The sequence below is a fragment of the Rana temporaria genome, chromosome 6, assembly GCF_905171775.1.
Source record: "Rana temporaria chromosome 6, aRanTem1.1, whole genome shotgun sequence".
Classification (NCBI taxonomy): Eukaryota; Metazoa; Chordata; class Amphibia; order Anura; family Ranidae; genus Rana; species Rana temporaria.
In genome coordinates, this window is record NC_053494.1 from 104,796,749 (window position 1) to 105,373,464 (window position 576,716).

The following is a 576,716-nucleotide window of genomic DNA, read 5'->3' on the forward strand; positions in this document are numbered from 1 at the left end:
AGACCATATGGATAAGGTCCCCTGCTGCCCTACATCTACGGCATTCATCGCTCTGATTCCAGCCTAGTTTGAATTTTTTTTTAGGGGTATAGTAAACGCGGTGCAATAGGAATAGGTGGGACAGTCTCTGTGCCAGGGCAATTGACACCAGAGTCCCTCTTTGTAGAATTTTACTCCATTGCTCCGAAGTCACTATCCCTAGATCTCTTTCCCATTTTTCTCGGCTCCTGGAAATACCAATTTGATTTATGGCTCTAGCCCCCAGTTTATCATAAATCTCTGAGATTAAACCTTTCGAACTATCGGTTTGAATTGTTTTGAAAAGAGCGGGGATTTGAATCCTAGCAATCTCCTGTGTCCTGAACTGAATTTGGAGGGCATGTCTGATCTGTAAGTATTTATAGAACGTCTGGTTGGATATATTACATTTGTGTCTCAAATCTGAGAACGCTTTCATGAAATTGCCCTCATAAAGATGAAGTAGCCGTGTAATTCCCTGCCTCTCCCATTCTTTAGACTACTCTATATCCCTTACTTCTATTAAGTTCTTGTTATTCCAGAGGGGGGGCAAACTCAGTTACCCCCAGTGTATCCCAGCAGGGCCTTCGTTGTCTGCCATACTTTGCATATTAGCTTTATGGTCGGGCATTTGTAGATAAATGAATTTGCCTCAAGGGCTTCTACCAATGTTTTATGTGGGGCCCCTGATAGCATTAGTCTACTACTAGCATTATCTAATTTTTGAGTGCCACAGCCCGCTAGATGTTGTAGCTGGGGCGCCAAAAAATACATTCGCTCTTTTACTGGGAGTTGCATAGTCTGTAAACTGATTCTGGCCTGACCTCCTTTCCACATTAACTCTCTGAATAAGGTTTTAATTATTTTGAACCATACTTGGCTTACCCAAATCGTGGAGTTGTGGAGTGTGTATAAAATCTGGGGTAGCCAGATCATCTTTATCAAATTACATCGCCCAGCTACAGAGAGAGGGAGGCGGTTCCAAGTGTCCTTTTTTTGTTTCAATATTAATAGTAATGGAGCTATGATGGGGTGAGTATTACCGCACTTACCACGAGAGTGGGGGAAGGGGGAGAGAGAGGGGGTACAGCTGCTGCACTGGATGGTGTATCAAACCAGAAACAAATGAAGAATAAAGGGGTAGTGCTGCGCTATGAATGGGGAATGCGGTAACGTGCAAAGGAAATGTGGCAAATCCTTATATATGGAAAAAAAAATTGAGACCTGCCAGTGAGGCTACAAGAAAATGGCCGCCGTCCGACTTCCTGTGTAACTCACACAATGTGAGAGACACAGGATCCGATCACAGCTTTATCATTTTCGTTTTTTCTTTCTGGCATTTGATAGAGAGGGTGCGCTGAGTGCACCCTGTAGTTCAATGTCCCAGTATTCCCACAATTGGAGCCCCATTGCCTGATTCAGCTATTAGGCTACAACAAAATGGCCGCTGACCTACTTCCAGTTTACGGAGGTAGCTCAGTGCCCCACTTCCAGCTCTACTAACAAGCCACCCTATACAACAGCACCCTCATTTTACCTCTAATTACTCCTGAAGAAGTCATGAGAAGTGACGAATGCGCGTATGAGTGATACAAAGAGTCCACCTAGAGGTACCGGAGGTGACGTCGGCGAACACCCTGTTTTTATATGCCTGTTTTTTATCACAACAATTTGAGTACCCAGTGTTTTATTTTGTTTCAATAAACTCCTTTTTTAAACGATACTACATTATTGGCACTTTTTATCTCCCTGGATGCGAGTCACTGTCCCTGTTTGGATGTGACTATCGAGAGGGATCTACCCTTCCCATTACAGCCCATTTGGATGATAACGTATGTGACCAGAAAAGTGTACCTGGGTCTTTATGCTGTTACCTTACAGCAGTAAGCAGTAAGGTAAGGGGACATCCTCACTTTTTCTGAAGAAAACACCTGAAATCAACCTTTCTTCACATCACTTTGGCATCTACACCAGCACTTTTACTTTGGACTTTGCCTGTTGTTACGTTTACAGTTATCTGCTGCATGGACATTTAATTTAGTCTATTACAATCACTGTTGTGTGTTGTACTTGGCACGTTGTACACCCTATTGTGTATCAGTACATTTTTTACTACTTTATATGACACTTGCACTGTCACTTTGTTATATTTCACATTTTGGCAGCTAGCCTTGGCTGCATTGTAGCACATTTATTTTGATGTTATTTACTTGTTAGAATTTACCACTACCATTCTTTATTATTGTTACTTATGATCACCAGTCAGAGTAATTTTTTTCCATATATAAGGATTTGCCACACTTCCTTTGCATGTTACCCCATTCCCCATTCATAGAGCAGCACTACCCCTTTATTCTTCATTAGTAATGTTATTACTAGTGTACTCCTTGACATCGCGAGTAATCCAAACCCCCAAGTATTTGAATTTTGCGACAATTTTCAGCTGGGACATTTCAGCTATCATCTGGTTGGCCAATGGATCTATTGGAAGCAATTCCGACTTATCCCAGTTGATGGCCAACCCCCAGAACTTCCCAAACTCTCTGACCATTTGGACCACTGGAGCCAACAAGCTATCCACATCCCCTATGAAGAACAGGACATCGTCCGCAAATAATGATATCCTGTCTTCCTCCAAACCCCTTCTGAACCCCTGTATATCTTCCTTGAGCCAAGCTTTAATTGCTAGAGGTTCCATGGCGAGCGCGAACAGGAGGGGGGAGAAAGGACAACCCTGCCTCGTTCCCCTCTCCAACTTGAATAAGTCTGTAACTTCACCATTTATTTAAATTTTTGCTCGTGGCTCGCTATACAAAAGTTTGACCCACCTAATAAAGGATGGGCCAAACCCAAAGCTCTCTAAAACCTTCCACAGGTATGGCCACTCAAGGCTGTCAAATGCCTTAGCGGCATCGAGGGCCAGTAGTGCTCTAGAGCCCTCATCAGTTGGAATCTGTGTATTTAAAAAGACCCTTCTTATGTTAATGCTTGTTGACTGATTTGGAATAAAACCTGACTGGTCAGTATGGATAAGGCTCTCAATACACCCGTTTAAGCGAGTTGCCAGCACGTTAGCAAGAATTTTTACATCCGTGCAAAGCAATGAGATTGGGCGATAGTAAGAAGAGGGATCTAGTTGGTCTTTTCCCTCTTTGTGGATTAAAATGACAGTTGCTTTCTCCATAGAAGGAGGGAGATGCCCTTCAGAGAATGCCCATTTCAATGTCTTCAGCAGTTCTGGTAACAATATTTCGCCAAATCTTTTGTATATCTCTACTGGGAGCCCGTCAGGACCAGGTGATTTATGGCTACACATCCCCGCCACTGCAAGCTGAATTTCCTCTAATGTGACAGGGGATTCCAAGATTTTTTTTGTCCTCCTCAGACAAAGTTGGAATTATAATTCCCTGGAAAAAGGCTTCCATGATTTCATTTCCTCTCCTGGATTTATACAGGGATTTATAGAAATCATAGAATGTATGCCTTATCTCCATTCCATCAGTGGAAATTTCACCTGTTGGAACCCTAATTGACGCAATGTTGGAAGAGGGGGTGTTAACCCTAACCAGTAGGGACAGCACTCGTCCCGCTTTCTCACTTTCACCAAATTGGCTTTGTCTCTGAAAGATTTGGTGATTCTCTGCCTTGCTCATGATAGCCATTCTGTAGACCTGCTGTTTATCCAACCATTCTCTTTGCTTACTAAAGGACGGGTCCTCAATGTATCGTTGTTCAGCTAACATCACTTCGCTTCTGAGGTCTTCCTCCCTCGCCCTGGATTCCCTTTGTAATCTCGCCACCCTCTGGATCAGCAAACCCCTTAGATAGGCCTTTAGGGAGTCCCAGACCACTCCAGCCGCCGCAGAGCCTGTATTAATTTGGACATACTCCTGCAAATTATTCAGCAATTCCCGTGGTTCGCCAAGCAACTCAAGCCAGTATGGACTAATTTTCCACTCTCTTGGAAGGGCTCTGCCCCCCTTTCTGATTACTAACTCTAACGGTGAGTGGTCTGAAACCCCTCTTGGGCTATACTCTCCTTCACCATGCCCAATGCCTGGTCATTACCCAGGTTCATATCAATTCTGGATAACGTAGCATGGGAGCTAGAGAAACAGGAGTATTGCTGAGTCCGGGGGTGGTGGGTATGCCAGATATCCCTTAGCCCTGTCTCTTCCAAAAACTGGGCCAATCGGCCCCCTTGTTCTGTATTTGGTCCAGGTAACAAGGGAAATCTATCCAAAGCTCTGTCGAGGACTTCATTATAGTCACCCACTGCTATCAGTGGAATACCCATTTTGTCCAACTTAAAGCGGAGTTCCGGCCACAAATTTAACTTTTTAAATATAAATACCCCTGTAATACACAAGCTTAATGTATTCTAGTAAAGTTAGTCTGTAAACTAAGGTCCGTTTTGTTAGGTTGTTACAGCATTTAGACACTTTATAAAATATAAATTGACTGGGGCCATCTTAAGTGTGGGCATCATGAAGCCAGACTGTATGACTTCCTGGATTTCAGCCTTGCAGATCTCGCACATGCTCAGTGCTGCACAAGCAGTGTAATAGGTTTCAGATCAGGTTTCAGCACCTGTACTGTCCAAGTCACATGATTCTTCGAGACTGGGGAGTGCACAGACTCCTGGAAAGTTACACCCACTACATTCCCAGGAGTCTGTGTGGTGTAGGTTAGGAAGCTTAAGCACCTAGGTGCAGGAAGAGGGAAGATTAACTATTCTGCCTAGCAACAACACTTTGAAGGCATCTAAAAAAAAATGTCATTTTTTTAAAAACTACTGATGTAATGTTATATTTATGGGTGGAACTCCACTTTAAATTTCACTAATTTCTGTAGGACAGCAAAATTAAAGGGGGGGTATAGGTATTGGCTAGTACGTAGGGCCTGTTCTCAATATAACAGGATAAAAATATCTAACATCCCTGTTCGTCGATCCAGCTCTCTTCACAAGTGAACTGCACCCCTCTCCCCACCATTATGCTCACCCCCCTCGAATATGAGGAGTGTACAGAATGGTAGCGGAATGGAAATTTCCGGGAGCCCATCTGGGCCATTGTATCTTTAGTTAGGTGTGTCTCCTGTAAACAGAGTATCCCCAGCCCCCTCCCCTCCATTGATTACAGAACCAGCGCTCTCTTAATGGGATCTCCCAACCCTCGTACGTTCCATGATCGAATCCTCCATGTCATAACAAGAAACAAAAATAAGCAAGAGCCTAGAATAACCTCTCTCCCTCCCTTCTAAATGCTTCCTCAAACCAAACTCAACCTCTCTATCCTCCCTTCCCGCTCCTTGTGGTAATTGGAATAGCTGCCCACCCAAACCTTCCCCCAAACCCTCCCACCACCCCCCTCCCTAGTCCACCCTCCCAACCCCCCCCCACTCCCCCCATTGGGGCTCCCCCCTGAGGCTCCACCTTTGACCTCTCCATGCTCCCCAAACCATACCCACCATCCCATTCTTACACTCGACAATCCCACTCACTAAAAAGAGGGGTGAAACTATCGCCCCCCGCCCCCTTAAAAAAAAAATATATATATATAAAAAAACAAGAGAAAAAAAAAAATATTTCAATGACATTGTTCTATAAATCCTTGCAAAAGTCTTCCAACCATTGTGCGGCTTCCGCTGGTGCATTGAAAAAAATAGTCCTGCCCAATGCTGTGACTACTTTATGCTGGTGTAAAGTGCGCTTAATTGGTGTGAATTCAGCTTTACGCTTTTGAAGGTCTGGAGAAAAGTCAGGGTATAATGAAACTCTAACACCATTGCACATAATATCCCCCATCTCCCTAGCTTATTGGAGCAGGGACACCTTATCGCAATAGTTAATGAGTTTCAAGAGTAGTGGTCTAGGGCACCCGCCACCGGGGGTTAAAGGGGACCCTGTGAGCTCTCTCAATTGAGAAAAAAGGTGAAAAGGTAGCAGGTCCAAAAATTTCCCTGAGCCATCCCTCCATAAATGTTATAGTATTGGGGCCCTCACTCCGTTCTGGGAGACCGATCAATCGCACATTGTTCCTGCGAAGTCTATTTTCAATCTCATCTAATTTAGCCGCTTGAATACTCGTTTTCTCCTGTAACCCCCTGAGTTCCTTCTCAAGCGAGTTCAGTTTATCCTCAACAGTGCTTATTCTTTCTTCCAGAGTGGTAACCCTTTCAGCGGTCTTACTCATTTCTTGGTGCAATGAAATTAATTCATCCTTCAAGCTCTTTAGTTGATTATCAAAGCCAACCATAAATTCTTTGCAAGCATTAACAGCACAAAAGACATCTTTCAGTGTAGGCTCTTCCGTTAGTTCAGGACTAACTGGATTGGCAAGTTCAAGTGGCGCTGGTGTGGCAGGCACAGGTACAGTTCCAGACATTGCCCCCCCAGTCCCTTTAGTACTCACGGTTTTGGTGCTACTTAGGTTAGTTGGGTTGGTTGGTTTAGGTACTCCAACCTCTGGCTCTTTCTAGCAGCTGACGATCCTTATGAGCTCTTAGTCTGTGTCGCTGACGGCGACAGGCCCCTCTTGGTGGGTGAGTGGGGTATACTCTGAACAGTATGAGCGAACCGCTCCAACTTAGCTGCTGCCACCATATTTCCTCTCTCTTTTTCCTTAGGGGAGCACGTAGTAGGGGCTCCTTCTGGTTGTACCTGCTCATCAGTCCCACGCTTTTTGGTCATAGTGAACATAGCGATGTTGATGGAATAAAGTTTCCCTTCACTCCCCCTCAGGCAGAAGGGAGTATGGGTCTCCTAAAGGGGGTATGAATCTCCTAGAAGCACCCCCGCTCACCAGTTTTTATATGTAGGGACCCTATAAGCGATCTCTTATTCTCCTTCTTTGACGGCTGATCTATATACAGCATGTAAAGCCACAGGGGAGTAAAAGCATTTATCTTGAGCTTTTTAAATAGTGTTGAGTCTCTTCCTTTCTTTTTTTTCCTGCTCTCCTCCTCTCTCCCCTCTTTTTTTTTTCTCAAAAAGGATGTTTATTGACACATATGATAGCATACAAAAGTACATGTAGATATACAAGACTAGAACAGTCATTCCATAAAACATTGAAACATCACAAAACAAACCGAGAAATCCCTCCCGCATTCCATAAAGCTAGCAGCATTAAACACATATCCAGCCAGGTCTTAACATAACTCTCCCTACCAAACCAGGACAGCGTTTCCGCTGCACACCTCTGTGCCTAAACCAGTAGTCTTTCCAACACCAGTTCAAGAGGGGCTAACCCTGGGGTATTCAACCAAGGGGCCCACAGGAGATCAAACTTCCCCCGTCGGCCTCTGTGCTGGTATATATATTTCTCCATGCGCAAAGTAGCACCCATCTGCGTTATCCATTCACTGAGCTTGGGAGGTTCAGTCGCCTTCCAATGATGGAGGATGAGTTTACGGGCCTGAAAGAGGGCCCTGCCAATGGCCTGTTTAGGATTGTCCTCAAGCAGTACATCGTCCAAGACGCCCAGGACACAGACTTTTGGGTCCTTGGGGATCGTGGCCGAAAACACCGTGGTCAGAGTGTTAAGAACCCCCCTCCAATACAGGTGTAACTTGGGGCACCTCCACATCAAATGAATGAGGTCCCCACGGTCCTGTGCACACCTGGGGCAAATATCATCCTCCCCTAGACCCATTTTAAACATTCTTGCAGGCGTGTAATGTACCCTCAATAGGATAAACAATTGTGACAGGCTGTTAAATGCAGGGGGGCAGGGAAGAGGTGACAGAGATAGAACAGAGAGGACATATGCCTCTAACACGTGTCATGCGATGTGTCAAAACTTCTTCCTTCTCCAGGCGTATCTTGGTTCCAAAATATTCAGACATAGGTTTATTTCATTATACGATGTTTTATTCTTCCAACGATATGACAGCAAACAGATTAATGCTTACGTTGTTATGTTGTTAAACATCATGGCAGGTAGGCATCTCAGAAAGTTACAGAAGGTAGAAATAGATGGTACATCTCTGCTGGCTAGAGTCCCTCCTAGCAAGTTGGGTTCCAACCCCCATCTCTCTGCAGAGTCCGATGACCCCGAGACCCCCGTCGGGTCTGGTGACCCTGGAACTCCTACCCACTATGCTCACCACGTGTACATTTATACAGGTTTAACAGCTAACTAAGCACAATCTAGCTTTCCAAAGAAGGTTGCGATGAGCTTTTACGCCCATTTATGTATTTTTAAGTAACATCTCCAACCTCTTTCTTGACGTAGGAATTTCAAGAATAGATGTGGCCTACTACAGGTGGCATTTCACTGATATCAGCAAAGCGTCAAACTACCATGGTTAAACCAAATGCTTCAGAGACATTTATAACATAATATCAATACATTTAAAATCTAACACAGGCGTTGTGCAGTATTGAGTGAGAACCCCTGTACTGCCTGCAAAGCTCCCTCACACTGGTCCTCCTCAAATGTCCCCACGTCCCTCACCCAGGAAGACAGTACTCTTGCAGGAAACCCCGGCAGGAATGAGGAGAGCAACATGGAGTAAGAACTAGAGATAAAGCCCTTAAAACAGGTCACTTCAGTCATGTAATGAAAAATCGGGGCAGGGGAGAGAGTCCACGGGTTGTTACCCGCCTGAGCCCTAACAGCGTGACTCAGCTGTAAATAATAGAAGTCCATGGACTGAGGCAGTTCAAACCTCTCTTGTAGTACTGCAAAGGGGAGCAGTCTGCCATCCGAGAAAATGTAGACAAAATGCGTCACCCCAAACCTCCTCCATCGATCCGCACAGGTCAACTGAGCCAGTTCCCCATAATACTGATTTTTCCATATTGGAAAGAAGAATTCCCCCAGGGTAGGGCTTTAACGGTTACAATGGATTAAAGGAGCATATGATTTCAATAAAATGTATTTATTGTATAATTTAATACAGAAAATGTGAAAAAACTATTTGTTTAAGAACAAAGTACATAGATGCGTGATGGACTTATCCACAAGGAATATTCAGGCCCTACGGAATAAAGTCCCTTCTTCAGGGGCCAAGATCCGTGTGGGGTTGTACCATCACCACGTATATGAACCAAAAAAGGACATCAAAGCGGTGGCACCAGGTTCCCGAGATGAAAAACTAGTATAAGAGGTAGTAACTGATCGCAGCCGCCGTCTCCCTCGGCAGACGGCGGCTACGATCAGTTTCTACCTCTTATTACTAGTGCTTTAAGGAACACATTGTCCTGATACAGAGTTCTCTGCTGACCCCTCTGGTTGCATTTGGCATTTCTTCTGCTCCATTGCAGACAGGGGCTCTGTACATATATTTTGATGCACCAGATTGTTCGCCTCGGGTTTGCCTGAAAGAGTTTGAGACCCCATCTGTGCCCTTTGGTGCCCCTGTTTTTTCATCTCAGGAACCTGGTGCCACCGATTTGATGTCCTCCGGTCCTTTTTTGGTTCATATACGTGGTGATGGCCCCATACGGATCTTGTCCCCTGAAGAAGGGACTTTATTCCGAAACGCGTAGGGCCTGAATATTCCTTGTGGATAAGTCCATCACACATCTATGTACTTTGTTCTTAAACAAATTGTTTTTTCACATTTTCTGTATTAAATTATACAATAAATACATTTTATTGAAATCAAACGCTCCTTTAATCCATTGTTACCGTTAAAGCCCCACCCTGGGGGAATTCTTCTTTCCTATATAACCTAGGGGTGTTGGTAACCTACCAGGGTCTCCCTTTCAGATGCTCTCCTTCTGTGATTTTTCCATATTGGGCTATGCCCTGTGAAACCCTCAACATCCTGGAGCTGGCGCGCTATGTTCAAATCTTTTGAATCAGAGCATAGGTGGGAAAGCGCTTGTTGGACTTGGCAAATTGTAATGCTTCAAGGCCCATAACTACTGTGTCTGCGCCTGAAGTGTATCGTAACAGGGTGTTTATCGGATCCCCTCTAATTCCTCCTGCCTCCCCCCTCACGGACACCACCCGGGCAATATGCTATAATTGAGTGGCTAGATAGTAAAGCCAGGGATTAGGGAGGGCAAGCCCCCCCACCTCCTTGGGCTTTTGTAACTGTTCCAATTTGATTCTAGGGGACTTGTTAAGCCAAATAAAAGCCCGGAATAGGGAATATATTATTCTAAAGAACTTCAATGGGATCACCATAGGGGTATTATGAAGAATATACAGGAGCTGTGGCATAAATATCATTTTGATAAGGTTTACTCTGCCCACTAGGGACATTTTCAGCTTTGTCCATACTTTCGCTTTGTCCCTAATCCGGTTCAACAAGGGAGAAAGGTTCATAATGATATAATCACAGGGTTGTGGTGTGACCCAAATGCCCAAGTACTTAAATTTCGCTGATATGGGAATATTCTGCAGCATGGGGCCCTCTGGAGCTGCAGAGTCCAGTCTCATAATTGCTGACTTGGTCCAATTGATTATCAGGCAGGAGTACGAACCAAACTTTTGAATCACCGCCATGGCCTCTCCCAGGGAACCCGACGTGTCCCCCAGCAGCAACATAGTATTGTCTGCATAGAGCATAATCTTTTTGTGTATTTGTCCATATTTAAAGCCGGTTATTAAGGGGTTGGAACGCACCATCGCGGCCATAGGTTCTATGGCGATGGCGAACAGCAGAGGCGGCAGGAGGCACCCCTGCCGGGTTCCTCTATGTAATGGGAAGGGGGAAGACACCCTACCTGCCTCTCTAATGACCGCCGATGGGGAGTTGTACAAGAGTTGAACCCAGTACTGAAATACTGGGCCAAATCCAAACTTGGTCAATGTCGCCCATAAGTACCGCCATTCAATGCCATCAAATGCTTTATGCGCATCAAGCGACAGCAATGCCCTATCTCCAAAATTGTCAGCCGAGGACTGCATGTTGAGAAAAAGTCTCCTGAGGTTGATGGCAGTGGACCTTTCCGGTATAAAACCGTATTGATCCGGGTGGATAATGGACGCTATCACTTTGTTAAGTCTCACAGCTGGTACCTTGGCGAGAATTTTTATGTCAGTCTGCAGGAGCGAGATCGGCCTATATGAGCCCGGATCTAGCGGGCCCTTCCCGGGTTTAAGTAATAAAACTATACTCGCCTGCCTCATAGAGTCAGGGAGTTGCTGCGAGACCCTAGCCGAGTTCAGCATGCGGAGCAATCTCGGCAGGATTACATCACCATACTGTTTGTATACTTCAATTGGGATGCTGTCGTCCCCGGGTGCCTTGGAATTGGGAAAGGAGCTGGTAGCAATAACCATCTCCTCAATAGTAATGGGAGCCTCTAGAGTTTCTGCCTGGGACTCCGTCAAACACTGTAGCTCTATCCCCTGCAGAAAATCCTGAACCTCCTCCACTGTATGGGTCTGCTTTGAGCCGTAGAGTTCTGAATAGAAGTCCACTAGCTCACCCATCACTAGATCCGGGCATTCAGCACCCTCCCTAGTTTATTTCGTATAGCCCTAATAGACGGAGACGACTCCTGCAAGTGGACAATTTTGTCCAGAAGCTTGCCTGTCTGCTCCCCCTCCTCATAGAAGGCTAATTTATTGAAGATCCTTTTCTTGTCCGTGGTAGAAGCATCAATTATGTTTGACAGCATTAACTTCCGATATGAATACACCCCTCAGGAAGGCTTTGAACGCGTCCCAAGCGGTACCCAGGTCAGGGCTGTCCACATGTCTTTGCCAATAGGCTGCTATTTCACGTTCAATTGTAGTGTGGGATGGGAAAAGATTCAACCAGAAGGCATTTAATTTCCATGGCGCTCTTGGTAGGTGTGACTCTGGGCTGACCCTCAAGTGAAGCAAAAGGGGGGAGTGGTTTGAGATACTTCTAGGAAGGTACTGCACTTTCTCAATGTATTGGGATGCTGATAGTGAGCATAAACATAAATCAATTCTAGACAGGGACATGTGTGTTTTAGAAAAGCATGAGAATTGTCTCTCTAAGGGGTTCCTATTTCTCCAGGGATCCATCCACCCCACCTCCTCTATAAATTTAGCCAAAGCAGGCCTCGCCCTCACAGGGACACCCGATGGGGGAGGGTGTCTATCCAGAACAGGGTCAACTATCCCATTAAGGTCCCCCACCAGGATTAGCGGTACACCCGGATGACTGAGCTGGAATGTCAGGAGAGTGCGCAATATCATTGGATTGAATGGAGGTGGGACGTACACTGCTGCTGGAATTAGAGTCAATTGGTACAGTCTGCATAACAGAAACACAAACCTGCCCTCCTGGTCGACCCTGGAGTCAAGCAATTGAAAATCCAAAGATCCGTGTATCAGGACACTCACCCCCCGAGAGTAGGAAGTGTAAGTGGAGTGATACGCCAGCCCGCCCAGGCAAATCCCACCCACGATACAGTCTCCTGGGTCAGGTGGGACTCCTGGAGAATACACACCGCCGGCAGTTGCTTACTAAGTGAAGTGGATACCATGGTGCGCTTCAGTGGGTCACTCAAGCCCCGGACATTCCACGAAACCAATGCAGTGCACGCCATTATGGAACATTAGGAAAGTAAAAGCTACACTGCAATTGAGCGGATAAGAATGCCCACCTGCCAAACTCGGCCTGCGGTGAGCCCCCGTATCCGCCACACCAGCAAAAATATACATCACATGTTGTCATACATAACCCCAATTCCCCAGCACATATCCACCTCCCCATCACATCAAACCTGTAAGCTAATACATATATCACATGTGGCTTGATAAAAATGATAAAGACAATCGGCATGGCCGGGGGTAAAAGAGAGCAAAAGAAAAAAAGTTCTGTAAAATGGGATACCAAACTGGCGAGTGGGTCGTGCAGCCCTCAGCACAAAAATCAGGGCCAGTCGAAAGGGTCTCAGTCCTACAGTAAGGAATAGACGTTGTAGTTGCCTGGTTACCATTGGGCAGAGAGTCTTTGGAATGCAAGAGATAAAAAAACAGAAAAAAACATAACTCAAACATGAGAAACTTCTGGGTGTAAACAGGAACCCGCATAGGCCTCTGATGCAACAGGCATCGAGTCGCATGAAAAGTACACTCAAAACCTATGTAAATAGAAATATTGTTCTCCTGGTCGTATGACCTTGTATATGGATAACCATAGCTCCTGAGAGCAACAAAAAAAAAAAAAGGGAAAACCTTCTTTAGTAGACAGTGTGTTTGGAGCTCAGTCCGCATCCGCCGCCGGTCCATCAGCCTGTCGCACAAGGTGTTCGTTGGCATCCAGCCATCCAGAGGCCTCCGCCGCCGACTCAAAGAACTGTGCTCTGCCTCCAACGATAATTCTGAGCTTAGCAGGATATAACATGGCGTAATTGGCGCGCAGGCGGTAAAGCCTCTTCACCTCTCCAAATTTAGCTCTGCGCCTCTGTACTTCCGCTGAGAAGTCGGGGTAAAAGGACACTCTGGCCCCATTAAATTGAACATTGCGCTTTTCTCTGGCAAGTCGCAGGATTATCTCTTTGTCCTTGTAGTTCAGGAGTTTAGCCAGCATAGTATGGGGAGGGTTGCCCGGTGGCAAGGGTCTATGTGGAACCCTGTGCGCTCTCTCAATCGAGTAAAATGGCGTAAAATCATCTTTGCCGAATACCTCCTGCAGCCAGTTTTCCACAAACGCAGTGGGGTCCCTGCCCTCCGTTTTTTCCGGTAAACCCACTATGCGAATGTTACTTCTCCTCAAGCGGTTCTCGATGTCTTCATTTCTTAGTTCATTGGCAGACGCTATCCTGGCTGCGACTTGTAGTTCCCTAACCAAAGGGGCCATTCTGTCTTCCACATTGCTGACACGGCCCTCCACTGCTGTGGTGCGTTCCCTAATTTCCTGGATATCATGGCGGATCAATCCCACCCTCCTCCTTCAGGCCCCCAAAGTGGACCTGTAGCGTCTGTACTGAGGCAGTGCACTTATTGACTGCCTTAAGGATCTCAGCCAGCGTAGGTTGTTCAATGTCCTCCCCGTCTTCCTCCTCTGCTAACTCTGGGGGGAGCTGGGCTGATGCCTGGTGTGAGGTCTGCGTGGAGGATTCCCCTGTCTGCCGTGCCTGAAAAAAGTGTCTCTCTCCCCTCTTTTTTTAAATCAAAGAGTTTTTATTGAGCAAAATAATAACGTACAGGGCGCTCAAATCGCGCACGTTTATAATACACAGCGGGTGATTATTAACAGAGTGTGGGCATATATATCAGACCAACATGCGATAAAGGGTACAAAATACATCCATATCTGTTTATCTTGTGACGTGTACAAAGTGCAGTAGGGTCAGTTGTCCATCCATCCACGGCCCTCCCGCCCCCCCATGTCCCTTCATGGGCTCAGTGATATTTTGGGCACCTCTAACCCTCCCGGGAGCAGGTTGCAGACGAATTTAGCCATTTTCCCCAGATTTTGTCGTATTTGGCCGCACAGCCCCTATGTGAGTATACTAGTTTTTTGTAAGGTAGGACACTATTGACCTCAGCCAGCCAGTGGGACAGCTCTGGGGGTTCTGGACGCATCCAGACCCACGCTATGACTTTGCGAGCTATGAAAAGCGTCTCATGGAGGAATACTTTGAGGAATTTACTTATTTCAGTGTCAGGTAGAATGCCTAAGAGGCACAGCTTGGGCTGTAGAGTAATGGGGGATCCCATTTTGTCGTGAAGGAATTTTACCACCTGCTCCCAGAAGGTCTGGATCTTAGCACACTGCCATAGTAAATGAAAAAAAGTGCCTGTTTCGCGATTGCACATTGGGCACAAAGCGGAGGAGTCCCTTCTGTACTTGGAAATTCTAAGAGGTGTGAGGTAAGCCCTGTTTATGATGTAGGTTTGCGTGAGGCGATCTGACAGTTTTGGGGATACCAGTTTACATGCATCTAGGGCGTCACTCCACTCATCATCCTCTAACGGGCCCACTTCCCCCTCCCACCTGGACTTCAGGGCATAAGCTGACACTGTCGCCCCCGGAAGCGTGATCATGGTGTGAAACTGGGTGATCAGTTTTTTAGGGTCTGGGTACCTGACTGCTGCCATGAGGGGGTTGTCAGCAAGGGCCAAATCATCCTGGGGGAATTGCGCCCGAAAGGCGTGCCGTATCTGGGCATAGCGGAGGAACATATGGTCTGGCAGATCATACTCAGATTGTAGCGTAGTAAAGGGTTTCAGTTTTCCGCTCCTGGTGATGTGGGACAGGTAGAAGATTCCCCTGGCACTCCACACCTCAGTGTCTTGTATGTGCTCGAACTCCGGTAGGGCTGAATTGCGCCACATGGAGGTGTAGCCATGCAAGGGTGCTATGTTCAGTCTACCCGACACTATGTTCCACACCCTCCTGTAGTGATACAGCAGGGAGTGGCGTCCCTCCCTTATCCTTGCCCCCCCCGCTATAGCCACCAGGGGGTCGCCTATCGGTTGGATCCATGCAGGACAGAGGAGGCGCAGGAACCTGATCCTGTCCACCTTGTCTACATGGAACAGTTTTGACAGTTGTGCAGCCAAATAGTACGCATTGAAATCGGGTAGTGCCAGTCCTGCCAGGTCGGTCGGGTTTTTCAGTCTATGCCAGGGAAGTTTGTGTCTCGCGGAGCCCCACACAAACGGCTTCAAGATAGTTTCTATGAGCCTAAAACACCTGAGCACAAGATACACCGGTGAGTGCCACACCATGTAAAGAATCTTGGGTAATAGGACCATCTTAATTAGATTTATGCGGCCCGTGACTCCCAGTGGGAGTCTGGTCCAGGCCTGTGTTCTAGATTTTAGCATGTCATACAATGGTGTGACGTTCAGTGAGGTGTAGTCTGCTGGATCTCTGGTGGTCCGAATCCCCAGATACTTAATGTCAGCCACTCTCTGTAGAGGGAGTAGAGCCCCTTCCCTGGTCACCGGGTAGCTATCCAATGGGAGTATTTGGGATTTGTCCCAGTTGATCCTGAGTCCCGAGAAAGCGCCGAAGCGCTCAATCAGGGACAGAGCCAGTGGGAGGGAGTTCGTGGAGTCGTCCAGGTATAGAAGTGTGTCGTCTGCATAGGTACTTATTCTCTCCTCCAATTCCCCTCTCCGCAGTCCCGTTATACCTGGGTGCGATCGTATGGCGATTGCCAACGGTTCCGCCGCCAGGGCATACAGCAGCGGCGACAGGGGGCAGCCCTGTCTTGTGCCACGCCGCAGTGGGAAACAGTCCGAGAGCCACCCGTTGGCCAGTACTCTGGCCCCTGGGGCCTGGTAAAGGAGCTTCACCCACTGAATAAATTTAGGTCCTAGTCCGAACTTGGCAAGGCACGTCCATAAGTATCGCCATTCCACTGAGTCAAACGCCTTGGCAGTGTCCAGGGCGACGACTATTCGGGCCCCTGGGTTGTCATGTTTGGCCTGGAGGTTGATGAACAGCCTCCTGAGGTTAAATGAGGTATTCCGGCCGGGCATGAAGCCCGCTTGGTCAGCGTGTACTAGGGAAAGGATCACCCCGTTGAGTCGGGCTGAGAGCACTTTGGCCAAGATTTAAATGTCCACTTGTAGAAGGGAGATGGGGCGGTATGACTCTGGTTGATGGGGGTCCTTGCCTGGCTTAGGGATCAAGACTATGGTGGCTTCCCTCATTGAAGGCGGGAGTTCTGAGCTAACAAAGATAGACTTGTAGAGGGCGAGGAGCCTAGGGACCAGTGTTTCTGCATAAGTGGTGTAGAACTCGGTTGGCAAGCCATCCGACCCCGGGGCTTTAGATTTTGGAAGGCCAGCGAGTGCAGTGGATATCTCCTCTGCCGTCAGTGGCTCCTCGAGCGCTTGGGCCTGCTGTGTAGTGAGTCGTGGGATCTGTAGGTCGGCAAGAAAGTTCTCGGACAGGGAGTCAGAGTCTGGGGCCACCGTGTCGTATAGGGAAGAGAAGAAGTCGTGAAACATATTAGCCACCTGTTCCGGGTCGGCTATCAGGTCTCCGTCTGGTGAGCGCAGGGAGATCACCACCGGAGGTCTTTCTTCGCAGTGTACCAGGTAGGCGAGTAACTTCCCTGCTCTCTCCCCATGCTCATAATTCCTCTGTTTGAGAAAGAAAAGCTTTCGCTTCGATTTCTCATAGTGTAGTTGGTCGGCCGCCCTAGTGCAGAGCTGAAGTTCCGCAGCTAGGTCTGTACTCGGGTTGGCAGAGTATTCCCTCTCTTTCGCCGTGACGAGTTCCATGGCCCTATCAAGTGCCTCTGCAGAAGTGGCCTTAAGGGAATTAATACGGGCCGAGAGTGTCATGCGGGCATGTAATTTGAAGGCCTCCCAGACTGCCCGGGGGGACGCAGATCCAGTGTTATCAGCAAAGTAGTGCTCCCACTCCGTGGCCAGATCCGCGTCCTCCGGTAGCAGGGTCAGCCAGAACGGGTTTAACCGCCATGTGGGCGGTGGGTGGGTCCGGGGCAGCGATAATTTTGTCCAGCATGGGCAGTGGTCGGAGAGGGACCGGGGAGAAAAGCCTGTCTCTCTAACCCTGGGAGAAGCGTTTTAGACACTAGGACCAGGTCTATGCGGGACATTGAGTGGTGCGAGGCCGAGAAACATGTGTATGCCCGCTCTGCGGGGTGCCCATGTCTCCACACATCTACTAAGTTAAAATCCGTGAGAAGCCTCGCGAACCTCGTGGGACGCGGCCTAGCGGGTTCAGCCTGATCTTTGACCAACCTATCCAGGGAGGGATCTAGTACTGTGTTAAAGTCACCCAGCCAGATTGCCGGTGTATCAGGGTGCAGGGCCATAAAGTCGAATCCGGTGACCACTACGGTGGACTGAAACGGGGGTGGGACATAAAATGCCATAAGGAGGACCGGATCCCCATGTAGTTTAGCTTTCAAAAAGACATACCTGCCCTGTGGGTCTATCACTGAATCCTGGAGTTCAAAGTGTGCCGTCTTGGCAATTAGTATAGAGACTCCTCTGGAGTGGGAGGTGTATACTGAGTGATAGCTCCAGCCCACCCACGGCCGCTTGAGCGTCCGCAGGGCCAGGCCTGCGGACCACAACATCCGCCCTTAGTTTTTTGAGTAGCGCAAATACTGCAGAGCGCTTAATCGGGTCCCTTAGTCCACGGACATTCCAGGTTAACAGCTTCAACGTGGCCATGGGACATACCAGGGGAGGTAGAGAACTCCAGGATTCAGACTATTTTTAAGTACATACCACATTTGTCTCTCTCCCCTCTTTAATCAAAAAAATTCCTTTAACATTTGCCAGGAAGGTCTGATTCTTTCCTTCTTCCCCTTGAATTTACTGGCCGATGCAGCAGTCCTACAGAGTCAAGGTGCAGGGTCAACTGGAGCAACCACACGCTCCAACTTTAGCCACCGTCCACCTGCCGCACTCCTCCACCTGTTCCCGCAGCTGACCAGGCAAGTCTCGCGGCCCAGCGAGATCTCACGAGATTTCGAGCAGCTCCGTACCGTGGAATCCTGGTCTCCCGCAGCGGAGCCCGTCCGCCCTCCCCCTAAGAGAGGTAAGAACACAGGGGGGAGTGGAGACACAGCGTTAATCGCATTGATAGCACAATGGGGCCAAGTAGACAGCAGGGATAGCAGCCACGATAGTAGGGCTGGAGTGAGGGTGCAAGTTCAGAAAAGTTCAGGGGAGACTTGTCAAAGTCCGTTCGGGCATGGTTTCGCTATGTAGGGGGAGTAAGGAGTGTAGAAGCTCACTCAGACATTCTCACTCTCTCACTCTCTCCTCCATCTGGTCACGCCCCCGCTTGCCAGTTTTCTACCCCTGAAATAAAGATTGCAGCGAGACAAGTAATATGTTCTTCTGCCCATGTCAAAATCTGGTTCACCTCCTTCTGAGCGCCCTGACTGCAGGTGCCTCCTTGGTGATTGATGTAAGCTACTGCAGTAGCATTGTCGCATTGAATCCGAACTGGGTGGCCCTGTTACTGTCAGGGAAGGTTCCCCCTGCTGGTGTTACTGCTATGTTATCCTTGGGCTGCAGTACTGGCATCCACCAGCGGGGCGTTCTTGGCAGTATGGAGCATACAGCCCTTCCTGCGTTCAGGTGTGACCTGAATGCAATCAGCACGCCTCTATAAATACCCGGCGTGTGTAATCACTCCTCGCCCTGGTATCGTCATACCTCCTGGACCTGAGCCTGTTATCTGACCCTGCTATCTGGACTCTGTTTCTGTTCCTTATCCTGAGCTTATCCTGGACCCGTTCTTCCCTTTGCCTGTTTACATTGGTTCCTGTTCCCTCTTGGATTCCTGCCCCGCAGCCTGTCCATCCATCTGCTCCCTGATCCGCTGTGTTCCCATCCTCACCCATCTACTGACCTCCCATGTGTATGACCTCGGCTTGGCTCGTTTATGAATACGGTATTCCCCTTTATTTGTACATACTGTTTGTTGTTTTATTGTGCACTGGTGGTTCACACATTTGTAAATAAACCCCTTTTATTTCACTACTCACCTTGTTTGGTCCCTTTGTGCGGTCACACAGTCTGATCTACCAGCATTCCTGACAGTATACCAGGGCCATCCCTTGATCAGACGTGATTGCTTTGAGGAACCATACTGGTGTAGTGTGTGGCTCTAAAGATGGATTTCAATGAAATCATTTACTATTCTCTGCTGGCAGAGGAGGATGAGGAGTATTGTCGCCAGGTTTTTGAGGGATGGACAAGTGACCAGCTGATGGAAGCCATCCGATCAGCCCATTCCATGGTGGATCAGGGTTATATGTCTTATGATGATGTTCAGGCATTAATTTGGTTGTGTGTAAAGCCAGCTCTGTCATTTATTCCTGATGGCAGTGACGATTTCTCTCCCACCTTCAGTCGTGACCAAGTTGAATCCTTGATATGGTTATTAGAGGATGATCCAGTTTCTTTTGATGAACATTATTCCTCTTGTTCCCAGCAGAAGTTGTCTGAATGCATTTGTTCAGTGCAGGCTCTGATTAGACAAGGTGTGTGTGAACCTGCTTTTGTTCAGCCTGTGCTGCAGGCATGGTCAGATCTCATGATTCCAGCCAAGCCACTGCATTCCAGCCCTGCCATTAACCACTCACCTTCCTAAGGATCCATCTGTCCATCACCTATGGCAACCCCAGCCCAGATAATTCCGCATCCTACCAAATATTACTACCCAGTTTCTACTAATTGTACCTATCCTGCCTTTAATCCACCTGTTTCCAGCCCTGCCATTAACCACTCACCTTCCCAAAGATCCATCTGTCCATCACCAATGGCAACCCCAGTTGAAGCTCAGTATATACTGCTTCCCACCAGATACCAATATCCAGTCTCTGCTCCCTGTACCTATCCTGCATACAACCCACCTGTCTCTTCTCAGCCGCCTACTAACCCACAAAAACTTCCTCCAGCTACTGTTCCCTCTACTCTGCCATATCCCAATCCTCCTTTCCAGTCCGCTGCACCCCTTACCTACAGAGCTTCTGTGGCTAAGCCCAAGAAAAAACGAAAGTTTTTCCCAAGCAAGATGATCCTGCCAGTAACCCAACCTGTCTCCACACCAACCAACCTGCTCCAGTCTGCTTGCATGCCAGCTGAACCTGATTCTGCCAAACCTCTACCTGCTATGCGGCCAGTTTGCCAGCCTGAAGTTCCTGTGCCAGTTTGCCATCCTGAAGTTCCTGTGCCAGTTTGCCATCCTGAAGTTCCTGTGCCAGTTTGCCATCCTGAAGTTGCTGTGCCAGTTTGCCAGCCTGAAGTTGCTGTGCCAGTTTGCCAGCCTGAAGTTGCTGTGCCAGTTTGCCAGCCTGAAGTTGCTGTGCCATCTGCCCTGCCTGTGCCAGTGCCATCTGCCCTGCCTGTTTCAATGCCATCTGCCCTGCCTGTTTCAGTGCCATCTGCCCTGCCTGTTTCAGTGCCATCCGCCCTGCCTGTTTTAGTGCCATCCGCTGCCCAGTCTGAGGTGTCCCTGCCCGCTGCCCAGCTCGACGACCCGGAGCCTGCTGCCCAGCTCGACGACCCGGAGCCTGCTGCCCAGCTCGACGACCCGGAGCCTGCTGCCCAGCTCGACGACCCGGAGCCTGCTGCCCAGCTCGACGACCCGGAGTTTGCTGCCCAGCTCGACGACCCGGAGTCTGCTGCCCAGCTTGATTTGCCCCTATCTGCATCCCAGCTTGATGTACTTTTTGCCCAACTTAAGATTTCTGTACCCGCTGCCCAGCTTGAGCTGCACTTTGCCCTGTTAAAAGTCATGGACTTTCATCTGGCCCAACCTGATGTGACTTTATCTGCTGCCCAGCTTGACACCACGGACTTCCCCCAGCAACATCTAATTGGAGCGTCCGGAGGCCGCTCCTTTGGGGGGGGGTACTGTCAGGGAAGGTTCCCCCTGCTGGTGTTACTGCTATGTTATCCTTGGGCTGCAGTACTGGCGTCCACCAGCGGGGCGTTCTTGGCAGTATGGAGCATACAGCCCTTCCTGCGTTCAGGTGTGACCTGAATGCAATCAGCATGCCTCTATAAATACCCGGCGTGTGTAATCACTCCTCGCCCTGGTATCGTCATACCTCCTGGACCTGAGCCTGTTATCTGACCCTGCTATCTGGACTCTGTTTCTGTTCCTTATCCTGAGCTTATCCTGGACCCGTTCTTCCCTTTGCCTGTTTACATTGGTTCCTGTTCCCTCTTGGATTCCTGCCCCGCAGCCTGTCCATCCATCCGCTCCCTGATCCGCTGTGTTCCCATCCTCACCCATCTACTGACCTCCCATGTGTATGACCTCGGCTTGGCTCGTTTATGAATACGGTATTCCCCTTTATTTGTACATACTGTTTGTTGTTTTATTGTGCACTGGTGGTTCACACATTTGTAAATAAACCCCTTTTATTTCACTACTCACCTTGTTTGGTTCCTCTGTGCGGTCACACAGTCTGATCTACCAGCATTCCTGACAGTTACCTGTGTGTCCAGGTTCTGAGGGCTAAATATACTGCCCGTATCTCCAGTCTGTTGATGGGCAGGCTCCTTTTCGGTCTTGGCCCAGGTTCCCTGGGCTGAAGCTTCTTCCAATACTGCTCCACAGCCTATTAGGCTGGCATCCGTAGACACCACCTTCCAGGTGACTGGGGGAAAGGATCTTCCTTTCCGCAAGTTTTTGGTCTTTAACCACCAACTGAAGCTTTGGTGCACCTGTGGAGCCAGGCGCATGGGTAAATCCAGAGCTTGGATCTTTCTTGTTCCAGGCGGTTAGAATACTGTCCTGAAGTATTCTTGAGTGAAACTGGGCATAAGGGACAGCCTCGAAGGAGGCTACCATCTTCCCTAATAGCCTCATGCAAAGGCGAATAGATGGTCTCTTGTTTGCCTTGACCTTGTGGATCAGGTCCTTTTTTTTTCTATTGAAAAGCCTATGGCGTGCAAAACACACCCAAAAACTCCACCCGGTGCAAAAAAAATGTGCACACACAAAGAGGTGCGACAAAAACGTGCAGACGGGTACTTGCATCAATTGGTCCTTCATTAAGAAGGACCCAGGGGGGATGGGGCCTGCCTGATCTGCAGAAACATTTTTAATGCGGCTCAACTAGCCCAACTTTCTAGGTTCCACTCAAAGCGACCACAAGCGATATGGATGATTATGGAATCTTACGCTTGTCGTCCACATCAAATATCCCATATTATGTGGCTTCCGCCTAGACCCACTATTCTATGTTCATCTTTATCCTTCTCTCTGGATATTTGGGACAGGGTCTCTAGAATTCAGAATTTCAAATCACCTCATTCCCCATGGGCACCCCTGATGAGGAATAGTGCTTTCACCCCGGGCCTCGATCCACTTGCTTTCCAATGGTGGACGAACAAGGGTCTGCTGCGCATAGCAGACCTTTGCGATAGAGGGAATATACTGTCCGAGCAATCTATGCAGGAAAAGTACCAAATGCCATTAGTGGAATGTTACCGATATGTCCAATTACGTAATTTTGTACAAACTCTGGCTCGCCAGAGTGACTTAGCGGTTTTTCCTCCCATGGAACACTTTTGCCCTCGCTATGATAGCCTTAGAGGATATATTTCTGAGATATATGCGATGTTGATGTGTTCATCAATTAAATTGAACTATATGCTCCAATGGGAGGAGGACCTGCAGGAAACCTTTGATCTAGAGAAATGGTATACAATGTCGGAGACTGCATCTAAATCACTTATAAATACATCTATAATAGAAGCTAATTATAAAGTGTTGCTTAGATGGTATATGGTGCCGGCTAGGCTCGCCACCTTTGTACATGGGGCTACCCCTAAGTGTTTCAGGGGTTGTGGCCAGATTGGAACTACCTTCCATATTTGGTGGTCATGCCCAAAAGTAAGGAGATTCTGGATTAGGGTTTATAATTTTATTTACTCATTGACTCAGTTGAATATGGTTAAATCTGCGAAACAGGCACTTTTGGGTGACAGGGTGGCGGGGCCTCTAGAGCCCAAAGGCGGCTGCTTACTTTTATTTTTATATCAGCAAAGATTACGATAGCTAGGAATTGGCGTTCCGCCTCCTTGCCATTCGATCAGCTTAAAAGGAAATTGTCATGGTTGATGTTGAATGAGAGACTGACGGCACTGGTTCAGGACAAAATGAAGATGTTTCATAAGGTTTGGGACCCATGGCTTGCATATCTAACTAATGATCTAAGATCGCTGGCGATGTAGATATGGTCCTATCTGAATGATCTCAGGGTGCTGGTCGGTTGCTCTCTTATCTTTCTCTTTTATTTATTTGTTTTTATCTTTCTTCTTTGTTTCGCTTTTTTCCTTTTCACCTCTACCTTTCTTACAGGAGGTCTCAAACATGGGTCCTCCCGTCTAGGTTATAGCATTGGCAATGAGATGGGTTTAGGATTTTATGATCGGGGACCCTTGGCCGGTAGGTCATGGGATTCCTAGGGTAAGCATTGATTATTTATGTTGTTTATACTGGGTTACACTTTGTGCTGTACCTTGGAGTTTTCCTTAATTTTCTTATTCCAATATTTCTGTTAAATACTGCATTGCACTATATATTTGATATGTGGACCTTGATGGTGTTTGCTAACACTCACTAAATCTGTTGGGATGCTTTTGTTTTGTCATAATGTATCTTTTCAATAAACATAATTGGAACATAAAGAAGGACCCAACCCTGATCCCCCGGGGCGTTAGGCTCCTGACAGGGACTGAGGTACTCACATGGTCTGTGCAGCCGAAGCCAACACGGACCCCATTCCTTGGAAAGTCTGCCGAAACAGAACCCTCCCATTACTAGGTGGGGCTCCCCCGAAGGGAGACCCCATGAGAGCAGGTGAACTAAGCCAGAAGGCCATGTCCACCCACTCCCAAGACGTTCAGGGCTGGTCCGAGGACCGGCACCCTACTTATCACACTGTAACAAACGTGACACCAAACAAAAGTAAACATAAAAGTTTATTTTACAAGGGGTAAAATAAAAAAAAGGGGGGAGAAGAAAGAGGAGAGTGAAAAAGTGACCATCGTGCAGTACGATGGCCGGCCTTCCGGCCAGGAATCAAAAATTCCTCTGGTTCTAGCCAAAAGGCCCGGCCCTAGAGGCAGGTGTTAAAAAGGGTGACGTGACCAAGGTGCCAAAAAGCAAAAGTGCCGGTAAAAATACGAGTGCAATTACGGCACCCCCCGGACTGCCACTCTTCAACGGACCCTGACCCCCGGCCCAGACCAATGCAGCCCCTCCCCAGTCAGGAAGGTATCAGAACAAGTAGGAACCAATGGAGGTGAAGAGTCTTCATAGCTCCCACCTAATTATATTTGGCAGTACCGGCCAATTCCCCTCAATAACCACGAAAAGGGGCAGGCTTTCCCAACCGAAAAAACTGAAAGGGGCGTAAACTACACCAATCCAGGCCAGAGGCCAGGGCCCCCGGCCCCTCAGCTTTGACCTCATGTTTCTCCGTCCAAATCAGAAGGCTTCCACCTCCACGCCAGCAGGTTCGGTGTACTCAGGACGGTTAGCATAGCGCCCCCCTACTGGCAACTGATAAGAACAGATACTACACTTGATCTTAGCCAAAAGGCAGAGAATCAGATCAGGTCCTTTAGTGACTTGATCTTGGGCTCTGGAAGGAATACCCAGCTTTGGGCTGTCTATGATCATGCCCAGGTACTCTACCCTCCTTTAGGCTTGTAGAGAGGATTTTTGTAAGTTTACAATCTATCCTAAATGCTCCAGGTATCTTATGGTGGTGAGCACAGCATGATCTAATTTTGCCACTGACTGATCTATAACAAGTAGATCGTCTAGATAGGCTGTTATCGATATGCCTTGTGCTTTGAGATTTGCCAACAGAGGGGCTAGTACCTTTGTAAATACCCAAGGTATGGTAGCCACACAAAAGGGCAGAGCCACAAACTGGAAGTGGCTATGTTCTACCGCAAACCTTAAAACATTTTCATGAGCGGGATGGATAGGCACATGTAAGTATGCGTCTTTGATGTCTATTGACGCCATGAATTCTCCGCCTTGTAGGGTGGCGACCACTGATCGAATAGTTTCCATTCGGAAATGGCGAATGTTCAGAAACTGATTTAGAGATCTTAGATCCAGAATGGGTCTGACGTCTCCGTTTGGCTTTGGGATTACAAAGAGGTTTGAATAAAACCCTGAACCTTCTGTGATCAGAAGGAAGCTGTTTTTAAAGGATCCTTGGAAAGCCTTGAGCTTCGGAACTGAGAAGATGGGATCTCTCGAAATTCCAGCTTGTACCCTAGGAATACTGTGGATACTACCCATCTGTCCTGGATTTCTGTCTGCCATGCCGCTGAAAACTGACGAAGCTGTCCCCCCACTCGGCCAAGCGGGGGTGCCTCTTCATGCAGAGGCTTTGGGGTTTTGCTGGTTAGCCCTTGAACCCCACTGCTTCTTGTTCTTCTGGGCCTGGTCTTCTTTAGCCTTTGTGGCTGGTTGAAAATGCCGTCGCCACTGGCTGGAGGTAGATTTACCAGGAACCGGGGAGAGAGAACGTTTAAAACAAGGTCTCTTGTTTTTCTTCTTCTCTGGTAATAGAGTGGTCTTCCCATTTGATATATTTTGGATATATTTCTCCAATTCTTCCCCAAAGAGGCTTTCGCCATGGAAGGGGAAACTAGCCAAAAGCTTTTTGCATGGTGCCTCTGCAGACCAATGCTTTAGCCAAGGAATTCTGCGCGTATGCACCAGCTGGAGTGTGAGATGTGATGCTTGCAGAATCGAATCTCTCATATTCTCCCACAATTTGACTTGTTCTGGAGGCAGCTCCTTCAGGCCTTGTTTTACCTGATCCTTGAGGACCTGACACATGCCTACTGCTGCTACAGCAGGTTGGGCGACTGACCCAGCCAGAAGGAAGGAAGGAAAATTTCAGTAAAGATTCCAGTTTCTTTTCCGAAGGGTCTCTGAACACCTGTACATTATCCACTGGACAAGTCAGGTTTGTATTTACACAAGAAATGGCTGCATCTACCGAAGGCAGGCTCCACTTCTTGGAAAACTTTTCCTCCATAGGATAAAGAATGTCAAACTTCTTTGGAGGTGCAAAACGTTTGTCTGGATGTAACCAGTCTGCGTAGATTAGCTTTTATTTTTATTTTTTTATCAATAACAATTTTATTGGTCAATGGTTCAAGTTTCACAAAATTTACAGCCGTTCGGTACTGTAGACAAGCATAGACAAAACAGGAAAAAGTACATTAACCATAGAGTGGGGAGTGTTCAATATCTGTGCGAAATATATTACACTGCCAGCTTGCTTGTAGAAGACACTGGTGCCACCGTGGTGGAGTGCAAGCTGGCCTTCGTCCTCCCGAGTCTTTTGCATTTTGTGGCTAACTTGAACAACAGTTCTAATTTCTAAGTATTGTAGAAGCCGGAGACACTAGGGGTCTCCAGGGGGAAGAAAGGAGGGAGAGAAAGGAAAGGAAAGAGTAGAGCAGAGAGAGAGTGTCATCAAGTTGGTCCACGTACCTTCTCAGGGTGGGTCCTCCGGTGGTGCCACAGCTCCCAGACCGCGTTGTGCGCCTCCAGTCGATCCCGCATTTTGCTGGTCATTTCCTCCATGATCTCCACATCCTTGATCCTGGCGTATAGGGCCTCAGGGGGAGGGGGGAATCGGCATTTCCAATGCAACGCCACCAGGCATCGAGCTGCCGTGAGGATGTGCTGGGCCAATTTATTATATAGGGACGGGAGCCATATCGATGGGAGGCCTAGGATAAAATATTTTGGGGATCTGCCTCTCTAGGAGTCGCCTCAGCAACTGTCGGACTGAGTCCCAAAAGGGGAAAATCAGCGGGCAGCTCCAGTAAATATGAAGGAGGGTGCCCTTCGCCCCCAGGCAGCGCCAGCAGCGGTCCGAGCTAAAGAGATATATGGCGTGTAGAGGACGTCTGGGGTCATGTACCAGAAACATAGGATTTTGTAGATGCTTTCTTTATATAACGTGCAAATCGAACTCTTTGCCGCCTGTTCCCAGATCTCATGCCATTGTTCCATGGGGATCTCCTCGCCCAGGGGCTTTTCCCATTTGATCATATACGCATGTTTGCCTTTCACCTCCATGGGCCAGGCGTTCAGTATAGCGTATATCCCTGAAATCAATCCCCTCTGGGCCGAGCCCACTAGAATCAAGCGTTCAAATGGGGTTGGGGGAGAAAACTGTAATTTCGGTGCCATCGTTAAGGCATAATGGCGTATTTGGAGATACCCGTAGAATTCCTGGCTTGGGAGATCGTATTGGGTCTGTAGTTTGGCAAAAGGGCATAATTTACGGGTCAGGGGATCCACCAGATTGCCAAAGTGGAAAAGGTTCCGTGATGTTCCCGGATGTGACATGTGGCGAGTAAAGCTGTCTGGCACCTTAGGGTTGCAGGCAAAGGAGGTCAGGAGCGAGCTGTCAGAGGTCAGCTTGTGATGGGGCATCAGCTTACGCCACACCTGTCGGAGCATCGTCATTGGGCCGAGCATACGTTCAGGGTCTACCTCCGCGTTTGCACTCCACAGTAGATTGTTAGGGTGGACCGGGGCCAGCCATAATTTCTTAATTTCCATCCACTTGCTATAAAAACGCAATGTGAACCAGGACGCTACGGTCCGTAGCTGGGCTGCCTGGTAGTATCTAACGAGGTCCGGAAAAGCCAGACCCCCATCCGATCGCGCCGCCAATAGGACCGAACGCGGTATCCTATGGCGCTTGTAGTTCCAGGTGAACTGCAACAGGTCCGTCTGGAGTTTTCGTAGGTGGGCGTACAGGACTGGGATGGGTAACGTTAGGAACAGGTATAGGACCTTCGGAGGACAGTTATTTTCACCGATGCAACTCTCCCCAGGAGGGATATATGATGTTTTTTCCATTGTAAGAGAAGGGTTCTGATAGAGCGGAAGGGGGGGGGGGAATTTTCCTGATAGAGTGTGCCAAAGCTGGGAGTAATATGTATTCCCAAGTACTTCAGAGCAGTAGTCTTCCACGTGTATGGGAAGTACGTTTGCAAATGGATCGCCTCGCTCACCGGCATATTAAGCGGGAGCGCTTCTGCTTTGGATACATTAATTTTGTATCCCGAGAGGGCGCCGTATCGATCGAGCTCCGCATGGAGGTTTGGTAAGGATGTTCTAGGCTGGATCAGGGTTAGAATTACATCGTCCACGAACAGCGATATTTTAAACTCCCGGTCCCTGACCATGATGCCCTTAATGTTGGTGTTCCCTCGAATAGTGGCGGCCAGGGGTTCTACGCATAGAGCAAATAGTAGGGGAGAGAGCGGGCAGTCCTGCCTGGTGGCATTTGTCACCGGGAACGGGGAGGAAAGGGCAAAGGGAGTCTTAACTTGGGAGGATGGGTTCGCGTATAGGTGCCGAATTGCTTGCAGGAAGGGTCCCTGGAATCCCACGTGCTGTAGCATAACAAACAGGAAGGGCCACCCTAGGCGATCAAAGGCCTTTTCTGCATCCAGGCTAAGTAGGAGGGACTGCAGGCCATCCCTGTTTGCCACCTCCACTAGGTCAACTATTTTTCTGGTGTTGTTCCCCGCTTGGTCTTTATGGATAAGGGAAGGGAGAACTGCGTTCAGGCGAACAGAGAGTAATTTAGTGAAGATTTTAAGGTCTGGATTTAGAAGGCCTGTAGTTGGCACAGAGTGAGGGGTCTTTTTCTGGCTTGGGTATCACTGTGATAAAGGACCGCTGCATATCAACTGGGACGGGGGTGTCACGGAGGAATGCATTAAATAGTTTGCACATATAGGGCAGCAGGATAGGGTGAAATGTCTTATAATATTCGTAAGGGAAGCCGTCTGGTCCTGGGGCCTTGCTAGGGGACAGGGATTTAATGGTGGACTCTAGTTCCTCTTCTGTGATCGGGGCATTAAGAGAGGATAGATCCTCAGGCCTCAGCCACTCCACTGCGTTGGGCTACTTCAGGGGAAAAAGGGCTGCTTGGGATGTCGGGGTTATGTCGTATAAAACTCCGCGAACGAGTGGACTATGTCTCTTGGGTGTGTAAGGGACCCGAGTGAGATTTAATTTGATGAGGTGTCGAGGCTTGGGTGCTGTCCCGCAGCTTCCGAGCCAGGAAGGAGTGGGCCTTGTTCCCCTTATTGTAGAACAGCTGCCATAATCTGACTAAGGCCTTTTCATCCGGGCCCACAGCCAGGTCACTCAGGGTCGCCCGTAGAGAGGTGATCTTCTTGAGAAGCGCCAGGGTGGGAGCGCTCTGCAATTGGCCCTCCAACACCCTGAGCTCCCCCTCAGTCCGTATTCTCAAGGCCTGTGCATCTTTCCTCATGGCGGCCGATAGGGCCAAACATTTGCCTCGTACCACCGCCTTGTGGGCTTCCCATAAGATGGGGGGGGTCATGTCTGGTGTGTCATTTTCTGCAAAGTAATACTTCATGGTGGACTCTAATTCGGATTTTGAGGGGGGGTGTTGTAGAAGGAATGTCGCCAAGTACATGGCTTGCGGGTGGGGGCGTCTAATGCTATAGTCAGTAGGACCGGTGCATGGTCTGACCAGCATATTGGGAGGATCTGGGCTGCCTGAGTCTGTGTAAGGGCTGTGTTGTTGACAAAGAAATAGTCTATCTGGGAGTGCATGCAGTGAGGAGCTGAGTAGAAGGTGTATTGTCTGTCACCGGGGTGGAGGACCCTCCAGGCGTCAAAAAGAGCGTAGCGCCTTGAAAGTTGGCGAAACTGCCTTGAGTCTCTAAGAACTCGGGCTGAGATAGTTTTGGGGTTCAGCACATGATGGTCCGATGCCGCAGACTGGGTCAGTTTAAAGTCCCCCCCACCACTAACAACCCATGATCTGTGCGATGGAGGCGAGAGTAGACCTTAGACAGGAACCCATGTTGGCGAGTGTTTGGGGCGTATATTGTGCAGAAGGTGACATGGTCATGCCAGAGGCCCTGCAAAATCAGGAAGTGACCCTGCGGGTCACTAGAATGACGTGAGCTAACAAAGGGGGAGTCCTTCTTGATCAGTATGGCAACTCCTGCTCGTTTGTGGGGTCCAGAGGATAGGAAAATATGTGTGTAGTACTTGAAGGAAAAGGCAAAGGAGCCCCCCCTTATCGAAATGTGTCTCTTGGACCAAAATGACATCCGCCTTCGATTGCCTGAACTCCCACAGCGCCGGGTGCCTTTTTCTGTTGGAGTTTAGCCTGTGAACATTTAAAGTCAGGATCCTAGCCATGAGGGTGGAGGGGGGGGGTGAGAGGGGTACTCACCATTTGTTGGCGGAGGCGTTCATGAGATCGGTGTCTGGGGTGGGCACCCCACAGGAGGAATTCCAGGTACGTTCTGCGGCGCCACTCCAGGGCCTGTTAATGACAATAAAGGAAGGAAAGAGAGGAAAGCTAGAAAAGAAGGAGAGAAAAAAAAGATTAGAGTCAAAAAGCAGTGGTAAACTTTAACAAACATTAATTGCAATTCTCCTAGACCTATGAGGGCACATGGGCCCAGGACCAGACAGCTTCCCACGTGCTCCCCCAGCCCGCTGCCCAAGGGGCGAGTCGGGGGGACACGGGAGAACCCAAAGTGGCCCTTCAAAGTGAAGGGGCCCGGCATCCCTCCTGTTCAAAAGTAAAAAAATGGGAAATTGTAAGAACTGGAGAACTAAAAAAAAAAAAGTGTGAGGAAAAAAAGGGGGAGAGACGCGGGGGGCTCTCTCTAAGAGTCTCGTCCGAGACTCGCCCAAAATGCTATCAAGAACTAAAGCTAGGGCAATTAGAGGGGGGGACCAATAGTTGGGTAGTGGCCAGGGAGAAGTCTCATGGGGGTGAACCAAAGTTCTCAGGAGTTCCGGTGTTGTCGGTTGCGGCCTCTCGGGAATCTTTCTGGGCCTCGGGTTCTTTTGGTCTGGGGGACCTTCTGCCAGACTGCGGGGGGCAGGGGCAGGGGTGGGGTAGCGATGAGATCCCAGTCCGGGAGCTGAGGGATTTCCAGGACATCACAGAAAGGCGCCAAGTCCTCTGGGTATCTGAGCACTGCTGATTTGCCTTGGTTTTTAGCCGTCAGGCTAAATGGGAAACCCCAGCGGTAGGGGATGTTCTCTTCTTGTAGAATGCGTAACAGTGGTTGCAGCAGTATGCGTTTTTGTAGTGTTATCCATGATAGATCTGGGTAGAGTTGAATTTGGGCATCATTATGGGTGACTTTGCGGGCAAGGCGAGCCTGTCTCATGATTTCCTCCTTCAGGGGGAACGAGCTGAGCCTGCAGATAATGTCTCGTGGCTTGGAGGCGGCTGCTTTCTGGCGCAGGGCCCGGTGGGCTCTGTCTTTATCGATGGGGCGAGTAGGGGGTTCTCCGATCAAGTTGTTGAATACGGATTGTAGGACAGCATGCACATCCTCAGGGCCCTCAGACTCCGGAATTCCCCGCATTTGAATGTTATTTTGGTGTCCCCTGTTGTCCAGGTCCTCTACATGTCACTGCATTTCTCTAAGGAGGTAACGGTGGTCTGCGCCTTGGAGTTGGGTCCTATGGACCTCCAGCTTAGTTTCCTGGAGTTCTTCCTCCACCATTTCCACTCTATCCGATAGGTGTTTAAGGCCCGACTAAAGGGCCTGGATCTCTGATCTGCATGTGGACTTCACGTCTGCCATAAGTTGTTTAAAGTCATCTTTGGTGGGCATAGCTTGGATGTAGGAGTACCATTGAGGGGGCAAAGGAGAGGAGGGGGCTATGTCCCGAGGTGCTGATGGGGGGAATACAGATTAGGATGCTGCAGGACTTGCTGAGGGGCTCCCCAGGATGGGGGGCAGGCGACTGTCCGGTTTCGGGGACAGAGAGGGGGCCGGGGGGCCAGTTATCTGGGCGTAGGAGGCTGAGGCAGTCCCCGGGGGTCCCTAGGGGCCAGGTTCTCTGGTGCGGGGAGGGCACTGCTGTTGTGGAGAAGGGGGAGCCGCCCTAGCGTGCTCTGTTTTAGGCCTGGGCCTCTCTAGGCCTGATGCAGCGAATGGGTGATGTAGGGGGTGGGCCGGGCCATCTTGCAATTTCCCACCGGCGTCTCCTTTGAGGAGATAAAATAAGTTCTAAGGTCCGGTGAGGATCCCGGAGGGGGTTGGGATGATCCCCTGGCTGCCGCGGACCGGGTCATCCTAGATCTGCCCATGTATTTGGGGCAGAAAGGTCCCGTAATTGCCGGTATGCTGTGGGCTGAGAGGGAGCTATGGACTCAGGCTTCCATCTAGGTCCACTTCCGGTCACGCCCCCCTAGATTCGCTTTTTTAATAAAGGATGAACAGGAAAAGAGCATGCACCCTAAAGGGATTTTAATGAGCCCAGGGAGGAGACAGGTGATTCAGGTAACTCCGAAGAGGGCAACCTGAATTCAGTACGCACTGTTTAAGCATAACATTGCACCTGTGACCTTGGCATTTGGGAAGCAGAAAAGGGTTCCTCTGAAATCCCTGATCCATCCGACTCCTCATCCCTGTCCTCTATAGGTGTTACCTCATCCTTCTCTTCAGATCTTTCTGAAAGAGAATCTAAAACCGCCGAAGAAGATCTGCTTCGCTTTTTGTCCTTTTGCGAGGACTTTGCGATTAACGTAGCGATCTTTCCTTCTAATTTTTCCATGGCTGCGATAAAGGTATCCTCAGTGATATATGCAGGCCCAGGTGCCACTGGAGAAATTGTTACTCCCAATAGTGGCAATGGCTCCTCCTGTATTGGTATATCAAGGTTTACAGGGAAGGAAGGTACCGAGCAGGTACGGCTAGAGCCTCCTGTCTCAGGCGGCGGTGCTTTCTTGTCTTTTTTAGTCCCTGAAATCCTTCTAAGGGAAGACATATTATCAAGCAACAAGCCAAGGTACCAACAATCATATACTACTGTGCTTAGTTTAGCAATCTACATAAAGTATGCAACTTAAACACACAGTTTAATGCTATAGAGTGGGTGTCTCTCTTGGTAGTGCCCTACCAACCACATAGAGCTTACGTGCCCCTGCTGCGTCCCAAGAAAAGAGCTGCTAGCCTGAACGATTCTCTTATGGCTCTGTTTGATCACCATCTCTTTGATTTCACGTGCCTGCGCACGTTTGGATCCCCCTCCTTCTCCTCCGCCCCCCCCCGGGCACTTACCCAGCGTATGGAGGAGAGGAGCTGTGGCCGTCTTAATGCAGAGCTCTGCAGCGAAAGAATATGCCCGTCCTACGGATCTGACATTCTACAGAGTGAGGTGAGAAATTCAGCTCTCTACTCCCTCTAGTTGCCAAAAAAGCGAAGACACTCTACTCTGAATTTGAAAAAAGGTCATTAAAGGATCAGTAAAGGATCAGTAAAGGAATTTTTTTTTGGCTGAAATGACTGTTTACAGGGTATAGAGACATAGGGCCAGATTCTCGTAGATCGGCGTAACATATCCTATTTACGTTATGCCTCTGCAACTTTTACAGGCAAGTGCCGTATTCTGAAAAGAAAGTTGCGGCGGCGTAGCGTAAATAGGCTGGCGTAAGCCCGCCTAATTCAAATTGTGATGAGGTGGGCGTGTGTTATGTAAAATAACCATGACCCGACGTGATTGACGTTTTTCACGAACGGCGCATGCACCGTCCATGGACATATCCCAGTGTGCATTGCTCCAAATACGCCTCAGGGACGTATTGGTTTTGACGTGAACGTAAATTACGTCCAGCCCCATTCACGGACGAGTTATGCAAACAATGTAAAATATTCAAAATTCGACGCAGGAACGACGTCCATACTTAACATTGGTACGCCGCATGTACGCCACCATATAGCAGGAGTAACTTTAAGCCGGGAAAAGCCCAACGTAAACGGAGTATCTGTACTGCGTCGGCCGGGCGTACGTTCGTGAATTTGCGTATCTAGCTGATATACATATTTCAACGCGTAAATCAGCGTACACGCCCCTAGTAGCCAGCGTAAATATGCAGTTACGATCCGACGGCGTAAGAGACTTACGCCGGTCGGATCTAATAGAAATCTATGCGTAACTGATTCTAAGAATCAGGCGCATAGATACGACGGCACAACTCGGGAGACACGCCGTCGTATCTCCTTTGTGAATCTGGGCCATAATAGTGAACTGATTCCTTTTAAAAATTATTAAAAATACATAAAAATCAATCATATATAGTGCGCATGCGCGGGATCTCGGAGGAAGACGTGCTCTGAGTGAGCTCCCGGCACCCCGGCCAAATAAAGCAAACATACGACCCGACGACGGAGATTGCGACTCAGCCAGCTGAAGCCCCAACTCGGTAATGAACCGGAGGGCACGCGGACAGCCAAAGCGGGGATAGCACAAGCAGCCTAAGGCAGAGAAAGAATCGGGGCCTTCCCCGGGAAAATCCAATATGGCGTCCGGCCATCCCGAGACACGCGGTAGCATGGCAGCTAGATCAGGCAGCAGCAGCGCCACTCAAGGGGGTAAGAAACACTTCCCTGACCCGTTCTCCACACAATCCTCGGAAGAGGCAATCCAGCGGGAGGAGGCAGCGTCGCCGCCAAATTCACAGTCCCCTGTCCTCTATGCTGGCAGACTGGCATCAGCACACCCAGCCTCCTCTATGGACAGGAATATGGCTGAAATCACTGAGGCCTTATTTAGCCAGCCTAGCCAGGAGCCCCAAGTCCCCCTTCTTACCCAGCTTCCTCACTACTCTCCTGATGCTATATTGCTGGGGAGATTTTCCACCATGCTCCAGCAAGAGTTATCTAAGGCCTGCACCATTATAACTACTGATCTTAAGAGAGACATTCATGGCCTTGGGGAACGGTTTGACCTAATAGAGACTAAGGTTGACAGCACCATTAAAAAAGTCAATCGGAATGCTAATATGATTACAGATTTTCAGTATAGATTGGAGGAGGCCTACACGAAAATTGAGGACCTTGAAAACCGTTCAAGGAGATACAATATATGCGTGCGTGGACTGCCTGAAACGCATACTGATTTGGAAAATGTCATGAAGGACATTATGCGAGAATTGTTACCAGATATAACTACACACCAAATGGAAATTGACCGTATTCACCGAGCGCTTGCGGCCCCCAGATCGGATGGCCTCCCGCGCTATGTTATTGTTAAGCCACATTATTACCGCATAAAGGAAAGATTGATGCTAGCTGCCAGCAATAGGCAGGATCTGGCGCTTTACGGATCACCTATACAGTTGTTTACTGACCTGGCGCCCTCAACTGTTTAAAAGAGCAGAAATTTGCGCCCCTTGCTGCTACAGCTTATGGACAAGCAGATTAAGTACCGCTGGTCCTTTCCGTTCAGACTTTCTTTTACGTTTAAGGGGAGGTCTCATTCGTTCACTACTTTCCAGTCGGGAGAAGATCTTCTACTCAACCTTGGAATCATCGTCCGAGATACTCCGACTCCGTCCCCCCCAGCATCCAGATGGCCGTCATCGCCCTTTATCACCGATCTGGCAAGATGCCAACCGCTCTCAAGTTCGGGGATTTCGCCGGAACACCTGATCGGACTTGACTGATTCCCCCGTGCAATGTAGTACTGGAGTACTGGCTTAAACATTTTCTACTTGTGCCATGAACCTTTATTTTTGTTTGTTTTTTCTTAGGCTCCAGTTTGTCTGACTATTTGAGTATATTAGATGGTTTGGTCGGGGTGGTCACCCATGCCACCCAACTGCGAGACTACGCACCCTCCTCGGAGGATGGTACCCTTGTGTACTATTAACCGGATCCTAACTCCAGTTGGGGTTGTCCCCAGTGCCTTGTTTTATTTTTTTTCCGACCTTATGGTTGGATTGTTGGGCCACAGGCCTACTAAGGTTTCTTCTACTTTTTTTCTTTTTCCTTATTAATGTATTTCTTTCTTACCTTTCCCCCCACCCTTCCCATCTGCCTCGGTCACCTAGTCTGGTCCATGGAGCCTGGAGGAGTTTGATGCCTGTTTCGATGGAAGCGACCATCACAAAGTCTGTTCAAGGTAAGAGTGCTCTGCCCTACCACAATGGCTACATCTCATTCCACTGATTACTCCATAGTAAGCCATAATGTCCATGGTGAAAAAATATGCAGCGCTAAAAATTATTTTACAAAAGTGCAAATTATGCGTCAATGTGATGAGAACACAGTGACCTGTGAATAAGTGTCCATTTGAAACAACAAACACAAAAGAAAACACAGAGACAAAAAGTCCATCAATAGGGGGTGTATGACCACATCTTCATCATTGGAAAAACTTTCTGCACGATAAAATCAGGAGTAGATGGAATACTCTTACCAGATGACGTGGATCTGCTTGTCAGCGACAACAGATCGTAAACGCATGGAAGGACTCCACTCGACTCTGCTCGGCTGGACGATGGCACAATAGTAGACTCACCACGGGGTATCCTGATGGATGGCTGTGAGCCTGGACTGGAACCTCACCGTAGGTGTACTTGCTCCAACTCCAATTCGTGAACAGGAACAGAGGGTCAGCTTGTTTGAACGCCAACTGGTGATGTGAACAGTGGTGTCCACTGATGCGAGGTGCACACAGACATGGAGTTTGAAAAAACTTTGTATCCAAGCAAGTCATGCAGGGAAAAGAAAGAAAACAATGCTCCGGATGGTGCAGGTAAAAGAGGATAGGTTTTATTGTAATAAAACCAAAAACATAAAAGTGATCACTTCAGTATAAAAAAGAGTAAAAGCAATATGGGGTGCAGGTATAGCAAGCCCGACGCGTTTCGTCCAAGTGGACTTCAACTGGGGCATCTACCTTCACCCCCATATTGCCACATATATATAATAAAAGTGCTTGGTCAAACTGAGTGGGCGGACCAATCAGGCAAGCTCAGTGATTAGCCAATCGGATCGGGCAGTACTCCTGACCCAAATGGTTACCAATCATCAATCAATTTTTAAAGACAGGAAATGGATCAACAAAACCTTATCACAAAACGTAGCAATAAAAGAAAAGAAACAGATATTCCACCATTCCTAGTATATAACCTATATTATACTCATATTAATAGATTGCTTTAAACATAAACCGGAAGGAAGGGGGGTGGAGAGTGGGAAGGGGTGTTGACCACCTGCATCAAGACTGTCCTCAGTACTCGCCACCTTTTTGATAAATACACCTATAGTGGACCTCCATTAGAAGCCAGACTGGCCTCCAGCGATGCCGGAAGCATCCAAAAGTGTACCGTCCGGGGACACAAGCCAGAGCGCCGCCCAATCCTCCATGCAGCGCAAGCCTGGCGTCCCCAGACGTCCAGGGACCACCCTGGAACGCAACGCCCCCGTGCAAGTCACGCCGCGCATGACGTCATCGCGCGACGCGAAAGCACATGACGCTCAATGGCCAATGGGAGCGCGGCTTGTCCGGCGTACGGATCTGACTCCAAGACGCCGCACGTCCGCGCTCATCGAGGCCAGGTCATGTCTCGATGCACTGGCAACACTGCCAGGCAATCCGCAGACAGGACGGAGGGACAGAATCAAAAAAGGAAGTTTGATCCATATGTATGGCCAGTGGAATAGCCACCCCAGTGTGCTCCTGACATGAAGCACACAAGGGGAGTCAAAAGGGGAATGTCGCCCTCAAGGGGGGAAAAAGGGGCAACACAACACCAAGACACATTAAACATAAATGAAAGGTATCTTTAAATACAAAAAAATGTACATAAATCTATGGGCTAAAAATGTATAGCCCAAAAAACACTAAAAGCAGAACATGGTTCCTAGATCTATTTAGGGCCCAGTTGGGTTGGAAATAGTATATCTGTAGTTTACATAACGGGGGAAAAAATAAAATCAAAAATATCCCAAACAATAATTACATTAGGCCTTGTTGATAAATGAATTTATATCCCATTCTACGTTCATACCAAATGGTTGGTATGTGCGTAGTTCGTGTATCCAGTATGTTTCCAACTGTGATACACCCCGTATACGGGATTCGCCTCTCCAATGGGGTACAAAACGATCAATCACCAAAAACGGACATGCCGCGCTCCCATTGGCCATTGAGCGTCATGTGCTTTCGCGTCGCGCGATGACGTCATGCGTGGCGTGACTTGCACGGGGGCGTTGCGTTCCAGGGTGGTCCCTGGACGTCTGGGGACGCCAGGCTTGCGCTGCATGGAGGATTGGACGGCGCTCTGGCTTGTGTCCCCGGACGGTACACTTTTGGATGCTTCCGGCATCGCTGGAGGCCAGTCTGGCTTCTAATGGAGGTCCACTATAGGTGTATTTAACAAAAAGGTGGCGAGTACTGAGGACAGTCTTGATGCAGGTGGTCAACACCCCTTCCCACTCTCCACCCCCCTTCCTTCCGGTTTATGTTTAAAGCAATCTATTAATATGAGTATAATATAGGTTATATACTAGGAATGGTGGAATATCTGTTTCTTTTCTTTTATTGCTACGTTTTGTGATAAGGTTTTGTTGATCCATTTCCTGTCTTTAAAAATTGATTGATGATTGGTAACCATTTGGGTCAGGAGTACTGCCCGATCCGATTGGCTAATCACTGAGCTTGCCTGATTGGTCCGCCCACTCAGTTTGACCAAGCACTTTTATTATATATATGTGGCAATATGGGGGTGAAGGTAGATGCCCCAGTTGAAGTCCACTTGGACGAAACGCTTCGGGCTTGCTATACCTGCACCCCATATTGCTTTTACTCTTTTTTATACTGAAGTGATCACTTTTATGTTTTTGGTTTTATTACAATAAAACCTATCCTCTTTTACCTGCACCATCCGGAGCATTGTTTTCTTTCTTTTCCCTGCATGACTTGCTTGGATACAAAGTTTTTTCAAACTCCATGTCTGTGTGCACCTCGCATCAGTGGACACCACTGTTCACATCACCAGTTGGCGTTCAAACAAGCTGACCCTCTGTTCCTGTTCACGAATTGGAGTTGGAGCAAGTACACCTACGGTGAGGTTCCAGTCCAGGCTCACAGCCATCCATCAGGATACCCCGTGGTGAGTCTACTATTGTGCCATCGTCCAGCCGAGCAGAGTCGAGTGGAGTCCTTCCATGCGTTTACGATCTGTTGTCGCTGACAAGCAGATCCACGTCATCTGGTAAGAGTATTCCATCTACTCCTGATTTTATCGTGCAGAAAGTTTTTCCAATGATGAAGATGTGGTCATACACCCCCTATTGATGGACTTTTTGTCTCTGTGTTTTCTTTTGTGTTTGTTGTTTCAAATGGACACTTATTCACAGGTCACTGTGTTCTCATCACATTGACGCATAATTTGCACTTTTGTAAAATAATTTTTAGCGCTGCATATTTTTTCACTGTTTCTATTTCAATTTTTGTCATATTGCTTGTGTAGCTGCTTACTTTATATTTCTAGATTAGCGCAGTATTTTTCCCTTTTTCACATAATGTCCATGGGTTTAATTCCCCAGTTAAAAGGACAAAGGCTTTCCAGTTTTATTATAAACAGAAAGCTGATGTACTTCTATTGCAGGAGACCCACTTTTCAAAGACTTCTGCACCCCGAAATCTTAGTGCTAAATACCCACAATTTTATTTAGCAGGGGGCGTAGAGAAGGAAGGTGGAGTGGCTGTCTGCTTTTCTAAGCGGACCCCATTCACACCTATCACAATTATTAAAGATAAGGGGGGTAGATATATCATGACGGTTGGTCGCCTTCACGATCAGGAGGTTTCTTTTATATCATACTATGCCCCGAATACAGGACAGACTGAATTCTTTAGTAAGATGTTTCGGACACTGCTACCCAAGGTACAAGGACAAGTAATATTGGGGGGAGACAGCAATATCCCTCTTGACAGCATCATGGATAAATCTCATCCAACTGGACCGACTTTTAGAAGACCGCCGACTTGCAGCGGCAAAGTGGCACGCCTATTTCATATACATGGGTTAATAGACACATGGCGGGAGGTCAACCCGTCGGTTAGAGACTACACCTATTACTATCAAGTCCATCGTACCTACTCCAGGATAGACCACCTCTTAGTACGCACTTCTCTACTCCCCTACGTACAGGCTGTTAAGATTCTTATTATCCAAGTAGCAAAGATATTTCTATGCCTGCATAAGCTCAGTGAGCAATATTCATTGTGATTAGCAATTAAAAACATGTATAAGAAGATCTTATGGCCCTTCAAAAGGCAAAGATCTGCCTTCTTTTTTTTTTTTTTTCTCTCTATCAATCAGTGCTGTTAAGATTCTTAACACCCCCTGGTCGGATCATTGCCGATTAAAATAACCACTACTGGCCTCTGGTCTAAGGCTAAACCCTCACCTTGGAGACTCAATGTTAGTCTGTTAAAAAACCCTGTAATATGTGCAGAAATAGAACAGGAAATACAAAATTACTTTAAGAGTAATAAACCCTCGGTTAGATGACCGGCGATACTATGGGCGGCGCATAAGGCTACGGTTCGGGGTAAGTTGATACAAACTGCAGCCAGGGCGAAGCGGGTTTGTGAGCAAGAAATTAAGCTTCTAGAGACTAAATTAGAAGAACTAATGGGCAAGCAAGCCAGTGACCCTAAGATAGATCTGAGACATGCAATAGATGACGTTAGACTTGCACTTAATCTTCGTTTAACCACAAGCGCTGAGAAACATATCAGCTGGTCTAAACACAAATTTTAAACTCTGGGGGGATAAACCGACAACGCTGCTAGCTAGGAAATTAGTTCCTCGACCATACTCGCCAGCGTTACCCAAACTGCGTCTGTCCACAGGGTCTTCTACTCAGAATCCTGATAAGATAGTGAGGGAATTTTATAAATATTATGCCAAGCTATATAGTAAACCGACTGGCCCTGACACCTCTAAAATTGAAGACTTTTTTAGTGATATTCAATTGCCCAAATTATCCCAGGCCCACGCTGATCTGATGGATGAGACGATTACGGAATCTGAAGTAAGCTTAGCAATAAAATCACAGCACCCCGATAAAGCCCCGGGACCTGATGGCTTCCCAGGGTTTTATTACAGGAAATATCAGGACGTGCTTACCCCTTACCTTTGCTCATATTATAATGCTTTGAGGCGAGACGATAAACTTCCTGACCATGAAAATGTAGCATATATTAATGTGATCCCTAAACCGGGAAAATATCATGGCAGCTGTGCCAATTATCATCCGATTTCATTAATTAATGTGGACCTAAAAATATTAACCAAAATCTTAGCTCAAAGACTAAATACCTTTCTCTCGCGCTACATCCATCCTGATCAGGCAGGCTTTGTGCCCAACAGACAGATGTCAGATCAGACACGTAGGTTGATTAACTTAATTTCAGCGGTTCAATCTAACTGGGACGACGGTGGGGTGAGGAAAAAGATGTTACTCTCATTGGACATCCAGAAGGCGTTTGACTCTGTCTCTTGGGACTTCCTATTTGACGTCTTGACTCGTTATGGTTTTGGTCAGCGCTTTTTGGGCCTATTGAGAACATTATACGATGCCCCGAGGGCTATTCTAATGCTTCGGGGATACTCCTCTCAATCCTTTGTGATTAGAAGGGGAACTCGGCAGGGCTGCCCACTGTCCCCGCTACTATTTGCTCTTGCAATTGAGCCGCTAGCGATTAAGATTCGCACAAGTCCAGACGTCAAGGGAATCACTTGCGGGGGTTATGAGCACAAATGATTACTTTTTGCTGATGACTTGTTGTTGATGATGACTGCACCGATTACCTCCCTGCCCAACCTCTTTAATATTTTACAGCCGTTCTCAGAGATTTCGGGATTAAAAATCAACCATAGCAAATCCAGGGCACTGAATCTATCACTGCCCGAGCATACGTTCAGTCGTTCAGTTTTGGTTGGGAATCAGTGGCCCTTTCTTATTTAGTAGTCCACCTAACCTCATCTTATGAAACATTATACAAAGCCAACTACCCGTCTCTTTTTAGACGGCTGACTGACGACATGGCTAAGTGGCAGATACGTCCTCCATCGTGGTTTGGCAGACTTCACTCTGTGAAAATGAACTTACTACCTAGGTTATTATATCTGTATCGTACACTACCAGTATCTTTGGACCAATCTGATCTTAAAACCTTTCAAAAAACGCTGCTCGGATATATGTGGGGGAACAAAAGACCCAGGGTGAATAAAAATACTTTATATACACCTAAATGTAGAGGTGGACTAGGTCTACCTGACTTGCAGAAATATTTTTATGCTGCACAATTGGCACAGCTGGCCAGATTTCACTCACACCAGGCCCCAGCTATCTGGATGAATATGGAAGCCTATTCCTGTCGCCCCAGACCTGTCTCACACCTACTTTGGCTCACACCAAAAAAGAGGCCTCTAATATTGTGTCCCTCTCTGTCTTTCTCAATGGACTTATGGGACAGAGTTTCCCGCACTCAACATTTAAAATCGCCCCATTCTCCCTTGGCTCCACTGTTGAAGAATAGAACGTTCGCCCCGGGCATTGTTCCCCTTGCATTTGAGTGGTGGACCAATAAGGGTCTGTTGCGTATAGCTGACTTTTACGATTCTAAAGGAATGTTAACAGTACAGGTAATGAAAGATAAATTTGGTATGCCCCTTAGGGAGAGCTATAGATATACCCAGATTTCACACTGTATACAGACCTTGGCCCGTAGGAGTGACATACAATCTCTCACGCCTATGGAACAGTTATGTAGACAGTTTGATAAAATGAGAGGTCATATCTTCAGTATACGCGCTGCTGATGGGAGAGTCGAGAAAACTGGCCTATATGACCCAGTGGGAAACGGACTTGCAGATGGAACTAGAACTTGCCAAATGGCATACAATGGCTACAATAGCATCTCGATTCCTTCTAAATACCTCTATAATAGAGGCAAATTACAAGGTCCTTTTCAGATGGTATATGGTGCCCACTAGGCTGGCGACCTTCATATCGGGTGCATCCCCCCTGTGTTTTCGGGGATGTGGCCAGAAGGGTTCTGCCTATCATATCTGGTGGACATGCCCTAAGGTCAAACGGTTCTGGATTAGGATCTATAATTTCCTTTATTCACTTACGCAGGTCAATCTGCGGAAAACGGCAAAGCAAGCTTTACTGGGGGGCAGTGTTGCGGAAGCCTCAAAATCCACCAAACGACTCATTACCTTCACATTTATCTCTGCAAGGATAACAATAGCCAGAAACTGGAGGACTGCAGCCCTCCCATTTGACCAGTTCAAACGAAAACTTACCTGGTTGATGCTAAATGAAAGATTGTCAGCGTTGTCACAAGACAAGATGGAATTATTTAATAAAGTGTGGGACCCAAGGATCTCGTACCTTACTAATGACCCCGACAGGATCACACCTTAGCGTATCTCTAGTCAGCGATACGGGTGCAAGGCCAGGACCCCCTCCCCTTTCCCCCCCTTTTTTCTTTATTTCTTCTTCTTTCTCTGGTATTCTAATACTTTCTCCTTGACTTCTCTTTGATTCTCATCTGTCCTTTTACTTCTTCTTATTTTAATGTCTAAATAGTATACTTTAAATGGTTGGTCTTTGGCTTAAAGGATCACTAAAGGAAAAAAAATGTTTTGCTGAAATGACTGTTTACAGGGTATAGAGACATAAAAGTTAACTGATTCCTTTTAAAAATGATTAAAAATAGATTAAATTCAATCATATAATGTGCCTGTAGTTTAACTTTCGTTTTTAAACTGGTTTCATGTTTATGTGAAGTAAAGAGACCCACAGAACAAAAACAAACAAATCCAGGGCAGTGTTTTGTTTTTAAAATGAATCTGATTGGTTCTGTTAAGTTTTAGACACAATATTTTCCTTTAGTGATCCTTTAAGCCGACTGGGTTGAGGGCTCCTCGGCGTGGGGGTCGTGCTTCCTTCCCTTGCTCAGTTGGGTGGGGGGGCCCCCTTGGGTCGGGAGAGCCCCCTGCGGGGGCAGTGCTTATCCAGAATAATGTTTGGCCCCAGAGATAATGGATATGATTGTGCTAGGCTTGTTCATTGCTGGGCCCTGCCCTGAGTTTATGCTCTGTATTGTTTGTTGTTTTTTTTTTTCCACTTGGGCCGCTATATACTGTCTCTGCAGAGTTAATGTCATATGGTACGACAAATTCTTGTGAATTTAACACATCATTTTTGTACTCTTTTGAAAATTCTTTAATAAATACAATTGAAACTAAAATCAATCATATAATGTGCCTGCAGTTTCACTTTCATTTTTAATCTAGTTTCATGTTTCTGTGAAGTACAGGGCACACACAACAAAAACAAACAAACACAGGGCAGTGTTTGTTTTTAAAATGAATCTGATTGGTTGAGAGGGTTTTTAGACACACAGTAATCACACCTTCTTGATCAGGGACCACAGAGAGAAGCTCCCATGAGTTTTTTCATAAGGAAACAGACAAGCAGGAAGTGTGGAGATCAGAGAAGGATTACAGCAACTTCAAAGCAAAAAACGAACAATGAGGACATGAAACCAGGATTGCAGTAAGGTAAAGGAAACTATTTAGCTAAAAAAAAAAATTCCTTTAGTGACCCTTTAAGCTTGTTCTTAGAATCCTTTTTCTCTTACCTTTATTGCCGCAGGTTTTTCTGCTGAAAAAATTCAGACAGCAGCAACCTTCACCCATCTCGGCGGGTTTTGTGTACCAACCTTCAGGGATATGGGTTCCTATTTAAAGGATACCTCTCCCCTGGGCCTTGTAAAAGACTAACCAGGACTTTTAGCTGCTGTAGTGAAAGTGCTGGACCCTAGAGCACAGCCCTCCGAAGAGAGACATTACAGGTGATGCCTCTCCATGAGGCCCGGATCCCATCCAGTTTCAGCGTAATTATTAGCGTCTTGGATGGATCCCAAAGCATAGCTTCTTCTACCACCCAGAGGGTCTTCTTTAGCAGATCTATTCTTAGCACATTCTTACGCGTCCAACATCTTTTAGACACTGGCGAAAAAACGGAGGTGCTTCCCTGATGGGAGGGGTTATATGGAGGGGAACTGTCTTCAATTGGTTGTGCCAGTGTCCAATCACCGCTGGTGACCCTTAACCCATTATGTAAAGACAAAGGCTCTGTGTCCCGTAGTGTACGAGAAAGAAAATATATTTTTTTTGCACAAAGTTGTCACTAAATGATATATTGCTCAAACATGCCATGGGTATATGTGAAATTAAACCCCAAAATACATTCTGTTGCTTCTCCTGAGTACGGGGATACCACGTGTGAGACTTTTTGGGAGCCTAGCCGCATACGGGAGAGCCCAAAAACCAAGCACCACCTTTAGGCTTTCTAAGGGTGTACATTTTTGATTTCACTCCTCACTGCCTATCACAGTTTTGGAGGCCATGGAATGCCCAGGTGGCACAAACCCCCCAAATGACCCCATTCTGGAAAGTAGAAACCCCAAGCTATTTGCTGAGAGGTATGGTGAGTATTTGCAGATCTTGCTTTTTGTCACAAAGTTTTGAAAATTTAAAAAAATAAAAATTATTTTCTTTCTTAATTTTCAAAAACAAATGAGAGCTGCAAAATACTCACCATGCCTCTCAGCAAGTAGCTTGGGGTGTCTACTTTCCAAAATGGGGTCATTTTGGGGGGGGGGGGTTGTTTGTGCTATCTTGGCATTTTATGGCCTTCGAAACTGTGATAGGTAGTGAGGAGTAAAATCAAAAATGTACGCCCTTAGAAATCCTGAAGGTGGTGATTGGTTTTCGGGGGCCCCGTATATGGCTAAGCTCACAAAAAGTCCCACACGTGGTATCCCCATACTCAGGAGAAGCAGCAGAATGTATTTAGGGGTGCAATTCCACATGGCATATGTGAGCAATATATCATTTAGTGACAACTGTTTGTAAAAAAAATATTTGGTCATTATTCAGTCACTTGGGACAGAAAAATGTATATTCAATTGGCTAACCATGCCTCTCAGCAATTTCCGTGGGGTGTCTACTTTCTAAAATGGGGTCATTTGGGGGGTTTTGTACTGCCTGCCATTTTAGCACCTCAAGAAAATGTACCCTAGTTTGTAGGCGCTATAACTTTTGCGCAAACCAATAAAAATACGCTTATTGACATTTTTTTTAGTAAAGTGGCCGAATACATTTTGGCCTAAATGTATGACTAAAATTGAGTTTATTGGATTTTTCCTATAACAAAAAGTAGAAAATATGTTTTTTTACGTTTATATATATTAAAAAAAAAAATCGCAGAGGCAATCAAATATCATCAAAAGAGAGCTCTATTTGTGGGGAAAAAAAGGACGTAAATTTTGTTTGGGTACAACATTGCATGACAGCGCAATTACCAGTTAAAGCAGCACAGTGCCAAATTGTAAAAAGTCCTCTGGTCTTTAGGCTGCCAAATGGTCCGGGGCTGAAGTGGTTAATGGCAATAAAAGTTTGGATTGAAAAAAAAAAAGAAAAAGCTAATTTAGGACTGTTGCAGAGAAAAAAAGTCAGTTAAAGGAGTTCTCTGACCTAAAAGTTTTAACCCCCGCTGTGCCGGGCTGTAAAAAAATAGAAAATAAACTGTCACTTACCTGCCTACGATCCCCCGTTGTTCCGATATCGCCGTCCCGTTCTCCGGTCCCGGGCCCCTTCCGCTTCCTGTGTGTCGGTGACTCATAGTGCGCTCAGCCTATCAGCGGCCGCAGCAATGTCCCGTCGCGGCCACTGATAGGCTGAGCGCACTATGAGTCACCGACACACAGGAAGCGGAAGAGACCGGGACCGGAGAACGGGACGGCGATATCGGAACAACGGGGGATCGTAGGCAGGTAAGTGACAGTTTATTTTCTATTTTTTTACAGCCCGGGCACAGCGGGGGTTAAAACTTTTAGGTCAGAGAACTCCTTTAAATGGGGAAACCTGCACTCCTCAGCTGACTAGAGATAATGCCTAGGATTTCAGAAAAAGAAGCTACTTGATTGAAGAAAAAACAAATCTACTCAAGAAATCTTGATACAGCAGAGATGAAGAGAGCTGTCCTATGTCCTTAGGACACTGAGCTAAACTCAGGCTACATAGCAGGTGAGGGTTATAGCCGCTACGAGTAGCCGATCCATTTTCATTTCAAAATGTAATGTCAAGCACTCCCTGTAAGTGGCAGCATAACCCATGCACATTAAATATACTGTGTGTTTTTTGTTTAACCTTTTTGTAGCCACTTTATGACAGTGATGACTGCATGTTTTTCAAGGTGGGTTTCCTAGTCATGAGGCCAGTGGACAATGCTTGTATAATGTTGAAGCAGCCACTGGTAGTCTCCAAGGAAGCTCAAGGAACAGGATGACATTGCAGGGGTTTAACTGGTAGACAGGAATACAGGACGCGCACGAACAAGGGCTTTTATGGCAAGTCTTTTTTTTTTAGAAGCTGCAAACTAAAAAAATAAATAAAAATAAAAAAGAGATTTTGAAATTATATTAATTGCATAGGCTTTAGCCCACGTTATTTTAGTGACTGAGTGTATATATATATATATATATATATATATATATATATATATATATATATATATATATATATATATATGCTTTAATAAGTAACCTGTATACATGTCAAATAAAAAAATAACTATACACCGTTATTAGCTACAATATATTTTATGAAAAGAGAACACACATAAATGTTCAACAATAAGAAACGTAGGTAAAAGATGTAACATAGGTAAAAGACTATTTCTTTTCATTTGAAGATTGTCTGAAAAGGTCAGTAAGAGTTCTTTGAAAGTTTGAAATAGCTGGAATGCAATATTGCATTACATGGCAGCATATCAGCATGAAATGTATTTTTTTTTTTTAATAACTGTAGTTAGGTACAGTAAAAGTGCTATTGTGTAAAATTTCTTATGTGCACATATGATCCCAGTTAATTTAAAATAAAGATAAACTGTCGCAACCATATTTGGTCCAGAAACACACAACCATGATCTGAACCAATGACTCCAAAATACAGAGGTCGATTTTAGCTCTCTCTCTACATCTAGTTGTTAATTTCTAGTACAAACTTAGAGTCAATTTGTTCCTTTTTAAGTGCTTATTGTGTTCAACAGGCATACTTTTTGTGGAAACACAAATCCTCGAACATTATTCTTCAGTTACATTTCAGTGTCACCAATGAGTGTATTTACATGTATTTTCATTAGATATATATGCGATACTGATGAAATCTAACTAGGACATGTATCATATCTAATGAATATCACATTGCAATTTAATATATTTAAATTGATTGAGAATATTTATATATATATATATATATATATATATATATATATATATATATATATATATATATATAAATAATCTCAAGCACATTAATTCTGCTTAAGATATGTCGTAGTGTTATTTACTTGTAGAAGATTGCAGTCAACCCCCTGTATTCAAACATAAGTGTACTAATGATTGTCAACAAAAGTCTTAAGTTTGCGTATTTTTCCTGTATATTTAACAGATAATAGGGACTCCATCAGTATTGTAGATCATTCCTGTGGTTGGTTCGTATGTTCCAGCAAGGTAGTAAAGATCTTCACTGTCTTGGTACTTTTTTGTCTTGATCATCTGCTCATACTGTGCAAGTTCTACAACCAAACATTTGTGAGAAACAGTCTGCACATCATTTTCATCGACATGAGATGACCGGTACAGTGCTCTCTGCAAAAGATATTGTCATATTTTTTCATCAGATAGATTTTTCATGGAAAAAAAAGTATTAATATTCTTATTTTATTAATAGGTCATAAACAGTACAAGTAATCAAAAGGATTAATACATCCTCACATGTAGTGCGCATGTGGATGTATAATATTTTACATATGCCACGTCCTGGACGAAATTTATAAAGAAAAAATTACTCATGGGCTAGTCATGAACTTTATCGGCATGATAGGTTGGTAAAGATAGGAGTCGCCACCAAAAGGTAACTTTATATAAAAAAATATTTATTACAAAAAAGTATATAATTTAAAAGTTTTTTCTCCAAGAAATACACATAATATCTGATTAACACAGCGTTCACAGTGGTTGAAGTAGCTTATTCATAGAAAATTGTATATGGTTATAGTACAATAGCAACCAATGTATATAATATTAAATTGGATAGAAAAGGTAACGTCCTGATACGGACTAACACTTTGAACCATAAATGAATGAATAAAATAGCTTCTGGAAAAAGTCTTCAACAACTGGAGATCTTAACACTTGCGCTGGGTTGATCGGAGTCCCGACATGTTTCGCGCTGTAAATAAGCACTTCCTCAAAGGACCTAATAAGATCAATGTGCTGTATTGATGGAGACACAAACATGAGTATATAGCATATTGTTTTTAAATAAGAAAGAAATATACAACAAATTATATGGATATACAAAAATCTGGAGTGCTCATATAGCGTGAAGTTCGGTGAAGAAAAGGACGGAAAGGTGTCACCCCCAAAGGCCAATTAATTGTGGAAAAACCACATAAAACAGGAGAGATACCCAGACAAAGTCCCAAAATTCCAATACGAAGGAGACAAGAAGCATAGTAAGAAAGGGGTATGCTAGTTAGTAATATTAGGTAAAGTTCAAGCAATGCTGCTTACCTTTATGAAGGAGCAATTAAATACAGGGAAAAAATTAACTCATGAATAGCTTGGCATGGTGCTCTTTAAATAAAGAGCTGAGCAACAAGAGCTAGCAAGGAGTTAAAGTTATAACCCCAACATCATAGTGTAGCATAGAAAGGCGGTAGGGCTGTAACAAGGAGAAAACATATAGATAGGATCAGAATATTGCTGGAAAATAATAGAATAACCATAATGTGGATAGTAGTAAAAGGAAGCCTGATGCTTACCAAATGTTTAAAGAAAATTTGCAAATGGGGATTAAAGTCTGAAGGTAGTAGAGCTGCATCTAGCCAATACCAATCCTAGTGTTTGAACAGCACTGGTAAAATCCCCAGAAAACTCCAGGGGAACCAGGGCAGGAGACCACCCAAATAAGCCAGTCGCTGGAATGTAAATAATAAAGAGGGATTTGTAAGCCCGGAATAATAACCGCACAAAAAAATATAGTAAGTAGGTATAAAGGTAGTAATCTTAGCGATGGAGTATGCTAACAGCAGGTGCCGGTATTTAGTGTGCCTCCCAGGAGGCTTGGAATAGGAAGTGTGGCCTGGGGTCTATAAATAGCTCCAAGTCCCGCCACCGACCGACAATCACCTCGGCGCTGCCGAGTGATGTCATCCGTGCTGGCCGCAAAGTAACAACAGATGCGCGCGCACCAGGGGAATAAGAGGTGCGCGCGCAGTTCTGGAGTTAGTGAACCATTCGATGGCGAATGATCGCCATCTAGTGGACACATTGAGATACAGCAAAGGTGGAAAGGCTGTATCTCAAGCGGCCACATCGTCTGGAATAAAAGGGAGGGACAGATGAATAGGCATCGAATCCTGGAGGGGTAAGGTGTATAACAGGGGGAAACAGTTTCATCCATTAGTCACCGAAGTCACAGAAACAGAGCACAACCATAAAGGATACAATATCAACAGCAACATTTATGGAGTATGGAAGTGGATAGATCTTCCAAACAAAATATGTTATTTATTTATACAGCAAGGATAACCTCATATAGAGACAGAGCCACAGCAGATAAGCTCAGAAAAGAGACAGCTGAAAAATCCCAAAAAGGAATCTATATTGCATGAAAAACCATTGTATAGATAACAAAATTAGATATGATGGAGTCACATCCAATTATGCAAGTGAAAAACGGTGACAAATAGGAAAATAAAGGTATATTGATTAAATATTAATAGAATAAGGATGAATGAAAATAACCAATTACATTTATATTTTTTACAGAAAAGATTTATAGGATTGTGCTTCGTTAATGCCTGGGGGCTGCAGAGCATTTAAACGTTCAATCCAATAAGCCTCTTTTTGGAGTACCTGTTTGTCCCAGTTGCCTCCACGGCAGTCTTTAGGGACAATGGCCAGCACTATGAAAGAGGCGACTGAGGTATTAAATTTATGGTATAAGTCAAGGTGACGACTGACTGATGTTACCATCTTACCCTGGGAGGAATAGTAAATATGATCCCTAATTCTGTTTTTAAAATTTCTAATGGTTTTACCCACATAGAATGCATGACAGGTGCATGTCATGAGGTATATGATTCCTTGAGTATTGCAATCAGCATAAAAATTCGGGGTAAAGGTTTCCCCATTTGGTAACAGGAAAGTACTACCCTCTCTAACCCAGGGGCAAAAGTTGCAGCTACCACATCTCGTTATACCGTTCGGGGGTCGTTGTTGATTTGAGTTTGTTCTATAATGACTAGAGGTCAGTCTGTCTCTCAATGAACGTGACCTTTTAAAGGTAATATCTGGTCTTTGCCCGATGTAGTTATTAAGGATGGAATCATTGGTAAGAAGTGACCAATGTTTAGTTAGGATGTTGCGTACCTCAATGTGGTGACTCGAATACCGTGTGACGAATCTCACTGGTTGAGACCCTATAGTGGGTTTTTGTTTAAATAGTAGGTTGGTACGAGATTGTCGTGCAGCCTTATTAAATGCTTTACGTAGTAAAGATTTGATATAGCCTCTCACCAACAAACGTTGCTTGAGTAGGTTAGCCTGTAACAAGAAATCTTTTGTCATGGTGCAGTTCCTGCGTAAACGGAGGTACTGTGCGTAAGGTATGCTTTTAAGGAGGTTGGTTGGATGTGCACTGGTGGCATGTAACAAAGTGTTACCTGCAGTCTCCTTTCTAAAGAGAGAGGAGGTAATTCTGCCATTGCTGTCCTTTAGAATGGTGAGATCAAGGAAGGTGACTTGGTCTGAAGAAACAGTGAACGTAAATTTTAAATTACGTTCATTGACATTAAGGATATCAATGAATTGGTGTAATTGTGAACTGGTACCCGACCAAATGATGAAAATATCGTCGATGTACCTTAGCCAGTTGATAACATGGCCAGTGTACATCGACAGGTCCTCATCCGAAAAAATATCACGTTCCCACCCCCCCAGGTACAGATTGGCGTAGCCAGGGGCACAACAGGTGCCCATGGCTACGCCCTGCACCTGGAGGAAGTGGGACTCTTTAAAAACAAAATGGTTTCGCGTCAGAATAAATCGTAAGAGATCGGTTACAAAGTCAATGTAATTCCAATGATGATGATCCTGCTCACGGAGGAAGGTACGTGCTGTCGAGATGCCCAACTCGTGAGGGATACTGGAGTATAGTGCCTCCACGTCCAATGTCACGAGGAGGGCATCCCGAGGCACGACCATATCCTCAATTTGTTTGAGAAGATCGAGAGTATCCCGGGTATAGGAGGGCAGGGCAAGTACATGGGGCATAAGGATGGAGTCTATAAACCGACTGGCATTCTCAGTTAGGGAGCCTATACCTGACACTATAGCTCTACCAGTCGCCTCTTTCATAGTGCTGGCCATTGTCCCTAAAGACTGCCGTGGAGGCAACTGGGACAAACAGGTACTCCAAAAAGAGGCTTATTGGATTGAACGTTTAAATGCTCTGCAGCCCCCAGGCATTAACGAAGCACAATCCTATAAATCTTTTCTGTAAAAAATATAAATGTAATTGGTTATTTTCATTCATCCTTGTTCTATTAATATTTAATCAATATACCTTTATTTTCCTATTTGTCACCGTTTTTCACTTGCATAATTGGATGTGACTCCATCATATCTAATTTTGTTATCTATACAATGGTTTTTCATGCAATATAGATTCCTTTTTGGGATTTTTCAGCTGTCTCTTTTCTGAGCTTATCTGCTGTGGCTCTGTCTCTATATGAGGTTATCCTTGCTGTATAAATAAATAACATATTTTGTTTGGAAGATCTATCCACTTCCATACTCCATAAATGTTGCTGTTGATATTGTATCCTTTATGGTTGTGCTCTGTTTCTGTGACTTCGGTGACTAATGGATGAAACTGTTTCCCCCTGTTATACACCTTACCCCTCCAGGATTCGATGCCTATTCATCTGTCCCTCCCTTTTATTCCAGACGATGTGGCCGCTTGAGATACAGCCTTTCCACCTTTGCTGTATCTCAATGTGTCCACTAGATGGCGATCATTCGCCATCGAATGGTTCACTAACTCCAGAACTGCGCGCGCACCTCTTATTCCCCTGGTGCGCGCGCATCTGTTGTTACTTTGCGGCCAGCACGGATGACATCACTCGGCAGCGCCGAGGTGATTGTCGGTCGGTGGCGGGACTTGGAGCTATTTATAGACCCCAGGCCACACTTCCTATTCCAAGCCTCCTGGGAGGCACACTAAATACCGGCACCTGCTGTTAGCATACTCCATCGCTAAGATTACTACCTTTATACCTACTTACTATATTTTTTTGTGCGGTTATTATTCCGTATATATATATATATATTATATACCCCTTTCTTACTATGCTTCTTGTCTCCTTCGTATTGGAATTTTGGGACTTTGTCTGGGTATCTCTCCTGTTTTATGTGGTTTTTCCACAATTAATTGGCCTTTGGGGGTGACACCTTTCCGTCCTTTTCTTCACCGAACTTCACGCTATATGAGCACTCCAGATTTTTGTATATCCATATAATTTGTTGTATATTTCTTTCTTATTTAAAAACAATATGCTATATACTCATGTTTGTGTCTCCATCAATACAGCACATTGATCTTATTAGGTCCTTTGAGGAAGCGCTTATTTACAGCGCGAAACATGTCGGGACTCCGATCAACCCAGCGCAAGTGTTAAGATCTCCAGTTGTTGAAGACTTTTTCCAGAAGCTATTTTATTCATTCATTTATGGTTCAAAGTGTTAGTCCGTATCAGGACGTTACCTTTTCTATCCAATTTAATATTATATACATTGGTTGCTATTGTACTATAACCATATACAATTTTCTATGAATAAGCTACTTCAACCACTGTGAACGCTGTGTTAATCAGATATTATGTGTATTTCTTGGAGAAAAAACTTTTAAATTATATACTTTTTTGTAATAAATATTTTTTTATATAAAGTTACCTTTTGGTGGCGACTCCTATCTTTACCAACCTATCATGCCGATAAAGTCCATGACTAGCCCATGAGTCATTTTTTCTTTATAAACAGTATAAGTAAAACCACTTTACAGAATAAGGACATACTGGTGAGGTGTACATCCTAAAGGCTGGTAAAAATGAGCCAAACATTGGCTGTTTCAACAAAAACTGTCCAACATTCAGCCAGTGTCTACAGCAGCCTGTCCGGCTTCTGTCATACGGGCATGCTGGAAAACCAACAGCTGATCAGCATCCATATAGTGCTTGCAGCCAGTGGTTGTGAGCGTTGACCAGTGTGTTCTGATGGAGGGGAACAGAAATTTTAGAACACAGCGGCACAGTGAGGAAAACGCTGTACTAACTGTACTAACATGACATAGTTAAAGGGGTTGTAAAGGTTAGTTTTTAATTTTCTAAATAGGTTTCTTTAAGCTAGTGCATTGTTGGTTCACTTACCTTTTCCTTCGATTTCCATTCTAAATGTTTTTTTTTCTTAGTCTGAATTTCTCACTACCTGTTCCTCAGTAGGCTTGCCCCCATCATCCGAGCCATTCTGGCTGGGAGTTAGTCAGCGTGCTCGTCCCCTCCCTTGGGACTACATCCCTGTGGGGAGACGCTGTGAACTTTCCACACCAGAAATAACAGTCCTCTCCAAAGGTCTCACATTCTGCCCAACCACCAAATTGGATAATTTACAGGTATGGTCAGATATGGAGGAATTCAGGAGACTAAGGCTCAAAGAATATTTTCACTGGAATGAAAGGAATCCTAGGACAATAGCAAACAGAAAAGGAACAGCAACTTCACACCTCCACAAGGAGGCAACCCCAAACTGGATACCTATATTGACCGCTTCAGGCTGTAGAAAACATGTTAAAACCGTTAGTCATGAACACTACTAGTTTTTTTTCTGCAAGACACCACTGGTTTTCTGAATAAGTTTAATAATATACAACCATTACCACCAAAAACACTTCTAGTCACTATGGATGTAGAATCTCTGTACAGTAACATCCCTCACAAGGATGGGTTGGCAGCATGTCACAGATTCTTATCATCCTCACCAAACCACAAATACACTGCTGAGGATGTTACACAGCTCATCTAATTCTTACACATAAGTACTTTACTTTCAACCATTACATCTATCCCCAATGTATGGGTACTGCTATGGGAAGTAAAATGGCACCCCAATATGCAAATTTATTTATGGCTGACCTGGAGGACAATTTCCTGAACAGCATACAACAAAAGCCATACAGATATTACCGCTTTATTGATGATATCTTCATGATATGTACTGAAGGTGAAGAAAATCTAAAATAATTCTTCTCATTGATCAACACTTTTCACCCATCTATCAAACTAAAAATTGATTATTCGGACACACGTAAATTTCCTAGACACTACAGTATACATTAGGGATGATGAGCTGCACACTCAGTGCAGCCAACCGTCAGTATTTTTACTGACAGCCAGTAAAAAACAGGCAATTTTCTCCTGCCAGTAAAAGTAAAAGGTTGCCAGTAAAAAATATGGCTGTGATGCTCGGCTTGGTCCGGAGCTGGCTGAGACCATCGAAATGCTTGCTACAGTGTGATCGGGTGGCCTGAGCATCTTGTGTGATGTAATGGTGCAATGGAGCCAAGCAGAGTGGCCAGAGCCTCATGTGCGGGTCTGCGGTATGGGAGCAAGGCAGGCTGGGAACGGGACCGTCAGTGCTGTTTAGACTGGAGTAACTGCTTGGCTTAGAGAGAGACTGTCACTGTAACTCAGGAGAGGACATGTCATGTTAGTGAGGTCTCATCATCATCTGTGCTGCTGTACACTGCTGTCAGTGTCACTGTGAGAATCAATTTTATGTGTGTGCGTGCCCATTCTAATTTCTTGTCCCCCTGTCCCTGAGTCCTGTCCCTGAGCTACTTACTATATCGAACATTTAGCCTTATTATCTACCTTAAAACATATTGCTAATTGCACATTGTATGTTTGTAGTCTAAGTACTCTAATTTGCACTAAAAACTGTAATTTCATAACTTTTGGAAATGCCAGTAAAAACTTGGCTGTGCCAGTTAATTATTGGATGTTGTGTCAGTAAATTTCAATCTGGTAGGTTGGCAACACTGTTCACACTTCGATATATAGAAAACAGACTGACCGATGCAGCTATCTCCATAATTCCAGTTTTAACCCCCAACACTAAACGAGCCATCATACACAGCCAGGTTATCAGATACCACTGAATATGTTCAGACCCAGAAGACAGAGCTAAACATCTCAGAACACTGGCAGGCTCCTTCCATAAGAAAGATTACAAAGACAACACCATCAACAACAGTATAAACACAGCCTTGAAAACCTGAAAAAAAAAACCTCCTCCAATACACAGAGAAAAAAAACAAATAACCGAGTACCTCTAGTCACCACATACAACCCAACACTAGAAAGAATCAAAAAGAAAATCAAAGATTTACAACCCATTATAACAGAGGATGAAATTCTGAAAAAAATATTCCAACAACCCCCATTAATGGCTTTCAGACAACCACCCAACCTCAGTCAAACTAATCAGCAGGAAACTTGACTGATTATGAAGTCACAAATAATGGGAGCAAACCCTGCAATAAAAAATGCTGCAAACTGTGCAACCAGATCTATCCAAAAGTGTCACACTCACACAAATGGTACCTTCAATATCACGGGATCATACAGCTGTACCATCAAGGAACATAAGGAAGACAGTTTCTGCACACCTGTGGGACATCATTTCTCACAACTGGACCACACTATAGAAGACTTCAATGTTTTAGTTCTTAAAGGGAATTTCAGAACTGTCCAGGAAAGAAAAACGTTTAAACTAAGAATGATACTTCTTTTTGACACAAAAAACAATGGCCTAAATTTAGAGATTGGTTTCCTTACCCATTATACTACAGTTTTATTACACCCTCTGTGACTATCACCCCCCCCCCCCACACACAGTCTATAGCTTTCCCTCTGTCTTATCTCACTTGCTGATAGCTTTATTACCATACACATTGATTAGTTTGCTTTTCTTTCCCCTCAGAGTTTTTGTTTTGTTTTGTTTTAACATTTCACCTTCTGCTAAAACTTTTGTGAATCAGTACTGCTTGAACCTTGAAGAAAAGGACACACCCCGAAAGCTCGTCCATGAAAAATGATATGTTAGTGCAAATAAAAAAAGTATCACGGACAGTACTCAATTTTCTCAGACAAAGAAAAAAAAAACATTTAGAAGGGAAATCAAAAGAAAAGGTAAGTGAACCCACACTGCACTAGCTTAAAGAAATCTATTTTGAAAAACTAACCTTTACAACCCCTTTAAGTACAGCGAGTTCCTCGCAAGCTACTCAGTTTACAGTATGTACCAGGCATTATGTTTCCCAAACTCAACAAAACAATGATTTACTGGCTCACATTGTTTGTTAATCATATGCATTGCCCATGTTCTGTCAAAATAGGCAATTCATCAAGATATCCAATTATGTCACTTCCGGTTACTGTAAACCATCAGTAATTGGAGATTTCGCTGACTTGCCATTTCGACACAATACCGGCAAGTGTGTACACTCCGATATACAAAGACTTTGCTGTTTCGGACACAACAGTGGGTAACAAGGAAAAAGTTGTCGCAGCCACGGTGGTGGCCATTTTGATGGTTAGTACTGGAGCGGACTAACAATATCCGCTCATAATACCCTGTAAAGGAGTGTATACGATTGCCGGTGTTGTGTCAAAACAGCAAGTCATCAAAATCCCCAATTACTGATGGTTTACTATAACCGGAAGTGACGTAATCAGAGTTCTTGATGAATTGGCTATTTTGACGGAACACCCCGATCTCTTTATTTACACATGCAAAACATCCATGGCAACACCTATATATTATAACCCTAAACATTTCCTCAGTTTAGTCCGATATGTATTCTTCTACATATTTTTGGTAAAAAATCCTGACTGGGCATCATATGACGTACAGCAGAATAACAAGCCAGCGCGCAACCTCAGGGGCACGCAGTGTGGCGATCAGTGGTGTGTCAGTCTGACACACTGCAACCCCGTCAGAGGCTCTTTACCATGTAATCAGCTGTGTTCAATCACAGCTGACTACAGTGTAAACAGGAAAAGCCATGTATCAGCTTTTCCACCATCATGTCTGACAGACATGAGTAGAGGAGAGCTTATCAGTTGCTCTCCTGACGGGGGGTCTGCGCTGATTATCAGTGCAGCCCCCCCCCCAGGACCACCAGGGATACCCACTAGTGATGCCCACAAATGACCACCAGGGTATGCCAATCAGTGCCCATAAATTATGCCAATCAGTGCCCCTCAGTAATGCCTGCCAGTGCCTCCTGATCAGTGATGCCTTTCAGAGCCATCAGTGTTCACCAGTGCCGGCTATCAGTGCCATTCATAAGTACCCATCAGTACATTCTTTCAGTGCCCATTAGTGTCGCCTTTCAGTGCCATCTCATCGGTGCCTATCAGTACAGCCTCATATCAGTGCCCATCAGTGAAGGAGAAAACTTATTTATTTACAAAATGTTATAACAAAGGAAAACTTTTTTTCTCAAAAAAATTTTTTTTTTGTTTAGCAAAAAAAAAACCCCAGTGGTCATCAAATACCACAAAAAGAAAGCTCTATTTGTGTGAACAAAATGATAAACAAACAGTGTTACATGACTGCGCAATTGTCCTTTGAAAAAGGGACAGCGCTGAAAGCTGAAAATTGGCTTGGGCAGGAAGGGGGAAGTGTCCTATATTGAAGTGGTTAAAATATATATATATATGGCACAATATAATAGTGCCATATAGGGCAGTTGACAAGTGGTTAAAGTGGAACTACACTTGCAATTTCACTTATTTTTAATATTCAAATCAAACTCTCCCATCCATCCATCCGTCTGTCTGTCACTAGCATTGCCAAAGCAGTTTTTGTTCTTCTGAGCCCCCCTTAAGATAGTTAAAATAAAGCTGTAATTTCTCTTGCCTCATTCAACAGGATGACAACACTGTTCATTCTGCACTTAAAATTGCACAGTAGCGTTCTCAGCCTGTGGAAATTGTATTTTTAAATAGACTTTAAATAAACAGATTAACCACTTGCCTACAGGGCACTTTCGCCCCCTTCCTGCCCAGACCAATTTTCAGCGCTGTCACACTTTGAATGACAATTGCGCGGTCATGCACAGTACCCAAATGAATAGAGCTTTCTTTTGATGGTATTTGATCACCTCTGCGGTTTTAATTTTTTGCACTATAAACAAAAGAAGAGGGACAAGTTTTTTTTTAAAAAAAAAACACAATATTTTCTACTTTTTGCTATAATAAATATCCTGCTCAGTTACTGGGCAATCGCAGCCGACGGGCACGCGAATCTGGTCCACAGTGACGCGGCGGGCGCGCACCCCCTAGTGGCTTTTAAAGGCGTGACGTCATATGACGTCTGCCCAGAACAACAGGGTCTTCCTACCGCCGTGTCTTGATGGGCGGGTGGTTGACAAGTGGTTAAAGTGAAACTACATTTGCAATTTCACTTATTTTTAATATTCAAAGAAAACTCTCCCATCCATCCATGCCTCCAGGCTTTATTTTGTTAAAAAATCACTTTGAAAAACACCTCCTAGCATTTCTGGCCATGGCCATATTGAGTAAGTGCAGATTATTTATGCAGCATTTACTTCCTGGAATACAAAAGCCCTTAGCTTAGGCATGTACGCAGGAGAGAGTGTGCTTAGCTGAGAAAGCCCCTCTTCCTTACTCAAGATTTCTGGAATGTATGACATATTTTGCCTAGGCATGAAAACCAGGAAGTAACTGAAGAAAAAAAAAAAAAAAAAAAAATATATATATATATATATATATATATATATATATATATATATATATACATATATATATATATAAATCTAGAACATCTCAGGAGTTGGCAACCTTGGAAAACTGGAGATCTAATTTTACTTTACAATGAAGCACCTAAAGCTCTACTGTTATAAAATCCATGGTAAATTTTAGGTTTTAAACTAAAACGGAATATGAGCAAAACAAATGTAACCACTTCTATACAGGGCACTCCCCCCTTCCTGTCAGGGACAATTTTCAGCGCTGTCACATTTTGAATGACAACTGCGCAGTCATACAATTATGTACCTAAACTAAATTTTTATTATTTTCTTCCCACAAATAGAGCTTTCTTTTGGTGGTATTTGATCACCACTGGGTTTGTTATTTTTTACTTAAAGGAACACTAAAGTTTCGTTTTTTATTAGTTCAATTGATTGCTGTAAGCTAGAGCATTTAAATATCACTTACCTCGTTTTTCCTTTTGACCTCCAAAATACAGTAATCCAGGTTTGAAAATGGCATTTCCTGTCTCTCCTCTTCTTGCTTTCCACCAGCATCTGAGCCGTTTTGCATGGTGGAAAGCAGAATGTGCTCACCCCCTCCCTATGACTACAGCCCTGCGTGAAGATGCTCTCTTATCCCTCACAGGCATGGAGGCTAAGCCTAATGGGATAAGAAAGAAAGTTTACCGCTCAGATGTCCCAGAGAACTGCAAGGTGGAGTCCAAACACCTGGGTGCAGGCACTGCAATAATATGCAAAAATGTGTAGAGAAAAACCGGGACGGCCGCACTCCAAAAATAAACAACTGTAGTTCCCATTAGGCCGTATTGTAGCAAGAATGAATGCGCACCGCAAACCAGGAAGTCAGTGAGAATAATGAATCAGGAGTGACGGAGGTAAATAAAACAGCTTGATTTCAACAGGTATCAAACTAGTTATAATGTAAAACATTACTTTTATCAGCTACTGTCAGACTTTAATTTAAGAGGAAAATATTTTTGTCTTTACAACCCCTTTAACAAAAAAGACCGGGGGGGGGGGGGGGGGGGAACGGTTTTCCTTGTTTCTGTTATAAAATGTTTTCTCCTTCACGGACAGGGAATGATGAGGCTGCACTAAAGGGCACTGATGAAAAGGCACTAATATTTAAAATTTATCGGCAACGATAGGCAGCATTGATATGCAGTACTGATGGGCTTGATAGGCTACACAGATATGCAGCCAGTGGCGGAACTACCGCCATAGCGACCCACGCGGGCGCTATGGGGCCCGCAGCCGAGTGAGGATCAGGGGGGCCCGGTGAAGGGAAGAGAGAGGAGAGGAAGAGGCGAGCTGAGGGCCCCATGGCCACTAGGGGGCCTCATCAGGGTTGCCAGCCTTGGTAAAAGCAGAGACAGTTTGTTGGAATCAGTGTTCTTTTACATCTATCACTGAAATGGCCACTACCGACATCATTTTGATGTACAAATCTCGAGATTTGCCCCGCCTCTCCACTGCCTTCTCAGCCAATGGGAGCACAGTGTACACGCCCCCTTCTCCAGCTTTTTTGACATATGAGCAGGAGATGCCGACTGCTGGAGAGATGAGAGGGAGGAGGGGACAGCCTGCAGTGTGGGGTGGATTGCTGCCTCATAAAAGGTAAGCTGGAAGAATTGTATTATCAGTGCTTACCTATCCTGGTGAGGAGGGGAGGGGAGGGGGGAGGCTGTGTAGCAGCAGGGCTCCTCTTGCCTGTTAGATCGTTTTTCTGTGTGTGAGAAGTGCCATGCTTCTGGGAGAAGGATGTGCTGAACTTCTCCAATCTCTGCTACATCTCCCTACTCATCACCTGCCCACCAATACACAGGCACAGCCTCCTCCTCTCCTGTATTACCACATGCTATGTCTGTGAGCTGTTGGGGCACTACAAGTACCAGCATGGCAGAAGGGGCAGCAGCAGTGTGTTCTATCAGGATGATTTTTGGAAAAAAAGTGCTGGTGTGTGTATATATCGCTAAATATATATCTATATATATATACACACACACCAGCACTTTTTTTCCAAAAATCATCCTGATAGAACACACTGCTCCTGCCCCTTCTGCTATGCTGGTACTTGTAGTGCCCCAGCAGCTCACATGTGGTAATACAGGAGAAGAGGCTGTGCCTGTGTATTGGTGGGCAGGTGATGAGTAGGGAGATGTAGCAGAGATTGGAGAAGTTCAGCACATCCTTCTCCCAGAAGCATGGCACTTCTCACTATATATATATATATATATATATATATATACACTGTGTATGTATACAGTGCATGTGTGTGTATACCAGGGGGCGGTCCATCCATTAAGGGCACCACCCCCTCTATGTAGAATGTATAGATTCATGCATTGCATGAATCTATCCATGGCCACCCCCAATTCAGGTGTCCATCCCCTTTTAGGACGCTGGGTGCCTAAATTGCAGGGGGGGGGGTTTTGAAGCACCTGATTAGAGCCATAGGCTCTAATAGGCTTCACATTAGGGTGGGCTTGGAGCGCAGAGCACTCAGAGCCCATCCAGGTGGGTTTAGAAAAGCAAATTAATGTTAGCTTTTCTAACAATGAACCGGCTCTCCGCCAATCAGGAAGTGCGGGTCTGATACCCATCATGTGATTGGCTAAAAGGACAGGCGTCACCCACTGCCTGACCTGCCACCAAGATGGGGCAAGTGTCGGTCAGACAACAGGGGGGGGGGGGGTGCTGAGGGTCACAGTGGCTGCATTTAATGGCACGGTGGCTGCATCTGTGCCCCATCAAATGCAGCCAACAGTGGCTGCATTTGATGGGGCACAGTTGGCTGCATTTGATGGGGCACAGTTGGCTGCATTTGATGGGGCACAGTTGGCTGCATTTGATGGGGCACAGTGGGCTGCATTTGATGGGGCACAGTTGGCTGCATTTGATGGGGCACAGATGGCTGCATTTGATGGGGCACAGTGGCTGCATTTGATGGGGCACAGTGGCTGCATTAGATGGGGCAAAGTTGGCTGCATTAGATGGGGCACAGTGGGCTGCATTAGATGGGGCACAGTGGGCTGCATTAGATGGGGCACAGTGGGCTGCATTAGATGGGGCACAGTGGGCTGCATTAGATGGGGCACAGTGGGCTGCATTTAATGGCACAGTGGCTGCATTTGATGGAACACAGTTGGCTGCATTTGATGGGACACAGTTGGCTGCATTTGATGGGACACAGTTGGCTGCATTTGATGGGGCACCGATGGCTGCATTTGATGGGGCACCGATGGCTGCATTTGATGGGGCACCGATGGCTGCATTTGATGGGGCACCGATGGCTGCATTTGATGGGGCACAGTGGCTGCATTTGATGGGGCACAGTTGGCTGCATTAGATGGGGCACAGCGGGCTGCATTAGATGGGGCACAGTGGGCTGCATTAGATGGGGCACAGTTGGCTGCATTTGATGGAACACAGTTGGCTGCATTTGATGGAACACAGTTGGCTGCATTTGATGGGACACAGTAGGCTGCATTTGATGGGACACAGTTGGCTGCATTTGATGGGACACAGTTGGCTGCATTTGATGGGACACAGTTGGCTGCATTTGATGGGACACAGTTGGCTGCATTTGATGGGGCACAGTTGGCTGCATTTGATGGGGCACAGTTGGCTGCATTTGATGGGGCACAGTTGGCTGCATTTGATGGGGCACAGTTGGCTGCATTTGATGGGGCACAGTTGGCTGCATTTGATGGGGCACTGTGGCTGCATTTGATGGGGCACTGTGGCTGCATTTGATGGGGCACAGTGGCTGCATTTAATGGGGCACAGTGAGGCTGCAATTGTTTGCCCATGAGAGGCTTCTGGTGAATTTAGTGGGTCACCAACTCTAAGCCACTCCGATGGGGGCTGCGCTGATAATCAATGTGCTGATTATAAGCGAACAACCCCCATCTGACAGGAGAGCGGCAGACCGTCTCTCCCCCTCAGCGCGAACTGAGGAAAAGCAGACTGCTCGCACTTCCTGGTTCCTGTGATTGGTCATAGCTGAGCACGTGGTAAAGAGCCTCCTTACCACGATTGCAGATGAGGTGCATCAGAGCGACACACCACACCACTGATTGCTATGCTGGCTTGTTATCCTGAATGACGTCATATTAGTCAGGATAACTGAACCACCGCCTCACTGTCATTCTGCTATAGAGAGGTGGTTAAAGACATTTTCCCATTTACTGACAGAAATGGTTAACCCCTTAAACATGCACCTCCTGTGTTTTCCCATGCAGCTATTAATTAGCGGTAGTCTGATTGCGATTTTAAAACTTATACATGGCAAGTTACATAAACAGCTTCTTTCTCAAAGGTACAGGATCACTCATGGTAGATTTCTGAGTTTATTAGCCACCTTGTACAGCCCTAAAGTGTTATTAAACCCTCAACAGTAAAATGAGTCTGTATATGCAGTAAAGCATGCTTGTTATACTCACTGTGGAACCTAAGGCCTTGTACTCACGGCAGGACATGTCCGATGAAAACGGTCTGCAGACCGTTTCCATCGGACATGTCTGGCCGGGGACTGCCCGGGGACTTCTGTTCGATGGCTATACACACCATCGAACAGAGGTCCGCGCGTAAACAATACGCGGGGCGTGTCCGCGGTGTCGCCGCGACAATGACGCGGCGACGTGGGCGGCCCGCCTTTAAAATGCTTCCACGCGGGGGCGTGGCCTGGACGGGCATGTGAACAGTCGCAGTTCACGGAGCTCCCGCTAACGATCCTACAGCGATCCTGTTCCCGGCTATCACCGACGTAGACGACCGGTTTATCTGATCCAGTACGCGCCACAGGCTGCAGCGGTAAGCGAACCAACGGTCGGTGGGGATCCGAATGACCCGTAAACCGGAGAAAGGGGCCACGGCCTCGGCGGCCATGGACATCCAAGATGGCGCCGGGGTCTCTCAGCAGCAGAAGGCAGCGCGCGGACCGGAGAAAACTTCGGAGGCTGGCGGTAAGGTGGCTAAGGCGGCTAAACAACAGGGGAAAGAACCCCCCAAAGATATGCTATATTACACCCAGAGGCTGCACGGCTCCGCCAGCTCCCCGGCTCCCTCGCAGTTAACATGGGCGCAGAGGGTGCAGGGCCAAAATGGCGATTCTGCCATGGATGACACGCTGCCGCTGGAGAGCTCCTCAGACACTATACAGGACATATTTGGGGAATTGCAGGAGGATGCCCCACAGCCCACACTTGGTGAAATCCTACGGGCGGTGCAGAAGTGCACGACCTCGGTCACTGCCTCAGTAGATGGCCTGAAGGTGCAGTTTGGAGAGCTCACGGAGACGGTGTCCCTTATGCGCCGTGATCTCCAGAAGATTAGGGAAAGGACCACGGCAGTCGAGGGCCGCATCAGTGAGATAGAGGATGCGCTGCCACCCCTTACCAGAGACACCAGGACTGCACTACAGCAATCCGCACAGGCCAACGCGAAAACAGATGATATTGAGAACCGCTTGAGACGGAACAATGTCCGTGTGGTGGGTCTCCCGGAGAAGGTGGAAGGAAGGGACCCCACTGCATTTATTGAGACCTGGCTCCAGGAGGTGTTTGGCAGAGAAGCATTCTCCACGCTGTTTGCTGTAGAACGGGCGCACCGCACGCCTCCCAGACCCCTTCCCCCCGGCAGCCCCCCCAGATCCATGCTTGCCAGACTTCTGAACTACCGGGACAGGGAAACCATCCTGAGGCTGGCTAGGGAAAGGGGAACGGTGCATTACAATGGAGCCAGAGTATCGTTTTACCCAGACTTCTCAGCAGAGGTGAAGCGAAAGAGAGCCAAGTTTATGGAAGTTAAAAAACGCCTACAAAGGATCCAAGTTAACTATGCTATGCTGTTTCCGGCCAAGCTGCGAGTCACGGTGAGGGGCCAGGCTACATTCTTTGAATCGGCGGCAGAGGCCGCACAGTGGCTGGATCACAATGAGCAAGACCTGAGGAGGCGCAGAGAGGAGGACCGAGGCGACTGAGGTATTGCCTGTACTTGTACTTGAATATCGTGCTTGGCGCAGACCAGTTGAAGAGTTACCTGCAAGCCGGGACTGTTTCTGTTTTTTTCTTCTTGCTATGTTAGCACTACTATGGAGCTTCGGAAGCTGAATTGCACCCCCTCTGGAATCTATGCTACAGGGGGGGGCCCGCACGCGAGTGCGACTCGATGCAACCACCGACCCCCGGCTGGGGGAGTCCACCTTTGTTTTTGGGTGCCCTGTTGGCACATGGCGATTGCTGTGCCCGCGTAGCGGGAGAGGGTGGAGGAGATCGACCTCGGCCCCGGACGGGGCTGAGGGGTGGACACGTATGTTAAGTTACTTTTTACTAACAGTTTTTGATATTTTGCTCACGAGACTACACTTCCTGATGCACAGCTACTTACTGGAACTGGACTGGCCCCGGCTGGGGCCCAACTCATTGGACCTGACCCTGAGGCCTCCGGCCTCAGTCGGTAACTATTGTTTACCCCAACCATGGCCACCACCCCGATAGTATCTTGGAATGTGAGAGGTGTACATGACCCCCTGAAACGAACCATGATACGGGCTGGCTTGAAAAAATTTCTCCCTGCTATTGTGGGTTTGCAGGAAACCCACCTCACTAAAGACACAGTGGGGTGCCTAGGATTTCCCTGGGTGGGCAAGGCCTATCATTCTACCCACACCTCCTATTCAAGGGGGGTGAGTGTGCTGATACATAGTGCCTTGGCCTACCAGGAAATTGATACGCTAGTTGACACGCTGGGGAGATATGTGTTTTTATACTGCAAACTGTATACGGTGTCTATGGTTCTAGCATTTGTATATATCCCTCCCCTTTTTCGAGGGAGGTGCTGCAGCTACTGCTGACATATTTGGGGAATAAGCCGGATGTCCCTGTAATGGTTATGGGGGACTTCAATGCCTGTATGGATCCGAGAGAGGATAGACATCCGCCAGTTAGGGTACCCCTGGGGTGCAGGGGAACGGCCTTAAGCAGATTGCTGGGGGAGGTGGGGGGAAATGTGGGAGGAGGCTCTACAGGCGGTGAATACCTGCTCACTAAACGTATCACAAAAGGTATCCCAGCTATACATTTTACTTCGGGTGCACTACACTCCGGAGAGACTCTTCAAGATGGGCCGGGCTCCGGACCCACTTTGTGGGCGGTGCAGGGCGGTACAGGGGGATCTGGTCCACCTGCTATGGCGCTGTCCCAAGCTGCATAGATACTGGGCGGGGGTTCTGGCGACCCTAAACTCTGTGTTCCAGACCAATGTACCACTGGACCCTCTGTGCTGCCTGCTGGGCACTCTGGAGGGAGTGATAGAGGAAGAAGCCACTAGGGCAGCGTTCGCCAGGGCACTGTTCCAGGCGAGGAAACTCATTCTCATACACTGGAAATCAAGGGGGCCCCCTTCGGTTCAGACCTGGATACAACATGTGGGTAGGACAATGCTTATGGAGAAGTACATTTACCAGCACAGGGGGAATGCAGGGAAATTCTTAAAACTCTGGGAGCCATGGCTCGCAACACCCGGTTTAAGCCCCTTGGAGCTAGTTCAAGAAAGGTTACTTGGGGGGATGGTGAGGTAGGGAAAAAGAAAAGAAAAAAGTACCAGCAAGGCTAGTGGCCTAGTAGTTTTGGAGACTGAGAGAGGGGAGGAGAAATGGATGGGGGAGGAGATGGGCGTTCAGGGCTGGGGGTCAGGTTTCATGTGGGTATACAGTATCGGAATAATAAGGTGGGAAGAAGTGCATCTGTTCAAATGGCTTGAACTGTAAATCTGTTGTTATGCATCTTTATTTACAAAGTGTAAAATGTCATCCTTTACATGTCAATGTGTTGTGTGAGCAATAAAAACCTTTTTGATTAAAAAAAAAAAAAATGCTTCCACGCATGCGTCGAAGTCATTCGACGCATGCGAGGGATGGTGGGCGGCAGGACATGTACAGTAGGTCTGTACAGACGACCGTACATGTCCGGGTGGACAGGTTTCCGCTGGAAACCTGTCCGATCCGCCCGAAAATGGTCCGCTCGGGCCAACACACAGCCAAACATGTCTGCTGAAACTGGTCTGCGGACCAGTTTCAGCAGACAAGTTTGGTCGTGAGTACGGGGCCTAAGAGGTTAATCATACACATTGTGTAAAAAGGCTGTTTGATCCTGTCTGCTCTTATCCTCCCCTTCTTCCACTGTCCCCAATCCATCTGATAGTATTGACCCTTGAACCTAATATATTTTTCAGTATTTTAAGAGAATCAGTTGATATCTTGGTTTGGGAGGGTGCATGTGATCGGCACAGGGCCAATCAGCACTGTCCAGACAGAGGGCCAGGGGTCATGCAGCCTCACAGGGCAGTCAGGGGAGAATGAAATCCCCTACAAGCTTTAACCAGTGCTTGGCCAGACACTGATAGAAGTCACAAGACTGCTATATACTACTGATGAGAAATTGTATATATCAGTTTATATTTACTAAGATAATTGCATTTCCATTTTCTGTGTACAGTCAGGGACCAGATATAGTGAGTGCAGGGTCCTGGGTTTAGTAACACTCTAAAAGAGGTTAGTCAATTATGTGGCTGCCTGGTTGACAGAACAATACAGAATTTATTTCAGTTTCAGAGCAGACTTTCCTTGATGCAAAATATCTGAATTTATAAAATGCATGGTAACATAAAAAACAATTACTATAATTGAGTCTTAGGGTTAAATACTGCTAGAACCCACCTCCATAAAATCCTTCCTTTGTATAGATAGCTGCAGGCTGGATGTGCTTCCTTTGGCAGGTTGCTGCTCCCAATTCTGAAAAGAAAAAAATTAACTTAAAATTTCAAATGCATTTCATTCAAAAAAATTATCGTATAATATTTAGGGGGAAAAAAGCACATTTAATTTGCTGTCATTTATTTCAGAAAAAGTTGCCATTTTGACACTCTGTATGAAATTTACCAATATTATTAGATGGATAACTACGCTCTCTGCTTATGTATGTAGTTAATACCTAGAACTTCTGTTGGGCTTTTATTGCGGTCTGAAGCCTCTTTGGGGAGATATCTCCTCACTTACTGTCCTGGTGGCAATATTCTCATTAGAGAGGAAGGAACGTAACACAGATATCAATGAAAACTTGACTAGTGTTCTAGTTTTCCCCTACTTTCCCCTAAAAGATGTTTTGGTTGTCATCTGTGACTTCTAATTTTGGTGGCATATTAGCAGTTTTGGCTAAAGAGAACACATTAGGACAATATTATAACAAAGTATGTATGTATAGGGGTCAAATGTCTACAAAAACAAAAATACATTTGTATTTTGGACTAAATATCAGAGAACATAAATGTAATTTAGAATGTATTTATAAGAATTGTTCAAGGGTTTATACTGAAATTAAGCTATTATACTTAACCATTGGTCTGCTTTACTATGTGTAGAGTAACGCGCAAGATTCTTTAGGTTGATTACAGTATCAGCCTGCATTTATCCTGCACTATTCATAGTGTTTGGGCAACATACTGATTTTTTTTTTCTTAAGGAGCTTGTTACCCTTAGGTGTCTGATTTTCTAAGGCGACTGCTGTTTACATGACATTGATGGTTGAAAAAGTGCAACCTCAACCCAATATTGTTAAACATTTTTTACATAGGAATAGGTGGGCTTTTCTTTCACATTAATAGTATTGGTCAGAAACTTACAAGGTGGCCCTATTTTACTGGTCTTCGACACTGGGCTGTACGTTTTTTTAGGATCTGGGATTCCATAGGGATGAACCACAGCCCTGAACCTGTATAGCACCCTGAGACTGACTACATACATGAAACTAAGGCAGGCCACAGATGATAGATCAATAAGTCAGTGTTGATGGGGGAATCTCTCCCGCTAAGCTATTGTGTTCCCCTGGTGGGGGAAGCGGGGAGCCGTCCCTGCCAGGAGAATACAATGATTACCGCTAGCAGCTATAGCAGCTGGCAATAATCTCATGCTGCAAATCCGACATGCCGCTTGTACCAAACTCAATTGCTGGATCGACTTTGGTGCAATCAGCCTACCCATAGATGGTTTTAATCTTGGCTGGTCCCTCCTGAACCAACAGAGATTCGAACCATCTATGGCCGGCTTTAATGCCAAGGTACAGTAAGTGCCTATGCAGGAACGTGGGCTGAAGCAATATTATAGGCCATCCCCACAGCATGGGGTCTTGATATGGCTTCCAAGTTTTACAGAATTTGCACTGATTTGGATGCACTGCTTCTATCTGTGGCATTAGAAGGCATTGAGGAGTTGAATGAAAAATGTAAAGATAAAATAATAAAGAAAAATAAAGAAGCAGTTAAGCCAAGAGTGATTTCACCATAAAGCAGAAGAGGTCCATCTCTTTAGAACACTAGCAAAAAACTGAGGACTCATGGAGTGGAGTGGGGTTACAAGGCCTTGAAAAAGTATTCATACTCCTTGAAATTTTCCAAATTTTGTCATGTTACCCCTAACTAAAATCTAGTGAAACAAATTAGGGTTCAGAGCAGCGGACCGCATTATTTGCTGCTAAAGAAGCAGCATCAGGGATTAGGACCCGCAAGACATGGAGTACCATTTCAGCTGGATGTAGTACAGCAGGATGGTACCATGTCTCGGAGTTTGTGACAGCCAAATGAAAAGGACAGAGCAATACCAATTGGATTTTGGTCCAAACAACTGACAGGGGCACAAAAGAGATGCACGCCCCTAGAGAAGTACCTCTTTGGGGCCTACTACACAGCACTTCAACATGTAAAGACCATTACAGGAAAGGACGCAGTCACCATTCATACTGCACTGCCAAGAGCAGGATGGGTGAGAGATAATGGACTGATAACTAGGGCAGCTATAGCCCAGAACTAGACACTGATGAAATAGAAGTGGTACCTTCAAGAAAGAGGTTGTATTGCAGCTTAGGACATCAGACATTTCAAAACAGTTGGCAGGGCTTGTTACTTTTACCAGCACCCAACCAGAAGAAGAAATTCCTGTGCCGCAATCATCTCCCATTCAAGAGGCTCCACCCTTTGAGTCTTTGTCAGAAGACATAAAGGAGTCAGCATGGTTCACTGATGGCTCAGCCATAGTTGCCTTATCTGAGCGTAAATGGACAACAGCAGCCTACAACACAAGTACAGACACAGTCCTGCCGGATACTGGAATTGGAGGGTCCAGTCAGTATGCAGAGTTGAAAGCTGTAGTGATGACTCTTCAGGAGGATCCTTCTTCCCATGTCACCATCTACACTGACAGCTGGGCGGTCTTTGAAGAACTGACAACTTGGATGCCCACGTGGAAGTCCAATGATTGGATAATTCATGGGAAGGCAAGGTGGGGAGGCAAGAAGTCTGGGTCTACATCTGGAAGGAAGCTCACTCCCACACTATAAAAGGGGGGCATGTTGACGCACATGTGCCCCTAGTCCTAGACTTTAAGACTATAACAGAGTTGCAGATGAAATCGCCAAACTGAATGCAGTGGTGCCAATTGATCTTCTCTTGGCGAACTTGGCCCACAAGCAATCTGGACATTTGGGGCAGAAAGCAACATATGAATGGACACAAGTGGAAAAGGTCTATTGCGCTACTGCGAGTGTTGGAACGTGTAAATAGTGAACACGTGTATATGCTGAAGCTGCTTAATCTAAAGGTGCACTAGAACCGTGAATACAATTGAAAAAAATGGTGATCAGCGCTACAGTTTAAACAAAAAACAACAAAAAAATATATATATATATATATAATATCAGTGCAAGCCTAGTATTCAATGAGCCGTGCAGTCGTCTGATAGACTACAACAGCAAATCACCCCACAAGGTGATAAAGACAAATGGACTGCAAAATCAAATTATATAGTGACAATACCATCTATGAGGAAAAAAGGCAGTGGAAAACAAGGAAAAAAATGGATAAAGGGAGAAATGGATAAAAACGAACAAATAATCAATGTTATAACAGATACAATATGGCAACTGCACAAGTCACTGAAAGTAAAATAGCTGAACTAGATGGGAAAGGATGGGAAATGGGTCTTCTATGTCAGGTGTATGAATCCAGCAGCAGTCTCACAATGCCCTTACCTTCATCCAGTGGTTTGTTCACATAGAGGGCAAATGCTGTCTTCTCCTGCCGCTTCAGCGTCACCAGTCCCCCGTTTCAAATGCACTCCACCGATATCCTGGTAGGATGGATGGTCCTCGGATGTAATGTCCTCCAATCCGTGGGTGTGTGCAGGTAGGGCTCAGTGGGAAGAAAGGGTGCCAAATAATGGTGAAGTACGTCCAGGTGAATTGAAACTTATTTATTTCATACAGGTGCGGTACAGTTTGAACTAGCCGCCCAGTATCGAACGCGGCGTATAGCTAGCCGGATACAGTCTGCTGGCCTCCGGTTGGTTGCCTGTATCACGCGGTTCTTTGTCCTACGGCGTTGCGTCACCGTCTCGTGACTTCATCAGGGATCTGGATTGGCTGTTTAATCCGACCTTTTAATACAGGGGACCGGAAGTAAACACAGCGCCATTTTCTTGAAGTCCTATTCGATGGACTTCAAACTTGCGCTGGACAGAGCCTAATACCACTGATCTGACATTATGAATGGTAAATGTGTAAGATCAGATACTGGCGTAGCAGTAACACAAATTGCTATAATAGTTCAGTGGCATGGCGTGAACAATACCACAATGGTAAAACCATTATTAAAAACGTGAAATGAGACCAAAAGTAAAATTCAGTCAAAAACTTTAATATACTATTCATACGACGGACCAATTGTGGGAGGTCGGTCAGCTAAAAACAGGGGATAGTATTCCCACATGGAAGAAAAATATTAAAAAGCAATATATGAAATTAAAACAATTAGTTCGTCGGGATTTATTTAAAAGGTATTAAAAATAATAAAAAATACCGTAAATCAATGGCCATGCATACCGATCAGATTAGTGCACCACCTGGCGGCGTAAGGGCTCCATATGATCCTAAAATGCAAAAGACCCTGGTGAAAAGCAAACTAGCCCAAAATAAATGGTGATGTCGCATCCAACCAGAAGCCTGCAGATTCCCATAAACATAATTGAATATACACAGCAATGTAGTAACTAGGAATGTTGGTGATAAATCAGTAACCCGTTTAAATAAGTTACAGAAAATCTTCCCATATGTTCAATATTTATTGAACTACCTATCAGAATGGTCTTAAAGGGAGAGCTCTCCCAATATCCATGGATTTTAAAATATGTAAAAAATAAAAATATTAATAAAAACATGAATCTATATGGATATGTTGGGAGTCCTCATATGATAGAGTCAAAAATTATTCAGAAAACAATTTAGGTCAAAGTCCACATTTAGGCCTGTAGGGGTTAATGTGTTTAATGTGTGAATCCATCGAGATTCAATTTGACTTATGACCCACACCATATGACTACCTCTCCAGGATGCCTTATATTTCTCAATCCCCCAGAATTGTAGTGTACTAGGGTCTTTATTGTGAAATTGCGCGAAGTGTCGCAATACATTATGATTTGGATTCTCTTTTCTTATATTCCGTACATGTTCTTCTATCCTATCCTTCAAGGCTCTTTTTGTCCTCCCTACGTACTGTAACTTACAGTCACATTGAAGGACATAGATAACCCCTTTAGTGTGACACCCTATAAAGTCCTTAATTTGATGGATATGGCCTGTATTGGTGCCTAGATACTGAGTTCTCTTCCCCTGGAAGAGCCTGGCATGCCTGCATGCATAGCAGTTCCTACAGGGAAAGAAACCTTTGCCATCAAAGAAGAAAAAGCTAGGTTTAGGGGGGGGTGCAATAACTGACTTCACCAGCTTGTCTCTGAGAGTGGGAGCTCTTTTGTATATAATTCTTGGCTTATTGGGCAGTATCCGTCTCAGATCTTTGTCACTCAGGAGGATATGCCAGTGTCGTTGGATTAATTTGTTGAGGTCCCTATGTTGAGTATTGTAATCTAATATCAAGCAAGGTGCTGTTTCTTGTATTGCAGTTGTTTTGATCTTATTTTCTAACATGGGTTTTCTCTCCAAATTTTGAACATGAATAATTTGTTCATTTATCCACGATAACTAAATTCGCACCTAGCGTTGCCAACGCTTTTATGGCCCAGTGGGAAGAGTCAGCAGTCTATGACAACATGCCAGCAGAACTCACTCTATACAAAAGATACATAGACGGTGTGATCATTGTATGGAATGGCAGCAAACAGAGTCTAGAAAACTACCTAAACAGGCTAAACAACAATGATAAAAATATCAAACTAGTCTGGAAGATTGACGATAAAACAGTGGACTTTTTGGATCTCAACATTCAGTTGGAAGAAAATAGAATAATCACCAAAACCCACTTCAAGACAGTAGATACAAACAGCTATTTATCTGTAGACAGCTGTCACTTTAAGCCATGGCTATATAATATCCCTAAAGGCCAGCTGATTAGGATAAAAAGAAACTGCACGAAGGAGGAGGACTTCAAAGAACAAGCAAACTTTATCGGAAGGAGGTTTGAGGAAAAAGGGTATGACAAATTGTGGATAAATGAACAAATTATTCATGTTCAAAATTTGGAGAGAAAACCCATGTTAGAAAATAAGATCAAAACTACTGCAATACAAGAAACAGCACCTTGCTTGATATTAGATTACAATACTCAACATAGGGACCTCAACAAATTAATCCAACGACACTGGCATATCCTCCTGAGTGACAAAGATCTGAGACGGATACTGCCCAATAAGCCAAGAATTATATACAAAAGAGCTCCCACTCTCAGAGACAAGCTGGTGAAGTCAGTTATTGCACCCCCCCTAAACCTAGCTTTTCCTTCTTTGATGGCAAAGGTTTCTTTCCCTGTAGGAACTGCTATGCATGCAGGCATGCCAGGCTCTTTCAGGGGAAGAGAACTCAGTATCTAGGCACCCACCAATACAGGCCATATCCATCAAATTAAGGACTTTATAGGGTGTCACACTAAAGGGGTTGTCTATGTCCTTCAATGTGACTGTAAGTTACAGTACGTAGGGAGGACAAAAAGAGCCTTGAAGGATAGGATAGAAGGACATGTACGGAATATAAGAAAAAAGAATCCAAATCATAATGTATCGCGACACTTCGCGCAATTTCACAATAAAGACCCTAGTACACTACAATTCTGGGGGATTGAGAAATATAAGGCATCCTGGAGAGGTAGTCATATGGTGAGGGTCATAAGTCAAATTGAATCTCGATGGATTCACACATTAAACACATTAACCCCTACAGGCCTAAATGTGGACTTTGACCTAAATTGTTTTCTGAATAATTTTTGACTCTATCATTTGAGGACTCCCAACATATCCATATAGATTCATGTTTTTATTAATATTTTTATTTTTTACATATTTTAAAATCCATGGATATTGGGACAGCTCTCCCTTTAAGACCATTCTGATAGGTAGTTCAATAAATATTGAACATATGGGAAGATTTTCTGTAACTTATTTAAACGGGTTACTGATTTATCACCAACATTCCTAGTTACTACATTGCTGTGTATATTCAATTATGTTTATGGGAATCTGCAGGCTTCTGGTTGGATGCGACATCACCATTTATTTTGGGCTAGTTTGCTTTTCACCAGGGTCTTTTGCATTTTAGGATCATATGGAGCCCTTACGCCGCCAGGTGGTGCACTAATCTGATCGGTATGCATGGCCATTGATTTACGGTATTTTAAATTATTTTTAATACCTTTTAAATAAATCCCGACGAACTAATTGTTTTCATTTCATATATTGCTTTTTAATATTTTTCTTCCATGTGGGAATACTATCCCCTGTTTTTAGCTGACCGACCTCCCACAATTGGTCCGTCGTATGGAATAGTATATTAAAGTTTTTGACTGAATTTTACTTTTGGTCTCATTTCACGTTTTTAATAATGGTTTTACCATTGTGGTATTGTTCACGCCATGCCACTGAACTATTATGGCAATTTGTGTTACTGCTACGCCAGTATCTGATCTTACACATTTACCATTCATAATGTCAGATCAGTGGTATTAGGCTCTGTCCAGCGCAAGTTTGAAGTCCATCGAATAGGACTTCAAGAAAATGGCGCTGTGTTTACTTCCGGTCCCCTGTATTAAAAGGTCGGATTAAACAGCCAATCCAGATCCCTGATGAAGTCACGAGACGGTGACGCAACGCCGTAGGACAAAGAACCGCGTGATACAGGCAACCAACCGGAGGCCAGCAGACTATATCCAGCTAGCTATACGCCGCGTTCGATACTGGGCGGCTAGTTCAAACTGTACCGCACCTGTATGAAATAAATAAGTTTCAATTCACCTGGACGTACTTCACCATTATTTGGCACCCTTTCTTCCCACTGAGCCCTACCTGCACACACCCACGGATTGGAGGACATTACATCCGAGGACCATCCATCCTACCAGGATATCGGTGGAGTGCATTTGAAACGGGGGACTGGTGACGCTGAAGCGGCAGGAGAAGACAGCATTTGCCCTCTATGTGAACAAACCACTGGATGAAGGTAAGGGCATTGTGAGACTGCTGCTGGATTCATACACCTGACATAGAAGACCCATTTCCCATCCTTTCCCATCTAGTTCAGCTATTTTACTTTCAGTGACTTGTGCAGTTGCACATTCCATATTGTATCTGTTATAACATTGATTATTTGTTCGTTTTTATCCATTTCTCCCTTTATCCATTTTTTTTCTTGTTTTCCACTGCCTTTTTTCCTCATAGATGGTATTGTCACTATATAATTTGATTTTGCAGTCCATTTGTCTTTATCACCTTGTGGGGTGATTTGCTGTTGTAGTCTATCAGACGACTGCACGGCTCATTGATTACTAGGCTTGCACTGATATTATATATATATATATATATATATATATATATATATATATATATATATATATATTTTTGTTGTTTTTTGTTTAAACTGTAGCGCTGATCACCATTTTTTTCAATATGAATGGACACAACAGAGAGGATTGTCCATGGACATGATAAAGACTGTAATAGGGAACTGTACAGTTTGTGGAGAAGTGCGACAATGGCCATTGCAAAAGTACCACTTATCCCCAATGTTCCTCCTGTCCCCCAATTATCCCCAATGTACCTCCTGTCCCCCAATTATCCCCAATGTTCCTCCTGTCCCTCTAATGTACCTCCTGGCCCCCTAATGTTCCTTCTGTCCCCCGACTTATCCCCAATGTCCTTCCTGTCCCTCAACATTCCTCCTGCCCCCCCCACTTATCCTAAATGTCCCTCCTGTCCTGTCAATATTCCTCCTGGCCCCCCAATTATCCTCAATGTCCCTCCTGTCCTTTCAATGTTGCTCCTGGCTCCCCAATGTTCCTCCTGTCCTCCCAATGTTCCTCCTGTCCCCCCAATATTCCGCCTGTCCTCCCACTTATCTTCAATGCTCCTCCCGTCCTCCCAAATGTTCCTCCTGTCCCCCACTTATACCCATTATTCCACTTATCCTTATGTCCACCCTCACCCCCCACTTATTCCAAATGTCCTCCCACTTATTCCCAATGCCCCTCCTTCACTCTCACTTATCCTAAATGTTCCTCCCCCCCCCCACTTATCCCCACTGTCCCACCACTTATCCCCAACGGAAGGGAGGTTAGGGGGTGCAATTACTTGCCTTGCCCCGGGTGCTGACAACCCACGCTACGCCACTGTCTACGCCTCCTCCTCCTCTGCCCTGTCTCCGCCTCCACCACCGCCCCATCTCCGCCTCCCCAGTACCTCCAGCCAGCGATGCCGGCTTTTTTCCAAGCCACTGACTGTGCATAGTGGAAGAGATTGCTGACAGCTTTTTGGGCATTTTTTTCCCCCATCCAGCGGGCTGCGTCCTGTGGCTTGTCTTAATAAAGTGTGTGCTGCTATTTTACAGTTATGGTGAAAAAAAAGCAAAGTACTGATACTAAACACAGGAGATCCGCCCACAGAGGGATGGTACCAATATAGCCCAATAAAAAGAAAAAGGTACTATAGCCCAATACAAAGGGAGGGAGCCGCCTTTACAGGGAGGTACCAGCGCTGGGCCAGATAGGAAGGTAGGAGTACAGATGTGCGGAATTTTTAGATGCAATCCTGACCCCTGCACTGTATACGTAGCGCAATCCTGACCCATGCACTGTATACGTAGCGCAATCCTGACCCATGCACTATATACGTAGCGCACCCGGCCCTTTGAGGGTAACCATACTGCTGATGCGGCACCCGATGAATTTGAGTTTGCCACCCCTGAGATGGAGTGAACCTCCAAATCCTCGTTGAGGCCTCCTGGCACCATACTTCACAGAGTGTATATCCAAAAAGTTTCTCTTGCGCAAGAGCGCTGAAACTCTTCAGATTTCAGAAGGCTCTTGGAGATGGTTTCCAATACCTAAACTCGAAGGCCTTTAGATTGTTGATGGTGAAATTCTAGAAAATGTCTGACAACACTACGTTTGTCAGTGCCATCTTCTACTGACCGTCTGTGTTTGCCAAATCTCTTTCTTACGGTTCTAATAGTTCTGCCTACATAAAGTAGGTTACAGGGGCAGGAAAGACAAAAGATGGCAAAATTTGGTGGAGCAGTTTTAAAAATCAAAGATGTAGGTCGTAAATTATTTTTTGTTTAAAGGTAAGGCAGTTGTATTTGCGGCACTGGTACATGTCCTTGAAGGACAAGAAGGTAAGGGTGGGTCGTATAGGTGGTTTTGCATTTTTTTTAGTTCACTTGGGGTAATTCTGCTGCTGCGAGCTCGTCTGTAGGAAATTTTGGGCTTGTCTGGAATGGATTGTAAATGGGGATCTTCTTGGAGTATACTCCAATGTTTGAAGATGTGTTCCATTCTCCTATGTTGGGTTTGGTATTGTGTTGTATACCTGAGCGGCCGAGGTGTGCTCTCAGATCTGGATTTGGTTACAATGGAATTAGAGTTACGTCCATGGAGGTACAGATCGAATGCCTCATCTACCAGCTTAGGGGGATATTCCTTTTCCTCAAATTTTTGTTTGAAAAGGGTACCCTGAAGGATGTAGTCCTCCTTGCGTGTGCAGTTATGTTGAAGTCTACAAAATTGGCTCTTCGGTATGTTGGCTGTCCATCTTGGATGATGGCAGCTCTGAAAATGGAGATTGGAGTTGCCCGATGTGGATTTGGTGTAGTTCATGGCATATATTGTAGTTTGGGTGTGGCATAGCTCAAGGTCCAGATAGGCTAATCTGTCTGGGTCACAGACATGTGTGAAGGAGAGGCCACGCTAGTTGGTTGGAGTTGCATTATGAGACAAAGGATTCTACCAACGATCTTGATCCATCCCAAATTATGTCATTGATGTATCGTACGTAGTAGACAATATTTTTGGCATAGGGGTTATCCTTCCAGAGTGGTCTTCCCAAAAACGTATTGCCAGGTTGGCATAGCTAGGGGCAAAATTTGCTCCCATGGCCGTGCCTTGGGTATGTATGTAGAACTTGTTATCAAACTGGAAATAATTATGAGTGAGGCAAAAAAGGGTGACAGCTCTGATAAATAGGGCTTGTTTTTTGATGTTGATGTGTGGGTCTTGGTAGAGAAAGTGTTCCACTGCTCGGAGTCCAACTTCACAAGGAATGGAGGTATACAGAGATGCCACATTGAAAGAAACCCACAAGTAGGTACTTTCCAAGGGATAGATCTTTAGGGTATCAAGAAGATGGATACTGTCTCGGATATATGCTGGTAGTTTTTGGGCTAGAGGTTGAAGAAAGGTGGATTGACTAAGCGCTTATGAATTTTGGGCAGATGGCCAATATAAGAATATAGCGTGCTTCTCAAACTGAAAGCTAGAGAGACATCCATTAGTCGGTTGTTATAGTGACATATAAAAGGACTTATGCCTTAAACATGAGGGACTTCAACATGGATTAACACCTCAGCAGGAGGAAGAATCTGTAACCAGCCAAGAAGAAAGATACCCGATTTCCAACTTAAGCAACTGCTTAAGAAGCCTGAGTCCTAATTGTCAATGGAGATCACGTACACACTGTAACCGAAGTTAAGTAACTTTTAAGCGTATTTCTACTGTTAGAGACCATAATTTCTGCTTATTTGCTAGGCATCTTTTTTGATATATCCGTTAGTCTTGATTTGTATTCCTAATATTGTAATAGTTTTGTATGTACAGCATTTTTGTTTAGTAAAAGCACATTTACACACTGCAGAGGGAGGTTTGAGTTTCCTTGCTTACACCACAAAGTAACTTTGCTAGATAGATGCACGCAAACACCTGTTCTGTACAATAAATATATATTGTTTAAAAAATAAATAAAAAATACACCATATTTGTAAGCCTGGTCAAAATATTTTTAACATTTCTACATCCTCACGTATTTCCAGGGCATTGGCTTCAACAAAATGGCCACTGAGTTTAAAGTGATTGTAAAGTTTCGTTTTTTTCCCCCCTTAAAAATAACAATGTTATACTTACCTGCTCTGGGCAGTGGTTTTGCATAGAGCAGCCCTGATCCTCCTCTTCTTGGGTCCCTCTACAGCTCTCCTAGCCCCTGCCTCTTGACAAGTGCCACCACAGCAAGCAGCTTGCTATGGGGGCACCCGAGCCAAACCGCAGCTCTGTGTGTCCATTCAGACACAGAGCCCCAGCTAGGCCCCATCCCCTCTTTCTACTCAGGATAGTATTGGGGGGGGGGGGCTGCTGCACACAGAAGTTTTTTTTTATCTTAATGCATTAAGATAAAAAAAAATTCTGCCTTTACAATCACTTTAAAGTGATCATTTATTTTAGTCCTCAAAGGAGGCGGCTATTTTTTTATAGCACATCTCCTTAAGGCCCCTTTCACACTGGGCACAGGAGGTGCGCTGGCGGTATAGCGGCGCTATTTTTATCAACGCTATACCCTCATTTTTACCGTAATATTTGCCCGCTAGCAGTGCGGTTTTTAACCCCCGCTAGCGACCGAAAAAGGGCTAATACCGCCAGCAATGCGCCTCTGCACGCGGTTTCCCATTGCTTTCAATGGGAAGGAGCAGTGGAGGAGCGGTAAACACCCCCGCTCCTTCACCGCTCCAAAGATGCAGCTAGCAGGACTTTTGGAGTGGTCCTGCTAGCACACCGCTTCAGTGTGAAAGCCTTCGGGCTTTAACACTGAAGAATGCAGGGCAAAATGTGTCAGTGTGAAAGGGGCCTAATATAAGGCAAGGGAGTAGGAATGTAAACATCTGGAGTATTTTGGCAAGACAGTGTAATTTTAACTTCTGAGACATCTTTTCTATATGGGCCAGTTTATGTAAAGGGTGAACTTTAAGGAAATTCCATTTCTGCATAATCACTAATCTGTGTATACTGCCAAGTGGTTCTGATTTCCTGTAACCCTCTACCAACTGTAGCCTAATGTCTATAGTTTCCCAATGGTTGGACATCTGCTATGACATTCCCATATACTGGATAATGGTCAAACTGTCACAGCAATCTTCTGCTTTATCCAAAGGCCGAACTTGCCGATCAAAGTAACACTGCCATCAATAGCATGGATTTTTTTCACAATATTGTATAAATAATGTAAAGCATTAAAAATGAATAACACTGCATGCAATGAGAAGAGATTTAGTACATACTAAACACATGAATGCTTTTGCAGATAGATTGTTTTCAGATATCTACTAAATGTACCTTACTATCATTTACCTTTTTTCCAGGACAAGTCTCCTCTGGATGATAGAACCATTTCACCCTCACAACCATGTTATTTCCCCAGGACTCCCACATGCTTTGAATGCATCCTATGTAGGGGAGATTTGGACGTCCGGCAGATAAGAACACAGCACAATCCCCAATCCGTATAATTTCCTTTCCACGGACTATTGCTTTATAGAATAACTTCCGAGCCTTTCCCTTCATTCCTCTCCTCTGTGAAACATCAATCCATACATTCTGGTTAAATGTATTTAATAAAAACATCAAAAATATATTGTAATATGTAACTCTGATGTTTCTGAAATTTCTGAAGTTTGAGATGATCTGGAAATCCTGTACTGATGATCTCAAACATGGAAACTCCAACATTCACCTGTACTACTCAAATTCACATGCTGACAATTTTAAATTATGTGAGAAATAATAGATCTGTACCTTAGCCACTTAAGGACAGGAAGGATTTACCCCCTTAATGACCAGGCGTTTTTTTGTGATACGGCACTGCGTTGCCTTAACTAACAATCGCACGTGTGACGTTGTACCCAAACAAAATGTAAGTCCCTCCCCTCCCCCCCCCACAAATAGAGATTTCTTTTGGTGATATTTGATCACCTCTGCGTTTTTTATTTTTTGCGCTATAAACAAAAAATTGTGACAATTTTGAAAAAAGAAACAACAATTTTTTTACTTTCTGCTATAATACATATCCAAAAATTTTTTAAATATATAAAAAAACGAATTTGTTCAGTTTAGACCAATATGTATTCAATTAGCCGGATTCAGAGAGACTTACGCCGGCGTATCTAATGATACGCCGCGTAAGTCCATGGATGTGCCGTCGTATCTATGCGCCGTATTCTTGTACTAAAATACGCCTGAATTTCGGCTTCCTACGACCGACATAAGTCTCCTACGCCGTCGTATCTTCGGTGCATATTTACGCTGGCCGCTAGGGGCGCTTCCATTGATTTACACATCGAATATGTAAATGAGCTAGATACGCCGATTCACGAACGTAGTTGCGCCCGGCGCATGAGTATACGCTGTGTACGTAAGGCGTAAAGATAAACCACCAAATAGGAGGCGCAGCCAATGCAAAGGTATGGACGACGGAACAGCCGTTGGATTTTACGTTGTTTACGTAAGTGGTACGTGAATGGGGCTGGGCGTAGGTTACGTTCACGTCGTTGCCATTGAGCCGTCGTATCTTATGGCGTAAATTCGACGTGATTCTGAGCATGCGCCGTTCGATCGGCGCTTCATTTACATGGGGTCACGATTCATTTAAATACAACACGCCCACTACCTGCCTACTTTGAATTAGGCGGGCTTACGCTGGCCCATTTACGCTACGCCGACGTAACTTAGGGAGCGAGTGCTTTGTGAATACTGTACTTGCCTCTCTATTTTACGTCGGCGTAGCGCATATGAGCTGCAAAGATGCGCCGCTCTACCTGAATCCGGCTATATATATAAAAAAAAAAGTGATCGTGCCTATAAACTATGGGACAGAGTTAGGCCCCGTACACACGTCCGAGGAACTCGACGGGCAAAACACATCGTTTTGCTCGTCGAGTTCCTTGTGAAGCCGCCGAGGATCTCGGCGAGCCAAGTTTCCTCATTGACTAACGAGGAAATAGAGAACATGTTCTCTATTTGGCCCGACGAGATCCTCGTCGGCTTCCTCGGCCAAAAGTGTACAGACGACCGGGTTTCTTGGCAGAATACGGCTCCGATCGAGTTTCTGGCTGAATTCTGCCGAGAAACTCGGTCGTGTGTACGGGGCCTCAGGGACTTTTATTTTTTTATTGTTTTTACTGGTAATTGCTGCGATCTGTGAGTTTTAACAAGACAGACAATGCGGCGGACAAATCTTGACCCCAAATTACACTTTTTGGGACCAATGACATTATTACATTGATCAGTTCTATAAAAATGCACTGATCAATGTATAAATTACACTGGCAGGGAAGAGGTTAACACTGTAGGGGGGATGGGCTGCCTGGAACATGACAGAGAGAGATAGCTCTTCCCTATCACTGGGAACAGCAGCTCTCTGAGATGTCCTCTGTCAGAACGGGAATGGCAATGGCAGATCCCAATTCTGCCTCTGTATACAGCGAGGGTGGGCGGCTGGTGAACACAGAGTCCGCCAGTGTGCACCCGCAACCTTACATGCACGGCCCGACATACAGGAACGCCGGCTTGCGCAGGAGAGCCGACCTACCGCAGTATAGGTATGGCGGTTGGTCGGCAAGTGGTTAATGGTATATTTATTCATTTATTTTATCCCTTACAATTATATAAAACCTTGAATACTATACTGTTTAAGAGATATTCTGATTTATGAACTGCATTTTCATTTATGTCTATTTACTCTACGAATAGTCTTATATTAATTTGGATTTTGATCCTGTACAATTTTGTACATAAATTATTACATATATAGCTTTCTGTTTTCACCAACCCAATCAAGCGTAACCAATTACCGACCGACTCACATCTTTTTATAGGGGCAGAATGGCACCCCTGCGTGAAACCTTGTACAGGTTTCCCTTTAACAGCCGCCAGAGGGCACAAGCGATCACGTGCACTAGAGCCAGCACAGTGATTTGTGTGTGTAAAACACACAAATCCCTGTCCTGTCAGGACAAAGGCGACATGTCGTTTGTTCCTACTAAGAACAAAGAGATGTCTCCTCCTCCAGTCAGTCCTATCCCCCTACAGTTAGAACACACAGAGAACACACATTTAAATTTTGATCGCCCCCTAGTGTTAACCCCTTCCCTGCCAGTCACATTTACACAGTAATCAGTGCAGTTTTATAGCACTGTCGCTGTATAAATGTCAATGGTCCCAAAAATGTGTCAAAAGTGTCCGATCTGTCCGCCGCAATATTGCAGTACCGCTAAAAATCGTAGATGACCGCCATTACTAGTAAAAAAATAAAAATGCCATAAATATTTCCAATAGTTTGTAGATGCTATAACTTGTGTGTAAACCAATCAATATACGCTTATTGAGATTATTTTACCAAATATATGTAGAGGAATATATTTCAGCCTAAACTGATGAAGATTTCTTTTTTTAAATTGGGGATATTTATTAAAAATATATATATATATTTTTTTTTTCAAAATGATCACTTTTTTTGTTTTATAGCGCAAATACCTGCAAAATAAAGCTCTATTAGTGGGTAAAAATAATGCAAATTTCGTTTAGGTATAGCGTCGCATGACCGCGCAATTGTCAGTTAAAGCGACGCAGTGCCAAATTGTAAAAAGTGCTCTAGTCAGGAAGGGGATAAAATCTTCTGGGGCTGAAGTGGTTAATTTGGGCTTGGCCATCATGGAGATAAAAGTGAAATGTGACCAGGTATGAAATGTAGATTTGGGAGTACATTTTCACTTAAGGCTGTAGTTTGCCAAGAGCCCAGGTGCCAGTTTTGTGCAGGTTACCCACGCTTTCCTCATAGACTTCCATTAGACCAGCCATTTGTGGCGCGTTTTCTGAAAGTACACACAAGTCCTGCATGCTGCATCTTTGGTGCACTTTCAGAAAACTTGCAATCTAATGAAGTCTACCCGCAAAGCATGGGTAACCTGCGCGGAAAATGCAGTTACAGCACGCTACAGGGAAACTGTAGCAGATCAGTGTGAAAGCAACCTTATTCAAACAACTTGGCTTAACAGGCATTTGCATGACTTGACGGTCAGAGGTTTTAGACAACTACTGTCTGTCTATATAGTGCTGTATAATCCCCTGGTTACCAATGTTTATAAGGACTTAGATATACTATATATTATAGTAAAGAGGGTTATTATTGTGCCTAAATGAATAGACTACCATGGCAGAATACCAGGGTTTGCAAAGAAAGGTCAATAATAGGCTGGTAAGATGTTAGGCCCCATCAAAATGAGGCCTAGCCTATGATTTCTAGTTCAGTCCCTACTTAAATATCCTAAAATTAATCTGGTCGCCACCTTAAGGGAATTAAAAGAAAAAACAGTGTCTATAAAAGAAAGCTAATCAGTATTTACCTGTCCTGCTGCACATGCTAATGAGCACAATGGTTTTAAAGAGGTACTGCTGCTGAAAAATTATCTGCATGCAACACTTCTGGGATTGTTGGATGCCTGGCCTTTCTCTGCGCTTTCTGGTTCCATCTACTGGCCCCATGTAATTACTACAGACTTTAGTGAAGTAGAGGCCGGCAAAGTAAATCACAGCACTCAGTGGGGAACCATGCATTATATAACACTTTAATTAAACAGACCACAGCAGATAGAACTATACATTTCTCCATGAGGGACACAGCTTGATGGCATTAAGAGTTGTTGGCTTACACTGCCCCTACAGATGCCCCTACAAATTCTCAGGAAATTGGATGTCTTCTTTTCACTTGTTTTTGGAAGATTTTCTACTATCAACAGTTACTGATAGATTCGTTCCAGATATTTAGAAAACTGGATATCTTTTTGATCAGTGAACAAGCACTGGTAGATTCATGCCAGATAAATTACAGTTGGAAGCTTTCGTTGTATACACAGAGCACACGGTTTTTCAAATGTTTCCATATTGGTGTTCACTCTGCAACAGTTCTACATTCCAATCGGTGAAGGCCCGGTCTATATTCAAAATATCAGGACTTTACCCCAAAGCAGAACTTTACCCAATAGGGGTAGTTCCGCTCGCCCTCCTCCTCCTTTATATTTGGCACATATCTTTTGGGGGAGAACAGGTACCTAGTTTTGACAGGTACCCGCTCCCCCATTTACAGTCAAATGGTCATGGCGAGCTGAGCGGAATTTCATTCCCCCCCACGACCTTCTGAAACACATAACAGGTCCCAGAAAGCTGCAAGACCAATCAAATGGCACGTCGCAGCGCAGCTATTGCATGCGTAGTGAGCAGCCAACTGTGAAGCCACAAGCCGTCACAGACGGCTGCCCACAGTTAGTATGCTGGTGCCGGCGATGAAAAAACTGGTCGTGTGGGGCCAGCATGGAATCTTTCAACGATGCCGTCTTCCTGTATGTTGCACTTAGTGACGTTTCTGCAGCAGAAAGCAAGAAAGGTGGGTGGCACGGATGAACACATATTAAGAGCAAACTAAGCCGTGGATCTGGATACCGCTGCATAGTGGCAAATACTATGAATGCACAATATCCCAGAGGGGTGAGCATTTCTGGTGAGTGCATTACCTCTAGGGGCACTGTAAGGAGCACCAGTCACAAAGGATATATGATTGAAGAGCACCCGTTACTTTGGAACATTTATATATATTTATTTGGACTGCATATATTTACTTTCCAAGGACTGTATATATTAATTTCAAGCACTGAGGGGTCACATATGATTGAAGAGCACCTGTCACTTTGGATTTTTACATAACGATTGTGTACATTAACTGATTCTTAGCACTAGTGATTTTTTTTTGATTGCACTATTTGCACATGAGTTATGTTTGGCACAAGTCACTCTACAATTAACGCACTCAAGTTTGTTTAAATATATAAAGTACGGGTTAGAGAGTGTCACACCTACTTCGTTTTAAGCCTTTCAAACTATGAAAACAGTTTTTTTTGTTTGTTTAGCAATAAAAAAAAAAAAAAACCCCAGTGGTGATTAAATACCACCAAAAGAAAGCTCTATTTGTGCGAAAAAAAGGATAAAAATGTCATATGGGTACAGTGTAGCATGGCTGTGAAAATGTCATTCAAAAAGAGACAGCACTGAAAGCTGAAAATTGTCTTGCGCAGGAAGGGGGTATATGTGCCCAGTAAGCAAGTGGTTAAATAGAAAAAGAAAATATATTTTTTAATCAGTTGTCAGGGTTTACTTCTCGACTTGTTTGTTATTCCAGAAGGTCCGAAAATAAATTCTGTGGTTTGCAGTTTCATGAATTCTAAGTGAAAGTTGTACAAGCCTATGAGTTGCAAGAAAAAAATCGGGACTGTGACATTATTGCGGACATATCCAACACTTTTGACACATTTTTGGGATCATTGGCATTCATACAGCGATTAGTGCTATAAAAATGCACTGATTACTGTGTAAATGTCACTGGCAGGGAAGGGGTTAATACTAGGGGGCGATCAAGGGGTTAACCGTGTTCTCTAAGAGTATGTTACTACCACAATCCAGAAAAGGTAAGGAGCCACGCCGTAGGCCAGGGCCCTCCTTTTCCACACTTTACTTTTTCGTCCGTCCGGGTCCGCAAGTAAGCGTTCCCAGGCCGACAAGGTGCCCGCTGAGGGACAGAAGCGTCCCTGGTTTTGCAAGCCAAACAAGCCTGTGAGCAAATCTACAGCTGCATGAAGGTTTGCCCCCACCCGACTCTCGGGTACGGGGGTCACCTTCGGGAGTTTGCAGCTCGGTGGACCTCCCTCCTTTCCGACCAATGGGTTTGCGAAGTGGTGTCATCAGCATACAAGATCGAGTTTCTTTCTTGTCCAAACAGGTTTTTTCCCTCCCTCCTTGATCATCTTCCAGCGCGTCGGGATGCCCTGTTTGGGGCAGTGCAAGACCTGCTGAGGCACGGGGTGATAGTACCTGTGCCATCACCAGAAAGGTTTCAGGGATTCTACTCCAATCTGTTTGTAGTCCCAAATAAGGATGGGTCCGTCCGATTCTAGATCTCAAGGCCCTCAATGCTTTGTAAAAGTACAAAGGTTCAGGGTGGAATCAGTTCGCTCTGTGGTCACTGCACTCCATCCGGGGAATTTTCTGGCGTCCTTGGATATCAAGAATGCATGCGTGCATGTCCCCATATGCGTCAGGCATCAGAGGTTTCTGCTGTCTGCGGTCGGGGACAACCACTACCAATTTGTAGCTCTCCCTTTTGGCCTGGCATCGGCACCAAGGGTTTTCACCAAGGTGCTCGCCCTGATTCTGACTTTGCTGAGACAGCGAGGAATCGCAATCGTGTGCTACCTGGACGACCTCCTTCGGAGAGCATCTTCTGCCTCAGAATTAGAGGAGGATGTGGTGATAGCCAGTCAGACTCTTTGGGAATTCAATTGGGTACTGAACCTCCAGAAGTCGGTGTCGTCTTAACGCTTGGAATACCTAGGTTTGATTCTGACCTCCGCAGAGGCGAGAGTTTTTCTCCCTTCGGACAAGCTGCAGTCTCTTCAGGCTTCGGTGAAGCTGTTGGCGTCCCGCAGGCTTTTGCATGCGAGTCCTGGGTCTCATGGTGGCCACTTTCGAGGCGGTACCGTATGCTCAATTCCACACTCGAGTCTTGCAAAAGGAGATTCTGTCCAAATGGGACAAGTCTACGTTGTCTCTGGATTGTCGGATTCGGGTGAGCCACCTAGTCAGGGAATCCCTGGTCTGGTGGCTGAGGTCTCCGGTCCTTCAGTCCGGGAGGTCGTTCCTTCCCCTTCATTGGACAGTAATCATGACGGACGCCAGCCTGACCCGGTTGGGGGGGGAGTTTGAGGCGTACAGTCGGCACAGGGTTGCTGGACGCAGGAAGAATCCTGCCTGCCGATCAATGTGCTGGAACTTCGGGCGATCAGGCGGTGCCTCTACACATGGTCATGGAGGCTGCAGGGACGCTCAGTTAGGATCCAGTCAACCATCAAGGAGGAACGAGGAGCACCACGGGAGGGCGTCATATGACGTCCTCGACTTTGTGCAGTGATATCTGAATGATGCCTGCAGCTACATGCATCATTCAGATATCGCCGTCTTCAGCCGCCGATTCTGTACACGATAAGAACGATCAAAGCGGCGGTTGATCGTTCTTATAGGCAGCGGGAGGCAACGTCCCCCCCTCCCGCTGCCATCCGGTGCTTCTCCAGGCTCCCCCGTGCCATCGGGGGCCCAGAGGGTGAATTGGTCGGCGCTGCCTGGAAAGCATAGAGATGACTGGTGACCAGATGGTCACCAGTCATCCGTCGGAGGCCCGGGCGCAACGTTATGACGTCACGCTCGGTACCCGGAAGTAAACAATGCCGCAATCACGGCTGTCGGCATGTGATGGGTAATTTTCCACCGATTTCATGCTTGTAAGCCTGGAGGAGAGATGTGGGGTCTTATTGACCCCACATCTCTCCATAAAGAGGACCTGTCACACTGATTCCTATTACAAGGGATGTTTGCATTCCTTGTAATAGGAATAAAAGTGATCAAAAAAAAGTGTAAAAAAAAAAAAAAAATTAAGTAAAATAAAATTAAAACAAATTTCTTTTCAAAACGCCTGTCCCCGTTATCTCGCGCGCAGAAGCGAACACTCATGCAAGTCCCGCCCATATATGTAAACGCCGTTCAAACCCCACATGTGAGGTATCGTCACGTGCGTTAGAGCGTGTGCAACAATTTTAGCACTAGACCTCCTCTGTAACTCGAAAATAGTAACCTGTAAAAAATGTTAAAGCGTCACCTATGGAGATTTTTAAGTACCGAAGTTTGGCGCCATTCCATGAGTGTGCGCAATTTTAAAGCGTGACATGTTAGGTATCTATGTACTCGGCGTAACATCATCTTTCACATTATACCAAAAAATTGGGCTAACTTTACTGTTTTGTTATTTTTTAATTCATGAAACAGTTTTTTTCATAAAAAAAGGCGTTTGAAAAATGATTGCGCAAATACCGTGCAAGAAAAAAAGTTGCAATGACCGCCATTTTATTCCCTAGGGTGTCTGCTAAAAAAAACATATAATGTTTGGGGGTTCCGATTAATTTTCTAGCAAATAAATTGAGATTTTTACATGAAGGAGAGAAGTGCCAAAATAGGCCCGTTGGACAAGTGGTTAAGGTTTGTGGCCAGGTCCAAAGATCCCTGGGTGGATGCGGCAGACGCTTTGCTAGCTCCATGGGGGCAGTATCAGCTGATTTATGCCTCCCCCCGCTAAAACTTCTCTCTTGTCTGCTTTGCAGAGTGGAGACAGAGGAGATTCCGGTGATTCCAATTGCCCCAGATTTGCCTCGGCGTCCCTGGTACGCCAACATGGTTCGGATGGTGGTGAATTTTCCTTGGCGACTGCCAATGCGAGAGGACCTTCTGTCGCAAGGTCCTATACTTCATCCTGCTTTACAATCGCTGGCTTTAACGGCATGGCTGTTGAAAGTCAGGTGCTAAGGGACCGAGGTCTGTCGGATTCGGTAATCTCCACTATGATGAGGGCGTGGAAGTCGACTTCTCTGAAGATTTATCATCGCACATGGAAGGCCTATATCTCCATGTGTGAAGAGATGGGGTAGTGTACGCATACATATTCGGTTTTCAGGAACCTGCTATTTTTGCAACGGGGAGTGGATCAGAAACTTGCCTTAAGCACCATTAAGGGGCAGATATCAGCCTTGGCTGTCTTTTTTTAGCGTCCCTTGGTGGCTCATTCACTGGGGAGTATGTTTGTGCAGGGGGTTCGACATGTGGCCCCTCCAGTTCGACCACCACTACCTCCGTGGGATTTGAATTTGGTGCTCTCGGTACTTCAGAAACCGCAGTTTGAAAACGTTAGAGAGATCCCCCTACTTTCTCTCTCAGAAAGTAGCCTTTCTGGTGGCTATTACATCTGCCAGGAGGGTTTCTGAGTTGGCGGCCTTGTCTTTAAAGTCTCCCTACCTGATCCTCCACAAGGATAAGGCGGTGCTACGCTCGCAACCTTCGTTTACTTCCTAAGGTTGTTTTTTCGGTTTTTCATCTAAATGAGATTACTTTGTATTCCTTGGATGTGGTCCTGGCTCTGCGGGTGCATCTGTCAGCTACAGCTCAGTTTCGGAGGTCGGATTCACTGTTTGCGTCAGTAACTGGTCCAAAGAAGGGCCTGGTGGTCTCGTCGGCCACCATTTCTCATGGATTAGACAGATCGTGATCCAGGCTTTTGCCTTAAAGGGGCGGGCAGCTCCCTTTCCTGTCACGGCACATTCGACCAGGGGAATTGGTGCCTCCTGGGCTTTCCGACATCAAGCGCCCGTTTCTCAGGTGTGTAAGGTGACGACCTGGTCGTCTGTTCACACTTTCACTAAATTTTACAAGGTTGATGTGGGTGATTCTGCGGATGCTTCCTTCGGCCACAAGGTTTTGCAGGCGGCTGTTTAAGGTTGCAACTCCTCCTTTGAGAAGCTCTGGTTGTTTGGGTGGAGTTTTTTGCTTGTTGTCCCACCCCTCATTTTTTTACACTGCTTGGGGACATCCCTAAGGTCAAGATTAAAGTGCTGTGTTCGTCAATGAACGAAAGAGAAAATAAGATTTTTGTACTCATCGTAAAATCCCTTTCTCTGAAGTTCATTGACTGACATAGCACCCACCCCTCCTTTTTTTGTTTGTACTGCTTTTTGACGAACTGAGCTGCTGGTTGCAGTGTGAGGGGCTATAGCCAGTAGCACCGCCCCCTGGGCGGTTCTGTGCAGTTTTTGCATGTTCTGCCTAGTCCTCTCCTGTAGGTGGCGATATAACCCTAAGGTCAAGATTAAAGTGCTGTGTCCATCAATGAACTTCAGAGAAAATAATTTTACGGTGAGTACAAAAATCCTATTTTTTTGACCTGCTACAATTGGTGAGGTAGCAGGGGTTATAGCCTTAAAGGGACAGGCCTTCTGTTTTTTTTGTGCATAGTGCCCATTTTTCCTGTAGGCAATAGTATAACCCTTTTTTGCTTAATGTCGCTTGAAGCTGTGTCCCCCAAAAGACTTCGAGAAAAAGATTTGAGGGGGGGGGGGGAAGAGTACAAAAATGATTTTGTTTAAAGCAAACACATTTTTTATGTTTATATGTAGATAGATAAATATATTAAATAATTAAAACATTTAGTTATGTAAGTAAATCAAAGCATGTTCTAACCCAGCTGTATAAAAATGGTGAATGTACCATTAATAGCAACAAGTAAAACTTCCAATTACCTGAGTGGGCTTTCCAAACCACTTCCAAAGCTGTCTAGCAGGCAGAAATGCAGCAATTTTTGGCCTGTTCTCTACTGACGGTAGTCTCTGTCTTTTGGCCAGCTCCTTGGTTGTAGGAAGATGTATTCCTTCTCTTTTCTTTGGTTTACATTTACTACTTCTCAGTTGCTCTGGCTTTTGTTGCTTTATGTGCACAGCAGTCTTAGAAGTGTTTTCAGATTTTACATATTTGCAGCGCTGCTTTTGAGGAGTATCTTTAAGAACAGAAGCAGTCACAGCATCATCTTCTGAGCTGCTTGAGGATGCTTCATCTGTTAAAGATGATGATGAACTGGAACTTGAAGATGAAGACGATGACGAAGAAGATGAAGAAGAGGAGGAGGAGGATGATGATGAAGAAGAAGAGGAGGAGGAAGAACTGCTGCTGGTAGATGATGAAGATTTAGATGTTGAAGATCTAGAACTATGTTGATTTTTGTTTTGTCTTTTGCTTGAGCCATCTTCTTCCTCAGATTCTGAGCTACTGTTGCTGCTTTCCAACTGTTTTTCAGTCTTCTTGGTTCCACTTTTGCTGCAGGATATGTTTAAGTTGCTGCTTGTATGGTCAAAAGTTTCAGAGATATAAGTTTGTTTTGCTGTGCAAGGCGTTGTTTCAGAAGGCTTTTGCTTAGGTTTGCTAGAACTCACACTAGAATAACATTCACCTATCACTTTCTTACGATCTCTTTTTGATGCATTATTAGAATTCTCATGCCTCATCATTGCTTCTTTTGTTTTCTTCGTCTTTGGTGACATAACTCCTTCACGGTCCAGCTTCACAAGTAGTTGAGCTTCCTTTTTATGATAGCTGTTGCCAAAAGAAGCAAACTCTCTTTGTTCCTCTAGTTTCTGTCTCCTTTTTGCTTTTAATTTCCCTATTAAAACATCTTGATTTAATCCACTTCCTGTTATTTCATGATACAGTCCCCCACTAACCAAGCTCTTAGACACTGAACCAGAACAAAAGGTTTTGTTAATTTTTTTATGCTTTCTAACAATTGGGTCAGTGGGACTCTCTGATGATACTTGAGGACATTCTGAATCTATATCTGAATTCATCAGCTCTAGCTGTTTTTCTTCTATCTTCTTGGCTGTCCTTGAGGATTCTTTAAATATATTTTCTTGAACTGTTGTGTCTAAGAAAATAAATATAACAATAGAAAAATAAATAATTGCATTAATCCACACATAATCCTGGAAACTGTTGAGCCAGATCATTTTAACTACAAAATTTAAACTTAAATAAAATTATAGACCAAAAAATCCCTCTCAAAATGTAAACACTATCCACATCCTTTCCAACATTTAAAGTATATGAATACCCAGAACTGAAGTATTTAGTTCCGCACATTTGTGTCATATCGCTCAGCAATTATAGGTTTTACTTTTGTTTTGGACTATATGACAATTACAACTACTAATGCAACTTAACAGAGCACCCTAACCTTTTTGTGACCAGAGTTTTTCAAAGCTTGGATGCCTAGTATGCGTCAGCTTACTTGACAAGAACTTACATTTTTCAGTTTGACATCGTGTCTGAGAACTAAGAACACACAGTTGTGCAAGGTTAATTAAAAGAGATGTATGTTTTTTGTTTTTTTAAAGAATCATACTCATCTAGGTGTATGCAACATCAGTCCAATGCTGCATCTATCCCCTGGCACCTCTAACACTGAGAACAAAGGCATCAAACACCGCCGATCGCTCAGTTCTCGCAGCTCCCTGCTCTGCCCCCACGCTCACTGGAGCACTGGGTTGTGGATGGGGCAGGAGTGGCCACCTCAGGTTTTGAGCGGCTCACTGAAAGACTGAGCTGGCGGTCCAGGCATGTGGGCGTATCCCGACTTTATTGTCATGATCTTGGTCAAAACTAGACTGGCTCTGTAACTTCAGCCAGCTAAAAACGGGTCACAGGAGTGAATAACGAACTGTACTCCTGTGATCCACAGGAGAAGTACCGCCAAACAAGCTTTGGCTGTACTCCCTTGTGGAAACATATTTTTTTAATGAGGACTTTGCCCAGACTATTATCAACAAACTAATTACATTTTCGGTAAGACAATGTACTTACAGTATCTAACAAAAGCGAGTATACCCCTCATATTTTTGTAAATATTTTACTATATCTTTTTACATGACAACACTGAAGAAATAACACTTTGTTATACAAGCTGTACACTCTCACTACTTTACATTGTAGCAGTGTAAATTTGCTGTCCCCTCAAAGTAACTCAACACAGCCATTAATGTCAAAGCCGCTGGCAACAAAGGTGAGTACACCCCTAAGTAAAAATGTCCAAATTGGGCCCAATTAGAAATGTAGTTCCAAAACATCTGGGGTGCCAAGGTTCGCCTTGGCATAGGCTATAAGAAGATTGGCAAGACCCTAAAACTGAGCTGCAGCACGGTGGCCAAGACCATACAGCACTACAGCTACCATACAATGATTTAACAGGACAGGTTTCACTCAGAAAAGGCCTCGCCATGGTCGACCAAAGAAGTTGAGTGCACATACTCAGCGTCATACCCAGAGGTGGCCTTTGGGAAATAGACATATGCGAGTGCTGCCAGCATTGCTGCAGCAGTTGAAGGGGTGGGGGGGGGGGTGTCAGCCCATCAGTGCTCAGACCATACACTGCATTAAATTGGTCTGCATGGCTGTCGTCCCAGTAGCAAGCCTCTCCTAAAGATGATGCACAAGAAAGCTCACAAACAGTTTGCAGAAGACAAGCAGACCAAGGACATGGATTACTGAAACCATGTCATGTGGTCTGATGAGACCACAGGACATGGTTCCAGTAATCAATCGGGTGAGGAATATAAAGACAAGTGCGATACCCTTAATGAAGTCACATGATCTGTGACGCAATGCGTCGTGAAGAGCCGGGTGATGTCACTTCCGGTCACGACCGAGACCGGAAGTTTTGTTAAGCTGAACATCACTATTTTAAACTGTAAATGTGCTGCTTTGTCTAATAAATATTACATTGGATTACTACACCATGAAGACCTTTTTTGTTGAATGTGAACTGCGTATGGTGGAAAGGGAGGACCCGTAGAGAGATCATCAGCACCAGTGGAAACCCTATTGTCTATCTGACTGGATGTCCCCTGAAGAAAGGATTTCATTGCCTTGGAGTCACATTTATACAAAGGCTTTACTAGAACTGTAAGTCGAAGGTGAGAGGCTGGGGCAAACCACTGGCACACTACGGATGTGGAAGCATTTGGACAAACTGGATTCCAGTGGCGGCTGATGCTCAAATTTTTTTGGGGGGCGCAAACAAACTGAAAAAAAAACATCAATTGCAGTCACTGTGTCCATCAAATGCAGCCACTGTGCCCATAAATTGTTGCCACTGTGCCATCAAACGCAGCTACTGTAACCATCAAACGCAGCTACTGTAACGATCAGTTGGCGCCAGTGCGCCCCACTAATTGCCACCAGTGCGCCCCCCCCCGGAACTTACCTGTCTCAGCGCAGTCCTCCACGCACCCTCCGAGTCCTTGATGTCTTCTCCTGTCCTCTTCCTGTCTTCTGCTATGATTTTATGCCTGATAGGCGTCCAATCACAGCGCCCGACGCTTCAGCCAATCAGGTGACGGGTAACCAGACCCAGTGCACCTGATTGGCTGAGAGGCAGGTCAGTGTTAGGGAAGTGATGTATTAGATTCCCAAAAACAACACTGTGTAAAAAGCGAATGCACAGCATTGTGCCCGCTGTTTACCAATTTGGAAGCCTATTAAAGCCCAGGGCTCTAATCAGGATGCCTATTAGAGCCGACAGCTCTAATCAGGAACTTCCAAAAAATGGCGCCCGGCAAGGGGCCAGACACCTCAATAGGGGGCAGAAGCGGCGACAATAGATTCATGTAATGCATGAATCTATTGGTGATAGAGCGGTGCAGGAGAGAGGGGGCGGCACTCCTGCACCCTCTAAGGACGCACAGCCACTGCTGGATTCCCTTTTGCACAAGCACTTTAATTATGAACTTTGAGATTAGGCACATTTATTCACTGCATTGTCACTTTGATATTGTTGCACTTTATGTTGTGTGAAGAAAAGTTATTTATGAATTTTTGTGTACAGTTACACATCAAGTATTATCACAAAGACAAGTGTGTCTTGCCTACAGTCAAGCATGGTGGTAGGAGTGGCATGGTCTGGGGCTGCATGAGTGCTGCCGGGAACTGGGGAGCTACAGTTCATTGAGGGAACCATGAATGCCAACATGTACTGTGACATACTGAAGCAGAGCATGATTCCCTCCCTTTGGAGACTGGGCTGCAGGGCTGTATTCCAACATGATAACAACCCCAAAAACACCTCCTAGACGACCACTGCCTTGCTAAAGTAACAATGGCTAAGTAGCAAAAGGCCCACATAAAAGACAAAAGGGGACAACTAACCCTACAAACAGTAGAAGCACCTCATGGCCAGAACAAAAGACAACCATCTGGCATTCGTTAATATGAACTTAATACAGGTGGTAGCTCCATACAAGGAAGAAGACAAAAGTTAGGTGCTCGATGCGGCTCAAGAACCCAACCTCAACAGGAAAATGGGCTTGAGCAGGAAAGGCAAGACTCTGAATCCCTGAAGACAGAAGCCCTTATAAAGGGGCAAATAACCACTCAGATGAGTGGAAACAGATGTTGGAACCCCACAGAGGAGCTCCCTGCAAAGAACAAGGAGGATAATAGGGGTAGGCACAGAGAGAGCCACAGATAAGGTGGCTGAGCCCCGATCCCCTGGGGGAGCAAAAAGGGGGAATTAAGCTGACCAGCAGGACTTGGTAGGAATTGAATTCCCCGAAAGTCAATATGAAAGAAAACACAAAAAAAAAGAGTAGAATGTCTTGCAGGCTACCCGGTTCCCAAGTGGTAGAAATAGGAAGGAGGGAGGTCAGATTTTAGGGAACCCAAGGAAGGGGATTAAAAACCCCTTTAGAGGGGGATGGTTTAGGATAATAAGATGTCCTGAAAGAGTCCCAGCAGGCAAGATACTGTGTACAGAAGAAAATACATCAGAGAAACAAATAACTTAGATAAAAAAAAAGGATCAACACTTGCAGTGGCAGCTGGTGTTTTTTTTTCTTTTAGGGGGAGGCCGGCAAACAACCAGAGTTGGCCAGCAGCGCACCCCCCGCACGCTAATCACTTGCTACAAACCCCCCCCCCCCATTGGACTGCGTGGACTGGCACCCTACAGGTAAATCAGGGGGTCGGCGCCTGTGCGTCCCTAATGGATGGGCTGCCGCTGTACACTAGGTCAATAAGATATACTGGAAACCCAATGATTTGCTCTAGGCTACTAGGTTCTAACCAGATAGGATGTTGTCAATGGGAAACAAAACACAACCTTATAAAAGGCTCCCTCGCCAGCTAGCATGGGAAGTTTTACTAGCAAGAGTTCAAAGCAAAAAAAATGTATCTGCATGGACAAAATTGGAGGGGAGGGTTGCAGCAGAACTCGAAACAGAGTCTGGGGGCTGACGGTCATTCCATGGCAGTGCTGAGTAGCAGGGTTTTTGTATAGTGGAACAAAAGTGTTGGCCGCACATGGAACACAATGTTTTTAAAGTTTGCTGCATACAGCACTTTGAAGCACAAGGAATCTTTGTGTGCCTTTCTAGAAGGAAGAAGGAAGGAAAAATAAGTTAAAACGACAAACGTTTCAGGTTATTGTCAGTGGACTATCCAATTTGCCTTCAGTAGTGGCAGTGAGGCGTTAACAAGAGGAAGGCTTTAAAGCAACAGTTCTGGACTTAGAATAAGAAAGTTTGCCACAAACAGAAGAAAAATTAGATGGTAGAATAGGGGATGAATAGATTTAATGCATTTGGCAGGGGATGTCTATTCCATTAGGGACTGTGAACATGGATGAGGACTGAACCCCTTTGCCTTTATTGCTGCCTCAATGATGCATAGCATTCTCCATCGTGTCTATACAGAATAGTAGGGCTGAGTGCAAGAACTGTATTCTTGCAGAAAGATGAGGATTAACTATAGCAGGAGAAAGTTCACTATTTATGTCTCTAGCCCAGTTCACCATAGTCTGAGCAACGGAAAAGATGGCAATGGCTGGCTGTGGGGCATAGCCTGCTAATGCAAATAAGGAATTCAAAGGGGTCTCCAAATGTCAATAAAATTAATCTTTAAAGGACAGTATACCCTTGAGAAAAACTGTAGATTAAGAATTTAGTGCAAGAATGGCCAGGTCCACAGTGAGGGCAGAACCATTTTGTTGAAATCTACATTCATGAGATACAAGGCTTCAAAAGGTATCAGGCTGCATTCACACCTGAGCATTTTCAGCTCGTAAAACGCCTAAACAAACACCCAAGAAGCAAAATTCCATTTATTTCAATGGCACCTGTTCACATCTGAGCATTTGGTCACCTAAAGCAAAACACGAAAACGCCTTAAGCTCAAAAAAGAACATGAGCTTCTTTGGGGCAGATTATAGGTGTTTTTCTGCTTTTTACATTAGTGACCTATACAAAATCTTGGTAAAAAAATGCAGCCTCAGAGTTTCACCAATCACTGTATAGGGCCCACATGCTTTCTACAAAAAGCCCTTTTTTTTTGCATTTGTCCACGTGCGGGGGTGAGCAGGGCTAAGCGTATCTAACCAGAGACCAGTATGCGTTGCTTACTTGCTTTGATTAGAGAGTCCAGAGTAAACAGCATGCGACAAGGAATTATGGAAGTAACTTCTTTAAACTGCGGCAGTAAAAAATCTTGAGACGCCTCAGCTGTCTGCATCTCCCCTATTTTCTGCCAACCTGGTTTTAGCATGTGAATATAGTCAGGCAGAGGAGCAGAAGAGTGCTTGTGGCGTACTAGTCCCTGCTAATTTCAGTAGTGGCGGTAGCCTCTGAAATAGATCAGACCTTGTGGCAGTTAGTTCTGCCTGAGACAGGCTGCATGTTTGACTATAAGGGAGCCTGAATCGGGGGTTGAAATGATGTTGGTGTATCGACTGATGAACAGGGCCTTCAGTGCACCTGCCACTGTCTCTCGCATAGATTCCTGCTCCTGAGTGGCAGCAATCCTACCATGCCAAATGAGGGTCTTTTCCTGCCGGGTACTCAGGCAAAAAATGTCTAATATGAGGGAATCATGATCACCCATGCACTAACAGAGTTCCAGTGGCTGTGGTTTTGATGTAACAAATGGGCGAACCCAACAAGGATTTTTGCCCAATCACCTGAAGGTGTCAGCATATAACTCATGGTCTATGAATCGATTTCTGTGTACTGTACAAGATAAAACAATATACATATTTTTTACAAGCCGCAAAAGGAGCTTTAAAACAACCCCTACATACTTCTATAGCTGTTTTAATGTGAAGGTATTCATTCACAAAAATCACCACAAAGATTCTATAGTCCATTTTCAGTTGGTTTCTAAAAGCGTAGGAAAAAACTTGTTGATTGTCTACATTAGAGGGCTGGCAGGGTGCTCTCAAAAAAGGCTAAGATTCCTCTGCGGGTATTAAATGTGAAAAGGAGTTTCTGCACAACACTCATAGATACAAAGATGAACAAGTATTTGTTTAACCACTTCAATACCGGGCTTTTATACCCACCTCAATACCGGGCCTATTCTGGCACTTCTCTCCTACATGTACTAATCATCATTCTTTTGCTAGAAAATTACGCAGAACCCCCAAACATTATATATGTTTTTTAGAAGACACCCTAGGGAATAAAACGACGGTCATTGCAACATTTTATCTTGCACGGTATTTGCGCAATAATTTTTCAAACGCCTTTTTTTTGGAAAACAAATGGTTTCATGAATTAAAAAATAACAAAACAGTAAAGTTAGCCCAATTTTTTTGTAAAATATGAAAGATTATGTTACACCGAGTAAATAGATATCTATAATGTCACGCTTTAAAGTTGTGCACACTCATGGAATGGCGCCAAACTTCGGTACTTAAAAATCTCCATAGGCGACGTTTTGACATTTTTTACAGGTTACCAGTTTAGATTTACAGATGAGGTCTAGTGCGAGAATTGTGGCACACGCTCTAACGCACGTGGCGATACCTCAAATATGTGGTTTGAACCGCGTTTACATATGTGGGCGGGACTTGCGTGTGCATTCGCTTCTGCGCGCGAGCTACCGGGGACAGGGGCGTTTTATTTATTTTTTTATTATTATTTTTTTTATTTGACTTATTTTTTTATCACTATTATTTCTATTACAAGGAATGTAAACATCCCTTGTAATAGGAAATGTGTGTGACAGGTCCTCTTTATGGAGAGATTCGGGGTCAATAAGACCCGCATCTCTCCTCCAGGCTGGAAAGCATGAGATTGTGAAAAAAAATTCACCGATCTCACGCTTAGTATTGCTTACTAGCCGCAATAGCGGCTTTGTTTACTTCCGGGTACCCAGGCGTGACGTCATCAGATCGCGCCCAGGCCTCCGACGGTCATAGAGATGACTGGTGACCATCTGGTCACCAGTCATCTCTATGCTTCCTAGCCTGCGCTCGACGATTATTTCTCCGGGCCCCTGATGGCACGGGAGAGCCCGGAGAAGCACCGGATGGTGGCGGGAGGGGGACGATGTCTCCTCCCACCGCCTATAAGAATGATTAAGCGGCGGAACTGCCGCTATGATCGTTCTTATGGTGCACAGAATCGCCGGCACTAAAGAATGATATCTGAATGATGCCTCGAGCTGTGGGCATCATTCAGATATCACTGCACAAAGCCGAGGACTTCATATGACGTCCACCCAGGATGGGAGATCCCATCTGTGGACGTCAAATGACTATGGGCCAGTAGTGAAGTGGTTAAAAAGTGCTTTCACTGCTTGGTCAAAACATGTTAATATTTTAGTGTGTATAGTTGGGGCACAAGTTCACTTTAAAGCAGAAGGTATTACAGGTTTTAGCACCCAAACACCAGTTTAAAAGAAATCGTAAATGAAAAAAAAAAAAACAGACAGGTTTATACTTACTTGCTCTGTGCAATGGAATTGCACAAGGGGCTCTGAACCTCCTCTTTATGGATTCCCCCGCCTAAACTTCAGGCTCCACCCCTCTGGTGAGTGTCTACATAGGAAGCAGCTTCCTATGGGGGCACTTGTGTTGGGCTTGATCCTGAGCCACACTGCCTGAGTGTATAGACAAAGACAGTAGGGTTCAGCCCTGCCCCATCTCTCTTGCTATTGGCTTTGATTGGCAGGAGCCAATAAAATTGATACAGCAGTGATACCAGTAAGTGATGGGAGAGAGCCGCTGCAGAGGGACACAGTAGTGGATCGAATGAGGGTTCAGGCAAGTTTAAGGGGGTGGGGGGTTATGGGGCATACTGCTACCTAAAAATGTTTTACCTTAAAGCGGAGGTTCACCCAAAAATGAACTTTCTGCCATTAGATCCAGCATACTGCTGACATCTGCAGTATGCTGTTTTTTTTTTTGTACTTATCTTTTATCAGCCGTTGTTATCCGGCTCCGAGCAGGGATTCCTTCCGGGTATAGGCGTTCCTAAGCCAAGCGGAGTAGATTGACGGGCTGCTAAAGCGCGTCACGCCTTCCGAAAATACCCGAAGTGACACTCGGGTGTTTACCGCGCCTGCGCAGTCAGCTCTACACAGCAGGCGCAGTATAGCGCCGTAAACACCCGAGTGTCACTTCGGGTATTTTCGGAAGGCGTGACGCGCTTTAGCAGCCCGTCAATCAAATCCGCTTGGCTTAGGAACGCCTATTCTCCGCTGAAATCCACGCTCGGAGCGGGATAACAACGGCTGATAAAACGATAAGTACAAAAAAAACCCTGCATACTGCAGATGTCAGCAGTATGCTGGATCTAATGGCAGAAAGTTGATTTTTGGGTGAACCTCCGCTTTAATGCAAAGAATGGATTAAGGTAAAACATGTTTGGGATTTATAACCACTTTAAAGACATTCATATACTTTATTTTACATTATACGAATTTTAATATGCACATTAATACCTAATAGATAAACATTAATGGGGATCAGGATTATTCCATGTTCATAATGTCAACATCATATGAATTGCACTTCCAAAGCATGTGTGTTTATCATGAGCATGAGAACATGCTTTGTAGCCAAGCATGGGTGAATTTTTTATCTTCTGCTCAACTGCAAAAATGCTGGGTTTACGCTCTAACTACCCCTCCAAAACGATCACTATTACTTCTCAAACTTGTCCCCCCCCCTTTTTTTTTTGTGCTCGACATGTGAGAGAGGAAGATATTGGAGTTCCCACTTTACAAAGCAAGCAAAAAGGCTTATGGCCGCGTACACACGATCGCTTAAACTGATGAGAAATCGGTCCAAACCGATCGTGTGTGGGCTCCATCGGTTATTTATCCATCGGTTAAAAAAAAGCCAACTTGTTTTAAATTTAACCGATGGATTCCTAACCGATAGAAAAAAAACGATCGTTTGTAGGCACGTCCATCGGTTAAAAATCCACGCATTCTCAGAATCAAGTCGACGCATGCTTGGAAGTATTGAACTTCGTTATTTTCAGCACGTCGTTGTGTTTTACGTCACCGCGTTCTGACACAATCGTTTTTTTAACCGATGGTGTGTAGGCACGACTGACCATCAGTCAGCTTCATCAGTTAACTGATGAAAACGGTCTATTGGACCGTTTTCATCGGATGGACCGATCGTATGTACAGGGCTTAAAAGTAAAATGTATTTTACTGTAAATAATCTTTTTTTTTCCGTATGTGTCTGTGTATTTTATAAATCAAAGTTTCTATAATTTTCATCTCAAGTACCCAGTTGAACCTGCCAGTCACTTTTCTTCTTTGTTCTAAACTGACCATACAAAGCACCGAAGCTGATGTGTGGTAGCGTGGTCAGTTTTCATTCTTTGGCTGGCTATTCAGAGCTGTAGGACACTGTGCAGAGACACAGCATGCCTGTTTTGGGAAGTTTCTTGACCTTCCATACCCTGACCTGCCTCAGACACACACGCACTCCCTACCAATCACAGCCTACCTTTAAACACGACCCCTGCTCAAGCACAGCCTGCATCTTGCCTCAAACTGAACAGACTATAGAATACAGGAACACTGTGCGTCTGCAGAGTCCTGTAACCCCCCCACCCTTATCAGGAAGAAGAAGTGTGTAAAATATTATACGTTCACAACTACTTTAAACATGCAGAAATCTTTTCACTGAAAATTATGTCTATTGAGGAAATGTGTAATGATGTGAAGGCCTTAAAAGACAGCCTCAAATGTGCAAATACAAACAAAATCTACTCATTGAAATAATCTAGTCATAAAAAAAAGACTGGCAGTGCTTGCTTTCACCATAGAAAGTCTGGCTTTTTTTTTTTAGATTAATATGGTAGTAGGGAACTGGCAACCACAGGGCCTTCTTTCTTGACAAATACAACACACAATTGTGCTCAGTGGCGGAACTACCGCCATAGCAACCCACGCGGGCGCAGGGCAAGGAAATGACCGAGTTTTTTATTTTTTTTCTCACCGCCGCGCCGCACCGCCGCCGAGTGTCTAGTGTGGCTCCGGAGCCGCATGCGGCTCTTTTGTACGGCTTTGCTGAGTGTGGACTGCAGAGGATTTAAAAAAGAGCGCGCCGCGCTGTGATAAATGTCCCGCCCTCCTCCTCCTAGAGAAGACTAGCTCGTGTGATAGAGCCAGTGTGCTGTCTGTCACACAAGCTGGTCTAGAGGAGGAGGAGGGCGGGACATGTATCAGCGCGCCAGAACCCAGTGGGGGAGCATCGTGAGAGATGACCGACGTGAGTCACAGCACAGGCTAAGTGAGGGGGACCTGATGTTTTTTTGATGATAATGGTGGGGGGGGGGGGGGGGACTGGCTTGGCTTGCAATGGTGATGCCACCTACTGTCTCCTGTCATCATCATGCTTCTCGTCATCCCCCTGTTCCTGGCATCCCAGTGGGATGCCAGGAACAGGGGGATGACGAGGAGCACGATGATCCTACCTCTGAGGCCTGTAATACATTTTATCACCCCTGTCCTCTCCATCCTCCCAGTCACCTCCCTACCACCCACCCCTGTCATCTCCATCCTCCCAGTCACCTCCCTGCCACCCACCCCTGTCATCTCCATCCTCCCCGTCACCTCCCTACCACCCACCCCTGTCATTTCCATCCTCTCCGTCACCTCCCTACCACCCACCCCTGTCATTTCCATCCTCTCCGTCACCTCCCTACCACCCACCCCTGTCATTTCCATCCTCTCCGTCACCTCCCTACCACCCACCCCTGTCATCTCCATCCTCCCCGTCACCTCCCTACCACCCACCCCTGTCATCTCCATCCTCTCCGTCACCTCCCTACCACCCACCCCTGTCCTCTCCATCCTCCCAGTCACCTCCCTACCACCCACCCCTGTCATCTCCATCCTCCCTACCACCCACCCCTGTCATCTCCATCCTCCCTACCACCCACCCCTGTCATCTCCATCCTCCCTACCACCCACCCCTGTCATCTCCATCCTCCCTACCACCCACCCCTGTCATCTCCATCCTCCCTACCACCCACCCCTGTCATCTCCATCCTCCCTACCACCCACCCCTGTCATCTCCATCCTCCCCGTCTCCTCCCCGTCACCTCCCTACCACCCACCCCTGTCATCTCCATCCTCCCCGTCACCTCCCTACCACCCACCCCTGTCATCTCCATCCTCCCCGTCTCCTCCCTACCACCCACCCCTGTCATCTCCATCCTCCCCGTCACCTCCCTACCACCCACCCCTGTCATCTCCATCCTCCCCGTCACCTCCCTACCACCCACCCCTGTCATCTCCATCCTCCCCGTCACCTCCCTACCACCCACCCCTGTCATCTCCATCCTCCCCGTCACCTCCCTACCACCCACCCCTGTCCTCTCCATCCTCCCAGTCACCTCCCTACCACCCACCCCTGTCATCTCCATCCTCCCCGTCACCTCCCTACCACCCACCCCTGTCATCTCCATCCTCCCTACCACCCCTGTCATCTCCATCCTCCCCGTCACCTCCCTACCACCCACCCCTGTCATCTCCATCCTCCCCGTCACCTCCCTACCACCCACCCCTGTCATCTCCATCCTCCCCGTCACCTCCCTACCACCCACCCCTGTCATCTCCATCCTCCCCGTCACCTCCCTACCACCCACCCCTGTCATCTCCATCCTCCCCGTCACCTCCCTACCACCCACCCCTGTCATCTCCATCCTCCCCGTCACCTCCCTACCACCCACCCCTGTCATCTCCATCCTCCCGTCACCTCCCTACCACCCACCCCTGTCCTCTCCATCCTCCCAGTCACCTCCCTACCACCCACCCCTGTCATCTCCATCCTCCCCGTCACCTCCCTACCACCCACCCCTGTCATCTCCATCCTCCCTACCACCCACCCCTGTCATCTCCATCCTCCCCGTCACCTCCCTACCACCCACCCCTGTCATCTCCATCCTCCCCGTCACCTCCCTACCACCCACCCCTGTCATCTCCATCCTCCCCGTCACCTCCCTACCACCCACCCCTGTCATCTCCATCCTCCCCGTCACCTCCCTACCACCCACCCCTGTCATCTCCATCCTCCCCGTCACCTCCCTACCACCCACCCCTGTCCTCTCCATCCTCCCCGTCACGTCCCTACCACCCACCCCTGTCATCTCCATCCTCCCCGTCACCTCCCTACCACCCACCCCTGTCCTCTCCATCCTCCCAGTCACCTCCCTACCACCCACCCCTGTCATCTCCATCCTCCCCGTCACCTCCCTACCACCCACCCCTGTCATCTCCATCCTCCCTACCACCCACCCCTGTCATCTCCATCCTCCCCACCACCCACCCCTGTCATCTCCATCCTCCCCGTCACCTCCCTACCACCCACCCCTGTCCTCTCCATCCTCCCCGTCACCTCCCTACCACCCACCCCTGTCATCTCCATCCTCCCCGTCACCTCCCTACCACCCACCCCTGTCATCTCCATCCTCCCTACCACCCACCCCTGTCATCTCCATCCTCCCCGTCACCTCCCTACCACCCACCCGTCATCTCCATCCTCCCCGTCACCTCCCTACCACCCACCCCTGTCATCTCCATCCTCCCCGTCACCTCCCTACCACCCACCCCTGTCATCTCCATCCTCCCCGTCACCTCCCTACCACCCACCCCTGTCATCTCCATCCTCCCCGTCACCTCCCTACCACCCACCCCTGTCCTCTCCATCCTCCCCGTCACGTCCCTACCACCCACCCCTGTCATCTCCATCCTCCCCGTCACCTCCCTACCACCCACCCCTGTCCTCTCCATCCTCCCAGTCACCTCCCTACCACCCACCCCTGTCATCTCCATCCTCCCCGTCACCTCCCTACCACCCACCCCTGTCATCTCCATCCTCCCTACCACCCACCCCTGTCATCTCCATCCTCCCCATCACCCACCCCTGTCATCTCCATCCTCCCCGTCACCTCCCTACCACCCACCCCTGTCATCTCCATCCTCCCCGTCACCTCCCTACCACCCACCCCTGTCATCTCCATCCTCCCAGTCACCTCCCTACCACCCACCCCTGTCATCTCCATCCTCCCCGTCACCTCCCTACCACCCACCCCTGTCCTCTCCATCCTCCCCGTCACGTCCCTACCACCCACCCCTGTCATCTCCATCCTCCCTGTCTTCTTCCTGCCACCCACCCTTGTCAGCTTCCTACCACCCACCCTTGTCAGCTCCCTACCACCCACCCCTGTCATCTTCCTACCACCCACCCTTGTCAGCTTCCTACCACCCACACTTGTCAGCTCCCTACCACCCACCCCTGTCATCTTCCTATCTTCCTACCACCCCCTGTAATCTTCATACCACCCCCTTAAATTTACTGGTGCACATTACATATGATGGATGCAGGGACATTTTCTTTGGGGGGGGGGGGGCGCACGTAGCTGGTCTTGCCTAGGGCGCCAAATTGCCTAGCACCGGCCCTGCCTGCACTGAGGGGCAAATTTCCGCCAGCCCGCTCCACTCCCCGCTGCACTGAGACAAATTGTTGCCAGCCCGTTCTGCCCGCTCCGCGCTCCACTGTGAGGCAAATTGACGCCCGCCAGCCAGCCCGCTCCACCTGTTCTGCCAGCACGCTCCATTCACCTGGGCGTTGCGGGCAGAACAGGAGAACAGTCAGCGGGTGAGCGGGCTTGCTTGCCAATCAGCGGGCGGGGGAGCAGAGAGATGACATCATCTGCATCATTGTAGTTCTGTCCCCACTGTGCGGGCAGCAGAGAGATTACATTATCTCTCTGCTGCCTGCCTTTACTCTGGGACACAGCAAGTGGCAATCCGCAATGCGTGGCAGGTGATGTGGCAAGTGACAATCTGCTACATGTGGCAGGTGGCATCGTGGCAAGTGACAATCTGCATTGTGTGGCAAGTGACAATCCTCAATGTGTGACATCGTGGCAAGTAACAATCTGCAATGTGTGGCAGGTGACACCCCGCATCTGGTGACGCGGCAAGTGACAATCAGCATCTGAAGGCAGGTGACGTTGGCAAGTGACACGCTCGGGGCTCCTACTGATTCTGCAATATGGTGAGTTGAACTATTTAATATAACAATGTAATAATAGAAATTATGCACTTCAAGCATTTTTATTATTATTATTTTTTTTTACTAGTAATGGCAGTGATCTGTTTTTTTTTTTTTTGTGAGACTGCGACATTGCGGTGGACAGGTCAGAAACTTTTGACACATTTTTGGGACCATTCACATTTATACAGCGATCTGTGAAGAATGAAGGAAAGCTCTTTACAGGCTAGCAAATCAGAGGCATTGAGACCAAGGTAGGGGAGTATTTGGCGCACTGAAAGGAAAACACAGTCCAAAGTGTTGTTAAGTCTGGAGAGCCCTGATAAAGGAGCATGCATGCTCTGAACGCATGCCATGCCCGCCAGCTCCTGCATCCAATGCTAAAGTCACCTCTGCCTCCCCAGGGTTCCCGGACCAACCACAAAGTGCTGGATGCCATCAACACTACCGAGGGCTTCACTTCGCAGTCGTGTTTGACTTATAATTGATGATCACTTTTATTTTCCATCTTTGCAAGTTGCCACTTTGTTGTCCATAAAGTGCTTACACTCAGAATGTGCTGCTCTCTCTCCCTCTTTTGCCTACAAGAAAAAAGGCAACTTTCCAGTTTGCAGCCGGGCCACGAAGGCTGCACTTTCAGAGGTTCGGCAGTGGTGGGCGAAAAGGGAGATGACATTATCTATCACCGCCTGCCCTGCATCACAGCTGTTCCGCCCTTGCAGCCGGAAGTGAACATAACACTGTCTGTGGTGCTGTGGGTGAGCAGAGAGACAACGTCATCTCTCACCGCCCACCCCACATCATTGCCGTTCCACCCTGACAGATGGCCGCGAACACTACACTGAGGTGCGGCGAGCGAGCAGAGAGATGACATCTCTCACTGCCCGCCCCGCATCACCGCTGTTCCCCCTCTCACTTGGCAAGTGACAACGCGCATGCAGTGGCAAGTGACAACGCGCATCTGGTGGCAAGTGACAACGCGCATCTGGTGGCGGGCAATGTGGCAAGTGACAATGAGCATCAGGTGGCAGGCGACGTGGCAAGTGACAATGTGCATCAGGTGGCAAGTGACAATGCGCATCAGGTGGCAAGTGACAAAACACACTTCTCCTTTAATTCATTTGGGGGGTATTTGTACTGTCCTGGCATTTTAGGGCCTCAAGAAATGAGATAGGTCATCAGTACATCAAGATTGATAGATTTTCAAATACATATATCATAATTTGTGGACGCTAACTTTCTAACAGACTAAATAATATACATGGATTTGGGTTGTTTAAGAAATGTTGCAGTATACATTTTGGAAGAAAGATAATTTGCTAAATTTTATCACAGAAAGGAAGAAAAACGCCTTTAAACATTTTCTGTCTTTTTTTTTTTTTTTGCCAACTAAATTAAAAGAAACAAGTGGTGATTAACTACCACCAAAAGGAAAGCCCAATCTGTCAAAAACAATTATAAAAACCCCATTTAGGTACAGTATTGCATGACTAATTGTCATTCAAAGTGTGACAGCATTGAAATCTGAAGATTGGCCTGGCCAGGAAGGGGGTGAAAGTGTCCAGTAATGAAGTGGTTAAATATGGATGCCTCTGTGTTCATATTTTAGTACAAATTATACATTGTAGCAAGTCTTTTTAAACAGATTAATAACATTTTCATAATATAAAATTATCTATGTTTATCCAAAAAAAACACTGGAAATTGGCATATTTCCTTTAAAGAAAAAAACACACCTGATATTGATTTTATACTTGGTTTTCGTCCCCTGGGTTTGCGCTCTACAGACATCGTTTCACAACCCATAGAAAAGTCTTCTTTTACATCAGTTTTTTCCTTGCTATTTTTACGCACTTTTCTTTTAGTACTCTGTACCAATAAAGCAGGCGAAGGCTCTGCACCTAGGTAACAAAGTAAACAATAATGTTAGCTATTTAAAATCAAAATAACTCCTAAAAATTCAAGCTAATTGCATGGCCACAAGCTACTTGTTTTCTTATTATTTTTTTCTTATCGTCTGCAGTGAACTATTGTTTCTGTTAGTGCTCAAGTGCCACATGGCTACTTTTTTTTATGATGTAGAGATTTTTATGTTGCAGACAATTATCTGGCAAGTTTTAGCTCTGCCACATTAAATTTACCTAATTTGAACTGCAGGCCTCTGAAAAAAAAGAAACAAAAAAAACAAACACATGTCAAGGGTTATATTTCCGATGAACACTCAGCACATACAGCCATCTGCTTTCATGGCGCATAGACCAAGCTGTCTGAGCTTTGAAGATTGGAGAGGTGCTATAAGCATCTTTTACACACCTCTATGTTCGCATCAGCCCTCCTGCTGATCCGCTAATTTGGTGGTCCGTAGAACTTTGGAAGAAACTTCACTGGCGGCCCACCATCTACATAAACAGATTTGTCAGTGAGGAAGGAGCATCAATGTGGCTTTGGGTGAGCATGTTCCAGGGACTCCGTTCCCGTTCTTTTCATCCTCCATTACATGTCCCCTCACTTTCAAATATCAGGCTGTAACTTCAACAGGTAAGTCTCCCTTGCCACTGTTCCCCTGTCAGCCTTTGCACATGCTAGTTGATCTGACCTTCATCTTCTATTAAGCGCCTGCAGGCATCTGTTTAATCAACAAGCAGTCCACACAATACGGATGGATTGGTTCCCCTCATTGTTTACAAGGAATATTTTTGATGTGTCCAAACCATTGGTCTAGCTAGATCCACACTGTCAACAATTCCTTGGCCATCATTAGCTTGTAACCAAGTGCCTCATCCCTGCATAAGGCTGACTGTTGATGTGATAGTGGGTAATGCATGTGAGCCCCGGTCTTTTACTTTGTTGTTAACACTATTGACAACGTTGTCTTTAATGGTTTTTACTGTGGTGGGGTGAATGTTGCCTTTTTGTGGAAATCTTATTAATCAATATTTTCTATTTTTGTGACTATTATTCGCTGCTGTGTGGTTACCTTTGGAGTTACTCTCTCTTGGTATAATTTTTTATATCCAAGTCCTCCCCTCCTTTTCACTCTCTAGATGTGCAAAGCTGGTAGAGACATCTCCAAAAAGACTTGCAGCTGTAATTGCAGTGAAAGGTGGTTCTACAAAGTATTGCCTCGGGGGGGGGGGGGGGGGGGGGGGTTGGGCTGAATACAAATGCACGCCACACAATTAAAAAAAAAAACATTTATTATTTTCCTTCCACATCACAATTATGTGTCACTTTGTGTTGGTCCATCACATAAAATCCCAATAAAAGATTTAGGTTTTTAATTGTAATGACAAAATGTATATAAATACTTTTTCAAGGCATCGTAGTTCTAGGCAACCCCACTTTTATTGTGCCACTGCCTGAAACAACAGAACACCAGATGTACATGGATCAATACACCTCTCGATGGACTCAAATAAATTCTCAAACCATGGACAGCTTGCTACCCCTCCAGAATCATATAGTTGAATGTCTATGCAGTGGCGTTGCTAGGGGGGTGCGGGCCGCACCGGGTGACACCCACTAGAGGGGTGACACCATCCCGATTAAAAAAAAAAAATAAATTTTTTTTTTTTTAGCTGACATGACCAGAGGTGCAGGTGGCTGTGTAATGTAAAAGGGGTGCAGTGATGCATGGTGTTGTGTAATGTAAAAGGGTCCAGAGGTGCAGGGGGCTATGAGATGTAAAGGGGGCCAGTGATGCAGGGTGCTGTGTAATGTAAAGGGGTGCAGAGGGCTGTGTAGTGTAAAAGGGTCCAGAGGTGCAGGGGGCTATGTGATGTAAAGGGGTGCAGAGGTGCAGGCGGCTGTGTAATGTAAAAGGGGTGCAGTGATGCAGGGTGCTGTGTAATGTAAAGGGGTCCAGTGATGCAGGGTGTTGTGTAATGTAAAGGGGTGCAGTGATGCAGGGTGCTGTGTAATGTAAAGGGGTCCAGAGGTGCAGGTGGCTATGTAATGTAAAAGGGTCCAGAGGTGCAGAGTGCTGTGTAATGTAAAGGGGTGCAGAGGGCTGTGTAGTGTAAAAGGGTCCAGAGGTGCAGGGGGCTATGTGATGTAAAGGGGTGCAGAGGTGCAGGCGGCTGTGTAATGTAAAGGGGTCCAGTGATGCAGGGTGCTGTGTAATGTAAAAGGGGTGCAGTGATGCAGGGTGCTGTGTAATGTAAAGGGGTCCAGAGGTGCAGGTGGCTGTGTAATGTAAAAGGGTCCAGAGGTGCAGGGTGCTGTGTAATGTAAAGGGGTGCAGAGGGCTGTGTAGTGTAAAAGGGTCCAGAGGTGCAGGGGGCTATGTGATGTAAAGGGGTGCAGAGGTGCAGGCGGCTGTGTAATGTAAAAGGGGTGCAGTGATGCAGGGTGCTGTGTAATGTAAAATGGTCCAGAGGTGCAGGGTGCTGTGTAATGTAAAGGGGTGCAGAGGGCTGTGTAGTGTAAAAGGGTCCAGGGGTGCAGGGGGCTATGTGATGTAAAGGGGTGCAGAGGTGCAGGCGGCTGTGTAATGTAAAGGGGTCCAGTGGTGCAGGGGGCTGTGTAATGTAAAAGGGTCCAGAGGTGAAGGGGGCTGTGAGATGTAAAGGGGTCCAGTGATACAGGGTGCTGTGTAATTTTAAAGGGGTCCAGAGGTGCAGGGTACTGTGCAATGTAAAGTGGTCCAGAGGTGCAGTTGTGGAGAGGGGTACACAGTAGTAACAAAAAAAAATTGAAGGATGCAGAGGTATGCAGGGGGCACAGTGGGGTGTTTTTACATTTTAATGTGTGGGGGGGGGGGGGGGGGGCCAGATATTGGATCCGCCCCGGGTGCCAAATGCTCTAGGTACGCCCCTGTGTCTATGCAAGTCCAGGCCTCCATATGACATTGTCTTAGCTGAAGGCATGGTGATAGCTTGCTTTAATTTATTTTTAGCAACCAATGCGCATTTTTACTAGTAAGCCTATTTAAAATGTAAAAGGGTACATGGGACAAGAGTTCAACTTTTCCTTCAATAATGTTTTTTTTTTTTTATAATTTCAAGGTATAATTGTTTTTCTAGCTACTCCACACACAGGTAATTTACAAAGTTTGAAAGCAAATGAACACCACAATAAAGAATAGAGGCTCTTAGTTGAACTCAGAATAGGAACAAGAATTGCAGTTCATGTACCGATTTGCAACAAAAGAAAATCCGTGTCTGCTCAGTCAGTACCTGGAACGGAATTTATTTTTGCTGCATAGTGACAGGGGCACTTAAATATGCCTCATTATGGACCACTAGATGGCATAAGTACATGGCCAAGAGCAGCCTAACTGGCCAGAGATGGAAGGCATTTGAAACTATACAAACTCAAGGACGGAATGCCAGCTGTCTGAACACGCTTCTAGGAAAACATATTAAAAACGTCCTAATGAAAATCACTAAAAAGGCACCAACCTTAATTTAAAGCGATTCTAAACCTTGTTTATTTCTCTTTAAAAATTAAACATGTCATACGTCACCCTGCTATGTGCAATGGTTTTACAAAGAGCAGCCTCCTCTTCTCGGATTCCTCACCAGCGTTGCAAGCTCCTCCTCTTCGGCGAGTGCAGGCTCAGTCCAAAGCCGTGCTGCCTGCATCCATAAACACAGACAGCGGGGCTCCCACTTTCTCATCACAGTATTTGACCGACAGCAGCAGGAGCCAATAGCTCCAGCTGCTGCCCCTCTGTCCTGTGTGAGAGAGAGTGGAGAGAGCTGCTGCTCACAGGAACAGCACTGGATCGAGATTGAGCTCAGCAAATATTTTGGGGAGGGAACAACATTTGAAAGGTTTTTTACCCTAATGAAGAGAATGCATTAATGTACAAAAACCTTAAAAGAGAACTTTGGGATATAAACAAAACAAACATACACACTCACCTAGGTGGATGCAGGATTGGTCTGATGCTGCATCTGTCCCCCACCCCTTGCCTCCAAGACCTAAGTATTGAGCCATCATAGTCCGCTGATCACTCAGTTCTCAGTGACTGTCAGTCACCGGCTCTCTGCCCCTCTAGATTTTACTGGAGCGCTGGGCTGTGCAAAGGGTGAAAGTGGTTGGCTCAGGCTCTCAGCAGCTCCCTGAGAACACAAGCCAGTTGCCGGTTCAGGCATTTGGGTGGATCCCGACATTAAAGTCAGGATGTCTCCAGAGCCCTGACTGGCTGAGTGATGTCAGCCGACAGTGGATTGTAGCCCACTGTCAGCTAAATAGGGGTCACGGGAGTGCAGAACGAAGTGCACACCTGTGATCCCCAGGAGGAGTAGGGCTTTGGCCCTACCTCTCCTTTAAGCCTATAGAAACACTTTAAGCATACAAATAGCAAAGCATAATATATACTTACACTGTATTTTATAATCGGGAGGCAATAGTCTGATATGAGATAATGGTATCCTCCCTGTATCGCCATCATCAAACTCAACTGTTACCAAGTCAGCATCTTTTTCCTGATCAGAGTTTCCTAAAGATAAATAAAATATGAATTTAAGCAACATTTAGTATTTTGTCAGTATAAAAAAATGCATGTTAATTCATAGTCTAAAGTTAAATTTAGCTTTTCAAGATCCTGGGCCTTGTAGCTACAAACAGCCCAACAAAAGGAGTATGGTTTGCTGGAAACCGTTAAACCAGTAGGGACCAGTTGTACTGTCTAAAGTACATCTGTAGAGACTGCACATGCTAAATAGAGAGTCGGGCATATTCTTTACTGTGACATGTTGCTTGCTGGTTTTAGAAGTGGCACAAAAGATGGGATGGAACCACATTCCAAACATGCCTTTGGGTTGCATAATCCGCTATGGTACAACTATATCTCATCCCAGTCCCTGTATAGTTCTGGTGAGCCAATGATGACAAATAAAAGCGTCAATATAAAATAAAAGCAGCGCCAGAAATCTTTTTAGAGGATTCCATTTCGCGTCCCAGCACTTCCTGTTGTTGCGTGCTGGAACGCAAAATGCATAGAAGCTAGGTCTGACATGCACTCCACGTCACTTCCGCTGGGGGTTGCCTAATGGATAGTATACACCGCTGGTCAGATAGTGCTGTCTGAATGGACTTCCACCACACTAGGTGTTCCCGATATACTGATGCATTCCCATGCTGGAAAAATTGTAAGTGACAATTTTTAACAACAAGCATTACTACACTATATCTGCCTTCCCTGGCTCTTTTTGGCAGAGCTTGATTTGCAGATGTGGGAGATTGGAGTGGAGGATATACACTAAGGATTTGATCTGGTTGGTCCTGGGTTCATTCGACCAAGTTCACCACACATGTGAACGATCGATTGGAAGGAGATCGTTGAATGGTTTCCAGGAATTGAGGCGTTACTACATGTCTTATGGTCACTTGCTGCCCAGAGCCATCTGGTGAAGGCATTTTGTTGTCACTTTGGGTGAAAAGTCACAAATATTATTTGGAACACAGATTTTATTTTTCACATGGTGTCGAAACGGAATAATCTAAAAAGATTTCTGGAACCATTTTGAACTTTTCATGATATATTTGTTTGAGCGATCAAAAAAACATATACATTTTTTCTGTAACATTTGTGCACATGTTTGAAGTTATTAAACTAATACACAGTCACAAACACATATTTATTATTTGCAAAAATCACTTTTTGCACTTATAGTGATTCTTTTGGAAGCGCCCTTTATTACATAATTTTCCCATTCGTTTTTACTAATTTAATCGTTGGCGCCAGTATCCATTTATATATTATTCATAAAATAAAAGCAAACGGAAATAAAAAAGTGGCACAGTGAACCTACCACGCACAACGGTGCCTGGGTACAGACAACGATATTGTTGGCTCCAGTAAGCTGCGATTCTTGTTCCTTCCATTAGAAAACGGACAGAAGGAGGCTTTACATCTATAATCTAGCAAACAAAACAAAAGATTATTTGAATTTATATGCAATTTTATTAATAAAAAAGCAAGCTAAAGCTTTCAAAAAGACTAAAAAAGCTTACCAACTACCAATGCAATGATGGAATGTAAATGAAAAACAGTAAGGGCTCGTTCAGTGATGATCCGCCCCGTGAACCTCCGATTGCTCAGCGGGGATCGCTTCGTTGTTCCCTGCTGATCCGCCTGTCTTTTCTCCACTCTCCTCTATGGGGGATCGGATGAACACAGACTGTCTATTCGTGTTCACCCGATCCGATGACGGATGGAAAAATAGAGTTTTCCTCCGTTTGCAGAATCGGAGGATTGCGGCACCGGGCGAGATCGGGTGTCAGCGGATGTTCATCCGACCAATGTATGTCCCTTTTTCATCCATACACGGATGGATGAAAAAGCAGACATACAGTCCGCCCGTGTGAAAGAGCCCTTAAACATAACGGACACAGTAAACATCTGACTAGAAATGTTGCTTGCAGTGCAATGTTTCTAGATAGTACATATTAAAGAATGAATTTACTAAAAAAGATATATTACAGTTTTGAATAGGGCTGTGTTTTAATACTCTAACATATAATGGTCACAAAGAACTTCCAGCAGATGCAGATAATGATTGCAGCAAAAACAAAAAAAGCTATATAAATTCTTGCTCCTGCCAGTCAAGTTGTTTCTTAAGGGCAATAGCTAAAAGCTTATGGCTGTGAAGGCTTTAATTAAAAGATGCACTGAAACCAATGAGGAGTGCACAGAAAAAACCTCCTGTGCAGTATCCTTGATCAATTGTCATTCTAATGGTATTGATATAAAACCCATAGGTTGGTGCTGTGAGTAAAATTGCACCGAGATATTTTTAAACTATATATCTGCATCATATATGGATTTCAGGTTTAACATGCATAACTCAGTAACATATACAGTACAATTTTGGATTGCGAGCATAAATCGTTCCAGAAACATGCTTGCAATCCAAAGCACTTGTATATCAAAGCAAATTTCCACATAAGAAATAATGGAAACTCAAATGATTCGTTCCACAACCATTTATTCATACGTCCTTCAGTTTATAGTCCATATAAAAATATTATAGCAATGTGACCAGGTTGTGTAACCATAAAATGTCCAAAAATGTCCATCCACAAATGGAAGCCATCACAGGGGGATTAGAAGCAAAATCTAGCAGGAACTACAGAGCATAAAAGAGAAGAAAGGCACCTCTAAGTGTAGCAATATGCTGCTAAATGTTGTACCTTCATTAAATGTAACCATATTGCTACACTTAAAGGTGCCGCTCTCTTTTATACTCAGTTGTAACATGACGCTACTTGTATATCAAGACATTGCTTGTAAAAAAAGTCAAAATTTATTAAAATTGTTTGCTTGCCTTGCAAAACGCTCTCAAACCAAGTTACTCTCAAACCAAGGTTTTACTGTACTTGAAGTGTATGTAAACCCCAACAATGCACTTTATCCACAAGGTCTGCTAAATTTATACCATTAAAAGCTTTTTTTATATCAAAGTTAAATATAGATTTGATTCTGCCAGAAATATTGACCTCATAACTGCCTGTGTCAAATGCCATCAATTATATTGGTCTTGGCTATCTCTGAGAATTACACAACCACATCCATCTACGATAAGGACAGTTGCAGAGGCACGAATATCTGTAGTCCTATAGTTTTTCCATTATCCCATGGGCGAGAATATTTTAATGGCAGAATCATCAGGTAAAATTAAGAAAACTAATACAACTACCTCATCTGGTAAGCAAAAAAAATGTATATATATATATACACACACACATACACAGTATCTCACAAAATGAGTACACCCCTCACATTTTTGTAAATATTTTATTATATCTTTTCCTGTGAAATTACACTTTTCTACAATGTAAAAGTAGCGAGTGTACAGCTTGTATAACAGTGTAAATTGCTGTCCCCTCAAAATAACTCAACGCACAGCCATTAATGTCTAAACCGCTGACAAAAGTAAGTACACCCCCTAAGGGAAAATGTCCAAATTGGGCCCAATTAGTCATTTTCCCTCCCCGGTGTCATGTGACTCGTATTTTTTCATCATACTTACCTGTAAAATTATTTTCTTTAAGTACATCATGGGACACAGAGTCAGGCTTATATTCATTACCTGCTGGATTATACTCCATCAGGTGAATGAACACTGGTAGACCAAGGTCTTTAGACAGGACGTGATCCCCTATATAACCCCTCCCATACAGTAAGTTACTTCAGTTTTGTAGCAAGCACTGAATCCTCAAAAAGAGGGGAGGGACCTCTGTGTCCCATGATGTACTTAAAGAAAATAATTTTACAGGTAAGTATGACGAAAAAATCCTATTTTCATTTTCATACATCATGGGACACAGATTCAGGCTAATATTCATTACCTGCTGGGACTTACCTGAGCAATAGTCTTGAGGGGAGGGAGGCACCCTGCCAAACAGAAGCCATCAGTTTTTATATGGCAGCCTGCAGAACGAATCCTCGGCTGCTCAAACATCCACTTGATAAAATTTGGGGAACGTATGCACTGAAGACCAGGTAGCAGCCTTACAAATCTGAGCCAAGGATACCTGATGGTGAAAAGCCCAGGAGGTTCCTACACCCCTGGTAGAATGAGCTCTCACCCTAAAGGGAGGAGCTTTATGTTTCATACCGTAGGCCTGAATGACCAATTGACGGACCCAATTGGTAATGGAAACTGCCTGCCCTTTTTTGGGTCCTTTTTTTTTTTTAACCAAAAGTCCAATCCTTGGATCTCCGCAGATTTAGACAAATAAACCTTGACTGTCCAGACAATGTCCAAGGAGTGCAGCAGTCTCTCTTCTGTCGAATGAGGCTGAGAGAAAAAAGAAGGCAAAATAATGTCCTGATTTAAATGAAAGGCAAAAAGAATGGAGGATTAAATTTGGTTCCCAGCATGACAAGGCCGCCAACTCCTAGCCAAGTTGATAGCCATCAGGAAGGTTAGCTCGTGTGACAGCAAGTCTAATGGAATTTCCTTTATAGGTTCAAATAGTTGTTTCTGTAATACAGACAACACCAAGTTCAAGTCCCAAGGTCACATAGGTGACTTAATGGGGGGAAGCAAGCGAGTTGCCCCCTGCATAAAGTTTCGGATCAGTGAATGGGAGGCTAAAGGCCTTTGGAAGAACACTGATAGGGCTAAAACTTGATCTCTGATTGTACTGAAAGACAATTTGCTTTCTACAGCTGACTGTAGAAAAAAGAGAATTCTCCCAATCACGTATTTCTGAGGATGCCATTTTTTGGCTTCACACCAAGCAATACAAGTCTTCCAGACCTTATGATAGATCTTCCTAGTGACAGCTTTTCTAGCATTTACTAGGGTATATACTGCTGGTCCAGAGATGCCACGGTCCTTTAACACCCTGGCTTTAATAGCCATGCCGTCAAATTTAAAGAAAAAGAAGAAGATGCGCCAATCTAAGTGCAGTAAAATTCGAAAATTTTATGGGAATGTGCATCACATACAGCCAAATGGCTACTCACAAAACAGGAGAGGTACAAGGCATGGTAAAGCAGGTCCGGTGTCACTAAAGGTGCTCCGCGGTCTCTGGTCCCGAACTGAAATCCTCGGCAGGCAGGAGAGCTGGGTATGATGGAGATCCAGTGTCACTGAGAGCCACGGGGAAGCAGGAAACAGGAAGCGTGGCTCTCAGTGACACTGGATCTCCATCATACCCAGCTCTCCTGCCTGCCGAGGATTTCAGTTCGGGACCAGAGACCACGGAGCACCTTTAGTGACACCGGACCTGCTTTACCATTACCATGCCCTGTACCTCTCCTGTTTTGTGAGTAGCCATTTGGCTGTATGTGATACACATTCCCATAAAATTTTCGAATTTTACTGCACTTAGATTGGCGTATCTTCTTCTTTTCTTTACATATATTTCAGAGCTTGCTTCTGCTTCAGGGTTGCTGCTGCTAGTGCTTATATATATTTGGACTATTGATTGGATTTTTTATCGGACATTGGACTAAACTCTAGGATTATTTATTTATTTTTGGACCATATACTATCATTTTATTGATAATTTTTGTATACACCCTGATAAATTGTGCGCCATCTTATCACATTTTTTCCAATGCCGTCAAATTTAGAGACTGTAAATTGGTGTGGAATATAGGACCCCGAGACAGTAGATTGGGGGGCTGTGGAAGCATCCATGGCCTGTCCATTGTTGGTCTCAAAATTGCTGGGAACCAGGGCCTTCTGGGCCAGGCTGGTGCCACCAGAATGACTGGAACACCCACTTTCCGAATCCTGCGCAACAAATATAGAAGGAGAGGGATTGGAGGGAAAGCATAAACCAGAAGTATTGGCTCCTTGGAACTATCAGAGCATCTGCTCCGATTGCCAGAGGATCCCTTGTTCGGAACACAAACTGCTGTAGCTTGTTTTTCTACCTGGATGCCAGTAGGTCGATCCCTCTGGTCATCCCCAACGTTGGCAAATTTCCTGGAACACCCTTGGGTGTAGGGACCATTCCCCCGGGCAGATCTGTTGGCAGCTGAGATAATCTGCCTTCCAGTTTTCCATGCCTGGGATATGGACTGTCGATATAATTGGCACATGCCCCTCTGCCCAAGCTAGTATGTGGTTCACCTCCTTTTAACCGGTACCAGACTCCTGGTACCGCCTTGGTGGTTTATATAGGCCACTGCAGTGGCTTTGTCAGACTGAACCCCGATAGGGTAGTCCTGAAGCTCCATCGTCCAGGATCGTAGGGCCAGACGTACTGCCTGTAATTCCAGGAGGTTGATGGGCAGAATCTGTTCTATTGTTGACCATTTTCCTTGAGCTGTGAACCCCTCTAGGGTCGCTCCCCAGCCTGAGAGACTGGCATCTGTAGTCAGTACTCTTTAAGTTACCGGGAGGAACGATTTTCCCTTTTGCATGTTCTGATCCTGTAACCACCAGCGTAGGCTTAAAGGATCACTAAAGGAAAAAAATGTTTTTGCTGAAATGACTGTTTACAGGGTATAGAGACATAATAGTTAACACCCCCATTGAGAACGTCCCCTTTGTGACGAAACGCATTTGGGAGGCTACGCCAGTGACGTCACCACGCTCGGGAGGAGGGCTCCTGTATGCCGGCCGGCATTTACATTTTAAAACACCTGCTGTTTTTATTTCATCTTGCTGTAAGTACAATACTTTTTATTCAATTTTGTTACCCAACGGTATTACGCTATATGCGTCCTTTCTTTTATACAATTTCCTGCATTGGAGCGATTGATTTCAAAACAGTCGTGACGCTGCTGGCTTTTTACCTGTGATCCCTGGGGAACCCAAAGGCCGTGGCTGGGCTATAGCCAACTGCTCTGGTTACTTGCCATCTGGTAAGAGGCTCATTCTCGGTGGAGGGACTTCACGATATGTATACATGTCACCGGGTGATTGAAAGATCCACCTTTTCAGCACTAGCAACATCTTAAGGAACCATTGTCTTTGAATGTTTTGAAAATTACATCAGTAGCTTCTGCATATGAGCATAAGGACTCTTTTGGACTTTCTGTTAATCTCTGCTTTTTTTAAGTAGGGGTTTATTACTAATTTTAGTTCGGCGCAGCTTTTTGTTTTTTATAATAGTTAACTGATTCCTTTTAAAAACGATTAAAAATAGATAAAAATCAATCATATAATGTGCCTCTTAGATGCAAAAACAAAACTGAAACTAGTTTAGTCTTTGCATGTTATTTTATGCCTCTGTGCTGGACAGTGCCATAGAGAGTCATGGCTAGGAAAACGAAACTAAACTCTCCCATGACTTTTTTCATAAGGAGCCAGACAACCAGGAAAAGTGTCCAGAACAGAGTAGTATTACAGCAACATCAGAGCAAAAACGAGCAATGAGGACATGAAACCAGGACTGCAGTAAGGTAAAGGAAGCTATTTAGCGGAATTTTTTTTTTTTCCTTTAGTGACCCTTTAAGCGTGCCTGAGGAGATAAGAACATTGGATAATCCAGGGCTTTTCTATCTCCTGTTCCAAGCCAACAAGATATCTTGTTGTAGTGACCTGGAATGGAACTGGGCATAGGACATTGTCTCGAATGAGGCTACCATCCTCCCTAATAGACTCGTACAGAGTTGTCTGGTGTCCCTTATCCCACACCCCTGAGTCTTCAGGGTACAGATCCTTGCAGATGGCAAGAACACTCTTGCCTGGACTGTATCTAGGATCAGGCCTAAATACTTTTCGGTATTTATGATCCAGCCTAAGCTTGTGTGTGTTATTCTCTGTTCTAGAGCATGTAGTGAGGGATCTCTGAGCAGGAGGTCATCCATATACCCGAGCACCAGGATCCCTTGGGCACTTAAAATACCCAGTACTAAACTCAAGGCCCTGAAGTACCTGGGGATTTACCTCACCCCAAAATGTACCACCCTTTACCAGGAAAATCCCCCCCCCCTTCCGCTTCATTAGAGCCCTCCTACTGCAGTGGAAAAAACATCAAATTTCCCTACTGGGGCGGGTAGCCTCTATAAAGATGACAGTCTTCCCAAAACTACTGTACCTGTTCCAAACTCTCCCTATCCCTGTACCCTATGGACACTTGAGAAAACTTTAGACTGACTTGCTCAAATATAACTGGAATTACAAAAGGCTCAGTATTACAGGCGGCGCGATCGGACGGGGGTCTGGCCTAACCTAACCTTATTAAATACTATCAGGCGGCCCAGCTGCGGCAATAACATCTTGGTTTACCCGCTCCTATAATAAATGGACAGAAATTGAAAAGCTGTGGCTCGCCCCAGTACACCCAAACAATCTACTTTGGAGTGCAAACGCGGAGGTAGACCCTGAACGTCTGTTGGGCCCTATGACCCAACTTCGGCAGTTATAGCACAAGCTGGCACGCCAACATAAGCTGTCCTCTGACAGCTCGCTCCGGACCTCATTTGCCTGCAATCCAAAGGTGCCAGATAGCCTTACCCACGAATGTGATGACTTCTTACTTTCTAACATTCGCATCCCCCCAAGCCTATATACGTTCAGGAAGAAACTGAAGACCTATTCTGCCAAGCATTTCAATCCTAGGCCAATTTTTTCTACTTTCATCTACTTGCTGATTTCTAGCCTTTCTTCTCCCTCCTTTTTTATTTATGCTTCCCTCGCCAGAACATCCAGGCTTTTTTGTCACAAAGTGCTTTGGCACCACCGACTGGTGGTATATGTGCGCTTCCCAAACAAATAGTAATAAATAAATAAATAAAATGTCCTCGCCATGGACTACACAAAATCGTTTTCACTTTGGGGATCTGGTGGACCCCGGACTCGCAAACTGCTGCCTTTTGCCGACTTACAGGCCAAATTTGATCTGCCACGTCAGGAGTTCTATGGGTATCTCCAAATACACCATTACGCCTTGACTTTTGCACCACACCTGCAATTTTCCCCTCCGACCCCCTTTGAAAAACTAGTATTGGCGGGTTCTACCCAGAAGGGCTTGATATCTGACATATACAAAATACTAAAGGCATGGCTCATGGAAATGGTGGGAAAGCACACCTATATGATTAAATGGGAAAAGGCTCTTGGCGAGGAGATCCCTATGGAACAATGGCGGGTGATCTGGGCTCAGGCGGCAAAAAGCTTGATCTGTATGCTTTACAAGGAAAATAGCTATAAAATCCTCTACTTCTTGTAGATGACCCCAGATGTACTCCACGCCATTTATCCTACTAGCTCCAATCGTTGCTGGTGCTGCCTTGGGGCTAGGGGGACCCTCCTCCATATCTACTGGAGCTGCCCACTGATCGCTCCTTTCTGGAACTCGGTCCAGTAGTTGCTGGTCCGCCTTCTTGATAGGACGATTCCTGTCACTCCAAAACTCTTCCTCCTGGGCACTAAATTGGAAACGCTGCTCCCAGAGTGCCCTACATGCCAGAATCAAAGATGTGGAAATGATGGAGAAAATGACCGCTAGAATACAGAACAGACTGAGGGCCCATGATACAATCTGGGAGCTGTGGCACTGCCGGGAGGACCCTCCCTGATCAGGTAGTGGAGGCAATCTGATGACTTCTTACTTTCTTTTCCCCCTTTCTCTTTTCTTTTTTTTTCACTGTGAGTCCCCTAGTGACTTCTACTTTAGATTGTGCAAAGTTAATATATTTAGTTGATAATAATGGCAATGCACTTACAATGTTCTATTAGCATAAGATAGGTAATCACTGTCACTGTATGCAGGGACACTGCCTGATCTAAATGATAGTATGACAGCTTGTGTTGTGTGCCGTTTCAGTAACCATGTAATGCACTGCATACGTGTCTGTCAAAAAATGAATAAATAAAATAAAATTGTTATTTTGAAAAAACAAAGACCCAGTACTGGTGCTAAGACCTTTGTGAACACCCGGGGGGGGGCTGTAGCAAGCCCAAAGGGTAGAGTCATGAACTGAAAGTGACGTTCCTCTACTGCAAACCGCAGGAACCTCTGATAAGATTGAAAGATAGGAACTTGTAGATACGCGTCCTTTATGTCGATGGAGGCTAGAAAGTCTCCCATTTGGAGTGAGGCTACTACTGAGTGAACAGATTCCATCTGAAAGGACTTAAACCAATATCTACTGATCAGGGATCTTAGGTCCAAGATGGGCCTTATAAAAAGGTTTGAGTAAAACCCTGTGCCCCTTCGGGTACAGGAACCTCTACAATAACTCCTTGATGGACTAAATGATATAGTGCCTGAAGTAATAAGTCTCCTTTTGGAGGATCCAAAGGAATGTTGGATCTTAAAAACCTCTGAGGGGGAAACCCCCTGCAACTCCAGCTTGTAACCGCGGGATATAGTTGAGGTGAACCATTGGTCCTGAACTATTGTTCTCCAATGTCCGCAAAGTGGTGCAGCCTTCTGGGCGTGGCCGCATTCACGCATGACGCAAATCTTTGTGTGCCAAATAAGGCTACTGCGCCAGTGCGTTGAAGCCATGTGCGCCGTGGGTGCCAGCAAACACTAGTAAGTGTAGCGGCCCCCTTACGAATGCACGTGCGCCATGGCTGCCAGACAACTGTTGAGTATAGCGGCACTCTTGGGAATACACATGAGCGCTAGTTGTCAAACAAATAAACTGATACGTTTCAGCGGTGCTTTTGCAAATGCACATGTGCCATGATGACTTTTTTAAATGCATGTGCGCCCTGGTAAAACCAAGGCAAATGGCGCAGCGTTGTGCGCCATTATCAGGAAAAAACAGCCAGACACAAGTAACAAGGTACACTTTGCAAACACCCACTAGCCCAAAAGAAAAACCTGTATGGTCACCACACACAGGTGTCAAGCCTCTAGCTAGCTTGACTGTTTGTTACAACCACTGGGACACCCCACTATATATATATATATAAAAATATAAAGGTTTCACCTACCCATACAGGCACAACAGGCACAAGGCAGCTTAGAAACTAAGAGCCCAATCTTCACCCATCATGGCGGGTTCCTGCCACTTGAGGACCTTCAAGGACTGGGTACCCTTTTCATATTTAGGGTCCACTCCCTTGGACCTGTACAGCACCCTGCAGGAATGCCTTAGCGCTGTAGTGTCCAGGATTTCAGTTCGCAGTGTCCAGGGTCACATTACAGGCAAAACCTTGCAGGATCTTGAGTCTTCTTTGTGAGGCACAGGTACCATTTATCTAAGCCATGGGTCTTCAAACTACGGCCCCCCAGTTGTTCAGGAACTACAATTCCCATCATGCCCAGTCATGTCTGTGAATGTCAGTCTGTTACAATGCCTCATGGGATGTGTAGTTCTACAACAGCTGGAGGGCCGTAGTTTGAGGGTCCCTGATCTAAGCTGTAAAGCCTGTGTCAAAGGGGTCCGAACAGTCAATCCCTTGATTAATTTTGGAACCGTTTGTGGGAATAGAGACCTGGAGCTCAGCGAGCTCAAACAAACGTGCCATCCACCTTGTAGACACTGGTAAAAAAAACTTCCTGTATGGGAGGGGTTATATAGGGGATCACTTCCTTGGTCTACCAGTGTCCATTCACCTGATGATGGAGTATAACCCAGCAGGTAATGAATATTAGCCTGACTCTGTGTCTCATGATGTATGAAAAAGAAATAAAGGCCATTTTAGCTCTGAGATGCATAAAAGTCCATATTCTTCACTCAAATGTTAACATTTCCTATGGGAAACGTTTATGATAAAAGCATCAATGCTGGCATTGATAGTGGTTTGTCTTTTATACTGATCCACATGTATGCAAGTATGAAATGTCCTAATTTGCATACTTGTTATAAATTGGCATGAAAAATCAGCAATGACAGCATATTAATGGTTTGATATTGCCCTCTGAATATTCTTAAATTTCTGCCCATCAGAGTTTAGTCTCAATAACTCACAGCTTCTTGCAACAGCTGCTCCTGGCAGTAAATATGTGGACGGTTTCCTCTCTCACCCTCTACCACCACACGATATCTGGGAAACAGTCAGAAAAGAAAAATATTTAGGATACCAACACTGTAACAAGAATTTTGCTTAGTATGGTCTGTTTACTTACATATCTGGGGAGTGAACAGTTTGTACATGGCCTGCATAAAGTAGCTTGTCATCCATTGGAATCAGAACTCGCAACCCATCTTTTAGTTCATCCTTGTCTATGATGCAAGAGCGTGGGGCTGCAAAAATCAAAATTTAAGATGGATGTATTTACACTGGTTAGAAGAAACTTGTACTAAGATGCATATGGAGGCAACCAGTGGCTTCTAAAAATGCTAGTTATGGTAATGCATGCTTCTTTAACGGAACAAACATGCATATATAACTCCACTGCATACTGGCTCTGGGGCAGTTACCACCCTCAGCCGATTCCACAGAAGGGGCTTTAAATACCTTATTCGGCATGCACAATAATCCTACCAGCTGTGACTCCTAGTAACGAACTTCCTTGGACACCATCAGCCAAGGCCAGAGATAGAGAGGAGTTTATTTACAATTTTTTAGGATCAATTTATCACTAGAACATTTTTTAATTTTTATTGCATACATGTAAAAATCTGCAGAACATTATATATTTTTTCAAACAGAGGACCTTTAGAATAAAAAGATAGTTGTTGCAAATTTTTATGTTGCATGATATTTGAGCAACTGTTTATTAAATGCCTATTTTTAGGAAAAAATATAACACAAATACATTTTTAGTGCAAACACAGACAATAGAATACTTTTTTATTTTTTTGGTAAAGTTTAAAAGAAGGTGTTGCATTGAGTAAACAAATATAAAAGTACTACAATTGTAAACACTTGCGATATCGCAAAAAAACGACAGTAAAAATTTCCATAGGTGATGCTTTATAAGCCTTTACAACTCATCAGTTTAACGTTAAAGTGGTTGTAAAGCCACTATGTGTTATTATTGCAATCCACTGTGTCACATTAAATTATGTGCCCAGTGTATGTGTTTTTTTTTCTAAATATGCCGCTGTATACATTATTTCATAGCGCTGCTCACGTGACTGCTTGCCACTCTCCTCTCCCAAGCTGAAAACTACAGCAAGAGGGGCTGAGAATCCCCACCGACGTCAGCCGGGAGGAGAGCGGCGGGCAGTCACGTGAGCGTATGAAATAAGGTATACATCGGTATATTTTTGACACTAGCTGGTGGGCAGGGGGGAGAGAGGGAGCAAGGAGAGACAGTGAAATGAAAGAGGGACGTAAACGGAGCATGGTATAATGGCTCAGCAGCCATGATTAACGTGGTCAGTTTACAGAGGGGAGAGCAGAACCAGGCAGGATCAACCAGGTATTTTAGATGATACAAGGGGGCAAATTACACAGCACAAGCACAGTTCTGTTATTCATGCTTTACCTAGATCGTTGTTTTTTTTAGGGCTACAAGCACTTTACCTGTCAGCCCTGGTTCTAGAATTATTGCTGTGACTTTGTTTGCGGCGATACCTCACATGTGTGGTATAGACGCAGATTACATACAAGTGTGCACCCTGTGCATTTGTATGCATTGTGGTGGGAGTGTCATGGTCTGGGGCTGCATGAGTGCTGCTGACACTGGAGAGATACAGTTCATTGAGGAAACCATGAATGCCAACATGTACTGTCACATACTGAAGCAGAGCATGATCCCCCTCCCTTTGGAAACTGGGCTGCAGGACAGTATTCCAATATGATAACGACCCTAAACACATCTCCAAGATGACCACTGCTTTGTTTAAGAAACTGAGGGTAAAGGTGATGGACTGGCCAAGCATGTCTCCAGACCTAAACCCTATTGAGCATCTGTGGGGCATCCTCAAACGGAATGTGAAGGAACGCAAGGTCTCTAACATCCATCAGCTCAGTGATGATGTCATGGAGGAGTGGAAGAGGACTCCAGGGGCAACCTTTGAAGCTCTGGTGAACTCCATGCCCAAAAAGGTTAAGGCAGTGGTGGAAAATCATGGCGGCCACACAAAATATTTACACTTTAGGCCCAATTTGGAAATTTTCACTTAGGGGTGTGCTCACTTTTGTTGCCAGCAGTTTGGACAATAATGACTGTTATTTAGAGGGGACAGCAAATTTACACTGTTATACAAGCTGTACATTCACTGCTTTACAAAAAGTGTTATTTTTTCAGTGTTGTCACATGAAAAGATATAATAAAAAATTTACAAGAATGTGAGATACTGTGTGTAATAGATACAGTGCCTTGCGAAAGTATTCGGCCCCCTTGAACTTTGCGACCTTTTGCCACATTTCAGGCTTCAAACATAAAGATATAAAACAATTTTTTTTGAAGAATCAACAAGTGGGACACAATCATGAAGTGGAACAAAATGTATTGGATATTTCAAACTTTTAAAAAAAATAAAAAACTGAAAAATTGGGCGTGCAAGATTATTCATCCCCTTTACTTTCAGTGCAGCAAACTCTCTCCAGAAGTTCAGTGAGGATCTCCGAATGATCCAATGTTGACCTAAATGACTAATTATTTGTAATGTGTAATCAAGTCTCCGTATAAATGCACCTGCACTGTGACAGTCTCAGAGGTCCGTTTAAAGCGCAGAGAGCATCATGAAGAACAAGGAACACACCAGGCAGGTACGATATACTGTTGTGGAGAAGTTTAAAGCCGGATTTGGATACAAAAAGATTTCCCAAGCTTTAAACATCCCAAGGAGCACTGTGCAAGCGATAATATTGAAATGGGAGTATCAGACCACTGCAAATCTACGAAGACCTGTCCGTCCCTCTAAACTTTCAGCTCATACAAGGAGAAGACTGATCAAAGATGCAGCCAAGAGGCTCATGATCACTCTGGACGAACTGCAGAGATCTACAGCTGAGGTGGGAGACTCTGTCCATAGGACAACAATCAGTCGTATACTGCACAAATCTGGCCTTTATGGAAGAGTGGCAAGAAGAAAGCCATTTCTTAAAGATATCCATAAAAGGTGTCATTTAAAGTTTGCCACAAGCCACCTGGGAGACACACCAAACATGTGGAAGAAGGTGCTCTGTCTGGTCAGATGAAACCAAAATCAAACTTTTTGGCAACAATGCAAAACGTTATGTTTGGCGTAAAAGCAACACAGCTCATCACCCTGAACACACCATCCCCACTGTCAAACATGGTGGTGGCAGCATCATGGTTTGGGCCTGATTTTCTTCAGCAGGAACAGGGAAGATGGTTAAAATTGATGGGAAGATGGATGGAGCCAAATACAGGACCATTCTGGAAGAAAACCTGATAGAGTCTGCAAAAGACCTGAGACTGGGACGGAGATTTGTCTTCCAACAAGACAATGATCCAAAACATAAAGCAAAATCTTCAATGGAATGGTTCACAAATAAACATATCCAGGTGTTAGAATGGCCAAGTCAAAGTCCAGACCTGAATCCAATCGAGAATCTGTGGAAAGAACTGAAAACTGCTGTTCACAAACGCTCTCCATTCAACCTCACTGAGCTCGAGCTGTTTTGCAAGGAGGAATGGGCAAAAATTTCAGTCTCTCGATGTGCAAAACTGATAGAGACATACCCCAAGCGACTTACAGCTGTAATCGCAGCAAAAGGTGGCGCTACAAAGTATTAACTTAAGGGGGCTGAATAATTTTGCACGCCCAATTTTTCAGTTTTTTATTTTTTAAAAAGTTTGAAATATCCAATAAATTTCGTTCCACTTCATGATTGGATCATTGTCTTGTTGGAAGACAAATCTCCGTCCCAGTCTCAGGTCTTTTCCAGACTGCATCAGGTTTTCTTCCAGAATGGTCCTGTATTTGGCTCCATCCATCTTCCCAACAATTTTAACCATCTTCCTTGTCCCTGCTGAAGAAAAGCAGGCCCAAACCATGATGCTGCCACCACCATGTTTGACAGTGGGGATGGTGTGTTCAGGGTAATGAGCTGTGTTGCTTTTACGCCAAACATAACGTTTTGCATTGTTGCCAAAAAGTTTGATTTTGGTTTCATCTGACCAGAGCACCTTCTTCCACATGTTTGGTGTGTCTCCCAGGTGGCTTGTGGCAAACTTTAAACGACACTTTTTATGGATATCTTTAAGAAATGGCTTTCTTCTTGCCACTCTTCCATAAAGGCCAGATTTGTGCAGTATACGACTGATTGTTGTCCTATGGACAGAGTCTCCCACCTCAGCTGTAGATCTCTGCAGTTCATCCAGAGTGATCATGGGCCTCTTGGCTGCATCTCTGATCAGTCTTCTCCTTGTATGAGCTGAAAGTTTAGAGGGACGGTCAGGTCTTCGTAGATTTGCAGTGGTCTGATACTCCTTCCATTTCAATATTATCGCTTGCACAGTGCTCCTTGGGATGTTTAAAGCTTGGGAAATCTTTTTGTATCCAAATCCGGCTTTAAACTTCTACACAACAGTATCTCGGACCTGCCTGGTGTGTTCCTTGTTCATGATGCTCTCTGCGCTTTAAACGGACCTCTGAGACTATCACAGTGCAGGTGCATTTATACAGAGACTTGATTACACACGGGTGGATTCTATTTATCATCATTAGTCATTTAGGTAAACATTGGATCATTCAGAGATCCTCACTGAACTTCTGGAGAGAGTTTGCTGCACTGAAAGTAAAGGGGCTGAATAATTTTGCACGCCCAATTTTTCAGTTTTTTATTTGTTAAAAAAGTTTGAAATATCCAATAAATTTCGTTCCACTTCATGATTGTGTCCCACTTGTTGTTGATTCTTCAAAAAAAATTACAGTTTTATATCTTTATGTTTGAAGCCTGAAATGTGGCAAAAGGTCGCAAAGTTCAAGGGGGCCGAATACTTTCGCAAGGCACTGTATATATCTCTATTTCTATCTAATCTATACATAGATATATCTATCTATATATACCTATATATCTACAGTATACACACACACATTTATAAATATTTGTAAACAAACATCTTAAAATGTATTAAAACATGGACGGGGTCAGTAGAGCAGTGGACAGTGTCAGTAGGGCAGAGGACGGTGTCAGTACTTTATTATTTTTATTTTATGGAGACATGCTTGGCCAATTCATCACCCTCAGCTTCTTTAGCAAGGCAGTGATCATGGAGGCCCCTGCCTGATCCAGAAAAAAAAGTTATAGAACCAAAAGGTCCCAGCTGGGAACTAGGTATGTACTCCTGAAAACACTAGGCAGAATAACTGGATTGCCTATAGCAGAGAGGGGGTTTATACCAGGTGGAACTGCCCATAGGCAGTACCGAGTTATTTTACTGCCTAGTATCCTACTCCTGTAGGTGACGCTAAAAACCCTATGGTCAAGATTTAGAAGAGCTGTGTCAGTCAATGAATGTAAATTAAGTCATTGTCACTTTCAGTTTCATAACAAAGGGGGTGAATACAGTATTGCACCTGCCAATTATCAGTTTTTACATTTCTGAATAATAGTCTTATGTATATATTTTTCTAATTTTACTTCACCAACTTAGACTATTGTGTTCTGATCCATCACATATAATTCAGATTAAAAAAACATTGAACTAAAGGCTGTAATGTAACAAAATAGGTAAAAAGTCAAGGAGGGTGAACACTTTTGCAAGGCACTGTATTTTTATTGCTGGGCCCATGGAATTATTGTGCATACACCCAAAGGTATTTAAAGAGTCCCTTCTTTGCCCCAGGGCTACCAGACCTGGTATAGGAGGGTTGGTCTTACTTCCATATTAGCAGCCCTATAATGCATACCTTAAAGGATGTCACGTAAGGGAAAATAGGATTTCTTGTACTCGTCATACAAAATTATTTCTCTGCACTAATTGAAGTATACAGCAAAGATCTGTAGATGTTGACCAGTGTGTCTTACTGCCATCAGCTGGAGTAGGTCACTATGTATGAAACAAAGAAACATGCTAGCGGCAGCCCTGCATGTGGCTAACCCACTGTTTGATAACAGCCTTATTTAGTACCAAGCAGATAAAAAGTGGTAAAGGTATAAATCAGTGGTTCTCAACCTTTTAGTGCCGTGACCCCTTGATAAAATTTCCCAAGTTGTGGGGACCCCTAACAGTAAAATAATTTTCGTAGCATGGGTTGTCAGCACCCAAGGCAAGACAAGTAATTTGCACCTCTAACCCACGGAAATTTAGCGCTCCCTGAGTCCCCTCCAATTATACAGTATTAAAACCCCTTATGGTACATTTTAGGATGTACCACTCTATCTCTTTGTTCTCCTCGTTTTCCCTTTTATCTCTCTATCCTAATTTCTTGTTTTTTTCCCCCATCCCTCTCTCTAGCGGTCTTTCTTGTTTTTTCTCTTATTCTATCTCTCCCTTTTTCTTTCTTCCTCCCCCTCTTTTCCTCTCCCTTCCATGTATTCTCTATTTTAATTCCTTCTCTTACTCCTTGGTGGAGGGGGAACGGGATGAGTGGCAGTGCTGGGGGGGAGTTCTGATCAGCCAACTTAGGTGCACTTGATCATGGTCATCTGCTGATCTGAGAACTGTAGTGGGGACGTTTAATGGCAACTCTAATCACAGGTAGTGTCACCCAGTGTGTCTCTGACTTTGTGGTGTCTCGTAGCAGTGACACCTATGCTGAAATCAGGAGATAGGGTCTCCTCCAGCCCTTCCCACTTCACAATCTTCACCAGTCAGCGGACCTCTAGCCTCTGCCCCCCAGCCATGCCGTGAAATTAATGGGTGCGAAGAGGCTGAGTGGGCGGCGTGTGCTCCAGGAACAGCCCTGCTGAGCAGCTGCAAGAAGGCTGGGAGAGTGGTGAGGGCTTTAGGAACAGCCCAGGATCTGGTGACCCCTGGCAAATCATCATTTGACCCCGAGGGGTTTCCGACCCCCAGGTTGAGAACCACTGGTATAAATGAAAGACCAAATAGTCACTTTACAAACTTGAGAAAATTAATCCTGAAATAACTGACAAAAATAGGGGGCTGCAGACCCTGAAGAGAATAATATTGAATTATAATCTATCAAACCCTCCTGGAGATCATTGCAAAAGAGGGCCATCTGTGATTATGAAAAGAGAATCAGTCCTAAGAAATGTCACCGTAGCATCAGGAAACATCCTGATCACCCATACCACATCCAAACAATCTACTGCCAGGGTCGGCAACCTGTCAATCACGATCTACCCATCAACTGTGGGCAGATTGGAGAGCTGGAGGCAACACAGTACTGGGCAGGGGGCGGAGTAAAGCTGCCGCAGTTAACCTTTAAAGCCAACAAGCAAGTGATTGGCTGCAAGGACGCAAGTGGTTAGTTGCGCCAAAAACGTGTATTGTCAGCACAGTACCTATGAAAGTGTGCATAAAAGCATTACGGTATACTTTATGTACAGTGAATGTTATATTATATATCATTATCAATATCACATAGGTTAGATACAGCTGATCTCTTTAACCTTTAGCTGCCAATGACGTACTACATGTCATGATATTGAAAAGGTTTAAAGAAGCCCATGGCGATTAAATATAAGAGTTATTGGGAAACATGGAATGAGTATATATATGCTCCTAACTTTAATTTCTTTATCTATCCTTCAATTCTCCCATTGACTTTGCCTGTGATACTAAACTCAAATTATTTTCTGAACTCTTGAGTCAGGTCACCCTTACGTATTCATAAATATGGCTATCCAAATGCTAAGGCTGACCATAAATGGATAATATTTCCACGTAAGCATGGTGGATGGAGGAATCCTCCCCAATGCGCTATTGTATTCTGACAGCTGGGACTACACTGGTCAGCGCTGCAGTCGATTGGCTTCAGTCACTAATTGAATGAAAATTTTCTAACAGTCCAATTAGATAGAATTCTGTCGAGCAGGAATGGACATCGGTTATTTAAAATTCGTCTGGTTTCAGTCCATCTATGTCCAGCTTAAAAGCATTGGTGTAGTTAGTGATAATCAATACCACCACCGCTCCATGCTTGTCTGCATGTCAATTATTAAATCTTTTGTTTGTCGCTCCTAGACAGATTTATTTTCCCTAATTTAGGATCCGATTCTACTCTTCAGGATAATGTTATTAAATCCTTTACTATTAATTTCTGAAAAATATCCAATATCCCAATTATGAACTGGATAAAAATCGGATTTTGAGGTTACTTTTCTAATCACTGCAAGTCTTCACTCCTTGTGTATAGATTTATTCTTCTAAACTTCACTTTACATTTTAAAAGTCTTAAAATAAATAAAAATGATGTGTGGGTGCAAAATGTAAAACCTTTTATAGTAAACCTAATTCATGATAGAGAAGGAGGAGTGAAAGAGGATAGAAGTATATATACACACACATGAATGGTAACCACTCCCACTAACCTCTTAAATTACATACTTTAAAGGGATACATATACTGTACTGTTAATAAACCCCCTCCCCTTTTCTTTCTTAGCGCTTTATATTTCTTTATATACATTTTTTGGTCTTGCCATTAGAATAGAAACTAAGAATAGCAATGATATAACAGAGGACGATGTTCTAAGCATTTATTATCATTCAATGGTCTTAGAATAATAATAATAGGTGATTTTCTGTCCTGTTTACGATCAAGGGCTTCTTTTAGGATGCGGGTGAGAACAGGGGTATATTTGTGGGGCTATCGCATATAAAAATGTAGATTTGTACACTAAAGCTCCAGCAGGAGCAAAACATATTAGGGGAGGATGTGAGTGGGGTGTGTGTCACTGCTCTCAGAATCAAGTGTTTGTACACAAAGGGTCAGCGGTGTTCGGTTTCACTACTTTCATATGAAAGCATTGCGGGGATGTGGTGGGACTATGGAACCACAATGTTCTGGTGGTTTTAAATGATCTTAAGTCCATAATGCACACAATATTTCCTAATAGATAGATGCAACAGAATACAGGGTTTTGTTTTTCTTACCAGGAGTAATTGGCCGTTCAGGATGCGAAGGCATAGGACAATTCTCATTTTCCGAAAAACTACTGTCCTGACTTGGCTCAAAATCCTCCTCTGCTGCCATGCTCTCCATTAGTTTACTTACAGCTCCACATTTCCCATGATTCTAAAAATAAATGAAAGAAAAAAAAACATCCAAAATCAGTAATAAAGTATCTAAACCCAAGGAAAAACAAGTAATATAGTGCAGCTTACCAGTCCTTGGATGTGGTGGCTGCAATTATTTTTCCTTTTTTCCCCCCAGACTTTTTCCCTATTATATTCCTTAGGCCAACTCACCAATAACAAACCTTTTTATACGGTTACAATGCTTGATTACTGTATTTTATGGAAGAGCAGTGTTGTCACCCTACGACAGAATGATGTTCTGCTAAAACAGCCGCTAATGCGCCGGTCGTTTTTGCAATGCTTCAGGAATGGGAGGCAGTTTTCAGGCGCTACAGCGCCTGAAAACAACCTCAGTGTGAAAGAGGTCTTACTTGCAGGAGGTATTCTATCATTTAGAAGAGAACTGGGAAGGGCTTATTAGACTGCTTGTGGTGACACTGCATAATGCACAGGAACTTGCAAGCTAACTTAATTTATGGCACAATCAATATGTATTCAACAATCAACAAGGCATGTAATCAATAAGGCATTTAAGCATACCAAAACACATTCAATTGTATATTTAACAGACAAACAATGCAAATAAAAAGTTCAAAGTTGGGGTTTACAAACACTTTAACTTCAGATAAAGCAGTGTTTGCAAATCTGTCCTCCAATCCCACCAAAATCCCCACTGATGAGATTTGAAGGCAAAAAAAAAAAACTGAGCCGAGTTACTTGGATAAACCTGCAGCAGCTATCCAAACCTTTGTATCTTGGTCAAATGCTAGGCCATCCGACACTTCCGGGTGTCAGGGTTTACGGAAAAACATTTCTATTGCCCCAGCTACAATGGCCAATATGCAAGAAGGGGGAAAGGGAGGACAAGTTTTGCATTATAAGGGCTATAAGTGAAATGTTTATATATAAACATATTTGAATGCAAGTGGCCATTTGTATTATTTAAATTATTACTGCTTTTAAACAATATCTTTAGCACAATAAAAGTAGTTTGAACTTACCTGTAAATTCTATATCTTGGATTACAGTACCCAACCAACATAGTCATACACAGCATGGGTTATATGCATGTACCTTCAGGTGATTGGACACCCCTGGGGTGCCTCCCCTATAACCCCACTCTGCGAATCCTACGTTTTGTAACAAGCAATGCAGAGTAACCCAAGGAAAGTAAGGGAGGGCCTGTGTCCTGTGCTTTACTCCAATATATGGAGATATATTGTTCTCAGGTGGAACGCTGAAACCACCTTTGGAAAAAAGGATGGTCTTGAGCATGATCGTTATGATTTATGAGGAAAGGCTCTTTATAGGCAAGGGCTGCCAGTTCAGAAACACATCTGACAGATATGCTAGCTACCATATAAATGCAAGTTTTCTGGCAAAAACCTCCAGGATTCAAAGAGTGGCTTTTGCAAGAAGATAAAACAAATTAAGGTTCCAGAGAAGCACATGGAGTGCTGCAAGGGGAGCCTGGTATGAGAAACCCCTTAAACAAGGGAGTTAAAAGCCAAAGACCTTACAAAGAAGATGAATTGGTTTGACATTTGCCCACCAGCAACATACCCGCACATCGCTAGACTTCAAGTGGTTATCCTGGGATGATGCCTGCAGCTGCACAGGTATAGTTTTTTTTGTAAAGCCGAAGGTTGGCTCTTTTGTAAAAGCAATCCTAGTGGCTAACTAGATACTGGATTGCTTTTACAAGCAGTGGGATCTCCTGTCCCACTGGGAGTCCTGGTCAACCAGCTGGCGCTTCCGCCAGCTGATCATAGAGCCCAGAGACCTGATAGGTTTTGTTAGGCTCTATGATATAGTAACTCAGAAGCGATGATGTCACATCACTTCCAGGCTACCCGGATGTAAATGCCATTTAAAAAAATCAAAAGCATTTGATCTCACCCATCTCGGTATGATCAAATGCTTTTAAGTTCAGAAGAGGGTTTTCGGGTCTTATATCTGTCACATGCCAATTGCTGTCACAGGGGATGTTTACATTCCTTGTGACAGCAATAAAAGTCCCCCCTTGCGCAAAGGTGAACTCATGGGCCAGTCCCGCAAGCACGCAAACAGCGGTCTTCACACTCGCGAGGTATCACCTATGAATGGTAAAATGTATGTAAAATGGAAAAATGTAGGTTTGTTGCCATTGTACAGGTGTGTGCAATTTTAAAGCGTGTTTGGGATCTATTTATAGTGTAACATCATCTTTTATATTTTACCGTAAATGGGGTTATACATTGTTTTTTTGCATTAAAATTGAAAATAATAAATGTTTTTTTCTCCCCACAAAAGTTGTGTTTAAAAAAACGCTGCGCAAATACAGTGCAACATAAACAATTGCAAAACCACCATTTTATTCTAAAGGGCCTCTGCTTAAAAAATAAATAAAAAATGATATATATCTATAGATATATATCTGTATATAAAATGTTTGGGGGTTCTAGGTAATTTTCTAGCAAAAAACACACAGATTTTTACCTGTAAAACAAAAGTGTCAGAAAAGGGCCTGGAGGTCAAGTAGTTAAAAGGGTGCTCACAGCTAAGAGCCCATTCACACCTAGGCGTTTTGTCGCCTGTAGCGCGACGCTCACAAACGCCAGAGGGACCAAAATACATGAAAGTCTATGGGGATGGAAACGCCAGAGGGACCAAAATACATGAAAGTCTATGGGGATGGTTCACATCTGAACGCTGATGCGCCTGACGCCCATCGCCTGTAGCCAAAAAAAGTTCCGGACCCTTTTTTGTTGCGCGTATCGGGCGGTTTGGGCGTATTTGAGCGTTTCCATTTCCCATAGAAAGTAATGGAAACGCTCGATTCAAGCGACTTGCGCGACAACGGGCGTTTGCTACGGGCGTTTCGTCGCTTTAATCAATAGAACTTGTCGCCCATGCAGAAGATTAAAAAAATCTACCAACATAGCAACAAGTGATGAAAAGATGATAGTTTTTCCTATTGGCTAAAATAAAAAACGTCAAAGTACAAAAACGTCGGACAACGCTGTATGCAAACGCGCAAATAAGCATGAATACGCGCGACCGACGCTTAGGTGTGAATGCAGCCTTAGTTCTGATAAAGACCTGTTTGCAGGAAGCTCAGAACACAAGGCATGAAGTAATCTGTGGGACTGAATTAGCTGCATTCACACCAGACCAAATAAGATTTCCAGGTTTGATACTCTAAGCAAGGTAGTAATCAGAAGCTCAGTAATCCTTATATCCTTTAAAGGGTCACTAAAGGAATTTTTTTTTTTAGCTGAAATGACTGTTTACAGGGCATAGAGACATAATAGTTAACTGATTCCTTTTAAAAATGATTAAAAATAGATAAAAAACAATCATATAATGTGCCTGCAGTGTAGTTTCGTTTTTGCTGTTGTTTCCTGGTTCTCTGATGTACAGAGAGCCACTAGAGGGCAGTCAGCCAATAGAGAGCAGTGATGCTTTGTCTAAAACTCCTCAGCACCAATCCAGTTTCGTTTTACACACAATAATCACACCTCCTTGATTAGTGACCACCGTGAGAAATCTCCCAGCACTGTGGTTATCAGGAAACAGGCAACCAGGAAGTGTCCAGAACAGAGAGGATTTACAGCAACATGAAAGCAAAAACGAACAATGAGGACATGAAACCAGGACTGCAGTAAGGTAAAGGAAGCTATTTAGCTAAAAAAAAAAATTCCTTTAGTGACCCTTTAAGACCTGGATTTCAATAGCCATGCTGTTAAAGCCATAGACTGAGAAGGATGGAATAGAGAACTCTGAGATAGCAGATCTGGACAGTTGTGAATGGGCCAGGGGTTGTCTGCTGGAAGTCTGAGTATGTGTATATCTGTGTGCTGGGTTCTTCTGGGCCAGTTTAGTACAATAAGAATCACAGATTTTCTCTCTTGCTCTACTTTGTGGACCAAGTGAGGCAGGATTCACACTGGAGGGAAGGCAAAAATTAGCCTGAGGTAGGACCAGAAGATTATCATGGTACCTAAGGCCAGGGCTGAAGGATCCCTGGCTCTAGCAACAAACATAGGTAGCTTGTTGTTGAATTTGGAGGCTAGCATGTCCACATCTGGAATCTCCTATCTTTGGCATAACTGATTAAACACACCTGAATGAAGATACCATTCTCCTTGGTCCAAGTGGTAAGGGCGTCTGATATGATCCACCTGCCAATTGTCTATTCCTGGAATGTGGACTACAGAAAAGCCGGACAGTGAGCTTCTGCCCACGAGAAAATCAGATTTGCTTCTTTCAAGGCAGCCAGACTCCTTGTGCCCCCTTGATGGTTGATAGAGTGCATTGAAAAAGTATTTCTACCCCTTGAAATGTTCCACATTGTGTCATGTTACAACTAAAAATGTAAATGTATAATTGTTAAGTAGAAGAAAAATGGCTTTCCATTTTTTTATTTTTTATTTGGAAAACCATTTATCATTTTCCTGGTATACTGTTTAAACGCTTAAATAAGATGTGAACATTTCTAAAGTTTGGTCAATATCTATACAGGAGGGGGCTGCTTCTGTTTACCTAGAAAGAGGTCTACTGTGCCTGAGCCCAGGTTCACACTGACATGGGTTAGAAATCATGCAAGTTCAGCTGAACTCGCACAATTTCAAACCGGCAATGCTGTCCGAGTTCGGGGGGGATTTGCAGACATCTGTGCAGGTTCATGCAGAGATGTCTATTCAAATCGCCCCCCAAGTCGCCAAAAGTAGTACAGGACCTACTTTTGGAAAATGGTGGTGTGCTGAAAAGTCGGCGCAGCACCAATTCAGACAGTGACATTGCTGGCAATAGCCACCGATTTGAACCTGGGCTAATAATAGGATCTGAGATTGTACACTGCTTTGCAAACTAAGGAAGCAGTTAATGATGGAGATGTATAAAGGAAAAACATAAGAAAGAAAATGAGGTACATAAAATAAGAAAATAAAGCAGCCTCTCAAGTATCCTGATGTGTTGAATGTCTTGACTCTACAGTCCAGAGCAGCCAACTGTAATATTTTTACAAAATCTGTGACACAGGTTTATTACTAAACTTACAAACACCAAAGAAGTGGTTAGGCACATCACATACTGGCACTGTGCTAGATTTCAGATGCAACAGTATAGTTATTTTATAATTCTAGGTTCACATCTATGCGGTTTATGTGTTTTTTCAGGCACATTTTGCAGTGCGTTTTTGCATACAGTTTTCATGCATTTTTTTCCCCCCTCTTTAAAAACACTTCATATATCTGGTAGCTAAGGAGACAGAAAGGAAGATGGCTGCCACGTTCTTAACAACCGATGAGTCATCAACTGTCAGTGGGATGCCCTGACAGCGTTATGTAAAAAAAAAAAGTGTTGGCAAAAAAAAACAAAAAACAAACAAACAATGGTGTGGGCCCACCTCCCAAATCCATACCAGACCCTTATTTGAGCATGCAGCCCAGTAGGTCAGGCCCCATGCCCTCAACACGATGGGGTTGGGTTTTTTTTTTCTTCTGTGTGACACTTTTTTGTTGAATGCTCAGATGATTCATCAGCTAATTTGGCTATTAGCTGATGAATCATCGGTTGTTAAGGACGCGGTGGCCGACTTCCCAGCCCGCTCCTAAACAACCAGCTATATACCGTGTTTTTAAAGGGAAACAAAAAAAAAAAAAAGCATCAAAAACACAACACTTGCATTTGTGGTGCTACTTTGTTAAAGTCTATTACACGCAAAACGCAATCTGCTGCAGGAAAAAGTACCAAACTCTTTCCAAAAACGCACCGGTTGAAACACACATGAATGTGAACGTGAACCATGTTAAATGGACTGTAGTACGTTTCTGCAAAATGCAAAACGCACCAAAAAACGCATATGTATGAACGTAGGGTATAATACAGTATTATCAAGTTGAACCTGTCTTATGCTGCCGTGCGACTTTATCTATAGACCTCTGCCAATTCATTCTCATGCTCCATTATGTGCTTGTCTTCTGCGTTACTTTGCTTGATTGTTTCTGTTGCTTATATCTGTTATCAATAAGACTGCCACCACTTTTTGAGAAAAGTTATCAGCTTTTAGTGATCATTGTGTTAACAACATTGGTAACAAGTTCCATTTTTATCAGAAAGGTAGACACCCTTCTTATTGATGTATTATTACAGCAAACTCTAAACATTTTAAGAGTTTATTTATTTTTTTGGAGAGGACTTATTCTATATACAGTATTTATTCTTATTCTATATTTGAGTTAAAAGTTTATCTAGTTCCATCAAAATAAAAAACATTTAGGAAGAGATGCTTATATTGAACTATGGTCATCAGTGTATTCTTTTCACACTCTTACCTCTTCCTTTAAGCTTTTAGACTTCCCCTTTAATCTGTTCTTTCGGCTGCAGCTCACGGGAAGTAAACTGTCAGGCACAGAGCTACCCAAGTCCGAGGAAGACAGACTGGATGAGAGCGATTCCTTCACTCTTTTCTTCTAAAGAAACACAAAGTTGGAAGTTAGCATTTCTTATACAAAAGTAAACATAACATATTTTTGTTGGGTTAGATTATTACAGTGTGATTTAGATCTAAGAAAAGGGTCACACAGGACTCATTTAGGCTGAAATTTTAAGCCAAAAGCAAATTTATTTTATCGTTTCGACATAAGAAGCAATCTCTATTCTGATCCAGATCTCACTGAATTGCCTGTCTCAACTCTGTCACGATTTTCCCTTTTAGCCAAACAAGAGGCTGTGTCTCATATGACATGACACTTATCAAAGAATCACATGGCAGTTACCATTAGGAGACACAATCATAACAAAAAGTGAAAAAGTGGAATTTAGTAAGAATGGAAAGATTTAGCACTTTTGCCTAGCAGCAAAGGGTTCTCGCTGGTTCGAATCACAACCACGACATTACCTGCCTGCGTCGGTTTCCTCTGGTTTCCTCCCACACTTCAAAGAAATGCTGGTAGGTTAATTGCAACCTGTCTAAATTGGCCCAGTGTTGCCAACCGCCCGTATTTTTTTTCTCAAATAACGTTTTATTGAATAAATGAAGAGAAAAATAGCTAGCATACAGTATACAAGAGCATATGTCACAGCATACAGGTAAACAGTGGTGTAAGGCACGCAACTGCCTGCATGGTATGTAGTTAAGTGATACATGACACAGGCCTTTTGCATGAGTCTAGGTCATAGCTAACACAACGCTAAAGGTGAGAAAACCATATCACATCGATGTGCTTACATGTACTGCAAAATAACGAGCATGGAAGGGGCCACAGGGGTACCCCCAGAAGAGAAGAAGAGGAAAAGAAGGGGTAGAAAAGAAATAGAGGGAAGGAGGTAAGAGAGGGGAAGGGTCATCGAGTTAACTCATTCACCTGGTCACGGTGTGTCCTCCCGGAGTCGCCAAGGTGCCCAGACCGCGTCATGGGCCTCCAACTTGTCCTGTATCCTGGCCGTCATCCTCTCCATCAGCTCTACATCTTTAACCCTAGCGTACAGGGCCCCCGGGTCAGGGGGAGAGCACTTCTTCCAATTTAGAGCTATAAGGCATCGGGCAGCCGTGAGGATGTGGCGTGATAGCTTTCTGCAGGGCAGCGGGGTTCTCAGGGGGGACAGGCCCAGGAGGAAGAATTTGGGGGACATGGGGATCTGTGTGTCCAGGAGGCGGCCCAACAGTTGTTGCACCTCAGTCCAGAACGGGACAATCAGTGGGCAGTCCCAGTAAATATGGAAAAGGGATCCTCTGTCTCTCTGGCACCTCCAGCACCGGTCGGAGCTGGCGGGGTATATGGAATGAAGCACATCGGGGGTCATATACCAGAACAAGAGAACCTTATATGTATTTTCTTTGTATAATGTGCACAATGAACTCTTTGCTGCCTGAGACCAGACAGCTCGCCATTGCTCAATGGGTAGTACCTCGCCGAGGGCCTTTTCCCATCGGGTCATATAAGAATGTTTACCTAGGGATTCTAGGGGATAAGCATTCAATATCTTGTAAATACCTGAGATTAAGCCTTTTTGGGCCGATCCGGCCAGGACCATCCTTTCAAAGGGGGTTGGAGGCGAGAATTGCAAGGTGGGTGCTATGGACAGGGCGTAGTGACGGATTTGCAGGTAGCTGTAGAAAGCCTGCCGAGGGATGTCAAATTTAGACTGCAGACCGGCAAAGGGCAATAGCTTACGCGACAGGGGGTCCACCAGGTTTCCAAAGTGGAATAGGCTGCGGGACGTCCATGGGTAAGACATTTGGCGGGTGAGGCTATCTGGCACCTTGGGGTTATACATGAACGAGGTCAGGAGCAAGCGTTCCGAGGTCAGACCACAGGGTCGTGACAGCCGGCGCCACAATCTTCGAAGCTGAGACATGGAGCCCAGCATACGGTCAGGGGGGGCCTCCACATTCGCACTCCACAGCAAGTTATTAAGGTGGGTCGGGGCCAACCACAGTTTCTCGATCTCCGTCCACTTGTTGTAGGACCGCTGGGTAAACCAAGAAGGTATTGCCCGGAGTTGAGTGGCCTGATAATACTTGACAAGGTTGGGGAACGCAAGTCCCCCGTCCGAACGCGCTGCCGTCAGCACCGATTGAGGGACTCTGTGTCTCTTGTAGTTCCAAGTGAATTTGAGTAGATCGGATTGAAGTGTCCTCAGGTGTTTATAAGGGACAGGGATGGGTAATGTTTGGAAAAGGTAAAGGAGCTTCGGGAGTATCGTCATTTTAATAGATGCGATCCGGCCAAGCAGGGAAATATGGTGCTTTTTCCATTGCAGCAGCAAAGATCTTATTGAACGAAACAGGGGAGGGAAGTTTTCTTGGTACAAGGTAGCGAAGCTGGGGGTGATGTGTATCCCCAGGTATTTAAGGGAGGTTGTCTTCCACCGATAGGAAAAGTTGGCCTGCAAGTGGGCTACTTCTGCTCCAGGGACATTAAGTGGGAGGGCCTCTGACTTGGAGGTGTTGATTTTATAGCCCGACAAGGCCCCGTACCGGGACAGTTCTGCGTGAAGGTTCGGGAGGGATATCCTAGGCTGCGTCAGGGAGAGAATAACATCATCCGCAAACAGGGAAATTTTGAATTCCCTGCCCCGGACTGGTATTCCCCGGATGGATGGGTTTCCCCTTATTGTAGCCGCCAGGGGCTCAACACATAGGGCAAACAGCAGGGGTGAGAGTGGGCACCCCTGCCGGGTGCCGTTGGAGATGGGGAAGGAAGGTGAGAGGGCAAAGGGCGTCTTGACCTGGGAGGAGGGGTCGGAGTAAAGATGTCGAATCGCGCTCAGGAATGGGCCCCGTATCCCGACGTGGCGCAATGTGGCGAACAGGAAGGGCCACCCGAGCCGGTCAAAGGCCTTCTCGGCGTCCAAGCTTAGCAGCAGGGCCGCTGTGTCCTCCCTATTCGCCACATCCACCAAGTCAATTATCTTTCTGGTGTTGTCGCCCGCTTGCCTAAACGGCACAAAGCCTACCTGATCCTTATGGATGAGGGACGGTAAAACTGCATTTAGACGGATCGAGAGTAGTTTCGTGAATATTTTCAGGTCCGAATTGAGTAGGGCGATGGGCCTGTAGTTGGCACAGAGAACTGGGTCCTTGTCTGGTTTGGGGATCAGGGTGATATAAGAGCGCTGCATATCTACCGGGATGGAGGTATCCCGGAGAAAGGTGTTAAAAAGTTTACACATGTGGGGGAGCAGGAGAGGCAGAAAGGCCTTATAGTATTCGTAGGGCAGGCCATCTGGGCCTGGGGACTTGTTGGAGGGCAGGGATTTGATGGTCTGCTCTACTTCTTCCTCTGTGATCCGCATATTTAGCGATGCCAGGTCAGAGGGCTGGAGTCGGGAGACGCCACTTTGCTCTAGGTACTGCTCAATGTCACGGGAGATGTCCGGGGCGAGTGGGTCCCTGGGAATGTCGGGGTTATTATACAGGTGTTTATAAAAATCAGCAAATGTGTGGGCTATATCCCTAGGGTGGGATTGTAGGCAGCCCGAGCTGTCCTTAATTTGGTGGGGCGTCGTCGAGAGGTGGGCATCACGTAGTTTCCTTGCTAGGAGGGTGTGGGCTTTATTCGCCCGTATTTTTACGGGCAGCTCGTAAAAACAAGGCACTTTTCTTCTGCCCGTAAATGGCAGTAGCAGGTGAAAAGTGGCAGTAAAAATGGCCGTCATCGGCTCGGGTCAGAACTGCCAGCTGGCCCTGCCAGCGATGAAGATGTCATCCTCATGGCGCACTTCCCCAGGAGCCGGGCGGACGGAGGAGCCTTCAGTGGATAATGCAGTGGGCTGGCGTGTAACTATGGAACGGCAGATGGACAGCATGGACCTGGACCACCCCCCCCCCCCCGGGCCTGGACAGGGACACACCAGGCCCTGGCCAGCAGTACAAGCACACCTGTGACCCTGGGGAGTGCACAAGGTCAGTCCGACAGTCCATGTCCATATCTGTGGACATGGGAAGAGAAGAACAGTTCTCTCATACTTGGTGCGTTTGGTCCAAGTTTCGACATTCATTCGAGTTTCTAAATTGGGTTAAGGGAAATTCTACCACTGTTTAGCTATGTAAGAGTGAGTATAATTGTTATTGCTTACATAATTCCCAGACCTCTTTTTTTCTCTTTCTTGGAATGTTGGATTGCTTATACTATAATCAAAACATCCGATCTGTTTTATACGCTAATATGGAGCACTTTTTTTTTTTAATCATCCCTTGTGCCATATCCATATCTTCTAACCATCTCCTGAGCAATGTCCATATCCTCTAATCATTTCCTGTGCCATGTTCGTATCCTCTAACCTTCTTCGGTGCCATGTTCGTATCCTCTAACCTTCTTCTGTGCCATGTCTGTATCCTCTATCCATCTCCTGTCGTTTATCATGTCTGCAGTCTCTGAGTGGGAGTCTGGAGAGGAGTCAAGAGTGGCAGTGCCACCAGATTGGGGATCACGAGAGGAGCCAGACTTGTGTAGACTGTGGAGAAGAGACTACAGGATAAAACCAGAGCCACCAACCTGGAGCCATCTGACTGAGCCAGGCAGGGTGCACCTGAAAGGAGGTCAGTGACAACGCCGTCAAGTCAGTCGGGGGGGGGGGGGGGCACTGATGTAAGGGGGAAGTGAATGCAATATTATTATGGGCGCACCAATATAAATGTTCCCTGTTGTATCAGTAACACCCCCCCCCCTACACTTCACCTTTGTGTATTCACTCTGCGGAAGGTGGTCACCAGAGTCCCCTCCCCCTCCATCAGACTTTCTGATGTTCCCCTTTACATCAGAGTCTGCAGGAATTCCCCTTACAGTGCAAGGGAGAGCTCTGCAGACCCGGATGTGGGAACTCTGATGTAAAGGGGAACGCAGAGCCCCCCCCTCTTACATCAGAGTTTACCTTTAGATCATGATCTGTGGCATCGTCCTTACATCAAACTATGTGCTGGCTGTGTTATATTAACCTGACCTTCATGTAAATGGAGAAATATGTTTTTTTGACTTTTGTTTAACGTAAACACATTGCTAATATCACTAACTATATGTTTATAGTTTAAATATTTACACAGTTTAGCACCGAAAATGGCAATTTTAAGTACTTTTTTTGCAGTGTGAGTCAGTAAAAAAATTGTTTGTCAGTAAATTTCTTGATTTTGTCCCAGCAAAAAAAAAAAATTGACAATTCTTTCACCGCTCCAGGTGAGTCTCGTGGATCATCAAGGGTAGTTTGAACCACCAGGGTGCCGGCAATGCTGATTATAGCACAAAAACGAAAAGAACTCTGGACAGCCGCACTCCAAAATGACTTAAAATAAAGTTGGTCTTTTAATGTAAAAAGTACATACAGGCACTGCAAACAACGGATACAGAATGGCCGACGCGTTTCACGCTGCAATTCAGCGCTTAGTCATGACTAAGCGCTGAATTGCAGCGTGAAACGCGTCGGCCATTCTGTATCCGTTGTTTGCAGTGCCTGTATGTACTTTTTACATTAAAAGACCAACTTTATTTTAAGTCATTTTGGAGTGCGGCTGTCCAGAGTTCTTTTCGTTTTTGTAAAAAAAAAAAATTGGTGCCGTTCGTAAATTTTGGCATCCTGCCAGTAAATTTCACTTCGGGGGGTTGGCTGCAGAGATGTTAAAATCGGGTTCAAGTCTGGGCCACTCAAGGACATTCACAGAGATGTCCTGTAGTCACTCCTTTGTTATCTTGGCTGTGTGCTTTGGGTCTTTGCCCTGTTGAAAGAAGACCTTCACCCCAGTCTGAGGTCCAGAGCGCTCTAGAGCAGGTTTTCATCAAGGGTGTCTCTGTACATTGCTGCATTCATATTTCCATTGATCCAGACTAGTCTCCCAGTTCCTGCCACAGCATGATGCTGGCACCACCATGCTTTACTGTAGGGATGGTATTAGCTAGGTGATGAGTGGTTCCTGGCTTCCTCCAGAGATGACGCTTGCCATTCAGGCCAAAGAGTTCAATCTTTGTTTCAATTATACCAGAGAATATAGTTTCTCGGGGTCCAAGAGTCCTAGTGCCTTTTGACAAACTCCAGGTTGGCTGTCATATGCCTTTTACGGAGGAGTTGCTTATGTCTGGTCACTCTACCATATAGGTCTGATTGGTGGAGTGCTGCAGAGATGGCTGTTCTTCTGGAAGGTCCTCCCCTGTCCGCAGAGAAATGCTGGAGATTTGTTCTTGGTCACCTTCCTGACTACGGCCATTCTCCCCCGATCGTTCAGTTTGGCAGGGTGGCACGCTCTAGGAAGAGTCCCGGTGGTTCCAAACTTCTTTCATTTATCAATAATGGAGGCCACTGTGCTCATTGGGACCCTCAATACTGCAGAGATTTTTCTGTACCCTTCCCCAGATCTGTGCCTCATATACAATCCTGTCTTGGAGGTCTACAGACAGTTCCTTTGACTTCATGGCTTGGTTTGTGCTGACATGCACAGTTAACTGTGGGACCTTATATAGACAGGTGTGTACCTTTCCAAATCATGTCCAATCAACCGAATTCATGCAGGAGGGAGTGAGAGCTAGAGTGAGAGTGTGAGTAGAGATGTGAGCGTATATGGACTTCCACTCTCCCCCTCCCCTCTGTGAAAACCATGCCGATGCCCTATCGTTAAAAACGGATCCCTATCCTTGAAAGCCGCAGCTTTAAGGCCATTTCTCACCTTAGTTTCTGATGCCCGGCTGGAGCCTGGAGTAGCCGGAGTGTGTTTGCAGCTGTGTTCCCTGGCTGCGTGTTCTTGCCTGGACGGAGCCGGTTCACTACACTACACGGAGGAGTGTCAGGTAGGCAGAGCTGCCCGACACCACCTGACTTCCGAGATCTCGCGAGACTACGGGCCCCTGTAGAACGAGCGAGTCTCCTCATTGTACAGACCAGAAGCCGGGGGAGCTGAACCGGAGGAGAACGGAGGAGAACGGCTGTCGACGCCAGAGCCGCCACCGGAGCCTACAGAGGACTGTCACACCACATGCGGGGGTACTGGTAAGACAACAGTTGCTGTTGCGGCATGCAGGGATAAGAACTTGAGGCTTCCTTGTGGCTCCCAGGGTCTACTGGTGTTTCATGTACTAGAACTTTTGCTGATTTTGGGTGCATCCCTCCCATTAACTCTCTGTTTTCTGCAAGAAGGGGGATGTGGATTTTTTCCCCTTCAAAAAGCCTGAATAGCCTAATAGCCAAAGCTAAGGAGGATTGCAAGTTTGGAGACCGTCCCCCCCCCCTCCTTTGTGGGTGGTACAGGGCGGAAAAAAAAAAACGCACATAACAAAATTGCATATTTTCACAGTGTGTTGCTTAAATTAACTTTAAAGAGGGGGATTGACAGATCGGCTTTTAATCCTTGTGGCAATAACAGACTGTGTTTATTAAGGACTACAACTGCTGGCCAATAGGGGCTCTTAGAAGTCTTGTCACCCCCCCCCCCTTTTTTTTTGTTAGGGGGTCACTCCATTTTATATTTTCTCCTCTTTCCTCTTCCCCAATATGTTCACTATGACTAGTAAACGCGGGGCTGAGGATCAGCAACATATAGAGGGTGCCCCGACCACACGGTCCGCTAAGGGAAAGGATAAGGGTAGCCAGGCTGCAGCAGCTAAGCTGGAGCGCTTTTTTCATCCTTCTCAGGCTATTCCTCAATCACCTACTAAAAGAGGCCCATCACCATCACCCCCAGCAACACAGTCCAAGAGCTCTGCAGCACCATCAGGGGCTAGGAAAAGTCTGGGGGCAGCAGTCTCTAAACCGTCCAACCCCATAAATTCAAATGCAATCAAAGGCCCGAACACTATGAATACTATTAAAGGGTCTGGGGGGGGGGTTCATGCGACTGTGTCTGCACTAGCTGGACAAGGAGTATTGGACACTACTACCCCACCCGCCCCGGGGCTAGCAGAAGAGCCAACATTGAAAGACGTGCTGCGGGCAGTCAATGACTGTAAAGAGTTTATGGTGGGCTTTGATAACCAGCTAAAAACTCTGAGAGAAGAGCTTGTCTCAATACATCAAGACATGCGTAAAACTGTTGAAAGGGTTACTACCCTTGAAGAACGAGTGAGTACAGTTGAAGATACTTTATATCCATTTGAAAATGAACTCAGAGGCCTACAGGAGAAAACGAAACAACAAGCAGCAAAAATGGATGAAATTGAGAATAGGCTCCGAAGGAATAATGTCCGGGTGATCGGTCTACCAGAACGGAGCGAGGGGCCCAATACTGTAGCCTTCATGGACGGCTGGCTTAAGGAGATTTTTGGCCCTGCTACTTTCTCGTCTTTTTTCTCTATTGAGAGGGCGCACCGTGTGCCCTTTAAACCCCCGCAGGAAGGAGAGCGGCCTAGACCATTACTTTTCAAGTTTTTTTACTATGGTGATAAAGTCACTCTCCTCCAAAGAGCTAGGGGAATGGGAGATATCATGTATAAGGGAGCTAGAATTTCATTTTACCCCGATTTTTCTCCTGACCTACAAAAGCGCAGGGCCGAATTTATACCAATAAAGCGCACCTTACAACAGCACAAGGTGGTATATGCCTTACAGTACCCAGCCCGCCTACGGGTTACAGCCCTGGGCAGGACCTTTTTCTTTAATTCCCCGGCAGAGGGGATAAAGTGGCTGGAAGCAAACTCCAAGGATCTATAGTCACTTACATAGCTGTTTATCCTCCTCTCTCCCCCCCCCCTTTTTTTTTTTTTTGGGGGGGAGAGCCGTCCTTCCTTCCCTTCGGGAGGGGAGACTCTATATTGACTTTAATAATTTTTTCACTTGTTAGGTGCACAGAAAGTCCATATAGATACCCTTTTTTTTTTTAATTCTTTTTTTTTTTATAGATAAAAATTTTTATTTTTATTTTTTTTTCCTATTTTAGATCATTTTCACAACAAAATTTAGCATCAGATAAATTTCACTACACGATGAATTGCACTTATTACTTAATATGGGGTCTTCTTTTTGCCCCTCTTCTTCTTCCCCCCCCCTTCTTTTTTTTTTTTTTGAGGGGGGTAGTTTACATTGATTTTAATTACTTTTTACTTATTAGACGCACGTGTATTTGGACTTACCTGTCCTTCACTTTTTGTCTTAGGTTGTTTTCACAAGGAAAATCAGCACAAGAAAACTTGCATTATAAGATGAACTGCACTTAGTATTTATTAACGAAGGGGGGTTTTTCCCTCCCTTTTTTTTTTTTTTTTTTTTTTGGCTTGGGGGGGGGGGGCACTATGTATCAATTGTCACTTTTATACTCTATTTAAGTTCTATTTAGGTTTGTTTTTTTTGCATTCTTAAAAGTTATACTTGATTTGAGGTGTTACACTTAGCCATAATCTGATTTTGATTTAATTGATGGGGGGGGAGGGTGGAGATCTTTGCACCTCAATAGAGGGCAAGAGACGTATGAGTGTAAGAATGAGAGTATGGTTGTGGGAAGATGGGAGAGGAGAGGCCACAGGTGTAGCCCCACGGGGGAGCCCAGGTGGGCAGGGGGGGGAGGGGAGAGGGAGGGGGGTTTGGGGGAGAGGGAGGGGGGCTGGGGGGGAGGAAGCTGGGAGGGTGTTTTGAGAAAGGGAGTTATCTTAATTAATACAGGAAAAAGGAGGAGTTGTAGCCTGCATGGCTGTCTGGAGGGGGGGGGAGGGCGGGAGAGAGAGAGGGGAGGGGGAGACCAGAAGGGGTGGCTCTCTATCTACTATCTCTACTTTTGCTACTTTTGCTACTCTCTATAATTGCTCGCTTCTCTACAGTCTATGGCATTGAGGGTTAGATCATGGAACGTACGTGGACTGGGGGACCCCATTAAGAAAGCCTTGGTACTAGCGTCAATGGACGGGAGGGGGCCGGGGATACTTTGCCTACAGGAGACACATCTTACTAAAGATACAATGGCCCAGTTGGGCTCACGGAAATTTCCATTTCGCTATCATTCAGTTCACTCCTCTTATTCGAGGGGGGTGAGCATAATGGTGGGAAAGGATGTGCCATTTACCTGTGAGAAAAGCTGGATCGACGATCAAGGTCGGTACATATTTTTGGCCTGCTCTATCGGGAACAGGCCATTTGTACTAGCCAACATTTATATCCCCCCCCCCTTTAAATTTGACATCCTTCAGAGGCTGGTCGAATTTATGCTTGATAAAAACGATATCCCCCTGATTGCGGTAGGCGACTACAACGAAGTTCTAGATAGAGCCTATGATAGATTCCCTCTGACACACGAACCAAAGCTAGAACAAGTGAGCCGATTGACCCAATTCCTAGACGAGACAGGACTATTGGACATCTGGCGCACTCGCCATCCTGATATCCGACAGTACTCTTGTTTTTCTAGATCCTATTCTACCCTGTCGAGAATCGATTTGGCCTTGGGCAATGAGTTGGTAATGGATTTGGTTGAGAAGGTAGAGTACGGGCCAAGGGGGGTCTCGGACCACTCACCTTTGGACTTAGTTATTAGGACAAACGTGAGAATTTCTCCAAGAGAATGGAAAATTAACCCATGCTGGCTTGAGTTGCTGGGCGAACCACAGGTACTTCTTAATAGCCTGAAGGAATACGTGCAAATAAACTCAGGCTCGGCAAAGTCTGGAGTGGTCTGGGACTCGCTGAAGGCCTACTTAAGGGGCTTGTTGATTCAGAGTGTGGCCAGAGTGCGCAGAGAGTCCAGGGCATGGGAGGAGGATCTAAGGAGTGAAGCGATGGTGGCCGAACAACGATATATCGATGCCCCGTCTCTAAACACCCAAAAAGAGTGGCTGGACAAGCAAGAGGTTTATAGAATGGTGACTATGAGGAAAGCACAGAATCATCAAATATTCCAGAGACAAACCCAATTTGGGGAAGGGGAGAAAGTTGGACGAGTGTTGTCCATGCTGATACAGGCCAACTCTTCCTCTTCTAATATTGTAGCAATCAGGGCCCCTGCAGGAGATATTCGTACTGAGAGTAGGGAGATAGGACATGTATTCTATGATTTTTATAAATCTCTTTACAAATCCAAGGGAGGAAGTGAAGGTATGGAGTCCTTTTTTTGTGGAACTCCGGTTCCAACTCTGTCAGACGACGATAGGGAGAAATTGGAGTCCCCTGTTACATTGGAGGAACTCCGGCTGGTGATGGAGGGGATGTCTAACCATAAATCGCCTGGCCCTGACGGTCTCCCAATAGAGATCTATAAGCGGTATGGTGCAATTTTGCTACCAGAACTGCTTCAGACATTGGAAAGCGCGTTTCTGGAGGGACAGCTACCGTCCTCTATGATGGAGGCAACGGTTGTGGTAATCCATAAGGAGGGAAAAGATAAATTAGACCCTTCCTCTTATCGCCCAATTTCATTGCTCTGTACAGATGCAAAAATCCTTGCCAAGGTACTGGCAAACCGTTTAAAAGGGTGCATTGAGAGCCTTATCCATTCTGACCAATCAGGGTTCATCCCGAACAGGTCAACTAGCATAAACATCAGAAGAGCTTTCCTAAATATCCAGATTCCCACTGACATCGATAGGCCTAGAGCTTTGTTGGCTTTGGATGCTGCCAAAGCGTTTGACAGCATCGAATGGCCATACCTATGGAAGGTATTGGAAAGTTTTGGATTTGGTCCAATATTTACCAAGTGGGTTAAACTCTTATATAACGAACCAAGAGCAAAAATAAAAATAAACGGTGAAGCCTCAGATATATTCAAACTTGAAAGAGGAACGAGACAGGGTTGTCCCCTCTCCCCACTCTTGTTTGCATTGGCAATGGAACCTCTTGCTATTAAAGCTAGACTAAACAAAGATATACTGGGGTTTAGAAGGGGCGCGGAGGAAGACAGGATATCGCTCTATGCGGACGATGTCTTGTTTTTCTTAGGAGATGTGGATAGTTCGCTGGCTCCAGTGGTCCGTATGGTAAAGGAATTTGGAAGGTTCTCGGGACTAATTGTCAACTGGGATAAATCGGCTTTACTTCCAATAGATCCAATAGGGGAACAGACAACTGCCGAGATACCCCAGCTGAGAATTACATCAAAACTGAAGTATCTAGGGGTTTGGATCACTAGCGAGGCTAAGGAGTACACCAGTAACAATATAGCTCCACTATTGTTAAAACTGAAATTAAAAAAAGACATTTGGAACCGGCTCCCCCTCTCTGTAGCTGGGAGATGCAACCTGATAAAAATGATCTGGCTCCCCCAGATACTATATGTGCTACACAACTCTCCAATCTGGTTAAACCAAATATGGTTTAAACGATTTGAAACATTATTTAGGGAGTTAATGTGGAAGGGAGGCCAGTCCAGAATCAGATTGCAGACGATGCAGCTCCCGGTGAAGGAAGGGGGGATGGCGGTTCCACATCCAAGATCATATTTCCTGGCGGCTCAGTTACAGCAATTAGCGGGCTGTGGCAACCTAAATTTTGGTAATAACTGCTTTAGGTTAATGCTATTAAGGGCCCCACATAAAATTCTAATAGAAGCCCTGGAGGCAAACTCATTTGTCTACCAATGCCCGACTATAAGGCTAATTAACAAAGTGTGGCGGACTACGAAAGCTTTGTTGGGCTATATTGGGATAACTGAGTTTGCTCCCCTTTCGCACAATAAGAACTTAATGGAACTTAAAGATTTAGAAATTCCCAGAATTTGGGAGAGTCAAGGAATAACTCGGCTTCTACATATGTATGAGGGCAACCTTATTAAAACGTTTTCGAAACTGAGAGAAGAATATGATGTACCAAACAAAACTTTTTTTAGTTATTTACAGATCAGACATGCCCTCCAGACCCAGTTTAAGGCTTACCCAATGATTAGGACACATATTCCTGTGCTTCTTAAGACAATTCAAACGAATATCACGAAAGGCCAAATCTCGGTACTATATGACCAACTCGGCACTAAATCTATAAGCCAAAGTGGGGCGTCTAAGAGCCGAGAAAGATGGGAAAAAGATATTGGGTTGCTAACCTCGGAGCAATGGAACGATATTTTATATAGAGGGACATTGGTGTCAATCGCTCCAGCACAGAGATTGTCCCATTTATTTCTATTGCACCGGGTTTACCATACCCCTAAAAAAATGTTTTTTCTAGGTTGGAAGCAGAGTGATGAATGCCCCAGGTGCAAGACATCTGGGGATCTTATTCATATGTTCTGGAGATGCCCGAAGCTTTTTAGATACTGGACAGAAGTGATAAACAGGATTAACAAAATTTTTAAAACTTCCTTAGAGCCGGAGGCTATAACCTGTTTGTTAGGAGGTATGGAAGACCATAGAATTCCTCCAGGAGCTATGGAAAGTGTACTTAGGTGTTTATTCCAAGCTCGGAAGCTGATAGCTCAGAGATGGCAAGCGCATGCCCCGCCATCTGTTGAAAACTGGGTTGAAACAATCAACGCTCTGATATGGTGTGAAAGGGTGGCCTTTATTAAGCAGGGAAACTATGGTAGATTTAGAAGAGTGTGGGGGCCGTGGCTAAGAGAAATGGGATTCCCCTTGGATAGATAATCGGTACAGGGGGTTGGAAAATCCTTTTTCCCCATTGGGTGCCAAAACTTCTTTATAGCTGTGGACTGTTGTTGAGGAAAAGCAGGGTCTCCCCACTCTCCAATACTTTTGGCTTGCTTACTGGCAATACCCCTCGGGCTCTCTTTCTCCTGACCTCCTCTTAATCTACTCTCCTGTGTTTGGATCACTCGACAGCCCGGACGAGGATACCTCCTATTAGGTTTTCCTCTTCTTTTCCTTTCTTTTTCATTTTTTTTTTTTTTTTTTTTTTTTCTTCTCCTTTAAAATCCTATAATGTTAATGGGGGGGTGGAAGGGGGGGGAGGGCAGGAACATATGAATCTAGCTGATTTATAAATTATACGATTGCTTTATTCATGTATATGGTGTATTGATAATGTGTATCATCTACCTGTAATTTAATACACTTTTTTTGTACAAAAAGTAAACGGAAAACAATAAAGAGAAATTAAACTTAAAAAAAAAAGAAACATCTTAAAGATAAGTGGAAAGAGGATGCACCTAAGCTCAATTTTGAATGTCACAGCAAAGGTTGTGAATACTTGTATACAGGGCCGCCATCATGGGGGGTACAGCCAGGGCCGTTTAAAGGAATTTGGGGGCCCCAAGCAAAATGGACATGGAGGCCCCCCAACCCCCTCTCCCCCCGCGTGCTCGCAAAGCCTACAGGAACCACAGCATAGCGATACAGTTTAAGTTCACCCACACTTTATATAAATAGAAAAGGTTTACAGTGCAAAATTGTTACTAATACATCTGTTGTTCTTTGATAATAAACTTATAGTAGACAGATGGTTGTCTTCCTGTCCCCCTCTATGGCACAATGGTGAGATGCAGTTAACACTATATTGGAGAGAGAGAGAAACTTACCTACCAGCATATGGGCTCTTCAAAAAAAATCCAAAAAGTGTGGTTTCCTTGTCATCCTCCTTGTTGACATTTCCAGCTGTCTCTTTTCTGGACTAGAAGCAGGAGTCAGGACCCATATAGTCCTCTACAACACATACATCTGTGCGCCCAGGTTTGTTATACATATTGAACAGTTTTTTTTTTGCTCTCCTCATTAGATATCGTTAGATATACTGTGTCCAATGTACAAGATGTTTATCCCTTATCCATTATATGCCCAGCCATATGGGTGCTTTAAGACCTCATTGTTTACTGTCACAATGCTTCCATGTTGGTGTGTACCACAGTGTAAGTAACGTTGCTATTTTGGTTGTTCCACTCTGGAACAACCAAAATAGCAGGGTTATGTACACACCAACATGGAAGCATTGTGGCAGTAAACAATGAGGTCTTAAAGCAAGAGAGCGTAAAGGTGTCAGGGGAGGCTGAGAGCGTACAGGTGTGCGAGGGGGCTGAAAACGTACAGGTGTGAGGGGGGGGGGCTGAGAGCCTACAGGTGTGAGAAGGGGGATGAGAGCGTACAGGTGTGAGAGGGGGGGCTGAAAGCGTACAGGTGTAAGGGGGGCTGAGAGCGTACAGGTGTGAGAGGGGGACTGAGAGCGTACAGGTGTGAGGAGGGGGATGAGAGCATACAGGTGTGAGGAGGGGGATGAGAGCGTACAGGTGTGAGGAGGGGGATGAGAGCGTACAGGTGTGATGGGGGGGGCTGAAGGCATACAGGTGTAAGGGGGGCTCAGAGCGTACAGGTGTGAGAGGGGGGCTGAGAGCGTACAGGTGCGAGGGGGGGCTGAGAGCATACAGGTGCGAGGGGGGGCTGAGAGCATACAGGTGTGAGGGGGGGCTGAGAGCATACAGGTGTGAGGGGGGCTGAGAGCATACAGGTGTGAGGGGGACTGAGAGCGTACAGGTGTGAGGGTGGCTGAGAGCGTACTGGTGTGAGGGAGGGCTGAGAGCGTACAGGTGTGAGGGGGGCTGAGAGCGTACAGGTGTGAGGGGGGCTGAGAGCGTATAGGTGTGAGGGGGGCTGAGAGCGTACAGGTGTAAAGGGGGGCTGAGAGGGTACAGGTGTTAGGGGGCTTTGAGCGTACAGGTGTGAGGGGGCTTTGAGCATACAAGTGTGAGGGTGGCTTTGAGCGTACAAGTGTGAGGGGGGCTGAGAGCATACAAGTGTGAGGGGGGCTGAGAGCATACAAGTGTGAGGGGGGCTGAGAGCATACAAGTGTGAGGGGGGCTGAGAGCATACAAGTGTGAGGGGGGCTGAGAGCATACAAGTGTGAGGGGGGCTGAGAGCATACAGGTGTGAAGGGGGGCTGAGAGCGTACAGGTGTGGGGGGGGGGGCTGAGAGCGTACAGGTGTGGGGGTGGGGGCTGAGAGCGTACAGGTGTCAGGGGGGGCTGAGAGCGTACAGGTGTGAGGGGGGGCTGAGATCATACAGGTGTAAGGGGGGGCTGAGAGCATACAGGTGTAAGGGGGGGCTGAGAGCGTACAGGTGTGAGGGGGGTCTGAGAGCGTACAGGTGTGAGGGGGGCTGAGAGTGTACAGGTGTGAGGGGGGCTAAGAGTGTACAGGTGTGAGGGGGTCAGAGCGTACAGGTGTGAGGGGGGGCTGAGAGCGTACAGGTGTAAAGGGGGGCTGAGAGGGCACAGGTGTTAGGGGGCTGAGAGCGTACAGGTGTTAGGGGAGCTTTGAGTGTACAAGTGTGAGGGGGGCTGTAAGCGTACAGCGGCTCGATTGGGGTGTCTCTTTTGGGCAAAATATACTTTCCTACTGTTAAACCTTGAAAGCACTGATGACATATAATACAAGGTGTGTGCACTGAAGGACTTGATGGGATGGCTAGAGGGCGGATTTGGTGGGACGGTCAGTGGGCAGGCCCTGGGGAATGTTAGTAGGCAGGCCCGGGGTGGGAGGCCTAAAGCTGTCTAAGGGGCCCCACAATTTCCGATGGCTGCCCTGCTTATATACATGTGATTTTTTTCATTTTTAATACATTTGCAAAGATTTCAAACCAACTTCTTCCACGTTGTCATTATGGGGTATTGTTTGTAGAATTTTGAGGAAAATAATGAATTTAATCCATTTTGGACTAAGGCTTTAACATAAAATGTGGAAAAAGTAAAGCGCTGTGAATACTTTCTGGATGCACTGTATATCCTTGCTAAAATTATAAAAAGGAAAAACTTTTTTTCTAAAGGACTCATAGGGCTTCTGATCATTATATTGTTTTGTATATACTCTGTAGGACTTCATCTGTTTCTGGAATCCAATATACACTACACTCTCGTGAAACAAACCATAGTTGTCTTGAACTTGCTTGAAGAGCTTGGATTCCACACCCGCATTATTTTCCCACTATAATTATATGCCATTTATTGATGACAGAATGTTACCTTCCAAGAAGGTAACGAGTGCCAATTTTTGTCTTTAATGGTATTTTTGAATGGTCAAATTCTTGCCCAATCATCACATGGGGGCACTGAATCAGAGTAGTTTCAGATCTTTACTGGGCTGTCCCATGTTGCCAAATGTAATAAAGAGCCACAAACCTTATCAAGAACGTATATACTGTATTCTCATTGTTGGTGTTAGTTTTCAGTAAACAGACATGCTGCTCTCTATGATGTAGCCTGTCTCTAGTAAACGAACAGGTTGCATTCTTCATGTTCTGGGTTGTTCTCTAGTGAATTGACAAACTGTATACACAATCCTTGTTGGTTTATTTTGAATAGATATGTTACCTTTTCAGTCATGCCAAATTGCTGGCATCTAGTGAATTCATAGGCTACACTCCCTTTGATGCTGCTAGCTTTCAGGTAAGTGACAGGCTGCCTCAATGCCAATGACATGCGACTCTAGTTACTGAGAGAATAGATCAGCTGTATTAACTGGCCATAGTAGAATTTTGTTAAAAAAAAAAAAAAAAACAAGCTTTGAAGAACACCCATTCTCAATTTACCCGAGGGTCCAAGCACACTGGGCTTTAAAAAAAAAAAAAAGATGAACACTGCTCCTACAAGAGTTTGGCCTGTAGAAGGACCTCAATGTTATACGTTTAGATGCATATTTTAAGCTCAGTGTTTAGAGGCAGAAAAAAAACCTTCTGGTTTGTGTCTGCCCTGGTTCACACTGGGTACGATTTGAGATGCGATTTGACATGTCAAATCGCATCTCAAATCGGCAGCAATTGCACTGTCCTAATCAGGCAAAAATAACAGCCGCGAAATCGCGGTAAAATCGCGCATTTTACCGCGATTTTGAATTTGCAGCAGTGTGAACCTAGGCTTAGAGATGGTTTTTTTGGCAGAAAAAAATGCTCAACGCTCTTAAACACCTGTACAAAAAACCCAGTGTGCATGGACCCCAATTATTATTGGGGCCAAATCTATGTTCTTTTTTTGAACACAGTGATAAGAAAATTCAAAGGAGCATAATAAAAAATATTTTTCGTACAAACAATTTTCTAACAGTAAATGGGGTAGATCCACATACAACGGCGCATTATAGCGCCGGGCGTAGCGTATCTAAGATACACTACGCCGCTGTTACTTACTTTTTTTGGTTTGAATCCTCAACGAATTTGCGCCGTAAGTTACGGAGGCGTAGTGTATCTGTTGCGGCGTAAGGGCGCGGAATTCAAATGGAAGTGATGGGGGCGTGTTTTATGTTAATACGTCGTGACACGACGTAAACCACATTTTTTTTTAACTGCGCATGCGCCGTCCCTGGGGGTATCCCAGTGCGCATGCTCGAAATTTAACCGGAACAAGCCAATGCTTACGACGGTGACGTCATTCTACGCAAATTCCTATTCGCAAACGACTTACGCAAACGACGTAAAAAATTCAAAATTGTACGCGGGAACGACGGCCATACTTAACATTGAGTACGCCTCATAACAACAGCTTTAACTATACCCCGGAAAAACCCGAACGCAAACGACGGAAAAAAATGCGCCGGGCCGACATACGTTCGTGGATCGCCGTAACTAGCTAATTTTCATACTCAATGCGGATTTCGACGGGAACGCCACCTAGCGGCCGCCGAAAAATTGCATCTTAGATCCGACGGCATACTAAGACGTACGCCTGTTGGATCGAACCCAGATGCCGTTGTATCTTGTTTTGTGGATACAAAACAAAGATACGACGCGGGAAATTTTAAATTACGCCGGCGTATCAGTAGATACGCCGGCGTAATCCTTTCGTGGATCTGCCCCTATGGGTTTTTCATTCAGGAAAGCCCATCCTAAAATAAAATGCTAAAAGCAAACAAAATGTTTAACTACTTTTAAAACAGCATTAAGTCAATGTACTGGGAACATTTATACAAATGTTTGAAAATGGCCCTCCCTGGAGCAAATATTACTTGATTCCAGAGTGGATGACTTAGGCTTCTGATGGAAACCACAACTTGCTCACATTCCGAGAACCCTTCCCTAGGCATGAGCCTTTACATGTCCCCTAACAGCATTGAAGAGTGAATGTTCGCAACAAGCACTCGCTGATCAATTCCCACCACTCGATCATACCCCTACATACTTTACCATGTGGGAAAGAGACCTGCAAATACAACTGGTGGCAAAACTAAGGGATAAGATTTATATTGCATATAAACTCCATCGGTACTAGGTACCAGGAAAATGGCTTTAAACTCCACTCTCCAACTCTGTTACAACACAAGCCCTACATCATATGCTCCCAGCCTTTTGCGACACTCCACATCTTTTGGTCATACAATCTTCTAAAATCATTCTGGACCAAAGTTTGGCGGAGAACACAAAAATTCAGACTGCTTAGTAAGTTTGAACCTGGCCTCTTTTTTTTTTTTTTTTTTACAGCAGCACGTCAGGGCTCTCATTACGCTCTGTAACTGGCTCGATTACAACAGGCGCACTGTGGATTGGGGTAGAATGAAAAGATGGTCTGTGCGTCTACCTCTAATCACCCCTGGAATTGAACACTCCTCCCCCTCATGTCACTTTCTAGATGGCTTCCTACTACTTTAAATTCCTCTCCTTTCTGTCCACTTTAGTCTATTAAGCTATGCACCAGTACACTTAGACCTCTAGAGCATGGGTCTTCAAACTACGGCCCTCCAGTTGTTCAGGAACTACAATTCCCATCATGCCTAGTCATGTCTGTGAATGTCAGTGTGTTACAATGCCTCATGGGATGTGTAGTTCTACAACAGCTGGAGGGCCGCAGTTTGAGGATCCCTGCTCTAGAGAATGAGGTGTGAGTGGAGTTGTATTGCCCTTCCCACCCAAGAATATTTAAGACAAATCTGAGTTTCTGCATTCAAATGGGTCTCCTGGAAACATAAGATGGTTGGATGGATTGTTTTCAAACCGCTAGATATCATCATACGCTTTGACCTCTGATGATCCATGAAATTACAGGAATCTCAGCCATTGGGGAAAATTGGAGGACAAAAAAAAGCAACACATTGAGGTTAATTTACTAAAGGCAAATCCACTTTGCACTGCAAGCGCACTTGGAATTGAAGTTGCTTTAGATCTGAGGGGAAGATCTGCAATCAGTGGAAGCTCTGCTGATTTTATCATCCAATCATGTACAAGCAAAAATGCTGTTATTTATTTTCCTTGCATGTCCCTCCCAGATTTACAGCGACTGCACTTCCAAGTGCACTTGGAGTGCAAAGTGGAATTGCCTTTCGTAAATCAACCCCTATTGTCTATGGTATGATGATACAAATCATCTTGGAACACAAGGGCACAGGAACGTCTGATATAGCTGGTTGAACCGGATAGGGCAAACTTGTAGGGAAATCCTTCCATCGACTCTTCCCCCAGAAAAGGGCTGTTCGCACAAGCTGAAAATAACACTGCATAACGGTGCAAACTCTTGCAGAGTGGTAGGCCCAGGCTCGTCTACCCCCCAGACGAACCCTGCAGTGTAGAAAAGGCAAGTAAAAAAAAAAACAAGGCCGTCAACAGGACAGGCCACCATATCTCAAAGTTAGACCAAAAAAAAAAAAATTATATTTCCCTTTCTTTTTGCATAGACAAGGCACATTTGTTGTTAGACCATAAAATAGCTAAAGGTTCGAAATACCATATCACGTCTCCCAGCAGAACAAAAAACTTTAAACAGCAAATTGAAGAAGAAATTTCCATAAAGAGCCTATTAAGAGCTCTAAGCGAACGAGGACCAGGTGCCTCAAATTGTAAGTGCAGGCCAAGTTTCAATCACCCTCTTCATCCTTGTGCAGTTTGTGTGTTTTTTTTCTTCCTCAGAGAGGAGGTGAACAACCCCACGCCCCTTTCCTTGTGACAGAGTAGCGATATGATGCTTTGCGCACAGCATGTCATAGTTGTTAAACCCATAACACAAGTTCAGGAGCATGCTACAAACAGGGTACAGGGTTTAGGAGTGGGCTATGCACAGGGTTCAGGAGTGCATCGTACAGGGTTAAGGTGTGCGTTGCATAAAGAGTGCAGAATTTAGATGTAACACACAGTGCGCAATGTTCAGGCCGGCATTACTCACAGAGTGCAGGGTTCACAAGTGTATTACACACAGGGTGCATGGTTCAGGAGTGTGCAACAGTGCATTACACACAGAATGCAAGGTTCAGGTGTGTGCTATATACAGAGTGGAGGGTTTAGGGGTTTGCTATGTACAGACTACAGGGTTCAGGAGCGCACAGTGTACAGAATGCAGGGTTCAGCGGTGTAACGGTCACCACCGTTTACGATTTTCCCATTCCATCGCCCCACGACAGCTTATCCGACAATCCAGCCAACAGACACGACCCATTCCATTTCCCAGAATAGCCGAGACACAAGCTCTGATTCTGGTTCCAAAATGAATGAATACTTTTAATGGTAACTCAGCTTGTTATATACAGTTGAAACTAAGAGTGGACAATGACTCAACTCCACCCACCACTTTACACATTCTTTTAGATAATGACATTCAGGTGAGTTAATTATCCCCCAGACGTCCTGACTCCGACAATAAGCTATTCACCTGCATAATACACATTCCTATGTCAGACGTTCTGTCTCGGACAATAAGCTATTCACACCCGATACACAATACACAGACGTCTGACCTTTAGAGGGTGCTCAGTCACATTCCACATCTATCATCAATAGACTTTTCACACAAAACAGTGTCATTAGCATCACACAATGGAATGTCTTTCAGAAGCCAGACTCAATTAACTCCTCAACAGTCTATTGACCTGTTCATAAGGAACAATTTGTACTATTCTAAGATCTCCTGCTAAAAATGAATTATCATTAATGTCCCATCTCATGTAATCCGAGATATCATTTCTCAGTCATCCTATGCCCAAAAGAGACAAAGGATGACCCAAGAGTCATAAGTGAACCGGGAACAGGTGTACCTCACATCCTTCAGAAGTCTCTGGGTGTCACGGGCCATTCCGTTACAAGCGGTATACCAAAAATGCATTTCTGCACGCCCAATCAATGCTCACCTCTGCACCCTTCTTCCACAGCTTTTCTCTGCAACCCCCTCAACCATCTTTTGCAGCTCTGACCTCTACACTCTTACATTTCCACACACAATTCCACCTCCTCACCACCACCACTGCCCTTATCTGCTCACTTCTCAGCAGCCACCTTGCCTTTTGCCACACAGTGCACGCATTTGCAGCTTTGCTTCTCCCCAGAGGCCAGCAGCAGCGAGGTCATCCAGCGGTTGCCGGCATCCGTGGGCACCAGGGTGCAGCTCAGCATGGGAATGTTCTGTGGGAGCTGCAGGGAGAGGTGTTTTGTCACATGTAAAAATAACTTTTCCGCAGGATGTCAAAACCTTGCAAGAAGATCTGAACAAATGAATGGGGTGGACAACTACATGGCAAATTAGGTTTAATGTAGAAAAATAATGCATTTGAATAGCAAAAATATGAATGCAATCTACTCACTAGGGGGTGAACTTCTGGGGGAATCTAGGATGGAAAAGGAACTGGGGGTCCTAGTCAGGGCCATCTTAATAGCATCATGGGCCCCTGGGCAAAGTAATGCTATGGGGCCCCTACAAGGTTGCCCCAATTTACGCACCTACTCTCAAGATTGGAAGTACAATATTTCTACTTTACAGTGTGTCACTTGCCACCGTCCACTGTCACCAGATTCAGCGTGTCACTTGCCACCAAATTCAGTGTGTCACTCGCCACCGTCACCTGTCAACAAATTCAGCGTGTCAATTGCCACCCATCCCCTGCCACCAAATTCAGCGTGTCACTTGCCACCGCTACCTTCACCAGATTCAGTGTGTCACTCGCCACCGTCACCTGTCACCAGATTCAGCATTTCAATTGCCACCCATCCCCTGCCACCAGATTCGGCGTGTCACTTGCCACTGTCACCAGATTCAGCATGTCACTTGCCACTGTCACCAGATTCAGCGTGTTACTTGCCATAGTCACCTGTCACCAGATTCAGCGTGTCACTTGCCACTGTCACCTGCCACAAAATTCAGCGTGTCACTTGCCACTGTCACCAGATTCAGCGTGTTACTTGCCATAGTCACCTGTCACAAGATTCAGCGTGTCACTTGCCACTGCCACCAGATTCAGTGTGTCACTTGCCATAGTCACCTGTCACCTGTTACCAGCGTGTCACTTTCCACCCACCCCTTGCCACCAGATTCAGCATGTCTGGAAGGGGGAGAGAAGGAAGGGGGAGAAGGATGGGGGGAGGAAGAAGAAAGAGGGAGGTAGAAGGGAGGGGGGAGAGAAGGAAAGCGGGAAAAAAGAGGAGCGAGGAGGAGGGAGGAGAGAGAGGAGGAGGGGGGAGAAGGAGGGGGGAAAGAAAGAAGGGGGGAGTGAAGGAAGGTTGAGGGAGAAGGAAGAGGGGAGAGAAGAATGGGGGAGAAGAAAGGGGGAGAGAGAAGGGAGGCGAGGGAGAAGGAAGAGGGGAGGGGGGAAGAAAGGGGGGAGAGAAGGGGGAGGTGGGGGAGAGAAGGAAGGCAAGGGAGAAGGAAGGGGGAGAAGGAAGGGGGAGAAGGAGGGGGAGAAGGAGAAGGAGGGGGAGAAGGAAGGGGAGAGAAGGAAGGGGAGAGAAGGAAGGGGAGGGAGAAGGAAGAGGGGAGAGAAGGAAGGGGGGGTAGAAAGGGGGGAGAAGGAAGGGGAGGGGGAAAGAAAGGGGGGAGAGAATGAGGGGGAGAAGGAAGGTGAGGGGGAGAGAAGGGAGAGAAGGAAGGCGAGGGAGAAGGAAGAGGGGAGAGAAAGTAGGCGAGGGAGAAGGAAGGGGGGAGAAGGAGGGGGAAGGAAGGGGAGGGGGGAGAGGAAGGGGAGGGGGAGAAGGAAGGGGAGGGGAGAAGGAAGGGGGAGGTGGGGGAGAGAAGGAAGGCTAGGGAGAAGGAAGAGGGGGGAGAAGGAAGAGGGGAGAGAAGGGAGGGGAGGAAAACTGAGAGAAGGAAGAGGAGGGAGAGGGGGGAAGGAAAAGGGGGAGGAAGGGGGGAAGAAGGGGAGAAAAGGAAGGTGTGGGAGAAGGAAGAGGGGAGAGAAATAAGGGGGGGAGAAGGGGGGGTGGGGGAATAAAGAAGGCGAGGGAGAAGGAAGGGGAGGGGGGAGATGGGGGAGAGAAGGGGGGAGGTGGGGGAGAGAGGGAAGGCGAGGGAGAAAGAAGGGGAGGGGGAGAAGGGAGGGGGGGAAAGGAAGGGGGGAGGTGGGTGAGAGAAGGAAGGCTAGGGAGAAGGAAGGGGGGAGAAAGAAGGGGGGAGAGAAGCGGGAGGTGGGGGAGAGAGGGAAGGTGAGGGAGAAGCAAGGGAAGGGGGGAAAGGGGAGAAGGAAGGGGGGAGAGAAGGGGGAGGTGGGGGAGAGAAGGGGGGGAGGTGGGGGAGAGAAGGAAGGCGAGGGAGAAGGAAGGGGGGAGAAGGGAGGGGGGAGAGAAGGAGGGGGGAGAAGGAGGGGGGGTCTGGTCACAGTGCTCACTTACTTGAATGGTCCCTGGGGGCTCTCAGTCAGTGACTTCTCTTAGTCTTGTAGTCTTTGACTCTTTAATCTTCCCGCCCCCTCATCCCCTTCACAGACATGCGGGGAGAGAGGGGCGGGAGAAGGGGACGGAGCAGCGTGGGGATCCCTTCTAGGACAGTCACACCTCCCGAACGCTTGTCACTGCACATTGAGCAGTGAGGATGGAGCAGCTCAACAGGCAGCCTGGAAAGGAGGGGGAGGAAAGGAGGAGCTACGGGTTTCCTGGCCATTCCTGGGTGTGCTACGGATGTTCCGCGAGCGACGGAACATGTTTCTGAACTTTCTGGTGCTGTGGAGAGCCTTAGTTAGCTGGTATCTTCCAGCTAACTAAGGCTCTCCACAGCACCAGAAACACCTTCCTCCGCTCGCGGAACATCCGCAGCACACTACTCATTCAGTGCACCAACTGACACTCCCCCCGGGCCCCGGCTAGTGCCATTTGTCCAGTTCTTTTTTTTTTTTTTTGTTCCGCCTCAGAGAGCTATCAGGAGACTTAATCAATTTGCGTTCATTCGCAGTCTCCTTAGTTCACATCATGGTGGGAAACTTTTTTTTTTTTTTTGGTTATTTTGTTATTGCAAAAGTGCATTTAAATATATGTCAATAAATATACAAAAGAGAAAAAAAATACTTAAATATGTGAATGAATACATTAATTTCCCCTAGCCGAACAGACCCTCGTCCCACCCTCATCCCTTACCCCCACCCTCCGCCCTCCCCTATCTCCGAAATTCTGTCTCGTATTGTATCTCTCTTTGCCCGTTATACTTCTTACACTATATCATCCTATCTATATACCTCGGTGAAAGTTTAAAATTAACCCAATCCTGCCATTTTAATTTAAATCCTCCTTCTCCTTCCTCTCCCATGAACCTGAGCTGTTCAGCATAATATATATCATTGATTCTACAAAACCAGCTCCTCTCTGTTGGACTCATAGGGTCCTTCCATTGTTTGGGGATCAGACTCTTTGCTGCATCTAGTACGTGGGGAAGTAAAGTTCTCATGTACTGTTTGGTTGACATTTCTGTCCCGTGGAATAGACAGACCCATGGATCAGGAGGTATTTTAATTCCGGTTATCTCCTCAATTACTAATAATACGTTATTCCAGTATGTTTTAATTTTTGGACAGGTCCACCATATATGTGACATAGTACCCACTTCAAGACAGCCCCTCCAACAATATTTGGAGGTATCATCTCGAAAACGGTGTGCTATGACCGGGGTTATATACCACCGTGCTAAACATTTGAAGTTCATTTCGATTAATGCACAGTTAGTTGAACTAGTATGCGTCTTTTTTAATATTTTCCTGACCTCTAACTCGGTTTTACCCGTTTCCAATTCCTCTTCCCATTTATTAATATAAGGAGGGAAACCGGGATCTTTCAATCCCATCAAAATTTTGTAAATTGAGGAGATCCCACCTCTTCCTTTTGGTGCCAAACACAAACGCTCCAAAGGGAGCAGATTTCTATCTGACCTCGGGGGGGAGGGGAAGGAATCTACAAAATGCGTCAGCTGCATATATCGCCACCAGTTCAGCTCAAACAATTCTTTTTTTTTACTTAATTCCTGGTAGGTAAGAATTTTGCCGTCTTTTAATATATCTTTTAATTGTGCATCTGGTTTTTTAATCCAGTTACCAAACAGGCCTATTTTCCCTGGTGCAAAAAAATTTGTGTCGAATAGAGGGATTAATGGGGAGTTAAAGCCCCATCTGTGCTTTTTGTGTGTCCTATCCCATATGGACATGGATGCCAATGTGATCGTGTGCATGTGCGTATTTTGTTGTCTAAAATGTGGCGGTATCCAAATCTCTTTTCCTAACAGTGACTTGTTTGAGCAACTTTCTAATCTAACCCACCTTTTCTCATTGTTATCTCTAACCCAATCAACCACCCGTGCCATGTGAATAGCCGTGTAATATGTGTAAATATCAGGTACCCCCAAACCACCACGTTCCTTATCTCTAATTAATATTTCCATACTTATGCGCGGTTTTTTGCTCCGCCATATAAACCTATTTAATAACTGTTTTAATATTTTAAAGTAAGCACCCGGTAATACGATTGGTAACATTTGAATTTTATATAATATCTTAGGGAGAATAAACATTTTAAAACAATTTATTCTCCCTAGTAGAGATCTTTGTCTAGATGCAATTCTCTTTAAATCAATTTTAATATCATTTAATAACGGGATAAAATTCTGTAGGTAAATTAGCTCCGGGGATGCTGTGATATTAACTCCCAAATATTATATCTCGATATCTTTCCAGATAAATGGAAACTCTTGCTTATATCTCCGTACGTCCTGTGCGTTCACGCTAATATTAAGGATTTCTGATTTTAGAGGATTGATTTTGAAATTTGACACATCTCCATACAATTTAAGAGTTTTTAATAGATTCGGGAGGGTTATAGTTGGATTCGTTATATATAATAAGATATCGTCGGCGAATGCTGCGAGTTTATGTTCCCCATCATTTGTTGTTTGAATCCCCCTGATGTCCGGGTTATTTCTAATCCCGTCCAGCAATGGTTCCAAAGATAAAATAAATAAAAGAGGGGACAGGGGGCACCCCTGTCTGGTCCCATTGAACATCTCAAAAGTCCCTGATAGTATCCCATTCACCTTGACTCTTGCTGTTGGGTGTTTATACAGAGCATTTATCCACCCCATCATTTTTGGACCGATCCCAATGAACTCCAATGTGTTCAGTAGAAATCCCCAGTCTACCCTGTCGAACGCCTTTTCGGCGTCTATAGACAGGAGTAGACCTGGGGATTTACTATCTTTTAATATCTGTGTTAACAGGAGTGTTCTGATGCTGTTGTCCCTACCTTCCCTCCCAGGGACAAAGCCTACTTGATCAGTATGTACTAAATCTTTCATGATTATTTTCATTCTCCCGGCTAAGATTTTGGCAAACAATTTTACGTCCGCATTTAATAGCGAGATGGGTCTAAAACTAGAACATAAGGAGGGATCTTTACCTATCTTGGGAATTATTGTAATAGCGGCCTCTAATGCCTCTCGGCGAATATCCCAATTTGAACCAATACCGTTTATATAAGAGCACATCCTGGGGATCAGAATGTCACTGAACTTTAGGTAATATGCAGTTGTTAACCCATCGGGGCCTGGGCTTTTCCCCTTTGGTGACTCCTTTAAATTGTTACGAATTTCCATTTCCGTTATAGGTTCTTCTAAAAAGCTAATTTTATCCTCGGGTATTTTATTTAATGTGTTGTTTAGGAATTTTTTTGCATTATCACTTCTCCTTTTAATTTTTTCGGGGGGGTCCCCTTGCGATATCGAATATAACTTCCCATAGTATTCTTGAAATACTCTTGCGATCTCAGATGTTGTATGTACCTTACCCCCTTTACCCGTTTGAATGCTTTCTATAAAATTACCCTTAGGTTTGTTTTTGAGCCCTTTTGCTAGGAATTTACCCGACAAGTCTCCCCATTGATACTTCTCTTTCTTACGTCTATGAAATGCCGCTCTATTTTCATATTCAATAAGATCTCTTAATTCCTCTCTTTTTAGGATAACATTACGCTCTGCTTCATGCCCTCCTGTTTGTTTATGGGTCTGTTCAAGATCAAAGATACTTTTATATAACTCATCGTATTTCTTCTTACTTTCTTTTTTTTTCGCTGATCCTATTGCGATCAGTATGCCCCTAATATAGGCCTTGTGAGCCTCCCAAACTAATGATTCCGGCATATGTTCTGAGCAGTTTGCCTTGAAATACCATTCTAATTCCCGTTTTATCCTTTCTACGACCTCTTCATCCTGTATTAAATCCTCGTTAAGTCTCCATGTGGTGTTACTTTTCGGAGCTCCCTCGATTTTTACATTAATTGAAACTGGCGCATGATCCGACAGGGTAGTTATTCCAATTCCCGAACCTGTCACTACATCCAGTGAGCTATGATCCACTAAAAAGAAGTCGATCCTGGAGTACGTCCCGTGTACAGCGGAGTGGAATGAGTAATCCCGTGTTTTCGGATGTTGTATTCTCCAAACATCTATCAGTTGAAGTTGATGTAATTTTTTTTTAAGTAATTTTCTTTGTGCATCTCCAGTCCGCTGTACACGAGACGTACAGTCGACTTCTGGATCCAGACAGAGATTCATGTCGCCAGCAACAACTACCCGGCCTATCCTGAAATCCATAAACATCTCGGTGACCCCCCTAAGAAATCTCATGGAGTTCGTGTTTGGACAGTAAATATTTGCAATAGAATAATCCACTTCATTTATTTTTCCTCTAAGTAAAAGATACCGCCCCTCGGGATCTGCTTTTCTCTCTCCCAGGACAAATCTTACTTCCTTGGCAAAACCTATGGCAACTCCCTTTGCCCGTTTAGTCGGTGAGTCTCCGTAGTACCATAGTGGGTATTCCGGTGAACTTATTTTAAGATTTGACTCCTGCAAGATATGTGTCTCTTGTATGGGTACTATATCTGCTTTAAGATGTTTTATTTCTCTTAGAATATTGCCCCTTTTTAAAGGGGAGTTTAGTCCCCGTACATTATATGAGAGTATTTTTAAGGTTCCTGTTCTATCTACCAGATAGTCAATCTCCCCCCAACCACTCCCGCTACTTTATTGTTATTATTGTGGGTCTCTGTAAATTGCGACATATCAATCTTAATCTTGTATAGACAGGTTTTCCAATAAGCATCAGGGCAAAACCTCAACAGGTAACGTATTTCTGAAACAGATAATCGGAGATATTTGTCCAGTTCTGATGTCCAGCTCTGCTGGGGCCCCAGGTGAAGTGTGCCCAGGGGTGCCCGCTCAGTAAGACAGCCCTGGTCCTAGTAGATGATAGGCTCAGCAATAGCATGCAATGCCAAGCTGCTGCTAACAAAGCAAACCGAATGTTGGCATGCATTAAAAAGGGGATTAACTCAAGGGATAAAGCGATAATTGTCCCACTCTACAAGACTCTGGTCCAGCCGCACCTCGAGTATGCCATCTAGTTCTGGGCACCAGTCCTCAGGAACGATGTACTGGAAATGGAGTGAGTACAAAGAAGGGCAACAAAGCTAATAAAGGGTCTGGAGGATATTAGTTATTAAGAAAGGTTGCGAGTGCTGAACTTATTTTCTCTGGAGAAGAGACGCTTGAGATGGGATATGATTTCAATTTACAAATACCATACTGGTGACCCCACAATAGGGATAAAGCTTTTTCGCAGAAGGGAGTTTAATAAGACACGTGGCCACTCACTAAAATTAGAAGAAAAAGAGGTTTAACCGTAAACTGCATAGATAATTCTTTACTGTAAGAGCGGCGAGGATGTGGAATTCCCTTCCACAGGCGGTGGTTCCAGCGGGGGGGGGGGGGGGTTGAGGGGGTTGGGTGAATCGATTGTTTAAAAAAACTATTAGATAAACACCTGAACAACCGCAACATACAGGGATATACAATGTTCTACTGACCTATAATCACACACACAGGTTGGACTTGATGGGCTTGTCTTTTTTCAACCTCACCTATGTAACACGGAAACCTGGCTTCTGTGTTTAAAGCGACAGTAAATAGTGGTAAACACAGGGCCACTGCTGGAGATTCCGATATTCTGTTACGCCATGTTACGGCTTAAAAAAACAAAACACCACTGTCCTTGTGACTTCTTTGTCTGCTGTGCTGCTTAAAGTGGAAGTCCAGTCAAAAATGAAAAATTTTCTATTAATTCTAGGTAAAATATCTCTAAGGGAGCTACATATGAGTAAGTTAGCTATAAATTACTGCAAATATTCACGCAACTTTGGACACAAAGTCGCAAGACAAGTCACAACCCATTGACTTCAATGGCAAACGCACCCTTCCATGCGACTTTGAAAAGGTGCCTGCACTACTTTGATGCGACTTTGATCCAGAGGGTAAAGTTGGATCAAAGCTGCACTCAAAGTCGCACTCTAAATCGCACAGCTCGCACTAGTGGAAACGTAGTCTAAGGCTGGAGAGTGACTTTGGAGTGTGACTTTGATCCAACTTTACACTCTCTAGATCAAAGTCACATCAAAGCTTTGCAGGTACCTTTTCAAAGTCACCGATTTTCAAAGGCGCATAGATGGGAACGGGTGCAATTGAAATCAATAGGCTGTGACTTATAATACGGCTTTATGACTCCAAAGTCGCATGACAATTCATACTAGTGGAGCCTTAGACTATGTTTCAGCTATTGCAACCACTAAGTTGCACAATTTAGAATGCGACTGAGTGCAGCTTTGATCCAAAATTTGCATAAAAGCATTGCAGGTATCTTTTCAAAGTCGCATAGATGGGAACGGGAACCATTAAAATCAATGGGCTGTGACTTGTCATGCGACTTTAGACACAGTTGCATGACAAGTCACATTACCACCACAAAATTGCACGATTTAGAGTGCGACTTTGATGTGACCGAGTGCAGCTTTGATCCAACTTTACTCTCTCCGGATGAAAGCTGCATCAAAGCATTGCAGGTACCTTTTCAAAGTTGCCGATTATCAAAGTCACATAGATGGGAACAGGTGGCCCCCCGTGTCCAGTTCCTTTCTCCTGTGCAAAGCTATACTCTATGTGTGCACTGCACCTTCCACCCCCCCTGTGTAGATGTTTTTTTTATTTTTCTCATAAATTAGGATGTGCAATGACAGAACACTGGGCGGGAACCTATGATCAGCTCCTCCCATCCTGTATAGGCCCACTGGCTACACAGGAACAATGTCCCTCCCAGGAAGTGATGTCATTAGCTTTCAGGAACCACACCCACTGGCTGATTTTAGCCCCTACAATGGTCACTGCCAGCCCATTAGAGGCTGGCATAGCACACTGTGTACTTAGTTTTAAAAAACGAGCAGTCTAAATACCGAATTTAAGCTGTCTTCAGGCCAGTCAGGTGATTCGCGGCCACTTTACAGCTATTAGACAAAGCTTCTGCGCTGACTTCAGAGGAAGGCTGACTTCAGAGGAAGAACATGGTCCCTCCTGCAGAAGACATCCATCGGAGCTGTAAAGTGGCCGCGAGTCATGTGATGGGTCTAAAGACTGAAATTCGGTATTTAGACTGCTCGTTTTTTTTAAACTTAAAGCGGGGGTTCACCCTATTAATAAAAAAAAAAAAAAACATTTTTCTTCTAGCATAAAATGAGGCATAGTAGCGCGAGCTACAGTATGCCTGTCTTTATTTTTTTAGTCCCGTACTCACAGTGTAATCGTAGAGACAAGATTCCGACCCCCCTCGGGGAGTAGGTGTTCCTATGGAGAGGGAGCATGATTGACGGCCGGCTATGGCACGTCACGCTTCTCCGGAAATACCCGAAATAGGACTTGGCGCTTCACGGCGCCTGCGCATAGTCTGTGCGCAGGCGCCGTATAGCGCCGTGAAGAGCCGAGACCTGTTCTGGCTGTCTTCGGGGAGCGTGACGTGCCAGAGCCAGCCGTCAATCACCTTCCCTCTCCATAGGAACGCCCATTCCCCCCGGGGAGTCGGAATCTTGTCTCTACGATTACACTGTGAGTACGGGACTAAAAAAATAAAGACAGGCATACTGTAGCTCGCGCTACTATGCCTCATTTTATGCTAAAAAGATGTTAAGGGTGAACCACCGCTTTAAGTCTTAGATACATGGGTTAACAAACCCTTTAAGGTCAGGAGACACTGATGTCCACTCCAGAACCTTCACCATTTTCAGCTTTAACGACTGGAGGGCCAACTTGACCTTGTGCTTGGTGCCATTGTCATGTTGAAAAGTCCAAGTGCATCCCATGTTTAGCTTTGGTGGAGAAGAATACACATCAGTATTTTCCGATAAGATGCTGCATTAACCTTGCCATCAATTTTGAAAAGATTCCCGTGCCTAGAGCTCACATAACCCCCAAAACATCAGTGAGCCACCACTATGCTTTACAGTGGCGGTAGTATTCTTGTCGCTATAGGTCTTGTTCACCCTTCTCCAAACATAGCGCTTAAGATGGTGACAATAAAACTATTTTGATCTAGTCACGCCAGATTAATGTGCCAAAAACTGTGCAGTGTGTCAAGGTGTTGTTGGGCATATTGTACTTGGGTTTTTCTTCGTGGCATTGGCGCAGGAAAGGCTTCTTTCTGCAAACTCACCCATGCAGCTCATTTTTGTTCAAGTATTGTCGTATTATGCTCCTTGAAACAACCACACCAACTTTTTCCATTCCTGCATTTCTCCTGAGGTTACCTGTGGGTTTTTCTTTGTATCCCAAACAATTCTTCTGGTAGTTCTGGCTGCAATGTTTCTTGGTCTACCTGACCTTGGCTTGGTATCAAGAGATCCCTGAATTTTCCACTTCTTAATAAGTGATTAAACAGTATTGACTGGCATATTCAAGGCTTTGGATAACTTTATATATGCTTTTCCATCTTTATAAAGTTCTATTACTTTGTAATGCAGGTCTTTTGACAGTACTTTTCTGCACCCCATGGCTCAGTATCTAGCCTGCTCAGTGCATCCATGAGAAAGCTAACAAACTTGTTCACTAATTTATACAGACACAAATTGCAATTTAAAAAGCCACATATATTGGAAATTAACCTTTAAATGCCTGCGTTTGTCACCTTGTGTGTCTGTACCAAGGCCAAATATTCCAGGGTATATAAACTTTTGATCAAGGACATTTGGGTGATTTCTGTTATCATTAAGATTTTAAAAGGAGCCAACCAACTATGGGATAATAAATGGCTTCATATGATCACTAAGCTTAAATAAAAGACATTTTTTTGTCATGATTAGTCATTTTTAATAATAATGCCACACTTTTATGCCAGGGTGTGCAAACACAAGCACAACAATAGCTCTGCTATCCTGTCTGGACCCTATGCTATATAAACTCCAAAACGCTGCTTTGTTTTTTCAATGCGACTATAACACTCATGTAATTGCAGTCCTCTAATGTGCCTCTTAAATGTTCCATCTGATCAGCCCTCTCAGTTCTACCGATAACTCAATCCAGTCAAAGCATCAACAAAAACAGTGATGCAAAGTGTGACTGTCCCGCACACATCCCCCTCTCTCACACGGTCTCCTTACTTCGTACCCGTTTTTTTCCCCATTTCCAGAAAGCGCCACATGCAGAGCTTAATACTAAGATATCAGTGTAAGAGGGAGCCACTAGAGGTTGTATCATTGCTTTAAAACTGGAGAGTGCCCTGCAGCTAATGGATCCAGTTCCTAAACATGGCTCTGGATCTGTAAAACACTCTATGGCCAACAAACCAGTACACTAACTACCCTGGGAGCGCCACAATCAAAGTCCACAATCAATTCAAGGGTCACGTTTTAGGCAGCCCCAACGTCCAGAATGGTCCATGCAGAGTCTTCATTACAGTGCTGATTATTAGTCAATCCAGATAGTTGATGTGAAGAAACTAGCTCAAGCAGCTAAAAGCAACTTTAAACCCAAAACCAAAAATTTTATATATTACAGCTCAACAATCATTAGATGTGGTCAGGGCCGTGATCAGGGGGGGTACAGGCAGTACACCTGTAAGGGGCCCGGAGGCCCACAGGGCCCCAGATGGCAACCCCCCCTTTTTTTATTTATTTTTTATAAAAAAAAAAATATTTTATCATCATATTTTTATTTTTTATTAAAGGGACAATTTTTTTTTAGAGGTCCGGAGGTCCCCAGGGCCCCGGATGGCAACCTTCCCCCCTTTTTTTTTTTTTTTTATTAAAGGGCCAATTTTTTTTTTTTTTTTAGGGGTCCGGAGGTCCCCAGATGACAACCCCCCTTTTTTTTAATATCTTTTTTTAATTTATTTTATTCTATATATCTATATATATATATATATATATTATTAATAATATATATATATTATTATTATTATTAATAATAATAAAGGGTCCAGAGGTCCCCAGGGCCCCGGATGGCAACCCCCCCTTTTTTTTATATCTTATTTATTTTTAGTTCATATATATATATATATATATATATATATATATATATATTTATTTATTTATTTTTTTATTAAAGGGCTCAAAGGTCCCCAGGGCCCCATGTGGCAAACCCGCTCCCCTTTTTTTTTTTTTTATATTTTTTTTATTTTGTTTATATATATATATATTTTTTAAAAGGGCCCAGAGGTCCCCAGGGCCCTGGATGGAAACTCCCCTTTTTTTTTATAAATGTTTATTTTATTATATATTTGTTTTTATTTATTTTTTATTAAAGGTCCCAGAGGTTTATTTTTTTTATTTTTATTAACTACTAGCCGACCAGCCACTGTCATTATACGGCGGCAGGTCGGCTCTCCTGGGCGAGAGCCCGTAGCTATACGTCCGCTCTCCGAGCGGCCACTAGGGGCACGTGCGCGCCCGACTCCCGTGCGTGTGCCCGGCGGGCTCGATCGCCGCCAGGCACCCGCGATTGCTCGTTACAGAGCGGGGACCGGGAGCTGTGTGTGTAAACACACAGCTCTCGGTCCTGTCAGCAGGGGAAATGCTGATCTTCTGTTCATACAATGTATGAACAGAGGATCAGTGTTTCCCCTAGTGAGGCCACCCCCCCCACAGTAAGAACACACCCAGGGGCATACTTAACCCCTTCCCCGCCCCCTAGCGTTAACCCCTTCACTGCCAGTGGCATTTTTATAGTAATCCAATGCATTTTTATAGCACTGATCGCTATAAAAATGCCAATGGTCCCAAAAATGTGTCAAAAGTGTCCGAAGTGTCCGCCATAATGTCGCAGTACCGAAAAAAAATCGCTGATCGCCGCCATTACTAGTAAAAAAAATATATTAATAAAAATGCCATAAAAATACCCCCTATTTTGTAAACGCTATAACTTTTGCGCAAACCAATCAATAAACGCTTATTGCAATTTTTTTTTACGAAAAATATGTAGAAGAATACGTATCGGCCTAAACTGAGGGAAAAAAATGTTTTTTTTATATATTTTTGGGGGATATTTATTACAGCAAAAAGTAAAATATTATTTTTTTTCAAAATTGTCGCTCTATTTTTGTTTATAGCGAAAAAAATAAAAACCGCAGAGGTGATCAAATACCACCGAAAGAAAGCTCTATTTGTGGGAAAAAAAGGACGCCAATTTTGTTTGGGAGCCACGTCGCACGACTGCGCAATTGTCAGTTAAAGCGGCGCAGTCCCGAATCGCAAAAAGTGCTCTGGTCTTTGGGCAGCAATATGGTCCGGGGGTTAAGTGGTTAAAGGGCCCAGAGGTCCCGGATGGCAACCCCCCTTTTTAAAAAAAAATATATATATATTTATTATTTCTTTTTTTTTTTTTTTTATTAAAGAGCCCAGGGGTCCCCAAGGCCCCGGATGGCTACCCCCTTTTTTTTAATATATATTTTTCTTTATTTCTTCTTTTTTTGTAAAGGGCCCCCCCGCTTCTCAATTCACGGAAGCCCCACCCGCTTCTCAATTTCAGGCGGCAGCACCCCCCCCTGTTCTCTGCTCCAGAGGGCCCATGCCTGAAGCTGTGTAAGGGGCCCCATAATTCCTGATGGCGGCCCTGGATGTGGTGGCTGCATTAGTTGTTGTTTTTAGGCTTTTCCTCCCCTGTTTTCACCTGGTGATCTGGGTAGTAACACATCTCCTGCATTAGAGTGCCCCCACGCTAGATGAAGGAGCACAAGGGCACCTTTGGACATCAACACTGTTAATCTGGGAGTAGAAGAGTGTTATATGGACTAGTAAGTTTAGATACAATGACAAATTAAAGCCAAACTTAAGCTCACATTTTTTATAAGCAGTTTCAACAGCAGTGTTTTTCCTTTTGAGATAAAGGTCTTAAACAAAAGCTGATAATTGTAAGCACCCCTGTCAGTGGTAAATGGTTTGTCTCAACCCTGTAACCGATACATCTGCAGATTAGCTTGTCTAAGAATTAGTAAGATGCGCTAGAATAATTGTTTGCTTTTGGGTTTAAGACTGCTTTAGTAAAAGTGTTGGAGAAAAGCATCCATAAATTACAGAAATATATGACTGAAAGAGAAAAAAAATTAAAACCTATTTTTTTTTTTAAATGTAGAATTTTCTTCAGCTGAGGAGAAAGTGTCCAACCTCTTAAGACACTAGCAAAAACTGAGGCATGACCACTGATTTTAGTGAGCTGTGTACACCTCCTGAAGGCAGCTGTCTACACATCCCTCAATGGACAATTAAATTACTTTTATACTGTATATTGCACTGAAAACAGGTCTACCATGCCTACCTTTTCTATTTGTTCTTTCCCCTTCTTGGAGCTTGTCACTTTGCTATAGCGGATAGCTTTAGGCACAGAGTTAGTCATTGTATTCACATCAGAAAGCATAGATGGACAACTGACAGACCCATGTAAAAATATCCGTTCACTTCGGCGGCGGCTCCAAAGGTCATCATCGCTAGCCTCAGCCCGGAGTTCCTGGCTGTGATCTTTTGTGAATTTAAATTTTTTATATTTGCGTGCCTTGTTCATCATCTTTCCTTTCTCAGAAAGGTTAAGACTAGATTTATCTTCTGATGAAACTATTGATATTGTAGAATTTGCTAAATTTGAGTTGGCAAATTTTAAAGTAGCTGAGGGCTTTGTTTCAATTTTCATCTCACACTCTGAATCTGTATCTTCAAATTCTGTGCCTGTAAAGGAAAATTAAGAAATATTAACCTAGGTTCACAAGTAAAAGTCAATACTGAAGATCATACAACTGTCTTTAGTAAGAGCATGCTGCAAAGAGTGTAAAAAAAAAAAAAAAAACAGACACAATCCGTGCTACCATTTAATTTTAGCAAAGCTACCTGCCTTCCATCCTTTATATGTGGCATGCTCCCGACAGCTGGCTAAAGATTAATAACTTTTTTTTTGGTGAGCTCACAGTACATCTCCAATGCTAGGGGCTAGAAGGGGTGATGTACTGTGAGTGCAGCCAATGAAAAATACTATCATCGACCCCTCTGCAAGTCAGCTTCATTCTGTCTCCAATTTGACATATATTTATTCCTCCTCACTTCCCTTATCTTGAACATTAACCCCTTTACCTCCTCCGACTGTATGTGACCTGTACATTGACCCCTTCACCTCTTGGTGTATGATCTAAAAAAAGTGGTCGTAAACCTCAGACATGAAATATGAACAAAGCATATCCATCTATAGTGTGTATTTGTCTCATTTAGGAGCAATAAGTGTCACTTTTGTCAGCTACTATGTTCCTCTATGTGCATAAATCACTTCTGACAAGTTTTTGTTCACACCAAGAGACAAATTTTGACAGGGGATGGACCTCCAGCTGATTGACAGTCTCAGCTCTGTTACTATGTGCTGTGTGGAGGGGGTGTGTCCCTACCCTCCAGTCAGCTGAGAGCTCTCCTCACTGGGCTCTGCAGAGTGTAACTTCAGCTCTCCACCCCCTTTTTCTAAACAGACAAGCTTACCCATTCAGCACAAGCTCAGCACTTTGAACGGATGTAGAGAAGACTGCAGATGAACAGGTACAACTTCTGTATAAGGTTTTGTTTCATCTGTGTGCATCACCCGAGACCAGTCAGTCAAAGGGTATATGCAAGGGTTTACAACCGCTTTAATGTATTAGTGGACCAAGCTCCATGTTTTGGCCCCTATCAACTGCTGCATTTTTATTCTTTTCCAAAAAATAAATAAAGAATTATCAGATTGTTTGGGTTGTCTACTTTCCTGTCCTGGCATTTTTATTTGCTATGTTTTAGTGCAGTTAATTTTTACTATGGTTATTAAATATGACCAAAAGAAAGCTCTGCAAAAAAAAAAAAAAAAGGTTGCACAGTCCATATTTATCAAAGGGTTCCTTCATAGGCTTGTACAGCAATGTCAGCAGTGTCTCACGCGATCGAGAAAAGGGGAGAAGAGAACTTGCACAAAAAGGTAAAGCATACCTGATGTCAACATTTTTTTTAAAGTTTTGGATAGAGGGGGAAGTGTTGAATTCCCTGTAATGTTTTACTTGTTCGAAATATATATATTTTTTATTGAATTTAAATTTTTCAAAAAGTAAGAGCATTAGGTGTAACATTATAAAAAGTACACATATCGTGACCAAAGTTAAAGTACAAAGTTTAAAGGCAGACATACAAGAAGCACAGGATTCACTATTAGTGAGGTATACAAAGCATGTGTACAAGCCATCAGATTTGGTGGTGGAATCAAGTGTATAAATGTTCAAATTTAGAAAGGCATTCACCCCAAATGCATAAGAGTTTGAGTGTAGAGAGGGTTAAAAAAAGTAGAAGAGGTTAAAAAAAAAAAAGGAAGGTTAGGGGAAGAGGTACAGGTTTGAGGAGTGGGGAGGGGTAATGAGAAGGTCAAACCAGGGTACTTGTGTATAAGTAGCACTTTGCACGGGTTATGTCATCACAGACCCAATAGTCTGCAGTAAAACATTCTCAGGAGACAAGTCATAATCCAGGGGTCCCAGATTTGCAGAAAATGCGGGACTCTCGGGTTTTACTGTTAAACAAGGTCTCAGGAGGGTTTTACGCAGGAGCTGGACGAAAGTGTGTGAAGTCAATGTATTTTCTGTCAACATTGGACCACCAGGTAAGACAACCAAATATGGAAGGAGGATCCAATTTCAGGGCAAACCTGAAAATAAAAAGTCAGGTTTGTGTGATGTAAAAAAAAAAAAAAAAAATGAGACAAAGATCAATAATTTTTTTCCACCTTTAATGTGACCTATAAACTGTACAACTTAGTTGAACAAACTTAAATCTTTTAGTTGGAGGGAAGTAAAAATAATATCAGATAGTCAGATTGCGAGGGCATCTCCTGTCCACAGGCCTCTTAAGATCACCCCACACATCGGATTCAATGGGATTCAGGCCTGGGCCAGTCCAAAACTTTAAAGCTTCTTCTGGTGAAACTATTCCTTCCGCTCCTCTCACCGCTCCAAAGATGCCCTGGGAAGGTGTACAACTTTGTCTGCATGCTTGTCAAACTATGATTTGACAAAACCAGCTATGTGAATCGGAGCATTACTGTTTTGGTAAATGGCACAGTCTTTGGGAAATAATGTCTGCACCATGGCAGTGACTCCACCTTTCAAGGTGATGATGGGGCCTGCAGAATACCAATAGGGCTTCCCAAACCATGATTTTGCCGCCACCATGCTTTACCGTTGGCACAAGACAGTCTTGGTCGTAAGCTTGGGATGGTGTTAGCCACATGTAAACATGTCCGGTGGTTGGGAACAGAGTAAAGCTCTATTCATCTAACTATATTACAGTCTTTTATTGATTGATAGTCCACGACTTATGGGTGTTGAACCACTCTGAGCATTAATATCGGTGACTAGTGGCTTGGCAATGTTTTGTTAATGAGTTCCCTCTGCACAGTTTTGGGGGAAACAAACTTTGAAAGACTGTGATTGAGCTCTGCTGTCACTTTTGCAGCAGTTGTTTTCTTATTCAGGGTCACAATCCCGTGCAATGTCCTTTTGTCGTTTAGGCCAGTTGACCATGTTGACCGAGCTTACACTTATCAGACAACGTTTTCCCGGAAACTCAGAAGATTGGGGTAGAAGGGGAAGGGCTATGTGGTAAGAATTTATAGGTGGTGCAGGTGCCTCAAGGCACCAACAAAAATCATAATTACAGTAGACATTAGTATTGGAGGGCACAGGGTAAAAAAGAAAAACAGCTATAGAGTGAGGTAGGCATATAATGCATTCATAAAGTATTCAGAGCCCCTTCATATTTTCAATTTTGTTATGTTGCAGCCTGACACTACAGTTGTTTAAATTATTTTATCATCTCAAGCTACACTCAGTACCCCATAATGAAAGTGAAAACAGGATTTGAGAAATGTTTGCAAATGTATGAAAAAATGAAATATCACATTGCAATAAATATTCAGACCCTTTGCAACAACACTTGAAATTTAGATCTGGTGCCTCTCATTTCTCTTGGTCATTGCTCAGATGTTTCTACACCTTGATCGGTGTCCACCTGTGGCAATTTAAATTAGACATGATTTGGAAAGGCACATATCTGGGGAAGGCTACAAAACATGTTCTGCTTCACTGAAGGTCCCCAAGAGCACAGTGGCCGCCATAATTCTCAAATAGAAATTTGGCAAACAGGGGTGCTTCCATGAGCTGGTCGCACAGCCAAATAAGCAATCGGAGAAGAGCCTTAGTAAGAGATGACCAAGAAGCCAATGGTCACTCTGACTGAGATCCAGAGATCCTGTTTGGAGAGGAGACAAAGTTCAAGGACAACCTTTGATGCTGCCCTTCTCTGATCTGAGCTTTATGGCAGTGGCTAGACGGAAGTCTCTCCTCTGTGCAAAACACATGAAAGCCTGCTTGGAGTTTGGAAGACTGGTCAGGGTTGAGGGAAAGCTGAAGGGAGCAAAGTACAGAGATATCCTCAACGAAAACCTGTTCCACAGCGCTCGGAACCTCAGAGTGAGCTGAAGGTTCACCTTACAACAGGACAACGATCCTAAGCACAACACAGGAGTGGCTTAGGGCCAATTCAGTAAATGTCCTAGATTGGCCCAGCCAGAGCCACACATCCAATTGAACATCTCTGGAGAGACCTGAAAATGGGTGTCAACTGACAGTCCCCATCCAACCTGACTGTGCTTGAGAGGATTTGCAAAGAAGAAGAGACTTGCGGCTGTAATTGCTGCTAAAGGTGCCTGAACAAAGTACTGAGTAAAGGGTCTGAATACTTAAGCACATGTGATATTTCAGTTTTTTCAATAACTTTACAGACATTTCTAGAATTCTGTTTTTACTTTGTAATTATGGGTACTGTACATAAAAATGTTTTTTTTTAATAACTGTATCAGGCTGCAACATAACAAAATAGAAAAAAAGGAAAGGGGTCTGAAAATTTATGAATGCTCTGTATGGGAAGGGGTCACACAGAAGTCCTGGGAATAATGGGGCTATTAGGTCAGTTTAAGCCAGTATGTACAAGTAGGTATAAGGTTCTGGTGTCCTTTTTGTGGGGGCACTGAACAGGAGGGAGGGGCTAGGATCACAGAAGAGGGACCCCAGAAGAGGAGAACCCAGGCTGTTTATTATTTTTATAGGGAAAAAAAAACGAGCCTTTACAATCACTTTAGTGAGTGAGAAACATATATAGCGCAGCACATGCGAACTGAATCGCCTCTGGGCGCTTCAGGCTTTAAGGCTTGGGAAGCCAAGCAAATTCATAGTGCTGATTACCAAGGTAAGAAGCAAAGCACAAATATGGGGAGAATCTGCACTGTCAAAGGGGATGAACAATAAAACCCCTCTGTGGTTCAGATTAAGGTTTTCGGATAAGCACCCTGTGTATTCGCTCAAATTCAAGACATTTAATAAAAATAGCTGGGGCTAATTCATGGATGAGCACAGTTATCATGGATTGTAGATTAATTTGCACTTCTGTGTCATTACCAAAGAGTCGGCATCTATTTTCGAGGTCTTCCAGCTTGAAGTGCAGGGTAGCATTTTCATCTCGAAAGGCCTCTAGTTAATTATGTGGTTCTCCAGGAAAGTGGTGGTGTCTTCCATTCTAGTCTCCAATCCTCTGTTCTTTGGCCAAGCGCTCTTATTTCTTTAGGGAGGCATTCCATAATTTGTTTAGAAGTGCGTTAGATCGTCTTATGAAGCTGTGACGAGATCCTTCCTCGCCCAGGTCCTGCTCTCCCGACACTCCTCTGCTACCAGTGAGTCAGCTTGCAGATTGCAGCGTCTGATGGTCCAGTCATCCAAGGTTCCGGGGTCCGAACTACAGCTATGTGCCATTCAGACCCATTAAGAACAAACACCAGGCAGGCTGTATGTAAGTTCAAGCAGGACTCTTTATTTCAAGTACACAGCACACTTTTATACAGAATTTTGGAACATCCCACTCCCAACAACCGCTTTCCTATTGGTCAATTGTAAAGTATATCCAGTCTTCACTCAAGTCCTCCTTGACCATGCAAATGAGGACTTGAAATTGTCAACAGGGATTGGTCCAATAGCTTGGATAGAAAGACTTGTGTATTGAGACAGAAGCCCCAGGGGGTAATCAATGTACACAATAACCCGGTCTACTTAATTACTACCTCTGAGAGGTTACATTGCTTTAGACAATAGAATGCTAATTCAATACAGCTGACAGGAGGCTTCTGACCTTTAGAACAATAAACACATACATCTTCACACATACATTCTAGATTCAATTAACCTTCAATCCATAGTTTTTTTAGCCAGACGGAGTGTCTCCGACACCCGCTCTTAGCCTGCAGAGCACAATAAAAGGTATTTCTCTAGCTGGTTCCACTTAGCATTTCAATAGCCGGTGTCCTTGCATTGAATGTCCCTCTCCTGTGTAACAGATGTCAAGTAGAAACACTTTAATATCTTAAGATCCATGACATTACTTCCCCTGGGAAACAGTCCAACAGCCGCAGTGGGACCCAAACGGGTCAACTCGAGGATGTTGGAAAAGTAGTCTTAAGGTTCCAGGACTGTCTGCCGGGATAAACCATCCGCATTCCCATTTTGAGGCCCTGGCCGATATTGTATGGTGAAATTGTACGGTTGCAAAGCCAGGCTCCATCGTAGTAATCGCCCGTTCTCTCCCGCCACCCGGTTAAGCCATATCAAAGGATTGTGGTCCGTCATGACGGTAAAAGAGCGTCCATACACGTAGGGCTGCAATTTCTTTAACGCCCAGACTAAGGCCAAACACTCCTTTTCCACAGCAGCATATCCAACTTCACGGGGTAACAACTTGCGGCTGAGATACGCCACAGGGTGCTCTTTCCCGTCATCACCAACTTGGCTTAGTACAGCTCCCAGTCCGAACATGGAGGCATCTGTATGAACGACAAAGCGTTTGTTAGCATCGGGTGCCGCCAGTATGGGAGCTTGCGTTAGGGCGGTTTTTAACTGATGAAATGCTGTCTCGCACTCCGGGGACCACAGGACCTGTTTAGGGAGAGTCTTTTTGGTCAGGTCCGTTAGGGGTTTGGCTATGTCACTATAGTGGGGTACAAACTTCCTGTAGTACCCTGCTGTCCCTAAAAATGCAAGTACCTGGGTCTTGGTTCTGGGAACCGGCCAATTTAGGACGGCCTCTATTTTTGCAGGTTCTGGCCTCTGCTTCCCACATCCCACTCTATGTCCCAGATATTGCACCTCAGACATCCCAATATTACATTTGTCTGGCTTGAGGGTCAGGTTTGCGTCTCGGATCCTATCCAGCACTATTCCCAGGTGTCTAAGATGTTCCTCCCAGGTCTGGCTATAGATTGCGATGTCGTCAAGATAGGCACATGCAAAATCTTGCAGACCATCGAGGAGTTCATCTATCATCCGCTGGAAGGTAGCCGGAGCATTCTTCATCCCAAATGGCATCACCAGAAACTGGTAAAGGCCAAACGGGGTGATGAAGGCCGACTTCGGAATTGCTTCCGCATCCAAGGGAATCTGCCAGTAGCCCTTACACAAGTCAATAGTCGTCAGATACTGTCCCTGAGCTATTTTGTCCAGCAATTCGTCCACTCGGGGCATAGGGTAGGCATCTGTCACAGTACAGTCATTCAGTCGCCTATAGTCCACACAAAATCGGGTCGTGCCATCCCGTTTTGGGACTAATACTACAGGGGACGCCCAGGGGCTTGCTGAGGGTTCGATCACCCCTAACTCAAGCATTTCCCTAATCTCCGCTCTCATCCCTTCTTGCACTGCTCCGGGAATCCTATAGGCTGGCTGTCTCAGGGGCTTCTGCCCCGGAGTCTCTACCTTGTGCACAGCTATGTGAGTGTACCCAGGGAGTGCCGAGAACATCTCCTGTCGGTCCTGGAGTAATTCTCTGGCCTGTTCTCGTTTTTGGGATCCTAATCCGTCTCCTAGCCGTATATCCTCCACCCCCCCGGAACAGTTACTGATTTCGGGAAGCTCCAGCATCGGTAGATATTCAGAGTCCCCGGTGGCCGGAGCGCATATGGCGGCTACTGCCTCAGCCCTTTCATTAAAGGCCTTCATCATATTAATGTGGAACGTCCTCTTGATTTTTGTGTCGGCACAGCTGGCAACCACGTAGGTGGTATCGCACAGCTGTTTTACCACCTGATAGGGACCCTGCCAGGAGGCCTGTAATTTATTTTGCTTCAGGGGTTTTAGTACCAGGACTTTCTGTCCGATATAAAAGGTGCGATTCCGCGCAGCCCGATCATACCAAACCTTCTGCTGACTCTGGGCCGATTGCATATTCTCATGGACTAGATCAGTAAGGTCCCGCAGTCGCTCCCTGAGTTCCAAGACATAACTAAGGATGGGGAGGCCTTCCGGATCCTCTACCCCCTCCCACTGGGCCCTCACTAAGTCTAAGGGCCCCCTAACCCTTCGCCCGTATAACAGCTCAAATGGGGAAAACCCAGTGGACTCTTGGGGTACCTCTCTATATGCAAACAGTAGATGGGGAAGGTATTTCTCCCAATCCTTCCTACTCTCCACGAAGGACCGAAGCAGCTGCTTCAGGGTCCCGTTAAATCTCTCACACAGCCCATTAGTCTGAGGGTGGTAGGGGGCACTTTGGAGGGGTTTAATCCCACAGAGACGCCAAAGCTGTTGCGTCAGCTCAGCTGTGAACTGAGTACCCTGATCGGACAATATCTCCTGGGGAAACCCTACCCTAGTGAATACCCGCAGTAAGGCATCTGCTACTGTATCTGCCTGGATATTGGATAAGGGAATGGCCTCCGGGTAGCGGGTGGCGTAATCCACCACCGTAAGAATATACTTCTTCCCGGTGGCACTGGGGCGGGCCAGTGGGCCTATAATATCTACTGCTATGCGGCTAAAGGGTTCTCTAATAATCGGAAGGGGTTGCAGCGAGGCTTTTGGGTGATCCCCTGTCTTCCCTACTTTCTGACAAGTCTCACAGGTCCGGCAGTATTCTCGCACCTCAGCATGTAATCGGGGCCAGAAGAAAGCATGAGACAACCGACTCCGGGTCTTGGCTATCCCTAAATGTCCGGCCAAGGGGATGTCGTGAGCCAGTCGCAATAGCTCCCGTCTGTATTTCTGGGGTACAACTAGCTGTTTGTGGGGGCCCTGTCGCTTCCCAGTGCCCATTCCCTCAGTGTAACGGTAAAGAAACCCCCCCTCCCACTCTATTCTGTCTTCCCCCAACCCACCTGGATCCTTGCCCACCCTGTCCCGATAACCAGCTAAAGTTGGGTCACTCTGAGTCTCTTGCCTAACGTCAGAGGTCGAATCCCAGGACATGGTGTTGTCAGGTTGGGGTAACGTAGGAGGATTTGATCTTACCTGGGTCCCCATAGAAGTGGAGTTGCCTTGAAGTTGGCTCTGACGTCTGGTGGTGACGGCCATGGCGGCCTCTGGGGCATATGAGGAAGTTAAATGGCCCAAATCGTTCCCCAAAAGTACTTCTGCAGGTAACTCGCGTAGTAATCCCACTCGCACATGTCGCTCCCCTGAGCCCCAATCCAAGAGGACTTGGGCGGTGGATAAACGTAGCACCTTGCCCCCTGCTACCCTGACTGCAACAGTCTGGCCGGTCCGGGCTGACTGGGGAATCATGTGAGGCTGAATGAGGGTAATCGTAGCCCCGGAATCGCGGAGTCCCTGGGCTGGCTGCCCATTGACCCATACTGCCTGGCGATGGTGCTGTCGGTTATCTCCGGCAGCAGCTTGGACAGGATCCGCTTCGAAAAGTTCGCCGCACTCTTCCTGAACATCTCGATGGTTGGGCTCATTCTGGAAGCAATGAGCCGCTGGTCTGGATGGATGATTAGTCTCTCGATACCTCGTGGATTGGGTAGGACAAAATCGTTGTAGATGACCGATTCGGTTGCAGGTATAGCACTTAGGTCCGGTAGGAGGGTTGGGTCGGGCTGGGGGTCTAGAGGCGGACCACTGAGGTACTGAAGTTGGCTTAGAGGCTGGTAAACTGGGCCGAGATAGTGGATAGCGCTCATTTTCGCCTGACCTTCGAGAGTCCAGATATTCATCGGCCAAAGTAGCCGCTTGCTGTACCGTCTGGGGTTGCTTGTCTCGCACCCAATCCTGTACTACCGGAGGGGTGTGATTAAAAAACTGTTCTAATAGTACTAGCTGGGTGATGTCCTCTATGGTATTAGCGTGGCTTCCCTGGAACCAGCTCTTAAGGTTCCGCTGCAGACGATGTGCCCACTCCACGTATGTTGTGTCGGTTTGTTTCCGGGATTCTCGAAACTTAATCCGGCTGGCTTCGGGTGTAATGGCAAATCGGGCTAGCAAAGCTTCTTTTACCCGGTCATAGTCTTTAGCGTCCTCGTCCTCCAGGGCCCGATATGCATCCGCCGCCCTGCCAGTTAAATTACTCGCCAGTAAGACGACCCAATCTTGGGACAGTACTTCATGTATCTGGCATAGTCTCTCAAAGTCCTGCAGGAATGCTTCAATTTCCTCCTCTCCTTCCTTAAATAGTTTGAACGCCCGAAAGGGCAACTTACGAAAAGTCGCTGCATCTTTAGGCGTTTTCTCCGATTGCCGTATTTCTGCCATTCTCTGCTCATGTTGCCGCTCTCGTTCTCTCTCTTGTCGCTCATCCTGCAGCTTGATGTCTCCAATGGCATTCTGTATGGCGGTCTCTGATGGGTTAGCACCATATAATGCCAACCGCTCTCGAACTCGTTGCTGAAACAAGTCTTCAACTGACCGGGGTCCTGCATCACCATCCCTCTGGTCCATCTCGGCTAGCTCACTGATCAGGGTGGCCTTGTTCTTTGTCCCACCGGTCCCTCCACGGCTCTCAAGCAAGTCTTTTAGCGTGGCTCTCCTGCATGCTGCATAGCTGGTCATTTATGGTGGTGGTTTGGAGTTGTCCCAGTAACTGGAGAGCAAATCCCACCGCTGCCAACCAATGTGACGAGATCCTTCCTCGCCCAGGTCCTGCTCTCCCGACACTCCTCTGCTACCAGTGAGTCAGCTTGCAGATTGCAGCGTCTGATGGTCCAGTCATCCAAGGTTCCGGGGTCCGAACTACAGCTATGTGCCATTCAGACCCATTAAGAACAAACACCAGGCAGGCTGTATGTAAGTTCAAGCAGGACTCTTTATTTCAAGTACACAGCACACTTTTATACAGAATTTTGGAACATCCCACTCCCAACAACCGCTTTCCTATTGGTCAATTGTAAAGTATATCCAGTCTTCACTCAAGTCCTCCTTGACCATGCAAATGAGGACTTGAAATTGTCAACAGGGATTGGTCCAATAGCTTGGATAGAAAGACTTGTGTATTGAGACAGAAGCCCCAGGGGGTAATCAATGTACACAATAACCCGGTCTACTTAATTACTACCTCTGAGAGGTTACATTGCTTTAGACAATAGAATGCTAATTCAATACAGCTGACAGGAGGCTTCTGACCTTTAGAACAATAAACACATACATCTTCACACATACATTCTAGATTCAATTAACCTTCAATCCATAGTTTTTTTAGCCAGACGGAGTGTCTCCGACACCCGCTCTTAGCCTGCAGAGCACAATAAAAGGTATTTCTCTAGCTGGTTCCACTTAGCATTTCAATAGCCGGTGTCCTTGCATTGAATGTCCCTCTCCTGTGTAACAGATGTCAAGTAGAAACACTTTAATATCTTAAGATCCATGACAGAAGCATCTTGTCAATCTGCTGCAGGAGATCTTTGTAGTCTGGCATCTCTCTATGTTGTGATAAGGAGCTAGAGTGGCTTTCTCCCTCGTCTTTCCCTCTAAGAAGCAGCATGGACAGTCTGGCGAGGGAAAGGTCCAATGCAGGCTGCGCCAACTTGAATGCAGGGCAAGATAGAGCTTCCTTGATAGAAGCGGCTCTGGAGATTTCTTTTCATTTGAGGGAGCCATGGTGAGTCTCCCAAGTTTGCAGAAGAAAGGCAACTGAGCATGAACCAAATAAGGCATACGGGTTTGAGGATATCAGCCAAACTTAGGCACAGGAGATGCGGAGCTCACCTAATACACTTACGCCATCAGCGCTTCACACATGTGCGAATGTCTCACAAAATTAAAAATAACATAGGTAAATCTGAGCACTGCAAAAAATATATGAAGCTTGGCTGGGCAATACACAGTGAGGCTACAATGTGTAGTTGCAGCTGTTCCTCAAAAGTAGCGAGTTCCTCAAAAGTAGCGAGTTCACAATTGAGATATAAAAGATGATGGTTTCGTGACCTGACCAAACAAACAATTTTCCTCGCACTTGAGTCCTTTATCACCTCTGCATAACAACCCAGAATGAGAAACAACACACTTTTTCTCCCAGCCACAAATACCCCACTGCTGGCCAAACACTGTTTCAAAGATGGTAGGTTTAAGGATCTTGCAGCCCTTCGGTCAGACAATGATATGTCCGACTTGCCAATGTGGACATACTTTCAATTACGCAGCTACCTTAACCAGGCGCCCAACAAGACTGAGGCCCCGTACACACGTCCGAGGAACTCGACGTGCCAAACACATCGAGTTCCTCGTCGAGTTCAGTGTGGAAGCCGCCGAGGAGCTCGGCGGGCCGACTTTCCTCATTGAACAACGAGGAAATAGAGAACATGTTCTCTTTTCGGCCCGACGAGTTCCTCGTCGGCTTCCTCGCTGAAAAGTGTACACACGACCGAGTTTCTCGGTAGAATCCAGCTCTGACCGAGTTTCTGGCTGAATTCTGCCGAGAAACTCGGTCGTGTGTACGGGGCCTGACTTTATCAGACCTTTGACTGAACTGGAGACAATTTGCTTACAAGGAGAACTGATTAACAAGGCAACCTCTTTAGCTCATGGTTGGATTCAGGCGGGCGGTAACAGGGAAGATTGCGGACTCAGAGAGAGGTGGTCGGGGGAGCTTGGAGTTTCACTCACAGATAAACAATGGCGGAAGGCCTGTATTTTCGCTCATAAATGTTCTCAGCACCAGAACTCAGGAAACGGCTTACAAGCTGCTAACTCATTGGTATGCCACTCCCGTGAATCTTCATGCTTGGTTCCCTCAAACCTCAGATACTTGCTGGCGTTGTAAAGGAGATAAAGGCACATTGCTGCATATCTGGTGGCAGTGCCCAAAATTGCAGCCTTTTTGGTCAAAGGTAAAGGAAATTATTTTTCAGATTACAGGAACAAAGCTGAAGCTTGATGCGAAGGGTTGCATCCTGCATGTCACAGATTTCACCATTAGTAAGTATAAGCGTTCCCTCTCAAGACACCGGCTGAATGCAGCAAAATCACTTATACCACTTTTCTGGAAGTCCTCCAGAGTGCCAACTATTCCAGATTGGTTACGCAAAGTTTCAGAGATCTGTGAGATGGAGGACACTGTCGCCCAGTCGAGTGACGGTGTTGACCGTTTTCATGACACATGGTCACTCTGGTTCATTTTCAAATACTCCCAGGCTTACTCTGACCGCATGAATGCAAACTGATGGCTTCCTGGTGCTCTGATTCACCTATTTTGTTTGGATCTTGTCTCCTATGCGGGATTCCTGGTTACTACTACTGATATAATGCATTCATTATTCTTATATAATTTTTTTTTGTCTTTTCTTCCTCCCCTTTTTCTATTCTATTGCCTATACTCAACTAGAACTACACCCTTTCCTTTCTTCTACCTTTACTAGACGCTGAGGCTTATTACCTAGTTGGATTTTCACTGTAATGGACGTGGAGTACTCGACAATTTGTTTTCTATATGAAGGACGGTAGCTTCCTTTTAGCTCACTCCTATTGTTCAGACACGTCAAATGAGGTTATTGTCATTTTCATTTTCTTTTTTATATTGTTTGATTGTATATTTTGAGCATTATCCAATTACTCATTGTATACTTTATCCGTGGAGCTGTGACTCCATTTCTGTATTTTCTATGTTCTCAATAAACTTTTTTTTTTTAATATAAAAGATGATGATTCATTACTGCAAGGTAAAATTTGGCTATATCAGATTCACAAAAACATTTGCCTGTATCAACGTTGCAAAGAACAATGCTGCCATGGATTGCCAATGGAATTGTTTTGACAATATAGCAATATATCAAGTACTTTGACATCAATTATATATCCCCTTTTTGTTATTACATTTCTATAGCGCCTTTTTTCCCTGGGGATTCAAAGTGCTTAATCTACCACTGGGGTAGATGACAAGGCAGCCATCTTGAGTTTACTAAATACAATATCATTCTAGGGCCAATTTTAAACAGTAGCCAATTGACATACCAGCATTTTAGGAGTGTGGAAGGAATCCAGAGTACCTGAAGGAAACCCACACAAGCAAGCACACAAGCAAGAACATGTAATCCCAATGCAGATAGTGTCATGAAGAGGGTTTAAAACCAGGGACCCCAGTTCTGCAAGGCAGAATTTAATCACAAAGCCACTGTCCTGTCCTTCAACATAAGTACTGTACATTTTTCAAAGCTAGTTTATATCATCACTGCTGAATACAACCACAAATTATATTTTAAGTGGAATTGTAAATGCCTTAAAAACAAAACAAAAAGGTTTATAAAATACCTGCTCTGTGCAATAAAATTGTGATCCTAAGCCTCCTCTTTTCAAGTTCCCTACATGGGTTAGTTAGCATAGCTGTTAGGAGGGGGGGACGGGACAGTTTTAACGCTAGTTAGGTGTAAGCTGAAAATCCACTTTAAGGCTTCATTTTAAAGCCACAGGCAATATTGGAAATCTCATACAATTTAGAACACCAATGGGAATTTTACACTTGTTTCCAACCTCAGTCCTCAAGTACTCCAACAGGTAATTTCTTCATGATTATCTTCACCCTTCATGGTTGCTTTAAATCAATGTCAATAGCTTGGTATTTTATCTGAGGCCCCATACACACCATAGAATCTATCCGCAGATAAATCCCATCAAATGGGTTTCTGCGGATAGATCCTATGGTGTGTACACGCCAACGGATATTTATCCGCAGAGAAATCTCCCCTGGGATGGATTTCCAGCAGATGGATATTTGCTGACATGCACAACAAATCCATCTGCTGGAATCCATTCCAACGGATGGATCCGCTCGTCTGTACAGACTTACCGGATCCATCCATCTAAAGGGATTCCCCGCACGCGTCGTAATGATTTGACGCATGCGTGGAATTCCTTATATGACAGCGTCGCGCCCGTCGCCGCGTCATAATAGCGGCGACGGCGCGACACGTCATCGGCAGAGGATTTCAGCGCGGATTTCAATGCGATGGTGTGTACACGCCATCGCATAGAAATCCTCTGAAATCCTCGAGAGGATTTATCCGCGGATACGGTCCGCTGGACCGTATCTGCGGATAAATCCTCTCGTGTGTATGGGGCCTGAAGGAAATTCCCAAAACACAGTCTGTTGGGAATACTTGAGGACTGAGGTAAGGATCCACTGTACTAGTGTTTATTACAGCTGCAACTTTTTATTCAACTCACCAATAAAACTTTGTTTCTCCTCATCATGGTTTTGTGTCTCTTCCAACTCAATATTTGCTAGCGGTGGCAGTGGGCTGGGCTCAACACTGGCAGCAAATCGTGCAAGAAGACCCAGTCCATTATCTTCCATGAGTGGACTATATAAATTCTCTCCATCATAATCATACTCCTCCTCCTCTTCTGAACTGAAATCTAACAATTAAAAAACAAAACAAAAAAAAAGGAAAAATAACTATTACAAATTGGCATCTTACAAACATTGTATTCTAATAGTGTCTTTGGACTTTAAATTCATTAATGAATAAACATACTGGCCAACACATGTAGCACAGCATGGGTTTCCAATTCTTAATATAATTATGACAATTTTAACTTCAAATGCCAACACCACCCAAAACTGATATTTCAGATTTGCATGGTTAAAAAGGCAAGTAAAATGCTTTGACCATCAACAAGCCAAAATGGTGTCATGTCTGCCAAACCCAATGGATTCTCTATTAATATAGCATATATAAATAATTGGTTTACTCAGCAGTAGTGGCATGTTGAGAATTCCCTTTTGGGAGGAGAAAACTACTGCAGGAAAAATCTTGCCTCTGTGATACCTAAAGTGCATTTCAACCCACTGGTGGCCACCCAAAAAGCCAAATTGAAATATCCGTTTCAGGTGTAGTTGGCCAACATCAATCTCCGACGTGAAAAAAACTGCCAAAGTAATCAAAGCAAAATCATATTTACTTTAGCCCTATTGTATTTCAACATAATGGAATGTAAAACTGCAACAGATTGATATCGCAGAAAAATAAAATAATTGTTTGAAGGAAAAATCTACAGGCCATGTTTATAGTACCTTTAGTACCATAAAACGTGCAGCGTTTTTAAAGAAGCAAATGTCGTTCCACTGAACATGCACAAAATCAAAATTAACAGAATGTAACACTTTTAGGCTCCATGCACACTAGCGTTTTTTAAAGCTTTTAGAAGCAATTTTGATCATTTTTTTTTCTGCTCTTAGAAGCCAATAGCCTATGTGTCGCACCATTTTATGCTAGAAGCAATTTTCAAGCTTCAGCTTAAAGAAGCAGAGAAAAAATTGTTTTAGTAGAGAATTTAGGAGCATTTTTTCCAGCAGAAAAAAAAAACGCTAAATGCTCCTAAACGTGCCTAACCGCTTTATTTACTGTAAAAATGCTGATAAAACACTAACATTTTAAAACACTTCTAAAAGCTACTAAAAACGCTACTACAAGCTGGCACAAAATCGCCATCAGCATTTTTTAAGCTTATAAAAAACGCTAGTGTGCACAGAGCCTAATAGCTGAGGGCACAAATGAACAGTGCCTCTAAAAACTGGTTATGTGGAGCCCTGAAAAACAAACTGCTGCCATCTACGCTTTAGGAATGCAATGGAGTAATATTCTATTTTCATTTAGTTTTGAACTAAAAGGAAAGTAAAAGAAACTAAAACAAAGTGAAAATGAAAGTAATTGTAAATGCTTTAATGAAAACAAAAGTTTATAATTACCTGCTCTGTGCAATAAAATTGCAAAGAGCGATCCTAAGCCTCCTCGTCTCAAGTTCCCTGCCGCCGCTCATGGCTTCCCCCCCACCGATTGCCCCCACAGAAAGCAGCTTTCTATGGGGAAACTCATGCAGGCTAACTCCTGAGCCTCACTGCCTGCATCTGATGACTCAGACAGTGGGACATGGCCCCACACCCTCGTCACTGGCCTTAAAGTGGAGGTTCCGCGGTTTTTTTGATCAGTGCATTTGTTGTTTTTATGGTTAGCAACCTTGTACTCACGTGTCTTGGGTTTAGAGTCATCCCCAGTCTGAATTGGCCGTAAATTACAACTTATAAAAATTGCTCGTCGAATTTGCCATTTTGCTTGTGGGCATTGTGAAGCCCACAAGCAAATACTTCCGGGAAGAGGTGACTAATGGCAGAATTTACATGTTTGTAAATGGCGGAATTAGATCCGCCCTTGTCACGTGACCTGCTTGAGGAGTCACGTGACGAGTGAAATCCCACAAGATTTTGGTCGGCGTTAGGAATCATCTCCTGGAAAGCATGACACTGTGCTCCCAGGAGACATTGCGAACAACACTGGGGCGCTGGGGACGAGAAGAGACACGCCCACTCCCGCTGGAGGGAAACTAGGAAGTGTCGTCTTAAACTACAGATTCACAACATTTCAATGCAAAAAAACAATTTGGATAGCCAAATGTTTATGTATATAATGCGCTGTTCTGGATAAGCTGGAGTGTATATTTAGGGTGAACCTCCGCTTTAACAGCAGCAGGAGCCAATGGCTCCCAATGCCTCAGCAAAGCCCAAGAGACCAGGAAGGGAGGGGAGAAAATAGCTGAAAATGTGTACAGCACTGGATTGAATGAGGGTTTAGGTAAGTGAAGGCGGTTAAAGGGGTAGGTTGAGGGGAGACACTCATGCCTAAACATTTTTTACCTTAATGCAAGGAAAAAATTAAGGTAAAAAAAATGTTTAGGCTTCATTAACCACTTTAAACACTGAAAAACATGGATAAATAAAGGGAAGCTAAACAACCAACCCAGGACTTATACAACAACTGGAATTGTAATCTGCATATAACTTACGCCCATGGTGCCATTCAGTAGACCATCATAGGTATACTGTTAAAGATGTTGTAAATACACTAAAGAATTCTTGTCTATTTAACCCTTTTATTACCAGATGCAATATTCCTGTCCAAATTTAGCAGCATCAACATGTGTTGGTTAACATAAAAGATAAGTTCACCATTGGTAACATGGTACACGTTATACCCGTATAGGGTGTAACATGTAATGTGTTAGCAAAAAGCACCTGTCTGCCGCCCCTCCGATCCACCCACTGTGACAGTTTGGGGTGGGGGAATCTTCTCCCCACCTGCTGTCACAATTTAAAAAGAGTAGGGCTATGCAGACTAAAAAAATAAAAAAAAGTGAACTTGGCCTTTAAACCTCTGACATAAAATATTAACAAATCCTTCTATGGTGTGTACTTGTCTCAATCCAGAGCACTAAGTGTCATTTCTGTCTGCTGCCTTTTTCCTCTGTCATCAGCATGAGCCAATTTTGACAACTTTTCCTGCCACCAAGAGATAAAAAGGTGACAGGGGAGGGAGCTCCAGTACAGTCTGTGATTGGCAGCCTCAGCTCTGTTCCTGTGAAGTGGGTGTGTCTCTTTACTCCAATCCGCTCTCCTCTGCAGAGTAAAGCCTCGAACACACGATCCAACTGTTGGCCAACAGAGTGTCTGATTTTTGTCCAAAGGGCGTGTGCCTGGATCTTGTCTTGCATACTAACTGTACACAATTGTTGGCCAACAAACATGAACGTAGTGACGTACTAAGAGGAATTTCAGCTCTTGAGCACCACCCTTTGGGCCCCTTCTGCTAATTTTGTGTTTGGCGAGCATCGATTCCGAGCACGAGTGTTTGTACTTTCTACTTTTCAGTGATGGACTTGTATACGGACGATACGAAAATCAGACAACAGACCGTTGTCCACCGATAAGTTACTAGCCTGCCATCCAACATTTGTTGGCTGAAAGTTGGACAATTGTCAGAAGGAGCGTACCAACGATCAGATTTTAGATTAACAGTCTGTCAACAGACAATACCCTGCCAACAATCTGATCATGTGTATGAGGCTTAACTTCAGCTCCCCACTACCTGCTTTTTTAAGGCTCAGACAAGCTGTAGAAATTCTAGACTTTGAATGGCTGTAGAGAATAGAAGACTTAAGATAAACAGGTATAAGGTATGTAGGAGGATTTGTTTCCTCTCTGTGTAATAACTGAGCCTAGTCACTTCACTGGATATATGCAAGGGTTTACCACCACTTTAACAATAACTGACTAATTTGCATATCTAAATAATTTCTATAAATATCTGTATTGGTAACTAAAGTTTTAAAAACACTGCTTTAATAAAAATTATTATTTGCATAGTGTAACTGTATCTGACAGTTTAAAGTGGTATTAAACCCAAACACAAACGTAAAAATGGCAGATTAAAGGCTCCTTGATTGTGGTAGATGCATTAGTGTTTTTTTCCCACACTTATTTTCACCTGGTGATCCAGCCAATAACACTAAAGCCTAAAATACACTAGTAGTATTATTTTTGTTCAACCCAGCATGTCTGAAAAAAAACCTGACAGCTAAAAAGGATTCGCTATACTAACCATGCAATGTTAGTACAGCTATCTCCCCTGCTGTGCTACTGTGTTCTGACAGGGGGATGCCCTTTTTTTCAGTCATGCCCTATTGACATAAGCCAGCCAAACGCTTGGCTTCTGTCTGACCGGCTGCAGTACTCATGGGCCAAAAGTCAGCCAGTTTCTATTGAACTGACCGATGCCACCAGCCTTGTGTGAAAAAGAAAGGGTGATGAGCGCAATCCCCAACACGCTAAACGTATATAGACATATACACACCACTGTGTGAAACAATGTGTGTACCAATACAGTGCAACTAGCAGTGTGGAAGTCAACAATAACTATAATAGAGCCAGTTAAATGATGATGGTAGTGACAACTACCAAATTGTGCTAATAACAGATGATGTGTCAACACAGAAAACAAAACAAAATCCAAACAGTGAATAAAGTCCAATCAATGCTGCCAAATGCGTGCTCAAAATAATTTCCAAACATATAGTGCTTCAAATGCAGGTCTTCTTTAACCAGTGGACTCACAGAGCGCTTACCTCCACCATGAAGGATTTGGGCATAGAGTTACTACAGACGAGCTTCCTGAACAGATGATGTCTTAGGGACTGTATCCCCCCAATGGTCCTGATGACGGTGTTGGTCTTCGGGAAAATGGATCCTCTGATGAAGTCACGTGACGCAATGCGTAAGGAGCACGTGACCGGAAGTGACGTGGAGCCTGCCCGTCCGTCTGTCCGGAGTTTCATTGTATATCCGCGTTTGTTTTGTTTTTTGCTGGTAAGCATCCATTTGTATTAATAAATATGCCTGTTTTAAACGTACTTCACTATGGGAGCATATTTTTTGTCTTTGCCCCTGGTTTGAGCCTCCATTTTGCCGAAGACCAACACTGTCATCAGGACCATTGGGGGGATACAGTCCCTAAGACATCATCTGTTCAGGAAGCTTGTCTGTAATAACTCTATGCCCAAATCCTTCATGGCGGAGGTAAGCGCTCTGTGAGCCCACTGGCTAAAGAAGACCTGCATTTGAAGCACCATATGTTTGGAAATTATTTTGAGCACGCATTTGGCAGCATTGATTGGTTTTTATTCACTGTTTGGATTTTGTTTTGTTTTCTGTGTTGACACATCATCTGTTATTAGCACAATTTGGTAGTTGTCACTACGATCATCATTTAACAGGCTCTGTTATATTATACACTCCTAGTTGCACTGTATTGGTATACATATTGTTTCACACAGTGGTGTGTATATGTCTATATACATATAATTTCTCACGTTTAGCGTGTAGGGGATTGCGCTCATCATCCTTTTTTTTTTTTCACTCCAATTTTAAAGTGTTTTGTACATTTTTAGATTTGAGCAGCATTCCTACTAGATTACACAATTATTTTGGTATAGATCCTTGATTATTCATTTTGGCTAGCGCAGAAGATTTTTTTCATTTTAATTCAGCCTTGTGTACTAGGCCTTACTGCCTTTGGGTGGCTCCACTCAATGAGGAGCAACTGAGGTCACCCTTAGAGAGCAGTATTGTCAGCCTTTGAAAAGGGTAATGTTAGATCCACTACCATATTTAGATGGACTTTACTAAACAAATTAATAAACCTAAACTTCAGTCAACACTTTTTAAATGGCTACAACAGTTAATTTTCCTTTTAGGATAAAGGTTTTACATAAATCAACAAAAGCTGTCAATTGTAAGCACTCCTCTCAGTTACAGGAAGTGAACAAAATAACAGACTTAATGGCTTAATCAACAGGTGAAAATAGAGGAAACCCATCTAAGAACTGGTAAACTGCAATATACTAAAATTTTGCTTTTGGGATTGTAAGGCTCTTGCAAATGGGCAAGCAAAAATATTCTATTTTTTTTAAAACACTTGCACGTTATACTTGCATGTTCGATATCACTGCCACGAGTGCTGCAGTGCACAGCCACTCATATTAACAACGGGCTATACGCTGCACCTGGGCAGAGGAAATATGGCTGCAGTTACGTTGAATGTGTTCAGCCATCCCGTGTGCAAGAGCCTTAAAGGATCACTAAAGGATTTTTTTTTTTTTAGCTGAATAGCGTCCTTTACCTTACTGCAGTACTGGTTTCATGTCCTTATTGTTCGTTTTTGCTTTGAAGTGGCTGTAATTCTGCTCTGATCTCCACACTTCCTGGTTGTCTTTTTCCTTACAACCATCGTACTGGGAGCTTTTCACTGTAGGTCTAAGCTGTCATTACTGTGTGTCTAAAACTTAACCGAACCAATCGGATTAATTTTAAAAACAAAACACTGCCCTGGATTTGTTTGTTTTTTATTCTGTGTGTCTCTCTAGTTCACAGGAACATGAAAACAGTTTAAAAGTGAAACTAACCTACAGGCACATTATGTGATTGATTTTTTTTATCTATTTGTAATCATTTTTAAAAGGAATCGGTTAACTTTTATGTCTCTATACCCTGTAAACAGTAATTTCACCCAAAACATTTTTTTTCCTTTAGTGACCCTTTAATACTGTTACCTATTAACAAATACATGACACAGCAGATAAATACTGTAGCCAGAAGAAATGGCAGTGATCATTAGCAGGCTGAAAGCTTTCATTTTTGTCAAGTTAGAGCTGGCACAGTAATTGTATGACTGGGAACCTTTTGTTCCTAATCAGGGACCCTAGCTGTCACTGACAGATTAAGGGCAACAGCAATGTGAAACATCAGCTGCTGGTTTGGGAGAGTGTATTTTAAAACACATCCTCAGCATGGAGCACAGTGCCGGAAAATGTTAATATACAAATTGTGTGTGTGTATTGGTTAAAATATTTTTCACAATGCTAATCAAACATTTTTACCTTTCTTTACAACAGAAAAGTATTCACCAATAAACAAAACCACCTCAAACCTTCACAAGTTATGTAGTCATTATCACTTATCACTATGATTTTCAAACATGTTATGTTTTAAAACCTTGATACTCCTGCAACTTAACCACTTAAGACCCGGACCATTACACAGGTAAAGGACCTGGTCAGTTTTTGCGATTCGGCACTGCGTCGCTTTAACTGACAATTGCGTGGTCGTGCAATGTTGCTCCCAAACAAAATTGGCGTCCTTTTTTTCCCACAAATAGAACAACCTATTGTTTGTAAAGATCAGAAGATCAAGCTGCAAATTACAGAAATAACTGAATGTCTCATTGCGGCAACTCTTCCCTTATCAGACAGCACAGTCAGACAAAGATAGCTGGGTATTCTGCTAGTACCGTGTTGGTCTTTTTTTAGATAACCCAATAGTGCTCTGGGAGATAGTACTAAAATTACCTATGTGCACGCATATACCTTAAAACTGGCCATACAGGACCCGAATACCCATCCACACACTTGATGTGGATGCGAGAATCCTCCCCCCAGTATCATTGTATTCTGACAGCAGGGAGACTTATCTACAGTTACAATACACAGATCAGCATTGCAGACAAAAGCCTGCAGTGATAATCAAAAAATACCAACAGGGCAGTTGATCAACTTCTGTTCCACCACAGTGGCCACACAGATCGAAAATCGGTCGGTCCCTGCTGAACAGGGACAAATTTGTATCCATGAATGGCCAGCTTTCGCTGTGATGTAATAAGTTGTGACCTAAAATACAAATATATATACTCACAGGACGAATATATATGTGTGTATGAATATATGTGTTTATATAATTGTGTATATATATATATATATATATATATATATATACATATATATATATATATATATACACACACACACACACATATACCCAGATAGGAGGTCCAGATTGAATACATACAGATTCATTTAGGTTAATGTTGAAGAAAGCAAGAAGAAAAAATAAAATAAAAAAGACCTGTAGGTGTGTAGGACAATACAAAAAGACTAACAAACACAAATACTGCATATATTGCGAAGATTTAACTTTGGACATGGACAAATATTTTACATTCCATTAAGCTGCAAGCTAGTCAATATCATCATATTCTACTTTGCAGTAATTTTAAAAGAATTTCCACTTTCAACAGTCAAACCTGTGTTCAGCTTCTGAAGCTACAAGGATGGCCAGTGTGTGTGCATGTTGTCAGGTTTGCCTTTGTTGAATGTGGAAAGTCCAGACTTTTTGATTTTGGAAGCCCAATTAGTATTAACTCACAACAACTTTTCTAGAGAGTAGTATACTTAAATGTCCACATGTGAGGTAGTAATTAACAAATAGTTTTTCAGGATTATTAATGGTATCCAAACAGATGAGAGCTTGCAGAGGGGAAAAAAGACAAACAAAGTTAGATCATGCTTTCTCAAGAATAACATTAGCACAGTAAACAGAATTTTTACAAGCAGTGAAATGCTATGTGTTAAACAGTGAAATTATTAAAATGTTATTAAGTTACCAAAGATTGACACACAAGATGAATTGTGAAGCATTCTAGCAAGGGGAGAGAAAATATGCAGACAATGAGCATGATACAGACCCATTGAAGTTTGTAAGTACAAATTCTGTCACAATGTCAGGCATAGCTTACAAAGCAGGCTAGATGAAGGCAGACCATAGACAGCTTAAAGGGTCCCTTCAGTCTCGCATTCGTACCCTTCATCGTATTAATAATAAAAAAAAAAATGTACCTATAAATAGGAAGCCCTAAGATGTACTTTATCTAATATTGCAAGATTTAAAAGACCAAGCATGCAATTTTAGATAATGGAAATGCTGGGCTGCCAGTTAACTGCCATTTACATTTGCAAAAGTACATGTGGGAGCAATGCCATTCATTAATAAACAAAGTATAATTTTAACTTGATTCTACAGTCTGTACTCGTATCTATTTTTTAACTCAAGAGAGCAGCACCAACGCTTAAGCATTTAAAAATGGTGCTATTATATGGAGTAAATAGAATACTCAAAAATACACAAAACAATAATTCAAAGAGAATATGACACGCTTTGAATTTGTGCAAACTGCACATGGCGTCACTCCTTTTTATGCTGCTGTGTTTTATACTGCTATTCTATATTAGCTATTTAATCTTAAAGTCCAAGGGCTAAATGACTCTGTTAAAGAAACATAAGATCAGATGTCAGACTGGAAATTTTACTAATAAAAAGATTGATGTTCAGAAGTTACCTACTTTACAGACAGGGTTCTGATGGCTTGCAATCTGACCCGCGCTGTACGGTGTCTGCCCTATTCCAGCCATTCACTTTGCTTCTTTAGAGCAGCGTAAGAGCAAATGCAAGAAACCGATACAGACATTCAAAGCATCATGGGTAAGGGTCGGGGGTGAAGGAATGCTCAAGCAGCTGCAAGGAAAAAGCAAGCATTCTAGAAAAGTTTGGTTAATTACTGCACATTTTTTTTTTAGTATTACAGCACGTCTTTGCAAAGCCCTTTACTCAACATCCCTCAGAAAAATAAAGAGTGTGAAGTATACATTTTACTTTTAATTATTAGTTATTCATTTCAATTTATGGAAAATTAACTAATTTACAGTATAACATCTTTTATTTTATGAGAACTTGCAATTTTATCAACCCAAGGCTCAAATACAATTACAAAGAGCCTTAGAGTAATACTTACAATTAAAATGTGTGTGTGTATATGTGTGTGTGTATATATATATATATATATATATATATATATATATATATATATATATAAAAATAAATAAAAAGACAAATCAGACACACATATACAATCAAAATGAATGTGTATTTTATATATATATATATATATATATATATATTATATCTAAAACTACACACACACACTAGATAGATTATATAGAGAAAGACAGATAAATCTAAACAGATATACACACACAGCACATTTATCTTAAATGAGGGATAGTTGAACAATGAACACTGCAAGACTTCATCAGCAATATGATAATCCTTGGAGTGATGCAAAAGGCACAAGATAAGGAGAAGCAGAATGAATAGAAGCCAGACCTATATTAACAATTTAGAATGCATCACAGGAGACACAAAGTACACAATTTTTGTTAAAAATGTAATTTTTTTTTTTTAATTTAATAAAACTTTTACGATACAACAAATCACACCCATGTGTTATTTTAGTACAAAACATTTTCAGATGCATGTTTCATGCCACGTATTATATATATATTTATATATATATGTCTATTAAAAAAAACAAACAAAAAAAAAAGCAATAGGGAAGACTGATGGAAGACTGAACAGCTCGCACAAAGAGCCAAAATAGGAAAAGGTTAAAAAAAATTAAAGTAAAGCAGTTAAAGCAGCATGACAGACAGACAGCCATCCAAAGACAACTGTGATAGCAGAAGTTTCTTGGTTTCATTAGGAGCTAAAATGTTTGCTTTGTGAAACTAATAACCTTGGTCAAATGAGTCCTCCGTTGAATCACTGAATGAGAACCCAGCCTCGCGATCCATTAACAGCAAATGAAACTGCTTATTTCTGCTGACTGACTTCTGTTTGCCAGTTCTATAGAATGAAGAAATCCTTTCCGGGGATGGTGAACGTTCAAAACTCTTCATTTTGCGGGACAGCATACTGCACATACTGTATGGTTGTGGCCTGGACTGGGAGGACCACTCATTCCTTAAAATATTTTCATCTTCATCTGTATCCGTTTCTGTAATCATAAATGCCGATTTAAAAAAAATATACACATCTTCTTAGGTTTTATGATGCAAATAAAGCAAATTTGTTACAATATAATGTAACAAACCGTTAATATATATAAAACAAAAAAATTAAAATTAGTGACAAAAATGCTGTACAAATCAATAAAGATGCATAAATCAATAATCCATCCAACAAAGTGAAAAACTGTAAAATGTGCAAAAAGAATCCCTTCAGATTGTTAACTTGACAAATAATCTGACAAATTCATTGAGAAAGTGCAGATTTGACTAGGGCCGGAGACTTGCAATTGGAATGCTTTTTTTTTTTTTTTTTATTTTTTTAAGTAGGGGCAGCATTTTTTTTGAACCATACAATTCACCTTCTTTTAAACCAGCAACCGAATACACCTTCTGGATGTAATCATCCCGATCAAACAAGCATTGCCGCATAAAAGGTAGATGTTACACATGTTTATTATTGAAGGGCAAATCCACTGACCAGTACTTCAGCCATAATATTTTGTGCATGTGTTGGAATAAGATCCAAGATGCAAAAGTTGCTGTATAGAGTCTTAATGCTTCCACTGGGAATCCAAGTGTGTGGTTTTTGTTCGATTCGGTATCTCTATTAGATCCCCTTTTTCTCTCATCATGCAATGAGCCCAGACCTCAAGGCTAGGATAACACGCCTCAATAAAGCCTCCAGACGTTTGTCCGAGGCATCCTTAAATACTGGGACCTCATGCACTGGGAAAGTGAGGGTCTTGTTGAGATAAGAGATTGTAGAATCTATGGCTCTACCAAAGGTATACTTCATTTTTTGTTGAACACACTCCCCAAGGTGTGTTGCAGAGTAAGCCTTTTTGGCAGAACAAATGCCATAATATAAACCTTATAAACTTTGGAATAGAGGACTTGGGAAGCAGTAATTCCAAGTTTGTCTAGACAACTTCCATAAGAAAACTCACAAAGGCCTTTTGGGTCTGAGAAATACTGATCCTGGTTTTCTTGAGAATGGACTACTCGGATCAGTATTTTTCTGCATCCCCTTCTACCTCTTCCTCCTGTACCTCATCCTCCACTTGATTATCTTCCATTAAGAGGTGCAAGAAGAGGGGGCGCTTCTGTTTGTTGCCAAGACGGTCAAAGCTGGCAAGTATTCTGGAAAGCTGCTGCTTCTGTACTCCCTTTTCACAAAAGAAACTAGAAAAGGGTGCCCAGGAAGTCACACAAATACCAGATAGATAAAGGGAATCAGAACTGCATGGAACATACTGTCCCCAGGGGGTACATTTTATGGGGGCTGCGTCAAGTTTCCATTCTACCTGAAAAAGGTATTTGGGACTCCTCACTCCCTACATCCCTTCTCTGCCATAAATGAGATAACAAACATCACTGCACTGGTTACCCCAGGAGATGTCCCCTTAAATCTCCCAGTGGTCCCCCTTTTCCCACCCACAAGAATAATGGTGTGGCGTGGTCTCAATGCTTGCTGTGACTCACAAGGGGAGGCTGTGCTGGAACTTGTAGTCCCTCAAAAAATGCTATGCTTTGACCTATAGTCCCACAGTGTGCTGCAGTGACCTGTAATCCCACAAGTATACTCTGACTTGAGGAACCACACTAGGGAGTGTATAGAGCATTCCCCTGTTCTTTGTTATTGCACATGTGCAGTAAAGATGGTTGCCACCAGGACACTGTCATGGTCTTACCTCTCTCCTGTCTCCTTCGTTTGACATGTGCTGGCGGCCATCTTGGTTTCTGGGTCTCTTGTAGCCTCCCACCCTGCGGCTCCTCCTTCCCACTGGGAGGAGCTGGATGCCTGGCTCATATATATAGGAGGTATGTGGCTCTGTTCCTTGCTTGGTCCTCCTGTGTTCACATGCTTCTAAGACTGCTGCTGGTTCCTGATCCTGGCTTCGTCTGACTTCCCTGCTGGTTCCTGATCCTGGCTTCGTCTGACTACCCTTCTGGTTCCTGACCTCTGACTTCAAGACTCTGCTTCGGGTTCACCATCCGTTTGGACTTTTGCTTTAATGCTTGATATTCAATAAAGCCTTCTTATTTTCACTTATCTCTTGTTGTACGTCTGGTTCATGGTTCCGTAACATTAGGACCAAGCCATGAATTTTGACGGTACAGGGCCATCCTCGCTACCCACGCTGGTTGCCAGACTTGATCAGTTGGAGTCCCTGTTGGGTCAGTTCGCCGTGGCGTTGCAAACCCTGCTTGAACGCACGGTTCATTCCGCTCCCGTTGCCGATGGGTCGGTTGTCGCTCCTGGGCCCGCTCCTACTGCCGCTCCGGTTGTTGCGCCAGAGTCTACCCCGACACCTGTTGTTGCGCCTGCGGTGTTTCGGGGTATGACCGGTTCTGCCCCCCTTCCACAGCGATTTGGGGGAGAGCCAACTCAGTGCCGAGGTTTCCTTAACCAAGTGGGCATTTATTTCGAGTTGCTGCCACATGCCTTTCCCACTGAGAGATCAAAGGTGGGGTTCTTGATCTCGCTGCTCTCGGACAAGGCCTTGGCCTGGGCCAGCCCTTTATGGGAGAACAACAATCCGGTGGTTGCCGAGTTTTCCGGTTTTGTTGCGTCTCTTCGGAAGGTATTCGATGTGCCGGCTCGCGCCGCCTCTGCTGCGAAGCTCCTTATGTCTGTCAGACAGGGTTCACGATCCGTAGCCGAATACGCCATTGAGTTTCGTACCCTGGCAGCAGAGGTAGGTTGGAATAATGAGGCTCTGGTCGCTGCTTTCTCTCATGGTCTCTCGGATGCCTTGAAGGATGAGGTTGCAGCTAAGGACCTACCAGTGGAGCTCGAGGCTCTTATTTCTTTCCTGATTTTGATTGACACCAGACTCAGGGAGAGACCTTCCTTTAAGGAGTGCCTGCGGAGGCCTCCTAACAGTTTGGCGCCTACGTTTGCTGTTCCACCCGTGCCTCCCTCTCCTCCCACGCCTCCTGGTGTTGACTTGTCTGGGGGTGAACCCATGCAGTTTGCTCGCCTGACCGAGGGAGAGAGGGTACTCCGGAGACGCGAGGGCCGATGCATGTACTGTGGTCTCGGTGGGCATTTTCGGTTGGCATGTCCGAACCGTCCGGGAAACGCTCGCACCTGAGATCCTGTCGGGGGCAGATCTTGGGTGGAGTCTCCTCGTCCCCGGTTTCCCGTGTTGATAAACCACTGATCACTGTTGTCCTCTTCTGGGTCGGGGGCTCGGTGACGACCCAGGCGTTGGTGGACTCTGGTGCTGGTGGTTTTTTCATTGATAGTGAGTTCGCTGCCGCCAATTCCATTCCTCTACAGGCTCGAGGTTCCCCGCTGGCTCTAGAGGCGATAGACGGCAGACCCCTCCAGCCGTCACACGTGACTCATGAGACCCTTCCAGTGGGGATAGCCATTGGTGCCGTTCACAGAGAGTCGGTCTGCTTCCAAGTTATTTCGTCTCCACACTACTCGGTGGTCTTGGGGTACCCCTGGCTCCAGAAGCATAATCCGACTTTCGACTGGAGATCGGCCGAGATCCTCTCATGGTCACCACAGTGTGGGGCTAAGTGCATCCATGGGCCTGTCAAGTTGCTGTGTACTTCCTCGGACTCTCTGTTGCCTCCTGAATACGAGGAGTACCGATACGCGCAGTTGCCCTACCTCCGCACCGCCCATATGATTGTGCCATAGAGTTACAACCTGGTGCCGTTCCTCCTCGCGGCAGGGTCTATCCACTGTCGGTTGCGGAGAATGAGGCCATGGAGGAGTACGTGATGGAGGCGCTGTCCCGTGGTCACATTCGCAAATCCTCGTCCCCGGGCAGGGGCTGGATTTTTCTTTGTGAAAAAGAAGGGCGGTGAGTTGAGGCCGTGCATCGATTACAGGGGCCTTAATTGCATCACGATCAAAAACGCTTACCCGATACCCTTGATTTCCGAGCTGTTCGACCGCCTTAAGGGGGCCATGGTCTTTACCAAACTCGACCTGAGGGTGGCATATAACCTGGTAAGGATCAAGGCGGGCGATGAGTGGAAGACCGCGTTTAACACCAGGACCGGTCATTATGAATCCTTGGTTATGCCCTTTGGGTTGTGCAATGCGCCCGCAGTCTTTCAGGAATTCATCAATGATGTTTTCCGTGACCTGTTGCAGCAGTGTGTGGTGGTCTATTTGGATGACATCTTGGTATACTCCGAGTCCATGGAGGCCCACATTCTGGATGTCAAGCGAGTGTTGCAATGGTTACGAGAGAACAAGCTGTTCGGTAAGCTTGAGAAATGCGAATTTCACCGATCCCAGGTAACCTTCTTAGGTTACATAATTTCCGCTGAGGGGTTCTCCATGGACCCTGAGAAGGTTTCGGCGGGGGCGTGGCCGAGAGCGGCATGTGAGAGGACGTGCATCACGGAGCTCCCGCACTAATCCTCTATTGATCCTCTTCCCAGCCAGCTGATCCTTGCGGAATTCGACCTACCTGTTGCAGGTTCCCCTCTGGACATCCCGGGTGACATCGACGGCGATCGTGGAAGCCATGCTGACCCGCAAGCAGCTAGAGACCGGGGCGCCCGAAATCCAACATGGCGCCGCGGCTCCTCTATCGCAGCGCGCACGAGGCACAGAGAAAGTAAAGGACGCGGGTAAGCCTCCTAAAACCCCTCGTGGGACTGGGAAAGACCCCCCAAAGGATATTCTTTATTATGCCCAGAAATTAACAAGTGCAGCAGCACATGGGAGCGGGGAAGATATGTCAGCCACCCCTGCAGTCTTTCATGTGCAGACAGAGGATGAGGTAGACACTCAGGTCCCCTCAGCGCGGGACTTGTTGATGATGGAGGAGGATGAGGAGGATGAGGGTGATGCTCAGCCCTCTCTAGCTGATATACTGCGTGCGGTAAATAAATGCACAGCGTCAGTACACTCATTGCAGGAAAATTTTGGCACTTTGAAGGAGGAATTGGGGTTCATTAGACATGACCTGCAGAAGACGCGGGAACGCACTACTGCTGCTGAAGGACGCATCAGCGATTTGGAAGACAAGCTGACACCACTCATAAGGGATGTGAAAATCACTGACAGGATTGCCAGGGCGAATGACCTCAAGTCTGACGACATTGAGAATCGTCTACGACGAAACAATGTTCGTATAGTGGGGCTCCCCGAGAAAACCGAGGGCAGGGATCCCACTGAGTTTGTGGAACAATGGTTACTCCAGGTGTTCGGAAAGGAGGTCTTCACCCGATTGTATTCGGTGGAACGGGCACACAGAGTACCAACTAGGCCCCTACCGCCAGGACACCCGCCACGCACCATGATTGCTAGGCTGCTCAACTATAAGGATAAAGAAATTGTGCTCAGACAAGCGAGGGAGCGCCGCAATATCCTATTTAATGGAGCTCGGGTATCGTTTTACCCTGACTATTCTGCGGAAGTGCAAAAGCGAAGAGCAAGATTTATTGATGTTAAGAAGAGGTTACAGCGGCTGCGGGCCTCATATGCCATGCTGTTCCCAGCGAAGCTCCGGATCATAGTGGGTGGTCAGTCCCATTTCTTTGAATCGGCGGCTGATGCATCATCCTGGCTGGACGCCAATGAACATGCTGTTCGTCAAGAGGGCAGGAGAGCAGCGGCAGAGGGAGACTGATATATGGGTTTCGCAGATTCCGGTTCGGTACAGGTCTATTCATTCCAGATTGGCTGGGAAGCCACTACCTACAGGTTTTTCTTCTTTCTCTAACTGCGTTGTGAGCAAGTGAATTTTTTTTAACAAGTACTTCAGTGATTTTGTATATTTTTGTCCTTGAGGAAGTATTCTCTCAGGAGGCATCTGAAGTGTAGGATCAAGGAGTTTGACTTGACCTACAGGGTTTCTTGGGTGGGTGTTCGATTTTCTTTGATTTCTGTTTCCCCCCCCCTTTTTTTTTTTTCTTAGTTTGGTACCTTTGCAACCCCTGCCCGGTGTCCCATGCTATGGAGGGCTCTCCTGGTGGTCACTGGGGAGTATCGTTTGTTGGTTGCATGCACGATTTTATTTTTCATGCTTTAATTCTTTCTTATCACAGCTACAGCTCTGAACAGTGCCGAAGTGCTCACAGGAAACTCTTGAAGCGGATCTCAGGTACTATGTTTTTGTTACACTTGGCGCACTGGACCTATGCACACCCTATGGCGTCTAGGGTACACGATTTGTTACTTTTTTTGGATTATAGGTCGATTTAAGAATGAGTACTGTTACATTGCTTTCTTGGAACATTAGGGGTGTTCAGAGCCCCCTGAAACGTACCATGGTTACTACTATTTTGAAAAAGTACTCCCCTGCTATCTATGTTCTGCAGGAGACTCACCTTGTGCCGGACACGATTTCTTGCCTGGGTTTTTCTTGGGTGGGTTGGGCCTACCACTCGACCCATACCTCCTATTCGAGGGGGGTGAGTGTGCTGGTCCATAAAGCCCTGGAGTTTCTTCTGCTGGACAAACTGATAGATGACGAGGGACGATATGTGGTCTTACTGTGTAAAATTGGTCAATTGAAATGTATATTAGCTGCTATATATGTTCCCCCTCCTTTTAACTCTGAGGTACTGCGGATTTTGTTAATGTACCAGTTGGACCACCCGGATGTACCGTTTGTTGTCATGGGTGACTTCAACTGTTATATGGATCCTGTCATGGACAAGCATCCACCTCCGTTGGCTTCCCACAACAGAGCTCGAACGGCACTGCGGAAATTCACGGAGGAGGTGGGGTGGGTTGACCCGTGGCGCAGCCGGAACCCACAGCAAAAGTTGTTCTCCTGTTTCTCTAAGACTCACCTTTCCCTGTCACGTATTGACCTATGCATCTGCTCGCCCCAGACGGTCAATCTGTTGGAGGATCTTCGATACCTGGTGAGGGGGGTGTCGGATCATTCCCCTCTCTTGGCATCCCTGGTTGTTAGGCCCGCTACGGATCTTCCTAGAGCTCCTTGGAAGCTCAACGCCTTCTGGCTCAATTTGTTCCCTTCCCATGTGCAAGTAGCGGAGGAGATTGCTGGGTTTTGGCGGCGTCATGAGGGTCACCCGGATTTGGGATTGACCTGGGAGACGTTTAAAGCGTTTCTCAGGGGAATCTTGATAAAGGAGGTCAATGGTATCAAGGCCAAGACGAATGGGGTACGGGAGCAATCTGAAGTGTTGGTGAGCAGGCTGGAGGCAGAATTTATTGCAGATCCTTCAGATGCAGCTAGAGAGGCGTGGATAGCTGCACAGGAGGCAGTGGATAGGATTACTAGGGAGTCAGCTGATAGAAAACGTTTTTTCAATAGACAGGCTTTCTTTGAGGAGGGGGAACAAACAGGCCGTTTGCTTGCAAAGATAGTGAAGGCGTCCCAAACGTCCCCATCTATAGGCGCACTACAAAAGGAGGGGGGTGGGCTTGTAAATACTCCCGTACAAATTATGGAGGAGCTAGTTAGGTTTTATTCTGATTTATACAGGTCCCGAGTGACTTATTCAGACTTGGAGTTACAGGAGTACCTGCGGGGAATTGAGCTGCCTAGTTTGTCGGCTAGCCAGAGGGCACTTCTGGATTCTCCGATCAGGTTGGAGGAACTGCAAGAGGCTCTCAGTCTTTTTCCTAACTCCAAGTCTCCGGGGGATGATGGGCTGCCCATGGAAATTTTCAAACAATATGGGGGGATAGTCTTGCCACACTTGCTCAGAGTTCTTAATTTTGCCAGAGATCGACAGTATCTACCAGACTCCATGACCAGAGCTTGCATTGTTCTCCTTCTAAAACCGGGTAAAGACCCGCTTGACCCGGGTTCGTATAGGCCGATATCGCTCTTGCAGAGCGATATTAAAATTTTAGCGAAAGTCCTGGCCTTGAGGCTCAACAAGGTTATCTCCTGCATCATCCACTCGGATCAGTCCGGCTTTATGCCCCAAAAATGCACAGCCATCAATCTCCGCAGGCTTTATTTGAACATTCAGACAAAGTCGGAGCATATGGGAAATAGGGCCCTATTGTCATTAGATGCCCACAAGGCTTTTGACAGTATAGAATGGGGTTACTTGTGGGCTGTCATGGCCAAATTTGGCTTCGGTGAACAGTTTATGTCGTGGGTACAATTACTATACTGTTCGCCCAGGGCGGTGATTAGGGAGGCGGGCCATGTCTCTAAACCGTTTACCCTGCATAGGGGTACCCGACAGGGATGCCCGCTGTCCCCACTTCTCTTCGCCGTGGCCATTGAACCCATGGCAGCCTTGATAAGAGCGAATCAGAGAGTGAGGGGTCTACAATATGGGGAGATCCAGGAGAAGATTATGTTGTACGCCGACGACACCATGCTCCTTTTGGGTGACACTGATGGCTCCCTGGAGGAGGCTATGGAAGTGGTCGGCAGGTTTGGGTCCTATTCTGGCCTGGTCATCAACTGGACCAAGTCCTCGCTTTTATTGCTGGACGGGGTCCAGGGGGGCGAGGAGAGGTTGATTCACAGGGTACCGGTATCTGCAGGATTTAAGTACCTCGGTATCCAGATTACCCCTGAACCACGGGATTTTATTGCGCTTAATTTGACACCGTTGCTGAACAGAATTAGAGATAAAGTTAAGATCTGGTCTCGCCTTAAGATGTCCCTAGTAGGCAGGGTCAATCTTATTAAAATGATCTTTATGCCCCAGCTCTTATATATCCTGCACAACACTCCAGTGGTCATTCCTCTGAAGATGTTCAGGATTATTAATTCCCTTTTTAGGACCTTTATCTGGCAGGCCAAGTCCCCTAGGGTGAAGCTGGAACAGTTTCAGAAGCCAAAGGTGGCGGGTGGCCTCGCCCTCCCTAATCCTTGGGTATATTATTTGGCGGCTCAGGCGCAACACATCGCCAGGGCTATGCCAAAGGGTCAGGTTCTAGAGGGTGGCGAGGGGCGGTCGGATCCCATTAGGGCCCTGATGTGTTATGCCACTGGCTTCGATAGCGTACCTACTGGTATGGAGGCCCTGGCATACGCATTATCTAACAAAAAGTTTCCCACGTATGCGCTGTTGCAAAAAATTTGGAACAAACTTAGACAGATGCAGGAGGTAGAGGGGTTCACGGGTTTCAGCCCGATCTGGGACAATAGGCACTACGAGGAGTTACTCTCATTGGACTGTGGGGCGCGGTGGAGAAGACATGGTGTTACGCTTCTGAAGCATATTTTTGTTGAGGGTGAGCTAATCCCCTTCCCTGAACTGAGGGAGAGGTATCGCCTTCCACAGTCTATGTTTTTCCAGTACATGCAGTTAAGACATGCGGTGATGGCGCAGGCAGGGGGGGCCCCATGGGTTCTTTCGAAAGCGCCGGTATTCAAATTTATGGCTGAGGTGTCTCAGTTTAAGGGCTTTATCTCTGACGCTTACTCAATGATCCTCAATATCTACCTAGATGACTTTCCTCTTGGGGTGTCCGCGAAGTGGGAGAGGGACGTGGGGACCTTCGAGGACGAACAATGGGAGGAGGCACTTCAGGCAGTGCAGCTGTGCTCCCTGAACGTGGCCCAGCGGCTATCCCAACTGTATATTGTGCTCAGAGTGCATTATACACCTGTCAGACTATTTAAAATGGGGGTAAGGTCAGACTCCAATTGTACTAGATGCGCAAGGGACCATGGCGACCTAATTCATTTACTATGGCGGTGCCCCAAGCTTCACTTATTCTGGTCAGGGGTCGTGGCTCTCCTTAACAGTGTTTATAGGACTAACATTCCTGTTGACCCAAAACCCTGTCTTCTTGGAATTATAGATGATACATTAATGGACGATAATAGCAGGCAAGCCTTGTTGAGAGCTCTGTTTCAGGCCCGTAGGTTAATCCTTCGGCATTGGAAGTCGGTTGATCCTCCAACGTTGAAGGAATGGATTGCTCAAATGGGTGACACCATAAGATTGGAGAAGTATGTTTATCAACACAGGGGGTGCTCTGGAAAATTTGAGCAAGTGTGGGCTCCATGGTTAGATTCCCCTGGCTTATCTCCAGTAGATCTGGTCATGGATAGGCTGCTTAGATAGATGGGGGGGTAGTCAGCCATAGGGGGCAGTCAGAAAGTGGGGAGGTTGATTCTCTGGAAATTTGCTGTGTATAGCATTTGGAGGATGTGGGTATTCCAGTGGGGCTAGTGCCTTTTAAACAGTTGCCTCGGACTGAGGTTGTATGTTGTATGGGAGTCTGCTGTACTATATGTGTAAACTGTCATCTGCACTGGCAGAATGTTTCGGTGATGTGTCTATGAGCTGTGTACTTGCTGTGATTTTCTTTTCTGTTTAAGAAAAATGTTTTTGTTTCTTTTAATAAACATCTTTGATTTAAAAAAAGAGAAGGTTTCGGCTGTCTTACAGTGGCCTCAGCCCAGTGGTCTTCGTTCCTTGCAGCGCTTTTTGGGCTTCGCCAATTATTATCGGAAGTTCATCAGGGACTTCTCCGTGCTGGCCAAGCCTCTCACGGATCTGACCAGGAAGGGCAGTAATTCCCAGGTCTGGCCGCTCGAGGCCATCCGGGCTTTTGAGGCCCTAAAATCCGCCTTTGTGTCGGCTCCGATTCTGTCTCATCCCAACCCTGGGTTGCCCTTTGTCCTCGAGGTGGACGCTTCTGAGACGGGAGTAGGCGCCCTTCTGTCTCAGCGTAGAACACCAGAGGGTCCCGCTGCTTCCTTGTGGGTTTTACTCCCAGAAACTGTCACCTGCGGAGTGCAACTATCAGATTGGTGACAGGGAGTTATTGGCCATAGTGCAGGCTCTCAAAGAGTGGAGGCACTTGCTCGAGGGCTCGGTGGTTCCGGTTCTCATCCTGACGGACCACAAGAATCTGACCTACCTTTCTGAGGCCAAGAGATTGACACCACGTCAGGCCAGATGGGCTCTGTTCTTGTCACGTTTTAATAATGTGGTCTCCTACCTTCCCGGTTCCAAGAACATCAGGGCGGATGCCTTATCACGGCAGTACTCCGAGCTGTCCAGGGAGGAATCTATTCCGACTTCGGTCATACCTCCGAATCAGATCCTGGCCGCCATTCGCACCAGCCTGACCTCTCCCCTTGGTGAGCAGATTTTGGCGGCTCAATCTGGTGCTCCCTCTGGGAGACCCAACGGCAGATGTTTTGTGCCTGAGGAGTTGCGCACTCGGTTGTTGCGAACCTACCATAACTCCAAGACCGCGGGGCATCCTGGTAAGAATCAGCTGTCCTGGGCTGTTTCACGTCTGTTCTGGTGGCCTTCCCTACGTTCCGACATCGCCGCATATGTAGCGGCATGCTCCGTTTGTGCCCAAAGTAAGTCCCCTCGGCACCTTCCGTTGGGCCTGCTGCAACCCATAGCCACCGGGGAGCGCCCATGGTCACACCTGGGGATGGATTTCATTGTGGACCTCCCTGCATCCCGAGGCCATACGGTCATTCTGATGATTGTGGATCGGTTTTCCAAAATGTGCCACTGTGTTCCTCTCAAGAAGTTACCCTCTGCACAAGAGTTGGCCACGATTTTTGCCTGGGAGGTCTTCCGATTGCACGGTTTGCCCAAGGAGATAGTGTCAGATCGGGGGAGTCAGTTTGTGTCCAGGTTCTGGCGCGCCTTTTGCTCCCAGTTGGGGATTCATCTCTCCTTCTCCTCGGCCTACCACCCTCAGTCCAATGGGGCCGCAGAACGATCCAATCAGGCATTGGAGCAATTCCTTTGTTGCTATGTCTCCGATCACCAGGACAATTGGGTTGACCTCCTGCCTTGGGCTGAGTTTGCCAGGAACACGGCGGTGAACTCTTCCTCTGGGACGTCTCCCTTCTTGGCCAATTATGGGTTCCAACCTGCCGTGTTACCGGAGGCATTCTCTCCCCAGGATATTCCGGCTGTGGAGGATCACCTTTCCGTCCTACGCGCCTCTTGGGTACAGATCCAGAAGTCCCTTGAGGTCTCTGCGCAGCGCCAGAAACTCCAGGCTGATCGCAGACGAGCGCCTGCTCCTTCCTACCAGGTCGGAGACCGTGTATGGTTGTCCACTCGCAACCTCAACCTTCGAGTGCCCACTCCCAAGCTGGCTCCTCGCTTTGTTGGTCCCTTCCGAGTGCTTCGCAGGGTAAACCCGGTAGCCTATGCCCTTGCGCTTCCTCCTGGCATGCGGATCTCCAACGTGTTTCATGTCTCCCTGTTGAAGCCACTGGTGTGCAATCGCTTCACTTCCTCGGTTCCTCGGCCTCGTCCGGTCCAAGTGGGCAATCATGAGGAGTATGAGGTGAGCAATATCCTGGACTCACGCCTGGTCCGCGGTCGGGTGCAGTTTTTGGTCCACTGGCGTGGTTATGGTCCAGAGGAGCGTTCCTGGGTTCCCTCCGCTGATGTCCATGCTCCTGCTTTGCTCCGAGCCTTCCACGCACGCTTCCCTCAGAAACCGTTTTTTGCACCGCGGAGGAGGGGCCCTTGAGGGGGAGGTACTGTCATGGTCTTACCTCTCTCCTGTCTCCTTCGTTTCACATGTGCTGGCGGCCATCTTGGTTTCTGGGTCTCTTGTAGCCTCCCACCCTGCGGCTCCTCCTTCCCACTGGGAGGAGCTGGATGCCTGGCTCATATATATAGGAGGTCTGTGGCTCTGTTCCTTGCTTGGTCCTCCTGTGTTCACATGCTTCTAAGACTGCTGCTGCTGCTGGTTCCTGATCCTGGCTTCGTCTGACTTCCCTGCTGGTTCCTGATCCTGGCTTCGTCTGACTACCCTTCTGGTTCCTGACCTCTGGCTTCAAGACTCTGCTTCGGGTTCACCATCCGTTTGGACTTTTGCTTTAATGCTTGATATTCAATAAAGCCTTCTTATTTTCACTTATCTCTTGTTGTACGTCTGGTTCATGGTTCCGTAACAGACACTCTGGCCAACTCGTGATGTTGCAGCCCTACTGTGTATGTGTTTGGCCCAGCATGTATATAAGTGAATGCAGGGGGCAGAGAAATACTCAGATTCCTGCATTTGCTGCTTAGAGCCTCCCAGACCATCCCTAAGCTCCACTAAAGCCATGCAACACTTGGGGCAGCCCAGGAAGCTACAGTACTAGTACTAAGAGCCGGTTCACACTGGGGCAGCACGACTTCGGGGGCGACTCGGCAAGGCGTCCTGAAGACAACTTCAGAGGCGACTTGCAAAATGACTTCTGTATAGAAGTCAATGCAAGTCGCCCCCAAAGTCGTACAAGAACCTTTTTCTAAGTCAGAGCTACTTGCGTCGCTCCTATTAGAACAGTTCTATTGAATAGAATGGGACGCGACTTGTCCCAGTGTGAACCGGCTCTAAATTAGTCAGTAAAAAATAAGAAATAAATGTAAATAAAAAAAACACTCCAGAAACAGACTAATCATGTCCTGCCCCAGGGACTACCAGAGGGGACACACACCAGCCCATGCTGCAGGACCCCCTAGAGTCCAATCTTCATTTATCACAGCGGGTTCTGTGTCTAAAGGCCTTCAAAGACTCGACTCCCAGCAGGGGATTACTGCCCTGAACCTGTATAGGATCCTAAAAGCCTGCAAGGCATGAGATCATTGCACAGAGGGCTTAGTCAAGGTAGAGGGAATTATGACCAGTTTCAAATACCAGTCAATATTGGCACAAAACCTTCAGGCTTAAAGCTGAACATGAAGAGGAACTTCATCTTTCAGCATAACAACCCAAAACATTCATCCAAATCAACAAAGGAATGGCTTCACCAGAAAAATAATGTTTTGGAATGGCCCAGCCGCCCAGACCTGAATCTGATTGAAAAACTGTAGGGTGATCTGATAAGGACTGTGCACAGGAGATGCCCCTGCAATCTGTTTTTGCAAAGAAGAGGGGGGGGGATATTGCCAAGTCAAGATGTGCCATGCTGATAGACTCATATCCCAAAGAGACTGAGTGGTGTAATAAAGTTAAAAGATGCTTCTACAAAGTATTAGTTTAAGAGTGTGCACACTTATGCAGCCATATTTTTTTTTTACATCCCTCCACCTAAAACATTTCAGTTTGTTGTACCGAGTTGTACAGATTATAGGTCACATTAAAAGGTGGAAGAAGTTCTGAAATAATGTATCTTTGACTCATTGTTTTACATCACAGAAACCTGACATTTTAACAGGGGTGTGTAGACTTTTTATAGCCACTGTACCTGCTCTGTGCAATGGTTTTGCACAGAGCAGCCCCACCCTCCTATACTCGGTTCTGCCCCCCACAACAAGTTATGGGGTCACTCATGCGTGCTTGCTCCCGAGCCCTGCTCTGTGTCCATAAGAGACACAGAGTGGGGCTTGGCCACCCCTCCACTCCCTCGTCACTGGCTCTGATTGACAGCAGCGAGAGACAATGGTTTCCATTGCTGTATCTGAGCCAATAATGAGCAAGAGCGTCTAGAGAGCTCAGATACAGCAGAGAGAAGGTCAGATCCATTGAGAAGCTAGCTATACTTTCATGCAGAGACTGCACAGACATAATCATTACCAAGACACTAGCAACAGGGAGAGGTTATGCCTGGGGCGAGATGTCCTGTCTTTTTTTGCTTTTTTTTTGTTTTACATCTTGAGAGTTCTCTTTTTGCACTTCTTTGAACAGGGCCCCAATTTAATGCATAGTTTATGTACTTAGAATTGATTATACACTGTTGGATTGATTCTGCACAATTTATTTTTTCACTGCATGGAGTTTAGGTTGAGCGTAGAATTTTTTGTAGCTTGCTTAACAAATAAACAGGTATAAGCCACAATAAAGTTTCAGATACATTTTTTACAATGCATCATACTGAAAAAAACAGTAGTTATGTATAATCTCCATATAAAAAGCACTTTATTTAAAACTTAAGACAGTGGCAATACACTCATCCTTTCCATTCTCATTTTCAAGATAATTTATGACATATTCTACACAGCACTAGATCCAGCAGCATTTATAGTACATGAAAAAGGAGAGATCAACTAAGGGAGCATCAACTAAGTGCGGTATTAAAACACACATTTATTAAAAAGTGAATGAGCAACTAAAAAAAAAAAAAAACTGTAAAAAGAGAAAGGCAGGCATGTCTGATTTATCTGCGGCCTGATGGTGGGCGCAAGTTAGATTCTCCGACTGGAATGATGATTCTGCTCCTCACCGTGCTCAAAGACCATGGGGGATAGCAGCCGGAAAGTAGCAGGGCCGGCATGGAATAAAACCGGATCCGCTTCTTTATCAAATCTGTTACATACTATGGAGAGCAGGGGGTGAGGCCTCAAAGGATGATGGTACCTTGCGCAATATCAACAGCAACCCCATTTATAAACACAATGAATACCAATACAGTGTTGATAAAATACAGTAGGGATAACACTAAAGCTAAAAACTGGACAATGCCATATTGAACGCCTCAAATAAAAAATAAAATAAAAAATGTCAACTTGTATGGTGGAATGTAACAGTGATTATAGACAATCATGCATGTAACATAGAACCATGAATAAGCAAAGGAATATGGAAAATATAGAAAAAATTAAACCACGAAAACTAAAATAGTATATAAGCATAGAATCTGAAGACAAGTATCAGACACAGGATTACCATCAAAACAAACAGCATAATAACTAGAGGCATCAAAAATGAAAGTATTACAACTAGAACAACTACATCACTGCAATGTATAATGCATCACAGTGATTTTAATGCAATGGTGGAGACTCATACCACTAGTTGGTGCTTGGGGACCAACCTAAGTTAGCTTGTTAATGAGCTACGGTGTGTGCCATGTGTTATGAGCGCGGTCATGCATCACATACCGTGGGTAACAAGCCACTTGCATGACCACTAGCCACAGTGAGCTGTAAATAAAATTATATGTGTGTTCTCACAACAATGTTTCATGCTTTGTTGTCACACAAACAGCGTGCAATGCGCTACAGAAGCTATATAATAATTTATGTGAGCAGCATGTTACCCATGGTATGTGACGCATTACAGTAATGCATGACCTTGCTCATTAACACATGTCACACACTATCGCTCATGAACCAAGCTTATTTAAGTTGGTCCCTAAGCACAAACTAGTGTTTAGATTCTATACAATTGCATTAAAGTCACTGATTCATTACACGTAGTAGTGTGTAATGACGTGGTTGTTTTAGCTTGGATGCTTTCATTTTCAATGCCTCTAGTTATTATGCGGTTTATTTTGATGGTACACATGTGTCTTATACTTGCCTTCAGATTTTATTCCTATGTACTATTTTAGTTTTTATGGTTTAATTTTGCCTGTATTTTCCAAATTCTTTAGTAAAAGATAAGATTTATACAATCTGAAGCAAAAGCAGAGTATTCTCCATATTCATTTCCTTATAATCGCTGTTACATTCCACCATATAAGTGAAACAATTTTTTTAATTCGTTTTTGGTTTAAGGTGTGCAATATGGCATTGTCCAGTTTTTAGCTATAGTGTTATACCCTGTTATTATAAATACAGTATTGATATTTGATTCACTGTCTTCATTTGGTTCGCTGTCCCCTTTAAGGTGGGCTACTGTTGATATTGAAAATGAGCAGTACCATAATTCTTTGGGGCCTTGCCCCCTGTTCATTCCTATATAAGGGTGCGCTCCACATTGTGTAACAAATTTGATTAAAAAAAGCAACTATGAAACGCATAACCATGCCCCTTCCTGCAGCTCCATGATGACGTCACTTCCGGTTTGTTCCACGCTGGTCCTGCTACATCCAGGCACAATCCCCCATGGTCTTTAAGCATGGTGAGGAGCAGAAACATCAGTCCAGCTGGAGAACTGGACTTGTGCCTGTCATCAGACCACAGATAAATTAGACAAGCCTGTCTTACTCTCTTTACATATGAGTCGCCCACTGACCTTTTAATAAATGTGTGTTTTGATACTGCACTTAGTTGGCGCCCCTTTGTGCTCCATTTCCAGATTGACATAGTTTGCTTCAATGAATGGGGCTGCTGCCACTTATGAAAGCCATGGACTATTATGGACTTTAATGCATACAGACTTTTCAGCTCTGTGTACTGGGGTAGTACACACCTCCTCCTCCACCATTTACAATAGTGTAAATTATAATAGTATAATTATTAGTGTAATAACTGGGCAGCTAATATCCTATTCATATTAACATAAATTTATGCCTGTGGAAAGGATACCTTTATTTACAACAATTTCTAACATCTGAAGGCTACTGTATTTATCGGCGTATAACGCGCACTTTTCCCCCCTTAAAATCAGGGGGAAATCATGGGTGCGCGTTATGCGCTGATGTCATTTTCGTTTACCAATGGGGGGGGCGGGGATTGGGCGGGAGTGTCATGCCGGCCGTCCCACCTCGCATAGGACAGCCCGCCGGGGTACTAAAAAGATTTTAAAAAGTCCCTTCTCTCCTCTTCTTGCTCCTCCTCCCCCTCCGAGTGTAGCTTCAGATTGGAGGAGAGGAGGAGACTGTGTGGTTTGAGCGGGAGACTGTGTGGTTTGATGCCGACCTGATCGGCTTTGCGGGCATCCGTGGGGACCCAATCCGGCACTGTCTTGAACGGGTATCAACACCCAGAGACCTGATCCGACGTGATCCGTGAGACGTCGGGACTACAGACGCTGAAGCTAGGTGAGTGGAGCGGCTCATGCTGTGACAGGAGAAGCAGGTAGGAGGGCAGAGTATTACCCCCCCCCCCCACCCATACAGCACTCACAGGCAGTTTGAAAACTGAGATCTATGAGATCTATGTGTAATGTGCTGTGATGTGATCTATGTGTAATGTGCTGTGATGTGATCTGTGTGTAATGTGCTGGGATCTGTGTGTAATGTGCTGGGATCTGTGTGTAATGTGCTGGGATCTGTGTGTAATGTGCTGGGGGCTTTGGAATATAAAAGGGGCTGTTGAAAGTTTTTTTCCTAAAACTTCCCTCCTAAAATTAGGGTGCGCATTATACGCCGATGCGCGTTATACAGAGATAAATACGGTATATTTGAGTTTCCTAGATTAAGTACGGCACTACCTTTTAACACAAGCCTTATACAGCCATGTCTGCTAACCTTGTTTAAAAATACTGGGCAAGACTTCCTATGGTGGTCAACGCTTGCTATAATGACTGTGCAGGATAATGCCATGTTAAAATTTAGCTGAGGTATCCATGTCCATCTATGTGTTTTACTCTTTATTTACCAGTTACAGTCTATTCCTTAGTTAGCCAGTGTTCTTACAGTCTGTGCTGGTCTGTTAAAACCTATGCCAATTAGCATCTACAACCCTAAAGTTTCAAAATGACACTCGAAACATTGATGCACATGCTATTGGTTGGTTTAATTATAAAACCAAAATATATTGATGCAGTTGACTATTCAGGAAGACCCAACAGGTGAGCCAACTTACTCGTAGGCACCCTAAACAACAACAATAGTTCTGAGTGATGATCCCTACACTAGGGAATATGTAGAATAATTCAAAATACCTTCTTTTGAGTTAGTCCTCGAAAGTTGAAAACTGCACATTTGCTTGAAGTCTGAGGATGAAATATTCTTTAGGTTTCTTACATCTCTCAGTTTCCTTCCATTATGATCTGTAAACTTAAAGCAGGATTTTTCTTTGTTTGGTTTTGTTAGTGAGAGGGCTGTGTCCAATGTGCTAATGAGATGGTCCTGGATGCTAGATTTCCTTTTCTTTTTAAAAATGCTTTGAGCCTGGCATGAGAAAAAATAGAGAACATGCTAAATGTAAAATACATAAATATATTTGAATAGTATTCTACCCATTTTTAAAAAAATGTATGGTGGGGTTTATACTGAATCGTCATCAAATACCAATCCCTCACTGTCTCTTCTATACAGAAATAAATTCTACATATTTATCACTTATATACCTGCAAACACTCCCTCTTCCAGCATAACTAGTGGCTTAACAGCAGCAGGTGGTAACTGTTCAACCTAGGTGTCAGCAGTAAGGAGGCTATAAGTGCAGGCTTTTTGGATGGATTGATCTACAGCTTGATGGTGCCTGTCAAGTAATTGGGAAAGCAGGGGAACCTTTTCTCTATTAAGTGATAAAATTACACCATTGATCTATTAAGCCGAGTTCCCAGTGACCACTAATGCAAGGGGACACTTGTCCAATTAATTACACCAATGTAAAAAAAGTATAAATTTTTCACTCTTTTGGGTTTCTTCTCTCCCCATCTTTGTTATTCATTATATATTAAATATAATATATGTCATGCCCTGGGTAAATATGCTGGGTATGCCAAGAGGTGCGATTATGAACAACTACGTCTATATCTTACATTGGATAACTAGTTATGGCTGGTGCTGTATTAGTCACTAGATGGATTGGAGAGAAAATATGGCTAGGTTTCCAGACAATTTATTAGCTTTCTTTATCAGGCTAACCAATGAACGTAGTAGCTTGAAATTTTGCAGCGTTGAGGAGGGGCTTTGGGGTGGCAGCTGGGTTGCTGATATGGCTATTTTGGATTGTTTCTCTCTCATCTGCCAACTTGCCATATCTGGGCCTTGGTTTTTTGACCCTTGCTACTGGGAATGATTTGATTACTTTTTGTAATGTCCTTGTGCCGTCTCTTGATGTCCTTGAACACACACTTTATCGTTATGCCTTCAATCAATAATCCATAGTCCTATGTTTGCAAAGTTTCTGTTGCAATCATTTTTAATGAATGCAAAAAAACAGAAATGTTTACAATGTTTTCCTCTACTGTTCGCTATCAAAAGAATATGGTTCATTTACATTTGATGTTTTAACCCCAAAAAGCACCACTCTGAAATGATCAACACCTATCAATGAGACCAACAATCAAAGCAATAAACATTTTTAAGAACATGAATAATACACATGCATTCTTTACAAGCACCTTAAAAAGAAAAATTCAGCTAAAACACGTTGGAAATATCTGTAACAATAAAGTATTTCAGAATGAAAAATCAAGTTTCTTCTTATATTTGTTTTATGCACAACTTACACCAGTCTATGCCCATTGAAAAAGTAAACTGCAGGTTAATAAAGTCATAATGAAAGTAACAATGAAAGTGTTATATAAAACGTGAGCTCTATAAAATATTTTGTTAAGTCAAAAATTGAGCAAGTCTGTATTTTTCTCACCAATTTCCTCAAAGAACCCCTGTTTTTGTGCTGCATTAACCCCCTTTGCAATATAACTCTTAGTGAAGAGTAAATTGTTGCCATCTCCAGTACTTTCAACCACCAATATCTGCAAGTTTAACTCCATTGCTTCAAGCTTGTCATATTCAACTTACTGGATTTTCTGATGGCTCCCTCTTTCAGCACTTACTGTACACTGGCCCTTTCCTTTTTTTTTCTCACAGAGAAAGTCAGCCACTGCAAAAGAGAGAGACACTGCAAAAGAAGAGGGGTGAGAAGCAAGCGCTGAAATAAGGAAATAAGCATACAGAAGGGAGAGAAACTGAACTATACAGATAAATCCAAAAAAGGGAAATCAGGAGCACAGACTGGTGGGTGAAAGCTTTGAGGTGACAATTATAGCCAGTGCAGCAGTTATCTAATCTGGAAGGTACATGCTCTACACAATGACTGAACAGTAGAGGAAACTGTAGAGTGGACAACATGATGCATAAATCACACCAGAAGCAGAGCAAACTTACACATTTTTTTTTTTTTAAGCTTGAAACCTATTCAGAACACAAGGAAATTGCAGGAGAAAAACACTGGTGGGTGGGGATCAACATAAGCGAGTAGCATACACCACTGACAAAGGGAGAAAGATAACTAATAGTAAAGGAATAGGAGCTATGAGCAAGGTCACCGAAAAAAAAAAAAAAAGACGCAAAAGCTAAAATGTCTCCCACACCATGGGCAAGCGCTTTTATAGAGAATGGTGGAATTGAACATTGTGTGTCAAAAAGAGACACTTGTCATCAGGCATCTTCCTGAGTTTCCAGGAATTGTCCAGTGGATTCCCCCTGGTACTGAGCTGGTTCCCTGGTTTCCTAGTGTGTGTTTTTTGGACACCTCTAAATGCCCAAAACCCCCCATTCCCCTGCAGCTACTTCAGGCATGTAGAGGTGAGACATGGATTGACCCATTTATCAATCCTGCATTCCCTTTTTGCTTATGTGTTCCTACACCTGTATTCATCTGACTAAATATAAATGAATGTGCAATATATCATGGATTTGAATGAATTATTATTAATTTATTTGTGCATTTATGATTGAATTTTTTTTTTAATAATGGTTTTTGATATGGATTATGATATTACATTAGTGCAACTAATTGTTTATTTTCCCCCCGCCCCTTTGAGGGTGTGGCTCTTTCTGACACACAATTTTCAATTTCACCATTCCCTATAAAAGCACTTGCCCATGGTGTGCGAGACTAGTCTAGCTCTGAGGAAGGGGGTGCGACCCAGAAACGCGTTACCTGTTCCCCGTGTTCTGTGCATGTCAATGCACTGTGTTTATATGGCCTTTTGTCCATTGCATTTTGTGAGTACCCAACTTTAACACTAAAATTTCTTATTATTAAATTATCTCTGTTTTTCTTGTAGTTCCATTCACGCAGGTGTGTAAACATGAGCTGCTTGCATATCTAACACAAAATCTAAAGATCTGCATCTTAGAACACATGTACACACATGTGTAAATGTGAAAATTAAGTCTACAAGTCGTAAAATAAAGTATCATAAAAAACATTGTACACATATGCGCTTTACGCATTTAAACGCAAGTATTTTAATGAACATTAAGCAGGAACTTTTCTTCTAGAAAACGTGTAACATCAGTAACATGTTTAAGTCGGTGTAAATGAAGCCATAGTACAATGTGGTCATTCATAAATCTAGCAGCATTACACATCTACAATATATTAGCACAAATTAAAAATAAATATATATTTTTGTTCCAATTAAACCTAATATTTCCTAAGAAGTATATGGGTTTCATTATATTTGGCTTAATCTTAAAACCTAACCCTAGGTTTTCTGTAACTTTAAATATTTTATTTTGGCCAAGCTGGCCAAAACAATTTTGAATATGCCTACTGGGAGCGATGAACGGTATTTAAATAACCGTGCAGAATACATCACTGTTATCGGAAGCGGGACAGGGGATTCCCATCTGGTTCCTGAAACAAGGTTGAGTCAGCCTGAGCAGTGGTTAGCAATTCACAGGCAGTTTCCATTTTATTTACGAATGCAAGACTTCCTGTGATTGGCCCAGGTAGAGATTTTGATGCAGTCCACCCACCTTTCCACCTCAGCCAGAGAAAGCCTTGTATTCATCCATTCCTTTGAAAGGCCAAGCAGCACTCAATTTGACTTGATTTCGTTCTTGGAATGGGGTGAGAAGTCCTAGCCCTGCTGCCAGAACATGGCTCTGTATATTGTATGGAGTTGATGCTACATACAGTGCATACAGCGCTCCCAATAGGAGCATTAGTTAGTAAAGGAAACCAATTGTTTGTGCCAGCAAGGCCCTAAGTTTGGCCTTTATTTACACTTTGAAACTGAAGCAATGACCTGTGCGAGGGCTAGAGTCCACCATTGAGTGAGATCCTAAATATTCACTCCCCTTCTCCTGAACATGACTGATGCATGTTCAACTATGTTTTATTAATGTTACATAAGATTTGTATAGTTTACTATTGTCCATTTGACTCCTGGACATTTTCTTATGTGTACTCTTTTTTTGTATGCCATTTTGCTTTTTGTACCACCATTTTGTACCAAATAAAAAAGTTTGTAAACAAAAAAAGAAGAAGATGTTTTTATATCTGTTACTGTTTGATTTCACACTGAGTGACTGAGCAGCCAGACAAGCCAGCAACAGCAGCACTTAAGTGACTAAGTTAGGAGAGATCACTGACAGTGCTGTTTTTTGTGTACCAAATTGGGGCAGATCGCTTGAGTTGTAACGACCCCCTCAAACCAGGGGTGGGCCGTTACATGGTCCTGGCTGAGACTTGGAATATAGCGCAACAAAAAGTGCAACAGAGGTAAGGAAGAAAAACGTTGCCATGGTGAAGGTAATTATTACTTTTTTATTTGGCTATCCCACACTCCTCTTTTAAATACATTTTCCTAAGCGTCGACGTACCAGGTCTAAGAGAAAAAAGTTCAGCAAACAACCTACATTGTTCAGTTAATCTGAAAAAAAGATAACCATTTCTTAAAGATAATTATTTTTAAGCCTATAAACACCTTTACTTACCTCATACATGTAACCCTGTACTCTCTCGTTCTCCTCTGGACTATGTAGTCTGCCTTTTATATCTCCAGTTCCATTTTTTATTTCATCAATTTCTGAAACATTCAACAATGATCTTCGGAAAAAGCTGCCAGTCTTGGAGCTTTCTGAAAGTAAAACACGTTTCTCTAACCTGTATATAAGGAAAAACAAAAGTGGAAGAGAAATTTAAAATGAGACTATGCATCATAAAAACTTACAAAAAAAGAATATTTTGATGTTTTAAACAATCATTCACACATATTGTAAAACCCAATCAGTAAAATGATTAAAATGACTGTATTTGCTTTTTCATACAAGTTATAATTATTCCTAATAATGTGTGTGCTATGGGAAGGAGGGCAAACCAGAGAAATATTTTACTATAAGATACTCACAAGTCTGTGGCTAGGGCAGAAGGATAAGAACATTAAAGTTTATCTAAAGCCAAAACTGTTTTAGTATTAGGGGCCAGTTCAAACCATGCCTGCCCATGAATCACACAGGAACAAAAAAGAAAAAGAGAAAAAAAAAAAGCTACATAGCAGAAGTCCTCTTCGTCATCCTCTTATCTAAAAACATGTCTGTTCAACAACACAAACTGTAATTAAAACCCCAATACAGGGAAGAGTAAAAGGTGTATGCAAGCAATAAAGGCCAGGTGGACGTGCATATCCAGTCTGGGCACTGAAAAAACACTTTACAAGAATGCATACTTGTACTGGGTGCGCATGCACATTTCTGCCTCCAAGGAATGTGAAAGCACTCGAACAATGGCTTTGCCATTTACCATCATTGTGGCTTTTCTACAGTCATCCAGGAAAAATTATCTTAGCCAATCAATTATTCAGCCACATGGGCTCAGCCACGGCACACTGGGGAGGAGTTACAAACATACAGTTGTTTCCAGGACACATTTTTCATTATGTGTACACACATTAATCCATCAGATTTATTATCCTGTAGAAATAACCATTTAAAAAATAAATAAAAATCCATATGCAAGTGAATCCATGAAAACCCATGCACAGTCATAAATATGTATTTCTAAACATCTAAAAGGGTGTATTACATCCTTGCTATGGCAAAATGCACACCTACACATCTAGCTGCATCTAGATGCATTCAAGTTTAGTGGTTTTTACACAAACAAGATTTTTGGGCATCCCAGGATCATTTAGCCTGGTTTTCTGCAGCTAGTGTCTTTAAAGAGTATTCAGACCCTTTGAAATGTTCCACATTTTGTCATGCGACAATCAAAAATGCGATAGACCAACTCAAAGTCGCACATAATTGAGTGAGTGAATAACTTGTATAGCGCAACAATTGCAAACTGAATCGCCTCAAGGCGCTTGGCATCCATTTTCCTTTTATTTGACCTTCAGAATAGGTGGGTCTTGAGTTTTTTTCTGAAGGCCATGTGATCAATTTCCGTTCGGTTGTTAGTTGGTAGTGCGTTCCACAGTCAAGGTCCTTGGAATGCAAATTGATGTTCTCCTTTGGTCTTGTAGCGGGCTTTGGGGATTTGTAGTAATTTTTGGTTAGTTGATCGAAGCACTCGATTGGGGTTTTGTTGTTTTATTTTCTCACATATTGGGGAGCGCTTCCGTGTACACATTTGTGCATTAGGCATAGGGCCTTAAATGTGACTCGGTCTTTTACAGACAACCAATGGAGGGATCTCAGGGATGGGTGATTGATTCCCAGGGTTTTTTCCCTGTTACCAGTCGTGCTGCCGTGTTCTGGACGACTTGGAGACGGGCCAGCTGGTATTTTGGGAGTCCGAGGTAGAGGGAATTTGCATAATCTAACCTAGAGTTAATGATTGTCCCTACCACCACTTCTGTGTCTTCTTTGGGGATGAAGGGGACAATTCTTCGTAGGAGTCTTAGAAGAAGGTGAGATCCACTAACTACTGATCCTATTTGTGCATCCATTGTCATGTCAGAGTCAAAAATGACTCAGACTTTTGACTTTGGTGCTTGGGGTGACGGTTGTCCCAGGATGGGTGGTGGTGTCCAGGGAGTTCTGGCCTGTTTCTTTAGGTTTGCATGGAGTTGAAGGAGTTCTGTTTTTTCTCCATTTAGGTGACAATCTGTCATCCAGTTGTCTGAGTGAGGCATTTTTCTAATACGGGGTATTGGTTCTTTTTGTTGCTGATATGAAAATAAAGTTGCGTGTCGTCCGCATAGGAGTGATAGACAAGGTCTTGATTACTAATTATTTTTAGGAGTGGGCGGAGGAGGAGAAAGAGGAAGGAAAATTATAAATGGTTTTCTTTTTCTTTTTTTACAAATAATATCTGAAACCTATAAAATAAAAATGTGATAAACGCTCCAAACAGTAGTGAAAACTACTAAAATCCGTGTCCACAACAAACACTCATAGCATATCCATCAGTAACATATCCATTTGTGATGAATTGGTATAAATCTCGCGCCACAGGAATAATTTGTATGGTATAAACCAATAAAGAATTTATCAAATGTGAATAATTTAAATAAATATGCTGAAATATAGCTGCTCCCCAAAATTCAGTAACCTGAAGTGTCTATATAAAATGTGAGGGTAGGGGGCGCTGTAGTGCTTAAATGAATAAATAAAAATATATATATATTAATTATACATATAACTTAAATTAAACAATATCGTACATCAACAACATTATTCAAATAAGAAAAAAGAGAAAAAACGTCCATGCATAATTATAAATATGAGTATAATCAGTGCAAATGTGCCAAAAAATACAGTGATAAAAGAAAGTCTTTGATGATATATAATAAATATTTGCGTGATGGAAATAGATGATCAAAGTGAAGCCTTCACCAAACAGCAAATAATCCACCCGACGTGATTTGAAAAAAGATGGCTCCTTACCAACAATATTTGACCCTTTAACTAAAAAGAGGTCATAAACGCTTGTTTTTACACAGGGTAAAAAATCTTTGCAGACCCGGAGGGATCCAATCACCCGATCATAAGCCAAACGATCATATTCCAAACAGCAGATGCCAAGTACCGCAGAATATAAAAAGAAAGGGCCGCAATAGTGTAACACTGATTTATTAAAACAAATGTAAAAACAATAACAGCCGATTGGCTCCTTACTGTGTCCGGTGCCCAAGTCCCGGCACTGAGGCTGCTGAGCGTTATCAGATTATGAGAGCCGGTCTCCGTTGCCGTGTGGGTTGGCGTGCATTCCACCACCAACATCCAGCCGATCCGGAAGTGACGTGTATATGCGTGACCAGTGTGCGCCTCGACGTACGTTTCGTGGATTACATCATCAGGAGGTGTTCCTGATGACGTAATCCAGGAAACGTACGTCGAGGCGCACACTGGTCACGCATATACACGTCACTTCTGGGTCGGCTGGATGTTGGTGGTGGTGTGCATTTGTATTCAGCCACGAGTCAATCGTTTGTAGAACCACCTTTCACTGTCTTTTGGGGTATGTCTCTACCAGATTTGCACATTTAGAGAGTGACATTTTTGCCCATTCTTCTTTGCAAAATAGCTCAAGCTCTGTCAGATTGGATGGAAAGCGTCTGAACAGTAATTTTCAAGTCTTGCCACAGATTCTCAATTGGATTAAGGTCTGGACTTTGACTGGGACATTCTAGCACATGAATATGCTTTGATCTAAACCATTCCATTGTTGCTCTGGTTGTATGTTTTAGGTCATTGTCCAGCTGGAAGGTGAACCTCCACCCCAGTCTCAAGTCTTTTGCAGACCCCAATAAGTTTTCTGCTAAGATTGCCTTTTTTTGGCTCCATCCATCTTTCCAACAACTCTGACCAGCTTTCCTGTCCCTGCTGAAGAAAAGCATCCCCAGAACATGATGCTGCCACCACCATGTTTCACGGTGGGGACAGTGTGTTCAGAGTGACGTGCAGTGTTAGTTTTCCACCACACATAGTGTTTTGCTTTGGTTTCATCTGAACAGAGCACTCTCTTCCACGTTTGCTGTGTCCTCCACATGGCTTCTCGCAAACAGGACATCTTACGGCTTTTCTTTTTGCCACTCTTCCATAAAGGCCAGATCTGTGGAGTGCACGACTAATAGTTGTCCTGTTGACAGATTCTCCCACCTAAACTATGGATCTCTGCAGCTCTCCAGAGTTACCACTGGCCTCTTGGCTGCTTTTCTGATTAATGCTCTCCTTGCTCGGCCTGTCAGTTTAGGTGCAGGGCCATGTCTTGGTAGGTTTGCAGTTGTGCCATTTTCGGATGATGGATTGAACAGTGCACCGTGAGATGTTCAAAGCTTGGGATATTTTTTTTATAACCTAACCCTGCTTTAAAATATTAAAAGAGAAAAGTGAGAACACGCTTGAGATAATAGCATCTATATAGGTCTACACGTTTCATGGATAACTTCCACTCAAAAATCGATGTCTATAAAATTATAAAATTACAATGGTCTATCCACAAGAGAGGAAGGGGGAAAAAATTATTATATAGATAGAATAACCACCATAGATTACCTAATCACACTTACAGATAAAGGTGTCCTTTTATGAAGCAGTGAAATCTATCCACTGCTTCGTTCTCCGGCATTCACAGAGATTTTTCTCCTCTGTGTGCCAGTTTATGAAGCGGAGTAGATCGCTTCACCCTTGGAGAAGTGAAGTGATCTACCAACACTTCAAACAGTGGAGAACGGCCCCTGATACTGTAATCTCGTGAGAGTTTACGAGATTAAAGTACCAGAAACTCACAGAAGTACCGAGATGTCAGTTTGTTAAGCAGTGATAAATTATTACTGCTCAATACACTGACAGACGGGTGGTTAATGTTATTAAAATAACGAGTCCCCCCTGCATTTTATATATATATATATATATATATATATATATATACACACACATACATACATACATACACACACATTGTATATACACACACACACGTACACATTATATATATATATATATACATACAAATACACACACACACATACATACATACATACAAATACACACACACACACACACATACATACATATATATATATATATATATATATATATATATATACACACACACACATAAATATTACAGGGGGACATGGTTACAGTGTCGGGGGGTCTGATAGAGGTAGAAAAAAGTTAAAAATCTTCCTCTTTCCTCCTTAGATCCCCCGGGATTCCCTCTTCACTCCCCGAATCACCCCCTCTGAGCTGGTGAATCGGAGAATGTGAATTCTGACTCAGATCGCCAGTGAAGCGCTCAGATCACAGCTTCAACTGGCTGTTACTGTGTCAGTCTATGAGGATTCTCTGTGTGCAGAGATAATCGGCGGGAGAACAAGTTCAAACGCTTCTCTCCCCGATTATCTCTGTTTCATAAACGGACACCAAACTGCGAGTCTGGGTGAGAGGTGCTAAGAGTCAAAGGCTGGCTGGGGGGAGATGTATTGTCAGCCCCAGGAGACGAGACAGTGAACCCCACCCAAGGCACAATGATGGGGGCAGGCAAATGGGCGTACCTATATGTCCCTTTGAATTTGCCACCTAGCGGGAGCTTGCGCGCTTCGGGAGTGTGCTTGCGGGCCTTGGGAACTTTATGTTCGCCGGCGGCCCGCGATTGCGGTGTGGAGAGGCATTTACCTGTTCTGCCTAGTGACATATCAGGGATCTACTGCTCTATGTCATCGGGAGCAGTGATCGCACTGACTGTCATGTCAGTGGTAGCCCACCCCCCACCCCAGTTAGAATCACTCCCTAGGACACACTTAACCCCTCTAGTGTTTAACCCCTTCCCTGCCAGTGTCCTTTACACAGTATCAGTGCATTTTTATAGCACTGATCGCTGTTTAAATGACAATGGTCCCAAAATAGTGTCAAAAATGTCCTATCTGTCCGCCATGTCGAAATCCCAATAAAAAATGTGCAGATCTATTTACGGTTTATTTTACCAAAAATATGTAGAAGAATACATGTCGGCCTAAACTGAAGAAGAACTTATGATAAAAAAAATGTGGGATATTATATCAAAAGGTAAAAGAGTGTGTTTTTTTCAAAATTGTCACAAAAAAAAAAAAAAACAGCAGAGGTGATCAAATACTACCAAAGGAAGGCTCTATTTGTGGGGGAAAAAGGACATCAATTTTGTTTGGGTACAGCGTTGCACAACCGCGCAATTGTCAGTTAAAGCAACGCAAAAAATGTCCCGGTCATTGGGCAGCCAAATCTTCCAGGGCTGAAGTGGTTAACTAACAGGTGCTATGATGTGTAAACTAAGTGCTGTTACCAAAATACATAAGGATATGGTGATATAGTGATGGTAAGCCTATATTGAGTATAGAGCTTAACAAGTAAGGTGAAACAGTGTATCCCAATAATAGGGAGCTGGTGCTAAGAGGAAAAGAAAACCAAAAGTGAAATAAAAATAAGAATAATGTGTATAAAGAAAAACAAGCAGATTGCCACAATACCAGAGGACAGTGTGCCGAAAAATGTTTTCAAAAAAATTGAGCATGCCGATTTTACAACAAAAAAATTTCTACTTCACACTCTCAATCACGAAAGTAAATGTTGTAAACTACTTTACTAGTGAGAAATTAACATCCTGCACTCGTGCCTCAGATTAGCCCCAATTCCTGCAACTCCACACCTCAGTTCACTGCCCCCCCCCCCAAATCTGTTTAACCACTGTAACCCCCTGCACATCTGCCCCACTGATGTACCCTCCTGCTCACCTGTCCCACCTCCGAACCCCTCCTGCTCATTTTCCCCACCGCTGTACCCTCTTCTCATCTAAGATATGTGTGATATGCAGAGTGGTGAAAGGAAGCAGAGATGAGACACATGTACTTGTCCTGGCATACTCATCCTGCTGATCCACCTCTCGCATCCAGCACCCGTGCTTGTATGTGATGTCTGATGTATGTGATGTCACATACAAGCATATAAAATGGATGCGCAATGATGAGCTCAGGTCAGGGGGGGATTTTCTGAAAGCAGTGGGCCCGTGTGCAGGATCATAAGTTGGGCCCCAGCAGCTGAGAAAAAGAGGTTGGTTGTGATTTTCATTGCGCTGAATACTGGCTGTGGCTTAAAGGGACACAAAGTGCAGAGGTTCAGTAGTGACGCAAAGGTTCAGGAATAATTTCAACAAAGTTTCCAGAAGCTCAACAGTAGTTCCACAAACTGTCACCTGATTGTGGTTTTCTCAAACACAGTGAAATCCCTTCTTTCCAAGATTGGTAGTGGCAACCAAGCGAGTCATCTTCCTCCAGATGTTGGACGGGGCTAGCAGGACTGTGATTGGCTTTAGCAGTGGCCAAGATAGTCCTCCTCCTCCTGAAAAAAGAACTGCACCCAATCTCTTCCCCATCACAAAAGCCAACGATCACAGCTACAACAGAGTTGGAGAACCAATGTTTCCCATCTTTTACAATGTGTGTGGGGCACAGTGCCTCCCACTCAGTGCAGGTGCGGAGTGGGGAATTCTGAAATTGGAAAGCATTAGTACGGTATCTGACACTTCCCTGCGCTGCTCTGCTGATGGGGAGGGAGTTGAGTGCCCACAAAAGAGGCTTTGTGTGCCACTTGTGGCACCAGTGCCGGGGGTTGCCTACCCCTCCCACAATACTACCTAAAATCCCTGTCAACCCATGTGGTCCGAATGGTAGACAATCACCATTGAAAAAGCACCAACAGGAAGTAACTGGTCCAGCTAGGAGTATGCTCCAATGTAGCCAATGGGTGGCCGTCAAAATCACGCAGCTGGCTAGTTAGAGGGATGGTGCGGCCACCCGAGGATAATTTTGGTACTGTCCAGCAGCAATAGTACATTGCAAATAGTTCCTCTCCTAAGTCCTTTTTTCGGTGGGCTATGACACAAGACAGCTCTAGTAGGGGTTCGGGCAGACGTCCCGGTGTGCATCATCGCCAAAGGCGAAGAGGGAAGGGAAGGAAACTCGGTGCGCATCGCAGCTCCCGGGACTGAGACTCCCAGCCAAAGCAAAACCAGCCCAAACGTCTACGACAAAACCACAGGGTACTGGTAGGCTACCACGCATGTATGTCAAATATAGACACTCCCCTAGAAAAAAAGGACTACAAGGAGGAACAATTTACACTGTACTATTGCTGATGGACAATACCAAAATTATGCTCAGATGGCTGTGCCCTCCCTCTAATTAGTCACCTGCGTGATGTTGGCGGCCACCCATTGGCTACAATGGAGCATATATACTCCATTTAGCTGGACCAGTAACTTCTTGTGGGTGCTTTTTTTTTTTATGGAGATTGTGTACCATTTGAACCACATGGGTTGACAAGGATTTTAGGTAGTATTGTGGCTGTCTGCTTGTTTTTCTTTATACACATTTTTATGTATTTAAAAAAAAATCTTTCACTTTTGGTTTTCTTTTCTTTTGCTGTATACTCAATATAGGCTTACCATCACTATATCACCATATCTTTATATATTTTGGTAACACTTCGTTCACACATCACAGCACCTATTTGTTGACCATGTAACATTTTTACGTAGAACTACACATATATTTTGTTTTATTTTTGTTGATATATGATGATGTGGTCTACATCACTCTTCAATATACACAGACATGTGGGATTACTCCCCAGGGATACTGGCCTTTTTGTTGGTGTTCCACCATTGTGCCTTGGGGTTCACTGACGATACATCTCCCCCACCCAACCTCCACCTCTGAGCCTCTAACCCAAACTCATAGTTTATCTGTAAGTGTGAATATGTAATCTATGGTTATTGTTCCATCTATATAATAATTTGTTCCTTTTCCTCTCTTGTGGATAGACCCATTGTAATTTTATAATATTTTTATAGACCTTGATTTTCGCATTTTCTCCTGAAGAGTGGAAGTTATCCATGAAACGCATCGAGCTAGATATCTGTTATCAACATTTATAGCGAACATTTTTTACTGGCCTGTACCAAAGTGTGGTTTTGTTATATATTGTGTGAACAAGGATCCTAGAGTCTGGTGTTTTTAGAATGTCAATATCATGAATTACATGACATTATGTAATTATGTTATTATGTGGTGTATATATATATGAAATAAACCATAACTATTTGAACTATGTCGTTTATGTTCTGATATAATGTGCATACATTGTACTCGCCAGACATTCCTTGTTCATGTTGCCCCTCCAGTCGCATGCTTCACATAAAGTCCCAAACCCTCTCCTTATGCCCTTAACTCCGCTTTAAACTTCCCTACAACTTTATCCCTGACCTGTCGGATGTGTTGCTTGGCCTTCGTATGATGCTGTTTGTTCACTAGGTTCTCTAACAAACCTCTGGGGGTTTCACAGAACAACTGTATTTATACTGAAATTCAATTGCACACAGGTGGACTCTAATAATTAGGTGACTTCTGAAGGCAATTGGTTACACTATATTTTAGTTAGGGTAATCAGAGTAAAGGGGGCTAAATACAAATGCTTGCCACACTTTTCAGATATTTGTAAAACATTTTTAAAACCTTTTATCAATTTCCTTCCACTTCACAATTATGTGCTACTTTGTAATGGTCTATTCACATAAAATCCCAATAAAATACATTTACGTTTTTGGTACTTTAAGGCACTGTAAGCAAATGTAAAAAAAACATTTGTATGCAGAAAGAAAAAGGAAGTATAAAAGTTTGCTTATATTTTTTCAGATCAATTCCTTTTGCATAAACAAAGGAGACCAATGTGCATGAGGCATAACTTATACTAACAGGGAACCACTGCTCCAGTAGCACTGCAGATTCTACACTACACCTCTGTGCTATTTTGTACTACAGCCATACCTTCTATTGCTGCTGTTTTTCATTCTCTCTTCTTTATAAAACAAAGGATTGATTCCATGCTTTCTTTTCTTGGGCCTGCCTGGGCCTCTCTTTGACATGGTCTTACTCCTTTCATCAGTCTTGTCCCTGCAAAGAAACCCAAGTTTACCTTAAATGGCAATCACAAATAGTGATTTGAATAATTTATTTTTCTAAATTTATCTGTAAGAGACTGATGTTCAGCTTAAAAACTTATGGCAATATGGCATGTGTAAACAAAAAGAAACCCTCATGATGGGACTTTAGTGGCAACAAGTAGATTGCACAATGAAATTGTGACTTGAAGTAGATTTAAATTTTACAAAGTCTTTATTGGTACAAATCGTAAAACATTACAATAAATATTTAAAAAATATTTCTAACAAAATATGTCTCATTGCAAGATACTCAGACTTCCAATTGAAATCACCAATGATGTGATTCAGATGATGAACATTCAACGCGTTTTGACAATACTATCTTCTTCAGGGATGCATAACCTTCTCTGACCACGCAGCTTTTCACATGTATTGATCTCTAGACTCTGGATGGTGCAATATAAAATTTATGCCACATAAAACAACATTCTCCAACCTCTGACTACCATGCAATGAAAGACATTTTCAAACTGTCGGCACTGCTTAGGCACCTCAGATTACGACATACACAACTCTCTGGTGAGATTTGTTCGACCCCAGTTATTCACTGGTTGGGCGCTGGTTCCGCTATTCCCCGGTGATGCATGGAGAACTATATGCAGTAACGTTTCTAACTTTAGGCATTTATTCAAGATATACTTATTACCTCAAGAAAGTAACTTCTTTTGTTCATTGGTTATGCATCCCTGAAGAAGATGGTATTGTCGAAACGCGTTGATGTTCACCATCCGAATCACTTCATTGGTGATTTCAAAATGGAAGTCTGCGTATCTTGCAATCATATATTTTGTTAGAAATTATTTCTAAAGATGTATTGTAACATTTGTACCAATAAAGAATTTGTAATATTTTAATCTACTTCAAGTCACAATTTCATTGTGCAATCTACTTGTTACCGCTAAAGTCCCGTCATGAGGATTTCTTTTTGTATACACATGTAATTTAGGGATGTTGGCCAACTAGGGTTGCACTAATACCACTTTTTTAAGACCGAATACAAGTACTGATACTTTATTCAAGTACTCGCGGATATCGGGGGGGGGGGGTTAGAGTTTTTTTCATTTTATTTTTACAATTTAACTTTTTTTTTTTAAAACAAGCCCTGTTGGGGGGCTTTGGTGAGATATTAGGGGTGTAAACAGATCCCTGACATCTCGCCTTTGAGACGGGAATAATGACCGAGGACACAGATTCCCCCAGTCCCTTTCTCAGCAGCCTCAGCTGCATTGAAGATGAATGGAGAGGAGACAGAGGCTCCTGTTCATTCATAACCTGAGACATCGTAAATACAGTGCTCAGTTATGAATGGCCAGAGTCAGTGATCAGCGACTCTGTTCATTCAGAAAAGGAAAGCATTAATAAATTACATATTTACTGGCTCCTTCTTCTGCTCTCCATCCTGACAAGGGGGGGACTGGAGGAACACAGAGGAGAACATTGAGGGGGAGCACAGAGGGGGACCGGAGGAGGACATGAGGGGGAGCACAGAGGGGGGCCGTAAGAGCACAGAGGGGCACCAGAAGAGCACTGAAGAGGACCAGAGCAGACTCTGGAGCAAGCGGAGGACCCAGAGAGCCGCAGGAGGACACAGGGGACAGTTGGGAAGATCGGTGCAGGCAGTTACAAGCACCAATCTCCCTGTATACCTTTTATTAAAGCAGCTGAAAGCCACGGGAGGGAGAGGAAGAGAAGTGGCTGTCAGCTGCTTTATGAAAATATATACATGGAGATCAGTACTTGTAACTGTCCGCACCGATCATCTGTGAGGCTGCCTGGCCCCCCTGCTATGCTGAGGACACATGTATCGGGTCAAGTATCAGAGCATGCAAATGCTTGTTATCGGCACCGATACTAGTATCGGTGCAACCCTCTTGGCAACCATTCAGCTACTAGTCCCATTTCATATAGTAATATCATGGTACACAATCTTAACCTTAAAGGGTCACTAAAGGAAAACATTTTTTTTGCTGAAATGACTGTTTACAGGGTATAGAGACATAAAAGTTAACTGATTCCTTTTAAAAATGATTACAAATAGATAAAAAAATCAATCATATAATGTGCCTGTAGGTTAGTTTCACGTTTAAACTGTTTTCATGTTCCTGTGAACTAGAGAGACACACAGAACAAAAACAAACAAATCCAGGGCAGTGTTTTGTTTTTAAAATGAATCTGATTGGTTCTGTTAAGTTTTAGACACACAGTAATGACAGCTTAGACCTACAGTGGAAAGCTCCCAGTATGATGGTTGTAAGGAAAAAGACAACCAGGAAGTGTGGAGATCAGAGCAGAATTACAGCCACTTCAAAGCAAAAACGAACAATAAGGACATGAAACCAGTACTGCAGTAAGGTAAAGGAAGCTATTTAGCTAAAAAAAAAAAAAAAATTCCTTTAGTGATCCTTTAAGTACATACAGATTAACCACTTGCTTACTGGGCCAAGTCTGATACTTCTCGCGTATGTAAAAATCTGTGTTTTTCTTTTTATTTGTGCTAGAAAATTACTTAGCACCCTCAAACATTATATACAATGGGGAAGGTTCAGGTAAGAGATACGATGGTGTATCTCCAGATACGCTGTCGTATCTCCAGATACGCTGTCGTATCTCTGAGTGTGCGGCGTCGTATCTATGCGCCTGATTCATAGAATCAGTTACGCATAGATTTGACTAAGATCCGACCGGCGTTAAGTCTCTTACGCCGTCGTATCTTAGTTGCAATTTTAGGCTGGCCGCTAGGTGGCGCTTCCGTATATTTACGCATCGAATATGCAAATTAGGTAGATACGTCGATTCAGAAACGTACGTTTGCCCGGCACATTTTTTTACGTCGTTTACGTTAGGCTTTTTCCGGCGTATAGTTACACCTGCTATATGAGGCGTATCCTATGTTAAGTATGGACGTCGTTCCCGCGTCGAGTTTTGAAAATTTTACGTTGTTTGCGTAAGTCGTTCGCGAATAGGGCTGGACGTAATTTACGTTCACGTCGAAAGCAATGACGATTTGCGGCGGAATTTCGAGCATGCGCACTGGGATTTTTTCATGAACGGCGCATGCGCCGTTCGTAAAATACGTCAAGTACGTGGGGTCACAGTAAATTTAAATAAAACACGCCCACACCATCCACATTTGAATTACGCGGGCTTACGCCGGACCACATAAGTCAAGCCGCCGTAACATAGGGCGCAAGTTCTTTCTGAATACGGAACTTGCGCCCTAAATTACGGCGGCCTAACGTATCTGAGAAACATTACGCCGCGCGGATAGATACTCACATGTATCTGAATCTGCCCCATAATGATTAGAGGAACCCCTCCCACCACTTCTAAAAGTGATCCAGCAGCTAATCAGCTCAGATCACTTTTAGTGGTTAGAGAATTTCCGGCTGAAAAAAAACAGCATAGCTGTTATTGCTCTAGCCATAATCCTGGTATTCAACTTCAAACTGAAGACGTCTTGACTATGGCCTGGTTGTGAAGTGGTAATTTACATTCTTTTACAAAATAAATCATAAATATACAGGTATTTCTGGGCATTTCATTTAACTGTCAGTTAATATTTTAATTGTGTAGATGGGGAATGCATAAAATAAATCTAAGGGTACAATAAACCCAAGGTTTTTTTCAAGCAAGGAACGGGAAATGTAGTGGATGAACCACTGTGCCAAAACAAGGGGTATAAGAGGTAAAAAGCAAGTGGAGAAGAAAGTACAGGGTGCAAGTGAAGCACAAGAATGTAGAGGGGCGAGTAAAGAAAATTAAAAGACAAGGCAGCACTATGATGTTAGGGGTCGCGGGGGGGTAGAAGGCAGCAGAGATGGAAAACAATTCTGGGTAAGGGGTGGTTTTGTAATATGGATGCTTGGGTGATATGGTCCTTACACCTTCCAAGAAAAATATTAATTTTGTGAGGAATGGTAACCTGATTTGAGTTACATTAATAGCACCAAGTCAAAAGACAATAAGAAAAAATATTGTGGAGGAAAGACATCAGATATGTCCTGTACCACTAGATAAATTAATATCAGTCTTTTTGTGCTTGATACAGTTTGAGCATCTGAGCAAGATATGCAGAATTTTCTGGCATTGTTCCATTGTGGAAGACATTTAAAGTGGCGGTTCACCCAAAAAATAAATTTTTAACATTAGATTGAGGCTAATTGTGGGAAGCAGAATCGGGTGTTTTTTTTTAAATCAATGCAGTACTTACCGTTTTAGAGATAGATGTTCTCCGTGGCTTCTGGGTATGGGCTGCGGGACTGGGCGTTCCTATTTGATTGACAGCCTTCCGACGGTCGCATACAGCGCGTCACGAGTTCCCAAAAGTAGCCGAACGTCGGTGCGCAGGCGCCGTATAGAGCCGCACCGACGTTCGGCAACTTGTGACGCGCTGTATTCGACCGTCGGAAGGCTGTCAATCAAATAGGGACGCCCAGTCCTGAAGATCATACCCGGAAGCCACGGAGAACATCCATCTCTAAAACGGTAAGTACTGCATTGATTTAAAAAAAAAAAAAACACCGATTCTGCTTCCCACAATTAGCCTCAATCTAATGTTAAAAAAATTCCGGGTGAACCCCCGCTTTAAGAGTTTCTTACATAGCTTCAGTTATTGGCTTTTAAATCCCTGGTTGAGCCTGGGTTCACACTATAGCCATGGGGGAACCAGTGTGATTCCTGCACTGGTTCCCGCATTGCATCTCTCCTGCAGGCAGTTCACACTGTTGCAGATGTCAATACCATGTTAATGACATCCCCAGTTCAGTTCACAGATCGCAGTGTGAACTGTGGATTCAGACAGGAATCAGACTGCATCAGTAAAGGGGATAAAAAAAGTCCCTGTACATTTTTTATGCAAATCCAATGCGAGTTCAGCCATACAACTGTATGGCTGAACTTGTATTACACAGACAGACTTTGCATGTGATTGCCACAGCAGTGCGGGCGAGAATCACATACAATGTTTGTAATAGTGTGAACCCAGGCTCAGGGCAGAGATGTATGCATTAGGCCGTTTCAATAAGGGGTGGGCTCTGCTCTGTCCTGTTGCTCGGGGGGGGGATCTGTCCACTGATTCCAGCCGAGCAGGCGGGTGAATGGCACTTGTCCGCACGACTAACAGACACAGCCCGCTCTCCCCTATGGACGGTCGGATGTAAACAAGACTTGGGATCCTCTTTTTTCACCCGCTCAAGGATAATATATTTAAAATTTCGAACATTACCCAAGCGCTAATAGATTTAAAGAACTGGGTTATAAGCTCCTACTACAGTGGCAGAAAGAGTCCGATCAGTACTACACAAATTATTTTCCCAAACCACCGGTAAGTGCTGGAGATGCCATAAAATGGAGGGTACTCCTTTGCACATCTTTAGGTCCTGAGAAAAACTAGATTTTTTCATAAATGTATTTATTGAATTATGCATACATAGTTAGGTCCATATATATTTTTGACACAGGCACAATTTTAGTTTGTTTCAGGTATTTACCAAAACATATTTAAGCTATAGTTATATAATGGATATGGGCAGAAAGTGCACACTTTTAGGTTTAATTTGAGGGTATGTACATCCAAATCGGAGAAAGGGTTTAGGAATAACAGCTCTTAAGAAAAGCCGCCCCCCCCTTTTTCAAGGGACCAAAAGTAATTGACTCAAAGACAATTTAATCAAAAGCTGTTTCATGGGCTACTCCATTATTTCTTCATCAATTAAACAGGTCTGGAGTTGATTCTAAGCCCACGTTCACATTGGGCCGATTTGACATGGCAAATCGCATGCCAAATCGGAGCCTATTACCAGCAATGGCACCGACTTTGCGGCCCAACACTGATTCCCAAAAGTAGTTTCTGCACAGGGGCAATTTTAATAGACATATGTGCATGAACCCCCACAGATATCTATCAAATCGCCCCGGAGTCAGACTGAAATGCCAGTTTGAAATCATGCGAGTTCAGCTGAACTCCCACAATTTCAAAATCGTTTGCTGTGAACCTACATCAAGCATTTAAAGTACCTGTCCAAGTGAGTGAAACAGGCCATTGTAAGGTTTCATAGTGTATAAGTGTAGCGCTCTAATAATACAATAAATGATTAAAAAATTGTATAAAAAAATAACATAGATGTGATCGCTCACTATATGCAAACAATCTGTGTACAATACATAGTGATCGCTCACTATATGCAAACAATCTGTGTACAATACATAGTGATCGCTCACTGTGGCAAAACCAGTAAAATTGTAACAAGAAAAAATAAGTCCATATGAAAATGTGAAGGTGATAAATAAATTAAATAGTCCACCACGTGTCGTACGGATGTCTGGAGCACAGACTATGAAATCATTCGTGCAGTGATCATAACTTCTTATATAAAACGTGTTGACCCGCCACCAGTAAAATTGCAGGCTTACCGAAACAAGTGGACTCAAAAGAAATTAAAATCTCTATGAGTCAAGCAGGCATAAATACGGTTATAGATGGCTGGAATATCCTTGTAGAGATTGGATCAAAGCACCCAATCATCAACGGAAGCAGATTCAAGACAATAGGAGATGAGCAATGATGAAACTTGCGTAAACTTGCCCTCAGTAAAACTCAATGGTAAAGGGAGATGGAGAAGGAGAGAAGAGGCCACATAGCGTAATCTCGTTTTAAAATAAAATGTAATAAGCAATTGCACTTACATTGTGATGAAATATGCAGCGCATATGTATATGTATATGTATACAGGTAAGGCGGCAGTGGAGTCATCCCAAGGTGCATATTTCATCACCATGTAAGTGCAGTTGCTCATTACATTTTATCATTTTAAAACAAGATTACGCGATGTGGCCTCTTCTCTCCTTCTCCATCTCCCTTTACCATTGAGTTTTACCGAGGGCCAGTTTACGCAAGTTTCATCATTGCTCATCTCCTATTGTGTTGAATCTGCTTCCGTTGATGATCGGGTGCTTTGGGCACTCTCTACAAGCCATCTATAACAGTATTTATGCCTGCTTGACTAATAAAAGAAATTTAAATCTCTGAGTCCACTTGTTTCGGTAAGCCTGCAATTTTACTGGTGGCGGGTCAACACGTTTTATATAAGAAGTTATGATCACTGCACGAATGATTTCATAGTCTGTGCTCCAGACATCTGTACGACACGTGGTGGACTATTTAATTTATTTATCACCTTCACATTTTTATATGGACTTTTTTTTTCTTGTTACAATTTTACTGGGTTTTGCTACAGTGAGAGATCACTATGTATTGTACACAGATTGTTTGCATATAGTGAGCGATCACTATCTATGTTATTTTTTGATACAATTATTTAATCATTTATTGTATTAGAGCGCTACACTTATACACTATATATCTTTTTGCTTTTTTCCAATTGGCCGTGTTAGCAGCTACATTCTTTATTTAGCAGCGCTGGGTTATTTATAGCAATTATTTTTTACATTGTAAGGTTTCAAAATCAAAACAAATCCATAAGAGAGGTAGCAGCAATATGAGGAGTGGCCAAATGAACCGTTTGGTACATTCTAAAGAAAGAAGAACGCACAGGTGAGCTCAGCAACATAAAAAGGCCTGAACGTCCAAGGTAAAGAAAAACCCATTCACAACATCCAGACAAGTGAAGGACACTCTTCAGGAGGTGGGCGTATAATTGTCAAAGTCTACAATCAAGAGAAGACTTCACAAGAGCAAATACAGAGGCTTCACCACAGGGTGCAAACCATTCATAAGCCTGAAGAATAGAAAAGCCAGATTAGACTTTGCCAAAAAACATCTAAAAAGCCAGACCAGTTCTGGAAAAGCATTCTTTGAACGGATGAAACGAAGATTAATCTGTACCAGAATGACGGGAAGAAACAAGTATGGAAAAGGCTTGGAATAGCTCATGATCCAAAAGCACACAACGTCATCTGTAAAACATGGTGGAGGCAGTGTGATGGCATGGATATGTACGGCTTCCAGTGGCACTTTGTTATTGCCATTTATTGATGATGTTACATAGTGAGGTTGAAAGACACAAGTTAATCAAGTTCGACAAAAAAAAAAAAAAAATACAATCCTATATACACAATCCTATACCCACAGTTGATCCAGAGGAAGGCGAAAAACTCCAGCAAAGCATGATCCAATTTGCTATAGTGGGGGAAAAAATTCCTTCCTGATCCCCCAAGAGGCAAGCGGATTTTCCCTGGATCAACTTTACCTATAAATGTTAGTACCCAATTATATTATGTACATTTTGGAAATAATCCAGGCCTTTTTTAAAGCAATCGAATGAGCTAGCCAGAACCACCTCTGGATGGAGTCTATTCCACACTTTCACAGCTTTATACTGTGAAGAAACCTTTTCGTATTTGGAGAAGAAATCATTTTTTTCCACTAGACGTAAAGAGTGCCCCCTGTCCTCTGTGATGACCTTAAAGTGAATAACTCAACACCAAGTTCACTATATGGACCACTTATATTTATACATGTTGATTATATCCCCCTTTATCTCCTCTTCTCAAGAAGGAATATATTCAGTTACTCTAATTCTTTATCATAGATGTGACAGAAGACAGATGCAGCCGAATGAATTCTGCAGACTTAGTGATAAACTATCAGCCCAGATTCAGACAAATGCAGCAAAGTTGATTGGACGGTGCTTCACAGTACAGATGTACAATGATCCAAAACACACTGCAAAAGCAACCCAGGAGCTTTTGAAGGAAAAGAAGTGGATATTCTGCAATGACCAAGTCCATCACCTGATCTCAAACCAATTGAGCATGCATTTCACTGAAGGCAAAACTAAAGGCAGAAAAACCCACAAACAAAAAACAACTGAAGACAGCTGCAGTTGGAGCCTGGCAAAGCACCAAAAAGGAGGAAACCCAGTCTTTGATAATGTCCAATGCTGGGACATGGTCATTTGGTGCCCAGGGCGAAGATGGCAAACTGCACCTCCCGGTGTAAACAAAGAGTCAGTGTTTTGACACAGCGGATCAGCAGATCCCAGCCATGAATCATTAGCTGGAATCTGACAGTCCCCTGCTGTTTCAAATCACAGGAGAGTAGGTGGGTGGGGTCATGCACCCAAAACCCTGAAACAGGCAGTGTCATACGCCTGTAGCTGCCACCCCATAGCAGTATATGTACTGTGATGGGTCGGCAATTGGCCAATTACCAATGGTATTTGTAATATGCATCAAAGCAACAAACTGTGCTAATTATTATAAAATAAACACGAACATCTAAAAGCTGCTGCAAAATCTACTGTGAGATAAAGCACAGTCCCAAATCATGAATTCATAAACAGAGTTGTGCTAATATTGAGTCCTGTGACAGTCACCTCTCCCATAGATAAAGTGCTTGCTTGCCAGATTGCATGGACCTCCAATCAGGGAAGGTAAACTCAGCCAGGGCTGTTAACCATCCCAGAAACCCCTTATGGCAAGTGGACCCACATCCAGGAGACCATATCACAGATGGTCCCCAAAATATAAAAGGCTTGCTCGCCATACTGTAAAAATCTTTAAAAACTTTATTTAAGGTATACAATATTGCACTTACAGCAAAAACATGTAATCGCATTAGGGTCAAAACAAGCTGGCTGGCTATTCGCAGCTACCTGTCGCTCCATCGCCTGACATTACCATGCTTCTCGAATCCCAGAACGATGGGTAGCTGTGATTAGTCAGCCGGCTTGTTTTGATCCTAATGCGATTACATGCGATAGGAGGTCCATGCAATCAGGTAAGCAAGCACTATGGTGGAGTTGACAGGTGGTGCCTGTTTTAATCATCAACCATGTGAGTTGCTAAATGTTGTACCTTCATTAAATGTAAACATAATGCTACACTTAGGAGGCTCCTCTCTTCTATTTTATACTCAGTTGTGACATGACGCTACTTGTATATCAAGAAATCACTTGTTTGTCAAGGCAAAATGTATAAAAAAATATTTTTTTGCTTGTTTTGTCAGACCAAGTGACTCTCAATCCAAGGTTTTACAGTAACAGTTTCAAAGGTCTCAATGTCAGATGTGGGTACTGATATATTTAGTATTTCAGATTTAGTCATAATGGGCCAAATCCTCAAAAAAGCTGCCTAACTTAACTTTCAGCAGTTAAGTTACACTGACTTAAAATTTCTACCTAAGTGCCTGATCCACAAAGCACTTACCTAGAAATTACACGCCGTGTAACTTAAGTGCCTCCGTCGCAAGGCGGTCCTCCTCTCCGGGGGGCGTTTAAAATTTAAATGAGGCGCGCTCCCGCGCCGGCCGTACTGCGCATGCGTGTGACGTAATTTTCCCGACGTGCAGCGCGCGAACATAATTTACGCCGGGCTTTGTGGATTGCGACGAGCCACTAAAGTTGCGACGGGTGAAAAAAAATATACGCGCCGGGAAAACAAATAATTATAAAAAAAATTGACAGCGTCGCTCGGCATGCATTCCTGAGAGGGAGAACTCCATGCCAATTTTCAAAGAAAAAACCGGCATGGGTTCCCCCCCCCCAGGAGCATACCAGGCCCTTAGGTCTGGTATGGGTTGTAAGGAGACCCCCCTACGCCGAAAAATCGACGTAGGGGGTCCCCCTACAATCCATACCAGACCCGTATCCAAAGCACGCTACCCGGCTGGTCAGGAATGGGAGTGGGGACGAGCGAGCGCCCCCCCCCCTCCTGAGCCGTGCCAGGCCGCATGCCCTCAACATGGGGGGGTTGGGTGCTCTGGGGCAGGGGGGCGCACTGCGGGCCCCCCCCACCCCAGAGCACCCTGTCCCCATGTTGATGAGGACAGGACCTCTTCCCGACAACCCTTGCCGTTGGTTGTCGGGGTCTGCGGGCGGGGGCTTAACGGAATCTGGGAGTCCCCTTTAATAAGGGGGCCCCCAGATACCGGCCCCCCACCCTAAGTGAATGGATATGGGGTACATCGTACCCCTACCCATTCACCTGGAGGCAAAAAGTTAAAGTTATTAAACACACAACACAAGGGTTTTTAAAATAATTTATTAGTCTGCTCCGGAGGCCCCCCCTGTCTTCTTTATTAGCTCTAATAACAGGGGGGGCTTCTTCTTCCACTCTCCGGGGGTCTTCTCCGCTCTCCGGGGGGGGCTTCTTCTTCCGCTCTCCGGGGGGGGGTCTTCTCTGCTCTCCGGGGGTCTTCTTCTATCTTCGCCGCTCTCCGCTGTTGACTCGGCGCACCCCGGTTCTTCTGCAGCTGTCCGGTGCCTTCTCCTTCAGCGCTGGCTGCCTGCTATCTTCGTGTGTTAGCTCAATTACTAACAGGCAGCCAGCACGGTCTTCTGTGACGTCACCTTCTTCTCTTCTGTTCTTCTCCCCTCTTCCGACGTTGACACGTCGCCTCTTGTCACTGCAATGATGGAAGCGCGCCTTGCATCCCATTTATATAGGCATCACCGTCCCATCATGCTCCGGTAGGTACCCACGTGGTGGGTGCACGTGGGTAGGCACCCACCACGTGGGTACCTGCCGGAGCATGATGAGACGGTGATGCCTATATAAATGGGATCCAAGGCGCGCTTCCATCATTGCAGTGAGAAGAGGCGACGTGTCAACATCGGAAGAAGGGAGAAGAAGAACATGACGTCACAGAAGACCGCGCTGGCTGCCTGTTAGTAATTGAGCTAACACACGAAGATAGCAGGCAGCCAGCGCTGAAGGAGAAGGCACCGGACAGCTGCAGAAGAACCGGGGTGCGCCGAGTCAACAGCGGAGAGCGGCGAAGATAGAAGAAGACCCCCGGAGAGCGGAGAAGACCCCCCCCGGAGAGCGGAAGAAGAAGCCCCCCCCGGAGAGCGGAGAAGACCCGCGGAGAGTGGAAGAAGAAGCCCCCCCTGGTATTAGAGCTAATAAAGAAGACAGGGGGGGCCTCCGGAGCAGACTAATAAATTATTTTAAAAACCCTTGTGTTGTGTGTTTAATAACTTTAACTTTTTGCCTCCAGGTGAATGGGTAGGGGTACGATGTACCCCATATCCATTCACTTAGGGTGGGGGGCCGGTATCTGGGGGCCCCCTTATTAAAGGGGACTCCCAGATTCCGATAAGCCCCCGCCCGCAGACCCCGACAACCAACGGCAAGGGTTGTCGGGAAGAGGTCCTGTCCTCATCAACATGGGGACAGGGTGCTCTGGGGTGGGGGGGCCCGCAGTGCGCCCCCCTGCCCCAGAGCACCCAACCCCCCCATGTTGAGGGCATGCGGCCTGGCACGGCTCAGGAGGGGGGGCGCTCGCTCGTCCCCACTCCCTTTCCTGACCGGCCGTGTAGCGTGCTTTGGATACGGGTCTGGTATGGATTGTAGGGGGACCCCCTACGTCGAATTTTCGGCGTAGGGGGGTCTCCTTACAACCCATACCAGACCTAAGGGCCTGGTATGCTCCTGGGGGGGAACCCATGCCGGTTTTGATTTTACAAATTGCCGTGGAGTTCTCCCTCAGGAATGCATACCAAATGCCGTCGCTTGAATGTGCTTTTACATGGTGTTACTAACTTTACACCATGTAAAAGCAGCCCTAATTTTACACTTGCAAACTAAAACTTACGGCGAAAAAACGAAGCTGAAAAGCTTTGTGGATCGCCCTAAGTGCTAATTTGCATACCAGAAGCGGCATTTCGACTCGAAATGCCCCCAGCGGCGGATGCGGTACTGCATCCTAAGATCCGGCAGTGTAAGTCCCTTACAGATGTCGGATCTTCTGCCTAACTTTGGAAAACTGCTTCTGTGGATCAGTTCCAAAGTTAGGACAAGGGATACGATGGAGTAACAGCAGTTACTCCGTCGTATCTCTTTTGTGGATTAGGCCCAATATTTTTAAAGTTAGATATAAATTGAAATTCCCGTATTAATGTCAGCAAATGTGGTAGCGTGATTCTCAATTTCAACATTTATTAAAATTCAGTAAAAAGTATATTTAAAAATATCAAGGAGTGTGAACAGCCAAAACATACATTTTTCTCAAACAGTGGAAAACTTACTCTGAGTCTCTCTTTCTCTGCAGCTTTGCCAATTCCCTTTGCTTTTCTTTGTATTGCCTTTGTAACTCTGCAAGCCTTACTCTACAGTCCACTTCTACAGAGTCCATAATCTCAATTGCAGACGTGAGGGAAAAATGCTGCACATAATAAAGATGATTGGTTAGAGATGACCACTTCACACATTATTCTTTTTTTTTAATCAACAATACAACTTTAAGATGACAAACTGGCACAAAATGTGTGAAAAAACAGCCATATAATTATTCAAAGATTGCTTGCTAAGATTGTAGTATATATTTTACTCACTGGATTTTTTTCTTGCTTCCAGCTATATTTTTTATTATGAGATAGTTCACGGGGTAATTTGATAGATTCAGGTCTCAATCCATCCAGGGCTGAGGAAGAAAGCACCTCCATCAACATTTGGGTACTGGCAGCCAACAGGCTTTCAAGGGATGGTCTCGCATGATAACTTTTCAGATCTGACAAAGAAAAAAAAGAATACAAGCACATTTGTTTAGCACATTCTGGGGACAAAGTTAGTTTGCTAAAATGTATAAGCAGGTTCACATGCCTATTTAAGCAGAAAGAAAGAAAAGAGTTTTGACTCATCTGTGAATTCCATACCTTGGGAGTACAGTACAGGACACGGCTGAACATTCATAGACCTGGCAGTCCTCAGTTTTGTAGCCAGCAATGCAGAGTATCCAGAAATAGAAAATAGGGTGGCCTCTGTCCTGTACTCCAAGGTATGAAATGTACAGGCAAGTAAAAATTCCTCTAATGCCTATCGTACCCTACAGGACACAGGCTGAATATTCCAAACCCTGAGACATACCCAGGTAAAGAATGAGAAGGGTGGGCAACAGCTAGACAAACAGAACTGTGGCAACAGGCATAACAAGAAGGGTCAACAGACCCCAATTCAGAGTGCTGCTGCAAGAACCTTGCAGCTGAAAGCTGCAACAGCAGATGATTGGATATCAACTTAAAAAAAAAAAAAAAAAAAAGGAGTATGAAGAGAGGACTATGAGGTATCTATACAAACCTGAGCTACAGAAGCTTGGTGTTGGAATGCCCAGGAAACATCCACCAACCTAGGGGTGTTAACATGTAGGAGTAGTTTTGTCATTTAAAGTTTAAGCTCTGGCAGTTTTTAAAGTCAGATTTTTTTTTTTATTAAAATACTAAAACAGATTTATATCATTGCACAGAGCAGCCCTGAACGTCCTCTTCTGGGGTTCCTCACTGGAGCTCAATGATTTTCCTTTTCTGTTTCTGATCCTATAGCAAGCTGCTTGCTATGGGGGCAGATGTGCATTCTTGCTTCCAAGCCATGACTCGGCTCCTCACAAGATTTGACTGACAGCACCAGGAACTAATGGCTCCCGCTGCTGCCTGTGTGAGGAGAGGAACACAGACCAGTGCCACTGCAGACAACCACAGCGTTTTGTGGAGCAAAAGAGATAGAACTTGTGCTGGAGGGAAGGCATACATTCGCTTGAATTAAGACCAAGCGATTATTAAGGCATCTAAACCCAGTGTGAGATCTTTGGTCCTAGACAAAAACGTATGTATCTTGTTGTTGAATCTGGAGGGTATTAACATCTGGGGTCTCCCATCTCTGACATATCAAGTGGAAGATGTCGGTGTGATGGGCTTATTCACCTTGATCCAGGTGTTGATGGCTGAAGTTAATCAAGCAAAGGGCCACATCACCTTTTTTTAAGCCCAAACTTTTCTTTTAACTAGTTATTTAACTTCAAATTCTGCAATCAACTCTTCACTGCCTTCTGTTACAATAGAAGCAGTGCATCCGGATTAGTGCAACCTCAGTAAAACCTTGGGAGCTGTACCCCCAGAATACATGCAGTCTGTACTGTTGCTTCAGACACTGGATCCCGCATGGGTGCTCATTTCAGCACTAGTTTGTACAACATGTGTAGTAAGCTGTGGGGTGCTGTACAGGTCCAGAGCTGTGGTTCATCCTTATGGAACCTAGACCCAGCTGACCCCTTTGGGGGTTATGCCCTCAGTGGCACTTGAGGCCTGGAGTCTATACAGGCACCAGCTTCATGGGCAGGTAAGGCGGTGACACCTGTATCTTCAACCGTTACTGTTAAACCCAGGGCTGTGTTTGGAATGTATTCATTTTAAAGTAAAACTTTGCACTTAAACTCAACTACTCAGTTTAGTCTTAGATGGATGGCCAGGTGTTACTTCATACTACAGGTTGCACATTTTAATGCTATGTCCGCCCAGAGCCCTTACTTAGGCGCTGTCTCCCGCCCTTTTGCCATGGGACTGTCTGCACCCAGGTTGCGGCGTTTTTCTTTCCAGACACACTTACTCTATATTCCGCACCCTACTTTGCGAGTACCTCAGAGAAAAACCTTCAATTACGGAATATCCAAGGTGGAAAGCAGGCAAAAGAGAGCCAAAGCAAAAACTCTAAAGGCCACAGAGTGATGATGCTTACCTTGCAGCCAAGCTGGATTCTATGTTAACACTGGTCTCTGACTCTAGTTATACTTCAGGCATGCAGCAGGCAGCCGACCTGATTAAAGCTGATTTTTCTGCAACTGTCACAATATTCGGAGGACTAATGGCTTGAATACGATTGCTTTGTATCACATCCAAATGTCAGGCTCCATCTCTGACTGAGTGTGTTTTTAAGATGCCCACCCCAGAAGAGGCAGACATAGAAGGGGGTTAAAAGGACCTAGAGGCAGTGTTAGAGGATGCTGCAGAAGATTTATCACCCCCAGACTCCTATACATCTGAAGCTGCAGCTTCACGCAATATGCTTAAAAATGTTGATATGCGAACAGCTGTGCGCAAAAGCCTTGGCATGGTCATACTTTAATCTCCTGCATCTTGCCATGCCTTTTTGGGTACATAAAGACCTGCTAAATCTAAGAAATACATTCCCCATGAACCAACTGGAATGGGCAAATTATGATTGGGTCAATCATAAAAAAAAAAAATTACTTACTACTGTGCTGTTCTAACAAATTTTTTTTTTAAACATTATGCAGAGAGGAAGTTTTGGACGCTATTACCGCCTCTCTTTTCTCTTGAAAGCTCAGCTCTGCAATTGGCTCTTGCTGCAATTTTTCTGTCAAACCGCAGCTATATTCATTAAGGGGAAAAAACACCTTGCAGTGTCTGGCTCCCCAGCCCCCCCCCCCCCCCCCCGTTTTACTTACCTGAGCTCCGAATTTCAGTGGGTGCATCCCTGCCGTCCTCTCCACGGAGTCCTGGCTTTGATTGGACAGATTGATAGCAGCGCATCCATTGGCTCCTGCAGCTGTCAATCAAATCCAATGACGCGAGTGCCGGGACCGAGTCATACACTCTGCGTCTATGGACATTGAGTGTATGACTCGGGAGCGTGCCCGCAAGCTAACCCCCTCAAGAGAGAGCTTTCCCAGAGGGGGTTATCCAAAATCGAGGAGGAGACGCAAGAGCCACAGTGGGACCCCAGAACAGGTGGATCGAGGCCACTCTGTGCAAAACAAACTGCACAGTGGAGGTATGACAAGTTTGTTATTTAAAGAAAAAAAACCGTGAACCTTTAGTATCACTTTAAAGCTGAAATCTAGGCAGATATAGAACACAAATTAACACAGCTCTGTATTAATAAAGGCAATTTTAATGCAAGCAGTGGTATGCGAGACGAAGAAGCAACACAAGGAGCCAATCAGTCTATATGTCGACAAGAAATATGCCAATAGGAAGAAATAGTTTAACAGAGATGAGCTCACAAGTAGAAATAAGTACTGTGTAGGAGATTGTTGGATTAAAGGCTAAATTCACACTTGGCACAATGTTACACCTGTATTTAAGGTGTAACATGTAACGTGCAAATCCCCCTCCACCACCCCCACTGTGACAGTATTCAGGGGTAATCTTTGGGAAGCACATTTAATCATGTGAGAATGTGTGAAAAGACAAGTACCAGCACGGTTTATTGTTTTCAATCTGTTTTTTCTCCTTGCCCTTTATTTATTTATTTATTTATTTATTCGAAAATGAAGTCAATCTGCTGTACTGGGTCAGGCTGTTTGTCCTGTATTCCTTTATTTTGCTGGGATGTATGTTCTGTGAACTCATGTATGTAGTGTTCTAATTTACCCTAATACAACCGACATTCCATCTTGTAATTGTACATTTGCCTTTTTGGGAATACTTTCAATAAGACCAGTTTAAAAAATAATGTAAATGTGTGAAAACTTTAATGTTCCTATGGGTAGAGGTGCACTTTAAATTTCAACTCTTGGCAAACTGCTAAAAGCAGATGAAACTCATACGCAATAGCCATAGTTCTGTCCATCCAGTCCTGATATTTAAAGGGGTTGTAAAGGTACAATTTTTTCCCCCCTAAATAGCTTCCTTTACCTTAGTGCAGTCCTCCTTCACTTACCTCATCCTTCGATTTTGCTTTTAAATGTCCTTATTTCTTCTGAGAAATCCTCACTTCCTGTTCTTCTGTCTTTAAAGGGGTTGTAAAGGTTCGTCTTTTATTTTCTAAATAGGTTCCTTTAAGCTAGTACATTGTTGGTTCACAAACCTTTTCTTTCGATTTCCCTTCTAAATGTTTTTTTTCTTTGTTTGAATTTCTCACTTCCTGTTTCTCCTCAGTAAGCTTTCTAATATCATCCGAGCGATGGAAAGTCATTTAGAACAGCTTACTGAACACCTTACTGAGGAGGAACAGGAAGTGAGAAATTCAGACAAAGAAAACAAAGAAAAAAAACATTTAGAAGGGAAATTGAAGGAAAAGGTAAGTGAACCAACAATGCACTAGCTTTAAGGAACCTATTTAGAAAATAAAAAACAAACCTTTACAACCCCTTTAACTCCACACAGTAATGCAAGGCTTTCTCCCTGGTGTGGAGTGTCGTGCTCGCCACCTCCTTTGGACAACAGGAGAGTCAGGACGTCCACTAACACACAGCTTCTTTCTCTATCTGCAACGTAGAGAGCGTCCTGACCAGGGCTCGAGTAATGCGGGAACGGCATCCCTGCACTTTTTTTCACAGCAGGAACGCTGTTCCCTTTGCAGGACTAGAGCCGCCCGAGCCGATAAGAGTCCAGCCTGGCCGGTATGAGGTATGTGACACCCTCCTCCTCCTCTCTCAGCGCCCAGTCCAACTACATGCAGCTCAGCGCTACTTCCAGGCTTCCTCACACCATGGTCGGCTCTAGGTATGGTGGTGGAGCAGGAGACGGCAGGGAGGAATCTGCTGGTGGTGGTGCTGCGGGACACCCAAGATGAGAGAACGGGAGGCTGAGCCGTGAAAGGGTGGAGGGAGAGCCGTGCGAGGCAGTGCTGCAGCTGCTGGGGGGAAGGTGAGGCTGGTGCACAGAGAGCTGTGTGTGTGTGATGTGGGGTGAGCCGAGTGCAGCTGTGCATTATATGTTACTGGTCACACTGCTCCCCCACCTGACAAACTTCTCCCCCTGACACACTGCTCCCCAAAAAACTGTTCCCCCACCTGACACACTGCCCCCCCCCAAGAAACTGCTCCCCCTGAACACTGCTCCCCCCTTTGACAAACTGCTCCCCTGGCTGTGTCTAACCCCCTTACCACCCCTGCCTGTGTCTAACCCCCTACCACCCCTGCCTTTGTCTAACCCCCCTACCACCCCTGCCTTTGTCTAACCCCCCTACCACCCCTGCCTGTGTCTAACCCCCCTACCACCCCTGGCTGTGTCTAACCCCCCTACCACCCCTGGCTGTGTCTTACCGCCCACCACCCCTGGCTGTCTATCCCCCCTACCACCCCTGGCTGTGTCTTACCCCCCACCACCCCTGCCTGTGTCTAACTCCCTCCCTACCACCCCTGGCTGTGTCTTACCCCCCACCACCCCTGCCTGTGTCTAACTCCCTCCCTACCACCCATAGCTGTGTTTAACCCCCCTCAATACCACCCCTGGCTGTGTTTAACCCACCTCCCTACCACCCCTGCCTGTGTCTAAACCCCTACCACTCCTGGCTGTATCTAACCCCCACCCTACCACCCCTGGCTGTGTCTAACACGCCTACCACCCCTGCCTCTGTCTATCACCCATACAACCCCTGTGTCTACCCCCTCCCTAGCACCCCTGCCTGTGTCTTACCCCCTCCCGACCACCCCTGCCTGTGTCTAAACCCCCACCACCGCTGCCTGTGTCTAAACCCCCCCCACCACCGCTGCCTGTGTCTAAACCCCCCCACCTCCGCTGCCTGTGTCTAAACCCCACTATCACTGTTGCATGTAAATCTGACTTACTGATAAATTTAATTTGGGTTTTAATTGTAATGATATAAAATAATTAATGTGGGGGCCTTTTGGTGGGCAAGAATATAATTTTTTTTTGGGGGGGGGGGAAAGCACTTCATTCCTGGGCCCAGGCAGTACAATGTCTTGGGCCGGCCCGGATATATATATATATATATATATATATATATATATATATATATATATACACACACACACACACACACACACACACACACTTTTTTGTATTTTTGAGGTGGGGAATCTTGGGTGAGTTCCCACACTTTCTTTCCCCAGGACTTGACCCCTGCTCCTGACTCTCCTGTTGTCCTAAGTGAGGGGGCGAGCACGACACTCCACACCAGGGAGAAAGCCTTGCATTACTGTGTGGAGTTACAGACAGAAGAACAGGAAGTGAGGATTTCTCAGAAGAAATAAGGACATTTAAAAGCAAAATCGAAGGATGAGGTAAATGAAGGAGGACTGCACTATGGTAAAGGAAGCTATTTAGGGGAAAAAAATGTACCTTTACAACCCCATTAAGCTGGCCAAAGATGAATCAAAATTTGTCTGGTTCAGCAGGGAATTTCGAACACTCTATGGCCTTTTCCGTTCATAAGAAGTTAATCCAATGATTGACTTCTCATGAACGAGTATGCGGGAAAACTTTGCTTCGATCAGCGCATGCAGCCAATCAGCTGCAGCACTAATTAGTGTATTTTGAAGGTGGGGGAGTCCCGCTGTCAGAATACAATACAGCAAAGGAGATTCCAGCACCCACCTCGAATGTGTGGGGAATCTGTTCAGTTTGATTTTTTTTAATCGGCCAGTGGGCCATGCATGTCCAACTTTAGACACCTATCCCTCACAACTTGTCCTGCTCTAGCACCTTGTGCTTTTGTCCCTCCCTGCTCTGAGCTCTGCTGTACAAACTGCAAAAGGCTTAAATTCTAGTACTTGCATACACTGTTTGGGTTTAGACAAATACATTTTTGTTACGTATTGATTAGTAATTTTTGGCTTTTATATTTACCTTGAACGCCCCTTTAAATAAAACCAAGAAACACAACTTGGATAGGTAAGATAAGGAAACTTACTGTCCACTTGTTTTCTTTTCTTCAGTTCAAGCTCAGCCATTTCACTCAGTAGAATGATGCCATGTAGCAGAGTATCGTCTAAAGTTAAGTCAGGAGTCAGAATCACGGTGCCCAAAGGCAGCAAAGAGCTGGCTTCGGGCATTTCAGTTGCTGCAACTAGAACATTCATACCAGCCAATGGATCTTCAGTCTTGACATTTGTACAGTTTGTGTCGCTATGTCCACCAGACATGTTTTCAGCTAAGCAACTAAACATCCTATCCGTGTCTCCTTCTGTACATTCTTTGCCAATTTCGACACTGTTATCCATCATCTCATTTGCTGAGTTAGGTGGTAAAATGCCCTGAGGCACAACTATCCTATTCATTTTGCAATTTTCATCGAGGGTTAAGGTGTCGGGAAAGTCAGTTTGAGTTGAACAAGTCTCTTTTCCTGTCCTCGGACTTGCCTCAGAAATGCAAAATGTTATGTTTTCCACTACAGATTTATGGTCATTTTCTTCCATAGCCATAACTTTAATTTCTTGTACAAGGCCTTTGTGGCATTCTACAGTTACTGAGCAAGATCCACTTTCATCTTGAAGGCTCTCTCTGCATGTTCCAGATACATCTTCTACTTTAATTGTATTGTCCATTTCTTCACTTGTCTCAAAATCCTTTGTATTATGAGACTTTGAATTCAAATTGAGCACAGGAGTCTCTGTGCTTAATTCAGGCTGCTTGACAATAGGTACAAAACACTCTTCATCTGAAACCTCATGTAACTGGTTTATGCAAGACAGATGTCGTCGTACCGAAGATGATAGAGACTGAAATGGAAATCCTTGGGTGGTATCTGAAACATAAAATTAATACATCTTACACAGAGCCACTTACTCATGTTACAAATATTTCCAAAAGCTTCAAAAGAAAAAAAATAGAACTCCAGGCTGGAAGCAACATTTAATCACAGCAGCAATCTCCATCCAATATCCGAGTACGTGAAAGCAGGCCTGTTATGAGGTGCTTACCTAAATACACCAACTGAAAAACCTCCAATTGGCTTCACATTTCTACTCCATGTACACCATTAACTCCCTGCTGTCAGAGACCGCTACCATATTTAAATTGTTTGCCACTCGCCAATTCATGTAACACTAGCCATTCATGGCTTATGCAAACAGGTTCCCATATATCTGCAAGCTGGTAACGGCAGAGCTGTGCAAAATGTGGCTTCCTTACTGCCTTCAATGGAATGGGAACACAGGGCCCTGTAAGTTCTCAGGGAACTTCAAAAGATGCAAAAAGTCACATGACCAATAGCCCAGAAGGTCCAATCTCATGTGATTTGACTGAGGGTGTCTTACATGAGCTTGCATTTGTCAATATTCATTTGAAGATCTCACTGATGCCGACAATGAGATCCGTGGGGTGCATGTACAATGCATAGCTTCTGACAGCTAGTCTGAGTTCACACTATTGCGAACACAGACGTTGCATGTGATTCGCACCGCATTGCTGTGCCGATCACATGCGATGTCTGTGCAATGCAAATTCTGCCATACAGTTGTATAGCGGAACTCGCATTGGAACCGAACGTAAAAGGTGCAGGAACCTTTTCCCCCCCTGCACTGAAATCGGATTGTATGGGTATTCACACTGAGAACTGGGGGTGTCATTAACTTTGTATTGACACCCACATCGGTTTGCAGAGGGCAGTGTGAACTGTCTGCGAGGGAGATGTGATGAGGGAACCGGCACTGGAATCCCGCTGGTTCCTGCATGGCAATAGTGTGAACCAAGGCTGATACAATCACACCGAGGACAATACTGATTTGAAAGAATATAATCTCCTAGTAAAATACAAAAAAAAAATACTGCAAAAATTATTTATAGAGGTGAATTTGAATTTTAACTGTTTGACTCCAGAGGCAAAATTATCATAGCTAAAACAAATTAAACCCAATAGAAAGGACTACTGGTTAAGTGTATAAGCAATTCTACATTTAAAGCAGACCTTCATCCTAAACCTAACTGTCCTCATGCCCTGCCTCTTCTCCCCTCCCTCTATTTAAACTGGATATTTATATTTATTTATTCAAATATCTACTGTACTGCAATCCATCAGTTCTGCATTTCTTGCCTAGGCAAAAATGACGACTGCGATTCCCCTCACCTAGCCAAGATTTGCTGCAGGGCTTCAGGTCTGGAACGCCTGGCGGCACACCTGCGCATGCACAAGTTTTCCTACATATATACGCAAAGACAGGTAGCATGAAAGTCCGAAAACTTCCCACTAAAATCAATGGGCAGTGGCACTTTGAACCCTTTTTTAACCCCTTTGGGCTACTGCCCCTACTGCCTCAGTGTGAAAGTGCCCCAAGAGGAAACTTATGCTTATGCTGAAAGCATGATCATTTTTTTGCTGCAAATGCCAATTCCATGAGGGTGGTACTAGAAAGGAATATTTATACATCATGTTTGAATGCAACTGAACTGAACGCTCAATTTATTTTCTATTTTGGAAATAAGGAAGAAGCATTTTTAAAGATTGTAATTAAGGAAGAATGTTAGATTTTGATAACTAAAGGTCATTAAGCAAACAGTTACTATATTATATTTTAATACTAATCACTTAAAGTGATACTAAAGGTTTTAATAATAAAAAAATAACAATCATACTTACCTCCACTGTGCAGCTCGTTTTGCACAGAGTGGCCCCAAACGCCATCTTCTGCGGTCCCCCGGCGGATGTCGCGGCTCCTCCCCGCATCAGATAACCCCCTAGAAGCGCTCTCCCGGAGAGTCATCTTGCGGGCGCACTCCTGTGTCCAGCATTTGGCGCCCATAGCCGCCAAATGCAGGACTCGGCCCTGCCCCCTGCGTCAATGGATTTGATTGACAGCAGTGGGAGCCAATGGCTGCGCTACTATCAATCTATCCAATCAAGAGTCGAGAACCCCAGGCAGAGACAGACAGAAAAAGGAGGGTTTACAACCCCCCTTTAACCACTTGCCGACTGCAGCACGACCATGTATGTCGACATAATAGCACAGGCTGGCAAATGGGCGTACCCTTTAAATTTGCCACCCAGCGCCCCCTGCCGTGTGCCTCGTGACAAGTCATTTCCCTGTTCTGCCTAGTGACACGTCAGTGATCTACTGTTCCCTGTGATCGGGAACAGTGATCAGTGACATGTCGCTGGTAGCTCCTCCCCCTAACAGTTAGAATCACTCCCTAAAACACACTTAACCACTTCAGCGCCACCTAGTGGTTAACCCCTTCACTGCCAGTGTAATTTTCACAGTAATCAGTGCATTTTTATAGCATTGATCGTTGTAAAAATGACAATGGTCACAAAAATGGGTCAAAAGTGTCCGCCCTAAAGTCCCAGTCACGATAAAAATTGCAGATCGCCGCCATTACTAGTAAAAAAAATAATAATAAAAATGACATAAAACTATCCCCTATTTTTTAGACGCTATAACTTTTGCGCAAACCAATCAATATACGCTTATTGTGAATTTTTAACAAAAATATGTAGAAGAATACATATCGGCCTAAACTGAAAAAAAATAGCTTTTTTAAAAAAAATTGGGAATATTTTTTCTATAGCAAAAAGTACAAAATATTGCTTTTTTTTTCAAAATTGTAACTGTATTTTTGTTCATAGCGCAAAAAATAAAAAGCGCAGGGGTGATCAAATACCACCAAAAGAAAGCTCTATTTGTGGGAAAAAAAAGGACGTCAATTTTGTTTGGAAGCCACGTCGCACGACCGCACAATTGTCAGTTAAATCGAAGCATTGCCGAATCACAAAAAGTGCTCTGGTCTTTGGCCAGCCAAATGGTCCGGGGATTAAGTGGTTAAGTATGTGGAAAAAAAGGATTTTTGTACTCACCGTAAAATCCTTTTCTTTGAAGTCCATGGATGAACACAGCATCCTCATATTCTTGAATCTAGGGTTATGTTCCGTCTATTAGAAGAGGACTAGGCAGACATGATACTAGTTAAAACGTGTAATCTTTAGCAAAGCTGAACAGCCTTGCCCAGGGAGCGGTCCCTCTGGTCATAACCCCTCTCACTGCAGTGAGCAGCTCAGTTTGTCAAAAAGCAGTACAAACCTATAAAGGAGGGGTGGGTGCTGTGTCCGTCCATGGACTTCAGAGAAAAGGATTTTACGGTGAGTACAAATATCCTTTTTTCTCTTTTGTCCATGGACGGACACAGCATCCTTATATTATTGACTGTAGGGACGTCCCCAAGCAGTGTAATAAAAAAAAGAGGGTTGGGAACAGCAATCAAAAGTTAAACTCACCCGAACACACCAGTGCTCCTCAACGGAGGAGTTGCAACCTTTAAACTGCCGCCTGCAAAACTTTGCGGCCGAAGCAAGCATCCGAAGATGCACTTACATCAACCTTGCAAAACTTAGTAAAAGTGTGAACGGACGACCAGGTCGCCGCCTTGCATACCTGTGAGACAGATGCTTGATGTCGGAAAGCCCAGGAAGCACCAATTGCCCCTTGAGTGCGCCGTGACAGGAAAGGGAGTCGTAGCAAACAGATACACCCACAGAGCACATACCACGTCTAGGGAATGTAACGCAGCCTCCTTGGGATGCGACGGCCAAGGACACAAGGTTGGAAGTACAATATCCTCATTTAGATAAAAAGCTGAAACCACCGTAGGAAAAAACGAAGGCTCCGGGTGTAGCACCGCTTTATCCCTATGAAGGACCAAGTAAGGGGACTTGCAAGACAAGGCCGCCAACTTAGAAACCCGTATGACAGATGTAATGGCCACTAGAAAGGCAACTTTCTGGGAGAGTGTCAGGAGAGGAATCTCTCTGATGTTCTCAAAGGGCGGTTCCTGAAGAGCCGAGAGCACCAGATTCATATCCCACGGAGGTAGTGGAGGTTGAACCGGAGGGGCCACATGTCGAACCCTTTGAACAAAAGCGCTCACTAGTGAGTGAGTCACCAAGGGTCGTTGAAAGAAAAAACAGTCAAGGCTGAAATCTGCCCCTTAATGGTACCTAAGGCAAGTTTCTGATCCACGCCACACTGCAATAACAGCAGGATCCTAGAAACCTCTCTTCACACATAGAGATGTAAGCCTTCCACGTGCGATGGTAAATCTTGCGAGAAGACTTCCGTGCCCTCAGCATGGTAAAAATTACCGAATTCGATAGGACTCGGTCCCTCAGCACCTGGCTTTCAACAGCCATGCCGTTAAAGCCAGCGACTGTAAAGCAGGATGAAGAATGGGACCTTGCGACAGAAGGTCTTCTTGTAAGGAGCATCTGCCACTAGCCTTACCAGGTCGGTGTACCAGGGACACCGAGGCCAATCTGGGGCAATTGGGATCATCAGGATTCCCTTCGGCCTCCGCTCTGTGAAGCAGACGAGGAAGCAGTTTCAGCGGGGGAAAGGCATAAATCAGCCGATACTGTCCCCACGGGGCTACCAACGCATCTGTCGCATCCGCCCAGGGATCTTTTGACCTGGTCACGAACCTCAACACCTTTCGAATTGAGTCGAGAAGCCAGAAGATCTACGTCTGGCTCGCCCCATCTCAGGCAAAGGAGGTGAAACACATCTGGGTGTAGTGACCATTATCCTTGGTTCAGTATCTGGCGACTGAGGTAGTCCGCTTGCCAGTTGTCTACTCCCGGAATGTATACGGCCGATAGAGCCGGTAGGCTCCTCTCTGCCCACCGCAAGATGTGAGCGACCTCTGAAGCAGCTGCCGCGCTTCTTGTTCCTCCTTGAAGGTTGACATACGCCACTGCTGTAGCGTTGACCGACTGGATCCTGATCGGACGCCCCTGCAGCCTCTGTGACCATGTGGAGAGACACTGCCTGATCGCCCGGAGTTCCAGTACATTGATCGGCAGGCGAGATTCTTCCTGTGTCCACTTAACACCCCCAAACTCCCCCCCAACCGATCAGACTGGCGTCCGTCGTGATCACCGTCCAGTGAAAAAGGAAGGAATGATTTTCCAGACTGAAGAGCTGGAAAGCTCAACCACCAGACCTGGTGGCTCACCCGGATTTTACAATCCAGGGACAATGGGGACCTGTTCCATTTGGACAGAATCTCTTTCTGTAAAGCTCGAGTGTGGAATTGAACATACGGCACCGCCTCAAAACCCAAAACTCGCATGCAAAAGCGGAGCAACGATCATTTGCGGGATGCCAACAGCTTCACCGCAGTCCGAAGAGTCTGCAATTTTTTCAAAGGGAGAAAAACCCTAGCCTGTGAGGAGTCTAGAATCAGACCCAGATATTCCAGGTGCTGAGTCGGTAGTCGTACCGACTTCTGGAAGTTCAGCACCCAGCCAAATTCTCGGAGGGTCTGACAGGCAATCACCACATCCTCCTCTAATTCTGCGCTTGAAGCAGCTCTCAGAAGCAGATCGTCCAAGTAGCCCACGATGGCGATTCCTCGCTGTCTCAGCAAGGCCAGAATCGGGGCCAGCACCTTGGTAAAAACTCTTGGTGCCGACGCCAGGCCAAAAGAGAGAGCCACAAATTGATAGTGATCTTCCCCTACTGCAAAGTGCAGGACCCTGACGAAAACGGGGACATGCAAGTATGCGTCCTTGATGTCCAAGGACGCCAGAAAATTTCCCGGATGGAGTGCAGCGACCACAGAGCGAACTGATTCCATCCCGAACTTCCAAACTTTTACAAAGGCGTTGAGGGCCTTGAGGTCCAGGATTGGACGGACTCCGTCCTTCTTCGGGACCACAAACAGATTTGAGTAGAAACCCTGAAACCTTTCCTGCAGCGGCACAGGTATGATTACCCCGCACTTTAGCAAGTCCTGTACTGCCCCTCTTAGGGCGTCCCGACAAACCGGAAGAAGCGTAATAAAAAAAAAAAAAAAAAATTCTATCTTGTACCCTAATGAAACCACTTTGCAAAGCCACTGGTCGTAAAGCAGGGAGGTCCACCGAGCTGCAAACTCGTGAAGACGTCCCCCCACCCGGAGGTCGGGTGGGGGCAAACCAAAAAATGCAGTAGCAGATTTGTTTGCAGTCTTGTTTGGCCTGCAAACCCAGGGACGCATCTTTTGTCCCTCCTCTGGTCCCTTGTCGGTCAGGGAACGCCTGCCTGCAGGCCCTGACTGACGAAAACACCGCTTCTGCGCAGAAAATGAGGGTCCCGGCTTACGGCGTGGCTCCTTACCCTTCCTGGACTGAGGGAGAAGCGTGCTCTTACCTTAATGATGTCATCTAGTGAGGCTCCAAAAAGCCTCCCTCCTCGGAATGGCAAATCCGCCAGGGCCTTCTTGGAAGTCTGGTCCGCGGACCAGCATTTTAGCCAGATCAGGCGCCGCAAAACCACTGCGGATACCGAGGCTCTGGATATCAAAGGAGCTGCATCCAGGGCAGCATAGCAGACATATTTGAGGCCATGCACTAACTGGTCAGCGACTTCCACACAGCCTGGGGGAGCATGATGCTCCTCCAATTCCCACTGCAATAACTTTGCCCATTCGGTCAAAGTCTGGGACACAAGTGCTGTGATCAAAATGCTGATCACAGCATGGTGAACATGGACGGACCCAGTGCCTCAGATCTCTTATCAGCAGGGTCCTTAAATGCAGGGGTCCCCTCTAACAGAATCGTGGTCACTTTGTTTAAACTAGGCACCGGGGGGTCCACGACCGTGGGAGATGCCCATTTTTTCAGCAAGCTCTCTTCAAAAGGGTAACGCATCGCCATGCATTTAGGGACCGAAAAGGTCCTCTGCGGTCGCTCCCATTCCTTGTCTATAAACTTATCAAAGTAAGTCACATATGGGAAACACCTTAGCAGTGTGGGTCAGCTTGTGAGACCCAAAAGGGACCGACACCTCAGCAGATGCAGAAGCCGCATGCTCCAGTTTAAGAGTGTCCCGCACTGCTGTGATAAGAGCTCCAACAAGTTCCTTGTCCTGCGCTGACCCGCACGTGGAGTCATCCTCACTGTCCGAATGGTCCCGGTCCGCATCCTCTGATACCTCAGAACCAGGGCCCTGGGGCACAGCCAGGCCCGGGTCTGAGTCAGAGCTATCCCCAGAGGAAGATGGGGAGAGGGGGCGCTTTTTACCCCTCTTGCGCCCAGACACAGCTTCCACCCTGGCAACAAATGATTCTAGGACAGCCGACAAAGCGTCCACAGGAACTAAAGGGGCACCGGATGCTACCACTGGAATGTCTGGGGAAGAAACGCCAGCTTCTGATGCCATTTTTCTAGCTAGAGGAACTTTGGGTAGTGAGACAAAAAAAAAAAAAAAAAAAAGGACCACCAAATTTAAATTGGTAAGCTCCGTAATGCTGTTATCTACAAGGTTAGCTAAAGTGAGACACTAACACCAATGGAAAAAAACAAAAAAGTGTAGATTAGCCCATAACCTGCGCCTTAAATTTTTCTTGTTCATGCTACTAGTCCCATCTAGGGTCCAGACTTGGTCTGTCACAATAGGTGTATCGTGAGAGGTCTGTAAGGTCTGGATGCTGCAAGAATGGAACATTGCCCTGGATCTGCATAGCACCATGCGTCTAACTATATTTGTTGCACCATGTGCAAGGCGGGTGTCCAACACAAGGTTTAGTTCCCAAAGCAAGCATTACAGGACAGCCCTGCCTCTGCAGGGTCTGGGTACAGTTCTCAAGCTATACTTTGAGGGAAATTGATCCAGAAAATGCTAGCGAGCCAAAGGGCAGTTGAGGCAGGAAAGGAACTGAGGTAAAACATAAAACTATCTGTTGCAATGACAGAACCTACTCTTTTTTTTTTATTCATTAGGCAAGATTACCTCTATTGAAATGTCACACTTCCTAAATTAACTTACCCCTTTGAGGCATTAACAATTAGGGTCCCCTTTCCCAAACTAAAAAAGCTGCAATGAAGAGGCAGGCACCGAGTCAGCTAACCAAATCTTGCTGTCATGTAAATCACAAGATGGCTTAAACTTTCCAGATATTACAAAATACTATATAGCAGCTGATCTGCATCACTTGACCTACCTCTTAGTCCTCACTGTACTCGCTTGACAAATGGACTAAGATTGAACATCTTCAGATTGCTCCAGTTCACACAAACGCCTTTTTTTTGGTCCTCCACCTCAGGTGTTCCTAGCCACTGTTTGCTAGCTCCCATGGTTCACATTAGGAGCATCAGGATAAAGCGAAATTCAGCTCATCACCTGTAGCTTCACAATTAACCTCTTTACTATGTATATCCCCCTTCACTTTCTTTTATGTGTTGATCATCAAATTGCTGGTCCCTGGTTGGCACATCATTTATTACATACAAACTCTGCCGATTTTAACATCCAATCACGTGCAAGCTAAAGTGCTGTTTTTTTTATTTTCCTTGCATGTCCCCCTAAGATCTACAGTGACTGCACTTGCAGTGCACTTTTAGTGCAGAGTGGATTTGCCTTTAGTAAATAACCCCCATAGTCGACTCCCCACAATTAAGATTAAATTTCCTCCACTAAAAAACAAATATGCGCTCAAATGAGAGAAAGATCTAGGCTGAACCCAAGATGTGGAGGAATGAGAGGAAGTTGGGGGACACACTAAAAAATCATCCATATGCACCCTCTCCAACGAGCAGGGCCTTCTGATTTCTCTTGTATTAAGTTGTATTTTAACTGTACAGTCTGCACTCATGTTATAAAGCACTGCGCAAACTGTTGGTGCTGTATAAAAGTCTCTTATTGTATTTTACCCCCGAAACTCCTCCGTATACTCAACCCAATATTATCCTTTACTTGTTGGAGGTGCAAGAAGTCTCCAGGGACTCCCAAACTGCAATTGTCATTTTCACAGTAAACAGTGCCTTGAAAATGACAAAGCTGGGTACAGTGCTCCAGGGTCACATTAAAAGCCAGCCCTGTATCTTCCTCATAGTAAGGTCGAGGTACTGCCATTAAGACAGTATAAAGGAGCAGCTCATCCTGAAAAACTCAAAGAAAGCTCTCTGTTCCACAAAAAAAAAAAAAAAAGTGGTTTAAAGCGGAGTTCCACCCAAAAATGGAACTTGCGCTTTTCGGAACACTCCCCCCCTCCGGTGTCAAGTTTGGTACCTTTCAGGGGGAGGGGGGTGCAGATACCTTTCTAAGACAGGTATTTGCACCCACTTCCGGGAATATACACCTGCGGCAGTCACACCCCTACCCGCTCCCCCCCACTGTCTTCTGGGAAACACACTGTTCCCATGAGAGAGCGGGGACCAGTGAGGGCGCGCCACGCTACTCACGCATACGCAGTAGGGAAATGGGCAGTGAAGCCGCAACGCTTCACTTCCCGACCCCTCCACCGAGGATGGTGGCAGGTGCAGCCGAGGGACGAGCGATTGCTTGGCCTCGGTTGCCGACATTGCGGGTGTGCTGGACAGGTAAGTGTCCATATTTTAAAAGCCAGCAGCTGCAGTATTTGTAGCTGCTGGCTTTTAAAAAATTTTTTTAGGTGGAACCTCCGCTTTAAGATAAAAAAAAGTGTTTGAAACACTAGCAGAAAACTGAAGCATAATGAGAGTCCGAGAGGTTACATTGCCTGTTCAACAATTCTTTTTACATGTGCCTATGTGCAATTCTTCTGAAGGTGGCAGCATAACCTAGTGTATCAGAAATCATTCCAACCTTATTAAATGACTAACAACCTATGTAGAGCGGCCATCACTATCCTCTCTCCACTATATTACACTTAGTAATTGTAAAGGCTTGTTTTTTTTTTTTTTTAAATAACAAGCATGTTATACTTGCCTCCTCTGTGCAGTTGGTTTTGCAGAGCGGCCCGGGTCCTCCTCTTCTCAGGTCCCTCTTTGCTGCTCCTAGCCCCTCCCTCTTTTGAGTGCCTCTCAGCCAGCAGCTTGCTACAGGAGGCACCCAAGCAGAGTCAGAGCTCCGTTTATCCATTCAGACACTAAGCCCAGCCTGGCCCCGCCCCTCTCTCCTGATTGGCTGACTGACTTTGATTCACAGCCACGGGAGCCAATGGCGCAACTCCTCTGTCAATCAAGAGGAGTTTCCTGGATGGCTGAGGGGATTGTGGGCATCGCTGGAGAGAGAATGGGCTCAGGTAGATAATTAGGGGGGTACTGGGGAGACTGCTACACACAGGTTTTTTACCTTCTGCCTTTACAACTCCTTTAACTACACACACCATAACCAATGTTTAAAAAGCAAGCCACGGTTGTAAAGCAAGCTGTGTTCAGAAGAGAGCCAGTAATATGAGTGGGTTCTCTTCTTGGCTTTTTTTGTACTTCAAATTCCTGATTAATTTAATAGCGCTCTGGCAGCTTCAGACTTCTGAACTCCGTACTTTATAGATGTGCTTAGCACTTCGCCAGCTTCAGAATTCTGAAGTTGGCTATGGCAATACCACTGCTTTTTAAATCAGCTTTAGCTTTAACATGGTAACTTATTGCTCAGTGCTTTTCGCTGACTGTTGGGATCCATGTTTACCTCAAATTAAAAATAATTTTTGCAAAACTATTATAACGTGTAATTTTAAATGCAGAGAAATCTGGATTTAGCAGACAGCTGTAAAATTATTATTGCTGGCTCAAAAAACAAACCAACCTTCATTTAGAGATGAGTCTGGTTTTATATTCATCCCTTTTGCCATCTCTTCATTATTCTCAACCTTGTTTGGCAAAATACTAGCAGAAACTGCAGGACGCAAGTCAGGATTTTTAGAGGTGTGCAAATCATGGTCTTGCTGTGTTATTTCTTCAGTTTTATTTGAAAGTGGAAACAATTTGAGACGGATGGGCGATAAATCAAACGCTTTGCCACAGTCTGTTGAGGATGCCTGGGAAATCACTTTCTTCTGGACTGGCCCTGAGCTGCATAGTGGGCTTGGATGTCTGGCTTCTGATGCATTCTCCGCAGCTCTCTCCTCACCTACTTTTGTGGGCTCCTGGATAGAAAAACAAGAATGAAGAAATCCCATATTAATACCCCATACAGTTACCCTAAGTGCAAAATTCCTATTAAAAACCCAGTTCCGGAGAACCTAAACCAAAAACAATGTCAGGAAGAGTTTTTATGGACACTTAGAAAACTTTTCAGTCTGACAGTATAGAAATGCCTCTACAGCAATGAAGAGTATCACACATCACTCTTCTAATGGAGAAATTAGAAATATTTTACATGTAAATTACACAAACATTTTACCCACATCATCACCCAACTACTGGAGATGGCAAAACAGGCAATATGTAGGTTACATGTGATCTGGTCCTGCAGTCTTAAACTTTTTTTTTTTGGAACAACTTTAAGGAAACCGTGAAAACACTCACTGAACCAGTTAATTTGAGACAACCGGCTCCACATATTTCGGCACCAACAAGACCTTCTGCAGAAATAATGTACAAATGGGCACTCATACTCTTAATACAATGCATCTGGAAAGTATTTACAGCACTTCGCTTTTTCACTTTCCAGATGCACTGTAATGCAGCTTGGGCCTGTGTGCCAGCAGTGTGGAAATAGACCCAAACTTCTATCACCCGACTAAAGGAGGCATATTGTATGGAAGACCATGCAATCTCCCTCTCTATAGCTCTCTCCCATGCAGAACAGAGGAGAACAGTGCAGAAAGACCAGGTATTACTGGTTCATGTTTGCCGCTTCTGAATATGATTGCAGGGGAAGCCTCTGGGAGACGGGCTCTCCCTGTTGGCAGCAAAATCCAGCTATCGAAGCTTATGAATTCTGTGTAGTTTTAAGGGTCACCTGCCAGGGGACCTACAGATTTATACCACGCTTTGATGACACAATGTTGCAAGTGGATGCGACAAATTCTACTGCTTTCTTTCATAAATGGTGCAAATGCATTCATAATGAAACCTGCGTGATTGACATGCCATGATACAAAATATATTACCACTTTGTACCTGATATCTGTACTTTTTATAATTCTGTATCTTTGTAAAATGACCAAAAACAAGGAAAATATTGTGAAACTACTTATATACTGTAAAAGTGCAGTAGGCAAATGTAATCGTGAGCTAGGTAATGTTTTTACAGCCAGCAATCTGATTTCTTTGTAAAAATGACCTGGGGAGACTATAGCGTTGCCCAATCAATTTCATAGTACTAAGAAAGTACCGTGATCTGTGCTTGATTTGATGCAGTGGAAAGCAAAGGCAACAATATGGAACCAAGACTCTTTATGTCTCAATAAAGAGAGCCCATAATTAGACCATGCTATCACATAGGGCACTTCTGCTAGACCCCATGTAATAGCAATAAAGTGGAAAAAAATGTAAAAGAATAAATTGTACACAGTATGTAGTCAATGCTCAACTCCACTTTACAATACGATGACCAGCACTTCCACCACTAAGGACTTGGCAATGTTGCCAAAGGAGTTCCTAAAGTCCTTCCCTCTGTAAGTGTAAATACAGTGGAAAGTTGACCTTGGCACCTTCATAGAGGATCAGAAGGAAGAGGCATTTATAAGCGGTACAACAGTGCTCCCTCAAGATCCTCAGGGTCCACTACACAAAATGGGTATCCTAGAAGACCCAACCTGTAGTAAATGCAGCTAGGACCAGAGTGACTTAATTAATCTCCTATGGAGATGCCCCCAAACTGCATATTTACCGGGAGGGAATAGTACGTACTCTGAATAGTGTATTCCAGGCCTCACTTCCACTTGAACCAAAACACTGCATCTTAGATGACATTCAACTGTCTGCCTATACTAGGAAAGCAGTAGCTATAGGCTTGTTCCAGGTTCGGAGGGTTCTCCTAAGGCACTGGACGTCACTAGACCTCTCTTTCCAAAATAAATGGTTGCAATGTAAGGGGGACACTTAGATTAGAGAAATATATATACACCAACACATGGATTGCCCCCGCAAATACGAGAACCTCTGGGGTCCCTGCCTGGAACACTCAAAGCTTAAGCCCACTTGACCTAGTAATGCACAGACTACTAGTTAGATAACATGCACCGCTGAAATATTTTGCCCGATAATGTCTGGAAGTCTACTTGTATGCCAAATGTATGGGCTGCTGTAAGTTCTGCATTTCTGTTATATGCCATGCTCAAATTTACTGATGGTTTCTAGTTTTTACGTGCACTAGTTGGTACAGCACTGGGAATGCAATCATTAAGCAAAAATAAAAGGCAGATTTTTAACACGTATGAGAACTTTTTTTTTAATTACACAGGTAGAGAAGTAGTAAATAACATACTTGACATATACCCTAAAGCTGCACAAGTGTTACAGATCAGTACAATGTAGTTCTTTAACCTTTTTCCTGTTATGGACTTAAGGATTATGTCAGAACAGAATTACTTGCAGCTGGCCAGCTCAGTAACCCTTATATTCAAAAGGGTTTCAGAGGCTGAAAGTTTATAGTTGATTCAGCTATCTGATGCCCAGGACCACCAGCATTTATGAATAGATGCTGTCTATGGTTAACAAGCCTCTGATCACATACATTCTTTTTTATATTTAACACCATTTCCTCAGGCCGTTGCACATCACAATAAAAAACAAAACAGGAGCAGCCAGTGGGTGGCTGCATGGGAGAACGCAGAAAATGCTTGAATGGCTGTGATCAAATTCATTACGTTTTTGTTTGTTTTTTTCAATGCCACCGTTTTTATTTGCAATCCTGGTGAATAGCTGCTGTGGTGTGAATGAGCAGAGAGATCAGTAAATATTACTATAATGTATAGCAAAACTGAATTAAAAGTGTTCATTCATAAGCATTTTCCATTCACTGCCATGCTGGGAGCTGTGGCAGAACAAGACCGAGGACTCTGTGTACAGGGATACCCCATTTTTAAGTACACAATGGGACCAGAGCATGTATGTAAAATGAAAATGTACTTAAAAGGGAAGCAAAACGTTTCTTCACTTCTAGGCTGCAGTGGGGGCGTCAGGGGCTGCAAGAAGGTATGATTATGGGATAAAAAAAAGTCCCATACTTCACTTTAAAGTGGTTAAACTGACCTCATTTACAGACTGAAGCTCATTTCTTTGCTCTAAAGAACTACATGTTACAATGTTTCTCTTCATCTTCGATATTGTAATAAACTTGGCAGGCTGCCTGGATTTGAAATTTTTGTCAGCTGTCAGAAGTGAGCAGAGAACTTTCTGCACTTGTTACATGGATTCGGGGAAATGTTTTAAGATTGTGAGGAGAGTTGAATCGTGATCTTGATTTTTTAACGATTAATCGTGCAGCTCTAGAGAGGAGCTTTATGACTTAACATTGGGGTGGGGGTGATGTGTGGTCAGAAGGCACCTTGTCTCAATGTCGAGGAAAAATTCATTTTGGGGGATTTATGAAATCTGGAGGCCCCCTTGACAAATACTTGTACTTCAAAAGCGCACCCCTTATACAGTGACTGCTGCCAGGATAAAACTCCGTTCTGCAAATCAGACAAACCTCAAGCATGCAAAACCATAGAACATAAGCACACAGGACTTTGTCCATGTTAAAAGCGTGCACACATTATTACAAAAGCATTGAAGTACAAACCAATCAAGCTCCCTTTTTACACAGCGGCATTATTCATTCACACAGCTGTGCTTGTGAATGAACTACAAGCTGTCGGCTTGTAATTCTCAAATAACTACCACGGTGCTGTAGAGCGCCGTGGTTGTTTGAAGCTTCCTGTCAGATTGTATCTGCTCTCCTGTATGGGATGTACAGGCACACAGATACACTGGCAGATCTGCTAGAGACTTGCATGGCACCAGCAATCTGCTGATCGCTTGTAAAATGCTTTACAGACTCCAGAAAAAAAAAATATGCAATTTTTTTTCCTGCAAAAAAAAGTGCATTTATTTGTTATTTTGTAATTGACCAACATAGGATTTCACATGTTATGCGACTTGGGGCACCTTAATGGAAAGCTACCTTAAACAATACGGAGATAATGAACATGTGGATGCTGAAATTTCAAGCTTGTTTTACAAACTCTCTAGAATGTTAGAGAAAAAATCCTCTCTATTTTGGCACATTCAATCCTTTCAAGACTACATCAGTGCAAATATCAACCCTATGGGCCTTCGAGTCCAAATCTTCCCTACATTGGACGAAATGAGCACAGAATTTAAATCCAAGTGGGAAAAAGTACTACACTTGTGTTCACTGAATCTGATGGAACTACTGATGACAGAATACACCCAAAGATCAAAAAGTTTGGATGTTGACATTATTAAGACCTGCGAACAACTACAGACATACAAGACTCACAAGTCCATTCCCGAAAAAGAGAAGAAATTGAAGATCCATCTTGAAACATTCAACAAGGAAATACTAATCAAAAAGAGTAACAAATTGAGAAGAGACAAAAATGCATTTGAAATCGGCAAAGCCTATAAATGGAATGAAATCAAGCACTTTCCAAATAGAATGGGGAAACCATCCACCACGGAAGGGTTTACACCCTCCCAAACATCCACTTCCTCATGGTATGCATCACGAGCACCTGGGAAAGCGAGTCAAAGTACCAAACGCCAGTATTATGGAGATACAGCTCAAACACAACAAGCGAAAAAATCAAACTTTGACCCTACAGTTAATACTACATCTCTGACACGACAGGGTAACAATACCAGTTATTCAACACAGGATATCCCGGTAGTTCCCAACAACACAACCTCGCTTGTAGCTGCATACACGCAGAGGAATGCAGTATCGTCCAACAAATCAATATCAAATAGCCAACCAAGCCGCTCTCTCATCGATTCCTCTTTTTTAGAGCAAATTCTGTCTCAAACACGATCCCTTTCTCCAACAGGGGACACACAGAAATAAATCCTACAGAGGATATAGGATTATGCTACGATGACAGCATGACAGATACACAATTTAATGTCATGAATCTGTCATCGTATCAAATCTCTTCTACTGAAACTCACATTCTGATTAAAGGGCTCAATTTCTGCCCCAACTACAATTTGGACAAATTTGAAATATATAAAGATCTCCAACTATTTATCCGAAAACTTTTATTAAAAAGTCTCTTTAATAAACAACAGGCTGATCCATCAATCACCCCAGAGGAGAGACAAGCACTTGCCCAATTAGATTCTCTCCTGCGGGAAAGTGAAATTGACACTCCAACAGATCCAATTGATTCAGCATCGGCAAACACCAATGCCAGTGCCTCTTTAACTTCGCCTAATGTCACAAGTTCCAAACTAAAGAAAAAATCAGACTTCTGCCCCGCACCTAGTACCAATCCAAATGCGGTTACTTTCTTGAAACTTGTCAATCAAGATCTCATGAAATTGAGAATGAACAATAAGACTCAGAAAAATCTGAATTCGGAGGAGAAAAGGGCGCTTCAAAATCTCGCAGCAAACTATTACCATCAAACCAGCCGATAAAGGCGGAAACATCGTAATACTTGATAATGACCAGTATACATCAATGTGTCAGAAAATACTAAAAAAACAATCATGGTATAGACGTATCACTCCCGATATAATTGAGAAATATATCAGGGAATTCTACACAATTGTCGATCTAGCATACTCTAATGGCATTATCAATAAAACTACGTGGGACTTTATACGGGTAAATTTTCCGGTTACGCCAACTTTTTATGCACTTCCTAAGGTGCATAAAAACCCTAATAAACCCCTGGGGAGACCCATCATCTCCGGGAGAGGGTCATTAAGTGATAATGCCAGCAAGTTAGTCGATGAATTTTTGAAACCACTGGTAACCCAACTACCATATGTTAAAGATACCATCCATTTTTTACAAATTATTGAGGATCTTTATATCCCAGATTATGCCACACTGGTCACTATCGATGTAGAAGCACTATACAGCTCCATCCCTCACAACCAAGATATTGCAGCGATAAAATACATCCTACAATCAAAGGCAGTAGGCTATTCACCTTATCAAGAATTTATTACTTCGTTACTCAAATTCATCTTGACCCACAATGTTTTTTATTTTTTTGGCTCCCACTACCCCCAGATACAGGGAGTTGCAATGGGGACCTTGTGTGCCCCATCGTACGCAAACCTGTATCTGGGGGAGTGGGAGAAAAAACTATTTTTGGATTATTCTTTGGCTATATATACGGACCATATCACAGCATGGTACCGATATATTGACGATATCTTTATGATCTGGGATGGTCCACCTGATTCATTACAACCATTTCTTGAAAGACTAAATAGAAATGATTTCAATCTAAGATTTACAATGAACTCTGATAAGCAATGCATCCCTTTCTTGGATGTAGAGGTCTTTAGAGACAAGCAGCAAAAACTGGGAAGTAAATTGTATAGAAAACCCACATCTGGGAACAAAATCCTACATGCTTCTAGTTTTCACTCTGAAGCACTAATCAAATCTATCCCCTACGGACAGTATTTGCGTATTCGACGTAACTGTTCCTGTGACACGGACTTTCAAGATCAGGCCCGCAAGTTACGAGACAGACTGTTACGGCAGGGCTACTCACATTGCTGCCTCAAACGGGCATACAAACGAGTACTTGTACAAGACAGAAACATCATCCTACACTCGACCAAATGCTGTAAAGACAGTAATCCCATTCGCATCATTACTAGATATAGTATGCAACACAATGCCATTACAAATATTATTAAAAAATATTGGCATTTACTATCTATGGACTCCACCCTAGGACAATTTGTACCGAAACACCCACTTTTCTCATTGAAAAGAGTCAAATCCATTAAAGACAAACTCATCACAAGCAAATATAAAGGCGATTCTCGATCAGACCCCTGTAAAGCTTATGGTACATTTATGTGTGGGAAATGTAATTACTGTAGATTCATGTATACAGATAAAAATCCAATGCTTCCTAATGGCCAAACTTTCCACCCCCAACACTTTGCCAACTGTAAAACCCTTGGCGTTATTTACAGTGAGGAAAATAAGTATTTGAACACCCTGCTATTTTGCAAGTTCTCCCACTTGGAAATCATGGAGGGGTCTGAAATTGTTATCGTAGGTGCATGTCCACTGTGAGAGACATAATCAAAAAAAAAATCCAGAAATCACAATGTATGATTTTTTTAACTATTTATTTGTATGATACAGCTGCAAATAAGTATTTGAACACCTGAGAAAAACAATGTTAATATTTGGTACATTAGCCTTTGTTTGCAATTACAGAGGTCAAACGTTTCTTGTAGTTTTTCACCAGGTTTGCACACACTGGAGGAGGGATTTTGGCCCACTCCTTCACACAGATCTTCTCTAGATCAGTCAGGTTTCTGGGCTGTCGCTGAGAAACACGGAGTTTGAGCTCCCTCCAAAGATTCTCTATTGGGTTTAGGTCTGGAGACTGGCTAGGCCACGCCAGAACCTTGATATGCTTCTTACAGAGCCACTCCTTGGTTATCCTGGCTGTGTGCTTCGGGTCATTGTCATGTTGGAAGACCCAGCCTCGACCCATCTTCAAAGCTCTAACTGAGGGAAGGAGGTTGTTGCCCAAAATCTCGCAATACATGGCCCCGGTCATCCTCTCCTTAATACAGTGCAGTCGCCCTGTCCCATGTGCAGAAAAACACCCCCAAAGCATGATGCTACCACCCCCATGCTTCACAGTAGGGATGGCGTTCTTGGGATGGTACTCATCATTCTTCTTCCTCCAAACACGGTTAGTGGAATTATGACCAAAAAGTTCTATTTTGGTCTCATCTGACCACATGACTTTCTCCCATGACTCCTCTGGATCATCCAAATGGTCATTGGCAAACTTAAGACGGGCCTTGACATGTGCTGGTTTAAGCAGGGGAACCTTCCGTGCCATGCATGATTTCAAACCATGACGTCTTAGTGTATTACCAACAGTAACCTTGGAAACGGTGGTCCCAGCTCTTTTCAGGTCATTGACCAGCTCCTCCCGTGTAGTCCTGGGCTGATTTCTCACCTTTCTTAGGATCATTGAGACCCCACGAGGTGAGATTTTGCATGGAGCCCCAGTCCGAGGGAGATTGACAATTATGTTTAGCTTCTTCCATTTTCTAATGATTGCTCCAACAGTGGACCCTTTTTCATCAAGCTGCTTGGCAATTTCCCCGTAGCCCTTTCCAGCCTTGTGGAGGTGTACAATTTTGTCTCTAGTGTCTTTGGACAGCTCTTTGGTCTTGGCCATGTTAGTAGTTGGATTCTTACTGATTGTATGGGGTGGACAGGTGTCTTTATGCAGCTAATGACCTCAAACAGGTGCATCTAATTTAGGATAATAAATGGAGTGGAGGTGGACATTTTAAAGGCAGACTAACAGGTCTTTGAGGGTCAGAATTCTAGCTGATAGACAGGTGTTCAAATACTTATTTGCAGCTGTATCATACAAATAAATAGTTAAAAAATCATAAATTGTGATTTCTGGAATTTTTTTTTTGATTATGTCTCTCACAGTGGACATGCACCTACGATGACAATTTCAGACCCCTCCATGATTTCCAAGTGGGAGAACTTGCAAAATAGCAGGGTGTTCAAATACTTATTTTCCTCACTGTACATGCTACGATGCGACTGTGGCTGCTTTTATATAGGCAAGACAAAACTACAATTTTGGCAACGTGCCTACAAACACATTAGGAGCATGAAGCAAAATGACCCAGAGCTTCCTCTGGGACGACATACCCAACTAGTACATGCAGGTAAATTTCCCAACATCAAATTCCTTATTCTTGACCGCGTCCACCCCAATCCCAGAGGCGGAGACTGGAACAAAATTCTCCTCCAGCTGGAACTGCGGTGGATATACACCTTACGAGCCACTGTGCCCCCCGGACGCAACAAAGCAATATTTTCCTCTAGGGGAATGGAAAAATAACCTTTAAAAATACTCCTTTTCTCTTTTTACTCTATTTTCTCTATAATAATTTCTTCTATGTACAATAAATCCAAATATTTTGAATAATTATGCTGAAAGATCTGTATTGTCAAGGAGAATTCACTAATTTATTATGAATTTTTAGGCCATGTAAAATAGCAGGTTTTGATATATTTATATATTTTTTGACTTTGTCATAGTATTAAATTGCATAAATATTAAGGACCACATTCTACATCACAAGCTCATTGTGCCATTACAGGTCTCGACTGATAACAATTAGTGCAATTATTATTTGTTTCCTGTTTCCCTGTCCTCAACCCTGTGTATGTTGCTGAAATAATATATGATCTCTTCCTGGTCCAGTCATATTGGTAGTTTTTTTGCTACATCATGCCATTTATGCCCATCGCCACTAGAGGGCGCTTTGTGCATTGAGCACTTATTATAAATGTAACATATTTCATATTACTATTATTTGTAAACTTTTTTTATTCCTCCCCTCGAAGTGCCGCCCGACGAAATTTTGCCGCCTGGTGACCTTTGTCTACCCGGCGGCAATAGATGGCAAGCCAACATTTACAACTCGCCGGGCCGAGATCTTGCTCCTCTCTGTGCACATGCCCAGTGCGCACGAGGAGCTTCTGTGTCGGTGGGCTCTAAAGTGAACGCGCTACACAAGAGCCCAGGGATCCTGTTTTCCTGTTAGCTCAAACATCGTCCTCATTAGCCGTGCGAGCACAGCTGCAATTCATTGCAGCGTGCGTCGCTGATTGGCGTGAGGACGATATATATGCACTGGAGTCGAGTCAGTCATTCACGGTCCATCTGCAGGCTGGACAACATGACTGCTCCTCTCCATAGATACTCCTAAAGTAAAAACGTAAAGCCCTATTTTTTACTCTTACTGTTTAGTACCTATACTGTGAAACTATCAATTGTTTTGTTGGTATGGCTGTGGCTATTCACATTGAATCCTACTGAAACTCTACAATATTGTTTGTATCTTAGTTCCTAGTAATGAACAGCTAGCGATGGGCGCCACCTAGTGACTATTTGTCAACATTACACTTAAAGCGGTGGTTCACCTTAAAGGGGTTGTAAAGGAAAATATTTTTTTTCATAATAAGCATCCTTTACCTGCAGACATTCCTCTTTTCACTTCCTCATTGTTAGTTTTTGCTCAGAAGTTGCTCTATTTCTTCTCTGTTCTGTTCACTTCCTGCTTGTCTGATTTTACTGACCACCGTGATGGGAGGCTTTACTGCGGTGGTCAGTAACGTGCTCACCCCCTCCTGGGAACTACATCTGTGCGATAGGACGCTCTCTACGTGTTAGAGACTTCAAGGAGGTGTGAATTACTGGGCGTGCCACAATGCATACTGGGAAATGTAGTTCTTACATGAACAAACGATGCAAACCAGGAAGTGAATGAGAGAACAGAAACTAGAACGCCGGAGGTGATATAGATGAAGGAATTTAATAGGTATTTACTCATTTTTTAACAGAATCATTACACTATTCTGTCTGTCTACCTTGCAGACATTAATTTTAGGCAAAACATTTTTTTCCTTTAGTGACCCTTTAACCACTTGCCGTCGCTGCACCGCCGAAATACGTCCACAAGGTGGCTCTCCTAGGCGAGACCACGTAAATGGACGTCCTGCCTATTAGCCGCCCCCCGCTCGCCCCCGACTCCCGTGCGTGTGCCCGGCGGGCGCGATCGCCGCCGGGCACACGCGATCGCTCGGTACAGAGCGGGGAACGGGAGCTGTGTGTGTAAACACACAGCTCTCGTTCCTGTCAGCAGGGGAAATGCTGATTTTCTGTTCATACAATGTATGAACAGAAAATCAGTGTTTCCCCTAGTGAGGCCACCCCCCCCCCCCACAGTAAGAACACACCCAGGCATACTTAACCCCTTCCCCGCCCCCTAGTGTTAACCCCTTCACTGCCAGTGGCATTTTTATAGTAATCTAATGCATTTTTATAGCACTGATCGCTATAAAAATGCCAATGGTCCCAAAAATGTGTCAAAAATGTCCGAAGTGTCCGCCATAATGTCGCAATACCGAAAAAAAAATCGCTGATCGCCGCCATTACTAGTAAAAAAAATATTAATAAAAATGCCATAAAAATACCCCCTATTTTGTAAACGCTATAACTTTTGCGCAAACCAATCAATAAACGCTTATTGCGATTTTTTTTTACGAAAAATATGTAGAAGAATACGTATCGGCCTAAACTGAGGAAAAAAAATGTTTTTCTATATATTTTTGGGGGATATTTATTACAGCAAAAAGTAAAAAATATTCATTTTTTTCAAAATTGTCGTTCTATTTTTGTTTATAGCGCAAAAAATAAAAAACGCAGAGGTGATCAAATACCACCAAAAGAAAGCTCTATTTGTGGGAAAAAAAGGACGCCAATTTTGTTTGGGAGCCACGTCGCACGACCGCGCAATTGTCTGTTAAAGCGACGCAGTCCCGAATCGCAAAAAGTACTCTGGTCTTTGGGCAGCAATATGGTCCGGGGGGTAAGTGGTTAATAAAACATTTTTTTTTTCTATCATTAAATTAGGCATAGTAGCGCAAGCTACAGTATGCCTGTATTTATTTTTTTTAGCCCGGTACTCACTGTGCAATCCTAGCGAGACGATTCCGACTCCCCGCAGGGAATGGGCGTTCCTATCCAGAGGCAGCATGATTGACGGCCGGCTATGGCGCGTCACGCTTCTCCGGAAATAGCCGAAATAGGACTTGGCACTTCACGGCGCCTGCGCATAGTCTGTGCGCAGGCGCCGTGAAGAGCCGAGACCTACTCCGGCTATCTTCGGGGAGCGTGACGTGCCATAGCACGTCCCTCTGGATAGGAACGCCCATTCCCCGCGGGGAGTCGGAATCGTCTCGCTAGGATTGCACAGTGAGTACCGCGCTACTATGCCTAATTTAATGATGGAAAGTTGTCAATAAGGGTGAACCACCGCTTTGATAATATTAACTCACTTACCCTATTGAGGCCAATGGAATGATATATATACAGAGCCATGTTTAGGGGCGTTTACTCTCTCTATTATAATTCATCACCTATACTACTACATGACTTTATATTTTTACACATTTTATCTTTCCAGCCCAATATAATCTACCTTACCAACCAAGAATAATCTGGTAAGATATTTGATTTAAATCTTTATCACTAGTTGGATAAAGCCCTACCCCAATAACTTTAATATATATCATTGCACACATTTTCTACAGGGCCCAGGGAGATTTTTTGGCTCCAGCAGCACTTCTATCTTTTGGGGATTAACCTGGCCAACTACCAGGTGTTTTGCAATACTAATTTCTTACGCAACTAACTATACCAACAGACCTGGACCAGCAGGCAGTTCATGCTTTAACCACATGATCAGAATGACCTGTTTATGATACAGCTTGTTCAGCTGCAAGTATTACAAGTTCATTACCCCTTCCGTTATATCCTATTATATGTGATACAAATATTATATGGTTTATACTGACCACTCTCCATACATATTATAGATAATTGTGACTCTTCGCTATACCCCTGAAGAAAGAGAGACACCTCTCAGAAACGTCGGGACAGTTCAGAGAATCACACCATACAATGCAATGCTGTAATTCTGAATTTATATGTACAAATACTTTGTGTCTACCTCTGATCATGTTAATTTTTTATTGAATTTCTTCTTTTGATCTTTCTAATAAATAATTATATAAGAGACACTTTTTCTTTATACATAATTTGTTTACCACAAGTGCCTTAAAAGTCCAGTTAGGGGTTCCATTTCTCTTTTTCCTCGACTTTTCATTTGGATGTGGCACTGCATAAGACAGACACCGATAATTTCCCCTTTTTTGCTCTTCTGTATGGGATGTACAGGCACCAAGATACACTGGCAGATCTGCTAGAGACTTGCATGGCACCAGCAATCTGCTGATCGCTCGTAAAATGCTTTACATTTTTTTTCCTGCAAAAATTAGTTTTTTGTAATTGACCAACATAGGATTTCACATGTTATGTGACTTGGGGCCTCAGAAGGCGGATTCCAAGGCAGTGTGAACCAAGCTCAAGTTCATATTGATACAATTTGGCATGCGATTTGACTTGTCAAATTGGTGGCTATTGCCAGAAATGGCACTGTCCGAATTGGTGCAGCGCCACACCGATTCCCAAAAGTAGTTCCTGTACTACTTTTGGTGACTTCGGGAGGCAATTTGTTACGGACAGCTGTCAAATCCCCCCCGAAGTTGGACTGCATTGCCAAGCTGAAATTGTGCGAGTTCAGCTGAACTCGCACAATTTCTTACCCGCAGCAATGTGAACCTAGGCTCAATCAAGGTAAGAGCAAATTGCCCTGACTGGTTTGTACGGTCATGCTTTTGTAATAAAGTGAATAATTTTAGCACAAATGCAAATGTATGTAATACGCCAACATTCACCGATTTGAATCAATCGCATCATTAAAGCCCAACTAAAAAAAAAAAAAAAAAATTCCCCTCCGGGTGATCCATGTACATTACAAGGATTATACCAACCTTTGTTGCAGATTCCTACCTTCTGTTATGCTAAAAAAAATCTCTGTGTGTTCCTCTGTGCCCCTGTGAGTGAGGGAGTGGTTTCATAATTATCAATCAGCTGTGCAGCTGCAGAGCACCAATGAGGAAAGCTGCAGGCTCTGCATTCCTTTAGTTGCAGGGGATGCCTGAAATCTGACTTGTACCTTAGTGCAGACTTTTGGGAAAATCAGTGAGCCAATCAGACAAGAAGGAAATTATGTTTTTGGGGGACGTTCTGTACACATTCTGTGTAAAGAACACCTCCAGGTAGCCATATTGCATTGAATTTTAATAAAATTACAGTGGCTGCAGGTTGAAAGGGAAATTAAATTTTTAATAACATTAAATTACAATATGACTTTAGTCGCAGTGTACCCTCTGCACTTCAATCACTAAATGACAGATCACATGTGTTGCCTCACCTGCTTAATGCAGCGAGGCGACTTGTGCCGATCCACTGGAAAACATCCAGAATCCCTACAAGGGAAGAATGGATAGCAGGGGTGACTGTGGTTAAGGAAGCAGAAGACTGGATAGCGACCTGTCGCGACACACGAGATCGGTACACTAGCATATCGGCCCCCTGGTCGGACTACACTTCCGACCCCATTTTTTGTCCCATCTAGTTTGGATATTGCCCTACTAGAATTAGCAGATCCATCCCTGAGGGCCCGCAGGTTGGCAAGTGCACAGGGCAGCTCCCCAAACCCATAAAACCAGCCGTGCCCGGTGGAGGGGGGGAGTCGGTGGATATTGATCACTGCGGCACCGAGCCCGGCATGAGGTAACATACAGCTTTCTGGAAAATCGAAGGTAAACCTGGACTGCTCTCACTTTTTCTCTTCTCTCTCTATCCTTTCCCTCCCTTTTTCTCCCCCTGCTTCACTTCTCTACCCATTCCCTCTTTCCTATTTACAATTGTTGGTTTACATGTTATGTTGATGATTGCACTTTCAACCAATGGACCACTTAAGGGGCAGAGGGTGGGGCTGACTTGTCAGATACTGGAAACTATGAGGCCGTCCCCGAGTATCGTGGGGACACTGGTGGCCTTGTGTCTAGTTCCAGGACCTCATGTGGGGTGCCCATGGCGGGCGGGCGGTGGCAGGGGGTGGATTGATGGAGGCCCTAGAGCCCCCCCCCCTGCTCGGCTCGCGGGTCGGGGCCCCCTAGTGATGTGGCGACCCACGTGGACGGATGCCGGGCTCACTTCGGTGGGGCGGGGCCGATCGCGGGGATCACTAAAGCCTTGCTCTCCAGGGGCGGCTGGTGTTTCGGCCTGACCCTATATTATAGACCGGATGATGACATCCCTCTTGGTTGACACCACATTATGGGACACCCGTTGGTGCCCCCTCTTCTTCTCACATTGTATGTCTATGTTTTGGTGGTTTAACGGATCCCCTAGGGGTCTTGAAGCCTATGAGACCCTGCGTGGTCGCTAGTTCTGCCTATTGACAACTTTGCGTTGAACATGTATGTGTCTTTTTCTTCTGTTGAAAATAATAAATTTGATTATACAAAAAAAAAAAAAAAAAAAAAAAATTACAGATCACCGGTGTAGACATAATGTGAACACAGCACAGGAAAGGGTGATACCACTGACCAAATAAAGACATATCCACCATATTTGTCAATGTAATCATCAAGGATTCCCTGAACGACCCTGAAGTTTACCTATCACTAAATAACAGATCCCAGATGCTGCAGTAATATAAACACAGCACTGGGTATGCCAGGGGACATCATTGACCAAATTTGATCAATGACTATGTCCGAGCTCCTCGGCTGTTTGCATTACAGCAGCTGGGAATTGGGGTAGGCAAACTGGCCAATTTGCAAACAGGCTGGGTTCACCTCAAACCCACTTCCACCCCAAACCCTATCCTTTTTATTAAAACATAATATCAAAATTGGAGGATTGGATTCCACGCTATGGTAGTATAGCATGGCTGCTGCCTACCTCAAGAATGCCAAGTGGGATCGACAAATGCGTAAGAAGAGAGGTAAAAGTTGGTGCTGACCAAATCTAATGTGCAATGCTCAAGAAAAACAAACCATATACATCTGAAAAATAAAACATAAATGTGAAAAAATTTGTGTACTGTCTCTTTAAATCAGGTAGTGTGCATATGAAATCTCTGAGTGTATGCTACCTTTAAAGTGCACAGTGATGAATAAAATGTGCTATGTATGCAAACATAAGTAGAACCACTGTCATGAATGGAAACTGCATACAAAAAATAATAATTAAAAAAAAAAGTCCATAATTTCATGTGCAAGTAAAAAGTCCACAATATGCTTTTTTGAAATAAGAAAAAGTGCTCAACTTGCAAAAATGTCCATGTATGAAACTGGAAAACAATATATCAAAAAGGGGGAGGGGGGGAAAAAACGCAGTTCATGGATCCACATAGTTAATCCTATTCCAAACGGACTTGTGCCTGGGTAAATAGTGCAGGGCAAAACACTGAAGGGTGAGTGAATTCCACAGGTGCTCCCCCCTCAGATCCACACTAACGAGAAAACTGAACCCCTGCAGGAGTAGAAGGCACCACACTAAAGCTGCTTCTGATCCTTATCCAGTGTCTCCTCCTCCACGATAGGGATGGATGGATAAAAAAGCATCTCATAGTGTAAATTCATAAAAGTTTATTAAAAAAAATGTTAAAAAAAAAATTGCACTTACAATAGTGATATGCAATATGAAATTGCCAATATGTGACATACAGTTGTACTCATAAGTTTACATACCCTGGAAGAATTTATGATTTCTTGGCCATTTTTCATAGAATATGAATGATAACACAAAAAAAAATTATTTTACTCTTTGTGTTTGGCTGAAGCCATTTAATATCAATCAACAGTGTTTACTCATTTAAAATCATAATGGCAACAGAAACTACCCAAATGACCCTAATCAAAGGTTTACATGCATGCACACAAGTTGACACAAAGGGGTTTGAATGACTATTAACCGATATACGCGATTAACCGATATACGCCGATATACGTCGGCAGAATGGCACGGCTGGGCACAATCACGTACCTGTACGTGTCTCTTTAAGACCCAGCCATGGGGTTGCATACGCTCGCGACCCGGTCCGAAGCTTCGTGACTGCGGGACCCGATCGCCGCCGGTGTCCCGCGATCGGTCACCGGAGCTGAAGAACGGGGAAGAGGTGTGTGTAAACACACCTTCCCTGTTCTTCATTGTGGCAATGTCAGTGATCCTCTGTTCCCTGATATAGGAAAAGATGATCACTGACATCACACGTCCAGCCCCCTTACAGTTAGAAACACATATGAGGTCACACGTAACCACCTTCAGCGCCCCCTGGTGGTTAACTCCTAAACTCCAATTCTCATTTTCACAGTAACCAGTGCATTTTTATAGCACTTTTTCGCTGTGAAAATGACAATGGTCCCAAAACTGTCCGATGTGTCCACCATAATGTCGCAGTCACCAAAAAAAAAAAAATCGCTGATCGCCGCCATTAGTAGTAAAAAAAAAATTATTAATAAAAATGCCATAAAACTATCCCCTATTTTGTAAACACTATAAATTTTGCGCAAACCAATCAATAAACGCTTATTGCGATTTTTTTTTACCAAAAATAGGTAGAAGAATACATATTGGCCTAAACGGAGGAACATTTTTTTTTTATATCTTTTTGGGGGATATTTATTATAGCAAAAATGTAAAAAATATTGCATTTTTTTCAAAATTGTCGCTCTATTTTTGTTTATAGCGCAAAAAAAAAAAAAAAACGCAGAGGTGATCAAATACCACTAAAAGAACGCTCTATCTGTGGGAAAAAAAGGACCCCAATTTTGTTTGGGAGCCACGTCGCACGACCGCGCAATTGTCAGTTAAAGCGAAGCAGTGCCGAATCGCAAAAAGGGGCAAGGTCCTTAACCACTTAAGACCAAACTGGCCAGTTTTTGCAATTCGGCACTGCGTCGATTTAACTGACAATTGCGCGGTCGTGCGACGTGGCTCCCAAACAAAATTGGCGTCCTTTTTTCCCCACAAATAGAGCTTTATTTTGGTGGTATTTGATCACCTCTGCGGTTTTTATTTTTTGCAATATTTTTTCCTTTTTGCTATAATAAATATCCCCCAGAAATATATAAAAAAAAAACTTTCCTCAGTTTAGGCCAATACATATTCTTCTACCTATTTTTGGTAAAAGAAATCGCAATAAGCGTTTATCGATTGGTTTGCGCAAAATGTATTGTGTTTACAAAATAGGGGATAGTTTTATTGCATTTTTAGTAATAATTATTTTTTTACTACTAATGGCGGCGATCAGCGATTTTTTTCGTGACCGCGACATTATGGCGGACACATCGGACAATTTTGACACATTTTTGGGACAATTGTCATTTTCACAGAAAAAAATGCTATAAAAAATTGCATTGTTTACTGTGAAAATGACAATTGCAGTTTGGGAGTTAACCACTAGGGGGCACTGAAGGGGTTAAGTGTGACCTCATATGTGTTTCTAACTGTAGGGGGGCGGGGCTGGACGTGTGACATCATTGATCGTGCTTCCCTATATCAGGGAACACACGATCAATGACAGCGCCACAGTGAAGAACAGGGAAGCTGTGTTTACAGCTTCGGGGACCGATCGCGGGACTCCAGCGGCGATCGGGTCCGCGTGTCCCACAGCCACGGTCACGAAGCTACGGACCAGGTCGCGGGTGCGCGACCCACGGCTGGGCACTTAAAGAGGATGTACAGGTACGTGCTTGTGCCCAGCCGTGCCATTTTGCCGAAGTATATGTGCAGGAGGCGGTCCTTAAGTGGTTAACCTGCACAATGGTCCGGGTCTTAAGTGGTTAAAAGGTAACCATCTTCACCTGTCATCGGTTTGCTTGTAATTAGTGTGTGTGTATATAAAAGTTCAATGTGTTTCTGGACTCCTGACAGACCCTTGCATCTTTCATCCAGTGCTGCACTGAAATTTCTGGATTCTGAGTCATGGGGAAAGCAAAAGAATTGTCAAAGGATCTGCGGGAAAAGGTAGCTGAACTGTATAAAACAGGAAAGGGATATAAAATTATATCTAAGGAATTGAGAATGCCAATCAGCAGTGTTTGAATGCTACCGTGTTTCCCCAAAAATAAGCCCGGGTCTTATATTAATTTTGGCAACAAAAGACACAGTAGGGCTTATTTTCGGGGTAGGTCTTACCATGCAATGTGCTGTCTTTCCCCCCTCTCTCTCCCTGCCTGACAGGAATCCCCAGTGTAAACAGAGTTAAAATGCTTGTAAAATCCTATAATCCACTCTATTACAGTAGTATATAATGTATAATGTGTGTGTTTCTGTAATATAATTGTGCCCAATACCTTCGTTATAGTACAGCTCTGCGCTTCTGTGACCTGCCGGAGCTCTCTTCCCCACAATTATATTACAGAAACACACACATTGTACATTATATACTACTGTAATAGAGTGGATTATAGGATTTTACAAGCATTTTAACTAGGGCTTATTTTCGGGGTAGGGCTTATATTGCAGCCCTCCTGGAAAATAACGCTAGGTCTTATTTTCGGGGTAGGTCTTATTTTAGGGGAAACATAGTAATCAAGAAGTGGAAAATTAGGGGTTCTGTTGAAACCAAACCACAGTCAGGTAGACCAACTAAAATTTCAGCCACAACTGCCAGGACAATTGCTTGGGATGCAAAGAAAAACCCACAAATAACTAGGGTCGAAACAACCAATCGATTAACCGACAACTAATCGACTATGAAATTAACCGATTACAATTTTCATAATCGATTAATCGGCCAGTGACATAATGGGGTTAAAAAAAACAAAAATTAGCCCTTTATAGTACAAAAAAAGCAAATGGCTACTGTAAATATTACTTTCACTGTCCCACAGTAAAAAAATGAACCCCTTACAGTAGCGATTATTTGCTCTTTTTGTACTTCTTTTTGTTTTTTCAACCCCATTATGTTACTAAACATCTCAGGCTGGGGTCACACCTCTGTTTTTTGGTGCTTTTTGCAGAAACACACTACAGTTCATTTTCATGTTTTCCTATGGGACACGTTCACAGCCATGATTTTTTTTTAGCTGCTGCGTATTTGGAAAGGGCAAGGACTTTTTAACGCAAAACGGTGCTATTATGTTTTTTTTTGGTTCAATATACTTCAATGGAGAAGCTGCAGAAAAGCATGTAATGTGTTTTTGCGGCAATTTGTGTTTTGTAATCTGCCCAACAATAAATTGGCCCAAAAAAATGTAAAAATGCAATTTTTTTTTTTTTAAAGGCTATTATCCGATTAATCGAAACAATAATCGGGCAACTAATCGATTATGAAAATAATCGTTAGTTGCAGCCCTACAAATAACTTCAGATGAAATAGAGTACTCTCTGAAAACGTTGTGTGGCTGTTTCAAGATGCACAATAAGGAGGCACTTGAAGAAAGATGGGCTGTCGAGTTGCCAGAAAAAAGACATTACTACGCAAATGTCACAAAGTATCCTGCTTACAATATGCCAAACAGCACAGAGACAAGCCTCAAACCTTCTGGCACAAAGTCATTTGGAGTGATGAGACCAAAATGTTGCATTTTGGTCACAACCATAAACGATACATTTGGAGAGAAGTCAACAAGGCCTATGATGAAAGGTATGGAGGTGGATCGCTGATGTTTTGGGGATGTGTGAGCTACAAAAGGCACAAGAAATTCAGTCAAAATTGCTGGCAAGATGAATGCAGTATGTTATCAAAAAAATACTGGAGGAACATTTGCATTCATCAGCCAGGAAGTTGCACATGGGTCGCAATTGGACATTTCAACATGACAATCATCCAAAACACAAGGCCAAGTCGACCTGTCATTGGCTACAGCACAATAAAGTGAAGGTTTTGGAGTGGCTATCTCAGTCTCCTGACCTCAATATCATTGAGCCGCTCTGTGAAAATCTCAAGACAGCCCAATCTCAAGACAGTTCATGCAAGACAGCCCAAGAATTTACAGGAACTGGAGGCTTTTTGCCAAGAGGAATGGGCAGATTTACCATCTGAAAAGATTAAAGAGCCTCATCCACAAATACCACAAAAGACTTCAGGCTGTCATTGACGTTAAAGGGGGCAATACACAGTATTAAAAACTGGGGTATGTAAACTTTTGATCAGCTGGGTAGTTTCTGTTGCCATTAGGATTAAAAAAAAAAAAAAAAAAGAGTAAATGCAGTTGATTGATAATAAATGGCTTCAGCCAAACACTAACCATAAGTGAAAGAAATGTTTTTGTGTTATCATTCATATTCTCTATAAAATGGCCAAAAAATCATAAATGTAAACGAATGAGCACAACTGTATTGCCGATTTCACTGCACTGGCCCCCATAGCACTACTGTAAATGCAATTTTTAATATCTGTTTTAATAAACGTACTTTTATGGATTTACACTGAGATGCTTTTCTATTAATCCATCCCTATGTGAGTGTACCCAGTGACCAGACATATTGTGGAGGAGACGACACTGGATCAGAAGCAGCTTTAGTGTGTGCCTTCTACCCCTGCAGGGGTTCAGTTTTCTGGCAAGTGCGGAACTGAGGGGAGAGCACCTGTGGAATTCACTCACCCTTTTTTTCTTTTTGACATATTGATTGGTTTCTGGGTTTTACATATGGACATTTTTGCACATTAGGCAAGTTGAGCACTTTGGGCCAGATTCTCATACATTCGCGCTGCTCCTGGGCAGCGGAATATATGAGATCTACGTTACACCGCCGCAGGTCTACAGGTTTACATCCTGATTCTCAGAACACTTACCTGTAAACTTGCGGCGGTGTAGCGTTAGATTGCTCGGCGCAAGCCCGCCCAATTCAAATGGGGCGGGCACCATTTAAATTAGGCGCGCTCCCGCGCCGAGCGTACTGCGCATGCTCCGTCGGGTAAATTACCCGACGTGCATTGCGCTAAATGACGTCGCCCCGACGTCATTTGCCTAGATGTATACGTAAATGGCGTCCAGCGCCATTCACGGACATCTTACGCAAACGACGTAATTTTTATTGAATTTGACGCGGGAACGACGGCCATCGTTAACATTGGTTGCGCCTGCTAATTAGCAGGGGCAACCTTACGCGTCGGGTACGCTACGCAAACGACGTTAATTCGCTGCGTCGACCTCGCGTATGTTCGGGAATCGCCGTACTTACCTCATTTGCATAGACGACGGGGAAAAGCGACGATGCGACACCTAGCGGCGGGAAAAAAAAATACATTTAAGATCTGACAGCGTAACAGCCTTACGCATGTCAGATCTAATGGGTACCTATGCGCAACTGATTCTGAGAATCAGTCGCATAGATACCCGGGGCCAGATGAGGTGTTACGACGGCGCTAATGGTGTTGCGCCGTCGTAACGCCTTTGAGAATCTGGCCCTTTATTTCTTATTTCATCAGTTTCATACAGCATATTGTGGACTTTTTAATTGCACATGAAAATTATGGACTTTTTTTTCCGTATTTTCTATTTTATATATTTGTATGCAGTTTCCATTTATGACAGTGGTTCTACTTATGCTTGCATACATAGCACAATGTATTCATCACTATGCACTTAATAGTAGCATGCACTAGTAGATTTCATATGCATACTATGATTAAAAAAAAATCACATTTATATGTTGTTGTTTTTTTTTGTCTGTATATGGTTTGTTTTTCTTGAGCATTGCACATTTGATTCGGGCAGCACCGCCCTTTAACTCTCTTATTAAACAGAATAAACTACAAAAAACTTCAACCTTACCCTACAATGTTCACTTCGATGGTACTGCTGAGATTCAAGGTGATTTTGTCTATGCAATTCTTTCAGTTCCATCTGGGCACTTCTCTGCATTTCAAGAATATCTAGTTGTGAATTTCTCTGTAAATCCATAGTATCTAATTGTTCACTTCTCTGTGATTCCAGAGCCTCTAGTTGAGCACTTCTGTGTAGATCTATAGAGTGAACTGCCTGCTGTTGCAGCAGCATGTATAGTTCATGTTGTCGCATAAGCTGCTGTTGAGAAAATAGCTGTAGTTGATGTGCATGTTGCAGTGAGCTATGTGCTGAAGAATACATAGAAGGCCAGAGGGATGATGTTCGATCCAGTATTTCTGCTGAGTGAGAACAAAAAAAAAATAAGATTATTAACATATCAATGGTTTCCAGAATGCAGCAAAAGAGGCTTATTTAAAAAGTAAAGAGATAATGTTCACTTTTTATCATTTATTTTCTTCCCATAAATGATTAAAGGTTTTGTAAAAGTTTGTTTATTTTCTAAATAGGTTTCTTTAAGCTAGTGCATTGTTGGGTCACTTACCTTTTCCTTTGATTTCCCTTCTAAATGTTTTTTCCTTTGTCTGAATTTCTCACTTCCTGTTCCTCCTCAGTAAGCTTGCCCCCATCAACCAAGCCGTTCTGGCTGGGGGTTAGTCAGCGTGGTCGCCCCTCCCTTGGGACTACATGCCTGCGGGGGGACGCTGTGTTCTTTGCTATGAGGTGCAATGCTGAACTTCTAGTGACCAGTAAGAGTGAGAGCGGTAACACCAAAATTGAACACACCTTCTCCCCATTCACACCAGAGACCTATTTTTCTACTATGAGACTACCTTAAAGAATTTTGAATCAATTTTATAATATCATGTGTGCAAACAATCATGTCTACAGTCCTACATGCTCCATTAACCACCTCAATACAGGGAACTAACACCCCCTTCCTGCCCAGGCCATTTTTCAGCTTTCAGCGCTGTCGCACTTTGAATGACAATTGCGTGGTCATGCTACACTGTAACCATGTGAATTTTTTTATCATTTTCTTCACACAAATAGAGCTTTCTTTTGGTGGTAATCTAGGTTTTTTTTTTTTTAAGAAAGAAAAAAAGAAAACCAAAAATGTACAAAATTTACTGACAGAGACAAAGTAATTTTTCTTCTTCACTGATATGTGCTAATGAGGTGGCACTTTTGGGCACTGATAAGGAGGCACGAATGTGCCACACTTATGGGCAGAAGTGATGGGCAGCACTGACTGGCATCACTAATAGCCAGCACTGCCTGGCATCACTAATGGCCACTGATTGCTGGCACTGGTGGGCACTTAATTGTAATCAGGGCACTGATGATCAGTGCCCTGATTACATGCCTAGATATGCCCATGCCCCTGAGGGTGACTGTCAGTGGGAGGCGAGGAGCTTTCCGGGTTTACATGCGACTGGCTGTAATTGGACACAGCCAATCACATGGTTAAAGAGCCGCGGCTCTTTACAGAAATATGGGTCCGCCCGCGGGCGCACGAGAGTGGTCGTTCTGAGATGCCATCATATGATGTCCACCCAGAACGAGAGCCGCACCGCCAAGCTGTCATTTGATGGTGGGTGGGCGGTAAGTGGTTAAATACATACCAATTGATTCATTTGGTTCTGGTGTTGTGCTTCACACAAAGTCCCAACATTCCCCCAGTCCCCTTCCTCCCTCTCTCTTCTATACGATTCAGGGATGGAGACACACAAACTCTACAGCAGTTGTTTCATATAAAGTCCCAACATTTTTATTCAATGACCGCTAATTAAGGAATGGAATTGCACACCTGTGTAATTTATTTAGATTGGTTAATCTGTAATATACATCTGCCAATATTTATAATAACTACAGAAGGATGCATCTAACCAGGGTTGCGATTGTGCTGGCGGTACATCTTGTTGAGTCATTCACTGAAAAGTGCGAGATGGACTGGGCCATCCCCTTCGTCGTTTTTTGGACGTGGGGGGACGCTCACACGCCGTACCTTTGACCTCAATCTTGACGCCGTGGGCCGACATTGTTTATCCATCTGCATGCGTTATGAGGTTGTGGTGTCTAGTGCCCGGCATCAATGGTCACTTGAACATTAGCTCCGCCTTTCAATCAGCATGCAGCGAGACGTTGGTGGGGTCCTGTGGCGATGGGGCGGGTATATCTGCTCCTTTCACCTTGATGACACTATGCACATCTCTGGATTATGCTTTCCACTTGATACGAAGGGTAATATTTGAGTTTTGTATTCATCTATGTTTCTTGTGTTATCTTTGATCTTACGACCCATTCTATGGTGAGGCACTCACCTGTTTTCACTTTACATTTAAGATCTGTTCTTTGTCTTTCTTCCCTTTGGTAATGGTTTTCATATCTTCCCCAATTACTATTTGTGCAGTGACTTTGCCGATACACTTTACTTACAATTTTTCCACAGAAGCCCTAGGGGCCTTTACTAAGGAGTTATTACAAACACAGTTACTTATTGGGGACAAAAATCACTATTGATGCTCACTTCTTGTTATCTGTTCACCGTTGTGTTGCCGCAGTTATCACCACCTCAGTTTCCGTGGATGATGTTCCCATAGTGCCTCCAGCTACCAATACTAACCATGTTGTTAAATTCTGTAGATTACTTATAGGTAAGAGTGCTGGGATTAAGATGGGGTTCTTCCTGTTATCTTAGTTACTATACTATTTGGCATTTATATTTCATTACAGACATACCTATATTGCATTTTTTCCTGATGAGTGGAAGTTATCTATGAAACGTGAGTAGAGCTTTTTTAATTATTGTATTGTCACAGCTACTATAGTGCCTTGAAAAAGTATTCATACCCCCTTGAAACTTTCCACATTTTGTCATGTTACAACCAAAAATTTTAATTTTATTTGGCTTGATAGAGATAGACCAACACAAAGTGGCACATTATTGTGAAGTGGAAGGAAAATGATAAATGGTTTTCAAATAATTTTTTTTACAAATAAATAGGTGAAGTGTTAATACTTTGTAGAACCACTTTTCACTGAAATTATAGCTGCAAGTCTTTTTTGGGATGACTCTACCAGCTTTGCACATCTAGAATGACATTTTTGCCCATTCTTTGCAAACTAGCTCAATCTCTGTCAGATTGGATGGAGAGCGTCTGAACAGCAATTTTCAAGTCTTGCCACGGATTCTCAATTGGATTTAGTTCTGGACTTTGACTGGACCATTTCAACACATGATGAATAGGCTTTGATCTAAACCATTACATTGCAGTTTTGGTTGTATGTTTAGGGTCGCTGTCCTGCTGAAAGGTGAACCTCCGCCCAGTCTCAAGTCTTTTGCAGACGCTAACAGGTTTTCTTCTAAAGCCTCATTCACACGATCCAATTGTTGGCAGGGGATTGTCTGTTGACAGACTGTTGTCCTTTTGACAATTGTTGACCAACTTTCGGCCAACAAATGTTGGATGACAGGCTAGTAAATTTTTGGCAGACAACAGTTGGTTGTCAGATTTTCTGAAGATCAGTACACAAGTCTGTCACACAAAAGTTGAAATTACAAACGCGCATGCTTGGAAATCAATGCTCACCTAACACAAAATTAGCAGAAGGGGCCCAAAGGGTGGCGCTCAAGAGCTGAAATTCCTCGTAGTACATCACTACATTCGTGTTTGACAAAAATTGTGTACCGTTGGTATGCAAGACAGGATCCAGGCACACGCCATTAAAGCATTCTACCTAAAACAATTATATACCGTTACATCCAGCATACTGCTGACATCTACAGTATGCTGGTATATTTTTTTTTTTCCGCTGTACATACCTTCTTATAGTTCTTTTCACCCGGCTTCCGGGTTCTCACTGCCCCGGGGAGTAGGCGTTCTTATTAAGATGCATAGATGATTGACGTGCGGGTAAGGCGCGTCACGCGTTCCGAAAATAGACGAACTGGGAATCGGCTTTATACGGCGCCTGCGCAGTCAGCTCTACAAAGCAGGCGCAGGCGCCGTATAGTGCCGAGTCCTAGTTAGTCTATTTTTGGAACGCGTGGCGCGCCTTACCCACACGTCAATCATCTACGCCTCTTCATAGGAACGTCTACTCCCCGCGGGAGTGAGAACTCGGAGCCGGGTGAAAAGAACTATAAGACGGTAAGTACAGCGGAAAAAAAAAAAAATACCAGCAAACTGTAGATGTCAGCAGTATGCTGGATCTAATGGTATATAGATGATTTTTAGGGTGAACGTCCGCTTTAAGACAAAAATCTGACACTCGGTTGGCCAACAATTGGATCGTGTGTAGATTTACACAGATCGCTTTAGATTGCCCTGTATTTGGCTCCATCCATCTTCCCATCAACTCTGACCATCTTCCCTGTCCCTGCTGAAGAAAAGCATCCTCACAACATGTTTCACAGTGGGGATGGTGTGTTCAGGGTGATGTGCAATGTAAGTTTTCTGCCACACATAGCGTTATGTACTATGTAGGAACATGAACACGCATGCGTGTGTGCATATTTATTGTCCCACATGCATCCATGTGCACCATTAAATAATACATACTAATTAATTAATTTTGATTCTGATGTTGTGCTTCACACAGAGTCCCAACATTCCCCCTCCCCCTCTTCAAAATGGCTAATTGGGCCCTATTTTTAAATTTTCACTTAAGGGTAGTACACTTTTGTTGCCAGTGGTTTAGACATTAATGGCTGTGTGTAGAGTTATTTTGAGGGGACAGCAAATTTACACTGTTATACACTCACTAGTACTACTACTACTACATTGTAGCAAAGTTTAAGTTCTTCAGTGTCGTCACATGAAAAGATATAATAAAATATACAAAAATGTGAGGGGTGTACTCACTTATGCGAGATATTGTAAATGACCAGCCCAATTCATAATCCCTCAAAAACCCACATATTTTTTCTGCACTTTCAAATCTCTTTGATCTGGCCATACAATGCGTCTCTGCTTCTACATCTGTCCATCAGTATCTTTTACCCCTTGTAATTTTAAGTTCTAGACAAACATCAGCCACTCTGATATTATCCTGCAGGTTATTTTGGTAAACTTGGAAATTCATTTTCCCCTCAATGACAACAAGTCGTCTAGGCCCTGATGCAGCTAAGCAATCCGAGGTTTCCTCCATCATACTTCACCGGGGTGATGTTTTAATGATGGTAAGCTGTGCCCTTTTAGCACTATACCTAGTGTTTTTTCTGAACAATTCAACTTTTGTTTTACCAGTCCACAAAACCTTTTCCCAGTAGTGTTGCAGTTTGCCAAGGCACTTTTTGGCAAGTGCCAGGTGCGCAACATTGCCGTTTCTTTTTTATGGTGTTCTGCCATGGACACCCTGCCTAGTCAAAGATTTACATATAGTAGAGTCATGATGTTTGCTAGTTCCAGTGATGTCTTCAAGCCTTTAGCTGTTACTTGTGGGTTCTTCTTTACCTCATTGAGGATTCTGCATTGTGCCTTGGGAGTCAACTTGGCTGGGCACCCAGTTCTAGGAAGAGTAGCCACAGTTCTAAATGGTCTCTATAGATATTTTGTCTGTCAACTGACGAATGCCTATATACTTTTGAGATTGCTTCCTCTTTTCAGCCTTACTCAGATCAAATAGGCAACACAGTGGTTAGCACTTCTGCCTAGCAGCATTAGGGTCCTTAGATCGAATCCCAACCAAAGCACTACCTGCGCAGTTTGCACGTTCTCCCTGTGCCTGCGTGGGCTTCTTGCCACATGCCAATGACATGCTGGTAGGTAAATTGCACCCTAGTGTAAATGTGCATTTGAGACCTTAGATCAGGGGTCTTCAAACTACGGCCCTCCAGGTGTTCAGGAACTACAATTCCCATCATGCCTAGTCATGTCTGTGAATGTCAGAGTTTTGCAATGCCTCATGGGATTTGTAGTTCTACAACAGCTGGAGGGCCGTAGTTTGAGGATCCCTGCCTTAGATTGTAGACTCCTTGGGGGAAGGGACTGATGCAAATGTACAATATACAGTAAAACCTTGGATTGCAAGCTTAATTCGTTCAGGAAACATGCTTGTAATCCAAAGCACTTGTATATCAAAGTGAAGTTCCCCATAAGAAATAATGGAAACTCAAATGATTCGTTCCACAACCATTTATTCACAAGTCCTTCAGTTTATAGTCCATATAAAAATATTATAGCAAAGTGATAGGATGTCTAACGATAAAATGCCCATCCACAAATGGCAGCCTCCACAAGGAGCAAAATTCAGCAGGAGCTACAGTGTATAAAAGAGAAGAGAGGTGCCTCTAAGTGTAGCAATATGGTTATATTTAGCGAAAGTACAACATTTATAAACGCACATGGTTGATGATTAAAACAGGCACATCTAAGTATGCAGGCATCCGGGGTAAAGCTGTCCACATAGACCGCCCTCTGCACCGCCAGCACTTACCGCCGTTAGTCTGCAATCGTGACCAGGAAGACTACCCTGCAGTAGGAATATTCGAAAGCGAGGCTTGAAGCGCTCATGGAACACAGAGTGTAAAGGATGACGTTGATGGTGGCGTGGAGGATGGCATCTGTGGACATCTTTACCCCGGATGCCTGCATATTTAGATGTGTCTGTTTTAATCACCAACCATGCGACTTGCTAAATGTTGTACCTTCATTAAATGTAACCATATTGCTACACTTAGGAGGCACCACTGTTCTGTTTTATACTCAATTGTGACATGACGCTACTTGTATATCAAGACATCACTTGTATATCAAGTCAAAATTTATTTATAAAATGTGCTGGTCTTGCAAAATACTCAAACCAAGGTTTTACTTAAAGCACTGCATTTATTATTGGCGCTATAAAAGTACATGCAATAAAAAATGTAAAACACACTACTTGATTGTATGTCTTCAGAGGGCTCCATTTTGTGACGCAAGGTTCACATCTTAAAATGTTTGAGTGTCTTATCAATGAAGCTCCAATCCACACCTTCAAATTGATTTCATTAACTAAACTCCAGGTGTGCAGACTCCAATTAGCTATCTTTATAGTAATTATGCAATTCTCTTGTACAATTTTCCTATAGATTTACCAAAACCATATAAGGTCAAACCTAAACACTTTTTAGTTTGTATGCAATCAGGAAGGCCCTTGTACTATAGTTGAAGGTAAATCTAAAGGGAATTGAATAAGAAAATTGAATCATGTATAGCCAGCTTATATTGTCTATGAGTTCACTTTTTTCCTCCAGCACTGTGAATGTTTATTGGGTGTGTTCAGTAAAGACACAAGAAATTAGAGCGGTTAGTGTGTTATCATTTTAACCACTTAAAGACCGGTTCACACCGGTATACGTCGGCAGAATGGCACGGCTTGGCAAAGTGGCATATATTTACGTCACTTTGAATTTACCGCCGTGTGGGCGCACGCCCCTGCCGCAAGCTCCATGACCGTGCGGGCGCACGCCCCTGCTGCAAGCTCTGTGACCGTGCCCGCAGAACAGGGGAGGCCAGTATACACAAGGCATCTCCCCGTTCTGCCTAGTGACACAGCACTGATTGTTTGTTCCCTCTCATCAGGAGCAGCGATCAGTGATGTGTCACAGTAAGCTACGCCCCCTAACAGTTAGAATCAGTCCCTAGGACACACTTAACCCCTTCATAGCCCCCTAGTGGTTAACCCCTTCGCTGCCAGTCACATTTATACAGTAATCAGTGAATTTTTATAGCACTGATCGCTGCATAAATGTAAATGGTCCTTGAATAGCTTTAAAAGTTACCTATATGTCTGCCATGTCGCAGTCACAATAATAAAAAAAAACGATAATCGCCGCAATTACTAGTAAAAAAAAAATATTAATAAAAATGCCATAAAACTATCCCCTATTTTGTAGATGCTATAACTTTTGCGCAAACCAAACGCTTATTGCGGGTTTTTTTTACCAAAGATATGTAGAAGAATACGTTATCGGCCTAAACTGAGGAAAAAATAGGATTTTTGTACTCGCCATAAAATCCATTTCTCTGAGTTCATGGACGACACAGCAGCATTGACCTTAGGGTTATATATCCTTCCTTTCAGGGGAGACTAGGCAGAAAAAACAGCACTTCAAGTGTTAAAACACTTCTCTCAGTACAGCACCTCCCAGGGGGCGGGTCCCCCGGGTACATCCCACTCTCTTGCATTATGCAGCCTCAGTTCGTAAACAAGCAGAACAAACAAAGGAGGGGTGGGTGCTGTGTCCGTCCATGAACTCAGAGAATTGGACTTTACGGTGAGTACAAAAATCATATTTTCTCTTCCGTTCATTGACGGACACAGCAGCATTAACCTTAGGGACGTCCCCAAGCAGTGTCAACATTTTTTCGAGGGGTGGGAAAAACACAGCAAACCAAGCTTCACCCCAAACAAACCAGAGTTCCTCAACGGAGGAACTTCAACCTTAAACTGCCGCCTGTAAAACCTTGCGGCCAAAGGAGGCATCCAAAGATGCACTCACATCCACCTTGTAAAACTTTGAGAAGGTGTGGATTGACCTTCAGCGGGCGCTTTAGCTCCCTGAAAACGTTTTCCTGCCGCACTTGGCGGGCGAAAAAAAACCGCTTGGGGGCAGTAAAGGAGGGCCCTTGCTTACGGCGAGGCTCCTTTCCCTTCTCAGATTGTGGGAGCAGAGTGCTCTTACCGCCTGTGGCATCCTTTATGATGTCATCCAGGGATGCCCCAAAAAGCCGTTCACCCTTAAAGGGTAAGTCCACCAAAGCCTTTTTAGAAGACTGGCCCGCAGACCAACACTTCAGCCACACGAGGTGGCGTAGTACCACCGCGTAGGCGGAGGCCCTGGAGAGCAAGGGGAGCGTATCCAGGGCCGACTCATAGACAAACTTTAGGCCCTGTACCAACTGTTAGGCCAGGTCCACACAGAGCTCAGAAGCATTCTGCGCCTCCAGTTCCTGCAGCAAGGACTTTGCCCGTTCAATAAGTGTCTGCGACACCAGAGCCCAGGCCAAAACCGGTCTCACCGCCGACCCCACCACTGTGAACATGGAGCGGGCCACAGCCTCAGTTCTCCTATCTGCAGGATCCTTAAAAGCAGGAGCCTCTTCCACAGGTAACGTGGTAGCCTTGTTCAGCCTGGACACAGGGGGGTCCACTGACGGAGGAGAGACCCACTTTTTCAAAAAGTCCTCCTCAAAAGGATAACGGACCGCAAAGTATTTTGGCACAGCAAAAACTTTCTGCTGCCGATCCCATTCCTTGTACAACAATTTGTCCAGATATGGAACACAAGGAAACACTTTTGCGGTGCAGGGTGGCTTGCGGAACCCAAAAGGGACCGGCATGTCTGATGCCTCGGCCAAATCCTCAAGTTTCTGAGTATCCCGCACCGCAGTGATAAGAGCTGCAACAAATTCCTTATCATGCGCTGACCCTGAAGCAGAGTCATCCTCACTGTCCGTGTAGGCTAAGCCTGCATCATCTGACATAACGGAACCAGAGCCAGATGCAATAGCAGGGCCTGATTCCGTGTCAGAGACATCCCCAGAAGCAGGCGCAGGGAGGGGGCGCTTTTACCCCCCTTCTGGCCACTTGCCGCTTCAATCCTGGCAACAAACGCCTCAAGGACTGCCGCCATAGCATCCACCGAGGTCGCAGGAGCAGGGGCACTAAGGGTTAAGTTTGGCATGGTTGGGGTAGAAGCCTCCGGTTCAGACTCCATGCTGACCCACCGTATATGCCGCCCTAGTACTGCAAGGCAGGACCCACCGGCCACTCTCCCGGCCGCAAGAGAGAGCAGGGGACCCCCCAGGAGACTCACCACCCCGACCAGACTGTAGTGCTGCTGAAGAGCTGAGAGCGCTGTCCGTGCTGTGCCGTCCCTCAGGAAGTATTCTGCGGGCTTTGTCGCCGTTATTTCAGGCACTAGAGGCCAAAAACTTTTCCAAGATGGCCGCCGACATGCAGAAAAACAGCATGTGGGCTACAAGAAAATGGCCGCCCAGGGGCGGACTGACCATTCGGTCATTCGGGCACTGCCCGAGGGCCCCGTGGTGGGGGGGCCCGGGCTGGCTCAGTCCGTCCCTGGAGGTGCCCGCAGCAGCGTCAGCTTCTACACAATTAAAAAAACGGTGTCTGTACTCTGTACCCCCGAGATGCCTTGTATAAGAGGCTCGCTCGGGAGTTATGAGCTTCCCAGGATGGATGGTTCATCAGAGCCGTGCGTGCAGGGATGTACAGTGACACTGTGACAGGCGCTCCGGCCACCTCTCTCCCCTCTGGTTCAGCTGAAAGGGCGGGGCCATAAGTCACTGCCGCGGAGGACTGCATGTGAAGGAGCTGCTGGACTCAGAGCAGACTGAATTGCACAGACACAGGAACGAATGGCATTCACAATGACCTGCCTTGTGTTGTGTGCAGATTAGCAGGTCAGTGTCATAAATAATGAAAGCCCTGTGATTGCAGTTACAGTGACAGTGTCTAATCTGTGTTATAAGAGCCATGCCCATGCTGATTGTTTCTTTACATTCTTGCCCTGTGCTGTGTCTGTGCTTATTTACCAGGTAGCAGGTCATGTCAGGGGCTATTCACTAGTGCACATGATGAGCCATCCATCTCGGTGTCTTGTCGAGATGGTTCCCCTATTGGATAGGTTTCCGACCTCGACTGCGCAAGCGCTGCACTTGCGCAGTTGGAGGCTACGAAAATCTCCAAGCCGAAGAGCTGTTTGTTAGCTGTAAACAGAGCATATGCAATGAACACTGCGCTCGCTCCCGACCCAATGCTTGGTGCTGGTTACACACGCCCCCAGTTTGTTGATATTCTCAATATGACATCCACCCCTTTGACAAAAGCACTGGCCATCGAGTGGAGGAGCCGTGTATAACCAGCCCCAAGCATCGGGTCGGGAGCGAGCGCATTGCGCATGCTCCATTTACAGTGGACAAACAGCTGTTCAGCCTCGGAGATTTCCGTAGACTCTGACTGAGCATGCACAGTTGAGGTCGGAAACTATCCGACAGAGGAACCATATCGTCAGGACACCGGCCAGCTCATACCTCCCGACCCCTCTCATACAACAGCCACATCAACCTAGCTAGTGGGATTTAATGGTTCAAGGCACTGCTTTCTCGGGGGTACAGACTCAGTTTTTTTTATTGTGTATGATAAGCTGCCGCTGTTGCGGGCACCTCCAGGGGTGGACTGAGTCGGCCCGGGCCCTCCCACCACGGTGCCCTCGGGCAGTTGCCGACTGACCGAATGGTCAATCCGCCCCTGCACACTGATATCTGGTACACTGAATGCCACTCAGTGTATAGATATCAGTGTTATATAAAGGGAATAGCACTTAGACCTGGTTCACATTGAAGCAATTTACCATGCGATTTGACATGTCAAATCACATGGCAATGGCACTAACTGAATCGGTGTGATGCCCCATTTGTGGCGCCGATTCCCAAAAGTACAACATTTGGCGACTTCTTGGTGCAATTTCCATAGACATCTGTGCAGCAACCCACACAGATGTCTCTGAAATCACCCGCCAAATTTGCACTGACATGCGGGTATGAAATCATGCGAGTTTAGCTGAACTGTCTCGCACAATTTTATTCCCGCTGTCAGTGTGAACCTGGACTAAGGCTGATTCACACCTATGGCATTTTTTGTGCTTTTTGCATTTTGCAGATTTGCACAACAATCCATTTAACATGGTTTCCTATGGAACACATTCTGTAGTGCAAATCTGCAAAATGCAAAAAAGCACTAAAAATGCCATAGGTGTGAATCCAGCCTAAGTGAGTGTTATTCCCTATATATATTCCTTACGTTGGTGGTCAGTGAGAAGAATGTCCCTTACATTGGTGATCAGTGGGAAGAATGTCCCTTACATTGGTGGTCAGTGAGAAGAATGTCCCTTACATTGGTGGTCAGTGAGAAGAATGTCCCTTACATTGGTGGTCAGTGAGAAGAATGTCCCTTACATTGGTGGTCAGTGAGAAGAATGTTCCTTACATTGGTGATCAGTGAGAAGAATGCCCCTTACATTGGTGATCAGTGAGAAGAATGTTCCTTACATTGGTGGTCAGTGAGAAGAATGTTCCTTACATTGGTGGTCAGTGAGAAGAATGTTCCTTACATTGGTGATCAGTGGGAAGAATGTCCCTTACATTGGTGGTCAGTGAGAAGAATGCCCCTTACATTGGTGATCAGTGGGAAGAATGCCCCTTACATTGGTGATCAGTGGGAAGAATGTTCCTTACATTGGTGGTCAGTGAGAAGAATGTCCCTTACATTGGTGGTCAGTGAGAAGAATGTCCCTTACATTGGTGGTCAGTGAGAAGAATGTCCCTTACATTGGTGGTCAGTGAGAAGAATGTCCCTTACATTGGTGGTCAGTGAGAAGAATGTTCCTTACATTGGTGGTCAGTGAGAAGAATGTTCCTTACATTGGTGATCAGTGAGAAGAATGTTCCTTACATTGGTGGTCAGTGAGAAGAATGTTCCTTACATTGGTGATCAGTGAGAAGAATGTTCCTTACATTGGTGATCAGTGAGAAGAATGCTCCTTACATTGGTGGTCAGTGAGAAGAATGTCCCTTACATTGGTGGTCAGTGAGAAGAATGTCCCTTACATTGGTGGTCAGTGAGAAGAATGTCCCTTACATTGGTGGTCAGTGAGAAGAATGTCCCTTACATTGGTGGTCAGTGAGAAGAATGTTCCTTACATTGGTGGTCAGTGAGAAGAATGTTCCTTACATTGGTGGTCAGTGAGAAGAATGTTCCTTACATTGGTGGTCAGTGAGAAGAATGTTCCTTACATTGGTGATCAGTGAGAAGAATGTTCCTTACATTGGTGATCAGTGAGAAGAATGCTCCTTACATTGGTGGTCAGTGAGAAGAATGTCCCTTACATTGGTGGTCAGTGAGAAGAATGTTCCTTACATTGGTGATCAGTGAGAAGAATGCTCCTTACATTGGTGGTCAGTGAGAAGAATGTCCCTTACATTGGTGGTCAGTGAGAAGAATGTTCCTTACATTGGTGATCAGTGGGAAGAATGTTCCTTACATTGGTGATCAGTGAGAAGAATGTTCCTTACATTGGTGATCAGTGAGAAGAATGCTCCTTACATTGGTGGTCAGTGAGAAGAATGTCCCTTACATTGGTGGTCAGTGAGAAGAATGTTCCTTACATTGGTGATCAGTGAGAAGAATGTCCCTTACATTGTTAATCAGTGGAAAGAATGTCCCTTACATTGGTGATCAGTGAGAAGAATGTTCCTTACATTGGTGGTCAGTGAGAAGAATGATCCTTACATTGGTGATCAGTGGGAAGAATGTTCCTTACATTGGTGGTCAGTGAGAAGAATGTCCCTTACATTGGTGATCAGTGGGAAGAATGTCCCTTACACTAGTGATCAGTGAGAAGAATGTTCCTTACATTGGTGGTCAGTGAGAAGAATGATCCTTACATTGGTGGTCAGTGAGAAGAATGTTCCTTACATTGGTGATCAGTGAGAAGAATGCCCCTTACATTGGTGATCAGTGAGAAGAATGTTCCTTACATTGGTGATCAGTGGGAAGAATGCTCCTTACATTGGTGGTCAGTGAGAAGAATGTCCCTTACATTGGTGGTCAGTGAGAAGAATGTTCCTTACATTGGTGATCAGTGGGAAGAATGTCCCTTACATTGGTGGTCAGTGAGAAGAATGCTCCTTACATTGGTGGTCAGTGAGAAGAATGTCCCTTACATTGGTGGTCAGTGAGAAGAATGTCCCTTACATTGGTGGTCAGTGAGAAGAATGTTCCTTACATTGGTGGTCAGTGAGAAGAATGTTCCTTACATTGGTGATCAGTGAGAAGAATGTTCCTTACATTGGTGGTCAGTGAGAAGAATGTTCCTTACATTGGTGATCAGTGAGAAGAATGTTCCTTACATTGGTGATCAGTGAGAAGAATGCTCCTTACATTGGTGGTCAGTGAGAAGAATGTCCCTTACATTGGTGGTCAGTGAGAAGAATGTTCCTTACATTGGTGATCAGTGGGAAGAATGTTCCTTACATTGGTGATCAGTGAGAAGAATGTTCCTTACATTGGTGATCAGTGAGAAGAATGCTCCTTACATTGGTGGTCAGTGAGAATAATGTCCCTTACATTGGTGGTCAGTGAGAAGAATGATCCTTACATTGGTGATCAGTGGGAAGAATGTTCCTTACATTGGTGGTCAGTGAGAAGAATATCCCTTACATTGGTGATCAGTGGGAAGAATGTCCCTTACACTGGTGATCAGTGAGAAGAATGTTCCTTACATTGGTGGTCAGTGAGAAGAATGATCCTTACATTGGTGGTCAGTGAGAAGAATGTTCCTTACATTGGTGATCAGTGAGAAGAATGCCCCTTACATTGGTGATCAGTGAGAAGAATGTTCCTTACATTGGTGATCAGTGGGAAGAATGCTCCTTACATTGGTGGTCAGTGAGAAGAATGTCCCTTACATTGGTGGTCAGTGAGAAGAATGTTCCTTACATTGGTGATCAGTGGGAAGAATGTTCCTTACATTGGTGATCAATGAGAAGAATGTTCCTTACATTGGTGATCAGTGAGAGGAATGTTCCTTACATTGGTGGTCAGTGAGAAGAATGTTCCTTACATTGGTGATCAGTGAGAAGAATGTTCCTTACATTGGTGATCGGTGAGAAGAATGTTCCTTACATTGGTGATCAGTGGGAAGAATGTTTTAATTCCTATAATAAACATAGAGAAATTCTTTGAACGCCTGCAATGTGGGCAGTGTAATATGTAGGTGGGACTTTGTGTGAATGTAGCTTTAACGTGGGCGGGGACACATGGGCGGAGACACAGGGGGCCCCATGATCTCCTTTCGCCCGGGGGCCCCATGAACTGTCAGTCCGCCCCTGTGGCCGCCGATACATAGAACCGCATCACCTGCAAAATGGCGGCCATACACGTGTTTAAGAAACCAGCAGAACACAGCCCAGTGCACACAGCACCAAAAATGCAATAAAAAATAGCACCTCACAGCAGCACAGCCCCCCGGTGGTAACGGAGCCCCCCCAGGCGGACCCCCCACCTCACAGAGGAAAGCAGGGCGCACCCTCAGTCGACCTCCCCAGGAATGCACCAGCCGAACCACACTGCCAAGGCAAGGGGATACTACTTGCCCATCCTGCAACCACCGGCTGGAGGCATTCCAGACAGACCCAATGTCCGCAGCAGATACACTGCACTAAAAGAATTGCCTGCACCTTTTCAAAAAATGTGCTGAAGCTTTTGTGCATTGATGGGAATGGTCACCATAGAGATAAATTTAATTTATTTTGTTGTGTAGCTTGGTAGCAAATGCAGGAGAAAATCATAGTGTGGGTGAAGGCTAAATGTTTCCCTGTATACTAGCCTGATGAAGGGGGGAAGGCATTTCCCCCAAAATGTTTTTGCTTTTTCTTATCACCTGTGAACGGTCAACTTCAATAAACTTCCCAAATATAACGTGCAACAAGCCTTTATAATAAGTGTGCCTCTACACCAATCAATAATTTTATACACATACATGTCAGAAGAGAATGAGTGTGAAGATGGTTTTGCCTGACCACGGTTTATCCAATCACCCTTCTACGTCTATAATCAAAAGGAGGTCTTAATAGATTCTAGGACTAGATTTAAAAAAAAATATAGGTTTGTGCAAGCATACCAAAATTTGATATATGTTCAGCAGGAATGACCACAATCTGTCCATTCTGTGGATCTCTGGCAAAGCTGTATGCAGAAGGAAAAGATGCTGGCATCCCAGGAGGTACTGCTGGATTCATTGCTTGATGAAGTGTGGGATGGGCCAAACCTGGTGTGTAAAAGGCAAAACATGTAACACGTACATTATATGCATAGCTGTAGTTCTGGCAGCACTTCAAGCTTTGTGACTTTTCTAATATACAGAATTTGTTAAGTCATAAAAGTTTGTTGCCATTTTTAAGTCAGTTTTTTTTTTTTTTTTTTACATTTAGCAACTTTTCTGCTAACTTTTCCTGCGGCAAGTTTTGTTTTTGATAAATGTGTCTGCAAGTCTCATGTTAGTTTGAAAACTCCCATATCATTGTACTAACTGACCCCTCTTTTATAAACGACACGCAGTACCCACTGGCAATCACGTGATGTATGCACACGTTTTATTTTTATGTTTTGAAAAACATTAAAGATACTGTAATATTGCGCTAAAGGAATATATATCGTTTCAGATTATGAAATAATATCTGTACATTGTCAAAAATCCCTTTTGTCTAGTCCTGAGGAAGCCCAACGGCGAAACGCGTAGGAGACTTCAAAGGATTTTGTCCATATTAATTTATCTAATTTATATGTTTTTTATATATATTATTTTTCATTATTGTTGTACTATTCTCTCTTCTGTAATAAATACTTTTTCATATATACTTCCACCTTGCCTCAAAGTCCAACCATCAATTACTACTTTTAGCGATTGTTTTCTTTCTTCTACCACTGGCAATCACCTTTAAGGGGAGCTACAATGAGACAACATGCATAAACTTCACAGCAGTTTATAGGGCTTCTAAACACATTGTTGTTTTACCACTATATAGGTCAGGTTAACTGTAGAGCTAAATTAGGGTTAGAGAGTGTGGACACACTACATTTTTGGTAGGGGATATGCAACAGAAGACAATATGAAACTGGGAACACGTTACATCAGGCTAGTAGTGATCAATGCTAATACCCTAATCAATGTTCCCATCACAAACTGCTTAGGGCTACACATCATATACCATGGGCCCGCATGTGTGTGTATATTCAGTGTGTGAATCTTGACTTCATACTTTGGGATGAATTAGAGCAGAGACTGCAAGTCAGGCCTTCTCATCCACATCAGTGCCTGACCTCACAAATGCGCTTCTGGAAGAATGTTTAAACATTCCTATAGACACTCCTAAACCTTGTGGACAGCCTTCCCAGAAGGGTTGAAGCGGTTATAGCTGCAAAGGGTGGGCCAACTCAATATTGAATCCTACAGAATAAGACTGGAATGCCATTAAAGTTCATGTGCGTGTAAAGGCAGGTGTCCCAATACTTCTGGTTATATAGTATATGAACAAAAGCAGTGTTTAGACATAAGAATTCCTCTGTGTTTGTTCACATTGCTGATAAACTATTACCAAACAAAGTTATGGTATCATACACAATTACAAATATGACCAATAAAAGGCAAATTCACTAAGCCTGGGATCCCACTATTGTGAACACAGACATCGCATTCGATTCACACTGCATTGCGTTGTATGGCTGAACTCGCATTATAGCCTCACAAAAAAGGTGCAGGAACCTTTTTTTCTCCCCGCACTGGAATTGGATCGCATGGGTGTTCATACCCATGCAATCTGATTCCTGATTGAATTCACAGTTCGCACTGCGATCCGATCTGGGGGTGTCATTAACTTTGTATTGACACCAGCAGCGGTTCGCAGAGGGTAGTGTGAACTGCCTGCGAGGGAGATGCGGAAACCGGCATTGGAATCACGCTGGTTCCCACATCACAATAGTGCAGTTGTTCTCAACCTATCTAGTGCCGTGATCCCTTGATAACATTTCCAAAGTTGTGGGGACCCCCAACAGTAAAATTATTTTCGTATCGTGGGTTGTCAGCACCCGGGACAAGACAAGTAATTTGCACCCCCAACCCACAGACATTTTGCGCTCCCCGAGTCCCTTCCACTCGTACAGTATTAAAACCCCTTATGGTACATTTTAGGATGTGCCACTCTTTCTCTTTGTTCTCCTTTATTTCCCTTCTATCTCTCTCTATCCAAATTTCTTGTCGTTACCCCCCCCCCCCCCCCCATCACTCTCTCTAGCCATCTTTCTTGTTCTTTCTCTCCCTTTTTCTTCGTTGCATCCCTCTTTTTTTCTCCCTTCCGTGTATTCTCTATTTTTATTCCTTCTCTTACTCCTTGGTGGGGGGGGGGGGGGGGGGGGGTGAGATGGTGGGATGAGTGGATTAGGTGCTCTTGAACAAGGTCGCCTGCTGATCTGAGAACTGTTGTGAGAACTTTTAATGTCAACTATAATCACAGGTAGTGTTACTCACTGTGCCTCTGACTTTGTGGCGTCTCGTTGCAGTGGCACCTATGCTGGAATCGGGAGATATGGTCTCCTCCAGCCACTTCCACTTCACATTCCTCACCAGTCAGCTGACCTCTAGCCTCTCCCCCACCCACCCATGCAGTGAACTGAATGGGAAGCTGCGAAGAGGCTGAGTGGGAGGCCACGGGCTCCAGGATTAGCCCAGCTGGGTGGCCACAAAAAAGGCAGGGAGAGCGGTGCAGGCTTCAAGAACAGCCCAGGATTCGGGGACCCCTGGCAAATCATCATTTGACCCCCGAGGGGGTCCCGACCCCCAGGTTGAGAACCACTGCAATAGTGTGAACCCAGGTTAAAAGAAATTATTACTGAATTTTCTGTAAACTCACCATAGGGATTGTCAGGATGCCACATACAAGGCAATACTCCACTAGAAAGCCATGGATGAGTTGTCAAGTGTGAGGTAGAATCAGACGTCCAAGGTCCCGAAAGTGCTGGACCACCTGTTACCATCAGATTAGAGCTCAGACCAATAGCTGCACATCCTGCTGGATGCATTGGGGAGAGGTCTGGGAGATCTTTGTTTTCTCTGCAATAGAATTCACCAGATATGGCATCAGCAATCTTAACGTGACCATTGCAATTCCTACTGCTATCCTAACAATACCTGGGCATAGAGGCTGTTGTAAGCGCGTTATTGCACCCTCGTTCTCTTACAGCTCTTTAGCAGTCCCTAGACAGCATCAATGAAACTCTGTGCAATAGAATTTGGGTTACAGGGTTAGTCCAGAGGAACACAACCACTAATGCAGTCACATTATACCATAGCAGCATCCTATGCTAAATAGATCTTACAACCATGCACTCCTCCCAGTAATATACCTGTGGGATCATTTTTGTGATAACGGTGGCCTGTGGGGGGGGGGGGGCGGGGGGCTTCTTAATAGCACTAATGGGCAGAGCACTGTCATTTTCACAAGCGCTACTATCGCAGCCACAGTTATCGCCAATATATTCCACAGGTATGTTACCACAGGTAGGGCATGCTCTTAATATCAGTTTAGCATAGAGTGCAATGGTGCAGGGTGACTGAATAGTGAGGTTTTTGTTTTGTCTTTTTTATTAAAGAGGAACTCCAGGCTCCCCCCAAAAAAACTAAAAGTCAGCCGCTACAAATACTGTAGCGGCTGACTTTTAATTTTAGGGCACTTACCTGTCCAGGCATCCAATGGTGTCCTCCCCTGATAGCCGATTACTCAATCGGCTATCAGGTGCTGGTGCCGCCATCTTGACTAAGGGAAACCGGCAGTGAAGACTTGCGGCTTCAAAGCCAGTTTCCTGCTGCGCTTTGCAAATGGGCCGCAGTCTTCTGTGACCTGCAAAGTGTCCCATAATGCTGCGGGAGAAGGAAGGGGCTGAACTTCCAGCTCAATACGCCATGACTGAGCCGGAACTGGGAGCGGGTACCTGTCAAAACTGGGTACCTGCAACCCCCCTGTCCCCCAAAAAGGTGCCAAATGTGCCAACGGAGGGAGGCAGACAGACAAGCGGAGCTCCTTTTTAAGATTTTTTTTTTTAATCAAGGTGAATTAACCCTTTAGGAAGTCAAGCTGCTCATATAAGTTTGTCTTCTCAAATACAAGGACTTCATTCTTCCTTTCCTGATAAGATTCAATTCTTTTATTGGCAGACAGCCTTTTCTGGTATGGTAGGATAGTGAACTGTCTGCCAATTAGGCCCTGGTGCGATGTGAGAACCCTGCAAATCCACTGCGGGTTCCCACATCGCACACGACTCGCACGCAAGTTCACACTGCCATATGCAAACTGCTGGGGAGTGTTATACGTTCACGAAACCCCCATTTCAGCTCGCATATCGCACTGCGAACTGACAGTTCGGACATGAATCAGATCGCATATGTGTGAACACACATGCGATCCGATTCTGGTCCGAATAGAAAAAAGGGTCATGTGCGTGTTTGGACCAAATGCGGTGCGATATCAGCCATACTATCTGTAAGGCTGAAATCGCACCGCACAGACATCGCATGTAATGTGAACAGCAGTGCGCTGCGAATCACATGCAATGTCTGGCATCACACAGGTGTGAACCGGGCCTTAAGGTAAAATAGATTTTTACAAATAGATATTTAATTACTATCTAGAGAGTGGAAAAGGGTGCAATAAAGAACCTACAACAGTCTCTAAAATGTACTTTTAGATTGGATACCAAAGCTCAAAACAGGTATGCTGATTACATGTACAGAAATTAGCAGTTTCCAATGGTGATGAGGAAAACTAGAAAAACAAAAAGGAAACTGATCACAGAGTTCCACAAGTAATGCCACAGATTGGAATATCACTTGCAACAACTGGACTACATAGGGACTAGTAGGCGATAATGAACCCTATCAAAAGGGTTCATTACCATGTAAAGAGGTTTCAGTGTGGTGGAAATCTCTTCATGATTAAAAGCAGATTAATTCAGTTATAAACTAAAGATATTCTGACCAAGAAAAAATAACTGGCGAGTCCTGGTGGTGCTGCGATGTGAGAAGAAATAGACTGAGGTCACAATGTCCTTGTTTGATGCGACATCTGTGTGTATGATCAGCCTTGCATGCTTACCGAAGCAATGCAGCACGCTCCCTGTCCATTCTTTCTATTAAAACTCTTTCATTGCAGTTTCTAATTTGCTCATCTCCATTCTCTTCATTTGTATGTCCTACAGAAAAGAAAATTGACCAGTGAAAGTTAACAAAACAAAGAAAACACAGTGAATTAAAACAATTTTTTAATGCTTACCTTCCCCCGATTAACTTTTTCAAAGCCAGTAGGGCAAGTTGCATTACACAAACCTTTATAAATACACCTCATTTCACTAGTCAAGCCAGTCAGTTCCAGAAAATACAACTTGAGTGAGAAAAGGCATGTTTTATTGCCAGTCATTCACAGTGAAATCTGCCCAACTATGTGACCCAAAGTTTTCAGCCTTGAACAGATTTGGTACTGTGGTAACTGCACATCATTGTTATTTGCACTGTATTTACTAAGCAAATGCCAAAGTGAACACTGATAATGACATATGAAAGACCACACCGGATGTTTATTCCACATTCACCAATTAAAGTGAAAAAAATTCACCAATTCAATCTCCCAATTAACTTTTTAGTATCCTCATACTACCAGCATTAATAAATAAGTAAATATGATATACTTTCCTGTTTTAAATCCCCCCCCCCCCTTCTTAAATTTCCTAAAGTTACCTCCTGGTTTCCAGGCCTAGGCAAATAATGTCATACATCCCAGGAGTTTTCAGGAGGGGAGGAGAGCGGGGGAGGGGAGGAGAGCGGGGGGGGGGGGGGTTCTCAGCTAAGCACATCCTCCTGCATGCATACTTGAGCAAAGGGCAGATGGATTCCAAGAAGTAAATGCTACATTAATCACTTGCCCTTACTCAAGGTGGCCACAGCCATAAATGCTAGGGAGGTTGGGTTTGTTATATTAAAAATGATCTAAATAGTGTTTTTGGTTTGTGGCGCTCAGATGCTGTGAAGTTCTGCTTTAAAGGAAGAGGATTTTTTTATATGGGGATTTTTATTTATTTTTAATCCCCACAACATTAAGACATCCTTTTCTACCGTCTATATGTACACACTTGCTTTTCTAAACTAAAATGCCCCCCTGTTATGGTACTGTATTCTAACAAACTTCTAGAGGAATAATGATTTAACAATCTTACTCCTCACATAAACTTTGTCATTGAAGTGTTATGATAATTTTATTAACCAGGTCTAGAAGCCTTGGCAATTTTCAATAAGGAGACTTTTCAAGAAATGAGGAGGATTTACTAAGACCAGAGCAGCTGAGTACGGCAATCGACATTCATCTTTCATTTTCAAAGCTGAATAAGATGACACAAGAATCATATTGGTTACTATGCATATCTGCTCCAGTTTTAGTAAAATACCAATTGCAGGCCACTGTCATAGGCCCGGGCGGGGAGGACATCACTCCCGCTCATGCAAGGGAGTTCCATCGGATTTGGCATTGCCGACTTTGTGCAGTGAACTGCGCTTGTGCAGTTTATTGTACGGGGGTGGACAGGCAGGTAGGAGAATTTATTGCAGAAGAGACAAAGCATGTCTCTTCAGTATTAAAAATTCTACCGGTCTGACAGTTTTATTTATAGAAAAATGCCGGCCAGAAACCTTTCAATGTAAGTGCTGATGACTTCATACCTTTAGCAAAGACCATGTTTATTTTTTTCCCCAGTCCATCCTCTCTGAGAAAATGTAGGTACATTATTTGAATCACAGGCTTCATTGCCTATTACATCCGTTTTGTAAAACCGGTTCCCGCTATACCCTGTGTTCCCACAGCCACCGGTCTCGTCTCTGCCCAGCTTCCCGTGACTTCATTTACTGACTGAGAGACCAGGAGTCTACTCCCCTCTCTCAGCAACCCAAAGTAGATTAGCACTATGTGGTTAAGTACACAAGTTCAGTTACTATAGTGCAAGACATACATGCCCAAGGTACCTGCCCATATTTACTCCCATTCATGCACTTCCTTCTCACGCTAAAGTAATGCATGATGGGAACTGTAGTTTCTCACTAACTGTAGAGTGAGAGGGCAGAATGTGACATGTCCCTCGATTGCCAAGTGAAGCTGCTATTTTTTTTAATTGAAGTGATGACAATATCACAAATATTGAATTCAAAATATTTCCTAAATGGTGAGACAGTAATTTACACACACATTTTACGTTAATATAAAGGAGTGTATTACAACACTAGCATTGAAGAATTTTACTAGTCTATACGCTTACGCACCTTTCTGTCAACAAAAACATCAGTCAATTATTCTTCTCGTGTGCAACTGGACTCAAAGTGAAACTTCCGCTTATCCTCCTCTCCCCTCCTCTGCCATTAAGTTCTTTTTTCCCCCACTACAGGACCAAATCTGAAAGTACAGCTTATCCCACGGAGCCACAGCAGAAGTCATAGCCAGCATTCCACAGTCAAGCTGGCGGCACCCTGGTCCTGAAGACTAGCCCGGGTAATAAACCCAAACCCAAAAATGTAATATATTTCAGCTTACCGATCCTTGGATGTGATGGCTGTATCAGTTTTTTTTTCTCCCCTCTGTTCTTTTGAGGACAACCCAAAAAAAATTTTTTTCTATTACTTTCAATGATAATGGTAAACAGGACAAATAGAGAGAGTGAATCTCCCTAAAGCTTCATGTACACGGACCTCTGCTGAACGATTTAATTTGACAGATAGTAACCCACGTTTAAAACTTCCATTCTACCACGTTTACATGGCGCGTTTGCGTTTAGAAGCATTTTAACCACTTCAGCCCCAGACCATTTGGCTTCCCAAAGACCAGAGCACTTTTTGCGATTAGGCACTGCGTCGATTTAACTGACAATTGCGCAGTCATGCGACGTGGCTCCCAAACAAAATTGATATCCCACAAATAGAGCTTTCTTTTGGTGGTATTTGATAACCTTTTTTTTATTTTGTGTGCTATAAACAAAAATACAGCGACAATTTTGGGAAAAAAAAGCAATATTTTTTACTTTTTGCTATAATAAATATCCCACAAAAAAAAAAAGGATTTCTTTCCTCAGTTTAGGCAGATATGTATTCTTCTACATATTTTTGTTAAAAAAAAAAAACGCAAAAAGCGTTTATTGATTGGTTTGCGCAAAAGTTATAGTGGCTACAAAATAGGGGATAGCTTTATGGCATTTTTATAAAAAAAATTACTAGTAATGGTGGCAATCAGCAATTTTTATCGTGACTGACATTATGGCGGACACATCAGACACTTTTGACGCCATTTTGAGACCATTGTCATTGACACCGCGATCAGTGCTATAAAAATGCACTGATTACTGTAAAAATTACACTGGCAGTGAAGGGGTTAACCAGTAGTGGCGCTGAAGGGGTTCAGGGTGTCCTAGGGATGTGTTATAACTGTGGGGAGCTTTGATCAGTGTCGAGTCACTGGGAAGAATGGGGAAATGCTTGTTTACATCCGCATTTCCCCATTCTTCCCCTCTGTGAGACGATCACGGGTATCCCCACGGACATCAAGTCTCTGGGACCCACGGTCAGACTCACAGAGCTTGCAGCGACCACAATGCCGCATCTTAAAGGGGACGTACCTTACGCCCATATGCCCAGCCGAGCCATTGTGTCGATGTATATAGTCGTTCGCTGGTCGGCAAGTTGTTTAACCACTTGGGATCCGCGCTATGGACGAAAGACGTCCACAGCGCGGCTCTCAAGTGCTGAGTGGACGTCTTTGGACGTCCTGTTGTTGTTATTCCCCGGGCGCGCAGCCGGGAAACAACGTGCCCGGCGCATTGCTCGGGAGCCAATGCGTGTGCCTGGCGGTCGCGATGTCCGCCAGGTACCCGCGATCGTCGGTGACAGCAGGGACGTGGAGCTCTGTGTGTAAACACAGAGCTCCACGTCCTGTCAGGGAGAGAAGAGACCGATCTGTGTCCGTTGTACATAGGGACACAGCATCGGTCCCCTCCCCCAGTCAGTCCCCTCCCCCCACACAGTTAGAACACACCCAGGATACACATTTAACCCCTTCCTTACCCCCTAGTGTTAACCCCTTCACTGCCAGTCACATTTATACAGTAATTAGTGCATTTTTATAGCACTGATCGCTGTATAAATGTGAATGGTCCCAAAATTGTGTCAAAAGTGTCCGATACGTCCGCCGCAATATCGCAGGTCTGACAAAAAAAAATCACAGATCGCCGACATTACTAGTAAAAAAAAAAAAAATCATAAATCTATCCCCTATTTTGTAGGCGCTATAACTTTTGCGCAAACCAATCAATATACGCTTATTCTGATTTTTTTAACAAAAATATGTAGAAGAATACGTATCGCCTAAACCGAGGGAATTTTTTTTAAATTGGGATATTATAACAAAAAGTAAAAAATAGTGTTTTTTTTCAATATTGTCTTTTTATGTTTATAGCGCAAAAAATAAAAAATCGCAGAGATGATCAAATATCACCAAAAGAAAGCTATTTGTGGGGAAAAAAATGATAAAAATATAATTTGGGTACCGTGTTGTATGACCGCGCAATTGTCATTCAAAATGAGTCAGCGCTGAAAGCTGAAAATTGGTCTGGGCACAGTAATGAAGTGGTTAATAAAAAATTGCCAAAAATGAAAAACGCCTGTAAACGGAATGCGGGTAAATGCAAGTTACCGCGTTTAGAAGGGTTTGGCTCTTGAAATGCCTCTAAACTCAGTTTCAGAACCTTATTTTTTAACCCAGCTTCTGGAAAAAAATGCCCAACTGCTCCTAAACGTCTGTTTATCAGCAGCAGTGTACATGAGGCCTAACCAGGACACAGACAGCAATAGGGGTGCAATGGATCGTCACCGATCCGTGATCCGAACGGGCCACCCCATTCGGATCGGCACACCACGCGATCCGCGGAGCGCTCCGGAGCCTCGGCCGTAGGAAAGTCCCCGGCTTCGGCCTAGCTCCGAAACGGCGGCCATCTTGCTCCACCCCCGTGTGCTTGCCAGAACCCAATGCATAGCGTGACACGCCTCCCCGCACAGCGCGCTCACTGCAGACATGTGGAGAGTGGAGACAGCAACAGTGAGCTTCTGCAGGTAGGAGATCCGTTGCACCCCTAGTAAGGATGATTGTAATGTTCAATCTGAAGCAGACAAATAGCAAGACAGAGGGACATAAGGGGCCAGAGGTATTTGTGGAGAGGCCCCCCTAACAGCTTTATCTGTAATGGGAGGACATGGGGGCAAGTGGACATCTTTCATTACACCCAACAGAGTTTCAGATTCAGTTATTTTCATCACAAAACAGAGCTTATACCCTTAAATACAGTATTTGTAAATCCGTTGGACTGTTTAAATGTTAAATTTAATGTGAAAATCAGAGGTGTTCTGTCACACTAGCAATAAACAGTCCGTCGGATTTCCAAACACTGTATGTCAGGGTATAAACTCCGTTTTGTGTTGAGAATAACTGTGAAATCTAAAACTCTGGTGGGTGTAACAAGATTTGTCTTTTTTTTTTTTTGCTGATCCGAAAATGATCCGATCCGTGACTCCTGATCCGAGGATCGATCCGATCCGTGAGTTTTTTGATCCGTTGCACCCCTAGACAGCAATACAAACTGACAGGTGTTATAATCTCCACTCAATAGTGATTGGAGTTCCCATTTAAACTGTTCTTTATGACTTTTAGCGGTGCATGGAGATATGAGCATGACACACACAAGGGTCTAAAATACAAATTCGTCTAAAAAAAGACTTTCCTTTATGCATTTATCTCAAGCTTGTAACTTCAGCAATTTCAAGTTTTAATAGACCATTGTCATCAGCCCATCTTCCACAAGCAAGGGCCAGTTTCCATGGAGACCATGGTAATGTTTTTAAAAGTTTGGGTAAAACACAAAGCACGCACGCACACACAGGGAATGAAGATGGCCTACACAAGAACCAATACCAGAACTGTAGTGTATTTAGCCCCTACCCACCACACTATCAGAAAAGCTATAGAATCTTTTGATTATCTATAGTATAGATAATCAAAAGTCATAAGAGTGCAGGAATAGAATATTTGCCAAAATAACACAGGCAACTTTTTGCACAAACTATTTTCAGTAAAAAATAAATAAATAAATAGTTGTAGTCAGCTGCACAAAAATGATTAAGGGTCCATTTACATAATAGCATTGCATATTAGGATTAGGTGCCCTTTGTTGCCAAAGTCTATCCCTGACCCCTCAGCCTGCTGCCAAAAATCAATGGTGTAGATTCACGTACCTTTTACGGCGGCGTATCTCCAGATACGCCGCCGTAATTTGAAATCCGCGCCCGCGTATCCTTACGCCGATTCTCAAAGGCAGATACGCTTTAAAAAATAGGCTTCCTCCATCGACGTAACTTGATTGCGGCGGCGTAGAATTGTGTGCTATATTACGTTGGCCGCTAGGGGCGCTTCCGTTGTTTTCGGCGTAGAATATGCAAATTACCTAGATACGCCGATTCACAAACGTACGTGCGCCCGGCGGTAGTTTTTTACGTCGTTTGCGTAAGTAGTTTTCGTCGTAACGTTGCTCCTGCTATTAGGTGGCGCAGCCAATGTTAAGTATGGACGTCGTTCCCCCTTCGAAATTTGAATTGTTTGCGTCGTTTGCGTAAGTCGTTCGCGAATAGGGCTGGAATACGTCGTTGCGTCGTACTTGGACGCAATGCACACTGGGATATGTACACGGACGGCGCTTGCGCCGTTCGTAAATCATGTCAATCACATCAGGTCATCACATATTAGCATAAAACACGCCCCCCTTCCCCATTTGAATTACGCGCGCTTACGCTGGCCCCATTTACGCTATGCCGCCGCAACTTACGGAGCAAGTGCTTTGTGAATACTGCACTTGCTCCTGTAAGTTGCGGAGGCGTAGCATAAATACACTACACTGCGCCGCCGTAACTTAGAGCGCAGCTACGTGAATCTACACTAATGATTCAGCATTTGAGGCAAATCCATGTCCCTGCTTTGCAAAGACACAGGATCAATGCCTTCCTTCCTGTCAGAACGCCAATATGCCTTGTTAACATAGGCAAACCGCTGTTCTGCCTCTTTGCTAGATCATCTGCGGCTGCAGGCGGACATCGAGTCTGGGGTCCCTGCCGCTGGGTTCGCACTGTGTGTGATCACAGTAGGAGCGAGCCACCAGCAATGCGCCCCCTTACCCGGTTCACATACATACACACACTTTATATACAGGGTGGGCCATTTATATGGATACACCATAATAAAATGGGAATGATTGGTGATATTAACTTCCTGTTTGTGGCACATTTAGTATATGTGAGGGGGGAAACATTTCAAGATGGGTGGAGACCATGGCGGCCATTTTGAAGTTGGCCATTTTGAATCCAACTTTTGTTTTTTCAATAGGAAGAGGGTCATGTGACACATCAAACTTATTGGGAATTTCACAAGAAAAACAATGGTGTGCTTGGTTTTAACGTAACTTTATTCTTTCATGAGTTATTCACAAGTTTCTGACCACTTATAAAATGTGTTCAATGTGCTCTCCAGTGACATGCGGCGAGTGCTACGCTGTGGGCTCTTGCTGAATGAAGCTAGGATAGCCACTAATGTTTCTTCATTAGACCCCTTTCACACTGGATACCTTAAAATCGCGGTAAAACACCACGATTTTACCGCGATTTTAACGCTCCGCTATAGGCGTATCCAGTGTGAAAGGGGTCTAATGACGAAACATCAGTGGTTGTCCTAGCTTCATTCAGCAAGAGCCCACAGCGTAGCACTCGCCACATGTCACTGGAGAGCACGTTGAACACATTTTATAAGTGGTCAGAAACTTGTAAATAACTCATGAAAGAAAAAAGTTACGTTAAAACCAAGCACACCATTGTTTTTCTTGTGAAATCCCCAATATGTGTTACATGACCCTCTTCCTATTGAAAAAACAAAAGTTGGATTCAAAATGGCAGACTTCAAAATGGTCGCCATGGTCACCACCCATCTTGAAAAGTTTCCCCCCTCACATATACTAATGTGCCACAAATAGGAAGTTAATATAACCAACCATTCCCATTTTATTAAGGTGTATCCATATCAATGGCCCACCCTGTATATATATATATATATATATATATATATATATATATATATATATATATATACACACTTACACACACACATACATATAAACACACACACGCGTACTGATAAGATAACAGAGGAGAGATCAGGGGCAGCGGAAAAAAAATTGCCAGACTGATCCTAAGCATCTGTTTACCAGCAGCAGTGTAAATGAAGCCAAAGAGTTTACAACCACTTTAAAGGGTCACTAAAGGAAAAAAAATGTTTTGCTGAAATGACTGTTTACAGGGTATAGAGACATAAAAGTTAACTGATTCCTTTTAAAAATGATTAAAAATAGATTAAATTCAATCATATAATGTGCCTGCAGTTTCACTTTCGTTTTTAAACTGGTTTCATGTTTCTGTGAAGTAAAGAGACACACAGAACAAAAACAAACAAATCCAGGGCAGTGTTTTGTTTTTAAAATGAATCTGATTGGTTCTGTTAAATTTTAGACACACAGTAATGACAGCTTAGACCGGGCGTCACTAAATGGCGGACCGCGGTCCGGTTCCGGCCCCAGTGGCCATTCTACCCGGACCGCAGCCTCGCCTGTGTGTCTCTGTGGCCGGCTCGCCCGCCTGCCGATGCCGCTATATACACAGCATGGCAGGCGCAGCAGGTCTGTGCCGTCTCTGCACTCCCCCCTCCCCACACTGCCTGTCTGCCTTATTCACACAAACATGAATCACGACCGCGCTGGACAATGGGCGGGACTTTTTAAGTTAGAAAGTGGGTGATTGGTTGCTAGGCAGTGGGTTGGTCCCAGCAACAAATCACTCGCTTTTAATGGGAAAGGTCCCGCCCATTGTCCAGAGAGGCCACGCTCCATGTCCTGTGTGAATAAGGTAGGTTTTCTGTGGGGAGGGGGAGTGTTGTGCTGTGCAGGACAGGACAGGACAGGGGTTTGCTATTGAGAGGATTGTGATGGGGGGAAGTCAGTCTGCGATGGGGGGGGGTCTGTTATTGTAGGGAGGGGGTTGTTCAGTCTGTGATGGGGGGGTCTGTGAATTTGGGGGGTCCGTCTGATTGGTGGGTCAGTCTGTGATAGGGGGTCTGATTTGGGGGGGGGGTCAGTCTGTGATAGGGAGATCTGTGATTGTGGGGGGTTCAGTCTAAGATGGGGTGTTCTGTGATTGTGGGTGGGGGGGTTCAGTTTGTAATTGGGGGGGGGGGGGTTAAGTCTGATTTGGGGGGTCAGTCTGTGATAGGAGGTCTGTGATTTGGGGGGTCAGTCTGTGATTGGTGGGTCAGTCTGTGATAGGGGGGATCTGTGATTGAGGGGGGGGGGGGTTCAGTCTGTGATGGGGTGGTCTGTAATTGGGGAGGTCTGTGATTGTGGGGGGGGGTTCAGTCTGTGATTGTGGGGGGATCAGTCTATGATAGTGGGGTCTGTGATTGGGGGGTCAGTCTGTGATGGGGTGGTCTGTGAATTTGGGGGGTCAGTCTGTGATTGGTGGGTCAGTCTGTTATAGGGGGTCTGATTTGGGGGGTCAGTCTGTGATGGGGGGATCTGTGTTTGTGGGGGGTTCAGTCTGTGATGGGGTGTTCTGTGATTGTGGGGGGGTTCAGTTTGTAATTGGGGGGATCAGTCTGATTTGGGGGGGGTGATTGTGGGGGGGGGTTCAGTCTGTGATGGGGTGGTCTGTGATTGTGGGGGTCCATCTGTGATTGGCGGGGGTCCATCTGTGATTGGGGGTCAGTCTGTAATAGGGGGTCTGTGATTTGGGGGATCTGATTTGGGGGGGGGGGTCAGCCTGTAATAGGGGGATCTGTGATTGTGGGGGTTCAGTCTGTGATTGGGGGGTCCATCTGTGATTGTGGGGAATCAGTCTGTGCTGGGGGTGTCCATCTGTGATTGGGGGGGATCGGTATGTGATGGGGGTCTGTGATTTGGGGGGTCAGTCTGGGATGGGGGATCTGTGATTTGGGGGGGTCAGTCTGTAATGGGGGGTTTGTGATGAGGCAGGGGGATGTGATGTAAGGGGGGGGGGCTGAGGACACTGATGTAAAAGGGGTTCTATGATTTCTGCACTGGCAAAACACAGGTCTGTTTTCTATGTGTCCTGTTCACATTGAAACAGCGCCCCTGCGTGCTGAGCAGTGTGGTACAAAATGCATTCTGTTTCTATGCTGATCTGTGCTGCATAAAAATGAAAGAAATGTATTTTGAGATTTTTATGTCGATTTCGGTGGTGTGTGGGTCTTAAAGATGTGTGGTGGGGGGGCGCTGTGAAGTGGAGGATATCATGTGGCGTCATAGCACCAATATGACATTCGGACCTCCGCTGGAAGAATTTTTTTCCGTCCGGACCCCCGTGAATTTTATTTCACTACCCCTGGCTTAGACCATCGTGAAAAAGCTCCCAGTACGATGGTTATAAGGAAACAGGCAACCAGGAAGTGTGGAGATCAGAGCAGTTTTACAGCAACATCAAAGCAAAAACGAGCAATGAGGACATGAAACCAGTACTGCAGTAAGGTAAAGTAAGCTATTTAGCTAAAAAAAAAAATTCCTTTAGTGATCCTTTAAGTTAGTTGTACACTACTCTTGCCTCCACAGGGCTAAACACAGGTGCTTTCTAGAGTTTATTTTTAATTATTAGAGTCCCCCGGGGGCCTTTATCTCCCCAAATCTTCTCGAGTCCCAAGAGCATTTTTTTTCCATTCTGGCGATGACTCGGTTCTGCACATTACATCTTTTAGGTTTTGTGGTCTACCCCAAAGTACTGATATAGATACAGATTTTTTTTTTTTTTTTGGCTTTTTTTGGGATACATTTGTATTTCCTTGTTTTTTTACTGAGAATATATATTTCCCTAACACATTTATGTAATTTGCACATCCTCATATTAAAGCAGTATTAAACCCAAATTTTTTTTCATATTGCAGCTTACCAATCAGATTTGATGGCTGCATCAGTTTTCTTTTCTTTGACTTTTTTCCATCTGTTTTCACCTGGTCATCTGGCCAGTAATAATATTAGACACAAACCTGGAGGACCAAGTACAGGGGGCACAGCAGAAAGCAGCATTGTCAGTCTAAGGGGGGGGGGGGGGTAACGTTAACGTTAAAGGGGTTGTTAAGCCACTGTAATATAATCTTACTATGCCCTCTGTATCATAAGAACATGTGTCCCTGTGCTTGTGCAATATAAAAAATCTACAGATCTGTAACGATATAAGCCCTGCTCCAGGCACACAGCTGATTGAGCTCCTCTCTTCTGTCTCAGCTCACAGCTGCAGTGGGCGGGGGCCGAGCAGTACCGCTGTGGTCAGCTGGGGAGAGAGGAGAGAGAGCTGAATATCAGCTGGGCGCCAGGAGCCCTTTATACAGGTACAGATCGGAGTTTTTTCATTAAACAGGCACAGAAACAGATGTTCTAATGGTACAGATGGGATAAGAAGATTTATGATAGGCAAGAGGAGCAGGGGGGGGGGGGGGCTGCCCAGGTACGAGCAGGGAGTGGAGGGGGCAGGAGGACACAGACACAGGGAGAACTGCAGACAGGAGAGCTGCGGCTGATGGAATCACGCAAATAGACTACGGTATCAGGGACTTACCAGCCATGATTATCGTGGTCTGTTTGCAGGGGGGGGCGGGTGTATAGCCAGGCAGGATTAGACAAGTTTCTTAAGGTATACAGGGTGCCAAATGACACAGCAAGCACTGTGCTGTACAACATGCTTTAAGGGAACATGATCAGGTTTGTTTTGGGGGGGTGGGGGTGGTGTTAAATGCTTTAATGGTAATGTTGGCAGATTTAGAACCGCTAAAAAAAAATTAAGCCAAACTCCAGCTCACACTTTATAAATCAGTTGCAGCGAACATTTTTTTTTTAACATTTAGGAAAAAGGTTTTGCATGATTAAATAAAAGCTGATCATTTGAATCATCCCTGCTAATGTTAAGTTGTTTGTCTCATCCATGTAAACCGATACATTCTGCTGGATGGTTGAAAAAGCTGTGTATTTGAAAAACAGACTTGTTGGCTGGTCACCAGATGGAAATAGTAAAAAGAAAGCAAAAAAAAAAAACGAATACAGAGATTACATATAAAAAAAAAATCGGTAAACTGTAATAAATACTTTTGGGTTTATTACCGCTTTAACCTCTAAAAGATAATCAAAGTCGGCTGATTAAAATATCACATTAGTGCGACTGTTATGTAACATAGCATAACTGTAATGCTAAAAGCAAATATATATATGCTCTATTTTACCCAATAGAAAGTGAAAACTTTACTGAACAAAACATTTTTATTTGTTACTGTAGGAGAGCATTGGTCTGATATTGAGATCAATATTCAATAGTTTTCCAATTTATAAAAAAAACTGGGGATTGGTATAGGTAACATGCAGAAGTCCTGGCACCAAGGTGACAAACTGTATATTGATTGAGTGGTTGGATTGCCTGACATTACCTCCCCTCCATGTATCAAGCACACAATGGGCCTTGCTAAAGGTAAATACAATGTGCACTTCAAGTGCAGTTTCTCTAGATGGGGACTCTGCTGATTTCTATCATCCAATCATGTGCAAGCAAAAATGCTTTATTTTCCTTGCTTGTGAGTGGGTATTCTTTGCGAAGTAAAGCTTTACCTCATTTACTAAACTCTGGAGCAAGTACACTTGCAGTGCACAGTACATTTGCCTTTATTAATTCAACCTCATTGTCTTAAAGTGTTACTAAACTCACAACAGTATAATCTGTCTGTATATGGAGAATAGCATGCTTGTTATACTCACTGTGGAACTTAAGGGGTTAATCCGCTGCATTGTGTAAAAGGGCTCTTTGACACTATATGGACAGATCCTTCCCTTCCGCACTTTCCATTTTGGCAAGGCCATATAATACAGTGAGGGTAGCCACCCTGCACATACTCAGTTTAGTCTCTTATTGCTGGAGAGAACATTTCCTGTTTCAGTTGAACCGTTCAGGTCACATGATATTAACATCACACATGTGGGCAAGTATACAGGCTGTAATGGAAATCTTCTCCTACCTGAAAACTCAGCACTGGACAAACTGTGCAGTTTATCATGTGACCGTAGTATACAGGTCAGCAAAAAGGGTATACAGTGGCAGATTTATAAGCTGTGTACACCGTGGGGGGGGGGGGGGTCAGAGGAACTATTTTCATATTACTGGGTTTAGTAACATTTTGATACCTAAATCAGGTAATGATCCAACACTATAGGCTAGACTAGTTTTGCTATTGAACTATGCTTTGAAAACACTAACCAAGACCAAATTTGTGCAGGTGGGTTCAGATAGTGTACAAATCTTGTGCAGCACAAATTAAACTCCTCTCCATTACCTGTCAGAATAGGGGGTGAGACAGGCAATGCGTTACTTTAACTGACAATTGTGCGGTCATGCATTGCTGTACCCAAATACAATTTCTCTAATAGAAGAAACAAATAGAGCTTTCTTTTGGTGGTACTTAATCACCACTGTAGTTTTTATTTTTTTGGTAAAAAAAAATCCTAATAAGCATATATTGCTTGATTTGCGCAAAAATTATAGTGTCTACAAACAGATATTTTATATATTTTTTACTAGTAATGGTGGGGATCGGGAACTTTTAGCAGCAGATAGTCAGACATTGACACTAATACAGTGATCAGTGCTAAAAAATAGGATTTTTTTTTTGTCATACTTACCTGTAAAATCCTTTTAAATACATCATGGGACACGGGCTAATATTCCTTACCTCCTGGGTTATACTCCATCTCCAGGTGAATGGACACTGGTAGACCAAAGGTTTTTAGGCTGCATTCACATTGTAACGCCGCGTATGCGGCGTATTTTGCCGCGATTTGTGTAACTTTTTTTTTTCACAAATCATTTCCATTGCTGTCTATGGCCGAACGCCAATGCCGCCTGAAAAAAAGGGTCCGGGACTTGTTTTCAGGCGGCAGGCGTTTCGGCGTGAGATGTGAACCATCTCATAGACAGCAATGAAAATCGCCCCTCCAGCGTGTCGGGCGTCGGGCGTTTTGTCACCTAGGTGTGAATGGAGCTTTAGACAGGAAAGTGATCCCATATATAACCCCTCCCATACAGGAAGTACTTCACTTTTGTAGCGAGCACTGAATCGTCAAATAAAAGGGGAGGGATCTCTCAGTCCCATGATGTACTCAAAGAAAAGGATTTTACAGGTAAGTATGACGAAAAAAAATCCTGTTTTCTTTTTCATACATCATGGGACACAGTCAGGCCAATATTCATTACCTTCTGGGACATCCCAGAGCAATAGTCGTGAGGGGAGGGAGACACCCTGCCAAACAATGGTAATAAGAACTTATACGGCAACCCACAGTACACTGCAGCCGAAAGCCAAATCCTCGGCTGCTCGAACATCCCCTTAATAAAATCTTGTGAACGTATGCATTGAAGACCAGCCTTACAAATCTGAGCCACAGATACCCGATGGTGAAAAGCCCAGGAGGTTCCTACACCGCTGGTAGAATGAGCTCTCACCCTAAAGGGAGGATTGAAGGACCCGATTGGCAATGGAAGCCTTGGAATCTGCCCGCCCCCTCTTTGGGTCCCTTTGGTAAAACAAAAAGGGATGGAACAGGTAGTAACACGACCTTGTTGTGGTGAAGGATCAAGTATGGTTCCCTGCACGAAAGGGCCGCCAACTCTGACACCCTTCTACCCGAGGTTATGGCCATCAGAGAGGCTAGCTTGCGTGACAGCAAGTCTAAAGGAATTTCCTTTGATAGGTTCAAATGGTTGCTTCTGTAACACAAACAGCACAAAGTTAAATTCCCAAGGGTATCCTTGGGAATTTAACTTTGTGCTGTTTGTGTTACAGAAGCAACTGTGTCTATGTATATAGGTGACCTAATGTGGGGAAGCAAGCGAGTTGCCCCTGCATAAAAGTTTGGACCAGTGAATGGGGGGCTAAAGGCCTTTGGAAGAATACTGATAGGGCCGAAACTTGACCTCAAAAACTTGGTACTCAAAGCCAATTTGATTTCCACAGCAGACTGTAGAAATTAAAGAATTCTCCCAATCACGGGGATGCCATTTTTTGGCTTAAAACCAAGCAATACAAGTCTTCCAGACCTTATGATAGATCTTCCTAGCGACAGCTTTTCTAGTATTTACTAGAATAGACACCACTGGTCCCGAGATGCCACGGTCCTTTAACACCCTGGCTTCAATAGCCATGCTTTCACATTTAGAGACTGTAAATTGGGGTGGAATTTAGGACCTTGAAACAGTAGACCGGGGCACCGTGGAGGCGTCCATGGCCCATCTATTGTCAGTCTCAAAATCTCCGGGAACCAGGGTCTTCCGGGCCAGGCTGGTGCCACCAGAATGACTGGAACTCACTCACTCGAAATCCTCCGCAACAAATGTGGAAGGAGAGGGAAAGCATAAACCAGGGAGTACTGTACTGTAGCTTGTTGTTGAACCTGGATGTCTCTAGGTCGACCTCTGGCCATCCCCAACATTGACAAATTTCCTGAACACCCCTGGTTATAGGGACGATTCCCCCGGGTAGATTTGCTGGTGGCTGAAATAATCTGCCTTCCAGTTCTCTACTCCCAAGATATGGACTACAATATAAAATCGGTACATGTTCCTCTGACCAGGCTAGTATGTGGATCACCTCCTTTAGAGCTGAACAACTCCTGGTACCGCCTTGGTGATTTATTTCGGCCACTGCAGTGGCATTGTCGGCCTGAACCCTGAAAGGGAAGTCCTGAAGCTCCACCGTCCAGGACCATAGGGCCAAACGTACTGCTTGTAATTCCAGGACATTGGTGGGCAGGATCTGTTCTGTCCCTGACCATTTCCCCAGAGCTGTAAGCCTCTCTAGGGTCGCTCCCCAGCCTTAGCGACTGACATCTGTAGTCGGTACTCTCCAAATTACCAGGAGAAAGCATTTTCCCTTTTGTAGGTTCTGATCCTGCAACCATCAGTTTAGGCTTAAGCATTGGATAATCCAGGGCTTTTCCTCTTCTGATCCAAGCCAACAAGATGTCTTGTTGTAAAGGCCTGGAATGGAACTGGGCATAGGGCACTGCCTCGAAGGAAGATACCATCCTCCGTAGAAGACTCATACAGAGCAGGATGGAAGGTTGTTTGATGCCTTTTATCCGACTCACCTGAACCTTCAGGGTACAGATCCTTACAGGTGGCAAGAATACTCTTGCTTGGACCGTGTCTAGGATCAGACCTAAATACTTTAGACTTTGAGGTGGTTTTAAAGCCGACTTGTTGGTATTTATGATCCAGCCTAAGCTTTTCAAATACTGCACTGTGTGTATTATGCTCTGTTCTAGAGCCTGTAACGAGTGATCCCTGAGCAGGAGGTCATCCAGATACCGGAGCACCAGGATCCCCTGGGCCCTTAAAAGACCCAGTACTGGTGCTAGGACCTTTGTGAACACCCGGGATGCTGTAGCCAGCCCGAAGTGAAGAGCCACAAACTGAAAATGACATTCCTCTACTGCAAAACTTAGGAACCTCTGATTAGGCTGAAAGATAGGTACGTGTAAATACACGCCTCTTATATCGATAGGGGCTAGAAAGTCTCCCCCTCTGGAGTGAGGTTACTACTGAGCGGACAGACTCCATCTGAAAAGCACTGTATCAATAGATACTTGTTCAGGGATCTTGGGTCCAAAATGGGCCTTGTATCCCTGTTTGGTTTCTGAATCGTAAACAGGTTTGAGTAAAACCCTGTGCGCCTTTCGGATACAGGAACCTCTACAATCACTCCTTGGCGCACTAGATGATGTAGCACTAGATGATGTAGCGCCTGAATCAATTCTTTTTTTTCTAGGATCCAAGGAAACGCTGCATCCTAAAAACCTTTAAGGGGGAACCCCCCAACTCCAGCTTGTAACCGCAAGATATAATCCGAGGTAACCCACTCGTCCTGAATTGTTGTTCTCCAAACATCCACAAAAGTACAATTGTAGAAAGAAATGTTTGGACAGCCGCACTCTGGAAAAACCTTCTCGGTTGCCTTTTATTGATAAAAGTGTTCAAACACCACACATCACAGCAAAGACAGGGGCATACAGCTGACGTTTCGCACTACAATCAGTGCTTACTCATAAGCACTGATTGTAGTGCGAAACGTCAGCTGTATGCCCCTGTCTTTGCTGTGATGTGTGGTGTTTGAACACTTTTATCAATAAAAGGCAACCGAGAAGGTTTTTCCAGAGTGCGGCTGTCCAAACATTTCTTTCTACAATTGCTTTGTGCATTGCTGGCACCTGGGTTTCTCTGAGAGGATACGGATTCATCCACATACCTTATTGAAGCAGTGACTATCTTCTTTTTAATTCACAAAAGTGCAGCAGCCTTCCCCCCCCACCCGATGGAGTGGGGGTGTCCCCTAAAAAGGAGGGCTTGGTGCTGTGTTTAGAGGAGTTTTGGACCCAGGGCTTTTTCTGACCCTGGCCTTGTGGCTTGACCCTGGCCCTAGCGCCCTGTTGGCGGCCTCAGGGATCCCAAAGAGGACCAGGAAGGCTCAGTCACCTCTGCAAGAGGCAACTTAAAGGCAGAACAAACCATTCCGGTCAGAATCAAGATCAAAAGCTTCTGCGACTGAGCAGCAGACATCAACTGGATATCTTCTTGTCCAGATTGCTCAGAAGCAGACTCATCTGCCGGGCACTACACCGAATCCTGAGCTATTAGCTCTTCCCCATCCTCAACCCATCCCTGCTCCAGACTAGGAGGCTCCGGGGAGTGGGGGGGGGGGGGGAATCGGTCACGCTTCTTGCCACCCTGCTGGAAGGAGGCAATCATATCAGCAATCCTGTGCTAGAACTTGGCTAGGGCTGGGGACAGTTCATCCTTAGTGATAAAAGGGTGAAGCAGCAGCATTGACTGTGGGCACAATACCAAATAAGCGCAGCGGCTCAGATTGCCTGGAGGCCTCTGGTCCTTCAGGGAATACAACACTAGGAATACGATTAGGTTCATCAGGAACTACCGACGACATAGGTGTGCTCTTCCTGCTCTTTTTTGAAGACATTTACTAGCCACAAATAGAGTACTTGGGTGTAGTATTAAAACACCTCAGAAGGGAGACCCTTTTTAATAGGGCTCACCAAGCCCCTATGCAACAATCCTGCCAAGCACCTTTAGCCTGCCAGGCAACACCTGGTGACCCGGGTAAGGAAAAATGAACCGCTGCAAGTGTCTGTTCAGAGCCTGCTCTGTGTCTCACAGCTGCCTTCTGGAAGCACTACATGCTTGGCCTACACAGCTTAAATAAGCTGGGTGTGCGTCGGAACGTTCTGTGCATGCATGCACGCAGTCCCGGCAAACGGGCATGGCTGTATTTGCATACAACGCAAATATTCGTACGCCCAGATAAAGGATACTGTGCATATGTGGCAAAGCCGTATGCGTCATGGCTGACAAATAATCAAAGTCCAGCAGCGATTTAGCAAAATGCATGTGCCATGTCCACCAAACTGCTAAGCACAGTGGGCACTCTTGCGAACGCACATGCGCCATGGTGAACCAAGGCGAAAATGGCACACCATAGTGTGCCATCATACAGGTAAAAAACAGCCAGACACTCAAAAAAAGGTATACTTTGCAAACACCCGCAGTTAGCACAAAACTCCTCCGTATGGTTAACGCACACAGGTGTCCAGCCTTTAGCTAGTTTGACTGATTGTTACAATCACTGGGACACCCCACAATAATAAAGGGGTTTCACTTACTCGTCCAGGCGCAGGGCCACTTAGAAACTAAAAGCCCAATCTCCACCCTTCATGGCGAGTTTCTGTCACTTGAGGACCTTCAAGACTGGGTACCCTTTTCATGTTTAGGGTCCACTCCCTTGGACCTGTACAACACCCTGCAGGAAAGCTTTAGTGCTGTGGTGTCCCGGAGGCCGCATTACAGGCAAGAGCAAGACCTCACAGGATCTTGAGTCTTCTTTGTGAGGACCAGGAAATATTTATCTAAGCATATAAAGAATGCGTCAAATGGATCCGATCGGTCAATCCCTTAATTCATTTAGGAACAGTTTGTGGGTTTAGAGACCTGGTGCTCAGAGCGCTCAAATAAACCCTTGCCATCCACCTTGCAGACACTGGTAAAAAACTGAAGTACTTCCTGTATGGGAGAGGAGGTTATATAGGGGATCACTACCTGTCTAAAGACCTTTGGTCTACCAGTGTCCATTCACCTGGTGATGGAGTATAACCCAGCAGGTAATGAATATTAGCCTAAGTGTCCCATGATTTATGAAAAATAAATATGCACTGTTCCTGTACTAATGACACTGGCTGGGAAGGGTTAACATCAGGGGCGATAAAAGTGTTCCTAGCCACTGTGTACTGTGGGAGATGCTTTTACCAGAGGAAGACACAGATCCATGTCCTCTGTGCTGGATGATCGTTAAGTATTGAGTCCGCGGTACCCACAGATCAGCTCCTGCTGTGTATAATCACATGTGCGCCCCCTACCCGGAAGAGTCGAATCATGTACTAGGTACGTGATCTGGCGCAGAGATACCTTGCCGCTGTACATGCAAATTATATGGTTAAAAGGAGGCCATTAGACTTCTATCCTCCTTTTCTGACCTGTCCAGTCTAAAAGAGTAGAGATACATTAAAAATTCTTCTTATTCAAATTCTTGGAGCCCAAGTGATAGCGGATTCCACTTGACAAACAACTTTAAATATTTAGGCATTCACATTTCTCCTCTGCAATTTGAATTTTTTGTCTCTCCTACAAATCGCAAAACAGAAAATTAAAGCCTGGGACAACTTACCTCTGTCCCATGTAGACAAAATCAATTTGATGAAAATGAAATTACTCCATGCCATTTTATATATTCTCAGACACTCCGCAGTCTGAATCCCACAAAAACATTGTAAACAATTCAACTCTGCAATAGCGACCTTTTTGTGTCAACTCTGCATTAGCTAATACAACCCCCCCGATTTAGACTATCTGTACTTCAGCGGCCCTGGATGCAAGACGTGCCCTGATCTGTATGCCCTGATCTGTATGCCTATTTTATTGTCTTCTTTCACATGCCCATGATTGGTATCCAGCGATGAGAATGCTGCAGTGGTGCTGGAAACTGAATATCTAGGCTCCTATGAGGCCCTTGTGAATATCCTAAATAGAAGTGCCAGCACCCCAGTGCTGAGCCCAATTTGGTATGTCTGCTATCTCTTAATTTCTCTGTGGGATAACTGCTTATCCAAGCCTTTATCCACAATTTACAAAGCACGGTCACCATCCATTCATGATGGTCTAGACGCTTTACTTTCTAGGTTGCTGGAGGAGGTCCTGGATCTTGATTGGGAAAGGGAGAACATCTAGAAAAATCCCATGTTATAATTGGTATCTGCTTAAAAATAACAAAATTCTTAACAGGAATTTTTTTTACCCCTCAATGGTTACATAGAATATACTCCTCTGTTCTATCAAAATGCTGGAGATACACAACTGGCTCGGCCAATTTTGCCCATGTGTTTCGGAACAGCTCTTTACTTTAGACATTTTGGGCGAGCTCATACACTTAATTTTGAAATTGACCACTGTTCCAGCTTCCCTGAGCATTGGCATTTGTATATATAAGGCTTGGTTAATTCCTTGGCCCCTACAAGGGCACTCAGGACCCTGCTAGGCCTTCTCTTATTCCACACCAGGAAAACTATCATTTTAAAGTGGAAGTCTCCTATAGCCCCTACACTAGATTTATGGAAGCACCTAGTCAATCCTGCCATTCCACTTTACAAATTCATGTATGAGTCCAGGGGATGTCTCAAGAAATTCTCTAAGGTTTGCAACATTTGGCTTAATTCACCTTCCACCATTGACTCACTCAAGATGCACGCAATCTTTCAATCTTTAAATGTTATTAATGTTACTTGTGGTGGTAGCCTCCAATTGTGACCTAGGGTATCCCCGCAGCCCTTAATAAAGGTAAGCCTGATTGCAAACGGAACAACTTTTAGCATTCTAGGAGTTGCTTTCTTATGCTGACATGCTATTTTTGTACTTTACCTCGCTACTGTTGCAAACAGAGTGCCCAAATACCCAAAGCTTGACATACATTAACAAAGTCAGTCAGTTGGAATATATATGAAGCAGCAACACAAAATGTTGCACTAATAAAGACACAAAATGATCCTACCTTTAGAGGAAACTGATTTATTTCCACTGGTGTCCTTCTGTCGGGCAACAGCTACAGCAATTCCAACAGGTGGATTACGCACTTCTACTTCTCCTTGGAAACCCACTGTATCCTTTATAAATAATTTAGTACTTCCAGGTCTATCCGGATCTCTCTTAACATCTTGATGGGACACACTTTGCCCCTTTGCAGCTTTCACTTGAGATTCATCCAACCTCATGCTTCCAAGTCCCCCAAACGGACTTTTCTTGTCACTACTTTTCCAAATAGCTGCCTCTTTCTCAAAATTTCCACTATATTTAATAAGGCTCTGCATAGCACAGCCATCAGAGTGAGTAAACGGATATGTAAAATCAGAAGGGGGTTTGTTGGAACCCAAAGTCTTTGGTTCCACACATAGTTTCTTTGCTTCCTCTTTTCCATGAGTTGTGAAATGTTGTGCTGATAAACCATCCATTTGTGAAGCCCTAAAATCAGTGATTTCTAAATGCTTCACTTTCTGTTCTGGGGGGTTTGCAAGGGGATGTCCCGTGTGCTGATGAGAATCTAAAAACCCAGAGACCTTACATTTTTCTTTAGAGTGGTCACCTTGCTGGCAGTAGGTAGTACCAGTATCTTTTGCAGATATAGATATTCGTTTTTCCAAAGAATTAACTGTGGGAGTGTCTATTCGTGAATCAGATACACCTTGACTTTTTATGGAGGAGTTACAGCAAATTACAGACCCCTTCTCCCTAAATACCTCCACCCTTTTAAGTTCATTGTTAGAAACTTCCTGGACAAAATGTGAATACAAGACTTCGGCCTTTTCATCCAGCTTGCCAATTTCTTTTCCTTTAAAGTTATGGATTTGGTTGCCAACTTGTCTAGAATCATTCTGTTCCTTCAACACCTCAAAATGAAGCTCACAAGTTGGGGTTACTGTGGTCTTTATCTTATCACTGTCCTTTCTTTGTCCTCTGATGTTGTACATGGAATTGGGGAGAGGCTGTGCAAGAACTGGGGAAGAGGAACCTATTTTACACAAGTTTGAGGGATGTAATGAAGAGCAGCTGCACAAGACATTCAAAGTAGTAGCTGGTGTCACTGCAGAATCACTGCGTTTTGCTCGATTTAAACCTTCAGGTAGCAAAGTCTTTACATTTTCATCAAGCCTGCTTGCATCTTTGACACATCTGTCAACCTCAGAGCCAAGCGATTTAACAAATGAATTACTACCATGGTTGTAACTACTTAACGGAGAGGTCTGAAGAGTGTGTGTAGGCTTTTCACTGCTTCCCGAACAGTTGATCAGAGCTTGCTCAGAAATGAAGGAAGAAACATGGTCCCCAATCTTAGGCACCCTAGGAAGACCACTTCTCTTCCTCTCTTTTTCCATTTTAGTCTCTGAATCATGATCAACCATTTCACCAGAAAATGTCTCCTCAGATAGTCGACCATCTTTTTTTGATGTGCCCATCAACTGAGAGTTAAACAGTTCATTTCTGCAAAACTTTTCTTTAGAGTCTTTGGAAGCATCTCTTGAATTCTTGAAGGAGTGACACATAGCATCATTCTCATTCAAACGAGAATTCTGTATCTGGTTTGTCGACGTCTTCCCTATAGATGGCCGAGGATGATACGTTGACAATGGAGTAGAAAAGCAAAAGCCATCTAGAAGGATTATACAAAAAAAAAAAAGCAGCTAAGTGGTTTGGTCACTTCTACCAGATGGTGGAAATATAACTTTCAGTTTATTTACAATTGTGTTGAAAAAAAACAAATTCATTCTACATAAAGTAGAACTAAAGGCAAACTTTTATTTTTCATTTTGGATAGAGTAAGGGAATGATATAAGCCCTGTAAGGTTTATTTTTGTCATCTGTGTCCCGTTGGAGGGATTTACATTTACTTTCTGTTCCGTAGCCAAACAGGAAGATGAAATCCCTGGAAATTAAAAGAATGTCTTGGGGACCCCCAGGTCATCAGAACTAGTGTCCTCGTTGGAAGATTTTCCAGGAGAACAACCCAAAATTTGGGATTTTTTTTTACTTTCACTTTGAATGATAATGGTAAACAAGACAAATAGAGGGACACAGACCGCAATAAAAACTAACGGATGTTCTAATCCATCTCCACTCTATCCACAACTAAAAAAAAAGTTTGCCTTTATTTATACTTTAACCACTTAAGGACCAAGCCTGTTTTTCAGATTTGGCTTGTACAAGATTAAAACATTTTTTTTTGCTAGAAAATTACTTAAAACCCCCAAACATTATATATATATTTTTTTCTAACACCCTAGGGAATAAAATGGCGGTCATTGCAATACTTTTTGTCACACCGTATTTGCGTATTAGCCCAATTATTTTATATATTGTGAAAGATAATGTTACGCCGAGTAAAATGATACCCAACATGTCACGCTTCAAAATTGTGCCCGCTCGTGGAATTGCGTCAAATTTTTACCCTTAAAAATCTCCATAGGCGACGTTTAAAAAAAAAAATTCTATAGGTTGCATCTTTTGAGCTACAGAGGAGGTCTAAGGCTAGAATTATTGCTCTCGCTCTAACGATCACGGTGATACCTCACTTGTGTGGTTTGAACACCGTTTTCATATGCGGGCGCTACTCACGTATGCGTTCGCTTCTGCGCGCGAGTTCGTCGGGACGGGGCGCTTTAAAAAAAAAAAAGTTTTTCTTATTTTTTATTTTATTTATTATTACACAAAAAAATAAATAAAAAATAAAATAAAAATAAAAATGGATCACTTTTATTCCTATTACAAGGAACGTAAACATCCCTTGTAATAGAAAAAAGCATGACAGGTCCTCTTAAATATGAGATCTGGAGTCAAAAAGACCTCAGATTTCATATTTAGACTAAAATGCTAAATAAATAAATAAATTTGTCATTTGAAAAAATTTCAACCAGAAAATATTGCTTTAAGAAGCATGGGCGGAAGTGACTTTTTGACGTCACTTCTGCCCTGCTATGGGGACGGGTGGGGGCCTGTGTGTTAGTAGGAATGCACTAGAATACAGCATGCATTTGTATCTAGTCAGGAATGAGCATGCAAAGGAGGCTTCCACAGGACCCTCCAACGGAAGGCAGCTACCCGGTAACTGGACAGCAGTACTAGCGTTGAGGGAAACAACTACATTCTGAAGAAAGGAAAAATGATACACATCAAAAAGCAGCATACATGTGTGTGGAGAAATGTTATTTGACGAGGATGCAGGAAATGATTGCTCAACAACAGGATAAATATGAGGAGTTCAGTGTTAAATGGATCCAATGAGTTGTATATATGGAAACAAAGAAGTAGGCTAGGCTTTTGACCTGATTTGATATGTTTTGAATGCTTTGAGTTCGGCTAGGTTCACACCTGTGCGTTTTTTAGTGCATTTTGCAGAAAATACAGTTCATTTAACATCGTTTGCTATGGTACACGTTTGCATCTATGCATTTTTTAAAGGGCCAGGGACTTTTATTTTCCTGAAGCAGATTGTGTTTTGCAAGAAATAGACTACAATGGACTCGCACCAAAAACGCAAATGTTGTGCTATTTTTCCTTGTTTTTTTAACTCCCTAATAAACTGTAAAATAGCTGGTTGTTAAAGAGTGGGTCGGGAAGCCGGCCGCCATGTCTAACAGCCGATGAGTCATCAGCTCAATATAAAAACAAGAATTACAGACAAAAATAAATCAGGCTAAAAACTGCGTGGGGTCTATACCAAGTCTTTATCTGAGAATGTAGCCCAGCAGGAAAGGGATGGGATGAGTGAGAGAGCGCACGTGTACACGGTGCACTCTCATCGTCTGCCAGGTCTTTACTACTTTATTAATGCAGATTTTTTTCAATATGTAGAGAATTTCAATATCCACTACAGTCCATAGATGGTCCATTTTTTCCAGCCAGCATGCTGACCTAAAAAAATAAAAGCGGCCAGCTTAACCTCTTCAGCTCCGGAAGAATTGACCCTCTTCCTGACCAGGCCATTTTTTACGAAACAGCACTGCTGTACCCAAATAAACTACGTCTTTTTTCCCCCACAAATAGAGCTTTCTTTTGGTGAAATTTGATCACCCCTGCGGCTTTAAATTTTTGCGCTATAAACACATTTTTTTCTCAATTCAGGCAGAGAGGATATGTATTCTACATATTTTTGGTATATATAAAAAAAATTAAAATAATCACAATAAGCTTATATTAATTGATTTGCCAAGTGTTATAGCGTTTACAGAATAGGGGATAGATTTATGGCATTTTTATTATTATTATTTATTTTTTACCAGAAATGTTGCAGCGATCAGCGATTTTTATCGGGACTGCGATATTGCAGCGGACAAAACTGACACTTTTGACACATTTTTAGGACCATCGACATTTATACAGCGATCAGTGCTATAATAATGCACCGATTACTGTATAAATGTCACTGGAGGGGAAGGGGTTAACACTAGGGGGCGATCAAAGGGGTTAACTGTGTTCCCTAGGTGTGTTCCAACTGTGGCGGGGAATGGAACAGACTAGAGGAGGAGACCGATCAGTGTTCATACTTAGTATGAACACTAGATCTGTCTCCTCTCCCCCGAGAGAACCGGGATTTGTGTGGATACATACACAGATCCAGGTTCTCGCTCTGTCACGAGTGATCGCGGGTGCCCAGCGGTCATCACGCCCGCCGGGCACTCGCATCGGTCCTGGGCGTGCGCGCGCCTCCTACAGCGTATTAAAAGGGCCAATGTACAGCTACGATGGCTCGCCCAAGGATGCCAACCTGCTGCAGTATAACTGTGGCGGCTGGTCTGGAAGCGGTTAACGCGTACAGTATTAAACCCAGAAGCAAATATTATATTGAGGCTTACCATTTCTTAGGCTTGTTCTTTTTAGGCTCCCTTCTATTATTTTCACCTGGTTTTCATAGGAACAAGCTCTCCAGCAAAATGCATCAGTTACAGAGACAAGACAAACAATTTACTACTACCAGGGGTGCTTACAATGAACAGCTTTTATGTAAAACCTTTATCCCAAAAAAGAAAAAATTGATTTGCCTTTAACTGCTTATTAGATGGAGTCTGGCTTCAATTCGCTAGTGTATTAAAAACTGCTAGCACATTCAACAATCCCCTCTCCCCAGACGGACAATGCTGTTGCCCAAAGATGCCCCTGTGCACGTTCACCAGAGCAGGAGTACTGTAATAAAAGTGATGTGTGTTACTGGCCAAATCAGCAGGTGAAAGCAGAGGTAAAAAAAAAAAAAAATAGGCAAAAAAAAGCAAATACAGTCATCACTTCTAAGCTGCAACATATTAAAATTTGTGGTTCTGGGTTTAAAACCGCTTAAAGAACTAGGAGAGACAGAGCTGTCAATATGGACATGGGAACAGTCTGAAACTGATGGGGGACAGCAGTTAGAAAGGCAGCCCTATCTTGTATTTATCATGCTTTAAAATGCAGCTGCTGTGATGTATACTAAACAGTTGGATATAGGGCCAATATGTACGTAATACTCAACTTATTGGGGATTGCACAAGCCCCCCTCCTGACTCAGTATTTGGTTACCTATGGGTTTTCAGCCACCTGCCATCCTCCTTTTGGACCGTATGGTCAGCAGTTTGATACCTACTAGGATACTTTATGGCCTTTTTGGCTGTAATATTTCTCTCTTTTTTCACCAATTTCCTTTACTTGTTCTTTTCTTATTTCTCCTTTCCCTTTTTTTTCCATTGGTCCCAGGAGTCTCTCCTTTAGCTGTATTGTTTGTCCCCCTTGTGTCTCTTAATTGGCTATCCCTGAAAGTTCAGGGCTTAAATTCTCCACAAAAACAAGTGAAAGTTTTCCAGTATCATTGGAAAGTCAACATCAATATTGCATTTTTTTCAAGAATTTCATTTTCCGGCTTCTTCTTCTTCACTTAAAGTGAGAGTAAACTTCCATCTGACTCTTAGCTATAGATAGTGTAAAAATCTCCTAAACGTGCACCGTTTCGAAGATATTTACTGTACATGCAGCCAGTGACAACACTGGCACATGCAGGAACGGCCACCCAGGCGGTTCCTTCAGAGCCCTGTGCCGTAAACTGCAGCTCCCATGCGCATGCGTGGGAGTGAAGTCATCGCAGCTTCAGCCAGTCACACAGCCGGCGTCCGCTATCCCAGAAGGAAGATGGGTGAAGATGGGAGAACCTGCAGCGATGACAGTTCGTGCTGGAAGGGCTTCATTTTAACGCACGTTAAACAATGTGCTCGTATTCAGTGCATACAGGCACATTATGGCTTTACCTTGCAGGGTGCAAAAAAAAAGTACCGCTTTAAAGTGTTACTAAACCCACAACAGTAAAATCAGTCTGTATATGCAGAAAAGCATGCTTGTTATACTCAGTGTGGAACTTGCACCTGCATCATGTAAAAAAGGCTGTTTGATCCTGTATGCACAGATCCTCCCCTTCTAACACGGTCTCCAAAACATGTCCAGATAAGAGTTACTGGAGTCGGACTGCACATGCTTAGTTTGGTGTGTATTGCTAGAGTTTTCTTTTTCTTGGAAGGGTACATCAGCATATGGCCAATCAGCACTGTCCAGACAGAGGGTCAGGGGTCCTGCATTCCGATAGGTCAGCCAGTGCAGTATGAAAACTCCTTCAAGCTTTAAAGTGGTTACAGACCACTTTTACCTAAGGCTTACGCAAAAAAACGTTTTGAAAACAGTTTTTTTAGTAGCAGTGATTTTACTAATGCTTAAAGTGAAACAATAAAAATGAAATTTCCTTTAATTATCGTGCAGGGGGTACTTAGTCTGCCTGTAAAGTGGCACATCTGAGCAATGTGTACAACAGTGCCGCAGCAAAATTACATTTCTAAAAAGGAAAAAATACAGCTCGTGGCTGTAATGTATTGACAGCGCCCAGCCATAAAGACTAAAAAAAAAATGGTGTGGGTTCCCCCCAGTCCATACCAGGCCCTTTGGGTCTAGTATGATTTTAAGGGGAACTCCATGCAAAATTGAAAATTCCCCCCCCCCCCCACCAAACCTTTATGCGAGCATGCAGCCTGGAGGACAGGATGGGGGGAGTGAGCGCCCCCCCCCCCCTGAACCATACCAGGCCACGTTCCTTCAACATGGGAAGGGTGTCCCATGTTGATGGGGACAGGGACCTCTTCCCGACAACCCTGGGCTGTGGCTGTCGGGGCTTATCGGAATCTGGAAACCCCCCTTTAACAAGGGGGCCCCCAAATCCCACCCCTTATGTGAATGGGTATCGGGTACCCCTACCCATTCACAAAAAGTGTTGCAAAATAAAAACCACAATAGACAGTTTTTGACAATTCTTTTTCAATAAAGGAATTGTCAAAAACTATCTATTGTGGTTTTTACTTTGCAACACTTTTTTTGGAATGGGTAGGGGTACAAGGTACCCGGTACCCATTCAGATACAGGTAGGGCTGGGATCTGGTATGGATTTTATATGGACTGCATTTTATATATATATATATATATATATATATATATATACACACACACACACACAGTGAAGCAAAAAAGTATTTAGTCAGTAACTAATTGTGCAAGTTCTCCCACAAAAAGATGAAGAAGACCTGTAATTATTATATGTATACCTCAATTATGAGAAAAAAATGTGGAAACAAATCCAGACATTGTCTGATTTGGAAAGAATTTATTTGCAAATTATGGTGGAAAATAAGTATTTTGTCACCTACAAACAAGCAAGATTTCTGGCTCTCAGACCTGTATCTTCTTCTTTAAGAGGCTCATCTGTCCTCAACTCATTACCTGTATTAATGGCACCTACTTATTTTGTTATCAGTATAAAAGACACCTGTCCACAACCTCAAACAGTCACACTCTAAACTCCACTATGGTGAAGACCAAAGAGCTGTCGAAGGACACCAGAAACAAAATTGTAGACCTGCACCAGGCTGGGAAGACAATCTGCAATAGGCAAGCAGCTTGGTGTGAAGAAATCAACTGTGGGAGCAATAATTAGAAAATGGAAGACATACAAGACCACTGATAATTTCCCTCGATCTGGAACTCCAAGCAAGATCTCACCCCGTGGGGTCAAAATGATCACAAGAACGGTGAGCAAAAATCCCAGAACCACACGGGGGGACCTAGTGTAAGTCTGCAGTAAGGCTGCTTTCACATTGGGCAGTGGAGCCGCAGTGACGGTATAGCCGTGCTATTTGTAGCGCCGCTATACCGTCGTATTTACAACGATATTCGGGCGCTAGCGGTGCGGTATTAACCCCCGCTAGCGGCCGAAAAAGGGTTAATACCGCCCGCAATGCGCCTCTGCGGAGGCGCATTGCGGGCGGTATTACCACGGTTTCCCATTGATTTCAATAGGAAGGCGCGGTATAGGAGCGGTAAACACCCCGCTCCTATACCGCTCCAAAGATGCGGCTAGCAGGACTTTTGGAGCACCGCTTCAGTGTGAAAGCCTTTGGGCTTTCACATTGAAGCCTGCAGGGCATGATTTTTTCATGCGGTATATAGCAGCGCTATTTTTAGCGATGTACCGCATGAAAAACGCCTCAATGTGAAAGGGGCCTTACACACTACACCGCCAGAGACTCAGATCCTGCAGTGCCGGACGTGTCCCCCTGCTTAAGCCAGTACATGTCCGGGCCCGTCTGAGGTTTGCTAGAGAGCATTTGGATGATCCAGAAGAGGATTGGGAGAATGTCATATGGTCAGATGAAACCAAAGTAGAACTGTTTGGTAGAAACACAACTCGTCGTGTTTGGAGGAGAGAGAATGCAGAGTTGCAACCAAAGAACACCATACCTACTGTGAAGCATGGGTGTGGCAACATCATGCTTTGGGGCCGTTTCTCTGCAAAGGGAACAAGATGACTGATCCGTGTACATGAAAGAATGAATGGGGTCATGTATCGTGAGATTTTGAGTGCAAACCTCCTCCCATCAGCAATGTCATTGAAGATGAAACGTGGCTGGGTCTTTCAGCATGACAATGATCCCAAACACACCGCCCGGGCAACGAAGGAGTGGCTTCGTAAGAAGCATTTCAAGGTCCTGGAGTAGCCAGTCTCCAGATCTCAACCCCATAGAAAACCTTTGGAGGGAGTTGAAAGTCTGTGTTGCCCAGCAACAGCCCCAAAACATCACTGCTCTAGAGGAGATCTGCATGGAGGAATGGGCCAACATACCAGCAACAGTGTGTGACAACCTTGTGAAGACTTACAAAAAAACTTTTGACCTCTGTCATTGCCAACAAAGGGATATACAACATAACATAAGTATTGAGATGAACTTTTGATATTGACCAAATACTTATTTTCCACCTTAATTTGCAAATAAATTATTTCCAAATCAGACAATGTGATTGTCTGGATTTGTTTCCATATTTTGCCTCTCATAGTTGAGGTATACCTATGATGACAATTACAGGGGTCTCATCTTTTTAAGTGGGATACCTTGCACAATTGGTGGCTGACTAAATACCTTTTTTGCCCCACTATATATATATATATATATATATATATATATATATATATATATACACACACACACAGCAATATATATATATATATATATATATATATATATATATATATACACACATACATACATACACACACACACACATACATACATACATACATACATACATACATACATACACACACACACACACACACAGCAATATATATATATATATATATATATATACACACACACACACATACATACACACATTTATATATATATATATATATATATATATATATATATATATATATATATACACACATATACAGTGGGGATCCCCAGGTAAAAATTTGTATTAATTTGTATTAATGTGCATAACGAAGCCAAAGAAAGATGGAAAAATCTCCAAAAGGCATCACATTACAGATTAGACATTCTTATATGTCAAAAAAAGTTAGATTTTATTTCCATCATTTACACTTTCAAAATTACAGAAAACAAAAAAGTGGCGTCTGCAAAAGTTTGGGCACCCTGCAGAATTTATAGCATGCACTGCCCCCTTTGCAAAGCTGAGACCTGCCAGTGTCATGGATTGTTCTCAATCATCGTCTGGGAAGACCAGGTGATGTCAATCTCAAAGGTTTTAAATGCTCAGACTCATCTGACCTTGCCCCAACAATCAGCACCATGGGTTGTTCTAAGCAGTTGTCTAGAACAGGGGTCATCAACCCCCGGTCCGCGGCCCACTACCGGGCCGTGGCCCTTCTGCAGCCGGGCCGCGGGTGTGGGCGGGCGGCATGAGAGAGCCCAGCGGCTGGCTGCAGGAAATGGAGTTCCTCGGATCGGCTTTACAATTGCGGGGAAGGTAAGAGTGAACGGGGAGTGTCTCTCACACGGACACTCCCCGTGCAGTGTGAATGGACATGCCCAGGTGCGGGATGGGCGGAGATTTTCCCCCAAGCCGGCGTCTACATTATCTTTAACGGCCGCTGGGCTGGCTGTAAAAAAAAAAATCGGGTGACGCTGCGAAAAAGGGGATTTTTAATACAGCTTACCTGTAAAATCCTTTTCTTGGAGTACATCACGGGACACAGAGCGGCATATTCATTACTATGTGGGTTATATGGAGTACCTTCAGGTGATGGACACTGGCAATCTCAAACAGGAAGTCCCCTCCCTATATAACCCCCTCCCATAGGAGGAGTACCTCAGTTTTGTAGCAAGCAGTATGCCACCCAAAATGTTCCCCATAAGAGGGGTGGGAGCTCTGTGTCCCGTGATGTACTCCAAGAAAAGGATTTTACAGGTAAGCTGTATTAAAAATCCCCTTTTCTTTTCCGTACATCACGGGACACAGAGCGGCATATTCATTACTATGTGGGATGTCCGAAAGCAATGCTTCCAATGAGGGGAGGGAGACATCTCAGCCAGGAGATTTAATTCAGAAAGTATTCTTTAAATCATAATAAATCCAAATTAAATCCAACAAAAAAATAATTATTCTGATCAATTTAATTAATTCATTAATTAATCAAGGGTGCCCCGAATCTAGAGGATCTCAAATCGCAGCCTGCAGCACTGCCTGTCCAAAGGCTGCATCGGCCCTTCGTCTCACGTCCAATTGGTAAAATTTTGTGAACGTGTGGACCGATGACCAGGTTGCCGCCTTGCAAACCTGAGCCATAGAGATCTGGTGGTGTGCTGCCCAGGAGGCGCTCATGGCCCTAGTAGAATGGGCCTTAACTGATAAAGGAGGGGGCAACCCCTTCAAGCCGTAGGCCTGACCGACTACCTGCTTAATCCATCTAGAGATGGTAGCTTTAGCTGCTGCCTGACCTCTTTTAGGCCCCTCCGGCAGAATGAACAATGTATCCGTTTCTCGAATCTCTTTTGTAGCTTTGAGATAGGCCTTCATGGCCCTGACAACATCCAAGGTGTGCAGCAACCCTTCCTTTCTAGAAGAGGGCTTTGGAAAAAAGGATGGTAGGACCAAATCCTGGTTCAAGTGAAAACTGGACACTACCTTGGGCAGAAAAGACGGATGTGGACGGAGAACCACCCTATCCTTATGCAGAATGAGGTAAGGTTCTCTACAAGACAAGGCTGCCAGCTCTGAAACTCTTCTAGCGGAAGCCATAGCGACCAAAAATACCAACTTCCGAGTCAGTAATACTAACGGAACCTCTGCCAGAGGCTCAAATGGCTGTTTTTGCAGCGCTGACAACACAAGATTCAAATCCCACGGACAAACCGGAGACTTGATGGGGGGATTAATGCGTAAGACCCCCTGTAAAAAGGTTTTAACCAAAGAGTGCGTGGCTAACGGCCTCTGAAACCATACTGATAAGGCAGAAATCTGTCCTTTAATAGTACTTAAGGCCAAACCCTTATCTACCCCTATCTGGAGGAAACGCAATACCCTGTCAATGGTGTATTTGCGTGGAAGCCATCTCTGGGATTCACACCAGCTTACGTAGGCCCTCCAGACCCTGTAATAAATTACTCTGGAGACCGGTTTCCTAGCCTTAATCAGAGTAGAAATAACTTGGCTAGATAGGCCCCTACCCCTGAGGATCAGGGATTCAGCCGCCAAGCCGTCAAATTTAGATGCCGTAAGGCAGGGTGGAGTATCGGGCCTTGAGAGAGTAGGTCTGGCCGAAGTGGAAGGGTCCATGGTTCGCCCACTGACATTCTCACGATCAGTGAGTACCACGACCTCCGGGGCCATGCGGGGGCTATCAGAATGACTGGTCTGTTCTCCACCCTGATCCTGCGCAGCAGGCGGGGCAGCATCTGTAACGGGGGGAAGGCATACAGCAGATTGAACGGGTGCCAAGGGCAAACCAACGCATCGGTTCCACAGGCCAGAGGGTCCCTTGATCGGGACATGAACTTGCTCAGTTTCCTGTTGAACCTTGACGCCATGATGTCCACATCTGGAGATCCCCATTTCTGGCAGATCTCCTGAAAGACTTGGGGATGGAGGGACCACTCCCCTGAAACCAGCTGCTGGCGACTTAAGAAGTCCGCCTGTAAATTGTCCACCCCTGGGATAAAGATCGCCGAGATGCATGGTACATGCGACTCTGCCCACAGGAAAATTAAGCTCACTTCCCTTTGGGCGGCTCGACTTTTCGTGCCCCCCCTGGTGATTTATGTATGCCACCGCCGTGGCATTGTCGGACTGCACTCTCACTGGAAACCCTAGAAGTTTGGACGTCCAGGCCTTTAAGGCTAAGCGTGCCGCCCTGATCTCCAGGACATTGATTGGCAGCCCTCTTTCCGACTCTGTCCAAACTCCCTGCTGGACTTGCCCATCCAGGATCGCTCCCCAGCCCTTCAGGCTGGCATCTGTGGTTACCAGCTTCCAGATGATGGGACTGAATGATTTCCCTTTTAGGAGGTTCTGAGGCTTTAGCCACCAGTAGAGAATTTGCCGGACCCTTGATGGAAGGATCAACGGAAGATCCAGGCGTTGCGGATCTTTGTTCCATGCTGACAGGATGGTTGTCTGCAGGATTCGAGTGTGTGCCTGAGCGTATGGTACCGCCTCGAAGGTGGCCACCATTTTTCCCAGTAATCTCATGCACAATCGGATAGTTGGCTCCCTTTTGCTTAGCACCAACTGGATCAATTCTTTGATCCCTTTGAATTTCTCTAAAGGAAGAAACACTCTTTGTTGCTCCGTGTCTAGCAGCATGCCGAGGTATTCCAATCGTTTTGTGGGCTGTAAAGCCGACTTTTCTTGGTTTAAAACCCAACCGAATACCTCGAGGTACTGAACTGAAAGGGCTACCGCTCGACCCAGGCCCGAAGCAGAGTGATCTATGATCAGGAGGTCGTCCAAATAGGCCAGGGTCAAGATTCCCTGGGTCCTTAGATTGGCTAAGATGGGGGCCAGGACCTTCGTAAACACACGGGGGGCTGTAGCCAACCCGAAGGGGAGAGCCACAAATTGATAGTGGCGCCCTGCGATTGCAAAGCGTAGGAACTTTTGATGACCCTGAAAAATTGGAACATGAAGATATGCGTCTCTTATGTCTATCGAGGCCAAAAAATCGTTCCGCTGTAAGGCTGCGGCGGCAGACCGTATGGATTCCATCCGAAAGGACCGAATCCTCAGGTAAGAGTTTAGAATCTTTAGATCCAGGATGGGCCTTACATCGCCGTTGGGCTTTGGCACGATGAACAGATTGGAGTAAAAGCCTAGCTTGTGCTCCTGAACTGGTACCTCTACGATTACCCCTTGGATTAGAAGACGATCCAAGGCTGTTATCAAGGCAGCCCTCCTTTCCGGATCGCTTGGAATTCTTGATTCCTGAAAATGCGGAGGGGGAAACTCCCGAAATTCTATTTTGTAGCCAGCCGCCACCAAGGAAAGAACCCATTTGTCGGGGATCTTGGCTTCCCAAACTTTTGTAAAGAATCGAAGCCTGCCCCCCACCCGATTGAGTGGGGGCGCCCCTTCATAAAGCTGACTTTGGAGCAGGTTTAACTGGCTTGCGGGCCCATGGTCGCTTGCCACCCGCGGCCTGCCCTTGCGACTTATTACCAAAGTTTGACCGTGCGGGAGGCCGTCGATACTGCCTGGGGGCCGAAGGCCCTGGGGCTGGGGATTGCTGCCGCTTAAACGCCGGACCTCGAAATCTCTTTTTGACCGGTAAAAGAGTACTCTTGCCACTAGATATTGTCTGTATGTACTTATCCAGATCTTCCCCAAAAAGCCTTCCTCCGTGGAAGGGAAAACCCGCCAACAGCTTTTTACACGGAGTCTCTGCCGACCAATTCTTTAGCCACAGGAGCCTTCGCATATGTACCAAGAATAGCGACAGACGGGAAGCCTGTTGGATGGAGTCCTTTATGGCATCCACCGCGAAACACAGAGCCCTGGGAAGGTCGGCCAGATCCTGTGCCTGCTGAGCCGGGAGCTCTTTTAGCATCTGCTTAGTCTGGTCTTTTAACGCCTGACAAACGCCAATTGCAGCCACGGCCGGTTGCACCACTGCCCCTGCTGTAGAAAAGGATGCCTTCAAAAGGGTTTCCAACCGTTTATCAACCGGATCCTTGAACATCTGTATGTTTTCTACTGGGCAAGTTAAAGATTTGTTAACGCAGGAGACCGCTGCATCCACAGCGGGAAGCACCCATTTCTTAGAAAATTTTTCCTCCATGGGGTACAAAACAGAAAACCTTTTAGGAGGCACAAAAATTCTATCGGGCCGGGCCCAATCTTGAAAGATCAGGTCTTCCAATAGAGGGTGAACCGGAAACACTGCGTTACTTAATGGTGCTTTTAAGGAGCCCAAAGAAGACACGCAGGAATCTGAGGCCCTGGCGAGGGCAGCTTAAAAGCCGAGCGGACCATGTCCGTTAAAGACTGTACCCACAGATTTTCTGCTTGAGAGACCGAAAAAGGTTCCTCAATAGTGGACTCCTCAATGTCTGAACCTTCTAGGACTTGCTTCGTTTGGTCCTCCTGGGATTCTAACTCCTCTGGGGAGAGAATCTCAGCATCAGAGGACACCAACTTAGGGGACGGAGATCTAGTCCGCTTTTTGGCTGCCAGAGAATTAGCAAGCAAAGTTGTCAGCCTCTGTTCTAACCCCTGCAGGGAGACAGATAACATATCCTGTGTGACAAACACTGGGTCGGGCAGAATGGGGCCAGCCACAGCACCCACCACACCTGATGGCTCCTCAAAGGCGGCATCTTCTAGCTTATTAGGAGAGGACAGAACCGGCCTAGTTTGATTAAGATCCTCAGAGCTAGAGGGGGAACCCTTCTGTTTCTTTGCATGTTTAGCACCTTTAGTCCCCGAACCTTTAGGGCCCATGATACAATACCGAGGTACTCCGCTACTAACAACTGACTGTTGTAGCAAGGAGAACAAAGAAAAAAATACTATATAAGTAGCTTAAGGCACGAAACCTTATAAGCCAATGGGAAGGTAGTGCACACCTTTCCCCTGAAGAAAACCTTTTTTTTTTTTTTTTTTTAAATAGTTAATCCCTTTTTTTTTGCACTTTAAAGGGACTGTGTGAATTGCCAGACTGCTGCCAAAAGACCCTTTGGCTAATAGAGAAAATCAGGAAAAAAAAAACCTCCTATTTTCTCTCCTTGGTCAGTGAGGAGCTTAGCTCCAGACCTAAACAGGTCTCTTTTACCGCCACTAGGTGTCACCCTTTTTCTCCGCTCTGTCCTGCTCTGTGTCCCTCCGGTCAGCAGACGAATCCTACACTGACCGGAGGACAGAACTGCTGATGATAACAGCGAGGGGGGAACGCCCCCCTCTCCCCGCCGACGTCGCGACGCTCCCCGCCCCCTCAGCGCGCATCTATATCATGCGCGCGCGCGTCCCAGAGGGGAAGCATGTCCATGAGGAGAGGAGCAGCACGCCAGCGGCGCAAGAGGACCTAGAGCTGCAGGGGAAAACGCACCCAATACAGGCAAGTCCCTGGTCTTTAAGCCGGGAGATAACGGGGGGTGGGCTTGCCCTGCTTGTCCTAGAACCAGGCAAAGAGCCTCTACCCCCCAAAACCATGCGGGACAGCCACAAGCAGACACAGTCCGTGGGGGTGGGGGGCATACTAGTAAATGGGAGGTGACCATCCTGTCTAGCAGACATAGTGGTAGTAGTTGCCCATGCAGAGCATCCCAGGCTAAACCCAACTAGTCTTCCCCCTGAGGGACCTGCCGACGAACCAAGTTCCGCAGGCCCCCCTCTTACCTGCTCCACGCTGCAGGGTATTGCAAAAAGCAAGAGGCCCAATCTTCCCCCATCTCCGTGGGGTCTGTACTAGACCTTCAGGGACCCGGGTCCGGTGGAACACCACTGCCCTGGACCTATATAGCATCCTGGCAACAGTGCCTTTTGGGCTTTAGAAAGCTCAAAGTTCTGGGCCCAGGATCCAGCCCCTAGCGAAGAGGCATTATAGGCGAAACCCCACGACTTGGGGCCCGGGTACTGTCCACTTTGGCTCTGAGGCACTTTGGACAGATCCGGTATAGTCTGCCTAGTCTCAAGGACCTGGAGGCAAACTTCTTTGTGACCAACACCTAAGACACTGGCGAAAAAACTGAGGTACTCCTCCTATGGGAGGGGGTTATATAGGGAGGGGACTTCCTGTTTGAGATTGCCAGTGTCCATCACCTGAAGGTACTCCATATAACCCACATAGTAATGAATATGCCGCTCTGTGTCCCGTGATGTACGGAAAAGAAAGTCAGCCGCCGATTGGTTGGCTGGAGTGGCTGCTCCTGTGCAGGCTGCGCTGCATGGTGGGAGTTGTATTCCGGCTGCGCTAAAGATAAGTTACTTATCAGCGCCCACAACTCCCACCTCCCAGGTCATGTGGCACGTCAGGGGAGGGGACGAGCAGCATCACGAAAGTCACATGTGACTTGCTGAGCTCGTGAGTTGGGGCAGGTGCCGTCTTAAGGAGAAGACAAGACAAGACGTGACAGAAAGAAATAGCCCCCCCTCCCCCCCAAGAAGAGGTGCAAGGACCTGGCTCTGCACTGAGACACCCAGCCTGAAGTAAGGTGTGAGTGAAGTTACAATCCTTATGCAATACTCTCCGTCAGCCCACCCCCTCTCTGTCAGCCCCAGCAGGGTGCACTGTGCCAGCCACCCACCCAACCACTGACCCACAGCAGGAAGCCATGCCAGCCACCTGCAGCAGAGTGCACCATGCCAGCCACCCACCCACTAACCTACAGCAGGGAGCTAGGCCATCCACCTGCAGCAGGGAGCCAGGCCAGCCACCTGCAGCAGGGTGCACTGTGATAGCCACCCACCACCCTGCAGCAGGGTGCCAGCCACCCACTGACCCACAGCAGGGAGCCAGGCCAGCCACCCACAGCAGGGTGTACCGTTCATTTGTGTAGGGGGGCTACCTTCATTTGTGGAGGGGGGCTACCTTCATCTGTTGAGGCCTTACCACATCTGGTGGCAGGCAGCGTGGCAAGTGACATTCCGTATCTGGTGGAAGGCGACATGGCAAGTGACATGCTCAAAGCTCCCACTGATTCTGCATTATGGTGGGTAGAACTATTTCATTTATTACTACAATGTAATAATAGAAATAATGCGCTAACAAATTGCCCGCGAAAAATCGCTTACCCCCCGCGTGCCAATTCCAACCTCCCCCCAATTGGGCCTTGGCACAATTTTCTTCCACTCAGCCGGTCCCTGGTGCCAAAAAGGTTGGGGACCACTGGTCTAGAAAACTGAAACTGAAAATAGTTGACGCTCACAAAGCTGGAGAAGGCTATAAGAAGATAGCAAGCATTTTCAAATGTCAATATCCTCTGTTCGGAATGTAATTAAGAAATGTCAGTCATCAGGAACAGTGGAAGTTAAAGCAAGATCTGGAAGACCAGGAAAAATATCAGACAGAACAGCTCGCAGCATTGTGAGAAAAGCAATTCAAAACCCACGTTTGACTGCACAATCCCTCCAAAAAGATCTGGCAGACATTGGAGTTGTGGTACACTATTCCACTATAAAGAGATACTTGTACAAATATGGTCTTCATGGAAGAGTCATCAGAAGAAAACCTCTTCTACGTCCTCACTACAAAAATCAGCATTTGAACTTTGCAAATGAACATATAGACAAGCCTGATGCATTTTGGAAACAAGTTCTGTGGACTGATGAAGTTAAAATATAACTTTTTGGTCGGAATGAGCAGAGGTACGTTTGGAGAAGAAAGGGCACAGAATTGAATGAAAATAATTTCTGTCCAACTGTTAAGCATGGGGGTGGATCAATCATGCTTTGGGGTTGTATTGCAGCCAGTGGCACAGGGAACATTTCACGAGTAGAAGGAAAAAAAGATTCAATAAAATTTCAGCACATTTTGGATGGTAACTTGATGCCATCTGTGAAAAAGCTGAAGTTAAAGAGAGGGTGGCTTCTACAAATGGATAATGATCCTAAACCAGGGGTATGCAATTAGCGGACCTCCAGCTGTTGCAAAACTACAAGTCCCATCATGCCTCTGTCTTTGGGTGTCATGTTTGTGGCTGTCAGAGTCTTGCTATGCCTCATGGGACTTGTAGTTCTGCAACATGTGGAGGTCCGCTAATTGCATATCAGTGTCCTAAACACACCTCAAAATCCACGGGGGATTACATCAAGAGGCGTAAACTGAAGGTTTTGCCATGGCCCTCACAATCTCCTGACCTCAACATAAATGAAAATCTATGGATAGACCTTAAAAGACCAGTGCGTGACAGACAGCCCAGAAATCTCAAAGAACTGGAAGACTTTTGTAAGGAAGAATGGGCAAAGATACCTCAAACAAGAATTGAAAGACTCTTGGCTGGCTACAAAAAGCGTTTACAAGCTGTGATACTTGCCAAAGGGGGCAGTACAAGATATTAACTCTGCAGGGTGCCCAAACTTTTGCAGACGCCATTTTTTTGTTTTCTGTAATTTTGAAAGTGTAAATGATGGAAATAAAATCTAGCATTTTTTGACATAAGAATGTCTAATCTGTAATTTGATGCCTTTCGGAGATTTTTCCATCTTTCCTTGGCTTCGTTGTGCACATTAATACACATTTTTACCTGGGGTGCCCAAACTTTCGATCCCCACTGTATATGTGTGTATATATATATATATATATATATATATATATATATATATATATATATATATATAATGATACAATGTATGTATAGATTTAGGCCCAGATTCTCAAACGAGATACGCCGTCGCATCTCTAAGTTGCGCAGTCGTATCTATGCGCCTGATTTTTAGAATCACTTACGCATAGATTTCCCGTAGATCCAACTGGCGTAACTGTGTTACATCGTCGTATCGTAAATGCATATTTACGCTGGCTGCTAGGTGGCGCTTCCATCGAATTCTGCGTTGAGTATGCAAATTAGCTAGATACGCGAATTCCCGAACGTACGCCCGACCGACACAGTACATTTACGCCGTTTACGTTGGGCTATTCCCGGCGTATAGTTAACCCTGCTATATGGTGGCGTAAGTGCGGCGTACCAATGTTAAGTATGGCCGTCGTTCCCGCGTCGAAATTTGAAAAAGTTACGTTGTTTGCGTAAGTCGTCCGTGAAAGGGGCTGGACGTCATTTACTTTCACGTCGAAACCAATGACGTCCTTGCGGTGTACTTTGGAGCAATGCACACTGGGAAATTCCACGGACGGCGAATGCGCCGTTCGGGAAAAACTTTAATCACGTCGGGTCACACAACATTTACATAAAACACGCCCCCCTGTTCCAAATTTGAATTAGGCGGGCTTACGCCGGCTGATTTACGCTACGCCGCCGCAACTTACGGAGCAAGTGCTTTGAGAATACAGCACTTGCCCTGCTAAGTTGCAGAGGCGTAACGTAAATCAGATATGTAAACCCTTTTGGAATGATATACATTTCTGCACAAATTGGTCATAAAATGCGATCTTATCATCATCTAAGTCACAATAGACAATCACAGTCTGCTTAAACTAACAACACACAAAGAATTAAATGTTACCATGTTTTTATTGAACACACCATGTAAACATTCACAGTGCAGGTGGAAAAAGTATGTGAAAAAATGACATCTCCTAGAGCTAATTGGAGTGAGGTGTCAGCCAACTGGAGTCCAATCAACGAGATGAGATTGGAGGTGTTGGCTACAGCTGCCCTGGCCTATAAAAAACACACACCAGTTCTGGGTTTGCTTTTCACAAGAAGCATTGCCTGATGTGAATGATGCCTCGCACAAAAGAGCTCTCAGAAGACCTACGATTAAAAAATGTTGACGTGCATAAAGCTGGAAAGGGTTACAAAAGTGTCTCCAAAAGCCTTGCTGCTCATCAGTCCACTGTAAGACAAAACTGTCTATAAATGGAAAAAGTTCAGCACTGCTGCTACTCCCCCTAGGAGTGGCCGTCCTGTAAAGTTGACTGCAAGAGCACAGCGCACACTGCTCAATGAGGTGAAGAAGAATCCTAGAGTGTCAGCTATAGACTTACAAAAGTCTCTGGCATATGCTAACATCTCGTTAGCGAATCTACGATACACAAAACACTAAACAAGAATGGATTTCATGGGAGCACTTTAGTTTGCACAAGAGCACCAGGATGTTCCACAGCATTACTGGCAAAATATTCTGTGGACAGATGAAACAAAATTGAGTTGTTTGGAAGAAACACACAACACTATGTGTGGAGAAAAAGAGGCACAGCACACCAACATCAAAACCTAATCCCAACTGTGAAGTATGGTGGTGGGGGCATCATGGTTTGGGGCTGCTTTGCTGCATCAGGGCCTGGACGGATTGCTATCATCGAAGGAAAAATGAATTCCCAAGTTTATCAAGACATTTTGCAGGAGAACGTAAGGCCATCTGTCCACCAGCTGAAGCTCAACAGAAGATGGGTGTTGCAACAGGACAACTACCCAAAGCATAGAAGAAAAACAACAGAATGGCTTATTAAATCCAAGGGTTCACATACCTTTTCCACCTGTATTGTGAATCAATATTGCGTTCAATTAAAATATGGTAACATTTAATTCTTTGTGTGTTATTAGTTTAAGCAGACTGTGATTGTCTATTGTTGTGACTTAGATGAAGATCAGATAACATTTTATGACCAATTTGTGCAGAAATCCATATCATTCCAAAAACGGTTCACATACTTCTTCTTGCAACTGTATACCGTATATACTCGAATATAAGCAGAGTTTTTCAGCCCTTTTTTTGGGCTGAAAATGACCCCCTTGGCTTATACTCGGGTCAGTACCCGAGTCCATTGCCGCCTGACCTCACCATGCCCATTGCAGAATCCGATCTGCGTACCCGAGTCGGTGACATAGACGGTGGGCGTGCATTTTAAAAAACTCACGTCCATCACGAACGAGAGGGTGATCGTGATAGGCGGAACACTGAACACAGTGTTTGCTGGGAAACCGTGTTTCCGCCTGTGTTCAGTGTTCTGCCTATCACGATCGCCCTCTCGTTCGTGATAGACGAGAGGACGATCGTGATAGGCGGAACACTGAACACAGTCCGCATTTCTTGGGCCTTATATCATTGGTATACTCGTCCATATTTGCCCCGCGGAAACCTCCAGTGCAAATGTATCGACAACATTGGTAGGGCGAGTTGGGAAAGGCGTTGGATACAGAGGACTGCCAGGTCATGACGCAGACAATCAAGTGTTCTAAAAATTTCTTAATTTTGAGAAGCTGTTGATAGAACACTCCAGCTCACTTAGCGCATATGGTTCTCAAATATTTTCCATGCTGTTTCCATAGCTGTGCCCAATCTGGGACAATGGCGAATATTTTGTGGACTTGTCCAAGAGTGAACGGACTGTAGATCAGAGTCTATCCCTTGCTTCGCACAATGCTTCACTCAAATCTTAAGAAGAATTGTATGAAGTGCTTCTATACAAGCTGATCAACTCTCCTTTTTGTTTGAAAAGTCAACTAGCTGCATATCTAATAGCAAGGGCTTGGAAATGTCCTACCCTCAGCTTTGATGCGGTTAAACATTGTATGAATGACATCATGAGTAATGAAAAGCGGACCGCTATTTTGGCAGATTCCCTTAACAAAATTTCTTCAGGCTGGTGCCCATGGATTGATCATGCTCACCTGTCTAGATTTGACCACTTTTGTCTGACCATTACATTTTTTGGCTACTGAACCCCACCTCTTTCCCTTTTCCCCCCTTCTACTCCCTTACTTCCTGTCCATGGCTCCCCTCCCTCCCCCCTCTTTTTTCCCCATTATTCAGTTTTTCTCACTGTGTTTAACTAATAAGTTATCTATTCTACACATACTGGCAGCCTTTGTGCAACCTGGCTCCTTTTTCCGTTTAGAGAAGCCTGCCTGCCATTGCTGTTCTGGAATTTTGGGAAATTTGTCTTCACAAGGCAGCCTTCCGTCTATATGTATGTTTTTTTTTTTACTTTTTGTGATCATTTTTAAATGCACCTGGTCTGGATGTATTATTCATGCCTATTATGATGCGGTTCTCACTACCTCATTGTTCATTTAATGTGGACTCTGTTGGCTATTTTTTGTCTATACAATTTGCATATTGTTAACACTTTGTAATTCATTTTATGTTCCTTGTAGCTTGCTACTGCCTGCCTCTCCAGTCATTTATCTTCTTCCTGTTACAGTGATGAAATTCCAAGCTGTATAGTATTTGGGCAAGAAGGAAAGACTGGTGTGACCCATCTTTCAAAAAAGGGCATCATCAGCTTTCTTAGTAGACTTTTACAAGAGCACATGCAGTGGTTAGAGCTTTTGTTTTTTGACTGCAGCAGTTCAGGAATGTGTACAGAGAACAAGAGACACAAGGCCTGTCATATTCCCTAAAGACCCAAGTGTAGCTATTGGGCTTTGCCATTATCAGACAGATTTCATCAAGCAAAAACACAGGCTACAGAACAGAAGGAAAATCCATCTAGTGTGAAATTGTAACTACAACATACTCTTCATCAGGATTTGACACAATTGATCAACCGATTTTGTCTGGTGGTGTCAAAGAAAAATTAGAAGGCCATGGGTGTTTGTCATCCTTGTTGAAAAAAAAATGATGTCTAATAGCTTAGCGAGGACCATCACAATCTCAATATGACGGTCTGGTGCATACAGCACCTGCTGCACTGGGTATGACGACATAATCTCTTCTTTGGACTTGGCTAATGGTTACTTTTAGATATCAGTGGCCAAGAGTGTCCTATTATGCCTATAGGACTTTATAAGTACATGCCCTCTGACCAAAGCGTCTTGGGAACAAAGATTTCTGTATGGTTCAACCTTGACAAGATCTGTCAATTTTAAAAACCTATAGAGTATTTAAAAAGAAAAAAGAAAAAGAGTGTATGAATGGAGAGTACATCAAAACTTCAAACTCAAGTCTAATTTATCCCAAGAAACAACTGAGCAGATTCACAAAGGTTTATCGCATGGGATATTTGTGTTTGACATGAAATATCACATGTAATATTTAAAATGTCAATTCACCAAACGTTAAATACCGCATTTGTGGCAAATAACAAACATGCCTCATATACTTGCTGCCAATATCTTTAAAAAAAAAATGGCGAGTTTACCTTAAGGTCAATTCATAAATAATTAAAAAAAATTATAAAAAAAAAGTGTGTTTGTCTAGCCATTTAACACATGTACAAAATTATAAGTGAAATATTTGATTCTAAAGTCTAATTTCTTTTCATTAAAAAATAAACAGGTTTACATTTGCCTGCTCTGTGCAATGGAATTGCACAAAGCTGCCCCTTACTGCCTCTACTGGGGTCCCATGCCTTCGATCTTGGCTCCTCCTCATCTGTGTTCACCCCCTCCACTTTAATATATAGACACACACAGCAGGTCTCGGCCCAGCCATCACTCACTGTATTAGACCGACAGCAACAGGAACCAAAGACTCCCATTGTTCTCAGCAAAGCCTGCAAGTTACAGTATATCTACAGCTTGTATAACAGTGTAAATTTGCTGTCCCCTCAAGATAACGCAACACTCAGCAACTAACGTCTAAACCGCTGGTAACAAAAGCGAGTACACCACTAAAGGGAAAATGCCCAAATTGGGCCCAAAGTATCAATATTTTGTGTCATCCTCTTCCACTCCTCCATGATGACATCACAGAGCTGGTGGATGTTAGAGACCTTGCGCTCCCCCACCTTTCGTTTAAGGATACCCCCAGGTCTGGAGACATGCTTGGTCAGTCCACCACCTTTACCCTTAACTTCAATAGCAAGGAAGTGGTCGTCTTGGAGGTGTGTTTGGGGTTGTTATGTTGGAATACTGCCCTGCGGCCCAGTCTCCGAAGAGAGGGGATCATGCTCTGCTTCAGTATGTCACAGTACATGTTGGCATTCATGGTTCCCTCAAAGAACTGTAGCTCTTCAGTGCTAGCAGCACTTATGCAGCCACAGACCATGACATTCCCACCACCATGCTTGACTGTAGGCAAGACACACTCGTCTTTGTACTCCAAGCCTGGTTGCCGCCAGACACGCTTGACACCATCTGAACCAAATAAGTTTATCTTGGTCTCATCAGACCACAGGACATGGTTCCAGTAATCCATGTCTTCAGTCTGCTTGTCTTGAACAAACAGGCTTTCTTGTGCATCATCTTTAGAAGAGGCTTCCTTCTGGGACGACAGCCATGTAGACCAATTTGATGCAGTGTGCAGCGTATGGTCTGAGCACTGATAGGCTGAAGGCCCACCCCTTCGACCTCTGCAGCAATGCTGGCAGTACTCCTACGTCTATTTCCCAAAGACAACCTCTGGATATGATGCGGAGCATGTGCACTCAACTTCTTTGGTCGACCATGGCGAGGCCTGTTTTGAGTGGAACCTGTCCTGTTAAACCGCTGTATGGTCTTGGCCACTGTGCTACAGCTCAGTTCCAGGGTCTTGGCAATCTTCTTATAGCCTAGGCCATGTAGAGCAACAATTCTTTTTTTCAGATCCTCAGAGAGTTCCTTGCCATGAGGTGTCATGTTGAACTTCCAGTGACCAGTATAAGAGAGTTAGAGCAAAAACACCAAATTTAACACACCTACTCCCCATTCACACCTTAGACCTTCTAACACGAATGAGTCGCATGACACTAAGGGGGGAGAGAATAGCTAATTGGGCCCAAATTGGACATTTTCACTTAGGAGTGTACTCACTTTTGTTGCCAGTGGTTTAGACATTAATGGCTGTGTCTTGAGTTATTTTGAGGGAACAGCAAATTTACACTGCACACTTGCTTAGAGGCATGATGCTCTTTTTTTAGAATGATGGATGTGTTTCTAGGTGGGAGGAGCCTTTTCTCAAAGTTGCCCTAGAAGATGACTTTACAAAACCCTTATCCAATTATGCAGCATGGCTGGCCATGAAAGTGAAGAAATAAAAGCACACATCCCTCCACTGTACCATACAATGGCATGTCCTCTCAACAAACGATGAGTGGGTACCTTGACGGGTGGGATCACCATGGCAAAGCACTTTGTCCCCATGTTGAGGAGGACAAGGGCCAGGGTAGTGGGAGTTTGCTAGCAAGGTTTTTTAGCAGGTGACCAAATATAAATAAAAATATTGGATACTCAAAAAAAAAAGCAGGCCAGTGGAGGGGGGTAAGTGGGAAGACAGTACATGCAAACACACACTCTTCACCTCACCTACCCTTCCTCTGAGAGGACAGACAACCACATCCCCATATGTAGAATTTGGATGGCTCTCCTCCCTGGCGGTTTGGTTTGGAAAGATGAAGGAACCCATATACTTGGTGCAATCACTCAGCCCATGTAAGACATATTTTTTAAAAAGCGTGATTAGATTATTACATTTTATATATGGTTTATTTTTTGTTACAGTTGAGTAATGGAATTTAATGTTTATATAGTTTCACAGAACCTAAGTGGGCAAGGTCCCCCCACTTGATCAACATGTACAAGTGAAGGCTTTAAAATAAAAAAGTGTTGGCCAATAAGAAATGTAAAAATACTGATGGAGCGGGTAACCAGGGCACACTATTAAGTTATAATTGGAATTCATGTTTTGTTGATCTTATATGAGATTACCAAAAGCTCTATGGAAGTTAATAAATAATATATTTTATGGCATAAGAGTTCAGTCTTTTTAAATAACGAAGATGAAAGTTATAAGGATTTTATATAAAGGTTTGTGTTATAAATTGAAATTGGCATCTTAAAAGTCCCACTAAAAATCCTGTGTAATTTATTGTGCCTGAATGCAAGACTACATCCCATCTCCCACCATAACAGAGGGACTCCATTCTGAATGGAGCACGAGAGCGGTGATGTCACCACACTTCTATTCCAATCTTTAAAATCTCCAATAAAATCTCTCCAAGCAGGAGTGTCAATAGAGACTCGGACAGTGATAGCGGAACCAGATATTGAGCGGGTGCCCTCTGGTAGAGACATTATGAATGCTATCAAGACAAGCAGTGAAACTCTTACAACTAAAATGTATGCTCTAGCAGTTGATATCAGCTTAACCACTTAAGGACCGCCGCATGTACATATACGTCAGCAGAATGGCACAGGCAGGCACATGCACGTATATATACGTGCTCTGCTTGACGTGGGTCGGGGGTCCGATCGGGACCCCCCCCCCCCCTACATGCGGCGGTCCCCGTGGCTTCAGGAGCGATCCGGGACGACGGCGCGGCTATTCGTTTATAGCCGCTCCGTCGCGATCGCTCCCCGGAGCTGAAGAACGGGGAGAGCCGTGTGTAAACACGGCTTCCCCGTGCTTCACTGTGTCGGCGCATCGATCGCGTCATTCCCATTATAGGGAAGACACGATCGATGACGTCATTCCTACAGCCACACCCCCCTACACTAGTAAACACACACAAAGTAAACCCTAACTCCTACAGCGCCCCCTGTGGTTAAAGCGGGGGTTCACCCTATCGACGGGAAAAAAAAATATTTTTTTTATTTTACCTTAAAATCAGGCATTGTAGCGCGAGCTACAGTATGCCTGTCACGAATTTTTTACCGCCGTACTCACCTTGTAGTCGTCCATCGAAGATTCCGGGGAATGGGCGTGCCTATCGAGACGGAGGATGATTGACGGCCGGCTCTGGCGCGTCACGCTTCTCCGGAAATAGCCGAAATAGGCTCGGTCTTCACGACGCGTGCGCATAGCCTGTGCGCAGGCGCCGTGAAGAGCCGAGACCTACTCCGGCTGTCTTCGGGGAGAGTGACGTGCCAGGGCCGGCCGTCAATCATCCTCCCTCTCCATAGGCACGCCCATTCCCCGCGGGAGCCGGAATCTACGATGGACGACTACAAGGTGAGTACGGGGTTAAAAAAATCGGGACAGGCATACTGTAGCTCGCGCTACAATGCCTGTCTCGATGGTAAAATGTGTCGGGGGGGGGGTGAACTACCGCTTTAACTCCCAAACTGCAAACTGTCATTTTCACAATAAAGAATGCAATTTAAATGCATTTTTTGCTGTGAAAATGACAATTGTCCCAAAAATGTGTCAAAATTGTCCGAAGTGTCCACCATAATGTCGCAGTCACGAAAAAAATCGCTGATCGCCGCCATTAGTAGTAAAAAAAATAAATAAAAATAAAAATGCAAAAAAAACGATCCCCTATTTTGTAAACACTATAAATTTTGCGCAAACCAACCGATAAACGATTATTGCGATTTTTTTTACCAAAAATAGGTAGAAGAATACGTATCGGCCTAAACTGAGGAAAAAAAATTTTATATATGTTTTTGGGGGATATTTATTATAGCAAAAAGTAAAAAATATAGCATTTTTTTCAAAATTGTCACTCTATTTTTGTTTATAGCGCAAAAAATAAAAACCGCAGAGGTGATCAAATACCACCAAAAGAAAGCTCTATTTGTGGGGAAAAAAAGACGCCAATTTTGTTTGGGAGCCACGTCGCACGACCGCGCAATTGTCTGTTAAAGCGACGCAGTCCCGAACTGTAAAACCCCCTTGGGTCTTTAGGCAGCATTTTGGTCCGGGGCTTAAGTGGTTAATAAGGCATGAGTTTGAAAAAATACAGCAAAGGATGTCAGAAATGGAAATTTGTGTTGTGGAGGATAAATAAAAAATGGGCAGCAGAGAATGGCATATACTAAGAAAAAAAAAATCGCAGCATTACAGGACAGAGCAATTGATACAGAAAGCAGTTTGAGAAGAAATAACATCCGTGATATGGTCCAGAAATATTTAGACAGAATAAAGGTGGATAAAGCACCTGGACCAGATGGTATTCACCCACGGATCCTAAAAGAATTGTGCTCTGTAATTTCAAAGCCATTGTATCTAATTTTTAGGGACTCATTAATGACGGAAACAGTACCAATGGATTGGCGTAGAGCCAATGTGGTGCCTATATTTAAAAAGGGAACAAAGTCTTTACCAAGCAACTATAGACCTGTTAGTTTAACTTCTATAGTTGGGAAGATACTGGAACGTTTAATAAAAGACCACATGGATGAGTTCTTGCTGGAAAAAACTATTTAAGCAACAGACAGCATGTATTCATGAAAGACAGAAGTTGTCAGACAAACCTGATTTCTTTTTATGAAGAGGTAAGTAAAACCTTGGACAGAGGCGTGGCAGTGGACGTTGTATACCTGGACTTTGCAAAAGCGTTCGATACAGTTCCGCACACACGGCTCATGTGTAAGGTAAAGTCTACAGGATTGGATACATCAGTTTGTAAATGGATAGAAAACAGGCTAAAAAGTGTTAGACATACCGGTAACTCCTTTTCTGAGAGTCTTCCAGGACAGCCCATGAGACCTAGGACTCCTCCTACCAGGACAGGAAACACGTTACCCCCACCAGATAAAAGGGCATTCCTCCAGGCCCCATGTCAGTCTTCTCGAGAACCGTAGGACTTCCCTGAAAAACATATGCATAATACACATAACTTCCATACAAAACCGGGTGGGAATCCTGTCCTGGAAGACTCTCAGAAAAGGAGTTACCGGTAAGTCTAACTCAGCTTTTCTCCCAAGCGTCTTCCAGGACAGCCCATGAGACGATGAGCCAGAACTTACCAGTCTAGGGTGGGACAACTGCCTAAAGGACCTTTTGACCAAACGCCTGTTCTTAAGCAGATAGCAGATCCAGGCGATAATGTTTAATGAAAGTCGAATAACTGGACCATGTGGCAGCCTTGCAAATTTGTTCCAGTGAGGCACCAGCCCTCTCAGCCCAAGACGCAGACAAAGCTCTTGTTGAATGCGCAGTGACAAAAGGTGTAGGAACTTCTCTAATTTTGTAAGCTTCCGAGATGGCTTGCTTTATCCATCTAGCCAATGTGGCTTTAGATGCACTCTTACCCTTGTGCGTACCTGAGAAAAGGACAAATAAAGAGTCTGTTTTCCTAAAGGTCTTTGTGACCTCCAGATAGACAAGAAGGAGACAAGAAGGATTCTTCTCACATCTAAAAAAACTAAACTTCCAACCTGTGGCGAACTACAAAAGGATGGCAGTACAATGTCCTGCGATCTGTGGAATGTACCTTAGGCAAAAAACCTGGATCCATTTTTAAAACAACTCGATCCTAAAAAAATCATGAGGAATGGCTCCCTCACTGATAAGGCCTGTAACTCGCTTACTCTACGAGCTGAGGTAATTGCTACCAATTTTTTTTTTTTTTAAAGCAAGTCATTTAATAGAAATATCCTCTAGCCGTAGCGGCTCAAAAGGAAACTCTACCAGAGTTTGAAGTACCAGGAACAGGTCCCAAGTTGGACAACTTCTCACCACTACTGGCCTGGCCCTAGAAATGGATTTGAAGAATCTAGCTACCGTGGGATTTTCCATAAGAGAAAACTGGAGGAAACCGCCTGTACCTTCAAGGTACTAACTGACAGACCCTTGTCGACAACCTCTTGAAAAAAAAAAAAAATAGAAGGAACATCATGCGTTGATCTTTGGTTTTTAGACAACCATGAGTTAAACTTTTTCCAAACTTTGGAATATATGACTCTAGTGACTGGTTGTGTGCAATTCACCAGAGTCTTGATTACTTTGTCAGAAAACCCCTGACCCCTCAGTATCTTTTCTTCAGATACCAAGCCGTCAAGTCCTTTCTCTTCTGAAGCCTCATTGGAGGCTCTGAGACCAGAGTCTGTAGCAGGGAAAACCATGGCCTCTTGGGCCAAAAAGGGGCGATCAGAATAAGGTCTGTTTCTTCTAGGAGAAACTTCCAGGGCACTTCCGGAATAAGTCTGATCGGTGGTAAGGCGTAGCAAAGGTCGAATGGCCACGGATTCACCAGAGCATCGATCCCCAGTGATTGATCTGCTGCAGTTGTCCTGATTTGCGAACAGATCTGCTTTGGGACAACCCCATTTGTCAGTGATCTCTGCAAATACCTCTGGATGAAGCGACCAATTGTCTCGCTCCACCTTGATAGTCTGCCAGACAGTTTTGCGTCCCCTTCAGGTGCACTAGTGTAATTGAGGCTAACTTCTCTTCTGCCCATGACAACATTTCCTGGGCAATCGATTGAAGAATCCGACTCCTCGTGCCTCCCTGTTTGTTAAGGTACACAACTGTCGCAATGTTGTCGGACAGGATCTTGAGATTGTGACCCCTGATTTCCGACTGAAAACCTGCAGGGCTTTCTGGACTGCTAGAAGCTCTCTCTGGTTCGATGAAGCTTTTGCTTCCCTCAAGGACCATTTTCCCTGTGCGACTTTGTCGCTGAGGTGGGCTTCCCATCCCCAGGAAGTCACGTCCGTCGTAATCCTCTTGGATACATAAATGGACCATGGCAGGCCTCTTGTTAGGTGAAGATTTGTCCTCCACCACCACAAGCTTCTTTTTACCTTGTTAGGTAACAAAACTCTTGACTCCAGAGACCTTGCGTCTCCATTCCAGTTTTTCAGAAGAAACATTTGCAATGGTCTTTTATGGAATCTTGCCCATGGTACTGCAGGGAAACACAAGGTCATCAGACCCACTGCCCTTGAAACTTCCCTCAGCGAGACCGACTGATTGGTCTGTAAGGCTGAAACCGCTTGCACCATTTTGCAGACCTCTGGGAGAAAAACTTTTTGGTCTACCGAGCAAAAGTCGTAGCCCAGATACTTCACCTTCTGGGCCGGATTTAGGGAAGACTTCTCTCTGTTTATCAACCAGCCTTGCACAGTCTGGAGATAAGACTCTGCCACTATTAGGAGGTCGACCAGGTAAAGGATGATAGTTATCGCCTTTAATCTTAGCGGAGCCAGCACCTCCCAACACTTTTGTGAAAATGCGTGGGGCTGAGAACAGACCGAAGGGGAGGGCTCGAAACTGAAAGTGCCGGATTTCTGTTCCCATTTTGACTGCTATTCTCGAGAATCTTTGGAATGCTTGATGGATTGGGACATGCAGATAAGCATCCCTTAAATCTAAGGTGGCCATGAAGCAGTTTGGGTAAAGCAGGCTTTTAAATGTGAACACGGTCTCCATACGGAAGTGCTTGTACCTGATCGATCGGTTTAGAGACCGAAGACTCAGAATAAGCCGATACTTTCCTGACGGCTTTCTGATAACAAAAATATGGGAATAAAACCCTTTGCTCTGATCTGAGCGGGGAACAGGAATCAGGACTTTCTGATCTAGCAAGTCTCCTATTTGGAGACTCAGAGCACTCGCTTTTTGTGATCAATAGTCGATCTGGTGGTCGGCAGGAGAATTCCAGCCTGTACCCGTTTGCTACTAGATCCAGGATGAAGGGACTTGAGGTGACTGCTGGTCCACATTTTCACAGCTCTTACTGTGAAGAAACCTTTCCGTAATGAAATCTCTTTTCCTCTAGACGTAAAGAGTGGCCCCTTGTCCTCAGTGTTGACCGTAAAGTGAATAACTCAACACCAAGTTCACTATATGGACCCCTTATATATTTGTACATGTTGATCATATCCCCCTTATTCTTCTCTTCTCAAGAGTGAATACATTTAGTTCTTCTAATCTTTCCTCATAGCTGAGCTCCTCCATGCCTCTCATCAGTTTGGTTGTCCTTCTCTGCACTTTCTCCAGTTGCCCGATATCCTTTTTGAGAACTGGTGCCCAAAACTGAACGGCATATTCCAGATGAGGTCTTACTAATGATTTGTACAGGGGCAAAATTATATCTCTCTCTCTGGAGTCTACTCCTCCTAGAGGAGGTGGTTCTGGCCAGTTCAGTAGATTGCTTTAAGAAAGGTCTGGATTCTTTCCTAAATGTACATAATATAACTGTGTAGGTAAAGTTGATCCAGGGTAAATCCAAATGCCTTTTGGGGGATCAGGAAGGAATTTTTTCCCCTGCTGTAGGAAATTGGATCATGCTCTGTAGGACAATATATCTCGCATATTTCAGCGGTTAACAAAAAACGAAGGCTGGGATTACAGGACCTGCAAATGCAGATAAAACTTCAGAAGGGAAAATATGATCAAGATTCTAGTGGTACCAATTTTAATCTAAAGATAGGGAGAGGGAGGCATTGGTTTGCCCAATAACAAGTGAGATTATGAAAATTATACATACATTTTCAGGGGAAAAGGCACCGGGGACCCAGACGGAATTCCAGTGAAATTCTATAAAAAATACGGAGCTTTAATAGCCCCAAAACTTGCAGAAGTATTTACAAGTGGATTATTGAAAGGGGCCCTTCCAGACTCAACGAGAGAGGCACATATAACTTTAATATATAAAAAAATGAAGGATCCAAAACTGTGTTCCTCATATAGGCCAATAGCATTATTAAATATAGATTTTAAAATATTGACGAAAATATTAACATTAAGATTACAACCCTTGCTTAGAAATATTATAGATTCAGATCAGACAGGATTCATGCCACAGAGAACAACTGATGTTAATCTACGTAGGTTATATACAAATAGCTCATCATATCCAGGAGGGATCTAGGACGATGGCCTCCCTAGATATAGAGAATAGCCATTTCTATAGGAAATACTCAGAAGGATGGGATTCCCATTAGTATTCATTAAATTAATACAAATAATATATAGCAAACCCATGAAAGTTATCTTTTTTTCAGCTATACAGAGGCACTAGGAAGGGCTGCCCTCTCTCTCCGGCACTCTTTGCGATAGCAATAGAGCCAGTGGCAGAGGCTCTTAGGACTTCGCCAAACATTCAAGGACTTCGAGTGGGGAGGCTGGAAGAGAGGGAAGCCCTGTATGCCGTTGTTATTTTTGAGAGATGCAGGTCCATCTCTGGAAGGAACCTTAGTATTATTCAATATTTTTTCATTATTTGCAGGGCTCAAAGTAAAGGTCACCGCTGCCCCAGATCTACCACTGAAATGGGTAACGGAATTTAAAGTGGTAGTAAACCCCAAAATGTTTTTAAAATAAAAACCTGAAAGACAAAGGCATAATGAGCTAGTATGACATTATATTTCCGCCCTTACTCTCTTATACAAATATACATTCCAGCCATCAATTTGATAGGTTTGTTTGTAATTACTAATTCAATTGACTATACATGGCCATTCTGGGTATTCATTGCAGGTGGCGGCTCCTCCTCTGCCGGCGGGGTGTCAATTTTTTGAGGCTCCTTGAAGACCCCTATGGGTGGACCCCTCACCCTCGGGAATGCGGGGGCTCCCATGGGTCCCCTTGGATTACTCGGTGGCTTCAATATCGTCCATTTCATGTTTAGCGGTAAATATATCTCCTGCTAGAATCTATGCGATGTATTACTGACATGTTATTTTTAGATTTATTTAATATTTTTGTGATATACTTTTTAGAAATAATTATCCCCCTGAAGAGACCCTAATTGGTCGAAACGCGTCGGGATCAACATTGTACTACAATATGGAATACTATATCATGTGTAATGAATATGTCTAATGTACCATGGAATGTGATATTTTACCATTACATTTGTTTTTATGCTGCAACTTTTATATACTGCGACATCCAAGCTTTTTTCTATTCAATAAATACTATTTTTATATAGCTACCAGTATTTTACTGTTTTGACATTGCTGCCTAAAAGCCCCACAAAAAACGGGGAAACCTTACCATTGTCTATCATTTCCGGGGCGAGCAGCTCTACCATCTCTATAGCATGTGTCACTTTCCTTTTTTCGTATGACTAGCATACTAGCTCATTATGAATTACTTACCTTAATCCCCCAAAGCCGTCCCCGTCTCCCCCTCCGGCCGCAGACATCTGCCCCGGAGGTTACTTCCAGGTATCGCTACTCCGGCGCTGTGATTGGCTGGAGCAACGAAGAGGTCACTCCGCGCATGCGCGCGGGAACCATCAAAAGCCGGCATTACCCATTCACAAAACTGGCATTCTCAGTGCGCCTGCGCGTAGACATCGGTGCATTTTTTGGGCAAAGATCTCCATGTAGGTTTAGGAGATATTGCAAACACTTACAGGTAAGCCTTAATCTAGGCTTACCTTCAGGTAAAACATGTTAGAGAGGGTTTACAACCACTTTAATAATATCTCGACAGGTAGAAGATTTTTGAATGTTGAACTTGGATCCAGTAATACAGGAGTTTAGGGAAAAATGTAAAGGTATGGGAAGTGTTGCCCCTTTCGCTACTAGGACGTATAAATTTAAAAAAGATGAAAATTCTTCCGAAAAGTTTGTATTTTTTTAGAAATTCTCCACAATGGTTGCCTAAAAGTTTTTTTTTACAGCTGTATGGTATGTTGTCTGCATTTATAAGGGCAAACAAACCAGCTAGAATTAAAGTAAGCACACTTGTGCGACCGGCATGACAGGGGGGATTGGCCTTTCCAGACCTCTATAAGTGATTACTTAGCCACTCTGTGACGGTGGGGAGATGGTTGAACCCAGATGGGTTTGACTCTGCTACAATGCTGGAAGCAGCAGTGGTTCAATCGGTGGAGGCACTGCAGGGACTATTATACCGGGGGATAAAATCTAGGCTTTGACCCCTCTAATGATGACAATAAAAATATAGAGAGCAGCCCTAGTAAAAAAGGGATACTCGAAAACTGATATGTCCCCAAATACTCCACTATGGAGAAACCCTGAGTTGCCACATCTTGATTCTATTCAAGATCCAGGGGCATGGACAAAATTTGTGGTTAAAATAATATCACAAGTAATACATGGGGAAAAATTCTCAACATTTTCAGAGATGAGGCAATGTTGGAATATACCTGAGCGTTATACTTTCAGATATATGCAGCTTGTCCATGCTTTATTAGCTCACTTCCACGAGGGCACCCCACAATTAATAGAACTAGTCTTAGAGCAAATGCTAAGCAAAGAAAAAGGAAAAAAGGAAATTTCAACTTTGTATACTTATTTATCAAGGACTACATTCGTCAGACATAAGCAAATTATGCAAATGTTGGACAAGTGATGTCACAAATTTAGTAAAAGAGAACTGGGAGGAGATATGGAGGTTCCCATTTTAGATATTAGTATCACTTTGAGACAAATTAATACAGTTTAAAATAACACACAGGAGCTACTAAACACCATATAAGTTATATAAGATTTCCCTACCAAACCCTCAAAACTGTTGGAGATGTGCAGGCATTCCAGGAAATTTTTATCCACACATTCTGGACTTGTCCGAAGATAGTGGTATTCTGGAGGGAGGTCTTGAGAATAATTTCTATAGTAACATCAGTATCTTTGGAACAAGAGGCAGAGATCTGCCTATTAGGATTAGTAGGGAAGAAAAATACGTCTACAGGAAAGAGAACACAGGTAGGCCTATTACTTTTCTATGCAAGAAAGACAAAAGTGTTGAGTTGGAATAAGGTTGAATCTCCCCAGGTATATTGGACAAATTTAGTGAATAGCAATTTGCCATTACATAGGGAGACATATTGTAATAAAGGACAGGGGGAGAAGTATGAAAGCGTATGGGCAAGTTGGATAGAGAATCCCATGACGACTTCAGGATAAAGAGGGCAGGAAGATTAGGGTAAACTACACCATAATAAAAGGGGAGAAATTAATGTAAATGTTTTTTTTTGTGTTAATGAAATGAATGTCAGTGGAATTTTATAAATTTAAGTTGTGAAATGTATATTTTCTTTGTGTGTGGAAAAAAATAAAGATATATATATATATATATATATATATATATATATATATATATATATATATATATATATACACACATATATATATATACACACACACACACACACACACACACACACACATACATATATATATATATATATATATAATAAAAAAAAAGTTACAAAAGGGTTTGTTACCTTTTGGAGGCTCAATCAGATTCCGTGGCCCCATGTGAGTCAGCAGAGGGCTACCACCTGTAGAGGAATCCAGGTGACTTATAGGAATGTAGGAATGGTACACCGTTCTTCCTAGGTGAGGAAAGCCTACAATGGAAGAGAAAAAGTTATATTGTTACACATACTGCAAAAGGACATGTAAATAAAATTAATAGTACAGCATAGTTGCATTGTTTAACCACTTCCATACCAGGTACTTGCGCAGCTTCCCGCCCAAGCCAATTTTCAGCTTTCAGCACTGTCGCACTTTGAATGGCAATTGCGCGGTCATGCTACACTGTACCCAAACAAAATTGGCGTCCTTTTTTCCCCACAAATAGAGCTTTCTTTTGGTGGTATTTGATCACCTCTGCGATTTTTTTTTTTTGCGCAACAACTAAAAAAAGGCTGAAAATTTGGAAAAAAAATTACGTTTTTATTTTTTTCTGTTAATTTTTTTGTAAATAAGTTTTCTCTTTCAATTACGGGCACTGATATGGCGGCACTAATGGGCACCGATGAGATGGCACTGATGGACATCGATGAGGTAGTACTGACGGGCACAGATGAGGTGGCACTGATTGGCGGCGCTGGTATGCGACACTGATGGGCACACATAGGCGGCACTGATGGGCACACATAGGCGGCACTGATGGGCACATGTAGGCGGCACTGATGGGCACACGTAGGCGGCACTGATGGGCACACGTAGGCGGCACTGATGGGCACTCATGGGCGGCACTGGGCACTCATAGGCGGCACAGATGGGCACTCATGGGCGGCACAGATGGGCACTTATGGGTGGCACAGATGGGCACTGCTAGGTGGGCACTGGGCATGGATGGGCACTGTGGGGTGGCACTGATGGACACTGGGGTGGCGCTGATGGACACTGGGGTGGCGCTGATGGACACTGGGGTGGCGCTGATGGACACTGGGGTGGCAGCACTGATTGTTGCCAGTCAGTGCCCATTTGTGGGCACTGACTGGCATCTTTTTTCTTTATGGTTTTTTTTTTTTTTTTTTTTTAGACTTTTTTTTTTTTTTTGCCCACCCTGGTGCTCCAGGGTGGGCATCCCTGGTGGTCCAGTGTGGCGATCCGAGGGGGGGCTGCGCTGATAAACAATCAGCGCTAACCCCCCCTGTCAGGAGAGCCGCAGATCGGCTATCCTCTACTCGCGTCTGTCAGACGCGAGTGAGGAAGAGCCATCGGCGGCTCTTCCTGTTTACATCGTGATCAGCCGTGGTTGGACACGGCTGATCACGTGGTAAAGAGTCTCCGCCGGAGGCTCTTTACCGAGATCGGAGATGCAGGGTGTCAGACTGACACCCCGCATCACCGATCGCCGCGATGCGCGCCCCCACGGGCGCGCGCGGCATGAAATCCTGCAGGACGTTCTAGAACGTCCTGTCAGGATTTCATAACCACTTCCCGGACGTAAATCGGCCATAGGCCGGGCGGGAAGTGGTTAATTTATGACCCCCCAGGGTGGATAAAAAAAAAAAAAAAAAAAACCTTGATTTAAAACAAAATTCAAAAATAAGACATTTTGTATTATTTATTAAATTTTTTTAGATTTGTATCAAAATTAAATTAAATGCTTTTGGAGTTAAAAAAAAATATATATTTTTTTTTTTTTTCATTTAACCACTTGCCGACCGAATGGCACGGGCAGGCAGATTGGCGTACAGGTACGTCCCTGAAACTCCATGTTGCCGGGAGTCCCGCGATTGCGGTCGGCAAGGGCAGAACAGAGGAATGCCTTTGTAAACAAATATTTTTTGGGGATATTTATTATAGCAAAAAATATTGCATTTTTTTCAGAATTTCGCTCTTTTTTTGTTTATAGCGCAAAAAAATTTAATTGCAGAGGTGATCAAATAAGAAAGCTCTATTTGTGGGGAAAAAAGGACGTAAATTTTGTCTCGGAGCCACGTCGTACGGCCGCGCAATTGTCAGTTAAAGCGACGCAGTGCCAAATCGCAAAAAGTGGCCCGGTCATTGACCACCAAAATGGTCCGGGGCTGAAGCAGTTAAGATACTTTAATAATATAGTTTATTCAGCATGAAATGGAGCTTAGTTATGTAGTAGGAGGCTGTATATTCTGGAAAACCCATAAGAAAGGGAGTCAGGGTACCTGTTTGGTTGTTTGTATTATTGTGTTCTCCCCCATTGTCCTTCATTTGTGTACAAAAAAGCACCTAATCTGAGAGACATTTTAGTGCCAGGGTGTTGGACCCCGCCCCCCCCCCCCAATAATACAAACAACCAAACAGGTACCCCGACTTGTTTCTTACGGGTTTTTACGCTAGTGGGAGATGCCTGGCGTGTGGGACCACAAAAGGGAGCAATATAAAGAAAAGTGAATTTACAGCCACAGCCTCAGGAAGAACACATAAAATTAAAGATTTTATAACTTGCTCTTCAGAGGGGGTGGTATACATGTTGGAGTGTTCCTGCAAACTTCAATATGTTGGTCGGACATTTAGACCTCTATTGGTTAGAGTGCAGGAGCACATCAACATTATTAAAAAAGAAGAAAGGAATATTGCTTTTCCAATCACTTTAGAGAGATTCATGATAGGAATCCTAAACAACTAAAAATCTGGGCGATTGAGAAGGTGAAGCATCACTGGAGAGGAGGGCAACTTCATAAGACAATTGAGCCAGCGTGAGTCTGCCTGGATATACGAGACCCAGGTTTTAGCGCCTAGGGGGCTGAATATAGATTTTGATCTGAATTGCTTCATCTACAATGGCTAAATGGGTGTCGCATAATAAACGCATAGTAGATTTTATTATTCTTTCTAATATGTTTATAAAGTGATATATGGCCATGTGTGATTAATTCCCTAATATTATTTTTTAATGAATGGCCGAAGAGGTCCTAATAAACATATAGTTGGTCCCCGTAAATAAAGCTATAAATAGGAACATCTTTTAATTTGATTTAATTTAGACTTGTTTTTTTATTGTATGTTTATGGTGATACATTGTGCACTTATGTGGAGATTAAATTTTAACGGGACATTACCACGGAGGTCAGCGGTGTGATCGAATGAGAGCGCCCTGCAGGTGTGCAGATCTGGGTGACACTCTCCAGCTCAATAAATGCGAGATCCGTAGTACACATGAAGCGGTAGTGTCCTCACAGACCGTGGATAGCTGTGGTGATGCCTGAAGGGTTGCCTAGGCAGCAGTTGGGTATATAAGGTTTCACCGAATTCGACCCACCCATCTACTGATGAAAGCCAATGAGAGACCGACACGCGTTTAGAGGGGAGTCAAATCTGTGATGGCAGGCGAAGCACCACGAGTCTAGATCTGCGGTGAATGAGCTGGCGATTTGATACATGCTGTTTTTATTTTCCACAAATAAATTTTATTAAAGGTTTTCAAAGGTAATACAAATAGTACCAACATACATATAACCAAGTTCTAAGCAAAATATTCCAACTAGTGATAGACACAGAGTTTTACATTCATAAGAGAACAAAACAAAGATCCAGCGAATGCAGTCTGCATGTAAAGCTTATCAAGCGGCCACACATAAATGTATAATCGTCTGGAGTAATATTGTTAAAGGTATACGTAGCAGTGTATAACAGGCCTGCCTGAGTTACGTTGGAAGGGAAACCATAGAAGAAACACAATATTTAAAGTCGCTTCTAAAGGTACTATGATCTAGACAAGGATTTGAGGATATGGCCGACCTCTATGTCGGACCTCACTACCAGGGCTTATGTGAAAACTAGAACTAAAAATAAGAATTAAAAAAAAAGAGAAAAAAAAAAAAAGGAGGAGAAAAAAGAAAGAAAGACAGAATAGACAACTGTCAGAGAGCGGAAAAAGAAGAGAAGAAAAAAAAAGGAAGAATGGAGTGTAGTTGAGGGAGGGGGATGGAGCGGATGAGGGGGGCACTGTAAGTGGGGGATGTGGAGAGGGGTGGGAACACCACCAACTGCCCTCTCCAGTAGAGTCCAGGCCTTGTGAAAGGTATAGCAACCCATCACGTATCCATCAAGGGTTATCTCGGGTCAAGTCCTGATAACGTTGCGATTTTCGGTAATCAAGCCAGGGCGTCCATGTCGCCGAAAAGCAAGCAATCCTGTCCTGCCCGCGCATTATTAAAAAGCGAGTGGAGGAAGGTGCTTTCTGGAGACAATTCAAACGTTGATTACCCACATAGAGGTGCAGTCTGGGGACTGTATGAATTATTACCAATAATAAAATGGATTGATCGTGGTGGACACTAGGAGTGATCCGTCTGAGTTTTATACTCATCCTTGAGGTAAGCAGGCATTTTAGCAGGTGGTGTTGTGCACTGAATATTGGACTCATTTACATACAATTTTACACAGCTTTGGGAACCTACATATGAACTATTTTTTATTTTTCATAAATTGTTCTATGGAATTTAGAATTTTTTGTTTATATAAGATTTATAGATATGCAGTGCTGCACGATTTTCACAAATTAATATAGTAATAGGTGTGGTGTATCACAATAAATATGTTCAGCGGCTGTGTAGACTTATATAGGGGTATATTTGATAGATTTTTTCACATCATTATAGGAGTAATTTATTAGCATTGTGGCGCAGATTTTTTTTCTCACAATGTTATACTTATCTGCTCTGTAAAATGGTTTTGCACAGAGCAGCATGTATCCTTCTCTTCTCGGGTCCCTCTTTGGTGCTCCTGGCCCCTCCCTCCTGTCGAGTGCCCCCACAGCAAGCAACTTACTATGAGGGAACCCGAGCTGCAGCTCTGTGTATTAAAAACACCCAGAGTCCTTTATACCTTCGTATCTGCTCAAGTTGGAAAGTTATCTAGGTTGGGAGATTTCATACTCTATATTTTCCCATTACAAGCAAATGGAAAGAGTTGGGCTATAAAGTTCTCACTCACTGGTATAGGGTCCTGATCCTGCTGAGGAAACTATCCCGAGATGGCGAGTACTGCTGGAGGAGGGCGGTGGAAGAGGGTACCAGCCTCCATGTCTTTTGGTCTTGTGAAAAATGTCTCCCTGACTTTAGACTAAAAACTCAAAACGACTCATTGACTTTGAACTAGGAAAAGATCCAGCCAAATATATATCTATATCTCACACACATAGATAGATAGATAGATAGATAGATAGATAGATAGATAGATAGATAGATAGATAGATAGATAGATAGATAGATAGATAGATAGGATACATACGCACTGCACCAATCTGATCTCTTGACTCATTGACTTTGAACTAGGAACAGATCCAGACAAATATATATCTATATCTCACACACACACACACACACATATAGCTAGATAGATAGCTATAGATACAGATACACTGCACCAATCTGATCTCTTGAAAGATTACACAAAAATTCCATGCTAGTAATTAACACTGGATGCCCATTCTAAGACATTGTCATTATCTGGTGATAAATGTATGGTACTTTTCTGTCAATCATGTACTGTTGCTCTCCTATTCTTGTCTGTGTGCAGAAAATAATAAAGAATTAAAGAAAATTCTATGCTAGTTTCAAGGCCTATATAGCTGCACTATGAAAGAAGGAATCCCCCCCTCATACTTTCCTTAAAATAAACAAAAATAGCAGAAAACCACTCTATGGAAAGTATCATAGCCTTGGCAAAAGGCAAGGAAGAGAAAATTAAACGCTAGTGATTTCACTGGTCCCTTTTTACCTGTTCACAGGCATATGGATCAGTTCTGACAGCAGAAGAGTGAAGTTTTTCTTCCCCCTCCCCCTCTTATTTTCAGCGTTGTCTTCTTTCCCCACTCTTATTTTTCTTCCCCTTCACGGCCCTCTCGGTTTTGGGCTGCTTCTGGGTTCTTTACAATGTATTTTGAAAACTCCAGATGGGTTAAAGCACTTCAGTCTTCAACCACATGTGAAAAGAAAAAAAAAGAAAAAGCACACTCAAAACCAAAAGGAAAAGCAATGTGTTTTCAAGTGCTGAACCAAAACTGGTTGTTGGAAATGGTGAGCCAATAAATATAGTATATAACAAAAAAGTTAAATAAATAAAATCTTCTAAAGTTTGCAGATAGTTATTGAAAACCTCTGTCAGACTGCTTACAAGAATAATGTCTCTCAAAACAGTTCCTGACTATCTAGTGCAGTGGACTCCAAATTGTGGCCCTGGGGCCGGATGTGGCCCTTTGCTTGCCTCTATCCAGCACAATTCCATCCACAACTGACATCAATGATGGGGTACTATTCCTTCCACTCACACCAGTCATGGGGCACCATTCCTCCAACCAATGATGGGGCACTATTCCTTCCACTGATAACAACGGGGCACTATTCCTCCCAGTAAAATCAATGAAGGGGCATATAGCTTACTCCTACTGACGGAAAATTTTCTACTCCCACTGGTCACAGTACGGCCCCCCCAATATTCTGAAGGACAGTAAACTGGCCATTTGTTTAGAACGTTTGGAGACCCCTGATCTAGTGTCACCACAGTCTATATTTTACACTAAATAAAAAATAAATGTGTAGATTTGTTGAGGGGGGAGGGGGGATCAAAAAGGACCAGCATAGTCTGGATCTGCTCTACAAAGTCTAAATCATTTTCTTAATCTAGGAGCCCGACATTCATAAAGCAAACTAAAAAACAGAAATAAAACAGGCCGAACAGAAGCTAAAGCAATATCCTGGTCATAAGTCATTAAAAAGATTGAAACGTAAAAATATTGGGTCAAACGTATAGACAAAATAAATGCAGATTAAGAGAAACCTTTTGGGGGGCCCCCACCATGTCACCAGAACTAGTGTCACAATCGGAAGATTTCCCCTCTAATACTTTTTTGGGAACCCTCAAAAATTTGGGTTCGTCTTTTACTTATACATTTAGCCTGGAGTCAAATTATAGCGAACACAGAAATCGCATGTAATTCGCACCCGCAATGTGGTGCCGATCGCATGCGATGTCTGTGCAATAAGAGTTTAGCCAGAGGTGTACGATTCTGGCTAAAATGAGAATCGCAATTTTTTTGCTTTGAAGATAGATCACGATTCTCTTGGCGTAACATCTTTCACATAAAAAAAAAAAAAAAAATGGGCTAACTTTATGGTTTCTTCTTTCTTTTTTTTTTTATTTACTGAAGTGTATTTTTTCCCAAAAAATTTAAATTGAAAGACCACTGGGCAAATAGAGTGTGACATAAAATATTGCAGCAATTGCTATTTTATTCCCCAGTAATTTTCTAGCAAAAAATATTGATGTTAACTTAACCACTTCCTTACTGGGCACTTAAACCCCCTTCCTGCCCAGAGGACTTTTTGCGATTTGGCACTGCGTCACTTTAACTGACAATTGCGCGGTCGTGCGACGTGGCTCCCAAAAAAAATTGACGTCCTTTTTTTCCCACAAATGGAGCTTTCTTTTGATGGTATTTGATCACCTCTGCGGTTTTTATTTTTTGCGCTATAAATAAAAATAGAGCGACAATTTTGAAAAAAAATAATATTTTTTACTTGTTGCTATAATAAATAGCTCAATTTTTTTTTTTTAAATGTTTTTCCTCAGTCTAGGCCGATACGTATTCTACATATTTGTAGTAAAAAAAAATATATATATATATTTTTGCACAATTTTGTTTGCGCAAAAGTTATAACGCCTACAAAATAAGGGACAGAATTATTATTATTTTTTAAAAATTTTTTTACTAGTAATGGCGGCGATCTGCGATTTTTATTGCGACTGTGACATTTTGGCGGACACATCGGACACTTGACACATTTTTGGCACCATTCACATTTATACTGCAGTCAGTGCTATAAATATGCACTAATTACTGTATAAATGTGACTGGCAGGGAAGGGGTTAACACTAGGGGGTGAGGAAGGGGTTAAATGTATTCCCTATATAGTGTTCTAACTGTGGGGGAAGGGGGGTGACTGGGGAGGTGACCGATCTGTGTCCCTATGTACAAGAGACACAGATCGGTCTCCTCTCTCCCTGACAGCACACTGTCATTGTGAGAGCCGGCAATGAGAAATGATCTCATATGTTTACATATGAGATCATCTCTCATTGGCCGCACAGATCGCCTACCGAACGGCCACTCCGATTGGCCGTTCACGGCGATCTGTGATTGGCTGTGTCCAAGGGACACGGCCAGCACAGAAGTTCCCCGCTGCGTGCTCAGGAGCGCGCGCGGGGAATGCGGAAAGGGCGGCCATAAAAAGACGGCGCCTCAGAGAAGTAGAACCACCCTGCGGCCGTATATAGTCGTACGGCCGTCGGGAAGTGGTTAAGAAACAAGTGTCAGAAAAAGATTTGCACTTTAAAGCGGTGGTTCACCCTGCAGAACAACATTTCAGCATAAAATCCGGCATAGTAGCGCGAGCTACAGTATGCCGGTCTTAAATTTTTTATCCCCGTACTCACTGTTATATCGTACATAGACGATTCCGTCTGCCGCGGGGAATGGGCGTTCCTAGCAAGAGGGAGGGTGATTGACGGCCGGCTCCGGCACGTCACGCTCCCCGAAGACAGCCGGAGTAGGTCTCGGCTCTTAACGGCGCCTGCGCACAGGCTATGCGCAGGCGCCGTGAAGAGCCAAGCCTATTTCGGCTATTTCCGGAGAAGCGTGACGTGCCAGGGCCGGCAATCACCTTCCCTCTCCATAGGAACGCCCATTCCCCGGAATCTTCTATGTACAATAGCACAGTGAGTACGGCGATAAAAAAATACAGACAGGCATACTGTAGCTCGCGCTACTATGCCGAATTTAATGCTAGAGGGAAAAAAAAATTATTTATTTTTTTATATAGGGTGAACCCCCGCTTTAAGTGGTTAAACTTCCTGCATTAAGGCCCCTTTAACACGGTCGGATTGTTCAGGTCCGCCTGTCAGTTTTGTCAGCGGACCTGAACGGCCAACTCCATGCAAGCCTATGGAGCGTCGGATGTCAGCGGAGACATGTCCCCTGACATCCGACCCAATCCGATAAAATCAGACGTATGGCGATACGTCGCCATCCGTCCGTGGTGGATCGGGTGAGATCGAATGAAAACGGACATGCTGTCCATTTTCATCAGATCTCTCCATAGGAGACAGCGGTGCTTGACAAGCCCCTCCCTGCTCAGTAAGCAAAGAGGGACTTGTCATCTGCCGGCTCAGCGGAGATCTGCAAAGAGATCTCCCGCTGAGCTGGCGGACTCTGTATCGATGGAGTCCGCATCGTGTGAATGAAGCCTTAAACACAGAAGTTTGATCTAAGAAGGAAGTTCGTTACATTGTTTCATGTTACAAACTTGGCAGACGGCCCAGATTTTTTCTTTATGCACAGTAGTTTATCCCTTTGATCTAAACTTGGCAGACTGCCCAGATGTTTTCTTTTGACAGCTGAGTGAGCAGATAAAGTCTCTCCACTTGTTATTTGAAAGAATCGGCAAAATCTGCATTGAGATCGTCAGGGGGGTTGAATCGAGATCACAATTTTTTTTTTTAACGATTAATTGTGCAGCTCTACCATACAGTTGTATGGCTGAACTCGCATTGGATTTGCACAAAAAAGGTGCAGAGGCTTTTTTTCCCTGCACTGGAATCGGATCGCAAGGATGTTCTCTCACCCATGCAATTAGATTCCTTTCTGAATCCACAGTTTGCACTGCGCTCTGTGTACCGTTCTGGGGGTGTCATTACCATTGTATCGACAACCTCCACGGTGGAACTGCCTGCAGGAGAGATGCGATGCAGGAACCGGTGCTGGAATTGCGATGGTTCTCGTATCGCTACAGTGTGAACCTAGGCTTAATGAGAATTGTAAACAAGACAGAGAGGATGAATCTTACTAACAGGGACACAGACGGCCATTAAAACCTAGAACAATCACTTTCCACTCCATCCAAAACTAGCAAAAAAAAAGTGTTTTGCCATTCTTTAAACTTTAAGACCCTCTTATCTCTTAAAGCAGTAGTAAAGTCCGCTTTGCGATTTTTACCTACAGGTAAGCCTATAATAAAACTAACCTGTAGGTAACATGAATATCTCCTAAACGTGCACCGTTTACAAGATACTCACCCTGGATGCAGCCAATCATGTCCCCGGCACATGCGCTCTGAAGGTCTGGCATACCGTGCCGCACCATGCCATAACTGAGGGCTCCAGCCACTCACACAGCCGGAGTTCGCTAAACCTGAAGGAAGACTGGGGGGGGGGGGAGATGGAGTCTGGGGGAAAAAAAAAAAGGTCAGAAAAAAAAAAGATGCCAATCAGTGCCCACAAATGGGCACTGACTGGCAACATAAGTAAATCAGTGCCGCCCCACAGTGTCCATCAGTGCCGCCCCACAGTGTCCATCAGTGCCGCCCCACAGTGTCCATCAGTGCCGCCCCACAGTGTCCATCAGTGCCGCCCCACAGTGTCCATCAGTGCCGCCCCACAGTGTCCATCAGTGCCGCCCCACAGTGTCCATCAGTGCCGCCCCACAGTGTCCATCAGTGCCGCCCCACAGTGCCGCCCATCAGTGCCCATCAGTGCTGCCCATGAGTGCCCATCAGTGCCGCCCATCAGTGCCACCCATCAGTGCCCATCAGTGCCGCCCATGAGTGCCCATCAGTGCCGCCCATCAGTGCCCATCAGTGGCGCCCATGAGTGCCCATCAGTGGCGCCCATGAGTGCCGCCTATGTGTGCCCATCAGTGCCACCTATGTGTGCCCATCAGTGCCACCTATGTGTGCCCATCAGTGCCGCCTATGAGTGCCCATCAGTGCCACATACCAGCGTCGCCAATCAGTGCCACCTCATCTGTGCCCGTCAGTACTACTTAATCGATGTCCATCAGTGCCATCTCATCTGTGTCCATCAGTGCCGCCATATCAGTGCCCGTAATTGAAAGAGAAAACTTACTTATTTACAAAAAAATTACAGAAAAAAATAAAAACTTAATTTTTTTTCAAAATTTTCAGCCGTTTTTTAGTTGTTGCGCAAAAAAAAAATCGCAGAGGTGATCAAATACCACCAAAAGAAAGCTCTATTTGTGGGAAAAAAAGGACGCCAATTTTGTTTGGGTACAGTGTAGCATGACCGCGCAATTGCCATTCAAAGTGCGACAGTGCTGAAAGCTGAAAATTGGCTTGGGCGGGAAGGTGCGTAAGTGCCCTGTATGGAAGTGGTTAACCACAATATGTAGAAGAATACGTATCGGCCTAGACTGAAAAAAATGTTTTTTAAAAAAAATATATTATAGCAACAAGTAAAAATTTTTAATTTTTTTTTCAAAATTGTCGTTCTTTTTTGTTTATAGCGCAAAAAATAAAAACCGCAGAGGTGATCAAATACCACCAAAAGAAAGCTCTACTTTTGGGGAAAAAAGGACATCAATCTTGTTTGGGGGCCACGTCGCACAATTGTCTGTTAAAGCGACGCAGTGCCGGAAGCTGAAATTTCACCTGGGCAGGAGGGGGGTATATGTGCCCAGTAAGCAAGTGGTTAAGGTATTTCATAAAGTGCTAATATGCGGTGCATACTAGCACATTATGCTAAGATAAAGTTGTTGTTTTTTCTTCTTTTATTGCAGCAGTTTACTACCGCTTTAAGACCAAGCACTTAATATCATAGTGCACCTTCATCTAATCAACGTAAGAATAAGAAAAGCAGGTGTACTCATAAGAAAGATGCAATCACACCATATCTGCTTTGCCAGCCACACATTCAGAAAAGTAAAGAAAATCTGCCAGAAGCTGAAAATACATCCATTTCCTTCAAGGCTTCTATGTATATACAAATGATGCATTTGAAAAACATATATGATCTGTAGGTGTCTGAATAACCATTTCCTGCCAAAAATGTTCTCTGTTCTCCATTTAAAGTAAAAACGAAACCCTCCTATCTTTACAGCTAAGGCAGCTTCCCTCTTAGCATGCATTTGATTATCAGTTGCCATGGGACAATTTGTTTGAGCGCACAACCAACCATGACCATTATTGACAGCATTCCTTAAATGTAACAGTTTTGGGTTTAGTTTAGCTTTAAATTATAATAGGACTTTTTTTTAAACTATTTTATTTGATATTCAGTATAACCTAGACAATTCTGTTAGGTGCTGAATTCACAAGCTGTTCCTGATCTCTTGTGAAGTGTTACTCCAGGCCTGCACCACATGCAGTCCATTCTTCAATGTGCTTTGGTGCAAATGATGTGATCTGAGAAGCCATTCCAGAGCTTCATAGTGTCCAACACAAATTATACTGCGCTATAGGTTTGAGCAATTTTGCCCATTCGCTGCCACCTACATAAGGCTTACATCAGCGGCAGCAGCTACTCTTTTGCACAGCCAAGTGACTACAGCCACTAGGAATGTGTGTGTACATTCTCAGCCAACTGTGTTTTCTTGTGCAAGTGATTTGGACAGCTGTAAAACCGCCTGATAAGTTCCACCAACAATGAAGCAGACCTCTACCCCCAACTCCCCACTATGTATGCTGGCCGACCTACAGGCACAGGACAGGAATGGCAGGCATCGCTGTGTAGGGCAGCAGGAGCTCAGGGAATAGATAACACCTCCGGTGAATGAACCTGCTCAATTTCCCAAGCAATTTTTCTAGCACCAATACGAACAATAAGTCAGTTTTCTGTGATTAAGGCATGCTCAACCACCAGCACAACTGCAGACACTGGAACATCAACAGCAGCACTGGCCCTCACCCACTACAGTGAGGTCAGTGTTGCTACCAAAACAGCAGCAGCAATGCCAACCTTGCTGGTGCCTACATCTAACTTGTTTTCCCTCTGAATCAACGCCACATTCCTTTATTGCAAAGGGGATGGTGAAACAAGCCAGCCATATATGGATCAAAATTTTACCAATCCATGCTAGGACCGGCCGAATTTCGATCCATGTCTGGTTGTACAGATGGCTGCCAAGAGGCCTACAGCAACATTGAAGGGGCTGCAGGAATATCTGGCAAGTTCTGGCTGTGTGGTACATGTGACAATCACTTATATTCTTCATATGTCTGAGCTAGTGGGTATAGTGACAAGATGCAAGCCTATTCTTGCTAAGAAAATCATCCAAGCCTGGCTAAATTCTGCAAAAATACATCCGAAGTCTCCCAAAAGCATGTGGGAAAATGTGTTATGGTCTGATGAAACCAAAAAGGTTGAACTTTTTGGCCATAATTCCAAAAGATATGTTTGGAGCAAAACAACACTGCATATCACCAAAAGCACACCATACTCACAGTGAAGCATGGTGGTGGCAGCATCATGCTTTGGGGCTGTTTTTCTGGAACAGGGGCCTTAGTCAAGGTAGAGGGAATTATGAACAGTTCCAAATACCATTCAATATTGGCACAAAACCTTCCGGCTTTTGCTAGAAAGCTGAACATGAAGAGAAAATTTATCTTTCAGCATGACAATGACCCAAAGCACACATCCAAATTAACAAAGTTTTGGAATGGCCCAGCCAGAGCCCAGACTTGAATCCGATTGAAAATCTGTGGGGAGATCTGAAGAGGGCTGTGCACAGGAGATGCCCTCACAATCTGACAGATTTGGAGTGATTTTGCAAAGAGTGGGCAAATATTGACAGGTCAAGATGTGCCATGCTGATAGACTCATACCCAAAAAGACTGAGTGCTGTAATAAAATCAAAAGGTGCTTCAACAAAAGTATTAGTTTAAGGGTGTGCACACTTATGCAACATATTATTTTAGTTTTTTACTTCCCTCCACCTAAAAGATTTCAGTTTGTTGTTCAACTGAGCTGTACAGTTTACAGGTCACATTCTGCCTAGGTTCACACTGCTGCGGGTTAGAAATCGTGCAAGTTTAGCTGAATTCGACCAATTTCAAACTAGCAATGCAGTCCGACTTCAAGGCAATTTGACAGACATCTGTGTGCCCCCGAAGTCGCCAAAAGTAGCACAAGAACTACTTTTGGGAATCGGTGTGGCACCACAAAGTCGGCGCTGCACCGATTAGGACCATGCAATTGCCAGCAATAGCTGCTGATTTGGCACGCCATTTGAAATGTCAAATCGACCAAATGTGAACGTGGACTAAAGGTGGAAAAAGTTCTGAAATTATTTATCCGTCTCATTTTTTTACATCACAGAAACCTGATATTTTAACAGGGGTGTGTAGACTTTTTATAGCCACTACTATAATACCAGTTCAGTTGGTAAGTTTAGTCTGGTTTCCGCATATTGAGATGAATTGGGCAATAATGCGGGTAGCAGACAGAATGATTTGTAAAACTGCTTCTGTGTACACACCGCGCGTGTAAAGACATACACAATTATTTAGCTCTGATGTGTTTTGCAGCACTGTAGAGAAAATACTGAACTATTCACATCCATCTCTGCACCAATAGACTGTGTCCGCCACACAGTAAAACACATTACATTTATATGGCAAGTCCACATTTTTCGTATCAGCAATTGACTGCTATACGAGGGTAAAAGACTAAGTATAGGTTAAAAAAAAAATGTGCAAAAAGGGCAGAACTTCAGTCAGTAGGTTGTGCCCCTTGTTGCTGATGCCTTTTCTTTCATTGAAAACCTTGTCTGTGTTCTCGCGCATTGGGGTGACATTCTAAAGTGCCACGTGTGAGTGACCTTTTCCCACAAAGATGTACAAATCTTCCCTTACAGTTAACCTCCTAATGCACCCAGGGCATTTATATCTTTGTTCTGGAAATCCCCCCTCCCCTTGAAGGACCTTAATTCCTCAAAGAGAAACTATCACTTCACATATTAATGTGATCCTCCAGGGTCCTAGGGTACAAAGTGAATATATAGTACTCTGTCACAAATTTTGTTTAGGAGCTGTATAAGCCGAGATGCAATGTGACAGTGTCTGAAGCTCCGCTCACCAATTTCCTGCCAAAAAGGAGGCGTGTCAATTTAATCCAAAACAGAGGCATGCCCACAGCAGCGCTGTTCCCGTGTGGCTCACACATGCCATTTTTTGCCAGTAAAGAAAATATTTATTGAATGTTTACACATAGTAAAGGTCAAGTTAAAGTGGTAGTAAAGTCTTTACTACCACTTTTACCTACAGGTAAGCCTATAATAAGGCTTACCTGTAGGTATAAAGAATATCTCCTAAACCTGTATGGTTTAGGAGATATTCCCCTGGCAATGCGCCACTGATTGCAGCGGCACATGCACAGCGGGGATCCTCGGCTAAAGGCCCGGCAGCCGCCGGACCTTGCCGGAATGAAGTCTCCCGCATTGGCTGGAGCGGCCATGTCGTCACTCCCGCACGCATGTGCGAGAGTGACGACATGGCCGCTCCAGCCAATCACAGCGCTGGAGCGGCGATACCCGGAAGACACGCCGAGGCAAGATAACATCTCGTTTGGCGTGGACCAGGTAAGTTCTCTACACCTTGTTCCAAGGTAAGTATTTCATAATGCGGTGCATACTAGCTCATTATGCATTTTGCCTTTCAGGTGTAAAAAATAAATAAAAAATGATTGGGTATACAACCGCTTTAAGAGAACACATTGAATAGATATTAAACGGCACTGCGATAGGAACATACAAGGTATACAAAGAGGTAGATTCACAAGCTTTAGTCCACATTTTTCGAAACATTACATGCATACCATTTCAAATGTAGTTGGGAATAGGGGAAATGGGCAGAGGGTAAAAGGGGGGGGGCAGGACTGAAGGCAGCAGCCAGGAATGCGCAAAAGTCATAAGAGCCCAGCCTAAGCTGTGGCCCCAGAAGCACCAATAACAAAAAATAGAATTTTTATAACAGCTTACCTGTAAAATCCTTTTCTTGGAGTACATCACGGGACACAGAGTAGCATAGTAATTACTATGTGGGTTATAGAGTCTACCTTCAGGTAATGGACACTGGCACGCCCAAGACAGGAAGTCCCCTCCCCTATATAACCCCTCATATACCGGAGTACCTCAGTTCTGTAGCAAAGCAATAAGTGTCCCAATATCCCCAAACAAGAGGGGCGGGAGCTCCGTATCCCGTGATGTACTCCAAGAAAAGGATTTTTTACTCCTACATCACGGAACACAGAGTAGCATAGTAATTACTATGTGGGATGTCCTAAAGCAATGCCAAATGAGGGGAGGGAGACACCATACAAGCTGGGCGCCATCAGACGTGAGGAATTAAACTGTAGCTTGCAGCACACTGCGCCCAAAGGCGACTTCCTCATGTTTTCTTACATCTAATTGATAAAACTTAGTAAAAGTGTGGACTGACGACCAAGTTGCGGCCTTACAGACTTGCGCCATGGAGGCCTGATGATGCACCGCCCAAGAAGGGCCAACCGCTCTAGTGGAGTGCGCTTTAACTTTAACCACTTGACAACTGGGCACTTAAACCCACTTAATAACCAGACCAATTTTCAGCTTTTGGTGCTCTCACATTTTGAATGACAATAACTCAGTCATACAACACTGTAACCAAATGAAATTTTTGTCCTTTTTTTCCCACAAATAGAGCTTTCTTTTGGTGGTATTTGATCACCTCTGTGGTTTTTATTTTTTTCGCTATAAATGAAAAAAGAACGAAAATATTGTAAAAAAATGAATTTTTCTTCATTTCTATTATAAAATTTTGCAAAAAATGAATTTTTCTTCATAAATTTGGCCTAAAATGTATACTGCTACATATCTTTGGTTAAAATAAAAAAAAAAATTTGGATATTATTTAGTCTGGGTGAAAGTTATAAGGTCTACAAGCTATGGTACCAATTACTGAAAATTGATCAATTTGATCACATCTGATGTACTGACAGCCTCTCTCATTTCTTGAGACCCAAACATGCCAGAAAAGTACAAATACCCCCTAAATGACCCCTTTTTGGAAAGAAGACATTCCAAGGTATTTAGAAAGAGGCATGGTGAGTTTTTTGAAGTTGTAATTTTTTCCCACAATTCTTTGCAAAATCAAGGTTTTTTTTATTTTTATTTTTTTTCCACAAAAGTTTCATATTAGCAGGTTATTTCTCACACACAGCATATGCATACCACAAATTACACCCCAAAACACATTCTGCTATTCCTCCCGAGTATGGCGATACCACATGTGTGAGACTTTTACACAGCATGGCCACATACAGAGGAGCACCCAGACCAGTTCTGACATTTCTCTCCTACATGTAAAAATCATCATTTATTTGCTAGAAAATTACATAGAACCCCAAAACATTATATATGCTTTTTTAGCAAAGACCCTAGAGAATACAATGGCGGTCGTTGCAACTTTTTATCGCGCATTGTATTTGCACAGCAATTTTCCGAACGCATTTTTTTGGGAAATAAAACAGTTTTGTGCTTTTTAAAAAAAAAAACATTAAAGTTAGCCCAATCTTGTTGCATAATATGAAAGACGAAGTTACGCCGAGTAAATAGATACCCAACATGTCACCCTTCAATATTGCACACGCTTGTGGAATGGCGCCAAACTTCGCTACTTAAAAATCCCCACAGGTGACGTTTTAAATGTTTTTACTGGTTACATGTTTTTAGTTACAGAGGAGGTCTGGGGCCAAAATGATTGCTCTCGCTCTAACGTTCGCAGCGATACCCCACATGTGTGGTTTGAACACCGTTTTCATATGTGGGCGGGACTTACGTACACATTCGCTTCTGTATACGAGCACGCGGGAACAGGGGCGCTTTAAATATTTATTTTTTATTTTTATTGTTCATTTTACTTTATTTATTTTAGTTTGACACGTTTTTCCCCAAAAATAAATGTTTTGATCACTTTTATTCCAATTACAAGGAATGGAAACATCCCTTGTAATAGGAATATAGCATGACAGGTCCTCTTTACAGTGAGATATGGGGTCAATAAGACCCCACATCTCACCTCTAAGCTGAGAAGCCTGAAAAAAAACAAGAAAAAAAACGATCCTGGCTTCGATCGCAGCGGTGAGTCAGAAGAAGCACCAGAAGGCGAAGGGAGTGGGGACGTCCCTTTTTGCCTCCCGTAAGAACGATCAAGAGGCGGAACAGCCGCCATGATCGTTCTTATGGTGTAGAGAATCGCCGGCTGAAAAAAATGATATCTGAATGATGCCTGTAGCTGCAGGCATCATTTAGATATCCCTGCACAAAGTCAAGGACCTCATATGACGTGGGCGGGAAGTGGTTAAACACATTTTTTTTCCCCAGAGTATTTTCTGGGTATTGCAGAGTATTGGCCGGGGTATTGCAAAGTATTGGTTGGGGTATTGCAAAGTATTGGTGCGGGGGTATTGCAGAGTATTGGTGCGGGGGTATTGCAGAGTATGGTGCGGGGGTATTGCAGAGTATGGTGCGGGGGTATTGCAGAGTATTGGTGCGGGGGTATTGCAGAGTATTGGTGCGGGGGTATTGCAGAGTATTGGTGCGGGGGTATTGCAGAGTATTGTGTGGGGGGTATTGCAGAGTATTGTGTGGGGGGTATTGCAGAGTATTGTGTGGGGGGTATTGCAGAGTATGGTGCGGGGGTATTGCAGAGTATTGTGCGGGGGGTATTGCAGAGTATTGTGCGGGGGGTATTGCAGAGTATTGTGCGGGGGGTATTGCAGAGTATTGTGCGGGGGGTATTGCAGAGTATTGTGCGGGGGGTATTGCAGAGTATTGTGCGGGGGGTACTGCAGAGTATTGCGCGGGGGGGTACTGCAGAGTATTGCGCGGGGGGTACTGCAGAGTATTGCGCGGGGGTACTGCAGAGTATTGCACAAGGGGTACTGCAGAGTACTGGCAGGGGGTACTGCAGAGTATTGCGCGGGGGTACTGCAGAGTATTGCGCGGGGGTATTGCAGAGTATTTGCACGGGGGTATTGCAGAGTATTTGCACGGGGGTATTGCAGAGTATTTGCGCGGGGGTATTGCAGAGTATTTGCGCGGGGGTATTGCAGAGTATTGCGCGGGGGTATTGCAGAGTATTGCGCAAGGGGTACTGCAGAGTATTGCGCGGGGGTATTGCAGAGTATTGCGCGGGGGTATTGCAGAGTATTGGTGCGGGGGTATTGCAGTGTATTGTGTGGGGGGTATTGCAGAGTATTGAGCGGGGGTATTGCAGAGTATTGAGCGGGGGTATTGCAGAGTATTGAGCGGGGGTATTGCAGAGGGGTTTTGCACAGTATTGCGCGGGGGTTTTGCAGAGTATTGCGCGGGGGTTTTGCAGAGTATTGCGCGGGGGTTTTGCAGAGTATTGCGCGGGGGTTTTGCAGAGTATTGCGCGGGGGTTTTGCAGAGTATTGCGCGGGGGTATTGCGCAGGGGGTATTGCAGAGTAATTGCGCAGGGAAGGCAGAGCATTGCAGAGTATTGCGCAGGGAAGGCAGAGTATTGCAGGGGTTAATGCAGGGATGGCTGGGCAGGGATGGATGGATCTGTGACTGCAATAGTCACAGATCCATCCCACACTGCTGCTGCCATCCGCGCTGGATGGATCCCCGCTGAGCTTTGGCGGACACACGGAGCGGACACAGAAACGGTCCGCTCCGTGTGAAAGGACCCCAAGTATTACTTTAACATAGCAGGTGTGTGCCATATTGTCGGTCATACCCAGTCTCCCCCAGCTGCTTTAGAGGCTCAGGAGAAGTGCGATCCACACTCTTCCAAGCCTCTGAAGCAGCCGGCAGAGACCGGCAAAACCAGTCAGGCTACTCCACAGTACACCCTTGATCTTGCCATTTTGACCAGGAAACATTACTTCACTGTCTATGGCTTGGCAGACCCTGCAAGGATTAGGCATTCAACTTGTGTCTACTACATTGATGCTCCAAAGGACACAATAAGTATCTTATTTGTGACTTCATTCCTTGGAATATAAATGGTACACCAGGGACCTGGGATAGGTAGTCTGCATGATGATACCCAATCTTATTGTGGCTTTCCAGTACAGCGTGAGGGAGGGATTTCAGGATATGGTTCAACCTATAGCCTCTACACCAGTGGTTCTCGACCTTTCTAGTGCCGTGACCCCTTAATAAAATTTCCCAAGTTGTGGGGACTCGTAACAGTAAAATTATTTTCGTAGCGTTGGTTGTCAGATTCCAAGGCAAGACAACTAATTTGCACCCCTAACCCACAGGCATTTAGCGCTCCCCGAGTCCCTTCCATTCGTACAGTATTAAAACCCCTTATGGTACATTTTAGGATGTACCCCTCTCTCTCTTTGTTCTGCTTTCTTTCCCTTTTATCTCTCTCTATCCCAATTTCTTTTTTTTTCTCCCCCACCTCTCCCTCTAGCAGTGTTTCTTGTTTTCTCTCCCTTTTTCTTTGTTTCTCCCCCTCCTTTTCCTCTACCTTCCATGTATTCTCTATTTTGATTCCTTCTTTTACTCCTTGGTGGAGGGTGGCCTAAGGCCTCGCACTCACAGGGGCCTCGCGGCCCCCTAACTTACCCAATGCATTACCTAAGTTTTGAGGGACAGGGGACCTTAACGCTGCTGTGCTCAGGCAGCGTTAAGAGCCCTGACTCAGGAGCAGAGCTGCCAGCATCCCTAACAGCCATCGAATATTGGTGACACCATCCCTGTGACGTCAATGACCCAGCAGGCCCTCAGTCAATGATTTTACAAGGGGGCGGGTTCACTAAGTGACATCACCAGGTGGCCCCTTAGTTATTAAAGAGCAGGATCTGTAGGCCGTCTTGTTAAGGGGGGCTTTTAGATTCCAAAACGCCCCCTGTCTGCAGACCCCCACAACCACCGGCCAGGGTTGTGGGGAAGAGGCTCTTGTCCTTGAATTATTTTTCTCATCATGGGCGTGAGTGGGGCCCCATCTCAAGTTTTGCCTAAGGCCTCACAAAGCCTAGAGCAGCCTCTGAGTGGCAGTGCTGGGGGGGAGTTGGAATGAGTGGCAATCCTGGGGAGAGTTGGAATTAGTGGCAATGTTGGGGGGAGTTCTGATCAGCCAACTTAGGTGCTCTTGATCATCTGCTGATCTGAGAACTGTAGTGGGGACCTTTAATGGCAACTCTAATCACAGGTAGTGTTACTCACTGTGTCTCCAGCTCTGTGGTGTCTCGTAGCAATGACACCTATGCCGAAAATAAGGAGACAGGATTTGCTCCAGCCCCAGCCCTTCCCACTTCACATTACTCTACAGTCAGCTGACCTCTAGTCTCTGCCCCCCAGGCATGCCGTGAACTGAATGGGCGGGTGAAAAGAGGTGGAGTGGGCGGCCGCGGGCTCTGGGAACAGCCCATCTGAGTGGCTACGAAAAGGCTGGGAGAGAGGTGCGGGCTTCAGGAAAAGCCTAGGATTTGGTGACCCCTGGCAAATCATCATTCGACCCCCAGGTTGAGAACCACTGCTCTACACTAATGTGGCAATCTTTAAATGTATAGACTAAATAAAACCCTGATTTATATACCTCCTCTGGACCACTGTCATTATTATGTGTTTCTACAGCTACCTTCTTACATTCGATATCATTAAAGGACAAGTTATGTTTGTTAAATTTTCTGCACTTTTCAAGGAACCAAGATCCCACTTGATTGGACCAGGACTAGTTCCTATTAGTCTCTTGCAGGAGTATATGCAAGCATTTGGCTCTTGTATATACACACACATATCTATCCCTCTGTATTGGCACAACACTGAGGGTGAAAGCAATACAATTGTGTTTTATATATGCCATAGATCACAATTGTTATACATATATTGGGCATGGTTATTAGGGATAGGCTGAACACCCCCCAGTTCAGTTCGCACCAGAACTTGCCAAACAGGCAAAAAAATTGTATGAACACTAGAGCTGCACGATTAATCGTAAGAAAATTGCGATCTCGGCCATAGGAAAGTCCCCGGCTTCGGCCTAGCTCCGGAGCGGCGGTCATCTTGGCTGTCTCGTCAGGAAGCAACGTTTCGTATGCATTTAGTAAAATGTGAAAATCCGACGTGTTCTTTCACATTAGCAAGCGTGTAAGGTCAGCAGGTTTGCTGCGGCTTTTAAAATGTAATTTAATGTAAACAGTCTGTCAGATTTACCGATACTGTATTTAAGCACATAAGCTCAGTTTTGTGTTGAAAATAACTTTTAATAAATAAATGTTTGAGAATCGTGATCTTCATTTTATCGCGATTCTCATTTTTCCCAGAATCGTGCAGCTCTAATGAACACACGAACACCGTTAAAGTCTATGGGACACGAACATGAATAATCAAAAGTGCCAATTTTAACCACTAGCTGCCCGCCCACCGTCATATGATGGCGGGACGAGGCAGTTCTCATTCTGGGTGGATGTCTCGCCTTCCCGAGCCACTAGGGAGCATGCACCCGCCGCGTCACTGGGGACCCGATGCACGTGCCCGGCAGTCCCCAATGTCCGCCGGGAACCCGCAATTGCCCAGTACCTAAGCAGGACCGTGGATCTGTGTGTGTAAACACATCCTGTCAGGTAGAGGAGCCTGATGGTGTGTCCCTTGTACATAGGGACACCGATCGGTCACCTCCCCCAGTCAGTCCCCTCCCCACAGTTAGAATCACTCCCTAGGGAACATATTTAACCCCTTGATCGCCCGCTAGTGTTAGCCCCTTCCCTGCCAGTCACATTTATACAGTAATCAGTGCAATGTTATAGCACGGATCGCTGTATAAATGTGAATGGTCCCAAAAATGTGTCAAAAGTATCCGATGTGTCCGCCGCAATATCGCACAATAAAAATCAAAGATCGCCGCCATTACTAGTAAAAAATATTTATATATATATATATATATATATATATATATATATATATATATATATATATATAATAAAAAAGCTATAACTCTATCCCCTATTTTGTAGCCGCTATAACTTTTGCGCTAACCAATCAATATACGCTTATTGCGATTTTTGTATTTAAAATATGTAGAATACGTATTGGCCTGAACTGAGGAATTTTTTTTTTACTTTGTGCTATAATATCCATTTTTTTATACTTGTCCCTCTTCTTTTGTTTATAGCGCAGAAAAAAACGCAGAAGGTGATCAAATACCATCAAAAGAAAGCTCTATTTGTGGGGGGAAATGATAAAAATTTCATTTGGGTACAGTGTTGCATGACTGTGCAATTGTCATTCAAAGTGTAACAGCGCTGAAAGCTGAAAAACGGCTTTGGCAGGAAGGGGGTGAAAGTGCCCTGTATGGAGGTGGTTAATGGCTAATATGCAAGGTATTGTCATAAAAATTGTTTGGGGAACCGGGTCCTGCCCCAGGGGACAGGTATCAATGCAAAAAAAAAGTTTTATAAACTGCAATTTTTTTTCGGGAGCAGTGACTTTAATAATGCTTAAAGTGAAACAATAAAAGTGAAATATTCCTTTAAATTTCATACCTGGGGGGTGTCTATAGTATGCCTGTAAAGTGGCAAATTGTTTCTCGCTGGTCGGGCAGTGGTTAAGGGGGACCCTGCACCAAAATAAAAAATGGCGTGGGGTTCCCCCCAAAAATCCATACCAGATCCTTATCCGAGAACGCAACTTGGCAGGCCGCAGGAATAGAGGGGAGATGAGAGAGCAGGGGGCCCCCCCCTCCTGAACTGTACCAGGCCACATGCCCTCAACATGGGGAGGATGTCTCCATGTTGATGGGGACAAAGGCCTCATCCCCGGTGGTTGTAGGGGTCTGCGGGCGGGGGGCTTATCGGAATCTGGAAGCCCCCTTTAACAAAGGGGACCCCAAATCCCGCCCCCCTATGTGAATTGGTAACGGGGTACATCGTACCCCTACCATTTCACACACAAAAAAAGTGTCAAAAATGTTAAAAACCACAGTACACAGCGTTATTAAAAAAAATGAAAAAATTCCAGCGATGTAAATCCACTCTGCGGAGCATACGGAGAAAAAAAAAACACCGACACGATCCTGCCTCCATGGCAGGCACCCACCGAATGACGCTCTCTCGCTGTGACAGCTGTTAAATAGCTGAGGGCGAGGCCACCCGTCACGTGCACGGGCGACCGCGCCCCCTCTGGCTCAATGGGGAAACGCGGGGGTTACCCAGTGACATGTACGGATGACCCTGCCCCCTCTGACTTAACAGGAAACCCGCATTGGGTCAGAGGGGTCACCACAGTACATGCCTCAGACCACTGTGCAGCATTACAGGCCCCCTCCTACCACCGTCCAGAGCACTGTGCAGCATTACAGGTACAAGCCCTTTCCACAATTGCACAGAAAATTAAAGGGAAAAGGGAAAAGTAAAGCAGCGTTTTTCTCCATTCTTAGATCCAACTGATCTGTTCTCGCCACTTGCAGAAGCTGCTTGTTTGTCAACCCTACTGTCTGTGAAATCCTTGTTGATGTAGCATATGAAAATATTCAGGGACTGGTAAAAAAAAAAAAAAAGCATAACAAAATCTACATCTTGCTGGTAGTCAGAGCCGGTTCACACTGGGGCGACCTGGGACCCGGCGCCAAGTCGCGCGGTCGAGAAAATGAATGGGAGCCGTCTTAATGTACACTACTCAAGTTGCTCCGACTTCAGAAAAGGTTCCTGTACTACTTCAATCCGACTTCAACTTGCACCCATTGATTTCAATGGAAGTCGCCTCAGAAGTCGGATTACTGTCTTAAAGCGGTGGTTCCCCCTTAAAAACAACTTTTTTTTATTCCACTGGCCCCCCACATTACAATCGAATTAAGGCTATTATTTTTTTTTTGCTGCTGTACATACCTTGATACAGCATCTTCACCCGTGCATCCGGGTTGCGAGTCCCGCGGGAGTGGGCGTTCCTCACATGTGTTTGATTGACGTTTTTCCCAAAAACGAGCTCTCCCCCCCCGTCGCGTAAGCCGCGTCACGATTGGCGAAAGGAGCCGAACGGCGATGCGCATGCGCAGTATAGCGCCGACTCGCCGTTCGGCTCCTTTCGCCAACCGTGACGCGGCTTACGCGACAGGGGGGAGCTCGTTTTTCCGAAAAACTTCAATCAACAGCATGTGAGGAACGCCCACTCCCGCGGGACTCGCAACCCGGATGCACGGGTGAAGATGCTGTATCAAGGTATGTACAGCAGCAAAAAAAAAATAATAGCCTTAATTCGATTGTAATGTGGGGGGCCAGTGGAATAAAAAAAAGTTGTTTTTAAGGGGGAACCACCCCTTTAACTGAAGCAACAATACAGGAAGATAACATACATTTCTCAGGCAAACCCCTCCCTTCCCCCTCCCTCCCACAGAGCTGATTGTTTGATTGGCCACTGGAAAGTCTCCTGTCCTGGAGGCGACTTGAAGTTGCCTTGTAAATTGCCTGATGATTCATACTCAAGTCTCCAAGTTGCCCCCTAAAGTCGTGCTAGAAGTCGTGTTGCCCCTGTGTGAATGGGCTCTTAAAATCTTTAGTATTTGTAAACAAAACTAAGGTTTCCCATTTAGGCTCCATGCACACTGAAGCTAATAAACTGTAGTTTATTGGCGTTTTTTTTTTTTTTTTTAAAGCCCATAAACTGCACTCTATGTTAGCCTATGTGTCCATGCACACAAGGACGTTTTTTTAGGCTCCATGCACACTGAAGCTAAAAAAAGCTATAAAAAACGCCAGTAGCTTTGCAGGGAGCATTTCAACGTTTTTTAGCGTTTTTGCAATAGCTTTAATCAGCGTTTTTTAGTGTAGCTTTTTTTTTCAATTGTTTGAGCGTTTTTTTCACCGAAAAACTGCACTTTAAACGCAAATTTTGGGCGTTCAGAAAAAAGCCAATAAACTCCAAAGCTCATTAAAACTAAAAAACGCCCAGGTATGCATGGGCACATAGGCTAACATAGAGTTCAGTTTATGGGCTTTAAAAATAAAAAAAAAGCCAAAACGCCAATAAACTGCAGTTTATCAGCTTCAGTGTGCATGGAGCCTTAGTGTTAATGAGCAGTGGAGATTATGGGCTTTTTTCTGAATGCCATAAATTTGCGTTCAAAGTTCTGTTTTTCAGTGGGACAAAACGCTCATAAACGCTGCTCCCCAGCGTTTTTTAGCATTTTTTTTATCCATTGAAAATAAAAATAAAGCTAAAAATCATTACACTGAAAAACACTAATAAACGCTATTGCAAATACGCTAAAAACTTTGAAAGCCTCCCTGCAAAGCTACTGGCGTTTTTTATAGCTTTTTTTTAGCTTCCAGTGTGCATGGAGCCTGATGCCGCGTACACACCATCACTTTATGTGATGAAAAAAAATGACGTTTTTAAAAACGTCACTTTAATTGACTGTGTGTGGGGGAAAACGTCATTTTATGTCTTGTAAAAAACGACCAAAAAAAATTGAAGCATGCTTCAATTTTATGTGTCGTTTTTCAAAAGTGCACTTTTTACTTCACAGAAATTGACCGTGTGCAACAAAAAACATTGTTTTCTAAGACGTTTTTTCATCCACGCATGCCCAGAAGCTACTTGGTGGAAACGTGGTGGAACGTAACCTCACTTTGCTAGAACATTGTGAGAAAAACGATGGTGTGTAGGCAACTTCGTCTTTGAAAATTGAAGTTTCAAAAACGTCATTTTTTACTTCACAGAAAGTGTCGTTTTTTTCATCACATAAAGTGATGGTGTGTATGCGGCATTAGAATAATAAGCTGTCAGGTTAGTAAATATTTCCAAACTGGCAAACAGAAAAAGTACAAAAAAACTTTAATCGAATTAAAGTTTAATTTAATTAAAAAAAGACATGTAAACGTTACAGCTGGCTACCGAGTCAAAACGAACAAAATCTTTACCAAAAGTGTAAAAACATTATCAAAATATGAATATACACAGCTTGGGCTAACTTGCACACAGACATTCATTTCTCACATAAACAGGGGGTGACTATATGTTTGATAGTCTGGGAATAGGCATCTGGTAATACCAAGTATTGGGGAGCATGAAGTTCAAGGATCCCTTGAATCAACTGATGAAACAAAAATGTCAGTTGATTCAAGAAAACTGAAAAAAAAAACTCAGAGCCAGAAATGGCACTGTGGAGGAACAGTCACAGTGAACCAACAGTATGGAAAGTGCTGAGATGAACTGTCTAATAGTAATTCATGTGGATGTATGCAGACAGATCCCAAAAGGAGATGGTGCAGACATGAAGACTGTCAGTGAAAGCATATAGGTAGAGATGGATTATCTCTGATGCGTGAAGCTGCAGCAATGTATTGGTGGACGAGTCTATATAATCAAAACACAATGTGAAGATAAAAGAGAACAAACCATCCCATGGATAGGTCTCACCCATCATGCAGCCATCTCCAATGGTCCGTCCATGACCATGAAATGTTACCACCAAAAGGCCCACAATTGGTCTGTCTTACGTTCCATGACACCATAGGAATGAACCTCATCCAGGTATATATTGCCTGGAGCTCTTTTACACCGAGACTGTGCAGTGGGGCTATATAGTAAATACCTGTGGTACCGTGATGCCTGACCAGTTCCGTGCAATGCAGGGTGAAGCAGGAGACAAGACTGCATATGTGTGCGGCAAGTGAGCCGGGCTGTAGGACACGGAGATGTCAAGGCATTTCGCTCAACTCTTCGAGCTTCACAAACTGGGTCTTTTTTTACAGCCTGCTGTCAGTTTGCTCCTCAAGGGAGGAGAATATAAGTACTTCAAGCTATGTGCAGAAAGATCACAAGGTTTATAAGCCGCTTAGGTTTCAATGCTTGCCCTTCCTCCTCACACTTAGAGCATGGTACAGATACATTTCTCTTCAAAACAATCATACAGTTTGTAGTGTACATAGATTTGCAAAACAATGGGATAAAGGAATATTCCTGAACTGCTTCAATGCAGTGCATGTTATCTCAGCTTGCATTCTTTGGATGAGTTTACCAAAAAAAAATTTATATTGCAGAATATACATCCTCATGCTACATAACTACCGTGTTTCCCCGAAAATAAGACCTACCCCGAAAATAAGACCTACCCCGATTTTCAGAAAGGGCTGCAATATAAGCCCTACCCCGAAAATAAGCCCTAGTTTAGAGTGCTGGGGAGATACTAGAGTCCACTATATTACACTATTATATAGTGTAGTTGTGCCAAATACCTTTTGGTATAGCGCTGACCTCCCTGTGCTCTCAGCTGTACTTGCACTGCTCTTCTCTTCCCCTCTCCTCCCAGCGGGGGATCTCGGGCCCCGCTCCCTCTGCATTCCTTAGAGCTGGGAAGAGGCTTTCGGCGGGAAACGGAATCGCCGAGCAGCGCTCAGCTGATGTCATGCTGATCTGCTCTTCTGAAAGCTGTCAGGGGGAATCTCGGGCCCCCTCCCTCTGCATTCCTTAGAGCTCCGTCGGGGAACAGAATCTCCGAGCAGCGATCAGCTGATGTCGGGCTGCTCTGCTCTTCTGCAAGCTGTCAGCGAGGGATCTCGGGCCCCCCTCCCTCTGCAGTGCTTGAAGAGGGGAAGAGAGCTTCAAAGGGTTACAGATGTGCCCAGCACTAGAAGAAGGTATGTGGCACAATTGAATTGCAGACATACACATTATACAATATGCAGTGCTGTAAATTTTAGGAATTTCCACAGGGGATTTCTGACAGGCGGGGGGGGGGGGGGAGGAAGAGAAGACAGCATATAAGACCTACCCCGAAAATAAGCCCTAGTCTGTTTTTGGCTGCCAAAATTAATATAAGACCCGGGCTTATTTTCGGGGAAACACGGTATGCTCCATTTCATGCTGAATAAGAAAAAATATTAATGTATCTTAAAAAGAAAAAATATTTTATTAAAATAAATTTGATTTAAATAACCCCCCAAAAAATCTGATCGAATTCCAAACGATCAGATCGAAACCCCCAAAAATCCAATTAAACACCCCCCCCCCCGTAAAAAAAAAAAATTATCTGAAAAGACCAATATTTTCAACAACATTTTTATTTGTCAATTTAAATTCATAGGAGAAATGTGCAGGCTACAACAACAAATGCCATTAGTATGTGGAACTATAACAACCACCACTTTTTATCAACTCCTCTCCTTGGCATTCACAAATTTGACAATAGGAGTAAATATCACACAGAGAACTAAAATAGGGGCGTGTGAGCGGCGGCTGCCTCTGGAGTAGGGTTTGGAACAATTGATGTTTTGTGATATAGAAGAAAAGTGTACATGTGTTCAGTGGAAGTTACTATCCAATAGTACAGAGGTAGAACTTCTTCCCACCGCTCCCCATATACAACGCACTACTTTCCCTTTCTTTTCTGCACTCAGTTCAATACACTTTTGACAATAGATTTATTTTCATTTCTCTTTGGGTAACAGCAGAATATGTTGATACTGTTTTGATATGTTCCTTATTGGTGATCTGCATATGACTGAAAAAAATTGTACCACTGATTTTAGTTTGTTTGTATTGAAAACTTGAACAAACTTCATGTTAAAAAAATAAAATAGATCAGTAACTGTCAAAAAGGGCAGCCTTACGTCAGGGTCCTGCCCCTAGTAGTCTTTACCTCTATTGCATGGGTGCTCAACCTGTGGCTCTCCAGCTGTTGCAGAACTTCAAGTCCCATCATGCCTCTGCCTTTGGGAGTCATGCTTGTAACAGTCAGTAGCTTGCAATGCCTCATGGGAATTGTAGTTCTGAAACAGCTGGAGAGCCACAGGTTGAGCACCCATGCGGGCTATTGTCATTGCGACTGGGGAGAGAAGGATAAAAAGTGGCAACTGTGATGAACCCACACACTAATGGCATTATTGTAGACTGTGCACTTTTTCTTTAAAATGTAGCTGAGAATCAGAACTGTTGAAATAATAAACTGATTCTTATTGTAGAAATAAGCATTACCCTCGAGTATTGGTTTATTATGCTGTGCCTAACTGCCAGTGACAGTGCCTGCGCTGTGTGCTTGTAGCTGCTGAAATGTTTTTCTGTGTTCTAAAAACCCCAAAAACTCTGTGCGAGATGCCAATGCCACCATGCAGTGCACATTTACATGAACTTTAACAGTTAAAGAAATAACGTTTGTGTAAATGTGCCCTGCATGTTGGCATCATCACGCAAAGGGCTTTTGTGTGTGTGTGTGTGTGTGTGTGTGTGTTTTTTTTACATTTACAAGAATATTGCTTTTTTGACAGAAGTGTAACAAAACTTGGTTAAATAAAGACATTATATAACAATTATATCTGTGTCTGTAGTGCATGTTCAAACCTGAATACCATAAAAATTAACATATTTGATTTTTCACTCCAGGAGTATATAATGAGTTTGGATATTGTAGAGAAATGCTTAAATAATTAATTACAATTTAACTGCACCCATTACATTTTAGACAACTAAAATGTACTGGAGATTTAGTCAACTAAATATGACTAAAACAAATGCAGAAGACTAAAAGGGGACTAAAACGGAAATGACATTTTAGTCAAAAGTCCTAAGGCCCCTTTCCCACATATGGACCGTTCATCCGTTTTTTATCCATTCAGTTACAGATCAAAAACGTACATCAATGCATTCCTATGGAAAAATGGATGACAACGAACATTCATCTATTTCTATCCGCTTCCGTCAACATCCGTATTTTTTTGAACAGGTGAAAGCCCTATTTTTCATCCGTTAAAAAAAAGTATCGAACGAAAAACGGTCCACGTTGTTGCATTGGTTTTTAGGAGAACCTATTCACTGGTGAGGGGGGGGGTGTTGTGGTGGAGAAAAGGTAGGAGAGGAGAAGAGCAGTATACAGAGTGAGGGGGCAGCATGCACAGACAAGGCTCCCTCACTTACCAGCGTTGACTGTCATTGGCAGCTTTTAAATGCAATTGTCTGCTTTTTTTTTCTATACGTCAGAGCGCAGAGAGACATTCCTCAGCGCAGAGAGATATAATATCTCTTGGTTCCAAGTCAAAAGGGATTAATTTCGGTCTGTAAATGAGGTCAGTTTAACCACTTAAATCCGAAAACCTTTTTCTGACACTTGTTGCTTACAAGTTCAAATCTGTATTTTTTTTGCTAAAGAATTAATCCCCAAACATATACATATATATATATATATATATTTTTTAGAAGAGACCCTATAGAATAAAATTGCGATCTTTGCAATATTTTATGTCACATGGTTTTTGCTCAGCAGTCATTCAAACGCAATTTTTTGGGAAAAAAAATACACTTTACCCACTTCCTGACCATGCCATTTTTTTTGCAATACGGCACTGCGTCGCTTTAACTGACGATTGCGCGATCGTGTGACACTGTGACCAGTGACAATATTACATTAATCAGTGCTATAAAAAAAGGAACTGATCAATGTAAAATAATTACACTAATCGCCCCCTATTGTTAACTGTGTGTGTTCTAATTGTTGCGGGGGGGGGGGGGGGTCAGCCTGGAACACCAGAGAGATCGCTAATCTAGATGACTGGGAACAGCAGATCTCCATGTCCCCTGTCACAACGGGGATCCACCTTGTTTATACCGCGATCGTGGGTTGTCGGCGGACAGGGTCCGCCATACCCGTGGGCGTGCTCCCGCTATATCACATGCACGGACCGATGTACACCTACGCCGACTTGCGATATCCAGCAACCTTACTGCAGTATAACTGTGGTAGGTGTTCGGAAAGTGGTTCATGAATTAAAAAACAAAACAAAAAAAAAACAGTAAAGTTAGCCCAATTGTTTTGTATAATGTGAAAGATAATGTTACACCGCGAGAATCGTGATCTTTATTCTAAGCAAAAAAATTGTGATTCTCATTTTATCCAGAATCTTGCAGCTCTAATGTAAACCAAAAATTTGACTCGAGTGGTTAAGTTGATGGAACGAACTGATGGGGAACGAACTGATGGGGAACGAACTGATGGGGAACGAACTGATGGGGAACGAACTGATGGGGAACGAACTGATGGGGAACGAACTGATGGGGAACGAACTGATGGGGAACGAACTGATGGGGAACGAACTGATGGGGAACGAACTGATGGGGAACGAACTGATGGGGAACGAACTGATCCGTTTTTGTTTGTTTTTTGAGGGAAAAAATGTGACAACTGATGAAACAAACTGAAGGCATGTGTGAAAGGGGGCCTAAGGCCCGTCAGTTATTTCAGGCAAGCCTGAATGAATGCTGCATTTACCTCTATTGAGCAACGGATGTCAGCGGTGACATGCCCGCTGACATCTGGCCCGCTAAATCCAGACAGACGGAAAAACCCTATTTTTAAAACATCTGGCGGATCGGAAGAAAACGGACAGGCGGTTTGTTTTAATCTGATCTCCCCCTAGAGGAGAGCAGGGCTCTGGCAGGTCTGTCTCTGCACAGTGAGCAGAGATGGACCTGTCATCCGCTGGGTCAGCAGGGATCATCGGATCGATCCCTGCTGAACAAGCGGAGTCCGTGAAAACAAGCCTAAGGCCCCTTTCACACATGCTGTCTGTTTTTCATTAATCCATTGACGGATGAAAAACGGACATTAATGCATTATGGAAAAACTGATGTAAATGAAGGGTGGAGAAAAAACAGGTGGAAAAAAAATGTATGGAGAAAAAAAAAAACCTGAACGGTCAGCATGTGTGAAAGGACCCTAAAACAAAATCAAATTTTGCTGACAAAATTACCACTGATACACACACAGCATCTTTTCGCTCAAATCAGTGGGTTGAACGAAAAAAAAAAAAAAAAGTCTCAGATTCTCGCATTCACTAAAGCAGTGTGGATGCAAGAATTCCCCCTGCTGCGCTACTGTATTATGACAGTGGGGACTCATCACCTGTCAGAACACACTGATCAGCACTGATCACACTTTTTTCAGCAGGATCGTTCGACAAAAGCCAGTCTAACGATGATTTTCTGTTGAACAGAGAAGGCTAAACCACAAAAATGTGTCCGGTTCAGCAGGCCTGCATGTCCCTGGCTCAGGGCTCATCCACACTGCAGCTCAAAAAAACAAGCTGCTTTTACAGGCATTTGTGCCTATAAGAACATATGCCTGTAAACTTCTGCCATAGTGTACTTGGATACATTGGGGTTGATTTACTAAAACAGGAGAGTGCAAAATCTGGTGCAACTCCGCTTCCAGGTTTCATTGTCAAAGCTTAATTGCACAAGCTGAATGGATACCATGCATCACTACACCAAATTTTGTACTCCAGTTTTAGTAAATGTGTACTATTGGCCAACATGGAGGGGAGTGTTTTCAGGCAAAAAAAAAATGCCTGTAGGGGCAGCTTCTTTGAGCTGCAGTGTGGATAAGGCCTAAAAGTACTCTACTCAATATGGCTCATTTTCTATGGGGATTGGGGAGTGATAGTGCGACCCATGTAAAAATATCCTAGTTTTGCATCTGAAAAGTGAAGATCTAGCCATTGTAAACGCCTTTAGAAAGTCTTTATTTACTACACACAAAACCTTCTAGTTAGGGCACAGTTTTCCACACTATAATAGGTGCAGCCATTCTGCAAACTTTTTCTTGTTCCTCATTACACGCTTGCTAAGATTCAAGTGATAAGAGATCTTTGTACTCCTTGCAGCGAGAATTAGCACTGCCAAGCCACAATGCAGTCAAAAACTGATCAAAGAACATATGTGGAGGTATTTAAATAGAAGACTTATATAAAATATAAGTCCCACTTAAAACTATAAAATACCATGTAAACGTATAAGAACTTATCAGATACTAATAAAAAATCTGCAACAATAATTATTTTAACCATGTAGTAACATGTACACTGCAGCGGATAAACAGATGTTTAGGAGCATTTGGGCATTTTTTTGAGCAGCCCCTGAACGCTTCTTTATGTTATTTTACCAGCATATAGAGGGAGAGGGAGACTTTCCTTCATTGAAGGCATTTGGAGGGTCTACTGACGTGTAAAATGCATTATCAAATACGATTGTAAACGCTCATAAACGCCGGAAAAATGCTCACGATCCGAAAATTGGTGGAAAAATACCCCTTTCGAAGCGATCAAACAATATTCAGCTCGTTAGTACAGAGCCGATTACGACAGTTCATCTGCTCGGACAAACACGAAAAATTCTAGTATGATACCAGAATGTACGGTTGTCGTCTGAAAATACCATAGACATGCATTACAACACGTGACATCACTTCCGATTTTTTATTCTGTCGTCCGATTCAGATCATGTGTATGGCCTATTACTCACAGAAACATAATTTGCATACACACAAAAAAAAAAAACACGCCTAAACTAGTTGCTTATACACACACACACACACCAAAGAAAGAAAAAGAATGCTGTATAGCATACACAACTAATTAAGGACAATTGAACACAATTCTACAATATAAAAAACACAAATAAGTCTGTATTTTGCTCATGAAAACCAATGACTGAGTACAAAAATAAACTCAAAAGGTAATCACAATAGAAGCATTTTAGAGTATGAGAATGCAAAATTCAATTAGATCGCCACCCTTATCTGCGTTTCAAGCAATAAAAAGGAATCTGCAGTAGATTTTTGCTTATTTCATGTAGCTTTAGGCACAAAGTCAAAGAAATCTCTGACAATTGGTTGGATACGTACACAGTCTCCTAATGAAGCATACTGCAGTACACACACACACACACACACAGATATCCTGTTATAAACAATAAAAATAACTATATTTAACTTTTTTTTACATAAACTCTCACTGCCTATATACAGTTTATATTCAGAATGTTTTTTCTACTCATGTCTATAGGTGTCTGCCTTAACATTGGGACTATAGAACAGTGATGGCGAACCTTTTTGAGCCCGAGTGCCCAAACTGCAACATAAAACCAACTTATTTATTTCAGAGTGCCAGCATCCATTGCCATGCAGCACATCTCCATCACACTGTAAACTTCTAGCACATATTATGTATTGGGATTCAGTTCACACCTCTGTTGTCCAGCCACATCACATCAGCGAACTACAGCACATTATACATTGCCATGTAACTCATAGCACTCCTCCTCACCATGCATCACACCCATCCATGCAGCTCATGGTGCACTTTCCTCTCCATCACACATCTGGTCCCCCCTCTGTAGCTCACCACCCCCTCCCCCGTCTTCTGTGGTACAGCAATGTTACAGTGACACTCATGTTGCCCATCTTGCTCCCTCTACCCATAAACACCTCTCTTGCCATCACCATAGCACAGAACATGGTCACATGGCTCATCAACGGCCGCTCTGAGTGAGGCTGAGTGAGGTGATTGGCCACCCTTGCTGCCAGTCTGTGAGTCAGGCCCGCATTGCTTTATCCACTGAGTCAAAGTGCTGTGTGATGAGGAGGAGGTAGGTGGTGCCGGGACAGTGCGGGGGACACTGGGTGCTTTGTCCTCCTGTGTGCCCGGAGCTTCTGTGTGCCCACAAAGAGGGGTATGCGTGCCATAGGTTTGCCATCACTGCTATAGAAGATTCTGGAACAGTACTCCGTGCAAATGTATTCCCTGATAAAGGCTGGATTTCACCAATATATACATTAATCATGAAGTCAGTATGCATCAATTTAACTGTAGCATAGCTTCTACATACGTATTGTGCATAAGCTTAACTGTAATTGGCGCTTAGCAGTAAGGGATTATTCCTTGTGAAGTCCCAAGCTGTCCCAAGCTCTTCCTTCTGTGAGCTGGCGCCATCTGGTGGTGGCCGTTGGCATTACAAGTTAAACAGCAATGCTAATGTAATTTTTCACTATTTTCACTGCCATCTCCTTTCCTCTAATTAGAACAGGGTTTGACAAATGTGCTTGGAATCTAGGAGCCAGTGTCCCCCGCACTGTCCCGGGGCAGTGAAAATAGTGAAAAATGACATTAGAATTGCTGTTTAACTTGTAATGCTTAACTTGTAATACCAACGGCCACCACCAGATGGCGCCAGCTCACACAAGGAAGAGTTGGGGACTTTACAAAAAAGTCCACCGTCCAAGCCAAGTCGCCAGGATGCTATTTCTAGTCGCCATGGCGACCGGGATTTGTCGAGCCCTGAATTAGAACCCCCAAACATTATATATATTTTTTATCCTAACACCCTAGAGAATAAAATGGCGATCATTGCAATACTTTCTGTCACGCCGTATTTACGCAGCGGTCTTACAAGCGCACTTTTTTGGGAAAAAAATTACACTTTTTTTTAATTAAAAAATAAGACAGCAGTAAAGTTATCCCCATTTTTTTTATATTATGAAAGATAATGTTCCGCCAAGTAAATTCATACCCAACATGTCACGCTTCAAAATTGCGTCCGCTCGTGGAATGTCGACAAACTTTTACCCTTTAAAATCTTCATAGGCGACGTTTAAAAAAAATCTACAGGTTGCATGTTTTGAGTAAGGGCCCTTTCACACTGGTGCGTTTTTGCCGCGGTTTCGCGGTAAAAATAGCGCTATTAAAACGCTCATAAAATGCTCCCCATGCCCCCTCCATTGAAATGAATTAAAAACCGCTGTAAAAACGCGGTAAAATCGGAGCGTTAAAATCGCGGTAAAACACCGCGATTTTACCGCGTTTTTAATTCATTTCAATGGAGAGGGGCATGGGGAGCGTTTTAATAGCGCTATTTTTACCGCGAAAACGCGGCAAAAATGCACCAGTGTGAAAGGGCTCTTACAGAGGAGGTCTAGGGCTAGAATTATTGCTCTCGCTCTACCAATCGCAGCAATACCTCACATGTGTGGTTTGAACACCGTTTACATATGCGGGCGCTGCTCACGTATGTGTTCGCTTCTGCGCGCAAGTTCGTCGGGACGGGGTGCGTTTTCTGGCTCCTAACTTTTTTAGCTGGCTCCTAGATTCCAAGCAAATTTGTTAAACCCTGCTTTAAGCTAGTGCATTGTTGGTTCGCTTACCCTTTCCTTCGATTTCCCTTCTCAAGGTTTTTTTTCTTTGTCTGAATTTCTCACTTCTCGTTTCTCCTCAGTAAGCTTGCCCCCATCATCCGAAACGTTTGGCTGGGGGTTAGTCGGTCAGAACAGCTTACTGAGGAGGAACAGGAAGTGAGAATTTCAGACAAAGAAAACAAAAAGGAAAAAAAACATTTGGAAGGGAAATTGAAGGAAAAGGTAAGTGAACCAACAATGCACTAGCTTAAAGGAACCTATTTAGAAAATAAAAAACAAACATTTACAATCCCTTTAAGTGGTTCATTTTACTTTTTATTTTTACACTGTCCCTTTAAAAAAAATAGTTTTGTAATAGAAAAAAAAAGCATGACATGACCTCTTTAATGTTAGATCTGGGGTCAAAAAGATCTCACATATACACTTAAATGCCTTTAAGGCCGTTGGGTGGAGGTGAAGTTTGACGTTGCTTCCATCATCCAGCGTCACTGAGTCGAGTGGGGCCCATCATTCCCTCCCTCGACAGTGCCTCGACAGTGGATCCCTCGACAGTGGATCGTCTCCACTGCTACCAATGGCTCCAGTAAGCGGTTGAGATGACCGGAATGTGGCCAGAGGGGGGGGGTCACCTCTCCCGTCGCCAATAATAGTGACCTCGTAGAAAATACGCCACGAGACAAATTTTATCCAAAAGCGGACCGCCCGCCGTTTAAGAATATACTGGGGTTATGGCAGCCATCTGCTGCCATAACCCCCATATTTAACGTCAAAATACCGACATATAACAAAGGCAGGCGGTCCGGAAGTGGTTAAGGAGGCTGGATTTTTTAGAGAATGCATTAGGATTAAAACACCTGAATGCACACAAAGTGTGGCTCGCGCCCGGCCCCCCTCCTCACAGGATCCTATGAGGGAGAGATCTGCGGCTGGTGGAGCTCCGCTTTGAAAAAAAACTATCAATAAAGCTCTATTATATGCTATTCATACTCAGTCACTATGGGGATTTGTTTTCTGTATTCTGCAAAAACCCTGGTTGATCCTGCTGTTCGCCCACTTCTATCCATGTCTCCACTGCAGTTGGGGGATTTGGCAGAGCAGCGTTGGCAGCTAGTGCACATGCCCAGGTTTCAGAGGATTTTCGACCCTTAAAGCGGTGGTTCCCCTAAAAATAAAATTTTAACATTGCTTTTCCCAAATAAATTACAATTAGAATCGGCCGGTTTTATAAAAAAAAAAAGGTCCGTACATACCGTTTGTTGTTTTCGTTCCCACCGCCACTTCCGGGTACGATGCCGGCGGTGGGCGTTCCTAATTGATGGACAGGCATCCGACCGACGCATCCATCGCGTCACGAGATGCCGAAAGAAGCCGAACGTCGGTGCGCATGCGCCGTATAGAGCCGCACCGACGTTCGGCTTCTTTCGGCATCTCGTGACGCGATGTATGCGTCGGTCGGATGCCTGTCCATCAATTAGGAACGCCCACCGCCGGCATCGTACCCGGAAGTGGCGGTGGGAACGAAAACAACAAACGGTATGTACGGACCTTTTTTTTTTTTTATAAAACCGGCCGATTCTAAACGTAATTTATTTGGGAAAAGCAATGTTAAAATTTTATTTTTAGGGGAACCACCGCTTTAACATTTCTTCCCTATCAAACCTGAGCAGCCCATGCAACTAGAGAGTCACATGTGGGCGTACACTGTGATAAATGACAGCCCACTCACTCCCACCCTCCTCCATGTCCACTAAACACAATGGAGGTGGGATATTACATGAAGACACAGGCTGGAGGGGCGTGACACAGCCTATGACTGGCAGAAATAAGTAATTTTCTAGCAAAAAACAAAAAAAATATGTTTTTAACTTGTAAACAACAAATCTCAGAAAGAGGGTTCTAAAAAATGACGTTTTTTTTTATGTCATTAAAAACTATCGTGTTTGGGCTTCAGAGTATTTTTCGGGTTCTATTTTTTAACGTTGTCGTTTTTCGTGTTGTAAAAAATGGTCGTGTGTGGGCTTTAACTATGTGAAAAATTTGCACATGCTCAGAAGCAAGTTATGAGACGGGAGCGTTCGTTCTGGTAAAACTACCGTTCGTAATGGAGTTAGTACATTCATCACGCTGTAACAGACAGAAAAGCGCAAATCGTCTTTTAACAACACAAAATCATGTGTGTAGACAAGGCCGTTTTAATGATCAAGTTGAAAAAAACGCTGTTTTTTCTAGAGCCTGAAAAACGTAATTTATTAGAACCCGAAAAATGATCGTGTGTACGCGACATAAGAGTAAATAAACCTTCAGCCTTTACAACCACCAAGTTGAGGCATTTCAAGTCACATTATAACACTGAGCTGAACAATTAAACATCACTGGCTGAAAATGACATGGAAAAGCCCAAACCAAACAACACTGTAAAAAAAAAATCTGAATTATGAATGTTCACAGTTATGCACATGAGCTGAACAAACTGACTAATAGTGACTCAGTTCTAATCCAGATCTAAGGGTGTCAGACCATATGCAATGGTCTGCACTGAACAATCTGCCTCATGCCCTTTTAGTCAAATTCACACAATATGCTGCAATTGCGTGTGCATGGGAAAAAATAAAAAGTAGGACACGCTCCATTTTTGTACAGCGCAGTGTATAGCGACACACTACAACATATCAAAAATTGATGAATGAAACAGTGCAATATATAAAAAAGTAAACCGCATGTTATGTCATAATAATCTTTCAGCAGCGGTCACCAGTTATGCAGAGTATAACACATGCTGATGGTGCGACTGGAACCTTAAAAGGAGAAGTTCACTTTTTAAAGAAATAACAAATGCACATTTTTTGCAGGAAAAAAAAAAAATGTGCATTTGCATTTTTTTTTTTTTTTTTGCAGAAGCCTGGAAAGAATTGCAGATCACAGGTGCCATGCAGGACTCCGAAATGCCACCAATGAAAGCTGCCTGCCCATTCATCGTACAGGCAGGCAGTTTCACACAGACAAGAAGAATCAATGAACTACCAGAGCACTCTTAACAGTGCCATGGTAGTTCTTTAAGAACTACAAGCCACAAAGGCTGTTGGTACTTGTAGTTTTCACATTCACAGAACTCTGAATGAGTGAAGCGGCCAGGCGGGCTAAGCCCGGGCCCATTTTTTTTTTAAATTGCGACAGCGAGCAGGGGGATAAGATTACCCACTCGCTGTCACAATGGGGGACGAGGGGGGGCTGGTGCTACATTAACATATTACAATGAGGCCATAAGTACTTGGTAGTGCTGCTCCAGGCTGAGGTGTAGAGCCCCATTGGCACTCAGAAAAGCAGGGATGCAAGCCCAAGACCCCTTTCACACTGGCACTATAACGCTAAAAATAGTAAAACCGCCCCGCAAGCGGCCGAATAGCGCCACAAAATTGGCTGTAAGGCGCTGCTAAAAATAGCAGCGCTTTGCCGCCGACGCCGCCCCAGTGTGAAAGGGGCCTAAGTGAGCAATGAACATTTAAACATGAAACCTGACGCTCACCGGTCCTAGTATGAATGTAGTCATGTGCAAGCCTCAGTCAATGCCACTCTTAAGGTCACGCCCCCTGCCATGTTTTGCCCTACTACCTATGATTAAGCCCCCGAAGGTTGGGGCCAAATATGTCAGGGGACGTGGCCCGAGGAGCAGTATTGACTGAGGTTTTCACATCCATACTAGGACCGGCTACAGTAAGCAGCGGTTTCACGATTAGATGTTACACCCCGAATATAACATATTACAAAAGGTAACCTTAGCCCAAGTGGTATAGTTTGGCACACAATGTTAAAATTCTGTCTCTAGTTCAAGTTGTGGATTTGACCATTCTACAAATGCCAAGTATTACACTAAGCATACGTGTTAAATCTGACAATCATCATATTTATCAACAATATGGAGTTTAAAGACATAACTAAACAATCCATTCAGTTTAAACTCAGGGCAAGCCTTGATCTAAAAATTGTACAACCGGATTTTAATATATGTAGCCAGCCTAATAGTATTAATAGATACCAAACCTTACTTATCCAGCAGTGACTAGCATAACTATCATGTTAAACTGGGGGGGGGGGGGGGGGGGGGGGGACGGAAAAAACAAAACAAAAAAATCTTACATTTCTAAATGACACAAACGCATTTGAAAATTGACCACATATAGGACTCTTGATCCCTATCAGAGTGATACGATTTCCACTGCAACCAGCTATTAAAATAATTACCAATCCGTTTCTGCTAACTGGAACACATAAAACAGCTGTATGTTGATCTACAAACTAGAGCAGAAACATTAGATGCCTGGTTACCTGCAACTAGCAGCAAAACCACCATTTTAGTTTACACAAGCATTCATAGCTGTTTTTCTGTCTTACCTGGCTGTGAGTGTAAACCAAGAGGTGTGGGGAAATACTTTGCTGTGCAAAATGGCGGCAATTGACCTGTGGATGGAATAAGGCGCCCACCAGCTGCTCCAGAGGAAACACGGCCAGGCTCCAGTGGCAGCCCTAAGGGGGGCATGTTGACAAATTCTCGGCCATCCATCTTTACACAGAATCCTTGAACCGGACCATGATTCAAAGCCTACCTAAAATAAACAAACATTTTCATTCAATTAGAATTCAATTCTCAGCAAGCTTTTACTGTGTTTGTATTTTTTTTGTCTACAGGTACTGAAGAAGCTATTTAAGTACACAATCATCACATGAATGGCAGAACAGACAGTTCTAGCTTCCAATAATATCTTTAGTGTGCTTCCTATGGAAATACACCCAACACCTATACGTGTGAAAATGTGCGATATATGTTCAAACTCTCACTGGATCTTTGCAAAGTATAATAGTACGACAATCTAAAACACAACAAAATAACAAGGGCACATGCAAATAATTACAGTGATGAGTTTCAATATGCTATTGGTGTCAGGAGCCATTTTTTCCTAGCATACGTTCTAGTGTAAATTGGACCTGCATCATACAACAGATCATCGAGTACACTGTAATGTCAACATTTTTAAAAAACCCAATCCCTATTATGTAGAAAGGATCACAGCCAAACGAAAACAGAGCATGGACCGAGAAGCAAAAATATTAGGAAACACGTAGAATTGGATGCAAAATACTCAGCACGTAATACAAACTCATTCTGAGCTTTCCTTGTAAAGTGCAGCATGCCAAAAGAAATCCATATATTCTTAAAGAAAGCACACAACTGTGAAAAGTCACATTTGTGTAACATGACCTCTATTTTGGTGTAAACCCATAAAAATATCAAAGCAGCTGATCTTGTATAGTCGTTTTACAACAAATACCACACAGATAGGTACAAGACACTGCTACTATAATCATAGCTCACATCACATAAAATTCTGGATTCCACTGAACAAAAATCGGCATATTACTCCAATGCCCTATTTCTGTACAATGCCAAGATGCTTGTGTAGGTGGGCGGAAGGGGCAAACATACAGGAATATTACATAGCAGCGTAACAGTGTTTTATCTATACAGACATTTCAACAAACGCATGTATTGAACCTAATGCAAAAAGGTACATTGGCACTCATTTTGTACATATATCTATATCGGATATTTAGTACTGATTTAATGTTTGTGTATCTATATTGAGTATTGCCTGGTAATTTGAGATTTATACAGCCATATATTTGGGTATTTAGCATTCATTTTTATATGTCTAAATTGGATATTTAGCTGAGAGTATTTGATGCTTATACATCAATATTTGGGTATTTAGTGGACATTATTTGAGGTTTATAGTTACATAGCTGGGTATTTAATATTCATTAGTTGATGTTTATATATCAATAATGGATATTTAGTACTCGTTATTTGATGTTTGTGTATCAATTATTCTCTGGTAATTTGAGGTTTACACAGATATATATTGAGGTGTTTAGCATTCAGTAGTTGTTGTGTCTATATATATATATATATATATATATATATATATATAGCTAGAGATATACAGATATATATATTGGGTATTTAGCATTCAGTAGTTGTTGTGTTATATATATATATATATATATATAGAGAGAGAGAGATATAGATAGAGATATTGGGTATTTAGCAGTGATTATTTGATGTTTATACATTTATATGTTTGGGTATTTAGCATTCATTAGTTAATGTTTATACATCAATATTGGATATGCAGTACTCGTTATTTGATGTGAATATATTCATATTGGGTATTTAGTACTCATTATTTGAGTTTTGTGTATCTAAATTGTTTTTTTCTTGGTAGTTTTGATATTAGCATTCATTAGTTGATGTTTACATATCAATATTGGATATTTACTACTCATTAGTTGATGTTTTTGTATCTATATTGAATAACCTGTGGTTGAGGTTTATGCATCTACAGTATATCTGGGCATTTAGCAGTCGATATTTAAGATATAAATGTATTGGGTATTTAGTAGTCACTATTCATTGCGCATTTATCTATTTAGGGTATCTAATATGTTTATTTTGAAGTAAATGCCCCTTTAACCAACAGGTCAGCGCTATCAATAATATGAAAATAAATAATCAACGTACATTAGTTTATATTATATACACCCAATTCTCATAAGAAGATAAATCTTGAAACAAGGCATTATTCCACCCCAAATTCAAAATTGTAATGCTCCTGTACATATATCTATAGTGGGCATTTAGCAGTAATTTAGTGTACATATATCAACATTGGATATTTAGTAGTCATTTAGAGTAAATATATCTATAGTGGGTATTTTGTGTACATATATCTATATTGGGTGTTTATGTCATTTAGTTACATATATCTATAGTGGATATTTAGTGTGTGTATATATATATATATATATATATATATATATATGGGAGAATAAAGCAGTCATTTAGTGTACATATCTTTATAGTGGAGTATTTAGTGTGTATGTATATATATATATATATATATATATATATATATATATAGGGGTGTGTGTGTGTGTATCTCTATAGTGATTTATTTAGTGCACATGTCTCTATAGGGGAGTATTTAGTGTGTGTGTGTGTATGTATATATATATATATATATATATATATATATATATATATATATATAGGGGTATGTAGTGTACATATATTTATAGTGGGTCTTTAGTATACATATATCTATAGGGGAGTATTTTTAGTATACATATATCTATAGGGGGAGTATTTTTAGTGTACATATATCTATAGGGGAGTATTTTTAGTGTACATATATCTACAGGGGAGTATTTTTAGTGTACATATATCTACAGGGGAGTATTTTTAGTGTACATATATCTATAGGGGAGTATTTTTAGTGTACATATATCTATAGGGGAGTATTTTTAGTGTACATATATCTACAGGGGGGTATTTTTAGTGTACATATATCTATAGGGGGAGTATTTTTAGTGTACATATATCTATAGGGGAGTATTTAGCCATCACCATTTGCAAGTATCCATGTATACCGAGTATTTATTAGTAGTGGGAATTGTGTAATATATAGAAGTGTATATAATAAACGGATGTACATTGACTTTTAGGTATGTTGAATAGAAATGCGAAGCCCCTCATACAAAGTGATGGTAGAAGGGTGGTATTTCTTGCCAGCACAGCCCTGGATGATGAGAGAAGTGATGGGGGTGAACAGTTGGTCCCCTCGGACGGTAAGTCACCCCTATGTAGAGGGTGTCGCACAGGCCGGCGGTGTAGTAGGAGAAGTTCCCGGGCACTGTGTGCAGTAAATATGGCTGAATGTGTCCCCTGACCCCCGCAGTGTACAGCCCGCACTCCCCTCTTCTTCATCAATATGGAGTCTCGGTTTTACCTCGGTGTGGATTGGCGCAGTTCCTTCCCTCAGAGAGCTGCCATCCTCTGGGAAGCCCGAATCAATCCACTCCCCGCTAATACACTCTCATGGTCGGTCCCTCACTGACTGAGGAGCACGATAAAAGAAAACCCCCCACAGATCGGCCATGTATAATCCAGTGAGCGGACGTGTCAGCTTGGTGCAGAACTCCGAACTGACGCAGATCCTTCACAACCTCAACAGCGAACTGCCACCGAGAGCGTTCACTAGAACTGAAACAAGCATTGTGTCCATGGCCCAGCCCCCTGGCACGACCCGCCCCGCTGCCTGGAGCCACCTTCTGGTTGGTCGGCGCGGCTGCCAGTCAGCGGCCTGTAAACACTTTGGCTCTCAGCCATTTCCATTAAGTCAGTTATGGAGTAAGAACTGTTCTGGTTTCAAGGCTCCCCGCGAGAGGCTGAATGGTATGAAGTGGCGGTGAGAATTTTTGCGGGGAAGTTTCCAGGCTCCCCCGGGCCTTACGTATGTTTGCAGTAGGTACAATTGAATTGTTTTTAGTTCCTAATGCTGTCAGCTCTGTGTGTAGTCGGCTCTGCGCTCCGCTGACCCCCGGGACCCCTCAGCAATGCGGCCTTTGTGCACGGCTGGCTTTTCCCAGGGATTGAATTCACCGGCAGAAGAATTCAGAAGAGATAAGGAACCTTCCATCCACCCACTGCACAACATTGCTGAGGAGCCCGAAAACCTCTCTACCCAACTGCACCGAAGGGCTCGCTGTTGGCCTCACTGCTACAATGTAACATTGCTACTTTGTCATACGGCCTTATGTGGGTGTGCGCTGATCGGTGCCGTACATTTAGAACGCTTTTTTTCCTCCACAAATTACAACTCACATGCAAAACGTCACATTTATACAGAAATACAGCCCGGACAGGGTTTCAAGGCGCCCCAGCCAAACCCAGTAAGGCGGTTTCAAGACGCCCAGGCTGTTGCGGGCTCAGAGCAGGGGGGGGTGCAAAATGTCAGAAGAGCAGAGAAATGGACTGTATAGGAGGAAAAAGATACTGTATAGAAAGAGAAAAGAATATTGCATAGAGAGCTACAGAAATATACTATATAGGAGGAAAAATATGCAGTATAGAGAGATTCAGAAAGATACTATATAGGAGGAAAAATATGCAGTATAGAGAGATTCAGAAAGATACTGTATAGGAGGAGGAAAAGGATACTGTATAGAAAGAGATAGATACTGTATAGAGAACTACAGAAAGATACTATATAGGAGGAGGAAAAATATACCGTATAGAGAGCTACAGAAAGATACTATATAGAAAGAGAAAAATATGCAGTATAGAAAGAGAAAAATATACTGTATAGAAGGAGGAAAAATGCTGCACAGAGAGCTACAGAAAGATACTGTATAGAAAGAGAAAAAATACTGTATAGAAGGAGGAAAAATATACCCTATAGAGGGCTACAGAAAAACTATATAGAAGGAGGGAAACAAATACTGTATAGAGAACTACAGAAAGACACTGTATAAAAGGAGAAAATACTGTATAGAGAACTACAGAAAGATACTGTATAGGAGAAAAATATACCATATAGAAAGAACCTTGTATATACAGAAATCCCATGAGAAATATACTGTAAAAAAAATGTACTATATAGAAAGATCCCACATAGAAAGATACTGTAAAAATATACTATATAGAAAGATACCGTATAGGAAGTGCCTATATAAAAGACGCTGTGTAAAAAAAAAAATATATATCCTATGTAGAAAGATACTATATAGTAAGATCCTGTATAGATAGATATAGACAGATACTGTATAGAAAGAGCCTTGTATAAAAAGATTCTGTGTAGACATATATTATAAAGAAAGGTAAACATACACTATATAGAAAGATCCCATATAGAAATGTACTGTATAGGAAATTCCTGTATAACAGATATAGAAGGATTCTGTGTAGATATGTGTGTGTGTACTATAAAAAAAAAAAAAGATAAAAATTCTTACGCAATAGAAAGATACTGTATAGTAAGATCCCATTTAGAAGCATAACAACAAATACCATATAGAAAGATCCTGAATAGAAAGATACGGTAAAGGAAGTGTCTGTATAAAATGTAGAACGATGCTGTATAGGAAGATATATTGTATAGAAATGTAGAAATCTGCTCTAGAGAAAGATACCAAAAAACATCCTCTATAGAAGGATATAGAAATATACGGTTTATGGAAAGTGTCTGTATAAAAAGATCCTTTTATAGAAGAATATAGAAATATACTATATAGAAACATGGAAGTATGTAGAAAGATCTCACATAAATATATATTGGAAAATACTGTATAGCGGGATATAGAAATACCCTATGTATAAAGATCCCATATCGAAGGATATAGTAAGATGCCATATAGGAAGATATAGGAGAACTGAGGGGTGTAAAGCCATGCATTACTGAGATCATTAACGGATGAAAACCGCACTACTCACACCCACTGGATGGGGAGGATGGAGGGGACTACAAACATCGAATAAATTGTATGGAAGGGGATGATTAAAAACAAGTGAGATTTTGCCCATATAACGAAGAAAATATAATGTTTCACATTTCAAATTTACAGTTAAAGATTGAACCTGAAATCTGATTATTGCATGAGAATCTCCATTTTCCTTTGCTTCAGTTTCTGTTAATCAGCCAAGTTCCTTTAGAAATGATTTATATCGGTAACCTGACCTATTTAGCATGGGCTACACATTATGCAGAAAAAAGACCATTGTTTGCATTATTTTTCTATGTGCCTGCTAATTTAATACACACATTACTTTTTTGTGTAATTATTATTTAAATTACAGACTCTTGAACTGGTTTACTAAAGGAGTTGAGAATTTTCACTCAAAGTGTAGCCGTGTTCACTTTAACTATATAACAATGTGCACTTTCCAGAAAAGTCTTTTTTGGAGGGTGTATGTGATTAGCCCAGGGCCAATTAGTACTGTCCAGACAGAGGGTGAGGGGTCATGCAGACTCATAGGATAGTCAGAGGAGAATTTAAACTCCTCCAACAAGCTTTAACCAGTGCTTGGCCAGACAGCGATAGAAGCCACAAGACTGCTATATACTGCTGATGGGAAAAGGTATTTAGCAGTTTATATTTACTAAAATAATTGCATTCCCATGTTCTGTGTACTGTGGGAGACCAGATATAGTGAATACAGGGTCCTGGGTTTAGTAACACTTGAATGCATTAAGGTAAAAAAAAAAAAAGCTTCTGCTTTTAGAACCACTATAAGTAAATTTAGCTTTACTGTCTTGTTGGCAGCCTCTGATAGTATTCTCTAGAGCAGGGGTCTCCAAATTATGGCCCGCCAGTTGTTCAGGAACTACAATTCCCATCATGCCTAGTTATGTCTGTGAATGTCAGAGTTCTACAATGCTTTAATAGGACGTGTAGTTCCGCAACAGCCGGAGGGCCCTATTTTGAAGATCCCTGCTCTAGAGCATTAGTCTCCAAGCTGCAGCCCACAGGTGAGATGTGACCCATTGCTTTCTTTTATTATGCCTTTGGGACACCATTTTCCCACTGATACCGGCAGTGTTTCTTCTACTGACAGCAATGATGAGGCAAAAAATTCTTCCACTAACGATCGGGCAATATTGCTTCCACTGGCCTTAATGACGAGGCCCCGTTGCTTCCCCTGATGCCAACAACTGGGCACTATTCCTCCCATTGACACCAATGATGGGGCACTAATCCTCTACTGACTCCAACAATGGGGCTCTATTGCCCCCCAATGATGAGGCACTATTTCCCCACCAATATCAATATTTGGGCACTATTCCTCCTCCCCCTACTGACCACAAGCACTATGCAATTTTCTTACTCCCACTGATAACCAATCCTGAGGCATTATTTATTGCACTGACATGGGGCATTTTCTACTTCCACTGGCCACAGTCCAGCCCCCTAAATTCTAAATGATAGTAATCTGGCCATTTTGTTTAGAAAGTTTGGAGACCCATGCTCTAGAACATTAATCCTTTTGCTACCAGGCCCTGTGCTCCAATTTGTACACTCATGTGGCCAGACCATTTTTGCAATTTTTCCTTTGCTTTTTTTTTTCACTTACAGCTTTCTGATTTTGTAAAAGACCCCCCAAACGAATATTTGCAATTTTAAATTGCGCCTTTTTGCGAAATGGTGAAAATTTAACAGAGGCAAAAGTGTAAATATCCAAATTTCTAAAAAAAAAATCTGAAGGTTTTCATTTTTCCCTTTATAGCTTTCAGAATTTGTGAAAGACCACGATAACCATATATTTTCTGAAAGCATATGACTTCTAGAAAAAAAGAAGTTGCTAATGATTTTTTTAGACCCCAAGGTATTTGCGCAAATGTTTATCAAACCAATATATTTCCAAAAAATACACTAAAACCATTATTGGCAGATAAAAACAAACACAGCTAATTTTACAAAATTCCTGCTAAACCCCTACTAAATATAAAAGCTTAACCTGTACAGAGTTAATAATAAACAAATATTTGTAAAAATTGAGAGAATCGCACATACGCAAAAATGTAAATATACAAATTTCTCCAAAAATCTTAAGGCTTTCATTTTCCCCTTACAGTATTAAAAATTTGTGAAAGACCCCCCCAAACATATACTTTCTGAAAGCCTAGGACCAGTAAAATAAAAAAGGTGCTACTGATTTTTAAGGCCCCCCCTATATTTGTGCAAATGTTTACCATAGCAATATTTTCGCCAAAATTCACTAAAATTAGAAAATCTGGAGGTTTTCCCTTTTCACTTACAGCTTTCAGAATTTGTAAAATACCCCCCTAAACCATCAATTTTCTATGGAGGACATGGTCAGTAGAATAAAAAGAAGGTGCAACTGATTTTTAAGGCAATGTGATATTTGCGCAAATGTTTATCAAAACAATATTTATGCTAAAAATACACAAACGTAACATAACAGATGGGGCGGCACCTCCGACAACTGCCTGCCTGGACCAGAGATAAGGGCAGATGGCTATTTTAAAAGTCTACAGGAGCTTGACATTGCACCTGCGATCTGCTGATTAAGGGTCCAATGCCCTGCAGGCTCCTTAAAAAAAAAAAAATGCACATTTCTTTTTACCTGGAAAAAAATGTGCATTTTCATAATATTTTTGTTTTCAAAAAGTGAACTTTTCCTTTGTTTCTTATCCTTAGAAATCAGGGCTCAACAAATCCCAGGCGCTTTTATTCAGCCCATTCACTTTTCATGTGCCGCACTTCTGCACTCCATCCTACGGTGTTTCAACCTAGCTGGAGTGAATACACGGCCAGGCCGCGCTGCTGCCAGAACTCCTCCAGGGCCCTGCTTCTCCTCCCTGCCACCAGTGCCTGACCTGCCTTCTCCTGGACTAGTGGGTATTCTGCAGTATCACCAACAAACAACTGGTGTAGCTACACTGGTCCCTGGAGGGTGTCTTGGAGCTCTAGCAGCAAAGCAAGGCAGCCACCCTCCAGAGCCGGAAAGAGGCCACTATCTGCAGTGCAATGTCTTCTACTGTCCTGCCACCTCCCCCTGTCCTCTGCACCAAGCACTGTCTGGTACCTTCCACTCAGGGCCTGGTGAGCTGGAGACTGAGCCCTTGCAAGACCTCCACCTGGTACGAGCTGGAGAACCACAGGAGGAGGGCCAGAACCACAGCTACAAGGTTAAAGTGGATGTAAACCCCCCCCCCCCCCATACACCCAGTGAAGTGAACAACCTCAGATGATACAGAGAGATTAACCAAATCTCCCTACATAGGTTTTATATGTATATCTGCTGTGTTCACATTTATATACTGTTTAGAACGTTGAGATCGTGTTAGGCCCCGTACACACGGCCGAGGAACTCGACGTGCCAAACACATCGAGTTCCTTGGCCAGTTCAGCCCTGAAGCCGCCGAGGAGCTCGGCGGGCCGAGAGCTCCCATAGAACAACGAGGAAATAGAGAACATGTTCTCTATTTCCTCGTCGAGCTCCTCGTCGGCTTCCTCGGCGAAATTGTACACACGGCCGGGTTTCTCGGCAGAATTCAGCCAGAAACTCGGTCGGAAGCTGAATTCTGCCGCGGAAACTGGTCGTGTGTACGGGGCCTTAGGAGATTTTCTCTTCCTGGTTAACACAGAGGGGGTTATTTACGAAAGACAAATCCACTTTGCACTACAAGTGCACGTGTAAGTGCAGTCGCTGTAGTCCTGAGGGGAAGCTCTGAAATTAGGCAAAGCTCTGCTGGTTTTATTATCCAATCATGTACAAGCAAAAATGCTGTTTTTTTTTTCTTGCATGTCCCCCTCAGATCTACAGTGACTGCACTTGCAGTGCAAAGTGGATTTGCCTTTCGTAAATAACCCCCAGAGTGTGATGTCTGGGCATACAGCCAAGATAGTTAACATTGCTGATTGGAGGAAAGGCACACACCCCCTCTCATCATAGGCAGAGACTCTCAGGGCTGTTTTGTAATAGGAGCTGCTCTCTGCTACTCTATTTTAGCAACCTCCTTTGACAAAAGATTCAGGCTGCTTTTGTCTAAAAAGTCTAAAAATATGTCTGGAGTTCTCAGGCTGATAACAGAGGAACCGTTCAGATGAGAGCTATAAGACTTAGCTCGTTAAAAAGAGATAACAAAATACTGCAGATATATGTGCCCATCTCAAATTTAATGAATCAGGTTTACATCCACTTTAAGGCTCTGGGGGCCATGTGGAAGCTGCAGGGTGGGTGGCATGTGGGATGGAGATGCTGCACAAGATAGTGGTGTGCACAAGGTAGAGGTCGGCAGAGGGAAGCTACACAAGGGAAGGGGGGGGGCAAGTTGAGGGGGGTGTCGGAGTGCACAAGATGAGGGGGAGGATGGGAAAGCTGCAGAAGGTGAGAGGGGAAGGAGTAGTTGCACAAGGTGGGGGTGTGGTAAAGGAGGACAATGGGGGGGGGGGCATGGGGAGGCTGCACATGGAGTGGCAGGAGGAGGACAGGCAGCTTTCCCTCAGGCTTTGTTTTTTTCTGTTCCACAGTGGCCCTGAACTGCTGCATTGGTTGCTCCAGGGGGTCTGCCAGGCCAGCCAATGTCGGCTAACCCTAAGTTCACATCTATGTGATTTCCCTGCAGTTCCTGCACACGCACTGTGTTTTTACTGCGGTTGGTTAGGGATGCCCTCAGCCACACTCACCGGTGTCAAGCCTAAGTGAGACCCAACAATAGCAGCTGTGTGATCACATGCCCCCGTGTGCTCCCTTTGCCCCAAACTTAGTGCATTTAAAACTGTAATAGCAGTGATGGATAGTCACAGACTAGGGACTTTCGCTCACTTATTAAAATTTTAAATGTGCAAAGTTCTTAGGGATCCTAAGCAGGTTAATAGGTAAAAGCTGAGAAGCAGACCAGTGTGTAAACCTGTGTCGTGCATCTGTAAAAATTCACAGGGCTATATAAGAGAAGGAGTTTTGTAAAAAAAAAAAATGTTATTGGAAAACCAACTTTATTGATAAGTATATGCATGGTACATAAATCGATATAAGCCAACGTGACCAAAACAATAGTACATGCATTAACACATTGAAGTATCTGTGTGACATAAGGTTAAATACCCAACGGTAGTGGAGCCTGTACACAATAAAGAAGAAAAGGGGAAAAAAACGGAGGGGGGGGGGGGTGAGGAATAAACATATCAAGTACACGTTTCACCATCCGCCAACCATCTGTTCCAGACCTTCTCATACTTCAGCGGACACCCTCTATGTACATAGATAAGTTTCTAATATGGAAGAGTGTTGTTAACCTCTTTTCCCCAGCACTGGATTGTAGGGGACAGGACCTGCATCCAATTACGGGCCACCACCACTTTTCTCGCCGAGAATAGCATTTCATGTAAAAAGGTACGCAGGGGTTTGCCAGCGTCTAATTCTGGCAACAGGCCCGAGCAGGCACATCTTTGGGTTTGGAGTAGCAGGGGAGCCCATCTGGTTGTGCAGGAAGCATTTCACCTGCATCCAGTATGCTTGAATAGTTGGGCAGGACCATATGAGATGGTAGAAGGAGCCTGGGGTATGGTCGCATATGCGGCACCCTGGATTGTACATGGGTTTGAAACGTGCTATCCTCTGAGGAGTCAGATAAGTCCTATGTATAATAAACAAATGCGTGAGGTGGTCTGACAGTTTGAGGGAAACTTTTTTTTCACGTCTTTCAAAATTTTATCCCAATCCTCATCCTCAATTAGTCCAACATCCACCTCCCATCTAGTCTTGGCAGCAAAGGCCAAGGCTGTGGTACTAGGGAGAAGGATGGCGGAGTATAGGGTGGAGATGAGTTTGGCTGGCTCAGTACCCATGACTGTGTCTACTATGGAGGGGTTTGCCAGGGACAGGTTGAAAACTGGGTTTGTATAGCGTGGCGGAGTTGTAAATACCTAAAGAAAAGGCAATTGGGGAGGTAAAATTCATCCTTTAGCATTTGGAATGTTTTAAGCCCTGTAGTGGTCATGATCTAGTGTATGTATAAGATCCCATGGCGTATCCACACCGCAGGGTCTGTGATGGACAATAATTCAGGTAAGCCTGTGTTGAACCAGAGAGGGGTATGAGAGTGGACTTGTGGGGTCCCGAGTTTTTGTAGTGTCATCCGCCATACCCTCTGGTGGTGTGTCTGCATTGTGTTGGGAGGGACATCTTGCCAATGGGGCTCTGAGGACTGACTGAAGTGGGATATGAGCTGGGTCATCACGATGCCCACAGAGCAGTATCTGGTATCTTGGTTGCTAGTTTTTGTCAAAATGATAGAAATGGGACAGTTGGGAGGCAAGATAATAGTCCTGAAAATCTAGAAGAGCAGCTCCTGCCAATGTCACTGGGTTCCTTAGAATTCTCCAAGCAAATTTGTGTCTTCTATGACCCCATATAAACAAATTAAGAATGGATTTAATTATTTAGCTTTTTTTTGTGGTGTGTGTATATACAGGGGAGCATGCCAGACCAAATAGAGTATCTTTGGGAGGAGTATCATTTTGACTAAGCTGACGCGTCCCATAACACCCAGGGGTAGTATGGCCCAAGTCTGTGTCTTGGTCTTGATCAGGGTATACAGGGGTTCAATGTTCAATTATGTGTAGTCTGTGAGTGATCTGGTGACTTGTACACCAAGGTACTTGATCAAGGAGACCCTTGGAAGAGCTAGAGGACGGGACGTGAATGAGGGGGGGGGGGAATGGTCAATCGGAAGGATCTGGGATTTAGACCAGTTAATACTCAGACCCGGATGACCGCCCATACGTTCTTTGGAGTGGAGGGCTGCTACAAGTATAGGAGCATGTCATCGGCATACATCCCAATCTTTTCTTCCAGGTTCCCTATCTTGAGGCCTCGGCTGCTAGTGTCTGCTCAGACCATGATCGCCAATGGCTCCACAGCCAACGCATACAGTATGGGGGAAAGGGGGCAGCCTCGTCGGGTCCCTCTCTCCAGCGGGAATTGGTCGGAATTGGACTCTAAATTGGTATTTAGAGTCCTTACTGGGCTTAGGGATTACTACAATTTGGGCCTCTCTCATATATGACGGTAGAACTCCTGAATCAAATATGGATTTGTACAGGTCATAGAGTTTAGGGGTTAGAAGGTGGCATATAATTCAAGAGGTAAGCCGTCCGATCCTGGGGCCTTAGATGTGGCCAAACAGGATAGCCTCGGAAATGTCCTCCTTGGTAATAGGGGCCTCCAATTAGTCAATCTAGGGAATTTAACTCCTGCCAAGTAGTCCCTGGTAGTCCCTGGTATCTTGGGGAGTGTGGGTGACTCGGGAAGTGCAGAGTGCACGGTAGAATCTCCCAAATTCCTCCGCCACTTGTGGATCGGTGATGTCGTTCCCCTGCGGTCCGTCATGGACACCACCACCGAGGGACGCAAATCCAAATGGGCAAGATACGCAAGTAGTTTGCCCAATCTTTCTACATACTCAAACACCCTCTGTTTACAGAAAAATATGTGTTCCTTTAGCCTTCTCAATGTGCAATTGAGAGACCTGTCACATCTGAATCTTAAGATTTTTAGCAGTGCTGGGCGAGGGGTCCCGATGGAACGCCTCCTTCAACACCTGTATGTGTTTTGTAGCCTGTTGGACAATACGATCATTTAAGTCTGTTGATGCACGTGGAAATCAGGGAACGGGCGTGGAGCTTAAACATCTCCCACACCATGTTATACTTGGCTGAGTCCCTGTTGGCTGTAAAATAGTATTGCAATTCCACGGGTATGTCATCCTGGTCCTGCAGAGCAGTCAGCCAAAATGGGTTTAGGCACCAAGAAGGAGCAGGGGAGGCCTTCAGGAGCTGGATCGTGATCCAGTAAAGGGCGTGATCTGAGAGCACTCTCGGAGCAAAGCCCACATCTTCCAGTTTAGGTATCGGGGACTTTTGAAATTAAAATGAAATCAATTTGTGACATTATGCTTTGGCTGGCTGAAAAGCATGAGAAGACTTTGTGGACTCGACCATTGCATTCCACGCAAAGCTTTGCGTGGTACATCATAGCGTATTTAAGGTGTAGAGTGCAGAGGTGCCGCTTAACATCTTGGAACCGAGACCGTTACCATTGTACCTCATTGGAGAAGTCTGGGAAGACTGCCATATGTGTTTTGGTATGGGGGATATTTCCCTTCTCTCTGGTCAGGCGGAGTATCTTGCAGCAGTCCTTAAAGTTAAGAAATGTTGCTATCGGGGTACGTGGTAAAGCTCCTTGGGGAGGAGGGTGGGCAGAGATTCGATGGGCTCTCTCCACTGCGAACATTACCGGGAATGCATCCCTGCCAAAAGTGGATGTCAGGAGGTTTTCAAGGAAGCTCGCCGCATCGTTGCCCTCAGCAGTCTCAGGAAGGCCGATGAAGCAGAGATTACATCTCCGGAGGCGATTTTACACATTGTCCTGTTTCGCGCTAATCTGTTGTAGCTGGTGGCGTACGTCATTAGTGGCATGTTTCAGAGGGGGGTGCAAGATATCTTCTGCTCTACTAATACGGGTCTCCGCCACGCGGTCCTGGAGGGTAGAAAGGTCCTGTCGGATAAAAGACACATCGATTTTGACCTCCTCAATTTTGGTGGTGAGCTTGCTCTGGCACAGGGCGATAGCATCAAGTACTTTGTTAGTGGCCGCCACAGAGTGTTCCGTGTCTGAGGAAGTGCCGGCGCCATCCCTGGCCTGTTTGGTCTTCTTCAAGCCGGCGGTATTTGGCTAGCTTGTTGCTGGCCTCGGAAGCCTTTTTTGATATACTGCAGGGGTGGTTGGGAGGATCCCCGAGTGTACCAAGATGGCTGCTGCTTGCTAGGTCGGATCCTCTATGACCCCCTTCCCGCCGTTGATCAGGGGTGACCCAATGTGAACTGCAGGCAGCGACTGGGTATCTGTGCTGTCCGGTGGCTGTAGCAAGAGCAACCTGGGCTCGGAGCAGTCAGGGAGTCCTGTGATACTTGCATAGGCCGTCGCTGGATGGAGCAAGATGGCCGCCGCTCCGGGAGTTAGGCTGGAGCCGCGGTCTGTCCAGAGAGCAGCTGCAGGATGAGGAGGCACCGCGGTAGTGGCTTCAGGCAGTCCAGAGGCTGTTCTAGGAGGGGATTGAACACAGGACAGTCAGGGAGGCCAGAAGAGCTTGCTGGGGCCACCGCCGGGTGGAGCAAGATGGCCGCCGCTCCAGGAACTAGGCCAAAGCCGCGGCCTGTCCTAAGGCAGATGGAGGACGGTGAAGCCCCACGATGGTGGCCTCGGGCGGCGTTCTAGCGTGCTGGCAGGCTCCAGGGACTGGAGGAAGCAGGACAGGTCCCCGGGTGTAGCTGATGGCAGGATTCAGGCAGGATGTCAGAAAGAGGAGTATGGGCAAGCAGAGCTCACACTACATGCAACCTACTAAATTGCTCTCCATGCCACGCCCCGTAGTTTTTAGCTGGCTCCTATAATCAAAGCAAATTTGTCGAGCCCTGAAGTTTACCTTTTAGAAAAAAGAATAAATGCACAATTTTTTTGCAGGTAAAAAAATGTGTGATTATTATAATTTTTTGGGAGGATGCAGAGCATTACATCCACGATCAGCAGATCGTGGGTGCATTGTTAGGTTCCTGCGGACTCTGGCCCGGATTCACAAAGCACTTGCGCCGACGTATCTCAAGATACGCCGACGTAAGTACAAATGTGCGCCGTCGTATCTGTGCGCCGACCCACATACTAAGATACGCCTAAAAATAGGCTGCCTACGACCGACGTAACTTGCCTACGCCGTCGTATCGTGGGCGCATATTTACGCTGGGCGCATTTGCCGCTCCCATTGATTTTCTATGCACATATGCAAATGAGGGAGATACGCCGATTCACAAACATACTTGCATTATATACACGGTTTTGCTTAAGTTGTACGTCCGGCGTAAAGTTATTCCCCATATATGAGGCACAACCCATGCAAAGGTATGGACCAGGGAACATAAGCCGTTGTATTTTACGTAGTTTACGTTGGACGTGAATATGGCTGGGCGTAGGTTACGTTCACGCCGTAGGCAGTGATCCGTCGTATCTTAGGCAGTTGTTCCGACGTGATTCTGAGCATGCGTAGAAGGATGCGTCTATGTCCCGGCGCATGCGCAGTTGGCAATTCGTGTCTGTCGCTCGGCCCATCATTTGCATGGGGTCACGCCTCATTAGCATGGCTCACGCCCACTTCCACTTACGCCGACTTAGATTTGGCAGCACTGGCTTTGTGAATCCAGTGCTTGCCTCTATGCGCTGCGTCGGCGTAGCGTAAAGAAGATACGCTACGGCGGCATAAATATGCGCCGCTGTTTGTGAATACGGGCCTCTCAGTCTAGCTGTCTGCTCTTGCCTCATATGGGCAGCCAGTTACCTGAGTAGGAAGATCAACATAAGTGCTCACCAGTGCCCTTGCAGCTCATTGAAAACTATAAGCTGTCAGCCGCGATATCTGATGATACTTGTAGGCATTTATTCACAGGAAACAGTGAATGAATGATGTGGCCCTGTGGACAGAGCCCTGCACTGCAACGCTGTTTTTAAATTATGATGGGTGTAGGGAGACAATCCCTGCCCGCTGTCACAGGGAAGGGGGAGCAGGGAGAGGCTGCAGATGCTGGAACATGTTGCATGCTTCACCCAAAATACAGGTGGAACAAGTAACCTGTTCCAAAGGTGAACCTATCCTTTAACAGAACTTTAGGACTTGTATGAAATATGGGGGGCGGTATCAGATGTCTGTAGCCAACCTTTTCTTTAAATTTCAGTTTTGCTTGCATGATTAGATGATGGAAGTCAGCAGTGCTTCAACGCCTTCGCTAAGCTTTGGGGAAAATTTTCTTGCAAGTGAACAGCCTTATTGCCTTTATTAAAGCTGGGTATAAACGTACCAAAAGTTGTCTGGTTCAGCCCCCAAGTTGAATGAAAACAAAATTCAGCATGTATACCCAGAAAATAAACATCCCTTCAACCAAATTAGTGCATAGAACAGTAAAGCCTTCTTTAAACAGGAGGTACTGTATTTACAGTTGTATTCAAAATTATTCAACCCCCACTGAAATTGTTTTGGCCAGTTTGACATTGATTTTAATCATTCAATCATCCTGCTTACAATTAAATCAGAGGCACGTGTAGGTCAGACAAATATAACATATAACATTTATAATGAAATAACCACAAATGTATTTTCTATGCTCACATCATTATCAGTTTTATTCAACCCCCAAGTGACATTCAATCTTAGTACTTAGTACAACATCCTTTTACAGTTATAACAGCTTTTAAACGTGAAGCATAGCTTGACACAAGTGTCTTGCAGCGATCTACGGGTATCTTCGCCCATTCGTCATGGACAAAAGCCTCCAGTTCAGTCACATTCTTAGGCTTGCGCACTGCAACTGCTTTCTTTAAGTCCCACCAGAGGTTCTCAATCGGATTTAAGTCTGGTGACTGCGATGGCCACTCCAAAATGTTCCAGCCTTTAATCTGCAACCATGCTCTAGTGGACTTGGAGGTATGCTTGGGATCATTGTCCTGTTGAAAGGTCCAACGTCTCCCAAACCTCAGGTTTGTGACGGACTGCATCACATTGTCATCCAATATCTCCTGGTACTGAAGAGAATTCATGGTACCTTGCACATGCTGAAGCTTCCCTATACCTGCAGAAGCAAAACAGCCCCAAAGCATGATTGACCCCCCGCCATGCTTCACAGTAGGCAAGGTGTTCTTTTCATCATAGGCCTTGTTCTTCCTCCTCCAAACATAGCGTTGATCCATGGGCCCAAACAGTTCTAATTTTGTTTCATCAGTCCACAGAACACAATCCCAAAACTTCTGTGGTTTGTCCACATGACTTTTAGCATACTGCAGTCGACTCTTCTTATTATTTGTAGACAGCAAGGGGGTGCGCCTGGGAGTTCTGGCATGGAGGCCTTCATTACGCAGTGTGCGCCGTATTGTCTAAGCAGAAACTTCAGTACCCACATCTGACAAATCTTTTCTCAGTTCCTCAGCAGTCACACAGGGACTTTTCTCCACTCTACGCTTCAGGTAGCGCACAGCAATCGAAGTCAGCATCTTCTTCCTGCCACGACCAGGTAGCGTTTCAACAGTGCCCTTTGCCTTGAATTTGTGAATGATGCTTCCTATGGTGTCTCTTGGTAGGTTTAACATCTTTGCAATCTTCTTATAGCCATTGCCCTTCCTGTGAAGAGTAATCACCTCTTCTCTTGTCTTCCTGGACCATTCTCTTGACTTCACCATGTTTGTAACCACACCAGTAAATGTCTAGAAGGAGCTGAGTATCACAGTCATTTTAAAGCTGCCTAATTAGTGCTTATTAGGCTTTATTGCTGCTCCCTGACATCCACAGGTGTTTTCAATACCTGATTGAAAACACTTCAATGAACCTCTGTTCTTCAGAGTGGTAGTCTTTAAGGGGTTGAATAATTGTGTAAATGAAGAATTCACAAAATAAACATTTGCTACTGTATTACAAAACCAATTGATGTCATTTTAGTTGCATATGGTTCTTTAAGAATTCCTTGTAGGATTTCATTCTGAATACAATTACAAATGTACACTAAATTCCCTAAAACCCTTTACAGCATTGAGGGGTTGAATAATTTTGAACAAAACTGTACATTATTCCTTATTTTAGCACAGTGGGCAGAGATATGCAAATCTTTGCTTTTTGACCGTCTGTCCAGATGCACATCCAGATCCGCTGGTTAAAGTGCAAACATAACCTAATATTATACAGATATATATTTTAAGCTGCATAAAGATCTTATAGGTGTATGGAAGCCATGGCCTTTATGGAGTTCAAAATCCTTGTCTACCAATAAGCATTCTCAAAAAGCTCTCAGATGGCACCAGGCAAACCAGTGCTCTTACAAGTCACACTTTTCTTGAGAAAATTGCACCTGGTTCTGTAACATGACACACTGCCCTTGTAGAAAACAGTGCCCTGCTATCACTATTTTACTGATATGGATAGATCCAAGGAGAGATGTACTAAAGACACTGTCAGGATCAATTTACACATGTTGTCTATTTTTCTGCAGTAATACTTATGCAATTTACTGCATTAAAATACATTACAAATATAAATTAAATTCATTACAATGTGGCCAGCTCAGATCTATGCACTGTAGTTTAGAGCAATTTGTAAGTGCATGCAGGAAAATTTATACATCATGCCCTCCAAACTATTTAATGTAGTGTGTTTTTCTACTGTACACACATTTGTTTGTTATATTTTTGTATTGTAAAACTCAATAAAAATGTACAGAACAATAAAAATGTACGTATCATGCAATGTATCTCATGCACATAAGTGAAGACAAGTGGACTGCTATAGCAACACATGCATCGAGTGTCTGACAATGCCAATAAACAGATCCCCGGCACAAATGAAATGTCGACAGGAATTTCATTGATATGCAAAAAGCTCCATCGTTTTCCTCGTTCTCTTAAATCAGTGTGTTGGTGCAGAAATCTGAAACTCCACTTCACAAATCAAGAGACCGGGTATGAAATGCCATTCCTCCCTACTGGAGGTTGCCGAGACTTGGTTCAATTAGAACTTTAATTAGGAACTGTTATACCAACCATACTGTATAGTTTATCTCTTTTTTTGATGATATTAAAGCTGAGCTTTTAGTGAAGTCTATATAGTTTATTTGGACCAATCTGGTCAAAACAAACTATTTTGTTCAGAATGCAGCAGCTGTTAGCTGTGTGAACTGTATGAAGCCTGAGTTACATACAGTGTACGGAGATGTGTTTCGGCAGTGGGACAAGAACTTCCTGTCCTGCACCCAAAACAAAATCCAGTTGCACTGGGCACTGCTCAGCCATTCACAGGGAGCTTTGTAGGAGTCAGAGTATGACATCACCTGCCCGCTTCACCTTCTTAGCCTGAGGAAGCTTGTATTTATTCATAAAATACAACTCCTATTTTTTTTTTTTTTTTGGAAGCAGGGCAGAGAGTTCTCATCCCACTGCCAAAATACAGCACTCCTAGTCGTTGCAGCTGTTAGTGAAGGTAATAGTTTGTGTGGACCAGCTTGGTCCAAGCGAACTATTTAATCTTCACTAAAAGCTGGAGGTCAGCCTTTACAAGGTATAAATGCCCGTTGATCCTGAAAATTAATATGTCTTCATCCCATATCGTGAGAATGCTAAACAGCCTGCAGTTAAAGCGGGATTCCACCCGCAAATTTTTTTTTTTTTAAAGTCAGCAGCTTCTAACACTGTAGCTGCTGACTTTTAATAAGGCACCCACGATGATGGGCCCCCAACGACGTTCGCTCCGTCCTGGTGCCTCCATCCTGACTAAGGCAAACAGGCAGTGAAACCTTATGGCTTCACTGCCCGTTTCCTACTGCGCATGCACAACTCGCACGGCGCTTTGTGAATGGACGGCTGCCTCCTGGGATACACACAGTTCCCAGAAGGCAGCGCGCCCCATTCACCATAAGACACCGCGACGGAGGACGAGGAAGAAGACGACCACGGTGGAGGAAGAGGAAGAACTACTTCCGCATAGCAACATCCCCTTCTGGTGAGTATAATTTTTTTTTTTTTTTCGATTTTTGGTAAAAAAAATATAAAATCTGGGTGGAACTCCACTTTAATTCAGTATAACATTGTCCCTGTTTGCGACCCTGAGGTGAAGGGCTATACTAGTTGTGACCTCAGAAACCCCTGCTCCTCAATGCCCATCAGCACTGACCACACTTGCCTCCACCTCTTAAGCAGCTACACTATGTTATGTACAATGCTTAACATGAGTAGAAGAACAGGCATGGTTTTGTAAGCATTACAGCAGGGCACCTGCATCACAATGAAGTGACACAGTAAATGAAGATGTCTGCAGCCCCTATGATGACAACACAGGGGCAAAGAAGGGGAATTCTTTACTCATAGGTAAAGGTAAGCAAAGAAACTAGCAAATGTCTATATGGGGGAGGGGACTTGTCAGTGAGATCTTTACAGGCCTTAACATTTTACCCCCCCCAAGCTGCCTACAGTCAGTGCCTAAAATGGGCTTTTATGCTCATGGTTGGGAATGATGGGCTCTGAATCTTTCTGCAAGTGTTATTAACTTCATAGTGATGACCTCATCCTACCAGCCTCTTGGTGTCAGTATGTGATTGTAAGCTGTCAATGACAGCTTCATTACAGTTCTAAGGGTGATGATGGAGGTAATTAGGTATGGACAGTGCGTTCCTGAGGCAGGAATCGCAGGTTTATGTGAACAGCTTTGATGGGCAAATACAAATAAAAACAGGTTGATAGCAGCCACATCTAATAATAATATAGAAAAAGAGGTGTTAAACCATTGAACAAATATAAGAAAAACAAGGGATGAATAAATCGATATAAGGATTAGACAAGAGTTTTGTGTATTTGATAGAATGTTACCACTAATAATGAACACACGCCCAAAACACATTCCGCTACGTTCTTTTAACTTTTAAGGCCCGTACACACGATCGGACTTTCCAACGGGAATTGTGTGATGGGAGGATGTTGTTGGATAATCCGACCGTTTGTATGCTCCATCAGACAATTGTTGTTTGAATTTCCACCAACAAATGTGGGATAGCATGTGTTAACATTTTCTGACAACAAATGTGTGATGTTAGATTATCCGATCGTGTGTACACAAGTCCGTCTGGGGAAAAAAAGCCAAAGTACAAACACGCATGCTCCGAACCAATGCTAACCGTAAGACGACATTATCAGAAGTTGCCCAAAAGGTGTCGCTAAAGAGCTTAAAAACCATGTAGTACATCACTACGTTCGTGTTTGTTGGCTGACAAAGTTTTGCCATCTGTATGCAGAATAAGTTAACGGCCAACACCCTTTGCACAAAATTCCATGGCTTTGTCTGATGGAAATCCAATCATGTGTACAAGGCTATACACTATATAGCCAAAAGTATGTGGACACCCATCCAAATACACCTGTTGGTGTATTACTGGGCTGCTATGTTAGTCATGGTTAGATGGTGGTTCGAACAGTCCAGAGCCAATGCTGCAGTCTGTCTGGAAGTAGCCATCGTGGGATCTCTCACGGAGTAAGGCAACTTGGTTTATGGAGGGGCCTCAGCATATTCCTCCCTACCGGATCCCACTAGAGTGACCCTACGAGTATGGGGGGTGGCTAGACAGCGGTTTCTATCTCCCAATCGGTGGTCCCCCTATTGCCTGTTGTGGGGGAACTTGTTTCTCCCACACTTTAGGACAATTCCGGACCTGCAACTTTGGACCCGAAATGGCATAAAATTGTTAAGGGATATTGTTTCTGCCGGGTCCCTTCTTCCCTTTCGAGACCTTGCGGGTAAGTATGGCCTTCCTGCATGGATGATCTTCCGATACCATCAGTTACGACATGCCTTCCGAGCACAATTTCCGACACCACCTAGCCTCAAGGCGGATGCTGTTGAGGATTTACTAGCTCAGGAATCTCTTGGTAAACCCCTCTCTGCATTATACCTGACACTTCTTTGGACAGACTCGCCTAAAATAGAGGCGCTGTGGGATAAATGGAACGCAGAAATCCCAAATTTAGACAGAGAAACATGGGAGGAGTGCTTTAAAAAACGTTCCAACTGGTGATATCCTCTAAAGATAAATTTAATACAAGCCAAATTTGTGCATGGGATCTATTACAAGCCTCAGAGACTGCATAGGATCTATCCACTATGTTCCCAGAATTGTCCGCAATGTAAATCTCCTCATAGCAATTATATACATATGTTCTGGGCCTGCCCTAAGTTGTCACATTATTGGTCTGCCATAGTGGAGTTTATTAATGTTCGTCTTCTGCTGGAAATCCCCATGACAGCTGAACTGGCTTTGCTGGGCATGCAGTATGATGACCAGAGGCCTCGGTATACTAAATATATGTAAAGAAATCTAAGTGCAGTAAAATTTAATGGGAATATGTATCACATACAGCCAAATGGCTACTCACAAGACAGGAGAGGTACAAGGCATGGTAATGGTAAAGCAGGTCCAATGTCTCTAAAGGTACTCCGCGATCCCTGGTCCCGAACTACAGTCCTCGGCAGGCAGGAGAGCTGGGTATGATGGAAATCCAGTGTCACTGAGAGCCACGGGGGAGCAGGAAGCGCCGATCGAGACGGCGTGCGTGTCAGCGTGGAGAGCAGCGCTCCGTCGTCGCACTGGAAGTGACGTGGAACAAAGAACCAGCCAATGGGATGACGCGTTTCACAGCATCCGCTGTTTCTTCAGATCGATAATATCCATAGAGAGAGGACCTACTATATGGGCTAATAAGTACTGTGATTGGTCAAATATACATATGCATAGAAAACACAGGAATAAATAAGGAAAAACATGGGGAAACATACTATCGATGGGCGGAAAGCTTACAAATTGATTAGAGATGGGTCTTGAAAGACGTAGTTTAAAAAAATCGTAGTTTAAAATGTATTATAAAGGGTATTTTCCTATAAATAACGGGCAGTTAAAAACAGTAATACGGGTACCAGATACCGATCAGTTAGAAACCAGACACCATTCATCTAAATAAAAACAATCCAAAACAAATCGATCAAAAATAAGCCAATAAATTAAACCTAGATCAATAATCAATTAATAATAAATGTAGGGGGGGGGCGGAAAATTAATAACAATAATGAATGAAAAAAATCAGAAAAATAATAATAAAATTAATAAAAATTAGTGATAGGAATTAAAAGATTAAATGGGGGGAAATAAATGTATATATGTGTGTGTGTGTATATATATATATATATATATATATATATATATATATATATATATATATATATGTATATATATATATAAATAAAATTTGATACCCACCACTCGCTTCATCAATCAGTATCATGTCAAACATAAAAAAATGGAAAGTATCATTAAGAAACACTGGTCTATTTTGACTCAGGATCCCCATCTTTCTACATCTATAACTGCCTCCCCAAAATTTGCTCATCGTAGGGCTCCCAATATTAAAAGTAAGATTGCCCCTAGTAAACTTAAATCATCAGGTAGCACCAAACACAGTCGACTTAACCACTTAAGCCCCGGACCAATATGCAGCTAAAGGACCAAAGGTGTTTTTACAATTTTGGCACTGCGCTGCTTTAACTGGTAATTGCGCGGTCATGCAATGTTGTACTGAAACGAAATTTGCGTCCTTTTCTTCCCACAAATAGAGCTTTCTTTTCATTGGTATTTGATTGCCTCTGCGATTTATTTTTTATTTTTTGCGATATAAACGGAAAAAGACCGTAAATTTTTAAAAAAATATATTTTTCTTATAACAAAAAGTAAAAAATATCGAATAAACTAAATTTTAGTCAAACATTTAGGCCAAAATGTATTCAGCCACGTTTTTTTGTAAAAAAATCGCAATAAGCGTATATTTATTGGTTTTCGCAAAAGTTATAGCGTCTACAAACTAGGTTACATTTTCTGGAATTTACACAGCTTTTATTTTATGACTGCCTATCTCATTTCTTGAGGTGCTAAAATGGCAGGGCAGTACAAAACACCCCCAAATGACCCCATTTTGGAAGTACGAGTACGGGGATACCACATTTTTGGGACTTTTTGGGAGCCTAGCCGCGTATGGGGCCCCAAAAACCAAGCACCGCCTTCAGCATTTCTAAGGGCGCAAATTTTTGATTTCACTCCTCACTACCTATCACAGTTTTGAAGGCCATAAAATGCCAAAATAGCTCAAAACCCCCCCAAATGACCCCATTTTGGAAAGTAGACACCCCAAGCTATTTGCTGAGAGGCATTTCGAGTCCATGGAATATTTTATATTTTGATACAAGTTGCGGGAATATGACAAACTGATTGTTTTTTTTCACAAAGTTGTTACTAAATGATATATTGCTCACACATGCCATGGTTATATGTGGAATTTCACCCCAAAATACATTCTGCTGCTTCTCCTGAGTACAGGGATACCACATGTGTGGGACTTTTTGGGAGCCTAGCCGCGTACGGGACCCCGAAAACCAAGCACCGCCTTCAAGATTTCTAAGGGCTCACATTTTTTATTTCACTCCTCACTACCTATCACAGTTTTGAAGGCCATAAAATGCCAAGATGGCACACAACCCCCCCCCCCCAAATGACCCCATTTTGGAAAGAAGACACCCCAAGCTATTTGCTGAGAGGCATGTTGAGTCCATGGAATATTTAATTTGTTTGCCCCAAGTGATTGAATAATGACAAAAAATTATAATTACAAAACGTTGTCACTAAATGATATATTTCTCACACATGCCATGGGCATATGTGGAATTACACCCCAAAATAATAGGATTTTTATAACGGCTTACCTGTAAAATCCTTTTCTTGGAGTACATCACGGGACACAGAGTCTTAATCATTACTATGTGGGTTATATTCCACCATCAGGTGCTGGACACTGGTGTAATCAATTAGAACAGGAAGGTCTCTCCCTATATAACCCCTCCCATACTGGGAGCACCTCAGTTTTTGTCCAAAGCAATAAGTGTCCCAATATCCCCAAACAAGAGGGGTGGGAACTCTGTGTCCCGTGATGTACTACAAGAAAAGGATTTTACAGGTAAGCTGTTATAAAAATCCTATTTTCTTTATCCTACATCACGGGACACAGAGTCTTAATCATTACTATGTGGGATGTCCAACAGCAATGCTTACTGAGGGGAGGGAGACACCAACAACGCAGACTGCCATCAGACATGAGGACCTCTAATGCTGTCTGCAGCATATTGTGCCAAAAAAAGGCTGCATCCTCCGGCTGTCTTATGTTCACTTGATAGGATTTAGTGAACGTAAGCACAAACGACCAAGTAGCGGCCTGGCAAATCTGAGTCATAAAGGCTTGGTAATGCACCCCGCATAACGTGCTTACTATACTGGTAGGGTGCACCCCAAAAAGAAACAGGGGGAAGCCCTCTCTATAAACCACAAGCCTGAATAATAACCTGATGAATTAACATTTGACAATAGTTGATTTAGACGCTGCCTGCCCCTTGCTGGGGCCTCCTGGTAGCGCAACAACATCAGTCTTCCGTATCCGAGCAGCCGCTTCAGATAGGTCTTGACCTCTCTTACTATAACGAGAGAACGTGTAGCTATTTTAATAGCTGATCCGAACACTGCCCGCCCCCATCCAGGGTCTTCTGGCAGCAAAACAAAACGTTAGGTTTCTATATTTGAAGCCTTCAGATAGATCTTTAACTGCTCTTATCTTTATTGAGAGAAAGCAATAACCTCTCCTTCCGTGGATCAAGGTCCTGAAAAAAAGGAAAGGGAAGGCAAGAATATCTTAATTCAAATGAACACTAGATCCTTCTAGCCAATAAGGTTGGGTGAGAATTTAACACCACCCTTCTTGTAAAAATAATTAAGTATGGCTCTATACAAAGAAAGTTGCCAAGACTCTCTTGCGGAGGCAGCCGCAACCAAGAACACCAATTTCCTCTTTGGAAGGATGAAGGGAAATATGGTGCATCAGCCTAAGGTGCCGACTCTGTAAGCCAGCACACTGGATCCAATCCTCCGAGCACAAGGGCGCCTTAACTGGCGGACTTATACCCGTCACCCCTTGTTTATACTGATCAAGAGTGTGCCGAGATCGGACCCTTGATGGAACTTAAGGCCAGCTCCATCTCCTTTCCAATGTAGAAAGGTAAGAATTTTACCCATGACCTACTACCAAGGATGCCACCCCTTGGTTTCACACCAGGAACATGGGCCTTCCATATCCTAGGATATCTGGTCCTGGAGGCCAGCTGTCCTATATGAATCAAGGTAAGTGCCGCTGATTCTGAACGCCCCGATCCTCAAGAATGCAGGCTATAACAGCCAGACCATTAATACCTATGTATGCAAGACAGGATGTAACCCTGCAAAGCAGGCCTGGACAAGCTGTGAGGGACCCTGGGTCCTCTACTACCAGTTCTGCTGTCCCTGCACAGTAAGGTTGTATGGGCTATGCTGGAGCAATTAAGTCAGCTTCCGTTCTCTTCTGATGTAGCATGGAAGCCACGAAGGTTGCGGCCCTGGGGGAGAAAACACATAAACCAGCGACAACTGGTCCCCCAGGGTCACTAAAAAATCTGTCCCGCATGCGGGTGGATCCTTTTGTCCTTGACACAAAGTTGTTCAATTTCTTGTTGAACCTGGACGTCAACACCCTTATGTGCAGGGTACCGTTTCTGTGACATTTAGTCAGAAAAAAGTCGGGGTGTAAAGGCCAATCTCCCGGACCCGATTGTTGATGGATCCAGCGAATCGCCTGACAATCTAGCATTTCATGAATTGACAATAGGCAAGGCACAAGCTCTTCTCTGGTAACCAAAGTAAACCACTAGAGAGGCATAGTCAGATTGTATTCAGACAGAGCAACCCTGTAACCTAAACGTTCAGGTCCTTAAGCCGGATGCTCCATCCGTAGCTCTAGAAAGCTAGCAGATAAGGCTCCCTTGGAGCTTGACCACCTTCCCTGTGCCGTGGTCTCTTCCAGGCCTGGATTTTATCCCTAGAGGCCAGTCCTCGCAACCTGCTCCCAGGTAAGGGGTATGAAGGATATTCCCTTCTGCCAATCATTCAGTTAAGAACCATAAACTGAAATTCCAGCATATCCCTGGGACCAGACTCCTAGGATAATGCTAGGTTAGGATCCACTCGTTCCAGGCCGACAGAGCAAAGTTTATATCAGCCTTGAATAAAACTGAGCATAGGGAACTGTGTTTGAATAAAGATGGCATATTCCCTCTAGACTGGGATCCTAACCCAGGAGTTCCAGATAATTAATCATGTTGGACTCTCCTAGGCTCAGCCATGCTACTGACTGATCTGTCAGCACGGGTTTGCCTCGGAATGCCATTACTGCTATACCCTGGGCCTTTAGCCCTGCTAGAGGCGGGCCCTAGCAGCCTTGTAAACAAACACACATGCAAATAGCTCCCCCTATGTGCATGTGGCAAGCTTTAAAGCCATATGCCTCTATGGAAGCGTGTGTTCATGGAAGCGTGAGTTCATACAAATATGTTTTCCGCAAACACATGATAAAGGGGGCGTGCTGTATACACGCATACATATAGCATGTGAGCTATGAACAAGCATCCTGCAAGCAAGTATGCGCCTATGTAAGGCCAAGGAATCCTGTATAATTAAGGAAACCTAATAATAATTGCCTTTGTCAAACTCTAGGCAAACATGCATTCTTATGCGATTCAGCAAATTTTCATGCGATCCAACATCTATGCATCTTAAGCACACTTGTGCGGACAAGTACCCTTGTGGGACCAAGGATTCTTGTATGATCGAGCACCACTGTGCGATCCAGCAATTTTATGCAATTAAGCCTTTTAATGCGATTTTTGGCATCTTTGCGGACACAACCTCTCTGTGTGACCAAATATGCCTGAGTAATCCAGGACTCGAGTGATCAGATAACCATGTGTGATCCCGCATCTTTATGCACTCCAGCATCTTTATGCGATTTCAGGCCTTCTTGTGGAAACAAGCCTCTCTGTGTGACCAAATATCCTTGGGTAATCAAGGATTGGGGTTTATCAGGTAATCCTGTGTGATCCCGCATTTCTATGCACTCCAGCATCTTTATGCAATTTTAGGCCTTCCTGTGGAAACAAGCCTCTCTGTGTGACCCAAATACCCTTGGGTAATCAAGGATTCGGGTTATCAGGTATATACCATGTGTGATCCCGCATCTTTATGCACTTAAGCATCTTTATGTGATTTTTAGGCACTTCTGTGAAAACAAACCTCTCGGTGCGACCAAATTTTCTTGGATAATCAAGGACTCGGTTTATCAGATAACCATGTGTGATGTCGCATCCTTAAGCCCTTAAGCATTTCCATGCAATTTTAGGCATTCCTGTGGAAACAAGCCTCTCTGTGTGACCAAATAACCTTGGGTAATCAAGGATTGGGGTTTATCAGGTAATCCTGTGTGATCCCGCATTTCTATGCACTCCAGCATCTTTATGCAATTTTAGGCATTCCTGTGGAAACAAGCCTCTCTGTGTGACCCAAATACCCTTGGGTAATCAAGGATTCGGGTTATCAGGTATATACCATGTGTGATCCCGCATCTTTATGCACTTAAGCATCTTTATGTGATTTTTAGGCACTTCTGTGAAAACAAACCTCTCGGTGCGACCAAATTTTCTTGGATAATCAAGGACTCGGTTTATCAGATAACCATGTGTGATGTCGCATCCTTAAGCCCTTAAGCATTTCCATGCAATTTTAGGCATTCCTGTGGAAACAAGCCTCTCTGTGTGACCAAATAACCTTGGGTAATCAAGGACCTGGGTTATCATCTTTATGCACTTAAGCATTTTTATGCGATTTTAGGCACTTTGCTGTGATTAAACACCATTATGTGACCATATAAAATCGTACGAACAAAATAACATGTCTCTTTATGTGATCAACAATAAAACATGCTTTGTTACCTGTTTTTACCCCACATTCATTTTGAACATTTCAAACTCACTTATTTCATGAAAACATGCGGACTGGTAAAGAGGCAGTTATGCTCTGCAGATGTGCGTCTCTGCAAACCTGCAACGTTAGCCATGTGCACAGCAGCAACTGTGCACCCCCCCGTTGTGCATTCGGTTAGCCTGAAGCCAACACCAGGATGAGGACTTTATAGAGACAGAGGCTCTGGCCGTCTAGGCTGAGGGAAGTTATATGCAGCTTGGATCTCTGAAAAGACTGCAGCTGTAACCCAAACTTGTGGGGCTTCTGATAGTTTTCTCCTCAATAACACCTGTTATCTGTTCTCTGACAGTGAACCTTCATCCTCAGGTCTTTCAATCCCTTGTTTGAGGATTTAGAGCAGGGAAAGGGGCACACCCTGTTTTCTGCTTGTGAGGCTGCTGTGAATATAGCAGTTAACCTCTTATAGACCTATACATGCAATGCAACAAAACATATGCAGAGTGCTGCAATGTTGGGGGAGGCTCACGCCTGACAGGGCTGATAGCTCATTATGTGAGCTATCTTAAGTCTCTACAGGGGAGGATAGTATCATGCAAGCATGATAAAAAGGGCCACCAGATTTAGGTGGCGATACCCCTTCCTACCCCTGAACCCTCGTTTATGGGGAGACAAAAAAGTCCTAAGCAAAAAGCAGAGGAACTTAACCCTGGTGCATCAACAGCTGAACTTAGTCTATCAAAATAATGCCTGCTAACACAGCTAGATGCCGAGTAGGTGTCTTAGATGAATCGGTATCCAATTTCCACAAGGTGCTTACGTGCTCAAGCTACTGTGTCCCCCTGGCTTTACAGTGCTCTGACGTCTGGGTCCCCCGCCTACAAAGCGCGCCCCTCTCGTGTGCGTGTAGGTGGAATGGAGGAGGCGGGGGGAGAGGGAGATCCCCCAAGGAGCGCCGTAGAGACTACGATGGACCCCCCCATTGTGGCAGAGCCTGAAGCGGAGGCAGTGCTGCACCCTAGATCAGCTAACCTTGAGCTTCCGTTCCTGGAAAGCATGGCAAGTGAAACACCCGGCATGTCCTCTTAGGGCCCTTCGTGGGAAACAGATAAGACATACTCATGTAGGGGTACCAACCTCCTGAAGGGGAGATCTATGGGTATTACGGCCATCCTGTCTCAACAGACATAGTGGTTTCTTTGCCAAGGCACACATGCATTATAGGCAAGACCCAATAGCTCCTTCAGCAGAGGACTAGGACCCACTAGGGGAGGTATATGGGTGCCAGAGCCATCCTGTCTCAGAAGACTTTGTGGTTAAGTTGCCCATGCATAGAAGCATAAAATAGGCGAGACCCATAATCCCCAATGGAGAACCCACTGTCGGACCAAGTCCTGTAGGTACCTCCGATTACCTTTCCACGCTGCAGGGTATTGCAAAGCAAGAGGCCCAGCCTTCACCCCTCAGACCTTCAGGGACTGGGGTCCATAGAAGGACACCTCTCCCCTGGACCTATATAGCACCCTGGCAACAGAAAAAAATATTTGGTCTTTGGCATCGACCAATGTACTGGAACCCAGGGTCCAGCTCTCAGAGAGAAGCATTATAGGCAAAACCTCGTTCTTCGTACCGAGGCCCGGGTACCGTCCACTTTGGCTATGAAGCACCTTGGACGGATCCGGATTTTATGGAGGCTTTTTACATCCAGCATGGATCCCCCCCAGTGGAGCTCCTCAGAGCACATGATAACTCGTGACCAACACCTTAGACACTGGTGAAAAAACTGAGGTGCTCCCAGCAGGCCCGGACTGGGACAAAAAATAGGCCCGGGCATTTTTAGACTGAGCAGCGCGGTCACTGGGGGGGGGGGGTTGTCGACATTCATGGGGGTGGCTGGTGTCGGTCCTCCACACTATAATGGGCAGGGACACTGTGATATAAAGGGGACTGCACTGCAAAGGGGCCCTGCTATGATTACATTGCCCCTTTACAGTGCAGTCCCATTTTTATCACAGTGTCCCAGTCCTATTTTGGCCATACAATGCTAGTACTCTCTGTCTCCTATTGTCCCCACACTGCCCCGTGACACTGACCTGCTCTCTCTCTGGTGGTGCTGGACAGCATGGCGCTCTCTCTGGTGGTGTGGGTACAGCATGGCTCTCTCTGGTGGTGCGTGTACAGCATGGCTCTCTCTCTGGTGGTGCGTGTACATTGTGGCTCTCTCTCTGGTGGTGCGGGTACAGCGTGGCTCTCTCTCTGGTGGTGCGGGTACAGCGTGACTCTCTGGTGGAGCGGGTACAGCGTTGCTCTCTCTGGTGGCGTGGGCAGTGTGGCTTTCTCTGGTGGCGCGGGCACAGCGTGGCTCTCTGGTGGCGCGGGCACAGCGTGGCTCTCTGGTGGCGCAGGCACAGCGTGGCTCTCTGGTGGCGCGGGCACAGCATGGCGCTCTCTGGGGTTGTGCGGATACAGCGTGGCGCTCTCTGGTGTTGTGCGGGTACAGCGTGTCACTCTATGGGGTGGTGCGGGTACAGCGTGGCACTCTCTGGGGTTGTGCAGGTACAGCGTGTCGCTATCTGGTGGTGCGGGTACAGCGTGTCGCTATCTGGTGGTGCGGGTACAGCGTGGTGCTCTCTGGTGGTGAGGGTAAAGTGTGGCACTCTCTGGTGATGCTGGGGCTATTAGTTCCCCCAGCACAGTCCTCTTTCTTTTTCCATGTCTCCTGTAGTAGGTAGCTGCTCAGCCTATTTCCTGGTTTTCTCTTTCCCCCCAACAGAGTGCATGCTGGGGACTGTAGTCTGCTCCCCACTGATAACAACTGGGCCACCTATCTCTGAGACTACATTTCCCATGATGCCCTCTATTTTTCTGTGATTGGTCTCCGCTGTGGCCAATGGGGAGGGGAGAAGAACGGGCTGGAAAGACTTCTCTTTCCATGCTGCCGACATGAGAAGGAGAAGGGGGGGCGAGCGGGGGAAACATTCCGGACTGCAGCCTGCAGCTCTCCCCACCTGTGTGGATGCTCATGGCTGGACGAGGAGGAGTGGAGAGCGGAACTGTCAGCGTGGCTCTGAGGCTGAGCTGTGTGTGAGAGAGACACACAGCCCAGCCCATGCAACCGCTAGTTCCGCCAGAGATGACAGGTATGGCCGCATAGCGGTAGGCGAGCGGCAGCCGCGGCCTGTGTTAACCCTGTCCAGGCTGCGGTCGTCGCTTAACTACCGCTGTGCGGCCTGATCAGCAACATGTCATGGAGCGGGTGGCCGCAGCCCACCGGGCATTTGCCCGGTCTGCCCTATGGCCAGTCCGGGCCTGGCTCCCAGTATGGGAGGGGTTATATAGGGAAGGACCTTCCTGTTCTAATTGATTACACCAGTGTCCAGCACCTGATGGTGGAATATAACCCACATAGTAATGATTAAGACTCTCTGTCCCGTGATGTACGATAAAGAAACATTCTGCTGCTTCTCCTGAGTACGGGGATACCACATGTGTGGGACTTTTTGGGAGCCTAGCCGCGTACGGGACCCCGAAAACCTATCACTTCCTATTTATTTTTCCTGCAACTTGGGTCAAAATATAAAATATTCCATGGACTTGAGATGCCTCTCGGCAAATAGCTTGGGGTGTCTACTTTCCAAAATGGGGTCATTTGGGGGTTTTAAATTGTCCTGGCATTTTATGCACAACATTTATTAGCTTATGTCACACATCACTCACTCTTCTAACCACTTGAAGACAAAGCCCTTTCTGACACTGTTTACATAAAAACGTTTTTTTTTTTTTTGCAAAAAGTTGAACCCCCAAACATTATATATTTTTTTAAAGCAAAGGCCCTACAGATTAAAATGGTGGGTGTTGCATTTTTTCCACACAGTATTTGCGCAGCGATTTTTCAAACGCATTTTGTTGGGAAAAAATACACTTTTTTTTTATTTTAAAGCAAATAAATTATTGATGAAATAAAAAAGATGATCTTAGGCCGAGTACATGGATACCAAACACGACATACTTTAAAATTGCGCACAAACGCGCAGTGGCGACAAACTACATACATTTTTAAAAGCCTTTGCAGGTTACCACGTTAGATTTACAGAGGAGGTCTACTGCTAAAATGACTGCCCTCGATCTGCCCTTTGCGATGATACCTCACATGCATGGTGCAATTGCTGTTTACATATGACTCCAGACCGACGCTTGCGTTCGCCTTTGTGCAAGAGCAGGGGGGGACAGGGATGCATTTTTTTTTTTTATATTTATTTAGCTTTTTTTATTTTATTTGTAAACTGTTCCTTCCATTTTATTTATTTTTTTACCATTTTTATTGTTATCTCAGGGAATGTAAATATCCCTTATGATAGCAATAGTTAGTGACAGGTACTCCTTTTTTTTTTTTTTAAATGGGGTCTATTAGACCCTAGATCTTTGCTCTGCCCTCAAAGCATCTGACCACACCAAGATCGGTGTGATAAAATGCTTTCCCAATTTCTTAATGGCGCTGTTTATATCCGGGGGGGGGGGGGACATTCCCTCCCACTGAATGTAAAAGCAGTCTAAAGGCTAATTAGCCGCTAGGACTGCTTTTACATGAAAGCCAACCACTGGCTGAAAAGAATGATACCAAGATGATACCTAAACCCACAGGCATCATTCTGGTATAAGCATTCAAAGTCCAGCAACATACCAGTACGTTGATGGTTCTTGTTGGACATGTATTGTAATCCTTTTTTTTTTTTTTCTTGCAGCCTGTTGGCTGAACGAAAAAAAGATTGATCGGTGGGTATGCCCACCATTAGAATACCTCCCTTCATCCACCCACTTCTAATGATGGGCATACATGCACCATTTATATATGCCAAAGCATGGGGGCATCCTCCCGCAAAAAAGTTATGCCGGGTGCACACGGTCGGACTTTTCTATGCCGTGTACACATGGTCAGACTTTTCCACGGGAAAGCCTCCGTAGGAATGTCAACCGTATGTACGCGGCATTAGGAGCAAAATCGCTCCTCCGCCCCTAATGCCCCCATGCTTCGGCATATATGCTTTTTTTTTTAACTGTGGTGGTGAAATCACCTCCTACAGCGTTGGAGTCGAGGCCTTTTTTATATCGTGGGAGCAAACGCTGTTGCTGTCACGCTAAATAAATCCGCGCTGCAACTGAGTGGCGTACCTGCTAAGCAAATAATGGTTAACAATAAAACAAAGTAACATTACAGTATAACAGTAAGATCATACCATACCTGCAAAGCAAATACCAAAAAAAAAACATAGTAAAAAATAAACTATTTTTTAACGCAACCTGTGCCTAAAATATATATATGCCGAAGCATGGGGGCATCCTCCCGCAAAAAAATTATGCCGCGTACACACGGTCGGACTTTTCTATGCCGTGTACACACGGTCTGACTTTTCCACGGGCAAGCCTCCGTAGGAATGTCGACCGTATATAGGCGGCATTAGGAGCAAAATCGCTCCTCTGCCCCTAATGTCCCATGCTTCGGCATATATGCTCTTTTTTTAACTGTGGTGGTGAAATCACCTCCTACAGCACTGGAGTCACGGCTTTATATATTGTGGGAGCAAACGCTGTTGCTGTCAAGATAAATAAGTCCGCGCAACAGCTGAATGGCGTACCTGAAAACAGTAAAGTAAATTACATAGAAATGTGGAAGAGGGCGCTAGTGAGATAAATCACCTAATGTGAATGCTTCCTAGCAATTGAGACACCCTCACTAGGAGGATCCCAAATGGCAGGATGATACTAATAAATTAAACACTCAAATATATAAGAAACCAACATTCACCAAATCTTTCCCAAAAGATGTCCGGTGGGTGCACAATTACAATAAATATAAATCCGTGAGATAATGATATGCAACAAGCTAATATACAAAATAATACATATAAAAAGTGAAAACAATTGCTGTGCAAAACAAGAGTGTGTGTGTCTCTTGATTGACACAATAGATAAACACAGTTCATAAGAGATCGCCTTCACAGGATACTTAAATTAGTGTTCATGCAATCAATCCTGGTGATACTGCAGCCACCACCATCTAATAGAAACTTCACCCGATGTACTCTTTACAGGGGATGCGCTTACCAGATTTTGTGGACCACTTTATTGAAAAAGTAGGTCTGCCAGGCTGAACAGGTTAAAGTGCCTGTACACTATTCACCACATACTGCAACTGCCACGATATTTGTACCCATGGTATCCCAGAATTCCATCCACAAAAAACAAGAGATCTATAGTGCATTACCGCTTTAATAAAACATCATTAAAAACAAGCTGAATGGCCCGTTACCTGTGTGGGTGCCTGCCCAGCACTAGGAATGCATGCGTAGCATTAGGGACTGGGTCTGAATCGCACAGGCATCAGCTGCGGATCAGCTGGGGAACGGAAATGTCAGACTAAGCCGCCTCCCTTTCCGTTCCCCAGCTGATCCGCAGCTGATCCTGCTCACAGTCTCTGCAGCTACGACTTGGACATCTGACCACACGGTGACCTGTGCGATTCAGACCCAGTCCCTAACGCTACGCATGCAGTCCTAGTGCCGGGCAGGCACCCACACAAGTAAGGGGCCATTCAGCTTGTTTTTAATGATGTTTTATTAAAGCGGTAATGCACTATAGATCTCTTTTGTTTTTTGTGGATAGAATTCTGGGATACCATGGGTACAAATATCATGGCAGTTGCAGTATGTGGTGAATAGCGTACAGGCACTGTAACCTGTTCAGCCTGGGAGATCTCCTTTTTCAATAAAGTGGTCCACAAAATCTGGTAAGCACATCCCCTGTAAAGAGCACATCGGGTGAAGTTTCTATTAGATGGTGGTGGCTGCAGTAACACCAGGATTGATTGCATGAACACTAATTGAAGTATCCTGTGAAGATGATCTCTTATGAACTATGGGCCAGATTCTGGTAGAATCTGCGGCGGCGTAGCCTAAGCCATTTACACTACGCCGCTGCAAATTACTGGAGCAAGTGCTGTATTCTCCAAGCACTTGCTCCGTAATTTGCGGCAGCGTAGTGTAAATGGCCCGGCGTAAGGCCGCGTAATTCAAAGGGGGCGGCTTGTATGTAAATTAATAAAAATAGCCCAGTGCGCATGCTCCAGCTCACAACGGAAAACGTCAATGACGCCGACGTGAGCGTCATTGACGTAAAGTCGCGAACGACTTACGAAAAAAACGTAAACTATGGAAAAAGACGACGCTGACCCAACGCCATACTTAACATGGCTTACGACGGACCTTTGTAAACTTGCCCCTCATATAGCAGGGGCAAGTTTACGCTTACGGAAACGTTGTAAATTCATTGCGTCGTCCGCGCGTACGTTCGGGAATCGCCGTAAATAGCTAATTTGCATAGACGACGGGGAAAACGACGAGGCGACACCTAGCGGCGGGAAAAAAAATTGCATTTAAGATCTGACAGCGTAAGAGCCTTACGCCTGTCAGATCTAAGGGATATCTATGCGTAACTGATTCTAATGCCGGGTACACACGAGAGGATTGATCCGCGGATACGGTCCGCCGGACCGTATCCGCGGATAAATCCTCTGGCGGATTTTGATCTCCTGGTTGTACTAACCAGGAGATCAAAATCCCCGCGGAATTCCGTCCGCGGTGACATGCCGCGCTGTCGTTGCGATGATGAAGCGGCGACGTGCGCGACGCTGTCATATAAGGATCATTACGACGCATGCGAGGGATGTGTTCGGACGGATCGATCCGGTGAGTCTGTACAGACCACCGGATTGATCCGCTGGAGCTGATTCCAGCGGATAGATTTCTTAGCATGCTAAGAAATTTTTATACGCTGGAAATCGGTCGGCCCGAAAAAAATCCACGGAAAAAGATCCGCTGGGTTGTACACACCAGCGGATCTATCTGCTGGAACTGATCCGCAGATCAATTCCAGCGGATAGATCCTCTCGTGTGTACGGGGCCTAAGAATCAGTCGCATAGATACGCCGGGCCAGATTAGGACTTACGACGGCGCAAATGGCGTTGCGCCGTCGTAAGCCTTTTAAGAATCTGGCCCTTAGTTTATCTATTGTGTCAATCAAGAGACACACACCCTTGTTTTGCACAGCAATTGTTTTCACTTTTTATATTTATTATTTTGTATATTAGCTTGTTGCATATCATTATCTCACAGATTTATATTTATTGTAATTGTACACCCACCGGACATCTCTTGGGAGAGATTTGGTGAATGTTGGTTTCTTATATATTTGAGTGTTTAATTTATTAGTATCATCCTGCCATTTGGGATCCTCCTAGTGAGGGTGTCTCAATTGCTAGGAAGCATTCACATTAGGTGATTTATCTCACTAGCGCCCTCTTCCACATTTCAATTTAATTGCACAGTATATATTCATATATATTTTGTTTTCAGAGGAGCTGCTTGATATTATAAGTAATTTTGTTATACACAATAATTTTGCTTATCACAGTTGGCGCGGAAATACACCCCACTTTCAAAGTAAATTACATACCTGAAAAGCAAGCATGAAAAAACATAACAACAATAAAACTTTGCAGAATAGAATACAGTAAAAAAGAGCAGAACAATAGAGAGAGAATCGAGAGGGAGAGAACAATAAAACGACAACTATTTTTGTTTTTTTTATTTTATATTTTTTTTTAACACTTTTTTTTTTGTAACTGTAACTGTTCAACTTTTCAGTTCCAGGTTTGGGTCTCTCAAAATGCGATGGCATCTTGGGAGACCCTGTGTAAGTGTGCCTAGCCTGTGAAATGTTTTACCCTACGCTAATACTTCACTAGTGTGTGGAAGCGTTCAAAACATTCACCAATACAAAGACCAGGATCGGCAGGACAGCGGGGACAAAAATAACGGGTGTCACGCCTAAATCCGCGCTTGCTACAGACACAACATTGGGGGGTTCGTTGGGTAGGGGTACTCTCGAGGGCATACAAAAAATGCCTCTCATGCAGTCGGCTTATTGCATTTGGTAGGGGATGGTGAGGTGCAGAACCGCCTGGATACAGGAGTTCTGTCATGATCTCCTCCTGGAAGTCAAGGAAGGATCCATTCCATCCTGAAGCTTTGTATAAGACAAAAGCATTCAGTAAAGTCAATTGAAATAAATATAGAGACACTTTTTTGTACCAGTGTCTCGCCTTATGGGCAATATGATACGGCGCCATCAACTGGTCGTTGAGGTCCACCCCTCCCATATTTTTGTTATATTCGTGGACACAGAGGGGTTTCTCCACAACACCAGTCGCCGTACGAATTTGTACTGTCGTGTCTGCGTGAAGGGTGGTAAGAACGAAAACATTCTTATTGTCCCACCACCTCACAGCGAGCAAATTATTACACCTGCAGCAGGCTCTCGCCCCCAGCCTAAGAGGGGAATCTACAAGCCGCTGGGTGCCACATGCTCCAATCTGACGATCAAACAAGTGACTAAAAAGTGGCACGCTGCTGTAATAATTGTCCACATACAAGTGGTACCCCTTTCCGAATAAGGGTGACACCAAGTCCCACACGATCTTGCCAGCGCTCCCTATGTAATCTGGGCAGTTCTCCGGCTCTACCTGACTATCTTTGCCCTCATAAACCCTAAAGCTCCATGTGTAGCCTGTTGCCCTGTCACAAAGCTTATAGAGCTTGACCCCGTATCTGGCACGCTTGCTGGGAAGGTACTGCTTGAAAGACAAGCGGCCAGAAAATGTAATCAGGGACTCATCAATGCATACAACTTGCTGGGGATTAAACAAGGCTGCATAACGTTCGTTGAAATGGTTTATGAGGTGCCGAATTTTGTAGAGACGGTCAAATTCAGGGTCTCCACGCAGACAACAAAGTGCATTGTCACTGAAATGCAAGAACCGCAGGATCGCCTCGTATCGATTCCTGGCCATGTGAGCAGAGAACATGGGCATATGGTGAAGTGGATGTGTGGACCAATACATCCGCAACTTCGGAAATTGGTGTATGCCCATGTTGAGGGTAAGGCCCAGAAAGGTCTTAAATTCGGAAATCGTAAGTGGTTTCCATTCTCTGGCAAGGAGGGACTGGGGATTAGCGGCGATGTAGGTACCAGCATATAAATTACTCTGGTCCACAATAGATCTATAGAGATCTTCCGTGAAATACAGCGAATAAAAATCAAGTGACAAAATTAGCTGTATCTACCTGAATACCGGGTTGGCCAGTGAATGTGGGAAGTACGGGTGCTGCAGAAGTGGTGGGGACCCAATCAGGTTAGGTGAATTCTGCAGGAAGGGCACTATGGGCACGACGGCCTGTCTTGTCTTCTTTTTATTGGTGGCAGCGGGACACTACTTGTGCTTGCCACCTCGCCAGCTTGAACTGCACTTATGGGACTCACCACGTCACCACATGATACTGCAGTGCTGGATGAATGACCAGGGTGTACTAGGCCGCTGGTGCTTGCCAGTTCACCAGAAGGAATAGCGGCGCTAGTACTTCTCTGCTCCATACAAGGGTCCTGCGGTTCTTGCTGCTCAACAACATCAGAACGGGGTCGAGTACGCCTGGCCTTAGCAGGGACCACAACTTCATCGTCAGAGCTATCTGGCATGGAGCCGCTGTCGTAAATAGGATCGAATTCTGAGCCAGAATCTGACAGATGCGCGACCTCCTCTTCACTATCTGTCTGGCTCATAAACTCGTAGGCCGGCTTATTAGTGTACATTCGCTTTGCCATTTTGGGCTCTAAATTTAGTGGTACACTAGTAAGGATTCACAGGTAAAAAAGCACCTGATCTGTCAGCAAATGAAGAAAACGCTACAAAAAAAAAGAATGTTAGCGATTGCAGGGATCAGGCCTGTCTGCGAACGCTGCAGTTATGTGTGTTGTGTTTTGTAAGTGACAGTGATCGATCGATACTGCACTTGGGTGGGCTGGGCTGGGCTGGGCGGAGGGGCAAAACGCAGATGCTAGCGGGTATCTGGGCTGATCCCGCTAACAATGCATTTTTGGGAACCCTAAACTGCTGGGTACGCTAGTATAGATCTGATTAGATAAGATATTGATCTGTTCAGATACTATACCACTAAGGGGGGTGTATGCTTTGCGAGTGGGTGCAAGCATTACTGGCACTAACCTAATGCTGCCTGGGGCGACGCAGACCCTGACTGACGCCAACATTTAATTGATATCACCCACCGGGCGATCAGGGGGTTAAACCTTTACTGGGTTATATACGACGGGTGCCCTGATGCTATAAACAGCAAACTAACTAACCAGCGTCAACTGTAACACTTATACGGTGATCACTGGTGAAAGGGTTAACTAGGGGGCAATCAGGGGGTTAAAACCTTTATTAGGTAATATATGGGGGTACCTGATGCTTTCTAAAAACCTGGCGGCGAACCTAAAATAACGAAATAACTAACTGGCTAACCTGCGTCACCAGTGACACTTATACGGTGATCACTGATGAAAGGGTTAACTCTAGGGGCAATCAGGGGTTAAAACCTTTATTTATGGGGGTACCTAACTCTATAGAAACCCGGCGGTGAACCTCAAAAAAAACTAGCTACCTAGCGGCAACAAAGACACACTAATACAGCGATCAGAAAACCGATCGCTTAGTGACACTGGCAATAGGGGGTGAAAGGGTTAACTAGGGCGGTGATCAAGGGGTTAAACCTTTATATGGGGGGGGTAGGGGGCTACCCTGGACCTAAAGGGGCCTAAAGCTAACTGCCCTAACACTTTTTTCTGTCACAAATTACACTAAATGCAGTGATCAGAAAATAAATGATCACTGCAATCAGTGACACTGTGACAGGGGGCTGATCTGGGGGGGTTATGTGCCTATGTGTAACTGTGTTAGTGTGCTGTTGGTGCAACTCACTGTACTGATGTCTTCTCTTCGCTGGGTCCGGACGAAAAGAGCGCCAGAGGAGAGATTACATCACTTCCTCCTTGCCTGTGTTTACAGTTCAGGCAGAGGGCGGGCAGAGGAGAAAGCTGATTCGCTGGGAGCAAGGGGGTGGCTAGAAACGAATAGCCGCCCCCTCATCCCGGATCGATCCCAGACGATTACCGACCGCCGCATGTACCGGGGGGGGTCCCGATCGGACCACCGACCCACGTCTAGGCAGGAACGTACCGGCACGTCCATCTGCCTATACGTGCCATTCTGCCGACGTATATTTACATGCGGCGGTCGTTAACCACTTCCAAACCGCTGTACGTCTTTATACGGCCTAACTTTATAGATGGATATCTCGGTAACGGCAGCAGCTGCTGCCACAACCGAGGTATCCATCTTTAGTGTCAGCGGTTCTGTTAACGATAACGGCGGTCTCCGCGGCGGATTCGCCGCGAGATCGCCGTTATCGGCGGCGGGAGAGGGGCTCCCGCCGCTCTCTCGCGCCCTTCGCCGCTTACCGGAGCCGTCGGTAGCGGCGGAGGAGATCAGGTGCGTTCGGCTGCTGACTGGGGACGAGACTGAAGGAAAAATCTCCTTCGCCCATCCCCATAGCTCTGCTGGGCGGAAGTGACGTCAAAACGTCAGTCCCGCCCAGCCTCTTAAAGAAACATTTTTTTTTTTTTGTCATTTGAAAAAATGACAGTTTCAATTTTTTTTTTTTTTTTTTTCATTTTAGTCTAAATATGAGATCTCATATTTAAGAGGACCTGTCATGCTTTTTTTATTACAAGGGATGTTTACATTCCTTGTAATAGGAATAAAAGTGATCTTTTTTTTTTTTTTTTTTCAGTGTAAAAAATAATAAAATAAATAAAAATAAATAAGAAAAAAAAAAATATTTTTAAAGCGCACCGTCCCGACGAGCTTGTGCTCAGAAGCGAACGCATATGCGAGTAGCGCCCGCATATGAAAACGGTGTTCAAACGACACAAGTGAGGTATCGCCGCGATCTTTCGAGCGAGAGCAATAATTATACCCCTAGACCTACTCTGTAACTCAAAAAAATGCAACCTATAGAATTTTTTAAACGTCGCCTATCAAGATTTTTAAGGGTAAAAGTTTGACGCCATGCCACGAGCGGGCGCAATTTGTAAGCGTGACATGTTGGGTACCATTTTACTCGGCGTAACATTATCTTTCACAATATATAAAAAAATTGGGCCAAATTTATTGCTGTCTTATTTTTTAATTAAAAAAAGTGTTTTTTTTCAAAAAAAAGTGCGCTTGTAGGACCGCTACGCAAATATGGTGTGACAAAAAGTATTGCAATGATCGCCATTTTATTTTCTAGGGTATTAGAAAAAAATAAATATATAATGTTTGTGGGTTTTAAGTAATTTTCTAGCAAAAAAAACTGTTTTAGTCTTGTAAACACCAAATCTGAAAAACACCCAAAGTAGAGAAGTGGTTAAGGGCTCTTTCACACGTCCGTTCCGTTCGTCCGTTTTTTGGACGTCCGTTAACGGACCGCAATGCTTCCCTATGGGCTAACGTCCGTTAGCATCCGTCTGCGTTCAGTTCCGTTTTTTTGGACGGAAGAAAACCCTATTTTTCTTCCGTCTAAAAAACGGAACGGAAGAAAAACGGACGTTAACGGATGATCCGTTTATCATCCGTTCCGCTAACATCCGCTTTTCTATGTAAAAAGCCCCAAAAAAAAAACCAAAAACTGATGCAAAAACTGATGAAAAACTGATGAAAAACTGATGAAAAACTGATGAAAAACTGATGAAAAACTGACGAAAAACTGATGGAAAAACGGATCAACTGATGAAAAAAAAACTGATCTGAAAAACTGAACGGACGTGTGAAAGAGCCCTAAGTGGTTAAACAACTTACTCTCATCCCTCTTGTTGGGATATTTCAGTGGAAAAAGGCTCTATGCCTAATCTATTCCAATGTTACACATGGTAAAAATAATTTTATAGCCAATAACAAGACTTTTAATTTAAGCTCCTTTTATAATTGTTCTACGACGTATGTAGTATACTGCATCTCATGTCCTTGTGGCCTCTTGTATGTAGGCAGAACGATTAGAGCCCTTCGTACTAGATTTGGGGAACACTGTCGTGCTGTTCATGCGGGTAATCCCAAATATAGTGTCGCACGCCACTTTGCGACGCATCATCATAAAGACACTACTGCCTTGCAGGTTTGGATTATTGAGGCCATGCCTGAAACACCTACTGCAGTTGAAAGGTTTCAACGTCTTTGTAGACAAGAAACTTTCTGGATTTATTCTTTAAATACCATGTCGCCCCATGGCCTAAATGAGGAAATGGAGACCAACACCATTATTTAATCTATTTTATTGATTTTTAATCATAATTTTTCCCCCTTCTTGCATATTTGTTATGAGGATATTTATGTGCATGTATGGTGGGAATTCTAAGGAAAGGACAGAGACGCCATTGACGCGCACACGCGCGCATGCACGCATACCTGGAATGCAGAAGACTCTTTTGACCAATGGCGTGCATATGCGCACACGCAGAGAATTCACCAGCCACAACGGCGCGCTCCCGCGCGTGCATCGGACGGCGCGCACACGCAGGGGGCGTTCCTGATCCTTCCTAGCCTATTTAAAGAGCACTCTGAGGACCAGGCGGTGCTGACCGGTCTTCATCAGTTCCTGAGTTCCTGACGCCCTTGTGTACTCCGCTGCCTGCCTACTAACGACCTGGCTTGTGACCTTTGACCCTGCCTCTGTCTAGCCCTTGTACTCCGCTGCCCACCTGCTACCGACCCGGCCATCCTTGACCTCCGTATCCAAAAGGCTCCTGCTACGTGTCATCCTGACTTGCTAGGGGTTGGAGTTCCCCTTTATCCGGGCTCTTCGGTCTACACCACCTAGCCCAGTGCCTGCTGCTCAACTAGGGTCTTCTGCCTTTCCTGCACGGCTCTTCAAGCAAACATCCCTAGGCACTCGTGTTCCTTCTACCTGAACCCCCTCTGTTCTCACCCTCAGAGGGGTTCTGGGTTGGAGATACAAGGGAGGCCGACCTCTTCACATCAGGCTCCTACCAGGTACGTGACAGTCAGGAGGTCAAAGTTCGAGCAGATAACAGGAACAAGGGACACAGGGAGCTGCAGATCAGACCGCACTGATGCAAGGTGCACTGATAGTTTAAATAGACTAATTGCAGCAGTGCGCACAGGAACACACAGGCGCGAGCCAGAGCGGCCAACAGCGCGTCTATCATGGGAACTTCTCTGACACTCACCCCAGAGAGATTGCCCATTCCTTTGCAGAATTCTACACTGATCTCTTGCAATCCCGGTATACCTAGTAACCTCCCTCTCCTGACCTTTCCCACCATATGCAACAATATCTCGAGCAGGGTGGGATCTCTCAACTCCAACCCTCAGACCTATCATCCCTAAATGCACCGATCACCGAAGAAGAAATAGAGCAGACTACCAAATCCCTACCTTCCCATAAACCCCCGGGCCCAGACGGACTACCTTATGAATATTACAAGAGTTCTCCCTCTGTTACTCCCCTACATGTGTAAACTTTTCAATAGATAGAGCCTGATGAAGAGGCACGCATGCCTCGAACGCGTGCACCGCTCCGTGACCTAACCCGGAAGTGACGTTTCTCTGTTTGCTCTCCACGGCTGCGTTCCACCACGCCGGGAATCGGCGTCTCTGTACTTCCCTGTTTCACCAGCGCTGGATCACCATCCAGGGATCCCCACAGACGCTGTACCGTGCCCCGGTCCGTGGATCGCCCACCCTAGCGTGTGCCTGAGCTTGTGTCAACCCAGTAAGATCTACACAGCGGAGTTCATCTACCCTGGAAGCCAGCCACGGATGACACCCTATGTTGAAGTGCCTGTACCCCCTGCAGTCCTGTGAGTACATCCCTCATAAGAATTGATGTGTATTTTTGTGTTTTATTAAATCTCATACTACGCTTAGAGAGCGCCGCTTTTTTGTTCCCTTGTTTTGTTTCAGAAATTGCTTCTTCTTGGCAGCTGGCAGCCTTCTCAGCAAGAGTATATAGTGCATACACGCGCATATATATATATATATATATATATATATATATATATATATATATATATATATATATATATATATATATATATATATATATATATAATTTTTTTACTACCATATGAACTTCTTATGGACTGAACTTTTTCCTATTAATTATTATTTTTTAAGATAGCTGCACCAGACTCTTTTCCCTTCCTGCCCCTCACATCCATTCCTTCGCTATCTTACGATTTTTAAAGTATATTTTATCTTTTACATTTCATTTGGTGAGCGCTTGATTTTATTTTTTGTAAACTTTTCAATGCCTTTCTCCAGGACACCTCCATTCCACTGGACATGCAGCGATCCTTTATCACCTTAATCTCAAAACCAGACAAAGACCCCTCCCTATGTGCCAACTACAGACCCATTGCCCTCTTGAACTCTGACCTTAAACATTTTCACCAAAATACTTTCGATCTGTCTGAATGTAGTCCTCCCTTATCCACAAGGATCAGGTGAGCTTTGTCTCACTTTGACAGGCGGGCAACAACACTAGAAAAGTAATTGATCTGGTTGATGTGGCGAACAGGGAGGGCTCGGCATTCTTGATACTTAGCTTGGATGCCGAAAAGGGCTTTGATCGCCTTGGGTGGCCCTTCCAGTTCTCCATGCTACACCACGTTGGGTTTAGAGGGGCCTTCCTTTGAGCGATGCCCACTTCACCCCTGCTTTTTGCACTGCGTGTTGAACCCTTGGCTGCCTCTATTTTCGGAAACCCGGACGTTCGGGCATATCGGTCAGAGGTAGGGAGTTCAAAATCTCACTGTTTGCCGACAACATTATCCTCATGCTGACCCAACCTAGAAGCTCCCTCCCGAACCTACATGTGGAACTTGACCGCTATGGAGCCCTCTCGCGGATACAAAATAAACACGTCTAAATCGGAGGCCCTTCCAGTTAACATTTCCGAAACTGAGGTTGCCCATCTGAAGGCCAACTTCCCCTATAGTTGGAAACTCACCGCCTTGAAATATCTGGGGGTACATATCACCCTGAAATGTGTCACCCTATACCAGGAAAATGTAACATCCCTTTTCCGCTCAATCGGAGCCTTGCTACTACAGTGAAAAAAACACCATATCTCCCTCCTAGGGTAGATCACCTCAATTAAGATAACAATCCACCCAAAACTTTTATACCTATTTCAAACATTGCCAATTCCTGTTCCCTATGACCACTTGAAAAAGCTCCAATCCGACCTGCTCCAATATATTTGGAACTACAAAAGACATAGAATTCCTGGCTCTGTACTAATGGCGGCACGCTCGGATGGGTGACCCACCTGTGCGCAATAGCCTCATGGTTTACACAACGATCCTACAACAAATGGACAGAAATCAAAAACATATGGCTTGCCTGGAACGCCAACCTACTATAGCGTGCGAATGCGGAGGTAGACCGCCTGCTAACCTCCAACTTCGGTGGCTCTGGCGTAAACTCCATGAGCTGCCATCACAGAGATCACTTCAGACCTCCTTTGTCTGTAATTGGTGCCAGATAGACTCACCCACCGGATGTCCTCGCCATTGACACTTTGGGAACCTAGTGGACCCCAGATCACGCAAACTGTTGCCTTTTGCCAAACTTCAGACCAAATTTGATCTGCCTCGACAGGTCTTTTACGGGTATCTGCAAATCTGCCACTATGCCCTAACTATAAGCCCAAACCTGCAATATTCTCCTCCAACCCCCTTTGAAAGCCTAATCCTTGCAGGCTCTGCCCAGAAGGGCTTAATTTCCGATGTATACAGGATACTAAACGCCTACCCATAAGAAGCATAGGGCAAACACGCCTATATGATCAGATGGGAGAAGACACTCAATGAGGAAATCCCTATAGAGCAGTGGTGAGTAATCTGGCCCCAAGCAGCGAAAAGCTCTTTCTGCACACTGTATAAAGAAAACGCTTAAAAAATTCTCCTTTTTTGGTACATGACCCCAGATGTGCTCCATGCTATCTACCCCAGTAGCACCAATCGCTGCTGGCAGTGTCAGGGAGACAGAGGTACCCTCCTCCTTATCTACTGGAGCTGCCCACTGATCACCCCCCTTTTTGAAACTCGGTTCAACAGCTGTTGGTCCATCTTTTCATGGTGCCGGTCCCCACGACACCAATTTTTTTTTTTACTAGGCTTATCACCGCTGAAAATTTCCACACCCTATAAAAAAATATTATGCCACATCCTCACGGCTGCACGCTGTCTCGAAGCTCTAAATTGGAAATGGCGCTCCCCACTCACCTGAGGCCCTATATGCTAGAATTAAAGATGTGGAATTGATGGAGAAAATGACTGCTAGGATACAGGACAGACTGAAGGCCCACAATAAAGTCTGGGAGCTGTGGCACCTTCGGGAGGATCAACCATGAACAGGTAGAAAAGCTAATACGATAACCTCTTACTTTCTTCTTCCCCCTAACTCATTCCTTTCCCCTCACTTAGAGTTCTCTTGTGACTCGTATTACCTTACACAAGTTGATACATATTGTTGAGTAAAACCATAATGCATATACAAAGATATGATAGCACCAGATACGTAACTACTATTGTGTTTAAGTATATTGCAAGTCATTGCGAGTGACTGTATAACAGAAATGATGCATAATACGATCTGTACCTTTTAAACTCATGCATCCTTGTATTGCAATACAAACAACAATTAAAAAAGTATTTGGTGGAAAAAAAAATCACACGTACATAAGTATTCACAACCTTTGCCATGACACAAAATCGATCTCAGGTGCATCCTATTTCCACTGATCATCCTTGAGATGCTTCTACAACATGATTGGATTCCACCTGAGGTAAATAAAGCTGATTGCACATGATTTGGAAAGGCATACTTGTCTATATAAAGGTCCCACAGTCAACAGTGCATGTCAAGAGCACAAACGAAACCATGAAGCCCAAGGAATTGTCTGTAGACCTCTGAGACAGGATTTTATCGAGGCACAGATCTGGGGAAGGGTACAGATTTTTTTTGCAGAATTGAAGGTCCCAAATGAGCACAGTGACCTCCATCTTCTGTAAATGGAAGAAGTTTGGAACCACTAGGACTCTTCCTAGAGCGGGTCGCCCGGAAAAACTGACCGATCGGAGGAGAAGGGCTTTAGTCAAGGAGGCGACCAAGAACCCGATGATCACTCTGACAGAACTTCAGAGTTTCTCTGTGGAGAGGGGAGAACCTTCCAGAAGAACAACCATCTCTGCAGCACTTCACCAATTAGCCCTGTATTTTAGAATGGCTGGACAGAAGCCACTCCTCAGTTCAGCACATGAGAGTCCTCCTGCAGGAAGACAAAAGACACCTGAAGGACTCTCTGACCATGAGAAACAAAATTCTCTGGTCTGATAAAACAATGATTGAACTCTTTGGCCTACATGGAAACCAACCAAGTATCCACTGGATCACCTGTGTGTGACACCCTAAATAGGTTGTTCTTGTGGCCAACACTTGTGCTATTGAGTCCACTTGTGTAACCAACTGCTGAGCATACTCTCCTTACTGTATATTAAATTCAGTTTGACTAGTTAAATCTAGTTAAGAACACATCTACACACAAAAAAATAAGTTTTCTCACATAAATAGTTCAAGATGTCAAGTTTCATGTTTGTGGGCACAATAATTGGTCGTATGAGTCGTCGTTCATTCGCTCCCTAATAATAAAATACGATCTTTTTGTCTGATACAGTGTTAACTACATTTGTCCATGCCTAAATAGGCATGATGAAATTTCAAAAACACTGTATCAGACAAAAAGATCGTACATCTTGAACTGTACTATATGAGAGAAAAAGCACATGCAGCACAATGATATTAATAATACTAATCCTGAGTATACAGGAAAATTACTTACTTTTTCTAATGAGTCTTTTAATCTTCTGGTATTGCTCCCTCAATTTTAGGTCAGACCATCTTTTGCGGAGCTGTTCCTTGGATCTGCGCACCCCAAATTTTTGGTAGAGACTTTTCACCACTTTGTCCATTATTTGGGCCTTCACCTTATTGGGGTATTTGTATGGGCCATGTTTACCATCATAATCCTCCCTCCTCAATATTGCCACCATTTCCACCATCTCCTCAAACGCCATATATGTGGCCTTGTATCTCCGGGATCTGGTGTGTTTTCCCGCCTGGGTTCGCTCCTTGCTTGAGGTTGCCACTTGCCAAGTGTCCTCCATGTTGTATTTTACTAGACGACCGAAAAGGGGCGGGGAAAGTACTAGAACGAACGTCAGGGGCGGCAAAACGTGCGGAGCCTCACACATGCGCAGTGTATAAAGAGATACTGCATGAGTCAAAACAACGTTCACAGTCTGTGGAAGAAAGCGGAAGAAACGACCAGGTACAGCGACGGTACGTAACATGATTTTGGACTTTATTGATCAGTGGATGAGTTTGTGGCCTATATATGGTAAGAAAGCTTATTAGTGGAGGCTTGACTGACATTATTTTTTTTTAATTGATTTTGACTTGCAGAAAAAATGGAAGCCTTCAAAGAACATGATTTTTTTACCGAATTTGTTTAAAGGTGGATGGATCTCCCTATACTGTGGAAAACAAAAAGCAAACTTAATAAAAACAAAGAGGCCAGGAAGCAAGCACTGGAGACCCTGCTTGTATTTGTTAAGACAAGGATCCCCACAGCAACAGTCAAGACTGTGTCTAAAAAAATTGCGACCATTAGGGGCACCTATCGGACTCAACGAACACAAGTCCTGAGCTCTATGAGGTCTGGAGCTTCTGCTGACAGTGTCTATAGACCGAACCTGTGGTACTATAATCAGCTCCCGTTCCTGGACGACCACCTGGAGTCCAGGACATCCCTTTCAACCCTTCCCCCCAGAGGGAGCTCCAGCCTTCCCTGCAGTCAACCCTCCAGCCTTCCCTTCAGGCAAGAGCAGCCATCCTCAGAGGAAGAGCCGGAGTTCCTGGAGGAGCCTGATTGTGACCCATGGAGCCAGGTATTGCATATTGCTAACAATTTTTGGTAATAAAAGTATAATGATGTCAAATTGATGTTACTAGTGCTCAAAATTTAAAAGGATTGAACAAAAAGTGTTGGACATATCAATAGACAGTAGTGGCCAAACTTGATAGGGACAAGAATGAAAAATGCTGGGGTCAGAATGATTGTCTGTACAGGGACGCCATCAGGGGGGGTACAGGCAGTACCCCCCTTTTTTGTACTTTATTTTTATTTTTTATACATATATTTTTCCTTTTAATTCTTTTTTTTTTTTTTTTTGTAAAGGCCCCCCTGCTTCTCAATTTCAGGCGGCAGCACCCCCCCTCCTGCTCCAGGGGACCCATGCCTGAAGGTGTGTAAGGGGCCCCATAATTCCTGATGGCGGCCCTGTCTGTAATATTTATTAGCATTCAATTTGCATCTGTCATGAGTTGAAAAATGTGTGTGATTTATAAAGACAACAAATAAACTATGTACCTTTTTTTTTTTTATACACAGACAGAGCAAAGCCAGGAGGAGGCAGGACCCACAGGGAGCCAGGAGGAGGCAGGGCCCACAGGGAGCCAGAAGGAGGCAGGGCCCACTGCAAGACAGGAGGCAGCAGAGCCCACTGGGAGCCAGGGGGAGGCAGGCCCCAGTGGGAGACAGGAGGCACGGCGTGACACCATCTCGCAGATTCCTCCTCTCCGCACTCCCGCGAAAAGGGCCGGGAGGTTTCTTCAAATGGAGGAGGAGACCCAGGCCCTGATTCGCAAAGCAACTGCGGCCCTCCGAGAGCCCCCCAGTGCAGAAGAGGGTTTTGCAGCGCTCATTACAAGCAAGCTCCAGTATCTGGAGAGGGGCCAGCGTGTGCTCTGTGAAACCCTCATCTTTAAGGCAGTAAACCTGGCCATGTTGGGGAAGCTTGATGACGACACCGACATTGTGCGGATCGCTCCTCCTGTCCTTGCTGCTCCTCCTGCTCCTCTTCCTGAGCCTGCTCTCGGTCCTGCTCCTGGCACAACCTTGCCTCCAGGAACCCAGCCTCAGAGGACTCGGTCTGCAGGGAAGACTGCAGGGAAGAGGACAAGCAAATCAAGGAGATGAGATGTGGTGCCCCTAAGGCCCCGTACACACGACCGAACATGTTTGCTGAAACTGGTCCCGAAACTGTCTTGCGACGGCGCGGCCTCGTCGCCGCGTATCGTGAACGCGTGGATTTCTGTATGATGGTGTGTACAGCCATCATACAGAAATCTCCGGGTGGGCATGTACGCTGAAAACGGTCCGGCGGATCGTTTTCATCGCACATGTTTGCCCGTCTGTACGAGGCCTAATGGTCGCAATTATTTGCATCACATTCTTGTTTGTTTGCTGTGGGGATCTTCGTCTTTACAAATGCAAGCAGGCTCTCCAGTGCTGCCTTCCTGGCTTCTTTGTTTTTATTAACAGTTTGCCATCAGCCTTTCTTTTATATTACTTTTACACCAGAATAAATAGTTTTTTTCTTTGCTGACAAAACTTGACCATGTGTTTTTATTAAAAATAGAGAGATTGCTAGTGAGTAGGCAGGGACATTTAAAAAAAAAATGGACAAGGGACACTAACCTCCTTGTGGGTAAATTATACTTAATAATGTTCTTGTGGTAACTTGACACACTTCAAAAAAATAAATAAATGGAAAGCAGTCTAAAATATTATGCAATTAATAACCAAAAAAGAAGAGCTACATTAACAGATTTTAAATATGCAGAAAACTTTTTAGACAGAGATCTGGCTTAAAAAAAACAATACAAAAACAAAAATATTCATGAGATAACAATAAATAATAAAGTAACAAGCTTGTCATAACTATGTGACAATATCAGCAGCAAAAGATTTGGATTAGTGTAGCATTAAAAAGAAGAAAAAAATGCGCTGCATTACACAATGTAATAATTTCCAACATAACGAATGTGCTAGCTCCATTCCGAACGCTAGTTTTTCAGAATGAGCGCTCCCGTCTCATAACTTGCTTCTGAGCATGCGCAGGTTTTTCACGTCGTTTTAGCCCACACACGATAATTTTTTACAACCCGAAAAAACGACATAGTTTAAAACGTTGTTAAAAAATGCTGCATGTTCGAATTTTTTTTTTTGACGTTTTTAAATGACATTTTTTTAAAAAGTCATTTTTTTCATGCCGAAAAACGATCGTGTGTATGCGGCATTAGATTATAAATCTAAGAATCCATGGAGGTACATATATCCTATCCATCACTTTTCCTGTCTTTTTAACTTGCTTCACAGGAACCCTGCTACAATATAAATATAAATATATATATATATATATATATATATATATATATATATATATATATATATATATATATATATATATATATATAAATTAGTAAGATTGGGGGAATTAAACTCAAGTAGCAGGTTCATTCACAATGAGCAGCGCCGGTCCAAACTGTAGTTTTAGCAGCCCACTTTTATTGAGTAAAAGAAAAGTTCACTTATACACCAATTGCCCAAGCAGGGGTTTCTTCCACAAAACAAGAATGAACGAAAATACCAAACCACCTGGCTTACGTGTTGGCAGCACTAGTCCTTTAAATGTGTCATTCAGCTCTTTCGCACACTTGGCTCTCTAGCCTTCAGTTGCAGCACCCTGCTGCATGGTCCACCTCTGGCCTAGGAATTGGGGGTTCTCCTGACACCCCTGATAGGAGCCGACCTGGGACCAAGATCCGCTGCCTTGGGGCTGGGTCCTCTGAACCCTTGATGAGACCTCTGACCCGTGGCTTCTGGCTGGGGCCCCCTGACTTCAGGTGAGACCTTCCAGACACCAAACTGGAAGCTGTCTCCAAAACGAGAGCCCTGATCAATTCTCAGACCTGACTATATAATGACCCTGTACACCCGTGTTGTGAGTCAGGTTGCAGGCATCTAGCAAAACCTGGACCCAGGATTGAATGTTCTTCTTCTTCTTCTTCTTCTTCTTCTTCTTCTTTTTTTTTTTCTTTAAAACCACTTCAGACTCCACCTACCGACACGAGACTTGCTCACATTTTATTTGCTTGTAACGTCTCTGCAAAGGTTTCGCATCATTTGTGGTTTCCCCCTTTTTTTCCCCCCTTGTGATTGTTTGTTTCTTTTAGTTTCTTTGTCTTCTAAATTTAATAAAAAAAAGAAAAAAGTTTTCATGAATAACGTCTTGGCATTTACACTTATCACTTTTGAGGCTTATATATATATATATATATATATATATATATATATATATATATACAGTATATATATATATTAGGGCTGTTACTGATCAAAAAATTTCTGTTCGATTAATCGTTTTTTTTTTATCGATTAATCGACTAATTTCGATTAATTATAACGCACATATCGATCCAACTACTTTTAGCTGATCTCCTTGCAGGCTGATTCCCAGTGCAGCTACCAACAACTGCAAAAATGGATAGCAGGATACAAAAAACACACAAAGGCAGCGCTCGATGGGAATAGTATTAAAACTTTTATAGTCTTCAAGTAGGTAACCAAATAAATATTGCACTGGAGATAAAATCGATGTAGCTACATAAACTGTAAAAATGGTGCGAGTAATGCCAAACGGTACCAAAAGCAGTCATAAAAACATGTAGCTAAGTATGATACTGGTATAAAAATGTGTACAACGATAGCACTGCTGAATCCAGATGAGGAGAGGTTAACATCAGTCCGTCGGCATGTAGATGTCCCATGAAGGGAACTATCACAACTCCCAGTGGATGGCTGTAGAATCCCAGGTTGATAGAGGGAAGTGATAGAGGGAAGTGTAACAGCCCTTGCGTGTGGCAGATAGTGAGGTCCCGCCGGCATGCAGATATGAAGGCACAGCAAAGGAGCCCTTCAGATGGACACGGCAAGCCCCGCCGGTGTCTGTGACGTCAACGGATCTCCAACAGAACTCCCTGAAGGCCCAGAAGCCGGCGGAGAGGTGAGTACCAATCAAAAGAATTTTAATCGATCAAAAAGATTTTGACCGATCAAAAAGATTTTGACCGATCAAAAAGATTTTGACCGATCAAAAAAATTTTGACCGATCAAAAAAATTAAAGATTAATCGATTAATTAAAAGTTAATTTGCAGGCGTAAATAAATGATAATCGCTCCAGATATGTGATAAATCACAACCAAGGTAAACAAATAAATAAACAAATAAAACGTGATTGGCACGTATTAACCACAAGCAAAAATAAAAATGAGTGACCAAACTCAAATAAGTGCAGAGTGTGTCCAAAAAAATGGTGATAGAGTGAAACCCTCTGGGTGTTGGGGATAACTGGCCCCCTATGCACCCAAGGCGTGTCCAAGATGGCGACGTGAGTGGTCGCATCCTCCGTGAGCTCCGCTGGCTTCTCCCTACTGATCCGTTCCTGTGGTCTGCAGCCGCAAATCTTTCCGCCCGCTACCACCTGGATGAGGCGAGGGACTCCCCGGGCGCAGTCCAGTAAGAGAAAGAGGCTTCGATTCCCTTTGCTGACGGAGGTATCTCAGCCTTCCCCGGCCTACCACGTGGAGCTGCGCGCCACGCGCTCCTCCCGCATGGCGTCCCAACAGCCTGCGGATCCCTCGGACCCCAGACCATCCTGGCTCCCGGAGGTGATGGCCGCCATAGCGACCTGCCAGTCCACCCTGACGGCCAAGATAGAGGAGGTACAGCTCGATGTGGGGCTTATCCGTCAGGACATGGACAAGCTCCGCTCCCGCGTCACGGAGACGGAGCAGCGCATCGGGCTGCTGGAGGATGATTCCATGGAACACTCGGCTTCCCTCCGCACACTCCACACTAAAGTGAAGGCCTTAGAATTTAGGGCGGAGGACGCCGAGAACAGGAACCGGAGGAACAACCTCCGTATCATCGGCCTTCCAGAGGGGGTTGAGGGGAAAGACCCGACGGCCTACGTGGAGGACTTACTGCGCTCCGTTCTCCCTGATGCAAGCTTCTCCCCCCACTACACTGCAGAGAGGGCGCACAGGGTCCCCCCTAAGCCGGGACCTCCGGGAGCCCCCCCGAGGACATTCATACTGCGGCTGCTGAATTTCAGGGCTAGGGATGAGGTCCTCCGGGCGGCCAGGCAGCAAGGGGAGATCTGCTTTCAAAATACTAGACTGATGATTTTCCCAGATTATTCTGTTGAGACCCAAAGGCAACGCAAGTCTTTCGACCAGGTTAAAGGAGCCCTGAGAGCCCGCAACATCAAGTACAGCGTCCTTTTCCCGGCCAGACTCAGAGTTCAAGACGGCGAATCCCTTCGGTTCTTTAACACTCCGAGAGAGGCCTCTGACTGGCTGGACACCCTACCACCGCACCGTTGAGCAAGCACCCGTGAGTAACTTCCATGTTTTCCCCCTCTTTAATTTTGATGTGCTGAACCCTGCCTCTCGGGTGAGGGCCCCGGCCCTCATGTTGGTGACTTGTTGCCCCCTCCTGTTTGGATGTCCCTCTTTCCGGGGCCCCTCTTCCCCGGACACTACCCTGGGTCTGTGGGGGGGGGGTCCTGCAGTGGGATTGTTGAAGGGTCTATGCATCCCCCTCGGAGATCAGTTGTTGGAGGGTCCTACCGAGAGGCCAATGTTTCTAAATAATGTTGCAACACAAGTTTTGAGCCCTTGAGTACCTCAGGAGAACATTAAGCGAGCCCTCTTTTTACAAGTCTGCACCCTCCGCCTGCTGTTTTTTTTTTCTTCTCTTTTTCCCCTTTTGTTTTTCTGTGGTGTGGCATGACTGTTGGAGATCATTACCCTAGCAGGGGGGCAGGGGAGACACTTTTGTTCTTTGCCTTCGGATCCTTTCTGATATGCTGCCCCATTACCTGCTATACCCATTGGAGGGGCCAGGAGCGGAGAGGCGTCGTGCTCAAGAGGACACCCCCCGGATTACCGGTGGGCCCCGTCTCGCCGCTTGCACACCTACCCCCTTTTGCAGCCAGCAAGCTGATGTGGGACTGGGGAATGGAAGCTCTTCCCAGTTTTGAGGGACTGAGCAGGGTGGGGGGGGGGTTTGTTGCCCGATCTGGGCTGGTTATGCTATGTAGTTTTTTTCTCATTTTGTTTTTTGTTTTTTTTTCCTTTGAGTTTGTGTTCAGATGTTTTATTGAGCATGCACGGTACTGTACAATGTCTAGTTTTACGCTGCGAGACCCGTCTCGGGTCCTGGCACCAGTCTCCCGGGAGCTTTGTTTCTCTAATCCGGCCCATTCCCCTACCACTGATTGTCATGTCGGCACTTAACATTATGTCCTGGAACACCAGGGGCCTTAATTCTCCAATTAAGAGGTCACTGGTGTTCCAATTTATGAGATCCCACAACCCTCACATTTGTATCCTTCAGGAAACTCACCTGGTGGGTAGTAGAATCCTGGCTCTTAAAAAACCCTGGGTGGCCGCCCACTATCACTCTACATACTCCACCTTTGCTAGAGGGGTGAGTATCTTGGTGAATAAATCCCTGCCCTTCAAGCTCCTGGACCTGGCACTGGACCCCGACGGTAGATATGTGGTTATCAATGCTAGAATCCTGTCTCAGACCTGGTCTATTGTGGGTCTCTACCTACCCCCCCAGCCTCATTGGTACTGTTAAACAAGATAACTGCTATCTTAGCTGACTTTGCTTCGGATCACATGATAGTGCTGGGTGACTTTAACATGGCCCCTGACCCGAGCGTGGACAGGATGGCGGGTGTGGGTCCCTCTTCCCCGGGACTGGCTTCCTGGGCTGAGGCCTATGGCTTGACTGATATCTGGAGGTGGAAACACCCTCAGGAGCGGGCCTACACCTGCCACTCTGCCTCATACGCCTCCTTCTCCCGGATAGACCTGGCCTTTGCGGGACAGTCGGTCCTGTCTAGGGTCAGAGAGGTTAAGATACTCCCCAGGGGTATTTCGGACCATGCTCCCCTGTTGGTGAGTCTGGGCGACCCAGGGACCCAGACCAGGCTGTGGAGGCTGTCACGGTTCTGGATCTCGGACCAGGATGTGGAGTCTCAGTTTGCGGGGGGTGCTTGACAATTTTTGGGCTACTAACTCAGACACGGCCTCTTCGGCTGTGGTTTGGGATACCGTCAAGGACTTCACTAAAGGTCAGTATCAGACCATTATAGCTCGAGTTAGGCGGGAGAGGCGTTCTGCGCTGGATGCGGCCGAGGTTGCTGCCTTGGCGCAGGAGGCACTGTATGTTCGTTCCCGGGACCCCCAACACTACGTTAGACTGCAGTCCCTTACTAGTGAGGTTATGTCCCTTCGCACTTCCTTGACTCAGAAAAAGCTGCTGGCTCACTCCCATCGTATATTTGAACAGGGGGAGAGGTCGGGCAGGCTCCTTGCTTGGCTCTCTAGGGAGCACTCAGGGGGCATGGCTGTCCCCCAGATCGCTGGTCTGGACAGGGGTCTTCTGTACACCCCGGAGGAGATTAATCGTACCTTTTGCCATGTACTACCAGCGCCTCTACACATCACAAGTGACCTTTGGGGATGACGAATTGGCCCTTTACCTGGACGAGGTTGACGTCCCAGTCCTGACTGACAAGTATAGAACTACCCTCGACAGACCTATCTCCCTGGACGAAATACTTAAGGCACTCAAGGCCATGCAGCCAGGCAAGACCCCTGGACCTGACGGTCTCCCTGTAGAACTCTACAAACAATACCCTGACGTGTTAGCTGCTAGACTCCGGGAGATGCTGGTGGCTGCTGAACGCCTGCACTCTCTTCCCACCTCCATGGGCGAAGCAGTGATTGTAGTCATTCCAAAGCCGGGTAAGGATCCCTCTCTCTGTCCCTCCTACAGGCCCATTTCACTACTGAACGATGATGCTAAACTGCTAGCTAGGTTCTGGCTATTCGGTTGAACACGGTTATCACAGCCTTGGTGCACCCCAATCAAACGGGTTTTATGCCAGGTAGGGGTACTGACATCAATCTAAGAAGGCTCTTTACCCATATAGCTAGGGCGGATGATGTGGGTCAGACACTGGTGGCCTCTCTTGACGCCGAGAAGGCCTTTGACTCTGTCGAGTGGAGGTATCTGTGGGCGGTTATTGCCAAGTTTGGCTTTGGTCCCAAATTTATTTCCTGGGTCAGGCTTCTCTACGACGCCCCCCGAGCCAGGGTCTGTACCAATGCGTGCCTGTCGGATCCATTCCCGTTGGAGTGCGGCACGAGACAGGGTTGTCCCCTCTCTCCGGGTCTGTTCGCGCTGGCCATAGAGCCCTTGGCGGCTCTTATCAGGGCGGACAGGGAGATACAGGGAATACGGGTTGGCCCTCTACACGAAAAAATCTCCCTTTACGCTGACGATACCCTGCTGTAATTAACCGACTCGTCCGGATCTCTTGATAAGGCCCTGGCTCAATTTGACCGTTTCGCTGGCTTCTCTGGAGTCCGCATCAACTGGGACAAATCGGAACTTTTCTCACTCCATCCCTCCCCTACTAAGTCTACTCCTCAGTCACAGCTCCAATGGGTCGGGGAAATTAAATACCTGGGGGTCAGGGTCACTGCGGCGTTGGACGATTTCGTGGCGCGTAATCTTCAACCTCTGCTGAGACAGGTCACCGCTAAATTCGCAGCGTGGCGCTCGCTCCCTCTGACACCGGTGGGTAGGATTAACCTCCTGAAGATGGTACTCCTGCCCAAATTTTTGTACTACTTTCGGAATACCCTGATCCACCTCCCGAGGGAATTTTTTAAGAAGCTGGAGGGTCAGTTGGGGGCCTTTGTTTGGGCGGGTAAAACCCCTAGGATAGCTAAAAAAAAGTTGTACCTACCCCTCTCGGGCGGAGGCCTGTCGCTTCTGAACTTTCAGCTGTACTACTGGGCGGCCGTTTTGGTTACCGTCCGGTGGTGGTTCGCCCAACCCAAGCAGAACCCGGCGGTTACGCTGGAGGCAGCTATTTTGGGCTCGCACGCCGCTCTGAGCAACCTCGCATTCCGGGGTTGCCGGGCGGCCCCTTCGGTCACGGTCCCCATGAAAACTACCATCAGAGCTTGGAAGGATGCTAGGGAAATATATGCGAAACCCTCCCATGTTTCTCCTCATACGCCTCTCTGGGGTAATCCCCTACTGCCCCATTTCCACTCTCTTCCTGACCCCTCGGTGTGGGCTGGTAAGGGGATAACTACTCTTAAACATATTGTTTCCGACGGCGCTCTCATGACTTTTCAGGAACTAAGGGACCGGTACTCGGTTCCGCCGCAATGGACGTTTCGGTACTGGCAGCTTAGGCACGCGTACGTGGCCCAATTCCCGGACAGACTTGCACTCCAATCAGACTCGGTCAAGCGACTCTTGACTTCACGTACTATGGGGCGACCACTATCTACCCTTTATCTTTATCTGACGGTAGCGCATGACTCTGGGTTGACCCGCACATTTGAAAAGTGGAAGGCTGATATACCTGACCTGGATGACGAAAAGTGGGAGGAATGCGTCTCCGTGTTCATCCCGTCACTTATAGCAGCCAGGGATAGGTTTATTCAAATCAAATTCCTACATAGAGCATACTATACCCCTCAAAGGTTACCCCGTATCTTCCCCCAGCGGGACCCCCTCTGCCCGCGTTGTAGGGTTCAGGAGGGCTCGTTCTGGCACATGGTCTGGTCCTGTCCCAAAATCCAACCCTACTGGGGCCGTGTGGCCGAGGTCTTGGGCGCGGTGTCTCGGCTGCAGATCCCGTTGGAGCCCCTGGTTTTTCTCCTGAGCCATCAGGAGGAGATTCAGGGGGACAGATACTCCAAGCTCTTTCTTACCTTCTCCCTCTTCTATGCCAGGAGGGAAATCCTCCTTAAATGGAAAGCGGCAAACCCCCTACGGTGGACTCCTGGACCCTGTCTATCAATAAGGTACTCCCGCTGTACAGGATCACGTATGAGAGCAGACAGTGCCCGGCAAAATTTGACAAGGTGTGGTCTGGGTGGATTGATGCCAGGGGTTAAATGTGGTTTCTGGTTTGGTTGATGAACTATACCTGTATAATAACAGCTGCTCCTTATTGCCTTCTACCCCCCTTTTCTCTCCCCCCCCTCTCTGGGCACTTTGGTCTATCACCCCCCCCTTTTCCTGTATGATCCTCGGAGGGGGTGGGGGCTATGAAATAAAATCCGGTATGCCTCCTATGGTTCAAGTGGGGGTTTGGATATCCTGTTTTCTTCACCCTGACCTTGTGTAGCGGCTAGGGAAACTGTTCTGCCTTAGCTCCTAAAAGTTCAACCTGATATTTGTATTGTGCTGTGCTTTTGTATACATGTGACGCTGTAAACCTGTTTTTTTCTCTCAATAAAACATCTCTGTTAAAAAAAAAAAAAGTTAATTTGCACAGCCCTAATATATATAGATATATATATATATATATATATATATATATATATATATATATATATATATAAGCCGTCCATCCCACCCCTCTCCCCCCCCACCCACCCCAGAACCACCAGGACCTTTTCTTTTCTAACCTCAATTACATCTTGTTTTCTTATTTTACTATGTTCTTATGCTCCCATCATTTCTGAAAATTTCAATGTCTGCTTAAATTCTATCCAATGTAACCAGTTCTCATCATATTCTTCTAACCCCTCTGTATCACTGAGCCTTAAATACTCCAAGTTTTGAATATCGTTTATTTTATTGCACCATTCTCTCATAGAGGGACTTTCCCTATCTTGCCAATGTCTGGCTATTAAGCTCTTAGCAGCATTTAACAGGTGGGGGAGTAATGTTTTCTGATAACGCTTTGATGTTATTCTACTCCCATGATGTAAACATCCCCATGGGTCATCTGTAACATCTATATCGTTATTTCAGTTATTACTTGTCTGATCTTGCTCCAGTATTTTTTTATTCTCGGGCATGACCACCATATGTGTGCCATGTTTCCAACTTCTTTATATCCACGCCAGCAAAGTTCTGATGTTTCTTTGTTATATTTATGTGCCTTATATGGTGTTATATACCAGTGGGCCAAGCATTTATAATTTAACTCTGTTATTTTACTATTTACTGACGTGGTATGTACTCCTCTTCAATATTTGTTTCCTGACAGACTCCATGGCAGCCTACGTGTGGGTTAATCCCGCCTCTCATACCTCATAGGACCCTACTCCCATAAAGCTTTGCTTCTCCCAATAGACTGTGTTCCTTTTTTGTCCTCCTCCTAGAACCTAGGTTGTTTTTACCTGAAAAGAAGCGTGTCCCTCGGTCCGAAAGTCCTGGTAGTTATACAGAGTGCTTCTGTTGTGACTTTAGGTCCATAAAATCTTGGCTATTAGCAAGATGGACGTCTGCAGTATGTCTATGGTGCTTACTAACCTGCCACTGGCAGGCAAGCGGTATAAATTGGCCATACATCCTGGCTATTAGCAGAAGGCCTCATTTCCAAAGTGATCAAGACTATACAGTATGGGCAGCGGTGGCCCCTAGCTCCAGGCGGGATCGTGGGACTCCGTGGTGGTAATGTATATTTTTACTTACTCATTGGCAGCCAGTTTATGTGTGTTGTCTGTCGTTTCTGGTGTAGCTATGGCCGCTGGAACGCATTGCGTTCCGGCCTCGCCGCCTTCAGATGGTGTTGCGCATGCGCCGGTCTCGTTCCCTGAACGAGGCTTGGTTGCGCACGCGCAGTTCCGTCCAGTTGGCCGCGATCGTGCATGCGCGCGAGGCCTGCGGGGGTAACGCCAGGCACTGCGCAGGCGCGTGACGCGCACGGCCGAGCGCGGTGACGTCATCACGTGGCGGCAAGTTTAAATAGCTGTCAGATACAGCTATTTGGTGGCACAATCCTGAAGCAGTGTATACTAGGTGCTACTCGTTGGTTCTAAGGTAAGAGACAGTGCTGGTTCACTGCCTTTGTGTTTTGCTCATGTCTGTACTGGTTTTCATTGCCTTACCATTTATCACTGGTCTGTTTCAGTATTGTATGCTTCTCTTCCATGGATGTGTCACCGCCTCCCTGTGGCCAAACCTTACGCTGCAGGTAGGATGGAATTCATGTTTCCCTCTGCCTGTTTTCTATGGGTTTTTGGCCGGTCTAAAATAGTATTTTATTCCTTTTGTTCTCAGCCCCTCTAGGTCTGTTTCTCAATCGTTAGCACGTGAAGATAATGTTGAAACTCGCTCTCAGCATCATCAATCAAATTCTAGAAGCTCTAGATCATCATCTAAACATCATAGAGATGGTTCTAGATCCACATCGGGTCACCATTCTCACCGCCATACCAGTCACTCTGGAAGGAAATCCTGTTGGGGATGTAGGGCTCAGGTCCCAGAAGGAAAATCCCTCTGTGAGCCATGTTATTCCCGTGCTGTAAGGGAAAGAGGAGGTGGAGACCAGCAGGTGGAAGCCCTGGTCAGAAGAGTAGTCCAAGAATGGCTCAGACTCTATTCAAGCAGTTGTCCCTCCTGTCGAACCATCCCCAGTCCTTGTGCAGGACAGCCCTGAGGTTCCGGGGCCTTCTCGGCTTAACCGCTCCCCAAGTATGTCTTCAGATAGCGAGGAGGAAAGTGTTAACTATGCGGCAGGCTTTGATTTTTCTTTGGTTCTAACCTTGGTTAAAGCAGTTAAGGACGCTTTAAAGTGGGAAGATCCAGTAGAAGCACCTTCCAAGCAAAGGAAGTATTTCAAGCAACTTAAGAAAGACCGCCCTAACTTTCCCCTTCTTGGTGAGCTTGGAGAAGTTATTATAGAGGAGTGGTCCGGCTCAGATAAGAAAAATTCTTTACTATCTAAAATTGCTAAAATGTACCCTTTTAACAGTGAAGCTCTTTTTTTTTAAGAGGTGAGGCATTTAGAGTCAGCCCCTCTAGTGGATGCAGCATTGATGAGACTGGTGAGACATGTTACTCTCCCTCTGGAAGACACAGTTTCCTTCAAGGATGGTCTACAGAGAAAAATAGACACTGATCTAAAGCGTATTTACATTACAGCTGGCATGGCGTGTAAACCAGCCTTAGCTCTCGCAGCCCTGTCAAAAGCAATGGAGGCCTGGACAGGTGAGATGGACTCTGTGTTGTCCTGCGTCTCTGAAGACTTAGCCAGAGGCCTCCCTTGATCTTATTCGCCTAGTGTCTCGGGTCATGCTCTCCTCCGTTACGGCCAAGCGTGCCCTGTGGCTACGCCCTTGGGTGGCTGACCCTGCCTCTAAACAGGCATGGTGCAAAATAACCTTTTTGGGAACAAATTGGACAGCGCCATTTCCCGAGCCACAGGGGGTAAGTCAGGGTTCCTTCCCCAGGATCGTCGTCCGTAAGGACAGAGAAAAATTTTTCCCAGGCAGAATCAAGATCGGGCAAGGGAGGCTCGACGGTACAGACCTGGGCGTGATTTCAGGAAGAACTGGAGAAGAAACCAGCCCTCTGGTCAGAAGACTGTGAAGAGTCCTTCTGGCAGACGTGACACCCCTAAATCCTTTGATGTAGAGCCGGCCCAGGCGGAAAGAGTCGGGCCCGTCTCTTTCAATTCAGGCAGGTCTGGGCAGCCTCGATAAGAGATTTCTGGTTCATCAAGACTGTATCTACAGGTCATTCTTGGACATTCATAGATCCTCCTATTCTTCAGTTAATTCCCACAACAATGCCCTGCTCAGAGGAGAAAATACAAGTCCTCCTGTCATACACAAGCTCCCTTGTGGCTCAAGGTGCCGCTATACACGTTCCAACGACCGAGAGGTTTCAAGGGATGTATTCACCCCTTTTTCTGGTCCAAAAAAAGCCAGGTTCTTGGAGACCAGTGATAGATCTGTCACATCTAAACACCTTTATCAAGAAGGAGAAATTCAAAATGGAATCGCTGCTCACGATCCGTCAAGCAGTTCAGCCTGGCTTGTGGACATAGACCTGAAAGACGCCTACTTTCATGTGCCTATAGCGGTGGAGTTCCAAAAGTATCTCCGGTTTGCGGTAGGCAGTATTCACCTCCAGTTTACTTGTCCTCCCGTTCGGGCTCACAACATCGCCACGGGTATTCTCGAAGCTCTTACTGCTGTCGTAGCCTTGATCAGAACCAGAGGCATTCACCTTCATCACTACTTGGACGACCTGCTGTTGCTGTCACGAAGCAAGGAGCAACTGTTGACGCACCGGGACCTGGTCATATCCACTCTGACCGAGTTTGGTTGGCTTCTAAACAAGGAGAAGAGTCATCGAGTACCGACACAATCTCTGATCTTTCTCGGTGCCCAATTCAACACATCTCTGAGTACCATCTCATTGCCCCTGGAGAAAATCCCAGTAGTTCGCGACAGAATCCGTTGTGCTCTAGAGTCTCCTTTTCTAAAAGCCTCACAATGCCTCAACATAATAGGCACCATGGTCTCCACAACTCCTATGGTGAGATGGGCACAGTGGAAGATCCCTTCCAGAAGGGTTTTCTCCAGCAGTGGGATCCAAGATCACAAGACCAAATGATTTGGATAACATCACACATGCGGGAAAGTCTTCCTTGGTGGCTACTAAGGAAAAACCTCCTCAATTGCCATTCTCTAGCCCCTGTGTCTTGGATCACGATCACGTCGGATGCCAGCAACACAGGTTGGGGGGCTCTCTGCCTGAAGGAAGTAGCCCAAGGGAAGTGGGACTTTCCGTCCCAGAAAGTCATATCCAATGTCCTGGAACTTTGCACAGCCTTTGTTCCCTACAAGCCTTCCTTCACCTGATAAAAGGATCTTCAGTCCTCCTAAGGATGGACAATACGTCAGCAGTATCGTACATCAAGAGACAGGGGTGGCACTCGCAGTCTGTCTCTACTGAAAGAAGTGAATCCAATCATGTCTTGGGCGCAGACACACTTGAAGGATTTGACAGCTGTATATCTCCCCGGAGCTCAGAATCTACAGGCAGATTTCCTCTCGAGAACATCTCTCGACAACAACGAGTGGTCTCTCCACAGCGAGGTTTTCAGTTGGATCCTGTCACTGGATTTTTCACCAGAAGTAGATCTGTTTGCATCCCCATGCAATTCTCAAACTGGAGAAGAATTACACCAGATGCCGATGTCCCCATGCCTCCGGGTGGATGCTCTGACAAATCAGTGGAGGTTCCGCAGGGCTTATGCCTTCCCTCCAATTCCGGCCATCCTCAGTTCCTATCGAGACTCAGGTGGGAGGAGGCCGAGGTAGTGGCGATAGTTCCATACTGGCCCAACAGGCCGTGGTTCCCGTTGCTGTTCCAGTTGAGTTTTCCGGGATCCAGTTCCTCTCCCATCCAGACCAGATCTCCTGTTGCAAGGATCGACCCCTCATCCATGTCCAACCCATCTACATCTGATGGCCTGGTTCTTGAGAAGGGGAAGGCTGGAAGCATTAGGATGTCCAAGCGGAGCCATCTCCACCCTATTGAATGCTAGAAGACCAACTAACAGAATCTACCAAAGGATATGGTCAAAATTCTCAGACTACACCTCTTCTATGGACAGTTCTCCTAGTAATCCCAGAATTCAAGACATTCTAGGTTTTTTTTCAGACGGGTCTTGATCTACCTCTAACTGTTAGCTCACTAAGAGTTCAAGTTTCAGCTATCTCCGCATTCACAGGGATATCCTGGGCTTCCCACACTCTTGTTAGACAATTCTTCAAGGGAGCTATGCGACTGAGACCTCTAAGAAAACCGAGATTCTGCAAATGGGATCTCCCTCTAGTCTTGGACTTTTTCTCAGACATCCAAAACTCAGACCAACAATCAATTAAGGATCTTTCTCTCAAGGTGGTCTTTCTCGTAGCCATAACTTCAGCTAAGAGGGTTTCAGAAATTGGCTCGTTGGGATGTAAAGAACCTTTTCTTACGTTCTTTCCGGACCGTGTGGTTTTGATCCTTATGCTAGGTCATAAACCTAAAGTGTCATCGTCTTTCCACGAGAACCAGGGAGATCGTCCTTCCCACCTTTCGGTCTTCTGAGGACTCTGATGTTCATCCTTTGGATGTCGGGAAAGTGTTGAAGCAGTATCTGGAAGCTACAAGCATCTTTTTCGCCAATCCGATCACCTATTTGTCTCCTTTCACGGGAAGAACAAGGGAATGCGTGCTTCCTCTAGAACCATTGCGCATGGATTGTACAGGCCATCCAAGGGGCTTATAAAGCATTCTACTCAGAGCCTGGCCACGTCGTGGGCGGCTGCCCGGCACGTTTCTCCGGAAGTAATCTGCAAAGCGGGCCTCTTGTCATCGTTGAATACGTTTATGACGCACTACTGCGTTGAACCGGCTTCTTTATCATCGGTTAATTTTGGGTTTACATGTTCTTTCTGTTGACAATGGCAATTAAAATCTTTTTCTTTACCAGCAATTGCCCACCCGGGTGTGTATGGCTAGTTATTTTCCCACACGTAGGCTGACATGGAGTCTGTCAGGAAAAAGGAAAATTTATATGAAATGCTTACCGTAATTTTCCTTTCCTGATGGACTCCATGGCAGCAGGAGTTCCCTCCCCTTTGCTGGTGTAGGCTATATTACGGAACACAGTCTATTGGGAGAAGCAAAGTTTTTATGGGAGTAGGGGTCCTATGAGGTATGAGAGGCGGAGATAACCCACACGTAGGCTGCCATGGAGTCCATCAGGAAAGGAAAATTAGGTAAGTATTTCATATAAAATTTTCCTTTTTTAGCTCTAGTTCCTTCAACTGTGACCCAGTTCTTCCTCCCATTTTATAATGTATGGCTGTATCTCGGAATCCTTCGCATCCTTCAAGATTTTATAAATCTTATGCCCCGTACACACCATCACTTTATGTGATGAAAAAAAATGACGTTTTTAAAAACGTCGCTTTAATTGACCGTGTGTGGGGGGAAAACGTCGTTTTATGTCTTCTAAAAAACGACCAAAAAAAATTGAAGCATGCTTCAATTTTATGTGTCGTTTTTCAAAACGTCAACTTTTACTTCACAGAAATTGACCGTGTGTAGCAAAAACGTCGTTTAAAACGACGTTTTTCACACCCGCGCATGCCCAGAAGCTACTTATGAAGCAAGCTTCAATGGAAAAACGTGGTGAACGTAACCTCACTTTGCTAGAACATTGTGAGAAAAACGATGGTTGTGTATGCAACTTCGTCTTTGAAAATTGAAGTTTCAAAAACGTCATTTTTTACTTCACAGAAAATGTCGTTTTTTTTCATCACATAAAGTGATGGTGTGTATGCGGCATTAGAGGTCACTTCCTTTCCCTCCTTTTTCCTCACCGAGTTTCTCTAGGGGTCGTAAATTCTCTGCCGATCTGATAGGCTGGGGGAGTGCCTCGAAGAAGTGCTTTAGCTGGGCATACTGCCATTCATTTATTTCTACCACTTCCCCTTTATTTTAGTTCTTGGTATGTACTTAATTTATCTTGCGTCATGACGTCTTTCAACTGTGGCATTTTCTTTGTGATCCATTTTCCAAATAGCTTATCTATACCTGGTGTGAAATATTTGAATCTGTTAATGGAATTAACGGGGAATTAAAATCCCATTTTTCATTATTGTGTAAATTTTAATTGCATTCTTTGTGATATAATGTGAGTCCCTACTTAATTCTCTATATTGTTCTGGAATCCATATGATATTTCCCAATGATACCTTACTCATTTGATATTCCATGTTTATCCATCTCTTTTGTTTAGTGTTTCTAATCCAATCTATAACTCGTGTGAGAATAATTGCCTTATAATAGTTTCCCTTGTGCCTTTTTTTTTGTCAGTGTTTGCCCAGCCTAATTACATGCTTTTTTTCCCTTGCCAAACAAATGTTAGTAACATTGTTTGTAGAATTTTAAAAATACATCTGTGGTATGGGATTGGGAGCATCTGTATTTTATACATAATTTTAGATAAAATACTATTTTAAATATATTCATTCTGCTCTGCCCCCCCCCCCCCCCCCAAGATTTTTGGGCCTACAGTCAGTCTGTTAAATTCTGCTTTAATATCCTCTAGCAGAGGTAAAACATTTACTGTATATACCCTCCATAGTAGTTGCAAATTTAACTCCAAGATATTTTATTCCTTTTTACCCAAACAAATGGGAACTCGTTTTGATAATTTTTTTTGGTCGCTCTTAGGAATATTTATACGCAGGGTTTCAGACTTAGTCGGGTTCATTCTGAAGTTAGATATCTCGCCGTATTCTTTTAATGATTTCATTAAAGTTTGGTAGAGTTATTCTAGGACTGGTTAAATAAAATAAAATGTCATCAGCGTAAGCCGCAAGTTTGTGTTCTTGCTCTCCAACCCTTATCCCCCTTATGTCCAGGTTCTTCCTTATCCCTCTTAATAAGGGTTCTAGTGCTAACACGAACAACATGGGGGATAAAGGGCATCCTTGTCTTCTACCATTGTGCAAATCGAAGAATCCCAGAGGGTAACCATTTACTTTCACTCTTACGGATGGTTGAATTGTAAAGTGCTTTAAGCCAGGTGAGCATTCTTGGTCCTATTCCTATTACTTTCTAAGGTATTATATATGAAGCCCCAGTCTACCCTGTCAAACGCATTTTCCGCGTCCACTGAGCAGGAGTAGACCTGGGGCTCCACTATTTTTAATTTCCTGTATAGCTAAAAGAGTTCTAATTTCATTGTCTCTCGCCCTCCCGTCCGGGCACAAAGCCAACCTGATCGCTATGTTATTATTTCGTTCATAATTGTTTTCATCCTCCCTGCCAGTATTTTAGAGAATATCTTTGGTGTCACATTTAATAGTGAAATTGGTCCTATAGCTAGAACAGAGTGTACTGTCCTTACCCTCTTTCAGAATGAAGGAAATAGTGGCTTCTATCGCCTCTCTACGCATATCCCACTTTACCCCTATTTCCGTTCATGTAAGAGCACATTCTGGGCACTAAGATATCTATAATTTTTTTATAATATAGGATCGTCAGACCGTCCGGTCCTGGACTCTTCCCACCTGGTGAATTTTGTAATAATTTCTCTAATTTCATTTTCTGTAATGGGGGCCTCTAGACATCCGAGTTTGTCTTCTGTTATTATATCCCAGTCTATTTCCTTTAGGAAAGTTTTGTTTTTCCATCATCTTTTTGTTTCGCCTCTTCTCTTGTTTTGTGCTTCTTAATTGAATAAGTCCTCCCATAATATTATTGAAAGGTTTCCGCTATTTCTCCTGTTTTATGAACTAGTTCTCCCCTAATCGTTTGTATTTTCTCTACATAATTAGCATATTTTTTTTATAATTTCGCTAAGTGTTCCCGGGCTTGTTGCCCCTTTGATACCTCTCTTTCTTACTTGGTTATACGTTCTTCGGGTTTCCTGCTCTATTTGGTTTCTCAGCGCTTCTCTTTGATGTTTATTTTAATATGGGATGCTTTTGCTCGTAGTTTGTTTATGATCGTGTTCCAATTCATATATTTCTTTTAATAGAGTTGTTTTATTCACCTCATTTCTTTTTTTTTTTCCCCGCTTCCCGCCCTTTATTAATAACCCCCGTACATAAGCCTTGTGGGTGTCCAAGACTACCGCCTCAGACATATCCTCCGTCATGTTAGTCTTAAAATTGTTTTCTAATTCCTTTAATTATTCTTGTTTTCTATTGCTTTATCTTGTAGGAGCTCTTCGTTAATGGATTCAATGTTCGAATTCAGAACTACTGAATCTGAGAGATGCTAGTTCTGAACCTTGCATTAACCCCTAATGAGACTCCTGAGTGACCTTTTCCTATAAGCTTATAGTGACAGAGCCTCTCTCTGTCACAATATAAATAATGTGCATGTTTTATAAAAGAAGTAAGCCGAGCGAGGCATGCGGAGCTTGGCGGGATGGTGCTGTCTGCCTAGAGCTCCTTATACCGCGGAGCAGGGGAGCCTAATAACGGGTGAGATATCCCGAAAATCATTTCAAAAAGTATCCCAGGGGCTGCCTGAGATCACCTACCTCACAGAGATATATTCCTTGGAGGTTTTTGGGCAGTTTTGAGCCGTAAGTCGGCGGGGAGGGAGTCCCTCACAGCCACACAGTGATACTGAGCTCCTGTCATGGCGCTGAAGCCGCGTATGCAGAGATAACAGGGAGGGATCTGAAACAGCTGACAGCCCCTCCTGTTACATCACACAGTGAAGCTCCTGCCCAGTTCAAGGAACAATGTCTGCCTAATTTCCCCTCAGGGAATGCTGTGGGAGAAAAGGAGAGATTTGATAAAACACTGCAGAGAGAATTAACACCACAAATTACATTGGAACAAATAGAGCAGCTGCTCCAGAGATCATTAAAGGCCACCATAGATTATATCCCAACAAGCCTCACCAAGGAGATTAGGGAGCTAGGGCAGCGTACCTCAGCACTTGAATTAAGAACTAATGATTTGGAAAAATGTACAGCAAATTTCTATTCAGAAATTGATAATCTTAAGGAGGAAAATTTGACCCTCAAACAAGATTAGAGGACTACGAAAATCGCGGCTAGACCAGCCTTCAAAATTTACACTCGCCTGCTCGCAAAATGCGAGTAACATTTTGAGGCAGGCGAGTGGTGGGCTGCCTGGGAGCAGGGGGGGCGAGCAAGGAGAGGAGAGTCCCTGCTGCCGCTGCCGCTGCTGTGCCTGCCTTTGTCTGGTCCCCCCACTCTATTGTAGACAACCTTTGCTGGGTAGGATAGGAGCGCCACGTTGTTCAAACGCGGGGAACATGACAGCTTTCAATTCAATAGCTGCGTTCCCCACTGTGGGCGTCATATACAGCCCCTCCCCCCCTTGTCCGGGAAACTTTTGATAGACAAATCACCATCCCATCCATTGGATGGGCGATCTGTCTATCAAAGTTTCCCGGACAAGGGGGAGGGGCTGTATTACGCGCACGGCGTTGGCGGGGAACGCAGCTATTGAATTGAAAGCTGTCATGTTCCCCGCGGTTTGAACAACGAGGTGGCTCCTCTCCTACCCAGCAAAGGTTAGCTACAATATGGTGGTGGGGGAACTCTGGCTGCTGCAATAGTGTGGAGGGGGGATGGCGACTCTGGCTGCTGCTTCAATAGTGTGGAGGGGGGATGGCGACTCTGGCTGCTGCTTCAATAGTGTGGAGGGGGGGGGGGGGCGACGACTCTGGCTGCTGCAATAGTGGTGTGGGGGACCCTGGGGCTGCTGCTGCTGCAATAGTGTGGAGGGGGGGAATGACTCTGGCTGCTGCAATAGAGGTGTGGGGGGGACTCTGGCTGCTGCTATAGTGTGGGGGGGGGACGACTCTGGCTGCTGCTGCAATAGTGTGGGGGGGATGGGACGACTCTGGCTGCTGCAACAGTGTGGGGGGGACGGGACGACTCTGGCTGCTGCTGCAATAGTGTGGGGGGGACTCTGGCTGAAATAGTGTGGGGGGGACTCTGGCTGAAATAGTGTGGGGGGGGACTCTGGCTGAAATAGTGTGGGGGGGGACTCTGGCTGAAATAGTGTGGGGCGGGGACTCTGGCTGAAATAGTGTGGGGCGGGGACTCTGGCTGAAATAGTGTGGGGGGGGACTCTGGCTGAAATAGTTTGTGGGGGGAACTCTGGCTGCAATAGTGCAGGTGGGGGACTCTGGCTGAAATAGTGTGGGGGGGGGACTCTGGCTGAAATAGTGTGGGGGGGGACTCTGGCTGAAATAGTGTGGGGGGGACTCTGGCTGAAATAGTGTGGGGCGGGGACTCTGGCTGAAATAGTGTGGGGCGGGGACTCTGGCTGAAATAGTGTGGGGCGGGGACTCTGGCTGAAATAGTGTGGGGGGGGGACTCTGTCTGAAATAGTTTGTGGGGGGAACTCTGGCTGCAATAGTGCAGGTGGGGGACTCTGGCTGCAATAGTGTGGGGGGGGGACTCTGGCTGCAATAGTGTGGGGGGGGACTCTGGCTGCAATAGTGTGGGGGGGACTCTGGCTGCAATAGTGTGGGGGAGGGAACTGTGTCTGCTATAGTGTGGGGGGGACTCTGGCTGCAATAGTGTGGGGGGGACTCTGGCTGCAATAGTGTGGGGGGGGACTCTGGCTGCAAAGTGGGGGACATTTTGCTGCCCTGGGGACACATGCTGCATTGGTAGACATGGGCAGGCTGCATTTTTGGGCACGGATAAAGTTGTTAATATTTATTTTTATAGGTTAATTCTGCATAAAACATTACAAAGTGTAATTTCATGAGATTTATGAGGGCGTGTCTAGGGGCAGGATTAGGGGGCGGGGCATGGTAGGGGTTGGGCGGGGCAACTGGTGGCAAGTACGCCTTGAGGCCTGGCTAGTAGCTCAGGAGTTGAAATTTTGAGCCCTGCGCTAGACGATCGAATATTCGCATTAGAGGAATCCCCGAAACAGTGATTGATTTACAGGCCACAATGACTGCCCTTTTCCAGGAACTGCAACCGGGAATACCGGTGGAGCGACTTGAAATGGATAGGGTGCATAGGGCCCTCCAAAAAAAACAGATGGCCCGCCACGTGATATTATCGCTAAATTTCATTACTACCGGACCAAAGAACTACTACTGAATGCAGCAAGACATAAAAGCGCATTACAATTTCAAGGGTATAATTACCAACTTTTTGCCGATTTGTCACAGCTAACTATTAACAAAAGAAGGAGAAAAAAAGTTTTGGGACTTTAAATGAGAAATATGTTAACATGTCTCCATCCCTTTTATATGTAGAAAAGAAGAGGGGTTTGGGACTTTAAATGAGGTATGCATGAGAGAACTCAAAGATAAGACAGTGTAATATGGATGCGTTTATTTGTCTAAAACACATAGCAGAGCATGCGATTTCGAATGTATACATGATAGTAAACATACATGACAGTGCATAAATAAAGCAGGATGCAAAAACCATAAACATTGTATAACAACTTGTACATTGCATTATTTAAAAATATAGAATCATTAAACCCAAGGTAGGTCCTAAAACTGAAACATGTATCATCTGTGTAAGCCCGAGACGCCTTTCATGGCATTATAGCCAATTTTCAGGGGCGGATGCGTAGTGGGGTAAGATCTGCAGAAGGACACAAGTATAATATGTAAGTTTTAGCATAACACCCAAATAATGGGAAGCAATAAGAGATGGAAAAAAGGCCATCTCCAAAAAACTTACTCATTCCCAGCATGTGAGGATGTGCGACCAGGAACGCACGGGTCGCTAGGGTTGTCTGCAACCGGGAACTGAGGTAGGGCCAGTGGGAAAACCAAGAGCATAAACCTGTATCACAGATGAATGTATGTTCAACTAGAAGGTGACTGGGGCTCCGATCTAAATTAGATAATTGATAACATTAAAGCGGGGGTTCACCCTTAGAGGGCACTTTTCCCCCTTAGATTCCTGCTCGTTATTACTAGGGGAATCGGCTATTTATTTAAAAATATGTGCAGTACTTACCCGTTTACGAGACGCATCCTCTCCGTCGCTTCCGGGTATGGGCTTCGGGAATGGGCGTTCCTTCTTGATTGACAGGTTTCCGAGAGGCTTCCGACGGTCGCATCCATCGCGTCACGATTTTCCGAAAGAAGCCGAACGTCGGTGCGCAGGCGCAGTATAGAGCCGCACCGACGTTCGGCTTCTTTCGGCTACGAGTGACGCGATGGATGCGACCGTCGGAAGCCTCTCGGAAGACTGTCAATCAAGAAGGAATGCCCGCTCCCGAAGACCATACCCGGAAGCGACGGAAGAAGATGCAGCTCGAAAACGGGTAAGTACTGCACCTATTTTAATACAAATAGCCGATTCCCCTAGACCGAACGAGCAGGAATCTAGGGGAAGAAAAAATTTTTTTTTAGAAATGGGTGAACTCCCGCTTTAATGAAAACCAAAAGGGTAAGTGGTAATTGGGTTATATAGTAAAAGCCCCCAACCCAGGTAGTAGCTGGGGGTAATAAAGAGGCAATTGTTACCCTGTATGTAGATAAGACCCAGTACCTTTGCTGGGTAGGATAGGAGCCGCCACGTTGTTCAAACCGCGGGGAACATGACAGCTTTCAATTCAATAGCTGCGTTCCCCACTGTGGGCGTCATATACAGCCCCTCCCCCCTTGTCCGGGAAACTTTGATAGACAAATCACCCATCCCATCCATTGGATGGGCGATCTGTCTATCAAAGTTTCCCGGACAAGGGGGAGGGGCTGTATGACGCGCACGGCGTTGGCGGGGAACGCAGCTATTGAATTGAAAGCTGTCATGTTCCCCGCGGTTTGAACAACGAGGTGGCTCCTCTCCTACCCAGCAAAGGTTAGCTACAATAGTGGTGTGGGGGAACTCTGGCTGCTGCAATAGTGTGGAGGGGGGATGGCGACTCTGGCTGCTGCTTCAATAGTGTGGAGGGGGGATGGCGACTCTGGCTGCTGCTTCAATAGTGTGGAGGGGGGACGACGACTCTGGCTGCTGCAATAGTGGTGTGGGGGGACCCTGGCTGCTGCTGCTGCAATAGTGTGGAGGGGGGGATGACTCTGGCTGCTGCAATAGTGGTGTGGGGGGACTCTGGCTGCTGCTATAGTGTGGGGGGGGGACGACTCTGGCTGCTGCTGCAATAGTGTGGGGGGGATGGGACGACTCTGGCTGCTGCAACAGTGTGGGGGGGACGGGACGACTCTGGCTGCTGCTGCAATAGTGTGGGGGGGACTCTGGCTGAAATAGTGTGGGGGGGACTCTGGCTGAAATAGTGTGGGGGGGGACTCTGGCTGAAATAGTGTGGGGGGGGACTCTGGCTGAAATAGTGTGGGGCGGGGACTCTGGCTGAAATAGTGTGGGGCGGGGACTCTGGCTGAAATAGTGTGGGGGGGGACTCTGGCTGAAATAGTTTGTGGGGGGAACTCTGGCTGCAATAGTGCAGGTGGGGGACTCTGGCTGAAATAGTGTGGGGGGGGGACTCTGGCTGAAATAGTGTGGGGGGGGACTCTGGCTGAAATAGTGTGGGGGGGACTCTGGCTGAAATAGTGTGGGGCGGGGACTCTGGCTGAAATAGTGTGGGGCGGGGACTCTGGCTGAAATAGTGTGGGGGGGGGACTCTGGCTGAAATAGTGTGGGGGGGGGACTCTGTCTGAAATAGTTTGTGGGGGGAACTCTGGCTGCAATAGTGCAGGTGGGGGACTCTGGCTGCAATAGTGTGAGGGGGGGACTCTGGCTGCAATAGTGTGGGGGGGGACTCTGGCTGCAATAGTGTGGGGGGGACTCTGGCTGCAATAGTGTGGGGGAGGGAACTGTGTCTGCTATAGTGTGGGGGGGACTCTGGCTGCAATAGTGTGGGGGGGACTCTGGCTGCAATAGTGTGGGGGGGGACTCTGGCTGCAAAGTGGGGGACATTTTGCTGCCCTGGGGACACATGCTGCATTGGTAGACATGGGCAGGCTGCATTTTTGGGCACGGATAAAGTTGTTAATATTTATTTTTATAGGTTAATTCTGCATAAAACATTACAAAGTGTAATTTCATGAGATTTATGAGGGCGTGTCTAGGGGCAGGATTAGGGGGCGGGGCATGGTAGGGGTTGGGCGGGGCAACTGGTGGCAAGTACGCCTTGAGGCCTGGCTAGTAGCTCAGGAGTTGAAATTTTGAGCCCTGCGCTAGACGATCGAATATTCGCATTAGAGGAATCCCCGAAACAGTGATTGATTTACAGGCCACAATGACTGCCCTTTTCCAGGAACTGCAACCGGGAATACCGGTGGAGCGACTTGAAATGGATAGGGTGCATAGGGCCCTCCAAAAAAAACAGATGGCCCGCCACGTGATATTATCGCTAAATTTCATTACTACCGGACCAAAGAACTACTACTGAATGCAGCAAGACATAAAAGCGCATTACAATTTCAAGGGTATAATTACCAACTTTTTGCCGATTTGTCACAGCTAACTATTAACAAAAGAAGGAGAAAAAAAGTTTTGGGACTTTAAATGAGAAATATGTTAACATGTCTCCATCCCTTTTATATGTAGAAAAGAAGAGGGGTTTGGGACTTTAAATGAGGTATGCATGAGAGAACTCAAAGATAAGACAGTGTAATATGGATGCGTTTATTTGTCTAAAACACATAGCAGAGCATGCGATTTCGAATGTATACATGATAGTAAACATACATGACAGTGCATAAATAAAGCAGGATGCAAAAACCATAAACATTGTATAACAACTTGTACATTGCATTATTTAAAAATATAGAATCATTAAACCCAAGGTAGGTCCTAAAACTGAAACATGTAGCATCTGTGTAAGCCCGAGACGCCTTTCATGGCATTATAGCCAATTTTCAGGGGCGGATGCGTAGTGGGGTAAGATCTGCAGAAGGACACAAGTATAATATGTAAGTTTTAGCATAACACCCAAATAATGGGAAGCAATAAGAGATGGAAAAAAGGCCATCTCCAAAAAACTTACTCATTCCCAGCATGTGAGGATGTGCGACCAGGAACGCACGGGTCGCTAGGGTTGTCTGCAACCGGGAACTGAGGTAGGGCCAGTGGGAAAACCAAGAGCATAAACCTGTATCACAGATGAATGTATGTTCAACTAGAAGGTGACTGGGGCTCCGATCTAAATTAGATAATTGATAACATTAAAGCGGGGGTTCACCCTTAGAGGGCACTTTTCCCCCTTAGATTCCTGCTCGTTATTACTAGGGGAATCGGCTATTTATTTAAAAATATGTGCAGTACTTACCCGTTTACGAGACGCATCCTCTCCGTCGCTTCCGGGTATGGGCTTCGGGAATGGGCGTTCCTTCTTGATTGACAGGTTTCCGAGAGGCTTCCGACGGTCGCATCCATCGCGTCACGATTTTCCGAAAGAAGCCGAACGTCGGTGCGCAGGCGCAGTATAGAGCCGCACCGACGTTCGGCTTCTTTCGGCTACGAGTGACGCGATGGATGCGACCGTCGGAAGCCTCTCGGAAGACTGTCAATCAAGAAGGAACGCCCGCTCCCGAAGACCATACCCGGAAGCGACGGAAGAAGATGCAGCTCGAAAACGGGTAAGTACTGCACCTATTTTAATACAAATAGCCGATTCCCCTAGACCGAACGAGCAGGAATCTAGGGGAAGAAAAAAATTTTTTTTAGAAATGGGTGAACTCCCGCTTTAATGAAAACCAAAAGGGTAAGTGGTAATTGGGTTATATAGTAAAAGCCCCCAACCCAGGTAGTAGCTGGGGGTAATAAAGAGGCAATTGTTACCCTGTATGTAGATAAGACCCAGTAAATAGGGATATGTAAAGCAGGATTAGCCTTCAGCTGATGTCCTAAGTGAATGCTCCCGATGTTACCAACCCAGCACGACCAGCGTCACGCTGGTATGACACCAGGAAAGAGTGTCTGGATCAAAGCAGCAGCTGCCGCTCATTTAAAACCAGACAAAGCTTCCCATTGGTCAACCAAGATGGCATGACTCGTCCAAAATGCCGACGCCCCCAGGCGTCGGACATATGGGGCGGGTGCGTGGCGCCGATGCTATAAGGAAAGACCGCCCACCCTCCGCACTCAAAATGAGTGACCAATGGGGGAGATGGGAAGGCACCTGAGAGCATCGCAGCTCCCGGAAGTGCAGGCAAAAGCAACCCCGTAGTCCCTAAATGGACAACCAAAACATGCCGGAATAGAGCAGAAAAAGGGTATGTCTGAAAAATCGCAGCTAAAATTGCCCAATGGAGCACAGGTACAAAACCAAGGGTATGAACCACAATAAGTTGGATTAAAACAATACAAACAGTAGTAACCCAACCTTGAGTCTGTCATGCAACCTCCATCCCTAATGAGTGAGAAAAAAAGTTTTGGGACTTTAAATTAGAAATATGTTAACATATATCTCCATCCCTGTTATATGTAGAAAAGAAGAGGGGTTTGGGACTTTAGTGCTGAGGGTGGGCGGTCTTTCCTTATAGCATCGGCGCCACACACCCGCCTGGGGGCGTCGGCATTTTGGACGAGTCATGCCATCTTGGTTGACCAATGGGAAGCTTTGTCTGGTTTTAAATGAGCGGCAGCTGCTGCTTTGATCCAGACACTCTTTCCTGGTGTCATACCAGCGTGATGCTGGTCGGGCTGGGTGGTTAACATCGGGAGCATTCACTTAGGACATCAGCTGAAGGCTAATCCTGCTTTACATATCCCTATTTACTGGGTCTTATCTACATACAGGGTAACAATTGCCTCTTTATTACCCCCAGCTACTACCTGGGTTGGGGGCTTTTACTATATAACCCAATTACCACTTACCCTTTTGGTTTTCATTAACCACTTACCCCCCGGACCATATTGCTGCCCAAAGACCAGAGTACTTTTTGCGATTCGGGACTGCGTCGCTTTAACAGACAACTGCGCGGTCGTGCGACGTGGCTCCCAAACAAAATTGGCGTCCTTTTTTTCCCACAAATAGAGCTTTCTTTTGGTGGTATTTGATCACCTCTGCGGTTTTTAGTTTTTGCGCTATAAACAAAAATAGAGCGACAATTTTGAAAAAAATGAATATTTTTTACATTTTGCTATAATAAATATCCCCCAAAAATATATAAAAAAAAAATGTTTTCCTCAGTTTAGGCCGATACGTTTTCTTCTACATATTTTTCGTTAAAAAAAATCGCAATAAGCGTTTATTGATTGGTTTGCGCAAAAGTTATAGCGTTTACAAAATAGGGGGTATTTTTATGTCATTTTTATTATATTTTTTTTACTAGTAATGGCGGCGATCAGCGTCGGTACTGCGACATTATGGCGGACACTTCGGACACTTTTGACACATTTTTGGGACCATTGGCATTTTTATAGAGATCAGTGCTATAAAAATGCATTGGATTACTATAAAAATGCCACTGGCAGTGAAGGGGTTAACACTAGGGGGCGGGGAAGGGGTTAAGTATGCCTGGGTGTGTTCTTACTGTGGGGGGGGTGGCCTCACTAGGCGAAACACTGATCCTCTGTTCATACATTGTATGAACAGAAGATCAGCATTTCCCCTGCTGACAGGTCCGGGAGCTGTCTGTACCGAGCGATCGCGTGTGCCCGGCGGCGATCGCGCCCGCCGGGCACACGCACGGGAGTCGGGGGCGCGCGCCCCTAGTGGCGGCTGGGAGAGAGGACGTCATACTACGTGCTCTCGCCCAGCCGAGCCACCTTGTGGACGTATAACGGCGGTGCGCGGTCGGCAAGTGGTTAATGTTATCAATTATCTAATTTAGATGGGAGCCCCAGTCACCTGCTAATTGAACATACATTCATCTGTGATACATGTTTATGCTCTTGGTTTTCCCACTGGCCCTACCTCAGTTCCCGGTTGCAGACAACCCTAGCGACCCGTGCGTTCCTGGTCGCACATCCTCACATGCTGGGAATGAGTAAGTTTTTTGGAGATGGCCTTTTTTCCATCTCTTATTGCTTCCCATTATTTGGGTGTTATGCTAAAACGTACATATTATACTTGTGTCCTTCTGCAGATCTTACCCCACTACGCATCCGCCCCTGAAGATTGGCTATAATGCCATGAAAGGCATCTCGGGCTTACACAGATGCTACATGTTTCAGTTTTAGGACCTACCTTGGGTTTAATGATTCTATATTTTTGAATATTGCAATGTACAAGTTGTTATACAATGTTTATGGTTTTTGCATCATGCTTTTTATATGCACTATCATGTATGTTTACTATTATGTATACATTCGAAATCGCATGCTCTGCTATGTGTTTTTGACAAATAAACGCATCCATATTACACTGTCTTATCTTTGAGTTCTCTCATGCATACCTCATTTAAAGTCCCAAACCCCTCTTCTTTTCTACATATTAACAAAAGAAGGGCTTTGAAACCACTCCTCCAAATATTGCAACGCAATACTATCATCTACCAGTGGGGTTTCCCCTTCTCTCTAAGATTCTCTTACCAAAATCGCAAATATACCTGCCGTAGCGCAATGGAACTGCAAACTACTCTGCAGAATATAGGACTGATGAACGCCGCCAATGTCGCCTCTGACGCTCACCGACGATATTCCTCACCTCCTGATAAATATGCTTCCTCTTCTTCCCTCTGAGAAAATGGGAACCATAGTCCCAACAAAAGACTTTGCAAGTCGTCACCTGTTCCAGATCCAAGTGACTCAATGAACTGAACAGGGTCACAATATTTGCTTATTCCCTTTATTCCCCCCTTTTTTGGGGGGGAATCTACCTGACCTTGTTGGTCTTGTACTGACCTTTATATGACTAATTTGGTGACTTTCCCATTTCAGTTACACATAAGTTATTGTTGCAGTGACTATTCTCAAGTTTCCCTCTTTTTTCTTTTCTTTTTGTAGTTTATTTTTTATTTTTACCAGGCCGGACCTGTTATTCTTTGCAATACAGACTATATAGTAATTAGTACACTGTTTATAACCAATATCTTATTTTCAGGTTTTGGTCGGATCTAAATTTAATTTTCGAGTGTAATCAACTATTTATTATTTAGCCTACTGAATGACAAGTGGACATCCTTAATCCTACAGGCTTGACTTTTCCCGATTTTCGGCCTCATGTGTATGGTATGTACCCCACTAGCCCCAAGTCATAGGTGTGCGCACAGGGTGTGCCAGGTGTGCCTGGGCACACCCTAATCACCCCATGTGCATTATCCAAGGGAGGCACCAGGTGAGTGATTGGGGGTGCCAATGGCCAGTGTAAATGTCCCCATTATATTACAGGCTAGGTTCAACCGTAGGAACACATTACACCGTAATATGCTTTCAATCAACTGTCTCCCACCACCAGAGCCCCCTTTCTATGACAGCAGGTGGCATTCATGTGTGTTTGAGATTTGGGATGCACACCCTAATGCAATAGGCTGCGCACACCTATGCCCCCAGTTAGTAAGTGTTCGTTACGGTCTGGTATATGGTTTATGTTTTTAGTTCTACTTAAAGTTTGTTAAGATGTAATTTAATTGGTTGGCTCCCTGAGTTCCGCGGGACTGTTCTCTTGTGCCTCCCCTTGCTACCCTCAGCCTCCCAGTAACCCAGTGGACGGTTGACAGTAGCTCTTGTGCCCTTGGAGGGAGATGTTTTCTCCCCTCAACTTATATATATTCTGCTTTCTTTTGAAAATATATTTAAATTGTACTCCCTCCCTGAGTCTTCCTTTCTTTTCTTTTTCCCCCTCAACTTCATTTTCTCCTTATGACTCCAAGGTGGTTTCCTCTTTAGATACTCCATGTCTGGGCAACATTAGATCTAACATTTTCATATTATCATGGCCCCGGTAAGCATACTCTCCCTTAATGTTCAGGGTTTAAATATCCTACAAAAACGCACTAAAGCCTTTTGCACCTTTAGTTAAAAAAAAGCACATGTCATATGCCTCCAAGAAACGCATTTAACACCACTGTCCACACCAAAATATTTTAGCAGGTCCTACCCACAAGTTTATACGGCCTCGGCCTCTACAAAGACATGGGGTGTGCTCATAGCATTTCACAGTAGTACCCCTTTTTCAATTACAAAAGAGATCAAGGACCCAGAAGGCAGGTATGTGATTCTTAGGCCCCGTACACACGACCAAACATGTATGCTGAAACTGGTCCACGGGCCAGTTTCAGCATACATGTTTGGTCGTGTGTAGGCGCGAGCGGGCCGAATTCCAGCAAACATTTGCCCGCCGGGCCTTTTCCCAGCGGGCAAATATTCGTGGACGTGTTTTAAAACCGTCCGCTGGAATCCTGCCCGCTCGGACATGTACGGTCAACAGTACAGACCTACCGTACATGTCCAGGCGCCCGCCATCCCTCGCATGCGTCGAATGACTTCGACGCATGCGTGGAAGCCTTTAAATGGCAGGCCCGCCCACGTCTCCGCGTCATCGCCGCGGCGACGACGCGGACACGCCCCGCGTATTGTTTACGCGCGGACTTCTGTGCGATGGTGTGTACAACCATCGTACAGAAGCCCTCTGGCAGACATGTACGGTGAAAACGGTCCGACGGACCGCTTTCACCGTACATGTTTGTTCGTGAGTACCCGGCCTTACAGGGCATCTATTAGACTCTGAAATCACCACTGTGTCATATTATGCTCCCAATAAGCAACCCAACTCTTTCCTATCTCACCTATTACAGGTCATTGATTCCCATAAAATAGGTACTGTGATATTAGCGGGAGATTCCAATCAGACCATCTTGCCCTTTCTGGACAAATCACCCATCCCACAATCCCAAAAGGTAGATAAGCAATCTTTTTCGAAACTACTCGCAAAATACAATCTAGTTGACTCCTGGTGCGAAATGAATCCAACTAAGAGGCAATATACACACTATTCTTATCCCTGTCGGTCGTTCTCAAGAATAGATCACATCTTTCTGCCCATAAACATGACGCCGGAAATAATAATCTCCAAAATTCTACCCATCCCATGGTCTGACCATAGTGCAGTCTTCAATACCATATCATCTACAATACCGAAAAAGCGTGACGCCACATGGCTGCTTAAAGACTTTTGCTCAAAAATCTAATATATAAACAGAATATTGAAACTGCACTACGGGAGTATTTGAAATTCAATTCCACTCCGGATTTTTCCCCAACTACTTTATGGGAAGCCCATAAACCTGTTCTCCGGGGTAATTGTTTACGTCAAGCTAATTTATGCAATAGGGAAAGGAAAAATATGTACCATAGCCTAGAGACAAATTTTAACTCCTGTCATATGGCTTTCCAACAAAATCCCTCTACATCAGCCAGATTGCGACTAGACAAAGCTAAGCTGGAATTTGATCCATTCCTCACGGAGTCAGTGGATAGAATACTTAAAAAATCTAAACATCATTTTTTTGTAAATGCAAACAGACCAAGTACACTAGCCCGAACATTGAAATCCTGTCAAAATAATAATAAACCAATTCGCCTTAAGCTTTCAAGAGGAGTATACTCCACTAATCCTGTGAAAATCCTACAAAAATTTAAAACACAGTTAGAAAGTCTATACTCACCTAATAACGAGTTGGATCAATCAAAGGCAAACAGCTTTTTTTTCCCAGTTCTCCCTTCCTGCATTATCCAAGGCACAGATGGAAATGATGGAGGAACCGATGTCTAGTGAAGAAGTGTCCCAGGCTATCAAAACCTTGAAAGTAAATAAACGACCAGGGCCTGATGGGTTTTCTGCCCTCTATTATAAAACCTTCACAGATATCCTGTCACCAATTTTGACGAATACCTTTAATCCCCTCTTGAACAACCATTCGTTCAGAAAAGAGACCTTGACCGCAATTATCTGCATACTGCCTAAGCCACATGCGGACGATTCAGATTGGTCAAACTATCGCCCAATCTCTTTTGCTGAATATCAATGTAAACATTTTTGTCAAAATTTTAGCAACCAGATTAAATATGATAATTGGCAAACTAATACACCGTGATCAAACTGGTTTCATCCCTATCCAACAAGCTGGCGATAACATCAGACGTGCTGCTCTCCTATCCCATGCAGCCAAATCGCGTCGAATACCCTCGTGTTTTCTTTCTATCGACATAAAAAAGCATTCGATACAGTCTCATGGACGTATATGCGATTCGCTCTTGAAAAGTGGGGCTTTGGCCCGCATTTTATGGGTTGGATTGCAGCGCTGTACCACAATCCCAAGGCCTTTATCAAATATGCCGGTTGCAAATCGGAAGAATTTATTATCCAGAGAGGAACTCGTCAAGGGTGTCCTCTATTGCCATTATTATTCGCTTTAATTATCGAACCTCTAGCACAAAGGATAAGGATAGAACCAACGATCACTGGTATAGAGTTAGGCGGATGTCATCACAAAATTAGTTTATTCGCGGATGATATACTCCTATTTTTATCCTCACCGCAGGTATCGGCCCCAAATCTAATGCGGGTACTTCACAAATTCTCCCACATTTCCGGCCTCACAGTTAATAGCCAAAAATCCCTGGCACTGAATATTTCACTCAGTGACACAGTGAAACAAAGTTTACAGTCCTCTCTACCCTTTAAATGGGCAGACCGCAGTATACCATATCTGGGTATACACCTTACGGCTAATGCTTCCGAATTATTTGCTGCCAACTACCCTCCCTTACTGAAAAGTGTCACTAGATTGTTAGCTGACTGGTCTTCTTTACCGATTTCCTGGTTTGGGAAAATCAATATAATAAAAATGGCTATACTCCCCAAACTTTTATATCTATTTCGAACCCTCACAATTCACATTCCTGCTTATTTCCTTAGATTGATCCAGCATAAAGCAACACAGTTCACGTGGGGGAAGAAAAAACCCAGATTGCCTAAAAAAACATGAATTTTAGCCAAATTGATGGGTGGGCTGGGATTTCCAGATTTTGCAACATATTACAAAGCAGCACAACTGGCACAACTATCTAAGTACCATTCAACCACAGAAATCCCATTGTGGGTACTTATTGAGGCAATAGACTTTGATCTTCTCCCCACTAACAATATCCTTTTGGCTGAGCCCTCTAGACCGTAGAAAATTGAAAAATCCAATCTCTAAACACTCGTTGTCACTATGGGACAGGTACAGAACCTCTCATAGATTACAATCCCCACACATCCCACTTCTTTCCTTTTATAAAAATCTGTCCTTTTATCCAGCATGGGTATTTCCTAGAACCTTTAAGGCTTGGATCAGGGCTGGAATTACGTGCTTATACCACATAGCATCAACAACTACAATTCAACCTTTTTCAGACTTATGTGAGGCATCCGGCCTCCCCACTTCAGAAATTTTCAGATATCTTCAAATCAAGAACTTTTATGGACCTTCCCTCAGCCTTAGTAAAAACCTAAATAATATTACCCAATTTGAAAGGATATGTCTTAAAGATCCACATTCCAAAGGTCGTATTTCAACAATTTATTCCCAACTGATCACTAAATCTAACACTATACTACCCTCCTACACTGCTAAGTGGGAATTAGACTTAGAATGCACAATTAATAACGAAACCTGGGCAAGCATTTGGTCTAATACTAGCTCTCCATCTATAAATGTGGCGGCAATGGAAACATCATATAAAGTGCTTTCCTGTTGGTATCTGGTTCCCAATAGAGTAGCCAAATTTTCAGCAAACTGCTCAGATCTCTGTTTCCGCGGTTGCCCAGACAAAGGAACATCTATCAACATCTGGTGGCAGTGTCCACTTGTAAGGAAATTCTGGGAGGGGATTTTCCAGATCGCTTCTAAAATATTTAACTGTATTTTATTACCAGATCCAATGGTGGCCTTACTTAACATTAAACCAGAACCCCTTTCACGGAATCAACATAAGCTATTTCTTTTGTTTATGATAGCGGCGAAACAGGTAATAGCTACCGCATGGAAATTGCCTGCATTAATGTTACCGGAAGCCGAAAAAAGAATAAATCTTTCATTCATACATGCCAAACTGGAAGCGCTAGACAAAAATGGGCTGGAGAAATTCGATAGTATATGGAAACCCTGGGCCATATACTATACGCCAGACACTTTTGACTCAAGAGTTCTCATGTCATGGTATTGACACCCCTTCATGGAAAATAGTGAAATAAATTGAGTGAAAATCCACCTTCGGAACAACACTACCCTCTCCCTTCCCTCCATTCACCCCCATTTCCTTTTATTTAGTAAATACTTTTATTTATGTTTATTTATATCTCAACGCTGTATCTCATTCTTAATTGTTGTCATCTGACATACTGTAACTGTTGTAATATAATACTTAAAAAAAAAAAAAAAAATATTATACCTAAAAAAAAAAAAAAAAGCCAAAAACTGTCCATTTATGGGCCCCATTTACCTCCTTTACTAGTTGTCTGCTTTTGTCCAAATAATAATTTTTGAGTCAGACCCAGAACAAGCATGCTGTAAATGAGTGCCAGAAAAGTGTCAGAATTCCCTCTCTCTAACTTTTGCCAGGTCAGCATAGCAGACAGCAACAGCATTAAAGTGGAAGTAAGCTCTCATGCATGATTTTTATCTACAGGTAAACGGTGGCTCCCGTGTGCCACTCACACAGCCAGAGTCTGCAAACCGGATTGAAGACCGGGTGAAGATGGAAGCACCTTCAGTGGTGACGGCATGCACTGGAAGGCTTTGTTCTAAAGAAAAGTTAAGTGAAAATTATGCGATGCATTTTCGTACATTATGATATTACTTTGCAGGGTTTAAAATAAAACGAAAAAACTCTGCGGTTTACTACCACTTTAAAGCCAAAGCATCAACATATCAGATCCTGAAAAGCAATTCAGCAATGGCTGCCCCCATAATCTATAAAAAAGAATAATTGCGCTAAACCCAGATGTGCACTTGTATTTAAACTTGTGAGCAAGTGCGTGTGTAAAACCATTGGATCTATATGATATATGATTCAATGGAATCAGGGGGCCGTGATTGCCTACCCTGCTAACAATGGTGTATATGAACCCAGTGATCAATAACACAAATAATAATAAACCATAACTCCAAAGATTGTTGAAATGGAAAATAACAAGATTAGTGATATAAAGTCCATAAAGTCCAAAAATAATTTTTGGAAAATAAGTAGTAAGTCCATATGACAAATGAAGACACCCGTGAAGATTCCAGGAATGTTGTAATTTAAGCACCAAACGTGAATCCTCCACCAATCATGCAGCTGCTTACCAGAAATCTGGGTCCTGCCGGACCACTATCAACATATCTCTCAACCAGAGATTTTGTAAGGCAGTAGTGAATCCTCCACTTGTACTAGAACCAATCCGTACTCAACGATGGATATAGAAGACAACAAGACAGAGCTCCACATGGCATAAAATCCGGGTGATTTATTTAAAACGGCAGTAAAATTATGTACATACAACTCACATTTAAGTTGAATAAACCAGCATTTGGCCTGTAACGCCGGCCGGACGTATCCAGGAACAAAAAAAGGGCCACTCGTTTGGAGAAATGAAGGGGATGGCGTCCACACGTCACTCACTCCACCCGACGCGTTTCGTGACAAGATCACTTTGTCTCGGGGTACGAGTGGCGTGGGACGCCACCCCTTTTTATAGGAATACAATATTAATTAATTAATCAAACAATTTCACCAACCAAGCCTCGCTCCGGGATTCTCACGCATGCCGGAAGTGTGTTGATCTACATCCGGATCACTAAGTTCACCGGAAGTCATTACCCATAGGTTACCCAGTGGCTCCGCCTAAGTGGGCGGACACTCACGGCGTATGTAATATCCACCGCAGCGGGGCATGGCAGGAATACCCAAGGGGCGGGACTGTGATGTCACTGCTCAGAGTTTAATATAATAAAAACAGTATAGCTCGACACGCTGGATGGTAGAATATCGAATGCTGCACGTGATCGCAATATACGCGCCACTGAACAGCATCGAAATCACCACCCAGCCGAAGAACTACATATAAAAAAACAAATTAAATTTAAAATGGATTTTAGGTACTAGACTACATCGTGACGTTATAAACCAAACCTCACCATGAGTCATTCGCGCATGCGCCCATCCAATCACCTCCAAGTGATTGCGCTCCACACAGAGCGGCTCATACTGATGACTTAGCACGGAGGAGTACCTCCCATCCCTCTAGGATAATAACAGAATAGCCTCACAACATAAAGTGTAAGGCTGCTGGCAATTGGATCTGGCAGTACTGGATATAAACTTAGCGCGTCGGTACATGTCCTTGAGCCAAAAATACAACCCATATCTGATTGACGTGATATAGAGTGACTTAATTCAATCATGTTAAGATCTATATATGAATATAAACTTTAAATGAATTCATTAATGAAAATTAGATCATTTCTTATTGTGTAAGTGACCACACTAAATAAATATAAATAAAAATTATGAAAAAAGTTTTTTATGAAAATTAGATCAAATCTATTATATGTGTAACCACACTGACCAAAAATAGTTATAAATAAATAATTATAAATTAATAGGTGAAAATTAAATCTTATTCTATTATGTGGGAGACCACACTAAACAGAGTCCCATAGATTGGTACACGATTAGTAATTGGATCTCAGTGCATACACACTTAGTCCCCAATGTGGGGGTGTTCTGGTAGTGAAACCAAAACTTAAAGGAATAAATAAAATTAATTATGTGAATTAAAAGTAAACAATTTATAATCAATATAGGTCTTAGGCAAACTTGCCCCAACACTTTGAAATCCATATCCAGCAGCACATCCAAAACTAGTTAATTGTCTCGTCTGTATAGACAATCTGATTGTCTTCAAAAAATAAATAAAAAAATAAAAAAATAAAAAAATTATTATGAGCTGTAAATTAAGCATTATTTATAAAAGCATTAATGTCGGTGTCCACGTTGAGGCCATAGGGGAGGTATGTCCTCAATCTATGGATCCATGCCATTTCTGTTTTAGAGATTTCTCTAATTAGAGAACTTCCCCTCCAGTTCGGCTTATATTTGTCAATGCCCACAAACAAAGTTCCTTCGGGGTTTCTATGGTGAACCAAGTCGTAATGTCTTGAAACCGAATGGTTTGGAAAGCCACTTCTTATTTTGGCTATATGCTCGTTCAGTCTAATTTTAAGTTCTCTTTTAGTCCTCCCCACGTACTGTAACCCACATGGGCATTGGAGCAAATAAATCACCCCTTTACTAGAGCAGGTGATAAATGGTTTTACTTCATGGGTTCGTCCAGTGCTGGTGGAGGAAAAATGAGAGATCTTGCGATCTTGGCATTTATTTAGGAGGCACACTTGGCAGTTCTTACACCTGTGGTAACCAGTGAGGTTTTGCCAAAAGACTCGTGTTTCTTTAGGAGGGTCCTGTACACTTGGGGCCACACTGGCTCCCAAGGATGAGGCTCCTCGGAATACCACGGATGGTCTCACTGGCAACACAGGTGCAAGCACAAGGTCACTTTGTAGTATATGCCAGTGCTTCCTAATTAAATGTTTGACATTTCGATGTTGTACTGAAAAGGTAGTTATGGAGGCTGGTGGGCGGAGCCTAGCGGGTAGGCAATGCTGAGCTAGAGCTCCGCTCCGTGACAGAGATTGACCCGCAAATAACGGAGGAACACCGTGGGCATAACCACCCAGAATACTGGGCAAAGCTTCAGGAAGGGTGAGAGAACATTTTTATACGCTATGGTGCTGAAAGGAACGAGAGGAAAGGGGAAATTTCTTCACAGCAGCGGCGCGCAGCATCCCCAGTCTCCTCAGCATCTCAAAATCACCTCGGAGAGAAAGGCACCAGCCCCCTCTGAGGGATTCACCTCAGTGAAGCAGAAAAAGGCCAGCATTAAAAGCGCAAAACAAATGGCTTCTCTCAATACTACTGTCTCAGATAGTGAGGAGGATGACAATGTGACAAACCCCACAGCAATATGTCACAGCACAGCGGTACCCACAAGTCTCCTGAGGCAATTTGAAAAGATGCTGCACAAGGCGCTCCAGACCACTTCAGATCAGATAACAAATAGCCTGACTAAAGAAATTAGGGAGCTTGGGGGCCGCACAGAAGTACTTGAGACTAAAATGGATGATTTAGAAGCTTACACTCAGGACTGTGTATCTGAAATTGACACCTTAAAAGAGGAAAACTTGATATTGCAAAAATAGATTGGAGAATTCGAAAACATAGCCAGAATCAAATTTGAGGTTCAGGACTCCGGAATCTATCATTGACCTACATGGTACAATGTTGCACTGGTCAGGAAATATTACCTGGGATACCAGCTGACAGCTGGAAATGGACAGATTCACCGTGAACTAACGTCCAGGAAGGCTGATGGTCCCCCTAGGACATCATAGCTAAATTTCATTTCTATCGAACAAAGGAGCTGATTCTGCAGACGCACCAGAGAGAAGAGCAAGCTAACTTTTTCAGGGGAATGAATATCAAATCTTTGCGGACATTTCGCAAATGACAATCAACAAAAGGAGAGAAAATGAGACCCCTCCTATACGAATTGCAGCAACGCCAAATCAAATATCATGGGGCTTCCCTTCTCCCTGCGATTCACCTGTCAAGGCACAAAAATTGTGTGTAGAACACCAGCTCAGCTTCAACAGGCCCTGCTGGACTTCAAAATAATTGACAGACCTCCGTCGGCAACTGCAGCCCGCAGAAGATCAGCTTCCACTTCGCCACGGGACAACTCGCTGCTTCAGAACCACAACAATGGCATCCAGCAATTACATAAGAGAGGCAGATTTGTGGAACAAGCACAGGAGCAAGAAGACACGATGGACTGAGATCTGCAAGCAAGTCAGCTTACCTACCTTAGACTTCTAGTCTTTCACCCAAACCTTGGTTTATGACTCAATGAGTTTACAAGTTTAAGTAGAAGTTCATGAGTTTCTAAGTTAGCAAATTTATTAGAGCAGAAGCTCCTTATTATCATTTTTAATTGAGTTAGTGCTTTCCCTTTTCTCTTTATCAATCTCCCCAACTTTCCAGATCAGGGACTATATATCTTGCCTCATATTCACTCAGCAACTCCTAATCCATCGTCGCGTGATTGGCACACTACCCCACCTACTGGGTGGCCAAACCACCCTGGTACCCTAGATGTACCTAAAGCAATTCTCCATCATCCTTTTTCCACAACACTTTGCATACCAACAGTAAATGGGAATGCCGGCACTTAGTCCATTCTTCACAATAGGCCGTCTGTTCGATAGCATCAGTCCATCGCCCCAACCATAATGTTTCGGATGTAGGATTCCTCCAGTACCCTTTATTCAAACACAGACACTTCTTGATGCTCCCCTTTATCACCTTATCACCTTGACTTGCAAATTACCCTCCATAGATAGACTAGTAGCCCCTACTTTTCCACGGAATCTCCTATAACGTTGCACTCACGGTTTACATTAGGGATGCTTCACCGAAATTTTAGGACGCGGGTCTCCCTCGATCGGAACCCACATGCGCCACACACGGCTCCCCTCTGACCCCCGCAGTTATTGCGAGGGTCTGACGTGGCCCAATTCTCCCTGACCGGGCACCTCCCCCCCGTTCACGGACCAGACTTACAAGTTTGTTCTACGTATTGATGCACATATGTTTATTTTATTTTAATGTGTTGTCTTTTTCTTTGGAAATTTTCTTTTTGGTCTCCCCCCTCCCCCCCCCCCTTATCCTCAGTCTGCATGGATTAGATCGGGAGATCGATGTACAGGACACCAAGGTAAGAACATTGAGATGGTTTGGCTATCATGGCTCCTTTGAATGTATTAACCTTAAATGTACAGGGCCTCAACATACCACAGAAACGGGTTAAGGCGTTTAGACACTTCCAAGCTAAGAAAGCACATATCATATGTTTACAGGAGACGCACTTCACTCCCATACGACCCCTAAATTCTTTCATGCCTCCTATCCACAGGTCTTTTACCGCATCAGCTAGTTCCAAAATAAGGGGCACCCTCATAGCCTTTCATAGATCAACGCCATTCACAATTAAGTCTGAAATCATAGACCCTGAAGGTCGTTACAACATCCCTTGCCATTCATGTCGCATCTGCTGCAAGTGATAAACTCGCATAAATTCGGATCCCTTATTATTTGTGGGGACACTAATCATGTCCTTCTCCCTTTTTTGGATAAAACACCCTTCTCCCCCGCGAAACAAGTCAAAAGAACCCTATCCACCTTGCTGGCTAAATATAATTTAGTGGACTCCTGGAGGGAAACGAACCCCACTAAACGCAAGTACACGTACTATTCGAGCCCCCATAAGTCGTCCAGCCGCATAGACCACATACTCCTGACGATAGGCATGCTGCCGGAGGTGTTGGATTCCGACATCGTGCCTATTCCATGGTCGGATCATAACGCGGTTCTCACTACATTAGCCTCCATAATCCCCAAAAAACAGGACCCAACATGGTATCTACCAGACAAAATTCTCAAACACCCCATGTACAGGACTATAGTTGAGCAAGAGTTAAGTGAATATATAACATTAAATAAACCCCTGACGTCTCCACCGTTAACTCTTTGGGAAGCCCACAAGCCAGTGCTAAGAGGGAAAATACAGAAGCACGCTGGGACTTTTAAAAGAGAACGAAAGCAACTTCCTATAAATTAGAAAAAGAACACGAGTTGACCTTTGAGGCCTTCCAATTCGATCACTTACCTAAAGCAAAAGCCCGACTAGATAAAGCTTGTACGGAATATGACCTATTCCTCTCGGACTCGGCGACAGGGCGATACTCCGGACCAAGCACTTTTTTACAAAAACCGCAAATAAATCAGGAACTCTTCTTGCGAAGGTCGCTCAACTCCATTACAAAGCATATAAGCCTATCCAACTTAAAACGGCAAACGGTATAATCTCTAGTAACCCAGTCAAAATAGTACAAAAATTCAGCTCTCACCTTAAAAAACTGTACGCAGAAAACTAACACATTTAGCAAACAGGACACGGAAGACTTCTTTTTCTGATTTACATTTGCCACAACTAAACACGTCTCAAAGTGCTCTAATGGATGAACCGATCACGCAAGAAGACGTCCTACAGGCTGTCGCTGAACTAAAATAAATAAAAGACCGGGTCCGGACGGGTTCACTGCCCGTTATTATAGATCATACAAAGACCTACTTTCTCCCATGATGGTGGAAGCCTTTAATGATCTACTAATCGGAGGTCCTTTAGACAAGAGTCTCTCACGGCCACTATCTGCATGATTCCCAAACCGCACTCCGATTCCACCTGCTGCGACAATTACCGCCCTATATCCATGTTAAACACAGACGTAAAATTACTAGGTAAGATTTTAGCCATAGATTGAACAAAATCATAGGAACCCTGATACACCGTGACCAAGTGGGCTTCATGCCCAATAGGCAGGCAGGGGACAATATCAGAAGGGCATGCTTACTGGCAAATATAGCTAAAAAGAGGAAAATCCAGCTTGCTTTCTTTCCCTAGACGTCAGGCAGGGCCTTCGACTCAGTCTCATGGTCATATATGGAATTTACGCTGAAGAAATGGGGCTTTGGCCCCAACTTTACAAATTGGGTCCTGCAATTATACCAGAACCCTAGAGCGTACGTGAAATATGCGGGCTACAAATCTGAAACCTTTAATATACAGAGGGGAACCAGACAAGGCTGCCCACTTTCCCCATTATTATTCGCCCTCCTGATAGAACCCTTAGCCCAAAAGATTAGAGTGGATCCTAAAATACTCGGTATCGAGTTGGGCGCGTTACTCACAAACTTTGCCTCTATGCTGACGATATACTGTTGTTCCTCTCCTCTCCACAAGTAACGGGTCCAAACTTACTCCCAATCTACACCAATTTGCGTCCATATCAGGCTTGGCAATAAACCCCAGGAAATGCTCGGCATTGAACATTTCTCTTTCTAGTACGGAACTGTTGGCAGCAAAAGTGGGCCTCCCTTTTGAGTGGCCAACTAGAAGCATTTCATACCTGGGAATACATTTGACTGCAGACATTTCAGATCTCTATGCGCATAACTATCCAGTCCTCCTGAAACATTTGACGACTTTATTAAAATCTTGGGCCCTACTCCCTCTTTCCTGGTTTGGAAGAATCGCGGCTGTGAATGACCTTACTACCCAAGCTCCTATACCTTTATAGAGTGCTCCCTATATCCATACCGGCCCACTACTTCAGGATAATACAAAGGAGAGGTTTGATCCTTCGTATGGGGTACCTCCAGGCCAAGGATCAAACCACAAATATTACATCGGCCAAAGTCAGCAGGAGGGCTAGGATATCCTAGCTTTGTAAATTATTACCGAGCAGCACAAATGGCCACAATAGTCAAATACCATGCTAAGCAAGAGGCACCATTATGGGTGTCTATCGAGGCGATGGAATGCGACCCAATTTCAATTTCGAACCTATTGTGGATCACCCCTAAACAAAGAAAGCACATAACTAATCCCATCATGAAACATTCACTCTCCCTGTGGGACAAAATTAAAAATAAACACCGCTTGATGTCTCCTTCAGCCCCCCTGCTGTCTTTTATTAAAAACCCTGCTTTTTACCCAGCCTGGGTCTATCCTAACTCCTTTAAGGAATGACGGATCGAGGCTGCATACGAAAATATCAATTCTTCGACTCAACAGTAGTGACCCCCTTTCCCAACCTTAAACAAAACTCATGGCATACCCCGAAGGAAATTTTTCGATACCTCCAGATAAAAAACTTCTTTCAACCCTCAGCCGACACGACAATAGTGTCAAACCAATTATCCGCCTTTGAAACTATTTGTAACGGTAATCCTCACGCCAGAAAAGTAATTTCTATCTTATACTCCCAGCTACTCACGCACCCGAGGTCAGGGAAGTTGTCTTACATGAGTAAATGGGAAGATGATTTAGGCATTGAACTGGCACAAACGGAATGGGATCAAATATGGAACAATACCAAAAACGGTATCCACTAATATAATAGCAGCAGAAACAAACTCAAAGTACTCTCCAGATGGTACTTAGTCCGACCAGGGTGGCAAAATTCTCGCAGACATATCTGATTTATGCTTTAGAGAATGCTCAGACAAAGGAACTTACTTCCATACCTGGTGGTCGTGTCCAAAAGTGCACAAGTTTTGGCTGGAAATTTTCAAATTAATCAAAGTCCTCACGAATAAAACAATCCCCATGGACCCCAAAATTGCCCTGCTCAATTTTAAGCCAGACGGTATTTCACATGCACGATTCACTTTGACAAGGCAGCTTTAACAGCAGCAAAACAAACCATTGCGAAAGCTTGGAAGTCCCCAAATGTGAATCTAAACGAACTATCACAGAATGAACACAGCTATGATATACGCCAAGATAACTGCGATAGAGATGGACACGATCGCCAGGTTTGAGGATACATGGAAGCCCTGGTTGGAATATGTCACGAAAAAAACGTTTAATGGTGATGTTTTGATGCCATGGTAGCCCAGCCATTACACAGGTATCCTGTCAGAAACTTCTGCTCTACTGAAATGTCCCCGATCTAGTCCTGCAGACTCCCTGACCCCACATTCCCTCTCCTTCCTCCCCCTTTCAGTTCTCCTTCTCCCTTTTATTTTATTTACTTATTTGTTTTCTGTTACTTACATTACTTTCGAATGTGTTTCACCTATTGTGTAGTCTTTCTCATAGCACTAAGTACCTAAATAATTAGCTATACCTCTTTGATCGACCTGAGGCTTTGGTCAAGATGGAAGTTCATGAGACGCATAGAACCGAACCACAAAGACTAGCAACAATTGCTAACAATAACCAGAACGTTTTTGGACAATAAACTGTACTGTTTGTTCCCTCTTGATCCCTGTTTAGTTAATAGTTAAGCCATTGATGCTAGAGAAATGTAATGAGCTAAGTAAAGACACCACTCTTTATTAGTTAATTCACTTGTAAAAGCAGGACTTTATTTTCGCCTAAGGTCGATTTTGTTTGATAACATGCTTGTACAAATGTCAACTACACAATAAAGATCTTTTGACAAGGAAAAGGTAGTTATGAATGGCAGAGAAAAGGTATTCTTCTCTTGTTTGGTTTGAACCTTTAACAAGGATTCCCTGTTCATATCACGGGCAGATTGCACCGCCTGATCCAATGTCAGGGGATCATAACCCTTCTCGAGGAACTTTTTTGATAGAACAGCAGCCTGAGTATCAAAAGCTTCAACGTCTGTACAATTGCGTCTGATCCTGGTATACTGTCCTTGGGGGACTGCCTTCAACCATGGGACCATAATGGCAACTGTCCAAAGGAATGAACGAGTTCCTATCAGTCGGTTTAAAAAATGTACTGGTGACAAACTTATCACCCACTATGCCAATGTTCAAATCCAAAAAATTTACCAGAGTCTGACTTGCAGAAAAGGTAAATCTAATGCCTCTAGTGTTGTTATTGAGGGAACTCATGAACAGATCTAAGTCATCTCTCTCTCCATCCCATAGGAGGAGGACATCGTCGATATACCTAACCCAAAGTATTACCTCAGGCTTTCGGCAATCATCGACGACGTCCTCCTCCCACTTGGCCATGAAGAGATTTGCCAGGCTGGGGCATATTGGCCCCCATGGCCACTCCTCGATCCTGGCGAAAAAAAACAATTGTCGAACCAAAAATAGTTGTGACTCGCTGCAAATTGAAGCAGGGTCATGATGAACTCGATCTGTTCTGAGGCTAGAGTTGAGTCTCTGGTCAGATAAAATCTCACAGCCTCAATGCCCAGATCGTGGGGAATTATGGTGTAGAGGGATGTCACATCAGCTGTGACCATCCACACACCTTCCCTGGGGGATATTCCCGACAGCAGATTGATCACCTGCTTCGTGTCTCCAATAAAGGAGGGTATATTGCGCACCAGAGGCTGCAAATAAAAATCAATGTACTTACCCACCCGGGACGTGATGGAATCATCCACTAACAAGGGACGTCCCGGGGGGCAAGTTTGATTCTTATGGATTTTCGGGAGATATTACCGGTGTGCGGGGAGCCACCGGCACCAGAAACAGACTCTCCTTTTTATTAAAATCCCTTTCTGGAGCCCTGGTGTACTATGACCTCCAGGTCGCGTTTATATTTGACGACTGGATCACGGTTTAAAGGGGTGTAGGTGGCATCGTCGTCCACGATGCGATGCATCTCTGCAACATAATCGCATCTGTCTAGGACGACGATGCCACCTCCCTTATCAGCCGGTCTGATGACAAGTGATTTGTTGGAACACAACGAATCTAATCCTGTCTCAAGAGCTTTGTTCAATCTAGCCTTGTTAATCTTCATTTTATCCAAGTCCTTAAGTACAACGTCCCTGAAGACCCTAATACTAGCAGGTAGGGTCCCGGGATTGAACAAAGAAGCATTGGACAAATTAGAATGCCTATATCTGAAACGCACTGAGGCCCTTCGTCAATAGATTCGTTAAGAAATGTCTCTTAATACTCAATTTTCTAGAGAACTTATGAACATCCATAAAGGTTTGAAATTTGCTCAGATTTTTCGGAGGTGCAAACTTCAAACCCTTATCTAACAACTCTTTTCAGAATCTGTGAGTGTTTGTTGGCTTAAGTTGTAAATGCCTACACCTACACTCTTCTTCTCTTTGGATGCTTGGGCTCTCCTCCCCCTCTGGTCCCTCTCTTGGTTCTGTAGGCCATGCTGGGCCGTGATGGCTCCTGGGGAAAACCCCAATTGTAGGGAGAGCGGGATGGAGGAGGGCCCTTGTATGTTTTCAGGTCTAAAATTCCCATAGCCCCTATCCAGTGACCCAAAACCGGGTGGGGGAAAGAATATTTCCCAGTTACTATATGGAGCATCCCTGGGTCCAAGCCCATAGGGCCCCATAGGATCTAATAGAGGGAAGAAATGATTCTGAGTTGGAATGTTGAAGTCATAGATACCATCTCTCCTGTTTTGAGGGTTAAATTCCCTTTGTGTGGAATTTCTAAACAGGTTTGTCTGATCTCGACCTACTGGAGAGTCAGTCCTGTAATGTTGAAATTGAGGCTCTGATCTATGACTTCTAGATTTCTGTCGACCTCTAATAGGGGTATTAGACTGGGCCGTATCTTTTTTAGAGTTTTTAACCTTAACCCTAGGTTTCTGTTGAACTTGGGAAGATGTGGAAGTGCTAGGTTGGTCCACCTTGTTAGTTGAAACCAATGTGCGCTGTGAGGGCACAGGGAGGGCACCAGAGATTTGTGGAGTTGTATCCATTGTCTCTCTGTCTTCCGCTTCTAAGGCAATTTTTTTCTGCCATTTGAATACCAACCTTGACTTATAATCCTCTAAGTCGCGGTTGTATTTCTTTTTCTTCTTAACTTTTTGGTCTTTATCCTCTTTTCGAGATTTTTTTGAGGTTGGCGGAGTAATCCTGATATTCCTCCTCCTTTTTTTGTGGGGAATCAATGATTCCTTAACCAACTTAATCTCGGAGTCTAACTTGATCAGTTTGTCTCTCTTCCTCTCTGCTAGAAAGCGCAAGAAGGAAGTGCCAGCATCATTGAAATATTTGGCCCAACCGATCAAATCAGACTCATCTGTCTGAGGACTGACCTCCCACCGTAGGCTCCTAGGAACCATCCCACTTTTGACATAAGTCTCCAAAAAAACTATGTCCCACTGGGTGTGTATTTCTGCTGTCATGAGATTTTTCAATCTCATGAAGAGCCCACTTACTTCGGAAGTGGTGGGTATTGGGGTGGAATCAAACACCCCCGCTGTATTGACTACCCTGTTTGAGCGGAAGTCAAGTTCATCATGACCCTGCTTCAATTTGCAGCGAGTCACAACTATTTTTGGTTCGACAATTGTTTTTTTCGCCAGGATCGAGGAGTGGCCATGGGGGCCAAATATGCCCCCAGCCTGGCAAATCTCTTCATGGCCAAGTGGGAGGAGGACGTCGTCGATGATTGCCGAAAGCCTGAGGTAATACTTTGGGTTAGGTATATCGACTATGGGATGGAGAGAGAGATGACTTAGATCTGTTCATGAGTTCCCTCAATAACAACACTAGAGGCATTAGATTTACCTTTTCTGCAAGTCAGACTCTGGTAAATTTTTTGGATTTGAACATTGGCATAGTGGGTGATAAGTTTGTCACCAGTACATTTTTTAAACCGACTGATAGGAACTCGTTCATTCCTTTGGACAGTTGCCATTATGGTCCATGGTTGAAGGCAGTCCCCCAAGGACAGTATACCAGGATCAGACGCAATTGTACAGACGTTGAAGCTTTTGATACTCAGGCTGCTGTTCTATCAAAAAAGTTCCTTGAGAAGGGTTATGATCCCCTGACATTGGATCAGGCGGTGCAATCTGCCCGTGATATGAACAGGGAATCCTTGTTAAAGGTTCAAACCAAACAAGAGAAGAATACCTTTTCTCTGCCATTCATAACTACCTTTTCAGTACAACATCGAAATGTCAAACATTTAATTAGGAAGCACTGGCATATACTACAAAGCGACCTTGTGCTTGCACCTGTGTTGCCAGTGAGACCATCCGTGGTATTTCCGAGGAGCCTCATCCTTGGGAGCCAGTGTGGCCCCAAGTGTACAGGACCCTCCTAAGAAACACAAGTCTTTTGGCAAAACCTCACTGGTTACCACAGGTGTAAGAACTGCCAAGTGTGCCTCCTAAATAAATGCCAAGATCGCAAGATCTCTCATTTTTCCTCCACCAGCACTGGACGAACCCATGAAGTAAAACCATTTATCACCTGCTCTAGTAAAGGGGTGATTTATTTGCTCCAATGCCCATGTGGGGTTACAGTACGTGGGGAGGACTAAAAGAGACTTAAAATTAGACTGAACGAGCATATAGCCAAAATAAGGAAGTGGCTTTCCAAACCATTCGGTTTCAAGACATACGACTTGGTTCACCATAGAAAACCCCGAAGGAACTTTGTTTGTGGGCATTGACAATATAGCCGAACTGGGAGGGGAAGTTCTCCAATTAGAGAAATCTCTAAAACAGAAATGGCATGGATCCATAGATTGAGGACATACCTCCCCTATGGCCTCAACGTGGACACTGACATTAATGCTTTTATAAATAATGCTTAATTTACAGCTCATAATAATTTTTTAATTTTTTTATTTATTTTTTGAAGACAATCAGATTGTCTATACAGACGAGACAATTAACTAGTTTTGGATGTGCTGCTGGATATGGATTTCAAAGTGTTGGGGCAAGTTTGCCTAAGACCTATATTGATTATAAATTGTTTACTTTTAATTCACATAATTAATTTTATTTATTCCTTTAAGTTTTGGTTTCAACTACCAGAACACCCCCACATTGGGGACTAAGTGTGTATGCACTGAGATCCAATTACTAATCGTGTACCAATCTATGGGACTCTGTTTAGTGTGGTCTCCCACATAATAGAATAAGATTTAATTTTCACCTATTAATTTATAATTATTTATTTATAACTATTTTTGGTCAGTGTTGATCTAATTTTCATAAAAAACTTTTTTCATAATTTTTATTTATATTTATTTAGTGTGGTCACTTACACAATAAGAAATGATCTAATTTTCATTAATGAATTCATTTAAAGTTTATATTCATATATAGATCTCAACATGATTGAATTAAGTCACTCTATATCACGTCAATCAGATATGGGTTGTATTTTTGGCTCAAGGACATGTACCGACGCGCTTTATATCCAGTACTGCCAGATCCAATTGCCAGCAGCCTTACACTTTATGTTGTGAGGCTATTCTGTTATTATCCTAGAGGGATGGGAGGTACTCCTCCGTGCTAAGTCATCAGTATGAGCCGCTCTGTGTGGAGCGCAATCACTTGGAGGTGATTGGATGGGCGCATGCGCGAATGACTCATGGTGAGGTTTGGTTTATAACGTCACGATGTAGTCTAGTACCTAAAATCCATTTTAAATTTAATTTGTTTTTTTATATGTAGTTCTTCGCTGGGTGGTGATTTCGATGCTGTTCAGTGGCGCGTATATTGCGATCACGTGCAGCATTCGATATTCTACCATCCAGCGTGTCGAGCTATACTGTTTTTATTATATTAAACTCTGAGCAGTGACATCACAGTCCCGCCCCTTGAGTATTCCTGCCATGCCCCGCTGCGGTGGATATTACATACGCCGTGAGTGTCCGCCCACTTAGGCGGAGCCACTGGGTAACCTATGGGTAATGACTTCCGGTGAACTTAGTGATTCGGATGTAGATCAACACACTTCCGGCGTGCATGAGAATCCCGGAGCGAGGCTTGGTTGGTGAAATTGTTTGATTAATTAATTAATATTGTATTCCTATAAAAAGGGGTGGCGTCCCACACCACTCGTACCCCGAGACGAAGTGATCTTGTCGTGGTATTCCGAGGAGCCTCATCCTTGGGAGCCAGTGTGGCCCCAAGTGTACAGGACCCCCCTAAAGAAACACGAGTCTTTTGGCAAAACCTCACTGGTTACCACAGGTGTAAGAACTGCCAAGTGTGCCTCCTAAATAAATGCCAAGATCGCAAGATCTCTCATTTTTCCTCCACCAGCACTGGACGGACCCATGAAGTAAAACCATTTATCACCTGCTCTAGTAAAGGGGTGATTTATTTGCTCCAATGCCCATGTGGGTTACAGTACGTGGGGAGGACTAAAAGAGAACTTAAAATTAGACTGAACGAGCATATAGCCAAAATAAGAAGTGGCTTTCCAAACCATTCGGTTTCAAGACATTACGACTTGGTTCACCATAGAAACCCCGAAGGAACTTTGTTTGTGGGCATTGACAAATATAAGCCGAACTGGAGGGGAAGTTCTCTAATTAGAGAAATCTCTAAACAGAAATGGCATGGATCCATAGATTGAGGACATACCTCCCCTATGGCCTCAACGTGGACACCGACATTAATGCTTTTATAAATAATGCTTAATTTACAGCTCATAATAATTTTTTAATTTTTTTATTTATTTTTTGAAGACAATCAGATTGTCTATACAGACGAGACAATTAACTAGTTTGGATGTGCTGCTGGATATGGATTTCAAAGTGTTGGGGCAAGTTTGCCTAAGACCTATATTGATTATAAATTGTTTACTTTTAATTCACATAATTAATTTTATTTATTCCTTTAAGTTTTGGTTTCACTACCAGAACACCCCCACATTGGGGACTAAGTGTGTATGCACTGAGATCCAATTACTAATCGTGTACCAATCTATGGGACTCTGTTTAGTGTGGTCTCCCACATAATAGAATAAGATTTAATTTTCACCTATTAATTTATAATTATTTATTTATAACTATTTTTGGTCAGTGTTGATCTAATTTTCATAAAAAACTTTTTTCATAATTTTTATTTATATTTATTTAGTGTGGTCACTTACACAATAAGAAATGATCTAATTTTCATTAATGAATTCATTTAAAGTTTATATTCATATATAGATCTTAACATGATTGAATTAAGTCACTCTATATCACGTCAATCAGATATGGGTTGTATTTTTGGCTCAAGGACATGTACCGACGCGCTTTATATCCAGTACTGCCAGATCCAATTGCCAGCAGCCTTACACTTTATGTTGTGAGGCTATTCTGTTATTATCCTAGAGGGATGGGAGGTACTCCTCCGTGCTAAGTCATCAGTATGAGCCGCTCTGTGTGGAGCGCAATCACTTGGAGGTGATTGGATGGGCGCATGCGCGAATGACTCATGGTGAGGTTTGGTTTATAACGTCACGATGTAGTCTAGTACCTAAAATCCATTTTAAATTTAATTTGTTTTTTTATATGTAGTTCTTCGGCTGGGTGGTGATTTCGATGCTGTTCAGTGGCGCGTATATTGTGATCACGTGCAGCATTCGATATTCTACCATCCAGCGTGTCGAGCTATACTGTTTTTATTATATTAAACTCTGAGCAGTGACATCACAGTCCCGCCCCTTGGGTATTCCTGCCATGCCCCGCTGCGGTGGATATTACATACGCCGTGAGTGTCCGCCCACTTAGGCGGAGCCACTGGGTAACCTATGGGTAATGACTTCCGGTGAACTTAGTGATCCGGATGTAGATCAACACACTTCCGGCGTGCGTGAGAATCCCGGAGCGAGGCTTGGTTGGTGAAATTGTTTGATTAATTAATTAATATTGTATTCCTATAAAAAGGGGTGGCGTCCCACGCCACTCGTACCCCGAGACGAAGTGATCTTGTCACGAAACGCGTCGGGTGGAGTGAGTGACGTGTGGACGCCATCCCCTTCATTTCTCCAAACGAGTGGCCCTTTTTTTGTTCCTGGATACGTCCGGCCGGCGTTACAGGCCAAATGCTGGTTTATTCAACTTAAATGTGAGTTGTATGTACATAATTTTACTGCTGTTTTAAATAAATCACCCGGATTTTATGCCATGTGGAGCTCTGTCTTGTTGTCTTCTATATCCATCGTTGAGTACGGATTGGTTCTAGTACAAGTGGAGGATTCACTACTGCCTTACAAAATCTCTGGTTGAGAGATATGTTGATAGTGGTCCGGCAGGACCCAGATTTCTGGTAAGCAGCTGCATGATTGGTGGAGGATTCACGTTTGGTGCTTAAATTACAACATTCCTGGAATCTTCACGGGTGTCTTCATTTGTCATATGGACTAACTACTTATTTTCCAAAAATTATTTTTGGACTTTATGGACTTTATATTACTAATCTTGTTATTTTCCATTTCAACAATCTTTGGAGTTATGGTTTATTATTATTTGTGTTATTAATCACTGGGTTCATATACACCATTGTTAGCAGGGTAGGCAATCACGGCCCCCTGATTTCATTGAATCATATATCATATAGATCCAATGGTTTTACACACGCACTTGCTCACAAGTTTAAATACAAGTGCACATCTGGGTTTAGCGCAATTATTCTTTTTTATTCGTTATTTCTTTGTTTATACACAATCTAGTTGCTGCTTATTAATCCCAATTCCCCCATAATCTCCCCTGACGGAGTCCCTTTAGGGTGAAATTTCTAGATTGCCTTTTTAAAACACTTGATTTAGGAAACATTCTGACTAAATGAACAGGATAGAATTGGGATTAAAAATTGAAGCCTATACCTCAGTGTGTGCCCCTAATTTGCACAGTGCACAAGCGGGGAAGGGCCCACTGTGCACTTACTGCACACATTGTGGATTTGATTTGGAAAGTGTTCTCCCGCCCTAGCAACGCCGGTGCATAGCTCTATGCGCTACCCTTTTTTGGTCCAGTACCTCCCGCCAGGGACTGCCTGTGGCTGGCCCTGACAGCTAATGTGCTGCTTAAGGTGCTAGAGAGGAGGATCGGGGAAGATGGGGAGTTTCTAGAGACAGGTCCTCTCCCTTTTCATTCTGGATTGTCCCTGCTCTCTCCAGACTGCTGCTAGAGCCTGGGGTTGTGTGGACAGTGACCAAGCTGCAGTTGTCTGGTGCATTATCTTCAGCCATGGTCAGCTTCTCCTGATCACAGCAGCACAAAAATGGCCAGGAGTAGCAGCAATCCTATGAAGACACACTGTAAGATACAAAGGTACTGGGCACTCACCTGAAATAGCCACAGCCAACAAAGTGTGAGAGAGGGAGGACAAAATTCACACATGTGCATGATTTCCTGTAAGGTGGAGGTGTGTGTAGCCTTTTCATATAATCCCTGATTTCTAAACTGAGTTGGAAGCTGCAGGATGGAAACATCTAGTGCTTTAGTCCAGCTCTCACTACAGTATCTATTAGCTGCTATTTGGTGGTGACAGGAGAGAGCTTTGTACTGGGGGGGGGGGGGGGGGGGGGGGGATTTTTGGCTGTATAATGACTTGTATGGTACCTACTACTGAGCCCTGCACCCTGTGATATATGCAGTCCTGTGTGTTGCATGTGTACAAGTCCTGTGCTCTGAGCGATATACTGTCCTGAACCTTGCCCCCTGTGCATACATACAGTCAGTCATAATGAGCTTTAGTGAGAAGAAGAACTAGTCCCTAAAGAGATGATATGGCTCTCACAGAACTCTGATTTCAATTTTAAAACGGAGTTCCAGCCTGGGGGAGAAACAATTAAAAGTCAGCAGCTACAAATACTGTAGCTGCTGACTTTTAATATAAGGACACTTACCTGTCCAGGGAGCCCGCTAAGTCGGTACCCGAAAGCCATCAGCTCCAGGTGCAGGCAGTGGCATCTAAGGAAAAGAGGAAGTGAAGCCTTGCGGCTTCACAGCCTGTATCCTACTGTGCATGCGCGAGTCATGCTGCATTTTTTTGAATGATCCCGCTGTCTTCTGGGACCTGTGTGTGTCTCCCAGAAGAAAGCGGGGGAAGGAGGAGGGGCCACAAATGACATCGCTCGCTACTGCACCCTTACACGGAAGTTGCAGCAGATCCCTGTTTTTGACAGGTATCCGCTCCCCCCTCCCTCCCAGAAAGGTGCCAAATGTGGCACTTGGGAGGAGGAAGCAAATAAGTGAAGTTTCCACATTTGGGTGGAACTCCACTTTAAATGGTCTGTAAAGGTTTGTTTTTTATTTTCTAAATAGGTTCCTTTAAGCTAGTGAATTGTTGGTTCACTTACCCTTTCCTTCCATTTACCTTCTAAATGTTTTTTTTCTTTGTTTTTTTTTTTTGTCTGAATTTCTCACTTCCTGTTCCTCCTCAGTAAGGTGTTCAGTAAGCTGTTCTAAATGTCTTTCCACCGCTGATGGTGGAAAGCTTACTGAGGAGAAACAGGAAGTGAGAAATTCAAACAAAGAAAAAAATCATTTAGAAGGGAAATCAAAGGAAAAGGTAAGTGAACCAACAATGCACTAGCTTAACCACTTAACCCCCAGACCATATTGCTGGTCAAAGACTAGAGCACTTTTTGCAATTCGGCACTGCGTCGCTTTAACTGATAATTGCGCGGTCGTGCGATGTGGCTTACAAACAAAATTGGCGTCCTTTTTTTCCCCACAAATAGAGCTTTCTTTTGGTGGTATTTGATCACCTCTGCGTTTTTTAGTTTTTGCGCTATAAACAAAAATAGAGCGACAATTTTGAAAAAAAAATATATTTTTTACTTTTTGCTATAATAAATATCCCCCAAAAGTATATAAAAAAAAATGTTTTTCCTCAGTTTAGGCCGATACGTATTCTTCTACATATTTTTTGTAAAAAAAATCCCAATAAACGTTTATTGATTGGTTTGCGCAAAAGTTATAGCGTTTTCAAAATAGGGGGTAGTTTTATGGCATTTTTATTAATATTTTTTTTTACTAGTAATGGCGGCGATCAGCGATTTTTTTCAGTACTGCGACATTATTTTCAAAACTTCAGACACTTTTGACACATTTTTGGGACCATTGGCATTTTTATAGCGATCAGTGCTATAAAAATGCATTGGATTACTATAATAATGCCACTGGCAGGGAAGGGGTTAAGTATGTTTCCTGGGTGTGTTCTAACTGTAGGGGGGTGGCCTCACTAGGGGAAATGACTGATCACTGTTCATACATTGTATGAACAGACGGTCAGGCATTTCTCCCGGTCACACAGCTCCCGGTCCTCGCTCAGTAACGAGCAATCGCAGGTGCCCGGAGGCGATCACGCCTGCCGGGCACACACACGGGAGTCAGGGACGAGCGGGCAACGCGGACGCGCCCCTAGTGGCCGCTTAGAGAGCCGACGTATAGCTACGGGCTCTCGCGCAGGGGAGCCGACCTGCCGCCGTATAACTGCGGCGGCTGGTCGGCAAGTAGTTAAAGGAACCTATTTAGAAAACAAAAGACAAACCTTTACAACCCCTTTAAGTCTGTCTAGGATTACATTAAAAAACAGAAACTGAGATTGCCTAAGTACACAGAAAAACTGTAGTTAGTTCTAGATGTTTGAAAAAACATATGTAGCGCCTACCCCAATTTTCCTGGAGCCTGACTACCGGGGATAGGGATGGCTGACATACATTCTTAGGGTGCAGCTTTGTGGGCATGGTGGGTGATGAACAAGAAATAAATTGGGTGCCAGTCACTTTTATGCTTGAAAGAGAAGTTTATTTCTCAGAACAGGAAAGATGTGTGAGAGAGGGGATCAGGCACAGGACACCCTTAATAACGATCAGAAACAGGCAGATTGGCAGACTACTTAGACAAAAATAGGTGAGGTGAGGTAGACAGCAGTACCGGAAAAGGAGCCTTTAAGCTGAACCAGCACATCTGTACTTTGTAGGACAGGCTGTCTCCTCTAGTAACTGAACTTTACTCCCTGCTTTATCTCGGATTCCCTTGGATGAGTTCTCTCTTTAAGTCCTCTCAGTCACTTCATAGTCTCCTGCTCATGAAGGGTCACCCCTGGTGCTTCTTTAGAACGCCATTCCCTGGCAGGCTTTCCTTTGCATAAACTTGAGCACCCTGGTAGGCCTCAGACAGGCATAGCAGCCAGCAGCCACCTGGATAGGCCTCAGGCCTAGCAGCCAGGAAGTGTATACACATTCTCCCAGGTCGAAGCCCATGGCGGCAAACCTTAACCTGATCACCTGACTTCTTACCATTAAATAGCTTTTCCCAGCATTTATAGCAGCAAATCTGATTGGCTGAGAAAAGTATGTTTATCCATAACTTGAATGTACTGTAGCTTATCATACTAAAGTCAAATTAGATTCAGTAAGATTGCCGCAACTTTGCGGCGGCGTAGCTTAAGGAATTTAAGCTACGCCGCCGTAAGTTAGCGAGGCAAGTACATGATTCACAATGTACTTGCCTGCTAAGTTACGGCGGCGTAGCCTAAAGCGGCGGGCGTAAGGGCACCTAATTCAAATGTGTTTGAGGGGGGCGTGTTTTATGTCAATAGTGCTTGACCTTACGTTTTTTACGTTTTTTTTCGAACTGCGCATTCGCCGGGCGCCTACATTTCCCAGTGTGCATTGCAATAGGCCCGTACGCCGCACGGGCCTATTGATTTCGACGTGGACGTAAACAACGTAAATCCCGTTTCACGGATTACTTACGCAAACAACGTAAAAATTTCGAATTTCGACGCGGGAACGGCGGCCATACTTAACATTACTATTCCAACTAGTGCCTAGCTCTAACTTTAGGCGGTCTATCTCTAACGTAAACGGCGTAAAAGTACTGCGTCGGCCGGGCGTACATTCGTGAATCGGCGTATCTACTCATTTACATATTCTACGCCGACCGCAATGGAAGCGCCACCTAGCGGCCATCCGAAATATTGCAATCTAAGATAGGACGGCGCAAGCCGTCGTATCTTAGATATGTTTAAGCGTATCTCTGTTTGAGCATACACTTAAACATAAGTCGGCGTAGATTCTGAGTTAGGTCGGCTTATCTACTGATAAGCCGACCTAACTCTTACTGAATCTACCTAACAGGCAACAGTGCCAAAAGGGAGAAGCCACAAACATTGAATTAGAACAGAAGTCAATTGACCATTAAACACTACAAATTAGCCAGGCTGGCTACCACCCAGCATAACTAAATTTACCTGCAGCCCTATTCTAGCACAAGGGTGCTACACGTACCTGCCAAGGTATTTTAAAAAACTGTTCGCAAGTGTACCTAGGAGAATTGATGCGATTTGATTTATATTCTTGCGGTGTGTAATGCAGCTAATTGAAATCAAAGGATTGCCTATACACCAAAGTGTCCCAAAATTTGTAACGTAACACTCCACAACACTATGGTGTATTGCTATGTGCCACACTACATGTGCATTTACTTTGTGCATTTGGGTCCTGTGAAATACATTCAAATATAGAGGTGTTGGAAGCAAAGTCTTAGGCAGCTTTCACACTGGACAGTGGGTCCGTCAGCGGTAAAGCGCAGCTAGTTTTGGACGGGTGAGCTATCGGCACTTTGGCGCCATATTTCCATGCCCATCGCATGACGGCCACAGCATCATTGTGCTTGGGCGCGGCTTTTCATTCCGGGTGGCTGGGGGTGTTCTGCTCATGCGCACTCCACTGGCCAGCTAACGCTCCAGCGCCAGCGTGCCACGCTACCCTCACATAGCATTGGGGGCAGAGCCTGCTGGACCCCTCCGGGGATATAAGTTGTAGGTTATACATGGCTTGTTTTCCTTGTTTTGCTCTTCATTACCCTCACTGCACTTTTGATTGCTTACCTAGCTGCTCATCCTACAGAGGTACACATTCTCCATTGTTCAGGTTGAGCACTCATTTGTATTTGACACATGCTTTTAGCATTTCATTTTTGAACTTTACCACAGGGATTGCCTTGCCAGACATCCCCTTTTTTGATTGTGCAGTCCTTAACATATTCTTATTGGCCTTATTATTTTGTCCTACCAATTTAACAGGTTGGTTTGTATTCATGCACTCATGCATTAAATTATATTCATTTCTGTTTATGCTCAAATTGCTATTTCAATAATCAACGTAATATATACATTTATGTCATAGCCTCATCTGGATTGATAATACAGGACTTCTAAGGTCACACATCAGCACCCATGCCATGCCCCCAATTTTCTCTTGGTTGGGGTTGTGGTTGGATTCGTCCCCTCAGCTCCCCTGCCATGCATGTGCTGCCACCGCCTTCAGGGAAATTAAGCTCCAGGCACTTTGGCTTTACCAATTGGTGAGTATGGGGTCTTCTTTTTCCAGGCCCCTCCCACCATTTGTCCAAACTTTTTTACATGTGTTTTATTTATTTATTTATTTATTTATTTTTTAACAACAAGGTGCTTTATTCAAAGAAGGATAGTAAATACAAAGTAATATAGATCAGACAATGTCATTACCATACAGTTCACTGTTACCATAGTGATAGAAAACAAAAGCAAAACAGGGGAAAGCACACGTACAATCTCACTAATCACAATGGTTTTATTTTTTAGATATGTTTTACATGCATCCACCCCTGAAAAGCGAGCTATGTCTCGCAAAACGCGTTGGGTATTCCAGATGTCATGCATATCTATGTTATCCCATATGTAACCTATAACCATGTGCTAAATTATCGGCTCAGAAATTGTTTATGCTATGCATGCATGTATGTATCACCATTTTACAATAAATGTTCTTATTGCATTTATCTTTGTCATTCCCATTGGCCAACTGTGCACACTCCTGGGTGTAGGGGAGGTGATCATGTGTGGATATACGTAAAAGTACATTGCTGGATATGCTCCCCTCTCCCTCGTTCCCTCTTTTCACTTTTTTTGGGAGGTGGGGTGTTTTTTTTTTATTATTTATATATAGGGGGAGGAGGTTGGGCGGGCTGCTCTGATCTCTCTGTCTCCGGGAGGTTTCTATCTCTCCTTTTGAGGATAAAAGAGAAGGTGCCATGGTATAAAGTGACCCATTTTAGATGCATGATTTAGAGGATGGACCCAACTATGTACCCACACATGTATTTCTGTATTATTGTAAATGTTTAACACAAAACATATTGTAAATGTTCTATGTATGAATGTATTTATGTGAACTTTAAAATGGTTTCTGATTTTAAAAATGTTTCTGAAAAGTTTGTAAAGTTTTTTTATGTGAAAAAGAATAAAAATAATTTAAACACTAAACACTCGACACAAAGTCCCAAGGGCTATTCTTTTGTTACTTGTTGTATAATTAGGGATGGAGGTGTGTCACTGGTGACCCCAGTCCTTTTATTTTATTTGTTCCAAAGATATTCATGTAGTAACTAGCTGGAAAAAAAATGGGAACTATAAGAGCACTTGTGGTAAGGTCAATCGGCAGGTCATGGAGGGTGTGAGGGTAGGGATACTCCAACACTGCCTCCAGCCCCACATTTCCTCTCTTACTAAAGCTAAACTAAGGGGGAACAGGTGGGAGAGAGATGTGGTGATGGTGCACACAAAATATCAAAACCCTAATACCCTCTCCATTTATTTTTAAACAAATACAGATTTTGGGTCAATCTAAAAGCAATTTCTAAGCTCAACTTCTACTATATCGGTGTTCCATTGGAACATCTCAGTTGCTATCTTGTGTTTATTTGTGGCACAACTGGGAATTTCGAAACGTTAACCAGTCTTCCCATATTTCCAAGTATTTGGGATTTTTGTCCAGAGTAGTATAGATCAGCTCCTCCATCTCTGCTAAATGGTTGATACGATGGGCCCATTCCTTCATTGAAGGGGGGGAGTTGGACCTCCAGTGTACCAGTATGCAAAGCCTAGCAGTGTTGATCATATGCATGGCAACCGACTTGTAGTATCTTTTTTTGGGTATCTTAGACAAATGAAGGAGGTACTGTGTCAGTGTAAACTCCAGTGGGAGTGAAGTGATCGCAGTCGTTGTGTGTTGTGCACCCTACGCCAATAAGGCTGAATCGGGGCACATCCACCATATGTGGAGAAAAGTGCACGTCTTTGTATCGTACCTCCAGCATCAATCAGAGACTGATGGGATAAACTTATGATGCAGAGCCAGGGTTTTTACCACTTGGTTTTAATATTATATCCGCTTTCTTGGGTATTCACGTTCAGGGATCCCTTATGAATATACAAGTGAATGCGGTCCCTGCTAGCCTAATCTATCTCCACACTCAAAGTCGCTTCCCGGAATGTGTGTTCTTAGCCCAGAAAAGCATGTGATTCTCCAAACATTGAGGCATATAACGCTGAGATCACGTGACTCTGGGACGACGACCTGAAGCAGAGTGATTCAAATACTGTAGGGGCCTTGGTATATTCTTCTCTTCTGGATGGGTTATCTAGGAAAAGCTTCAGTTGGATATAAGCCCAGAAGGGGAATGAAGCAGTGTTGGATAATTCTGCCTCCGCGAAAAAAAATGTTGCCTGCATCTCCACGTAAGACCATTCCATTGCCAAATAGGTTTTAGAGAGGCCTGGAAGGAAGTCTGGATTACCTTTGACTGGAGCAATCGGTCAAGCCTTGGCAGACATCGTGTGAACCGCACACTCTCTGTCAAAAGCATGAAGGGTAGCCCCAATAAGGGGATGAGAATAAAACGTGGTCGGCACATGCTCTTTAGAGAACCAAGAAACGGAGTGTAACTTGAAATCCAAAATTAAATGTTCTAGGGATAGCAAGCCTTTACATTGAGCGTGCACTTTCCAGTGCACCACCCAAGCGTGGTGGACCACCCAACAGTAGCTTTGTAGATCGGGAAGACCAATTCTACCACTGGGCTTTGGTAACACTAGCTTCATCCATTTTCTTTGTGCAGTTTTGTTACCCCAAAGAAAGTTCCTACAAATAGTCTTGTAGATATGAAGTGGTAGGGTGGTGGCGCTGCAATGGTGACTAGATCACCGGGTGGTGGTCAATATCCCTGTTAAAAAACAGGTGTTGGGTAATCAATATAAGGTAAACCCAATGGAATGGATTCCCTTTGCTGTAGCACACCCCTGTGATGGATGTGGGCCTTGACAGATTAGAGGTGACCTAGTGATGATCCAAAGCAACAACAGCTTTGTCATAGAGGAATGGATGAAAGTGCCTGACCATAAAAGGCCACCCACACCTCACGTGTTTCCATTTCAGATGCTGTAATTGGGATAGCACTGCCTTAGTATGAAGTATAAATGCCGGTTCACACTATGCAGTGCTGGAAACGCATGCAAATTTAAACAGGAATCGCACTGCATTCCTGGTCATATTACATGCGATTCTTCAGCAATGCAATTTCAGCCATTATTCTGTATGGCTCAAATCACATCGAATTCGCACCAAAATTGTGCAGGACCCTTTTTTTGGCCGCCCCAGAAACAGACGTTCACACCCATGTAATCCGATTCTGCAAATCCCACTGTGTTTTGCAAACTGATTTTGGGGAGTCGTTAACTTAACATGCACATTCACAGCGTGTGCGTCGCATAAATGGGGTGAGATTTGGATGCAGTACAGAATCTGCACAGAATTCGCAACAAATTCATGTGAACCAGGACTCAAACCAGGTAATCTGAATTCCAAGGGTTCCAGTTTAAGATCCACCCACTTTCCAAGGGAACCAGTGCACTCTAATATAGAACATCCCTCTGGAGGTCTTTGGGGCTTATGCACTTTAGGATGATGGTGAAAACTGGTATTGTGCGGGACTCGTGTCGGCTGGTGCTCAACAATTGCAGCCACTGTGCCCATCAAACGCAGCCACTGTGCCTATCAAGAGAAGCCACTGTACCCATAAATTGCTGCCACTGTGCCAAAGGCAGCTACTGTAACCATCAATTGTTGCCAGTGTTCCCCATCAATTGCCGCCAGTATGCCCCATCAATTGTCACCAGTGTGCCCCCCTGCCCGGCACTTACCTGTCTCGGGTCACAACGCTGTCCTCCACACTCCCTCCGAGTCCTTGATGTCTTCTCCCGTCCCCCTCCTGTCTTCTGCTATAAATGGACGCCTGATAGGTGTCCAATCAGGTGACAGGTAACCAGACACAGTGCACCTGATTGGCTGAGAGGCGGGTCAGTGTTAGGGAAGTGATTTATTCGCTTTTCTAACACAACACTGTGTAAACAGCAAACGCACAGCATTGCGCCCGCTGTTTACCAATTTGGAAGCCTATGGCTCTAATCAGGATGCCTATTAGAGCTCACGGCTCTAATCAGGCACTTCCAAAAACACTCTGGCCACTGTAATTCAGATGCCTGGTGCCCGACAAGGGGCCGGACACCAGAATAGGGGGCAGCAGTGAGGACAAAAGATAAATTCAAGCAATGCATGAATCTATTGGTGAGGGAATGGTGCAGGAGAGAGGGGGCGGCGCTCCTGCATCCTCTATGGATGCACCACCACTGGCGGGACTTCACCTGCCAATATTCAGCCAGCTTTGTTTAAATTATGCACTAAGCTTATTTCAAAAGCCACCAGGTGTGTTAACTGTAGTTGAAAAAAAAAAGGTTGGACCTCCTTACAGCTCCTGTTGAGCTATAGCTTAACTGTCAAATGTCTTTTGATCTATAATCAGAGGCATCTAGAACCACCACCAATACCCCCTTACCTGCATTCTTTACTGCAAGGAATGGTGGCCCTATTTTCTTCAATAGTAAGGTTAAAATTGTTATTTTCCTCTGAAGCATTTTGCAAATCGATACCTTCCTGTTCCACCACAATAGAATAACTGTCAGAACCAAGGTCTGAACTTACAACCTCTGCTGTGTCTGACGAAGTCTCTTCTTTCTGAACCACCTGGGATGCTGGACAGCTCCCTGGACAATCCCTTGGATAATCTTGCCTATTTAAGCCATGCCTTCGCACTTCACGTTTGCCAGAGGATTGAACTCTCTTCAGCCAATATCTCACTACTGTCCATATCTATTACGGATATTTGACTTGTTCCTTGACTATGCTTCTGCTTAATACCAACCTGAAACTACTTGTTACCGACCTTTGGCTTGTTTACTGGCTATGCTTCTGCTTAATCCCTATCTGCTACCAGACCCTGGCTTGCTCACCTCCTGGTGGGGCGATCCTGTGGACCATGACCTGGTACCAACATGCAGCAAAACCCATCTCCGCCATTAGGAGTTTTGGTGAACAACACTGATTAGTCTGCACCTCAGGTGAGCCTGTATCATCCGCCCAGGGTGACCTTCTTGTATACCTATGCTGTTTATGAACACACGTCGGTTGCTATGTACGTTTCAATAAACCAAATCTTTATTTGTTAGAAATACAGTGAATGCAGCTTTTGCATTTCAGCCATGATGGCCACCATGGCCGTAATGTGAATCACAGAATTTTGTTTTGGGTGTAACTATCCCAGCCAGGAGCAAGAGTTTTCAGCAACACATGGTGGACAGAGCAGTAGAGCTTGCGTTTTGTCTTAGCTAAACCTATGCTGTTGGTTGGTGCCAGCCTCCCCACAGCTACTGGCCTCTGAGCCTGACCTTTTGACTGTGACAGACAAACCTGGCCTAAATATGGAGGCCACTATGGCAAATTCTGTAGCTACTTTTAGCTGGAAAATTGCAGAGTTGCAAGAATTCAGTGTTATCTACCAAGAAAAATTAGCAGAATTGGAAAGTGTGGTTAATGGGCAACAAGTAGAAATCCATCCTCTGCAGAAGCTAATGCTGGACTTATGATCCTGAGTTGATGCTAACGCTACAGTATGCCTTTACCATTCAAGTTCAATGGAGACCGATGACATTACAGGGTTGCATATATTTCAAAATGCAACCATCTCATGACCAGCTTCTGTCAAAGTTAATGCTGGAAAACCAGCATTTGACCAGCATCCAATCAGTGCTGACAGTCAGTGGCTGCCAGCACTGATCAGTGTGTTCTGGCAGGGCCGCAGTCCCCATGTCAGAACATAAAGGCACAGGGAGATTTTGCACGAACATCGCTTGTGTTAGTACAGCGATCTTGAGTAAAAAACAAACAAAAAAAACTTCTAGTATGTACCCCACTTGAAGGTGCTCAGAGAGCGACTTGATGAGAATTCTGAGAAGTGCTTTATTAGACACACAAAGGGGATTATTTAAGTCACTGTAAATCTGAGCAGTAGATCTGAAATGAGGGGAAGCTCTGCTGATTTTATTATACAATCATGTGCAAGCTAAAATGCTGTTTTTTATTTTCCTTGCATGTCCCCCTCGGATCTACAGTGACTGCACTTCCAAGTGCACTTTGCACTTGTAGCTTGCACTTGTAGTGCAAAGTGGATTTGCCTTTAGTAAATAACCCCCAAATTCTCCTTCAGGGGCAGCCCTGTTCTTTGTTGAAAAATAGAATTTTATGCTCACTGTAAAATCTCTTTCTCTGATTTTATGGACGGACACAGCCTTAATCTAGACTTTCTTTAGAAGTGACTAGGCAGAAACTTATATATAAAAGGTTAATTTATCATACACACCCTATAGCCCCACCCAGGGGGTGGGACCTCCAGGTATAACACCTCTCTCTGCATCTCGCAGGTCAGTTAGTCAAAAAGTAGTACAAACATAAAAAGGAGGGGAGGGTGCTGTGTCCGTCCATGAACTCAGAGAAAGGATTTTATTCTCACCGTAAAATCTTTATTTTCTCTTTCGTTCATGGACGGACACACAGGGCCATCTTTTCCATTGGGCACGATGGGAAGTTGCCCGGGGGCCCCGCTTGCCTGGGGGGCCCCACCGGCTGCCCAGCAACCCCAGTAAAAAATTGTGGAGAGTGACGGGTTAGAACTGCCCATGCCCAGTTTGCGGAAATCACAGAGAAGATCCGGTCCTCCACGAGTGTGGGGGGTTGCTGATGTAAGGGGGGAATGAATGCAAAAATGTAAGGGGGCACTGATATAAAGGTTCCCCCTCCTATATTCGTGACCCCCCTTACCTTAGTGTATTTACTCTACGGAAGGTGGTCTCTGGTCACCAGAGTGCCCCCCACATCAGAGTTCCCCTTTACTGCAGGATTCCCCCTTACAATGCAAGGGGGAACTCAGTCTGCGGACCCTGATGTAAGTGGGAAAGAGAAAGCAGTGGACTCTGATATAAGGTGGTCTCTGGTCACCAGAGCCCCCTTCACATCAGAGTTCCCCCCTTAGATCATGATCTGCAGCATTCCCCTTTACATAAGAGTTCCCTTTCACTGTAAGGGGGAATCCTGCAGACTCTGATGTAAGAGGAAACTCTGTGCTGGCTGGGTTATAGTAACCTGACCTTCATGTCAATGAATACATTTTTTTTTTTTTTTACTTTTGTTTAACTTAAACACATTGCTAATATCACTAGCTATATGTTTAAAGTTTAAATACTGACATTTGCATTGTTCGGCACTGAAAACTGTAATTTTAGGTACTTTTTTTGCAGTGGCGGTAAAAAATGTGGTTTTGCCAGTAAATTTTATGATTTTTGTCAGTAAATTGCGTCATTGTGTACACAGGGCCCCAGTGCACTGGGGCCTATAATGCTCTTAAGATGACACTGCGGACACAGCCTTAATATTGACTTGGTGGGACGTCCCAAAGCAGTGTAAAAAAAAATGAGGGGTGGGAACAGCAAAACATTAAACTTCACCCCAAAACAACAGAGCTCCTCCACTGAGGAGTTGCAACTCTAAACAGCCACCTGCAAAACTTTGCAGCCGAAAGAAGCATCCGAAGATGCACTCACATCAACCTTATAGAATTTGGTGAAAGTGTGGGGGGACGACCAAGTCGCCACCTTACACACCTGGGAAACAGACGCTTGATGTCGGAAAGCCCAGGAGGCACCTATTGCCCTGGTCGAATGCGCCGTAATAGGAAAGGGGGGCGCCCGACCCCTTATGGCGTAAGCCTGAATTACTGTCTGTCGGATCCACCTAGAGATGGTGGCCGATGAGACCGCTAGGCCCTTCTTGGGCCCAGCCACCAAAACAAATAGTGAGTCTGACCTTCGGAACGGAGCAGTGGCAGCTATGTATACTCTCAGGGCTCAGACAACGTCCAAGGAATGCAATGCCGTCTCCCTAGGGTGCGACGGGTTAGGACACAAGGATGGAAGTACAATGTCCTCATTGAGATGGAAGGCCGAGACGACCTTAGGTAGAAAAGATGGCTGCGGACGCAGCACTACCTTATCCTTGTGGAAGATTAGGTAGGGAGCCCTACATGATAAGGCGGCCAGCTCAGAGACTCGTCTAACTGACGTGACCGCCACCAAAAAGACCACCTTCTGAGAAAGTGTCAATAAGGGAAGGTGTCCCTAATTTCTTCAAACGATGCCTTCTGAAGCACAGAGATAACCAGGTTTAGGTCCCACGGAGGTAGTGGAGGACAGACCGGAGGGGCCACATGCTGAACCCCCTGTACAAAAGTCGCCAAAGGTCGCTGAAATAAAACAACCAGGGCAGATATATGCCCCTTAATCGTGCTCAAGGCAAGCTTTTGGTCCACCCCGCGCTGTAAGAACAGCTGTATCCTGGACACAAAATAAGTTAGTGGATTCCACTTAATTTCTTCGCAAAGCGCTAAGTAAGCTCTCCAAGTGCGATAATAAATCCTTCTAGATGATAACTTCCTATCCCTTCTCATGGTAGAAATGACCAAATCCGATAGGCCCCGGTCTCTTAGTACCTGGATTTCAATGGCCATGCCGTTAAAGCCAGCGACTGTAAAGTAGGATGCAGTGTGGGACCTTGTGACAACCGGTCCTTTATCTGCTGTAGATGCCAAGCGATGTCTGCTACTAGCCACACTAGATTGGCGTACCAAGGGCGCCGAGGCCCATCAGGGGCGATTAGGATCATTGGAATCCCTTCTGCCTCTACTCTGAGAAGTAGAAGAGGCAGGAGCTTAAGAGGAGGGAAGGCATAGATTAGCCAATACTGACTCCACGGCGCCACCAACGCATCTGTGGCGTCTGCCCATGGGTCCTTCGACCTGGCCACAAACCTCAATACCTTCCGATTGAGTCGAGACGCCAGGAGATCTACGTCTGATGTGCCCCATCTCTGGCAAAGGAGCTGAAACACCTCGGGGTGCAGAGACCATTCTCCTTGGTCCAACATCTGGCGACTCAGGTAGTCCACCTGCCAGTTTTCCACACCCGGAATGTATATGGCCGACAGTGCCTGTATTCTCCTTTCTGCCCATCTTAGAATGTGCGTGGCTTCTAATGCTGCAGCCGAGCTTCTTGTTCCTCCTTGATGGTTGACATATGCCACCGCCGTGGAGTTGTCCGACTGGATCCTGACTGGACGCCCCTGTAGCCTCTGAGATCATGCGGCGAGGCACAGCCTGATCTCCCAAAGTTCCAGGACATTGATCGGCAGGTGGGAATCCTCCGGGTCGACTGAATCCCCCAGACTCCCCCCCACCCGATAAGGCTGGCGTCCGTCGTGATGACTGTCCAGTGATAAGGAAGGAACAACTTTCCGGACAGAAGTGCCGGTGAGGTTAGCCACCAAACCAGGGAGGCCCTGACCAGGTGGCTCACCCGGATCTGATAATCCAGGGATGATGGGCACTTGTCCCATCTGGACAAAATTTTCTTCTGTAATACTCGCGTGTGAGATTGCGCATATGGTACCGCCTCGAAGGAGGCCACCATGAGGCCCAGGACTCGCATGCAGAAACGAAGTGACAACCATTTTTGGGACGTCAACTGCCGCACCGCAGTCCAAAGGGTCTGCAACTTTTCCACAGGGAAGAACACCCTTGCTTCTGAGGAGTCCAGAATCAATCCCAGATACACTAGGCATTGAGTCGGTATCATTACTGATTTCTGAATGTTCAGAAGCCACCCAAAATGTCTGAGGGTCTGACATGTTATAGACACGCTCTCCTCTAATTCTGAGGCTGAAGAAGCCCTCAGAAGCAGGTCGTCCAAGTAGCCCACGATAACGATGCCACATTGTCTTAGTAGGGCGAGAATTGGGGCAAGCACCTTGGTGAAGACCCTTGGTGCCGATGCTAGGCCAAAGGGGAGAGCTGATAGTGGTCTTCCCGACCGCAAAGTGCAGACGTCTCTGATGCTTTGTGCATATGGGGACATGTAGATAGGCATCCCTGATGTCCAAGGATGCCAGAAAGTCCCCCTGGCTGGAGGGTAGTAACGACAGAGCGGATTGATGTCACCCGGAATCCTTGTACCTTCATGAAGCAATTGAGGGCCCTGAGGTCCAGGATAGGACGAATGCCCTCCTTCTTTGGTACTAGGAACAGATTGGAGTAAAACCCCTGAAACCGATCCTGTACTGGGACAGGGATAAACACCCCGTGATCCAACAGGTCCTGAACTGCCCCATCTAGGGCTTCCCGACGAGTCGTTAGTAGCTGGAGGTTGGAGGGAAAAAATCTGTTTGGTGGGCAAGATAGGAACTCTATCTTGTACCCTGAGACTACCTCATGAACTCACCGGTCAGGGACCCGAGATGTCCACCGGGTCGCGAATTTGTGAAGACGTCCCCCCACCCGAGGAATGGGTGGGGGCACACCTTCATGCGGATGTGGTCTTGTTACCGGGTTTGTTGGGTTTGCGAAAACCAGGGACGTCTCTGTCCCTGAGCAGGCACTTTATTGGCGTGTGGTTTTCTTCCCGCAGTGCTGGGCGGGCGAAAAAATAACGCTTGGGTGCGGTAAAGAAGGGCCCCTGTCGTCGACGTGGCTCCTTCCCCTTATAGGTCTGTGGGAGCAAGGTGCTCTTACCTCCTGTGGCATCCTTAATAATGTCATCCAGGCAAGCTCCACAGAGTCTGTCGCCCTTATAATTTATAATTTTGTTTCTAAAAAAATGTCATACCCGAGATGCCTACTAGACTCTTGTTTGGTCAGATTTAAGTGAGTTATTCCTAAGAATTATAGGCCTACAATGTAAAACGCCAAATTTCCTTGTAAATAATGGTACCGCTTTCAGCACCTTTTTTCTGAAATAATCATACCTCCAGGGAGGTTAAAGGGCAGGTCCATTAGGGCCTTTGTGGAAGCTTGGTCCGCCGACCAATTCTTCAACCAAAGTAGACGGTGTAACAACACAGCCTGAGAAGAGGCTCTGGCCAGCAGAGGAGTAGGGCCAGATTCACATAGAGATACGACGGTGTATCTCCTGATACACCGTCGTATCTCAGAGTTTCGTCGGTCGTATCTATGCGACTGATTCATAGAATCAGTTACGCATAGATATGCCTAAAATCCGACAGGTGTAACTGTGTTGCACCGTCGGATCTTAACTGCAATTTTAAAATGGCCGCTGGGGGCGTTCTCGCTGATTTACGCCGAGAATATGTAAATCAGCGAGATACACCAATTCACGAACGTACGCGGGCCCGACGCAGTCACTTTACGCCATTTACGTAAGGGTTTTCCCGGCGTATAGTTACCCCTGCTTCTATGAGGCGCAGCCAATGTTAAGTATGGCCGTCATTCCCGCGTCGAAATTTGAATTTTTTACGTAGTTTGCGTAAGTCGATCGCGAATACAGATGGACGTAATTTACGTAAATGTCGAAACCAATGACGTCCTTGTGACGTCATTTGGAGCAATGCACGCTGGGAAAATTTCCGGACGGCGCATGCGCTATTCGATCGGCGCGGGGACGTGCCTGATTTGAATAGTACACTCCCCCTAGCCGCGGAATTTGAATTCCGCCGGGGATTTACGATACGCCGCCGCAAGTTTTGAGGTAAGTGTTTTGTGAATTACCCACTTGCCTCAAAAAATTGCGGCGGCGGATCTTAAACCACATAGGTTACGCGGATCTAAAGATCCGCTAACCTATGTGAATCTGGCCCATAGTGTCCAGGGCTGATTCACACACAAATTTTAGGCCCTGTACCAGTTGTTCCACTAGGGCTACCTCGTGGGTAGAAGCGTGATGCGTTTGTAACCCATTGAGCAGTAACTTTGCCCACTCCGTGAGTGTCTGGGACACCAGCGCCCCAACTATGGTTGAGCGTACCGCTGAACCTACTACAGTGTATAGGTTACGGGATATCGACTCTGCCTTCTTGTCCGCCGGGTCCTTGAAGGCAGGAGCCCCCTCCACCGGAAGGGTGGTAAGCTTGTTTAGTCTGGACACAGGAGGGTCCACTATGGGGGGCGAGGTCCATTTCTTTAAGAAACTCTCCTCCAGTGGGTAACGTACCGCTAGGTTTTCAGGTACAAAAAAGTTTTTTTGTGGTCTGTCCCATTCCTTGTATAAAAGTTTGTCTAAATAAGACACACAAGGGAACACTTTAGCAGTGCGGGTCGCCTTACGGAACCCAAAGGGGACCGGCGCTTCTGTTGCTTCTACAGACCCCTCTATTTTTAGGGTATACACTGTAGTAGGTTCAGCGGTACACCCAACCATAGTTGGGGCGCTGGTGTCCCAGACACTCACGGAGTGGGCAAAGTTACTGCTCAATGGGTTAGAAATGGCCGCCAATGCTGTAATACTTGCATGGGCTACAAAGAAAATGGCCGCCGAGCGGGACGCTAGAGGCTCCAGGTTCATGGGAAAATGCTGCCGGAGGATAGCCGTTCTAAGCGCCCTTCTTGGGCGGCCGAGGGGCGCCATGTGAGCAACACATGCAGCGCTGGGCGGCTACAAGAAAATGGCCGCCGTAGTGCATATAAACCCCAGAAGTATGGCCGCCAAGCTCTGAGTAGAGGCCAACGGTGGCTACAAGAAAATGGCCGCCAGGTATACAAACAATCCAGCATGGTCACAGAAAAAATGGTCGCCAGACACACAGCAGCAGAATCTCTTATGCAGCTCTGTACATTAAAAGAGGGAAGCAGCAGCTGACAACATGTACACAAGTAAGCAATATCTATGCACTTATACTTTATTTGGTTCTCAGGTGGAGCTCCCCAGGGCAACCCCCACCTCAGCAGTCTAGGGAGAAGGGAAGGGAAAGGAGGGGAGAAGGGAAAAATAAAGCCCTTTACTCACCTCTCCAGGGATGCCCAGCTCTGTTCTCTTGCCGAAGCAAGGTAGTAGCTACTTACCCTCCTGTGGTTTTATGCTGGAGCATCCTGGACAGTGCATCTTCCGCATGGTAACGGAGATGACTGTTGGCCAGGCTACTGCGACTCGGCCATGTAGACCGGTCTTTATGCAAGCTCTGGAGCGTATAGCTCACTGGCCACCCGTAGAGCGACGGGCATGTCGTGAACGACCCAGCGCGCAGCTACGGTCGGCACACCCTCGATGGCCAAAACTGGGAAGAATACAAGGATCTAGGATCCAGCCTGTCGCCCAGTCGGCAGTTGATCGAAGATCGCAGGAAAGAAATTTAAAAAAAAATCCAGAATCTTGAACTAACAGCCTTCAAGCCATGGGCCTGAAGGGAGGGGTTATACCCAGAGGGCCCATCCCTGGGCTATAGGGTGTGTATAATAAGTTAACCTTTTATATATAAGTTTCTGCCTAGTCACTCCTAAAGGAAGGCTAATACCCACTAAGTCAAGATTAAGGCTGTGTCCGTCCATTAACGAAAGAGAAATATGGTCTCCACTCCATGCATCGATCACAGGGATTTGAATACTATCACTATTAAAAACAGTTATCCGCTTCTCTTAATCTCTGAAAAGTTGGAAAGACTCTGTTCTGCCATAGTCTTTACAAAATTGGACTTAAGGGGGCAGGGGTGGGAAGGAGGAATATAACCTTATCCACAATTGTCAAGGAGACAATTGAGAAACTGCCTCTAGAACCAGATATGGGTATTTTGCGTCCTTGGTTATCCTTGGTTAACACACAGCTCCCAGAACACAGCGGGGACCAGTAAAAGACGCGCAGCACTGCTCGCACATGCGCAGTAGGGAACTGGGCAGTGAAGCCACAACGCTTCACTTCCTTGTTCCTTCACCGCTGATGGCAGTGGGGGCGGCCAAGAGACGAGCGATTGCTTGCCTTTGGCTGCCGACGTTGCTGGACTCCAGGACAGCTAACTGTCCTAATATTAAAAGTCAGCAGCTCCAGTATTTGTAGCTGCTGGCTTTTAATATTCTTTTTACGGCGGAGGTCCGCTTTAAGTGAATGATACTTCTTTTTAGGAGTGATTCCTAAAGGATCACTAAAGATTTTTTTTTTTTTTGCTGAAATTACTGTTTACAGGGTATAGAGACATAATAGTTAACTGATTCCTTTTAAAAACGATTACAAATAGATACAAATCAATCATATAATGTGCCTCTTAGATGCAAAAACGAAACTGAAACTAGTTTAGTCTTTGCATGTTATTTTATGCCTCTGTGCTGGACAGTGCCATAGAGAGTCATGGCTAGGAAAACAAAACTAAACTCTCCCATTACTTTTTTCATAAGGAGCCAGACAACCAGGAAGTGTCCAGAACAGAGTAGAATTACAGCAACATCAGAGCAAAAATGAGCAATGAGGACATGAAACCAGGACTGCAGTAAGGTAAAGGAAGCTATTCAGCTAAAAAAAAATCCTTTAGTGACCCTTTAACTTGCTTACAACAGATGTTAAACTCACTGGCCTGTAATTGCCAGCTTCTACCTTCTACCCTTCTTGTGGATAGGTACCAATATTAGCTGTCTGCCAGCCATGGGGAACTTCTCCTGTTAGTAGAGATTGATTAAAAAGATCAGAACAACTATACCTGGAAGTTAACTCAGGGATGAATACTAATTGCTTTTTATAACAGAAAACAAACGCTCCTGCGCATGAGTGGATTGTCAAGCAGTCAATATTCCATAACGATGACACTGGCCTTGCTGCCCTTCATGAATGGGGATATCCTGGTAGCAAACAAAAAAAAACAAGGGCGCACCAGCCTAGTGTATTATCGTTTGGATACATTTTATTATTAAAATACAGTATAAAACCTACTCACAATTGTAGTAGAAAGATTCACGGTAAAACAGTAATTCCAAAAAGTGGTTGCAGCTTGTAGAACCCAAACTTCACTCCGAATGGTCATGGAGGATGTGATGAGGGTCACTGCCGGCTGACGCGTTTCAAAGCACAAGGCTTCTTCTTTAGAGCCCAGCAGTATAGTAGCCTCAAGAAGTCCCTTTATATATACACATGCATGTGCACCACAAAGCAGGCGATGAATACTAATCGGGTTCATTTCTTTATTACACTTTAACCAAACCAGTCCCTCTGCTACCTTTGTCTCCAAACCTCCTAAAAATGAACTGTCATTACTAGAACCAAGATTCTGTTTCTCCACCAGACTACCAGATTCTTTGGTTTCAATGGTTTTTATTAAAGGATTTTCAAGTTTACAAGATTATACGTTGCATTCACAAAATTGGTTAACAATATGACAGTAACCCCACAGGAGCGGCATACTGCGGCCCAGGTAGCAAAAATAGACAGTATAAAGCACAACCCCAGGGGCAGGCCCAGCAGTAAACAAACTTAGCAAGTTCGGATTCGTGTCCTCTGGGGTTAGATAACACCCGGGACAAGCGCCACTCCCGCAGGGGCACCCCCAACACTAGGGGGCCCCCCCCACCCAAATGAGTAGGGGAGAGGAGCCAATCCCCCAGGCCGAGCAGACCCTGAGCCCGTCAGTCAAAGCTAACATTTTAACAATCCTTATAAGTTTATAAGGTAAGAAAAGGAGTAGGTGGACAGACAAGAAACAAAGGAAAGTCAAGAAGAAGATAAAAGAATACCTGAGAGAAAGGGAGGGGGTCTCGGTCCTGTACCCTTAAGGCTGAGTAGGGATACACTAAGTTGTGAGCCTGTTAGGGTTATTAGTAAGGTACGAAATCCATGGGTCCCACACTTTATTAAATAATTCCATCTTATCTTGCGACATCGCTGATAACCGTTCATTAAGCATCAACCAGGTAAGTTTACGTTTGAACTGGTCAAATGGGAGGGCCGCAGTCTTCCAATTCCTAGCTATTGTTATCCTTGCAGAAATAAATATGAAGGAGATAAGTTGTCTAGTGGGTTTTGAGATATCGGCAACCCTGACCCCCAGTAATGCTTGTTTTTCTGTTTTCCGCAAATTGACCTGCGTAAGCGAGTAAAGAAAGTTATAGATCCTAATCCAGAACCGTTTAACTTTTGAGCACGTCCACCAAATATGATGGGCAGTGCCTCTCTGGCCACATCCCCTAAAGCACAGGGGGGATGCACCCGATACAAAGGTAGCCAGCCTAGTAGGCACCATATACCACCGAAAGAGGACTTCATAATTTGCCTCTATTATGGAAGTGTTGATGAGAGATCGAGATGCTGTTGTGGCAATTGTGTGCCATTCTGCTAGGTCCAGGTCCATTTGCAGGTCCGTTTCCCATTGGGTCATATAAGCCAGCTTTCTCGAATCTCCCATCAGAAGCATGTAAACCGAGGATATATGACCTATCATCTTATCATACTGTCTACAAAACTGTTCCATAGGTGTGAGCGCTTGTAAGTCACTCCTACGGGCCAAGGTCTGTACATAGTGTGCAATCTGAGTATATCTATAATTCTCTCTAGGTGGCATAGCGTATTTATCCTTCAGTACCTGTGCTGTTAACATTCCCTTACCGTCATATAAGTCGGCTATACGCAGCAGACCCTTATTGGTCCACCACTCAAATGCACGGGGAACAAGGCCCGGGGCAAATGTTCTATTCTCCAACAGTGGAGCCAAGGGAGAATGGGGCGATTTTAAGTGTTGGGTGCGGGAAACCCTGTCCCATAAGTCCATCGAGAAGGACAGAGAAGGGCACATTATTAGTTGCCTTTCTTTAGGCGTAAGCCATAGTATGTGTGAAACAGGCCTGGGGCGACAGGAACATGCCTCCATAGTCATCCAGATAGCTGGGGCCTTCTGTGAGTGGAATCTGGCAAGTTGTGCCTGTTGTGCAGCATAAAAATATTTCTGCAAGTTGGGTAGACCTAGTCCACCTCTACATTTAGGTGTATACAAAGTGCTTTTATTAACCCTGGGTCTCTTGTTCCCCCACATATATCTGAGCAGTGTCCTTTGAAAGTGTTTAAGATCAGAGTGGTCCAATGCTACCGGTTGTGTACGAAACAGGTATAATAGCCTAGGTAATATTTACATTTTAACAGAGTGGAGTCTGCCGAACCACGATGGAGGGTGTATCTGCCATCTAGCCATATCATCAGTCAACCATCTAAAAAGAGCTGGGTAATTGGCCTTATATAAGGTCCCATAAGATGAGGTCACGTGGACTCCTAAATAAGAAAGAGCTACCGGTTCCCAACCAAGACTGAACGACTGTTTCAGCGCTGTCCGAGTACATTAGGGCAGCGATAGATTCAGGGCCCTGGACTTGCTATGGTTAATTTTCAATCCTGAGATCTTCGAGAACGGCCGTAAGATGTTAAAAAGGTTGGGCAGGGAAGTAATCGGTGCAGTCATTGTCATCAGCAAATCATCAGCGAAAAGCAAACATTTGTGCTCATAACCCCCGCAAACAATCCCCTTCTGGACTCGAACGGATCTTAATCATCAGTGGTTCAATTGCAAGAGCAAATAGTAGCGGAGACAGTGGGCACCCCTGCCGAGTTCCCCTTCTAATCGCAAAGGATTGAGAGGAATATCCCCTTATCATCAGAGTAGCACTCGGAGTATCATATAGTGCTCTCAGTAGGCCCAAGAAGCGCTGACCAAAACCATAACGAGTCAAGACGTAAAAAAAAAGTCCCAGGAGACAGAGTCAAACGCCTTCTGGATATCCAACGAGAGCAACATCCCCTTCCTCGCCCCACCGCCGTCCCAGTTAGATTGAACATGCCGATATCAGGTTAATCAGCCTACGTGTCTGATCTGATGCCTGTCTGTTGGGCACAAAGCCCGCCTGATCAGGATGGATGTATCGCGAAAGGAAGGTATTCAGTCTCTGCGCTAAGATTTTTGTCAATATCTTTAGATCCACATTAATTAAAGAAATCGGACGGTAGTTGGCGCAGTTGCCATGGTCCTTTCCCGGTTTCGGGATTACATTAATATAAGCTACATTTTCGTAGTCAGGAAGCTTATTATCCTGTCTCAGGGCATTATAATACGAGCAAAGGTAAGGGGAAAGCACTTCCTGGTATTTCCTGTAATAAAACCCCGGAAAGCCATCAGGTCCCGGGGCCTTATTGGGGTGCAGTGACTTTATCGCCCAGCTGACTTCAGATTCTGTGACCGCCTCGTCCATCAGGTCAGTGTGGTCCTGGGATAATTTGGGCAGTTGAATGTCTCTAAAAAAGTCTTTTGAGAAAAAAGAGAAATGAGAAAGAGAAACATTATGAAGCCTAAGGCTCAACAAACCAGCCCTAAGGTCAGAAGAAATCAGGTCAGGTAAGGCACTGGGGACAACCCCAACCGGAATCAAGATCCGGTCAATAGTACGCAAGGGTACCATCCTCCTAGGAGGGTGCGTAGTCTCGCAGGCAGGTGGCATGGGTAACCACCCCGACCAAAACATCTAAGTTACTCAAATAGTCCGACTAACTGGAACTTAGAATAATATTAACAACATAAAGTAACAAATCTGGAGAAAGGTGAAGAAAAACAAAAAACAAAGTACTTGGCACATGTTGAAGCTACCAGATTCTTTGAAAAACCCTGAAGCAAACTTGTTGAATATGGTCTATGTTGCCATAGAAATCCCAGCTGTTAGGAATAATGTATTGGTCTTCCCCTAATGCGTTTCACCTACTAGACTGTCTTCTGAGGTGGGCCTGGCATGTAGGGCATTTTTGTTTTATGCTTTTCCCACTGGCGCTTGATGCCAGAGACTTCCCTTTTCCTTACTAGATTTTGTAGAGTTTAGAAGTATTTTCTGTGTTGTTCTGCTGCATGATGAAAGTAGCACCTAAGGGGATGCCATGATGTAGTAAAATAAAAAATCATTATTCCTTGCCCTATGTGTCCCACTGTATCGGCACCAAATTTTCTCCACACCTCTTAGGTCTCGTACACACGACCGAACATGTCTGCTGAAACTGGTCCGTGGACCAGTTTCCGCGGACATGTTCGGTCGTGTGTAGGGCCGACCGGACAATTTTCCGGCCTAGCGGACAGGTTTCCAGCGGACAAAAGTTTCTTAGCATGCTAAGAAACTTTTCCGCTGGAAGCCTGTCCGTCGGACATGTCCGATGGTCAGTACTACTCATCGGACATGTCCGCTGGCCCGAGAACCCGCGCATGGCGTCGAAGTGATTAGACGCATGCGTGGAAGCATTGAACTTCAGGGTTTGCGGACGTGGTGGCGTCAACGTCACCGCCACGTCACCGCGCTGTCTGTCCGCGGGGATTTTGGTTTGATGGTGTGTACAACCATCAGACCAAAATCTCCGAGCGGATATGTCTGATGAAAACGGTCCGCGGACCGTTTTCATCGGACATGTTCGCTCGTCTGTACAAGGCCTTAAGCTGTAATTACACCTGAGCTTCGCATCTGAGTGTTTTTTCTGTGGTTTACATGCACCTTTTTATGCAGCATTTTTGAGCTTTGACATTTTCTTATTAGCCAACAGAGAAAATTATCATCTGTTGCATCATTTGTTGCTAGATATTTCAGCCCTTTTTTAACTTTTCCCTTAAAATTGTATTTCTTTTTTTATGATCATTATTCATTTATTATTATTTTTTTCCGTTAGGGTAGCTTCATAGCAGGTGACTGCCGTAGTCAGGGACGTAGTCAAGGTGAGCCAGGGTCACACATGGTAAAACACGGTAAGACAACAGGGTGGTCAGGAGATGCCTACATGTCGACGCATACTGGATATTAGCCTGAGCTCGTCTGTGTGCTGGTAAAAGTGCACAAGCATTAGCTGTATGGGAATGTGCATTAGCTGCAGAAGAATTTGCATTGCTGTATGAAAATTAGTATTTGCTAAACTAGCTTCCTGACATTAGGTTATTTTATTTTTTTTGTTCAGGTGTAAATACTACTACTACTGACAATGAGGATGATGATAATAATAAATTAATAAATAAATGTAAAATAAATACACAAATAAATAAAAATAATCAATTAAATAAATGAATACCAAGTAATAGTAAAACAATGATTAACCCCTAACCCTTAAAAAAATATAAATAAATAACAAAAGACCCTAATCCTAACACAAAATAAATAAATAATCATTATTAACAAAAATATTTTTTTGGGGGGGTTTTGGTGGTTATTTATAAATTTTTATTTTATAATCATTTATTTCATATTTTTAGGGGTTAAATATTTATGTATGTATTACTACATAATGTTAATTTATTATATTTATGATGATTTTTATTTTGTGTATTTAGTTTATATTTATTTATCCATATATTATTGCTATTTTATTTTTAAATTTTTTTCATTTGAGCAGAAAATTTTGTGCCAAAAACGTGTGAATATCAAATTTCTATTCATTTATAAGGGAATGAAAACACGTGAATCTGCCCAATTTGAGCGTCATAAAAAGCTCCAGCACTTGTTTGGACTTCAAGCGATTTGGAGTAGAGATGTAAACCATCTCCATAGAGAATAGATTTTTTCTCCTACAGCGGTTTTAAGCCTCAAGCATAAAATTGCTCAGGTGTGAATGGGGCCTTAATTTCATCTGCCAAGTTTAATTGAATGTAAAATGTGACACCCACCCACTTACCAACAGATGCTTAGCACTTTTTTTTTTTTGCAATAATAATTGCAAAATGTTCTTGGTGTCAGTGTAGATTGATACTTTCCAGCTGCCCCACTTGTTATGGCAGCCGTGCCCACTGACCCAGATGCATCAAGTTAGTGATGGTTGCTGAATAATGACCTACTGCTGGTGGCAAGAACGATGTTGGCACAATGGGTGGATTCATCCCTAAAAAAGAAATGCGCATCTGAAGCCTGAAGTAGATCTGAGTTGCCGTGTTTCACAACAGGAAGAAGGTGCAAAGAAATAGATAACAAGGAATTTTTCTAGTTGAACCTCCCCTGGTTCCTTCTCTCTCCAGATCCCCCATAGGACCCAAAGTCACTATATAAGTGATAGTTAATCCTACCTTTTGCAAAATTCAGATATGGCTTTTTTGTTTAAGTGCCGTTTCACACATATGCGCTGCGGGAACCAGTGCAATTCCAGTGCAGATTCCCGCATCGCATACAACTCGCAGGCAGTTCACACTGCCCTATGCAAACCACTGCGGGTGTCAATACAAAGTTTGCAGTGCGAACTGTGAATTTGTACAGGAATGTGTAAACCGGAACTTAAAATCTGATGCCTTTCAGTCAAATGTGAACAATAAATTATAACTTTGTTTTTTCAAGCAGTAATACCCTTTTTGTCATGTCTTCCCAATGTAAAGGTATCTTGTTAAAGAAAAGTATCAATACATTTTTTTTTTTTTGATAATTCCTTTTCAAACTTAGTTGTATCAAAAGCTGTATTGTGCATTTGCACAGGTGCAAAAGTGAATCAGTTAATCTCAACTGACATATGCATGATCTTCTTCTGCTATTCCATATTAATAAACAGCCTTATTTAACATACAACCTACATACATTTTTAGATTGCTGTATCTTTGTTCAGCAAATGGTTTATGCATCAAGGTCACTGAAGGAAAATATATTTTAACCTCTTGAAAAATTACATATTAAAAATGAGTCAGGTGTTCTAATTAAATCAGGTGTGCCTTTTGACGTGTCCTGGCATATAATAAAAATCACACAATTGTTAAGATGCAGTGAAACTGGTTACAAAAAGATTTCTTAAGATGGCTATCATGTACCTGGTGACAACTGGAATGTTGTGGAGGCCTCTCTTGCACCTCCGGCCCAACACTCCTGAAGTTTGAGACAGAGAGTGTGAGGGCACGGAGTGGCATGAGTGCCGGAATAGCTGGCTGGTGAAATATGCAGGAGGAGCTGGTAGCTGTAGTCCTAGGGACAGGATACTGAAGCAGCTTGGCACCAGAGCAGGGTTTGATAGCAGAGCCGATATGCAGATAGTGATAAGCGGCAGCCGGGTGACAAGGCACAGAGTCAGCAGACAAAGCAAGTCCAGGAAGCAGGCCAAGGTAGGCAGTGGCGTCTCCAGCTTTCATATTTAGGGGGGGCACATATGGGGACAGGGACAAAAGTAGGGGGGCCAACTATAAAATGCAATTTTATATATATATATATATATATATATATATATATATATATCCTGGGACCCTTTACTACGATCCCACAACGGGCCCTTTCACATGTTCTGCAGTGAGCTCTCCTTCCTACTATACTGGGGCCCCCCGGGGTGGCAAAAAACAAGAGATATATGTCACCAGCACACCAAGAAAATATAAGGGTCCAAAGCAGTGGGAGAACTCTCAGGGTTGCAATGGTTGTCTTGCCACCGGGCCCTGGTGTTCTGCCACTGTGGGTTTCCCCAGCTGGCCTGTCCCTGCTATTGACAGCGCTGGTCTGGCATCTGTCTCCTTGGCAGCGGCAGCAGTCTATTAGGACCTAGTGCTGGTGACATTATGGGTGCATGCAGGGGAAGGCTGGCACTATTGGTTATAGAGAGCCAAGCCCCCAGCTGGTCATCTAGCAGCAGTAATGCTGTATAACCTTTTCTGTTGACATGCTGATCGGGATGTGATCCAGGTGATGCTCCCAGTCAGATCTAATGAACACAGTATTTATTAGCATCAAGAGTACAACCACATTTATATATATATATATATATATATAAAATCAACCGTATGTTCAACAGCCATGTGGGCTCTATGCCTGTAAAGTGTGGGCTTTGATCAATAAAATCACTGATATTTAACACTAGGATTTGACTAGGAGCATCACCTGGATTGCATCCCGATCAGCTTGTCAGAGAAGGCTCCACTGTTGCTAAGCAACCTGCAGGGAGCTCAACTGTCTACAACCAATAGAGATGGGCTCGGGTGTGTTTGAAATCCCACATGCCCAATCCCGCCAGAAAGCCGACACTCCACAGTGTTAATCACAGCCAGTGAGACATTTCCTGATCTGTGCAGCTGCGGACCGGAAAATGTCTCACTGCCTGTGATTAGCGCTGTGCAGTGTGGGCTTCCTGGCAGGCTCTGGCATGTGGAATTTTGAACATGCCCAGCCCATCTCTAACAACATATTGTGCTGGCCCCCCTGTACATCAGCCCCATAAAGTAACCAGCACTGGGTTCCAATGTGCTGCCGCCGTTGCCATGGAGACAGAGACCAGCGCTGTGAATAACCCAGACAGGACAGCAAATCTGGTTATTCCAGCACTGTTCTACACTTGGAGGATTCCCCCATCCACCTATAATGTGTAGATGGGGAATTTGGATAATTTCTTTTTTTTTTTCATTTAACCTAATAGTTGAATGAAAAAAAGTGATCAATGTATATGGGCTGCCTAAGAGCTAAGACCAGCCATAGACAGTTTAAATCTCAGCTGGTTCAGCAGGAACTGGCTGAGATTTGAACCATTAATGAGCAGATTCTCTTATGATTATCACTAGGGATAATCACTGTTTGTCGGGAGAATACACTTGCTGGGCAGGAGGGATATTCCCCTGTCAGCACTGTCTGTGTTGATGGGGGAATCATGCAAGTTTCTTTCCTGCAATCTGTGGATGCAGGAAAGAAATTTGCACCATATATTATCTGCCTAACTGAAAGTAAATTGTGAATGTCTTGAAAGAACAGGAGAGGGGGAGGGAGACAGATGGGGGAGAGAAGAGATGGAGATAATGCAGTTCAGTGATTACAGTGTACTGCAGTCTGCAGTGCACACACTTACCCATGGTCCAGGCTAGAATCTCAGGCATCATTCACACACAGGCAGGAATGCTGCTGATTTTCATATTTCCCGTCCACACGTCCCCTCTCTTCAGATACAGCACACTGGGATAGTGTTGGTGGGACTGAAAGAAGGAGGAGCTGTATTCCTATAAAAGAGAAGAAAAAGAGCGGAGGGCGCACCGACCTCCGCTCTTTTTCTTCTCTTTTATAGTTTCATGAATTCCCACGATTCTGAGGAGGGCTGCAAGACTCTAGATGATAACTTTTAATTGAACTGCACCACTTCAGAGTACTTCCTAAAAATATCAGAGCGCAGGAGACTTGTTTTTGTATAGGAGCTGTATTCCTCCCTGCTCGTATGTGAGGAGAGTGATGGCTGGACTCGCTGGGCTGTAAAAGAGTGTCAGAATGACACTCGGCTCAGCTTGCAGTCACCACTCTCGGAATTTACAGGCTGGTTCCCCGTCCTAAGGACGGGAGAAATCAGTCTGTTTTTTCAGTAACTGAGATAAAGGCTTGGGCCCCGACAGTGCTCATGGAGTCCTTTCTGCAACGTACTCTTCTCCGTGCCAATGAGGATGCAGGGGAAGGAGCAGATCGGGTGGCTGTGGTTGTGTGAGCGCTCACATTATGCAGTGTCAGCGAGCAGAGGGAGGGGGGAGGAATGCCCCGCAGAGCTGACTGGGGAGGCTCTCCCTCTCAGGAGGGCCTGTTACTCCAGCGCCTGCCCAAACAAAATACAAAAAATGCAAAAAAAATTAAAAATTGGGGGGGGGGGGGGGTTACATGGTGGGGCACAGCATAATGTTGGGGGGGGGGGTCAGGGCCCCCCTCTGCCCCCCCTAGGGTTGCCATTGAAGGTAGGTAACACCCGGGCTGCACAGTACAGAATCAGCAGGCAAAGATAAGTCCAGTAAACAGGCCGAGGTAGAGATCAGGTGAACAAGGTTAATGCAGGAGCAAAGGCAGTGTCCAGGAGAAAGGAATGCAGGTACAAGCTGAAGACCATTCAGCAACTGCTCATGATAACAGGCCAGTTAAAATAGGCAGCTGGGCGCCAAGTATGTATGCTAATTTGTATGTGTGAATGCATGTGTGCGAGTGCACGTGCGCAGGCAAGCACATTGAACAGGAATAGTACATCTTTACCTAGTATTAGCACGTCAACAAGGCACACGAATATTAGCATAAGCTTGCACTGGTTTTCTTTTGTTGGGAATCTGGTTAACCTTACAATAGCATCCTTCATCAGTTGAGGGACAGGGGCATATTTTACAAATGGGAGAAAAAGGAACACTGCTGTACCAGTTCCTAGGAATGGGCATTCTACAAGGATCAGTGCAAGGGCATGGCATGGTATACTCAGGCAAGTGACAAAAAAATCTAGGGTGATAACAAAAGACTTGTAGGATTCTCATTCGCTTGCTAACACTTGCATTCATGTGTTTACCATAAGAAAACTAAAGAAAGAATGGCAATCATGAAGGTTAGCATTGAATATACCTTCACTCTCAAATAAAGTAGATCTAGATGCTTTGCAGCACTGCCATATTGATCTTAAAATATTTTGCTGACTGATGTTTTCACAAATGTACTGTAGCAGAGCATCCCAGAGAGAGCCAGGGAAAGTCCTGTTCGGGGGTTAATATGTCTCCCAGGCTTCTCTCATACATGTTGAAGGATCTCTGATCCATGATTCAGTTCAGATCTTGGTCCTCCCCCAGGCCAATTTAAACTCACCTGTGACAGACAACCAATGACAGACAACCAATGCTCTCGGCCTGGGAAACACTGACAACACTGGTCTATGAGCAGGGCAGCCATCAGGAATTATTGGGCCCCTTACACAGCTTCAGGCATGGGCCCCCTGGAGAACCGGGGGGGGGGGGGGGCTGCTGGGGACCTCTGGGCCCTTTAATAAAAATAAAAATTATTATTTATTTTTTTATAAAAAGGGGTGTTGCCATCCGGGACCTTTGGGCCCTTTAATAATAATAATAAAAAAAGAAACCTCTGGGCCCTTTAATAAAAATAAATAAAAAAATTTAAACAAAACAAAAAAAATAAACATTTATAAAAAAAAAGGGGGGTGTTGCCATCCAGGGCCCTGGGCCCTTTAATAAAAAATAAAAAATAAATATATATAAAAAAAAATAAACATTTATAAAAAAAAAAAAGGGGGTTTGCCACATTGGGCACTGGGGACCTCTGAGCCCTTTAATAATAATAATAATAATAATAATAATAATAATAATAATAATATATATATATATATATATATATATATATATATATATATATATATATATATATATATATATATAAAAATAATAATAATAATATAAATAAAAATATTTTTTTTTTATAAAAAAAGGGGGGTTGTCATCCGGAGCACTGGGGATCTCCGGGCCTGCGGATCTCCGGGCCCCCCGTACCCCTAAAAAAAAAAAAAAAAAAATTGGCCCTTTAATAAAAAATAAAATAAAAATATATTAGAATTTTTTTTTATAAAAAATAAATAAAAAAAGGGGAGTTGCCACCTGGGGCCCTATAGGCCTCCGGGCCCCTGGGGACCTCAGGACCCCTAAAAAGGGGGTCGCCATCCGGGCCCCTTACAGGTGTACTGCCTGTACCCCCCTGATGGCGGCCCTGTCTATGAGAGCAAAAGGTTGGTAAAAAGCTGCTAAGCTGTATCTGTGGAAGCTGACAAGCTGTTTGCTTGCTCAGACTGGTAGTTAGGACCTATATATATTCTATAGTTAGAGCTGAGAGACGGCTAGGTATTTGCTATTTTTGTTCCCATTTGTTTTCTGGACCACTGTACAGCACCTGTATATGGACCTGTATATAACACAAATAAACACTGCACTGTTTGTCACTACCTCACTGGATTTGATATCTGTGCCTGAAAGACTGCTCCAGGGAGCTTTGTACCTGCTACCTGTCCTCCAGGTTACATATGGTGGAGAATGCGGGCAGCTGTAGTAAGTTACTACTTAAAAAGCCAGTACTTGGAGTGACTAAACATAGAGGAAATTCTTAAACACTTGGTGTTATCCAACGCTGCACAGCAGCAAGCCAACACTATTGCACAGGAGCAAACCAATGCGCTGTGCCAACAGATTGGTGCTGTACAGGAGCAATTACAGAGGCTGTTTGAAAAGTGGATAGGCAAACCCTGACTGAGGTTGTGGAGACGATAGCACAGTGGTCATCTGCTAAAATTGATGATGTTGAAGACAAGCCCTCAGCGATCCATGTGGGTCGCTTTCTTTCTAAGATGACTGCAGATGATGATCCAGGACCGCTGACAGGGAATATTGGCCTAAAACCCAGTCGTCAGGACTTGTCGCCCCTTTGCTTTCTGGAGATTTGCAGAAGGCCTACTATGATCTGGAGTCAGCAGAAGCAGGAGATTTTAAAAAGATCAAATGGGAAATCCTGGCGCGACTCATGTCACCTTGGCAGTTCGAACACTGCGGGTCCACAGTTGTTTTTTCCAGAGGAGAGGCCCTCAAGATCGCAGATGTTCAACCTAATTCACCTGGTGTGGAAATGGCTACAGCCGGAGTCCCTGTCTGGGCCACAAATAGTGGAGCGTGTGGTCATTACTGATTCCTGAGGTCACTACCAATTCCACTGCAGAAGTGGGTGAGTCAAGTCGGTGGACAACCTGGTGGAAAGGTATTTTGAGGCAGAGAGCCTGGTCACCCCTACAGCCGCACAGACTTTCCACCCAAAGCCACGGTATCCCCAGGCAATCTGTAAGACTGTTCCAGGGGAAGTGGGTGGTAAGCATGGCAAGGAAATAGGGGGGAGACTTGCCTCAGGTAATACATTGAGATAAGACAAATCCTTCTATACATGTTTGACTTGTTTATCTGCAGTTCTCTCTTGTCAATATCTATTTCCAGAATTTATAAAGTTTATCTGAGCTGTCAGAAAACAGGGGGCAGAGAGATTAAATTACACACTGCAGAGCTTAGTGAGGAGAGCCCTAAAAGCTGATTGGAGGGAATGGAACTCCCCCCCTTCACAGCACACAGGGACAGAGCTAAGGCTGTGTACTGGAGATCCCTCTTGTCACCTTGTTTTCTCTTGGTGTCAGAAGTGACTCATGCAGAAAGCGGAATGGGACAGCAGACAGAAATGACACGCTATAGAGCAGTGGTTCTCAACTTGGGGGTCAAATGACGATTTTCCAGGGGTCACCAAATCCTGGGTTGTTCCTGAAGCCTGTAACACTCTCCCAGCAGGGCTGTCCCTGGAGCCTGTGGAAGCCCACCTGGGCTGTCCCTGGAGCCCACTCACTCAGCCACTTCACAGCCACCCATTTAGTTCACGACATGGGTGGGGGGGAAATCTCCTGATTTCGGCATAGGTGTCACTGCTGCGAGACACCACAGAGATACAGTGAAGCCGGAGACACAGTGAGTAACAGCACTACCACTCATCCCAACTCCCCGCCAGCACTGCCACTCATCCCCCCCTCCAACCAAGAAGTAAGAGAAGGAAAGAAAAGGGGTACAAAGAAAAAGGGAGAGAAAGCATAAGAGAAAGAGCTAGAATGATGGCTAGAGCGAGGGATGGGAGAAAAAAAACAAGAAATTAGAATAGAGAGAGATAAAAGGGAAAGAAATGAGAACAAAGAGAAAGAGTGGTACATCCTAAAATGTACCATAAGGGGTTTTAATACTGTACGAGTGGAAAGAACTCCAGGGAGCACTAAATGTCTGTGGGTTAGGGGCGCAAATTACATGTCTTGCCTTGGGTGCTGACAACCCACTCTACGAAAATAATTTTACTGTTAGGGGTCCCCACAACCTGGGAAATTTTATTAAGGGGTCACGGCACTAGAAGGTTGAGAACCACTGCTACAGAGGGATATGCTTTGTCTTATTTCATGCCTGATTTTAAGATAGTATGCATATGTTGTGCTATGGTGAGGAGATTTTTAAACAGGAGTGATCAGTGGATAAGTTTGCTTGGTGTATATAAGAAGTCATTGATTGTTCCACACGTCCTGATGAAGCCCTGCTATTGGGTGAAATGCACTGAGGTTACAGCACCTGGCACCACCTAGCCATGCCTACCTGAGCTGTTGTGTTCTATGTGCAGCTGGAGCGACACAAAGCTTCAAGCCAGAAAGTAAACAGTGGGGGTTCCTATAGAGCAGTGGTCATCAACCCTGTCCTCAGGGCCCACTAACAGGCCAGGTTTTTTGTATTACCTTGGGGAGATGTAGACTAGAATACTACAATCACTGAGAAGCAAATTATATCACCTGTGATGTATTTCAGTTATCTTGCAAACCTGGCCTGTTAGTGGGCCCTGAGGACAGGGTTGATAACCACTGCTATATAGAGCACTGAACTGATGTCTACAAAGGCACTGTACCATGCAGGGATGAACTGACATCTCCAAAGGTGGTATGCCCAAACAACATATGCATTGCTTCTTTTTTTGATGGACAGTAATGGCACACCTAGAATTGACTCTGATTATATTCAATAGCAAATAACGGGAGATGACAGTTGTGTGGCTTTATTGCACTCACTTTGTGCTATATGTCAGCAGATTCCCATTTATGCCTGCTTGCTTGCCAAGCTTACCTGCAGCGTACATGCTAAAACTGCTGATGCTGAGTATTTGATTTGTCACAGAGCTAAACCCTATGCTGGATGTATTCCCTGATCTTGAGCTGTCATTTTAGAGCCTGGAGTGTGGAATAAACGAGTCTCAAAATGTGTTGTATATCCATCCCAGAGAGGAGGACATTATGAGATTATTACAGTCGATGCAATCCTATCGCTACATACCAGAAACACTGGACAGCTGTCAATCTACTCGGACAGTATGCTCAGATTTTAACATCTGAGCAGATATATTTATTCTATAATTTATTTGCATGCTGCTTTAGGCATTATTGCTAATATTGCTGTGTAACTTAGTAAATGCCATGTGTATGCCTTTGCTTTCATGCAGGTTTGCTACAGACCGAGATTGGTCAGAGGAAGCAGCAATATATGAATTAATGTAATCAATTACTGGCATTCATACTGATTTACTGCTGTCTGGCCAATCCTAATGATCATAGATAACATATTTTTACTGTATGGAAATTGGATTTTTTACAAATCTTTGACTAAATACCGCATATTATGTTTAAAGTGACAGTGTGTGGTCCCAACGTTGTTTGTTTGCCTTGACAACATTGTTATTCTTTTTAAATTGTTGGAGGGTGAAGGTTGCATTATTATTTTTGATATATAAGAAGGCCAGTATGGTGGCCTGAGTTTATGGGAGGAGCCCGGAGGGTATTTAAGCAGCCCACTCACACATGCTCTTTGTCGGTTCAGTGTGCGGTACTACACGTCACTGGGCCGACTCTTCCCAGCTCACCTCATGTCCATGAGTCTGCACATTCAATCGCATTCGACAGCCTCCCGCCCTTCCCTTTTTCAGGGCACTTCTCAGCATATCCTTCTTCAATTAACTACCCATTACTTACCTTGGGTATGCCCCCTTTTCTTGGCATACTGACCAGACCACCAAGGCACACTTCAGGTCTATTTATGTTGTAAGTCTTGTCGCGTGTTTATGTGATCCACATCTCTCTCGGTCAGAGGGTAACGACCATAAATAATATTTTTATTTTGGTATACATTTTGTAATAAAATTATATTCTTTTATTTGTGTTTTTTCACCATGCATCCTATGCATTAATGTGAAAAAACCTCCGTCACTGAACGGGCCCCCAGCCCCCCCCACCATTTTACTCACCTGAGCCCTGTAATTCGCATGCCGGAGATGTGCTCTTCCCCTCTGCCCGTTTTCTCTTGATTGGATAGATTGATAGCAGCGCAGTCATTGGCTCCCCCTACTGTCAATCAAATCCAATGATGCAGGCGCCGGCGGGCGGGGCCAAGTCTGACATTCTGTGTCTATGGATGCAAATGCTGGACTCGGGAGCGTACCTGCAAGGTAACCCTCTGGGAGAGCGTTTCTCCTGAGGGGTTATAGGATGTAGGGAGAAGCTACCAGCGCCGCCGGGGATTGGATAGAAGAAGATCCTGGACTGCTAAAAGCGATGCAGTAAAAATGAAGTGAACAACAGGAAAAAGATGGCTGACATGTTTTCACATCATGTGATGCTTACTCGTAGCTTCGCCGGGGACCCCAGAAATCGAGGATCGCGGCCACTCTGTGCAAAACGAACTGCACAGTGGAGGTAAGTATGACATATTTGTTATTTAAAAAAAAACAAGCTTTACAATCACTTTAGGCTCCTTTTTAATGATTTTTTTTACAGAGCACGGGGGTCAGCATGGCAAAGTATAGCAGTTGGCAGGGTAGAAGGGGTCAGCTGGGCAGAGCATAGAGGGTCAAGAGGGCACAGTACAGGTAGGCGGGCATCCGGTCACATTACATGGGGGAATCTGAGCGCATTCTGCTACACAGCAGGGGGCCTGGACAGCACATTACAAAGGGATGGGGGGCATCTAATATGGCACAGCAGGCCACATTACATAGGGTAGGAGGGTACCCTATGGGGCATAGAAGGGGAAATTACATGTGGGTAGGAGGGCACATGATGGGGCACAGCAGAGTACAATACATATGGGAACAGGAGGGCACATTATGGGGCATAGTAGGGCACATTACATGAGGGTAGGAAGGCACATGCTGAGGTTGGGGGGACAGCTTTATGAGGCACAAAAGGAAATCGGGGAACTGGAGAAAGTGCAGAGAAGGGCAACCAAACTGATTAGAGGCATGGAGGAGCTCAGCTATGATGAAAGATTAGGAGACTGAATTTATTCTCTCTTGAGAAGAGGAGAATAGGGGGGGGGGGGGGGTGTTTGATCAACATGTACAAATGTATAAGTTGTCTATATAGTGAACTTGACTGTAAAGTGAATAACTCAACACCAACACAAAAGACAAGGGTCACTCTTTATGTCTAGAGGAAAAAAGATTTCATCTCCAAATACAGAAAGGTTTCTTCACAGTAAGACCTGTGAAAATGTGGAATAGACTCACTCCAGAGGTGGTACTGGCCAGCTCAGTAGATTGCTTTAAGAAAGGCCTGGATACTTTCCTAAATGTACATAATATAACTGGGTACTAACATTTATAGGTAAAGTTGATCCAATATTTCCCCTGCTGTAGCAAATTGGATCATGCTCTGCTGTTTTATTTTTTTTGCCTTCTTCTGAATCAACTGTGGGTATATTGTATTGTACTATATTTTTTATTTATTTATTTTGTTATGGTTGAACTGGATGGACTTGTGTCTTTCTTCAACCTAACTATGTAACTATGTAATACACGGGGGCAGCAGGGCACATTATGGGGCACACCATGACACAATGCATGGGGGGGTAGGGGGGGGCACATTATGGGGAACAGCACAGCATCGGGGTAGCAGGGCACATTACAGGGGGCACAACAGGGAACATTATATGGGGCACCACACATGGGTGGCAGGAGGACACATTATGGGGCACACCATGACACAATGCATGGGGGGGTAGGAGGGCACATTATGGGGAACAGCACAGCATCGGGGTAGCAGAGCACATTACAGGGGGCACAACAGGGAACATTATATGGAGCACAACACATGGGGGGCAGGAGGGCACATGGGAACAGCACCAATACTTGTTGCTTCCTGCACCTCTTTGAGAGGGCAAGAGAATGTTGGATAAGCAGAGATGCAAGCTACCCTGCATGTACTTGGTAGCGGAATCCCTGTGGACTTCTTGCGGAACATGACCAATGTGAGCGTCTCATTATGCTGCTCATTATAATCCATGTGATTTAGCATGGTGCAATTTTGGAAAAGGTCCTTGCACAACTTTGGTGTGACTCAAGTGCGATTTCAGCCCCATGTTAACTCACAAACATCACATCAGCATTAGATAAAAAGCGATGTTGGGACTTTAATGAGATCAATGTTTTTTTTTTTTTTTTAACCCTCAACTCTCCTCCCAGGTCATCCTTACTGACTAAAAACTCCTTACCAAGCACATGCCATTTATACCCAGGAGAAGCTGCAACGTGTTCCTGCTCATTTTTTTTGTGTGCGTTTTTCATGCGTAAACAAGCGTCTTGCATAGGGCAGCCTATTCACTTGAATTTGCTGCCCTATGCATGACAAACGCCCCAAAGTAGCTCAAGAACTATTTTGGTTGTGGCGCGTTTTTAGTGCATGCTTTGGCTCGTTTGCAGCTTATTTTGTCAATTGTTGCATGGCAAAACATGCATCTGCAAACCACGATTGGGGTGTCATTAAGAATTAGGTTGCATTCACATCTGCCCGTTTGCGAACACGCTGCAACCTGCACAGAAAACATGCACTTTTAGAAACACCCTGTCATGATAAGTCTACAGGTATGACTTTAAAAGTGGTTCTAAAGTCACAAGTTTTTTTTCACCTTAATGCATTATGTGCATTAAAGTGGTTGTAAACCCTTGAATATACCCAGTGAAGTGAATGGCCTCAAGTGATACAGAAATCCTCCTACTTAAATTGTATCTGTTTATCTGCAGTCTTATGTTCTCTACATCTGTCCAAAGTGCAGAATTTATAAAGCTTGTCTGAGTTGTCAGAAAAAAGGGCTATGGGCTCCTGCTGCTGTCACACAAATCCAGTGAGGAGGTAGCAGGGTGTGGGTCCGAGCTGCGCTATGGGTGTTGTGGGACGTTACCTCAAATGGGGATCACCTTCAGGTCTTTCTTAAAATCTGACTTGTAGGCAGTTTTATTTATAAAGTTGCATGAAAATCAAACAAACAAAGCAGAAAATCCTTGCCATTCAAATATTTCAGGTTCCTAACTCACAGGTTTTTGTCTTCCTGAGTCCCAGGCCAAGAGCAATCTCTTGCTCTAGTGCTTCTTTATTTATACATGTATATATTTATTTATGGTCTCAAGTGGACTGCAAAAACCTGGTCCGAAACCAACCCTGCCAAGGTGGCTGATAAAACCTGGACCAGATTTCACCTTAGTTCCCTGCAAATGAATGCATGCAAGGTGAAATTACATCCATCAATCACCTTGCCTTTCATAATGTCACATATCCCCCCCCCTGCTCAATCTCCTGTGGCTGAGCAACTGCCCCAACAAAACAGCACGCATGGGAAAGGGCATCTGCATTACTCTGAAGTTTCCCAGTTCTATGCTCCACTGTGAACTTAAATGCTTGAAGAGCAAGGAACCACCTTGTCACACGACTGTTTTTCTCCTTGTTATCACACATGCATTTGAGAGAGGAATGATCAATGACTAGCTTGGTCTACCCAACAGGTAGTATTTGAGGGCATTCAAGGCCCATTTGATAGCTAAACATTCCTTATCAACAATGGAATTTTTTTTCTCATGTCTGTCAAGCTTTCTACTAAGGTAGACCACTGGGTGCACCTCCCCATATTTGATTTGGGACAGTACAGCACCCATACCCACACCAGAGGCATCTGTCTGTACCACTAATTCCTTTGTAAAATCTGGGGTCATGAGCACAAGTTGTGCACAAAGAGCTTGCTTCAACATTCAAAATGCCTTCTCTGCTTCAGGATTCCACTTAATCCTGACCGACCCTCTACCCTTCGTCAGATCTGTCAGTGGGGGTGCAAGCTGTCTAAATTGGGTATAAAATACCAGTAGTATCCTGTTATCCCAATGTAGCACTACCCCTGCGGGAGCTGCTGAGAATAATTTTATGTCTGCCGTTACCCCACTGTTCACCGTCCCAGAACCAAAGTGTCTTTTTTCCAAATGCTTTATTAAACACAACTTGCAGTAAAAGAGGGATGGAGGGTTAGGGAAAGTTCAGATACCTTATTGCAGATCACTGAGGAACTTTAGGATCCCAAAGACAAATACCACTTCCTATCTGTGGATTTCTTGCACACCCGGATAGGCCTCTCTCACAGACCTAGCAGCCAGTATGATGCACGGACAAAGTCTCTGCCACAGAATTAGAAATATTGACACCCCTGGATAATCCTCTGCCACTGGATTGTGTGACCAGTAGTTGGTAGATTTGAAGCACAGCTACACAGTACCAGAGCCTTTAAGCCCTCCGGCAGTACTGTGAGGGTAAATTGGTTTAGGTGCATCCTCCAAGTTTGTTGCTCTGGCAACAATAGACAAGTTCTGCTTACCAATGTCAAATCTTACTGTCTCAGGGAACAGCAATTCCAATCCCAGCAGATGAGATTTTACGATGAGTTGTTGGAGGGTTGCCTATTTCCACCTTCCCAGAGCTGTACACTTCTTGCGACTTACGCGACACACATACCCTGACCTACGTGTGTCAGTACACACAGACATGTAAGTCAGTGTGTGTATGTATGTATGTCAGTTACACACTCCATGAGATCGGCATGTAAGAAAGCTCTTAGGCACACTAGCATGTCTTTCAGGGTTGTTTCTGACACATGACCTACATACACCACTGACCTGACCTACATACACTGCCACTGACACTGACCTGTCCTACATACACTGACCTGACCTGTCCTACATACACTGACCTGACTTACATACACTGACCTGACCTACATACACTGGCACTGACACTGACCTGTCCTACATACACTGACCTGACCTACATACACTGATCTGACCTGTCCTACATACACTGACCTGACCTGTTCTACATACACTGACCTGACCTGTCCTACATACACTGGCACTGGCACTGACCTGTCCTACATACACTGACCTGACCTGTCCTACATACACTGACCTGACCTGTCCTACATACACTGGCACTGACATGTCCTACAAACACTGGCACTGACATGTCCTACAAACACTGACACTGACCTGTCCTACATACACTGACCTGACCTGTCCTACATACACTGACCTGACCTGTCCTACATACACTGGCACTGACCTGTCCTACATACACTGGCACTGACCTGTCCTACATACACTGGCACTGACCTGTCCTACATACACTGACCTGACATGTCCTACATACACTGACCTGTCCTAATACTGGCACTGACCTGTCCTACATACACTGGCACTGACACTGACCTGTCCTACATACACTGATCTGACCTGTCCTACATACACTGACCTGACCTGGTCTACATACACTGACCTGACCTGGTCTACATACACTGACCTGACCTGTCCTACATACACTGACCTAACCTGTCCTGACCAACACACACTAACACTGACCTGACCAACTAACACTGACCTGACCTACATACATACACTGTGACTGACCTGGTAGGCATACACAATCACTGACCTACCTCAGCCAAGGTGTGCGGCACCGGCACGCCCAATGTGCCCGTCATAGTGCAGCCAGGGAGGCTTAGGAGCCGAGGAGAGAAGAGCCGCCAAGCGGGGATGCCGCAGGCAGCCGTGGTGTGCGGCACTGGCACGCCCAGTGTGCCGTCATACAATGAGCCAGTCAGCCATAGAAGGCTCAGGAGCCGTGCCGTGGAGAGCCGCCGAACCAAGCAGGGAGCAGGGATGACGCATGGCGCGCCGGGCAGCATTGTAATTCTCGCCTTCTAAGCTTGCGGCACCTATGATGGACGTCACAGGTCCTGCGGTCCCGGCATTAGATCAGTGGGACGTCCATCATAGGCGTTGGGCTCCAGAAGGCGGGACCAGCCTGCTATCGTACTCGGCAGGACTCGGTCTCGGCGCTGCGGCACTCGGGATCAGAACGGTCCCGGTGCTTGCTGCTCGGGGCTAACAACAGCTAGATAAATGCCTGGGACTCTGGGCTTTACGGGGACCTATTCGGGGCTCCAGACCCCTAAGCCCGGGTCCAACGACGCCCCTGCCCATCCCTATATTAAAGTGGGTTAAATTGAGGAGGTCCTCACATGCACCAAGCTATTCATATCTCACAAAACATCAGAAGAAGCCTTGGGTGCTGGCACAGTAGTAAATCATCTGTGCTGACTAGTGGAATACCCCTGTTCAAGAAGGGGGTCCAAACACTCCAGTTTTCTGGCGAGCTGACAGTAGGCTTTTTAGTCTAGATGAGGCTGAACAAACTGACAGTGGTGTACTAGATCAAGGGCCAGGTCAGAAGCTGCATGTTCACTCTACTGAGAGAGGTAGAGATGATTGTGACCCGAGTAGAGCAGAATCTCTCCAACTCCAGGCATGCGGTGCGATTCCTGTCCGAATCACATGCGATTTCCCCCACTGATTTTGTGTGTGTGTATACAGTGCCTTGAAAAATTATTCATACCCCTTGAAATTTTCCACATTTTGTCATGTTACAACCAAAAACGTAAATGTATTTTATTGGGATTTTATGTTATAAACAAACACAAAGTGCCACATAATTGTGAAGTGGAAGGAAAATTATAAATGGTTTTCAAAGTTTTTTTCACAAAAATTTGTGTAAAATGTGGCGTGCATTTGTATTCAGCCCCTCTGAGTCAATACTTTGTAGAACCGCCTTTCGCTGCAATTACAACTGCTAGTCTTATTGGGTATGTTTTTACCAGCTTTGCACATCTACAGGGATAATTATTTGCTCATTCTTCTTTGCAAAATAGCTCAACCTTTGTCAAACTGCAATTTTCAATTTTTCAACAGATTCTCAATTAAATTTAGGTCTGGACTTCGACTTGGGCCATTCTAACACATTAATATGCTTAGATCTAAACTATTATGTTGTAGCTCTGGCTGTATGTTAGGGTTGTTGTCCCACTGGAAGGTGAACCTCCGCCCCAGTCTGAAGTCTTTTTCAGACTCTAATAGGTGTTCTTCCAAGATTGCCCTGTATTAGGCTCCATCCATCGTCCCATCATCTCTGACCAAAAAGCATCCACACAACATGATGCTGCCACCACCATGTTTCACAGTGGAGATGGTGTGTTCAGGGTGATTTGCAGTGTTAGTTTTCTGCCACACATAGAGTTTTGCTTTTAGACCAAAAAGTATAATTTTGGTCTCATCTTACCAGAGCACATTCTTCCACATGTTTGCTGTGTCCCCCACATGGCTTCTCGCAAACTGCAAATGGACTACTTTTATTGATTTCTTTCAACAATTTTTATTCTTGCCACTCTTCCATAAAGGCCAGATTTGTGGTGTATATAACGAATACTTGTCTTGTAGACAGATTCTCCTACATGAGCTGTGGATTGCCTCAGCTCCTTCTAGGTTACTATGGGCCTCTTGGCTGCTTCTCTGATTAATGCTCTTTGCCTCAGTTTAGGTGGATGGCCATGTCTTGGTAGGTTTGCAGTTGTGCCATACCCTTTCCATTTTTGGATGATGAATAGATTTAACCTCCAACATTTAGAAAAATACAAAAAAATTGGGACTGTACCATCATCCTAATATTCATAGAATAGTCGAAGGGTTCAGGGAACCCCTGTAGACCCTGAAACACCAACACAAAGGGGTGGGCGGGGAGGACTATAGCGGTACTAGATAAAGTGAATCTACTCAAACCAGAGCTATCACATAAGTAAATTTAACAAAATGTATTGCCATGATATACCGTATTCATCGGCGTATACCACGCACTTTTTTTCCCTGAAAACCAGGGCAAAATCGTGGGTGCGCGGTATATGCCGATACCCGCTTTCCCACGCCGAGTTTGAATACTGCGCCGACATATACCGAGCGCAGTACACTCGTGTATTGTCAGGCAGTTTTGGCTCCTCTTGTGCTGACGTCCTGGACGTACAGGACGTCAGCGCGGGAGTAGCCGAGCCTGCCCGACAATACACGAGTGTACTGCGCTCTGTATATGTCGGCACAGTATTCAAACTCGGCGCGGGAAACGAGCGGGGAGGACGCGAGGACGACGCACAAGGACACTGGACCCGACGAAGAGGACACCCAAAGCCGCAGACTGACGCCGGACCCGACGAGGCCGCCGATGGACGCCGCGCAAGACACCAAAACTGTAAGTACAAAAAAACTTTTTTCCACAGGAATTCGGGGCAACTTTAGGGGTGCGCGCTATACGCGGGAGCGCGATATACCCCAATAAATACGGTACATAAAAATAATTAAAATCATACATGGACAATTTAAAAAACAATACACATAACGTGACAGCAATCAGAGATCTGATTGCTGTCACGTTATGTGTATTGTTTTTTAAATGTGGTATTTTGGAGAGAGATCTTGAGAATGATTGCCAGAGTGACATCAATAAGATTGGAACAAGAAGCAGAGATCTGTCTGTTAGGATTGATAGGGGAAAACAGTATGCCGGTGGGAAGGAGAACACAGATAGGTTTACTACTGTTCTATGCCAGAAAGACAATAGTACTAAACTGGAAAAACACAGAAGCTCCCTCGGTAGTACACTGGAAAAACTTGGTAAACAGTAATTTGACATTGTATAGAGAGGCATATCGGAATAGAGGACATGGAGAGAAATATGAGAGCGTATGGGCAAGCTGGATAGAGAATTCCATGACAGTATCAGGATAAATGGGGAATAAGGGGAGGTTAACCACACCATTGAATGAAGGGAGAGAGGGAAGGTAAAAGGTATTGAGTGAGATAAAGGGATGAATTTAAAGTGTATGGAGGCTCTAGAGGAGAGCAGATGAATGCAAATGGAAAATGTATATGTAAATGTATATGTATGGTTTTATATTTTGTATGGAATATTTTCAGAAAAAAATTAATAAAGAGATTTGTAAAAAAAAAAATGACATGCAGGTGGACTCTATTTACTAATTAGGTGACTTCTAAAGGCAATCGTTTCCACTAGATTTTAGGGGAAGGGTAATCAGAGTAAAGGGGCCTGAATACAAATTAGGGTTGCACCAATACCAATATTGGTATCGGTGCCGATACCAAGCATTTGCACAGGTACTTGTACTCATGCAAATGCTTAATGAAATACCTGGGCAGGCTCACAGATGATTGATCGGTGGGGGCAGTAACAAGCAACAGTGATGACAAACCTTTTTGAGCCGAGTGCCCAAACCGCGACACAAAACCAACTTATTTCTTTCAAAGTGCCAACACAGAATTAAACCTAGCAGCGGCTCTGTACAGAGGATGGAACTGATCATCCCTCTGAATGAGCCCTAGGGGACCAAAAACCTAAAATTCGCCCAGATTCGCTCAGAATGCAGGGTTCAGAAATGTGTTGTGCTCAGAAAGCACTGAGCAACATACACTGACCTACCCGACACATGCACTGACCATTACATTCACCTACCTGACCATTACACCCCCCTACCTGACACATACACTCACCTACCCAACACATACTTCCTGTACTACTCACATCCCCATCCCCCCACACACAGTACAATATAGATCAGAGGATCCATCCTCCTCCTTACCTCTCCATGGCCTCATTGTCCAGCTCTCCCAAGGCAGTATTGTGAGAGACCCCGCCATCCAGCCGCTCCTCGATATCCCCGTCGCCGGGAGGTCAGCTAGCAGCCACTACACCTCTCCCATGGCCATGGATAATCTTTACCGAGCACCGCCCCTCCCCCTCTGCTGTTCCACAGACTGCACCAGAGGGACAAACTGAACCAAAGTAGTCCTCCAGCAGGGGGAGCTGGAAAAGGATGCCTGCAGAGAGGAATGCCCAAATTCCTTTGGAGTCTGGGGGAGGCAATAAGCTGCAGCACAGACCCTCGGGACGGTGGCGGAAGAACTTTACACCCTCCTAAACATTGAACATGGGACGAGATGACTGGCTGCCCATCCCCCCACCGAAGTCTCTGGCACTGATGCAATGAAGGGAACCAGCTCCATCATGCCTGCACCACCAGTGCAAGTGACTGCCTGGCGTGCCCAGAGCGGGCTTGGCGTACCATAGGTTTGCAATCGCTGCTCTATAGCTTTCAGTAAAGCAGCAGACAGTCGTTTCTCCTACTCTCCCTCCCGTGGCTTTCAGCTGCTTTATTAAAAGCTATACAGGGAGATCTGTTATTCTAACTGCCCCCACCGCCACACCAATCACCCCCCCCCCCCCCCGACTGTCCTCCTTCATCTCCATCTACAAAAATAAATAAATTGTGAATAATAAAATTGCAAAAAAAAAAAAAAAACAGGCCACGCCTCATCGGTGCCACCTATCAGTGCCCATCTGTGCTGTGTATTAGTGCCACTGTCAGACAGCATTAAAACAAGTTACAGTATTGGCAAATAATCTTACTTGTGCTCGGTCATAAAAAAATGGTATCGGTGCAACCCTAATACAAATGAATGCCACACTTTTCAGATATTTATTTGTAAAAAAAATTAAAAGCCATTTATCATTTACCTTCTACTTCACAATTATGTGCCACGTTGTGTTGGTCTATCACATAATATCCCAATACAATACATTTACATTTTTGGTTGTAAAACGACAATGTGGAAAATTTCAAGGTGTATGAAAACTTTTTCAAGGCACTGTATCTAGCAATGAATGCGCCATCTAGTGGGCATTTATGAAAAATGTTTTAACTTACATTAAAGTGGTTGTAAACACACAAAAAAAACCTGCAAGACAAAGGCATAATGAGCTAGTATGCATAGCATACTAGCTCATTATGAAATACTCAATTTAGATCGAAGCCCCCACAGCGGTCCCTGTACACTGCTCCGGCCAGCAACATCGCTGTCAGAGTTTTTTCCGGTTATTGCGGATATGTGATCTTTATATCCTCCCCTCTGTTAGATAAAAACCTGTGTCATAGTACCTGTGCTTTATAGAGAAAAAAAAGCAGATTTCTACCCGTTTTAACAGCACCTCCCGGCGATCACGTGACCCCCGGCTCTCTCCTCTCCCCGTCTGACAGCGCCGAGCTAGACATCTCTGTCTTTGCTAAATATGGACTGACTGTCTTGGATTTTATTTACAAATAAAGGTGTTATATATAGATGTGCATCGTCCAGGACTTTTTTTGCTCTGACAGCTCCAGCGGGCGGGGCTGAAATTCCCCTGCTGTCAGCCAGGGAGGCGGGGAAGAGTGGAGAGAGTCGGGAGTCACGTAATTGCTGGGAGGCACTGTTAAAACAGGTTAAAATCTGCTTTTTTTAAATAAAATACAGGCACTATGACACAGGTTTTTATCTAACAGAGGGGATGATATAAAGATCAGAGAGTTTTGTCGCAGCGGGGAGAGGAGCAGCGCTAGTGAGAGCTGCAGGGAGAGGAGGGGGCAGAGGACAGAGTAGAGCTGCAGATTGCAGCAGATGATGGAGGCACGGAAACTGACCAGTGTCAGGGCTCAGCAGCTATGATATACTGTGGTTAAACCAACCAGGGGGGAGGGTATAGCCAGGTAGAATCAGCCAGGTATTTTAGGTGATACAGGGGGCCAAATTACACAGCACAAGCACTGTACTGTATAACATGCTTTAAGGGGACAGGATTTCTTAAAAGGTTAACAAATACTTTAAAAGGGTTGTAAAGGTACATTTTTTCCCCCTAAATAGCTTCCTTTACCTTAGTGCAGTCCTCCTTCACTTACCTCATCCTTTGATTTTGCTTTTAAATGTCCTTATTTCTTCTGAGAAATCTTCACTTCCTGTTCTTCTGTCTGTTACTCCACACAGTAATGCGAGGCTTTCTCCCTGGTGTGGAGTGTCGTGCTCGCCCCCTCTCGGACTACAGAGGAGTCAGGACACCCACTAACACACAGCTCCCTTCCCTATCTGCAACATAGAAAGAATCCTGACTCTCCTGTAGTCCAAGGGAGGGAGCAAGCACGACACTCCACACCAGGGAGAAAAGCCTTGCATTTCTGCGTGGAGTTACAGACAGAAGAACAGGAAGTGAAGATTTCTCAGAAGAAATAAGGACATTTAAAAGCAAAATCGAAGGATGAGGTAAGTGAAGGAGGACTGCACTAAGGTAAAGGAAGCTATTTAGGAAAACAAAAATTGTACCTTTACAACCCCTTTAAGTACATATCTGGTCAAATGCAAATTCTGCATAGTGTCTCCATCTTGCCGATGATAGCAATTCAAAGCCACCGTAGGTGCTCACAGGGCTGGAGTTGTAGAGGTGGTCCACCTCCAAGCTTCTGCCCTCTCCACCCACAGTGGTCCCAAAACTTCTCCAGCCCTGTGAGCAGCTCCAGCGACCCTTCTTTTCTATAATTGGCAGGACCAGGACACTATGCAGATTAAGCATTTGACCAAATATGTACTTAATGTGAGATATAACATTTTTAATGAATTGCCCACTAGATGGCGCTTCCCTTTCTATACACACACATAGAAGCGGTGGGGGAAAACGCATGCGATTCAGACAGAAATTGCACTGCATTCCTGTTGACATCGCATGTGATTCTTTGCAGTTCAATTTGCACCAATTTGCATCAATTTATTATGTAATGACACAAATTGCACAGCAAAGTATGGGTACTCGGTATCGGCGAGTACTTGACCGAATGTATCAGTGCTAGTACTTGCCGATAAAAAAAACATTAATCGATGAAACCCTTGCATTTACTACTTGCTCTGGACTTCCCTTCCAGCTCCAGATCAGCTCTCTTTCAGTCCACCTTAGGTAAAGACTGAGCCATAAGGACAGCCTCTCTAAAGGCTATCACAAGATCAGGGCCATAGGCTATGATGGAACCTTCAGTCCAGTTTATGTAAGGACTGAACAATACAGTCCCACATCCTCAGTCCTATTCTTCCTTTACAATTTCTTTTAAAGTTCTCAACAAATTTTGGTAACCCTAATGCATGAGGGTCAAATCGTTTTTTTTAATGGGAATCCAGGTGTCCTTGTTTTCTTTCTTTCACATTGTGCTCTTCCCCTCCAGAAGTTAAGTAAAATAAGAGAAAAGCAAAACAATATAGTATTATATGTTCTAAAGCAAACCACAATGTACTTGAGATTGTGCACACATTAATTGTGCCAATACAGTGCACAAATTACTCTTCATCATGTCGTTTCTTCACCAAGTGCCATTCTCTCACAATACAGGCAGTACCTGAGTTACATACATCCGCCTTACATACAACTCATACAGACAGAGGGAGACAACAGCAAGTGAGCGGAAATCTACCCCTAGGAAGGGTAAATCACTCCTGTAAGAGTTATCATGAGAAAAAGATGTCTCGACTGGAGCTTTATCACCATCCATGTCTCCACAACAACCCAACATTTTCAAAATCCAGTTGTCACAGGGACAGAAAGTAAGGTGAAATCTTCTGGGACACAGGCAGCATATATGGACAAATTCCAATAAAAAAGACAATATTAAGCTGAACTACAATACAGGCTTTCTCACTGCCATGCGCTGGGTAACCCTTTATTTTTGGACAGACAGGAAAACTAACATTATAGGGGTGTTAACCCTTCCCTATGCTATCCAAAAATTCATAATACTTTTTTGGGCTAGAGTTACCTTAAAAAAAATGTACCTGTTCCAACTTGCATACAAATTTAAATTGAAGAAACCTACAGAATCTCGTTTGTAACCTGGGGACTGCCTGTAAAAGCTTACAAAACTCTGTGGCCCTAAAGTCTCCGGCAAAATCACGCATAACGCATATCCCAACTTTCTCTCAGATCTCCTCCTTAGACTCTAGTGTTCATCCCTTCCATTTTTCCACAGTTAGTACCCAAAGATCCTTTGATAAAGTCACATGATGAAACGTGTCAGAAAATGACATCAGATCAGAACTGCAAAGGTCCATACTACAATCTTGGATTTACATTTTAGTAGCTATTTTACATAGCCTTATACATGTGAGCACTTTTATTTTCTAATAAAGTAGTTTATGACTCTACTGCACTATGGTTTTTACTTTGATATATCTGTTGCATATGAGGATGCTGTAAACCAGGGGTGCCCAACCTTTTGAAGAGCGAGGGCCATTTAAGCGACTTGGTAACTGGTCGCGGGCCACAATGAGTAGAGTGGGTGGATGACATGCATACTGCAGAGCGGACACGGACGCAGCCCACTCTACTCTTGGGCCCTCCGATCTGATCTGCCCAGATGGAAGGGGACGGATCCCCTTCTATTTTAGGTAGGCGGGTGTAAATGGACACAAGTCTGTTTTCATCTGCCGCTCCATAGAGGTGAATGGAGGGTCCAATTGGGTCGGACTGATCCTGTGAAAGGGGCCCAAGGCTGCTTTAACACTGATGTGCTGCAGTTTATCCACACTGGGTGCAGTGCAGTGCACTTGTGGCTGTCCTGTGGGTTAGCTGCACTTTTCTATAGATTTCCATTATATCCTGCAGGTGTGGTGCACTTTCAGAAAGCAAACCAAACCTGCAGGTAATTACAGAAGTCTATGGCTCAGTGCAGGTAACCTGCAGGCACACTGCGCTACACCTGCGGATCAGTTTAAAAGCAGCCCAGTAACCAATGCAGAAGATATGCCCATATATACACTGCGATTTTAGTAATGAACTGACCTATAATAACCGAAAGTAAGTCAGGCAGAGCACATTTGGTATCACTCCGTCTGTGACAGGAACTGGTGCTATACAGGAAGCATTGGCTTATGTGTCTCTGCTCCGCAGCCCCTTGCTTCCTCTACATCTCGTTTCATTCACAACACTAATGCTCTGAGATAAAGGGTTGGGAACCCAAGATCTGGGCTTGCCAACCCACCATTACAGGACAGGAGGTTGTGGGCCACATCTGAAGGCTCCGCAGGCCACTGGTTGGGCACACCTGCTGTAAACCATACCATGGAGACTGTGGTGAATTGGAAGAAAGGGAAGATATTTTTTTTTTTTTTACATGAGCTTTCTGACCCTGGCAAGCAAGGGCAAATATCTTTGGGTAAGAGTATATTGACATGTGGGATGTGGCACATGCTGAAACACATGGTGATTGTTGCATTTGCAGATCACCAATAAACGTGTGCACGATTGCTTGTTTATTTATAGTTTGGGTTTAGTATATACTACACTATAACATTTTACTTGTTGGGTAACTGGAAAAAGCGCAAGCATTGAACACTGTAGTCTATGGATGAAATCTGAGAGAGAGTTGGGATATATGTGATTTTGCCCGGGACTTTAGAGCAACAGAGTTTGGTAAGAGTATATTGGCTTGTGGGATAAGGCACTTGGTAGAGAAACCAATTTGTGCACTGTATTGGCAAAATAAATGTAAGCACATCACTTACAAGTACATTGTGGTTTGCTTTTTGTTTTTCTCTTTTAAATATATATATATATATATATATATATATATATATATATATATATATATATATATATATATATATATATATATAATTTCTGGAGGAGAAAAGAACAGGGTGCAAGGAAGGAAACCACCAATGTACCAACTACGGTGATGGGTAATTCTTTTTTTTTTCATTCAAATTTATGTTGATTTTCAATAAAAGTACATACATTTGTACTAAAACAGCAGTATACAATTTAGTAATACACAGTAAATAATAAATCCAATGCATTGTTTTACATAGAAGGTGTTCTTGTCATAGAAACTAACTATCTTATACAGCCATATCATATGCTATCACCATACGGTGAGAGTATAACAGATTGTAATAGATAATAGAAAAGCTAGGTATAACCAATAATTTATAATTAAATAAATAAAAGGATATTTCCATATATTATATAATTCCTTAGACTTATTGTTGTCACACAATAAAAAAAAAAACCCCATGTGTGTACTGGGTTTAAATTCATGAAACGAACAAAGGGCAGGATTTCTGTATAACCAAGACCTCTCTGACACCCCCACTGGGAACAGTCTGTGTCTAAGAGGTTAAGCAAACCTTTAAATCCCCCTTTCCTCCCTCCAACAACTATCACCAATACCCACCAGTAACTGTAAATATATATTTTCAATACCCTTAACATACCTAACATCCCCAAAAATTCGGTGGAATCTTTAGATAACTCAAACATAGGCTAATACAAATGTTTATATATATCTTTTTTTTTTTTTTCCTAAACATAACACTCTGAGAGTGAGAAATAACAAGGATGTTATCCTCGTGTAAAAAACAAAATTATCAAATCAAATAACAATCAATGAAAAGAGAAAAAGAGAAGAAAATAAAAATAAAAAGAAGATCAGGGGAAAGTAAGAAGAAAAAGAGATGGCAGCCTGCCTGCCAACGAACAACATCGTCTTATGAATATAAATATCACCACAGCCTTTATGGGATAAAAGATATTCCCATAAATTTCATCCACGGTTCCCATATTTCATGGAAAAGAGTAGACATATCCAACATGGAACAGACCCTCTTTTCTTGTTCCATAATCCATGTAACCTTTTGTTTCATATACCGGATGGAGACAGTAGATTTTTTCCACGCAGCTGCAATTGTGATCCTGGCACCTGTCAGAATGTATAGGATGAGTTTTCTAGTAACTTTTGAGGTTTGGGGTAACATCCCGTGAAGTAAAGCGATAGTGGGGGATTGATGCAAATTACAACCTGTAACACGTCTTATTATGTTGAACACCTTATTCCAGTATCCACGTAGTTTGGGACATTCCCACCATATATGTACCATAGACCCCAATCCCTGACAACCTCTGAAGCAAAGGGGCGAAGTTGACGGATACATGGAAGCCAGTTTAACGGGAACCAAATACCACCTAGTATAAATTTTTACATTAGCCTCTACAAGGGATATATTCACATATCCTTTAATGGATCTAGTATAATTACTGCACCAGTCAGATAAATCCCAGTTGATATTAAGTTCCCTTTCCCAGGCCAGCATATGAGGTAATTTGGTGCAGTTATTAGCAAGCGATTGATATATGATTGAAATATTCCCCTTCCTGATTAAACCCTGATCACAATTACTTTCATAAGGTGTCAATAGTCCAGATATCGAGTCACTATCCCATAGGCTTTGTGCGTAGTCATGTAGTTGAGAAAATCTTAATTTTTCTGAGACAGGAAGACCTAGCTTGTCAATGAAGTGTTGTTCAGGAAGTGGACCCGAGCGCGAAAAAAAACGGCCTATACGATACAACCCTTTGTCATGCCACCATTTGAACGAATCTACTTCAATTTTAGAAATAAAGAGTGGGTCTAGAAAAACACTCGATAAAGGTCTGCCTTTAGAAATTAGAGAGGGATTGTTTTTAAGTGAGTCCCATAAAACAAAGGTTTGAGAAAGAGTCGGAGATAAAATAGAAGGCCTATTCTTGGTAGGACTCCACATTAACTCCTCTATCGTTAGATTCGGGGTCGCCTGCTCTTCTATATCTAACCAGTCAGGGCGTTCATGTTTAAGAAAAGTTTCCGATAACTGTGCCAATCTTGCTGATTGATAGTACCATAATAAGTTGGGTACCCCCAGACCCCCCTGTTCAGGTAAGTTATAGAGAGTGCGAGATGGAAGGCGTGGACCCTTATTGTTCCAAATAAACTTGATAATCTTTCCTTGAAAGGATTTTAGATGACTTTTAATTATCGGTATGGGTAATGATCTAAAAAGATACAAAAACCTAGGGAGAAGAGTCATCTTAACCGAGTTAATTCTACCAATCCAACCTATATTCTGAGTCCCCCAATCTCTCAAATCTTTCTCAAGTTTTCTATACATAGGTGGATAATTGGCCAAATACAAGTTTTGGATGTTGGGGGTCAAATATATACCTAGGTATTTGATATAAGAGGTGTCCCATTTGAATCCATAATTTTCCTTCAGTAGAGAAACCGTGGATTCAGAGAGAGAAACATTGAGGGCCCTAGACTTGGCCATATTTACAGTTAGACCTGAAACCATAGAAAATTTGTCTAAAAGAGAATATAATTCCGGAAGGGATGTAACTGGAGCGGTCAAAAACAGTAAAAGGTCATCTGCAAACAAGGCACATTTATGCTCCATTTTGGCACATCTAACTCCCCTGATATTTGTGTTTTCACGAATGGCTATAGCCAAGGATTCCATAACTATTGCAAACACCAGGGGAGACAGAGGACAACCCTGCCTAGTACCCCTATGAATCTCAATAGGTTCCGAAAAAATACCCTGAAAGCGTATATTAGCTTTAGGGTGAGAGTAAAGTGCAGATAAGACTCCAAGAAATTTCGTACCAAACCCCCAACGTTTCATCACTTCTAACATGAATGGCCATGATACTGAGTCAAATGCTTTCTGTAGATCAATAGAAAGAAGCATTCCCCTTTGATTAGTATCACCAGTCCAACCCGAGTTCAAAATAGATATCAGATCCACAGTCCTCCTAACCTGATCAGGACCTTGCCTTCCAGCTATGAACCCTACTTGATCTTTACTAACATACTGGCCAATGAAAGAGGACAATCTATTGGCCATTACCTTAGTGAGTATCTTAAGATCGTTGTTAATGAGGGATATAGGTCTATAGTTTTCCACCAGGCTATGGTCTTTTTCTGGCTTTGGGATAACCGAAATATAAGCTAAATTAAGTTGCCTGTCTATGGGAACTCCACCGGTCATGTGATTGAAAAATTTAACCATGTAGGGTGTTAAAATGCTCGAATATGTTTTATAATAAGCACTTGAAAACCCATCAGGGCCCGGGGCTTTATCTAATTTCAGGTTTTTAATTACTAACAATACTTCTTCAGCTGATATGGGAGACTCCATCATTTCTCTATGTATTTCAGTCAATTGAGGTAGGTTCAAATTGTCTAGAAAATCATCCATTCCCTCTGAAAAAGAATCGTCAGTGGATGCATAAAGCTTAGAAAAAAAATCATGAAAGGCCTCCATTATCTTCCTAGGATTCAGGGAAAGAGAACCATCAGACATCCTTATTTTAGGGAGAGATCGTGATTGAAATCTGGGAGAGAGTTTATGAGCTAGCATCGGGCCTATTTTATCTTTAAATTTATAGAAATTAGCTCCAGTCCATTTCATATCTTCCCCAGCTTTAGTGGTAAGTACCAAGTTTAGGGCTGATCTAGCTGCATCAAGTGCCTGAGTAGGAAAGTTAAGAGGATCAGATTTATGTTTTTTACGGAGCTCTATATAGTTGTTTTCCAGCTTCCTTATGTCTATGTTTCTTTGTTTCTTGAGGCCAGCGGCCACTTGTATGATTTTGCCTCTGATAGAAGCCTTGTGGGCAGCCCACAGAGTTTCGGGGGACACATCTCCTGTATCATTATGCTTAAAGTATTCTATAAGAGATTGCTCAATATCCTTCATTAGGGCAGGGTCCTTCAAAATAGACTTATTTAGTGTCCAATGAGACACTTTAGGAGAAGTGTCCTCTCTCCTCAGTGACAATAAAACCATCGAGTGATCTGACCAAGAAACATCAACTATGTGAGACTTAATGGCAGCTGGGACGTGATGGTTAGAGATTAATATATGATCTATACGCGAATAAGAATGGTGAGGGCTAGAATAGTGAGTATAGTCCTTAATTTTGGGGTTCAACTCCCTCCAGATGTCAGTTAATCTAGACTGATGTAGAATGCGTGCTACCTGTAGACTAAGTTTAGTCGGTCTGACGATTCCATTGTCAGAAGGTTTGGACTTATCCAATCCCGTGTCAAAAGCTAGATTAGAGTCTCCACCCATAAGAATGATCCCCTCCATAAATGGTCGGAGGGTGTCAAGCATCTGAGAGAAAAACTTTTTCTGACCTCTGTTAGGAGCATAATAAGAAATAAATGTGTATAGTCTGCCATCAAGGGTACCTTGTATCAATAGAAACCTACCTTCCGGATCTCTAAATTCTTTAGTCAGGTTAAAATTACAATACCTAGAAAACAAAATGGCCACACCCTTAGTTTTGTTTTCTGCTTTAGCTAGGTAAAACAATGGAAAGTGGGCATGCATAAAGGAAGGGTTGTATCGTTTAGGAAAGTGGGTTTCTTGAAGGAAAACCACATCTACACGGAGAGATTTGTATACTTGAAAAGCTTTGCGCCTCTTAACAGGAGAATTCAACCCCTGAGTGTTGTGAGTAACAACACTAAGGGGTTTAGATACATCATTCGATCCAGCCATAAGTCTTGTCGACATCTATGAACATGTAGGACCGTACAGATATCATCAATAGTCTCGCAAATACGAACAATGGCAGGCAGGCTGTAGAAACAAAGAGAGTAAGAAGAAGAAAGAAAAAGAAATGAAAAGGAGAGATAATAAGAAAAAAATAAAAAAACTTATAGCACAATAAACTATTAGATCGTGCAAGGTCAATTCGTGACCCAGAATGAGGGAAGAGATTGATTCTCCTTCCCTCATTCAAACAAGAAATTTTTGCATAGTCCCAGAAAAGGACTATATTCTTACCCATTGGGTCGACAAATTGTCGACACAAGAGGTAAGTTGAGGTTCAGTACCTCACCGTCGTCAGTTGCCGACAAATAAAACATAACACCTTAAAACAAATTTTAGAAAAAAGGCATTTGTATCATAGGATGACCAAAAAAGAGGAGAAAAATCTAAATAAAAACAGCATTAAACTAGATATGTAATCTCAGAGTCTTCCCCTTTCTTTTAAAAAAGAAAAAAGAGAATCCGGGATAAAATTCATCTGAAGTAAAGAATAAGAAATACGTCCTGAGTAAGTCTATTCGATATTCAGGGTGTTTGGTCACTTCCAATTTTCCTGTATTTGACCTTGTTCCATGGATTCTGAGTCGGACTAGTAGGAGTGTTTCTCTTGGTAGATTGAACTGGAGGTGGAGTAGTGTCCATAGCAGGTTCAAAAGAAATAATTTTTAGATCAAACAGAAGTCTTTCACCCTCTTGGAAACTATGGATCACATGGTTCCTACCATTATAATTGAATTTTAAGGCGAAGGGGAAAGCCCATTTATATCTGATGTTTTTGTTGATGAGGGCAGACAATAACGGTTTCATTGCTCTTCTTTTCTGAATGGTATATGGAGAAATGTCAGAGAATATTTGTATGGTATTACCTTGGTATTGAAGATTCTCCTGTTGTCTGGACCGTTTCATAATGTCCTCCTTGGTAGAGAAAAAATGAGGCTTGACCACCACATCCCTGGGTAAGCCATCTTTTCTTAGTGGGCCTAATGATCTATGAGCCCTATCAATTTCTAATTTTATATCAGGCATAGATGGAAGGAGGATTTTCATAATGTCTCGTATTGCTGAATGAACGTCCAGAATGGACTCAGGTAGACCCCTAACCCTAAAGTTTTCTCTTCTTGACCTGTTTTCCAAATCATCAATTTTAGCCTGAGCGGCCTCTAGTTGTTCTTGTAGGAAGTGGATATGGTCATCATGTTGTTCAGTTTTCGAAACGTTAGTGTCCAATTTATGTTCCACCGAGTCAATCCTGTTGCCAAGACATTGGAAGTCTGCCCTAATATCTTTAGTAATTTTCTCAGCTGTAAGAGCTAGACCCCTTTCCATCATTTCAGAGATCCTATTATAGAGATCAGTAACATTGAAAGAAACTTCTGGAGCATTTTCAGCATTAGCAGTTACTTGTACAGGGTCATGTGAGGGAGGCACCACAGAAATCCCATGTTCTGCCATTGCGGGTATTATGCCCTCCCGTACTACAGATGAAAATAAGGCTGTAGTTGTAGATGAACCTAATAAAGGAGATGGTGAGGAGGGTGGCACATGAGACGAGAACTGTTCTGTTAACTGAGGTTCCACTATAGACGCCTGAGGACCTGTAATAGGAGGGGTGTCCATATCAAGGAGACACTCTTTGATAATTGAGTTCTTATTTTTTTTTTTAACCTGTTTCCCCTTCATATATGAGAAGCGCTGTAAAGAAACCGTATCAGTATGAGTAAAGTTGCTTTATATTTTAGAATCTACAGTTCACTCCAATATCAGCTCCTATAGGTGTAGTAGACCTATAATTATCATCAGTTAATGGGCGTTAATTATGTGATCAGTCCAAACCCAGTTTCGAGCCTTTATAGCAAGTATTGTAAAAAGACCAGCTTCATAAAAACGCCTCAAATTACATATCATGCAGGTTTCATGTTAGCATATAGAATTGCAGCTCATGTCGACTAACATCAGACGGTGCGTTGAAACACCTCAGTAAATTCCCATAGTAGGGATAAACATAGGATAATCCTCAGTTTATAGAAAAGATAAATGTTTTCCAAGGTATTTCATCCAGTTCTGAGGTGATAATTTGACACCCCACGGGGTGAAAGGATCACTGTGTATACCTTTACCTCTGTTAATATTATTAGTATGAATCCTTGTAGAATTCCGTTGTATGTCAGTGAATCTCCTATTTATCTGGAAAAAATCAAGGTCTCTGCTAGCCTTAGAACAGTATGTTTGAATATTAGTCTCCCACATCCACGGTGTTGTAAATAGTATATTAATGACTTATATATGGCTCAGGGTTACCTTATTCTGAAGGCTAGTCTTTTATATGCAGATTTAATGAGGGAAAATTTTCAATTGCTGCAATATCTACCTCACTTTGAGTGTCCTGTGTCGGTATACTGTTAGGCCACAAGATGGCAACGTTACCTCAGCATCAGTAATACCATCTGCGTCATAGGGCCTCCTACTATGCAAACGAGTCCTTCCCCCAGTTTCAAGATGGAGTGTGTGATCCGGATATCACCCGCAGAGCGGAGGGCATCAGGTAAGGGTTTCACTACGATCGGAACTACAGCAATCCCTATTCCACCCGACCGTGTCTACTTAGGCCATATTATGGTGATTGTGCACCCGTGAGGTAAAAGGCCTCGGTGTCCGTCACTATAGCGGGTAGCTCCTCCGCTGAAGAACGGGTATTCTCCCAGTGGCGCCCGCTCTATGAGTCAGGCAGCCTGGTATAACGTGGATAGGGGATCTTTCTTGTTTCCCTTCTCTCTTTCTTCCTCTTCTCTTTTTTTTTTTTTTTTTTGTTTTACCGTTCCGCCGATCTGTCCAAAATTGAGCTCGGTGATGTCCGAGGCTTTGTAGGCCTCAAAATGGCCGCTGTGATCCTATGAGGGATCAGGCCTCTTCATATACCAGTGAGCTGGCGAATCATCCGGATCTCCCAAAAAGGAACGATGCGGCCTATGGAGAGTCCCGGGTACCGGATTCTAATTTTGGGGCAAATAGAATCCTGATTCGGTACCGGATGGCTATCGATTTGTTTAGGACAGGCAGAGCTCCCTCAGAACACGTCCAGCGCCATCGACGTCCAGGCCACGCCCCCCCGTGATGGGTAATTCTTTCACACAAATCAGAAATTCTCTCCCAATAGAACACTATCTCTATCCCAGCCAAATTTGGCTCTCACAGATCCTTCTTTTTTGATCTGTACCTTGCCTGGTACCAGGAGATCAATTCCAGTCCTGTCTTCCATGTAGATCTATAACCTTCTCTTATGTTGACTCACTACCATGGTGGAAGTCCCAAAAGTTTCATGGAATGTCAGGGGCCTTAGAGACCCACTTAAATACATAATGGTGGCCTCCATTTTTTAAAAGTACCAGCTGTCTAATGCTTGCAAGAGACTCACATGACTAATGATGCTGTATCATGTCTGGGATATTGATGAGTGGAATATACCTGCCACTATGTTTACACATAGTAAGCACAGAGTCAGCCTCCTAGTACACAGTCAAATTGCTTTTAATGTCCTAGCGTGGGAGGTGGACAGTGAAGGTAGATATATCTTTGTGCATTGCAAAATATTCAAACTTGTGTGTATCTTAGTTAATGTGAATGTTCCACCTCCCTTCTCCACAGTGGTCCTTAGTTACTACATTTTCTCCTGGACAAGCCTGATGGTCATGGGGGACTTCATTGGATGTATGTGCCCAACTTTAGATAAACAGTCGCCAGCATCAGTCACCCTCAGTTTAAGGGTACTATGCTCAGCAGGTTTGTCCGAGAGTTGGGTTGGATAGAACTTTGGAGAAGTAGGATCCCTGGGGAATGCCAGTTCTCTTGCTTTTCGAAATGCTGCATGTCCCTATCCAGGATAGACCTATGTTTGGAGGAAACACATACACAATATTGGTATAATGTTCAGCGCTAAACCATCTTATGAATTTTTTTTTAATTTAAATGAAAAGTCATGCATTTGCATGCTGATACATGAAGATGCAACCATGTGAATGGTGAGTGAATTGAAAGTTCTGGGGGATGAACCCCTAAAAATTTGTCTCTAAATGAAGGCTGTAACCCAATTACTGTGAACAAAAGGAAAGCAAAAGGAAGAGAGAGAAGCACCAAGTAAATCCTTTAAACAGCTTAGGAATTTATTCAGTATATAAAGTATAAAACAACACAAAAAACTTGCGTGAAAAATGTTGGAGCACTTGCAGAGTGCTAGAGTGGGTGGGAACTTCCACATGCAGTGTCACAGGAGGGCCGCCAGAAAGTCTCTACTGAGGGATCCAGGAGCACCATGTGTCAGTCACAAGCATGATTTAATGCTGACTTGGAATAACTGGGGAACTGGCTTGAATAAAGCTTAATAAAGCAATGGGCCTTAATGATATTCATCCCAGAGTTCTAAGAAAACTTTGAGGTAAAGTTGTTCCTCCAATCAGCTATCACAGTGTATGCCAAGACTCCACACTCCACACTTTTACATTCACTTTAATTCAACTTGCTATCTAAAATTGAATTCAGAGGGGCCGATTTCCTAAAGGCTAATAGGCTGTTCACTTTGCAAGGGAAGTTGTACTCTGCAAGAGAATGTTCCGCAGAGTTTAGTGAATGTGGTACACGTTTACTTAACAAAAACTATCCAATAAGATGCAAGGAAAATAAAATCTCATCACTGGATGATGGAAGTCTGCAAATCTTCACTTCATTCACGAAGCTCTGGGAAAAATTGCCTTGCAAAAGGAACATTCTATTTGAGTTTAGTAAATCAGCCCTTGAGTTTCCTATGACCCAAGATAAAGTTGATGAATTTTGGGGATCTGAGGAAGCTTGATGCAAGGTAACACATCGATCTTTACAATATGTCCACACTTTAGGGTTGTCCAGTCTACATCAATTAGTCACCATGCAGGTGTAAAGGATCTGAAAGTTATGATAGTGAAAGATCAGAGTCGTGAAGTTGTAAGACCAATTCCTAATTATTATATAGTTTTCCCTTTGTAGGTAAATGGTGTTTGCTTTTCAAAAATTGTGGAGATAAAGTATATGTGAACCCTGTTAAA

General features: G+C 44.3%; 1 protein-coding gene and 1 pseudogene across 5 annotated transcripts; both read right to left on the reverse strand.

Annotated features, from left to right (window-relative positions):
• Nucleotides 1–24,771: 24,771 nt before the first annotated feature.
• LOC120944529 lies at nucleotides 24,772–24,991 on the reverse strand (annotated as a pseudogene).
• Nucleotides 24,992–48,631: 23,640 nt separating this feature from the next.
• On the reverse strand, nucleotides 48,632–415,596 carry TNRC18 (trinucleotide repeat containing 18). Of its 5 annotated transcripts, none has more exons than XM_040357106.1 (29): nucleotides 415,324–415,596; nucleotides 411,872–412,083; nucleotides 370,786–370,911; nucleotides 334,579–336,231; nucleotides 313,357–313,453; nucleotides 311,119–311,318; nucleotides 308,334–308,480; nucleotides 292,631–292,983; nucleotides 270,020–270,359; nucleotides 258,457–259,290; nucleotides 251,400–251,575; nucleotides 251,094–251,230; nucleotides 237,929–238,054; nucleotides 228,120–228,288; nucleotides 223,376–223,604; nucleotides 204,696–204,956; nucleotides 194,131–194,322; nucleotides 178,938–179,341; nucleotides 142,168–142,302; nucleotides 135,707–135,848; nucleotides 126,903–127,020; nucleotides 126,745–126,820; nucleotides 116,216–116,324; nucleotides 114,784–114,900; nucleotides 110,189–110,353; nucleotides 92,848–94,022; nucleotides 81,983–82,204; nucleotides 68,991–69,065; nucleotides 48,632–48,993 (listed from the first exon to the last, which is right to left on the reverse strand). In XM_040357106.1, exons 2-29 carry the CDS (start codon nucleotides 412,038–412,040, stop codon nucleotides 48,787–48,789), a joined length of 8,154 nt encoding a protein of 2,717 aa, XP_040213040.1. In that variant the 5' UTR covers nucleotides 412,041–412,083; nucleotides 415,324–415,596; the 3' UTR covers nucleotides 48,632–48,786. The 5 variants fall into 5 exon arrangements, with proteins under 5 accessions (XP_040213040.1, XP_040213039.1, XP_040213038.1 ...); XM_040357105.1 differs by having other exon boundaries at nucleotides 142,168–142,305; nucleotides 292,631–292,980; nucleotides 415,324–415,595; XM_040357104.1 differs by having other exon boundaries at nucleotides 142,168–142,305; nucleotides 415,324–415,595.
• Between the last annotated feature and the right edge of the window lie 161,120 nt (nucleotides 415,597–576,716).

Bases quoted from the DNA above. Each gene is read 5' to 3' on its own strand.
- TNRC18 (XM_040357104.1), bottom strand. From the start codon at position 412,040: ATGGATGGCCGAGAATTTGTCAACATGCCCCCCTTAGGGCTGCCACTG. The intron at 370,912-411,871 runs GTAAGACAGAAA...CTTCCATTGTAG, and splicing joins TGGTTTACACTCACAGCCAG to GCTTTCCTCACCTAGGAAGA. The intron at 127,021-135,706 runs GTAAGAAAAACA...TGATTTTTGCAG, and splicing joins TGAACGGCCAATTACTCCTG to CCCCACGCTCTTGCATCATA.